Source organism: Genypterus blacodes, unplaced genomic scaffold, assembly GCF_046128005.1.
Source record: "Genypterus blacodes isolate CSIRO-AG114 ecotype Tasmania unplaced genomic scaffold, CSIRO-AGI_Gbla_v1 ptg000061l_1, whole genome shotgun sequence".
Lineage (NCBI taxonomy): Eukaryota > Metazoa > Chordata > Actinopteri > Ophidiiformes > Ophidiidae > Genypterus > Genypterus blacodes.
In genome coordinates, this window is record NW_027466873.1 from 2,060,054 (window position 1) to 2,603,362 (window position 543,309).

Consider the following 543,309-nt stretch of genomic DNA (forward strand, 5'->3'; position numbering starts at 1 on the left):
ATAATTTAGCATTTACTCTCCACTCCTCTGGACGCTTTTGGTCCACATGTTCAGCTTCAAACATTCATTTCAAAATGCGGAATCATGCAGCTATTTAACATTTTCATATTTATGATGCTATAAGATATTCAGCTTTTTTATAATGGCTATAAAGTCTAACCAAATAGAGCAAGCACACATACATAATGTAGCTTTTTTTAGCAGAGCCAAAGCTGGACACCATACTGCATATGAATTATTCCCTTAGTGAACAGGAAGGGCGTATCTGTACAAGCTAATGCTGGATATGAAATATGATTTGATCTCCCCACAAATCTGGGTGAGCTTATTTTGCATGACTTCCATGTGGCTGTAACGATGGAGGATCCATTGTGTAAAGCCATCACATCTGTCCGACTGTGTTGCTTGATTGCTTTGTCGAGTTTCAGTAAGAATTGTCTTCAAATCACAAATACGTAATCAGTGTCACTGTGTGCTGGGGGTTGACACCCTACAACCTGGACCTTCAGCCCCCTTCCCCCACACAGCCTCTTCATCAGCTGCTGTCAGAAAGAACAAAATGTTGGGCTGCGGTCGTCTCGTACATTATGCAACGTCTAAACATTCACACCAGAGGCGTGTTTACATTCTGCTGCAGACCCCCAGTGAGCTTTTGCTCTCAGAGGTGAATTCTCTTAGAGGTGAACACTTAAACAGGAAAAACACTCTGCATTACCCATCATGCTTCAGTGACACCATGGATGCGATGGTTTGGCCGAGGTGCAGGGTTCAGGGGCTCTGCCCTTCCTGTCTTTGTTGATCTTTGTTTAGGGCGGTACGCCTTCATCATCCAGGGGTGCCCTTGTGAATGACCCTTGCTCCACAGGTTCCTCCAGAAAGTTCAGACTTAAGATCGGAGATTCAGTTTGAGTCGGTTGAGGGTTTTCACTTGTAAATGTGGAGAAATCTATGTACCTGTTTTTGTGAGTATCGAGGAAACTGGATGTTCTGTTTCTGTGAGTTGAGGTGGGTATAACCCCGAGGGTCTGCAGGATTATGGCAAGACTGAACCTGCTCCCTTTGCATTCATGAGCCTCTAAAGACCACTGCCTCCTCCACACACGACACAAAACTATGTTTGAAAGGTGAAATGTGAACAAACCGTGACTGAACAAACCTTCAAATGTCAAAAAGTCCATTTATGATGAGTTAATGCGCTGGAAACCTTTTGATCGCCATCGTACTGAAACGTCCAAGATTAAGGGACAGGATCCTCACCCTCCCACCTGTGACAGGGTCTATGCAGAGGGCAGAGGGCTGCATTAGAAGAGGATCAAGGTCAGAGAGTTTGTGAAGAGGAGAGTGAAAGGAGGACACCCAGGATCCTTTCAGGGATAATCTGAGTCACCGCAATAAGGAGGGACAAGCTTCCACCAGCCCAAAGTCAAACAGATCTCAACATTCCAGGGCGGCGGACAGATTGTTCCATTCATACGCAGAGCGACTGGCGACTCATCACCGTGCTCATCCAGACACGGGGGGTGAGAGGAAGAAAAGCCCTTCAGCGAGGATACAAAACGCACAGCAGAATGTGACAGATGCTTCCTACAGACACACAAAGAGAACACACACCAGAACTTAACCCTTAGCCCTTTCTTCAAACAATAAACTTCTAACATGCATAAACGGGATCAGGTAACTTTCTGGCCCAGGGGAATTTGTTTTATATTTTGTTTAGAATTCCTTTACATTATTTATTTTATTAAACCTGAAAGTCATTGCTGTGATTGCGGCATTGCACTAGTTTACTTTCTCCTCATCTAATTTGACTGATTTTGTTGCAACTGTGAAAACTTTGAGCCACAATTTCACACGCGAGGCTTAGAACTTATTAATCAACCCCTGCAGTGTGAAATCAGCACGCAACCATTTTCGTACAATATCTTTTTTGGGATGATGTTTCCAAAGTCAATCAAGCTTGGGGTCTTTGCTGTATTGCTCATTTGGCATCGGGCCTGTGAATCACACTCGGCTCAAACTTGGGGAGAATCCAATTGTGTCGCCTCCCCCCTCTCCCCCCTCTGCCCCCCACCCCCCTCCCTCCGTGGCTATCAGCAGGTCTCTGGAGAAGTGGCGGTTTCCGTAGACGTGATGGGGAGATGTTTCCTGTGGCAGGTCTGTCTGCTGCTGATTAGAGTCCATCCATCAGCCAGACCCCCTCGGAGCAGAGAGGAGGGTACATGGACAAACCCCCCCCCTCCCCTCCCCGTCCAGTCTAGATTAGCTTTGTCATAGAAATGAGGTCGCCGCGGGTCTGTGCGCTCTGCCTGTCAACCTACCGGGACCACACGCCCCACCAAGAAATCAGTTTTTGCTGTAAAAGATGGACAAAAAGACAGAGGGGAGGGGTGTGTGTGTGTCTGTGTGTGTTTGGGTGCTTCAGTCTTCAGAACAGCAGATTTATGAGGAGGGGTCTGCAGGGTGAGCACGAGGGCTCTGTGCTATATGCTGCAGATAACAGCAAGGTCAGACATTCAGGGTCAAGAATGCAGATCGGCAAAAATGCAAACATGCAGTTTTGTCTCTCACGCCACCTTGGATGGAGTTGATTTACAGACTTGTTTGTGAGAAGCGGAAAAGAACCACACAGCTCTGTGATCAATGTGTGTGTGTAAGCAAATAATTCAAGATAAAGTTTGATTTTACAATAGCACTATAAATAAATATGTAAATACACTGCAGGAGCTTGATAGCAGTCGCGTCCCGTTGTCATAGAGACTGGTGGGTCACAGAGGTCACAGCGACCTCGGCAGACGCCAATTTTCATTCACTCCCTGCTGCAGTACAGTGAGCAGTCTCTCCCCTGTGGACCTCTATGCCACCCCTGTGTATCACACCCACAATGGCAGGATGAGTAACCTAAAAACAGCACTCCCGTGCGTGCCCCTGGTGGCGCCCAGCCATTTTTCTTCCTTCTCCTCATCACTTTCTTTGGCCTCCAGCAGCAGTGTAAACAGGAGGTGGTGAAGTATCCTCCCTGTCCAGGCAGAGGAAACCGCAGCGTCTGGAGGCTGAACTCTCCTGTGGTGAACTTGGTCATCTGGCGGGCCACCGTATCAATAGTGAGTCTGAGAAATGGCGTTACTGTGCTGCTCTCTATTGTCTGGGACGTTGTTTATGCCTGTGTGAGTGAATGTGTGGCCTTGTAGCTTTCTCCATTAATAAGAAAAGGGGAGAAACCTGCACGTGAGAACATCAAGCTCCAAAGAAAGTGAAGACAAGTGCAGTAAACAACTGAGGTAATGATTGAAAAGTGTTACACACTCACACACATACGGACACACACAAAAGACTTTAGTTTGACCTGTAGTTGGCTCAGTTTGGTTTGACACAATAAAATAATCCAAGCAAACCAAAAATGAAACCAACCATGCCAGGATAAATAAATAATATGAAGCAAATACAGACTGGGGATATTTATAATGGAGGCTATCATGTGAGACGGACACCAAGATGTGCTGCAGACGGCTGGACAGGAGAATGGAGACACACTGAGCCCAGCTGAAGACGCGTCCGTTTGAGTTGCTGCTTTCACTGCCACAGTTTGATGTGAACTGGTTGGATCTAAATAAGCAGTTGGAAGAAGAAGCTGAGCGTTGCTTTAAGGCGTGCAGATATACGAACGTTGAATTCCTCAGAGAGCAGTAAGTGATGGTGCGCCGCTGACCGTCCTCATCTAAACCTGTCAGGCTATTGAACCTCAGGCTGACGGAGACAATGGCCGGGTCACAACAGGTCCATGCTGCAATCACTACAGGCAACAAGCGGCATAACTCAGGTTAACCTCTGACCTCTGAGGGGGCCGTCAATAAAAGATATAGAACCAGCGACCAGACTTCCACCTTTTCTGACTCCCAGTTTGAGATGAATTGCACAGTGTCACTGAAACCTTGCTGCCCTTTATCACCTCAGCCTCCTGATTAGAGTTTAGCTTCTGGCAGGAGCTCAGGTAGAATATGAGTCAGATGAATGAAGGACCTTTGCCTTCTTGGACTTGGAAAGGGCATCAGAAGCATCAGAGAAACCTATTTGTTGGTCTGGCAGAGGAAAATGGGAAACTGGAACAGAGTTCTTCCCAGCTGCACTGAAGACCCAACAGAAGAGGGAAATGAGAAGCAGGCTTGGAAAGATTTATGGCCTTCATAATACTTCTCACAGGAAGGATTACAGCATTACATTGTAAGAGGGGATAAAGAGGAGGAGCGGGCAGCACTTGGCTCAGACGGAGAGAGAGAGGGAGAGGTCTGTTAATAGCTTGGCCGCCGCCACCGCTGTTATTGTTTGCGAGACACTGCGCCAGGGTCGGGCTCCTCTTCAGATCAGATACAGCGAGACTGCCGGGCAGACACAGAGATTTCCTCTCTGACGTCCAGCTGCTGTCTGACTGCCATCATTACCCATTAGACATCAGCCTCTGAAGTCACAGCCAGCTGCTCCTGCAGATCAGATCTCAGTTTTCTCACCCTACAGTACATCTGACACGAGATAACACACGGCAGCAACGAGCAACGCTGATAAGTGCTTATGAAATCTCTTTAGAGGAGGAAAGCACTAAGCGTTCCATGCATTGCTGGAATTGTGGGGGAGCCTGAGTGGGATAAACATCCTCCTCATCTTTTCTCCATCTTCTTGTATTCTGTCTCCTTTTCCCTCTCTGCTCCTCTCCTCAGCTGTTCACGCTGACCCTGCCCTCACCTCAAGATTTTCCTGCTGACCCTTGTGTGCTGCCCAACCATGCTGGTGCCCATTTATGCAGATTTCAAACTCATACAGTGTTTACATGATGTTTGATTATTCTACAATTAAGGCGATAACAAGATTGTTTTTTATACAACTGAGCTTTAACATGCATGTAAATGTACCAGCTGACTGCTGTGCACCTCCCCCTTGAAACAATTTCAACATCTCTCGTTCCCTTTTTGTGCCAATCTGATCAGCACTGCGCTGGACGCCGCTAACGAGCGCCATGGGACTGAAAGGAGGAAGGTCTCTTCAAAAACATCTTATCAGACCAAATACTGCCAGCATGTAATTGACCACCAATCTATGACATTAATCACATAAGGCTGTTGGTACAAAGTTAATTCGCTGTGATAAAGCGTCCCTGCACATTCCAGAGCCTTTTGGCCCCACAGCAACTCCCAGATGGTCGATGTAGCGAGTACATGCAGTATACTGTAAGGTTCAATAGAACACAATCACAAAAGAAAATCGACAATGACGACGACTAAAATTATCCCGATTCTAATTTTGAGGACAGACTTTTTCAGCGACTGTAAAAGCAAATTTGGGATTGTTCCGTTTAAAATTCTGGATTTTTTTAAATTTTTTATTTTTGACCATTGTTTTGTATTTTTAATTGTGACCAAAAACTTACATTTTTTGTAAGTTTTGTCTGCTCATGCACTGTGTGCATGAGCAGACAATCTCTTGCGAATGCCCTCAGCATTCCTTCCTGATGTCCTTTGTTACTTGGGCGTGGGTTGTCAGATCGTATGTGCGCTGGCAGCCGTACATTGTGTAAGAGAGGGACATGTGGAAATCGGTGAAGTGACCTGACGCTGGCCCCTGACCTACACCCAATAGGAGTGAAGCTCAACGGCAGGACGCCGGGCCCGACATGACAGCGCCTGCTGGGAGGGAAACGGCCAGCGAGGACTCGCGGCTAATCCCCCCCAGACCCGACTTCACATGGGCCCGGTGGTGCCCCTGAATGCAACGCTGCACGCACATTCCTGCACATTCAAGACGCTGCCAGGCCAGAGGAAGAGCCCCCTGCTGAGAGTGGGAAGGGGAGAGAAGGAGAGAGGGAGAGAGGGAGAGAGAGAGAGAGAGAGAGAGAGAGAGAGAGAGAGAGAAAGAGAGAGAGAGAGAGAGAGAGAGAGAGAGAGAATACAGTCTGGTAAATGATGCTTAAGGTGAAAATTATTGTCCGTAGGGGCAGGCGAGTCTGTTCACACTCCTCTGCATGTGAGTCAGTCATGGTCATGTGTGTGTGTGAGCCACACATGCAGCAGCGTGTTGCAGATGTCACATATGCACGGCTGGAGATGTTGCCTGTGGGCCACAATGCCCAGAGCACATACTGCAGATCTCAGAAGAAGTCAAGAAACAAGGAGAAGGCATTCAGGGGCTCACTGAAAGCAATTATGCCGGCATGCTGATACAGAAACACACACACACACACACACACTCACACACACACTACAGTCAGTCAGAGGTGGACAGCCCCGACTCCCCAGGCTCTGCTTCTCCAAACACACCCTCTTCCTGTTTTCATAAGGAGAAAACAGGAGCAGCAATGAGAGGAAGAGAGGAGTGAACGGAGCACCGAGGCCCAAAGCAGAGACCTGGTGGGCTGAAGGTGAGGCGGAGGTAACCGTAGTTACCAACACGACATCCAGATGTGTGTGTGTGAGTGTGTGTGTGTACTGCTAACCTCCACCTATTTTACCATTACAGATTTCATGCATGGGGCAAACATTGATTCTAAACTGATTACACATTTAACTGATTATTTTCAAATGTAAACACCATATTCAGTCTGAAATCACAAACATTGATGTACAAACAAACCTCAAGTTAACTGTAAAGGCTCAGTCGTCTCATAACTGGTGTGTGTGTGTGGAAGCATACTGGTATTCTGCACATGCCTTTCCTCATTTCAAATCTATCAATTGCTCCCATTAATTCCATTTAAACCCTAACTGTCTCCCTAAAACCGGGTCAGGCTTGAGAAATTTGGGGCAGAATATGAAATTTTTCAAAGTACTGAAGATTTTCAGTTATGGGGAGAAAAACATTAATCTAGTTTGTCTTTTAACAAATATGAGGGAATTAAACTAAACACACCACATATTAGGGTATTATAAGTCATTAGAATCACACAGCATAGTGGAGCTGGAACTCTGTGGCCAAATGTTTGACTGTGTGAGGATCTGATTTCCCACATTTGATAGAAAATAATAAACGTCCGGCGTTTATCCACAGACCTGAGGCGTGCTGACAGAAAGCATCGACTCAAACATGAAGTATTTCACAATGAACGTGTCCACATCTGCAGCAGAGGTCTGCGAGTTGGGAAGTACATGTGTGTGCGTTTAAGAAGACATAAACTACAGCTTTGGATGTCCCTTCGTCCATGGCGTGGGAAGTTTAGTGAGACGGGTCGGACGCACTTCAGAAGCTTTTTGATGTGAGAACCTGAGGAAAACACAGAGGTCGTTAGCTTCTCTGCTGAAAAACACACAGTTAGTCACAGTATGAATCAGTCTTCCTCGACCCTGAGAGAACTGTATTGTATGTGTGTGTGTGTAAGTATGAGTGTGTGTGTGTGTGTGTGTGCAGGCATGTGTTTTCACTGTAGGGCATCGCTGTGTAATGTAATGCAAAACTGTAAATTGGAGCTTAGAACAGAGGGGTAATCAGCAGATTGTAAGGGCTGCTCCTGTCGACACACACACACAAACACACACACACACACACTGGATTCCTGGGTTCCTATGACTTCCCGAGGGGCCCCTGGGTCCTCTGCATAATGTAAATGTCATACAGGCGATGTTGATGAATGAATGAATGGTATTTTTGCTGTCATTTTGGGAGAAAGGGAGCACGGCGGAGAGAGGGGGAGGGAAGCCATGTGTGTGTGTGTGTGTGTGTGTGTGTGTGTATGCATATTCCATTCATTCCCCCTCTCAAGTATCTCCAACCTGTGACTTTTTCACCTCCGCTCCGAGGTGAGGAGGGCTTCCTGGTTTGACCGTCGCAGCCTCTCCCGTCACATCAGAGTCGTATCTCTGAGGCGGGCCGGGGGAGGAGGAGGCGGGTTGAGCCCCCAGCTGGACCGCTTCCACCTCACCATCTGGGTCCGGGGGCCTCGCCACGCTGCGCCCTTTCGTTCGTTCGTTTGCACACGTGTGCTGCAGCCGCCTCCTGAATCCATCCACAAAACGATGGATTGTTCATACTTGAATAAGCGACTGTACTTTACACATTGTGGCCTGTGTGTGTGTGTGTGTGTGTGTGTGTGTGTCTGTGCCTGTGCGTGTCTGTGGAGTGGAACAAGTGTTAACACTCACTGATGAGTTCTACTGAAAAGGTCAGAGTTAATGTTGATGTAGCTCAAAGTGAGATTTATAGCAGTTAAAGGATACTTAACTGTGGGCAATTTGGTTAATCCCTTCAGGTATCAGATAACAGCAAAGCTAAATATAATTATAAAAGCATTTTCTCTCCCTGCAATGTCACGTTTGTTCAGGCGAGTATAAAAGAAAGCAGGAACTCAGTCAGGATACTTCCAGTGACCGCCGTGTTTAAGTCCATTTACATTAGGATTCAGTTCTTGGATTGAGGCCACAGCCGCAGTCGCCTGGATACTTCTGAAAATGTCATTGAGCTGTGAAAACACAAACCTATATTCCACCATCAAATTTGTAACTGTCATAAGTAAGGACCAAAATTGATCTCTAACACTCTTTCTTTTTGTCAAACTCCTCCCGTCTTCTAAAGTGAAAGTGTGCGCTGTTTTCCCTGTTTATATACAGTAAGTATCCACATTGTGATTATTAAAACAAAGACACACACACACACACATGACTGGACAGAGTTCCAATGCACTCTGAACAGTGGATCAATCTGTCAATCATCTTACAGTTGCATTAATCGAGATGTCCCTCCTACATCGATTTACGCCTATTCAATTTTAATTATGCGGTTTAACATCTATTCAATACCTTAACTAGAGCATGATTGAAGGTTTCAAACAGTAAACTATCCTGTTTCCAGTAGCAGCTTCATCTAACGGCCAGTTTGCTTCTTTCCTCCCGTGTGGCACATTCCCTCCATGATGCAATTATCTACAGCAGGCCTGTGTGGGATGCCTGTCACCTGTTGTCCACACAGTCAGACCTCTGTGCCAGTCTCATCGCTCCGCCTACTCTTCCCGTGCCTGCGTCTTTGATCAATAATTCTGCGGCTACCAGTCGGCCATTAATGTTCACCAGAGAGGCGCCCATTGTGGTCTAATTACAGGCCTGCAGCTCTCTGACTGAGCCTGATTAAAAGTCAGCCGGTCCTCTGCTCAGGCTTCTACCGGCTCTTTCAGCTGGAACCAACAGCTTGGAAGCACAGCCGAGCCAAACAAAGCTTTGCTCAGCACGCCTCTGAAGGTTCAAACACTATTGGTCCTGACGTTTCCCTCAGATGGAGGTTTCAAAGACGCTGAACGTGACGTGATTGAGCATGAGATCCTGAGATGAAATTGAGAGCACCTGTGACATCTGGAGAGGCCCGAGCTGAATCCCACATGTGTGTCCATCCTCAGACGAGCGGAACAGCGGGACAATAGGCAATAGAAGAAGAAGGACAGTGTCCATCTGAGTCAGTCAGTATGTCCGTTATGAGCCGGGGCCATTGTTTGTCGAGACTCAGCTGATGGATAGCAAACACAACAGGATCTTCAGAACTTCCAGTAAGTGTGTGTATGTGTGTGTGTGTGTGTGTGTGTGTGTATTGTGTAGCTATAGACTATAGGCTGTGACTACATTGCTCACTTCTTGTGTTGGCCAGCATTACTAATGTAATCAGTTCAAGATGGCGGCTGGGCCTTTACAAACTTATAGTAGTGTATGGAGAAGCACTTTTCCTGAGGGAGCACTCACAGGAAACACCTTCTCCTTTATTATCTTTCCTGCTGTTATCGCTGGCAGCGCCTGCTCGCTCTCTCCGCTCCGTTCTAATCTCCTAGGCAGGCGCGGCCCGCACGCCATCCCCACATTACTCCATTTTCTCATGGCTCTGCTCCTTTGTGCGCCCATCACCAAGGCCAATCTCCTCGTATAACCTCGCCGCTCACTCAGATGTACAAATAGGCTACGAGAGCGCTGATGAAGGTGCCAGCTCTGCCCTCTCCTCTTTGTGTCACTACTTTGTTGAATGGGAGTTAAATGAAAAGGCCCAAGCTCAATAAAGAACCTCTGATTGTTCACTTATCAAGTGTTTCTCAGTGATGAAGACTTATTGCATTCCTCCTCTGCAGCAATCATGATCTTATGCTGTATGAGGTCTGAGGTCTGATGGGGCCTGGAGCAGATGTGAGATTGTGGTTGAGTTTAGGTGACACACATGCAGTCATGCTTACAGATGGGTTGTAAGAAGATTTATGATATGGCATAATGAGTTCATATAAATGCACCAACAAAACCTAAAGCTCAAACTCCAGATGTGCTCCTCCTCCTCCTCCTCCTCCTCCAGCCTGCAGACTCTTGTTACAGTCGAGCTTTTTTGTCGTACAGGGTCGCTGTTTATTTTCTTTACAAAAAAGTTCAAACCCAAGTCAGTTTGGAAGGATTACATGTTCAAACTTTGATTATACTACATTAAAACAATAAATCAGACATTGTGTTTTAATCATCCAGTGTGATAACTCTCATATGTAGGTCACTTTGGATAAAAGCGTCAAATGACTAAATGTAATTGCAATGTAAACTCATAACTCAATTTCTACTTGGAAAACTACAATTCTTACCAGTAAGACTTCAATTTCTACTGGAAAGGATTGAATTTTTACCGTAGAATCTCAGTTATGATGAACAATTGGCATAAAATGGCAGTACAAACAAATAATCACAGTATAATGTGCATATATGGGAGGCAGTAGCCTAGTGGGTAGAGCTTCCGCTTGGGAACCGAAGGCTGGCCGGTTCGAGCCCCTGCCGAGGTGCCCCTGAGCAAGGCACCGAACCCTCAATTGCTCCCCCCTCTGCGAAGGGTGGTATGTAAATGTAATGTAAGTTGCTTTGGATAAAAGCGTCTGCCAAAATGACCGTAATCTAATCTAATCTAATATATTGTAAATGTTGTGATGTAGTTGCATTAAACTTTGACCTCTAGTCAGGAATTAGAAGGGAATCAAACATCACGTACATTACATTACATTACGATCATTTAGCAGACGCTTTTATCCAAAGCGACTTACATTACATTACCACCCTATGCAGAGGGGGGAGCAACTGGGGGTTCGGTGCCTTGCTCAGGGGCACCTCGGCAGGGACTCGAACCAGCAACCCTCTGGTTCTTAGGCGGAAGCTCTAGCCACTAAGCCACTGCCTCCCCTACACACAGGATCGTTTTTATTCATTAGTGAAATCATTCATTATGAAACAATAAAGGATCATTTGTTGTATCTTCATTCAAAACACATGATCATGCATCACAGTATGATTTACCTCATCAAGCTATTAACTTTGACACTCCTTAACATAAACATGCTATAAATATACATTATAAACATTCATGTCAGGCGAATGTCACTTTAAAATGTGCTGAGCTGATTGTAGGTGGATTTATTCTCGTCTCATCCGACCGCATACATTCTAGTGAGTTACTCTTAGTTATTTATCAGCTGTTCTGTGTCAGATTTTGCTTTTATTTTACACTGGGAGTTTTTCCGAGTCGGGCTCTGTCCTGCAGCTGAACCCTCTGCTGACGCCTTTAAGTGTGTCAGGAAGCACAACCGACTTCATCAACAGCCACGGGTCCTGTGAGTGGAAATCCAGAATAAACCATCTCTAACCTAATACCTTGTTGTGACATTGTGCCAGAACCAGCCTGGTTTTGATTGCTGATCCTCCTCGGTCAGACCCGGCCCTGACATGGAGGAGCTATGAAGGAGCAACAATGAGCTGTTTCATGCCACAGCTCACTGTAAATAGGAGAAATAGCCAAACGTAGGTTATTTCCCTCTGAAACAACCGGGCTTTGTATCTCCACCCTATCCAAGCACTTCTTCCTTACAGTGCAGGACTCCAGGCCTTTCTGAGGGGCCCTGCGGATGCTGCTGAATATCCACATTGCTGGTTGGGTTTATGGGTCCTGCTCTCGGCTCTGCGACGCTCAAGTTTCTCCTCATCTGGTCCATATAACACACAGGCAGGAGGAGCAGCGAGGGGTCGGCTGCATCCTCTGCATGAACCTGCATAACTAACGTCTCTAATGGACAATTCCAAAAGGATTAGCTAGAATTACTTCATGTTTCCTTTAAGCTTTTTTGGCACATTTAAAGCTCGAAGGTCCAGAATCTCGTTGTTGTAATGTTGCTGGCGGCTGCATCGTCTGTGCACGGGACAATGAAAGGTCTTGAATATAGGTAACCTGAATCATCACGCACAGAGGGCTGGATTCTCTGTTAGTGTGTTATCATCTGGCTGAGTACCAGTAACTGTTTGTGTTAACTATTAATCTGGAAGCTTGAGTTTGGGGCTTTAATGCTGCTGCAGTAGATGATGTACACACATACTTGGCTCAGTGCAATTCGAGTGAAAGTCAGCGGTCGGGGTACAAACAAATCAAATTGTATGAAAGAAAGAAAGAAAGAAAGAAAGAAAGAAAGTAAGAAAATAGATGTAATCTAAAAAGAACAAGGATAATAAGAAATGGAATTTAGAAGGATATAGGCAAAAAGTTATTTAGTGTTCTATGCTGTACAATTAGGATGTAGCAGTCAGGGTTCACTGAGGTGTGTGTGGTGTGTCAGGTTGCATTGTGTGTGAGGCTCTTGAATGAAAGCACTGTGCACTATGAAGACAATGATGTGGTTTGCATTATAAGTGTTTGTGTAAACCTTAAGTGTGGATGGAGAGCCGTCGGTCCAGGCCGGCGCTGACAGCAGGACTCATCAAAGAGACTTCACTGCTACCGCATCTCACAAAAAGCCCAAACAATGGCAGGAAGGGGTTGCTGCTCTTCAGGAGATGAGCCACACACAAACATCTTCAAGCTGGATTCATTAGACAGGCGCTGAGGCAGAGGCGGGGGCATCCACTTCCTGTTTTTACCTCCTGGCTGAGCCGTGACTCGGGTCTGAATGTGCCAACGCCACTAATGACTCCAAACATGTGAGGCATTTCTGAACACAATCATTCAATACTCTATTATGCTCAGAATGGATGTGATGGAGCCCATGCATCCCTGTGTGCTGGCAGCCACAGTGTCTCATCATTAGTGAGCAGAAGTGATGGCAGCGACGGTGTGACTCACAACACAATGAGCCTGTAGCTCAGAGGACATCCTCCCCATATGGTGGGGAGCCTGGCTCCAATACTAATCTGCTCCCACTGTTTATAAAATAAACAGGCCCCCGAATGCAAACCTACAGACTGCCCAGTTTCCCCCCTCCTGCGCCCCCTTCAACGCATCTGGCCGACCTTTGACCTGCACTGTTTGAACTGGGCTTCCTGTCCAGTGCCATGTGAATATGGCATTAAGGCAAAATCTGCACTGTAGGCATTTTTCCTGCAGAGGAAGAGGGATTACCAACATATCCCCTCTGACGTGGCACATGTGGCAACTGCACCCGCCATCACACACACACTCACACACACAAAAGACTAAAGACCGAAACTTTATGAGTCAAAACCACACACAGACTCTTCCACATTAACTGATAACACATAGACTCTGTGTTGTAAAAGTTAGATGTGGCTGTATTTGATAAATCTCTGTAAAAGGCAACAGCATTACCTTTTCAAAACAAAGCTGTTTTCACACAGACATCCCCACCAGACACCCCCCTCCACACACACACACACACACACACACACACACACACACACACACACACACACGCACACACACCCGCCCCTTCTCTCTGGGAGCCTGCTTGGCCCACTGGTGGTGGAATGAGCGGAGATAAGCTCGTGGTCGGCCTCCATCAACACATGAGGCTTGCCAAAGCGAGTAGAGTTACAGACAGGCGCTCCTCTGGGGCTCAGTGGGAGTGGGAGTGGGCTGGGACGGGGGGCTACTCAGACATGGGAGGCAGCTAATCTGCCCCCAGTCTGCCTGCTGATGCCCACCATCTGTGTCTGTAACTCATCAACCGCTGACCAGGAGCCTCCGCAGGCACACACACAAGTAAACAAACAGCCAGAGAGCCATTTAACAGCTAATTCCCTACCTGGCTCTCTTAATTACTGATTATCAGGGCCACCTAAACAGCAGAGGGCAGGAGCCTGTGGAATGAGGTAAGCTGTGAGGATAAGGAGGCGCCAGCTGTGACAATCACTTCAGAGCGTTCCGATGCCGGACAATTGGGAGAAATATCAGTCCGAATTCACCTGAATGAATGAATGGATGTGACAGCTTTAATACCCACCAGCAGGGGGTGGAGGCAGCGGCGGGTCAGGAGGCTTCAGCAGTGTGTCGGGGCAAAGCGGCTGTTGGCTGCACTTCAATGACTCGACAGGACTTCACAGCCATAATTGCGCATGCCTCAGGCCCTCCTGAGCCAGGGGATGTGGAGGGTTCAGAGGTCAGGAGGATGGGCGCGGGGGGCCAACTGTCGGGAGATTAAATGAAACGCCTAAAAACTCCTCGAGCAGTTTGACAGCAGAGCAGCCCATGCAGGTGTGTGTGACCCCCCCTCCTCTCTCCTCATAACCCCATTCACCCATCGGTCTGAGCTGAAATCTCCTGTAGGTGTCCCAGCAGGCAGGTGATTAGCAGACACCATTACTACGCCTCACTTACCTCCTCGCCGTCGGCCCGCATGTTTGAATCTCACTTGACAGAAGCGGCCTTGTTGCCTCATGCGATATGAACCCTGTGAGCGGCAGGCCGAGCCGTAAATGGCTGCACCCCTCTGCTTAATGCAGGGCGGCGAGTCTGCTGGGAGAAGCCCGACTAAGAACTGTGATGACATTCAGAGTACTTTGCTAAATGCACCCGGGAGAATGTTCGCTTGTTATTCTTGAAGTTAAATTTACCTGCTAAGTATTAACCATATACTCGGCTGTTCTTATGTTCTTAGACCATAAATGGAAGAAGAAATAAACAGTGGAAACTGCATAGGTGCCAGCATTACAGTTCCAAGGTACACAAATGTCGGTACATCACATGATGATGTACCGGCGATGATGGAGTTGAGCCTGGAAGACTGGAAACATTAAAAGCAGGATTTTCAACAGCAGGATTTTTTAAGGATGATTTAGAAATACACACAGTGGCCACTTTATTAGGTACACTTGGACAATCTGGTGTAGTACAATACAACTGCTATAAATCCCACACTGTGAAGTTTAGAATGCTCAGGTATCAGGACAGGATCAGAGAGTTTGAATACAATGCAGTCCAATCCAGCACCAACACAAAGGTCCAAAATCAAGGAACAGCTGAATCAATAAAAAATGAATCTTAAAAGCAGGTACCAAATAAAGTGGCATTTACATGAGCCAGAGTTTGGGATTATATATATATATATATATATATACTATCTATTTAAGGCCCATTGACTATGTTTACATGCATGTTGTACTTTAGGCAAGTAAACTGAGCATGAGGAGAGTCCACCCACTAAGGAAAAGCACATGGAGGTGTCATACCGTAACGACAAGCCTGCTGTGATTCATGCCCATCTCAATCATATCATGGTGTTTTCATGATGTTTCCACTATAAATTGTCTTTTTATGTGGAAACTTTCTGAGTTAGTGGGAACACAACAGATCTGCGGAGACAAAATGCACCACACATAAAGTCATAATTGGAGGAATGTATGTGAAAGGTCTGGAGGTCTATAGTCCATCACGATGCCATGAGAGTTAAGTAAAGGGCCAGAGGTTTTCCTCCGGCAGATGTGGACGAGAGGTCCAAACTGAAAGAACAACACAGAGATGATTCAATTATCCGCCCAGGTCGTGACACGGGGATCCCCCGCCTGATGCGTCCTGCGCGAGGTCTCATGTTATTCCCTCGGTGCCATAAATTACATTTTATTCCCACAGCCAAAGAGAGTTCACCTGCACGGACGGTCACAAGTGCCGGCCCTCATCTATGTTACTGTGGCCTTCTAATTTGACCTGAGCCAACCTGTCATGCTCCATCAAACGTGGGAATCGGATACCTCAGCAGGAACACAGGCGCCTTTGCTTTGCATTATGCCACCACCCCCCATGCCTTAACGCATTGAGCCTGGGAGCAGAGGGAAAGTCACCCGCATCACATGAATCAACCACTGTGACAGGGGGTCCGTTGGGTCTGGGATCACACGGAGGATCACAAGTCTCTCCTTTTACTGCTCCCTCTCCCGTCTCTATTAGCTGGGGATAAGAGAGGTGGGATGGCTCTCTGAAGGCGTATATTTCCGTTGATGAAGAGATAAATCAGATCATTTCTGGAGTAAGGAAGAGAGCACAGAGGGAGCCTTCTTGGGAGTCTTCCTTTGAGATGTAAATGGCACGGTGGCACTGAAAGGGGGCCAGGTGTCCTCTGCAAAGAGGGAAAGCGTGACGGTGCATGCATTCCTCAGGGACCTCAGCCATTAACTGTTGCTGTGCCTCGTGTGGGCAAACATCAATACATCTCATAATGGCCCTTAATGATGAGTCTCACCATGGACGGGTGAATATGACTCGTGTATTGTATTAATTTGACCCAAAGTCCTTTAATTCCCTCACTTTACACACAACTCGCTGCTTTTGTTTCCAAGCAGCCACAGATGAGCAGAGGCTGACAGCTGCACTTCACACCTTGCTGGATGACAACAAATTAATTGCGGGGATTACTTGAGGTCACCAAGGCGCCAATTTGCAATGAACTCTTCAAAGCCTCTCAACCTTCCCGTAACTCCAGGCGGAAAAAAGAGGTATTTGGCAGTTCAAACAGTAAATTAAGAAAAGCAGAGCACCCCGTCATTAGTGTGAGTGTGGAGAGGGAGCGGGGATGATGACCTCGCGTGGGATGCTGCTCAGGATGAAGACTGAGACTGTGTGGGGAAAGGTCACATATTTGTGTCAGGAGTGAGTTCACTCCTACAGGGGTTTGCCGAAAGGACCCAGGGCTGCTTGATAAGCTCCTCTATCACACACAGACACTGTTATTCAGAGAGAATATTAGAAATACCAGTTAGGAGGAAACTGATCAGTTTTGTCGAGCATCTGCAATATGTGATTGTATGGAGTTTCAAATGTGATTGTCAAATTCAGTCTTTCATATTGGACCACTAAAGCCCTTTGGAACGACCGTTGTGGGGCTCCAGACTTCACTTTGGCAACTACAGCAATACTTAAGAGATGACTGCTGCGCCACCTGCTGGTGAAAATGAGACATTACACACGTGAAAACAGAACATGGAGGAAAAGGATCATACACATAACTGTAATATTAAAATTGATTATTTGTATAATTAGAAAAAATAAAGTACAAACATGCAACGAAAATCAAGCAATGTAAAAGTTGTTTTTAATCAAATGTTTATTTGTTAAGGTTAAACTGGTAAATGATGCATGATGTCCTTGGATGTCAAATCTACTGTTACACTTGAATGTTAAAGTCAAACCAACCTCTCTCCAGAGGTTGACTAAGTTCAGAGGTCACGAACCAGTGTCCCCACACTCCCAAGGAAGCTTTAACTTTCCTAGTGTTGCACCGGTTTGTCTAAAATATAAACCGCCCTGCAAGACGTCTCCTCTGCAGAAAGTATATGGCATTAACAGAAAGAGAAAACATAATCATCATAAACCTTCATCATAAAAACCAAGGTGGTACATCCTCGCAGAAACAAAGTGTTAATTAACATGTCGTATCTACACAATGAGCATTAAATTAAAATAGATTATCGGCAAAATTTGTGTAATACAAGCAACTAAAAACTACTGCATACAGGCGAGTGGCTTGAATACGTGTGATCCTTTTGAACCTTATTGCATCTTCTACCAAACCTGCACACGCATCCTGCCACGCAAACACGCTTCATACATGCGTTTATGCTCGTCACACTCCCAAATTTAACTTACTGTAGTGACGAAAGTTATAATGTCCATTAAACACAAAATTGGAAAACTGTCACAAGAAAAGATTGTCAATAGTTTTTAGGAAGAAGCCTCAAAATCCCAGCGAGTCTCCACCGACTCCCAAACCAACGAGCCGACGTCTCCGAGCGGAAATGCTACAGATATCCCAAAAAGAACGCTTCACCAAATGACGGCTCCCGATTCGATGTAACAGAGCGGGATGAGCGCGGTCACAGGTAGAGGTCAAAGGTCATCTCACAACAACAACAACACAGGGAAAACGGAAAGAACTGACAGACCCAACAGGTTACAAGATCTGGGCTTCTGTGGAATATTTGAGAGAAGCCGAGAGTCAGGTCAGCACCATGAAGTGATTTGCTGGCATTCGCGCACTTTGTGTCAAAACGCAGGAAACACATATACAAAATACAAACATTGCATTTGGCTAAAGACAGCGTTTAGACTGATTAGCTTGTAAGAAGGCAGGAATGTGTCATACAGTGAGGAATGTCCACTTGTCAAACCCACACGATTTGTTCCCGCTGCTGTAAAGTGTCAGAGTGTCTGGCACAGTGAGAGTCGGACACAAAGACCGTCAAGGGTTAACAATCCCCTCCATCATGGCACGCAAGACACGCAGATACATCGCACGCGCGTCATGTTTGACACCGCTCTTGAAATAAATAATACTCGCTCCAAAGCGATTTGGCGTCAGGAGAGAAGGAAGCGTAGTTTAACTTCAAATGTTATAATATAAAGGCGACGGGATGAAAGTTTCTGCTTCTGCGTCGGGATTAAGTCGCACATTAAGAGAACGTGGTGAGGGAATCCAAACTCTGCTGTGATGGAACCTTTCAAAACAGAGACCCAAACACTAAGTGGAGCTGGAAAGCATCACACCGCCCTCTAGTGGAGGAAACCAGAAGCCTGAACGTCATGAAAACGCCTCGGTACAAAAAGAGGAAAGCAGTTACAAAATTTGGATCAGGAATCTAAAGTCACGGCACAACCTGATTCATCCTAAATGAACAGAAATGTATAAAAACCCAGTCGCACCTCCCTGATCCCACTCATAACTTTAAACTCATAACTTGTAACATGTAATGATTTCTAAGGGGGAATGTCATGCAAACTAGCTCACTGACGTCATTTCTTTTGTACATATATTGAATGAAAAAGGAAGGGTAGAAGCATCTTCTTGTAACTGTAACTGTAACTGTGTTGTGCTCTAACACCTGGTCTGATCTATTTCCTTTAGTTTCTATTTGTGCTTACAGCGCCCTGCATGTGCGGCACCCGGAAGTTACTACAGGAGCAGGATCGGTGACAAAACACAGCCTTTTCAGTGTATCTGTCATGTTTGTATCCATCTAAATGTAGAGCAACACCAGGAATTCTCCTACATGACCTAGTTCAGACGCAATTTCCCCCCCAAATCATCACAGTTTTATAAAATGGCCTGTGCTTCTCTTTAAACACACTGGACTCTACTACAAAATATGGAAGGTGTCCCTCTTGCAAACAGAATAGACTTGCAGTGGGAATAAAGCATCGACAGGAGGTAACATCAGCATCTTAAGCAGAAATGTTGTAGGAACACTTTGCTTGAGTGCCTTAGTGTGTGACAATAGTGAACTCTCATTGGGAGCTGGTAGTGGTGTGTGAGGCCACTGAGAAGTGCTGGTGTTTGGTTTCACACGCGCGTCGCTACTGTCTGCCTCCAGGGGGCGCTACAGGTACGTATCCTGCTCTGTGCTGCTAAGGCTGTGAGTGGATATCTGCAGGGGAGATTCTTTGGCAATAGGAGCGTCCGTGGGCGGAGCCTGCTGCTGGTGCGCGGGCTCCGTCTCAGTCTGTGTTAGGGTCTCTGGCGTCTCGGTGCTGACTGCAGGTGGCGCTGGTGGAGCTTCGGGCGGAGGAGGCGGAGGGTCGGAGGGGAGAGGGTAAGGATTAGGAATCTCCACGATGGCTTGGGCTTTCTTGATGCTCAGCTTCTTGCTCTTCTTCTGCTCCTTGCTCATCTTCAGCTGCGGAGTGGGCGGCGGCGGGGGCTCCGGCACCTCCAGCACGATGGTGGGGTTCTGCTGCAGGTCCTGACGCCGGGGCGGCTCGGCCAGCAGGACGATCCGGGCGCCGTGCATTCTCGGGGGAGATCTGAAACTCAGCTCGCCGTGCTTCTTCTTCCAGCGTTTCAGCTGGCTGCGATTCTCCCTTTCAACATCCCGCGCTGTCACGGGCACCTCCAGGATCTGCCACAGGGCGAGAGAGACAGAGAGAGAGAGAGAGGGGGGGGGGTCACCAACACACACAGCTGGAGTTGATCATGTATGGGTCATTTTCAAAAAATTGTGAAGCAAAGTCTCCAGTGGAAAGTCTGATTCTTCCTCCATCCATTGTGTCAGTAATATAATAATCTGATCTTTGTCAGTAAATGCCAGAGGGCCTCGGCCTTGTGTGGACGCACGCTCACCCACCACCGCCGCCACTGAGAGAAGCCATTGTTAGTGTGGACAGAGTCTCACACAGCGTCTGGCAGCGGAGCCAGACACTGGCCAGCCGGCTCACTGGCTCTCTGCATCACTCTGCACTCTCAGACCGTTTCCTCTGCTCCTCTGAACGCTCGTTGTTCTCTATGAGCTCCATGTCCGCCATGAAGAGACACAAAGCTCCATTATTATCCGTCTCACAGCTACTCAAGACCGTCTCTGTCTTTAATGAGCGTCTCGTCCACAGGTGCTTACAGTCAGAGTGTATACTGTACACACACCAGGACTGAACCTAAACTGATGCTGTTGCTACAAACACGAGCAGCATCATGTGAAACAGTTCAGTCATAATGAATTTAATTGAACTATAATTTTGCTCTGTTGCCCCCACACTGAGAGTTCGCCTGCCTTTAGAATTGGAAACACTGATCCAATGGAATCATGGTGGTTTAATACTATTTACTCCATTTGTTTCTCCTTTAGTTCGCTCCCTTCCCTGTGGAGGTCAGAGGTCAAGCTCAGCTACTAAGCGAGGGTAAATGATTAACAAGAAGCAGCTTTGATTGGTGGCGGCGTGTTGCGGCTCCTCTTACCTCCCGGACGAGGAATCCCTCCTGCATGTATCTGGGCTCTATGGCCCTCAGGAGCTCCATGGTCTCATACTGGCCCTGGCAAGCCTTCAGCTTCTCGCGGGTACCCAGCATGCACTTCAGCAGCACCAAGCCCACGCGGAAAATGATCTTCACTCCTGCATAGGAAGGAAACGGACGCGGGTCGTTCAGTTTTTTTGATGCGTCCTGTGCGGTTTGTAAGCGTGGGTTTGTAAGCGTGGGTTTGTAAGCTTGGGTTTGCCGGCGCCTGCCAGTTACCGTCGCAGAGGATCATGTCCCAGACGCGCAGCACGGAGGCCCAGGGCAGCGTCCTGGAGAAGGCACACATGAACCACTCAGTCATGTAGAGGATCGGATCAATCTTGTGCTTCTCCAGATGGCGGAAGGCCAGCGGGGAAATGCGGCGCAGCAGGGCGAACAGAATCTCTCCGTCCAACTGTATGGCTTCCTGAGAGAGAGAGAGAGAGAGAGAGAGAGAGAGAGAGAGAGGAGAGAGAGAGAGAGAGAGAGAGAGAGAGAGAAGAGAGAGAGAGAGAGAGAGAGAGAGGAGAGAGAGAGGAGAGAGAGAGAGAGAGAGAGAGAGAGAGAGAGAGAGAGAGAGAGAGAGAGAGGAGAGAGAGAGAGAGAGAGAGAGAGAGAGAGAGAGAGAGAGATGCAGGTAGGAAAGCATTAACAGTGAAAACAAAAAAGGCCATTGTCGTCTGCGCTGTGAGGGATGAAACTCTATCTACTGCACACGCCGGAGTCCAGTGGCCATTCAGCTGTTAAACATAAAGAGAATCCAGTATAAAGTCAACGCTGCCTTCTACTACATTCCATCCACAGAACCCCAGATAAGACATCATCAGAGCCGTGCAGCAGCTTGAGACACTCGTATATGTTGGCCGTTGAGCAATGAAAGTTATTTTGTAACTGCTGAGTAGGATGAAGTCATTTCTACTTTGTGTTTCTAACGGCTGTGTGATGTCATTTTGTGTGCTTTGCGTTGTTGGTGGCGTGTTTTCGCTCTCACCAGGCCCGGGCTGTAATATCCAGGAAGATACTTCTCGCAAATTTGGACAAGCCCCCAGAAGGCATCCTGTGGAAACAAACACAAGGGTGATGTCAGGAAACTTGAGCGGGAGCCGTACTGCAGACGAGGACGTTTGCTTGTGTTCACACGGAAGTCAGGTAACGCTCGCAAAACCAGGAAATGAGACCCGGAGGGGAAAACGGCAAAGAATCCGGACGAGAATTTGCTGCTATAAACACATTTTGTTTAGGTTTGAGCCAATGCCATAAAATAAGCTGGAAACGAACACTGATTGAGACTTGACTTGACGCAACACACACACACACACACACACACACACACACACACAGGAGATATCGGCGCCAAATAGATTTCCAGTATAGAAATGACGTCATTTTCCTTTTACTGCCCACAAACAAAGAGCCTCATCTTTCTTTTTTACTGCTGCTGTAGAATCTCAGCAGCGTAGTGGCTAACGTGGTGTTATAGCTGACACGGGGACAAAATGTTTACACTGTGCGGGGGTGAAGCGTGGGGGAATGTATATTTGGCTGTGGTGGAGCGGAGGCTGACCTCAGCGGGCATGTGCATGAGCAGCACGGCGGCGATGGGCGCCTGAGCCTGGCAGTATCCCTCCTCCGGCCTGTACAGCGTGTAGGCCTTCAGCACGCGGAACAGGTCCTGCTGCCTGCGGAGGGTTAACGCAGAGACAACATTTGAGTCTGTCAGTTCTCAGGGCGTAGCGCCAAATCAGGTCGAGAATGACCCGGAGCTTACCCGTGTCCTCCTCGCGACACAAACATCTCGTGGAAGGGGAACTGCCGGTGGAGGTCTTTCTCGATCACGTCGACCCATTTGGGATCGCCTGCTTGGTTGTCCAGCTCCTGGCAAACACACAGAGGAGGACAACACACACTCAGCTCAGCTCAGCTCAGGAAGTGGATGTTCTCTAAAATACAAACACTGTATCACTTCTTCTTGGACAACACTAGAGAAGGAGGGCAGTGTTTATTTCACTCATTACACTGAAGCAAAAGGTGGCGTCTCGCCTTGTGAACTGACAACACCACTGTTTAAAGATAATCTGCGACAAATGGCCGCAACTTCCCATTGGGGGACAAGCCTGAAGCATAATTTCAGTAACATTTTCACATTAAATTCGCAGTCTCAATTGTAACTTAAAAAGGAACTGCAAAGAGGAAGTGAGAGAGAGAGAGAGAGAGCTCTAGAGAAACAGAGAGACAGATGTCTGACCTGAAACTTCCCTTGGTTTTGCTCTTTCTTCACTTTGCCCCCTGACAGGTAGAGCCACGCGCGGCCTCGCAGGGCCGGAGGGATTCCCTTCTGGCACCGCAGCCTCACCTGAGCCACAGAGGAGCAGGAGGTCAGCATACAAAGCAAACACAAGGGGGAAACAGGTGTGACAGTGACTCCAGGGGGAGGTACGGGGGGAAGGAGTCGTATAGGCAGACGTGTCGAGTCGCCCATAAAACCACTGCACACTATTTACTACAAACATGTGAGGTTGGCAGCTCATAGTCACTTTACACCAACATAAACAACACCAATATGAAAGTGCAGTTGACTGAAGCCCTATTTCACACAATCTACTGTATATGTGGCCAGAATTTGGTCTAATAATAATAACAATAATCTTTTTCTGTGTAGCGTTCTTCAAACCCCTTTCAGAGTACAAACATGGAGGTAATATGGACAAGGAGAGCAAATGTCTGTCAGTCTTCAGTGTGTCTTCATAGTCAGGGAAAGGCTGAGGGGACAATTAGTGACAGAAAGAGACACGTGCAGTGTGCAAACTGTGGGCATGAATTTGGGAAGGGACAATTTAAAAAGTGAAACTTGTAGCTTCTTTACTGCCAGGTTTTCCTTTGTGGAATAGAAAGATAACACAGAGCAGATCGTAACCTCGCGTTGACATTTCTGGACACGTTCCTATGTTTGTTTTCTTGATACAAAACTGCTGCCCTTCCCCCAAGAAAGAACACTTCCTTCTTTACGGTTACTGTGCACTGAATGTTCAGTAAGAAAACATGCAACCTTCACTGCCCTGAACCTTTGAGCCTCATCACCCAGCACTCAGATAAAAGACAACTCACAGCACAACTTGCTCTTTGGGGTCATTAAGTGTTTTCACACCAGCGTGTTATCGTGAACATGTGACTGTGAGGACCGGCTCTTCTCTCCTCTGTGTTCCTTCACTACAGAGGAGGGTCACATGACATCAGTGTGGCTCCGCCCACAAGCTGACAGTGACAATACTGTCATATGGGACATGGTGTGACTTGTTACAGGGATGGGTCTCGTCCTGCCTCGCTGCTGACTCATGGAAATGAGGTGAAGTTGCAGCTCAGCACTGAATGGCTGACACGGAAGAACCAGCTCGACAAGTGGAGCTGCAAACAATATCCACAAAAGCCTCCTTCCTACATGTGCAATCAAATACTGGAGCCTGGAGCAAAACCTTGTTTGTCTGTGCAGAGCTGCTGCTTGGTAACCACAATGTTAAAAGACACCAGCTTTGCTTTTTGCTTTTTGGGTAAATGTTTCACTACACCAATTTGCAAGTAGACATTTCCATTCGCATCAAAGCACCTGGGAAGCTTTGAAACCAAGCTACTTGTGATTCTGTGTTACCAAGGTAACACTTGGCACTGACCTTATTAAATCTCTTGATCATCCACTTGTCCCAATGACTGAGCATATCCAGCCACTTCACCTCCCTTTGCCTCAGCACCTCTGGAGGTACATCCTGAGCCCTGGCACACACACACACACACAACAGAGCAGACAGCAGAAGAGAGAGAAGTTTAACATTGTTTCTTCAATATCAAAACTAGGTTAAACAATATCCAGATGTGTTCTTAAAACTGGACACAATGAAAATATGTGTGTGTTCTTCAATAAAATCAGTATACAAAGAATAACAAAACAAAAACAGGACATCCATGTGTGATCTGATCTGTGTGTGGTCATCACCGGTACGGTACAAGGCTGTAGTATCAAAGGACTTCTGTGTTATGATGTAATATGGGCTTGGAACATTTCCAGCAATCCAAGAAAAAACATGGACCAAACTCTATAAAGATATTCAAAAAGAACAGGAAGAAGGAGGGCAAGCCTAACCTACTGTATGTTACACATGAGGCCTGATGCTTCCCTAAGCTGTGTAATTACCTCATCAGCACAGGCCTGTCATTACAGCGTATGAAACATCTTCAAAGAGGGTTTTTATGGACCAGCCCTTTTCCTTTAAAGGGAGGTTGTTTCTATATGTTATAGATCCATACAGCAGGCTGAGACTCCAACTTCAGCAGCGACTGGTTACTTTCAATTACTGCCAAAAAGTGAAAGTTAAACTCTAGGTTTGTGACTGATCTATTAAAGCAGGAGCCAGAAGAGGCCCTCTAGTAACGGGGCACCGGAGAGGCGGCTCCAACGCTGCCAAAACTCCAGAAAACAGGAAGCTCCTGGCCAGCCAGTGCTTGGCACAACGTTTACTTATTCCTTCCACTATTTCAGCGCTCTAATATAAGCCTGACACCCTGAATAAAAAGAAGAAGCAAAGCACGCCTTCTTCTCTTCAAACACAGCCAGAGTCCAATGAATAAACATGAATTCAAACAAGACGATGGAACTTGTTTTGACTTTGACCCAGACAGGCAACTCATTTTTATTTACAACACAGGATTATTTGAGCATTCTGCAATAAGCAAAACAAACAAACGGGGATTAGAAACAAACCCAATCCAGATTAACCCCTCCTGTCTCAGGCTGTCAACCCCTCCCTGCCTGTCAGGGTGAATTAGGTAAAGGAGAACAACATGCAAACATCATACAAATAGCTCAGGTGCTCGGAGAAAAACAACTAGTGTCATCTAAGAAGGTTTATAATTACATTCAAGTAGTTTAAGTTGGAGATAAAGTATGTAGCAGACTGTTAATATGTGAAGGTAATCTTACATGTAAAGTTTATCTATCTGGAGCCAGTGTGCAGTGTGTGTTGTGATAACATACATGTAATGATCGTTACTACATATTATCAGTCTGTCTTTACACTTGCTTGGTTGTCCTGTTTATGTTTACCATTCTGAACACCCACACACGCACACGCACGCACGCACACACACACACACACACACACACACACACCAGTGCCACGCAGCTGGTTCACTTTAACTCTGCTGAGCGTGTGTGTGTGTGTGTGTGGAGGCATGCAGACAGCAGAACGAATGGGACAAAAACAACAATTAATCACAACCATAACAAAACTGTAATAAGAGCTTGTGGCCTTTTTGTTGCTGACAGGTCAACACACACACACACACACACTTACGATTCCTCCGTGTACTTCTGAGCTCCACCAATAAATCCGTATTTGTCCGTTTGCCTCTCGCTGGTGAAGCCGTTGATCTCGGAGTCGGAGCCCAGAGAACTCTCATCGTCCATGTGGCTGCTGCTGCTGAAGGTCCTGATACTCACGGTGTCCGCTGACTGACGGCCGTTCTCTATATTGGCCATGATAGCGAGCTAGCGGGCTAGCTGTGTGGCTAGCGTGGCTAACGTCAGCGAGCTTGTTGACAGCCAAAAGTCAAAACTGCTCCTCTGGCAACACTGTCGGCTGGAACAGGCTCGATGCCATGGTTTCTAGATGCGGGTTGGAGTCAGTTAACTTTCCAACAACTATTAAATTTGCAAATGTTAACTCTACGCATCAATTGTCAGCCAGACGTCAAAGAAACAGTGGATAGTCGTTAGCTTGCTAACATTAATGCTAAAGTCAACTCTTATGTTAACTACCGGAGTCAGGACGACCCGAAACTATGTATGTGTCGCTCGTACTTACAGACAGCTAACGCCACTTTGTAGTTTATTGTTCGCATATCCAACCCACCCCCCAATGCTGTTTATTAGACAGACATTAGGAGATCTTCTCTGCTAACGCTGTAGTGCCGCACCGAGTGGACAGATTTGTCTTTGGGGAAACCAGGCTGAGGTCCTGGGCAGGTCTGAGCACGGTCTGGGGTCGATGCTGCCCCCATGCGACCACTTTGGGAATTGTCAGAAACTGTAATGAAAATTCCAGTTTATATCTATCCACCCCTGCAGCTGGACATAATTCTTCAAGTTAATAAAATTCGAACTATGTCCGATAATATAGTGTACGTTTCCAAATAATTCTTTTCTCATGGCCAAAAGTATGTGGACACCCCCTTTACTCGCTGCTTACTAGTCTGGAGTTGTTTTTCATGGTTTTTAGCCTTGAAGTCTTAATGCTACAGCTTAGTGATGTCAATGCTTTGCTCCTAACTTTGTACTAACAGTTGGGTAAGACCCTCTCCTGCCTAATGATGAGTTGTTTAGAGCTGCAGTTTGGTGTGGAAGGTGACTGCCTAACAGAACAGCGCAACTCCAGCCGACACATTTTTAACAAATTGGCCCACTGCCTTTAAAGTCAGACATTAGTACCAGACATCTGCACCTGACCTCACTAATGCTCTTATGACAGTAGGGAACCAAGTCCCTGCCGCCTCATGAAGCAAAGGCATCAGCTCCAAATTAGTCCCAATTATTTGAAATTAGCTGTTGGGTTTTTAACATGTCCACATACTTTAGCCCATTATGTAAATCTGGGATATACTACTGTCTTCTTGTTGCATAGCAAGCGATAAAAGAGATTGGAATGTTTAATAAACCTTTATTCATACATGAACACTACAGAGCTCAGCATGTTCTTAAATTTCTATGATCATATATGAACTATTATGCATCCAGTTGAGATTGCGAACCATGCCAGCTAGACAATGTAGCATTCTGAGCCACAGAATTGGCATTAGGAAGAGTGACACTTAAACAGTTAAACACAAGGGTTTGTAAACACACATTAACATTTGTGGGTTCCATGATTCTGAACAATATTCTCCAACGCAAAAATGACATGGCTATGTGACAAGGCATCCACATCACAGGACTCTTATTCTGTGCTGAACATAAATGTTCCCTCTTGGTGCCGGCCTCACTTCTTCCTTCCACCTCTCTCTTTCAATGCCAAGTGAATGACTGAACCGTTGCTCATATTGTAATAAGCCAGGGAGTTAGAATCCTTGATGAAAATGCCCTAGAAATGAAGAAGACATAAGGTTATTAACAGCCATTTCTACCCATCATAGATGAGAAATCAGCTATGAGAAATAAAGGTCTAAGTTTACCTCGAACTGCAACTTCTGTTTTCCAGCTGCCATGCCAGTGGCTTCATGGATTTTGACTTTAATAACAGACACCTGTGGAGAAATAACGTTCAAACATCCATTATGAAAATCGGTAGGTGCACTGAGTGATTACATACGACACCCAGTGGGACTAAGATAAGTTATATTTTGCATACCTGGTCTGAGAGTGGGACGGTGAAATTCAGCACTTGTCCATTCAGCTTCCATTCTGTCTTGTCCTGCATGTTGGGGACCTGCACTTTAACTGCCACAGGACCCTGAAGAAGAAAATAGTTTCAAGTTTTACATATTAGATTAAGTTGTAGTCGAGGTGTCTCCACAAGAGTTACCGTAAGGGTAACAAGCAGGTTCCAATGCCGTGTTTTGAATTATTGGTTTGGAGCAACGCCTTCGTCTTTGATTTAAAGTAAACATAGAATGATTGAGAATTCGTAACAAACCTTATTTCTGCGAAGAAACTCCTCCTCTGGAATGAGGTTGTCCTCTGTCTTCATCTTCTTGTTGACTGGCTCGTCGTCATGGGGCTGAGGAGGGTGGGAAGGTGGAGCAGTAGCTGGCGGTTGTGGTACTGGAGGGGCAGGGACGAATGCTGAAAGAACAGATGAGTGTTTAACAACTGGAAATGCCATTCTGCTAATCATCTGTTAAGTAATCACATTTTAGTAACAACAAATTAAATATTATGCATTAGCTGTATGGAATACTTTTGTCTTACCAGTTGGAACAACCATGGGAGGTGGTCTGGGGGCCATAATGTGGGGTGATGGTGGCATGGGGACCACGTTGATGCGAGGAGCTGGGATCATGGGAGGCATTTGCGCAATAACCTGGCCTGGTGACAGACGCACCACAGGAGACATGGGGGGGCGTGGGAGGACAGGGACAGCAGACAGGAGAGTGGTGCGCACAGGAGGAGCCATCTGTTCACAGAGCACACACATGGATTATGATACAAACGCACACAGAAATGGCAATAATGACACAGTTCCATCAAAGACGGCAGCTTACAGAAGAGAGCGGTGGGCGAGGCATCGGAGGGCTGGGTTTAGGCATACTGGGCATGGGTGGTTGGTGATGGTCACTGGGCTTGCTCGGGCCAATCTTCTCCTTGTTATCGTCTTCTCCCACCAGCCCTTTGGCCTTGTGAATGGCCTCAATCTGTTCCTGCAGGGTGATGTTGGCTTGTGCTGCCTGCTGAGTGCGGGCCATGCTTCCTGAGTGGCCATCCCAGGTAACCTGGTGAGGGAAGAAAATAGACACAACTTCATTTAACAATAGTATTTATAGTTGTAATAATCGATTTCTGTGACACTTTGATATCCTATGACTGGTAACAACCAAAGAGCAGAAACAGGCCATTCAGCTGGCAGATGTAAGCTTCCATGTGCTCCACAACACAAGCAAACCTTTCATTACATTCCTTAAATTCAAGGATTGTACCAAAAATATGTATCAATATAAGTTTAACCCCAGAACCTGTGCTCATATCTACTCACCTTTTCTTCAGGTTTCTGGATCTCTTCTTCACCAATCTTTTTACCGATGGCCGTCTCTTCAACACCAAAGATATCAGTACGCCTCTCAGCCAGTTGCTTCAGGCTGCTCTCGATATCCAGACCAGGAGCGTAAACTTCGTCTTCCGTCTGCCGGTCTCTGATGCTGCGGTCCCTCTGCTCCAGCCAGCGGGGATCCAGCAGCCCAATACGCATGTGCTCCTGCATCTTGCTGGCTTGGATCTTCTCGCCAGTGATTGGCGATATGAGGTAGTCATCCGGAGTTGTGATAGACATCTGAGGCTTGGAAGCTTTGGAGAAGATGTGACATAAGATTATAACACACGCAACATATCAGCAGCTTGTTAGTTATGGGCTGTATTTGTTATTTGGCCCTTGAGGCCTTAATTCATTTACCTTTGGGGTCGTAGTCTTTGCGAATGATCACCTGGTCTGGTGTTGGAGGCAGTGGAGGTGGCATGGGGTTGTCTGGTGGTAGTGGTGCCTTCATTCCATCATCATCATCATCAGATCCCTGAGGAAAGCAAGAAAGGAAGAGCAAATGTTAAAAACTGGCGATAAAAACTACATGTAAAAAGTTATAAATTACTATTACAGTGCCGCATGAGCACAACGTGTTTCTTACCTCATCCATGTCCTGCACCTGCGTGTCCTGGTCAGGCTGTGAGGGATGGCCATCGCCTCGGCCCCCGCGCTCTTCGTCCTCATCCTCACTTTCCACCTCCATCTCCACCTCCTCACTCTCTCCAAACTTCTCATAGCGCTCCTGGATGAGGATGCGAGCACCGAGCTCCTCTGGTGTGGTGGGCGGTGGGAAGTGACCTTTGGAAACACAGAATCCACGAGATCAATCACAGTGATATTTATCAGTTGCTACACATTCGTAGAGTAGAATTATTACAGCTGTGTTATTGAAAATCACTTACCTTGTTCGTTTGGCTGGAAATCCACAGTCTCGACCACTACAAAGTCATGCCAGTCGATCTGGGCATAAGCCACTCGTTCTTTCTCTCGTTCCTCCTCTTCCTTCTTTCGCTCACGCTCCTGGAACTTCGCCCACTCAACACGATACCTCACCTGGTTGTGGAGCATGAAAGGTGATTAACAAGAGCAGTGAGTGCTAAGTGCTATTAAATATGTAATAATATGTAAAGAAGCGCAGTTAAAGGGGATTACCTGGTCCATCACCTCTCGTGGATTCTCAACCTCTCGCTTCAGTTTAGTCAGCAGGCCTTTAGGAGGGATAAGAATCTACAATTTGGCAGAAAGGATCAAAACAGATTATTACAGCGAAACAAACAACAAAGACAATGGTTTTGGAGCGACGCATTCTTCGGGTTACCTTAGTGTACTGCTCAACCAGTTTGGTGAAGTAGTTGAAAAGGCTGTGCTGTGGCCTTAGAAAGTCAAACTGGTAGTTCCTCTGTTCTTTCTGCATGAGCTGAGTGAGAAACTGGCGGCCATTGCGAGCGACGAACTGGGCGGTGAGCTTGACGACGTCCAGATCAAACGCAGAGATTGATGGTGGGTCAGCAATGAACTCGTACTCTGGAGGAGGTTCTTTGGGGATAATTGTCTCATGGATCACCTGTGACTGCACCTGTTGACAAGAAAGATGGGATTCTCAATTGGTATGATTTGTTCACGGCAGTTATCTAAGAAGAAAAGGTGAGAATGCACTGAAACACAACGGCGTTACCTTTTGGGGCAGCTGGGCCTGCAGCATGGCCTGCTGCATAACCTTGGGCACCGCAGCTGAGGGCTCCTGTGCCTTACCCTCCTTGAATTCAGTGACCTTGTGGCGGTAATAGGCATGGTAGGGGTCATTAGGGTTGAGGAAATTGAACTTTGGATTGTTGATCTCATTCTGGCGGATCTTGGCTTCAAACTCCGGCCCATTCCTGTGTAAAACAAACAAACAAACAGGGATTTATTAATCTCATGGATATCAAATCAACTCAGCCGCAGAAGAGATTAACAAACACATGAAGCATGCAGAGACACCAACCTGGCAACAAAACTGGCTGTCTTGTCAACAATGTTTCGGACCTCAGGTGGTGGATAGATGATACCAACTATTGGCTTAGTGGCTGGAGTTTCCTCTATAGGCTCATCAATCTGTTGACACGTTTAAAGTTGCATTAGTAAGCTCGGCACACTGCTGCAGAACGTTTACAGTTCAGCTACGCATGTATAGGTCTATCTAGCTTGTTATTGGATAGACTTGTGTGCGTATGTGTCGACTGTGACATCATTCAAGATTCTCACAGAAGTGCGTTAGTTATGTCATTTACAACCATCACGTCATTCATGATTCAATGTATGTCTCCCTCCCACTACTACAATTGGATAAAAACTGAAGTTATACGGTAAAAAAAAGTGCACACGTCAATTACTTTATCTTTGACTTCATCGCACAATCACAAATTCAGATGGGTGGAATTCCAGTTTTCTCAACACAATACCGCGTTAGCTACATTGCTAACGCTAGCTCATTTGAGACGATACCTTGTTGTTGAGCTCCGGCTGAAGAAGCTGCACAGGCCCGGGCGGCATTTTTGCGTCTTATCGTCAAGCTGGCGGCTACCTGCGAGATTAAACGTTAATAAGAGCGCAAGTACTGTAGATTTTTATAGCACGTGACGTTTGATGAACGCAGCACAACACAGTTAAGAAGCCGACAATCGTAAGTGTAAAGAACTTACTGCGTCGTGGTTTCGTTCACCCGCTTTCAATGGAGGCGTATTACTTCCGGGAAAAGCCGGATGTGGCTGCCAAAGCATTCTGGGAATTGTAGTCTTCTCTGCGGGTCGCTATGGAGCTGTGGTGACAACAAGCCACACTGTCGCCGCTTTGTTTTCAGCTGAGAAAAATCGCAGATAAAGTACCATGTTGGAAATGAATCCGCTTTGTGGTCGCCGAGACACCGTAGAAAGTCTCCAGGGAGACATTGCCAACCTCCAGAGCGCCATTCTGGACGTGTTCTCCAGAACCGGACCGGTTCGCTTTCCGTCCTGGAAGTTCCCGGAAAAACTTTCGTGTTTGGTGGACGTGGTGGCGCTGTTGGAGCAGTATAACTTTAAAGACGGCCAGGACGCTTTCAACCAGAACTCACACATGGTCCTGCTGGAACTGGTGATCGACAGGTACAACATCCATGTCATCGCTGTAATTATACTGATTCTTATGTGGTGAATTACGAACACTTTTATATAAACACCCACGGGAAAGAAGTTAGTTCTTAGACGCTACAGATACCTGGCAAAGACATGGAAAACTCTGAAAACCACTAATATCGTGTTAAGTTTAGATGTGTACACAGTAATTAACCCAATAATCAAAAATAATGATAAAGAAATTAAATGATAAAGGAAGAATGAGAATTGTTTTTCGGTTGCAGCTCCCACCATATTACAAATCCCCTCTGAGGTCATTTGAAGACATTAATTAGAGGAAACGTTTACATGACTTTCTCCCTTCTTCTCTTCCCCATTCAAGACTGCTGCTGCTTCTTCAAAGCTTCAGTGTTTACATTGAGCAACTAAGGATCAACCACAGGAGAGGAAACACTCCACAGACAGCACATGTGTCAGTTGGTCTTGTGGTGAGACACTGTTGGAGTAATTTAGTTGAGCTTGCTAGCCAAAAGGTGGGCATTTTACTTCTCTTACACACTGTAGCAAATTGAAAAGTAAAATTCAAGCTATATTGCATGTTATTGATTTACCTGTTGTCTTTTTTTCGGTCAGGCGATCTGCAACTATATTGAAAAAGACACAAAAACAAACACATGTGACTGCGAGACGGAATCGGGGAGTCAGTTTTACCCATCTGCATCGTCTTCATCCAGCTCAATTAAGAGGCGTGATAGTTTGCTATCTTCCATCCCCTTTTCCAGTAAAGTTGTCTCCTGCAATATCCATAACGTAAGCTGCCAGACAGTCGAACTACCTCCCCTCCCTTGTGCTGCTTGTGCTCGATTACAATCCATCCTGAAGCAAACAGGAGATGGTTTACTAGAGCTGTTCCAGAGTGAAGGCCTGCCCTGTTCTCTGGAGGCCCTCTTAGGAGCAGTGAAGGATACGGTGGAGCTGGGCCACATGACAGAAGACGATGTTGCCCAGTGGACCAGTGAGCAGTGCAAGGACATGAAACGCCTGGCCAAACACATAAAGGAGGTGCGCGGGACAGTAAAGCCTCTCAAACAGAGACTAGCAGAAGTAGAAACACAGTGTGAACAATTCAGGTCTCGGTTGGACAGAGCGCAGGCTGAGCTAAAGCAGGAAATGGCAAAGCACCAGGCCAGCACAGCCCTGCTGGAGCGTTCACGGCAGGAGACGCAGAGATCCATGAAAGAAGAGCAAAGACTCCGAGAGGCAAACCAACAACTGAAGACAGGTTCGGTAACTTTACACATAAACATAATGAGAACTCACTGAAGTAACATTTATTATAATATGTGCAACATTTGCAACAGAAACTTTGTCCTTGGAGGCGAGAAACACCAGATTGAAAGAGGAACTGGCTGAACGTCACAAAAGATTACACACACTAGGTAAGAAGATCTATGGTGTAGTTTACCATCCTGCCACAAGTTTCACACCGCATCACTCATATTTTGGAATAATATACTGAATTAAACCCTGCACTGATGAAACGGTGTTAACATTTATTTCATGGAAGAGAGTGAGAAGAAGTCGCTGCAGGAGGAAGTGAAGACTTTGCGGGTAAAGGAAGAGACTTGTTATGAACTAGAGGAAAAGATCCAGCAGTTGGACAATCAAATATCCCAAACTCAAGTCCTCCTCAACATAGAGCGTGCCAAATATCACAGCGCTTGTCGTCAGCAGGAGGTGAGCGTAACGACTGAACACAGATTATTGTTGTTTTCCCATACAGGTCAGACCCATGAATTTCACTGCTATGATCATGACTACGTTCATTGTTTTTCCCTCTGTGTGCGCAGTCAATGCAGGTAAAGCAGAGATGTTTGTTAGAGAGAGTGGATACCCTGGACCAGGAGTACGAGGAGCTGCAGAGGCAGTTGGGAGAGAGCGAGGAGCAAGAGACTCACCTACAAAATCAGCTAAAACGAACATCAGAGGAGAAGAAACAACTGCAAGCTCAGATCGTTGAGCAACAGGTAGTGTTTGTATATGTCAGCACGTTTGTACGTTTGTACGTTTTATCAGTACGTCATCATCTTAACAGCTCACTCTGTGGTACTTTTTGTGTCCAGGCTCTGTATTCTGACCTCCAAAAGGAGAAGCAAAACTGTGTTGAACTGGAAACACAGGTCGACCAGCTGAAGAAAAGTTTGGCTGAGCTGAAGGAGGACGGCAAAACCTTACGGCAGAGGGAGAGACTGCTGGTGGCTTTCCCAGAGCTCAGCGCTAGGATTCATGGCCAACCACAGAGTAGGAATTGTTCTATTATGCTGATGTTATCAACAGAATTGGGGCAGAAAGGGCAGAAAACGACAAAGTCCGCCCTTGTATGTCTTATATACAGCTAAAGAAAAGCAATGTTTTAGTGTTCTTGACATGTCAACACATCTTTCACAGGCACAGGAGATGTGCTTTTGGACATGGAGCAACAATTGCAGGCAAACTGCATTCGTATCACGATTCTGGAGCAGGAGAACACAAACTTACGCCACAGCCTCATGAAGCTGAGGGAAAGAGCACAAAGTTATGCCGACATGGTAGGACAGATATGCATTATATATGAATTTAACCAGCAAAAATGCATTAAGCTGCTCAACCCTGTAACCGAGATGAATGAAAATTGCTCATTTGTTTTAACAGGAAACCTTGCCTCAGACATGGGGCCACTCCCTTCCCAGCACTCCAACAGAAGATCAACAAGACCACGTGAAACACATCCAGAGGAGGACAATGTGAGTTCTGTACACATATTTGCTGTATTTGCCTAAGCAGATACCTAAATGGTGAAACTTTATGAAATTATGCCTGCCAGTGAATTTCCCCGTTGTGGGACGAATAAAGGATTATCTCATCTTATGCATCTCCACAGGTTGAGCAGCAGTTCACCACGGTCGGAAGGGAAGAAAGTGAGTAGAGGCAAAAGTGGCTTGGTATCATCTGGGTCAGAGGATCGTGTTTCTTCCTCCTCTTCCTCATCCTCTTCCTCCCTTCTTATTCACGTGCAGACCCTCCGCCTCAGCACAGAGCCCACTGCTCTTAAAGGCAAGATGAAATCACGCAGCGCCTCCCAGCTGCCTTGCTCCAGAGCCCCGAATCCCAGGAAGATGTGGAACCTGTAATGCACACTTGCTGTCAGACAAAACTGACTTAGTTTCTCCTCAAATGATTTGATTCCAGCACAGGATGCACCATGTTTATTGTGTTATTGAGCCTAACATCCATTTATACACACAGACACTCCACAAACTCTTCTGCACCGCACTTATGTTGCTGTAATATGCTGCATTTAAGTGTACGGATAATGTATGGATAATGTTGATGTTATGAGGTGTTTGGTAATCTGCCTGTGTATTGTTGGTTTGCTTTGATGGATATATGATACTCTCCTGACTGCACCTGCTCCTGACTGCACCTGATGGTTACCGTCATCCCAGCTGAGTCACGTGATTCTGAGTAAACAATTGGATGTTGCTTGCAGGTGTCGTTTAGCAAGGGTGGGGAACAGAGTTTCCATGGTTACACAGCTGCACTGTCATGCTCTGCTGTAACTTAGCTGCTCTTCAGTAGTGCACATAGATAAAAAAAAAAAACACATTAAAGTGTATTGTTGTATGTTATTGTCATTTACTATGAATGGAGCCACAGAACATTAGGTTGTGCTATTACACTTAATGGCAAATACTACTTGTACATGTTTATGTATCTTTGTATTTAAATAAAAATCAATAGATAATGAATTCTACAAATACACCTTGATATCTAACGTACACTCACATAATTAGGATACTGACGCCTGGAGTGAATGGAACCAGAGGCACCTGGAGAAGAACAAACACATCAACCACAAGCCCGGAGTCATCACTCAGTTCATAAGTAAACATAACAAGCAGAATATCTCAGGAGCAAACAATGATCTGAATCATCAAGGAACTCACCTGGAATGTTTTGCTGTTGCTTTGGGGTTCATGAAACCAAATGAGTGACATGCTGATGACATAACTCAAGCCAAATATGAGCAGTATAGTGACCATGCTCCAGACGGGCAACTTCAAGGTTTTGCTAATATGTTTTGTCAAATATGAGAATAGCATTGACGGGGCTGACCGTGCTCACACACACACCTCAGGGATTATTACGCTGACTTCAGACAGTTTATGACCTGAGGGTTAATCCCTCTGTCATCAAGCATGAAATTGAAATTAATCTTAACCTCTCAACACCAGTGAAACCATTTCCCAGTTAAATAGCAAAAGGTTTTTGTATTAAGCCCCATTTTATCTTCCTTCACACCACTGGCAGGTGCACCAACAGAGGCCGACATACCACAGTTTGAGACCCACCATCGAGTCAAATGAAGGCACAATTGAGTCTTTTATATAATGCTGCTTGAAAACATTTATTTTCCAATAATAACACGGTTGTTCACACTTTAAACAGACGTACACTATAACAAAAAAAAGATCTGAGATTGTAATGTGCAAGTATAGAGGATAAAATACTACTCTGAAGTAAGAAAAGAACTGGATAACTTCCACCTCAGATGTGCTCCGTGGCACAAAAGGACAGAGAAAGAGGTGAGATCATGTTTCAGCTCAGTGAAGCACCACACTGTCTGTCACTGGTCCCAACATCCAAAGCAACCAAAGACACCAAACTACGGACGACAGATTTCCAACTGTGCAAAGTAGTACAAAACCTTGAATGTCACTGCTTTTTGTAGCTATGCAAAACACCACCTACACTCTATTGCAGATGTGTATGTTGGTTCAGTAAATAGTGTGATATAGTCCTGTATAATAAGAGCTTTAATCTGACAGCGGAATGAATAAATCTGTGCTTCCCTTCCCACTAATGACTTTAGCTTTGGACATCAGTCAACACGTTTAAGGCCATCGGTTTGTTATGCAACACATGCAAACACCAACTGAAATGAATACATAAGAGAAATATAAAACACTTGGATTTTTGGTCATAAAATGCAAACGTAATGTTGTCTAGTGCGTTCTGGGTATTTCATAATAAGAGCCTGATCTCATCTGTGTGCTGTAAATATAGGTCAAACTACGGACCAGTGGCAGGAAGTGCAGCAAATCTGCCAGGATTACAGAGGCTTCATAGCAACGCAGCACAATCTATTGTTTAGCCTCATTGCGTGTACGTATCTCTACTCCACCCTGTATATATATTCCCTCTGACTTAGGTTTGTGCTCGCCTCGTATATGCAGCAGAGGAATCAAGAGATGTGGCAATGGAACGCGAGCTTGTGAATCTGTGTGCTTTTGTCCAGCTGGAAGAGAGAGAGAAGTAAAAGGGCCGACGACTAGAAGGGAGCGTGAGAAAAAAACCTGCAGGAATTTGAGATCAGTGACACACACACGGCTAATGGGTCATGACAGGAGAGTTCAGACGTCTTTAAGAAAAGCGTTTGAGGGTCAAGTTAAAAGGTGAAGACTAAAGGATTCACATGCAAGAAGGCAGTGCTTGTTCATATACACAAAGACACACAAAGAAGGCAGGATCATAAAAACACACAAAATAGAAATATACATGAGATAGAAATAAATATGTGGCTATATAATGTGATTTGTGTCTATGATTTCCAAAAAAAAAGGGAGGATGAGGATGCAGCCTACAGTTTCTCCTAAGACTTTGGTGAAAAGGTGAAATGTAAACTAGCGCACATTTCCTGCTTCACTATAACACGTGCAACTATATGGATGACGATCATACTAAGGATGATTTTGTCCAAACAAAACGAATAAAGGGATCTCCTATAGGAATTGGAATAAAATTGGGGGTGAGTTTCAATTCCCAGGTCCAGACAATTGTTCAATTTAAAGCAAAATATCCACTGAGTTTGCTTAAAAAAATACAGTTTGTCACAAAAACACAAAAAAGCACCATATCAAATACCACCACGTGAATTTTGAGAAAACGCGTAGACAAGGGATGGTTTGGTTGTGTTACTGACGAGGATGTGGTGCTTGGGAGTTAAAAGGACAATTGTGAAGCTCTCTACATTCCAGAATTACAAGATATACAAATTTGCGTGCCTCTCCTCCTGCAGTGCGCTTACATAAGCAGAGCGACGAGTAGAGAGCACAGTGATAATTATAATAATGATGCAGCGTATGAGTGGAACGGATTTTTCAAGACTAATGGCTGAAAACACATTATCTGAGTCCTGTGTACGTGGCTGCAGCGGTGTTAGTGGGGCTGATGTGGTGAGCTGCCGCGTCCGCCTGTCCTTCCGGCTGGATGGGCTGCACCGTCTCCACCAGGCTGCCGCTGGGCAGGACCACGTAGTGAGCTGCCATGTCTGTGGCCTGCAGCTCCCGCAGGCCCTCCTTGCTGTGCCAGATCCCATAGCCAAAGTACACAAGCAGACCTGGTGAAGACAGACAAATCAACATTTGTTCGAAAATTCTATATTTCTTGATTAAAAAGGACTTGAGACTTGATGATTCAAACAAAACACTGACTCCAAATCACTTTTTCACAGCTACGTCCGTTGTCAAATGTACGTGAACAAATGGTTTGTGGGAGTGAGCTTAGCCAAAGGCCCTGTCAAGTGTTATATTCCAGTGTTTGCAGCTTGTTAAGATGCTAGAGTCCGACAGATGAATTTAAATGGTTTACTGGTTGAGAGGAGCCTTAAGCTGATGCAACTAATCAGGTTCCCCTCAGTGATCCTCATTCCTGACAGGGCATTTAGGCTGTGTGGCCAAACACACATATCCTTCAAAGGTTAAAAGATTAAAAGGAGGGGATCCTTGGAAATGTATGCCAATGTGTCTAAGTATTGAAAGAACCATAAAGATAAATGATTAACAGATCTTCAATTCAGCAGAAACTAAATAAAGACATTAAAAGTAAAGCTTTAAACTACTGTATTTCAAGACAATCAACAATGTGTTTGTTTACGACAATATGGAAAGGTGAAGTGTGGATCTATGGTTTCTAATCGAGTGTGCTTCTTCCTTACCTACGATGATCCATACGGTGAATCGAATCCAGGTAAGAGGGCTGAGTTTCATCATGAGGAAAACATTTAAGAGGATACTGACACCTGGAGTGAAAGGAACCAGAGGCACCTGGAGAAGAACAAACACATCAACCACAAGCCTGGAGTCATCACTCAGTTCATAAGTAAACATAACAAGCAGAATATCTCAAACAACAAACAATGATCTGAATCACACACACAAACACCAACACCCACACACCATTAAAATCATCAAGGAGCTCACCTGGAATGTTTTGCTCTTGCTTTGCGGTTCATGAAACCATATGAGTGACATGCTGATGACATAACTCAAGCCAAATATGAGCAGTATAGTGACCATGCACCAGACGGGCAGCTTCAAGGTTTTGGTTCCGAATTCCAGCGTGGCACAGAAGAACGTTGAGCTCAAAATAAGGGTGAGTACACAGTAGGCCACTATGTCACCTGGCTCACAGTCCCCAAACAGCTTGCCCAGGTACGGCTCCCAGAAGGCCTTTAGCTGCCCCACCCCGCGCCGCTCTGTCGTCTTCTGCCTCTCCACCAACTGCAGCTTGTCGGAGAAGGACTCGTACCGCTTCATGTCGCTGTCCTCAGTTATGGTCTGAGACTCTGAGGAGGCAGCGGAAGCCTCTGCAAGAAGGTTGGGGGAGGTGGAAGAGGTCTCTTTGGAGCTGATTTTGTCAGGCTGGAAGCGCAGCACGATTACACTCGCTGCCACAAAGGTGTAGGCCAAGAGAGTACCGATGGACAAGAACTGAACTAAGGCCTCCAGGTCAAAGACGAGAGCCAGGATGGCCATGAAGACTCCAAATATGAGAATAGCATTGACCGGGACTTTGGTGACCGGATTGACCTTTGCAAAAACTGAGAAGAACAGCCCGTCCTCTGCCATGGCGTACACGATCCGAGGGAGGGAGAACAGATTAGACAGCAGCACCGTGTTCATGCCTAAAGGGGCAACAAAGTATCATTACTTAAGTCAAAATACTAATAATACATTTAAGTGTCATTGTTTTTGTAATGCAATTCAATTCATTGATTTCCACACAGATTTTATTTCCCTATGGACCCAGAAGTTATGGTTTCCTCCTCCAAAAAGAAACTTTTCCTCGTAGTTTAAGGTCACCTACAGTTTAATCTAACCCCTGACGGCTTCCTTCCACTAATGGAAAATGAAGAGAAAACTTAAGAGAAACTGATTGGATTTCCAACACATTTATCTTTCTACTAATCTATAATATTCAACACCGAAACACTGACAGATTCTTATAATGATAATAAAATAAAAACCAATACTGATTTTATTTTATTCTATTTATTTTTTTCTTATTTATTTTATTATGTAGACATATTTAGTTATTTAATTTATTGTTGTACAGGGAAAGTTTTAGCGCTGTAATGCCGGAAGCCAAGCAACGACATTTCGTTGTCAAGACTCACTGTTGTGTTTTTTGTGCAATGACAATAAAAGGAAGTCTAAGTCTAAGTCTGATGAGCTCTTTCCAAGCTGTAATAGCTGTTTTGATGACATTTCAAAATGACTGCGACTCACCACAGATGGATCCGATGGCCACAATAATACCAGCCCAACTATAACCACGGCGAAAGAAAGCATCCGCCAAAGCTGAGTTGGGGTCGAGCGTGTGCCAGGGCACTATGAGTGTGAGCACGGTGGACACCAGGATGTAAGCTGTTGCTGCCAGTGCGAGGGAGATGGCGGTGGCAATGGGGATAGCTTTCTGCGGATTCTTCGCCTCCTCGCTTGAAGACGCAATGACGTCGAAGCCAACAAATGCGTAGAAACACGTGGCCGAACCTGCCAATATTCCAGACATCCCAAAAGGGGCAAAGCCTCCTTCTTTCTGGCTCCAGTTGGCTGGTTCAGCTAGTATAAAGCCGAAGACCAGGATAAAAGCTATGACAGCCATGCTAATGGTAGAGAAAATGTGGTTGAGGTATGAGGACACCTGAACTCCAAATGAGATGAAGAGAGAGGCAACAATTAGAATCCCTGCTGCAAGTACGTCTGGGTAATGGGCAAGGAAGGGCACCTCCCACCTCATAACGTGTGTCTCAGTAAAGTTCTGGATGGCGTGGTTAAAAATGGAGTCCAGGTAACCGCTCCACGCACGTGCCACAGCAGCCCCACCGATTAAGTTCTCCAGAATCACATTCCAACCAATGAGAAAAGCCCAGATCTCTCCTACAGAAACGTAGGTGAACATGTAGGCAGATCCCGTTTTAGGAATACGTGCTCCGAACTCTGCATAACAAAAGGCAGCAAGTAAAGACGCGATGCCCGCAAAAATGAAGGATATGACGACAGCAGGGCCGACCATGTCTTTAGCTAACGTGCCAGTCAGGACGTAAAGCCCAGAGCCCACCATGGCGCCGACACCCAACATAGTCAAGTCCAGGGTGGAGAGACAGCGTTTCAGCGATGTGGTCATCATGTCGTCGTCCAGTGTCTTGAGACGGTTCAGCTTCTGGCAAAAGCGCATGGCTGGCACGCAGCCTCTCGGACAGCCTGCCATGGCTACAGGGGGACAGTGTGGACAAGGCTGGGGGCAAAGATGGTTTGGTCAGAGTCACACTGGATCCATTACCTTCTATGAAGTTGACCTGCAAGACAGAGCACAAGTCAACATAAACAGATGTACTTTCAAATAGGCGAAACCAACCTGTACATTATAAGGATTTCTATTTATGATTGAGACAAATCTGCAGGTTGGGGTCTAGTGTTTGCTGTCAAACATTTACACACTGGGCCATTGCTGAAAGACAGAGTTTGATTGACAGATTGTTTGTGGGGTTAAATTCTGTGTGATGCTTTGTTCATAGGATCGCCTTCCAAACCGGTCAGCAAATTCATTCCTACACACTGCTGCTCAAGAAAGATATTGAATTTCACACACACACACACATACCTGCCCAGGTTGAAAATGAGCGTATAATACTTAAGCTGTATTAACAAAAGGAGGTGTTGAGCCATTTTGACAATCAAAGGCTATATTTACAGAGGTTAAAGTAATAATTAAGGCAGCGGTCTGTGAAATTGTGCAGTGAATGTTTGAGCAATTCTGCCCTCCCACCCAAGAACAAGAGACTTGATTGACAGCTGAGGCAGGTTCAGCAATAGCAGACGCTACATAGACACAATATTTTCACACAACATGGATTTTATGGATTCCTATCAGGATGTAAAGTGAAATTCCAGAAACTCTACTTAAGTTACACACCGTAGCTTTAAAACAGGATCTGGTGAGACTTTGTCTGATGAAACTACCAGTTCATGGTAACATTATTTTCTTTTGCCAGAAGCAGAAACATCACATTTACTCCATAAGTTCTGAAAATAAATATATCAAAATCCGGGCTTTTTTTTTAAAGCTCCTAACGTGTGGATCTGCAGGAGGCCTGATATACCAGACATCACATCAGGCCGGGATACGTCATCTCAACACGCCTGCTTGATTTAAACATTGAACTCCATTTATCTTTGCAGCGTTGATCGTTGCGCTCTGGGTGGTGCATCATCATGATCATCTTCCCTCGGCGGGCAGATGGCGTCGACAGGATACCATCACCGCGATAATTACGCAACGCTTCATCACCAGTTACAAATGTAAAAAAATTAGAATACGTGTCACTTGTTCCGCGTTTTTCTCCCCCATGTAAATACGATGGCATCACCGTCCCGTGACGTGAAATATGCACCGTTTTAATGCTAGATAAATAATTTACAACAAAATGGAAACACGAGTTATTATTCGTGAGGTGGATTGTTCGTCAGTAATCACGATTCCCGTTTAAGGAACCTGTATAAAAAGCAACAGATAAACGTTGCAACTATTATGATAACACGCAAGATGGTGTCATTGTTTTACCGTTTGTGTTCAGGGTCTCATCCGCGGCAGAGGTCTGGTGCAGCAGATATAACCGGGATGCAGAAGGTGAGACGGGGAATAAAACGCAGCACGTATGAGGCAGAGCAGGAGCCTCTTAAAGGCGCAGGCACCTTTTTATGCGCCTGTGGTGGGCTTCCCCACAACCGCGACACACCCAGATGAGGGGTGGGTCCACGGAGCAATGAGACTTTAAATTCAAACGTAATGGCGTGGAAGGATTTTACTAGATTAAAACTTTAAAAGCGATGAGAAGAAAAGGGCGAATAAAATAAAGGTGATATACAAGAAACATGAAGAGCTACAGGAGTTACAAGCTGGGTGGAATCTCCACCTCAGGCTGAGACATACGGGAAAGAGAAAAAGACCAGGAGTGTGTCAACATGCTGTGGTGCCCAAAGCTCTTGTTGTTTTGCAGGAGCCTGAATATCTTGGGGCAATCCTGATCAAAAGGCAACGTCTATATTTCTAACAGCATATTGTACATATGCAACACTTTAGATGCAAGTAAAAGTTGTGTATCATGTTGAAATTATTTCCATCCAGCAACCTATGGTCAATGGCACAATCCAGTGAGCAGTGTATACAATTGTAACCATTAGGACTGATAGGGGCAAGTTACAGGCGGGAATGAATTGATTTACAGTCCACTTATTTATGTTGAGGGGTTTTACTTCAACATTATACACAAAACAAATACATTCTGTTAGGACGTAAAAATGGACATCGCAATAGTCTAAACCTGAAACATACTGATATTTAACCAGCTGGAACTGTGTATTTGTAACTCTTCAGAGTGAAGGAGAAAGCAAAATTGGAAAAAGTTGGTAAGACACCAAAAGAAAGGCAGTATTGACAATAAAATGACTAAATACAGTTCGAAAATGACATCACTTATGATTAAAACATCATACACATACAGAATAAATATGTATAAAGTACAAACAGAAACAAAATTGTGGAATTGACCTTATAGACCAACTATAATAAATCCATCTATACAAGAGAGGAGAGTTTGCTACAACTGAAAAACTCAAACAGCAGCATCTCCATGCTAAGAAACCACCTCCACGCTTTCCTCCTGAGCTGTTCACACAATTTATGACAGACTTTGCAAACAGGACTAGTAACACCCGTTTCCTGGCTCATTTCAACTCAGCCATCTTCAAATCATTAGTAAACATGAAATGCTACATTAACACAATGGCAGCACTGGGATGTTTGACTTGGAATACTAAAAGCACCATCAAACAAATACCAACCTGCCATCGCACGACATTCTTTCCAAACTTGTAATACTGGTACCATCTGAGAATATGAATCCAACCCCTAAACACAAAACATGTATGGCAAGTCGGTGCTATGATCCCTCTATCATACTGTCTCCATCTGCTGGTTACTGAGCAATATTCCAAATGTAGAAACCTATAGCTCAGCCTTTTCAGATCAAGTTTGTGAAGGCGGGTATTCCCAGACGAGTGGCTCTAAATGGACTGCAGAGCTCACAAAGTACTGGAATGTGAACATGTGATGTACATATTTTTTCCATTTTTAAAGAGTTACATCTCTTTCTTATAGGAAACCAGACTGGGATTCTTTCTGCTGAAGTTTGAGGATCAGCTCAAGTACGTTCATCTGCATTGTTAGCTCCTGGAATAAAGCACAGGGACGCAGAGCAATCAGTCAGGACATTCATCGCCATCTGCTGGACATTTACCTGTATAACATAACGTGCATTTTCCTTGCCATCACACTGATTACGTAAATGTAGATCTTGACCTGAGGATTGGTAGTGATGTAGAACCCAGGGACTCCAGCCTTTTCCAGAGTGTTCTGTTGGTCTATCACCTTTTGGTCCATTTCGGCCACAACTTTTCTATCCATCATTTTCTGTTCTTCTTTCACACGAATTTCCAAAGCCTACAAACAGAACCCACAGCAAGTATAGTGGTTATATCCAGGGACCTTTAAGGAAACAAATGCAGTGGGGGGCATTTAAAGGATCTGCCTGGGCATTACCTCCAACTCTGCTTGCTGATTTGACTTCAAAAGTGCAAGGTTGTGTGACTTGCATGACTGCAGCGCATCTTTGTGTTTCCGTACCAGATCCTGTTTGAGAGCTGAGGAGTGGTCAACAGTCAGACATTAAACACACCATTGTGTATATATGCATTGTGCAAACACAACCAGCCGTGCCTCAGGCCACTGTTTATGGGTCACGTGACACTCCAGGATGTAATATAAAGTCACTTTTTAAGTGTGTGCACATGTTGTTAATCAATAGGCATAACAGGGAAATGTAAGTTAAGCATAGCTGCCATGTGGTGAAAAACAAAATTTAGTGTTAATAAAATGCTGCAACTTTCACAGGAGATACATCAGAATCTACAATAATGACCCCTTGACCCACGTCCCTCTACCCCACCCACACTCAGACCTAGTGCATGTTTTGAGCAGTCCCACCTTGATGCTCACAGTGGAGCTTTTGTCGCTGGTTGTACAGGTTCTTCTCCGTCAGATGCTGAATATCCAGGAGCCCCTGCACGATGTCATAGACCGTTCCGTCTATGAGCGCCAGAGCCAGGTCACTCAGCGTGTTATAAGACAGGCGCTGCTGGAAGGAGCTGCACAACAAACCACCACGTTAGACTAACCTCTGATACACTGTGATGTTGTTGCATTCACTGTCTGACAATGAAACAAAAGCTTTACCTTGGCAAGTCTTTGACCAGGGTTTGCAGTTCAGATAACAGGTAATAATGTCTCTGTTGTTGTTGTTTTGTAGAATCGCCGTGACCGTCGATTAGCCCGGTGTAGGGATTCATCTTTCGCCCTGGAGAAGGAGAAAAGCCAAAGTGCACCAGATCCATTAAAGCCGGTCCACCACAGTCAAAGCTAACGTTGGCATGCTAGGCTAATTACCTTATTTATAACTTTTTCACACACCAGAGAACTGTCTTTCTCCACCCACTCGCATCTAAAGATGTCCTTAAATCAACACGACGCGGTTTAAGTTACAAATGCAAAAGGAGAAGACGAGAAAAGCGAACAAATGTATTGAATTTAGTTTTAAGTCATAACTGTTTCTTCTTCTAAACATTCTACATTACTCGAAGCGCTTGTGGTGTTATTACTGCCCTCTACAGGACGGGAGAAAAGATACAACATTGAATTAAATTATTATATATTATCAATTTTGTTTAGTCGTATTTTCCGTTATGTGTCATGTTGTTTTAATGAATTGCAACTATGTGCGGGTGGATTTAAATAAAACTAAACACTTATAATTGCAATAAATGCAATTATTTTAAACATATATTATTATTCAGGACATCATAGCTAACTGTCAATTCTATTCTGCATTTAACTTTTATCTAATACTGCACCTGCTCATGCTTATTTACCGTTTACCTAACCTTTTTCCTTTTCAATTATTTTTCAACTCTTTGATATTAATTAATATATAATTTAGCCCAATTTTAATGTTCACAAGGGAGCATTTTAATAAACAACGTGATATAAATAATAAAAGGTACAAACAAGACATGTAAGGTTATTGGTATGTTGCTCAGTTGACATCATACATAACTGAGCAAATTAAGTGAAAATATGTATTTATTAGTTTTTAGTATTATATTTTCGCACTTGGTTGTATTACTTTAATATTAAACCCAGCAACAAGCTTTACAATGTATAGTGAACATGAACAGAAGTACACAAATGATAAACAAAACATAAACATACAGATAGAAGCAGTAAACAGGGCAATAAAATGTTGGAATATTTAAATAGTTAAAAGAAATTGAGTTTAGGGGTTCACGGTTTTTACATCTTTAGTGTTCTTCAGACATTTCAAGGTGTTTAGGTTTATGTTCAATTTTGAGTTTTAAATCTAAGAATATTGAATTTTCCACAAATAAATTCAATATAAAACGGCTTTTCTCTTCCATTTTCCCATCATAGGGAAAATACAATATCCCTTTTATTTAGGTTCATTTTAATATAGTTTGTTACTGTAGCTATGGTATGTATTTAGCTTAATAGAAGGACCCCACCGGGCTGGCTGATTTGGTGCCTGTTTGTAATCCTGAAGAAATTGGCGCATGTAGATGCTCAAAATGTTCGGCAGGTGGCGCTTAGTGCCAATGAAGCGACGCATCGGAGAACCGTATCATATATAAGAAATTAGTAAAACAGCTGATTTAAAAAGGGCAAAAGGGCGATGCAGCTCGGAACGAGAAGGGTTAGCTTCGGACAGCCTCATCCCGCAAACAAATAACCGCCGCGAATCATGATGTAAGTGATTTATTCAATACTTAACAGAAACCCCCCCGGTGCTGCGCTGTGGGAAGCAGAGGAACACACACAGCGTTACAAGCGGAGCGGAGCGGAGCGGTGTGTGTGTGTGTGTGTGTGTGTGTGCCTGTGTGCCTTGCGTGTGTGCGTGTGTGCGTGCGTGCGTGTGTGTGCCAGGGCTGGAGAAGCGTCCGCGTTGCGTGATCGCGGTGGGCTGTGCGCCGTCACGCACTGGAGGTGCCGTGAAATGAGGAAAACTCAGTGGCGGAGTGGAAGAGCGTTATTTATAAGAGCGCGTATGGGAACATAGGAGGCACCGGATCAAAAGATTAATTGATTAAAATGGCCAAAAATACATCTCTTTATTTCCGAATTGTCGAGGGACGGAACCTCCCAGCCAAAGACGTGTAAGTCATTTATATTTTCTATATGTACTGAAGTCTTGGATTTAAAATGATATGAAACATCATATAGACTCAAACTGGTCATGTTAATTGGAATTTTCTGCTTAGACACTATTTCCCTCATAGTTTAAAGAGCATTGAGATTGAGAGACAGATTTACCTAAAAATTAGGGAAAACTGTAAATTAAGCTTTTCATCAGGTTAACTGGACGTGTGCTAATATTCCTCACTCTTCAGTTGTAGTAAAAAGCATAATGCTGTCATTTTGTCTTCTTCTTACAAGATCTGGAACCAGTGATCCATACTGCATTGTAAAAGTTGACAATGAAGTTGTGGCCAGGTGAGTTTTAATCCCCTCTGATCCTAATCGTTTAAATGAATAAACTTCTACTTATTCTGTAGGTTAAATTAAAGGTAAATTGTGTGTTTCTATTGACTTCTCAACTCTCATATATTGTGCAAATGTGTATGTTGGCAGAATTTGAATTCAGCTTTCATCACAGTTGAATATACAGTATATATAAACTGTTTGTGATGGGTAAGCACTCTTGCTGTGCTCCTACTACTTTCCACATGTAAGCCCAGATGGAGTGTGTGTGTGTGTGTGTGTGTGTGATCAGGGTGGTGGTGCTCACGGTTGTAGGTGGCCCCTCCAAAACAGAGAACCTGATACTGGTTTGGCCTTTAAAACACCCGCAGGTAACCATGGAGAGGGTGCATCAATTATTGCAGGGAGCTCCTGATGTAAGCGAGGAGAATGCTGGGAGCAGCAGAATATAGAATACGACCTCACATTTCTCTCTCAGTCTTTTACCATTCCGCTGTGTATTATTTCAAAATAATGATCTTCAGCTGCAGACTACTTTTCCTTGGAAATAAATATTTATTGGCTCCAACAACAATGCGGGAGGGGATTCAGTCATTATTGTTCCAACTGGTATCACAAGGGAAAATGATTCACTACATTCACTAATTATCGTGTTCTCGCTAACTGACTCCAGGAGTGTGATATTGGTGGATGATGTGGCTGGTAAATCCTAGAGGGAATTTATGGGCCATCGAAAAGCAAAATGTTTCCATCTTTGTAGAGAGATACTGCACGTTACATCAGCTGGGCACATTGATACATTGGCTGGGTGAGGAGCATAAACATTGATTTCTGTACCTGTATGTCTCACATGTCAAACCATCCATTTCAGGACTGCCACAGTATGGAAGAACCTTAATCCATTCTGGGGTGAGGAGTACACACTGCACCTCCCAATGGGATTCCATTCATTGTCCTTTTATGTCATGGACGAGGACACGATTGGGTAAACATATTCAGTCATTATTGAGCTTTTCAAATGATGGATGGTGTTCTGTGTTTGGTTAACCTGTTTCATAAAGAGGAGAAAATGTAATTTACAGTTGAAGCGTTTTTGGAAAACCTCTGAGCTTTTGAATAAACAAAGACTTTCAGACAGATGGTCGTCCAGATTGAGTGATGAAGTTCTTTTTTCTTCTCTTCTCGTGACCACCAGCTTCCATATCGGAGTGTTTTCCAGTTCATTGTGTCAAAGCGTGACAAAGACAAACACCTCTGATAGATTTTTCATTACTTCCTAGGCAATAATCTCTTCCTTTATCCTTTGCCACAGCCACGATGACGTAATTGGAAAGATAACGCTCAGCAAAGACACCATCGGATCTCAAGCTAAAGGTATGATTGGACGAAGCTGCATGGGTATGTGAGTAACGGGATGAGGACATGATCAGAGATCAGAGGTTAAACACACACAGAGTCCCATGACCAAATGAAAGGAGTGAGGAGCTTGACCCTCTGGGAATGTTTTGTGGTACACTCTCCCACATTTATTGCCATTCATTAATCACTCAATTAATGATCAAATTTGGTTGATTTCAAATTCAAAGGGTATGGAAGAAGCCCACACATTTGTTTTTGCGATGTCAATGGTGTTTGTGTGCAATAACTGTGATTGTTCATGCTGCATTATAGCTGCTCTTTGGTTTAGACGCCCACAGTGCTGGAGAATGAGGATAACAACCAAAGCAGATGGCCTTAATTCATTATAAAAAATGACCCTCTTACAGAGAGCTTTCGCGTTAAATAACTCACTCAGTATGTCTCCTCAGTGTTGCCTGAGCTCCAGCAGATTGTTTTCTGTCTTGGTTAGAGACATGCGGCATTGAAAATATGTTGTTTCTTTATGATGTTGAAGTTTTATTACATTATCAGGGTTATTTTTGCTGCATAGTGATGCAGCTCTTGGCAGCCACCTGCCGTGGCCTTCTCGCCTGTGATTCATTGCAACATGGAACGACTGAGTCAGTGACGCCCTCGCAGGCCAGCCTTGACGTTGTACTCGTGCTTGTGTCTGATATTTCTGAAATAATGAAAACAAAATACATCAGATTTGGCATTTCTGAAACATTTACTGTATGAGATAAATGATGCTGCAGTGGAAGGCCAAAGTTCTGTGCCGCTTAGACCACCAAGGACTACAGCAGGCCTGCATGCTATCTCTCAAGAGTCCTGCACTTTTCTAGCATTATTTGCACAAATGGATGAATCTGTACTGAACGCTTTCTGTCTGTGTTGTTGGTCCAGGGTTAGACAGCTGGATGAACCTGACGAGGATAGACCCTGATGAAGAGGTGCAGGGGGAAATCCACCTGAGTCTGGAGCTGCTCAAAGATACAGAGAAGATCAGCCTGAGATGTCAAGTCATTGAAGCCAGGTAACTTTGAGGAGCTTGAGCTCATTTTAGAGCTGCAGGATTATGATCTGAGGGTCTTGATCTGCTTAGAAACCTGTCTCGGAGTATTGCAGAGACCTCATCAGAGTTGTTTAGACCTCACTTAATCCATAGCTGCTGTAAAAGACTGTAGTTGTAGTTGGTCAATGTCGACAAGTGAAGAGTATTATAAATGTCCATACACACTCAGCAAACCTCTCTGTATGATTACAAATTAAATATGTATAATCCAGGGCTGAATAGTAAATGGCCATGATTCAGCATTAACATGGCAGCAGAACGGGCTTCAGACTTCAACCCTAATCTTATCTACACCTGAAGGTTATGATAAATTCCACAATATGACAAGGATTACAATGATTAGAGGCTTTGTGGCGTTCAGTTCAGTAAAATACTTCATACAAAGACATTTTGACGAGTGTCTCAAAAGAAGTCATGACAAAGAGAAAGATTCAGACCACAACTTTGAATATGTATTACAAATACAATCTAATAGGGTGATCTAGAGATGGGGGGAAAAAGTAATCAGTGATCAGTAATTGTATCTATATTACTCATACACCCATTGAATCCTTTCATTTAGATTTTCGCACACTAAACATCTAAATTGTGAATTTCAAGGTGATTTCACAATTGTGATACAAGTCCCTGTGTATGCCTGGAAACCCTGCTTTGCCAGTACGTGATGCTCGTTCTGACACGTGAATGTTGTTATCAGGCTACACAAACATGTTTGACTCGTCTCAAAGGAATTGGTACGAAGGTCGATGATTTACTAGCTTTTAAAGATTTTTTTTTTTTTTACGAGAGGAGATCGTCAGTGTGTCTGCTGAAATTGTATCGCCATCCCCCTCCAGGCCTGCACTCTCACTGCTCCTTCGCTTCCTGAGTCATACCACCACTATCACACCACTCACTGCCCCGTCTGTGTGTGTTTGTCCCTGGCTGTAATCCCCCCTCCCTCCTCCCCCCACCTCCTACCTTGTTATTCAAACACGCTCAGATTAATGCGAATTAAGCCGGATAGAGGGAGGTCGAGTAGTGGTTTCACTTTTCGCCTAAATTTACCGGGGCGGTAATGGAAGCAGGTCGAGTGTTGTAGTGTGTTTAATAGTCTTGTCTCTTTTTGGGGGTCGGATGACACCACAGAGACTTGGCTCCACGGGACATCTCCGGGACCTCCGACCCGTTTGCCAGAGTCTTGTTCAACAACCACAGCGCAGAGACTTCGGTGAGCTCCACGTGTGTGCATGTACACTTTGTATTGGCTTTAATGGAGACAAAGGTCCTTGTTTTTGATTTTTTTTGGGCAATTTTAATTCATTTCTATTGCACCAGCATGGGTTCGCAAGTATATGGAAGACATTTGAAAGCATTGAAACACAAAAAGATGCAACAAATTCAAAGAGATTTTAAAGAGGGTAAAAATTAAAACAGATTACTCACTCACTTACTTACTTAACTCATTAAAAAGAAAGGGTCTGTCAGAAGTGGAGTTTTAAAAATCAGGGCGATGACACAGATATTTGAACTTTCTTGGACTTTATGTATTGCATGGAAACTAAAGCTGCTTTCCCATGCTGATTCCGATCTCAGCAGACGGGCATTAGATGATCTAAAAGGTCTTTATGGTTCATAAGAAGAAAGCAAATTTGAAATATGTTTAGGCTCCAGACCACTTAGTGCTTGAAGTCAGTGGCTACGTCAAAGCACTTATTGTTGGAAGAAATGCGGTTATAATATCATTCAGTCATTTGAGAGGGTCTGAGATGGTCTGCTCTTACGATTTCTACAAATGTTGGGTTTCAGATTATCAAGAAAACCCGTTTCCCTCACTGGGGAGAAACTCTGGAGCTGGATTTGGATCCGGAGGAGTTGAGTGAGGAGGGAACTGTCACGTTGGAGGTCTGGGACTGGGATATGGTGGGAAAGAATGACTTTCTGGGGAAGGTAAGGACTAAATTACGATGACTACTCTGAGATTGCATATCTACTACAGCTGATTTCCTTTCAAGTGTTCACAAAAGCCACCTTATCTGTAATTACTTCCCACCAAAGAGTTGCTTCACACATACTTGTTATTGTCTGATATTTTCGACTTGTTTGTTTCGCTCCGCAGGTGGAAATCCCTTTTGCCTGTTTGCACAAGACTCCTCTGTTAGAGGGCTGGTTTCGCTTGCTACCCTTGGGAAACATCGAGGTTGACACTGGGTGAGGATTATGGGTGTGCTTGTTTGTAGGAGCTGGTAAGTGTGTGTGTGTGAATGAGAGTAAGATTGGCTGAGTGTTTTGTTGATTGCTTTGGGGATTGTAGAAGTTGGACGCAGCATTAATCTCAGTGGTCTTTCTGGAAGTATTTGCTGTGTTTTCTCCCACGGTGCATTTTAATGTTTGCAGGTGTGCAGCCGGGTCTCTGCCAGCATCTGTTAAGACCATTTTACAACAAGGAGCAAAGTGAAGCTAATCTCTGAGGTGTATCAGTGAATGACTCAGGAGGGTTGGAGAGAGGAGCGAGGTACTTAGATTGGGTCTGGGAGCACAAACTGGACGGCACATCTGCTGTGTGTGGAAAGTGAAAAAAGGGGGAATGAAAATGTCACAGTGACAGATTCAGATACCCCCAGTGGGAAATCCGCTCCAATCGGATCCATTACAACTGTCGGTTTGAATAAAAGAGAGTGATTCAACCCACGCTTGCTCTTGACTACTTAGTGTTCTGCAGTAGGGTGCTTAGCAAATCAGATACTTGCCTATTACACAAGGTATTGTATTTGATTATATTGCCGTTGTGGATTTGCATCTTTCCTCTTCATTCTTCATCACTAATCTTGTATGATTTATGTAATAAATGAATGATCTGCTCACCCAAAGTGTCAGGCACAGTAATGTTTCTCCTTATTTTCCTTTAAATGGCTGTAGGAAATATGCCTCTGTTTTGCTGTTGTTCTGTGCACAGCGGTAAGCTGGGAGCTCTGCGTCTGAAGGTGCGTTTGGTGGAGGATCGGATTTTACCGTCTGTGTATTATCTGCCCCTCATTGACCTTCTGGTGGAGTCGGTCATCTCCCCTGCAGAGGTCAGCATCATAAACCTTTCAACCTATTAACCTCTTCAACCCTTAACCAGCGCCGAAAGGAAGATGAATGGAGCATTTATCACCAGCAGCTTTAATACTTGCTCTTAGTGTACAAAACCTTAACTTGGGTAAATCTACTGGCTGGGGAAGATGTTGGTCCAAAACAGATCTGTAACTTAGAGGAAACGTACGAAAGGAAATGTGCCTGACAGGAACGTAGGCTACCTTCTATGCATAATATAAGACATCATGATCCCTGCATTATCTGCTCTCATCTTCCTGTATTCTTCTCATATGTCTCTTTATAATGAGATTTATTATATATACTCAAATGAAATGATATTCGACCCCAAAAGAAATGGAGTCTTCCCATCACCAGGTTGAGGACACCAGCGCTCTGACCATGCTGGAGGAGGTGACCACAGTGGAGAGCCGACAGGACGTTGCGATGACCTTGGTGAAGATCTACCTGGGCCAGGGCCTGGTGGTGCCATTCCTGGACTACCTGAACACGCGGGAGGTCAACCACACCAGTAAGACTACAAGAACTATAATGGCATAAAAAAACATCAGAACAATGTGTCAATGTGAGTGATGAACAAACGCCAGTGATAAATACAATACGTCCAAGAGCAGAGACTGCAAAAGGACCTGAGAACAGCAGGACCACAATCACGGGGAGTAGAGTGACTGAGTGTCTTTCTCCTCCATTTTTCTTGCACTTCACCTCATGAAGTGTTGCATTTTCTCCTGGCGTGATTACGGGGCAGCACTTGGTTAGAGTTTATTCAGAGGCAGTTGAGTGTGAGACATATAGACACACAGACCTGACCTGAGTAGACCATAACTTGGATAGGGAGGCAGTAGCTCAGTGGGTAGAGCTTTCGCTTGGGAACCGGAGGGTTGGAGTCCCTGCCGAGGTGCCCCTGAGCAAGGCACTGACCCCTCAATTGCTCCCCCTTCTGCGAAGGCTGGTAATGTAATGTAAGTCGCTTTGGATAAAAGCGTCTGCCAAATGATCGTAATGTAATGTAATGTATTGGATCCAATCCAACTCCGATTGGGGTCTTGGTGTAGCAGTGTGGACCTGTGAAAGCCTCTACATTAGACCCAAAGGCAGAAAGTTCAGAATTGCACACACTTTCAATTTCATGTGTCAACATCAATCCAAAGCTCAGCTCGGCTTTGTTGTGTATGCAGATAATTCGAGACAAAGGTTCATTGTATTGTTTTTATCACAAAAGTAGCTCTAGATGGATTACACAATCCTCAGTGTGTGTAAGACCTAAGTTTATCCCCCTGGCTCATTATTTATATTTGTTATTAGTCAGACTTTAGGATTTGACAATTTTCGTTCCGTTTGCAATCAATCATCTGTTCACAGACCCTCTTCTAGCTGTTGCTATTTTACTCTGATTGGACGTTAAGGCCTCTTAACCCCATGGCGATGGTAGTGTTTGTGTGTGGGCAGTCCAAGCCCACCGCTTCTATATTTACTGCCCCTATGCCAATTATTCACTCAACAGTCCCCTCTGTGTGCTCTTTGTTAGTGGTGTTTTTTTTTTGCCTCCGAGGCACAACAACCTTGCTCTAATTCACACAGGAGTTGTGCTTCGGTCTTTGGGTTTGTTAGGGTAGTTTGAGATGATAAAGCTCACATTTCCATTGCCACTCCACATGATCGAAAAGGATAACTGGCTGATTTGGAATAGATCCCAGAACAAGGCAGAGCACAGAATCAGGAGGAAAATGAAATGTGTACTAGTAACTAGTATGTGTTTGTGTGTGTGTTTGTGTTTGTGTGCTGGTTGCTCTTCATATCTAAAGTTCCCCCGGGGCTGCTTTCAAAAGTCAACCTTTCCCATCTCTACTCTGACCCTTAAAACCAAAAATATTTACCTAGCAAGCAGTTCCCATCAGGGTGGATATGTGAGCTACTTTGAAAGACCTCAGTGATGTATTTGAGTGAGTGATGGTCTGTCTGAACCTGAATGTTGATTTTACTTTTTTTAATCAGTGAAAATGGACTGAGCTTCACTTTCACACAGTTCATCATCATCATCATCATCATCAGCACAGACACACTGCTGCTGGTGATCAAAAAACAGCAAGTTCTTTCTGTACACTCAAACATCCTGCTTTCCCATTTTCAGTTTTATCTGCATTATAGAGTATATTATTTTACATTATATTGCATTGTTTAATGTTTCTAGACCTAAAATATTACCTTAAACTCTTGTCTCTCTGTTGCTCTCATAGCTGATCCAAACACGCTGTTTCGCTCTAACTCCCTGGCCTCGAAAGCCATGGAACAGTTCATGAAGGTACGTGAGTATTTGTTGTTTGATTTTATACTGCGGTTTATTTTACTTTTTTCACAAAAGCACGATACAAAGGTGCAGAGCCTGTGGAGGACATTTTACACAGCAAATAAGGCAAACTGCAATAGGATAAAAGCTTTCTGTAGTGGGCTCAGGATTTTCGACCATTGTAGCACTGCATTATTTTCAGCTTTTTCTTCCTGAACATTCTCCACGTCTTTTAATATATGCAGCATGATGATGATTGCCTTTCACATCATTATTTACTGTTTGTAGCCTGCAGGTTTTCCTGCGAGAATACAGATGAGTGTAGGCGTTAAACATATGGTATTGTATTCTGTATTTGTGTGTGTGTGTGTGTCAGGCTGTTGGCATGCTTTATCTGCATGAGGTGCTGAAGCCCATCATCAACCGCGTCTTCGATGAGAAGAAGTACATTGAACTGGATCCTTGTAAGATCGACTTGAACCGCACCAGGTAAAGCTTTGACCTCAGGATGTCTTTAACATGACTCATACCACATGTAGGAAAAGCTCACACTCTGTGAAATGGTGAAATGGAAGGCTGTCACAGGAGACGGCCCACTTTACACTTCACCCTCCAGACGAAGTCAATGTGAGGAAATGAGAAAAGGAATGTAAAAAGGGGAAAGGCTGTTGCTTGGCAACTGTCATGAGCCCCCTGGGATGTTTATCTCTGACATCGGAGGAAATCTGGATCTAACATCCACTCCATCTACAGTAGATCAGCCTGCCATCGCCTTATTTGTTGTCTGTACTCCTTGCCTTTATATCCTGCCTGTCATCTTTCATTCCTTCATCAATATCTGTTTTCATAGCTCCGCTCTCTGAAAAGCCCTCACATGTAATGACTTCCTCAGGAGCCCAGAGGTTATCAGGCATTGGCAAGCATTGGTAAACTTGTCCCATACTATCCTGAAAGTCGGACTAATCCATATGTAAAGTGGCTACTTTGTGTTGCATGAGTGTACACACACGCACGCACACACACACACACATACACACACACACACACAAACACACACACACACACACACACACACACACACACACACACACACACACACACACACACACACACACACACACACACACACACACACACACACACACACACACACACACACAGGGGATTCACTGATTATTCCCTACTGTGTCTCTTGAAGGCGCATCTCATTTAAGGGTGCAGTGTCCGAGGCGGAGGTGCGGGACAGCAGCGTGGAGATGCTGCAGACCTACTTGTCCAGCATCATCGAGTCCATTGTGGGCTCGGTGGACCAGTGTCCTTCTGTCATGAGGGTGGCCTTCAAACAGCTGCACAAGAGAGTGGAGGAGCAATTCGCTGAACCTGAGAATGAGGTCAGTCTTCAGTTGAATAAGGTGTAGAAACATCTCAAATTCAGGGCTTCATTGATTTGAGGGATTTTGGGACATTTGTAAGTAATCTTTCCTGTACATGTTAGAAATGTTGCTGCAGCTCTTATTTCTGGTGGAGACTGTGAAGTTAAAGCTGACTTCCTTCCACAACAATCACAATGACAGGACATCAGTTTGTAAAGTGTACAAAGGTCACCATTTCTGTGCCTACAATATTTATGAAAGGTCATAAAAGGTGGAATTATGTGCCAATCAGATCACCATTCACCATTAAAGGGAACAGATTATACAGTTTTCCCTGTTCTTTTTTTCATAAAGAGATCTATATACACTGATCCACTTCTATTCACCTTTGTCACATCACTTCTGTGCACATTGAGTGAAAACAGACAGGCCCGCCTCATTGTGATTGGCCACCTACAACCCGGCAGATGTGGACCAATCACTCACTCACCAGCTTTGTATACATATGTGTATATATTATATGGACAAATATTACAAGTTGTTGTAAACTCATGAAGGATGATTATCACTATGATATTACAAAGATAACGTCCGCTTCACCACAGCTCTTCCTTTTTCTTGACAGGATGTGAAGTATTTGGCCATCAGCGGCTTCTTTTTCTTGCGTTTCTTCGCCCCTGCCATCCTCACACCTAAACTGTTCCAGCTGAGGGACCAACATGCCGACACGCGTACAAGCAGGACGTTGTTACTGTTGGCCAAGGTAGGTTTCATAAAACACACACACACACACACACACACACACACACACACACACACACACACACACACACACACACACACGCGCGCACGCAGGCATACATATGATTAATGTCTGGACGTCAAACGCAGACAGCAAAGACATGGATCCACTGCAACTCAGGGCCACATGCTGTGTACCTCCAATTATGACTAGCAGCTGTAATATGTAATACATAGGGAGCATACTGTGTGTGTGTGTGTGTGTGTGTGTGTGTGTGTGTGTGTGTGTGTGTGTGTGTGTGTGTGTGTGTGTGTGTGTGTGTGTGTGTGTGTGCGCAGTTTCAGCTGGTGACAACCAAGAGAACATGCAGTTCTGAGCCGTTGTTTTTGCTGCTTATCCTCTCTGTGCTTTCATAATCCTCCTGAATATACAGAACAGTGAACAGGTGAAAGGCGAGAGTCACAAATTCAAAGCCTTTTCATCATGTTAGGTAATCACAACATGCAGTTATTCAACAAGTTCATACCAAAAGCAATACCTGCGTATTTTAATATCTGTATGAAAATGGTACTTTCTAGAAATGGTAGTTTTTATTGGTACTAGTAGATGTAGACATAGATGCAGGTTCCAGCTCCTATAGTCGCTTTTGGTGTCCAGCCCAGAAATCATTGTTGTTTGATTTGATGGCTTTTAAAGACTGGACTTTTATTTTGAAGAGGGTATATTTGACGAAGATTTTCCCACACAGCAGGTCGCAGTAGATTGTTTCACCAACCACCACAAGCATGCAAAGTGGTTCATATCCAATGTTTTCTGCAGCCGAACGTGCTGATTTTAGTGACACCTTCCCTGATTACGTCCAATCCAAACATCCTGTTTCAACCAGAAATGGGTCAAGTCTCAGAAACAAACATCATTAAAAAGCAGTAAACGTAATCTCCTCACGACAGACTGGGTGCTAATTAAGAGCTCATGATGCGTTTGAATCAAAGTGTCCACCAACCATCCTAAAAATAATCACCTCCATAATTATTTCATTAACATCATAGCAGCGTTAGAAGAGAAGTAAGAGCGCCCACCTCGCTCGTATGTACATGTGGCTTCTGTGGTTGCTGTCTGTGGTGCTGAAGTGCTGTTGCCATGGGTCCCCCACACAGAGAGGGAGTGAGTTATTTTTACCCCCGAGAGCACCGTGGCCAGGCTGCGGTTCAAAGCCGAGCATCAGAGAGGGCGAAGAGAGGGACTTCCTCCTCGCCCTAGGCCAGGTGTGGGCCAGACAAAAGGCCGCACAGCATGCTTGGCCTCAGGGACCCGTTTGATGTCAGACTTTGACATATGCAGTCACTCAGACTGTCAGTTACTGTCAGTTACAGTCAGGTTACAGAGTCTAATATGTTCTCCTGCAAGCTGAGGAGATTCTGATACTGTTTATTTTTTCCCTCAATAGTAAAAAAAAAATCAATTGATCTGCTTGCTTCTTGTATGAACCTTGCAGATCTCTCGGGTCATTTGGTTCTGGTAAGCAGACGCTGTTCCTCGAGTTGAATTTAAAACTCCAGACAACCTTCAGATCTTTTTAAGTTGCTTTTCATACTTTTCATTACATTTCCTGCACTGCAAATGCCATGTAACTTCTATTTAACTTTGACTTTTATGAATTTATACTCTCTTTGTTTTATATCCCATCATAACATCTTTGAATTGTCTTCTGTTTCTGTATTCTGTTTGAATTGTTTTTATTCTTTATGTAAAGCACTTTCACTGACCTTGTGCCTGAAAGGAGCCTTACAAATAAACTAGCCTTACCTTAATCCTGCACGCAGAGACAAACCGCTCAAGGCTGTTGAAAGTGCAGTCCTGTAGCTTTAAGCCATTGAAATGGAGCCACCATAGGGTAGCAATGAATTTCTCAGTGACCATAGTAACACGGTATGTGAGGCTAAGCCGAGTGTAACGTCTGTACTGGACTTACAATGCTCATGGAAGGTGGGGAGCATTTCACAGTGTTGAAAATGCCTGATTGATTCATTTTCATAGATTTTCATCTGCTTTTCCGGGTCCGTGTCTCTCTCTCTCTCTCTCTCTCTCTCTCTCTCTCTCTCTCTCTCTCTCTCTCTCTCTCTCTCTCTCTCCTACTCACTTAATCAGTATTTGGTGCCAGCGCCTTCGGCTTTGTTTGTTGGACCCCGGTCGTGTTGCCTAAATGAAAGCCTTTTGAAAGGATGGCGGCAAAATATGGATCTACCTTTATGATTTACATAAACATGTACAACGCAAGCTCAAAACACAGGAAGGAAATGAATTTGCAGAATAAAATGTAAAAAGATTTTTTTGTTTTTTGCAAGTTTAGAATGTGAGAAAAAAAGATCAAATGTGTTTGATGCAGAATAAAAGAATGAGTCCAAGCACCTTTTAGACCTCAGTCCTTTAACTTACTGCAAAGACAAATGATTGCATCTTTGCTGTTGCCAGGCTCTACAAAGCGTGGGGAACTTGGGCCTTCAGCTGGGTCACGGGAAGGAGCAATGGATGGCTCCTCTCCATCCCATTATCCTCCGCAGCGTGTCGTCTGTCAAAGACTTTCTGGACAAGCTGATCGACATCGACCATGACAGCGGTAAGGCCGATAACACTAAGCTGGTAATCAACAGGAAAGTTCAGAAGTGCTGCCAGAGAGCTGATCAGCTACCGGCCCGGTGCATGTTGATATTGAGATAAAATGAGACAAAAGCCCTGTGGTGAAATATTCATCATTACTTGGGAGCGTATGAAAAGATCTGACACGGTGAACGACTTGGCGAGGAGTTGGAGTGAGAAGCCACGGTCACTTGTACACGCCACACTGGTTACGCAATGCGGTTACGTCTTGCCTCCTTTCTTACCGTCATGTGTCAGCGAGGCTTTTGTGCTGTGACATTCCCTCTGTGACATCTCATGTTTCAGCCTCCCTCTGTCATCTCAACCGCTCTTTGCTCTTAAAGGCCAGTTTGACATTTAATGCTTTTCAGCTGGATTCGTTGTACAGAAGCGGTGTGTTGTTATGGCTCTTTGAAGTCGTCCTTCGTGTAACCATGGAAGGAGGCTCACACACCATTAATGAGGAATTGTTCAAAATAAAAGCATGTGCTGTAATTTTAACAGTAAACCGTCTTGTGTGTGCTCAGAGATGTACTGCTAGAGCTCCACCTTGTGTCTATATACATGAACAAGCCTTCAGATGCACATTACAAATAGAATATTCTCGGTTTGAAGCTCTTTCTGCTCCCCTCCACAGTGTCTGAGGTGCCGCAGAGGGCTGTGTTCATGCCCTCGGTCACAGTGAAGGAGGGGTTCCTCAACAAACACAAAGCAGAGGGACCCCAGCTGCTGTCCCGCTTTGCCTTTAAGAAACGCTACTTCTGGTTGACCAGTGAGACCTTGTCCTACGCCAAGACCCCTGATTGGCAGGTTTGTACTCGGATAAAGGCAGCGTGTCCCTCCCTCCTTCCCTTTGCGCTGCTTCAACATGGAAATGACCACCAGGAAATGCTAATTCTATTGACGCCGATAGCCTCCGTGGCCATGGCTCATTTCGTGGGTTGCGTCCTTGCATGCAAAGTCTAGAGGACGAGGTCTACGTGTTTATAGGACCGCCTGGTGAGACTCTAATAACATCATGCATAACCTAAAGTGCACATTGACACATTGATATCAAAACCCTTTTAGTTACTTATCAACTTTATTGTATCATAGACGCATTAGGCCGCATTTCTCTGCTGCACTCGAAGGATCTGACTAAAAGGACCACTGAGTCTAGTGGAGCGACTGTGATGTAGGCGGCCTTCAAAAGGATGCAAATGTTTGTTTTATGAAATACAGATTTCACTTTGTGTGATCTGGAATATGTCTACTACTGCTTATTTCTCAATTTCTGCTCGTTGGAACCCAAAACGGATGAAAAAAGTTTGAATTAATCTGTTAGTAGACGCATTGTATCCTTTTGATTAATGAAAAGAGGAAACATAGTAATCTTCCCTATATTGTCTATCTATCCCTATAATCATGTATTTGTACTCCCTCCTGTTTCTCTCTCTCTCTCTCTCTCTCTCTCTCTCTCCCCCTGAATAAAAGCGAGTGTTGATTGGAGGCTGTGGATATTCATGCTATTATTGCAAATGAGATTACACACAATGTCCTGGCTCTTTTCCCTCCGTGCAGCACTTCAGTCTCTGCTCCTCGGAAGTGGCTGATTTACACTTTAAAGTGGTCTTTTCTGCCATGCTGAACTCATCTTCACTTCCTTCTTCTCATTCGTCCTCATAACCGACCTGTTGTTGCCCAAACTTCTTCAGTAGTGCACATCGCTTTTAAATTGCAGCTGTAAAGTGTCGGTTTTGTTTCACTCGTGCTACGTTGTCAAAGGTAAGGCAGCATCTCATCATAGCCACTCGGCGGATACTTGTACTAATTGGTGGTGTGATTTTTCTGACTGAATTGTTGCAGGTGCGCTCCTCAATCCCCATTCAGCGTGTGTGTGCGGTGGAGAGGGTGGATGAAAATGCCTTTCAGCAGCAGAATGTAATGCAGGTCATCACCCAGGACAACGATGGCCAGCTGCACACCATGTACATCCAGTGCAAGGTGCATTGGTACTGGACACCAGGCAGCCACCAACACAGTTCAAATAGTTTTTGTGTTTGTTGGCACAGAAATCTTAGGAAATTAGGCTGTCGTGATTTAGTACTGGTTTTGGTAAAAGGTTTATGGTTCAATACTTTGATTAGAGGTGTTCTTGTAGGACAGAAATAAACATTTACATTTCAATGAATTCATCTGTTTTTTGACCCCATTTTCCTGTGCCATCTTCTGGAATCACTAAATGTCTGTTGTATTTGTGTGTGAACAGAACGTGAATGAGCTGAACCAGTGGCTGTCAGCCATCAGGAAAGTCAGCATCTACAACGAGCGCATGCTGCCCTTTTTCCATCCGGGGGCTCATCGCAGTGGCAAGTGGACCTGCTGCCTGCAGGCAGACCGTGCTGGTAATCCTGCTTTCATGCAACACACACGCACACACGACTAACCGGTGTTAGTGAGATGTTGCAAGTACAGACCATAAATGAACAATACAGCAAAATCACTATTCATTCTTACATGTACCTCACAATCCAACACTGAAGCTTCATTACTCGTCTTAATAACTGCATGCTGTTAGATGACTAATTTGTCGCTGGCTTAAAGGAGGAAATTACCCCAATGCATTTTTAATAGTGAAACCTCCAACTTGTAGCCGCCATGTTTGTGTTGCTTCACTGGAGGTTCGGCACTGAGAATGATAATTTGATTTTATCTGATAATTACATTTTGTCAGTGTCTGAGACACACACTCATACAGTGTACGCAGAGCTGCACATAAGCAGCATGACACAGACCCATAACGTACGCTCAAAAAGAAAATGAGAGATGGTTATCTCACTATCTCACTCTCTGTGCTAAAAATGCTTACTTACCACAATCTACTGCTTCTAGTTTTAGTACTGGACTCAAAATGTGCAGATACAGTATAAATGTGTGTGTAATGTCATGAGTCATAAGGCCAATAATGGCGTGTGTGTGTGTGTGTGTGTGTGTGTGTGTGTGTGTGTGTGTGTGTGCGCGCATGTGCATGTGCGCGCGTGTCTTCTCAGTTTCAGGCTGCAGTAGAACCCACTCTGCTGTGACTCTGGGTGACTGGAGCGACCCACTGGACCCTGATGTGGAGACTCAGACCATATACAAGCAGCTCGTGCAGGGCAGAGACAAACTCAGGTCAGGGTGCAGATGCAGTTCACGTTTTGGACACTAGAGGTCTATGTTGCCACATTGGCACAACATACTGCTGCAATGTTTCTTAAAATCAATTGTTAAACATGCGAGGCTGAGGTCATGTTGGAATTTCCTCTCCCAGGGTTTCTTCCCTTTCTTTATATATTAGGGTTTTGTTTTTTTATACATTTGGAGTTTTTCCTCATCTTCACAGAGTCTTCTCTGGGTCGGGAGCTGGCTGTTGTGGGCCTGTGAAGCCCTTTTAGACATTGTATGTGATACTGAGCTATACAAATACATTTGATTTGATACTTAAAAACACATTTTATCCCCAAACGCAAGGACCCCCTCTTTTTAATGCCTAACAACAGATGTATCGTAAAGTCTACCAGTTTTTTTTTTTTTTTTTTTTACAGTTTACCAATAATTGTTCATCTGTTAACAAAATTTACAGGATTTCCACTCCAGTGAAACCACAGCTACCAACAGGGTTACAGGCAGAAGTGGTGTGTAACCTCGGATTTGAGCATGACATTAAATTAAGTTACATTTGGGCACAAACCCTGAAATGGTCGAATTTAGGAAAAATGTGAAAAGATTACAGGTTTCTGGGGTTATGTTTTGTGGTGGTGGATGGGCCTTCAGTGCTCTCCTTCTCACGATGGCACGTTGGCGCCTTGCATGGCATTGCCTCTGCCATCAGTGGATGAATGAGAAATATTGTAAAGCGCTTTGGATAAAAGTGCTATCTAAGTACAGATTATTTACCATTTTTAAAATGACTAATGGCATTAACATTCCACTGATTTTGCAGGAAGAAATATCTGGAGACACCTGACGCTGATCAGACTCCCATTGATGAAGAAAAGAAGCCCAACTCTGACACTCACCCAGGTGAGGTTATAACCCTGACACAAAGCTCATTCAGGGGCATTGCCATCATGTATTTTCTACCATAATCTGTAATGTCATAGAAGTCCTTTACTAGGTCAAACAATCCCCCACAGCTGATAGAATTTCATCATTTAAGGCTTTGCGGATGAAGCTTTTTAGGTCCTGGAAGAGGACAATAACAGTCTGAGTGGGCTGGGTAATCCTTGCACGCTGGCCTAGTTTGTCCCTCTTGTGTGACTCACAGAGAGTTTGGATACTTCTGGAAGTTGTCACCGCTATAAACTCAAATGACACCCAAGAGTATTCACATGTCAGGACTTATTAATCAGTGCTTCACATGTTCTTGTCTTGTAGACGGTGCAGAAAGTATCGTGCCGCTCTTGAAGCCGGGTCAGAGCGTCGCCTCTCGGCTCTTGGGGGTGATCCAAGATCTGGAGCAGGCTCACGCCACATTCCAGCGCAGAGAAAAGGAGGGAGCTGTGAATGTCATTGTGAATCCCTAAACTGGCCAGCAACAAGGATCCTGAAAACCTGAAGGAGGTCAGTATCCTGTATCAGCATGACGCGTTTACTCCATCTCCTCTAGTGTTTTAATGCATTTCCTGCCGCAGAGATCTGAGGGAAATTCCGCCACCTTGAGTCTTTTTGTATTCGTCGAGTGCCACCGACTTTGACGGCAGAGAGATGAGGATACTCGGCGATAAGGACAGTGGAAGGATTTTTTTTAAAGCATGATCTGACTTGATATTTCTTAATGTAGATAACGAGCAATCTGTTGCATGGCCTGCATCCACCTGTTGTGAAATGTGAAGAGATGCTTTTATATTTTCAGATTCTGTACAGCAACTGGGTCATGAATTTTTATGCAAACAGCTTGTTGTAGTGTAAGCTACAGTATATGAATGTAAAAGGTGTTTCGCTGAGGTGACATTTCTTTTATCAACGTTTTGTATTGATTTTGCAGGTTCACCATGGCCACAATGTAGCAGTGATATTTAGAAAAAAAAAATATATATATATACATAGGTCATCCTTATTATTATGTATTTGAAGCAGTGGAAACTCCACACTATTACACTTGCTGTACAGTAAACAAAGTCAATACTGTTGTAACTGTTGCCATGGGCATTTCATAAAAACACGTGCTTTTGTTTGGTGCTATCGCCAGTGTTTCAACTCAAACCTTTGGATCATTGTAAAAAAAAAATGACAATGTTCTAGCTCTTCTGGGTATCATATGGGTAATATTTACCTTCAAACAATATAATATCCATATCCCTAAAGAATCCACCGATGACTAAAATATATAGATGCACCAGTTTACATTTTTATTTATCGAGATTTGGAGTTTACATTTGTTTATATTTGAGGTTTTGCTGCCACTAAAATTGGCTCACAGTTGTCAGGATAAGTTTGAGTTTGAGATGCCAAATTTGTATCTAAAATGTTTTAAATCGTGAAGTGCTCAATCACCATAGTACCAATTGTAATGTAATGTTTTCTTAAAGGGGACATATTATGTTTTGTTTTCTCTCATTATTATAGCGTAATAAAGCTGGAAGTATTTCAACATTGTCAAATTTGTGAAGTGCGTATAGAAGCTTTTGATGCATATAAACCTTTTCCATCTTGGTCCCGCACCACACTGGTCGGCTCCCATTGTATAATTCTAATTGTTGCTTTTTAAATCGACAGTCTCTCCAATGAGGGAAGGGAGTGTGTGAGACATAATTGAAACTTTCTGAACTTTTTGGAAGTCATGTCACGTGACCTTGAGCTGCAGGTGAAAATGATCTATAGAAATGCATGCATTAAGCCAAACCTACAGGAGCAGATCTGCCCTGAAAGCTCAGTTTTTGATTGTTCGTATACTTTTCGTAAACTTGAATTTACCCATTTGAACTGTTACACACAACCATTGTGCAGGAGAGATAGAGATAGAAAAATCTCAACAAAGTGGGCCCATTCTGAAAAAGAGAATTTTCACTCAGTTTGCACTGCAGTACTAAAACAGAGCCCTGAATCTGCATCATATGTCCCCTTTAAAGTATCTCAGAGACATGCAAACTGTGCATGGACACGCTGTAAAGCCATTTGTGCAAAGAAAGAATGACAGACTCATTGATTTATCAGAGATGAGATCTGTTGCCTGCTTAGACATTATTCAGGTTCAGTCACTGTCATTACATTTTTCTGAGGGATGTTTATTCATGTGGACTAAATATTCCTCCAGCTGTGAGCGAAGTATTATAGCAGACATGACAATCAATAGTTCATATTAATACAGATTTATTAAGTGTTTTGGTATTCGCTGCTTTTCCAAAATGTGTTTTATTGATTTGCCATGTTCTCTCTTCAGATGTACCAACAAGCTTTTTAAAATGAGATTGATTCTCGCTGTTGTGCTTGATATTCCCCGGAATGAGGGCTGTTACGACAAAACAGAATGTATTTTATTTTGCAAAGACAAGATGTTTTGTTCCAAATGGATTGCTACTGTGAACTACACACCATTGTATGATTCAGTAAAGATTTCAGCTCACATCCATTGTTGGTTTGTGCTTAAAAAAGCTTCAAAAATAAAGCAAAGAAAGAGCTTGAGTCGTCTGTTTAACGTGAATCAACAAGAAAAATACAAGATAACATGAAATTAGACTTGATGAATGAATGGATGAATTAATTTTTTTGAACAAAATGAAAATAGTAAAACAAACAAAACAAAAAATTATCTTTGAAAAGGACTAGGAAGTAGTATACAACCTGTTTCTTCATTAACTCAGATTTTAGTTCTTAAAATAGATTTAAAATAGATCTATTAATTAATTTACTTGCACTTGTATCAGTTTACAGAGCGCTTTAATCTATTGCACTCCGGCCCTGTGGAGGCTGCAGCTTCATCCTTATGTGCAGGTACAAGGTGTTGACTGTCACACATGAAGGTCGTAGGTTTTGAAAGAGATCGTTTGTACAAAGTTGAAGTTCTTGGTTGGAAAAAATGTCCCCTAATGGTGTAGTAAAGGCACAGCAAGCATTTTTCAAGCCTTCTCCAAGGACTCTCCCAATATCATAAACATGAATCCTGTCATGAGACTTTATGTGGCGCGTCAGTACAATTTCAGCTTGTTGTGGCGTTCTGTTTCATAACAGTCCCCTTACACAGCTCTGAAAATGTTGGGAGGGACGAAGTTGTAGTTGGTGATCCTTATAAATTAGTTTAAACCAGGTGGGCCCACAGATCACAGAGCACAGTGCAAACTAAGACCCATGGGCCACAATCGGTCCACTGCACTTTTTAATGCGGCCCGCCGAACATTTTTCGCCCCCTCCCCCCGTCTGACGCAGTGGAGGGGCGCTTCTATCGCGCACTTGCCGGTGAAAATCTCGGAAGACGGGGCTCTTCTATTATGACCGCCGCCGCTTACACAGTTTTTACGGTAAGGGTTTAGCGAGGAAAACGCAGAGACTAATTGCATGCGAGTTAAGCCATCCCACGTGATACTAGGCCGGACAAGTCAGATATGGGACACTTCAGCCTGTAATGTGAAATGGAGCTAAAATGACAGGACATCACACTGTCATGGTTACTGTACAACAACATCTTTCTACATGAATTTAATCAAACATACCCAACCAGATTTAACAATCCAACAGGAATTATGTTAAATTATGCCAACTGTGACGCTCACAAAAACAGTGTTTGCAGCCCTTCCTCCTCTCAGCCTTATTTAAATGCTAATGAGAGCAGAGCTGCAGTTGTGCAGCAGAGGCTCCCTGCTCGAGCTCTCATTAGCGATGAGAGGTGAGGTGAGAGTGGGTGCAGGCAGGTGACCTGGGTGACTGACCCCGAGGCTGCGGCGCAGGATGGTGACGAGTCCAAACCAAACACTAACCCCGCTGCAGTCGCTGGAAAATGCTGTTTTTGTATGCACTGCAGCTCATGCAAGGAATCCCATCCACGGTACCACTTTCTGTAGCCAGTGACAGAAAATGACCATAAAGCAAATTTACTGCCAGTGAGAACCGTTTCTGCAGCACTCCACAGCTCCAGCAAAGCTCATTTATATCCATATAACGAGGTGCAGAGTACAGAGCTGCCTGGGGAGAAGGAAATGGTGGAGCTAAATGAAGGAGGACGTGCCACGGAGGGAGAAAGAGGAAAAGCCGAAGGGACAAAAGGTCAAACAAACTGCCCCTGTGGAGGGTACATTTATTTTTCCACAAGAAACACACAAACATGCAACAAGGTCATCACAATTCAATAAAGACCAATAGATTAAGAAGCCCTTTATAGTTTAATCAATGTCTCTCTATATCTTGCTTTTTAGATAATCTCAATCTCAATTCTCTTAAATAGCAATATTTAGACATTACTTAAGAAAAACGAATTATGGTTCAAAAATATCAATTACAATGGGCACTTAAAATGCAAATGTGGTCAAAAGAATGAAGATGGCAGCAAAACGCTGTCTCATCCTCTGAGGAACAAGAGAGAAAATATCCAACTCAGTAGAATATAAACTGGACGATATTTCTAATACAGAAGCAATGATGTATTGATTAGGTAAAGCAACGCATCGTCAATAAACTTGCACACATTGTGGTTACCATGCACCTCTAAGAGAACATTACTGTATCTTTAAAGGACACGAACCTAAGACTTGTGTACTAGACACACACAGACACACACACGCACGCACGCAGGTAAACAAATACAAACATACAGAATATGTTAAAATGTTAAGGTATAATTTTGAGAGCAGTATGCAGTACAGACAGTAAATACTTCAGTATGTTGGGACGGAGAAACTTCATCCCATATCCAACCTCTAATCAAATTATGCTATGGAAAACAGTATGGAATGTTTCTTAATAAGAATAATACAAGTGTGTTATGCTGTTGCAGACAATCATTATTCCAAAAAACACATCAAAAATATATATGTTTTCTAATTCATAACCTGTGAACATCCTCAGATCATGACCCCATTATAAATGCAGAGGTAGGCAACCTCGTAAAGAAAAGCCATCCGCATCAACCCCAAGAAAAATCAGCATTCTTGCTACACATAAATTACATATTAGATCTGAAATATAGTAAATTGCATAAACACCATCTCTCTTTCTTCGTCTGACAAATACCAAAGGTTACTCATCTTCCTGGTTGGCCTTGTTACCATTCACACCTGAAATGTCTAAAGGGCGTCGCTCGTACTGTGAGACGTAAAAACCAAAGTCGAAGAAGCAAACGTTTGGATTTCTGCTTTTAATGAAACTTTGCTGAACATGGAAAATTCCCTGATTGATTGGAAGCCTTTGTTCCCATTGTTCCATGTAAAGGGTGTGGAGAAGAGACAACAGACCTGAAGCAAATCACAGTTACCAATGCTGTTCATGGTTTAGCATCTGTAGGTGCCAGAAAGTTGGGTTTTTTGAGGCCCGCTGAGCACCACAAACAAAGAAAGTAGTTTAACCCTTAAAGGACCTTAAAGAATCGCCACGTTATCGCACATTTGAAAATGTAGGATAAATAATTTTGAAACAGGGCAAATCACAAGATGAGGAAGCGTCCCTATCCCAGACGAAGAACTTTGTAAGCAGCATTAACAAAACTCTCCACCAGAGGGAGGCATGGTTAATCTAGGATTCAGTTTTGAAGCACGTGCTTAAAATCCCTCTAACCTTATGAAGAAAGGTTTGATTTGCAGAAAAAAATGGACATAGAGGCTCAAAACATCTCATGGAAAAATATTTGTGGAAATTTTTAAACCCCTGGGGTGAGTCTGAATTTTTTCAAAGCTTTGATCTGCTCACTTTTTGAAGTACAGAACAATTCTAACTTTAAACGAACAACATTGAGTCCCCAGGTTCTCCGGAAAGAAGGAATATTGTAGTTGAGCTCGGTATAATGAGATGCAAACAGGTCACAGCTGTTTTTACCTTAAGGCCTCAATATACTTTGAAAGAAGAAGAACCTTCAGGGCAAAAAGGTTCAACGCACTGTGATTTAGGCTCAGTGTTCTGCCCATCGGCTCCTCCACGATGATGCAAACAAGCCGAGTGATATTCGGGCCAATCACTGCCGGGGGGTGGGAGGGGCGCTATCGCCAATAGGGAAGTCAAAGCACAGTTCTAAGGGCTGAACCGTGTGTGGCATTTGAGGATGATCCGTTCTTTCCTCGTTTGCTTACAGCTATTGAAGCATGCAAGGGCATCGAGTCCTTTAAGGGTTACTAAATTATTTAATTGAGTGCGCTGATATATGATTGAACTAATTTTGTTGCTCCGGAATTATGCTGATATAATTTAACGCTGACAGTTTTCGTTAGGATCTGGAGATCTCAGGAATATAAACGGCCCATTTGGGGGAACGGCCATCTTCATGCTGCTAAAGCCCCCACCAATAACAAAGACATACTAACTGGATTTATTGGAGCCCCACTGGGGATCAACTACACAGATTCTACATTAATGTTAAGACAGCAGCATACGCTAACACTACTTGCAATATAAGACGTCCATAACATGTCATACATATTTCAACAGTCCCTGACATACTGGCAAAGTTCGGCTTTGCCAAATTTGATGTGATGATGATGTTAGTATGTGCCTGTGTGTAGATACGTGGGTCAGTTGATCTTTACATTTTTCAATATAGAAGAGTATAAAAATAAATCAAACATATACTGTCGACTCAAATTGAGCTTGAATTTAAAGAGTACCTTTAAATCCGGTTTTATCACACCTGCAAATGTAAAGTTTATTTTTAAAGCATTGCAAGGCAGATTAGAAACTAAAAAACGATTTAGTTGCAAATGCAATTAAGACATATTTCTAAAAATTAAACCGCTGATATAACCAAGTTGTTGCCTTAAGGTGCTATGGAAGACTATGATTAACTCTCATATATTTAGCTATACAAGCCCACGTTATAATCATTACCAACATCCCTGCTCATTCAGCTTGTATCTCAGGGGAAAGAAATATCTTCAGATTTCCACAAACGGATCTCAAAAACAAGGGAAAAATACTTCCCAGCAACAACCGGTGACATACTGAATCAACATTTGCATGGTTCCTTTGCTGCTGCCATCCATCAGGATCTAACACCTTTTAGTGGTGTGCGGCACAAACAAGCAGCAGAGAGCAGCGTGTACGGCCTGCTGGCACACAAGCCCACTAGAGACGTGTAGATCACAGGCGAGCGAGAGGCCAGCGCTGCCTAAGATGGATCTCCAAGGGAAAAGTGTTGGCGCATGAAAGAGGGACGCTGGACTTTGAGAAGCATGTTCAGCTTTTCACTTCAAGGACTTAAAGGCAATGCATTAACGCCTCAGGGCATGCGTGCACACGCTCCCCCCTCATACATGGTGAGTGTGATGGATCGTGAGTTCGCTCCAACGGGAGAATAATAATGCAGGCTTTATATTCACAGAGGTCAGCATCATCAGCGTGTCAACAAAACAAATGGGTTTAACCTTGGAGTGCAGCGATTCCTGTTTCCTAACCGCAGCCGTTTCGACGTACAGCACCGCTTAACGAGCATCAGAGTGACTGCTAAGATGCTCGTTTCATCTATTTCACATTTCTGTTCAAAGACAGCCAACAAGGATACCACATACATATATTACCAAACACTAATACCTCATAGCCTTTAGCTTTCTGGAACCTACGTCATGCACTACCGACCACACCTCCGCTTCAGAACAGCTGATTTATGATATGCCACAGTCACATGAGCGTCCACTCAGATCGACTCATTATTCGTCTCTAAAATTACAAATCAAAGTTCTGTGTAATAATATTTAGAAAATGGGGGAGGCCAAAACAATTCATTTGGATTTGTTTATCATTTCCTCGACACAATATCAAGCAATGCCAACACCTCAACCTCTTATTCCATATATATTTCAATAATTAAATATAATTGATTTCTACACCCAATCTCTCTGTGTAAAAGTGGTTATGCAGCGTCAGTCTGGGCCGTGCAGGTTGGAGTTGAGCATGTTTATATCCCAGCGTTAAACCTTTGGACTCAAATGCAAAGAAACAGGTTAAGAATTGATTCTAAAAGAGCTTTGCAAACCATTTTCCTGCAGCTAACAACATCAAGACAGCAATCTGCCCCGAATCTTCACAGTCCTGAACCCTTCGAGAAAATTTGGCATCACAGCACAGGATCGAAATGTTTCAGAGGTTTTAGAAATCAAAACACTTCTGCTGCTTCCTTTCCCGCAGGGCGTTGCGGTCTGCAGGGGAGTAAAGAGTTGTCGGCCACGTCGCTCTGCTTGCCTCGTCTCTAGAGACTTGTGTTTCTGTTAACCAACTCGCTGGTTTCTCAGTCCTTCAGGTTGTCCTCGGCAACCCCCTGGGCCGACAGCTCGGTCAGAACGTTGTCCAGGTAGTTGGGGTCGGGGTAGCCGTGGCCCGTGAGGTTGGAGCCGAATTCTGTTTTGTGGTGGATCTCGTTCCACACCACTGTGTCCGACTCGCCCGTGGTGCTGGAGGTGCCGATGGTGAAGATGAGGCGGCGATCCCAGGCCATGATCAGCAACTTCAGCACCTAACGACCAGAGAGAGAGGGGGGGAGAGAGAGAAAGAGAGAGAAAGGTGATTAGTTTAGTTATGATTACACAGAGGATGAATCATTGATGAATCTTTGTCCTTGAAGAAACTAAATGACAGAGAGATAAACGGAACGGACAGCATTGAATAATAATTATTTATTCATTATTAAAGCCACAATTAATTTACAAATTATACACATTTCCACGTTCTATTTCAACCTTACTGATAAGCTTTAATAACAAGTGAATAAAATGAGCCTGTTTTTAACGTACTGTGCCTTTAAGGCCCCCTTCCCCTCTTCTGATTGGCCAGGTGCATCTGGTCTGACCTGGCAACATCTTTGGCCTTTGAAACACATATTGGCCATTCTGTGTGTGTGTGTGTGTGTGTGTTTGTGTGTAACCAGGCTACAAACTAAGATCCAGGTTTTTTCCATATGCATTTAGACTATTATTATAAAATAAGAGTTATCAGGTTATTACATGGGTTAAAAGTATAATATAAGCGTAATGTACACACAGAGCTTTCAGATGTGATCTCTTGTGTTTGCGTCTCATCTTACCTTCCTGCCTCTCTCGTTGTCGGGGAGGTAGCAGTGGCGAGGGAACCCTCTGGCACTGAACTTCTTCCCTGGGCTCGGGTGTTCATTTGTCTGCGGTTGCAATATCAAAAGTGAGAAACGGTTAACAGCTCCCCCTCGCTCTTTCAGCAACGACTTCATTAAAACAGAAAGAATACAGACAGAAACCAATAAACAAGGTTTTGCTGCTCGCGTTGCTTTCAGGATTCCATGAGGGATGTGATTAAAATTCTGCTACAGTTTTCAATGCTGCAAATATGAAAACGTCCACTTAATAAATGTTTTGTTTATGAAACTGGTTATACCACACTGCATCATATTCTACTGCTCACACTGCTCCTTTGAACACCTGCACATAGGAAAAGGAGGGGATCTCTCTTTAAATTGCCTCAACAGAGGTTTTGTCCATTTTTCAAGATCAAGATTCTTTTAATGTCATACACAGCACAACCCCTAAATGCTACATTTGGGTTTTTCAACACTAAATCAACAATTTATTTAGTAAGTTTTAGGCTGGAGCTTAAAACCGGCATCACTGGTCGATCAGATACAAGTTACACTCAACATTTTCAGCTCTCAATCTCTTCATCTCCTCTCCAACACCAGGATTCCAACTGCTGGGTTGCGTCTCAACAGCTTGTTTGTATTTTTGCGAGTGTTTTCATTGTCCTGGGAATGGCACACCGTGTTGGCAAAGGAAGAAAGCCACGAGTCAGATCACACCGTGCCTGCTTTAGTCGTATTGATGGAGGACTTGCAGCCCTCCGGCACCTCACCTTGGTGTGCACATACTTGCCCGTCAAACTTAAAGAAGATAAGCAGCTGTGGCAGCGAAGAGGGGGGATTTACAGAAGAGAGACGGCGGTTTAGGCGACTAAAGCAGCACGGTGCTGACCTGGATGCCAGCGGGAATGTCATAGACGATGCGGATGGTCTTGGAGTCTGGGTAGCCAGGCAGGCAGTGAGGGATGACGTGGTACTCCATCTTCCCAGGGGGCTGAGTGCCTGTTTTCTCCCCATAGATGGTCTTGCATGTAGGACACTGAAGACTGCCATCCTGGTGTTAACACACAAAGACAAAGAACAGACAAATCCATTTATCTGACATCTGTAAAACATCTGTTATAAGATAGGTTCAGATTGCTTATACTGCACGTAGGGAGGCTTCCTGGTTCCTGCTTCTGCTTTATTATGAATTTTCCCAGCAACAACACCGGTTGATCTGAGCTAAATCAGAGTGGTGAAGATCCTTTAAATTCATGTATTAACGCCTTTGTTTTTGAAGTTTAACATGGCCTGAAGAGAGCATTTCTTAGATGTCTGGGTTGCATATGAACAAGGCGTCAACAACTTCTCACTCATCTCTTTATGTATAACGTATAATGTGCAGAGACCCTTAGTAGTTGGAACTGAGCTGAGCTAAACTGAAACAAAACGCAACGATCTGCACATTTCTTTGTTATATTATATATATTTGTCTGTTAAGTGTATAAACCCCCCCCATCTGGGTGTACCAATATTCAAGCCTGATCTGATCTGCCGGCACCGTCAATCTGCACAAGTCTGTCATTCTTTCAGTGACATCATAACAGCGTCTGGCTCACAAGCTTGTACCCACCTTATTGCCATTGTTGTACATGGCCACCAGGCACAACAGATGGTACATGTGCCCACACTTGCCAAGTTTGCCCACCAGCTCTGGCTTGATGCCTTTGTGCTGCAGGACGCCTTCATAGCCGGATGACATGACCAGCCTCTCCATGCAGATGGTGCAGTCCTGGAATAGTGCACCAAAACAATTTAGCTGCCATTCAGTGTGACTGTGCGTTTGTGATGCTTTCACACTTGGTTAGGGCATCACAGACTGACAGACTGTAGCGCTCAGCGTGAGTGTGGGAGTGTGTGTGTGTGGTTGCTCTTTTTCTTACCTCATCTGGGACCACTTTAATTTTCTCTGTGTATCTTCTCACTACATCCTCTGGGTTTTTCCCTTGTGATAAGAAAAAGGGACATGAGATGACCGTTACAAGACAAATACACCACAAAGGGAAGTATAGGGAAGGATATGTGGCCGTGTTTATTCCTTATCAGTGTTTAAGGACACATATGAGGCCACACAGAGGAGCGTCCTGAAATCTGCACCAGTGTCAGAGTCAGCCGGGACCCAGATTCTGCACTGTGGCTTACTGTCAACTTCAAAAAGAACACTTTCCTCATCACCTTCAAATAAAACAATAATTCCACTCCAATGACTGGGATCTAAGAAGAGAAAACGATAAAGATGATTCTAATTCCTTGAAGCATCTTGAAAAACCAGCCAATGGGGGTTACCATGAGACGCAAACATGCACCTTTCTCACACGATTGTAACTGAATTTGCTGACCTTTGGTAGAATAGAGTTAACCTGGCATCTACTCTCTAAAGTCATCATCACAAGGCCACACAAATGCCTGGTTATCAGTTGTAGTTAAGTATCAAAAGCTGCAGACACAGGAAGAGATTGGGGTGTGTGTTGACGACTGTGTTTTCAGGGTCAGGCTCCAAAGATGCCTTGTTGAAAAAAAGTCCTGAGACGCTGTCAGTGTTACAATGCTTAATGGAAAAGCTGCGTTGACACTAGGTTGTGTGACGCCGTCGCAGGCTTTGAAAATCTGCAAAACCACGTCTTGAAAGAGCGGCTGCTGAACTGGGTCAAAGCTGAAACCATGACTACCAGAGATGACAAACAATCAATAATAACTGGGCGTTCTTTTAGTTTGTCCATCCTACACAACTTGCAGGCCCTTGGGTGCTTCTGGAAGCTTCAAGTTAGATCAAAGCCTTGCTCATGCATCACCATATTGATGCATATTGAACTTTCAGACACCCAGCCGCTCTGTGCGTGTCAACACAGCACACATGTGATGCTGAAAGGGCAGGTCACCTTCAAACTCGCACGTAGCAATAAGCCATTCGCACATACGGCACGATGCTAATCCTCGTGTGCATCCGGACTGGTGAATTCTGACAGCACACCCACAGCTTACACTCCTAATACGCTTACGGGCGACCGCGCTTCCCCCGGAGCCTTTGTTTGTTCATTTGAGGGACGGCCAGAGAGCAGACAGGGGGAGGAAAGAGAGAGGGCTAAGAGTGAAAGGGTATGAAATGGAAGAAGAAAGAAGAGGGAGAGAGGTATGAAGGGAGGGAGAAAGAGAGACTCAATTATGTGTTTTCCGCCGTTGCTCTTTGATGGCTTCATTAGCCGGATCAAAAGCCTCTCTGGCCCTTTTCTCTGTGCAGAGAGCAGAGTCGGATAAGCTCCAATCTCCTTGTACAAGAAAGCCAAAACGCCTCACAGCTCGCTGCCTGAGCTCTCTCTCTCTCTCTCTCCCTCCCTCCCCCCTTCTCTCTCTCTCTCTCTCTGTGTCCGTACAGTTTACACATTCATTCCGAGCTTCCATTCCTCTGCTCCACAGTCGTTTCCTCACACCGCCCGGCCGTACGTAAGCCCGTGTAAACCCAACAGCCTCACTGATCTACAGGGACAAAGACTCTCCTGGGAGGTCTTCAGTTTCCATGGTTTCCATCGACCTGTGCTTATTCAAACCAACTCAACACCAGGTTGCCTGCCAAACCAGCTCACTCCAAGCAGCCCCTTGTTAATTGCGTTTTTTAAACGGCCTCCGTCAATCCCAATGTAGCGTAACATCCATTACATTGTTAAAGTAACACTTTTATTGCATTTGCTCATAAATCTACCCTGCAGGTCATTATTGTGTTTTATGGCTTTGTTATGATAGGTACAGGACGGCTTCCCTGAATCATTATCAGTGCACCGGTGAGAGGTTAAAGTTAATTTATCATTTTGATGAGATGTAGAGGTTAACAGGAGCACTTATGGCCCCCCCGATTACAACACAAAAACACTTTGAAGGTTTGGAATTTACTTTGAAGTCTATGTGGATTTACTCTGTGCTCACATACTATACTGTATACACATGCTGGATCAGATATAATGGTTAAACATTGGAACCAAAATCCACCTAAATGAGGTTTCAGCCGTCTGGGTTATCTGAACTGGAGCAGAGTGCCTTCGGGCCTCAGGGCCTGTAAGGCACTTCCCTCATCACCTTCAATGAAAACATTCATGCTGCTAGGCTCTCGCTCCCCAGGAGAAGGCTGTTTACAGCAGCAAACACAGGCTGGGAAAGATGATGCCAACTCACTCATCCTCTATGACCCCTGTCCTTTAATGGTTACTGTGAGAGCCAGGCTGAAAGGGAACTTAGTAATGCCTCGTACTGATACTAGAGTAAAGCACCTATGCAAATGCAAACCCCTGAACTCATCTTTATGGCAAGTTTGGAGACGAGTTTGTAGGAATGTTCCACTTTGTAACACCGCACAAACAAACCGCACTCCAATAGAGTTATATAAGTGTGTGTGTTTGATGAGAAAACCAAATGTTGCTCGCTTTGGTTTGTTGTTCACTGGTCTTAGTTTTGTATATAAAAAAAACAAACTAATTACAGAATAATTCATGCAGAAGCAGAATACGCTGGAGGAAATGAGGGCTGTGTTGGTATCGTCCAGTAAGAGGTAGAGGACGCGTGCGGGGAGAGGAGGGCGAACAGCTGGGCTACTTTGCTTAGCATGCTGCCTCATGACTCAGGTCTGAATAAGAGGCGGAAAATGGAATATGTGAGTGGATCACAGGTTTAGCTTCCTCAGACGATGAGATAAAAGTATTTTTGCACCGAGCGACGACTTTTAGCAGTGTGGTCGCGCCTGAGAGAACTGAGGAGGAGGATTACACAGAATTCCTCATCCAATCTACATACAGGCAAGTGAGTGTCGTATCCAGATACAGAACCATAACATATCAAAATGAAGCTATTACTTTTGGAACTCAAAGTATTTTTTCTCACATTTTAAACAACAGATTGATGGACACAACGGGGACTGAAACATTTAGAATCTGCAGTTAAGCAACATGTTATAAAATTATATACTCTCAATTCTCTCATTTCATATTAAATATTGATTTAACTATTCAGGTGTTCAGTATTGACATGTTCGGGTTTGAGTGGTAGGCATAGAAAATTTACCTCCCAGGAAATATCTGATGAATTTAAGACAAATGAGCCTGTCACTATTTTTTCTCAGGCCCTGGTTGCACTCATTTGTCTCCCCTTCTCCTCTCGTTCCCTCCATTCTACCTCTCCTCTCACTCCCTCCCTCCATCCTACCCCTCCTCTCCTCCCCTCCATCCTACCTCTCCTCAGGTGCTTCTTCTTGGTTTTGCGCCGCATGCCGTTGATCCCCGGCACAGGCTTCATGTCACTCTTGTTGATGGGCGGCGGGTGCAGAATGGGTTTGGGCGCCCGGGTCAGACAAACCGGCAGACCTGCTGCACACATCAGGATTCCTGTCATCCCTAACACGTGTCAAACACACACAATCACACACGAACAAGAAAGAATGAAAAATGGTTAACCGATATAATGATGTTTGAATACCAGTCTGGTATTCAAACATCCACTAAAAGCAGAGGAGTTCTAACCTGCTAGTGCCGGGTGAACTGGTCCAGATCCAGTCAGGTTCTTCACAGGGAGAGCGGGAACCCTGTGGGACGAAGGACAAGACCGTCAGGCTGAGCCGTAACCAAAGCGAGCCACTGAGAATTCACGCTGGCTCCATAACACTTTCACCTTCTGAAACCTTCTGCAATGTGTGTGAAAGTGTGTACAAGAATGTGTCTAAATTATATCAGAACACAATCCTGAGTCAGAATGTTCAGAGATGTAGACACACACACACACACACACACACACACACACACACAGTCATGTTTGTGGATCTCTGTGCTCGCCCACCGTGAAGTCTCTTTAGGGCCCAAAGCTCCCAAACATCTCATCAATCTATATCAACACACTAATTTAATATCACCTGCGTCCCGACAAGGTGAAGTCATTCAGCAAGAGCTGAGAGCAATAACAACAACAACAACAACAGCCGGGACACGAGTTGTCCCGGCTGTGCTGTGTGTCTGAACGGCTCTGTGAAGAACCAAAACACACGCGACGTGCTTACGGTAAACACATTCTGTCGCCACAAAAGAATGGACGTCTAATTCAGGGGGCATATCAGACTGGAGATGATGGAAGGTTGAGGGTTTGGTGTTTGATCAGAGGAGGATCAATTGGCGAAATCACCTGGTGCAGTCTTTATCAGTAACAGGATCCAGACCCCCAACACACACAGGTGACAATCAACCTGGTGACAGCAGGTTATTGCGTCCGTTTTCATTACTTAATAGCAAAAACCGATATGACAGAAACACAATATTAGCAGCTGATATTCAGAGAGATATGGGTATGCACCATGCTCACCTGCACCACAAGGTCACCTGACCATCCCATCCTTCAATGTGGTCATTTCTTTATTTTTAAGTGTTGATTTCCAATTATTCTATTAATATTGAAATTGTACTTTTTTATTACATATTGTTGTAATAAAAACCTCAGTAGTGCAGCTGTCCTGATACTTTGATGGTTAAAATTGCTGTTCCTTATGATTCTCAGATTTCTGTTTCAATCCAATATGAACAATTCCAGCTAAGATCAATTTGTTACTGAAAAAGGGATAAATATTAGGACGTTTGTTACTGAAAACAGATCAGATAAGGAGAATAAGATGTTCAGCAAAACCTTATTTGGCCATCTTAGTTCAACATTCACTTCAAACACACGAACACGAAAGCTCAATGCCTCTGCTTATAATTCTGGCTTTTTGTGGAGGGGCGTGCGATCAAACACAGTATATTCATTAGGAGGAAAATGGGACAACACAGCACGAGAGCCCCGTCACCTTCTCATTGTGCGCCGACTAACAACATAACATTACATTAATTAGGAATGCTTTCATCTTCTTATTCACGGCGTGTGTGTACTGCATCGTATCCCAGTTCTAGCAGAGATCTCTGTATCAGTCCCAGAGCGCATTTGGAAAATAAACATGCAATCTTGATGAAATACTGTAGCTGCGCGCGCACACACCACACACACACACACACACACACACACACACACACACACACACACACACACACACACACACACACACACACACACACACACACACACACACACACACACACACACACACACACACACACACACACACACACACACACACACACACACACAGCTAGTTAAGAATATACTGAATATGACATAATTACTCCAGAGCTGTTTTCCTCTCACCCGGCAGGCTGCACACAGCTGCTGCCTGCATCTTTTTCTGCACACTGCTACCTCCTCTCTCTTGCCTGGTTTGTGGAAATGGTCTGTCTGTCCTGACCGCCATATGGGGTCTGGAGTTTGAGCCACTTGACGCCACTCCTGACAAGCATGACTGCACACACAGGCTTACACAATCGCCGGAATACTTGTTCATTTCACTCCCTTTCCCTACTTTCTACTGGGAAACACCCTGAGGCATTTCTGTGATTATAAAACTAATTTTCTATCTCTCTAAACATTGCAGGTCATCATTTACTTCACACAGCAGGCACAGGCATTGAGGGGAAACCCTCCAATGTGCTGAAATCTCCATGTAAATAACCCGTTAGCGAGCTGATACAGGGACAAGGGACGGTTGATGCTAATAGATAATTCTAATGATCAATTGTAGAAAAACAGTACTGTATCTTTAAAATGAGACTCGGGGTTCAGCCTTCAGAAACATCATTGAAATCCAACATCATTACTGAATTGTCTCCACTGTGCTAAGTAATCAATGCAGCGAGTAACAGATGATGCAGAACAAAAGGCTGAGCTGGACTGAGCCCAGATCTTATGGGTGCTTATGTATCATCGTCACTGTAAACAGCTGTAGACCTTTACATGTTGACGACAGCCATGATCTTCCAGCATTCCAGGTTTGACGAGGAGGCTTCACTGCATTTTCCTCCTCATCCCCATCTTCTCTGCGCTGTCTTCCGTCCGTCTTTTTGCCGTTCAAACCCCTCTGGAGGTGTTTGCGTCTAAGCCTGTCCAAGAAGGACCGAGGCTCAGCTTGTGATGTTGACGAGAAGCCACCACCGCCCTCCATTTCTGAGGGGATCGATCCGGCCGAGAGCGATGCCATTCCCCCAAACGGAGGCGACATTAGGCCTAGTTAGGGAAGTGCTGACAGAGGGCTAATATCCCTTCATCTGTTTATTATGCATCATAAAGACGGCGAGAGGGGCTGAGAGAGGGGGAGAGACCTCCAGAAGTGCTTAATTGCATATTGATGTGGGTAGCAGGAGGCAGAGGCAGAGGCAGAGGCAACCACCCGGCTACATCGAGGGGAATTACAACATGGGTAATGCACCTAAAACGCCCTGTGAATAAGCAGTAATGATGCTGAGAATCCCTAAATTGCATCAGTCCAGCCTAGATGAGGCCTCATGACTTATTCATTAATTCCCATATTAATTTTATCTCATGAGGGGGGGTTGCCGGGGCAGCACGGTGAAGCAGCCCACAGAGGGATAATGATCTCTGCACTCAACAAGCTGCCCTGCGGTCTGCATCAGCCCAGGCTCTTTGAAAAAACAGGACGACTACGGCACAAAAACACGGCCGACAAGTGCAAACGCAGGCATTCATGAGTGAGGAGGACGGAGGACAAAGACAGAGCTCCGTTTGTAATCCAGCCCAATATCACATGGTGCTGTGCCGTGAAATATTTAGACGAATTACAACCAGGAGGGGCGCAGGAATCAGTAATGGAAAAGATTCAACAACAACATGCAGGATTTTGCTACTTTTTCTCCCCTTCTTTAGGCTCCAGTATACTTCTAAAGACACGAGATAAAGTGACAAAAGAACACACAAGCAAATCCTTAAGATATCAGAGCACTTTGACCTTTGGCACCCAGATTTTTGCCATGAAAGTTCCATAGATTGTAATCAATATAACAAACAAACAGGCAGCAGAACACTTCCTAAATCATTGTGTGGAGTAAAGTCCTTCAAAACTCCTCTGTTTTCTTTGTTTTAATTCATCACATGACTTGTTGTGTCACTGTTGGGGACCAATGGGACGCCCTTTCGCCTGATATTTAGATCGATTATAATCATAATCGAACATTGCTTTGTGAGGCGCCTTTTTGTTGTCTTAGTTCTGTTCCCTGCAACCGCCACTCTCATCTCTCACCTCGTGGTTTGCACAGAAAGCATGCTGCTGCACAGGCCCCTTAAATCTGTTACAGAGAGAGAAAGTGCACTTCAGGAAGTGGTTTTGATTGACAACCAATGACCTCGAAATTCCCCAGAGATGTTGCAAAACGCTCCAACCACTAAATCTGTCAGTTTGCTTTTACATAGTTGCAGCTCGACGCAACAGGATGAGACACGGGGAGAGTTTGACGCAAGCAGCTCAGTCTGTCGTAACGACGAATACGACTGAGGAGACACAGATAAAACGTAAAGGCGGACAAACTGGTGAACCAGCAGATGGAGCCACTTCTAATTTCTATTTCTGCCCCCGACACACACACACACACACACACACACACACACACACACACACACACACACACACACACACACACACACACACACACACACACACACACACACACACACACACACACACACCAGAGACAATAAAAAGATCAATATTTGAACTCCATCCTTCACCATAAATGATACATGGGTAATCAAGGCACCGTGTGATGCGTTAGCTTAGGCAAAGACTCATCAATCTTTGGTGGGATTTTGCGTGGCATTTGAGGCGGTGGAGGGCAGTAATCAGAGGCAGCATATGTGCGCGTATGTACAGCGTCAGTGTAAACACGCTGCGGCGCACCAAACACCTCGCTGTGCCTCCACGCCGGCAATATTAGTGTGTGTGGGGGCGTGCGAAAAACACAGATCTGATGTTTTACATTCTGTGTAGCTTGTTTGTGGGAATGTGTGAGGGGACTTCACATTTCAGCGTTTGTGTGTGTGCTTTGTCTATAGATGTGTGTGTAAACCACACTCATCCTGTATGTGAAGCCACTCGCCTGAGAACCTAAACCCCGGTCGGTCTCTCTCTCTCTCTCTCTCTCTCTCTCTCTCTCTCTCTCTCTCTCTCTCTCTCTCTCTCTCTCTCTCTCTCTCTCTCTCTCTCTCTCTCTCTCTCTCTCTCTCTCTCTCTCTCTCTCTCTCTCTCTCTCTCTCTCTCTCTCTCTCTCTCTCTCTCTCTCTCTCTCACTCTCTCACTCACTCACTCACTCACTCACTCACTCACTCAAACTTCTGGTGCTGTAGTCACATTTCCACCCCACACACACGTACATACACTCTTTCACTTAATTCCTCAAAACAGCCCTGAAAGGTCACCGCCTTGGTCCCGCCACAGATGCATATCATGACATCTTCTCACCTGCTCGCCCCACGAAACAAGGTCACGCACCCGCAGACAGAGCAAACAAAACATCACACGTTTCCGTTCAGTGAAACAGAATCAGGCCGCACAAAGTGAAAGTGTGTGCGTGCGTGCGTGCGTGCGTGCGTGCGTGCGTGCGTGCGTGCGTGCGTGCGTGCGTGCGTGCGTGCGTGCGTGCGTGCGTGCGTGCGTGCGTGCGTGCGTGCGTGCGTGCGTGCGTGCGTGCGTGTGTATGCCTGGGTGAAGGACAATATTACTCAAACATGCAGTAACTGTGTCTCTCCCCATGAGCAGCCAGAACCAAATGGAATCAAATTAGATCAGAAGAAGGTTTATTTTAGTGGAGAAGAGCAGGAGAGGGAGACGGAGGTATCGGTTACGACACCACACACACACACACTTTCTCTTCCAGGGTTCCTCACGTTGAATCGCTCTCAGGTCAGAGCGCTCGACTGAAGCTCCCGTTTTTCCTTGATCCATTATTCATCCTTCCCCAGTGAGGCTCTGCCTCCATGGCAAATAGGTTTCCACAGCGACACCAAAGCTCACTTCACGCATCTGACCACGCATACACAACAATGATGCAGAGACACCGCCACACTTGCACATAAACACACACACATATGTCCTCACACTTCTGTTCTCATCCTGTGACAAGTGTGATGTTGGGTTGATGGTTGGTAAAAAAGAATTAGCAGAAAGGAAAAGCAACGGAACGATCCAGAGAGCTGCAGTATTTCACGCCTATTGAGGCCAACATAAGCTTATTATCGGTGATGCCACGCCAGTCACACACACACACACACACACGCACGCAACCACACACAAGAGAACAAGAGCAAAGGACTGTTCCTTTCTAAAGTCAAGCAAAGGAGAAGACCAATTGATGAGCCCGTTAACGAGAGCAGGCATAAATCAACAAAGGAGAGAGAGAATGATGGTGACACACAGAGACAAAGACAGAGAGAGAGAGAGAGAGAGAGAGAGAGAGAGAGAGAGAGAGAGAGAGAAAGAGTGAGAGAGAGAAAGAAAGAAAGAAAGGGAGAAAGAGAGTTCAGAGTACAGAAGATAAACAGTCTGAAGTGAAGCGAGCAGACAAGCAGAAAAGCCGATTGTCTCTTTTCCTTTTTCATCCCTCCTTTGTTGTGAACCACTTCGTCAAATATCAGCATCACAGTGCCGCCATAACGGGCGACGGGCCGCTGCAGACCCCAGAGACGAGTGTGTGAATGGACAGAAATGTGCGATTGTGTTAGCGTGACATCATTACCCAGGTGGGATGGCTCCTCTGGCAGTGCCCATGGAGAGGCGCTGTGTCCCCGGCCGGTTCAGATTGTTCTGTCCGTTGATGGTGAGCGCGTGGTGACCATGGGCGGATGAAAGGGACGGCATCACGGGGGAGCAGGGGAAGTTGGCAGCTGACAGCGGCGACTGCACCTGTTCGGCTTTGGCTTGCCCGCCTCCCACGCTTATGTTATTGTTGTTGGCGCCGGAGGAGGCGGACGTCGGCGACCACAGGGAGGTTCCGGCAAAGGTGTTGCTTTGCCGCACCACCGTCAGCGTCCCCGCGGCCCCGGGGTTCCCCGCTGTCCCTCCATACAGCTTACGGCGCTGAGATGCTAGGATGGCATTGGAGGCGGCTCTCGTGCTGTTGACCAGGATGCATTGCTGACACGAGCAGGGATGGCCAGAGGTGGCGCCCACGGGCCAGGACTGCGACTTGGGGATGGAGCCCATGATCAGAGGATAGGCCAAGTCCATGCGTCTCCGCAGGCGGCGCTTGCGTTGGCTCTGCCTGTTGGTCTGACACATGCTGTTGAAGTCGATGAGGTAGCAGAAGCCCAGAGAGGTCAGGTCCAGCCAGGGGTGCTGCTTCTCGTAGGCGTTCTGGATGGTCACGCAGATCTCCATGTCATATGGCGTCCACGAGCCATTGTCATTTTCCCACTCCCACACCACGCCTTTCCCCGGAGCAGACGACGGCTCGTAGAAGTTCCTCTGCACAGGCCTCATGGTGCCTAGAAACAAAGGACAGTGATGGCAGATTAATACAGTGTTTGTAAATATAAGCTTACATCCACAAGTGTGCTTTCAGTCAAAAACTGCGTGGTTCAACTCATTCTAAACTCTATATCCTCTTTATCCTCTCTTGGAGGTGGTAGCACAGATCGTCCTGCTTCAAGCGGTGAGACCGGATCAATCAGTAGTCGAGGCCGTTGAAGTGAAACGCAGTGACAGGAAGAAGAGCTCTCACTGGATTCACACTCACAAATACCATTAATTGTCTTCAGTGGACCGGGCAAAGCAGCAGATACCATGACGGGTGATTACACCTGGAACTCTTTGATGTACACGTGCGTGTTCTGCCTGTATACAAGTGAGCTGGACATTAAATCCTCAACCAATCAGAACAATTGCACAGCACTCAGACCATTAACAAAAACCCTGACAGAAAAGCATCGGCACTGATTGCTGCTTTCGTCGGCCTCCAGCTAGTTGTAGTTTCAGCCTTGGTTCAATTTCAAGGAGACCCTGAACCCAGACAAGCCTTTGAAGAGGAACCTGATCGGCTGAGGGGGAGGAGGGTTAACGATACGCTGCATGCATCAAGACGAAGAGTTACATATTGTAGCTTTAATACAGTGGCAGAAAGAGTTTGTTGAAACGTATAACGCTCCGACTTGCCAGTAAAATCCTGACCTCGGGAGACTTAGACTCTATATCAAAGTGTACGGCGCAAATCTGAAGCAAATTCCACGGTTCAGTCTCAGTCTGCAGGCCACGAGACCAAAGGAGGGGGAGGGGCGGCTTTGGACTGTACTTCCGCCCCTCCCTGCTGATGGCCATTCAGCTCCCACCTCCATTATAACACAATTACTGTAGTCACACGGGAAATCAGGACACCTTAGCAGATCCATCTCCACCCGCCGCGCGTCAGCAAGGGTATTCAGGCACTCGGGTGGACCTCCCCTCCTTCCCCCACTTCATTTAACGGGTAAATGCACACTTCCCCTGCCAGCCAGGACCAGGGTGATAATGGAGGGAGGGAGTGTGTTTGTGTGTGTGTGTGTGTGCACAGGATGAGTGGGTATGGGAGTGAGTAGGGGGGTGGGTGGTGTTGGTGGGCGGTGGTAACCCCCCTCATCCTGTAGTCCGGCTCTGGGCTGCAGAGAATGAAATGTATCAGCAGAATCAGCAGGTCTGACCTTGAGTCTCCGCTGCAGTCTGCTGCTAAAGGACTCCTTCTGACGGCTAATTTCATTTGGAGCCGCCGCTGCCGAGAACCTCTGCTGAGAGAGAGAGACACGCACACACACGCACATACACGCACACACACACCACTGCCTGCGTGTCTCTCGCCTCTTTAGTCATTCAGTCAAGCACGACTTCCTACATGCTCGTACCTGCTCACAAGCGTTCTCCACAAAAACGAGTAATATATAACATAAGTGATATTTGCTGTTATTTGTTGAATTTTGCCACTAAGTAAAAAATATAAAGGTCCTCATGTACCGCTTTATTTTCTATGCCTGCCTATGGAAAGTTTACCGAGTTCCCTGGAGGGATTTGCCTGTTGTAGATGCTCACTCACAATTATGACAAAAACCCAACAGGAACAGGAAATAATGGACATGACAGTTTGCACCTTTGTGGTAATTTTACAGACTGATTCACTGATAAACTTAATGAGGCCAACTCGGAATTTTCGGAATAAAACTCATTTGATTTCCTGACAATTACTTATCCGCTAAATGTATTTGCACTTCCAAGTGACACGCCGGTGATTTTACAAAATGTCATGTCACCTTCATTTTTGTTCACTCAGGCGTTCACTCGGGCCTTTGAATCGACCGCTGTGGATCCTTGTTGCTATTTCTTCAAGAGCACAAAGACCGAAGACATTTGATGTAGAGCAGCTTTTAGAGGCTTTTCAACATGTTCTGTGGCTCTACACGGGTGCATTCTACAAACTCTGGGTCTAGTTTTACCCACTGCTCATATTAATTACACACAATGGCAGAAAATGGAGGCCAACTGCGACAATAAAGTTTGAGTGTTGATGTTCCAACATGTTCTACATCACGAATAAGAGCATCATTTGGCAGCGTGAGATGTTGAATTGTCTAATCTAACAGGTTGTTCTTCGGCAACATTGTGGCTTTGTGTTGCGTTTGTGTTTCTTAAAGCTGATGGGTTGGTCCTGTTTGACTCGCGCACAAAGGGCAGGAAGCACCTTTAACGTGCACAGGAACACATCTTCTCCACAAAACCATTGAAGATTTCCCCAATGATAAGGATTCATAAGATAACTGGAAGCACTTTTTTACTTATTCATGTAGCCGCAACACTCAACACTCACTGAATGTGTTGTGTGTTATGTTGTGACTGTGTTGGTAGCTGGGACCTCTGGAAGAAAGACTAAAGGTTGTGACGTATATACAAACAGCTACACACATTGTAGCTGTTTTTGCCAAAAGGTTGTGGTCTGAATTGTTGATGTTCTCCATGTGACCCTTCATTCTCTTCCTGACAGGAAACTAGGCGAGAGTGGCCACGTCCTGTCCGACCCTGTGTGCCTTTGGCAGCCATCTTTGCACACATCCTAAATCATCCCTCCCATGATGTCCTCCAGCTGTCCTTGTGCAACAGCAGTGCGGTTCCCCTCGGGTGAGCAGTGGCTGTGTGACGTATTGGCACGTCAGGCCTCGCTGTGGGACTCTAACCCCGCTGTCACACAGGTCCAAGTGGTTTCAGGGCCGGCCTGGCTGCCCTCTCACATCTTGGCTGGAGGGAAACTTCCCTGTGAGGTCACGCCAGGCTCCACACTTAACATCTCTGTGTCCTTCTGGGAACGGAGGAGGGTTTGCATGAATCACTCCATCCACTCTAAATGGAAGGACGAGCAGTCTACTGCCAAGTCCTCACAGCCCTCAGAGTTCTGCTGCAGAATACAGGCAGTTTGTGTTTGCCTTAGTTTGCCTATTTTGCTTTAGAATTTAAACACTTCTATCAATCTTCCAAGAGTAATTACAAATACATCTTGTTCCCACACAGAAGGAATCTGATGTAAGAAACTGAAATAATGAAATCAATTCTCTTTTTTTAAGCCAGTCAGGAGGAGAAACGTCAGGTAAAGCATTTCCCTGTGACAAACTGTGACTGTCCAAACAACATCACTAGGATTGTTTTAGTATTTTAGACATATTTGTCTTTCCCTTGCCAGGTCTGGTCATGCAATATCTTCAACTGTGTGCTATAGTAATTACATTACATTACATTACGATCATTTGGCAGACGCTTTTATCCAAAGCGACTTACATTACATTACCACCCTTCGCAGAGAGGGGAGCAATTAAGGGTTCAGTGCCTTGCTCAGGGGCACCTCGGCAGGGGCTCAAACCGGCGTCCCTCCGGTTCCCAAGCGGAAGCTCTACCCACTGAGCCACTGCCTCCCATGATCAGACAATTAGTTGTTTGATCATGGGAGGCATGGAGGCAGTGGCATGCACTGTGGGCCAATCGAGCCCTGCTGCTCTCAAAACCGCTTCAGCTTACAAAACTAACGGCAGCAAGGCCGATTTTACAAAGGAGGAAGGTGCTACAACATAACCCTCACAGCGTGCTGCTTCACCGCCTGCAAAGCAACCAGAACAAGCACCTGTAGCCGCATCGAAAACAATCTCCTGCCAGATATTCCTGCTTTTGGATGAAGAGCCAAACCAAAAACCAACATGGTAAGAAATTGTGGCTTCAAGGAAGGAAAAATATTAAAGAAGGACAACTGTGGATTCTGGCCTCAGATTGATAACAGCACTACAGAGGGGACAGGACCAGAATCTCTGCTATATGAAAATAAGCTTCAAATAAAAGAACTCAGAACTCATCTTTTAATGGAATCCGTTACAGACACACACCTGATGTGCAGGTGGTATCTACTGCATGCAGAACAGCTGCTGCAGAACAAACCAGATTCAAGCTTTGTTGTCACAGAAACACAAAGGAAAGGTTTTGTTGTCATGGAAGCCGTCCCTGGGGCTCGGCGGGGGGGTTGCCCATATGTGAATGTTCCTACTATTCCTTTCCCCGAGCAGAGCAGCCAACGGAGTCGCTCCCCCTCCTCCTCCTCCTCCTCCGCTCTCTCTCTCTCTCTCGCCTCATCTGCTGCTGACGCCAGCGTTCTCCTCGCTCGCTCTCTGCTGGCTCTCCTGGCACCTCACCAGCGCTGTCTCACCGAGCCGCTCTTCACATTTTCCACTCTGTCACTCACTGTTCTCGCACAAACGCTCAACTCCTGGACACAGAGCGCAAATATGTGTCACTGAATCAGGGCCGCCCCCCACCACACACACACACACACACACACACACACACACACACACACACACACACACCCAGCCCTCATCACCTTGTACTTACAGCACATCGTCGCGCTGCTGCTGCTGCTGCTGCTGCTGCTGCTGCTGGAAGAGGCGGACAGACAACAAGCGGCCGGATCAAGCTCTATAATGCATGCTTATAATTGACAAGCCTCTTCAGTTTCTCCAGGGCCACGTTGAGCCTATTAAAACACAGAGCTGCATTTTTCCTTTTAACTACAGAAGCAGAAAGGCCAGTAACTGGTCCAGCGTTACACAGCTCAATGCAGCCTCAGAGGTATTTAAAACCTCCTCTGGCGAAGAAACGTCACAGCTTTCATATTTGATTAATCTACTGATGCACACCGAGCCAGAGATGTTTGTCATAACCGGTGAGATGATAAAGCTTCGATCGAAAATGACCTCTAATGTGTGGTGTTGCTCCTCTAGCAAGAGAAACGGGTAAACATATGAACCTCTGTGTCGCCTGTGACATTGGAGGCGATGGATCGGAGGTCGTCTACAATCCTCCCTCACCTGGGATCATTTTGAAACACCAACACGTTCCTTCTTGAATTTAAACCAGATCAGCTGCCAGTTCTCTCTAAACAGGCTAATCAAAGGAAAACGCCACTGATGACACAGAGGGTCAACATGGAGGCCAGAGGCAGAACTCAAACTTCCGGCCACAGCTAAACGAGGCCCAGTCATATCACGTCCTCCATTATCTGATCTGTGTTGGCATTGTGGAGAGTTGAATGTATCAACAGTTCACTGAGGGTCACATACTGTAGAAACATTTCAATTAAACCAAACTGACAAAAACAAGCCTCTTGATCTCACAACACTCTACCCCACTTACTGGTGAGAAAAGTATTGGGCTTAAGCTGGGCCATGAACCAAGCAGAACCAAGGCAATAAGTTGTTCCGGAAGCTTGGCGTGTACGTGGACTCATGATGGTGGTTCCTAGGAAATCACCTTGTAGTTGGTTCTGGCTCGGTTCTAGCTTGGATGATGTAACTGGAGCAAGACCTCATTCTCAAAAGGGGTCTCGTCTTACTGGATGCATTTCTTCAGACACATTTTCAGCAAATTCTACCTCATATGTTACACTATAAATATTAGGAAATATAACAAAAAGGAACACCATCCCCTTCAGAATCCGGCTTACAACATATTCAAAGACACATTCTTGCCGGCGCACGAACACACAGGCTCACCCCCTTTTCCGTCGGTGGAACTTCAGCTTGATTTCATTTTACGCTTCATCAAGTTTTTATTTAATCAAAAAGGCCTGCTGAGCTGCAAAGAAGCTCCACGTCAGCAGAGGCCTAAGAGTCCTTTCATCGCGTGTGGTATCATTGTAAAGCCTCCATAATATCTGACGTGTGAATAGTGAACACATGGCGAATATGCTAATACACGCGACAGTATGGAGCAACAGAATAATTGATCTGAGTTTGATGTCTTCCACACGAACCCCCGCAGCACAGCTTCAACAAAAAAAAAAAAAAAAAAAACAATTCTTTCATCTGCCAAGACAAAATAAAAACAATAAACTCAAGCCGGCGCTTAGAGACGAAGAAGGCACGAAACACTGACTAATGTTTAATGAGAGACGCTGCATAGACTCGGAGAAAACGTGGCTGAGGAGATCCGACGTGGAATATGAATCTGATAAAAACCGAACTTTACATTTAGAGCCTTGTGGCGTTGAGGCTTATAGAGGTAATAACCACTGTGTGTTCAGACAGTGCCGTCATACCTGTGCAGCAAAGTGGGAGAGATCTGTAAGAGCATTATCTGCTCATTAACCACTGTGCGAGATCAGAGAGCGGAGATCAGAGAGCAGAGTAATGAGTATGACAGTCAGGCATTAAGATGGTTTAACAGCATTAAACGCCACAATATCTCTCCTTTCCCACCCAATCACACATCAAAGCTCATTTTCTGTGCCGAGACAACGCGTTGGTTTTCCCAGAATGCAGCTCTTTGTGATGATCTACAGTCGTGAGTAGCGACTTGGATTCCCTTAAGCGCCCTTGTCTCCGTGTCGGCAAAAAGTGATGGATGAACAAAAGCGGAGTGGCCGCTGCCGCCTGCCTGAGGAGGCAGTGGGAGACAGAGATGAAGGAGAGGAAGGAAGGAAGGAAGGTAGGTAGGGAGGGAAGGGGAGAGGAGAGGAGAGGAAAGGAGGAAGGGAAGGATGGAGGATTGGGTATGTACAGAATTTAGGAGGGTGGGTGGTTACAGTTTCTAGGAAATGAAGAAAGAAGGAAGGGAGGAGGCTCACGATGATGAGAGAAGCTTAACTGCCAAAGAACAATAAAAAAAAGAGGATGCCTCACTCCAGGCTGGGAAAGTCAACACTGCAGTAAAACAGGCCGCAGCTAATTCAGTTTTGCTGCCAGGGAGACAAAAGCTTTGAGGAGAGGAGCCTCAACTCCCACTGCAGCCACCCTCAGCCCCTTCAACGCTCCCCAACTCCCCTCTCAGCTCCACCTCGGGGAGCTGGACGCTGCTCACCCGCCACTTGTGCAGAGTTTGCACTTGCAGCGCGAGAAAAAAAAAAGACGGAGCACGGAGGTGAAAAAAAAAGAAAAAACATTGAGAGAAAATGAAGTTAGTCCTGTCCACCTGCCAGATCCTCCACTGCAATGAAGCAACAGACCCTGAAACAACCTTCAGACTGTGTGAGTGTCGCCACCGTGCTCAGATGTGTGTGTGTGTGCGTGCGTGTGTGTGAGCCTGTATTTCCACGACAAAGCAACAAATGTGCTCAAATGTACTATCGGACAAATTCCCTATCACACCAGTTTATCAACAGATATCCTCATGTAGCAAGTATCAGTGCGAACAAGGGTTGATTGATAAGTTCCGAGCCTGATGCATACGGAAAAAAAGCAGGGGGTGTGAAAACAAATGTTGAAGAAGTTTGATTTACAGCGTCCAGAGAGTCCCATGGCTCAGTGAGCTGCATGCAGTGCTTGTGTTCTCTCTGGCTGCTCTCCATGATTGCAGCTTTGAGCACCCACCCCACTCTCCTGGTCTGGACCCCTCGCTCATCCACATCATCCCTAACGTGTTGCATAGGACGTTTTTGGACTACCTGAGGACTTTTTGAAACAGAGATAAAATTCCAGCAGCACTGTTGAGTAGAAGGGATTGGAAAACCACCCGGAAATAAAGCTTTGAATGTTTGTAAGCTTTTTAGTCAACCATCATAGTTTAATAACTGGTTCCAATGCATTTTCATTTGATGTGACAAAGTACGGTCCACTGTCACTAGCTGATGTATGGATGTTTGGTTAGGGTGGGAAAACAACTACGCTTTCCATTGTAGACTCAGAACTTATCAATCGAAGGGCTGCTTCAGCAGATAAGACACGTGTGCAGAAATGCTATTTTCAGCAAAGAACAATCTAATAAAAGTATTGATACAAGTATGGAACAAAGAAAATCCAGTATCACCTGACTCTGGTCTGTGTGTGTGTGTGTGTGTGTGTGTGTCTGCTTCATCCTTGATCACTTCCACCTCACACCACTGCTGCCTCATCGGGTCCAGCAGGAGCCTTGTTAGCGCGTCAGTGGAGGGTGGAGGCACAGCTCCAGGCATGGCTACCACGTGCATGCACACACGCACACACACATGCACAGGTCAGTGCTGCCAAAGAACAGTGTCACGTTGTGGCAAAGTGGGTTTCTTGTTAGCAGAGTCTCACTTTCACACATGGAATACAAACGGCGGCCAATTTAGACGCAGGCGACTGTTTATCCTTCAGCGTTTTCCCCTGAAGTGTGACATTCAGTAATTTGATGGGATTCTTGCCCGCTTATCCCTTCGTGTGGAACAGAGGCTCATTATTTCAGCATAACACCCAAACTCCTCAGCTTTCCCTGACAGCTGGCACCGGGCCAGCACCGAGCGCAGCACCGAGCAAACACTGAGGGACGACATATGAAGACACACAATGATGGAACACCAGCTCCCATATGTGAAAGTACACAGATACAGATTAGCACAGGGTCTTTAGTCTTAGATATTAGATTAGTATGGGATATTTCTAAATGTAGGTTTTCACATGGGAAATGAAATCAAATCAATTATCTAGTTTTCACAAATCGTGTCCAGACTTGTTTGTTGTGAGGTGACCAAGGAGGAGGCTGGGACATGTGACGGCTCGGCTCCCACACGTGCAGCTTAGCAGAGAGCTTTAGGATGATGTCGTGCTTACGTTTTACAATTTCATTTATGCCGCTTTAGTTTTTATTTACGCTGCAAAAGATGTTCACCAGAGCCAAACGAGTCGATCCGAGTGTGAAATCCCTTCACTTCTTCCCTTCTGTGGGTAAACACTGTGCATCGTTGCAGTGTGTGTGTGTGTGCGCGGCGGTTGCGTCGTGTCTGTGCAGACTTTGGAGGAGAGCTTGTGTAATTCTTTGATTTTTGTCATTTGACCTCTGCCACCGTACATAACACACACAGGACTACAAGACAAGACACATCCACTGAGGTGTGTGTGTGTGTGAATACAAAGTCTCACCTTATGGGCCAAAGCACAGTGTGTTATTCTAGAGGTACACATCATTACTGCGCGCACACACACACACACACACACACACACACACACACACACACACACACACACACACACACACACACACACACACACACACACACACACACACACACCAGTCTCCAGGTCTGCGACATCACTCTCACACTTGGTTCCTGGCAGCATTCACAGCATCACGTAGGGAGACTCAAGGTCACACAACTGCATTAAAATCACCAGAAATTGTATTGCACTGAGTTTTCCTTTGGTGTTTCCGGCTCCTACACACCTTGTAATTAATAGCCATCCTGTAAAGTTCATGGTGTGTCACTCTTAGCGCTGTGTGTGTGTGTGTCTATCTGTGGGATTCCTATTGTCTCACGACAGATGTGCAGAGTCAATTTATGGGATTCGCTCGTGGATTGCTGACATTTCTGTGGAGTTTTGTGGCAGACACGGTGCTGGAGCAGTGTGTTTAATTGGCCGCCCGTGGACGTGTCAGACTGACCAAAGATTCTGTCATGATTCGCTCGCAATTGTCAACTTCTGTCTGTAGTGAAGTGACTTTGTGGCGTCTCAGTCTGGCTACTGCGGCGCCTGGTGTGGAGCGGATGAGGCACAATCTTCTTAAGGGTAATTTTTTTTTGGCAGCGATAAACAGAAATAATTACACTCCAGAGGATCCACACCAAGGACAGCACTATTCTAACGAATGGCGTCGGAGCGTTAAATTACATCACAATGTTCCAGCAGACAATTACAGGTGAGCTGTGACTCACGGAGACGAAGAGCGACATGCTGCCTTCAGACACCATCGGGTCTCATCACAGGAAACGTCTGGATACATGAAAGTAGAGTGCCGCCGTGCCGCTTGGCCCGTGTCGACGTGGAAATGGGCAGAGTGTTATAGAGGTCTCTCACACACACACACACACACAACTTTGCTTTAAAAGTGAGTGAAGTCTCCTTTGTGGGGAGTTGTTATTCATGGGCTCAGATCTTTTCCCTGTTAAATCAAAAGTGTGACCAAGTTAACAAACGTCCATCTATTCCACTCATTTCAAACGGCTCCGTTGTTTCAACCGGCATATATTTTTACGAGGCAAATTCGCCGAGCTGAAGTTGGCCTCTGCAGTCTATTAAAAGCGCCGACATGCTTCTCAAGGCTAAATTTCTCGAAAATGAGAGGAAATCAGGGTCACGCCCTCATTGCAGAGTGGCTGTTGGAGCTCTGAGAGCCTTTATGGAGCCTAAAGCGAGAAACGCAGGTCCTCAGGGCTTCCCCGGCACACAGGTACAGCTGCGGCCCGCGCGGAACCTGGTTTCACAAGTCCACTTCTCAATCCTCAAGTCTTCGCTTCCTCAGTTTCAATCCATTAAAGAAAAAAAGAGGAACAGAAAGCTGCAGAAATGTGAATAAAGTCGTGGGAAGCTGCGTTCTGTGGTTGAACTCTAACGCGTTCACACTGTATATCACACACACACACACACACACACACACACACACACACACACACACACACACACACACACACACACACACACACACACACACACACACACACACACACACACACACACACACACACACACACACACACACACACACACACACACACACAGAAATGTTTACGCTGTGATATCAGAGGGACGACCGAGGTTCCAGAGGCTCAAATAGCCGGAAGAAATGTACATAATTTATACACTACCATCATGAATAAAGCATTAATCATTTTCTGGAAGGCTTAATTACTCTGGAACAAATGAGGGTCAACTTTGAAATTCAATGTCTTTGACACTCGTCGTCTTGTTGAGCAAGTTTTGCAAATGAAAAAAAAGCATTCATCACTCATCGGTTCAGGCAAACTAATGAAGTACCTGCCCTGCAGAAGAAGCTGCTGCACCAGGAGGGGAACGTTGGGAGTGATTTTCATCCCCTTTCATACTGACTAATGTGTCTCTGACTGAAACGCGTCCATGCGAGGGACAGAACAGCATAGAGGCAAGTGCCATTTAAGTCTGATGAAAATTCACCTTGAGGCAGCGGCAACATAAATCCTAGGAGAGCACGGCGGCTGTCATTAATAATGAAATGTCTGGAAAGTGAATGTGTGAGATGCTGGACGTGCAGCAGCAGCAGCAGCACAGGCTGCAGGGGCCCAACTAAGATTATTCACCTCAGCAGCTACTGCAGGACGCTAAACCAGGGGCACAGCAAGAGGCAGGATATACAGGGGGGCAGAGAGAGAGAGAGAGAGAGAGAGAGAGACAGAGAGAGGTGCCGAACCAGATCTTCAAGTTGATCAGCCGATTCAAGACACAACGATGAGCAACATTAAGAGTAAAGTCACTTTTCATTGCAAAGCCACAAGCTTTAACCCAGAGCTGCCAGGAAAATGGGAATTATGGTGAAGCTGGGAGAGTGTGTGGTAATGAGGCTCAAAGTGTGTGTGTGTGTGTGTGTTGTGTGTTCACTTAAGATGAGCACATGTGTTAAGTTGCACTGTGTGTTCCCTGTTTGTGGGCTTATGTTTCTGTCATAACAGGAGTCACTAGTGAGACATCTTTAAGAAAGACATCCCAGTTTCAGCCGCATTCTGAGTGAACTGAGTGAAAACGCTGAGGCCACAACAAAAAGTCCTCCATTAAACCGCTGGCAGCCCCGAGTTGCGTCAGTGCGGCTCCGGTCTCTTCAAGATGGCGCTTTCATGTAAATGTTAGACCGCAAATGCAGATCAAAGACAGGAACTCTGTCCCTTTCCAGCGTGACGTCGGGTCAACATCTGGTTTGTGTAGCGCCGTGCCGCTGAGCGCCGACTGGAGGAGAGGCGACGGTTTGAGCGCAACATCTGCATCCACGTCGTTAATCAAACAAAGCAACTGCTCTGCTGTGACAGAGACACTTTCACCTGTAAATCAAGTGAGTGTGAGACCACAGGGGGGGAATTGAGATTCCACTCACGATGTCACACACACCTGCCACCACAAACGCACGCACACACACTCTAGAGCTCTTGATTGAAACAAGCATGCGAGTCATAATGAGCTGCGTAATATTTGCCACCACATTGACCGAGAGAGACATTTATACGCCGATGATGACGAGGTGTGAACATGAGGAGGGGCTACGTTTCTCTCTCAAGTTTCTGTTTCCCGAAGCTGTTTGCCGTCCGTTAGTCGTGCGTGTAAACTCATCGAGGGGATTAGTTTCAGTAAGAGTCTGTCAATCAACACGAGCGGCTGGAGGTCAGGGTTCGCGTCGTTACGTCTCCAGCGTTGGTCTGATGAGCGGAGACAGAAGACATCCTCTGATCTGACCTCCCAGCCCGGCCCTGATAAGCAAGCGGTGCAGCGAGCGAGCGAGCGAGCGACAGAGAAAGAGAGAGCGAAGGTTTAAAGCCGCTTTCCCCCCGATGGTAAAGTGAGATATCCACTCTGGAAGTTAAAAGTGGTGACTCACTGGATTAGAAGTCACAGGGAGACGTGCTGAGAGCCGGAGCGACTCACGCTGCCAGAGGCTGCACGCCCCGATGCTCCTCGCTGGAACGCAGCCACTTTGTGCACCGGGCCGACGCAGCCATCACGCCACGACCTCGTCTCACGCGTTTATACTTTATATTATTCACGGGGAATCACACAAAAGCTTCCCCGGTTCCCACAGACAAATCTGTAAAAAGTCGACAGAAATCTAATGCAAATTGGCAGCGGCTCCACAAACTGATGTCATGAGTGTTACGAGCTCGCAGGCCTCACTGCTGTCCAGTAGGCGGCGCCATTTAACACAACGAAGAAGAGTCTTGCTTGATGTCTCATCTCGACTTGAGTGCCATCTGCCATCTTGTGTGCCACCTTCTTTTTCTAAGATTAAACTCCAGAAACAAAACATAGAAACGTAACCAACTACATCGCAAAATCTGTTTCCGTCGCCATCTCACGGATGACATCATTTAGCGTCTAAATCGATCTGATGGATCAGCAAGATGCCGAGAGAAAAAAAGCTGCGTTCAATGACAACGGGTGACTTGAGCGCGCCGAATCCACACACCGACTGTTTCGCCAATATTCTGCGATCTGTGTGTGTGAGAGAGGTGTGATTGTGTGAGCTAACCAGTCAGCTGACACCAGGTGTGACGGCGCTCAGGAGGAGAAACCTTCACTGATCAACCGATCCGACTGAACTGGAGGAGCCACTTAGATGATTGGACACAAAGACTGAACAGCCAGTCCAATTTCTTTCAACTGCTACTGCTGAATATCCAACTGACACACACACACACACACACACACACACAGACAGAGAGAGAGAGAGTTACAGCTAGGCTTTTGTTGTTTGGAGCCTTTTCATTCTTCTTCTTCTTCTTCTTCTTCTGAAGCTTGTAGGGCTTCACAGTCGGAGCAGAAACGTGCTGCACTCGACCTTTCGCACGTAGATGTCAGGAATCCTTTTTTGCAGCTTCCTCCCACAGACCACCACAGCCGTTCCCACGCACGCTTACTACACACACACACACCAAAGTTACGCATCACACAGCCCTCCCCCAACACACACACACACACACACACACACACACACACACACACACACACACACACACACACACACACACACACACACACACACACACACACACACACACACACACACACACACACACACACACACACACACACACAGGTTTTAAGGCAGAATCCAGACCACAACCACAGCTTCTTGTTTGTCAGCTCGTACACTGAGCAGACGTGAGGTCGTGTCGTGGTCGTCTCCTCTTCGTCTTCTGGCCTCTCTCGTCCCGTAATTAGTCACAGTGGCTTTCGCGAGCCAGAGCAGAGGAGGTTCTCACGAACTGTGTGACCAGAACAAACACACCGTCGCTCTGATAGGGGTTATCTCAGCTCTCGCACGCAGACGCAACGGAGCAGTCACAGCGCCCTGGCAACCGTGACAACAGACGCAACAGCGGAAACAAACGCAGATGCAAACACAGCACAACACACCGCTTTTTAGAGGTGAAACCTGTGAGCTTAAAGGAACGTTGGTGAATCCGAGAGAGCCTCGGGTACACACACACACACACACACACACACACACACACACACACACACACACACACACACACACACACACACACACACACACACACACACACACACACACACACACACACACACACACACACACACACACACACACACACACGGGTGGTGAACATGGCTGAGGACAGAGACTCTCTGCTTCTGTAGCGGTATTAGCCCTGTGACACTACGTTACATTTACAGGTGAAGGTTTACGGTCGTATTTCAGACTGAACATGTCCACACACTCGTCTTTGGATGAGCTGTGGAAACAAACCTTTGGCTCCCAGGCCGATCCTCCGTTTCATTCACGCACACCGCCAACCCTTAAAGTCATAAAGCGAGAGGCGGCGGCTGCGGCGTGAAATCCATCAGGCAGACCACAAATGTTGGCGTGTGATGGAGCTGGTCGATGAGCCAGAGCGTTGGTGTGGTGGGGGGGCCGGCGTAGTGAAAAGGGATCAGTCCACAGCAGTGTTTAGAGGATCAAACACTCCTCTGGGGAGGAGGACGGATCGATCCTCCTTGGCCAAGAGCCAAACCTCCCCCTGCCTTCCACTAGATATTCATCCACGCCGTATATCTGCCTCCAAGCCTTTACTCTCCCTCACACACACACACACACACACACACACACACACACACACACACTCTAACAGTTCTGCGCCAGCAGTTGTGTTCAGATGAACTCTACAGCCCGGGTTTAGAACAAACACACATGTGTCTGGGCAGCTTTCCACAGAGAACGGTCACAGTGCACAGTGTGTATCGTGTGTGTGTGAGTGTGTGCTGTCGTCACGATATGCTGATTAGAGGGCGCCGCTGACTTAAAGTAGGGCTGCCGTCTCATTAGTGAGAGTAACTCTGCGTGGTTCCCACCCAGAGGAGCTCCACCCAAACCCACAGGAGGACAGGGTGCTCCCCACAGAGGCTGCAGGAGCACGCAGGAGCACACACACACACACACACACACACACACACACACACACACACACACACACACACACACACACACACACACACACACACACACACACACACACACACACACACACACACACACACACACACACACACACACACACACACACACACACACACACACACACACACACACACACACACCAAGTGCGGCAGAAAGTGTGTTTCAAACAGCCTCAGAGGACACGAACAGCGACTCCAAGACAAAATGGGCTTTCCCCAGAGGGCCGCGGGGCTGGAACACAGCGAGAGTCTGCAGCAAACCAAACGCTCTGCAAACACTTTGGTAGCGCTGCATCGCAATCCGCTTTAAAAACAAGCAGGCGCAGCGACATCACGGCCGCCCGCGGGCCTCACAGGAGCCAACTGGAACTGAGCAAACAAAGGCTGAGCTGTGACACCAACGCCAACCAAAACCTGAACTAAGTGATTACTGTACATATGTCAGGAAGTAAACAGTAAAGGGAATCTTAAGTTGGAGCTTCTTGTGCGTGTTTAATGTTTTGTTATCTGGCCAAAGAGGGAAAACAAGTTGCTGCTGTTGCCTGAGGATGTAAGAACACGTCAACGTTAACTTTCACTCTTCTGTTTCTGTGTGGACTTCATGGGACGAAGCGTTTTTGCACTTCTGATCAAAGCGCGGTGGGTAAACACGTCTCAGATCAAACCGCGGCAGCCCTGATTGTGGCTCAGGGTCCCCTGACTGACCTGCATTGGCTCCCCAAGGTGTCCTCTCAAAACAACACGTACAAGAAGCGTGAATCCCTCGTGTCACACTTCCTGTCGGATAGAGAGTACAGCGAAAATGAGGGCTCAGAACTTATCAATCAAGCATTTGTCGAGGAAAACTTCAACAAAGTGTGTTAGTGATTACTGCGCCGCATGAATGTCAAGTGATCCCTGGTGATGATGCGTTCACTGTCCACATAAGTGGGCCGTTGTTGCATCCCAGTGTTGCTCTGAGGCCCTTCAGCAGTGGAACCAAACTCCTCCTCTGCTCACTCTGCACTTGTTACGCGTGAAACCGATTCCCGTTAACGGGCCGTTAAACAAAACCGCGTCATCTCCCCTTGCGTTTGGTTGCGACCTCGGGAAGTTGAATTATTGATCCTTCGCCTCCTCTGTGAGCAGATGAGAGGGTCAATCAGTGGCTCCGTTTGTGAGCTGGGACGGCGGGATGGAAGAGCGGTGCGGGCGAAGGAAGGAGATTCGCCCCCCCCCCAGCAGATGTCTGCACCCTCCCCCGCATCTCGGAAGGTGCGACCGCGCAGAGAAGAAGAAACGCAGACGACAAGACGAGACGGCGCCGAGCTTTGGTGGCGTTAAAGCAAAAAGCCATCTGGTCGTGTTTACAAAAGATGGAAGTGAGAGAGAGAGAGAGGGAGAGAGAGACAGAGAGAGAGAGAGAGAGAGCAGATTGGCTGAGTTGAATCTGTAACGTGTCTGGCTGTGGAGGAGATCTTAACATCTGATCAGTGGGAAACGATCAAAGCCGGTTTCACTCCTTAACTGGAGAACCCAAAGAGCGCCGTGTTTACATGTGCGGACGATTGAAACTTGATCCACTCAGACAAACGCCTAAAAATCATCATTTCCTGGAGTTGCAGTCTGACTCTATGTTTTTTCTCACCATGTAAATGTGTGTGTGTGTGTAACGTTCCTCTGAGCTTCTTGTGTTGTTGTGTTTCAGAGCAACATAACTGAGCCTTATACAGCCTCGGAAAACGTTTGGTTTGCTACCGTGAATCGAAGCACCAGTGAGTCAAAGCAGCTTCCAGTTGTGTGTTTTGATTGGTGGAGCTCCTGTTTACGTTTAGATCACAGATTGAATTTTTGAACTGGTGGAGATTCCAGAGAATCTGTTCAATATTCAATGTCTGATAGAATTTCTGTCTCCATCCTATAGAGGGAGAAACTTCCTAAACATAACAACGCAGAGGCAGAAGTGATCCCATCATGAGCCGCGGCGCTCACATGCTGGATGAATGCGCGGCCCCCTGAACACGGCGACCTTTGGCAAGGTCACGGCATTCCAGCAGCTACATGAAGTCGCTGCTGAATAATTAAATTCTTGCTGCACTCTGGCTCCTGTTGTAGCGAGTCGACGCCTCGCTGCCGCTCAACTTGTGGCTCATCTACACCAGGACACGGATATTGTCTCACTTATTCCCTATGGAAGTTATATAACGGTTGTGTAGCAAAGGAAAAGACCGCAAGTCACATGTGACATCATCATGTGACATCATCATCATCATCTCATCATCTGAGGGGAGAGAGAGAGATGACCAGATTCCTTCCTCACACATCTCAGACATGTTAACTGCTGTGTAAACATCCACATCATGTATGCATGAGTGTATTCACGAGTGTACTAATTAGCCTCTGCGTGTGTTTTGGTGTGCGCAGATGTATTATGGGAAATTGTTTTCTCCCACCTGTGTCCTGTCGAAACTGGTGCATGGACTGCAGGTCGATGACGTAAGGAGCCAGCTGAGCGTCCACCTGCCCCAGGACCACGGTTCCCCGGGCGTCTCCCTTCAGTACGTTCTCAATATGGTGGCATACGGCGGCGCTGTAGGGCCTCCAGCGCCCGTGCTCGTTCAGCCACTCCCACACCACCACCCGGGCCAGGTTCTGAGGGGGGTATCCCAGCCCGTTGACCGGCACCAGAACCCCTGATCCCGGACGGGCCATCTCCCTCTGTGGCTGCCTGCGGCTCAGCTGCTGGCTGCGTCCGACACCACACCGCGGCTGCAAAGTCAGTCAGCTGACACACTGGAACTTCTCCATCAACGCAGAAACACCAAAGCTTGAATCAGCGACGAGCTCGGGCCTTCCTCCTTTACCAATGCAGCCTCAGGCCAGCAGCTGTGCCGGAGTCATCTTCATCTTCCTGACTGCTGCTGCTGGCTCTCGGCTCTGCCAAAAAGCAGCCACGGCCCACCGGTGCCTCGACGTGACTCAGGTGGCGGGTGGTGGTGATGATGATGATGATGATGGTGGTGGTGGTGATGATGAGATTTGCAGCCGTGGCAGATTCAGACCTCCAAAGCGAACTGCAGCAGGTTAGCAGCAGGTACAGGATACACTCTCTGAACAAAAACAAGGAGAAAACACACACACACACACACACACACACACACACACACACACACACACACACACACACACACACACACAGAGGCATTAATGCTGCGTTCTGTCCCATGAAAGTCAAGTAGGTTGACTCAAACGAAAAAACAACACAAAAGCAGCACACACTGATCTCTGCTGTCCTGCACCTCTGGGTTCTACGCTGTTTGGATACCAAATGTGATGTGATTACAAATACAAGAAGAGAAGCCTTAAAGCTCTATTAGCTGCAAAATAAGATGATTCCCATCAGAGAGCAGTGAGCTAGAACAGACACAACAAGGAATCCTAACATTCGCATGCAAACATTCCAGCTGCGGTGAAAGTAAAAGACAGATTTCTCGTTTTTCCCCTCATCTACAAACACTCGTCGCTTATGTCGAACGTCATTTGTATTGGTCGCAGCCGTTACAGACCTGTAGGCTGCGGTTGTGGTGCCACACATCTGTCAGGTACACGGCTCCATGTCTCAGGCTCCGGCCGAAAAATCACATTTAAAAAATCAGAAAATAATAAACGAGGGAATCCCGAAATGCGGCTGAACAATCACATCATTGACTTGTCGGTTCTCAGGAATAAAAGCTTCTTTCACAGGCGCCGCCGATCATCTGACAAACACAGTGTTACTGCAGGGAAAAGAGCCGCCGTGGATTTAGTCCCACGAATCTCGGTTGTTGGTCCGTTGCGTTAAAGTGAGTCGGACTCTTCTAGTTTGTGTTTCTGCTGTAAACCCGCATTTTGTCTCCGGAAACGCCAAACGTCACGCATCCACATAGTAAACACGCATTTCCTAGCTGGGCCAAATTACGCACAAATGTCCAGACGCACCTGTATGGTTACCCGTGAAAATTACCCTATGCGTCAAGAGCGCAAAGTAAAACAAAGCTACATCCTTTTATTTCCTTCACAATAAAACGTATTTGGCAAACTGCCGTTCACGCATAAATAGAACATGATAGAAGAACCAGAAGTACTTGTTCTGTGGTAATTTACAGGTCAAGTAATTCTGAACTGTTTGAAGGTTTCTACGTGTGCTTCAAAAAGCTTGATTGATAAGTTCTGGGCTTGGTTACAGGGGTTTACGAGAAAAGTTTGACAAATAGTGACACACACGTGAGGTCACGGTAGCTGCTAGCCATGATCACTGAACTCAATGCACTGGAAAAAGACTTGAAAATAAAAATGTCAATAAGGGGAGGCTGGAAAGAATTAAGTTACTGCAACGTGTACTCACCAATCAACCAACTATGGCGACTGCATTTGATTGGAGACCACTTTCCCACAATTTTCGAACCAGATATCTCTTGATTTTCCCTTATTAAGCACAAACCTGCGTTTGCCAATAACCTTGCAGCTTAAACCGAACTGGAATGCCGTATTCACAGCTCCCACTGACAGGGGACCTCGTAAATACATCAGCTTTGCAATTTCGCATCCGAAATTTCAAATACCCTTAGGGACTATGTGCACGGTTTACTTTTATGTTGAAGGTGAAATCTCCGAACTTCCGGCTGTACTGTTTTGCGAAACTCCGACTAACTTGATGCAGAAAAAATCCTAAGGATGTTGCGTCGCTGGAGTGAAAAGGAGACGAGGTTCCATCCATCACCTCCAGAAGACAAACATCAAGGGTTCAACGCAGTGTTGAATGATTTAGTTGTGGCACCGCTTGTGCTACAGTCGTTGTTGTTATTGTTATTATGTCTGGAAATTGATTTCAAACCATATCCGTTGTTTGTTTGCTTGAAGAGATTGCTGTGTTTCCTTTTATTTGACAAGAAGCAAAAGCAACGATGCCTTCTTGCTCATAGATCAAAAATGTAACAGATATTAGTAAAACTGAATACACATATTATCTTGCCATGAAACAGATTATTGTTGGAGGAGAGCAGAATGAATGGTATTGGACTAAATCTATATCACACACACTTTCCGGTATGAGAACCAGTCAAGTCAAAATATGCAAAAGGGTCAATGTGTCAAATATGTTTTGTGCCTTTAAACTGCTTTCACGCTCATATAGTTATTTAAAAAAATGTTATTTTATTTTCAAATTATTCAGATTTTATAGGTGAAAATCCCATAAGACCTAAATTATATAAGTTTTATTTTTATGCTCGCAAGTTAATTATTTATTTATCTAATTTTATTTATTATTTATAATGATCAAAAATCTATGATTTTCTGTCAGTACAATTTGAGAAATAATGTATTTAAGGCTTCGCAAAATAAATGTAAAAAACTTGACTGCATTTGAAGTCATTTTGTTGAGTTATTGTGGCTTTTTTTTGTGGTTATTTTCTCTGTTTTGGCTTGACGCTCACATGGGCCCAACAAATGCAATCCGAGGTCGCCCCCTTGTGGTCATCTGATTGAACTTCGCGCATTTTTGTTGATACAGGCTGTTAATTCAGTAGGAGATTAAAAAATATTTGTGAATGTTTGTTTTAAACTATTGTGTCATTTTATCATTGTGCGAACAATTGCCTGATGTTGAACATTATATTATGTTATTAAAAAGGGATTCTGGGAGAAGATCACTGATCAACAGTGTATGTCTGAATGGTGACTGATCTCTCTCCACATCACAACTGTTGAGTGCAGTTGAACAGCTCATCTAGTTAAATGTGTCACTGGTTCACAATATTTGGTTCGTCTAGTATAAAATACTTTGCACACATGCAACTACTGACAAACCAGGGCCTGTATGATGTTTATCTGCAGAGGTCACATGACTTGGACATAAACTTCCACCCTGAAATTTTACAGTTTTACAGTTTACAGTTGCCAATTCTTTTTTTTTATTACAAACCTTAATGGATGTTTGTAGATGTAATGATGTCACCAAGTGATAGAGTATACAGTATAAATAGTATATGCTATATATGACTAACACTGTTCCAAAGCATATTAACAGGAGGAATGTTTCTGAACCTTAACACGACTGTTACTCACCTGGTTTTGTTGTTGCCTCCTAAAAACAGAATAAAAGGACAAGAAAATGACAAAACACACACGCCTTAAAGTGTCATGTTTCATGTTCATCACAACACAAGACACATTTTCCCAAAAAAGCATAGCTTTATTGTGTTGTTTTCTATACTTCAGGACAAAGTAGGACAAAGTAATGTTACTGTGAAAAGCAGCATAATAAGTGATTACAGTTCATGTTTGTGGTGTTTATTCATTTTCTTAATATCTGAGGTGTTCCTGTGTTCTATATTAAACAATAAATTAATAAAAGAATTAATTACAAATGTACAGGCAATTTTATAAAGAACAGTTAATAATATCACAAAGTCTATGACTTTTCAAAAAATGCCCTCATCATCAGCAGATACTGATTAAATCAAAGCTTTGTTCTCTCAGTGGCCTCCGCTGAGCCTCGTAAACGCTCCCCTCACACACACACACACACACACTCACTCTCTCTCTCACACACACACACACACACACTCCCACTCACTCACGCAGGCTTGTTTGCCCTGTTCGCCACCATTTCCTACTGCATTTCAAACACACACGCCAGTGCCGTTTGAGCCGGTCAGCAAAAGTGAGGCGAGAAATTACAGCTGGTTGACCTTGAGAACAAACCGCGGCTGCCGGCTGGGCAGCTCGTAGCTACAGGAACAAAGTTATATTGATATCACAAGGAGATGAAAGACATTTGGAGAGTATAAGTTTAATAGTTTAAATTCTAACCTACGTAGCGCGGATACTTTGATATTTAGCTTGTTGTTCTGCTCATTCTGTTGCTGAGCAGATGGAGCAGCAGACAGATATGTAGAGTTCATGATTAGCCATAACTACACTACGCAGCGTGTGTGTGTGTGTGTGTGTGTGTGTGTGTACGATAGAACCAGTAGAGCAGGCACTGATGCAGATATTTGGCTGATAGTTTGCATTTTGCACCACGTAAGACAGAAAGGAGAAGAAGTGACAGTCTAAGCAAAAGAGACTCAAAGTGTAGAAGAAGAAGAAGCTCTCCGTTGGGTTGAGAACAGAAACATTTGGCATGCTTCAGTAGTCCATTCCTACTGCACATTAACAAAACGGATCATTAACAAACTGACTTCATATTGAAATCTTTTTAAATAGCTGTGTTGCATAAAAAGCAGGCTACACAGTGGACCAGGCTCCTCCTGCTCTTGCAGCGTATGCGTGTGTTTGATCTGTGTGTGTGCGTCTGCGTGTGCCATTCAGCGCTGAAGGGGTTAAACTGTCCTGTCAGCTCCCGTGCGCTTCCGCACCACCTTCTCCGCGGCCACCTGGTCCACCGCCAGCGTCTCCAGCTCGGCGTGAGGCGGCGCCAGCGGAGGGACGCCAAGCGGGATGCGGTGAGCCACGCCCACATGGGCCCTGTGCTGGCGGTCCCGGGCCGGACTGTGGCGAGGGCTGGCCAAGGCACCGAGGAGGGGAGGGGCGGGGGAGCGGTCGGAGGCGATGGGAGGGATGACAGAGGGTCGCTCTCGCATCACCTGCGGGTCGGGAGACTCTCTGCCCGCCTGTAGGAACGGCGTTGGGTCTGGCATGGCGTCCACGGTCTCCCGCAGAACAAGGCGCCTGCCGTCCGGGCTGAGCCGGTACACCTCTGTCATCTCCGGGTGCAGCGGCTGGGAGAGGCTCTTCTTCATGCGGCGGCGGGGGGTCTCAGGCTGCCTGTCCTTGCTGGGCGGAGGCGAGGGCTTGAAGGAGGCGACGGGGCTGACGTTGGGACTTCCCTCGGACGAGCTGCCGGCCAGCAGCTTCTTCTTGGTGGTGTGGAGCTGCGCTGTGAGGTAGGCGATGGTGCTTCCTCTCTGCTCCAGCTCCCCCGTCAACACGGCCAGCTTGTGGCTCTTCATCTTCAGCTCCTCCAGGTACTTCTTCTCCCTCTCCTTGATGGTGTTTTCCAGAACAGAGATCATGGCGTTCTTCTGTTCCAGGTCCCTCAGCATCTCTTTGTTCTCGTCCCCCTTCTTCTTCAGCTGAACCTCCAGCTCCTCACACCGGCTCTGCAGCTCCTTACAGCGAACCTCACTGCTGTCTGCAGACACCACAAGGAGCAGATAAGACACATGTGTACACACACACACACACACACACACACACACACACACACACACACACACACACACACACACACACACACACACACACACACACACACACACACACACACACACACACACACACACACACACACACACACACACACACACACACACACACACACACACACACACACACACACACCTTATAAAACCACAGCGAGCATTAGTGAGTGAGGTGCAGACAGTTTGATCCTCTGCAGCGAGCAGAGAGCTGCTGGCTCATGTTACAGCTCTGAAGACAGTGAGGACGCTGCTCTGACCTTCGTCTCTGCCTGTTTAATGCTGCCCCACCCACTTACAGCCTATACAACCACCTCCCACACACACCCCTGACTAACATGGAGAACAGGAGAGCTGCATTAATAAGTGCAGCCGGTCTCCTCCCTCTCACAGAGGGACGTCGTCTGTCCCGTGTGTTGAAGGCAGTGGGAGACGTTGGAGCAGCTGCGCCCTGCTGCATTAAGCAGGCTGTGCATTAGTGCGCTGACACATAATCTCATTTCCTGCAGTGCGATCTCCTCGTCGTGCCACACTAACCTGACAGTGCGTCTCACTGGAGGCCCTGACGCCGCGGCTCAGACCCGTGAGAGACACGTTAGCCGGCTAAAGCCCGGTGTGACCCTGCTGACACACTTCCTGTTGAGTGACATAGAGGACGGTCACTTCAACATGTGCCTCTCCTCTTTCTAGCCTCTGGTGTTGGTATGTGGCCTTCCTGACTGTACTTTAGCCCCCTGCACAGACAATAGAGACCAGTGTTGTGTCTCCATGTCACAGCCATGGAAACACGGGGGAGGGGCGAGTCGGCAAAGGGCAGAGGACGCTGAGACGATGACTTTCCTCGTGAGCGGCGAGGGGGCTGGGGGGGGGAGAAGCCTGTAATGCTTCCTGGGCAGCGCTGTGTTACCCGGATACAGTCAGAGCGCCGCACCGACGCCTCTCTTTCCGCAGAAAACACTGATTCACCGCCCTGACGACTTTAAGAGTTGGAGACTATAAACATTTAAGCACTGGTGTAAGAGGAGACAAAGCCTATTCTGAGCTGTGGAGTGTGTAAATATCCTTATCAAAGCAGGAGGGAACATAAAAAACATGTGTCGAAGCAGCCGAGGCGTGTCTGAGCTCATTAGCGCCACTATAACGGCTTATAGGGCGTTAATGAAATTACACTGCATGAATGATTGCTCCTCTCGCCTTATAACAGCAGCCAGCGCAACGGTGATGTCATGATGGAGTCGCAGATGAGAGTGAGGGAGAGAGGGAGGGATCGCGCTCGAGACGGAATTAGATTGGAGCACTTGCGAACGGGTAATTAAATTTCTGCCGCTGGATTAATGGCGTTAGGAGCTAATGAGTGTGGACGGAGCGGCGGGCGGAGGTGGGCGGCGTGCGGCGTGATGCAGGCTTACCCGAGGGATCAGAGCTCCTCATGACCAGCTCGTATGTCAGGTCTGTGAAAAGAAAAGGAGGAGAGAGGGTCAAGTGTCAAATACGAGGCGCTATAGGTCAGATATCAAGCAGCACGACACACACACACAAACACACACACACACACACACACACACAGTGGTTTGCTGGCAGGCACAAAGGCTTGATTCCATTAAAGCAGATTATCAGAGGTCTTTAGCAGCAGGTGAAGCAGGGACAGCAGAGATGGCACCTTCCTCTCTCTGAGCATCCTTCTCTCTATGGCAGAGACGTTACTGTACATATTACTGATACTGGGAAGTATTGATTCTGGTTCTGCTTTCTTGCGTCGGCCCGGCAGCGAGGCCGTGAGTCACTCGTGCTTCGCTGCTTTTCTCGTAAGTCATCATGTTCCACGCTCAGTGAGGCGCCCGTCACCGTTACGGGTTGCAGGCTTCCAATAAAGTCAGAAGCTTCATGATTTTCAGGCTGTTTATGTCTGAACTCAGTCACAAACAGATTCTTGCACACTTTCCAGATGTGTAGTCAGTAGAATGGATCTTTAAGTCTGCCTCTCTACATGAAGATACTGTTTGGTGTTCTGTTGGCGTTACAGCAGGTCCATCAGGTTCCATTCAAAGGCCCACAGACCTGGCGAGTAAACGTCAAACATCTCCAAGAATGCTGCAGACAAAACTCAACTCTTATGTCAGTGACCAGGTTCAGACGTAAATCCATAGAAGCAGAATCTATTTCTCAGTAGATTTAGTTTTAGTCGTTGTTTGAGTTGCGCTCACCTGTGCATTGTTGCTGCAGCCTGCGGATCTCAGCATGCAGCCCCTTCAGCGTGCTGGCGTGGTCCTGCTGGAGGAAGAGCAGGTTCTTCTGCGCGCTGTGCAGCTGATTTTCCAGCGTAACGTTTGCCGACGCCATGGCTCACAGACGGACGCGGGCACACACACACACACGCAGGCACGGGCGACGGCTTGGCGGCCTCCAGATGACAGAGAGGGGAAAGACAGAGAGAGAGAGGACAAGAGAGGAGAGAGGGAGGGAGAGAGAGAGAAAGAGAGAGAGAGAGAGAGACTGTAAACTCTTTGGCAGAGCGAGGTTGAGTCGCACCCTTCTGCTCGTAAACATCTGGGTTTTTGGATGTGATCCTAGTTTCCTGTGGCTGCAATGTGAAAGTGGCCAAGAGGAATCAAGTTAGATGACAGATTGAAGCGATCATAACGCCATCAGCTCGGCCCGCTACACAGCCTCTGGCACCTCAGACGACCCGTCAAGACTCCACAGTCTCATCTAGCTGCTTGTGGCGATAGAAGACGTACAGAGAGGAGAGGAAGTGAAGCTGCAGACTGATCAGTATGCGTACAGGTGTGTTAGGTTATCATCATTACACAGGCCGGGGCCCAGGCTACGTGTTGAGACAACAGCACTGACAGGCTGAAGGGAAGTAAACAAGCTCACTCCTGATAAATCACTTATTTACAATCTGAGGCTGGACCGTCACGGACACAATACACACACACACACACTTCACAGGCCAACCTAACCTATGGATGTCTACAGTGTGCAATGTGCTTTTATGGCAATATTCAGAGGGCTATTAAAACTCCTGCATTGCTGCGTTTTGGTAGCTTAGAGCAGAAGAAGAGGGAGAGCCAGTCGGCCTGCTGGAAGCGGCCTTGTTAGCTCCTCTGTTTCATCACCGCTTTTGTGTTTTGGCTGATAAAGTTTGATGCGTAAGTCACAGCTACATTCTGTTCTGCTGGCTTGTTTTGGGTCGAGGCGCATCTATCCACGTAAGCCACGCCCATTTTTGCTTCAACACATTTTCTACCATTTCTATTTTTTCCTCAAACTGTTTCGCATCTCCTTCAACAATTTTGAGTCGGGTGGCAAAAACTGATACCTTTGCCTCATCGATAACCTGTTCAGGTTCATCAAGGCGATATGGAGCCGTTATTGGAGGAGCACTCGGCCCTGGCAGAGGTATGCATGTGCACTTTGAGAGCCTCCTAGATTTTAAAGGGATGGAAAATGAATCAAAAGTCAGAGCCATTGATTTCCAGCACAGAGCCACTGGGTGTGGCATGGAGGCAGCCGGTCTCCAGCTGGTCGGCTCCTCATCCGTCTCGCCCGTCCCACTCACCCCACCCTTTCCCTCGTGATCCAGAGCTGAGCAGAGAGAGAGAGAGAGAGAGAGAGAGCGAGAGCGACCAGCACTCAGCTGCAGACTACCCACACACACCCCCCAGACAACTTTAGCGGGCAGAGACACACACACTGATCCCTTTACCACTCCTCCTGAGTGCAGATGACGCCTTGCTGCTTCAATAACAAACCCCGTAGCCTCTCACTCTTACATAATCCGCTCACCAGCATGAATTATGGATCCAGTGACACCTTACAAGACACGTTTCCAGAAGGAGCAGATGCTTCAGTTAATTATTTGTATTGTTTACAGAGGAAAAGGACTGGTGGTGCATCACAACTATAGCCCAGTGGTTGTGTCATACAGGCTGATGAGATAATCTATTATTGATGACTAATCTGGAGTCCTTCCAGTAAACCCTGCGCTGCAAGCATATCTCTCATCCCAGCCCCTTTCCAAGAATAGCTTCTATAGCTTTCCATTTTCAAAGACACAACTGCAGCCAACTTCACCGTCGATGCAGCCAAAGCCATAGTACAGGTGACACTTATACACAAGTAATGACTGAGGACAGAACGATTCTACTGCACTTAAAAGAGACCAACACAGGGTTTTTCAATGCAGGAGGTTTACGAGCCAGGGTGGCAGCAACTATGTGCCATTCTTCAAACTTGCCATCAGAGCAGGATGGTGCATCAATCTGCAATCTTCCAATGCTCTCCTCTGCTTTCTTTACCCAGTACACAAACCATCATTTCCTCACTCAGAACATCAATAATAAATGAACTGCAGCAGCATGACAGGCTGGCGAGCATCTTCAACCACAACAAGACGGATTTACGATGTAATGAAGCTGCTTCATATGCACACAATTCATCTTTGGATCTAAGAATGTGAACAACAGCTTTTCGCTACATTTGTTGCTGCTAGTTAGGAGGCATAAATCCTTCCAAGTGCAACAATTCATCTTCCCTCTTTTCATCTTGAGGAAGTTAAATATCTAAACATATGAAATAAAAGCCGTTTGTGTGTTTGTGAATGAGCCATGCAAACATTCCACACAGATCCGTGCAGTTACAGCAGAATATGAGAGCTGTTTGTCGGCAGGGACGCTTGACTCTCCAAGGCACTTTCAATTTCAGCACCTGCATTGCGGACAGCACCCAAACGCCACATTTCATATTCAATCATTTCTGGGAATTCATGGAAATCTGCGAGCGGAGGTTCGTTTATAAACACAAAATAATTACTGGCAACCTACTGATAGAGAAATCACTTAGGACACGACCTCCTTAATCATTTTACACCAGACGTCCGTGGATATAAACAACTTCCTGGAGAGCGCTGCTCTATCTCGTTAACGACTTAGAAACACCGATAGAATCCTTGTTGTTGTTGTTGTTTCATGTCGGAAATGCCGTCGGTGATTTGGCCATCAAAGGCTGCTGCCCTTGTATGTAATCGATGCGTTTCTGCTGAGGGAGGAGCTGTCCGATTCAAGCTAGCTGGTGCCATTCTGTTATATTAGGAAAAACGTCACACCAAACTCCGCTTTAAATCTACGTTTACTACAACATGTTTATTTAAAAAGAAAAATAACAATCGTTATAGACATCGGTATTGGATAAGCGTTCGGTTGAATTCGGCATACGTGTTACCCATCCGGAAGCGCTCAATTTAGAACAGATCGCATCTTTTGACGCGAAGGGATGGAACGATTTCCAGCCGAAGAGGCAACAGCACAAGTGTCGATCTTAAAATAAGCATTTAAATTAGATTGAAATGCTTTTAGCGTGATGCCGAATTAGAAGGTTGCTTCTCAACTATCCAAATAATTGTGTCTCATTTACCAGCATTTAGTCGTTGTGGAGATATTCCGGGTAGAGCTAAAGGTGCACATTTTACGGACTGAATTCTGAATGGGAATCTACCATACATGGGGGTGCGTTCAGGGGCCTGTAGCCGAGCAGCTAGCGCGCTACAGCGGCACCTTACCACGCAGGGGGCTCACCTTCTCCAAACACACAGCCGTCCAACAGGTTAGAAACGGTGGTAAAAAGGTCGATGGACAGAGCAGCCACACCGACTAGGAGCGCTCCGGCCTGCCGGGCATGTCGGTGATGCTGTCAGGGCTTCTCTGGGCTCGATGGGAGCGGAGTGCGGCTGTGTCAGTTTCCACTCATCTCCCTGAGCTACTAGACAAAATAAAGCGATGCATCATGGGAGATCCGGGGAAACAATTAGGACATTCAATTATGGTTTTATTTTAAACACTACATCGATTATGAACCGTGGTAGCTAAATGGCCCACAAAGCCGCCACATGTATTAATCCAACCTTAGCATAATAAAAAAAATATTAAGTTTTTAATCAAGGAAGCGCTGGAATCCAGATCCCGGGTCATAAGCAGCGTCTTCACCATAGCAACAGACTCTGTCACTCATTTATTAGCGATGCACTTTTGCCATCTAGCGACAGAACCTGAACATGCATACTAGATAGATATACTAGCCTTTGATATAGATTAGTTTATTATTGTTGCTTATAAACAAATGTCGGGGTTTAATGTTCATTATATGTCTTTAAAAGAAATAAAGTTGAATGAAAGTAGTAAAACAGTAGACGAAGATTTGATAGTGGACAGCAGGGGGCAATGTTGCGCTTCTGGGGCCGTACAACAGCTGACATGATCTTATTCACACATACATACGTACACACACCTACACCTACACACACACACACACACACACACACACACACACACACACACACACACACACACACACACAGATTGTATTACTTAAGGGTATTGTCATACTTAAGGGTTTCCATAAACGTGTTCCCTTACTGATGAACTTTTATAAAAAAAAATACTTCTATGTGTGAAAGGTGAAATTGTTATGTGTCACATTACATTTCACACATTCTGCAGTGTTTGCCAAATTTGATCCTCCACATCCTTCTCCATTTGTTCTCCTCAACTTTTCTGTATTCATTAACAGTAAAACCTTCCCCACAGTTTCTCCAATCTTCTCCCAAATGAAAAAGGTACTCTTGCCTCTGAGTTGCCTAATCTGAGGCATGAAAACTCTAAAAACACTATCCTTTTCATACTGACCTACCTTAAATTATATCTGGCAAGAGAAATTCCTCAGTGGCACAGCTACTGCGTAAAACGACACCAACCAAAAACAGAAGAATTAATTTTCACTCCCGACCCAAGTCTCAATCTTGTATGAAAAAAGAAAATATCTCCTGGAATAAATGGGATTATTGTCCACCCCTGAGAAATGTTATTTTTTGGAAGCGGCCTTTAATCTCTCCCTGGCTTTGGCATGTTTGTGATAGGGATTAAATTCTTCTCATTTCTTTATTTTTAGTGTTTCTGGCACACGTCCCAGCGACCGACCGACGAGCTGAGGGGAAGGTAAGTTATCCTTGACCCTGCATAAGTGAGGTGAAAAATGATTCCCCTACACTGAAGGCTGCCTTCCTCGTGATTTGTTTTACTTATAGACTTGCTTGAGTTCCCCATATATCATAACAGGTAGTAAAATTGCTCAACGTGCGGCGAGAAACTAACTAAATAACACATGCAGGCTGGACTTTGGTCTCCTCTCCTGTGGTGTTTACCAGTTTACAGCTGGTGTTCTTTTGGCTTTTTGCCTGCGGCCTATCCGGTGCTGGGTGAGATCCAGCTGAGCAATGGCCTCCCCACAAGCTGACCAAAGCGTCTCTCCACCTGAGGCATCCACAGTGGGATTTCCTTTAACAAGCTGACAGGCCCTCATAAACGGGTCTGATTTACACGGTACTGCGTCATTGTGCATTGATATCAGGTTAATTGATGAAGAAAGCGAGGTAATACATTCTTTGAAACACTGCTAAATTCAGCCGTGCGCCAGAAATGTTCCAAGTAATGCGTCTGGATGGTGATGGGGATGGATATGAGCCCAAAATACCATAAGTTACCCTACTGGGAAAGTCAAAAGAGTGAACTATTCAGCTTTTTGGGCCTCAGCCAACGAGGGTCAAACACAAACGTATATGGTCCTTGAATGTGAGTAGCTGTTTACTAGTTGCTGAATAGCCAGATCATTGTCAAATACATCGAAGTACAAATATCGTATGACATCGTGGCTTATACGTTTTACTGCCACCGCTGTGAGAGCTGCCAACACCAACACTTCTCAGGTTGTAATAGTTTTACAGTTATTATATTGAGGTTGGCGAGGCAAAGCGGCTTTAAAACTCCGAAAACCTGAGTCGATTTTCCAGAGCCTTGTCTTGTTTGTCTGTCCAGAGAAAGTCATAATCACCGGACTGCCGAGCTGAATGTGTCATTTATGTGCAAACTTCAAAGTGAGTCGGTGGCTGTGTGGTGGCCTTAACTCAACTCAACTGTAAACGTCTCCAATGTTTAATACTGAGCAAATGCTTAAACACAATTGGACTATTTGGAATTATTCTGCATCGGAAAAGGTTTTGATACTAATCCTGAAGTCAAACACATGCACACATACACACACACACACACACACACACACAGACCCACGCACTCCTCATGTTTGAGCCAGATGTTTGGGTCTTTGCTCTGTCAGCTGCTGAACGGACACAGAGACTTTTGTGTTTGCGTTTGCTCTGCATGTGCACGTGTGGGATGGAAAGTCTAAGTGTTTCAACGGAGCCTTATGGTGCAGACGCCAGTAGCATCTGGAAAACACAGGGAGTGCGAGAGTCCTTTAAAATAAGGAGGTCTGAATGTGTGAAATGAGCGCTGTAAAGGTCATTTCAACAGAATTCACTCTCTGACACAGTTCTGTATCTTCCAATTAATTCAGAGCAAATTTACGAGCTGACAAAACATAGGCGAACAGGGAGAGGAAATTATGGCCGGCGTGTTACATAGGGCCCACATGGAAAGCCCTGCTATGGAATCATTTCGCTGCCGCCACCACCGCCGCCAAACCACTCTGGCTTTATTCCGTTAATGAGGGTAGACTGCAGGAAAGCACAATTTCTATACAAGGATTTTCTTCTTCGCCATTTTTACAGCCCGGGGGTTGGGTGGGGGGGGGAAGAGTGGTGAAGTGGGGGGGGAGGAGGGGGGGAGGGGAGCAGTGCACCGTGTGCCATTTAAAGTGACACTTTAATTACTGGCGGTTAATGGAGCACTAACGGCAGACTTTGAAGTGGCTGTAACTCAAGGTGCCCGCACAGTCAGGCCGCAGCGGGGAAAAGCTGTGCCACGGTAAAATGAGTCTGTACACACACACACACACACACACACACACACACACACACACACACACTGGTACAAGACGCGCTATGATAAGACGCATAACTCAGCTGAAATGAACACGAGTGCTCAACAGACGGATCAAAGAAAAGCAATTACTGGAAGGTTTGGGAGTGTAGGTTATTCAGTGTGAGAGTCGACTTGTAGCTCTTTTTTTGCCAAACAAAATATTAGTTTGGAGGTGAAACAAGAGCAATATTTTAAGGGAAGCAAGTGCATGCGTCAGACAAAGACCATTCTCTTTACATTTCACAAACCGCACACAAAACGTGAGCCGAGTTTGAATGAAGTCACGGTGCGATGATTACCAAATCAGAGCCCAAACACAACTACTGTATCTGTTATTGGCTCGACTTGTTATTGTTGGATATTGGCTAATTGCAGACTGATTTAGGCAAATATCATATGTTGGATGTATTGAGAACTTGCTGAGCGTTAACGTTTTGCAGACAGGATCTTTAAATGTCTGTATTCATTCAGGTTTTGTACATTTTGGTTGTCTTTGTATCGTCATATTTAGTATTTTAAGAATTTAAGTCTTACAAATGTATTGTTATCGTTTATCTTAATCGATAGGTGATCAAAATCAAGATCAGATCAAGACCAAGACCAGCTGCTAGTTTGTTATTGAAGCTATATGAGCTCAATGTGAAGAGGTGAGATGTCAAGTCCAAAACTGGTAGAGAGTTTGGTCCTAGGATGTCTTCTCCGTCCTATCGTATAAAACTGTGCATTCATTCTACACAGGAAATGGCTCTTGTGTACATAGTTTGAGTTTGAGTCACTTCATTAAACCTTGCAGGACCTGTGACCTCTGAAATCTGGTGTGTGGCCAACAAATGCTTGTATTGTAAATGCTCAGTGTGTTGTCGCAAATACATACATTGAACAAATCCTTTCCAATCCTTTCTCTCTTGGTGAAGATATCAGTATCATTTCTGTACAATTAAATTATTCATATTGGTTTCAATGTACAATATTTATTGTAGGATTGTTATGCGTCTAAGGTTTTTAAGCGCAATATTTAATCATGAATATGCATATTAGTGCTGTATTTGTCCTCCACGGGCATTTTCTATACATGTCAATACTCAGAAACATCATGTTGGCAGTTCTACACCTCCTCTCTCCTCTCTGGCTGGGTGTCGTGGTATCTGTCATAGCTCCTTCTCGTGTTTCTGGGTGGTTGTGCTCTAAGTATTCAGGCATAGAGATATAGAGTGTGTCATTCACTTCTGTGTAGCCTCAAACAGTGGCCTGAACAAAGGCTAACTTGTGTGGAAAGGTAATGTGCAAACTCTTTGTTTGTGGTGGACGCGCTCCTTTCACATTATCATAAAGTTGGTCCAGCACCAAGAGAGAAGCAGAAGCAGACATGCCTTTCCTGGATTGAGAGCAGCCATAAAATCCTCCAGGCTCCTATTTCGACCACCTCAGACATCAACGCTGCGCCACCATAATCGCTGCTCAGAGATACAGCTCAAAGAATCTCTGTTTTTCCATAGAAACGAAACGAAACGAGAGCCGGGCTGTAGGTTTTTCGCTGTTTTCAATAGAAATATTGTATCCTTGTGTCTAGTCACAATAATAAGGACAATAATTCTGCTGACGTTTGTGTTTCATGTGCCCACGTTTATCCACTCCCAAACCACTGCTATGGTATCCAGAGATGAGAGCTTAGAAGCACCGGGTGTTCAAACGCAGAGAGAATCACTGTGACATTGAATGCACGGGAGGTTGGCATGCTTAATCTAAACGCTGCCAAAACACGTGTATGCAAGACTAACTAAACCTCACGTAACCTCACCTCAAGAGAAGGTTATGGAAACACCAGCTTAAAGCTTCAAGCAGTTTAAAGTCACTTTGATATTTAATTTTTCATTAAAGGAATCTTCTGTTTTCCAGCTGAAAAGCTGCAGTGGAGCAGGCAGGAGGGTCAAAGTTTCATTAAAGGTTTCAATTCTGCAAAACAACTGATTCAACAAAATATACATCACAAATTTAATGACTAAAATCAACCAAAAAAGGACAATATGTACATGAGTGCAATACAATGATTCTGCAGTAAAAGTAAAACATGTGATAACGACTTTAGACTTTAGTGAAACACTGTCGAGCTGCATAACTCTGCGTCTTTAGAATCGCACTGAGAATACAAGAATTAAGCTTTTTTCCTCTGCAGGCGATTTTACCCTGCAAACTACAGGAGCCTTCGAATAAAGCACACATCATTAAACGCTCATGCTTGTGCCGCACAAGGTGAGAAAACACCAGCGGACCAGCAGGCACCCACTAACACACACATACACATTCACATACCTCACACTGTACATCTCAATCAATGGGAGCTACAGGGCTGAAAGGCAGAACTGCTATCTGATTCTGGATCTGTTCATTTCTTAATATCCACAAAGAATCAAGTTACAATAGTAACCCGTGACTATTTCTCCACTGAATCAAAATTAATATTGTTAGATTTCTTTTTAAAATAGGATAAAAGGGAGACTTCAATGATTTTACACAGCAAGTTCAGTGTATTGGGTTAGGGGCGGCGCCAAAAACACCCTCTGAAGGCTTTTAGACTTTAAAGGCATTGTGTTCAGTCAGTGACCTGTATGACATCAAGACGGTTACCTCCTGTTGGATCTGGCGGTTTGTGAAAGCCACTCCTGGACAGTTGGAGGGTTGACCTGAGGAAGAAGCTCTAGTGGCTCGTTGGTGCTTTGGAGTTGTACGTTTTAGTAGCGACACAAAGGAGCTCTTGTGATGTCATAGGGGGTCGCCTCCCTCGCATAGAGCGGACTCAAAAGCCTTCTGTCAACATCATGGGAGCCTCACTTTAATGAAATATTTACATTAAAATGAATAGTGCTGCTCCAAACGGGACAGCATAGCCATCTTCACAGAGAGCATCATGTGTTCATAATATGTCTGCACTGTGCATTGAGTGGGGCCTGGGGCCTGTTTAGGCTCTTTAGTTGGTCCCTAATTGCCAAAGACGGATAGTTCTGCTTATCAAACATGCTTGACTTTATGGTTTGGTGCTTTACTTTACCGCACACATGTAAAGTTTGGCCTCAGCTCCTCTCCACAGTATGGAGTGAGCGAGCAAGAAGGATCACATGCTGTAAATAAACACAGGCTGCTGTTTATACATCTCACATATGGATTTTAGTGCCTGTGTGATCTCCAAAGGTCTTTGGGCTCGCTCCAGTCAAGCTGGGCTACTCATCCTTTAGCGCAGGCCTCCAAATAAAACAGAGCGGTACGGCCAAGCAAAACCCGATCCAGCTATTTTCCACCATCTGTGTGGCCAGGCTAAATACGAGGAAACCATTTCTGCCCTGAAGCCTTCCCACATAGAGAGACGGTACATCAGCGAGATTGACGAAAAGGCCCAATCAACACACTGTCAAGGCCCTTCCTAAAGCCGTCCACTTCCTCTGTGGCGTAAGTGCAAAGCAGCATCTATCCTTGTGGCTGTCCCAGCAGGGGAGCTGACATGTCCCCCCTCCCGCCGCCTGCAAACAAGTCTTTCTGTTTCTTCCCTCTGTTGGACTCACACATGTTTCGCCCACATTGGCAGCATCCCCGAGTTCCCACATGGGTTCATGACCTCCCGAGTTACTTTCCAGATCTGCGCGCTCACAGTGACGCTTTGTTCACCTGTTGCCAGCGTCCAGTCGAGTGTCCCAGCTGCTCCCTGTTGTCTTTTGGGTCTGCAGCACAGAGACCGCAACTCACGGACACGGCTGCGGTGCCGGGGTCCTCGGGGCCTCACGGAGAAACTCGGCTCTCGCTATCCTCTTTCAAAGACGAATGAAGAGGACCACAAAACACCCTCGCCCAGCTGTTTGGATGGAAACCCAACACCGACGGGGCTCTGCGAGACCGGTCGGGACAGGAAAGCCCAGGATTACGGCCTCCGCTACCACGCCGTCTTCAGTAAAAGCGCTATCGTCCTTGGCTGCCGGTCCTCGTCCACGACAAACAGGGGCCCGGAGCAGTTTGAACAAACATCAGATGGAAAGAACTGAATAATTGTACAGGGGAAAATCTTTAACCAAGAATTTGCGTGTTTCTGAACGACATATAATGTTGTTATTGTTCCAGCCACAGACCTTTCCCTTTTGTGAAGCCGCGGCAGTCTGATTTTGATTGTCTGGCCACTATTGTACAATATTTAAAACAAGCTTTAACGAGCCCTTTCTGAGCCGAGACTTCTGCTGATGATTCCTCCAGTGCAGATTCTGCTGTTTAGTGGCAAATAAGATTGAGTTTCATTTCAGGAAATTCTTTCCATGCTGCATTTTCACTCAGGCAGGGCACGACTCTGCCTCGCAACACCACAGCAGCCCAACTCCGCCGCTATGAAAAGAGCCTTTATCTGCCACTCACCCGGACTCATTACTGTGAGTGACACCATGCCAGAAACACTTACAGTTTATATTAATCAAATAAAAAAGAACCTTAACAATCAACAGTTTGAATTAGATGTGTAGGTAGCAGCTGCTTTGGCAAAATATATGGTTTTCCTCGAATAACATAGACAGACTGTTCTGTGCTTGAGGAATAATTACACTACTGTGATTTACAATCTGATGAGACGTGCCTTAATTCCATATAGATTGTAATTTCATACATTTCTTCTCCCCCTCCTGGAGTAATTACCATTGATATACAGGCTGTGACATAAATCACTCCCCTGCCTGTTTGGGTTTGGCTCCTGGATGTTCAGAGCTCCTAATGAATCAAACACTCTGTTGTTAATGATTGCTTACAAGTGCTAGGATTCATTTAAAGACATATTATCCAGATTTTCGTGTTTTCACTTTTTGTATTTGCTGAAACTGCCATGTCATCAACTGTCAATCATGTGTGGTGGTTTACAGCGTGTCAATCCAACAGCCATCAAACATCGCAATAACGTCAATATGTTATGGAAGGAAAGGATGTAAGGATGAAGCAAAAATGAAGCGTTCAGTGTAGTTCGTGACCTACAGATTTGTTTTACTTTACACATCAATACTCCCTCCTATACTAAACTATGAAAAACAGGGGGGAAATAGCAATAAAACCCCACAATTGACAGTGTGTGAGTAATGAGCATCCCTGTGCCTGCAAAAACTCCAAGACAGAAGGTCACTTTGATCATCACTTGTAATTAATGCAGCACTACAATTTGCCATGGTGACACTGATAGTGAAGAGGGAGAGGTCGTGCTGACACACACACACGCACATACGCACACACACACGCACGCACACACATACACACAAACTGTGGACACTAGTCTACACACACCGGCGTGCAGCTGTGGGCTGCAGGGGCCGAAGCTGTGGCGCGCACGGTGACGGAAATCCTCCTGACGAGCGTGACGCGCGTGAAATAAACGACGCAAATGTGACATCGTGACAGCGTCAAGAATGGAGGTCGTGTAAGCCGAGCGGGCCGCTTGCGCCTTCGGCCCGGGACAGCTGGCGAGACGTCATGGCCAAGTGAAGCGGGCAGGAGCAACAACAAGCTGCCGTCGAGGCCTCTGCTCCCAAAATGCTAATTAGTCACCAGAGAGGCAGCGAGGTCAGGCTGGAAATGAGACTTCAGACGCACTCAGCGCCCATCTTTGATACTTTAGACGCCTCCAGCAGCTGCTGATTTCATCCACCTGCCAGCAGAGTTTACTTTGTATGACTTCATTGAGACTTTTTCAAGTTAGACTCTTCATACTAAAAAAATGACATTTGATTTTGTTCACAGTTTTGTAAAAGTTTTAGCAGCTTGAAAACGAATGAATTAGATCAAAAAATAAGAAAACATTCTGACCTTCAACAATGTCAAAAATTATTCTACAGAGCTTCAGGTGAGACAGGGGGAGGGACAGACGGACAGAGAGAGACAGAAGGATGACTGGGAGGGCGAGAGAGGGCAGCAGAAATGTGTGTGTGTGTGTGAATGCACATTCCTGGCAGCCACAGCTCCTGTTGGCAGGTTGTCCTGTGTGCCTGTTAGCTCTCCAGCTCCTCGTGTTTGTGTCTTGGGTTTCTCTGCTCCTCCTCCTCCTCCTCTTCCTCCTCCTCCTCCTCCTCTCCAAATATTTTCTAATGCCACTGAAGAATGTTCTGATGTTGTCGTACCCGCCGAGCTGCAACGCCGTGTTTCCTTTCAGCTCGGCTCGCGCTTTACGAAGGAGCAAACCCTCCGCTGACAATGAACAAACCGCCATGTGTGTTTCTGCCTACATATATCCCACAATGCACAGGGGGAATGCAATGCTGTTGTATACAAACCAAAAATGAAAAAAGAAAAGAAGACTGTCAGTTCCCAGAAACATCATGTCAACATTCCCAGAGTGACACGTTCCATTAGGGTGGTGAAATGTTCCCCCAAGGCTCCTGTTTGGTTGTATATGTACAATTAAAGCACACATCAAAAGTCCAAGATGAGTCAGAGAGAGAGAGAGAGAGAGGGGGAGAGCTAGAGCACTAGAGAGAGAGAGAGACCAGGAGAATCAATGCATGTGAATAGAGTCTATAATAGAGTGTAATAATTCAATTATCAGTGAACTCACCATTCATTCATTCTTCTTCTGTACATTTGAATGAGTGTTTTTTTTGTGTTTGCAGGAGTAAAACAGTCAAGATTTCTGCATTCCACGCTGGTTTATGTCCATAGTGTCTAACAGACTGTGAGTTCCTGGTCAGCGTTATCAAGGAGCTACTTGTTAATTAATCATCAACAAGATTTTACGTCCTTACTCCTTTCTTTTGTTCCTGCGAACTGCCAACATCTGATTCGTTTCTACGACTTGGCAGAGGAAAGTTTGGTTCTGGATGAACTTGAATTACTTCTTTGTTGGAGTGAAGCACGCTGGCTAAAAATAAAGCGGACGTATAATGGAGGGATTCTGTGGCCCAGTTGGTTCTCCTGCCGGTGGGCTCAGAGTGGGTCCGACTCTCTGATTCAGTCCTGTGTGTACGTGTGTGTGTGTCTGTGCGTGTGTTTCATACGTAAATAAACAGAAACCACACGGCCTCGCCACAGCAGGAGGGGGGGGCGGAGGGGAGGTGTAAAGTACAAGGCCGCTTTGCAGGAAGCGAAACCGCACAGAGCTCCGGTATGCAGGATATCACGGTTAAACTTTGAGAGAAATTATTGATTCGGACCGTTCTGATAGCTGATAAGTTGCGTGTTCCAATATTTTCATACCCACACACCACAAAGGAATGCAGGCTAACAGGAAGCAGACTACAGAGGGTTGCCAGTCCCGGTCCTCAAGTACCACAGCACTGCATATTTGATCAGATTTGTTGCATCTTGTGAATGAATATGGCACCGGAGCGCAGTTCAGACAACAAAAAGCTGTTCTGTTCAAACCCGGGGGAAAGTTAAGATCTACGGTAAACATTCTCTCTGGTGTTCTATCCACTTTTCGGAGCAACACACTCCCGGTGGCGTGCGTTCTTGCAACAGGGAAGAAGCTAATTGTTCAAACTTTGAGGATCTATTGAACTTGCAAGATGCAGCAAATTACAAGCATGCATGTGTAAAACTCCTAACTATAACTTTAAAGAATTCTAATTTAGTGCTATTTATCTTTTCTTCCTTTTCTCCAGCTGCTGCATTGTCGACTACAGCCTGGGGGAAGCTTTTGAGTACCGGCCTCTCTCGAAAACCATCTATAGACGCAGATTGCGCGTCTTTCTAATACAGCAGCCTGGGACATGTGAGCAGCCAGCCGAGACGTAAGTGGTTTAAAATTCCTGGGATTATCCGAAAAGAGGGTTAAACGAGCGACTAAAGACTTTTCAATTACAGCAATTATTGGCAATCTTCAACATATGGAGAAAATGCGACTATGTACAGTCACAATGAGCTGAACATTTGTGCTGTGTGATGCGTAAAGCAGTGTGTGATGACAGTTGTCAAAGGAGTTTATTAAGCTTTTATTCCTGTGTTTATGTCCTGCTTTACTGTTGTTGCATGTGGACATAGATAAATGATGAAAACGCGCGTGTCTCACAATAAGAGAGAATAAAAGTGTTGGTTTAACACAATGGGGCCATAAAACTTGAAAAAGGGGCCGCAGCAGTTGACAGATTTGGGTTCTGCACAAAGGCAACCCGGCTATGCAATTACAGCGGAGGAAAAATAAAAATCCAAGCAAATAAAAGGGATCAAACGAAGGCTTTTAGACATATAGATGTGGAAAAGCGTTAATATCCTTTGAATTAGCTCACATAAAATAACTGAATTCAGATTTTAGTTTTCTACCAGTTTAGCACTTTGTCACAGATTTGAAATGGTGAATTTCCCCTCACACAGGTTTCCCACAGTGCCTCTGTCTCCCCTGACATCTGCTGCAGACAAGCTGATCATTACTGCAGGTAAAGTGGACAGGGACGACAGCGTCTCCACTCAGCCTACACACAATGTTCTCACACAACAGGACATTTCCAGATTTGGGACCTTACAGAGGGTCCTTTATGCCAAACTGTTCAGATTTGAGGGTGATGTGATTTGTGTGCACAGCTGGCACACACGGTATATTTAGATGTATGTGTACTGTATGGCAGGTTTCTAACTGTAATGAGCGGATCTAGGATTGAAAGGGTGCCGCTTCTGGTTTTCTTTCAGGTACAGCCAACATCCCAGAGTGGCGATATTTACCTTCTACCCCACAATCCAGCACCACGGCTGCTTGTTCAGCAGCTGTTTGGACAGGTGAGCCAGACTTAATTGAGGCTTTTTTTCTGCTTACTCAGAGGATTACAGGGAACATTATGGAACTGTCAGCCTTTAAAAGCAGGGATTGAGCTCCAACCACCCGAAACAGAGGCGCTCACCATGTGTTTCAGTTCGAGGAAGCGTTCAATTGCTACGGTTCTTGGTGTGCAATTTGGATGGTGGATCTCCTGTTATGTGGGGATCAGTTGTATTCATAGGTGCTCCATCTCTCCTGATCTCTGTTTCTGAAATGAAAGCAGACAAAACCAACCCGCAGTTCTAAACATATTTAATAAACCGACTTATGGAGGGTTCTCTTTACAAGTCGCCCATGAATTCACACGTCTGAGGAATGTTTCATAGGACCGCGTGGATTCATCACAAGCGAGCTGTCCGGGACATTCCGTATATGTAAATGAGTGTAAATGAGCGACCAGGCAGCTGTTAAAGTTTACAGCAGCAATTCATAAGCTAAAAGAGTGAAGGAGTTGTTTACTTGAGGTCACACACACGAGGGCCCCCTGCTGTGACGTGGGGCCAGCTTTTGATATTTGAGGTCAAAAAGACGGAAAACATGTCAGAAAAACTTTTAAAAACGTTTATACGCTGAAGTAATGTTGTTAAATCCCAATAAACAGAGCCGCTTGAGACGCTGGCGTATACATACATAGACTTGATTTAAGCTTTCTACCATGTTCTCCTCTCTAAATGCAAGATATAGAGGAGGGAAAACATTCTATGATTTATAATGCATATACACAAAATATTTAATTCAATCACATTTTCCGATCATTCCCTCATTTTGATTAACTGATTACGTCGTTAAAAGCTCCTCACAAATCAAACCCGTACCAACATCAGACCCAATCTTTTCCATCTTAATCATCATAATCTCAGGCACAGGCCAAGAGAAAACGGAAGAAGAAGATGAAGATGAAGAAGAAAGCTTGCCAGTAATTGAACAAATCGTTGGAATTGTGGCAAAAAATAAATTATCTTGTGTGAAGGATTAATACATTTTGATTTCTTCTCTATGTCTCCTGCTTGGCTCTGGAGAGAACAATAATATTGTCCAGATTGAGTGAAGTTCACCTTCATCCTGCCTGCCATGCAGATTGTTTACATCCACCGGTCCTTTACCGAGGCCAATGCTGAGAGATGCTGCCTGACCCCAGATAAGAATGTGACCTTTACCTGCGCTGTGATCCTCTCCAGACCCTGCAGACTCCACACTGACACCCGCTGGTCCTCATCATTTGTTATGTTTTCTTCTGCGTGTCTGGCATTTGTCCATTCGTCATCACACAAACGAGCAAAGAGAGAAACACTGAGCACACTGGTGACACTTTACGCTGCATAAAGTCAGATTTGTAGAGTGAATTTAGATTGAGGACATTTTGAATTGTGCACAGGAGTTACTTGGTGCTTTTATTTCACTGTTATAATCACTTCTCCCTCCTCCTCCTCCTCTTCTTCTTCTTCTTCTTCTTCTTCTCTGTCCAGGAATGGCAGTGGATTAGCAGTGCACATGATGGCATGTGTTCCTTCTCAGTTTGGGTGTAATAGTTGCCTCCTGCACTGAAAAAAATTCTGCATCTGTGGACGCAGTGACCTTTGACTTAAATAACACCCTGCTCTTTCCAGACATGCCTAAACACACACACACACACACACACACACACACACACACACACACACACACACACACACACACACACACACACTCTCTGAACCACACAGGCTTTGGCACAGGCTTGTCTGCAATCATCTGTACTAGTCATTAGATTGCTGAGTCACAGAAGGCTATAGGCTCTGAACTGTAAAGCGCCATAGCTGAGAACATAAACTTTTGAATGCAAATAAGCTTGTAAAATATATGGCCTCTGCGGTCTTTGTCGCTGCAGAGACACGTGTCTCTAATTCAGACAAAGACGACAGAGAATACCGCAGACTGCACAAAGTTCAACACCAATGAATTCTAAAATGTATAACTTACACATATAGCAAAACAGTCATAGATTTCATAAGTAAATCATAATAGCCTATAAGATGTCAGCATGTGAAATGTGCACCCAGAACCCGACACTGAAGGAGAAACAGAAATGTTTTGTGGCCGTCTGTGCAAGTATAAATCCACGTTGGGAAGGTGACGCCATTCAATCTTTACGCCGCGTTCCCTCCCTCCGTATGTTTGTTCAGGTGCGCACGTGTGATGTATGCGTTACAGCCGCTGTGCGACTGAGCGCTGACCCACTTACCCGTTTGGCACGTCGGCACTGCAGCTTCTGTCTGTCCTGAGCGGCGAGGGGGCGAGGCCCAGTGACAAGCAGGCCTCTGTCACTGGGACACCGTTTAATTGCCTCCGATCATCTGGGGCTCTGAGTGCAGAGGGTGTGTCTCTGCACTCCATGGACACATATTTACAATGAAACGCATATGAAACAAAATAATCATTTGTATTTATGTATATATGTATATATGGGTATGAATGTAATCATTTAACACAATCTTTATATGCAAATCATACACATGTACATAAAATAATGTAAATATATAAGATTTGAATGTAGGTATGAGCATGCTCACAAACGACACTAAACCGCCTTCATACATGCGGCCACAGTGTAATCATGTCATGTCACAGTCATCATGGTATGGCCTGCACTGTTATAATTTATAGCTGCGCTCTGCTGCTGGCCTGCTTTCACTTTTAAGAGAGCATTTACCAGCAGCACCTTTATCAAAACACATACAGAGTAAAGGGCGGCAGACACAATCGGCATGGAAACCATTAGAGTGAGGGGGATGATGGGAGAGAGGAGTGCTGCACAGTGAAGCAGAAACATCATTATTTATGATCTGAAGGATTAAGTAACAGCAATACATGGGCCAATTCAAGCATAAGGTGTCCCCGTGTGTCTCCACGCTCCCATTCCTTAAAGCTGCCCCCCTCGTGCCCCTTTTCCTATTCCACGCTCAACTGCTGCACTTGGAATTAACCGCGTCCAAATGCCCGCACATCCACAGGCCTTCTACGCTGACGCATATCAAAAATTGTGAAACGATAATATTGTGGTTTGCGTTGCATCATGTCAGCGCGGTGAGTGGGTCTCATCTGTGGTCGACCTCAGTGTTATGCCAGGCTGCTGGAGAGAGTGGACCCCCTGCTTTGGTAGATACACTGAACACCCCTCCACTGCCCCCCTGCCTCCTGGACCCTCGCCTCTCTTTGTCATCTGGGCCAGGAGGAGTGATGAATCTTCAAAGGGGCAGAGGAACAGACGAGAGGAGCACATTTCCTTGCAGCTTTAATGTGTTTGGTTGGACACAATGAAGCATTATTGGACTTCTCTGTATGAAAACAGTCCACTAGGTGTCTCCTGTCACTTCTCACAAACAGCTCCAGCCTCCAGCTCTGCATTTAACACAGCGGCGAGCTCCACCACAGCGCCACACCATTGTGACTGCAGACAGCACCACGTAAAGCAAATGCACCACAAGGAACAGCAGACAGCACACAGCACCTCCTGATACTGACACTGATTTGCTCCATAGTGAACTCTGTGCTGCTGTGATGGATTTTCCATGAAATGCAGCTGTTTATGCTCGCAACCTGGAAGAACCTAACTAAAACGGAACACTACTAGAAGGCCTTGTTTTATTTATCATTTTATTAAGGTTATTCTAAAGTCTGTCAATTTTTTTCTCAAATATAAAAAAGCTCTTTAAGCCAAACTCTCTATATTAAGTTTAATTCATAATGTTATTATTAGATGAACCAGTGCATTGTGTTGATGCTTGAAACCTGATCCTATGCAGCGAGGCCTTTACATTATAATGGCTCTGTGTCCATCTGTCTGTTCTCCTCTTCTGTCTTTGTTGAACTGCAGTGTATTTTTGTCTATATCTCAGTGGGAGCAGGAGCTGCTTGCTGTTTTAGGGCCCATGCATAGACTTTATGAGCCATGGGCCACAGAGTCAGTCACACGGAGCCACCGCTGGCAGGACAATGTCCGACTGGAGCACACAGACAGACACGGCTGATATTGGCTAATATGGTCAAATGAAAAGAGAAGAAAAAAAACAAAATATAAGGGCAAACAAAGTCCCAATCCTCAATGTATGTGGTCTGACCCAGACGCCGCGAAAGCACCGACTGAAAACAGTTGAGTTGGCTGGTCCGGGCCCCATCAGTCCACCTCCCTGCCTCCTCTTGCGCTCTCTTTCTCTCTCTCTCTACCCCAGCTTGGCTGTTTAATGGAGGGAGTGGTGTGTGAATCTGTCCCTCTGCCAGCTCCCTGCACAGCAGCTCCCAGCCCTCTGCACTGCATCTTAATGGCTGAAATTACCGCCCTGGGTTTGATCGCTGCCTGGCATCGACCGGTTCCCACACCTGAAAGTCGACAGGGCCGCTTGGCTGATGGCTGCTGGCAGAGGTTGGATTACCACCGCTGGACCGGGAACAATCATCCCGGCCATGCTATGGAGCTATTCTGTTAAACACCATAACCGCTGCTGTCTCCCTTTCCCTCTCTCCCTCTCCCTCTCTCTCTCTCTCTCGCCCCCTCTTTGCTTTGAGGGAGGAGGCCGCGCTTTTTTGGGTGTGTGCCGGTTTTCATGGCACCGTAAAGCAATATTCAGACACACTGACACGCCTGCCCGAAAACAAGTGACAGTTGAGCATCAGGAAACGCTGGTGGGGCTGAAAGTCTTGGGTCGACTCCTTTCTTTCGACCTCAAACTGCAGATGGATGGGAAAAGAGGCACAGTTCAACATCGGGAACTAAACAGACAACTGAAGCGAGTGGCTGTGACACTGGGTGGTGGCTGTAGTATATCAAGTTAAGCAGTAAAATCTAAATAAGTATCAACTTTGAAAATAAATTCTCCTATAAATAAAGCCGGAGCATGAAGCAGCCAAGCCCTGTTTTGACTAAGAGCAGACTTTGGAATGTGACATGAGAAGCAGATTTACAAAATTTAATGATTTGGGGGAAAATTACATTTAAAGTAGGTCACTGTTGTTGTTTTTTGTAATTTGGAGCATTTCTGAGATATTTGGCATTCCCTCACCAGGTCCATGGTCCGTAGAATGGACTCTTATGGATCAGCAGAACTGGACCAAAACTTCTCTGTATGAAGTTACAGTGTTTATTTATTACATTTGACCCTTACATTTTCCCTGGATTGCTATTCTATGTAGCTTACAGTTGCTATAGGAAATGTAATGTTGCGTAGACATACACTTGCAAGGGGTTGTAATGAAAAATAATATCCAAAGAAAACTGATTTTACAATGCGCTACCGTCATTATAGCACAACAGGGATAGCAGATAGCAACAGATAGCATAACTTCAGATAGCATAACTTCTATCTTTGTGGTCTAGTAAGTGCTATCACTTCAAAAGCTACTTCACGTAAACACAGTCTGAGGACTCAATGTGGCAGGAGAATTGGAAGCTTTCTGGGCAGCACTGATGTATGAATGAGAGGAAATATGTGAATTAAAAACAGGACATTCCTGTTTCAAAAAACAAGTGACCTGATAAACTTCATGCAGAAATGTAGAGGCTAAAATAGAGGCAATTTCTTGTAACTCTGCGAGATCCCACCCACAGCTCTGACACCGACGCAGCTCTGTCGCCCACCAGCCGCGCTCAGATGACCTTTTAAAAGACCCCAATGTGTGCATTTTATACGAGTTGGAGAAAGCTGAAAGACTGCTAACCAAATTCCTGATCTGCATGTGGTTATCAGTGCAGCGACCAAAACCACTTCTGGCTCTGCATCAGATGGAGGTCTGGCCTGCGTTCACTGAAGCATGGGTGAGCTCGTCCAAAAGAGGCTCAGGCAAATTGGTGTCAGCTGTTGAGATCCTCATACGCTGGAGGTGCACCTCCAACTCCAGAGCCTCGGCACAATCTGATTTGTGTAAATGCTTCTTCTTGGGACAGCGCCGCTTTGCTTGAGGATGATAAGAATGGACGCTTCTCGCTGTGTCTCTATATTGCACTGGAGTTTCATTCTTGCAGTTGGACGTGTGTGAGCGAAGGAGAGCTGGAGGGACGCTGGAGGCTGCTGGAGTGCAGATTTGCGTCTGGGGGCTCCTTCCTGTCTCTCACAGGATGTGGGGTATCCTGTCTGGCAGCGGCGGAGAGGGGAGGCCGGCTTCAAAGGCGAGAGGAAGTGGTCAGGGGATGGAGAGCAGCAGCCAGGACAGGGGGAGGAGGTGTGCAGGGGCAGTGACTCCAGCCTGCAGCAGTCAAAGGCCTCTTCAGTCTCCTGTATTCATCCCAGTTGAACATGAAGTCAGTGAGCACAAAGCATTACTTTAGTGAGGGCAGGTACAAATTTATTTTTTGACAAAGATGTTATTCTTTTGTTTCACTCCACAGGAGGGAGAAATAAATCAGGCGGATTCATGGATCAGCAAAAAGTCTAATTCAGAGATTTAGTGGAGTGGATTCTCTCAAAGTACCACAGTGTACTGAAAGTAAAACCTCTGCAGTCGAAAGACATTTTTAAGTCACACTGAATTTGGTTGCCATTTGTCACAAAAGAAAGCTACACTGCAAAAAAAAAAAAATGCTTTACTTCAGAGGAGCTTTGGAAAGCTATATTTCAAGACTTTGTTGCTGAGGTCATGGCAGGAAAAGCAGCAGCAGCACCATCGTAGATGTATGTGGATAAATTCACAGAGTTTAGGATTGCAGGTATGGTTGGAGAGACGGGTAGAGAAAAAAGTGCTTTGAGATCAATCCCACTGAATCTATCTTAAAGCATTTAACCATTGTTTTCTGTTGTTGTTGTTGTTTCTTCTTCTTTCTTCTGTCTCCACAGCTCTACTGCCCCTAAAGGTCCTTACGGTATTGCATCTTCATCATTCTTGTTCGGAGGAACTCAAAGCAGGCTTGGATAGACCATAGAATATGTACAATGTCATGTATGTTATATTTCTTAACCAAAAACGGATCTTCCATGTGAAAGAAGATGATCACATGACAGTTTGCTGTAAAACCTCTTGTAGGAATAAGTTTTTCAGGGATCTGTATTCAGGCATTGTTTCATCATTCGTTTACTGAACGAAATGAAGACTTAAAACCAAAATTGGTCATATGATGATTAAATATATGGCATTTGTCTAGAATTTTCTCCACAAATTTAAAGAAGCTGTTGTCAATACTGGTGAATTGAGAGCATTGCTGAGTTCTCTTCCTTCCCACAGATGCTGCTTGTGTTTATCAGTGAGGGGGCTCTCTGAAAGACATTTGCAAATCTTGACTTCAAAAATATGTGCAGTTGGCACTGTGAGACGCACCCTGTTCCACTGGCATCTGAGTCATGCTGCTGTCAATGGCGAATGTGTCAAGAGGCATGCATGCTGCACGCTCTCATACAGAGGAAAAGACTAGAAGGTACAACAGAGTGAGAGGGAGAGAAATGAAGCAGGGCGGAAGAAAGCGAGAGATTCCCTAATTACACATGTAAGAGTAAAGTGTGGGGCTTTTAAACTTATTACACTCCTGTAATCTTATGCTTGTTGTGCATGCAGGCTTGCAGGACATCAAAGGCAAACGTGGAGAGAAGCAGAGTAGGAATCGAGTAATTATCACGCAGATGAAACATTTTCGCTTGCCTTTGCCATAAACTCTTTTCCTCCCCACATGTGTTTGACATTAGCTGTCCTGTGCCCCACATTGGTAAAGTCGCTCTAAGACCTCTAAGAGAGCCGCGGGCACAAGGAGCTCTATTTATAGAACCATGTCACAACAAGCTGCCATTAATTATTCAGGTTCATCGTGGAGCAGAAAACGCAGTAAACAAAGAGAAGCACTGCTTGACTGCAGATGACTGCAAAAATGAAATAACACAAACAAGAGAGTTTCTTATTTACTGTGAATCTGTCTCTGTTCATAATCTGCACATCTGTCAGTGAACTGTCTCTGTGTGCTTCAGCTGTAAATGCTCAATAATCTCTATTCTGGATTCGACATTTGTTGCTGCAGAATCTTCCTGACTCATCATCACAAAGATTCATTTCGTCTTGAATAAATAAAATACCGGATTTGACTTTGACGTGTTCCTGCACTCAGCAGCTGCTCAGCTTTAGATTGCTGGGTCATAAATTGATCCAGCAGATACCAGACACCACACAGCACGTACAGCAATCAACAGCCGGGCCAGCTGCCACGTACAGGAGGCCACCCATTCCACCTACGAGCCTCTGCATTATCTGATTACACTTAAGACTTAAGGGGGCAGAGTCATGGCACGCAGTTACATCTTAAGGGAAAATTACACTTTTTTGATATTTCTCTCATATTTGTTGCATTTTATATTGTAATATAGGAGTGAGCAGGTGCTGTTTGATTGCCCCTTACGTCCGTGACATGTTTACGTCCAAGTGTAGCACAATTGGAATCATTCATGTATGCATAAATAGTCTCATAAAGGACACGGCCGGTGAGCCAGTGTTTGGCCAGCATGCCACAAGTCACAAGTGGGTTTTGCCAGCTCATGCCTGAAAGAGTAGGCATGCTTGAAAGAATTGGTCAACTAGATGACCTCTTGCCATTCAGTGTGCATAATGGTGCTACGCAAAGAGAGAAAGGTGGACAGAAAACAATGCAAAATGGAGCCCAGAATGAAAATGTGACAATGGAAATCTGTCATATTGCCTCTTAAATGATACAAAACATACAAAATCACCCATTGATCCACAGAAACCTGCACTCATTCCGTTTGTGATTAGCAGAGCTTCATTGCTTTATCAAGCTGTTGTTTTTCCACTTTAAACACTTTCTGCTTCATACAGGCTGTCAGACAGAAACAAAAGTGTGAAACCTCAAATTTGAGGGCAAAAGATGTCGACCTCCGTGTGAGGGAAGTCACTCATTTGACCGTATACTGGCTAATGGAGGCAGCTAATCAGTCTGCTGGAGTGAAGTAGCATTTAAAGAGCACTTTAGCAGTCGCCTACTTGGTCACATATTAACAAAATGAACTACAGTGAGCTAGGAATTGGACCGAGGAAGGAAAAGTAACACTATAGGTCCATTCACTTACATTTCCAAAATCCACTGATGTTGCTTGTGATGCGGCTTAACTCCTTGGCTGCATTGGTGTTTGGTCTGTGGCTCTGATGGGGGAGTCGGTGTTCACAAGAGCAGAGACGCTGGAATAACACACCGCTCTCCATGCCAGAACCTCCTCGTGGATCCTGCCAAGGTGTCAAGGTGCCCCACAAAAATGTACTGAGCTCCACGCAGGCCAAGGGTCACTCTCTGCATGTGTGTGTGTGTGTGTGTGTGTTTGTGTGCATCCCTACGTGCATATGCCTGTGTGCACACTGTCCTTGCATTCTGTGATTGTGTTTGTGTAGGTGTGTGTGTGTGTGAGAGTGTGGTTCAGGATGAGTCAGCTGTGTTGGAGACGAGGAGCTCAGGCTAAACAGGGAGGTTTATGCTGAACCATGACAACCACTTCTACAGTAAACAATTCTGCACGAGGTTTCCCTTTAGTTGCACGTAAATAAACAAATCACCAGCTGTGTGTGCCGTCCCTGCAGCAGGGGTCCATGCCAACATGTCAGCACGTGGCCGTCCTGCCCAAGTGCCCTTGAGAAAAACACGGAAACCCTTCCAGCTCCGGGTTTGCAGCTGTGTAGCCGAGTCTGACCTCTGACCTCCCTGACAAGACATGTAAGCAGAGAAACAAGCAAGAGGTAAGTTATTATTAATGATTAGGTTAATTATAGGAACAATTTAGGATTTGTAAGTGGAGGACTATTAAATCCAGGTGGGATTCTTTTCAATCAATAATAGGGGGGAAGGTATCAGTGTTTAGTGTAATAGTTAGCAATGTGCAAAAGTGTGCAAGAGTCTGATTTCAAATTTCAACAGATTTAATGTCAAAAATGTTCATGTTAATGTAAAATGTGACCTGACACTGCACAGCAAAATCGTAGAAATGATTCTGGATTTCAAAGGGTTAATAAAAGAGTGTAAGAGTAAAAAGCACTGGCCAGTTCAGTCTTGCTTTATGTTGTGGTTAAATTAGGAGAACAATGGAATGTGTTTGTGTTTATTTCACAATATGCAAATCCCATCTTCATATTGTATCAATAACATTTTATTTCTGTTTGTGGGAACATGGAGAGGAATTTCCAGCTCTGTTTGACTCAGCAGCTGTTTCCGCTGCCTGTCTGCCTGCCCGCTTGCCCGCCTGCCCGCCTGCCAGCCTGCGTGGCCCCAGTGGGCTCACACACTGCGGGGAGGGGAAGTTGTGCGGCGTGCTCAGAGGACGATCTGATAATCCACCATTGGTCTCAGGGATCAGTCAGAGTGGTTGTTGAATAGGTACAGTAGGGATAACCTCTGTGTGTGTAGCATGTGCAAATGTCTCCACAGCGTGTTTGTGTGTGTAAAGGCTCTCAAGGGTACAGGCGGCCACTTTGTCCAACATATAGGGGTGAAGGTGATTCCAGTCAGGTGGAAAGGGGGGCGAGGTCAGTGTGTGTGTAACAAGGGGAAGTGCTGCTCTGTACAAAGACTGATTCACAAGGCTGAGGGAACATGTGTGCAGCACATGCTGGAGCCTGAACAGAGTGAGAGCCACGGGCTGGGAGAGAGAGGCCCACAGAGAGCCGGCTACAAACAACCACCACACAGCTCTCTCACACACACGCATGCACACATGTACAAAGGAAACACGCAGACACACACACACACACACACACACACACACACACACACACACACACACACACACACACACACACACACACACACACACACACACACACACACACACACACACGTACACACACGTACACACACACACACACACACACACACACACTGTTTTTACAGTCAGCATTTTAACAAAGGGCAGATGCAACATGCCAAACCTTCATTGTTCAGGTATAATTTAGTATATTAAAGTGTGTGTGTGTGTGTTAGAAAGAGGGAGATGTGGTGATGAGGGATATCCGGTGGAGTGCCAGCGTGTGAAAGTATCTCAGAACACCCATAGAGCTCAGAGAGCTGATTATGGCTAATTGCCTAGATGAAGCACAACAGCTGGAAGAGCCTAGCTGCCATTCATTGAAACACACACATACACAATCACACACACACCAATGACCCCCTGGTTTTTAACTAGGATGATCTCCTTCCTTGCACCCCACCCCCTCATTCCTCTGGAAAAGTAGAGACTCCTCACTCTTGGCAGGCTGAGATCTGCAGCTCAGAGACCCACTCCACCACTGAGACGCTGCTGGAGTCGATGCGCTCTGGCTCGGGCTCAGACTGCTGAGGAGGCTTTTTTCAGCTGTGGGGTTTTCCCCCCTCGCAGTGGTATTGATGGAATCCTAAAGATGCTTGCAGCCAGATGTCTCAAAGACAGAGAAGAAGAGATAGAGAGAGGAGGAGAGAGAGAGAGAGCTGCAGACCATGCAACCCCAAACAGAGCCTCTCGTCAGGCCTGCAACCACTAAGACTGAGAGCACGTGTCCCCGTCGTTACTGACCTGCATTCACCCACAGATAAGCAGAAGACCGCACAGCCCACACACACGTTATGATATAGAGTATCAAGACAGTTGCGGGCCAACACAGGACTCAAGTCCGTCCAAGTCTGAGAGATGAGTGAGCCAAATCCAGAGCAGTTGTTTGGACGAGAATAAACTCTGAAAATGACTTTAATTCCATTCAAGGCAACGGGATCAAAACAGCTGCTCTCTCAAGGAAGAGCAGTGGAGTTACAGAGATGAGAAGAGTTTGTTTGTTTATCATGAACTTTATAATGCAAGGAAAGGTGACCACTGCAGACACACACACACACACATACACACACACACAGGCATTTTCCCTTTCTTACCCGTCTGTAAATCATTCCTCACATTCTTTTGCAACTGTCCTACCGCTATTCTTGTTTTTCCACTCCCTATTTCACTCACGCACACATTCCTATTCTCTCCCGTCCTTTGATTTTCCAGCTACTCTTCATCTGTGTCTTTCTCTCTCGCTCTCTCTCTCTCTCTCCCCTTACCCTCTTTTTTTCTCTCTCCTGTCAATCCTCTGGCCTTTCTCCCACAGACCAGCCCGTGCAGTCAGGAAGTACGGCACTCCCTCCGGGCCCGGGCCCATCGCCGTGGTGTTTATTGTCCTAACCTCAGAGAATTAGCGTCGCAGACATCAGGCGCAAAGCAGAGTCAAGGGCATCGGAGATGGTGGAGGTGCGGAGGGGTGGGGGAGAGTGGGGAGAAGGGAGAGGAAGCGAAACAGGACCAGACTGGGATGTATGTTTGTGTAATGTGGGGTGTGGGGCTGGTAACAGGCCGCACGATGGTCAGGAGGGTGCGGGGAGGGCGAGCGGGTGCTCCGCTGCGGCCCTACACCCGTTCCTCCGATTGTGCCCTGAGCACCTAATCTGTTCCTGTATCACTCATTCCCACAATCAACAGCGGTTCACGCAGGCGTGACTCAGTCCAATACCGAGTCACAGCTTGATTTCTCACTTACGCAGTTTGACCGCAAAACGCTTTCAAACCGCTTTACCATATGTGGCGAGCAGTCGCACGGACATGGACGATGAAAGAGCCTCCATATGGCACCTTTCTCCCCTCTCTCCTGGCTACGCCGGGCCAATAAAAGGAGAAGTTAACGACTGAAGCTGTGTGTTCCTCTTTTGTGAAACGCAGAGCGGAGCAGTTTAGAGCTCCTCTCCTCCGCGGGAGCAGGGGGGGTGAGGGGGAGGGGGGGAGGGGTGAGCAGGAGGTTGCTGGAATGCGCTCTGTCCACACCGCCTGGATAGCGAGCAGACTCTGGACCTGGGAGGGAGCAGTGGCGCCACTAAGAAATACTTAGAGCTGGGGAGAAAGCGGAGAGGAGGTGCCAGCTCCCACCGAGGATGGAAGGGAGTGTAAACATAGCGTACCTAAGCTTATTTCAGGCGCCGTCCCTTTGCAAAACAGAGTTAATCCGCCCTCATAAACGAATATACAGTAGATCTTTTATAGCCTGAGCTAATACCACGCCATCGCAACCCTGTGTTTAATCTCAAAACAAGGCTGCTCTCTATAAAACATCTATAAAAATTAGTCACGACTTTCTGATCCATGATTATTTGCTCTCGTAAGAATATACTTATATAGTATCAATTTTGTTTTTTTTAAAGGGGATTTTTGTGACATTTGTGTTCTTATTTTCTTTTAAGAGGTTTCATTTGGAAACATTTACATTGCTTTAAGTGCAAAAATCACGGTGGTCCACTTCACCGCTGTGCACACAGAGTAGAAACACGTTTTTTAAAAAAAATGCAATTTCTTTCATTTCCAAGGCGGATGCTGGGCAAACGTTTGCCAGTAGTCCTTTACTTTTGTAACACGTTGATGTCATCATGTAACACACCTGTTACACACAAAGCTCGCAGGGCCTTATATTTCGTATTCTCCAATTTCTTAACGTTCAACACGCACGCGCACACACACACACACACACACACACACACACACACACACACACACACACACACACACACACACACACACACACACACACACCATGGGTGACCCAATACCTCACACAATAAGGCACTGATTGGACATATGGACGCTGACTCAGCATTCCATCCTTTCGGTCCAAACTCCTGCTGTCCCTCAGGATGACCCCCCGACACCCAGAAGAGGAAGCTCATTCTGCCCCGCTCGTATCCAAAGTTAAACATTTAATTATTGATAAACGCACATCTTACCCCTCAATCACTCTAATCGGGAACACATGGAGGTTTTTAGTAGAAAGAAGCAAAGAAACAGAGGAACTTCTATGATGCTTTGTAAATCAAGTCAAATGTCAGAGGCTTATGCAGTTAAAGCTAATTCCCATGGTTTGTGGTATTATAAAATGCCAACAGCGTGAAGCCAAGGTGGCCGGTGAGAATGAGTGCCCACATTCAGCCGGAGCCAAGAAATTATCTGTCTCATTAGGAGAAGAAAAGCTTTCAGTTGCCGTTGTAGCGAGACACACAGCGGAGCAGACCGGGCTCCTTCACCGCTCTGCTGCTCTCCTCAGAACTGAAGCCCCATTTTTCATTCTATAAAGAAAAAAATACAAACACACAGAACGAGACGGAGTGCAGGTGCGGGACGCCGGCCGTGCTCGTATTTGTTACGCTGTAAGCGGCCAAAAAAAAGAGTCTTGGATATCAAATAAGACGAAGTTACCTGTTCAAACCTGTGGCGGGTTACAAATAAAACAAATGGGGAAATGACTCAGTTGTTACAGCAATGGATTTGTCACCACCGTGAATAACAAGGTGGAAAAGGAGAAGCCATTACGTTGAGTAACAGAAGACAGACAGGTTTGTTTTGTGTTGAAAGAGAGAAAAACTCTATTTGTTACGTTGGTGCTCAAATATTAAATTACAATTTATAGCAGCTTGACCTGGATTGCACCAATAAATGTATAGAAGTAATACATCTACCCTACTTTGTGTACAGTTAGTACTTGCATTGAACACTCCTGAAGCACAAATGTATGTCGGTTTGGCAGCACTGAATATTCAAGGCTTAAAGCAGAAGAAGCTGGTGGTGGAGCAGCTTTGTGAGGGAGCAAAAACAACAAATCTGAGCTTTTTCTCAAATACAACAGGACAAAGACTCTAGTCAAGGCTGGCTGAGGTGAACATTAAGAGTTGGAGCATTCAGCGAGTTATCGTCTCTATGCATCTGCCATTTGTCAGCTGAATATTTGAATAGTCGTTCAGATAAACCAGCAAAGATTCAAAATCCTTTACGTGCGGCCCCACAGCTCCGACTTGCAGTAAAAACCTTCAGCCCCTGATTGGGCCGCTGTCCAACGCAGACGCCACACAGAGTTTCACGCTCGCGCTTCTTGGATTTGCCAGCAGAGGAAATGGAGAAAAAAAAAGGGGGGCACACACACAACTCCAGGTTAATAAAACTTAAAGACAGCCGGTGGACACACAACGTGACGCTGGCAGAGGCCGTTTAAGGAGGATCAGGGTCGAGTCGTTTTGCTCCCGGTTGGCCACATCACGCGTGACAAATCCTATAGCTGTAAATGATGGAGGACTGTAAGGATTTAGGCTTTACAGGCGTTAGAGGCCTGGCACCATGGCCGGGGGGGGGGGGGGGGGGGGGGGGGGGTATTTGACATTTCAAGCACTGGGCCCTGTGACACTAATCAGGAAAATCTCCCCGAAGTGGAGAACCTGAGATGAAACCGCATAATGTCTGGAAGGAGTCTGACTTGAGGGGAGCAAAGGTAAGATATGGCAAAACTGGGCCTGGGCTCAATCTGGAGCGGCGGAGCGTTTAAGAGGAAGTGCCCCAGATAGGACCGCTGATTATTGAGAATGTGAGCTCTGTGTGTCTGACCAATCAGGCCGCCTGGCTCTCAAAACAAGGTCCTGTGCCTGGGAAAAAGATGGCGAACGCGGCCCAAACGATAACTCAAAGCCTATGTGTGTGTGTGTGTGTGTGTGTGTGTGTGTGTGTGTGTGTGTGTATAAATCGAGACCCACAGCTCGTTCTCCAGCTGTCCTCTCACTCACAAATCTCTGCAAATTTTTTTTGGCTGGTGAGTCGAACTGGCAGTGGAATGCTTTCATGTCGCGGCTCAGGAACTGGAATGGAAGTATTAAAGCGCTCCAAAACATGCCCCTAATTTATTAATAGTCATCTGTTTCCTATAAGCGAGCGCTAATTAATGTGCCGTGGCAGAGGGGGGAGGGGTAGAGAGAGTGAGGGAGCGAGAGGGCGAGAAAGAGAGAGGCACACAAAAGAGGGGAGGGGCCTGGTTTTGGTGGGTTGGGGGAATTAAGATGATATACATTACTCGCCGTCACGTGTTCCGAACTCGATTCCTTCTCGACTTGAGTCGGGAAAGCGGCGTTCAAAAACCATTCGCACTTTCACCATGTTTTGATTAAGACCAATTTGCTGTATTTGTTTGGCGATTGGAAAAGCCGGATAAACAAAAAAGAGGGTGAGTTCCCTCTGTGTTTACTTTAACGTGGTGGGGGGGTGGGGTGTGTGTATGTGGGTGGGTGGGTGGGGGATGGGGGGGCATACGTCTGTGTACCACTTATGACAGCAATTTTCTCAATCCCTGCGTGATGCATGGAAATGATTAAAGGAAAAATGTGCACTGTGGTGGTCACAGTTATTCTGGCAATCAGCAGGAGGAGAAAAGAAAAAAAAGATGCCGGGGGGGGAAACCTTGACTTCTTTTTTTTCTTCTTTTCTGCGCCCTGACGTTATTCCCCGCACCTGGATCCAAACTCCATCACTACAGAAACATATCCCCAATATTTTGGTGTGGTCATTAGCAAGAATCCCTAACGCTCACTTTCTCATTCAGTAATCTGGAGTCACCTCGGGTCGGCCAATTGTGAACCCCGGCTGTGTGGAAAATTGTGAAAACCAAGCATTCGGAGATTTCCTGTGTCCTCCTCCAATCACGGTAGGAGGGAGTCTCGTTTTCCCGAATCGGAACGTTTGGATTAAATCAGCATCTGCAGCCTGGAAGAGCGCATGAGCCGAGCACAGAGAGAGAGACAGACAGGTAGCCGGTCCACGTCTCTCCCACCGACCAAACCAGACCGCACCAGACTCTCACCACCATCTGCTGCAGACCTGCTGGAATCCATGTTTGCACAGCTGCTGCTTTCTCCATCTTTCTCCGTATTCCGGATCATTCCTTACACTCCAACAACAAGAGAATAACATTACTGAAACCCCCAGGTAGTACAGCTTCTGCTCTGACCAGCGCCTGACCGGCCCGCCGGACGTCCGCTCTCACGGCCGGACCGGACGAGTTTGGTGTTGACAGAGAAATGTGAGGACGTTTTCTTCTGGAAGCACGGCTGCTTTTCTTTCCCCGTCACAATCTTAACAAGAGGCTCAGATTCCCAGAAAAGCACTACGCCTTGGTTGACTACACGGCTGTCACCAGCCCCTGATTTCTTGCCGCCCACCGGCTCAGGCAATATATCTTTACATCAGCCGGACTGAAAGTGTGCGGCCGCTGACAGAAGGTCACCCGTGTTCTGACAGTAATGTAGCCGTGTTCACGCGTGGCCGTGTGCACGCTGGCAGACGTGACGTGGCTTTGATTCCCTACCTGTCCCGCTCCATCAGGACCAGGACGCGGTTGCGGCGTCCCATTAGCGAAGGCTTCGACTTGTAGGCTTTAACGCACCGCCGGGCCTCGCATCAATCACAAATAGCTGCGGTTTCAACACCAGCTCATAGCGTGTGAGTGAGTGTGTGTGTGTGTGTGTGTGTGTGTGTGTGTGTGTGTGTGTGTGCGCGTGTGCGTGTGTGTGTGCGTGTGTGTGTGCGTGTGTGTGTGTGCGCTCCCCAGGCCTCGTTCCTAAAACAATCACAGCTCTCGTCATTCTGAGGCCGAGCCGCCGGCGTTGAAAAGTTTGGTCGAGGAAACAAGGATCTGTATGAAATGCGGTCAGGTAGTAACAACAGAGACAGAGACAGAGACAGAGACAGAGACATTAGCTTTGTTATCAGGATACAATGGTTGGACAGCAGGCTAGGCTAAGCTAAGTATCCGCTAAGCACCATAGCCTGGGGAAATACATTTCCTATTTCATGGTTTCATTGTGTATTGAGACGCTTGTGTGGATCTGAAATGTGTTTTGCACTTCAGGGACACCGTACTCTATGTTTGACAACCAAATTCTGCACATTGCAAACATGTTTCTTTAGCTTTTGCCAGAAACCAAACAGGCTCCAGTTCCTGTGTGAAAAAGGATCTGTGCATCTAAACTCAAACTAAACTCTAATCAACAGGACGTCTTGATCCCGACTACACAAACACACAGACAGACAAGAATCTACACGCTGTGCAATCACATGAGAAGTCAACATTTTGAGGACGCAGCATTGACACAGACCCACCCTGACACCCTGAGGACAACATCCACCGTCCTGATGTGATATTCATTACCGTGCGGCGGTGAGGGAATCAAGATTGACGGCGGTTACGAGCCGGGGAAACATTATAGTGTTAGAGAGCGCAGTGGAGATGCATGCGAGTGGTTTGGGACCAGGAGAAATCATCTGTTGAGTTTAGGGGACAACAATAAACAGATTTGGGGTTTTGGACTCTGCTCATCTTGAAGACATCAAAACAGTGTTTACACCAGAGTCTTCTTCTCCGTCTTCTTTGGTTAGTTCATCTGCTGACGGCTGGGCTTTTCGTGCCAAAGATAAGAAATGTTTGCTTAAATTGTGCTCGATGGAGGGTGGTGTGTGTGTGTGGGTGTGGGTGTGTGTGTGTGTGTGTGTGTGTGTGTGTGTGTTGCCTTTTAACAGGGTTGTCCCACGCAGGTTCAGGGTCAAGGTGAGATTAGGTTTCCCACTCAGCCCAGAGTGTTGATAAGAACGCTGGGATATGTAAACACACTCTCACTCCCACTCTCTCGCCTTTGTCTTTCTCTCTCTCTCTCTCTCTCTCTCACACACACACACACACACACAGACACACATGCAGAGACACACACAGGTCAGGGTTCAGGAAGCTGCTGAAATGTTATCAGCTGTCATTTTTCATCCATAGAAGAGGGAGAGGAACATTTTCTAGTGTTTTTCAGTGCAAACGCTTAGGAAGGCAGAGAGGGAACTGAACTTCCACACACACACACCTTTTTGTCTCCTTTCCTCACAGTAGGTTGTATTTGTGTTTGACTGTGCCATCCGTCCTATAGTTGTTGCAGTGTGAGTATATTTTGTATTTTCATTTTATTATTATTATCATTTCATTATTTATTTATCCTTCGTGTTCTGTACTTATTTCCTGTCTTTCAGCCTATGGTGCGTTTAGGTCGTCTCCCGTCTCGCCGCTGACGCCTTCTTTAACCTCTGCTGGCACGGAAACATACATGTTTGTGTTTGAGAGGCACAGGCGGCGCTGAGGAGGAAGGGCGGGGCAATAAATGTCCACAATTCATGGCAGGTTAAGTTTAGCCGATGTGAGCTGGCAGCTAGCAGGGAGAACATGAGAAGCAAACAAGAACCTATAGAGGGGGGAGGAGGACGAGCCAGCGGGCCAGGAAATGTCCCTATGTGACAGACAGAGACATGGCGCTGTCATGCAATCCGTCATCATCGCCACAACGGTGCTGCGTCACACGGTATCACGTCTCCCCATCTCTGTCTCTTAACCGCTTGGAAGCGTGCGTGTGACTTATGTCCACCGATGTCCACTGTCTAGACGCATTAGAGCAGAATGTCCTTCGTCTGGATATGGACGCTGATGCTGCGTTTAATATCTGTTGCGTGCCAAGGTAATCTGAATGCTAAAGCCTGAGCTTTGGAGTGTGCAGCATGTGTGAGATGTTTTCGCTCTCACGTACACAGATATCGACGCATACGTACGATTCCATCTCGCTGCTGTCAAACTGAAGCTCACACACACAAACTTAACGAGTGTGTAGCATTGAAGTGTTGTGTTCCGTGAGTTGTGTATCAACTCCTCGTCGTGTTTGTCTGTTTGCAGGAGAGATTCCAGTGACACTTGATACAGGTTGGATGTGATCCAGAGTGCTGGTCCACCTGATGGTGGCGCTGTCATTACCACCTTTACTTTTTACTGGATCAATCACCGTGGATTTTCTTTGTGGAATGTCTGAACCAAATCAGACAAAAGATTGAAGGATTTTCGTTTTGCTATAATACACTGCTACAGTTAAGTCTTCAAAAAGTCGACTGTAACCACACTTGTGACATGTGCACTCATACTAATGCAAAACCTGTAAGATCCATCAGCCTGAGGGTGGCGCTATAACAAGGAGGAGAGGGAGAATAATCATGGTCTCATCAACAACCTGTCAATATCATTAAAGAGAGACGGAGGACCACTCGGCTTTGGCAGTGTTATGCGCTCTCCGAGTGCCTTGAAGTTGATTTACACTCAGTGAGCACGGTGATGCTGCAGCAAGAGAGGGGAAATGGATCATTGCGTGCGTGTGTATTGCAAAGCTTTTGAATCAGACTGCTTAATGAACATAGCAACCTGTGCAGTATGCCCCTGCCAGAATGAGCGTTGGCAGCGTCTTTGGAGGCTTTCCAGTGCAGCAGATAAACACTGCAGGTTTCCTTTCTTTCAAGCTGATCGCTCCCGGCTCCTGGGCCAGGATGACAATAAAGCGTGTGGGTGAGACGCTCATTCCTCTCATTCCTGCTTGCCGGTTGGGAGTGTTTGAATGAACCTGTTGAGACGCAGACATTTTAGCTCTGCTGATACAAAGCAGATCTGGCAACTTTGCAGAGGAACGTGCAACAAATCTGAAATGACGAGGAAAGATCCGGTCCAAGCTCGTCGTCCTGTTGTTGTTTAACAGTTACACAGGTTTATTCGATAAAGTTGGCAAATTTACGAGCGAGTCAAAATCATAAAGCGACCTAAACCTCCTGCGGTGAAGATATGTGCCTGGTGCCAATATTTAATAATAAGCTTTGCACCAAATTGAAATAAATAAAACGTCAAGATTTGATTCCAGAAACCATCACGGCTCCAAAAACTAAGCGTGCCCTCCATGTTTGGGTTTGTGGGCTGTCAGTAGTGGTGAGGCCTCAGGCTCTCACATCCACAGAACGCCAGACATGCTAAGCAAAGGCGGCGGTGTTGATGAATCGGCTATTTCTCTCTCTGTTCCTCTCTTCCACGTCTTCCGTCCCTCTCCTTCCCCCTGCTTTGGTAAGTGGAGTTTGAAACCTGACGCTGGCACCAGGAGTCACCTTCCAGGCACCGCCGCTCAAACGCCTCCCCTTCCTCCCCCCGTGGCCCTGTAGTCACAAGACTGAGGTGAGGACACGAGGTTGAGACAGAAGAGGACTCGTTGTGCCAGACCGTGAGCTGGACCCTCTTCTTTTGAAGTTTACGTAACTTCAAAAAATGTTTTGGGAGGACGCTGCTGTGCAGGGCCGAACCTGGAGGCCCACCATCAAAGCTCACCTCCATCTGTTTGATCAGCGCTGCCTCAGACCGTTAGATAAGGCAACACCATGACCTTCCATAAACCAGAGTGACCTCCCCCAACGCTCCCAGCCCCATTCTGAGGATTCGGTTTCAGCTGAGCCATGTGAAGGATTCTCTTCATACACACTGGGGGCAAATAAGAGAACGACTGAGTGAGAGAGAAGGAATGGCTGCAATGAAGGGGAGGGAGAGGCTGGAAAAAGAGAGGTGAAGAAGGTGCAAATGGAGGGATGAGGTGGCAGTGAGCGAGCGAGCGCACCAGCGGTTTGGTTGATGCTCTTCCTGGTGGTCGGGTGCCTCAAAAAAGGGGGGCAGCTTGTGTGTGTGTGTGTGTGCGTGTGTGTGTGTCTGTGTGTGTGTGTAGGTGTGAGCAAGAGCTCCAGCTCTTTGCTGACTTTGCAGGTGAACATTAGTGGTACAGAAACTGAGCCCTGGTCAGACCACCCGCACTGCCTTCAGCCTGCATCGCCAAAGATGGACACTCGACAAGTTCAAAGCGTCCAAACTTGTCTCACACCCGATCTCTTATCAAATATTCCTTTTTTTCACAGTTTACACTTGTTATTTAGGTCTTAGCTAAAACTGTGTGATACTTTTAAGCTGCACAAACTTAATATAGCACGTTGACAAGCGGTGTCATAACAATCCTGTCTGCTGATATCATAATGAAACCCTGCGCTCATCTCACATTCAAGCTGACGATAATAAAGTTGAAGAACATTTACGGCGCCTAAAATAATCAAAAATACTCCCTCTGTGACCCAGTTGTCGGTAAAAGTGACACAAACTCACATCAGATTGCAGTTCGTCATAAACTGGCTGCCAGTGGCCCCTGATGTAAGCCCGCACGCATTAAATTCTTGGTGGTAACCAAACGCCACCGGCAGCCATGCAGGAGCCAGCCACCGTGAACCCGCCGAGAGCTATAAAAAGAGCTGAGTGCAAGCGAAAGGGCGCTCCCTCTGCCTCTCTGGCCTCCATCACCTCTCATTCATATGAACTAATTTCCCTACTGACTTACACCTAAAGGAAGTCATAATATGGATCAAAATGAATCCGGTTGTCTTGTGCTGCGTCATGGAAACCTCTCAGACGCAGCAAACATATAGAATAAAACTAACGGCGCCGAGGAATCTTGATCGATGTTGCTGCTGCCTGAGTGTAATCAACACATAGCTGTGAGATTAAAGATGGAATCACAGCTATCGCTTCTATGTCATGTATGAGAGGATCAAATTTTAGATTTACAGTACATGCCTTGACTTAGTGTCTTTATGGCTACATTTACACCCCCAGGTATTATTTATACGAGACATAAAAAGGCATATGGAACCTGATCAGTTTGGGCCGCATTCACATATGGAGATTAATGTGGCATGAATCAGATATGTGTTAGTACAGCTGTGATGCAAACGGATCAGCGTTTGCTTTCAATTCCAATTGGCATGATGTAAAATACAATATTTTGTACTTATCTGCTTTGTTTTGCTTCTGAAGCGTCATTATTTGGGAGCTGTTGGTTTCTTTCATAAGTGGTCTCTTGAACAGGTTTGATATTGGATCCAGACATGGTGTTAAGAAAAATGTCAGTTTGTTTCTTGCATGTTAAAGTGATAATGCTTAATTTTGTGTATCAGACCCACATCTAACAGTATAGTGGGTAATAACAGCAGGACGGTGTGCAACAACTCCTATAACTTCATGCAAAATGCAGCTGCTGCAGCCCGGTGAAGACACTGGTTGAAAAACCGAACAAATTAATGTCAATGTTCGTACATCCTAATGTCTCTTGTCTTTTTGCGTTTGTTTACTCCTGTTCTATTCTAAAGCATTGTTTGTACTGTAAACATTGCTTAACCTTCGAGTTCCTTTTAAGCTGCTTTGATCGTCTTATCATATCATTGTTTCATGATCTGTATTCTTGCTCATTTCGACCTAAAGGTTATGAAAACCTGTGAGAAGCGGCTTCATGCTGCATCTCAGTGCTCAACACAGAAGTTCTTGAAATGCTTGATGTCAATTTTTATCAACATAGTCAACTCGGCTCGCTACTGTAGAGCCAAGAAAAATTCCCTGGCCCTCTGGGGTTTGACCCAAGACATACCAGCTGTACTTCAAAATATATAAGAATGTGAGGAAAAGGAAAAGAAAAGAATATTTGTCTAGACAGAGAGTGAGCGAGAGAGAGGAGAGAGAGAGAGAGAGAGGAAGAGAGAGAGAGAGCTCTGCTGCAGCCCCATGTGGATAGAGTGTCGAGGTGTTGAAATGGCCCATTGAGCCAGAATGTCAGCTATACAGAGTAGATAGGATGGAGCAGCGATCTGTCCACAGCTCACAGCCGCACACTGCACTCCAACAACACAGTGGTCCAGTGGAAACCTTCGCACTACACACTCCAAACACACACATACAAGCGCTTTCAACTTCTGAAACGGAAAAGAGGGAGTCTTACTAACCATCATACACACTTCAAACTACAGTATGGAAATAATCCCAGTCACATTTAACACTGAGGAGTTGTTTCATTTCGACAAACGCGAACTTTAAAAATGAACCCGAGCACATTTGCCCAACCACACAAAATCCGTCGGCATTGTGAAGCAGTCAAAGGAATCTGTTTCTCTGAAATGCCACGTCCCTAACAGAAAACGCATGGAAAGCCATCACAAGGCCAACATTGTTCCTCTGGCCTGTTAAAATGCACATGGAGATGTTGTTGAAGGAAATCCCCCCCACCCCCCTGCAGGACTGTGGGTGAACATTCAGACAAACCAGCTCATAGGCTCCTCAGCAGTGGGCCAACACAACGGCAAAGATGAGTTTGGAAACATGAGTATTTAAATCCAAAGCACTAGCAGGTTATTATTAGTATTATCATTTAGCACTTTGAAGTAATTCAGAAAATGCCACTTGACAATTTTCCCCATTTCACTCAGTTTCGACTGGTATCTCACTCTGGATACCAGGATAGAGAGGCTGGACTGGTTTTGAGATTCTTGTTCTCGAAAGTCTTTGTGTCATTCTAGATATAAAAGAGACCATTCTAAATATTCTCATTTTCAGAAAAAAACATTTTCAAATTTGGAAAAAACTCAATTTTGATTTCTTGAATTTGAATTGTGTGAATTCTTCTACACTAAATGGTAATATGATCCTTTTATAATGGAGTTCTTCACCTTCATTCTACAAATGAAAGATGTCATCTCAAAAATGGTGAAATATAATTTGAGATGTTTTGTTGATTTTCACGAGCCAAAATGTCTCATCCCATCTACCAGTAGCTACAGTGCAGCTTCAGGCAAATGAAAGACGAATTTCATTAAAAGTAAATCTGTAAAAATGACTTTGGACTGTAGAGGGTTAATGCAACACAGATCATTGCGAAATAGCAAATAGCTCAGGATGGGGGGGCGGGGGGGCTCAAAGTGAGATATCAATAGTCTGTTGAGCATTAACTCCTCATTTCTTCTGAGGGGACACAGATCTCTGCTGGCTCCTGCGTCACATGGATGCGTGAACGATAAAGATCTTATTTACGCCACCCAGTCTGCCAAGTAGAATAGCTGCAGGTCAAACCAGGAGAGAAACAACATGTTCAACATGCACAACTGATGGCGCGCTCGCGAATTAAAAAACCATCACAGCGCACAGCCCTGAGCTCCAAGTGCTGGATGGAGGCAAACATGGAGCTTAATTAGTTAGATTGTTCATACTGAAGCCAAGTTTAAGCTCAGCAGTGAATTCCATGGGAAAGTAGTGAGAGGAGGTAAGCATGACAAGAGCTGAGAAGGTGTCACGGCCTACCACACGCTGACAAATGGAATGCGACAGGGTTTCCCACCACTGAAGACAAAAACAAAGAATTGGAAGCTGCTGCCATTCCCAAATGGTGTTTCAGTTTGTTTTTCTTAAATGAGCCATATTGTGATTTTTGTAAATCGTGTAATAAATTAGGGAATAACTGCTGAACATTGTCCAACTTGAAGAATTGAAACCCATCCAGTAGTTGCTGCAGAGTGGCCCTGAAAGCTTTGTTTTGATTGGTCCTTTTCTTCTGTAAGTTGCTGATGTCCCTGTGTATTACACCTGGTTAGACGCACAGCACTGTAGGCCACAGAGCGAGTGTTTGGCCGGCGGTCATGGCAGGCGTGAAGCAGCTGGGCTAATCAGAGCAGAGTGGGAGGGGCCTGAGAGGGACAAGAGACAGTTTTCACTCAGTGAGCACAGTGCTGCCACAGCAACAGGGAGCATGAGCAGATCAGTCACAAAGTATACATGCACTCAAGACTGTGCTGTGATTACAGATCTGTGCACAAAACTTGGAAAGTATTCTGACGTTCTCCAAGTAATTTCCTGCAGACTTGTCTCACTCTATGACGTTTACATGCCTGAATAAATTGATTTACAGTTGTATATTCTAGGGTGATTTGTGTCTATTTTCATCAAAGTTTCACTGTGCATGTGAACGTACTGACTGTGTTTTTGGTTCATTAAAGCGCTGTAAAGGTTTCAAAAAGTTGTGTTTACATTAGAAATGGTGTGTGAGGTGCCATCTGGACCTTCAAGTTCAGGCATATCACCTGATCAGTGGTCGGGTCGTTTAGGGTGAACAGGAATATTATTCATGGCATCAGCGGGACTCAAACACACACCCACACTCAAACTCAAACACACACGCAGCATGATAACTTAATGGGTATAATGAGTGTGGCCGGTAGCCGAGTCGCTCTGTAAGTAAATGCAGCCAGCATTTCAGACAGCAGGCGATAATGGGGCACTTTCCAGGGTGGAGGGGCTGTGGGCCTAGGCAGACCCCCAGGGTGTGACGTTGCCCCTTGGCAGCCCCGGACATGTGGGCAGAGTTCACCTCGCATCCGACACACAGCAGCACAAACACGGGGATCACATCAAAGTGGCTCAGCCAGGCCGCGGTGCCTCCGTGTACCGGTTTGTTATTCTCCTCCAAAGGTTAATTACAACAGAGCTTCAAAGGGCCCCGCTGGCCATCTGCAAGGAATTTGAACGTTTAAAGTTTAAAGTTCCTGTCAGAACAAATGAAAAAACAAACAGACCAATCAGTCAGCAAGCTGCTACATTACACCGCCCTCCGCTGTGGTTTGTGGGGGGGCGGGGGGGTGTAATGGCAAGTTAATGTCTCAGTCAGAGAATCGTTTTTGGCCATGAGGCAGTGACCTGACACTTTCTTTATCCAATCTGTTGCATGGTTCACATGAGAAGGTGACACAAGGTCATGTTACACATAAACAGCAGAATTAATTACATGTACCTCTGAAGGTGCTGTGGGCAAAACAAGCGCAGGCATATTTGTAATGATGTTGCTGCATTTTCCCTATTGGCCACTTGGACTGCGAGTGAAATGGCTTTAAACAGACAAAAACAGAAAAAGGAACGCACCCTACTTCATAGAGACAAGAGCAAAAGAAAAAAACCACAAAGGAAAGTCATATGGGAATGCCTGTGCCGCTCCGGCCCCTCACCCAGCCAGCGTTTACACACCGAGCCCTGCCATAACTCTACGAGTGGCGACAGTGTATTTCAAGGCCTGCTGCCGCCCCTGCCAGCTCTCATTAGTGCTATCAATAGCCGGCTATTTGTGTTTGTGCAACAGAATCCCGGGCTTTTTATGACTGTTTACCATGGAGGGAGTCACACTGGGGCCCCCCGCCTCCCCCACCTCGCCTGCACTATTGAGTGTCACAAATAAATGATTTTCCCTGCTAGAGTCGGGTCTCAGAATAATAGCAGCGATTAAGCATTTGTCAAATCTTGCTTAGAATACACACGTCGGCGCCCCAGGATGTTTTTGAATAAAGCCCAGTTACCCAGTAAGCCCATTTACTTTTATTATTTCTCCATCGCTCTGCAGATAGATGTGTGTACCCTTTGTAATGAGAAGCTGTTTTCACATTTTCTGCTAAAGGAAGAGGGCTCCAGTGGAACCCATGGCTCCACTTCATCAATATGTGTGCCTGAAACGTGCTCAGAGACGTACTGACATAGTTTTCTAAATAAAATATTTGTGACTGTTGGCAAACGGGACCGTAATGTCAGCAGCCAAGCAGTAGATGGAGCTCCTCTGGATTAGTTTAATGACTTTTGGTTTATTGATGTTTGTAAGGAAACAAATCTCCCAAGTAGAACAGTGGGAGCTGTTATGGTCAGTATATTACCGTGCGACTGGAGCTGTGCTTCTCTCCACCTGATGAATGAAAATCCAACAGCCCGTTAGTGGCATTCTCACATCGGCCAACTCCTGTCTAAAAGGTCTGCTTCTCAAGCTTGTTGACTGTTTCACTTTCATTCTGTGTCACTATCATTTCGTGTTGGTCTGGTAAAGTAAAGTCCATTAATTCCAGGAACAATGCTGCGTATTAGCAGGCCGGGAAACCAAAACATGGAGCTTAAAGATGCACAAACCTGCACAGAGCTGGTGGATCCTTCTCAGTGGGCTCACTACAGGCTGAACCATTAGCTTCAATCAGAAAGCTGTGTTATTATGTAAACCTTCTCACAGTGATTGCGTTACATTGTATAGCCAACTTGCATAAACTATAAAGTAAACTTAAACAAATCACAAGATATATAAATGAACGGTGCTTAAACTGGCATGTCTGTTTGCCACTCATCAACCTCGGCAAACTGACACACCACTTGTGTTTATTCTAATAAGGCACAGAGAGCTGAAAGAGAAGCATTAACCCTCCATCTGTATTTATTGTTTCAGTATGGGGAACGTGTGTGTCTAATTGCTTGAACAGGTGTGTGTGTGTGTGTGTGTGTGTGTGTGTGTGTGTGTGTGTGTGTGTGTGTGTGTGTGTGTGTGTGTGTGTGTGTGTGTGTGTGTGTGTGTGTGTGTGTGTGTGTGTGTGTGTGTGTTCATATCCCTTCCTTGGGCTGAATTGAGAGCCAGGTCCCTTGCAGCGCATCAAGTTGGTAGAGCTTCCGCTTGCGATCCGGAGGGTTGCCGGTTCGAGTCCCTGCCGAGGTGCCCCTGAGCAAGGCACCGAACCCTCAATTGCTCCCCCCTCTGCGAAGGGTGGTAATGTAATGTAAGTCGCTTTGGATAAAAGCGTCTGCTAAATGATCGTAATGTAATGTAATGTAATCAAACACACCAGGCTGGCATAGTTTTAATGCTTCCTGCTGGTTGTTTTTTGCGTCTGACTCCTACACATCTGGGAGGAAATATTTGGACTCGAAAATGCTGCTTCCATTTAGCTCCACACACACGATCGGGGGGAAATCAATAAATGATACAATGGAAATGTAGATATCTCTGTGCCAAAGGTTTCTGTGTCCTGACATGCAGAAACGATTTTGTGGCGGAGCAGGGGGTGTGGTTTACGGCGACATGTGACGGGACGGTGCAGGTGTCACATTTGTTGCGTGAGTCACAGACTGCATTCGATCCACTCAGTCACTCTACCCAGCAGCTCAGGCACCCACCCAACACATTAACATTAGTCTCACTCAATGAACACAATCCCTATATGTGCATGTAGTAGCATGTTAAAGCACACACACACACACACACACACACACACACACACACACACACACACACACACACACACACACACACACACACACACACACACACACACACACACACACACACACACACACACACACACACACCATGTGCATAGCACGGAGCAACAATCCAGCCCTACAGAGATGCCTTTCCCAGGATTACATAAGAGACATGGCTCTTGTCTTGGCAGTTGAGATGATTTTCCATTAGAAATCAACAGAAAACATATTTGCAAGATGTTTTTGTTTTGTTTTCCTCGACGAGCTTTACTTTCATGCTTTCATTTGGTGCAGAGAACATAAATGAGAATCACGCTCTGTCCCTCTTTTCTCACAACATGTTTTTTGGAATGACTTTGCAGAATGTGGACAGCCGTCAGCCGCCTCCACCAGCTTCTCCATCGTCTCTCCACCTTGAGACCCTGGGCTCTGTGGGTGTGGACATACAGTACTTGATTGTCCTACTTGACAGTGCAACATTCTGGGAAATACATTTGTTTGCATATCAGTTTCCTGCCTTTGCATCTGAAGGAAATAAGGAAGCCTTATTTGATTAGTAAATTAGTTCCGATTCAGGTAGTTTACTTAACATCTATTCCCAATAAGAGCCCCTTTGCTTGTTGTAATAGAGTAAAGAAGTCTTTTCATTGTTCTAGATGAGGTTTAATGAAGCTTTCCTTACACATAGCGACTCGTGTGGCCCCATGGAAGCACAAAGCATTATTTGGCCTTAATCCTCCTCAGCCTAAAGATGAAACGTTTCAAAAAGCCACCAGCACCGTTGAAAAGCATGAATAAAGCATAAAATCTGGGTGTTCCCTACCTGTGATGAAACAGGAAGGAAGGATCACTAAAGGTAAAGTGTGATCTCTCTGCTCTCTGCTTGAGCCCTAATCAATTACTACAGTGTCAACTCATATAAATCACCACCTGCGATATACAGCAATCACTCAACCCTTACCCTAAGGAGGAGACCTCAGTGACTTGGCTGTGGAAGAGTGATGTCTTTAAATATATCCATCAACAGCATCAGCAGTAAATCTTCATCATGTTTATGGCCTCCTGGTGCTGAGGGATCAGAGGGGCAAGAATGTGTCCTTCAGAAATCCCTCGACTCGCAAGCTCCCTGCTGAGTTTCCCCTCGGTGCTGGAGCGGCGCTTCAAATGCAAACATTTCCCCAAAGCTCCAACTGAAAATTCAAGATGCCAACAAACTTAAATGCAAACATCTGTGAGCTACCTCGGAGTGGTTTATTGTAAAAGAACGGAGAGAAATATACAAAGGTAGCACATCTGGCTCAGAGATGGCTGGAGAACATTTCATTTTCTGTTCATTTCCTTCTAATTCACAATTTTGACCAATTAAACTCAGCGTGAGCCTCAGTGGCTGTGCTGTGCAGAAGTGATTTAATCCCTGAGGAAATAACCTCACCGGCCTCGGCAAAGAAAGCGAACACCGTAGTTAACACGTTTAACTGGACATTAAATTGGAAATAAGTTATTGCAAATCAGTGTGGAAATAAGACACAAAAGCCTATTCAGCCATACAAGAACTATGTGGGAAATATAAGGCTCTATCCGCCTGCAGAGGAGGATGAATTTAAAGCCCTGGAATGTCAAAACAGAGCAATTCAATAACTTGCACAATTCCTAATTCAGTTATTCAACCCCGTATAATTTCAGACATTTCGGCGACTTGTGAGATCCCAACACGAGCACGATAAGCAACACTCCGCAGTTTGGGAGCGTCTGGGAGCTTGAGGTGGGAGCGCCATCGCAGATATTTGCCACCACATCCTTTACCAAAATCCGCAAAAATGTTGGTAAGAGTTTACACAGAGGATCCGTGTGTGTGTTTGTGCTGAGCGCCATCACTCCGGTATACAAACACCAGGCAGCGCAGTGTGTGTAAGTGTGTGTTACGCTCGTTCCGAACTCTGCTGACTTGGCGTGATTATGGGTGTCAGCGCTGAGTGACAGAAATGAAGTCGACAACATTGCAACACCTACAGCTTTGTCAAATGTTTCTCTCGCCGAGTCTAAAATATACAGCAGGTGATCGCTATAAACAGAAGATAGAAAATAGGACGATAAAGGGGACTTCCAATTAGAAGTTCATTGGATAGAGAAAGTCCCTCGTCATGTGCATGAAAGCCCCCGGCCCATGGAGGAGGTCCAGTAGAGCTGAAGGTCTGCTTTACTCTGGACCAAGGTGCTAGAAACCACCAGCCAAAAATTCACACAGTTTAACACAAGCATTTTCATTTTTGGTTTTATCTTTGTGTCTTCTCCATCAGATGCACTCTGTCCACCATATTCATGCTTGTTTGGGGGCAAATTTGGCAGAGAACTGATGGTGTTTGACCACATGTGTGGGCAGTATCGAGGGTGCGTCGCGTCTCGTGAGTGCTCTCCTAAGAGACCCCTAAGATGACAAATGTGACATCCTGAGTTCTTGTTGGCAAGGCAAGCACAGGCAAATGAAGAATGAGGACCGCAACTCCACGTAGACTCCACCATTAGAAACAAGTCATTTTCTCAACACTCCACTTCATCGTCGATTCCTATTGGGCACAAATCCACTGAAATACAAAGAGAACCATTGCCAAGAAACATAGTTCTCGGCACAAAAAACGCTGAGTCATGCTAGGAAGGGAATGTGTTGACTACATAAACCTCTCATCTCAAACCCAAACTGTCAATCTGTCACTCAGCAGCCTCCTCCAGCCTCTGGCATCTTCAAGTTACAACTCAGATGTAATAATTCACCGACAGTGCGGTGAAGGCAACAAGGTGGCAAAGCGCTCTGATACGGCGAACAAGCCGGCACTAAAAACTCATTACGAGATGCACATATGACCAAAATAACCCAAACTCCTGCCGCGGCTATAAACCATGTCTACTTTTGTATCAGTACGAGAAAAAAAAACGATCACAAGCCAAAACCTGCATATTAAAGCCATTAACCAACTTCTTACAGTGCGGCAAAGCGGCATTTAAAAAGTCATTTCTATTTCCATTCAACATAAACGTTGAGCTGTCGTTTGACCTCTGCTCCATCGCATTTTCTTTGTGGTATTTTGGCTTTGCGAGGGATAATAATGGTCCATGGATATGGATCAGGAAAATGGACCGGTTGGCAGAGCAGCGAGTAGAGCATGGTTCCAAATCCCTTCTCTCCAAATCAAATAGGGCCCCCGGTTTATAAGCAGGGTTGCACTTGCCACAACTTTCTAGGCTCTTTATGAGTTACATTTATTCCAATCTTATCAGGTCTGACATATATGAGGATGTGGAAGTATTGTGCAATGGAAATGACCGGCGTCCCCTCTAGCTCGGCTGTTGTCGGGCAAAGTGGATCAAGCTGGATGGAGCGAGCAGCTGCCCGTGAAGAGACGCCCGCGGGTCGGCTGGGGTCAGCGTGGACTGGCTGGGACAGCGGGTTAAAATGGGGCACCTCAGTCCAGACCGGCACAGCTGAGCCGTTTCCCTACCAACACCAGGCTCAAGCTCAAGTTGGAATCCTCACATCCTGTGTCAAAACAGAAATAAGCAGGCGTCTCCTAGACTCTTAATCACCGTGGAATGCGTTGAAGGAAAATAAAATGCCTGAACCGGACCAGAGACTAGTTCCAAACGGATTAAAATCACATTTTCAGAATATTTGTAGATTTGTTTTGGTTTGAGTTGGTGTAGCAGATGGTTTGCTACTGTATGTGCAGACTGTAGCAATATGTCATTATTATAAACTCTTATAAGTAAACGTGAAGCCGGTAGCAGAGTAAGGTTGGCGTCACAGAGGCGCCCATAACGGAAGATTAACGTACACACACACACACACACACACACACACACACACACACACACGCACACACACACACACACACACACAATCTGCCCCCCAGTCAGTCAGTCAGACTCCACAGTTTCCACTTAACCCAAATCAGGAGCAGCTACCGCCCACGCACGCTGAGCTGCTTTACAGGAAATAACATCCTGGAATGCGGCCGTCACACTAACTGCTCTGCTGTATCACAGATCACAGTCGACCCCCCGACAGAGTTCAGCCACGTTTGACCTCAGAAATATCCTTCGCATGCCCCGCGACACCTCCTGTGTATTCAGCAAAAAGTGAATCAGCACAGAGGGGGAATAATATGACAAAACCATCCAATCATCACTGTCTGCTGATGTGGATGAGTCAGCACGACAGATAAGGTTTATCTAACATGAGAGTAGGTTAAATAGGCTTTTGCTCAATGTTTCTGACTTTTTATTTCTTTTAGTATTTCCCTTTTTATATGGGGAACCACATTAATAACATTCAGGGAAGAAACCATTTAATTTTAGTAGCAGTAATTACTGCCTTTTGAATCTAAACTCTTTGGTTTCTCTATCAGCATCCATCCATATAAGACACACCCATTTTTGCTCTACTAGATTTTCAGAGATTCTTTTATTTTTTCCTAAACTATTTTTCTCTTTGCTTTGATCGATTAGCTTTGCACTTTTGAGTCAAATTAAGCAAAGAATCTCTCAGCAGGAGCTCAGCGACTATGGAAAGATGGAAAAATCCTAAAATCTTGGCAAAGCAAAACCAGTTTCCTTCCAGTCTTACATGTTACTGAATGCAGTCTGCGTGGGCTCAGAAGGTGTGTGTGTGTGTCTGTTATTGTGTTGTATATGTGTAACAGTGCATTTTCTTTTACTCAAACAAGTTGTGGCAGGAGTGTGTGGTGTGGCACTGTGAACACGCCCAATGCACATGTTTTGCTTTCTTGACTTTGCATGTACGTATATATACACGCTTGTGTGTGTGTGTGTGTGTGTGTGTGTGTGTGTGTGTGTGTGTGTGTGTGTGTGTGTGTGCAGGTTGAGACATGGGCATCTAAACACAGCCTGTACCCACAGCTGTGTAGAGCAACAGTTGAGAGGTGTGTGTACGTGTGTGTTTGCTTGAATAAGTAAATGAATAATTCTCCCTGCGGCTGGAGGCCAGACGGCTGCAGAGAACAACATCCACTGTCAGCATGTGTCACTGCACACGAGTGTGAGTCACTCGTCTGCTATCAACACCGGCCCCAGGGTGCCTTTAGGTTGATGCTTATTATCAATTTCCTAATTTTACAGTCTGTTTGTGACTTGTGGAGCGCTTCCATGGAAGGTATTTAGTGCTTTTGGATGGCGGGGTGACTGGTTTGGCTCTCCGGCACGATGAATTCTTCCAGGTTTGCGCCGCTGGATCCTTGAGTTGAAAATGCAATGGGAAATATGTGAGGAATTTGCTTTCCTTTCATGTTGTTACTTGGCAGGACTTTTCCAGACACCTCCTGTCCAACATGCAACTATTAAAGCAGGACTTGAAAGTGTCTCTCTCTTCATGGTACAGGTGACACACACACGGTTTGACATTTAACTCAAGGTTTGATATCCTGGAGACCACAGATGGACATGAAGAGACAAACGGGAAGGTCGACTCTTGAAGACTTTCTCTCCTAATATGGTCGCCCTCTTGACATGACACCAACTCAGCCAGGAGGGAAGAAAGAGAGAGAGAAAGGAAGCGTCGGTGGGCGGAAAGATGTCCATCTCCCAGAGTTCAAAGGTCAGCACTTCATTGAAGAGGTAACTCAAGGCTGAGGATGGAAAAATGAAGACGTGGAGCGGATGAAGAGGGAAAGAAAGTGTGACTAACCCGACGACTGACAGAGAGACACTGAGTGAGTCTGAATGACGGGGAAAGAATGTGAGACGGAAGAAGGAGGAGGTGAGGGAGTGCGTGTGTAAGTGTGTGTGTAGTGTAGACAGAAAGCAGACAGGTGCCACACAGTTTGGTTTCACGCAGAACATTTCCAATCGGTGAAAAAAATGGCATGTGAGAGATAAGAAGCTGCTGGAGGCCAGACACAACACGTCTGGAGCCGGAGCCACTTAGGTGTTGATGACCATGCATTTCTGGACTTTTATGACACTGGAACGAATCCCTCCAGCTTTGGTTGGGGAAATCTATGTCAAACTGGAGGAGGATTGTGAAAAAAACATAGATAAAAAAAAGCTCAGAACTTACCAATCAACCGTTGTAACCTTGAGCTTGTGGGGAAGTGACTTACTATTCTCTTTGTTCCACTTTAAATCGTCGGTGGCTTCATTAGGAGAACACAAAAGGCTGCGAGACATTGGATATAGCAACGCAACAATATTTACTGCAGCTGGTTGAGTAAATGTTTGTTTGGCATCCCGGAAAAAGAAAAGGATCAATAATCCCCGATCACGAGGTCATCACTTAAAGTCTTTATGTCAGACTTACAGAATGAAAGTTTATCACCTGGGCTTAAGCATCAACATGAAAACATAAACTTGGGATTATAGTTTCCCTCTCTCGCGCACGCTCTCGCTCACACACACACACACACACACACACACACACACACACACACACACACACACACACACACACACACACACACACACACACACACACACACACACACACACACACACACGGCTGGGGGAATTCCTTCAATAACATCCAGGCCAAAGCGCACGTGGGTGGTCTACACTTGTCATTACATCCCTGCAGGCAAGAAAGGCAAACACAAAGCACCATGGGAAAAGCAACCGAGTACCAGGGGCCGCTGTCAGTCTGGCGGAGAGACGAGTCGTGAACCCTCACCGCCGCACAAATCACAGCGCAGATGGAGAGCTTTGCCGTTTGAAGTGGGACAGAGACGAGACGAGCTCGTCCCCCAGGCAGGGGCGGACGCACAACAAAGAGCGGCTCTGTGCAGGAGACACAGACGAGATTCAAAGTGCCTCAGTGTTTCTGCTGACAACATCACTTTCTACTCAACTCAAGACTGCAGGAGAACTTGCAATCTTTAATAAAACTTAGGTGACTAGTATCTCAAATTCCCAAATCGGCCATTGAATGGGATGCAGCAAAAGAAAAGTGCTTTGTAAATAAATCATACTGTTATTATGATTATGTCACTGGTGTGTCTAACCGAGGTGTAAGTTCAGGTCGTACATGCTGACAGCCTGTGGGAGAGTAGAAGAGTTCAGGACGTTCGGGCTCCATTTTCTGGCATCCAGAGGCGGCAACTTCACATTTTGCTACTTTGACAGAGTTCAACACACACTCGCCAGCCCAACGCGCTATAAATACACCAGACTAACTCCTACGACAAAACGGTCAAATGGCCTTTTTAAGCTCCCCTGCACACTCATCATAACCGCAAGCCCGAGCAAACACGGCGAGCAAACAGGAAAGAATCGCACACTACACAATCGTCAAGTCAGAGGAGCGCCGCTTGTTTACGCTTCAAACGCAGCGGAGCAAAGGTCACAGGCTTTTCTCTCTGAGCGCGGAGACAAATGGGACGAGAAACATAAACATCTCTTATCTGGCTGCTCTCTACCCCGGCTGTGACCCCTCCCGTCCTCGCCCCGTGACCCCTCTGCGCCTCGATTGGTCAATAAATAACGCAGGGAATTGACGCAGCGACACAAAGCACAGATTGTATTTGCGTGCGTGTTTGGTCTTTCTCAGGGTGGATGGTGTTGACTCTGCTGCTCCCTGACGCACACACAGTCTAAATCAGTGCCTGTCCGCAAACAAGACATGTTTTTTTGACGGCCTTGTCCGTGTGTGAATTATCCCCGTGTGTTTGCCTGAGCAGAATATGGATTCATGCCTCCTTTTACAGCAAATCACAGCCTGTCAGCGGCGTGGAAACGCGACTGTTACACATTAAACAAAACTCCATTCTGGTGTTTACTTATCGGCTGTACACACAAAGCGGCAAGGAAGTGAAAATGTCAGAGGAAGTCGTGCGCAGGTGAATCACTGATTACAGCTGAGAGTGGATGAGCCGCTAACATGCAAGGCCAACAGCTGCGGCGCCTCGGGGAAGCAACCGAGTCTCGGTAAGGAGGTCACGGGCGGCGACGGCGAGCAGCCACGGCGAGTCATCGCCTCAGTCAAAACACCAGCAGAGCAGGACGGCTTGTTTAGAACAGCTCAGATTAGAGGGGAAACAGGTGAGCGGCGAAGGTTTTATTACTCCAAGATGCTCGTTAACCTGCAGCCGGACGGATTACGTGGAATGAAGCAACCGGGAGTTTCTAACAAGTTTCCAACGAGCAGCCGCTGTGAAGTTTATCGTCGTGCTCTGGGTTCGATCTGCTGTCAGACTCCAATGTCAGACACAAACGCGGCGTTGTAGTTTCAGAGGGAAATAGAAATGATTTAACAGCGATAACGTCAAAATCTGGATTAGGATCAAGCCTAATCCACTCAAGGAGCATCGATCTGCTGTAGAAACATGTGATCATCACATATTGAAACGTGCATGTTGAGGGTGCGACCTGCTGCATTAAACTGAACCTTACTAAAGAGACAGGAGGAAGATGAGGAGAAAATGCTAGTTTCGGGGTGAGGGGTTGTCTTCCTCTTTCTCTTCTTCTTTAGCCTAGCGGGAAGTCCACACATTAGAACCAGATGCAGCCAGGCTCCACAGCCGAGAGGTGCACTGTGGATTAAACTTGAAGGTCTGGTTGGCATATTTAGGCTCGGGCTCATCCATCATCGGGTCAAAACATGTTCAGAACTCTGTTTCAAACACTCGTACGCCGGCCAGAGCGACCCCGGGGAGGCCGCATGTCACGGGAACGCACTGAAGATGGTGGCGAACAAGTGGCCAGTGTTTGTGTGTGTGCATTGTGTGAAGAACAGACTGGAGAATGGTCACCTATCTGTGAGTGAGGAAGATTCATGGCTGGAGGGGTGTGTGTGTGTGTGTGTGTGTGTGTGTGTGTGTGTGTGTGTGTGTGTGTGTGTGTGTGTGTGTGTGTGTGTGTGTGTGTGTGTGTGTGTGGAAACCACAGTGACGTCCCCACTGGCTGAAAACAACCTCACTGCCAGCACCGGCCTCTCTGTGGTTTGTTTACATTGAGATCTATTCCAGACAGCACGTGCACACTCAAACGTGCGCTGCTGCTGCACCACACAAACACACACTGCAAGCAAATACTTCAACCTCACACTGAAAACAGAGACGTGCAAAATTGGTCATGGGGGCAAAGCGACCATGCTCATGTCGGTTTGTCTGGTTTCTCTCGCTCCTTTAGCAGCTCTTTCATGCACAAACAAATAAACACACACACACACACACACACACACCTGTGTTACCGCCCCCTTCCTCCCCCTCAGATCCAATTCACACAGCTGGCTTGGCAACGCGATGTGAAGCGGAGAGCGGAGGCCAGCTCGCTAAGAGCTCTGCAAACGGGAATATGGGAATATTGCTGCTCTCTGTCCTCGTGTAACTTTGTACGTGTGGGCGTGAGTTTCTGCACCTATGCATACAAGCCTGTTTGTGTTTGTGTCTGCATGTTTTCCTGTGTGTGTCTCCGTGTGTGTGTCTAAGGCGTATGCAGCAGGACGCGAGTGCACAGTGGACACAGGAGGGAGGACGACGGAGCACTGAGGGATGAATCACCGGCAGACACTTTGGCCGTTCCTTCGTCTCTGTCTTAGACATCACAAAGCTCTCAGGAAGTGAAACACACACTCGCCACTCTGAAGCTCTTCAATCATCTCCTACATTATGGAGGCAGAAGCTCCGTCTCATGATGGCCCAGGGCTTTCATCTATCTGGGACTGCAAATCCCTGCAGAAAAACAAATCTAAAGGGCAGCAGTTGTTTCATTGTTGTCTTGTGAAGAGGAACCAACATCACACAAGGAAAACAGTTGCATTGGATGGGGGAGAGTTTGGAGCGATTCAGGACAAAAATTGATTCATTACTCAAGGAGATACATTTGGAAGCTAGAAGCTACTCAGTGTTTAAAGTAGTTAAGCTACAGCCAAGCTAATCTCTTAATAAAGTAATGCAGCTACACTTCAAGCTCCTGAATTACTGCTACCAGCTAAATTGACGCTTCTTCAAGAAACAATATTAAAGATCTGTGCTGGTTTACTGCTACAAACAACAAACAAATGTGAAGAGGGATGCATGCTGGGATATGTTCAAGGGAGTAGCAGTGTGTGTGTTTTTGAGTACAGATCAGAAGAAGTTATAACAGTCGTGTGAAGGTTTTGGTTTCTTATATGTAGCTTTTAACTTAAAATCACTGCATTGACTTCAGTTGCGCTTTAGAGAGTAGAAAGCGACTGGTTTCACTTTTACGCGCTCACGTCATTTATGATAAACTGCTAAACCGACCCGCTGCCGTTTCAAACGAGCCGCTTGTCAATCGGGCGAAACCCAAAGTGCTGCGGCTGGCGGACACACAGAGTCTCTGCGTCCTGTGACGGCACATCAACATTCCTTTGGTCAGACTGACCAGCAGATTAACTGCAGCTCTGAGCGCTGCACACGTGTGGTTTGCATTTGGGGACATTTTTCACGTCTTGCGAACACGGCAGCCACACTGGATCATCTCATGGGTTCAAACTGATGTATGGTATTTTATAACCCGACTTGTGTAAGTTACCACCTTTTCACTTGCAGGTAAACAATAGCTGTGTTGCCTACAGCCAGGAGAGTGACCTTCAACAGGAAGTTTATGCCCCCCAACAATGTCGCAATGCAAATGTAGGAAGTACAAGTCTGTGAACAGCGATGCTGGCTATAACATGTGTAGTGTGTGAGCCTTTGGAGAAACAAATCCAAATTATGCTGCGTGTGTCACCTGCCAAAACAAAATCCAACACGGATCCGTGTCGGTCATATTTGGAGCGCTCTGGGTTCTCCCTCAATGAGGTTGCAATTGAGCAACTCTCCCACACACACACCCACCTTTCAAATGTGCTCATCATCTGTGTGTGTCGGTGTCTCACAGCTTAATCTGCACCAGATCTCCGCAGTGATCTCACAACGGGCTCTGGACACCATGAGATAAAAACACACCTGACGCAGGGAAGCACCAGTAAAACAAAAACTCTCAACAAACAAGATTACAGCTGCACCGCCTCAATACGCCGCCATTAAGCAGATCCTCCAGACAACAAAGGCAAATACAGGACGTATCTTGAGTTTTTATTACTGAGTACTGGGGAAAAAAAGGAAGAAAAGCTTTGCAGAGTTTCCTGGCAGTCTGTGGTAATCACCCGAGCAAGCTGCTGGACCATCAAAGATACAATCAACCACTTAAACACACACAGTGGGCTCTGTGATTCCCCTGTTGGCAGAGGGGCCTGTTGGTGAGGAGCAGAGTAACCGAACGCCGGCGAGAACGCTGAGGGGAACCGTCAACAACAACGAGACGATTCTTTCCCCTCCGCTCGCCGTGACGACTCTGCTGTCTGATAGTTTGTTCACTCCGTTCTGCTTTGTCTGCATGTGTGGGAGTACAAGACGTGTATATATATGTGTGTGTGTGTGTGTGTGTGTGTGTGTGTGTGTGTGTGTGTGTGTGTGTGTGTGTGTGTGTGTGTGTGTGTGTGTGCGCACACTACATATGCTTATAGTAAGTGCTCTATGTACTGTACAGCGTTCCCACCCATCTCCACCCATTCCTGAAATACATCAAGCAGGGCGGTTGCAAACACACACATACATTTACACACACACACGCCAGTATGAGAAATAACCATGGTAATCTTCCCATAATCCCTTTGGTGACTTCACGCCATCTGAAGCTAAACACACTCAATAGCAGAAGAGACTGACTGCCGAGAACTTCTGCGATTATCATTCCAACCGACAACATAAACATGTTGAACGCAATGAAGAACACGTTTTGTTGCTCAAGCCCGACCAATTGTGAGGGTAACCAAGGTGAAGTCTGTCCCGGGGGCGGCACAGCACGAAACATCGTGGAGTCGCTCAAACGCAGGATTGATCCCCTTTCGTGCAGGATTGTGCTCAGAAGATTTCAAGGCAGCTGATCAGTTTCTGTTTGATTGGATTTGGGCCCTCGGGTGTGCGACTTTGGCATGTGCAGTACAAAAAAAAGGGTTCATCCTTTGAGGAACATGAACGTGAAGGTGACACTTTCTGGTCAGCTGGTTGAACAGGGATTGACTGATGTGTTAGAGACATAGTTAGTTAGTCTGGTTGGTAGCATTGATGAACTGCGACTACAGGCCCTGAATGTGTGTATATATTATCCTATAGCACATTGTGTGTGTATGTACAGACATTTGCATGATAAATGGGGTCATCATACATTAAATAATATAATTTACTATTAGTTCGGTTTTTGCAATTAATTTCACTGTGGAAAGATGCGCCCATGGAAACCAAATTGGATGAATTATGAGCAGTGGGGCAAGCAGCACATTAACTATAACAACAAACTGTCTGCTAAGTTCTGATGAAATTAATGAATCATCAACAAACAACTCACCACATGTATTTCACAAACATTAGACAAAACACACAGGAAAAGCAAGAGAGATACAAAAAAGAAAGCAAAAGCTCAACCTTCAACATTCAGGAAAAGCTGTGATTCAACAGAGAGCATTTTGTCAAACAATCAGCATCTCTGATATAAAATAAACAACTTACTGAACGTTTCTGGGGAAAATTGGAAAACCACATCTGCACTGTTGACACTGAGATTCATTCCGTAGAAATTCGTTCTCTGTTTGCGATCAAAGCAGAGGCTGATCATTTGTCAGTCGCAGTCGAATGAGCCAGACGGGCTAATAATGGTGAAAACACACACACACAGTAAAAAGCTACTGGGACAAGTGAAGTGAAAGTAGATGGAGGCTAATCATGAAATGGGGAGCAGGTGTGTCAGTCATGTGACAACCAGGGGAGGGAAACTCAGGGGAGACCTCTGATGGCCAGGTGGGGAATGGCAGTTCCACACACTTGGCTACTGTATCTATATTTGGTGGAAACATCTTTCAGACATTAAACTAGTCTCCTTTTCTTCATCACATCTCACTGTTCATCTAGGCCTTCTGACAATAGCTACTAATTAGAGGCAGTCAGAGGGGGGAGGGGCAGAAAATATACAAAACTATTATTGGCAATACTTGACACAAACATAACATAAAAATTGGATTTATTAAATGACTCATATGATGATTGATAATGTTTACGAGTATTATTGCAGCAGTGGTATTTGATTTGCTGTGTTTATTACTGTGGATCTCCAGAAATAAAGAATGTATTATATGCGATGCTGACTGCTAGAGTGAGCTCCGTGGAACAAGACATATGCTGACAGTTTAAAGTTCTCGTTCCCTCGATATAAGTGATTAAGTTACAATAGAGCAAAAAGGGTTTTCATTTAAACGACAATTTGAATTTGAGACACGAAACTATTTAGACGGCTGAATATTCTTCATATCAGCACTCATTTTGAGAGGTCAGAGGTCAAACTGCTTGACAGCGTCGCTGGAGCTGGTAAGGCAAGGGCAACTTGCTCACAGGCACTTCGACTGCATACACTTATACTGTGTCAGGAGTTGAGGACGCGTTCGCCCCTGGCGGTCGTACATGGAAGTGATCCAGATCATGAGGGCTGGACTGGATCCAGGTGCAAAAAAAAGCCTGGCAGGATCATTAAGAGGGAGCTCTCTACTGGAGCGCGCACACACACACACCAACGCGCACACACACTCTCTCTCACACACGCACGCAGTCAGAGCAGAGAGAGAGAGAGCAGAGCAGAGCTGCACTCGGTCAGATCGGTGCTAGACGCCCGGTCGACTTTCTCTCTCCGCTACGTTTAGTTTGGTGTTGTTGCGCCCGGACGCTTTATTCAGCGCTTCGCTTGGTTTCCAGTCTTTAGTCTGTAGTTGGGGTCGGACTTGTCGAGTCCTTGTGGAGTTTCTTTGCGGATTAAATTTGGATACGACGCGACGCGCAGGTACAGTAAAGTTTTGACGACACATAGAGGCTGAACTGTGTCCTCTCCCTGGAGTTTTTGAGTCTTTATTTAAGGGGTTTTAAACGACTTTCCCTGACTTTTCCCCTCTCCTCTGCTTGCAGAAGTCACCTTGAAGAACTTTACATTGGATTAGCCTCACGCACAGACTCAGAGTCGTCATTGCGACTTGACTCGGGCTGTGTTGTTGTCCCTTTTTTTTTTTTGCCTTGAGTCGTCCCAGAAATGGTGGGGCACCTACATTTACAAGCGATGGATGATAGTCTCAAAGGAAAGAACCGGGAGGGGCTGCTTGACAGTCCGGACTCGGGCTTGCCCCCCAGTCCCAGTCCACCCTTCTGCTCGCTGTCCCCGGGGCTGATCGAGCCGCGCTCCGGCAGCTCCTCGACGCCGGTGGAGAACCAGCAGCTCGGCTGGTACAAGAAGGAGACCAGAGAAGGCAAACTGGTAAGAAAGAGTCCATGTCGCTCCACACTAGATGATGTTTTATAAAGGTGAAATAACGAACTCGGCTCTGTTTCGCGTCCCGGAGACACGCATGAGTTTATTTGACACATCGAATTAAAGGATAAAAGACTTAATGGCCAAATAATGATGGCACAGTAAAATGTCTGAGAGCATTTTAGTGTTTGGCCAGGAACAGATTTCCCTTTAATCCCACTTATAACATCTGGAAGCTCTCTCTCTCTCTCTCTCTCTCTCTCTCTCTCTCTCTCTCTCTCTCTCTCTCTCTCTCTCTCTCTCTCTCTCTCTGTTAAATTCCTACACATTTTCTATTGTCTGTTGTTGTCCTCCTGCTGGAGTTTGGCACAAACCCAGAGCCCAAATCACTCCAATGTCTGTGTTTGCATCAGTAGAGCCGATCCCACTAATCAAATGGGGTCACTGGGGTCAGTCGAGTTGATTAAGTTCAGTTGGGTTTACAAACTGGGGTCCAGGGGCTCCCTGGGGTCCCAGACAGGATTCCACAGGTTCCACAGCAAGATGACCTACACGTTGTATTTATTGAGAGATTGATCAATTTGATATTTAAACATGTTGGTTTGTAAAAATAACTAAAAAAAGGTCCAGTACACGGAGATCCTAATTGGTCCCTGGATGAGCCTCTGAGAGAAGCAGAGTAAACACAATAATAACAGGAATAGAAAGTAGAACAACACGGAGACTATTTTAGTGTAGAAAAGTAAAAAAAGACTTCTAAGAATCTGATGCCAGCATGATTTACTCAGCTGGATGTATAAATGAATGAGGAGCTGCTGAGTTCAGGTTTCAATCACCAAACCAGGATAACACAAAGCTCAGCAGGAGGATTTCTAATGTTACATTTGGTTCTTTGGCTCTGTATTTGTTGAGTTGTGAGTTGCATGCTGAAGAATCCTTATTAAGTGGGTATAAATGTCAGGATAGATGTGTGTGTGAAGAGTTTGTCATGATAGAAACACAACTGGAAGGCACTCAGGGAGATCATACCTCCACCAAGGCCAAGTGGTCCTCCATTGTTGACTCTGTCTCTCAATATTGATGAGACCCCGATCGTGATGATTTGTTTTGGGAGATGTTTCTTGATCATCTCTGCAGTATCTGATTAAACCTTAGAGGCTGAGTCATTCTGAGCTCATTCTGTCACTCAGCATCAGACAAACTCTACAAAACCTGCTGCACCTTCAGTCTTAAGCATTTTGAGTCATAATTCTGCAGTAATCTACTGGGAATGTGCCAAAGTAACCAAAAAATGAAAAAAATGGTCAGAAAATTGTTGCATTTTGTGTTTTAAGTTCAGATTTTTCCAAGGTTACACAGATTTTTAATTAATAGTTATTTTTTTGTTTAAATCAAGTCTTTCCTTACAAAATTAGAGCCTACAAATGTGAATGAGTAAGAATACAATAAAAGAAACGTATGGAGTAAATCGATTGATCAGCTGTGTGGGATCCAGCGACCTGATGCATTTATTATGATTCTGTCCACTGGTTGAGTGTGTGTGTGTGTGTGTGTGTGTGTGTGTGTGTGTGTGTGTGTGTGTGTGTGTGTGTGGCCGCAGTAGAAACAGAATCCTATGGGGTTTGGTTTGTTTGGATCGTTAATATAGTTCCAGTGTCCCAGTTGGAAAGAATCCATTCTCTGCTTCAATCCAACTTTGGAAACCAGCACAAACATATCAACACAAAGCTGCATTGTTACGATCAAACCTATATCTAAATCTATCTTCTGCTGATATTTAGACACATTTTAGCTTCATCTTTCCTACAAAAATAACAGGAATCCTCACATGGAAAACGTTTCACCGTCGTGGAGGAAAAACTCTGCTGTGATTTGTGTCGCACATGACAGTCAAGTGCTGGAGGGAAAAAAATGCTGATACACTCAAAAATCATTTCCAGGTCACTCCCAGTTTCTGGGCGACGTGTCCCAGCAGGTCGAGGTGGCTTTAAAGGAGGCCTCAGAAATGCTGAATCCTGTGGGAGTTGCGTGATGTTGCTTTTTTTGCTGAGGCCTGAAACACAGCAGAGATCTTCTCTCTAATCCTCTGGAGGTTCAGATTAGTGGGTCTCCTCCGCTTTGCTCTGCGGTTTCCTCCCTTTAAAGATCGACCCTGATAGGAGCCGCTGCTGCTTGTGTTTCTAATCGTTTTCATGGGTTTGTGTGCATGGAAAGAATCAAACCTTTCCATCAGCGAGACGTTTTTCGGTCTGCTTGCAGGATGGGAGGAGGGGAAAGGAGAGGAGATGAGGGGAGAGGAGATTAGGAGGTCCACATGTGCTGGTGTGTTTTTCTCTTCCCAGATCTATTCCTGTGCTGTTTTTGTGTGCCACCTAAGAACAATCCACAGGTTCTATTTCTAGGCGCAGCGGCTTGTTAGAGCGGTTTGCACGCGGTTGCATAAGTGACGACCTTTCACTGCTAATTTAAGTGTGGATCGACGTGTAAACACAGCGTGTCCGTGTGAAAATGTGTCAGAAGATTCATGCATGTGTTCCCGGCGGATCCCTTTATGTTCCTCCAAGGCGCCACACAAAAACAAATGATGAGACGGCCTGAGTGGGAAACATTCACACAGCAGCAGAGGTCCTGCCTGTCCTGCAGCCTGAGGGTCAGGATGTGGACGTGGAGGCTGTGAGGGCGGCGTGCATGATGGCGTCTCCTGCTCCTGCTGCTGTTCAGGACGGCGGGATGCGTGAAGCCGAATGCGGGGAAAGTTTCTTGCACCGGCCATCCTCAGAGCTGAGAACCTTCCTAGACAGACTCACGGAGAAGACAGGCAGGGACACGTCGGGGCGAGTGAGTCCGCTTGGGACTTCCTTCCAGTTGTTCTGAAGAAACTACACAGTTTGAGGAAATGTCTTGACGTTGGACTGATTCAGAGTTCAGAATATGAAGTCAAAGCAACTCTCACAGGTCCACTTCATCTTGATGTGTTTGCAGTAGGCAGAGCAGCTTTGTTTGTGCCTTGTCGCCACCTACTGGTTGGGAGGGAGGACCTCACCCTCTGCCTGACGGACGATTTCGGGTTTAGGTGAAAACACGGTCGGTTTGCAGTCACTTACCGGGTCCATGTGCCTTTGACTGGACCACAGAGCCTCTATAAGCTCCTCTACATGAACTTATACATCACATTAGATATAGATATGATCGTTGTTGCCTCTATCTAATATTTTACCCCGACACGTCTGCAGTACTGTCCTAAAGTATCTTCCACACTTACATTATAACACAACACAATCCAGAAGATATGTGAAGCTTTTATTTTGACCTGCATATCTTCTGTAAGGTTCATCTATCATTCTGAAAAGGCGTATAAACGTGACATCATTGTTGTTACTGTGTTAGTTTGATGTCATCGTATTGTTGACATCATATTGTTTATTGAAGTAGCTCTAGAGTTTGGTAACCCAGGAGATGTTGGAGGCAACACAGTGGGACACACGTCGGATTTCCTTTTTTTGAATTAAACGATCTAAGGAAGTCAGGGTGACATTAGCTGTTTGGCAGTTTTACCTGAGAGGAGACGCATCAGCAGCGACGAGCGACTGCACCGCCTTCGTCTTTGCACCGTGGAAGAACAGGCAACACAGATGCATTACTGTAGATCTGAGTGGTTCAGGCCAAACAAGCGGCGAATCCATGTGAGTGACCTAGTTCAGCTGTAAATGACCTGGAAATCATGAAGTGTTGTATGGCTTTAATGAGGACGTGAGGTCAGAGGTCGTACGAGCACACAGAGCATCCTGTCGCTCTGCATTGTGCATTGTGTGCCTTGCTCAGCTGCAGACTGTTTTTCCTGGGCAGAATCAAGTGTTTGCTTTCATGAAGTTGCCAGAACACACCAGGGATAAATACCTGGGATGCTGTCCACGCCGGAGCGGTGGAGCTCAGCCAATCACGTCCCTGTATAGAATTTCCAGGCCACAAAGCGCCAGCAGCACACGGCGAAAAAAAATGAACCCGCCGCAGATGAAGTCCAGTCACACCGGTTTAGAGTCCAAAAAGGAGCCGGGGCAGAGCGGAGCGTGTCCGTCCCGTAGCGACGGTAGGTAAGACGAGCCGCTCTGCCGCGGCGCTCGGTGGTCCTCTGTGCCCTTGGCTCGTCCTCGCTCGTCGGCATGTGTGCCTGGCTGCAGCCAAGCCGCAGCATGTGATGGTCTCACACACTCTGCTGTAACGTGAGAGGAGCTGGAGGTGAGGCCGGGCGACGCTCCACACTAGGAGTTGAGCTGGAGAGGCTCACTGTGTGTGTGTGTGTGTGTGTGTGTGTGTGTTACAGTGAAGCATACTACTACTTTATGATTGTTCCCCTCTTTGACCCCTCAAGGCTTCAAAGGTCAAAGGTCAAGGCTGCTCCTTTAAAGCAGCCATGAGAGCAAAGTAACAGGAAGTACAGATGAGATTATGCAAATGAGCTCATCTATGGACACACTGATATGAGTCTGAAGTCTGTAAGCTGTTTGTTTAGAGACAAAACATCCAAACAACGGAAATCAATTTTAAGTTTTCACAAACAAGGAGAGCAAAGACTAGAGACACACACACACTCACACACACACGATATTTGAATCCATGTAAATTCAAATGTACAGAACATTCAAATATCATAGAGCTGCGATGTCCTTCAGTCAACCTTGGTCCAAGGGTTGAAGTGTCACCCAGCAAATCCTCAGCAGATCTAAAGGGCGCTGTCCCCATCTTTACCTTTGATCTGAGGCAAAAAGAGGAACATTCATTAATTTTCCACAGAAAGCATACAGCTAGTAGACTCATATAAGTGTTACAACACAAAATCCAGGTCTAACACACACACACACACACACACACACACACACACACACACACACACACACACACACACAGGCTGTCTCACACGTCTCTGCCAGACTGAACTGCAGTTATGAAAAAAAGGAGATTTACCGCTAACACTTCATTTGGCCCGACGCTCACGGTGTAATTACTGCGTTAAAGTGGAAGTGTCGCTCTGGCTGCTGTGTTTCTGCTCTAATTGTTGTTTGTTCTAACAGTTTTTCCATTGACGGACAGATTGATGTGGGGGAGGATCAGGGCCGGCGTTTCCCTGCACTGGGTGGAGACTGAACGTGTTTCTCATTTGGTTTACTGCCGACGCTCAAAGCCTCAAACACGCAGCAGGAATGTTTGTTGAAACTTCCTGGAGTCGAACATGTTGTACATTTAGGAATCTGATTGTGATCTGTGTGTGTGTGTGTGTGTGTTGTGTTTCCTCGCAACAGCTGCCCTACCTGTTGCTGAGCTCGGGAGCCGACCCCAGGACCCGCATGTACCCTGTGTTCTTTGGCGAAAGCATCGAGGTCAACCCCAGGCCGGAGCAGGAAATCAAGTAAGGGAATGGAGTTTAGAACATGACGGGAACCAGAACCCGAGCAGAATGTGTCTGAACCCAACTGAGCCACGACAGTTTGATTCTGACGTCCATCTCCACTACAACACACCATCAACACTGCCACCTAGTGATAAGATTGTGAAGGAACGTGTCTAAAACTGTCGCTCTCTCTTTCCAAGGTGCAACTCTGAGGTGAAGTACGACTCGGAGAAGCATTACAGGGACCGGGTGTTCTGCGCTCCGGTCCCCACGGCCACGTCCTACAGCGAGACGGTGGTGGCGGTGCAGAACTGCACCTGGAGGAGCTACAAGTCCCAGGTGTACCTGGAGCCCAGACAGAAGCCCCTAAGGTACCAGAGTACCACCATCATCTACCCCAAACACGCCAAGAACACTTACCGCACCACGCTCAACTACAACGCCACGGGCTCCCGCCGCTGGTTCGTCTCCACGGTCCAGCTGGAGTCGAGCGAAGACACAAGTCCCTGCATCATCTACACGGAGGACCTGTAGGTCCTGACACGCGGGGGAGAGGGCGACCTGATGGTGATGGATGGCCGATCGTCTCGGTTTAACTCGCCCGCAACTAGAAGGGAACTATTTCAAGTAAAGACTGGAGAGCCTAATTGCGCTCTGCTCGCCTGCCATCGGTGTGGAAGGAAACACGTGGGATCCTCCCCGAGCGCGTTTAGACTTTCTACTGATGCAGTCTTTTTTTAAAAAGGGAGTCGCCGCTTTTGCAGTTTAAAGCTGCACTTCAATGGTTTATGTCTTATTTAATAGCGGAGCTGACAAATTGGTGACCTTTGCTCTCCTCACGAGACGGCCATCGCGCTCGATTATTGACGTCTGCGCACGCCGAAAGCAGATAAAGTTGAGATGAGATCGTGCAAAACCCCCATTCACACCAATGCAGAGCTTTCTAACGTGGCTTTATTGCACTTGTTTTCTATGTATGACAGTAGATGTTGTGAATGGGCGCGGGGGGCAGGGGGGCAGGGATTTTAAAAGAGCATTTTAAACTTTGGACCAAAGAGAGTTTGAGACGGGGAAACTTCGCCGCTACAACTCTGCACGCTAAGATGGAACTGTTTTTGGTTTTACATTGTTGTTATATTAAAGGGGACATACGGAGGTTTATGTGTTGTAGTTTTCATTTTAAGGTAAACGTTTGTAATGATTACATTGTGCACATTGAGTGAAAACAGGTTCAACCCTGCAACCTCCACCAAACGGTTGCGATGTGGTTCGGTCTATGTTGAAGGTAGAAACAGAAGTGTTTGAATGCAAACTACACTAGAAATGTATTTTCTGGTTATACTGCAAAAAGTATAAATCAAAATACATAAATAATCATTTTTTTCTCTGGAAAAGTATTTATGATTTTAGGTTTTTCATGATCTTGTTTGACTTTCTTCCAATAAGGTTGAATAGTTATTGATAAGTGTAATATTAAGATTCTAACAGTTTGAGTTTCCTCACTGTGTGTAACGTCACAGTGAGTTGTGTAACATCTGTGCAGTCGCGCAAACAATAGGAGTTTACTGATAGGAGCGCTGGGTTGCGGTGGTCGGTGTGTCCGTAAGCACCGCATGGATTTTTTTGTGGGGTTTTGTGTTTGTGCTTTATGTTTTGTGATCAGCCAGCTGTGTTATGTGACACAAATCAAAATGTTCCACACATCCAAAAGGCTCAATATGTCCCCTTTAACATACAAACAGCAGTAATATAACACGTCTGTGGAAATAAGACTGAGGTCAAAAGAAGAAGAGAGAGAAAGTGAGATGTTTAAGACGCAATCATCATCGCTTACTAACCTGCTTTAGCGACGGACAGGACAAACTTTGACCATCAGAGGGAAGAACGGATCCATACTGACACAGCGGAATCTCCCCCTTTAAAAGGATGATTGAGATTTCCACTTCCTGTCTGACTGTAGTCTGGTTTGTTTTCTCTTATAAGACTTCTTAATCCACTTCTGTAAAGATGACAACGCACCAGATTTGACCTTTTTTAGATGTAAGATAGGTTTTGTTTTTTGTATCATTGAGAGTTGCCTGACTTCTTTGTGTCCGTCTTATATATATAAATATGAATATATATATTTAGATTACTGAACATGGCAAATATTGAAACTCGTTTTATGGATTCAGATCTTACCTCAGATGTTCTTTAGGTATCGGTTTTTATTTCGTTTCAACATGTGTATTCCCTTATTTCAGTGGCGGCCCTGAGGGTGTTTGTTGTTGTTGTTGTTGTTGTTATGGAGGCGTTTCCTGGTGGAGTTCTGGGTTTTGAACGAGGGAACGGAACGACGCCATTGGTTCGTGCTTTAAAAGAGGAAATAATTAATGTATTTTTTTTTGTTTTAAACGATGGGAAAGTTACCGGGACGATGGTGGAGGGATGAGTCAAGTGTGTATTGGTCTGTGAGAAGTCAAAGAGGCGAGGAAACGATGAAAGTTTGCGGATGTGAAAGATTCGTGTTGGTGGTTTTAGCGCGTTTTGTGTTTTCCTAACACTTGATTTTGTTACTGTAAAATATTTTCCTGTTGTATATGTGGCATCGAGGCACTTCATAATTCTCTTTATATTTTTGTACGTCAATCATCGTTCTCGCTCTGATCAAAGGAAATAATTTAAAAAGATGTATATCCTAATTGAATAAAAACAAAACTATTCCCAAACCCAGCATCTGTTTGTTTTGTGTAGAATTTGTCAGCGGGACTGCAGTGTTGTTTTTTTCCTGCGCACGTGAATGCAACACAGCAAATGCTGAGAAGCTGAAAGACAGAAGAGCGAACAGATTACAGTGTTCGGTTTCATTTTATGTTGCAGGCGTTGTGACCTTTTTGTTCTCAGCTTCTATCTGCCATTTTGAGATCCAGAGCTTGAAACGTTTCTGATACTATTTGCTGACCTCTGATGCAGACTGACTATGAAATATTTAACCCATCACATCCCCACTAGACCATAAAACATCCTTCGCTAAGTTGATGTGTTGAACTCATTTTCTACCCCAATGCCAGAATCTGACAGCACTAAGCCAGAAAAACCAGAATGCACAACGTACACATGGAACAAGGAGCCATTTTTAACAAATCTCTTCATTAAAATACTGTTATAAACTTCAAACCTTTGTCACAATAACATAATTTCCATAGATTTTTGCTGTTTTGATCCTGATTCCGAAAGTTCCAGTTACCTTATTGACCAACAGGGGGCGCTCCAAGTAACACTGGTACTACAGGCACAATTGAGAGCTTCTGCCACGCCTACTTTATACAGCACTATGGAACCAAACTATGCCTTTATATGAACATAATGTGTATGTCAGATTGGCGTCACTGCTTTGGAGTTGAAGGGTCGGATCACTAAGAATGTAAACGAACCAGTGCCATGACAGTTGTTGATGTGACTATTAGAGGACCAAGATCCATGAAAAAAAGTGGGACTAAAAATGGGGGCCGATATGTAAGTTTTCTCCTTTTATAAACTGTGGGATCCTGTTGTCTCTCGCTATTCCGTCCTGCTTCAATCCCCCCCAAAGAAATCACCCAGTCTGACTTGGTGAACTGAGCGGCGTGTCCCCTCTGAGAGGCGTCCAGGCTTTAAATACCAGACTGCTGCTAAAATAACTTGCCTATGTCTATGCTGGTGGAGGATTTGGATGGAGGCCCCGGGGTCTCCTCAGCGCTCCCATCATTCAGCGCCTCTTCCCTCTCTGTCAGGCTGAGGCGCTGGAAGGGATTAAGGTCCCACCCAGTAGCAGCAAACGGGCCCCGGTCACAATTTCACAATTACAGAGGCCTCATTTGTCAAAGTCGGTTTGGTCCCAGTGGTACAATCAGAGCAGGGGAGGATTCATGAAGGACAGACTGAGGTGTGAGTGACGCTGCAGCTCATCATCGGATAGCTGCTTTGCTCTGCGTGTCAGAAATGACAAGTTACTGTTAGACTATAAAAGCTTGTTGTATAGTATCAATATTCAATCAATATTACACTGTTAACATGTAGACACAACACATACTGTGACATGTCTTCCATGTTTTTAGTTTAAAGGGTTTCTTAAAAATGTATTTATTTTTTTTTTATTTTTAGAAAATAAAATAGAATGTTTTCCAATTCTGAGAAATAATACATTTATAACAAGTAAAAACAATTATTTTTGTTGATTTATGTAGAAAATAAAATATATTACGAATTTAAGTTTTGTATTTATTGTACGATGCAATGTTCCTTTGCCCAGAGAGCACAAATTAATATTGGATCCATCTCTGGTGCCTTAAATCTGCAGTACATTGTCCCAGTTAAATAAATAAACACACAAATGAATAAGTAAATCAACACTTAAGTCTTTCAAATGTATTTTCCTGTTCACACAGTCTATAAAAATAGATGCGAGCCAAAGAAGAATCAAGTTTACTGTGTGAATGTGTGCAGCTGCAATCATCAGGCCTCTCAGATGCTAAGCTGTGTATCGAATGGAAGTCTAAGTTTAGTGAAACACATTCTCTACATGTGCTTAAGTGCTGGATCTCAGAACATTGTCGCCTTGTGGAGTGGCTGGTGTTCACGCCTGAGGCCTGAGGCGTTGCGTACAGAGGTTGAGAGCAGGAGTGAGCGCCGTGACCTTCAGAGGAGATGAAGGTTATGATGTCATTGAGGAAACATCAATAATCACCCACTTGATCATGACGCAAAGCAATGACTGCATCGCAACAAGTAAGGGAGTGTGTTACCTGTGTATTTATCGCATCCTTCAGCCGCGTCACTTCAATTACAAGCCAACACTGCCCCCTTGTGGCATTCGGCCTCCATTACTACAGGCGGTGAAGAATATGAACAATTTCCACTTCTTTACCAAAGTCGTAGCAACTTAAAATGAAGACACACAAATAACATACAAATTATGAAACGTATCAAGATTAGGAAGATTCTCTAAAATTTTCTTGACATCATTTTCCAAAACCTTTCCTGGTCTGGAGAGCATTTCCAAAATTTTTCCATAATGTTCCTAAAATGCAGAAACAAACACACACACACATACACACACACACCAAGACAGATTTTCAATGGCAATAAGCTTTTTATTTAAACATTAAGGCAGTGTCTTTTGTTTTTCATCTTTACACTGCTATCCACAAAGCTTGCTGGTGGGCATGTAGAATTTAACCGTGTGAATAGTTTTTTTGTTTTTTTTTCCGTAAATACCAACCATGAAGCAAGCCACATAAATATTTACATCTCTTCAGTTTTTTATATACAATCCTTGCTATTATACAGTGGGTTATAATAAAAAAAAAATCATTATGCACAATATGGTTGAACAAAAGTACTGTTTTATGTCAGTCCACCCCTCCCCCCCCCCGCCCTCTGACAGTCCAGGGAACGCATCGATGATCCGATCGGTGAAATAACCAACGACTGCGACGACAAAGAGAAATGACGCACGTTAAAAATTAGTTTCATATACTTAAAAAACAACGTATTGTTAGTCCGTTAACTGTTGGGAGAGAAGTGTGGATATGGCTTTGACTGTTCACCGGCACATTCCACGTGTCTCCAGTGAGATCGATGAGAGAGAAGCGGCGAGGATCCTGGCGCCTTCCAAACTATGAAACCTTCTAATCAGTCGGCTCAAAAAAGGGCCCCGCTCTCTCTCCCCCCCCCCCAGAACATGGCGGCGTGGACAGGCAGGGATGGAGGAGGAAGAGGAGGTAGTCCTATAACAGTCAAACGTGTTTACGACGACACATCCCAGTTCCTGAACGCAGGCCACCGACGTTCTGCATCAGGTCACTGCATCATTTACAGAGTAGGTGAACTTTAAAAAATACTGCGAGTAAAAATCTAACCACATGCAACGCAATTACACACAACTACTGTACCACAACGCTTTGACGCCTTCCCTTCGTCTTCCTCGCACCTGTACGGACGCGGCGGCGGCGGCGCTGTGTAGTACACGTGATTGAATTTTCAAACCGATGCAGGCCCTCTGGTTATTCATTACACAAAGCCGTGGATCCCGTCCTGTCTGAGGGTAAATGAATGTGTGAAACAGTTAAAAAGCTGAACTCATGATTGATCTGGAAGAAGGAAAATAAAAAAAAGGATATTTTCTTTGCACTTTTTTTTTTTTTTTTTTTTTAAACCAAATTTGGGAAAGCAGAAACCCTGGCAAAGAGGGCTCAAAGAAACATTGTGCGTCACTTGATAACTTCAGTACTGTTTATGTAAAAGAAATGGCACTTAACACTAGGAATATCTCATAACTGTACAAAACCTGCATGGACGAGGAGCTCAAGTCTAGATGCAGCTCCTCCTCTAGGCAGTAAAAAAAAAGAAGAAGGTCAGAGGTCAGACCGTCACAACAGCTCCGAGACGGGATTTGAGCAGGACCGGCAGTTGTGGTCGCTGCGGTGGCCCGGGGTCGTAGAAAGATGGCTTATAGTCGTCACCTCTGCGATGCAAGCGGCCGATGTTTCAGGGGGTTTGCCCCTTAAGCAGCTTTTAGAAGTTTGGTCTCTGCCTCTCTCAAAGCGGCGGCGGCGCTGTTTTCACCAAAATGTGATTGTCGCCTGAGTGTGGGAGAATGAAAGACCAAACAAAGACCAAACGAGGAGGAGGAGGAGGAGGTGTTAAAGACGCAGGCGGACGCCTCCACTGTGGGATTTCTATGCAGTTCTTGAGTCCATTTGTCGTCGCCCCGCCCAAACACAAGATTCTTAAAAATGCCATTGGGAGCAGATCAACAACTAAGTGCTTAACATCCAAAAACACAGACATGGTTAATATAAAAACAGTGAGAAAGTGTCACTTGTCTCTGTGCCTCGTGGCAAACAACCCCCCCCCCCTCTGCACAGACGCCCGGGGGCAGCGAGCCATCACTGCCCTCCAGCGTCGCAGCCAACACATATATATGATGACATCAGCAATGCACAGCATGTTTACCCTGTAAACCAATGATATGTCCCCCCCCCCCCTCCCCCCCAAAGCTCATAACAATCTCTTGCACCCCCCCCTCCAAAAAGTTACATCATTGCAGAGAAGAGACCATAAATGACACCGCTGTAATTTCATCACCATCAAAAAAAATGTCTTGGAGGTCTGAGCTCACTTTCCAAACACAGGACTGAAATTTAAAGGAGAAAAGGGGAAAAAAACGAAAGGAGAACAGGAGTTGTTGGTTTAGCTCCCTTGGTTGTTTTCTTGTAGTGGTCGCAGTGCAGACGCCCTCACACGCCGCTCACGTGCCGCTCACGTGCCGCTCACGTGCCGCTCACGTGCCGCTCACGTGCCGCTCACGTGCCCAGAAGCAGGAGGGCACAAGCTCCCAAAGAGGGTCCTGGCTGTGTGGGGATCTGCCCCCGGAGCCTCCATCATCAGGTTAAAGGACTCCTGAGCTCCTGAGCGGAGCCCTGACACAGCCACAGCCTCAGCCTCAGCCTCAGCGTGGCTCCTCCCCCTACGCCGCTGACAGCACGACAGACAGCCGAGGGCAATGTGTTTAGTATTGATAAGGCCAGAGAGGAGAAATAATTTTTAAAAAGTGATTTGTCCTTTGTAGTAGTCCTGGAGCGAGTGTGTTTGCACAAACACACGAACACACACACACACACACAGACACACACACACTCACAGACACTGAGCAGCAGTGTTCCATCCTTGGTGCTTGGCGTCTCAGTTGTGTGAAACGGGAGAGGAGAAAGCCGGAGAGCATGAATCTTGATTGACGACAGACTGAGGAAATGCAGAGTGGAATGGTGTGTGTAAGCAAACATATTCCCTGTGTGTACGTGTGTGTTTGTGCCCCGTGTGTGTGTGTGTGTGTGCCTGCTGAAGGGGTTCGGCTCTGAGTGTGTGCTCGCCCTGGCTCGCTCTGTGTTCACTCGCTGTCAGACAGGGTCTCGTACTGAGAGCACAGCAGGGGTTTGGGCTCCTCCTCCCAGGGCCGCCCCTGTCCGGGCCGTTCCGAACCCTGGCCCGGCCCCCCCTGCTGGCCGGAGGACGGGGAGGGCGCAGACACCATCCCGCTGGGGAACCGCATTGTCAGCGGGTTACACAGGAAAGGGGTGGGACCTGCGTGAAGCAAAGAGCGGGTTAAAACATTTACCTGGATATAAATCCTATGAGGTCAGGTCATCAGATCACAGCTGTGTGATACCTGTAGATGAGGGCCGGTCCTCCCAAACACGGTTGGTAAGCGGTGTTCGTCTGTTACAGTCTCCCTCGGAGTGGACCGAGGACACGGAGGAGGGTCTCTCCCCTCCCGACAGGCCCGGCCCCGGGGATTTGGCCTTCCGCCCGTTCGAGCCCCTGCTGCCCTTAGACTTCGCCCCACCTGCAGACAGACGCAGAACAACTGTGAAGGCCATGCTCCATACAGGCGGAATTGTGACCTGACCAAAACAAAACAGTGTGTGTCTACCTTGGGAGAAAGCGTCCTCGGCACGTCCGTCGGCTACAGGCACAGACGCCGCCACGCTGGATCCCATGGAGTTTGCGGCGTTGGAAGGTGAGCGCTCTTCGTTCTCATCGTATTTGCCCATCAAGGCCTTTCTTATGATGGCCTCCAGGCCGATGGAGTTGCCGGGCGTCTCCTGCGCCGGGTGGCTGCGGACACTCACGGTCCCTGTGAAAGGAGGGAGGTCGTTAACTCTCCACGCGTCATCGTTTTGGCCTATTGCTGTTTAAAAGGCTCTAAGATCGAAACCCGTAACAGCTAAGGGAGTCATAATTTTACACCTGAAAGCTGAAATGATCAGAGTAAATGTGTGTGTAGAGATGAATCCTACTGAGCTACGAATTAAAAGAAAAGGGAAAAACTAAAAACGTCTTCCAGAAGGTTCCAAAATAGTTGCTTTAAATAAGTCTTAGTCTTTGTTGTTAATGTGACAATACATCAATTCTGCAGTGTGTGAAAGGGTAAAGCAGTTTGGGAGGGGCGGGGGAGGGGGGGGAGGAGTGTGAAGGGGAAGGAAGGAAGGAAAGAGAGGATGATGAAAGTTACAGAGAGGCAGCGTTTATATTATCAGAGGGACAATAATCAGGGAAGACACAAATACAATGTGAGCCAAAAGAGAGCGAGAGGAAAGAAAACAGAAGGTGGGGGGTGTGTGGGTGTGTGTGTATGTGTGTGTGTGATGACAAAACCACATCGCTGAGCACCGTGGGAGGGGACATAAAAAGAAACAAAGGGACATTACAACGAGGACGCTGAAACCGCCAGGGACGTCTCTAGTCGCTGCAGTTAGACTGACGCAGCGTTCTGTGGAGGCACGGCTCTGGAAAGTCTCGCCCCCCCCCCTCCCTCCTCCCTCCCCCCCTCCCTCCCTCCCCCTTTCTCCCGCACACAAATCTGCTCCCTCGTAAATAAAAAATAGAAAAAAGCTCTGGAAGCCCGAGTTGATTTTCCATATTAAATCCACCATCTTGAGCCCTTTGTCTAACTCCTGCTGGATCCTTCCAACGTGGAACAAACGCGGCGAGGCAAAGCGGACGGAGGATGTGAGAGTTTACGACGCTTGGCAAAGGGCTGAGATGTTATGTTCTTATCGTGGGGGGGGGGGAGGTACACACGGCTGTCGACCTTTGACACAGCGTGCATGGCTTAAGCGTGTGGGGAGAGGCCATCACTTCTCCCTCATCGCCTCTCTTTTAATCATTGACGGGCGCCTTACCTGCGTTGGCGGAAGCCGGCATGTTGAAGATCTCCGTTCCAGGCTGACCGGCATCTGAAAGCGTGAGCACAGAGGGTTTTTTATAAAGGACGCTCTGTCTTTACAGAATGGCTTCACACGTATACGAAGGGGCGCAGACTTACTGAAATCATTGTCACTTCCCACCACCGTCATCTTCTTGATCATCTCCTCCTTCTTGTACTTCACGATGGCCGAGGTGTTCTCGTTCAGCTTGCTGAAGAAGGCCGGCGGCTGGGTTGCGTTGGGAGGGGAACGTGAGCCCATCCTGGAGGAAGGAGAAGACAACGCAGAGGGTAAGAAGACCAGATTAAAGACTCAAACCCGCCTATGTTCTCTATTATTGTCCCTAGAAACACATTGGTTATCTCCTCACGCCGGCATTTGACCCCAGGTAGATACAGGAGGAACCTGAGAAACCGACAGATGTTGGATCATTCAGGAGTGTCCAAGCACGCCAGTCAACACCAGGGAGGCACAGAGACCTGAGCAGCTGAACAAATCTGACTGAGCCCATCACACACAGAGCAGCAACTGAGTGTTGTGGTACCCAAGGACACAGCCTGAGAACTACAACCTAAGGCAAACAAAGCCCATAAGAGTATCCGTAGGCCGGTGGGGTCACGCTGTTGTTTTGAACATTGTTGACTGCTGATACAGACACAAGTCCAACACAGCTAAAACTTAGGAAAGTTCGCATTGGAATATCTTAAGACAAGTCAAACTTTGTCCAACGTGAGCATCGAGCAGAACAGTGTGCAGCAGATCATGCATGGCTGCTGGTTGCTCACCCTTGCTCTCCCTGCTCTCCTGGATATGAGGCTCCTCCTTGGATTTCGGGTTCCGAGACGGCTCCGGCTGGAGACACTGGCTCAATGCCGTCATTAGAAACACTGACGGGTGAGGTCTTAGCCTGAGGGGGAGACCTGCAGAGAACACACACACACACACACACACACACACACACACACACACACACACACACACACACACACACACACACACACACACACACACACACACACACACACACACACACACACACACACACACAGAGTTTGTAGGCCGCATATACAGGACAATATCAATCAGTTGCTGTTTACCTTCCCGTCCCCCCCACCCCAAGACACATCTACAGTTTAACTTCATTGAAAGAAATTTCAGCTAATGAATTTTGGTCGGCTTATTATATCAAACAGATAATAGATAAACGCTTCTGAGTGAAGCATGGAGGATTTGATGGATCATCATCATTAACGATGATAAACACAGCAAAATGCTGCTCTAACATGCTGTTAACTAAAACAACTCCATGCAGAAGAGATCCTTCATCTCAGTTTAAGATTACGTGGCACAGATCACTATTTCATTCTGTCTGTCATTTATCGAGCACAACCCTCATCATCGCTCTATCATTTTCTTCACAGTCAATTATGCTTCGACACTCCGTCAGCCGCGATAATGGCCGTAATAATGGAAATGGCTCTGGGTTCCTACCGGTCTCTGTTGCGTTCCCCTCCGGGGCCCTCTGGGGTGTAGCGGGGCCCCTGGGCAGCCTCCTGCATGCTGGCCTGGGGCTGGGAGGCACTGGGCGGACGGGTCAAGTCCAGGACAGGAGAGCCGTGGTAGCTCTGCTGTTGCTGCTGGCTCTGCCTGTAGTCTTTTGTTATCACCTCCTGTTACACAAAGACACATAAATATACACACACTTATTTGTCTTTCTCTGTTGTATATTTTGGGATGCTGTCTTTTATTTTCTAAAGCCTCTTATAACTGCGGGACTTACGCTGATGTGCTGGGCCAGGGTGACCACCCTCTGGCTGCCTTTCACACAGGGGGACTGGGGCTGTTGGCCAGGGGACAGCCTCTCCTCAGACGGAGGACGATACAGACTGTGCGGCTCCATGGGACCCATTTTCTGTTGACCTAGAGATTCCAGATGCAAAATCGCACAGTTTAGTTTTGTTTGACATTGACAACATGAAGACATATCTGTCCACGTGCACTTTAAACATTTCAAAGCTCAAAGTACAAGTTTTCCTACAAAATCATGATGTCTCAGATTTCTGATTACTTATTTATGGCTCTATAGCACTTACACATTAACAAATGTATCCATTAGAGACCGGACATTTTAGCATCAATAGCTTTATCTGACCACTTCCTAACTGATGTGTCTTCTCATAGTGGCTACACCACAAATCCAATGTTTTACGGACAAGTAAGCCATAAATGCATATTACGCTGTGAAGCAGCGGCAAAGAAAGCTACCAAAACAAATTAATGCAGCGTAAAGGACTGAAAATGGCCCCCTATCATTAATCATGCCCATGTGGCAGAGCGCTTTAACTATTGTGGAGCTGAAGAGCTCCCGCAGAGACGCCATGAGCCGTGCTCAGTGGCCTGTTGTCACTTGTGTACTACTTCTGCCTACAGTCATTCTCAGAAGAGGATGATGAAAGGTAAGCGTGGGGGAGGGGGGGGTGTTTACACTCTGTTCCAGTCCCCCAGTGCTGTGGCTCTGTTGTTAGTGGTTTCTGTTGTTACCAGCAGCTTTGCCCAGATTGCACATCTCTCTACGGGCTTTGAGAAAAGGAGACACTGTATCTGCAGTCATGTTCATTCAAACACGTCACAATGAAATAAGCATTAACGTTAAACATCATTCTACAAGAAGGAAAACAACACAAAAATTACATTCCCAATGATGGTCTAAGTCCCAGAGGGTTGATTAAGAGAGATGTGTTCAGGATTTGGCACATGTATTAAAAAACAATCAGCATAAATTACAGTTAGGTGCAGCTAAGAACATGCAGAATGATTATTTTGGGTGGGGGTCAGATGCTGCTGCCCCCTCCCCCCCCTAGATGGTGGCTGACGCTCTCCCATCCTAGAGTTTCTTCCCCAGTCTTCCTCCTGTGCGTCACCCGGTGCAGTCTGGGATGCGGGTGAGGCAGTTTGGTGGCCGGTCAAGCTTGTGGGCATAACTAGATAGTGCCTCTTAGTGGTGCGGTTTAACATGTGGTGGACATAAGTGCGAGTATCTCTGTGAGCTTTTTCACCGCAAGTACATGTAAAAAAAAAAAAGAAAAGGGGGAGGGTTATGGAGAATAAGTATTTGCGTTGTTCAATATTGTAGAAATATTTGGTTGAAATATGCAAAACATTCCAAAACTATGTAGCCGAATGGGGAGGAGGAGTGCCGCACCTTAATTTGCATCCTTAATGGAGGGAAAAATGAAAATAAGCAGCAAAGGATGTTCTGCCGTCATGTTCCATTAAGCTTTACTGCTGTCAGGATGACACCTTAAAGGGCACCTAGGATCTCGCTCTTCCCCAAGGAAAATCCCAATACCAAACATATTGTGCCTGTTTGCCAGAATAACGTCATTAATGCTCCTAGCCACTTCCTTTTGGCGCCTAATATGAGCTGGTCAGATCCAATTTAGGTTTGGTTTTCCAGAGGGCACCCTTGGTGGTCTTTAAGTTTGTGCATTAAAAAAGAATTGTTCCAAAAAAACCCCAGCACAAAGCAAAACAAAAAAAAAAGAAGAAAAAAGTACAGCACTGAAAGACAAAAAAAATGAATTGGGTTGATTTAACAATGCCAACCACCACAGCGTGCAAATAGGCCACAGACTGACGAGGAAGGGTCTGGGTGATGAGGGGACCCTGCGATCCAGAGCGTCTTACCATCAGTGGCGCTGCTGGCTAGAAGAGAGCCCGTCTCTGGGATCCCCGTTTCACAAGAAATTTGACGCATGATAACCGCGTTTATGAAGTTGGCCGCAGTCATGGTGGTCTTACCGAGTGCTCGGAGTTCTTGCTCCTGAATGGACATCTGTTTGTTTTGAGTCTTTTCCCTACTAGGGGTACCACATTCGCCGCGGCCGGGAGGGATATCCAGCTGGGGGGGCAGCAGGTGCGGGGCCCGACCTGACGGGTAGGAGCCCGGGTACATCCCCCCTGGCCCGGGGCTGGACAGCTTGGGGTCAGATTTACCGGAGACCCCGAGCTGGTCCTGTATGTGTTTCGGTAGCCCTCCTCTGTTTTTGCCTCCGTCTCGCCCGAGGTCTTTGGGTCCGCCGCAGTCCATGCTGGGCAGGTAGCCGTCGGGCCTTTGCAGGTGACCGGGGTATGCTTGGTAGCGGGTCGACCCCGAGGGCATGGACCTGGAAGGGCAAACAACACACTCAACAAACATGGATTGGATTTGAAGATTGGATATGAAGTGTGGTGGTGTTTAAGCTGTGTAAACAATCTGAAGCTGGACTTTACCGTAACACAGATGGGCCAGGGTGTTCGCTGACGGACATACTCTTTCCCCCGGTGTTATGCAGGACGCTGGGCCTTTGCTGGACGCTCTCCTGGGTGCGAGGGGACACTGGGGAGTGCTGATGGCCATACGAGTGGGAGGAAGACTTCACACCGCTACTGCTGCTTGCTGAGCTGTGCTCTGTGCCTGGAGAGCACAAAGAAGAATCTCTTTTCACAAAAGCATTACAACCTCCTGAAGTTATATTCTCAATTTCATCACACAAAGCTATTTAGATTTGTTTTTTCTTCAAGCGCAGAGAAAATTGGTATGATCCCCACCTGGTCGCCAGATGGGGGCGTGCTCCACGTTGCCATGACACCCGCCTTTCTCTCTGTCTCTGTCTCGGTCTCTGTCCCGGTCCCTTTCCCTTTCTCTGTCTCTCTCTCGCTCTCGTTCGCGGTCTCTCTCCCTGTCTCGTTCACGCTCCCTCTCTCTCTCCCGGTCTCTCTCTCTCTCCCGGTCCCTCTCCCTCTCTCTGTCGCGCTCACGGTCTCGCTCGCGCTCGGAGGATGACGATGTGCCTTGCATCTTGTTCATGTGCGAGGAGCCAACTGCATAGAAAAAAGGAGAAAAAGACATTATAAATCAATCATATGCAGTTGGAATATCATAGTGCTAGTTGGGTTTCCTGACGTCGTACCGGGTGAGATGGGGGAGGTGGTGTAAGGCCGGCCATGGAAGGCGGCGGTCCCCCCTGGGATGTAGGTGATGCGATCCATTGGGGTGCCTGGTGTCCCTGCAGAGGGAGGCACCAGGACAGGTAAGTGTGGCACCTGAGACAGATCTATGATGCCTGGGGGAAGAGAAGGAAGCATATTAGCCTAGTCTGCTACTTCGATGACAAAACAAACAGGGGACATGCATCCATTGTGCAAGGGATATCAACACCCAAAAGTTCATTATGCTGGCACACTTGACCACCATTCCTCTAATTAGAACAGAGAGAGTATTAGATCAGCCTTATTCAAAAGCAGCATGTATACCGTAAAGGCTGGGCCTGGAATTAGGCTCACCGCGTGGTGCTGCGGAGTAAGGAATCTGGAGGGGCTGCTCCCGTGGAGCCAGGCCCCTCAGCAGGTCTGAGCGCTGGGCAGCCATGGCAGCAGCTGGAGGCCACTGGTGCATCTGCTGGGAGGTGATGTAGTCGTTGAGCAGCGTCTGCCGGTTCTCCAGTGCTGCCGTATCAGGAAAACCCCGAATCAGGTACGGGTAGGGATGAGGGTACGCTGGGTTGAGGTGGCGAGGTAAGTAGTAGGCCGCTGTGTAGGAAATGGAAGCAGTGTTGGTCAATTGAATAAGATTGAATAACTGTGACCATACAATAATGAGGAGCATAACACAGAAGTTGTCACAGAGTTGAACATTAGGTTTTGGATTTAGACTTCATCTTCTACCTGGGTCAATGGGAATGCCTCGAGGCAGGGCTGAGGGGTCAAAGGCCAGAGGGATCTGTCCACGGTACACATCCGCCGCTCCGAGACCCTGCAGCAGCCGTTCATACGATGCCAGGGAAGCCTGTTGCTCAGCAACACTAGGTAGTGGTGATTTGGTGGCACTCATCTCCCTGGGGGTTGGTGTGGCTTTACGCTCCTGAGATGGATTCTTACTGGAACCTGCGATGAAGAAAACCAGACACAAAGCCTGAGTCTCTTAGTAACCGCAACACCACCACACAACATCACAATTTAGTGGGGGTTTAGGGTTTCTGTCTCACTGTGGTAAAAGACTCACAGCACCATTCAGCTTATCACAATCAAATAAACAAATTAAGTATTTGTGTCTGTCTGATGCACGCACCTTCATGCTGCCGCTGACCCGTCTCCCTGGAAAGGGGGGAGCCGCGGTGTGAGGGCCCGGGATAAGGGGCCCTCAAGGCGTTTTTGTCCTCGTAGCTCACCGGGCTGTGGTGGGATTTGCTTCCCTGGTCTGAGCCCAGTGTGAGGGGCGAAGAGCGAGCGATGGGGCTCGCCGTGCTGACGACAGCGCTCGGTCGGCCTTTGGGTGCCTCTTCGTAGCGGCTCCTCTCCGGCCGCATCTCCAGGTGGGCGGACGTGCTGTGGTAGGAACGCGGCGAGCTGGCTATGATGGAGCGAACGTCGTGGCGTTTCCCTGAACCAGCTGCCTCCTGCTTTAGGGGAGCGCCCTAAATATGGGAGGAATTAATCAGGTCTGGTGTGCCCAATTTCGTACCACTAAAGACAGATGAATCCTATGAGCTGTGTGCAAACTGAGCTGCCAGATTATTAGGTTTAACCCCCAAATTGACACAAATTCTGGCACACTATGAAAAGCCTTCGATGACTCCGACTATGAGGCCATGAAATTTGTAGAAGAAAGCCGTGTTGTCAGTGAGTTTACCTGTGTTATGATTCCCTCCTTGGCAGACTGCCGGAGCTCGTCCCTGGGAATGAGGTGGATGGAGCGTCCGGCCTCTTTCACTGTGGGCACGATGCCGTCTCTGCCCTTCATCGGGTCAGATATTGAACCGGGTCCACGGGGTGGGGAGCTTTCCCTCTTCATCTGCTTGGGCTCTCTCCTCAGGTAGCCGTCCTGAGGGTCAAGGTGGCGAGGTATACCTGCAACCAAGTTCGGCCGTGTGAGCACTATTGAACAAGTGAGCATTCTGAAGAGTAGCTTATGGAAAATGGGAATGCAAACAGAACTAACAGAACTTCTTCTATGCTCATTTAACTTTTATCTCCAAAACTCTCTTCTTCTCACTGACAGAAATTACTTTCATTTGCATTTGGCAAAAAGGGATTAGATTGATGCCGACTGAATAATGTTCATTGTAAGCTCGCCGGCTTCAGTTTCAGGAGAACAAGAGAGAGAAAAACAACATGATACACTTGAGAAAACACTGTAGATGTCATTTAAATTGCTACCACACCTTGTGAGATGGAACCACGGATATGGTGAGCTTCCTTGTAAGGTGTGTGGTGCGGGCTGTCTCTTTCGTGAGGCATGGCTCGACCTATCAGACCTGAAGGAGGCACAGGAAGATCAGATGTGTATTAGATGTCCAGGAAGAGTAAAAAGAAAAATACATGCAGAAGTGTGAGGGTGAACTGAGGTTAGCCGGGGGTCATTTCTTACCTTCACAGTTAGCCGCAGACAGCGAGTCCCTCATAGGAAGCCCTCTGGAGATGCCTCCTTCCATGACATCGTACGGTCGTTTCAGGCCCAGGATTTCCCCAGACTGGCCACGGCCGTCATCTTTAGGGGCCTGAGACGGTGGGCCTGTAAAGGACAAGAATCAAGTAGGATGATCGGGTTTAGTCAATTAAAGACTTGACCGGTAAATGCTGTCATCCATCTTATACACTCACGGTCATAAGTGAGAATGTGAGCGTTGATGCCCTCGTAGAGCACGTGGCCTTTTGACAGCGCCTCCTCTCGATCTCGCTCTGCTCGGCTGGAGCTGTCCTCTGTGGTCAGGCGGATTATGGTCCCCTTGTACAGCACATCAGCCGGTGTCCCCTGCGGTGAGGAGAAATAAGACCTGCACTCAACCACCTCAAAATATAGTGGACTCTGTTAAAGAAAGTATTGATTCTGATGGAAAAACACGTAGCAAGGATCTGAAAAGAGCTGCTGGGTTTGACGTAATGCCATCGGTCAGTGACAGTGGGCAGCACTGTCCTGACCTTGAGCCAGAATAAATCAAGTTTCCACATAATGGGAGATGGAGGAGAGATAGCGGCTCTCTTGACTGAACCTCATCCAAGAGAGTCAAGGAAGCAATGCTGAGAGTCAGGGGCCAAACTCGCGGGCCACGAATTAGTGGGGGGGGGGGGCTTCTGATGAACAGGATCAGATGGCACTGATCAAGGCCTCACATGTTTTACACAATGTGAGGCAGCGCTATATCTTGCCACTTGTGCACACGCCAACCTATCTAGTAGTAAGATATAAAAACAAATGACCTGTGGGCCTGTACGCAGCACAGATTGTGTATAATCTCTTTCACCTTTTCCTTACTTATCTGTCAGTGAGAATAATGAACCCCGTCCTCTCTTCCACGCCAGTTGGCTGTCGAATTACAGGGACATATCAATGACTGGGCTTGCCGAGTCCAGAGTAAATAGATAAATAAAGGAGGGAACAGACGTTGTACAGTGTGTACCTGTTGCTAGGGTGACAAGAGCTACTCAGAACTCGGGTTACGTCAGAGCAGCAGGGAGATCCTGCTGCTGCCGCAGTTGGCCTGTCTCACAACCTCTAAAAAGAAAGCTCTGCTAACAGTTTATCATTAGAGTACGCATTTTTTAAAAAGCCTAGTAAAGTAAGGAGTCAAGGACAGCCAAACTAAAAACGCTGAAGTGTGCCTTTTTAGATTTTAGTTCAAACATTGAAATCCTCATAGAAAAGCAGAGAAAAATTCCATGACAATACAAGAACCTAAAACATTTCCTAAATAGCTGGCCGACGCTCACCTGAGTGATGGAGCCGCCTCGGTAAGTGAGTGAAGGATCTGGGTGCACTCTGGTCCCTGGGATGCCCTTGGTGATACTTCCCCCCTGGACAGCTGGAATGGAAGCTGTTAATTCAATAAAGGAGGGATTTCTGTCAGTACGATATCAAATGCATATCATTAATTAGAGTGGATCACAAAGCAAACACGTGAAAGCCGTGTTTGAATAAACATGACAGTGAAGCCGGTTTATGAATCGACGAAGCTGCCCACCTCGTCCGGCGGCGGCGTCGTGAGGCATCCCCTGGGTGGACAGGTTGTCTGCTTGGGAGGAGGAACTGCGGGGCGACAGCTGTTCCTGCTTCACCACCGGGAATGGACCTGCGCCGCAGCAATAAGGAGAAACCAAGGATGAACAAGGAGCGAAAAGGAGAATTAAAAGCCAAAGCTTATCAGGAAATGATTCTAAAATGAGTTTTTGCCAGCTGTCTTATCCAGGGAGGTTTCCAGGAACCTCAATATCAGGAGCAGAATGTAACCGAGAGCAAACCAGAGCTGGGAGCGCCCGAGTCATTCAGAGCCACTCACCCATTTTCCTCTGATCCATCCACGACAAACCCATCTGTGTGGGGGCCATCTTCCCGTGATCCATGCCGTGAGCTGGGCTGTGCAATTGCACCGGGGTGCCCTGAAGAATCGAGCATTCGATTGTGACAATGATATACGACGTTTCAATTTCCATGACTTTTGTGGTCAAGTCAAGTCCGTTAGTACAGCCCAATATCACACAAGAGGTCTCTACGGGCTTTACAACAGGTTATCTGTGAGCAGCTAACATCATACCTGTGTGATGGAGCCCCCTGGCTTTGTAGAGGAGATGAGTGGCGGTGGCTCTGGCATGTGGAGGGGTCTCACTGCTGCCAGCCTGCCACTGTCCTGTGCCTGGTGGCCTGCTTGTTGGTGCGCTGACAGAAACATGAAAGAGAATCGATTTCTTCTTGTTGCCTCAGGGCTCGAGTTCAATCAGCTGTCCCAAGCGGCAACGCATGCACATTCAGAGCCACGTGTATAATGAGGGAGGGAGGGAGGGAGGGAAGGAGGGAGGGAGACTCACAGTTAAAGTGCAGCAGGTGCTGGTCGTGAGTGATTTTAGCCATGTCGCGTGGGGACATGGGGTACGGGGAGAGTACGGGGCGGCCCATGTTAGAGGCCCGCAGGTCATCAGGGCAGAGCGCTTGCTTCTTGGCTTCGCCATGTGGAGAGTAAGCCCGGGATTTGTCTGCGAAAAAAAAACAAACAAGTTAATAAATAAGAGTCGTGGCAGAAGCTCAGCGTTCTGCTCGACTTCTGCAGTAGCAGAAAGCAAAGCCGTCCTTTCACCCGTGTCATGAGCCAGGCAGCATCTGCATAATCAGTCACAGTGCTTTAACTTCAAATGCGCACGCACACACACACACACACACACACACACACACACACACACACACACACACACACACACACACACACACACACACACACACACACACACACACACACACACACACACACACACACACACACACACACACACACACACACACACACACACACATCCCCCCCCCACCGCTGATATTTAGTATTAAGTGCAGGCAATAAAGCGAGTAGAGGAGGTGACTGTGCTGTGGTCGGGTAAAGGTGTTACTGGCGAGAAACGGAAGAGGGAGTGAAGTCAAGGCGTGAACTTACATAATCGCTTCACGAGTTTCTGAAACGTACTCGCAGACACAAACGCTCAAACTCAGCGCTTTCAACCCTCGCTGTGGTTCGTCTCCCACACAAACAAAACCACTCACTAAACAAAAGAGCTGCAAAAACACTTTTCAACTTCATTTTGATAAAAAACAAAAACAACTTGATAATCACGCTCATCCACCCATACTCACTCACACTCACACACACACACATCGAGCTGGCAGGCGAGGCACCGATCTGCTTATCAGGAGTTCGGTGTCTTGCTCAAAAAGACTTCAATATGCAGTTAACAGGACCGAACACCTCACAGGAAAGTAGATGAGTAGTTAATGATCTGCTCCACCACCTGCCCTCAAAGTGTTTAAACACTTCACTACCCTGTGACTTTACTACGACCACACAGAGTGAAATACGTATTGGACACTCATGGTGGAGTAAGTCTTGCCTATGGTGAAATTGAAAATGCCTGCGCTTTAGACTTCACACAGGAGTACACTGCCACAAGTCTTACACTGCGCTCTCTTGAAGTTCACACTCCTAAAGCTCAGAATAAGTGCACTCACTCAACTAGACCATATTCCCTTCTGGGTCAGTAGCGATACCAGATCATTTATCAGTTGCCTCTCTCCGTGCGTGTGTCCCAGAAACACCTGAATACCCTGAGCACGAGAGAACACTGGCTCAAGGTGAGAGCGCCAGGCAAGGACCAACTAGTTAAAACTAGATCAGATGCTCCTGAAACTGTATAATATGCAGCACTTTCATTAACCTTCATTTTGTTTTCTAAAAACAGTCATTTGTCATTTTCGGCAGTTATCTTGTTTCCTGTCAGTGTAAGAAGGTACAGACATTCATACTACAAACATCTCAACAAGTCTCGTAGGCACGCATGCACACTTTCAACAATTTCTCTCATAATCGATAGTTGGAGCTCCTTTAATATCAATAATAGATTAATGGTTAATGCCTCCTGGGGACCAGCACTTGCAAATACAGATCGTATACAATGTAAAAGCGATCCAGCCCGAACATGCAGTGTATGTAATAACTCAACACTTTATCATTGTTGAAAGATATTGTCTTTATCGATTCGTCTTTATCGCAATTAATCAATAACCTATTAATTATTGAAATCCCTAGTGCAGCGACTGTGAAGCAAAAGTTCTGAACGTTTTGCGGGAAAACAAGAAGAGAAGATGGAGACTCATGCTGGATGAATGAAACTGTGAGAAGTGACGGTGAATTTGTAACTCGGACAGCCGCAGAAATGGGACGTGATGATGCGTCATCGGCTGATCAAGCACGTAGGCGATAAAGGATGGAGTCATGCATACCGTCCTTATCGCTGGTGGAGGGGCTGCGCGGGCGTATACGGGGGCTGCTGCTGCTGAGGAGAGCCTCCCTCTCTCGCTCTGCCTGCGTGCCGTACGGCTGCTGTTTGCCCGGCTGGCCCGTGAGGTGCTGCTGCTGCTGCTGCTGCTGCTGCTGCTGCTTGACCTCCTGAGACGATTCGCCGTGAGCCATTGTGATCTGCTGCTGGTACAGGGCCAAGGCGTGGGGGAGCAGCATCGCTTTACCGCTGCCGCTCCGCTGGCCGCACTGCATCGACGCCTCTGGCATCTGCACACGGGAGAGATTAAGGTTCTGTTCACGACGCAGAAACACACACACACAACACACACACTCCAACCTGGCATATGTCACACGGCGAGACGCCTATCTGATGACTGATGGACAATAATCATCTCTTCTTTCTTTGTGCAGGAGAAACATGATGCCAGGCATTCAGGAAACGTCACCGTACAAAGTAATCTACCAATCTACCCCAATCTTCTTCCATCTCGCAGCCTTATCTTCTGCAAATATGGCTTAACAATTTTAGCTGCCATGCTGTTATCTCTGTAAGCAAGAGTCAGGGAGCTCACGTTGATACAATGTCAGCATGTGTGTGCGTGTGTGTGTGTGTGTGTGTGTGTGTGTGTGTGTGTATGTGTGTGTGTGTGTGTGTGTGTGTGTGTGTGTGTGTGTGTCAGATTAGGGCAAAAAAATCATTTCTCTGTTACAAATGCAGTCTGGGTCACAGATGCTTTCTAAGCAGGCTAAAGCTGAGATGATGAATGAAAATGGGAAAAGCAGAGAGAGGGCTCGCAGGCAGACAGACGTCAAAGCAGCGACTCACAATGGGAGGAATAGACGCTGCCCTCTGTTTAAGCTGCTTCAGGTCCAAAGGCTTCTGCAGCGGGGACGAGATGACCCCGTCGTGAGTGTAGTTCAGCAGACTCGGCCTCGGAGAATTCATCCTAAAACACGCAGACGGAAAGCAGGTATTAGGTTCAAGCGATTGAAACTGAACTTGGTGGTGCCGCACATGTCAACAGAGCAGACCGCCTTGTATTCACTTGTATAAACAAAACAAACAAAGGGCCTCCGATTATGTCACGTTAGGAAAAGCACAAAGAAAGCAGAGGTTCTCGTTTTGTTTCCATCCCACACGCCCGCCTAAACACGTACCAGCAGATACAGACACAAAGAGACACCGATTAGGGCCAAGTTTTGACAGACGGTATCATTTTGGATCAAGTTCAAAGCTCATAAAATATCTGGATTCATTAAACTCCTGAACAAACAATTCCAGTAATCATTTCAAGTCTTTCATCTCCGCTCTTTTAGTATAAGCAAAGGGCAATGTTCAAACGCAGGTACCAGGCTTCTCAACTTAGCAATTCCATGGGTCCGAATGTTACGGTCGACATTGCTTTGAATTATCTTTACATTCATTGTAATCCTTTAAGATGGCAACAGGGCCGAATTAAACTCTTGCCTCTTGTCTCCTGTGAGACAAGAGGCAAGAGTTTAATTCGCCTGTGCCAAAGAAGCAACGCAGTCTCCCAGTTAAACTTTTAATCAGGTCATATCAATATTTTAAGCGGATCAAATTAACGATGGATCTGTCAAAGCCGAAGTGTTCAAAGCGGGAACACATGACACGCGTGGGATGAACGTAGGACGAGTGGAGAAAACCCAAGACTGTGGGAATACATTAACACTGAAAATCCATATCTGTCTCCTACACAACATGCACGCAATCACAGTAACACACACACACACACAGATTCAGGCATAAAACTGCCACAGAAGTGTGTAGCATATACACGCACACACGTTCTCTCCCTTTGTTTGCTTTGGCAGAGAGGGCAGCGTTTCCCTCAGCTCTGCCAGTACTTGCAGTCTGCTGTCATGGAAAAAATTGAACAAATACCGTGCAAACACAAGACTAATCACTCCTCCCCCACACTTTAACACCCGTTTCTTGTGTCCTCATTCATTGACACACACACACACACACACACACACACACACACACACACACACACACACACACACACACACACACACACACACACACACACACACACACACACACACACACAGTATATATGATCACATTCATTCAAAGCACAAACAAAATCGCTTTTGATAGAAATGAGCAACTGCTGAAGTAGCTTTTCAAAATATGGCTTCACTGTAGCTAGGCAACTAATAACGCTTCAAAACACCCGCAGCTTTATTTGCTGATGTCTGATATACAAGGAGGCCACAGTGTGAACCGCCATCGCTCCACAACCGGGAGACCTTTGACACTTGTAATCTTTTCCAGGCAGTGAGATCATGAAGGCGAGTGAAATGTTTGCTTTATCTCCCTCTTCTCCTTTTTACCTGTTCTTATCTGTATTGTCCGTCTCCTCTACCTCGTCGGCGCTGCAGGTGGCACTAGAATCACTGTCGCCGTGGGAGCCCGTTTTGGCCCCATGTTCCTTTTTGGGGCCCTTGGCGGAGCCCTTGACGTCCTCGGTGTCTGCTGTAGGGGGCTTTTTGTCCGTGGCATCGCCAGGCGGCGGCTGCAGATGCTCCCTGCTGGGTTCCCCGGCTTCGCTCTTCACCTCCTGCTTAATGGCCATGTCCGCATCTTCCTGACCCTGGGGTTTCTCGTCCCCGGTCTGGCCCCCGTCCGACCCGGCGGCCTCCTTCTCGCCGTGGTTGGAACTGGGCTTCGACCTGCCGGAGCCCTCTTCCTTGGCCTTGCTGTCCTCTGAGGAACGCGGCGAAGGTAAACTCTCCGTGTCGGAGCTGTTGTTGGCGCCACCTGCAGGGAGAGAAGACAAAGGGAAACACGCCGACGACCGGTCAGGTGAGAGGGCTCGGACGGTAAAATCACATTATGTCTCCTTCCCTATTTATGCTCCATCTTCTCTTCATCTCTTCCTGCTAAACCAGGACCTGCGAAGCACCACTCCTCTGGCTAATCAGGTTTCACCGTACAATGAGCAGGAACACAAAACCAATTGGGATGATGGACAAAATTCCCTGAGGCTCGGCCACTCGACTGTAAATGTAGAGTCTATATACTAATATCAACACGCAGGATTCTCAGGGTTCTGTTACATTCGTCATTGTGGAACATGACTCAAAGCTATTCAAAGAGCCACACTGTGACACAGAGGCTGAGGAACCATCTATGTCCCTCTAATGTTCTTTTGAAACAATAACATGTGGCTTTGAGTCATTGATACTTAAAAGGAGATGAAGGAATACAGCAGCGAATAGAAATCTTAAATGAAATGATGTTTCATTATGGTAATAGGCGCGGGAATGGTTTACCTTCTCCATCTTCGGCGGGTTCTTCTTCATTGCCGCTTCCCCCTGAGCCCTCCATCTCCTCCTCTTCGGCTGCATACGTGGCACTGGCCTCTTCGTTTTGAGGGGCTTTGCCCTTGCGACGGGCCTTGCGTTCCTTTTCCTTGGTCAAAACCAACAATGAATACAAACCGGCACAGACCAGGCACACTCAACCTCACAATTTACTTTATAGACTAATTTTCAAAAAACAAGCGCAGAGCTCCACGTACCGATTTCATTTTATGCTGCTGCAGAATCTCGTCCAGTTTCTGCCTCTTCTTGTAGTTGAAGTAAAAGTTCTTGCACTGCGACACCGTTTTGGAGCCCACCATTTTGGCGATGGCAGACCAATTCCTACCATACTGGAGAAGGCCTGTAATGGAGAGACAGATGGGCAAGGGGGGAGGGTTTAAGGACACGGAGCAGGAACAAAGGCGGGATAAGTGCCCGAATGAGGACAAGAACCAAGACTCCATTCCACACCTGATCTCTATGCATGTAAACAGGGATCTAAGCTGTGCAAAGTGCACTCTTGTAAATGCCTTGTTTGATTTTTGTGCATTAAAAAATATCCCCCAACCACACTCTTCCAGTACAATGCATCAATATCCACAAACATTAGTCTCTGACCACTTTAGTTTGCATCTAACACACATCCTCCGTGTCCCAGGAGCAGCATGGCTTTATGACCCTTTGGTGGGTGGAGAGATAAGTGATACTCCGGACCAAAGTTAACTGAAAATCATGAAACTTTGCCAAACTAGGTCACTGACATTGTTTGTTTTTGTACGCTTGAGCATTTTATAGACGTTTGGTGTTGACTTAGCGAAACCGATTGAACCCCGATAGGAGCGTGAATCATGATCCGTGGAATAAAAAGCCTCTGAAAGTTCCTTTGCATGAAGCTACAAGTTCAACCGGCAAGTTCCTGCGACGGTTTACCCCGAAACGTCCATTTTTATCCTGTTGTAAAATAGCACCCGTAGAAGATGGATTTCAAAAAGGATTACATCATTAGAACGCAATGCGGTTCAGTTCAGTCCACAAGATATATTTGTTGTGGCGTTGCGTAACTTAGTTGGAAGGTAAACAACATGGTTCCATTGGGGTCTATTCAAAATCCTACAGGACCACCAGACCGACAAGTTAACATTGAATATCTCCAAAATGCTCCAACTTACATAAAAAACAAAACAAGTACATTTTGTAAAAAGGCGTCGCGAGTATCACTTCGGTCAAATCGAGCTGATCAATCCAGCTTATCGCTAACTCTGCCCACCGGGGTCACTGTGTGTCATATTCCAATGTGACCCACTTCCAAGAAAACCTTCACCCGGTCCACCACGTGATTGTGTCTTACTCAAGAGTGAAGAGGCGCCCCTGCTATGCCAGAGACGCAATAGGTCAACCTGCCAGGAAAACACACACACACCCACACACCCACACACACACACACACACACACACACTCACTCACTACGCGTGCACTAAAAGAGGAGATGGGGAAAACGCTATCACGTATAAGTGCAAGCGAGAGAGAACGGAGGATAACAGAATTCACTCCGGTGTTCCCCCCCCACCCCCCCAGAGTCTGCAGTTAGCTACGGGCCGCTCATTACCGCTGTGCGCTGCAAGAGGTTTAGCTTACGCCACACACTCGTTTCCTGTGCCAGCCTGACAGCTCCTGGCAGCGCAAAAGCCTCAGAGGGGTATGATGGAGTGTATGTGTGTGTGCGTGCGTGTGTGCGTGTGTGTGTGTGTGTGTGTGTGCGCAGGAGGAGTTAGCAGGCACAGGGCCAACACCTCCTGGGATAACCTTGGACATGAGTTCAGAGGTCTGTGCATCTCATTGCTTAATGGAAGCGGTAGGACAACAAGCAGGAATTGGAGCCAAAGGAGAATAAAGGGCAGCTGTTTGCGGCCCTGGCATTTTCCGTAGTAGTCACAAACACCGATTCCCCAACCGTGTTCGCGTAGTGGGCACACATCAACGGCGTATCCCATTTTCAGCGCGCAGTATCCAGCGTTTATGAAACCAGAATAGAAAAGTGCCAATAATAGCTGGCGTGTCAACCTTTAATCCAGTTTGCTGTTAATTTGAGATCAATTTCTGCAGTAACATTCATGACTATTTCAGTCTGTGCATGGGCTATTAGAACAGGGCCATAAAACCATCTCCATATTTATTGTGATAATATTTTCCGTGACAATTCTAAGCATGGGGTATCAAATTCGCAAAATCTTATTTATAATGAAATAGACGAGGCTTGTGGCCTAACAAAAATCGCAGCCAATCTCCATGATAGTCAGAGATAAGAAAAGACATCCTGATCAATACAGAAAACAAAAGGTGTTGTCACTTCAAACCAGATTCATCTAACATTGACTAAAGCTGCTAATTCATCAACCGCTCCTGTCAACAAGGTTAGAAACCCAGAGTCACTGGGAGGAGACACTGATGCCAGGGTATAAATATCTATGATTGCAGGCAAAGGTGACAGAGCTGCTGGAGTGTAAAAGCTGCTGTGCACCTTTACCCTGTCATGTGTTAAAGTGGAGGAGCTGAAATATTCATCGCTGCCACTGAAGGCATGACTAGGAAAGCCTCTCTGGGAGTGAAAAGAGAAAGAACCGCGTGAACTGACTCACTCCAGCACAGCCGAGACACGTGATCCGCGTCTATTAACCTTTTACAGACACCGCCTAGGAGCTCAGCGAGCCCTGCAACACACCCTTTCACCTATCGGATTACACACCAGCAGACGGCACACACATTCTCAAACACAGAAATAGTGGCTGCAAGTCACCCAAAATAATGTGCACGGACGCAAAAGCCGCCGCTGCGCCCGGTAACGAAAAAGCAATGATGCCGCAATTCCTTCCCTGTGAGTCAAAGGTCACTTTGTTATGACCTCTAGCCTCGTCCAGTCTATCTCACACGAGAACAAGAAGAATCCCAAGCAGTTCCAGTTCACTCGGGGCCAAGTTGCCAGAGCAACACCCACGGATCGGAACATCCAATCAGCAGCTGCGATACTGAACCAGGTGGTGGCCTTAAACCCAATGGGGACGGCTCAATCCCACTAGCCCCTCCCACAGATAGTCCAATCAACACCTGGTGCGGCCAGAAAGTGGCTGTTCCCGTGTCACGTGCCTGTCACTCTAGCTGTCGTCTCGTGGCCCCGCTCTGGATCACACTATCAGACGATCTCTGGAGGGACGGCCGGGAAGGTCTTCGGGGTTGGGCCTTCCGATCCGGAGCGGAGGAGATGAAAACAGCTCGGTCTCTGCGCTCTTCCTGCCAGCTGGCTTGATACTTGAGCCAGTGTCACGTTGACAAGCTCCAAAGCGGCTCATGCTCCTGGCCTCTCCCCTCCGCTGCTCTCCGTCCTCTCGCTGTGTTCCTGTGAGTGCTGGTCTGCTCTCTTCAGCTGTGTCTCTCCCCAATGGCGGTCGTCTGGGAAGACTTTCTACAGGAAAGTGGGACTGTGGGGCGGTGCTACGTGCTCAGCCTCTCTCTCCCTTCATCTGATCTCTCCTCTATCTCTCTCTCTTTTCCCCCTCCCTCCCTCCGTCCGTCTGTCCCTCCCCCTACCTTACCCTGCCAGCAGGCAGCTCAGCGCGCACACACGCAGACACACACCAACACAAATGCAAACGCATGAGTGAGTGCACTTACTCGAACCGTCCCTCTCTCTCCCTCTCTCATCTCTCTTGTTAATACTGTAGCACACACAGACGCAAACACACACCGAGGCAGTCCAAGAGTAAACAGAGAGCAAAACTGAGAGAAAGAGAGCAAGAGTGAGAGAGAGAAAAAGAGAGCAGGGCTGCTGAGCCAAAAACACAATAGAGAAGGGAAAAGGATAGAGAAGTAGAGAGAGAGAGAGGGAGAGAGAGAGAGGGAGGGGGAGGGGGAGGGAGAGAGAGAGACAGAGAGAGAGCAAAGAGAGAGAAGGGAGGGAGAGACAGAGGGGGAGTTGATGTTGATACCATGAGAAAGCATAAAGGCTTTCACATTTTTCCTGACTGACCTGCTTTTCATCTTGAATGTGACCTCTCTCTCCAGTCTATAACAACACAGAGTGAGAGAGCAAGAGAGCGAGCGAGCGGGGGAAAGAGGCGCTTGCCAAATCTTCCACAGCTCCTGCCAATCTGGACCAATGCCATCTCCCATCCAAGATACACAGGAGACAGAGATAGAGCAACAGTGGAAAAGAGAGAGAGATAATACAACATTCTCTACCTGCTGCTCCTTTAAATGGGTTCCTCCAGCAAGCAGGAGGGGGGGGGGGGCATTATCCAGCTGCCTGACTGCACCCAAGCGAAGCCCGCCAGATTATTGCACTTACATAAACTCCAGCCAAGAAAGGCGCGCGTGCAAACACACACACACGCAGACCCTCACACAATAAGCACGCGCACACTGACACAGCCTTTGCCACGCACGCGCACACAGCCAGGGTTGTTGGGTGTAACACGGCGGATTTGGAAAGCTTAGCCGCCCCTCGTTTGAGGTAACGCGCTTTATGAGCAGCGAAGACGAGAGTAATCAATCTCAGAGTGTGGCCATGCCAGCCTTGAAGTCAGCGTTGGCTGGTGCAGCCGAGCTGGAATGCTGATGTCCTGCCAGGTGTTATAACTGCCATTATTCAGATCTGTTTAGCTCAAGGGGGTAAACACATTAGCATTAGGACACCGAAGCCCCATTAAAACGTCTGCAGGTCGAGCGCCTGGAGGGGAGAACACCTTGTATTTAATACAGTGGGAAAACGAGGGTGGGGTGTCTGAGGCGTTAGTTCTTAGAAGGGGAATCCCTTTGGCAGGTGTGGGTGTAGCTGTTAGAACTGATGAAAGATGGTGAGAGCAGCTCCTCCACTTCCTCTGCGGCCCTTGTTACTGTGGTTGTGGTTGCATAAACCCCTGACAGAAGCCCGGCTCCCACTGAGCTGCCAGGCTAATCCTGCGGGATGAAGCGGCCCACTAATCCCGCCGCAGGAGAATGGAATTGAAGACATTAACCAGGATTACTACACAGGGTTGTGTTCAAGCCAGGCTAGCGCCAGTTATTGCCAAAGAGCCCTCTACGTCCCAGCCTTCACCGCCTTGACAAACAAAACAACCAAATATCACCGGATGGCTGTAATAACCACATGCAGCTTTGAGTGTCGTCCTCACGCTGCTGAAAGCTGCGCGGTGGAGTCACTTTTGGCACAGTTGACAACTGTGGACAGGCTTGATTAGTCAGAAGCAGAACTGAGAGTCGCACAGAACACGATGACACAACATCTTCAAATGGCCTCAAAGCAGCCATCTTACAGTTAAAACTGTCATGTCATTTGCCAAAAAAAAACTAAAAAACAATGTCCAACAATACAGAAGCCGACAACCTTAGAACGCTTAGTGGACGGCATACATATACTATTAATAACTACAGCAGCATTGCTTGCAGTGCTGGTTCCCTTTTCTATCATTGCGTAAAAACTCAAACTGATGAAAACCAGATCTCACTGCCAATCTGATGCAACACATCAGTCAAGAGTCCCAAAACAAAGGCTTGCAAGCATTATAAACCACTGAGGGTGAGGAGCTCATTCACTCAGTGTGTGCTGGAGACTCACTGCACACAAACACTGTCAAATCTACACACACACACCCCCACACACCCACACAGCCAAACCCAAACGCATTTGTGCAAGGAACATGGGCAGCCTACGTCCTCATGTGAATTTGCCATAGGCTGCTGGGTAATCTTCAGTCAGAGACTATAAACGGGCTAAGTTAATGACTGCTGCACTTGCAGGGGCTGATAAGAGGCAGACTTTACAGCCTGCTTGATAAAAGTGGAAACTGAGCAGTTACAGGTTGCCTTGACCTAGAGCGACGAGATATCATCTCCAGAGGACAACAGATCTAGACCAGGCAGAGCGACACACATAAGACGCAACCTTGTTGCACGTGGCGGTTGCTGCCTAACAGGAAGTTGCAGCTACATCACTTGTCTGCTTTGCTAAAGCTACAGCTACTGTGCTTCCCCTTCTTTATTCTTGGTATTCGTTGCTTTGAACAGCGACTGTTTTGAAATTACACTTCGCGGGGAGGAAAAGGTGTACTTTTGATTACCTTTTTTGGCAGTTTCCATCTCTTCTTCTGTCCAGCGAGAGCTCTCATTCATCTCCAAATTGGCTAGAAGAGCAAAAAAAAAAAGAGAACCACTATGTTAGAATGGGCGGGAGGAGGGGGAGTGGGCAGCTGTCACAGAGTCAGTGAGGGAGTGACTGACAAGAGGAAAGGAAGGAAAGGAGAAAAGAGAGCGAGAAAGAAGAAAAAAGGATAAGAGGGGTTGGGGGCAGGGTGGCTTGTGCTGCAGCGTGGGTTGTTAGGGACTGTTTGTTTTAGATGGAGGAAGCAGGAAATCCAAGGAGAGAAGTCAGTTAATGATTATAGACATAACAACTGGCTTGTTTCCCCGTACAGGCCGTAAGCCAGGCCGACCCTGGCAGTCAGCAGAGCGGGGACCTGAGCTAATGTGTCCTTTACGTGCACCTGTGAAGGACACATGGGGTTAGGCAGTAGTGTTGCCAGTGCGGGGAATAAACAATGGTGGAGGAGGGGGGGGGGGGAGTTGATGGGAGCCCCTGGGGACAGAGCGAGCCACCTGGGGATTCCCTGTGTCTAAACCTGAGCCGGAGCAGCGACCGCATCACGCACACACAACTGCTGTAACATCACAAATCACCGTACGCCTGCAGCAAGAGTGTGACTGTGTGCGGGGCTGACTCGCCATCTGCAAGGAAACGGAGGGCGACGCGAGCGGCGCGGTGGGAGTGGGGGTGAAGGAGCGGGGGCACTGCTGACACAGCGAGTACAGTGCGAGTCCTGATATAGTACTTTTCACCTTTGCTCAGTGGAATTACACTGCAAGTTTCATACCGTCGCAACAACGCATTTTAATATTTCCAGATGATAGCAGCTCAAATGAGGATTAAACTATTTCCAAGTGAGACTTTACATTTCCCACCGTTTCACTTTCTTTATGCATTCTAGGGTGTAGCACACACAAAAGGAACAACAGCGCACCCTTGTGGTGTGGGACAAGAGACCACCGATACAATAACTGGAACAATCTGCCATGTCTGGTTGGGGACATTTTGGTGTTTGACAAGCACATATTTTGATGTTGCTTTAATCCTTTATATTGACATTGCAACACAATTGTAAATCAGCTCATAATGGTGCTTTTTAAAATAGGAAAAAGAACGCCATGAACTCCATCTATGAATGAACTTTGAGTTAGAGGGAAGAAGGGAGCATTTTCCCTACCTGAGGGCGCCTTTTGCTTTGTGTTTCAGATGACATTTATTATTAAGCGTATGAACAATTTGTCCGCAGGCTCCTGAAACTCCCTAGCGAACAAAATGCGAGATTCCAATCGGGTTTTGTTTACATTTGGATCACAGATAGTCCATTTTTTGATAATGGCAACACGCTTATCATCTCCACTGTGTCCTCACGTACAGTAAATGCTGCCTTACCGAGTTGCTTAAGTGGCCGTGATATGAAATGAATAAAGGTGGATTTGAGTTGTTGGTTGTGTGCGGTGCAGTGCAGCTGGAACTGACCGAGCTCGTTGCTGAGTGGTACTGCAGCAGGCTCCTCCACCTCGCTGGTCATGGAGCGGGTGATGCGACCCTTGCGGCGCCCCTGGCTGTTGGCGGTGCGTCGACCCTTGAAGGCCACTGTGGGCTCTTTGTCCTCGGCGTCTTCTCCCGAGGTGTCGTCCCTGCAAAAAAGAGACGGCAACATGGTCAGCGACAGAATCAGTAGATGCGTTATTTAAAACATTGCAAAACATATTAGACCATATTTCCATCCGCTACGTACAAGTGACTAACACTCTGGAATCATCATTACACAGAAATTGAACAAGATTTGCTGGCGTACAAAACATCGCACACAAAGACGACTGATGTAACAAACAGCCTCTGACCAATAATTGTTTCCATGCTGTCAAATTAACAAAGTAAGACATTTTATTTTACTACCAGCTCCACTCAGTCACTTCTCTGTCATGTAACGCTTATTCAAACTCCATTTATTCTCTGAAGTCTTAAAAAATCATCCATAATTTGCTCAATGTAGCAGCCTTTAGTTCCTGGTAAATTTACCAAGGCTGGTAATTGTGATGAGTTTTTCTCACAAATCAAAGGAAAGTTCCGGTTCTGTCCGCGGTCCACTGATGTCTTTCACTTTGGTTTTCCCATTGCAGCAACGTCCAAAACAGAAATAGCTGGTACGTCACATGACATCTATTTGTGTGCAGTTCATCAGGATTGTACAAACATTTTTGCACATTTTGAAAATGGTTTTAGATATTTGGCATTTGTGTGAAGTATTTTCATTTCGATTTGTCAACATTCACATAGAAATTGTTGGCTAGAGACACAACTTATGTTTTTTGAATTATTCTATCGGTTGAATTTAGTTTACAGAAAAACCTGTGAACACACAAACTCTCCATGGGGACAAGAGGACACAAGAGGATGTTGTAGATGGACATAGACCATCCAGACCAAATGTGCGCTTCAGTGCAGGTGCGTCTTTTTATGGCCTTTTCTGTTTTTTCGGTCGAAGATAATTTATCGAGCGTCAGAACAGCGACATGCCGGGAGACAGCCAGCGATTTTGAACCCGTTGCTCCTCCATTCATCTTCTCCGCAGCTCAATTAATCTTGCTGAAGGGAGCTGGTGGCACGCTAAATATAGGCGAGCCAGCTGTGCCAGGGGTGACAGGCAGGCAGCAGGGCGCGCTGGGAGTCCCGGCGTCCCCCGAACGCACCTGGGAGCAGGTAGGCGGCAGGCAATGCTTCATCACCATCTTCTTGTCTGACGCCGCCGCTAATAAATGTGACCTGTCGCTACTTTAAACCACTGCAGTGTACCACTTCAGGTGATAACATAATCTAGTCCGTGAATACACACACACACACACACACACACACACACACACAGGATGTTGTATCTATCTATTACTTTTCTGGCAGAAGATTGCAGCAATATTCCATCTGTTGTTTGGCATCCTTTGCTGGCGCCTAGCCTTCCATCTCCACATCCACCCACACAAACACACAAACACACATCCACCTTCCTTACAAGCTGAGATTTCAGCGGACAGCTAGGTCAGCACTGCTTATTCTCCCAACAACAACCAAAAAAACGCAGACTAACAAAATAAACACAGAATTAGAAAATTATGCATGGCGGCCGACTGAAGAGGGGCGAAGTGTCAACAGGAAACCAGCTGTTTTAACAGGGAGGAAGGCTGTACGCGCCGATCAGCTGGAGGTGGAAAGTCTGGCTGAAGGTGAGGGAATAAGAGCTCCGGGGTTACACAGTGATCGCTTTTCCAGATCTGCCTGCTCCGAGGCCAAATCTCCCTCCTACTCCGTTTGCTGTGGCCTGACCGGGAACGGCTTGAAAATTGTGTCCCAGGGAAAGAAAAAAAACCCCACAGTGTAAGGGGAGAGTGGAAGAGCTGCTGCAGCTGTACAGGTTCAGGCTGGGCCATGTTTGGAGCTTGATCCAGGCTCTTGACCTTGTGAATCACAAATCCTCCGTTCTTCCTCCTCTCGCTCTGTCAGCACACTCGTCTTGTGTATCAGGAAGGCCTTGAAGCGATATTCCAGCGATTTTACAACATTTCATGGTTTTTTCGCTGACTAAGGTCACTGACATTCTTTTTTTTCAAGTTGGAGCTTGTTGGGAGATGTTCGGTACTCTCGGGCTGGTGCGGCTTTGAATGGACTCCTTTGTATCTCGCCACTCTTTCTTCAACAGCACAAAGGTAAAGGATAAAAGTGAGATCTGCTGGATTCCAAAATAGAATGGTGCTATTCTGCCATGACGGTATCACCCTGTCAAAATTAAGTCACACAAGTTGCAAGCTGATGTGAGAAAGCACCTGGATGTTACGAGAAGATGTCAATCCCTGACAACTCAAGCGACTTTCTGAGGCGCCATTTGTATCTAAGTAAAATGTATCACTGCATTTAGAGGAGCTTTCCGTGGGTTTTCCACTTTTTCCAGGGATCGTATTACACTGCTCCATAAGTTTCCATTCTGAAGACTGCGGAGCCGGGAAGAGAACGGCAAATATCTCCAAAAAAATGCTCCGACTTCAACTCCAACAAAACAAAACACTTTTACAAATGGTAGTGTATCGCTAACTATATATTAACATCTAAATTCACACCACACACACCGGGATTTGTTCAGCATTCAGTGTTTAAACGACACTCACTTCATTCCATCTTCTTTGTCTTCAGCTTCGGTCTTCTCCTCATTGGTCTCGCCCTCCTTCTCTTTCTCCTCCTTCTCCTTCTCCTCCTGACTCGCCCGGCTCACTTGTTGCTGCTGCTGTTGCTGCTGCTGCTGCTGACCATGCTGAGATGAGGAGAAAGACAGAAACAAGAGACCACTCCATTTACAACCATAATCCCCCAGTAACCGGATACACACAGACACACACACACACATCCACCATGCTCTCCTTTTACACAAACATGAAAAACTACTGCAAATATTAGGAACGTGGGAAAATTTGATAATGTTTCTGCCTATATTGTTCCGCATTAGTCTGCATGATTAGAATGAAAATGAGTAGTGGTGTGAGAGGGACGTCTTCATGGTGCCTTAGTGGGTTTCTCCATCATCTCTACCAATCTACCAATCTACAAACTGTTAACTAGGTCAGATATTTTCCCAGCATGGTGTTTTGTAGTGGGTGCAGGCAAACATGGAGGCACTAACACACATTGGCACTAACTGTTGCTGACCCGACAACATGAGCTCAAAAGACGTGAAGATTCCGTTTGTTTGTTGTTTGGCAAATTCTGCAATTTGATTTTTAATTTGGTAATCTTCCCCATAGACGAAAAAAAATGCAAAACAGGATGCGAAAGTCCTGAAATTACAACAAAGCCTTTTCTGGTTGAAAACCTCCCTTCCCCACACCCACAACCGCTTCCTCATCCATTTCCTGGCTGTCTGGGCTTTCAGGGTTAGAGTTCAGATTGGTAGAGACTCACACTCGGTCCTGACCGAAAGGCTGAGGGAGACTTACTCAATATTCCGGCAGATAAGAACGACTCCGCTAAGATAGAGAGACTTGTGCAGTTTCTGCCTCAAACGGATAGGCCTTAATTGATCTTTCTATCGTCTTTTTTTTGTCTTTACTGCATATCTGCTCTAAAAAAGACTTATTGCATCTGGCTGCGGGCGAGGGAACATAAAAGGACGCAAGCGCAGATAAAGAGAAAGTGAAAGAAAGGAAGAGAGAAGGAAAGAGGAGAGCCAGGGGCAAAAATCAAAGTGGACTTTTCACTTTGTGGCAACTTCCTTTTCTACGTTTGAGCTCATCACTAATCTCACTTGCTTTCCTTTGAGATTAATTCAAACCCAAAACAAATAAAAGGCCATAACTCGTTAAGAATTAATAGCCTGCACCCACCCCCCTTCCCCCCACCTCCTTTAGAACCTGTCTCCTTTCCCTGGATGCAGCATCATCTTAATAATCTCTATCCGCACTAATTAAAGACATTTGTTAACGCTCTGCCGCTTCCAGTCGTGCCCCCCCGCCCCCCGCCCATGCTGATCACAAAGCGGCTCTGCAGAGTTATCGTCTGCATTTCTCCCGAGGTCATCGGAATAACGCGCTGTATATTCTGGATGACCTGTAGGACAGAGGAGAGGACTGTAGGCCGTCCTCTGTCCTCTGAGACTCTGAGCGCGCCGCTATCATGACCCAGCTGCTTTTCAAGAGACGTGGAGGAAATAATCTGAGGTAATGACTCGAGGTTTTCTCCCCGGGCCAGATAAGGAGACGGCGGCCTCGCAAGCCGCAGGGAAATGCTCGGCAGTAAATTAATGCACTGTTTCATTACTGCCCGCTGCTCCGGAGTTAAACACCCGACACCTGATCTGAGGCTAGGCTGCGACTGCCAGCTGGTTACCAATGGATTCGACCTCTGCCGATATGGAAATTGTGCTGATGTGACAGGGGCTGAGCCAAACTGTATCCGATAATCAGCGCAATTGTATGACAGCTGACCGTTTTCCCTGAACCTCTTCATCACAGCACCTTGCTCGCTAACAGCATGGCAATCAGATGAATGGCTGTGATCACGCAGCAGGAGCCTCGCCAGTCAGCTCTCCAATCAAAGCCTCTGTACGTGTCCTGCACCTTATATTGGCTTTAATGTAAGTGTGGCACACTCACATTATACTTGTGACGTAAATGTGGCGGAAAGGTGGGCGCAGTAGAGCAGTGGACAGAGCTGCATCCACTCACCGCTTGTGTTCAGACTCTATCATTATGATGTCAGCTGGGCGGAAACGCTTCAACACGTCCCCCCCCCAGATATCCAAGCGGGGAGTTAACGGGGTGATCGCACATGAACTCATTCACACATTCGAGCTAGTGTAACGGTTTCCAGTGCACCTAACGTGTACGTGCACGTGTTTGGACGGTGAGAGGAAAGCAGAGCGGAGGGAGGAGACAAAATGTGAGCCAGAGAAGCCCAGTGTGGAAACTGCTTCACTTCCACTTCTGCCTGCAAACATTTTCAGTCTCACAGTCTCGCACATGTTCCAGACGCTGCTTTCTACTGAATTTCGGTCATGCGGACCCTCATGACTACAACCAATGTGTCATACGTATTCAGAGTATAGCAGGATCTTATTAACTCCGTCCATGTGTATGGCTCAAGGCCAATTCAAGATCAGCTAACAAGAGCAAACGCGTCTGGTGGTGAGATCAAATGCACAGAATTCTTATGCCAATTTTACACGATGAGTGTTCACACGCTTGAGGGGAATCTTGCAATCCGGGCCTGTTACACCAGCATCCACGGGTGTCAATTTGAATCAGATTATGATGTTTACAAGATGTTTCAAACTAATCAAATTACTGCGTTAAGAAGTTTTAATGTGCATGCAATCACACTGACTGGAAACATTGTCGGCTTAATAAGATCAAAAAGAGTGACTGTTGAAGCAGGAGATGAATCATATTAGAGTAAGAGTATTGGCTGATGTGATTTCTTTGAACTATCTTGTAATTCTTGTGTGATGGGGCTGAGTTCAGATCCTAAATGTGTGTGTGGAGAGTGAGCATACCTGGCTTCTCCCTCTGCGCCTGTAGTTTCTCCGCACTATATTCTTGTAGTTTTCATTCTTTTTGGTCAGGTAGTAAAAGAGCACACACTCTGCCACCGTCTACAAAAAAGTGATAGAAAAATCGGTCACTCCCAGAGAATTCATCCATCACACTGCAAAACCAGCAAAGAGCAGCACAAGCCGATACCTTTCTCTCGAGAAAAGACGCTATCAAGCCAAAGTTCTTTGGGTGCTGGATGAACCTGTGTGGGCAGAGCAGAAGGACCAGTTACATAACGGAAATGGAGTCATTAAAAGTCTGATGGAGAGATTTGACTTTCTAAAGAATGTGATTCAGCGCGTACATGTAAGATGTAAATGTAAGATACTATAAAGCACTGCTGAATTTAAACTACATTTTAAAAGAATCCTCACAGCAAATAGCCAGCAGGGATGAAACATTTCATAGTATTTTACGGTTTCCCTAAAGATTATTAGGACTAATATGAACGCTGCAGCTCCTGCTTTTGCATGTGGATCGACTTTACTGGCAGTGATTTCACTGCTGTGGGTTGGAATCAGTTTGGCTGAGCCACCTCTGTGTTTCTTACTGAACGGAAAAAGATTCACTTCCTTAACTCACAATGACTGTAGACGAGTCAGACATACACATATCGCACTGTGAGTAAAATCAGTACTTCATGCTTTTGCTTAAAAAAAGAAGCTACGATCATGACAGTACAGCTGGAACATAATAAAAGATTTGATTACAAAATCCTAATCAGTATTTTGTCTTTCTCTTACTTCTCTCTGAAAGTGTCCTTCTCCTGCTCACTCCACATGTTCATGACCTGCCGGTCCTTGTACACCTTCATGGGGTCGTCCATCAGTCCATTCATGTTAATGAACTTGATGCGCTGCTGCTCGGCATCAAACAGCATGGGAGGAATGACTGCTAACTGTCGCATTTGCTTCTCTGAGTTCTGATATGCACACACACACACACACACGAGACAAACATTCACACTTGGCTTGAGTGGGTTGGTCTTCAGATGGAAAGTGACATCACAGCACTTACATAAACACATCACACACATTATGAAACCTATAGTGTTCCATGCATTCCATTTTGAACTGGAGATGAGGTTTAAGGCTCACAATTTTTCTAATCCACATCCAAGTTTATAATCTATTGAAGCAAGAAGTTGTAGAAATCAGCAAAATGAGTGGAAATCAAAGAGAAGAGAGAGAGAAAGAGCAAAGAAGGCAACTAGACACAAGGTTCAGCTGTGTGACATCCCCCGAACCGGATGTTTGTTCACTGGACAACATGTCGCTGTAATGGGGTTAAGCCACGCCCACTGTGTCCATATTATTTAAGCAATGATGCAAAAGTATATCTCAGTGACTTCTGTCTGTGTAACCCATTCTACTGTTGCTGAAGTCATCATAAACAGAAGAGCTCACCTCGTGCTCCGATATGCCATCGATGATCTCAGAGACTTCGTGTTCGCTGCGAGCTGCGGATGAGGCCAGTCCACCTCCGCGCTGCCCCACGCGGCTACGAGAGCAACACAAACAGAGGAAACTTAAATTACTTCAGAGCCGAGGCGGGAACAGAAAGGGTCAGATTCGTTCTTGTACAACAGCCACCGAAGAAACTGGAATCATTGGGGGATAATACAAAAAAGAGAATCCTCTCACTTCTGCATGCGCTCCTGCAGCTCTCTCTGCTTGCGGATTTCGGGGAACTGCTTCTCGTAGTACTCGCGCACTTTGCTCTCCTTGGCTCGGCGCCGGGGGTTGTTTTCGATGCGCTCCACCTTCTTCTCCCAGGCTTCCATCAGCTGGTCATAGCGCTGGCAAAACTTCTGTTCCTAGAGGGACGAGGGAACATAGAGAACTCAAAAACAAATCAGAATACCAAGACAATGTGTTTGTCCTCATTTTGATCTCTGGAGGTTTGAAACTAGCTTTCCTCTCTTGCCTGTGTTTTCTGCAGAGTCATAATATCCTGACAGTCGGAAACTATCCATACAGAATAATACCACACAAAATAAAAAAATATGACTGGACTTTATCAACGGAACACTACAAGGGCTCTCTCAGACATGTGTTGGCTCCGCACAGTCATGCACAGCTACAATATGACTGTTCTAATAAAAAAGTCTAAATTGATTGTTCGGTTTTATGTAGCCCGTTCCCATATTCCAGGGCCCATGACCCGCTGTGGGATTCCAGACCCAAGATGTTTGGGAATGATCAGACAGATGTGAGGAATAGATGAATCGATGAAGTAATTGATACTGTCGCCATTGATGCTGAAAGACCGGCTGGTTTGTATGAAGAACTTGTTGAAAACCAACTAACTCATAACACGGCACTTTATGTAAAAAAGGAAGGTGGGCAGACGCTTTACAAGTTCAGCCCTGATGTGGTCGTTTCTGATTGAGTTTAGAGTTTCAAGAGCCGATTTTCAGCCTAATAAGATGTGACCCGACGTGAACTGTCAGGCTGGGGTGGTCAGCTGACTGCCAGTGTGAGCCTTCCCAAAGTCTGATTTCCTCACAATTCACCCTGAAACGCCTAATGTGAGTCAATGCGTGACATTGATTCCCTCTAAACCCCCATTTGAGTCTGACGCTGACACTGTCACATCTTTCTATTTTTATTATAATTTGTATTATTCCGTAATCTCTCTGGCGCATCCTGCTGTGTTCCTCCATATGTTTGGCGTTCTGCGCGATGCGTTAATGCCCTGCGAGAGAGTCTGGCCTCGAGTCATGTCTGTGGCAGAAGACGGGCCGCCATTTTACCCAGATCCTCTACAGGCGGGCCCATAAAGCAGCCCATTAACTCTTGTGGAGACACGACACTCGGTAGGCTCACAAAACCCGAGGTCGCATCTGTCCACACTCTGACCACCAGCAGCTCGACGGAGACAAGACTTGGACGCTGACGCAGGACGCAGGGCTTTGATACAGGGGTTGCTTTGAAATGCTGCACTTTTTTGGCCTTGAGGAAGAAAATTCAATTGTAGCAATCGCAATATGGCCAGAAGCGCTTTTTAATCTCATACGTCCTACTGGTACACGGAAGCAAATTTCATAAACATAATATGAACTTTAGTTGATACTGATTTCCTGTCAGTTCAGTTGAATTTTGAAGACGGCCGTCTGCTTCTGGCATCAGATCTCGCCCCATTGATCTCTCTTTATTTATAGCCATGTTCTTTGGCTTGGTCTAGCGCACACAACTGGCAGGCAGCAGCACAAAGTAACTCCTTACAATGCTCATTACATTGGCTGGCAGTGCTGTTTGGTGGACATGCATAGCAAAAAAAAAAAAAAGGAAAGAAAGAAAGAAGAAAAGTGTTTTTTGTAATGACAACATGAACAAAATATGCTTTGCTTTTCTTCCAAAAGAAATCTCAGCTCTCAAAGGGCCGAGTAAGAGCTCTGACAACAGATCATACCCGCTGTGTTCATAAGAGCTCTATTTCTCTCCGTTCGGCCTAAAATGGCAACTCACTGCTAGGAGCGAGCTGGCCCAGTTTCACACTAGTCGTCCGTCATGGGCCGAGTCCCCGAGGAGATTCAAAGAATGTCGTCTTCTCTACTTACCCACTGCTTACGAGCGTGATTTCTCCTCTTGAAGTACAGGATGAGCTTCTTCCTCATCGCCTGGTTTCTGGGAGGGACAAAAAAGATGGATGGAGGTGAGAACTTTACAGATTGTGCTTTAAGCTTCATCAAATTCCTCACATCATAAATTGTAGTGGGTTTCTTTTTCACACTGCGCACTCTCTCTGCCTCCCTTTCTTGCTCGGGTAAACAAACCCGGGACTCGTACGAGCGACATCCGTCCTTGTACGTCACTGCTCGATAAACTCAAATTTGCTTGTGGGCGGACATGACAAGGAGGGAAGCCAAACTTATAAAACCTGTCTGCTCTTGGAAGGCCCTGCCTCACAGCTTCAAATAAAGGTCAGGGCCAGTAATCTCCTTAGGCGGCCACTCGGTTTGTCTCTTTCTCTGCTGCAAGACTGAGTTTTATTCCCGACACTTAATCTGTCAGTTGTAAGGTCACGTTCCCTCGCTGATTAATGTAATCTTATTCTACATTAGTCACTTCAGCTGAGCCGCAGGGTCCTCCGGGTCACAGGCAAGGACGTGGGGGGAAAGGAAGTGGGCTGTTAGTGCTGCAGAGGAGTTTGTGTGATACACCGAAGATAACAAGATAATGTTTGGAGTTTTAGAGACAGGTTGACCTTTTCCTAATTCCCCAACTGTGTTATCTCGATGAACGCACCCACATCAAATCTAAACAACTTTAGCGGCCGACCCACACAACAACACAACACCCAATGCAGAGACATCAGTGCAGCAGAGAGAGAAATACACTCGTGGTGTGGAGGGTGAAGACCAACAAAGTATGGCAAATGAAGACCTGATAGATTGAGATCTTTAAGGACAGAGACGGTATTGTGCTGTGAACACCAGATGGCGGAGGGAAAGATTAGCAGCCCTCGACCCGCACCAAAGGTTTCCTTTGTTTTCCTCTAAGCCTGTGCCATTTCTGAGAAACTTTAGAACACTGTAATTTGTCGTCAACTCCAAAACAGGACGAGAGAAAATGTCATTGTACTCCACACCTGTGACAAACTTTCTCCAGTGGCAAGACCTTACTGACGGTTTCAGAATCCACAGCTCATGTTTTCCTGCCAGTCAGAAGTATCCATTGTACATGTGAGTGTGCGGTGGAAGCAGAGCTGACAAGAGCTCCACACACAAATTGTGCTCCTCTTTCCCAGCGGGCACGAGTGTCAAGGTTATCAAGCCGGTTAGGAAAACAAAGGAGACAATTGTGCTGCTCAAAGCTACACAGAGTGGTATTTTAATAACAAGAGAGAGAGAGAGAGACAGAAAGAAAGGGAGAGAGATTTGAGCTAATTGCTTTGAGGCAATATGCTGATCAAAGGGTGCAGGGATCAAAAGAAGTGAAGACAGAATTCTGTGAGCTCTGTGTGGCCAAGAGGTCAAACGCGTCTCAATTTCTCACGTATGCTACTGTGCCCAAACCTGGACGCAACCCGTTATTACAGCCCTGCTACAGGCCTTTTAGGCTGCTCTGTGAAATGAGTCACACTGATAAATGTTGCATACAATTCTGTTCCCATCTACAGATGTGGATGAGAATCAGAAATGGACCTATAATTGCTGAAGTAAACTTTTGTTATGCGTCACTAACAGCACTGTTGATGTAGGCGTTGCGTTGACATTTATCAAAGTCACTGCTGAATATCAATATGAAGAAGTAATCATTCAAGGCGGCTCGAAAAACAAGTCCTTCATCTCTCTTTGAGATACGGGTGACAGGAGTTTTTCAGTCAGAAATCAATGGTGAAAGCAGTGTATTTGTTTTTGACTGATGTGCCTGTTAATACCCGAGTTAGAGGGCCACTTGCGGCGTGGATCATCTGATCTGATTACAGTTTGATGGAGAACGTGCCGTTTGGCGGACGAAACCATTTCTGACGTGAACCGCAGTCTGAATTTCGTTACTTTTAATAGGCCCATTGTTGAGCGAGACAACTCCACAGAAAGACAGCTGACAGGGTTTCTTGCACCAGCTCGTCTGCCCGGTAGTGCTGTTGGTGAATGACACTACAGGTAAATTCTATGGTTGATCTATGCAGTATCAGGGAAAATCTACCTCTTAAATAGCAAAAGCAGTGCCTTTTTGGAACTTCTTAGGTAAAATGCAGCCGCTGATGTACGCGTGGGAGTCATAGAGTTTTAATTGCACTGATAGTAGTTTGATGTTTAAAGAGGATCTAAAAATATGCGGCTCTGCCAAGACTCGTGAACAGAATACAGCAGGGATCCTCCTGCTGACAGCGTTTGGCCCATTTACCTACATAATGCCTCTAGGAAAGGACCTCAAAATGCCTTCTGAATTGTAGTTATGTAGAGAGACTTTACAGAGCAAAGTTACCAAAGTTGCACATGGACATGTCTCCCCCTTGTGCACGAGAGAGAGAGAACATGTCACTATGATTTGTGTACGTCAATCTGTAACCATGACGCGACACGTCAGTGAAGTGTAGTCAGAGTGGCAACAATGGTCTCATAACTCATTACCAAACAAAAACACAACCCTATCAATGGATCTTTATCAATTTTCACATCACTATATCACGATATCTACCCTATCAAGTAGAGAATTTAATGAAATGAGGGAATGTGTGGCAAATCGAGATGATTCCTTTACTATTTTGCACAATAAATGGTACTCTTCTGTCCTCCTGACGTCCCTTGCAGGGCTCTGTAGTGAAGAACAGCTCAGTGGCTTTATACAGCATGAAGTATTTTACAGTGTGGAGGCGTACAGAGCTTCTTGGTATAAAGACAGACTCACATTTTGATGTTCTCATGGTACTGCTTGGTGTCTGAAGGCTGATTGTACAGAGGCTGGAATAGAAGAGATGGATCAAAGAATTAGTCTTTTGTAATTAGAGAGATTCATAACAGCGATACACATTACATCTCCTTAATGAGATCCTATCTTGCCCCCTTGCTTGTTTACACTGACCTATACAACTATATATCTATACGGTATGTACTGTACATACTGTGTAGTAGTGGCTTAATTTGAAGAATTCATTAGAAATATTGTATCATCTTATTGCTGTATTCTTAACCTGCACTTGCACCACTGCTCATGAGCCTCGCACTTGCTGACTCCTCCTCTCTCCCTCCCAGCCTCCCCTTTCCATCCTGGCCTTTGGAATAACTGGGGCCACGTTGTCAGTGATGCAAAAAACACATAGGTACAAGGAAAGAAGTATGTGAGGTAAAAAGTCAAAGTCTCTACTCACCAGTTCCACCCTGGGCCCCAGTCCCTCCAGTATCCTGTGAGCTTCTTCTGCCTTTTTCTGGGGGGAAGAAACACAGACAGAGAAGCAGCACATTAGCCGGCCGCCTGTATCTCTAGCATCACCACGGCAACGCTGTGAGCACAGTCGCTCGATCAGCAGAAGAGTAGACCCCCACTTTGCGGAGGGACGGGGCGGCTGGATGTATGGCTGGATGGACAGATAGATGCGGCGTCTATTATTAGAGCTTTTAACTGGAGCCCGGCCGCGGCTCCTCGCCGGGCTCCCACTCTCTGTCCTCTCCCAGAAAAAGATTAATCACTTCCCCCCTAGCACGGAGAGGTAGAGAGGAGGCAGGCAGGCAGGAAAAGCAAGTGAGAATGAAAGAGAACGTGAGTGGGTGAGAAAGAGTAAGAAAAAAAAACACACACACACACACACGAACAGAGAGAGAGAGAAAGGGGTGGAGAGTGGGAGAGAGAGAGAAGGATTTTTGTGTTTTGTGCTTATCTCATACGAGCCATCTGACGAGAACGATCTCACCTCCAAGCTTACTACCCGACAACTATCGGCCCCGTGGAAGAAAAACCCTGGCAGTGACCATAAAGGGAGAGGGGGGGGGGGGGTTGGGGCGGTAGAAAACCCCACCAGTGTTTCTCTGCTGCTTTGGATGACCCCTCCACTCCTCCGTAGATTTATATTTAGCTCCCATACACAATGTGTGAACACTGTCCCAGACTGCCCCTTCTCTCCATTTTACTGTTTTCTATCCTTCCACTTTCATCCGTCAAATAGATAGCTGCCCAGCTGACACCCCGAATGCTCCCGCACGCTCAATCTTATTTCACTCCCTTCGACAGCGGCGTGACTGGCGGGCAGTGACACGCTTGTGGACAGGACGGATAGATGAAGAAAGAGGACGTGAAATTTTAGTGACAAGAGGAGACGGAGCCTGTGCGTTTTGTTTCATTCCGGCGATCTCTACGCCGTCTCCCAAGAGGGGTCTGAGATCTGCCTCTGAGTTGTCATGCAAACGGACTTGGATGTACTGTAAGACCACAGGAGTTCACGCAGCTTAACTTGACTCAGCACGGGATTCTAAATGGGTCACCAGTGAATAAAGCGCAGTGACTCGGTGCCAGGAAAGTAAATCACTGCTAAGTTAGGTTTGCATGATCCCGTTCCTCTGCGACCTCTCATTTTTGCAGTCGATTCGATGTTTTTGCTCGTTCGCTCTCTGGCCTGATGAGTAGGTGTAAAAGCCTGCTGAGTATTGCCTCAGAGAGCCCGCTCACTAAAGGAGCAGTTAATGAGCGGCCATTATTAAAAGCAGCTTTTCAAAGCAACTCATCACATATTTATCGGCGACAAAAAGGAGAGGGATGCAATAGAAGCAATAGAATGTCTAATGAGTGCAACGGTGGAGTTAATCACATAAGGAGTGTGTGTGATTAACCTGGGTGTCTCATCTCAACACCCAGGCTGGCTCAGTTACCTCAATCATGCCCTCCCATGGTGACATGGAAGGACTGCTACTGAAGGAGGAAAAGAGGAATCAGGCAGTGGCCTTGAAAATCAAATCATGTGACTGAAATCTTTTTGTCAAACCGATACTAATACCATTAATAATTACGCCAGTGCCACAAAAGGTCTAACTCGAGGCGTGGACAGGCGCGGGAAAGGAAAAGCTAATGCACTGATGTGTTGTAATAATACGGCGCTGACACCAGATCACAATGCCACAGTATTATGATAATGCAGCCTCGGCGAAGCTCTCTCCTCCCCTGAGTTTACGTCCGTGACCACAATGTCCCAAACGTGAGAGGAGCGGATTGGAGCCGAACGATCACCGGGCCCCGACAATGGTTGGCAGGCGGAGGAATGTGGATGCAACCCTGTCTGGGAAGAGCGAGTGACACCAGCACAAAGACGCATGCTGAGGCTGGAGTAATTATACCCCGGTGCTTATACGCACACAAAACACACACAGCACCCTTTGTACATTAATACCTACGCGCTATGTATTCACTTTGTCAATGCACAGCAGAGTGCATTGTTTGAATTTGCTGCGGGGCCACCAGGGGAAGGACAGTAGGCCAGAGTACATCCTGGCAGTCAAAGGGAAGTGGAAACTGTTAGGCCAGGTCAGGCTACTTTGTGGAGTAAGCCGTGAGTCACCCTTACACTTCCAACGTTTCGGAGGAGCCTTGAGCAATCCAGCATGTCATCCTGTTGAGTGTACTCAGCGGTGCCGTGATTCAACTGCGCTTGATCAATGTGGAAAGGCAAAGGACTTTCCCTAAGCTACCATGCCGTCTTTAAAAAAAGGGGCTGTGTGGCTATGTGCTCTGGAGGTTACTTATCCTCTGGTGGTCCAAAGATGATGTATAAATATTACTCGTCTAATAACAAGAAGACTTTCATTACACCCCCTGGTCACGGTGTTATTCTTCTCCTCCTGGTTTCTCATGAGGGGCTTTGTTCAGAGAGGTTGCCTCTGGCCACAGAGAATAAAGGAGAGGTGTGCATTTCACCACTAGGTGGACTAAGAGCATTGACAATAATTCCATTATGAAGGTAACCCTGCTGCTCACAGAGCTGCTGTACACACTGTGTGCTGCAGCTTGTCATTGACTAAGCACTTCCAAACGGCTTTGTATGACCACCCAGCTGCTCCGCTTGCTCTTTTGTCGAGTAAGCGAGTAAGGTGCTAGACTTGCATTGGCGATTAAAGACAAAGAGACACTGTGCGCATGTGAATGCCTGTGTGTAATTCTTCATGTTTGCAACGTTGACCTTTACGAGCTTATTAGGCAAGAGTACAGGCTCTGCTTACTTTGTGTTGACAAGGGTTTCTCAGGATTACATCATAACAGGTAAATAGACCTTAAGGAGTTCTAGTCTGACATACAAACACAAAGCCCAGTAAAGTCCACGCTTTGTTTGCTCAGTATTGCAGACGCCGAGACATAATCCTTACTTTCTTTCCGTTAAAATGTAATAAAGGCATGTGTACGCCCCTGGATCTGCAGCCCAATCTGTTGCATCAGAATCCAATAACCCGGCCAGGCCATGAAGAATACTCATCGACAGTAAGCGTGACACAGAGCAAGATGAAAAAATAATGACCCATGGGCGAGGACAGCAAGCTCACACCCTCTAGAGACAATGTCAAAGGGCATTTCTGACCTGCATTTCCAAAAAGTGGACACAGGGAAACGCCACTCTGGCTCACTTGTAATGAACCCACTGCACGAAAACAAACTCGAGGAAATTTGGGTTTAACAGCTGAGGTGTTGGGAGTATGAGAAGGCTGAGGTGGGTGTGTCTCTTCCACTGACCCTGTTTTCGTCGTAGATGATCTGCACCAGGCTGCGGTGTTTGGCCTCGCTGGGCGGCGGCGAGATGGGTCGCTCGGGCTCCTGAGGCTTCGCTGCCTCCTCCTCCAGCTGTTGCTGTAATAACACACACACACACAAACAAAGATGTCACTAAACAAAACCCTTGATCATTCCTGCAGGACCTGTAGCGTTTTTTTCCAGTATTTGGAAGAGGAAGCCTTTCCCCTCCCACTCCTCCTCCTCCCCCCCCAGCTCTTCTCCAGCAGGGATGAGACTAACTGACCTATTAGCTGTAATAGCTATTAACTCCCCGGGGACCAGTTAATCAAAGAGTTACCACAACAGCTCATAAACAAAGCCAATGCCTGCTGTGTAGCCAGAACATTGTGTGTGTGTGAGAGAGCGAGTGTGTGTAAGAGAGTGAGAGAGAAACACAAGAGAAAAATATGCCCCTTTTCCACCGAGCCGGTTTGACACGGCACGCCAAGATCACAAGCGTTTCCACCGAGTCCTCACAGCAGGAGATAACTGCGCTGACCTGCAATATTATCTTTCCACTTTGGAGCCAGGCTATATCGTGATGGTTTCTATCCTCCGCTGAGTTTTGTTCTCGCAGCACACTGGCTTTCGCGATGCGTGCGCGTCGTCAAGAGGGCAACCGGCGAAATTGGCGTAACACCTGTGCTGTTACTTCACCGCCTTTCTGTCCTTTCTTCAATCTAACTCAGCAGTCGCCATTTTCTGTTGCCGTTGTGTTACTTGTGCCGCTCTGCATTATTAACAGGGGCAAATGGCTTGATGGCTTTTAGAGTTTAAATCTCTCAGCATCACAATATAGACACTTTTCGATTTTTTTGTTGTCGTTGGCCGATTAGTGTTAACTATTGCGAGGGGAAGAGCGGTAACAGGAGATGGAGGTGGATAAATACGAATCGCAAATTGGCAACCTGCGAATTGGAAGAAGGCAAGAAGCTGTGATTCATCCGACTATATGATGCGAGGAGCGTTAGCGTGCCCTGCGGCGTACAGAGGCAATCACTGTAATCCTACAGCTCGGGAGGAAGTTGCTCTATTTTTGCCCTGAGCAGAGCGTAGATGTGTCGCACGGTGTACCCACAGAAAATATAGACAGGCCTTCAGTTTGCTTACGTTAGACGCTTTGTTGTTAGTGTTTGTTAGTGCTTTGTTGGCACTGAAGCAAGAGCCACACCACCAGCAATCTAGCAGAGAATACTTTGAGAAATAATAATCTCAATATGTGTTCCAAAAATCATAATTTGATGTTTGGGGGTGGGGGGCAATCAACAAGGGCTTACTGATGTTTCCCCTCCATGCTTATGAGTTTGATGATGTATATATTAAACAAAATGATGTTAACAATGCATAGTGGAGGAATAAAAAAACAACTAATGTTCACCTTGTAAGTACTATGACCAGATGTCTCTGTGCTGCTGTGGTGGTCTGCATTTTATTAGCATTTTATTGTTTATTCAACCCATAACTTTGACTGTTATTACTGAAGTATCAGTAAAAATCATTGGCTACCCAAGTGCAGCATTGAGGAAAATAAATACTAAACTATTTTCATTTTAAAGTGAACATAACAAGTTGCCTGAAAGATATATAGCTGGATGGAAAACCTCAAGAGCAGTATCAAGGTTTTGCAAGGCAGTAAGATGAAGTGAGCGAGAGGAGGGAGCGCGTTCGGCTTCAAGATCCCCACTCTGAAGGCCGAGTGTCGCCGAGTGGCGTGCCGTGCCCTGATCTACAGTTAGGCCAGCCCTATAGCAAGCACCCCCCCCCCCCCCCGCCCAACACACACACACACACACACACACACACACAATCTCCTGTCCTGGGCCTCAGCCCAGGGGCGGGGGGCGGGGCGGGGGGGAAGGCGGTCTCAAGAGGGTTCCACATGAGAGTGAAGCGAGATGGATCGCCGTGTGCCACGATCGGCCCCCGGATAAGCATCTGGAGAGAAGGGAAAGCGCAGACATTCCCAGGGACCTCCACCCCTACCACCCCCCCACTTCACTTTCCGAGCCCACCACCAAGTAAAATAAAATAAACCAGCCGTCCTGAGCTCGGCTGACATGACACAGGCTGGAGGTAACTCTAGCCCCGGGCCCCTCCCCCCCCCCCCGTCGACCAACTCTGCCAGAACTCTTTAAATAAAGCTCTACCATATACCGCACTTAATTACTCCAGATGTTTTAATGCTTGACGAGAGCTGGAAGAAGAAAAAAAACATCCACCAAAACGTGTGCGTGTGTGTGTGTGTGTATTGAGGGAGTGTTAATGGAGAGATCTTGATTTATTTTTGTAGGTAACAGCTCGGCCTCTCAATCATTCACAAGCCCCCCCACCCCCAACCTCAACCCCACCCAAAACAACAGAACCTTACTGCCCAGCCCACCGAGCCGCCCACGGTGAGTCCACTGCACGCCACAGGCTGCAGGTGGCACAGATTTATGGAGCGGCTGTGTTTTGAGGGAGGGGGGGCAACCCAAATGGCTGCGTTTGTATGTGTGTGTGTGGGGGGTGACCGCTCTAATCAGCATACAGTAACATGGTGGAGGAGCGCCTGGGGTGAGAAAGAAAAAGCTCCACCATACACACACACACACACAACTCCTCCTCCTCCTCCAAACATGATGTGGCAGACGGCCAAAAGGGAGATGGGCGAGGGAGGGATGAGAGCGGTTTAACAGGCACAAAACCGCCACCATAATCCTCCGCTACCCCAGGGGAGCTGTTATTTATAGCCTTATATATTTTAACCTACTTTTTCTCCTAAATAAAAAGAAGAGAAAGGAGAGGGAGAAAAGAGGGGGTGCAGCTGCCTGTAGGGGTGTGTGTGTACAGAATTGTGGCACATTGAGCAAGCGTCGGCCACAAAGTGGGAACGCTACGATTACAACACAGCAAAGTCTCCATTTCATAGGCTGCGCCAACTGCATCCTGGCCGGGAGGGCGATCGGAAAAATTCACATGAACAAAACCGCACGATGCCACAGAGAAGAATCAGTCAATGATGACGCCACAAACCAACAAGGCCTTGATGAAGAATGAATTAAACACCCGGTTGGTATCTGGTGCCGTTAGGTCTGAACGTTTTAGAGTCATGTACTGTATATGTCTCCCATATCCTCCCAAAGTCACATTCTACATATGCTGTTTACAAGACTGTTCCCCTTGAATTATTCAGTCAACAATGCACATGTTCACACAAAGCAGAGCAGCCAGACAGACGGCGTGGGCATGCACACCTGTTTTTTGCGCAGCTTGCAGATCTGTTGTTCCACCATGGTGATCTCTCGATCTACGCGGTCCATGTTCTGGATCAGCTCTTCCTTGGAGAAGCGCGCCGGCAGCAGATCCAGGTCGGGGTCCATGTGGGCCGGGCTCACGGGGGAGATGGGCTCCAGCTTCCCCATGGCACTGCCGCGCTCCTGGAGGGAGAACATTAGATTGTTATGATACAAGAAAATGACAAGACAGAGATGAAAGAAATCTGCTTGGTCATGTGTATGTATGACCTCATTGTTGTGACCTTGTTAGTTGGATAACATCACTACTGTTTATTTAAGTAGCATCAGAGTCTGAGACTGTTGTAAGCAACATTGGAAGCAACACAGTATTTTGACCAGTTTCACTTTGTAATTTAACGTTTTTCTCAACAAACATTTAGAGAAAGGTTAAATCAATTAATTCATCAATTAAAAATTTGACAGAATGTGACAGGACACGAGTGACACATCTATGCTGAAGAGGAAGCAAGACGAAGTGCCACTACACCTAGATTATGCTATTGAAACATGATGTATTGAAGCAAGTAAACATTTCCCGCCACCTCCACGTGTGCCCTCTATACCAGAACAGCAGAGTATTCATACTATACTATAGATGAGATAGATACTGTAGATGTGTGTGCATGTATGGGTATAGAGTGCAAGTAATCATACTGAATGCTGGCCTTATAAGGACGAGTCGAGTCTAACACTTGACAGACAGACACACAGACCTACTAGAGCTTGAATTAGGCCCGAGCCTGTAACCCAACACTGTCGAACCCCACTTTAGTCTGAGGTTTCGAATGCAAACGAACAACCAGTGGGCGACTAGAGAAACCTAAACTTTACTACAGCAGCATAACCGCAAAACAAAATCAATACATTTGACTGTCATAACCCGAATGTGAAATATTAAATCCGATGGGAGAATCTGCCCACGTCAACAGTTGTCTGGTTCCTGCAGTTACATCAGGATGACCTAATAACGACGCACGTTATTCCCTGTTTATCGAGGGAATGACGAGCCTTTAGCTGTGGTTTCAATGTCTCCGAGGATTGAAACAGCATCTGCATCTAATACCTGTATCCGTCTCCTAAGACTCTGCAGGTTAGAGTGCGAGATATCATCCAAACATGTGGCGTGCATCCTCTGGCGGGGTAACACACTCCAGTAATAACCTCCTTTGGGTAATGAAAGCTAGTGTCAGTGTTCGCTGACACCAGACTACACTAATGAATATGAGGTCACAGCCTCTCTCTCGTCAGGATTATGAACAAGAGCACTGACAGCTGGCTCTACTCAAGACTCTTCATTTGAGAACAGAAATATTCCGTTTTGGGCACAGCGGGGAAAACAACAAGTGTGTCGGGGAAGAAGAAAAAAACCTGAACCAAGAGGCGGTTATTAGACATGGCTCTCAGCTCAGAAATGGAAATTGTGTGTGTGTGTGTGTGTGTGTGTGTGTGTGTGTCAGAGGAATTGTAGTGAGTGTTTACACCAGCGATATAATCCACACTGTGCCTCATTAGCTGGGTCGCCTCACTGATGAGATAGTGCGGAGGAAGGATTCATCCAAAACACTGAAACCCACATCAAAACACCTTCTCTGTCTGTGTACACACTCCCGGACAGATTTACTATTTTTTGATTCACTTTCCGTTCGTGTATGCATGCGCGTTTCTGCACCTGATTTACCGCAGCAGATCAAAAACCTCGGCGTGCCTCTCAGCTGCGCTTTGAGAGTGAATGCGGACGCGTTTCTGCGGTGGAATCCTCTGTGAAATCACCCTGACACATTGGAATGCACGTTCAAGTAACGAGTAACAAGGTTAGAATTAATATCCACCGCAGAGAGAATATATACAAGTAAAAAATATAGCCTGAACTGCAGCTTTATCTCTACATGTTTGTCTGCTTTATAAACGATTCTAATGTCTTGAATGTGAATAGGAAAGCAATGAGAGTGTCGTGTATCAGTTAAGGTGGACTGATAAAGAGAATTTGGAGTGAAGTTCTCTTTCTTCCACTGCTGTTAAGGTTTGACTGTGGTTTTGTTCTTCAACATGTACAGAGTATAGCACATTTATAGCCGCTACACCTGTCACCTAGTGCGAAAAGGTCAAACGCCCTCGACCCAGTGCAGCTCGCAGCTCGTACACCACCAAAAACCACAGTCACATTCAGAACACACACATTCAGCTGCATGATGTTTAGCTGTGCACGCATTGGGGTTGTTGTTTTTTTAATAAACCGCCGCGGTTGGTTGTAGTGTGTTCAGCGAGCACCGGTCTGAGTGACTGACTCATGTATTCTTAAGCGTTCGCATTCCAGAAAGCAGCTGAACATAACAGCGTACACATCCTGTTTTCATGCCCGAATGTTCTCAAAAGGTTCCCGATATTCCCTGTGGATCAGACGTCACACACTTGCTGATGCGGTGTACACAACAGCAGGTGCACAAAGCTTTGTAAAAAAGACATAACATTTACTTTTGTTTCGACGTTGAATCCCAAAATGAAAAGGGAATAAACACAACTGTGTTATGGAATAAAAACCTCCTCAGTAAAGCTCGTCCGTGACACTAAAAACTGCAGTAAACAGAAACTAGTCGGTAGCTATAAATAATACTTTGGTGGCGTTGCTTCACACCTTTACTTCTTCTGCTTTGCTCATACTTCCCAGAAGCACACAGGGTGAAAACAACGTCTTTTCCGTATCTGACAGGTTATTTGCTGATAGATTGAACTACAATAAGCCGATGTGGGGACGACAATGTTGATGTGTGGAAATATACTATCAGGCTCCGCACACAAGCTGACAAAAGGTGCAACCTGCGAGAATCAATCAACACCTTTGGCATTTTCGCATGCAGGGCCTTTAATGTGACGTCATCAAACCTGTGAAATAGAGCGTTTCTACAGCTTGTGATCACACACACACACACACACACTTTCCTCGAAGGATGCTGATGATTTCCCCCCTGGGCGTTGACTGACAGGAGGTAATGTGTAGACGTGTAAGTGATATGGCAGTGCGAGGCAGCCAGTCCATACCAGTCACAAATATAGTCGAGTCGGCTTTGCGCTTTGAGATTCTGCGGCTGCATAAACATCACGCGGGCATCAAAGGCGCCGGCCAGATATCGAAACGAGGCGTGACATGCGTGGAAATGCGGTGACGTCACCGAGCGAGAGGCGCGGCTCCGGGCTCTGCGTCTAAGCGGCGGCTCACGCAATTTACACTGAAGTCTGAATCTGATTAGCGAACGACTTTCTGCACGTAACTCAATTCTTCTTAAACCATCGCTGAGGCAAAGGAGCGGGTTTACTTCAATCGAATCACGCCGCGCGGGGGAATCCAGACGCGTCACAGACAGACGGAGGACAGAGGACAGAGAGATCGAGTCTAAGAATCTGGACTGAGATAAATGAGTCCATCTTAGTCGGTTTCCTCTGCTGAACAGAAGGTGATTTGTAGGGAATTTGGACACGTGTGCACAGTGGGGAAATTGTGTTCCACTCCCACTATGCAGGCTGCACTCGCTGCCCCCGTCAGTCCAAACACTCCCACCCACCGAAAACAAAGCCTCCCCCTCCAGCATCACACACACTCGCACACATTCACTATGTCGCGATATACCAGAATATAAAGCGACGCTTCGTTAGATTCTAGATTACAGAGAGAAATATTTATTTCCCTCCTGATTAGTATTCAAAGTGTTGGAGAAAGTCTTTCAATATAATTCTGTGTATTACAGCACCGCAACTCATTACAGCGTAAATCAACATAGCGTTCAATATCAACACCTCGCTGCCAGAAGCGTCAACAACGGATAAAGCAAGAAAGGCAGAAATGTGTTTGTTAAAAGGCCGTTCGCGCTGGTTTGGCATTAGACTAATTTCTTTTTGTGTAAACATGTTGTCCATTTTCCTGCCTTCTCCTGATAACCTGGTTTGATCTGCACCTTTAAAAACAATCGCAGACGGGGGAAAAAGGCAAAGGTCTCTGTGGCCGGTCAGCTGGCAGGCGGTGCTGGGGGGGGTCTTGAGATGAAGTGAAGGCAGCCCCCCGGTCTAACCGGGGCCTATTTCAGGGGAGGGGGGGGGAAGAGGAAAGGAAACAAGTCCCCTCATTGTATTTGCCGTTCTCACAGCCACTGTAAGTGACGGGCTTATTTGCTCCAGCGCGTATCAAGGAATCGTTGTTTTGGATGTGGGGGTGGAGGGGGGATGAATACGCAGCCGGTGTGAAAAGCGCCGATTTCCCTGCCATATGAGTCGCGCAACCAAACCTTTGGGTTCGAATCCGCTCCTGACCGCCGCCCCCTCCCCTCTTTTCCTGTTTGGTCTCGGCTCTGTCGCTCCGCCCTCTTCCTCCGTCGCTCTTTATCTGTGCCTCCCTGCACTTACCCTTTGCCTCATTTTTGCTTGCTCGTTCCATACAGTGATCATGTGTGACGTGACTTATATAATGGCTCTACAGCGCTCAGGCCTCTCTGTGGGGAATTACTGGCATTCCTGAATATTTCCCTGCTAGCTTGAGAGTCTGTGCTTCTACCCCCCCCCCCCCCTCTGTTCCCTCTGTTATTGGTGTATCTATTTACCATTCCTTGGCTGTCTGCCTCCCCCCTGGCAGTTGGGGAGCTCTCTGTGTAATGTCAGGAACACCTCCCCATCAAGTGGCTCTATGCGGCCAGGGAGACGGTCGGATCTGCAGTTCACAGTTTCAATCTCGCAGTCTTTTGAAATCTAGGTCAGCAGTATTATTTATTAATTGCTTTTTCACAGCTCCCTCAGTCTTCCCACAGGGCTGCGGTGTAGCTACAATGTCGTAACTCCCCTTCCAACTTCTGTTCTACAAACTTCGCCTCCTAAGGTCGTGGAGGCATGGTTACCACATCCGACAATCACACATTTCCCAGCGGTCAGCACTGACCTTTGACAAGTCTTCGGCCGCTGCCAGAGACATTGGCGGCCGGTGAGCCGCATGCCTCATCAGAGAATCGGGCCCCATCTCCAGACGGGGCCGCTTAATCTCAGCGTAATCCACCTCCGATTGGCCGCTGGGCTCCGACAGGTAGATGTGCTCGTAGCGGATATGCTGCTCTTGTCCTCTGTGAAACAACAAAAAGAAAGCACAGGAGATTAGGAAAGGTATGTAACGCCGCCATGAGAGGCCTCCGCGCTCATAAAAGTATCGACAGCATCGGTAACACACGCCTTGGGGGAAGTATTGCGTCAAACTGTGATAGAAGATGTGTGTTTCCTGTGATGTGTTCTTATCTTCCATCGCCGTTTTGACAGGAGAACGCGACAGTCAAGGGTGCAGACGTGGAAAGGAAAACAAAGCAGATCAAGTCCTGTACAGTTCTGAGATACTTGTATGGAACAAAAGAGAGAAGCGTATTTGCATTCTGAGTGAACAGAGTCAGTAATAATCAGTGGAGCGCTTTGTTGATTTCATAAGATGCTCTCATAACATACTGTTGTTTCTGTCTTGTTATGCCCTCATTATGTACTTACTGTCTCTTGCAAGTGGAGGGTTGGGGGATCCGGGGAAAGGTCGGGCAACTGTTTCATTTTCTAGATAATTGCTTGAATCTTTCGGTAATCTAACACAGCGTTTTGTAACATATTGAAATCCGTAGTTGCTGAGCCAACACTGGAAGACGAGTGACGGTGAAACGCGCAACACGAGCCGGCAGATAGCAGCTTTGGGTCTCAGACGTCACAAATGCTACACACAAGACGTGCAGGAACCTGCTGCAGCATTGTTCAGGCTAGAGACAACCCACACACCAGTAACAAGTAACAGGTTTATTATATAATCAGCAGCGCTCCTACAGACTCTATTCACGCTGAACGTCTGCTGTAAACCTCTGACCCCTTCCATATTATAGGAATCCTGCTGTTCCATATGGTGTTTGACAAAACATCAGCTCGTATTGGGGCTGACGCAGTACTTCCTGCGTATTAGGAACAGCAGACAACACGCCACACTGAATGAGACTGAATTGAATCGATACAAATCAATGGAGAAGCTGATGTTCTGAGTGAGACGAGCCTGAATACCTGAGCAAAACTTACAAAGGCAACAAATAACCACAAACAAAACACACAGAGGCCAGAGATGAAACAAAGAGCCTGAGATCAGACTGACCGGCAGCTTTATTCTGCGCTCAAGGTGCGGGTCCACCCACACACACACACACACACACACACACACACACACACACACACACACACACACACACACACACACACACACACACACACACACACACACACACACACACACACACACACACACACACACACACACACACACACACACACACACACACACACACACACACACACACACACACACACACACACACACACACACACACACACACGCCATCTGGTGTGATGCGGTTCAAATATAATCATCATAAAGCAATCACTGAAAACCATTTTTCTGCAAAATGGGAACATGAAATGGGTCACTCAGTGCTGGAAAATGGAAAGAACGAGAGCAAGAAAATTGGAAATGGTGAGTCACACCAACACGACCATTGAGTGATTTTAAATATAGCAGAGGGGCGGTAAGGTCGTGGCGCTCTCGTGTCGGGTTCTTGTCACGTTAAAGGCCGCCTACAGAAAAGCCCAACGTCTTTTGTTTTGACCTGTGGAAATCCTTCTACCAACCCTATACTGTACCCCCAAAACTAGAAGTGATCTGGGTGGGCTGGAATGTAAACAATTACAGGAACATCCATGGGAGGAGGGGAGGCAAGTGGGCTGTAACGTGATCTGGTCATGATCTGTTGTATGTGCGGTGCCGGTCTGAACCGCTATTAGAAGTGTTCGTGACAGCCGTTTCACGCATTAGATCATTGTAGGGGGAGGGGGGGAGGGGGGGTGGAATCGCACGCCACAAGCTACAGGGCAGCAGGAAGGCAAGACCCTCGGTGTTTAGTCCAGTGACAGCTTCTGAATGTCAACTGCACTGGCTGCTCAGATCTGGGAAAGTTTATTAGCCCACTTGTAAATGGCCCTCTGTTCTTCTTCTGAGAGAATGGTTTTCTCAAGTCTGCCCTGGAGGCCGATGCCAAAATGTCAGTGACTCTGCTGCCAATGTCAAAATGGAAGTGGCTTCTGAAGAGTAGAGGGAAAACACAACCATAATTGCTGGTCCAGACCCACAATGCCCTAGTGTGTGGTTGCTCAACATGCCAAAGAGCGTGGAGTCTCTTTCCCTGTCGAGTATGGTGCTGGTGGGATGCTTTTACCATCAAGACCCTGCCTGACACACACACACACACACACACACACACACACACACACACACACACACACACACACACACACACACACACACACACACACACACACACACACACACACACACACACACACACACACACACACACACACACACACACACACACACACACACACACACACACACACACACACACACACACGGTGTATATCAAATAGACATGTTATGTATGTAACACGCAGAGCTAAATCTGCATGTTAAAAAGCTGTCACGGACAAAAATGGATTGCAAATGCCCATCTGTGTAATTGCCTCAATAATTCTTCCAAAAAAAAATAAAAAGAGAAAAAAAAGGGTGACAAGAATTAATACCCAGCTGGTGTGTGAGAGAAAGCAAGCATCCCGCCCCTCACAAACACACACATTTTTCTCACTCATTCAGCCACGCACTTCCCCTTCTCCAGCACTTACATAATCACATAATCAAGCACCCCCCCGCTCCTCCCCAACCCTTCCTTTCTCCCTCTCTCTCCCTACGAGCGTGCAGGATAATCTGATCCCTGGGGAGGATTTGAGTGAAGGGAGAGAGAGCGAGAGATGTGCGAGTGTGTGTGTGTGTCTAGATGTGGGGGGGATGGGCTGTATGGGGGCCGAAAAGGAAGAAGGGGAGCGGGCAACAAGCCTTCAATGCAACACCCTACAACATTCTACAACATGCACCATTGGCTTCACACTGGCCCCATTACAACTGGAGCAGAGATCATGTGTGTTGATAGCAGAGCGTGATTGTGAAAGCGCTGCAACGTTTGTGTTTCTGCCAATTTCTTGCCCCCCCCCCCCCCCCCCGGGGGAACCGATCAGCAGCTGTGTGTCGAGCTGAGGGGGTGTGGTGATGGTGGTGGTGGTGGGGTGGGGTGGGGGGGTGCTAACAGGCTAACTGCACCACAGCTGGGATGAATGAAACTGAGAAGGCACAGGAGAGAGACGGACACTGGGCAGGGCCAGAAAACATCAGAATACATTTGCTTGAGCCCTCGACTTATCTCTTCCTGTGGCTGAATTGGATCCAAATGGCTCAATGGCCCAAACAATGACAGCGAGAAAGAGAGCAAGAGACCGGCTTGGATAATGGAAAATCTGAAAATGTATTTGGCTTATAGGTTAAGGAGAGTGGGAGTTGAACTCCGTCATCCGTCTGTGTCTTATAAAGCAGCCAAAATAGCCACTAGATCTTAAAGTTAACAGCCATTTAGAAGGTCCAATCTTATACAACAAACACATCAATCCACTTCTACTGTACTCTAGAGAAGGCCCATTTTAGATGCTGTTTTTCCACACTAGTGATTTCACAAAATATAATGATTTTCTGGGAAACTGCGTCCCAACTAGGTCACCCACATTGTTCTTCACAGGGTCAGTATGTCTTCAAAAGGAACCTGGGACCGTGAGATTTCTGAAACATTCCAAAGCCAGAAGTTACGTTGGGTTTTAACAACACAACTACACTAAAACATCTTATACTGCAAATGTGACATGATATGGTTTTACAAATCCACAAGAGAAGCTACCTTAGTGATGCTGGATTCTGTCTCAGATGTCTCCCTGGGGAGTCTGTATGCCAGGATGATACATGAACAGGCTTCATTGCATCTACTCAGAGACTTGGCTTAAGCGTTTACGAGCAAATTCTACTGCTTGATGTTTGTACTTGTCCAACAGGTCGCCAATGCGGCCGGGATAAGTAACGTTTCTGTTAGCGTAGCCCCGGCCGCAGCTGTTAATGTCTGTCTGGCGAGCCACCGTTTGCGCTGGGAGATTTCCAATTTGAGGGAATCGCAACTTCAGCTATTATCTCCCGCCTGACAGCACTACCGGTGAACAATGCAGGGACCTTCTTACACCAGAGCCGTCGCTTTCCAGGGCTGCTAACAAGACTGAAAACTGCCTGGGCCAGGAAAACAAGAGCGAAAATGCTGACCAAACAGTGTGAACGAAACGAGAACCCTCAATGGATCACGTCCTATTAAAGCAGTAATATTTCAACATTACAAAAGTACAAATTGCAATGGAACAAATGCGGTGAAACAAAAAACTGATTATAAAATGAGTTGATTCCCAATTGGCTTATTTTTAAAAGGTATAGTGCTGGATTTGTACCCCAACATTGCTATACATACAGAGTATTGGAGTATTTGGATACCCTGTTACTGCAGGAGAAAAATAGTGTTACAGTATCCCACCGGATTTGTTATTACTGTACTGTGATGGCCAGAAAGGAACCCCCTATTGAGCCTTCTCTACTTCCTCCCTTGCCTGTTTTGAAAATGCATTTTGTGGCTTCCTCGAGTAGCCCGGGTGAACTCGGGCAGATGGGAAGAGGCGGAGTGACTGAGAAAATGCCTGGAGTGAAGAGGAGGATGAAATAAACAGCTTACACAGTGGCGTACGAGTGTTTATACTGCTGTGGCTTTCTGACCTGTAAATGTGAAAGACTAACCAAACGTCAGATGTATCCCCTTAACTATAGACGGGAAAATATAGGCAGCGGATGAACGACAAATGGATCTAATCACGCCAGGCAGCGGAAAGTGCCATCTTAAAAGGAATGTTTGATTTGCACAGTGAAGGTTGTGCTTACAGAATGTGAACACCCCTGAGCTTTTGAGGGAGGGAGACGCAGTGTGCAGAATCACAGAGACTGTATGAAAAGACAGCCAGACATCTGAGAGGAGAATAGAATGAAGGATTGCCAAGGCCGGCGTTACACTATTCAGACTGTGAATGGGAATACAGAATGAGGCCTTCAGACGAGATTCTAAGCCCTCGAAAGGAATGCAGAGGGCCTGATATTTGACTGAAAGATTCCCCAGCCCACAGACGGCTGCCAAAAAGGACGGCACTTTGTGTATTTCACAGTGTCTGCAAAAGAACGGGGCTAACTGCTACTCTGCCCGTTCGATGGGGCTCGCATTTTTCGATCCGACTGAATAACAACTTCACTGCTTCACTGTGGAAGTCATACAAGAGGAGCATTTCCCAGAAACACGCAGCAGAGAGTTGGGGAGAAGAAGCAACTCTCTGCCAATGCCCCAATGTTTGAATGAAGGGCGTCAACAGTTGAGCAATGTGGTGTTTATTTCTGCAACCAAACTCGTGACCCAGTGTTCCCGGGTTGTGGGCTCGGCTTATGCTAAGCATCGCACAGGAGCGACGCGGAGCCCTGTGCTTTACGTTTCAACAGCGAGACCATAATCCCAATTGATTGATACTTTAAGATGCCGACACAACACGCCAACCGCCACACGCTGCCGCAGACGCGTTCCACCATCTGCTGTCTGTTACAACTCCATACATTCCTGCAGCTAGTGTTACACCAATTATTCCACATATCTTGAAAGCCTAAAAGCCCCCGCACCCGCATTCGTACAGACAAAAGATTCACTGGTAGATTTGGAGTTATTTCATGAGAATTTGGGATGGACGTGAAAGATGAGAGAAGAGATGTTGCAAGCACATGGCGAGTAGCATTTATGAGGAGGCCACAAACCAGTGTGTTTCTTATAAAACTTAGCAATACAATGTAAAAGATGGACGCAAAGAAATGCGTAGATGAGCTCTTGGAAATCCAACATTATCCATAGTCGCCTGCAGGTTTTAATATGTGCAAGATAATAAAGACATGATAATCGACGGAGGAGGAAAAAAACATTCTCACGTATTATGCTCTGTGAATCATGCAAGATTCATGTGACTCACATGAATAATTCACCAGCACCCATCAAGGCTCATAAAAAAAGAGAAGCATGACTACATAAATAATAAACAACTTTGGTAGGTACAAGACGTAAATCTCTAGGGAAAGAACTACATCGAATTATGTGGCCGACTTACTGTTGGTCTATTGAAGATGGCAAAACTTTGCATGCTCCATTGCCCTACAGAGCACAACACTACAGAGGACGAGTCCGAGGATGTCAATTATATAAGGATTACACTGGGGAGGTCTATAGGGCAGAGGCTTTAGAAGAAGAATACTGCAAATAAACACAAAGCTTTCACTAAGAATATTTAATCAATTGTCTACAACCGACAAGGACAAACACTTAAAAGGGTCAATTATACCATTAATTTATTATAAGTGCTGACACTTAATAGATGAGGTTGGTACCTGGTGTCTACTTTCATCATTTCATTGGCTTTTGGAAACTAAACAAAAACTACAATCCCTGCTGATCGGCAGAAACGCTATAATCGCCTCTAAACAAGTAAACATTAGCAGAAAATCACTAGCAAAGAACAAACATTGGAGAGAGAAACATAGAGACAGAAACAATAAAGACACAGGGAACACAGAAAGTGTCCCAGGCAGACATGTCAGCACAAAGGAAACAGAGATGCAGTAAATGCTGGAGGCACAAAACTAACATGAACCCCAAAACATCCAGCAAGGGTCCCAGTGCCTCAACAGCTTGTACTAAATATATATATATATAATCCTTAAACTCTCACTTAAGCACTTAATGCAAACAGTTGAAATATGTTAATGATGTAACATAGCGTGATTCTTGTGCACGAGTAAATATATACACAAGTTAAATATATACTGTATTTCAACATCAGAAGCTAAACAACGGGAATGGGAATACAATCATCGCCCTGCAATGAGAGTTCAAATGTCTCGTCAGAAAAAGGCGACGCGGCGCAAACAAGCCATCCTGAAGCTGACACTGAATGGGAGCAGCAGTTCAGCACCCACCTCTCATTCCCAGGCTGGAACTCTGAAAGCAAGGAGGGCCTGCGGCGGTGAGGCTGAGACAGGTGGGAGCCATAGTCCCTGGCATGAGGGTGGTAGTCCACCAGTCCCAGTTCCTGGAACACAAACCACAACAAGTTGTCAGCATGGAAAAACAGACAGGAAATGCACCTCAAACCATTCTCCATGCTAATTCAAGAACAATAGATTCATTCTAACTGATTTTTCCCATTTCCTGCCTTGTTTTGACTATAATACCCCATCTTCTCTTCAGTTGTCATTTCTCTCTCTCTCGGGTCCTTTAATCTAAACCTGCAGAGCCTTCCTGTGAGGGATTGTGGGATGCAGTCTACTTCGCCCGCATCTCCGCCTGAATGTGATGAGAGGGGGAATGGTGGGATTAACTGGAGGCGCAGCTGTGGCGATACTGGAGGGGGGGGGATGCCTTGGATCCTCCCGCCAAAAGAAAGAAAAAAAGGAGCCTTGCAACTCTGGAGGCCAATACATGTATTTGTACAGGAGCTGGAGGCCTCTTTAGGAGCACAGACAGCCTCTACTTCTAACGCGCTGAGGAAAATAAGCTTGATAATCAGGAGATGGCTCGTTAAAACAATGGGAAAGGCGTTGATTCAATGACACAACATGAACTTTCAACTTCAACGTCTAATGAGGGAGCAGATCTGTGTGCACAACGCTGTAACCTGGGAAAGTCACTGTTGGGAAAACACCTGCTGGCGGCCCCTGGGGGTCAGGACCTCTCCAGTGGTGCAGGGTAAATGGTGTGTTTACTAAATATCGTCCCAGAAGGCATGACCACAACGTGTCCGGCCTCTTACCGTATGCGCCCGTTGCAGTTGCAGTGGCAGGGTGGCAGGGTTTGGCAGGTGGCGTGTATCCACAGCCCTCCGGCCCGGCGGCACGGACTGGGGATGAGAGGACATGCTAGCACAGCCGCTTCCACTACAGACAGGAAGTGGGTGTGGGTGTGGCTGCGGCGCAGGTGCCGTGCATTATCGGCCGTTTCCCTTAGCCAGCAACCTGTGGAGAAAGAAAAAACAAGGCGTCAGGCATTTGTTGTCGTCCAACAACCTCAGAGGAACTTCGGTGTCGCCACACCAGCAGAGCGCGATGCATAAAACATGATGCATAACTGAAGCTTGGAAACAATGTGTCGCTTTGCAGCTCCAGATAAATCTGTGCGTCCCTATCTCCCCCGGATATCAGAATGCCACCTCCACACCGCAGCTGCTCCCTCCACTGCTGCCCCTGGTAAAGGAGTGAAGAGCCCCATGCACCTGCTGCACTAAAACCCTCCTTTGCTCAATGGCCCACTGTGCTCGTGCGGAGGAACTCGGACAGAAATCTGCCACGTTAAGCAGCTAGCTGGTAAAACAAAAATACCCAGAGTTTAACAGGGCTGAAGAGGTGACATAAATAACTCTGTGACAGAGAGACGTGTGGGCCTTCAGAGTCAAACACTGAGCTTTACTTCAAGGGGATGTTTTGCAAACCAGAGTGGCCTCATCCACTGGGAATGTGTCATACAGTTTATTGGTTTACAATGGCGGTATAAGTAACAACAGGACTGCAGTGCAATTACTGTTCCTGTGCAGATTACAAACACAGACACGCAGATGATTATTGTTAACAGAGGTGGAAACGGTATAGAGTGGCCCGGGGAAAAAGGGTGAAAACGGTTCTCAGTTTCAACTCTGGCCGGCGTGTTTGTGCTCTTTACTTAGACCCAAGGGTGCTCCTAGAAGCCTGGGATAGTAGTCGTGGGTGGACTGGTGCTTGTGACATGAGTTCCTTTGACTTCTGCCAAAAGGGGAATTAGGACGCCTGCCATTTCTATGGGCCTCTGAGTAATGTCGCCTCTCTCCCTCTCTCTCTCTCGTAGCTCATGTTACAGCGCTGTGTGAGGTAAACACTATGGCCTACTAACGTGTAAATGATTGAAACCTTTACAGGATACGCTACAGATTAGATTTAAGAGGCACAACGTGACAGTAAAAATGCATTCAAATGTATTAATCAGATTTTAACATAAAAAATATGTTTTATTATTTTCATTTTTCTTTCTTGTTTCACACACAGATTTGAGTTTGGTGATGTCAGCGTTATAGATGCCCGTTGTAGCTGCAAAACAATAGATTTCAATGGCGCCATCGTCCTTTGACAGTCCATACAGGCTCCCAATCTTCTTTGAGAAAATAGATGACGAGCAGGGCAGACGTACGGATAACTATGACTTACTATGTCATCACTTCTTACACATATTCCTTAAGGCTGAAGTAACTTCTTATATATGCCCTAGAACTAAAAGTATTTTTTTAAGTCTACATGGAGGTTGGTTTTCCCCCCAGTGGTCCATTGCTTTAACCAGAACTCAAGATGTGTTTGTTTACGATATCCATATTTCATAATTATGACTTCTGAATGAGTTAGTTATGGGCGGCAGTCTCGTAAAATCATGAAAAACATTTTAGAAACCATTAGACTCACAATTAGTGGAATACTCGGGAAAATCATTAAAAGGAGAAAAGAAACATAACTTTAGAGAAAGAGACAGAAGCATGATGAAGCTACCTGATTTAATGTAAGTTAGCAGTATCATCAGTACGTCAACACTGTGCAGTAGGGCTGCACCGATTGATCTATACATTAGATTTATTACGCAATATAGCAATTATTTCCCCCAAAATAAATGTCTAACTTATGTCATTAATATTTCAATATTTTCTTTAATCTATTCTCTTGAAAACAAACAAATGTAACAAAGATTTTGCGATGCATTATTCCAAAAATAGCCACCTTTTGACTGATAATCTCCATTTTACAATCCAACATAATGCTTATTCAATTCAAGTAAAGCGCCGGTCAGTTTGCGCTGCGATCAGTGGGATTGCCCCTCTTGTGCAGGCATCTTAGGTTGTGGTGTTTGTTTATGTAGAAACCCCACTTATTTACCTCATAATAAAAATATGTGAAATCGCCTCAAATACATGTGGTTTTGTAGGAACAGAACTTCTTACCTAGAAAGGGATTTGTGTAATGACCAGTGCAACCAGCAGTAAACAAGCACTTTCTTAGCCCTCGTAAAGTGAAATGGGTGTAGAATCGCTGGCACAGTAAATGCATGTGGACCACAGCCTGGGCTGCAGGGCAGTGTGGCTTATGTCAGAGAGCTAGTGTGCCAGTCTCCTTTGTCTGACTGCAGTTTTGACTCTTCTTAGTAGAACAAAGAGAGGCACTATCTGCCCTTCCTTCCTGTCTGACCGTGACAAACACAAAGTGTCATTTCATTTCAGTTATGCAAAGGACTGGATTACAAAAGACTGAATGCGGCTCTGGCATTGAGACACAAAGGAACTCAAACTCATGCAAACATAAGCTCAAACAAGCCAGTTGTGACTTGTGATTCCAAAAGCTGTCAAGAACACAGACAAACGTACACAAGCACCACAAACACGCACTCATCTTTAGGTTAGACAGACCTGGATAAAGGAGAGTCGGCTGGTTGAAAATTACGATATGTAATTTTTTTATTGGGCAATCACAGGCTATGTTGCAGATCAGTGGGCAGGACATAAACATGTTGAAAATGATGTATTTAATTCACTTTATTAACCACAAATGGACATCCCTGCATAGGTACTTGAGCTAGGAATGTTTCTTCAATTTAATTTCAAGTGGATTTCCTCTAAAATGCTATATATTCCAATATTAGAATGACACAATGACTGCTCACATAGCCCAACACAAGTCTTTAGGAGGACTTGATTGCTGGTGTAAGGCTAGACGAGGAAAACCCCTCGACATGATCTTGCAAAGGGCTCAATAAAAGCAGAGAAAGAGGCCAAAAGGACAAAGGGAGTTTGAGATAAGCCATCCTTCTTGGAGGCCTCTCTTTGATGACAGTCTAGTCCTGAGATACTCCCCAGAAGACGGAGCAAAGCGAGGCTACAGGCAGTCGCAAGGATCTGTAGGATGAAGGAAAAAAAATACCTGAATCAAGATGAGAGGGCCAATACAATGAGCGAGCTTTGACATAAACTCAGAGGAGAGTGGGGCCTTCCAGACGAGAGGCTAAACACATGCACTGGCACTGCTACAGACACCCACAGGCGAGTCGCTGGCTCGCTGCCAACACTGCGAATGAACTCGCTCACCTCACTCTCACTCTAGCGTGCCTTTCCTCCTCTCTCTTGCTTTAACTCCTCCACAGAGTAGAGTGGGCCTCAGGCCTCGGCAATAGGAGCCAATATTTCATCCTCTTACGCCCCCTCCCCCAACACTCCCTCTCCATTTTAGGAATGGCTGTGGAAATACTAGCACAGAGCACACTGACAGCTACTCGCCTGCCAAGAAAGAGAGCAGGAGCCCAACTTCAAACAACAGTTTAATTCTCCTGACATAAACAGGCAATCAAATCTCTGTCTCGTCTGACTTTGTAGCTCCACTGTCAAGATTACAAACAAGGCACCCAAATACTTAAGTAGCTGTTCTCTCTGATAAAGGCACCGATGGCACAGCTTGGACCTTGTTAGAGCCAGGGACACTATCCATTAATCAAAACAAAAGCAACACTGCAATGTTGATCGTGTGCACCGTTTACTATAATAATATACTGTCATTTTTCAGCCCAAAAACAACAGTGTGATTTCTGAGGTTTTACACTTAGGAGGTGGAGGCTTCATTCAGAGGCTATTATGAAAAGGTAAATGAGCGAAATGCTATGGATGCCAGGCTTGATTTGGGAACAACATTAGAAGTCTACAAAGCAGCGACCCTGGAGAGCTCAGAGGAAGGGGGCTGCTAGGAATCTGGGCCTAGGAATGTGGCACCCTGTCAGGTCTCGTAAGGATTTATCTCCCTGGATCCTCATTACCGAAGGGCCCTGGACAAGGAGGCTCTGGCTCGCTCACCCTTTTCACTAAATTACCCTCACCCCCCAATACTGAGCCACTCAAACACAAGACATGCATGCAAACAATATTACTTTTACTTCAATTAGAGTCTTCTTGTTGACTTTCAGGCATATAATAACTGCAGCTTGCATTAACTTCCCAGGTCTGTATGTCAGACCCTTATGGAACCCTGTGCACATAAGACAGGAGTTATGTGCCAAACATGTACTGTAGTATAATGACGGTCATGTCTTGTAAAATCAATCAATTCTTGGAGGTTTAGGTATTATATTTCTTAACAACGCCCTGCATGTATATCTCTGCATCACAGTGGAGCGGAAATACTGTGAACATGCGAGTATCTAACTTCCCCACGATCAGTTAATGTAGAGTTAATGTAGAGTCCATGTAGGTTTAATCTTCAGGTTTTGCAGATAAACAAATTAATGGAGTCGCCATATCATTGATTTGTGAACAGGCAGTTAACCCTGGATAACTAAGGGATCACTAGCAAATAAATAATGGCTGACCAAAGCTAGGCAGACAATGTACCGGTTGGGTCTGATTTTATACCAGATTTGTCAGGGGTCGACTTTTTCTTGTGCTTGGGTCGAATTTCTGCCGATACTTTACAACAGAGCTATGAGGCAATTATGTGGGAACTTTTTAATACACGTCTGGTGGTTTCGTTCAGCTTGCGTGCCGATGTTGTGGTATGTCAATTGCGCTGTACATTGTGTGCTTAAAATTTCCTGTAAAATCAATTGAGAAAACAGCAGCAACACTAAAACCAATGTAAATCATTACCGACACTGAGCAGAGATTGTGGCTTCCAATTCCTTCCCCGTCAGCCAGACCCAACTTGGAAACAAAGCCGTTGCAATTAATCCACCGAAGCCTCAGCGTTAGGGCCCCGAGAGGTTTTTTAAGGTCAGGGTGCAGGATTTACGTTGATCACTATGGTAAGCACCAAGCTGCAGGACGTGCACCATGGAAACCCTTATAAAAAATATCAATGAAAGACTTTATAGCACTGCCGTCTTCCCAGCCAACATGTTAAAGTCTGTTATTGATTTGCATTTCTCTTTTTCTCCGACTCCTCTCTGTGGGATAAAAACCTCAACCTTGAGTCTCTTGAACGTTAACTGTTGTGTTCCTCTGGGCTAATATGTCAACAACAGCGTGCCAGGAGCAATACAATCAAAACATGGAGTCAGGAGGAGGAAATCACAAAAGTACAACCATCACAAAAATAAAATCAAAATCTCTGCCTGGAGACTGGAAACTCCTTTACATCAACAGCTGGGTAACAGCAGAATAAACAAAGATCTGCCAAACCACCAAGCAGCTCAACTCAAGGCAATGCTACACCAGCAGAACGCCATTTTTGTGTATACACTGCCACATGAGCATTAAAAAAGAGATGACAACATGCAAGTTAGGCCCTCTTTTAACCAGAACTTGGCAGTCACCAGCTAATTCTCAGAGTGTATCGGGCCACAAAGCCTAATTAGTTGCTCAAGCGATGTACGACTGAGCGACTGGATTGATTTCGGTCGCATATTTTGGTTGGCTCACTTCAGTTTGAGGCTTTTTTGAGGTCAAAAATAATTCATAACAAAGTCTGTGCCTGACAATATTGTGGCATCTTTGCCGATCAATAGAGAAAACTTTCTTTTAGTGTGAGAATCACTTCACCCACGACTACTGAACCGTGCAGTGTGAGAATAGAAACTGCAGGGCCAGGATGAGTAATTCAAACAAACGGTGTCTCCTTGAACAGTACAGTGCTTGTACGGCATAGCACAGATTCCATTTTGTAAGTTGGCTGTGCTTTCCGTTTTATGAAAGACAGATATAAAGGCTTTTTCATCTAAACAGACAACGGCAATCTGCAAACACAGCGGCATATAATGTGAACTAAACACGACAAACTGCTACTTTGAGTATAGCATCCACAGTGGCCTTCCATCTTATTTAATGTAACATCCGTATGCTTCTATTCATACAGTTTGTTTACACAGTATATAGAAGATGTTCAGCTGCAGTAAGTTGATTTTGCTTTATCGATTATAAAAGTCTCACTGAACTCAATATCTCTTTTGAAAGAGAGGCCTTAGACATACATCTACACAAGGTCACAAACAAGAAAATAACCCAGCCACCGCCACAATCATTAGCTACCGTTACGCCCACAGGCATACCAATTACAATATTCACAAGTATGTCTTAAAAACAAACCAGAAATGAGTCTGCCGTGGTTCTGTGTTGCCATGTAGAGCTTCTTAAGCCAGTGTACTCTGAATTCTGATCCCATGGTTACTGGCCAAGAATGCATTTTGAATGGCAAGGCCTCGTTAATGAACACACAGATGCACAGGTGCTATCTAGACATTCATGATGCCGACCTAAACACATATTACCTAACAATCTGAGGACTCACTAAGATGCCTACATCAGTTCCACAACAACAAAGGTTGAGAAGACTAGGACGGTAGAGTTGTTTGTGCTCTTCTTTATATTATATTTATGTTCAGCTAAAGGACAATATCGTTTATCTTTGCCAGGGAAAATGAATTAATGTAAGAGAAGAATCTCAAATGTCGTTAATTCCCACACTCAGTTGCGGATATAGTTTCACAAATACGCCCAAAAACATCCTGCGATAATGGGCAAAACTTACTAGCAAGGAAGTGAAATCAAACGTTAAGGGGTGGTGGGAGATTAGAGTAGCAGATAATAAATGTATACCTGTGCGATGAATACTACAGAAAAGCGCCCCACAATGATTTTGTCTCGCATCCACTCAACTCTCGGCGTTATGCAGCCACAGATTGGTATTTCATCAGTCAACAACTGAAGACAATGCGAGAAAGGTGTGAACACCTACCATCTACTCTGGCCAGGGTGTAATTTGTCTCACTGAGAAATGTACAATCATCAATCTAAACCACAGCCTGTCACACCCTTCATCTTCAGTCTGAACTGAACGACGCACATCCTCTCACGTATGTAGCAGCATGATTAGAACCAACAAGGAAAGAAACACCTGAGGCGACGAGCCGCTTCGTGTCGGAGTGAAAAACATTCGACACAAAAGGTGAAACTGAAACGGAAATTGTATCGAGATGTGCATAATCTTCCACTGACGCACCATTTTCACACATACAGAAGAGAAAAGCAAAGCTGCGATCAGAGATGAAGTGGAAATCAGTGTTGCTTGAAATATGTAGAATACAAAAATACTACATGTGCTTTAGACGTGGCAACCTTGAATTTTGAAATTCGAGGAATCCGATAATGTATCACAGTGGCTGAGTGATGAAACCCAGCCTGGTATACAGGAGGTAGCAGTGTCCACCAATCTGAAAAGCTAAATGCCATGTCCCAACCACTTTATTTTAGAGATGACAAGGTTATGCTACGGCTGACAGAGATTGTCATTATGATGTGCATTAGCGATCGTGTTTTGAAATGTGAGGGAAGTACTTCATTACAAGGTCAGGCATGATACGAGGGCATTTGAGAACCTTCTCTTGAATCAACCCCAATACCGTTGCCAATTCAGGCCCCAGCAGGGTGACTGTCTATGGGCTTTACACAGAGCGGGTTGCGGCTATTGTAAAAAATTACAAGCGATGTGTATAACTCGCACACATAGGCGAGTGTGAGGAAATGATGGCCTTATGCACTGATGTGAGTGTCCGATTAAAAAGCATTTTGGGCAGCCACAGCCGTGCGGCATGTCTTTATTTAGTAACAGATTTTTCCCATCATTACCACTGCAAACAGCAAAAATCAAGACTAATTACATCTCACAACACGAACCATAAAACAGCATGTGTGACAGGGCTGCGAGAGGAGGGATAAACAGGGCCGGTGATTGGTTGGCCGGCCCCCCCCCCCCCCCAGATGTGGTTATCCAGCTGTATCCATGCTGGACACCAGAGCGGCTATTGGATTTCCTGCCCCCCCCCCGGCCGCCACAGCCACACTGTGTGAAATTACATAAGGCTTTCCCCTCCCCCACCCCCGCTGGCAGGCCCGGAGCCGGGGGCCTTCACACTTTGCCTCCACAGCCAACTACGACTCCCTGTAACCATGGAGGCGCAGGCACTCCAGCAAAACACACTGCAGGATCTGAGAGCCTTTCCCTCTGCTCCCAGAGACAGACAGACACAGACACACAGACACACAGACACACACACAGACACACAGACACACAGACACACAGACACACAGACACACAGACACACCCACATCCACACACCCCCCAGGGACTCATATTTGACACGATTCCTTTGGCTGATTCATGCTTATTACAACGCGCGGATGATCAATAATTGTTTTATAATCTTTTTAGCAACTAATGAAAATCTAGCACATCATCACACATGTCACAGCACATCTGTCAGCACATCCTGGTGACAACGTCTTAAATGGAAATACAATATTGTTGGAATTGGGATTTATAATTTCTCCTTTTCTCTCTTCCGGTAAGAAACAGACTTTATACTGTAAATATATTCTGTGACGACTCAATAACTAATCGAGATGATCAATAGATTAATCCATCAAATTTTCAAATGAATTGATAGCTACAGACCTACACATGGTATACTGCCATGTGTGTGTATCATAATAAATGTAAGAAATCTTAGCTGCAGCTCCAACATTGTATTATAACCTCAACAACACAGGTGGAGAATAAATGGAACATCTACACAGGCACAGAGAGAGCAACAGCGGTTTCAGGTTCCATTCTCAAGGAAATGAACACGTCGTCTTCTTCTTCTTCTTCTTCACTGCCAAAGCTAAACCACAATTTCACTTCTCTCATTGTGGTCTGGCATGACTGCGGATGAGTGCGAACGGGTGTCATTTCGAGCAGAATGTACAAGATGACTGACAATTTTCGTCTTCACTCAAACATCCACATGAACCCAAGTATGTAAATGGAACAACATGGAGCTGCTTTGATCTTTGACCTCAATCTTCCAACTAGAAGGACATGAAAGGACTCCAGCAAATATCCACTAAACACACGGGTATGAAACCGTTTCCAATAATAAACTTAAATGTGACCCATTAACTTTCTTCAATACCTGGCATAATCATTATATGGATTGCCCTGCTAACTTCTCTTTAAGCATAACAGCAGTGACTACGGGAGATTTCACACACTTGACCGGAATGTCTTTTCACAGAGCTCATGGGAAGCGAGTCTGTTCAATTTTGCCAATCTCTTTAATAACGTCAAAGAGAAGCGAAGGTGACAATTGGCGGTGGGCCTGTCCGCTCGCACAAAGCCAATTTCTTAGGGACGTCAAACACGCCCACCTTTCTGTGAAAATATGCGGTTGTGCTCATGTCACAGAATTTAATCAGCACTTATTAGACTGCCATTGAGAAAGAGATGAACCAGTTCTCAAGTCGCATCGACACATGAAGACGTGTGGGTGGAACTTGTCAAAACGCAACGCGGTACAAAGAGCTGGAATATCCCAGCACTGCAATCGCTCTGTGAATATGAGAATGAGATGAGAAACACCAAATCCAACCTCCGAACTCTAAAATGTACAATTTGGTCTGGTAGCGCGTTTCTGACACACAAGTGCTCTGCCAGAGAATCCCTTCTTATCCTCTTTGGGCTCTGTTCTTAAAGCCCACCTGACAACCAGCTCTCCATCCTGAATAGCAGGAAACAGGACTGAGGAGTGCTCTTGTCAGCTGGCCTGACCTACTTCCTCCTCGCTGCTGCTGCTTAATTATTCAAGAGCTTTGAAATGTTCTTCTGTATGGCAGCATGCAACCCGAGTGCCTCTGTTTGCTCCTCATGACAGCAGCCTTACAGAGTCTCCATTAATGCATGAGAGGGTGTGAGCGTGCTGCTGTGTGTGTGAGCATGCGTGGATGCATGGAGGACGTGCATGATTAAGAACACAGAAAACACTGTATTGAATTATGGAACAGGATTTTGTGGAAATGAATACATCTTAGCTGAGAAATAAAGGGCAATTTCTGTTAAAATGGGAGGCAGGCGAGGACAAAACTGCGTCCTCTGGTTTTGATCTCTGTTCTGTTTATACTGAATTGTGGTGTCTGCTGGGCGGACGCGTGTACACACAGAGCCAAGTGAGCATAGAAACAATAGGGGGAACACACACACAGTCCTGCCGCTTTTTCCATTCAGCTTCTTCTTGGCCTTCACAAATGTATTTTGCAGTTACTTCCACTTCTGCCTGCAGATATTGACATACTTTCCCACGGTCTGGGCGATTGGTCTGGGAGAATGTAAATGCATTTGTTAGCCTTAACTCATTTAAAGACAAGATGCAGCCAGCGGCAAATTGACCCACACAACCTCAGCGAGTCCAGGCACTTTTTCTGGCACATGCGTAGCTGACGGCGTAGCTGATGGCGTAGAAGAAACGGTCACAAGAAATGGCATGTGCGCCTTCTGACGTAAGCAGCTGATGAAATTTAAGTCACAAACTGGTCTTAAGACATCAGTGAACCAGCTCTGTGTGTTGGCGCACACAGAGTGCTTTTACAAACTACGCTCGCATGAATCCACTGCACATGTCAAGACAGGAGGCCCATCCTCACAAGCAAAAGCACAATAATCTATAATAACACTCCTCTTAGGCCTACATACCTTTCACTCTTACATGTCACTCACATTCCCGTTCTGAGCTCACGAACCCTCTGGCGCATGACCTTGGCCGCCCTTAAAAACAAGCTTTCCAAAAATGTGAAAAACAAATCTCACTGTACACACACACATACACACGCACATAAATACACCAATTGAGATGCACTTCTGCAGAAAACCTCAGCTCATCAGTGAGATACACAGAGAACTACCCACAGCTGTAGCCTACACACAAACAAGAGTAATGTCCTACAAAACGCTGTCATCTGTGTTGCATAACCAAGTCAAGTGAATCACTTACCACAGAGCTATTTCTAATCTTTGCTAATCCCTGCCTCTCTTTGTGTTTGCTTAAATACGGGTGACTAGTGTTACTTCCACCTCAACTCTGTACTGACAGAACTCAACACCGACAAGCCTTTGGAATGACAAATGAATTTAATTACAAATTCAATCTATTTCTGATTGAACATCAACAACTGACTGAGTGACTGTCTTGGCAGGTTAATCTAGTAACTACGTACAGACTAATCAAACCATTCAGGCTGAAAGGTAAATCTCTGTTGGTTAGCGTGTCTTTAACATAAGCAAAGATGACGCAATGCTCAGCAAAGAAACATTAAAAAACACATTATTGTGTAATGGAGTTCATGCCAATCACATTCACGCTTGGAACGGGCACACATCTGCAACAATAAAGACTTTGAGAGGAAAATGTGTGTGCGCGTCTCTTTTGTTGCCTCATAACAAAACTAGACACACTCAGATGATGCTTTACTAATTCGACAGTCTGATGCAGCCTGTTTTGGGAGATCTGACATGCCGGACATTGGTTGAAAGTTAACACACACGCTTATAATTTGTCAATTTACTGGGAAATTCTAAATGCTTCTCAATAGATATCGAAGGGCCATCAAGCTGTGGATTTCCATTTGCATTCCCCACACGTGTGACATAACTGCATGGGCTGGGCTAACTTCAAGCATCTTTGTTTAGTTAAAAGTCAACAACCAACAGAGCCAAACAAAGTGAATATCAAACCACAAGTATTGCGCTGAAAGACAACCACCATTACACTCATAGTGTTTACAGATGATGTTACCAGTAAGACAATGGACATGGAAAGAACCCAACGTCCTCATCCAAAACCATTTGCAAGCTTGAAATAAAAACAATGCAGATGGCAGCTGTGTCGCCATTTTATCGCTGCTTGGACCACACAGGTGATTCTGTTCCCCGTACTCTCTCCGCCCCGAACTACAGCTGTTTCTGAGTGTGCTCATCGGCCGTCTGGATGCCATGATACATTAGGCCCAAAAGAGATGTTGTAATTTAACTTAGTGCGTGCCAAACGCTTGCTATTTTTACTGTAGGCTGCCTTGCCATGACTAATTTCATGTGCAACCGGATGGGGAATATGTTTCCTTTACAAGACGCCACCTGCTGTAATTTGGTACGGGTTAAGACGGCGGGGGTAGTTAATCGGGAGCACGACCCCCATTAACTTACTACACTCGCGTTGATCGCCTTTATTAATTAATCTCACTTTTGCAACTGTCACAACAGAATACAAATGTCCTGTTCGTTTAATTCATGAAGTTGCTAAGATTTCCCACCAGTGCAGAATCTCCTCAGCTCCCATCTGGACTATGCCACATGCTATTTCAATTATTAATTTAATTACGAATTTAAGATCAAAATGTAAGAAGAACCACACAGGGAGACAAACTGATGCTGGTCGTTTTCTGCCGATTTTCAACCTCTTCAACAAAAGACAACATCATGGCGTATACACTCGCCGATCGTGAGATGATAAAAAGGAGGCCATATAAATATAGAATTAATACAAGACATTCCCTGAGCCGATGGGAAAGCGAGGGAGCGATACAGGCACTCTGTTACAGAGCTTTATCGCCCTTTCTCTGTTTATCGTAACCCACTGCACTCCTGCTATGCCAGCTGTCCAAAGCACCACGCAGCACTCTGTTAAAACACTTCAGCCCCTTTTGCAGAAATAAAGTGTTGTGAGCAACTAAACCACGGAAAAGGCACAAACAGCAGCAGCCAGCAGGTTTAAAGATATCCACGCTAGATGCAAATGTCAATGAGCAGAACCAATTTGCGTTTTTTTGGTTGCTTATTTGCATCCATTTCTGTGACATTTTGCAGGTGTGCGGCGCTCTGTACTGCTGCTGCTGGCTGAAAAAAGCATCTGTACTCACATACTGTATAGTGCTCAGTCAGCAGTACAGCCTCAGTGTAGAGGTGGACTGTATAAGTAATACACACTTGCAGAGATATGTGCCATGATAAGGATCTGTTTACACCAAAATAGACTGGATTTGACCCGATCAGTTCACATATCTCAGCACCACTCACTGTATGTTCATGAGTGTGGCTGTTAACTTATGCGGCATCATTGTTCCCACATATATAGCAGAATAAAGCAGGACTTCCTGGTGCTGGAAGTTTCCCTGACAGCCCCTTTCACACTTGCAGCTAAGCGCAGGACAATACCCCTGGGTGTTCTCCTTAGACCCAAAGCCATTCGCTCCAAGAAATAACAGAATATCTAATCGTTCTTCAGGTTTGACAAATGAGTTTGTCCTCTGCCAGGACAGTCACCAATACGCTGAGGCTAAGATAACAAGCCAGTGGCAGGATAACTACGTCGTTGGCATGCACGCCCGCACTCTCATATTGAAATGTCCTCGCCTCTGTTTTCACATCTGCAAATGTCACTCTGACATGTCATCATCTGATCCCATCTCTGTAGTGCTTGCTCAGTGCAATCGGGCTGCAGTGCAATATGAAGATCCTAATATCTTCATCATTTCATACTGGCTCTGCACTTTACATTGGAGTCATACTGCCCGGTCTAGCTCAAGGAAGTGATACGCAATATAAAAATCAGGATGTGTAAAACGATTTACTAGGCTCATCTCTTTTTAACTAATATTTCCACTTGTGCTGTGTGTATGAGATCCTTTCCACCAGACAAAGACGGACCTTTGCCCAATCTTCTGTAATGAAACTCCTCTCCATAAATCTCGCCGTGGCCCTTTTGAGCACCACAGTGTGACAGGCCCAAATCAGTCTAGCCGCCAGACCCCATTAACCCCTAGCCAGCAGCCCCGACTTACTACCCTCCTCCCCTTCCCCCTGCTTGTAATGTGTTTTACAACTGCATCCTACATCTGAGGAAATGTGGGGGCATCTCAAAACTAAAGATATACACAATCACCAGGCTGTAGAGTCGTGGCTACTCGCTGGAGCTGCATGGGGGTTAGATGAACTCTGCTGTGTTGTCATGGCAATATGGAAAAAAAGCACTTGCCTCCAATAACATGTCACAATCTGGGTTTTACCGCGTAGCAATCGCAGTAGACAGTCAAAGCGCTTAACATCAGCCCCCGTGCAGCCACTGAAACTGAGGTGGCCCTGTGTCCGGCTCAATGGCACTTTGACGGCGGGGCCCATTGGAGGAACTGCAAAAGGCCATCTGTGCTCCATCAAACTATCCTGCCACACCGATTCAAGCACGGCATTCTCCGCACACAAAATTCTACCAGGTGCAGTCGTCGACTAGTGAGCAAGAAACACTAGACAGCTGCTGTTACTCATTCAGTGAGCGAGAAAACTGGGTGGGAGCAGGATTGTGCCTGGGAGGCAGTTTCACGCCGACTGCCTCATATTTCCATATTTGGTTTCTTCATGTTAACTCTGGATTCATAAAGTGCACCACAGCTCGGCATGAGACAAAATATCACAGTATCAAATTCTGCAACACAAGACGAAACATGTGTCTGTTTCATGTAGTGCAATATTAGATTATTACTTTACTGTGTTTGATGAGATAACGTGGGCTGTAAGACGACTCCAATTTTGCAGAGGCAAAGAAGGCGCGGGATTATTGACAAACTCAGCAAATAAAAGGAGATTTCAAAACAAGTGCAGAAATTTTAATAAGGAGTAATGGGCGGAACTGCTTTTTCCTGTTCCCAAACCAGTGCCCACATGCAGAAGAAATGTCAAATAATTTCCCAAATAAATATAACCCAAGTAGGATAAATGTCATAATGTGTGTAATAATAGCCCACATAAATAATACCAACTTTGGGTTTATGTAATAACATCTGAACGCGTCCTCTGCATTATTACATTTACATTACGATCATTTGGCAGACGCTTTAATCCAAAGCGTCTTACATTACATTACCACCCTTCGCAGAGGGGGGAGCAATTGAGGGTTCGGTGTCTTGCTCAGGGGCGCCTCGGCAGGGACTCGAACCGGCAACCCTCCGGTTCCCAAGCAGAAGCTCTAACCACTGAGCCACTGCCTGCCATTATCACATCTCCAAAGCATCTATCACCTGAAACCTGTGATTTGGATGTGTTTGTGTGTGGCGTTTTAAGGCTTTTCTCACATCCGCCAATTTACAAATGTATGATGTGTCCAAGTGCCAAAAAAAACCTTGGACGTCTGAGTGTTTGGTACGATCAGGTGGAATGAAACAAGGTCGCTGGAACAGTAAAGTTGTCAACATTTTATTATCCTAAAAATATAAAAACATTCAGGTTAATGACCGTGATAAATTCAACACGATTGCACTGAAGGTGCCCGGAGTGGAGCAGGGGACACTGAATAAACACCAAATCGCTTTATCATCACCCCGTGACTTTTAAAGGATTATAATGATATGCAAAGGGTCTTAGTAACAGAGTATCCTCGCCTCCTCTGACAGGGGATAAAGTGAGCGTTTGTATGCAAATGCTCTGCGCCCCAAACTGTTACATAACTTTACCTGTCAGCATAATAACACGCTGACAAATGTCCGTAGCGTAAACAAATGGCAGTCAAAAGATGCCTGTCGGTCAGAGGACAGAAAGCACTTTGGCTGTCGGCGGTGGCAAAAACAGCCTCGTTTGCCGGGTGAGCTCATCGTTCAACACAACAGCGGAACCACCCGGGGGCCCTGTTCCACAAGCAGTTTACCAAGTTATGTAAATAGTATCGATTCCCCTGCTGTGACATCATCGGCTGCTCGGTACACAGAGCACGTTTTAAGGCCTCATTATCTTCTCGCACTTTCATAACTTTACTATCATTCTTGACTGGCATGTTTTCATTGTAGCATATTTGGCGTTTGAAGTGACATCCTGAACATGTAGGCCGTAATCAAGAGCGATAAGCCTCTGAAGGACATTTATACGTGTATAATTGTATGATATGTGATGACGCAACACACCCTCTCGGTTCCCAAGAATTGGCAGCTACGATTAATCTCTGACATGATTAAATGGGGAAGGAGCACTCCCCATTCTCTCTAGTTTCATAACCGCATTGTTTCATAATATGCACAGAAATTGAACCAGCAGTCAAACAGTCTCCCGGAGGCACCACACTGAGCTCAGGATTATCTTTGACCCCATTACCCTGTTGGATAAGGGGGCGATATCGCCTCACCCTCGCTTAACTCTTTCCAATTCAACAACTCAACTGAGTCCAACTGTGACTACACAGGACTGAAGCCAGCTGAGCCACACTGTCAACCTCAATACTCTTCCAGTTCTGACCAAATACACAAAACCTGCTGGCAATAAAAGCTTGGTCAGACTCCAAGTCTTGCTTACTGATTCTTCTTTCGTCATATCTTCATATTTAAGGCATCCTTTTTATACATTAATGAAAGCAAATATCCTCAATTTCATCAACAACCTCATAAGAAATGATGAAGCTGAGAAGCTACATAAGCATGAAATATGATTTAAATATCCTTTGACACTTGTAGCTCATTATTCTTTGTGTTTCATTATAATTAAGCCACCAATCTGAGCGTCAGTGTTAAAAATAATAAGAAAACAATAGCATGTTCTAAAAGGTATTCACTTGAGGCCTTGTACTCTCCAGTGATTTGCCTATTCAAGTAAAAAAGGCTGACACATTGATGGCCAATACCTGTGTGCCAACACAAAATCAACACTGAGTGTGTTTTGGGTTCAATGATCTCATAATACAAGTGTGTGAGAGTGTAAAGATAGTTATAGTTTAAGTTTGTAGCACTGATGAGTATTCAAGTCAATCACTTACACTTTCAGGGGCATTGATCAAACTGAAAGCATGGAAATGACTTCAACCTAAGTGACATCCACAAACAAAGAAAACATCAGGTGCTGTATTGAGTGTTTGCAGTGACAGTAGGGCTTAGAGTGAAGATCAACCGCTGAAGGGAAATGGTTTACTTTCAGAGCAACAGTTACGTCATGCCTGACAAGCTTATTTGGAGTGATGCCCTGTCTATATTGCATAAGATTAACGTGTCAACAACAACACGTCTATGAGGATGAAATTAGAAGTTTACGAGTGTTGCTCATTGACCAAGCAAGTCGATCGAACCGATTGCCAACTATATAATAGGCAGTTAACCTGGCAGGATCCGCTTTATCAATGAGTACAAGAAATAGGAACAATCAAAGGCCCCTTTAAGATCACTTAACCTGTGACTATTCCACACGGCGATCTAACCTAGATGGCAGCTAGTTAACTGCCGGACCTCCCGACTTATATGTGTGACTTGACACCGAGATCGTAAACAAACGAGCGAATCCAAGCTTATCTTGATAAACTCCGATAACAAAGAGAGACATGATTCTTGCTGTGTGCCAGTTAGCGTGGCGTTACCGTGTGACATCGTTCCGTCTAACAGCGAGCAGCAGACACTCATTCAAATTTAAAATCTCTGTTTACAAACGTACACCAGGCGCTTTTGTGTATTGACAACTTAGCAAGCTAACCAAGTTAAACGTCAATTCCGTTGACATTTGCGGCTACACCGAGCTGACCTTCATTCCGGCGGCTACAAGCGAGAAACGTCAAATGTCTAATAATTGAGAAAGTTGAGTGGAATTAAGACGAGCTGTCGTTACGATCCTCTGTCAGCTAAGTTAGCCCCGTTAGCTGCTGGCTAGCTTAGCTTAGCCATGTAGCACGTGTTCTTGATTTATAAAATAATTAACTAGCTGACGATGGCCAACCAACTACAAGTGTAGCAACGGGGGGAGCGGGGAACATTGTATTTCCCCTAAAGATTCGATCAACGACGGTAGCGGTTCACCCAAGAAAGGACAACACTGCAATGTATGCTCCTCCTCCAAAGAATAGCCGGACCCCATCACCCAACAACAGAACAGACATTCCCCCAAAGCAACGGACGGTCAGCTAACTACCTTAGCGGCGGGGCAGGAGAGACCATTCGGCGGTGTTCTCTTATACTGACTCCCAATCCTCGTCAGTCGTTCCGGTTAATGAGCTTCTCGCTTCGTTTGCGTGTCTTCCTCCCCCCTGAAATAATCCACATGAAAGAGTAGTTCTCGTTTTCATTTGTTCCGCTGGCGGTTTGCAGCGCTGCCGTGCCTGTTCCCGCACGACACAGTGGTGTGGTTCTGTTCCCTGAGCCGCTGCCTGTTTGCTGCTCTGCTCACACCATAGCGGGGCTGTTCCGCCTCTCTCTCTCCATAGGCCCGCATGCTCGCTCGCCCCTCCTCTTTACTCCCATACAGCAACAATGTGGTGTCAAGTCTATGGAGGAACTGTGACCTCTGTTCCATAAGCAACTCTTAACATAATAATAACACTTTCATACCACGGCAATTCATGATCCGAGGGGAACTGTGCATGTGTGTATATATTTATATATATATGATACTCTGACGGTGAAAAATGTACACATATTCATAATAATAATGACAATAATAACAACAGAAGTCTGTTCTCTTTCTACTCATACATACAAAGGTGTATTGTGTATATTGTACATTGTGTACATTGTATATTGTATTTACTGTTTCTTGAGTGTATATTGTTTACTGTGTATATTGTTTATTGTGTGTATATTGTTTATTGTGTGTATTTATCTTGTATTTCTTCTCTGTACTGTACTACTGTGGCGACTGAATTTCTCATCGGTAAGATAATAAACTGAATTGTCCCTGTTTGTAGGATTTAAAGTCTATATGAAGCCATCTGAAGAACACCAAAAACCAGACAAATAACCTATTAGCTTTTTATGTGAAGAAACATTTTTTAGAATTTATATAAATGTTATTGTTATTATGTATGTGTGGTGTGTGTGTGTGTGTGTGTGTGTGTGTGTGTGTGTGTGTTTATTGAGCATTTAACCTCCACTTTTCATTTTCTGGCTCACTGAAATAACAAAATAAGACAGATACCAACACACATAAGTTGTGATCATCAGTGCAACAGCAACAGGGAAATCTTGGTTTTGGCCTGAGAGCTCTCTCTCTCTCTTCGGCCAGTTTGAGCTTCCAGTGAACATGCTTCAGCTTCCAGTCCTGTGCGTGGTTCTTTGGACTTGCTGGCTCTGAGCCACGGTTTGGGCTTTTGCATAGCAGAGAATGATGGTTCACATGCAGGTTTGCACACGTCACATCCAACTGACAATAATTTAACTTAACAGTGTTTTGGCTGTGTTGGTGCTCTAGGAAATGTTCTCATGAATACTTCTTAGCAATAAGAAAACCTTTTACTTCAACACATGCGGCACACCATCTGCTTGCTCACTTGGGTTAGCTGCTCGAGATCAGTCACAATAACGTCAGAAGATGATTGTGGGTACATAGGTCCACCATTTACACAGGGTGCCTTAGCATCTATCTATCTAAGTTCTGATCTTAGTTTGTAATGAGGTTAGGAAGGGAAGTGGTATCACTTGTTCTGTGTGTTTGAAGTTGCAGTGAGCTGAGCGACTTTATCACACTGTTTCCAGAGGTAACCAAGGGACTGTGAGTTACCTTTGTGGGCGGTGTAATGATGAAAAATAATACCTCAGCGTTACATCTTTTTATGCCAGGCTCAGAACATATCAATCAACCCTTGCAAGAGAACGAAGCCTTCTCTCTCTCTCTCTCTCTCTCTCTCTCTCTGTGAGGTTTCATAAAGAGGTCAGTTTGAGCACTGACTCACCAGGACGTCTACATCTGTGCTGTTTGATGCCCAGGGAGAAGTACAAGCTGTGAATACAGTGACTTAACATTGAAGAATAGTATTTGGTAGATCACAACATCCCACGCTGTGTGCATAGTTGATGACTGTGCTGAGGCCAGTGCCCTCTTAATGATCTGAAACCTCTCCGTCTGGTTCAGACAGCCACATTGGCTTCTACAAAGCACCACCCATACTGCAGCTTTAGTGATGGGAAATAATTTGTTTCAAAACCCATTTAAGTCAATGAATGGACACATTGAAAAGAGTTTGACAGGCTCCAGTAATCCATTTCCATGTTGTTTTATATGGTTGATTGTGTATTATGGCATTTCACTTCAATACAGTATTGGCAACCTGTCTTGTCTGTACAGCTATTTGACTGTTTGCAGGCAGGCTATAGCTTGACCTAAATTTCAGCTGTGGCTATGATGTCAGATGGGCTTGTTTTTCTTCGCTGTGTTTTCCTTGCTGCTCTGGGCTTTGGGAGACCCCCTCTAGCCGTTGGTATAAGAACCATCTCTTCATCCAGCCGTCTCAGAGCAGGAAGGAGCGCTGTGTTTATATCAGCAGGGGCTTGCCGGACCCTGGCGTATGCTGGAATAATTTAGCCCTATCTTTGCAATGGCCAATTAGTCAGCTCGCCGATAAAGCACAAATGTTTCTCGCTTGCCAGTTTGGATGTCAACAGCTGTGCTTCATCTGCAGCCAGATCCCCTGTGGAGCTGAACGGAGCTTTAGACAAAGCCCAAACTGACAAATGAGACTACCTGAGATCCTAAAATCTCACAATCAGGATTCTTTTTTTCATACCTAAGCAGGGTGTTCTTTTCATGATTGCAAAATTAAATTTACAGCCCACTGCAGGGGAAACACCTGCTTTAGCTCCTCAGTAATGTATATGGAAAAGAAGCATAGGATCGCTCCAATAGATCCCACATGAAAGGCACCACAAGAGTGTGACGGCATCAGCTGAGCAGACTTCAGAGATTTCAAAGGCTGTCGTTTTGATAGATGTCGTGCAGACAGTCATTAAGGTGCACAAATAAAAGATGAACGACAGAAATCCTTCAGAGAAGAAAAGGCACTGGAGGGAAAATACGCATCAAAACAACACAAGCTGCCACCCAGAGCATTAATGGAGCTTTGATTACAAGCTCACACAGTCCTCGCCTTCCACAAGTGAGGTAGGTTGGCAGAGGAACTGTTACTCTTTACGCCATTTTCAGTGTTCAAGGGGGAGCATTTAATAAGTGTTTGGTAAGAGTATATACATTACATAGTAAACAAAGTAGTATTGGTCTACCCATCCAGTTGATCTTGTGAAGTCGAAAGGCTCCTCTGTTCCCTTAAAGCTCTAATTCTCAGAAATAGAAACGGACAATCTCCGAAGTTTCCATGAATTATGAAATTTCTCCTGCGTTTCATCCATAATGTGATGTTTCGATGAAGGTGATGGATTGAACGTGGCACGTGCGTCTATTTTTACGCTGGTATAATTACGTGTCAGGTTCTTCCTTTGGCTGAAATGTACATTTTTAGCTGAGACATAATTCATTCTGCCATCGCTGGCATTTATTATTGTCACGGTCGAGCTCAAGTCAGTCTGGGTGAATTACCTCTCTCTCTAACTATCATAGGCAAATGAAGAGACGGAAAGAGAGAAAGAGAAGAAAATTAGTTTTTTTTCCCCCTTCTCCACTTCTAAATCATAACAGTCATTTTTCTTGTCATTTAGACATCAATTCACGTTTGCATGCGAAGCCGGTGTTATTTATAACTGCAAACTTTCACCTAAATGCCCTCACGCCACAACAAAGACGGCACTGAGAGCAGAAAGGGCAGCATCACACTGAAGCGTCTAATGACTGCCTACATTGTTGGAATTCCGGCTTCACTTCCTGAGTCTGTCCGCACCTGGCCCGCCGCCAGCACACACTTTTCTCCCATTTCCCCCCCTTTTCCTTCCCTTTATCAAGATCATATGTAGACTAAATATCACGGTTGAGACCCAAAGCTCTCAGCTCTTCAGCCACGCAGTTGGAGAAACGTTCTGCGTCCTCTTCACGTCAACCTTTTGAATGCGTTGTAACACCATTTAGTTGTACGTTAGTGGTTTAGTTCGAATATGTGCTGAAGAGAAATCTACTTGAAATGATTTATGGGGCTGTCCGTAGTGCACACACCACTAACAAGAGCATATAAGTGAGATGCTAATGAATAATTTGTAATGATTTGGTTTTAATTGCACCAAATAACGAATCACTTCACTCATGTATGATCTATTTTCAAGTCGTAAATTGCTCTTAAATGATCCTTGTGTTGCCGTGGCTGCTGTGGGTGGGACAGAAGCCTTCAACTCACCCCACACACAAGCACACACACACACACACACACACAAACACAATCCCCCATAACGAAACTGGCGATGGTGAGGCATTGCTGGCGCTTAGCTCAGTCAAACCATCTGTTAGGTTGCATGGTTTCACGCAGAGTAAACTAGAGTGGACCGTGTATGGACACGTTCCAGCACGACAGTCATGACATTAATGTTCACCACCAAACCAACGAAAACCAGCCCACTGCTCTGTCTCGCTGATGGACAAAGCATGCGGGGAAACTATGATTCACCGGCCTTCATGTCTGATACAAGTTACAGCGCTTTAAATAAATGAACCGCAGAGACACGAGACAGATACAAAAGGCATGAAATATTTGGCGTCGGTAGGATTTTGCAGAAAGATTAATTATTAAAGCCACCCAACCCAGATATTTCCTCCATGACCATATGCTACGAATTGGACAGACAGATCAGCGAGCGACGACGCTAATGCCTTCCACAGATGAAACAAGGTCACGGCTTTCTCCGGCGTTGGGAAGCAGAACTCGGCAGTTGTTGGAATGTTTAGCGATTAAAAAGGGGAAATCCACAGATCTGACGTATCAGATTCAGTTTAGTGGCGATGGGAAGCACCGTTGAGATTTGGTGAAATTACAGGGTAGAGTTGGGGAAAATAACTCTGATGACATCACACGTGGTGTTTCCTGTTGTTGCTGGAGATGACGAGTTTGAAATAAGAAAAGCAGAATCTCAGAGGTTGAGGGGGTTCAAAAATGTTATTCAATTAATTCGAAAGATTTTAATTGCTGTTTAGCTTCTATTTAGTCATTTTAAATGTCCTGTCTTTAATTTTTATGTGAAGTAATTTCGAGCCCCATTTTGTATGAAAGATGCTGTATAATCAAGATATTATTCTTATTATTATGCAAGTGTAGAATTCGTGTTCAGTCAACGGTTTACAGATCGACGCACACACATAGAATTGTTGTTTAAAATGTGCTTTTCTATACATTTCTTCACATCGCTCAGTAACTAAACATGACTGTGGGACTCAAAGCGTTCCGGCTGCAGCCACACAGTATGAATACACTCTGCATCCTTGTTACGTCACACTTTTTAATGCATTTTAACACCATTTTGATATAAAAATACTTACATTGGTGTGGATATGGACGTGGTGTGACAGATGGTTCACTTTCTTCCATCAAAACGGAGCGAGTCTGCCTGCCATCAAACTGTAAGGCTAATAATGGACAACACGTCTCTGTAAATCACCGAGAGAGAAATTGACATTTGATCCGCGGTTGAAGATAAGAGTTCAATTAGTCGTTTAGCACATGGAGCAAGGACACAGGATGGATCCCTGAGTCTCCTCTGAAGGACAAAGCTGTTTTTGGCTGCAGTTTTCTCGCTAAGTGGCAGAGCCGTACGCCTAGAGGTGAGTCGCTGCTGCTCGGGCCAACTCACACACGACTCTGCGGGAAGTGCTGAGCTGTTTATCGCTGCGCATCAAGCAGACACTTTGCTCACAAGGGTCCAAGGCATCACAGTGTTTCCTGGGAAGATATGTGTGGGAGAGAGAATAAAGATTTCCAGGGAAAAAGGGAGGGAGGAACGAAGGATTGCAGCCTATATTGGTTGCCATAGCACTATATGGCGGAGGTGGAAGAAGAATAGTGGTATTTTCAGTGGGAGGACAAGAGGGGAGGGTTCCAGAAGAGTGCAGAACCCCAATAAATAAAGCTAATGAAATGGCAGTTGAGTCTGCAGAGAGGTGGAATGCCTGGTTGGGTCTTACCCACTGTCTGATTTATCCTCAATGTCCCTGTGAGCACAGCAGGGAGATCCATTACCTCACCTCATCAATAACATCCCAGGGACAGGGGAAAAGGCCTGCTTTCCACACCAACACCCACCCCAGGGACCGGCTCAGTGCGGCTCGCTCGCTCGCTCACTCGCTCGGTGGGGGAGGGAGAGAATGGTTTAATGTAGTCACACATAAGAGAGCAAAAAAAACTGTCTGGGCTGGGGGATGGGTTACTTTAGGGGTTCTGTGCGGGGGGTAGCTCAATGTACAGCGCAGCACACACTCAGCACAATCACGTGCATACCATGTCGCAGAATACTCAAATTGACGCATTAGCCGCACAAAAGCATCTCTTACACACATACAGTGGCTCTCATTCTGGCTCTCTGACGGGCCGGTGAGGAGATAAGCACGTATCCTGAGTCAGGTGACCCTAGAAACGCTGCCAATTAACCAGAACAACGAGTGTTTACATACGCCTGAGAATACAATGTCCTTTAACAGACCAACCCTGCAGGGTATAGCTGTTAGCCGGGACAGAAAGGGATGGAATTAAAATAAGAAGTGTCACCAAGATAATAAGGACTAGGAAGTAATATAGAAGAATTAAGGTGAAATGTCAACACAGCTGATGGTTTAGAGGGAGCTGATAAGAGCAAAGCGATAAGAGTAGAGTACAGCATCAGATACTGTGACTGAAGTAATCTCTGTCACACTCTCTGTGTGTGTGTTTGAGTGCGTGTATGTTTGTGTGGGCGAGCGGATTCATGGGTATGTGTGTGTATATGTGTGTGTGTGTTTGAAGTAGATCTTTCATGTGCTTTGTGCAAGTGAGATCAGAAGGTACAGCGGCTGTGTGTGTATGTGGTGTATGTGTGTGTATGTGTGTGTGTGTATGACGGCTGAGCAAGACACCCTGAGGGAGAGGAGTTTGAGCAGCAGGAGCTCAGAGGAGGAAGCTCCACTCCCAAACATCCCACGGAGCTTGGCTGAATGAATGACTCCCCCGTCAGTCCATCCATCACCGTGACCCAGTCTCTGTCTGTCTTTTCTGACTGTGCTGGCGTAAAACAAAAGCAAATTGTTAGACTTTGGTACCATGATTGAGTAGTTTGGCTCAATCTGAGAATCCATTTCTCTGTTTTCCATTATAATGAGGGGAAAGAAATTGTCTGAATCGCTCACCCCGGGAATTCAACAACATGATTTTCGATAAATTCACAGCCCAGACGAAGTAACAGTTTTGTTTGTTGTTGTCACCCGCACTACAATAAAAGCTTAACGCTTCAGGTTTTGAGGCCGAGGCATTACCTCAGGATAGAGATCCATGAAGAAGATACTCAGGTATCAAAGTCAAAGGTCAAAGAAAAACACTTCCGAAGACGATGGTGAGCGTATTTGTATCTAACTTAAAAGCTCACCAAAATGAAGAAGAAGAAAGAAGAAACTTTATCACCAGGCAAACACGTCCATCTGAAATGTGTCTTGCGTACCCCTCTTACACACACACACACACATGCTTTACAGTGGGGTCAGCACAGGGCAGCCATGGCCTCGTAAAGCTCTTGAAAATCACGACGTTTAGGAAAAACATCGGGCCTGTGGCTTTAAAGGAGAAATGCAGCGTAAACTGTATATGTGGATGGTATGAACAGGATTCTGCAGTTGGGCGTCTATATGTCACTCATTGCTTAATCGGCTTAGGAGAGGAATCGCGACAGGTGACGACGTACTTACACTATTTGTCAGCTGTTTAGTCTCCAAGAGGTTTTGCAACTCGTCCAAGCTTCATTTCTCCATGTCGGTGTAATTCCCACCTCTCAGTTTACATTTGGTGGGTATGCACGTTAACACTTATGTTATGTAAATTGACACATGTTCACTCCAAGTGCATTCCTCTCCTCCTCCTCATCCTCAATCATTCCGTTCACGTGTACGACTTTATCGCACCACTGACAAATAATCAGAGTGCAGCGTTCACGTCAAAGTAGTGAGTGACAAGAAGTACAGTCGCCTTGAGTTACCATGAGGCATCATAGTCACCGACACGCTCGACGAAATCGAGCAGCCATCTCATTTATCGCTCTGTTGCCGTGGGTACACCAGAGTTTACTCCTCTCATCAGCGCTGAACCCAGACAGATAAGCACCTCCTCAGGTTTCACTGTGAGGGAGCCAGATGTGTCTTCATTTGTCCGCTCCAGTCTTCCAGATGGAGCTTTCCCAGTGAATCTCGGCGGTCCGACACTCAAGACAGCGATGGGACAATGGAAGACTGAGCTATTTTTAAGCTGTCCTGTTGCTGGCTGGGTCTAACAGTTCCGCTCTGGTGCTATAGGCGCCTCTGCAGTTTCCTCAAGTTGTTGCTCCCCTGCAGATTCACGCTGGCTTTGTTGAACGCACACACACAGGTCACGAGATTCAGAAAGTGGTGAAACACACTTCCAGTATGATACACACTTCCAGTGACTCAAACTCCATCCTGAGGGAAAATAAACCATCACCTTTCCGGTTGTTTGCAGAATGTTTTATGGTTTGTCTCCAAAGCAATAAATCGCAACCTCAAGGATGGAAATAAATGTGTAATAAAGATGCAGGAATGCAAGATTATTGATGCGCACACATGTGGACAGTATATCACGTTACATACTGACACACACTACATGGCCAAGACCTTATGTGCAGCACAGGTGGGTAGTGAAGGCAGTGTGAGGGTCAGTGTGGGGAAAAAAAACACACACACATGTTAGGGGGAAAGTTATATTTTAAAAAATCAAAAAAAGTCTGTTGTTGTAAATTTCAAAGGAGTGGAAATTTTTATGAAATATTACGTCTCTGTTTTCACATTTTCACTTATTTTCTCAGAATATTACAACATATTCTCATCACATTTGGACTGGAGCCCCTTTATTCCTTGCATCTCTGCTTATGACCCTGCCACTCTGTCATACTTGGCCGCTACAGACAACACGGCTACACAAACTGTAAATTTAATCATAAACGACAAATAAAAACTCTATCACTCTCCCTTTCTGTCATCATCATTAAATACTGAACGTGTTGCCATAGCGCGTCCTTGAAGGAGAGAGAAAACATCCTATTCAGCAGCTTCTGTGCGTCTACTGCTGACACCAAGGTCACAACACGCCCGGCTCTGCCTCTAAAGGAGAAAATAGTCCATCAAACAAGCATTTAACTAAGTGCCTGCATCCTGGAAAGTGTTGATGCAGGAATACGACGCCCTCTGAGAATAGAGGACCGCCCTGTAAGCATATATAGGGTCCCCGAGCATTCACGCTGTTCCTGTTTCCACCTGTCTTGGCTTTCCCTCCTCTGGCTTGGACTTGGTTACCGCCACCGTGCTTGGAAATACGTCTCTTGATAGGCGTAAACCTTTCACGTTTCTGATATAAATCAATCAGACAAAACCACACAATGGAATGAAACACGCCCATTAGCGGCTGACAGATGCCAGTCGTGCGTGAACGCAATCAAAACCTCAATCCGACGGCATGCACGTTCTTGTTAAACAGCTTTTTCTTCAACGTGACAACCCGCAAAAAACCTTCCCAGATTGTCAGATCGGAGGACGGGGCGCGTTGTGATTGACTATGGGAGAGAAAATAAAGGAGTGGAAAAAGCTGAGTGGTCAACGTAAGAGTGTAACAGAGTAGGAATTCAGCCCTCTGCTGCCAAAGCCGGTGAGTCACATCCGATCGAGAGATTCTTGTCAGATGTGGGAGAGTGGGAGATGTGTGTGGGCCGCAGAAATATGATACATAAGCGCCGATCCAGCCTCTGAGCGTTCTCTCCCCTCTGAACGCCAAGAAATTAATCCATCCTCCTTGGAAAGTCCTCAAGGCTTTTCACACTAAGGAAGTAACGTGTGTCTTTTGTGTGTTTATTATGCGTGTGTGAGAGTGAGTGTGTGTGTGTGGGAAGACAGGCAGTGAAGTGAGCGTTACACTGAATCTGCTGGAAAGCTTGTGTAAGGTGCGGATCGAATTTTTAGGCTTTAATATCCCAATGATACTGATACCCTTAACTTGTACTTGTACCTCAGTGTTGCTTGTAACCTGACAGCGCCTCCTATAGTTACTGCCTTAAAGCGGAGGAGTGCAGGCAGCTTTGCACCCGGCGACCTTTGCAACCATTTTAAAACCACTCACACTCGCAAGTTTACAGATTTTAGACTCGACCAGGAGCGACCAAGAAAAGACCACCAAAAGTGACGCCTCCACTTTGATTCAAATTAACAAAGTCAAAGTTTAAAGATGAAGGCTATGTTCAGACTGCAGGTGTATGAAGTGGCCCAGACCCCACCCAGATCCAGATCCAGATCCTCCTATGTGACCTGGATCTGATTTTCTTTAGAACAGTGTGAACAGCGAAACACACGTGAAATCTGATCTCTTCATATCAGATTTGGGTCACTTCCATATGTGGTACTAGTAATTGGATCTGCTTGTGACGATGCAGCTGCAGTAGAATTTGTGTAACTTTCACGTCATTCCAAGCCCACATTTGTCATTATTTCTCGATAGCAGGTCTTCCGAAAACAGGAAAGATGGAGTACAGCTGTAATGCAGCATTTGAGCGGAGGGATGATGAGTTTACAGATCTAATAAGTGTTTTGGGTGATAATAGTAGTAAGTAGTAAAATCTCTTCGTAATATGTAATAGAATGCAACATCTAACAATGTAAAGAGCTAAAGAAGTTCCAGAGAAACAAATATATTAAAGAGTAATATAGATTCCTCAATAAAACCGCAATGTGATAAATTATTCTCTCTGCTTATTCAGGTCAATAAATGCTTGAAACTGGATATTTTGCTCATAGATTTCCTAAAGCAAAAACCTCAGGGAAGAGGATCATTTCTTAATATATGAAGCTGTATATCATCTAATGATAGTTTATCTGTAAACAAATAAATATTCAACATTTTAAAAAGCAGACATGCACATAATGACTGAAGGAATTAGCTTCATGCATGAGGGACAGTGAAGAGCCTGACTCCTCCTCCCTGTAGCCTATAGATCATATACATGAAACATGTGTTTTGGGGCTCTACAGGCTCAGGGTACCGTACTCGCCCTATGAACACTGCCGCTGCAGCTGCCATATCTTAATTAAGTCGCTCTCCTTGCTCCTCTCTGCAATTATTCTGATAACAACGTACATCCTCTCCTTCTGCTCTCCTTCTGCTCTTCTGCCTCTCATACGCTCTCATGAGGACACTTCTCATTTTGATCCTGTTAATGATTGGTGCCCAGCCAGGTGGCAATAATGTGCCCATTCTACTGTGTTTCCTTCTAGGGGTCAGGGGTGTGAGATGATTAACACACAGGATGTGACCTTTAGTCTACTAGCAGCTCCACGCAGCATTAATCTCCCCCTGCCAGCATTCAGCTCTGATAATGGCACGTTAATTAATGACGTTCTTTTGAGGCGGCGTCGGCCGGCACTGGAAGCTCCACGGCTGGTTAACCCCTCGCACATGTTCTTAAGCATTCAACTATACACACACAAGCTGGAAATCCAACCGTACCACTGAGTCACTGGCTGTCATTGTTTCAGCGCCACTGAACAGCAAGGGGTCTACATTCTCATTTAACACCAAACTTGTGAAAACAAGTTTTAGCCATCAAAATGCAAAGATGTTCTATCTGCCGTCCGCCCCCCCGCATCGCTCACTCCCACACATGCACAACCACACACACAAGCCCGGCCACCCAAAGGACTCTCAAGGTCCCGGCTTATACATATTTAATCAAATATTTACATTCACTCATTCGTTATTCCCTGCTGATGCTTGAATGAGTTGGAATGAGAGACAGCTGGTGTGGTCCTGGCCGAGTCTGGAGCTTTGTGTACACTGGATGAGTCAGGGTGACGTGGAGGAGAAGCACAGGCCCGGACCGTCACTCTATGGGAACGCGGTTGCGATTTATGGATCCGTGTGCCTTAAGGGGAGACTAGGGGATAGTGTGTGTGGGATTTGAGTGAGCGTGAGTGTGTGTTGGCGGACGGATGGGAAGGAGGGGACTCAGAGGTGCTGCCCTTCCCCCCGCCGTCCAACTCTCAGTCAGCACATTTATATGCACTCAATACTCAGAGTATTTGTCCTCAGAGCGATCAAAGGCAAGAAGGCAGTTTAGCACTGAATCAATAGGATACACAATGATAGTATACATGACCACACTGTGAGGAAATGTACACTCAATCTACAATCACATAATCTAGATCTGTTACTGGGAGGGAGTAAACTTTTGATTTTTTTCACCTTTCACATTACGGGGGGATACTCAGGGTTTTGGAGGGAATTCTATCCAATTTAGGTCACTGTCTCTTTAAATAAGTTGGAGCATCTTTGACAATATTAGCTTCCAGTCGCATGAATTGAACACATGAACACTGTGCTATTTCACACAACAGTAAAAGCTAAATCTATACAGCTATATGTTGTTGAGAAAGAAGGAAAGCTGCACTATCAATGGTATTGTTGTTGCCAGACTTTAAACGTAGACCCTGAGGTAGAATACAAGTAGATTGAAATTGCAATGATCTCATAGGGATACAGTGTTTACAGGATGATGTCAAACAGCAATGTAGGGTAGTACAAACACATCATAGGCTTTGGTACAGAGAAGGAGAAAAGAGAGAAACAAAAAAAAATAGAGAGAGGACATCCCAGCCCGAAACCCATCCCAACCCTGCAATGTTGTTCATTCACAAATAAAACTGTGCTATGCTACAGTGATGCCTATGCCTTGTAAAATGTATTTTATTTTCATTTTCATTTTTCCTTACAGCGCCCTGCATGTATACTGTATCTCTACCACATCAGGTCAAAAATACACAAGTTTCAGGGTGAAAATGTCCCAGTGTTTAGCACAGGGCTCCATATAAGTCCATCTACAGGCCTACAGACGTGTTAGTCACAGGACAGATATGTGCACAGTGCTACAACTTGACAGAATTCCGTGATAGTGACATAGTTCTTATGTAAATATCCCTGGGAAAAAAAAGAACTTTGTAAAATCGCAGAAGTTGAATCACACTTTAACTGCCAGTGTCTCATTTGAAAGCCTCAGGTTAAACATTCAAACCATATTGTTGTGAGTTTTATCTATAAATATATCTGACAGCAAAGTGTTGATTGGCTCGAGAAGAGAAACAATAGAGTAGTAACACGATGGCTCACATACACAGTAAGAAGTTATGACATGCTACAGAATATAAATCTATAAGTCGGCACAATAATAAAGAAAATTATTCCAAAATGATTATAACATCATTCACAAACCAGTAAGTGCATCAGATGTTGAAGTCATCATTGTGTATGTGTGTGTGTGTGTGTGTGTGTGTGTGTGTGTGTGTGTGTGTGTGTGTGTGTGTCATTTTTGCCTGTGCCGTCTGGCTGTGGCCTGTGTAACCATGATCATTGCCCAGCCAGTCTGGATGTGCCATTATTGAATAAATAAATCACACCCCTCCCCCTGCCTTTCTACTCTCTCTCTCTCTCTCTCTCTCTCTCTCTCCCCCCCCCCCTTCAGCATTCTAAGTCGAGAGAAGAGGCCCCCCTGCCCAGATACTGGACCCCATCGCCTCATGACATAGCAGTACTTGGTGCGTGTGTGATTTATGCGACTTGTCCAGACTCAGTGGGAGTGTGTGGACCCTCCCTCCCTCCCTCCCTCCCTCTCCCTCTCCCTCTCCCTCTCCCTCTCCCTCTCCCTCTCCCAGCAAAGCTCTCTAAAAATGTGCGTGAGAGGTTTAGGGGAGGTTCCCCTGAGAGGCAAATAGAATTAAGGAGTCTCAGAAACTATGCTGTAGCTCCTCAGCTGACAGCAGGAGTACACACACACACTCACACACACACACAAGCCAGTCAGTTTCCCCCCCCCTGTAGAAATCCATTGCGTGTGACTCCTGTGCCTTTTCATTTGTTGTAACACAGCTGCATGGAAAGCGAGGAATAATTGATTTGCATTGTTGTTTTGATGCACTAAACGCTCTGGAAGAGGCTAATTCGCTTTAACATGGACTCAGTGTGTGTTTTCCCAATTATCTCCCTCACTGACACACACAGAGGATAAGGCAAACACACGCACATAAACACACACAGTAACACCACCAGGGCTTCCTCCCGCATTAATCTCGCACATTTATTCTGGCCAGTCGTATACCAAGCAGGAATCCACCAGGACATCTCGTGTTGCATATCAACGCGTCCATTTGTGCAGCGTGAGGCTTAAGTAGGTTAGAGGCAGGCATGCACACACTCCCCTCTCATCTCCAAGCCCTCCAGGCAGTAAACGATTCTGTCAGAGAGGCTGCTGCTCGTTATCGACATGCTCGCAGGCTGGAAGCTGTGGGCACCGCAGCAGCTCCTGCATGTAGAAATGGAACCCAAGAGAAGCTCGGTCAAGCCACGCAGCAGCAGCAGCGTGTGGAGCTCATTATAGTCTACAGTTTACATGACTGGCATGAATTTTTAAAAACAAGCAGAGTTTCCATTAAATGTTGTGTGAAGACTTCTGGCCTGTCATATCAAGATCAAGTTCTATAATCACAGCCATGTTCCTCCCCCTGCCCACGTTCTCCAGCTCTTCCGGGGGGATTTCCAAGACGTCCCCAGGCCAGGTGGGATCTATAATCCCTCTAGTGTGTTCAGTGTCATGCTCTCCTCCCAGCTGGACGTGCCTGGAAAACCTCCAGGAGGCATCATGATTAGATGCCTGAACCTCCTCAGCTGGTTCCTTTCAAATGTGAAGGAGCAGCGTGTCTTCTCCAAGTTCCCCTCCTGGAATCCAAGCACCTCATATCAGCCATGTGTATCCGGATACAAGCGGTCACCACCCGGAGCTCGTGACCATGGGTAAGAGGAGCACAGATCGATGGGTAAATCAAGAGCACTGCCTTCAGGCTCAGCTCTCTTCTCACCAGCTACCTCCTATCCTCACTCGTGAAAAAGCCCCAGAGATACTTGAACTTCCTTCACTTTGGGGAATCATCTCCTTCCCCTCCTGAAGATGACAATCCAATTTTCCAGCAGAGAACCAAAGCCTCAGATTTAGATGTGTTGATTGATAATCAATATATCCTCAAATCTGTCCATGTTGCTAGAAAACTGAACTGGTTTATGATATCTGAGTGCTTTTATTACATACTTTTCAATTTCCTACTTCAATTTGCTCCAACACTGAACACTTACGATACGATACAAACCCCAACCAGCATCCCTGTGTTGAGGCGAATATGTATTGATCTCAATATAGCACAGAGCAATTTGCTGTAGTTATTCCTGCAGTGACAGAAATACAAGCTGCAGAAATGAGGATATAATGTTCCGCATTATGGACGTCCTCCCACCATTGTTGGTAATTAATGCTTGCCTCAGAGTCTGAAAATACTGCTGGAAAATTGCTGATTCTTAACGAATACTGTAGCGCACCTGAGGCGTTTTGCATGCGGCCTTATTTTCAAAGGAATTTTCAAACAGGAAGTGTGAGATTCTGCATGTGTGAGATGAGTTTCTAACTGCAAAAGGCTCTCGTTCCGCCGTGCAGCCGAGGCAGCTGGAGGTGGAAGGATTTGTGGATGCGGTTAGACCAGAATAACAACACGCTGATTAATGACCCCTGTGCCTCTGCAGTCAATCTTGTATTTCAGGAGTATTTGTTGCTGGAATGTGTGTATACGGCACGCGTGCGTATTGTATCCATGCTGGGGTTGGTGTGTACTGTATGTGCGGCATAGGCGATGTGCTTCTCTTCCTTGAACCGGGTGACATTTACACAGATAAACAAAGGACGTCACACCAGGGAAGTGTGTTGAGGTGGTCTATGAAGCAGCTGACTGCTTGTATGTTCTGCTGCTGTGCTGCACTGAGGCTCCCTGACTCGTCTGACTGGAGCCTCTGGGCACATGTGTGGCGGTGAATTCCATTATCTCCCACCTACCTCCTGATTTAACACACATGTTTTCTATCACGCTTGTGACATTCCTGGCATTGCCCAGCATTCCACTAGAAAGATCCATCATCTTCCCAGCACTTCGGATACAACCAGAGGGTATTCAAAGAGCAAACCCCCGCCAGAGACGAGAGGTCATTCACTTAGGGCTCTGTCTCTCAGGATGAAGTTTAACAGGTTACTTTGACTTTACATATTGCACACACACACACACACACACTAGTGCACCAAATCAATACCAACATTATCAAACTATGAATTTCCACCATACTTTTTGTAAGTGCTCTTTGGCGTCAAGCTCATGGAGTCAGAATCTAGTCAGATGTACAGAAATGTATATTTTTGGTATTATGGGACATAGAGACGTAGATGTTTGGAGGAGGCGTGCGTTCTTAATGCTTTGTTGTATACATTACAGTTCAAATATATTCAGTCTTTGACCCCAAGTCTGGAATCTGACCCCTCATCAATGTCATACGTGGGCCACACACTGAGCTGTAGTGTTCTGTGTAGCTACATGTCTCTGTTGCTGCCCCATCGTTAAACATGCATGTAAGAGATGTAAGCCTGTTATGTTAAACACGTGACAAGATTCCAGGACATTCCAAACTAAATGGACTGTTGGTGTATCCATACAGGCTGCCGAACAATGCTGCGAGCACATGGCAGGATGAGTCAAGGTCTGAGTGTATGATAGTGCTCACACTATCACACACAGAGAAATGCTGCCGGTTAATCAGTGGATCAGTCAATCCCTCAGTCAAACCATTTTCATACAATGATCACACTCAAATTGATTCCATGGTAACCACTTAAGCCAGAATGGACTCGGTAGGAATATAAATGATTACAATAAAAAAGATGATTAAGGGGACCACCGGGTTCCTTGAAATTAAGACCGTCCTCTGAGTGACGATGTAACACCGGGCCATTGGAAGGGACAGGAAGGGGGATAGCTACTGTCTTTAACCAGAATAAGTTCAGCTTTGCATGGCTGAACACTAACAACAAGAATGTCTTAGGTTTGAATCTCTCGGTGTGGGTTTTGCCTCCTCGTATTTCCTCAACACACTCACAACGTGTGAAGTGAAAAATATAAATGAATCCTGCGTGTAGGTGTGTTTTGGCTCTGTGATAGGCTTGGGGTGTTGTTGTTGTTGTTAGGTGTGACAGACAGAGTTGTACATGATCAAAATAGCATTAAGTTGGGTTTATTTACCCTAAACGACGGACTTTGCCTGACATGAAATAACCTTGTGCTATTCACTGCCAGTCAGTTACATCATAGCTTCTAGCAAAATAGGAGACTCCTGTCAGTGCTGACCCGACGTATTAAACAACACACACAGCTGCAAATGGCCACCATGCTCGTTATGCTATGCTATACAATGCTATTTTAATTTATTTCTCAGTCTTATTCCAGAAAATTCTATCATCAGCTTCCTAAATCCAGAAACTCAACTGTTATTTTTGCTCACAACGTTGCATACGCTTTGGAAAAGGTATGCGGCCCACTGCATGCGAGCGAATGCAGCCGATCCCATGACAAGCTAAAGGCCATGTATGTAAACAATGACTCATCTCTGACAAACCCTAACATGAACCACGCCTGCAGTCAAAACACCCGAGCAGAGCTGAAACACGTTCCTATTCCCCCTGGACTACTGGACCACAAATGGAAGCCTTTTGTCACAGTGTACAGACATATGAGAGAGGAAGAGGAGGAGGAGGAGGAGGAGGAGGAGCGGCTACCGAGCCATCCGTGGGGGTGGATCAGGAGAAGATCAATGGGAGTGACAGGGAGTGCAGGAGGCAGCAGGAGATTTGAAGAAGGCCAATAAATAACATCCTAGTGAGACAGCAACTGCCCCCCTTCCAGCGCCCCCACACCCACACCCACCACCCCGTTCCACCCCACCGACCTCTCTGGCCCCCACCGAGCGGGCCCCTTGATTGCTGGCCTCGGAGGTGGGTGGTGGGGAGGGGAGGGGGCCCTGGCTTCACAATACACCTCTCACACTGGGCTCATACTGGGCCCTCACTCACCTCTTGCCTGCATTTGGTGGACATTCATCTTTCAGCGTGTGTGTGAGTTTGTTTTGGGGGCGGGGGGGGGATGGGGGGAAATGGAGCGATGGAAGAGGGGGGGGTGGGAGTGTTTGTGTGTGTCACAGTCTACGATGTTTTTCAGATTTTCTCCCTCACGACACGCACCCATCCCCCATAAACAACATTCTGTATTCCATGTTGCCGCCCCCCTCTCGCTGCCGGACCCCAAGGCTGTGTGGATCTGTGGCGACTTAAAAATGAGCCGTTTTGATGTTTCCCTCTCCAACAGCCCAGAAAAGAAACGAGACAATCTGCTCTTCAGTCTGGCTGCAGCCGTTTGTGCTTTCTGCCTTGAATGTCCATTTTTGATTCCCCGCACATAATCGTGAAACAAAGCCGTACACACAGACTGGAATCAGAGTGATTTGACAAGTGAAGCACGAGCACGATCACTGCTGCACGTCTGATTACCTGCTGTTGAATTTGTAAAGATTAACTCACATTCCTAAGCAAAGAACACTAAATGAATTTCCTCACGATTTTTCTCAATATTTGCTGTCATAATCGCTGACTCATGGTTATAGTTGTGTTATCATCAGCCTTTGCTTCTCTCTTGTTTTTCAGAGTGATATCTCAAAATGTAAAGTGTACAGTGGGATTCTGGTCAAAAGAGTGTTTGTTTTTTTCACTTTGCGATTACTAAATAAGGCGTTTCCCCAACATTTTGTCCTCTATCTCACTATCAACACTAACATACCAAGCTTCAGGCAACAAATCTGACGATGTATCTGACAGCCTGTCAACAGGTGCAGATCCACATGCTGATCGGATTCCAGCAGACCTGAACATGCTTGGAAAGCGGTCACGTTTATGTCCTCCAATTAACAAACAAGAGAGGCAGTCATTAGAACTCATACCTCAACCAGGGCAGAACAACACCAAAGAGGTATTGCGTAACCACACACCTACCTAATGTGAAATATGGCTCAAGTTCAGCTTCATGTATGTATTTAACTGCATCACTGATCATAACTGTCATCGACCTGAAATTGTCCCCGAGCATGAAAGAGGAGATTATCAAGATGGTGGATGCATTTAATTACAGTGTATGAGTGGATTTGGTGCTAAACAGAGGAGGCATTGTGAGTGAGAGGTGTAATCCAGGTTGGCTTTCCTCCATGGCCTCAGAAACAATGTGGGCGCCTAAATTTAGTACAAAGAAGTCACAGGACATGTAAGCTGACAGGCAGCCTGAGTGAGGGGGTGGACCTAGACCTAGACTTGAACCTGGAACCTGGGTAGGGTCCTGGACCTGGACCAGGACCACAAGACAGCCCAGGTTGTAGACAAAGCGTGCAGAGAGAAGGCAGATCCCCTTGTTTACCTGACTATCTGATGTCTGTGTTGAAGACGAGAGCGAAGAAAGAGAAGCAGGAGGAGAGAGTTAGACAGAGAGAGAGAGAGAAAGAAAGAGAGAAAGAGAGAGCGATTCAGAGAGATTAAGTGGGAGGTGGGAGCAGAGTGGCAGACTCTTGGTACATCTCTGTGGAACATTTTCAAAGTGCCAGATGACACTTCCTATCACTGCGTGGAGGGAAGTGGAGCATGTCAGCTCTGGTTGCTTGCTCACCCCATCCTCAATACAGAGCAATTACACACTCTCTCTCTCTCACACACACACACACCACCCCCAATTCACTGGAATCACTGTGACTCATCATTCAGAGTAATAGGCCTGTCCTGCTCATAAGAGGCTGAAGCTGGAGCTCAGTGATTAAACAGAATGGAATCATTTTGTTACATTGTTGAAATGTTGAAACGATCGCAGCTCATCTCCGCATTGTATATTGCACGCAACTGTTTATTTTACATTCAAAACACTGGGACGTTTAATTTTAAAATTGTAGACATAGGTTTTGTTTTTAAGATCCTAATTTTCTGAGACATCCAAACTAGCTGTTGGTCGCTGACATTGATTTTGGGGGTTCAGCTCTTCAGGACTTTGACCCTTATGCAGCCTTGTGCTAATCATGTTGAAAAGCCTCTAAAAGCTTCTGTGCTTCCCTGTGTGTTCACCGTTGCCTAATTTTACCCTGACACGCCTGTATCATTAACACAAGGTGCCTGCAGGGTGTGGACCTGTATGTCTTTTATGTGGTGTGGACATAACATAAAGACAGATTGTTACCCAACACCTGTGTGTGTTTTCTGATAATAGCTGTCATTTAAACCCATCGTTTTCAAAGGTTCCATATAAATGACTGAGGTTGGTTCAAATGCCTTGCTCACTGGCACATTGGCAGCATTTGTTCCGAGCCAGAGCAGACCTCAGACTTCTCGTCACACTTAATTTAAAGTGAGACATTAGTCTGAGAAGCGGAGCAGCCAGTGTGTGCTACAGAAACCATTGTTCCACCAGCCCTGTGATTCGCACTAAAGGGGTCTCTGTTGGTTACCATAGCAACCCTTCAGTATAGATGGAGGTCTGTTTCTTTTCCAATAGCGGTGATCATCACCATCATTGGAGGTGCATCATTACCGAGCAGCCCCTGGGGCTGTGAGATCAGCGCCTGGCCAGCACATTAGTGGGCAGGAGAGTGATAGACGCAGGATTTGGCCTTTATGGTGTGCAGGGTGCAGCAGCCCAGCCTCCAGGGGCTCCTTCATACCTGGATGATTTTTCTCCCAGCATGCAAACCCTCCCTCCGCCTACAATGCATCCAGCCCTGCTCGTCTCTTAGGCAACGCCGCCTTGATCCCCTCACAGTCGTGTCAGCACACGTAACGATTGTATCATCCCTGTTTGCCGAGGCTGTCATTCATGTGGTTTCTCTGCTCTTTGACGTGCTTTTACAGCCTATTGTTGAAATGTAGGAAAGAAAAGCAGCCCGTATCAGCCCTCACTCACACTTTTGACACTGTTGAGGGGCTTTAAAGACCCTCCTGAGGTAAACACTTGCATGGTGGGAAGGCTGGCGTCTGAGCGGAAGGATGAAACAGGCTCTGTCAATAGAGATAAAGATATACAAGCCTGCGCTCCAAAGCTCTGCCACGGGGGCCTCCAGCTCTAAAGCTCTCAGTTGCTGGATCACACAGCCTCTGTTGTTTGGGTTGAACGTGAGCAGTGGCAGATGTGTGATCAAATGTTTTTTTGATGGGTCTAAAATATAAATGATTGCCATGAATCGAAAGAAAATAAAGCCGTTTGATTAAAGGGACTTCCAGGTTTCACGAAATGATGGCCGCAAGCCACACTGTCCAGTGATTGCCACTGCATCACCAGGCAAATGGAAGGGGTAGCAAGTCTCAGTTTTTGCCTGCTAGACAAAGCCATTCTGAGCAATCCTCACTTTGAATGTTGCAGATTTATAACTGCAGGGTGTATTGCATGCAATGTTAACTGCCGGATTGCGCTCAGCTGATCAAGAACTATACGGACAGTGGAGTGTCGCCTTCAGGCTTGAATGGTTAAAAAAGCTTTAAGGGAAAGCTGAGCTCCAAATTGTTCTAATTCAACCTCAGGTGAATGGCAGAATGGGTGCAAACAGTTACACAAGTGCTGACGTCTCACTTTCCCTCACAGCTTTCACATTCACAGAGTGGAAGGTGTGGAGCGCCTAATGTGCGATGATTCATCTACTGTCTTCGCCATGACAAATGCTACATTCAGATGTCTTCCAACTCTTCCACCCTACGGCAATAAAAGCACAGGCCCATTACAGCTCGTCTTCTCTTTGACCTTCATGTCACGCCATATAAAAAATCCCCCATTTAACCATCGAGCGACTCTCCTCTTTCTCTGACTCCTGACTTTCCAGTGGGCTGATTCTGCCCAGTATGAGGGAAGGGTTGTGTGCTGGGATGGAGTGATGTCCGGGCCAAGGCTACCAGCTCGGCCCATCTGTTCTTCTCTATGTTCTCCCTTCCACTTCACCTCCCTTGTCTCTCTCGTTTAGTGGTAAGCACAGACTGACCGGAGTGCCAGCAGAGAAGAGACTCGGGGTGGCTCACCAAGGAGTGGATGGGAATTTTCAACGGGCTGGAAAATCCAAAGTGCTGGTGGGATTTCTTCAAGGAGCAGACAGGGTCACGTTGATGCCACAGTGCCCCCTGGTGGACATGGCAGAATTCTGAATCGTCAGCAATTCAAACAAAAGACCCTGGAATCATTGGTCAATTTTTTAACACGTTTTGTGCTTCTTTGTCCCTGGGATTTTAGTATTCATACATATCTGCAGGTGTCGGAAGCTTGCCATATTTCTAGTCTCCACGGTCACACTTCATCATTCACCAAAGCCAACTCTCACTGAAATCCTCCAACAGCCAGTGTGAACAATATTTCTTCTGCAATCCTGTCTGCCTGCTTTACTTTGGTGCTCTCTGTTTGAGAGAAAAAGAATGGTCTATAAAAGAAACCCAAGTTAATCATCCTTTCCTCCCAGTTCACCATTAACACTTCGACTACCGAAGCATCGACAGGAAGGTGGAGAAAAAAAATGGGGATTTCTGGGTTTGATTGTTTATAGCAAATTCAAAAATGTATCTCGAGGGAGTCAACACTACTAAATACTTGTGGGATTTTTTTTAGAAGACTCAAGTAAAAAAAGCTGAATTTTGTGTATAAAAACAAAACACTTTATTACAATTAGGCTGAAAAAATTCAATGAAAACACGACTACTTTACAAGTACAAATGTTTTTCATTGTTATTTACATTTTTTTCTTTGACATCAATAAAAAAAAGACATTTATGAGAAAACACAAAATACTAAAGTACATGTTTACAGTGTATTTGTTACAATAAAAACATAAATGATGACTAAAGGAACGTGCATTACTTTCCATTCAGTATCTACAGACAACACAAGAATTAGACGTCATAAAAAGGACAATGTATGAATCAACTGATCGTAACGGACAGCTTATTCCTCGACAAAACCCCGCCCATGGTAACGGGTCATCTATGGAGAGATGTAAATATCAATATGAAGATATGACTGTTAATGTCTGTGATGTTGTGATGCACTGGGCAGTAGATCTGGAAAATTGTGGAGTAAATATTAAGTTGTGATAATTTTCAAAGGAACATTCTCCATTTCTTTGAAGATTTAAAGATCAGAAGCAATCATGTTTATTCAAAGCACTGAAGGAGTGAACAAACGATCCATAGCGCCTTTGAATGAAACGGATTTTGGGTTCATAGGTGTCCAGTTCCTAGTTGCCCCCTCCACTTGGCTTGGCGGGAGCTTTGGCCCTCATGCCACCTTGGCGAGCTTGACCCTTGGCGGGCTGCTGGACCTGAGCGGGCTGCTGCACCGGGGACTCTGTAGCAAGGGGCGCTGCAGCCTGCTGGGCGGGGCTGTGAGGAGGAGGGGTCTGAATCTGGGGCGAGGCGGCCGTGGTCACCACCTGCTGCTGGAGGATCTTCTGCTGGACCACCTGAGCTGTTGCCGTTCCGGCAGAAATCATCTGCACCTGAGCAGGAGCCGACGAGGCGGCCTGGGTCAGGGCCACCGTCTGGGGCTGGGCCTGGATCTGAACCAAAAGATAACAATAATCCTTTACATTCTGTGGCCAAGGATTATCATCACAGGATCATCTTAAACAGAGAGAAGATAAGCTCCGTCCTTGATTATAAGAGGATGAAACGATTGTGATATAATCTTACAGAGAGGCGTAATCACACTTTGAAGAGATAAGCAAAGAAGAAAGCCCTCAGGTGTACTGCACAGTCTGGGACTCTACCTGCTGAGGTGAAGACACTATTTGTTGAATGTTGGCCACTGGTTGCTGCTGCACAATCTGTGGGAGTTTACCCACCTGATAACAGAGGTAAACATGTCAGTGTCAGATGAAGAAACTAAATGGTTTGTATTGTAAATATTTATTTGGAGCTTTCAGGTGCCGCTGGGGTGATGTACCTGGATTTGTTGGGCTCCGGTGGATTTCTGAGCATGAGCGATGGAGGTAGTGAAATACTGCGTCTTGATCCCTGGCTGGAGCTGGGCGGTGGCAGCGTAAGTCACCTTCTGCTGCTGGGCCGTCTGGGCTGCCTGCACCGTGACCTGCTGGGTACCAAGCTAAGGGACACAAAATCACCATAAGGAGTTTTATCTACTTCCACTGGACTAGTATAAAGTGCTAGATACACATTTTGTTGTATTGATGAACAGCTTTGTTTCATTTGATAACTTGTTAATTTGGAGGAAGTCTATAACAGTCAGTTGTCAGTTCTGATTTTACCTTCTGCTGCACTGTGGTCTGTCCTTGCTGAGGCTGTCCTGCTTTCTGCTGAGCTGCAGCTGCAGCCTGGACTGCTGCATTCTGCTGCTTCTTCATCTGATTCAACAGCTGAACCTGCATCTGGGGGAAGGGCTGCGTCAGCACGGGTCCACCTGAGAGAGAGGAGGAATATCAGCACAATCAGGAGCAGGGAACCATGATGTAATAATAGTCCCATTCATTAGAAATCCAAAATGACTGCTATGCCATACAACAAATGTAATCACCCACAAAGGCTTTTTACCCACCAGTTTTCTGTGCCTGACCAATAGCCACACTGATGCCTGCCACAGTGACAGGCAGAGTGGTGACACCAGCAGATGAGACCACAGCTGGCACAGGAGGTTTGGTGAGGGTCACTTGGGCCGTTTGTGCAGCCTGGGCCTGAGTGGGCACTCGAGTCTGTAAAAGGAAGCATCAGCAGTGTTGGAAAGGCAGGAAGGTACTGAGGAGTTTTTTTTTTGCTAGACTGCTGAGCAAGGTGGCCAACATTACTAAATGTTAATCATAATGTATTTGATCTTCCATTGTCTTACCAGTCTGGCCACTTGCAGGTTGGCCACGGTGTTGGTAGACAGCACGGCCCCGGTTCCGGATGTTCGCGCCACAGCTGCCAGCTGGGTGTTAGCTTGTGCAGCCTGGACGGGCATCTGGGCGGCCTGCTGGGCCACCGTTGCCTGTTGGCCCTGGGCTGCTACTGCCGCAGCTACTTGCTGCTGCTGTTGGGCCAGCTGCAACTTCTGCTTCTGTAACTTAATCAACTCCTGTAAACATGCAGGTTGCTTGTTTTCAAATATGCACACATCTCAAGTAGTGGTCAGAATTGATTCACAAGTGGTATGGCATTTTTCACAGGCACTGTGTGAGAGCTGCAGCTGGGTTACCTGGGATTTGGTGACACCTTTGATCTGCGGTGATGCAGCCTGCTGCTGTTGTTGCTGTTGGAGTTGTTGCTGTCGAAGCATTTGAAGGTGGGCCTGGGTGAGAGGCTTTGCTTGGGGTAACTGCATACCTGTGGCTTGGCAGGGTACAGAAGGTTTTTGTTTTTAATATCTGTAAAACAGTGATGAGTACTACGTCATAATTGAGAAAAGTGTGTTTGTGCTGTACCTTGTGTGACCTGTGTGACCAGTGAGCGAGTTTGTGACTGCACTGGGCTAAGGGTGGTAGAAACAACTGCAGACGCCGTCACTGGGGTAACAGCTCTGACACCCTGCCCAGTAGCTATGGCAACAACTTCAGTAGGGGCAGCAGCAGCTGGAACAGTCCTCTGTTGTGCATGGACCACCTGGGCTGCAGCTGCACCAGCAGGCTGGGCAAACCACAATAACGGCAAAATGAGCAGAGGCTCCAATACTGAGAATGATAATTCTGTCTAAATTCCATTAACTTTGTCCAATCCAGAGGCTATTTGCATCATTTAATTCAAATTTTTATCAGTAGGAGGCAGATCTCAGTCAGAGCAGCAATATGACTCACCGACAGGGTGCCTGCTATGACTGGAGATGCCAAGCGTTTGTTGGCTTGGAAGGAACCTGGAGGAACTCCAGCTACTGTGTTCACAATCACATTCCCCCCTACAGTGGCTGGAAAGAACAGAAGAGAAAGGAATTAACTACTGGAACGCTAACAGAGCTCTACAATGTGAGCATATGCATATCAACTTACCAGCCTGGATGGTTGTACCCACAGTGGCATTTTTTATAGCTCCAGCCTAAGAAAATATAACACTTCATTTGCAAGAGACTTTTTACTGTGTAAATCAAGTGAGTGGGTTTTTGGATCTCACTACAGAATCATATCGCCGTGTTTTAATTCTCACCAGAACAGCTGCATTAGGCACAGCAGTAGCTGCAGCTACTGCAGCAGCCTGAGGGACCCCTGCAGTTTGAGCCTGGCCAGCAGGGGTCTGGGCCTGCCCAGGTGCAGCCTGGGCCTGAGGAGTTCCAGCCTGCTGCTGCTGGGCCAACTGCTGAGCCTTCTGCTGCTCTGCAAGGGCCTGAAGACACACACACACACACACAGACAGACAAACACACACACACACACACACACACACACGAAATACCCAAATGTAAAGACATGTTGCAGCAGTTGGTGGGTGAAGACAGATAAGTAACTTTGTGACACAGAAACAGTATGCAGCTATTCATGCCAGCCACGGACTGCATTGGTTGTCAACATGTCTGGAATCATCACCTTTTTCTCCTTGGTAATCCTTTCAGCACGCTGAGATGCCACTTGAATGGGAGGTAGGGGTTTGTCATAGCTGATCCCACTGAAGAACAACACATTTTACACTTCATTTATTTTAAGGTTTCAGCTTGCAGATGAAAATAGCACAGATGTAACCAACATACCTTTCAGCCAGGACAGAGGCATGTTTAGGATTCTTCTGGAATGGATTCATGCCCAACCTAAGAGTAAAGAATCCGTAAGCAACAGTCCTAAAAGGTCCATATTTAAACTAAACTACTAATACTACTAATTCGTAGTATTAGTAGTACAGATACATTTACTCAGAAGTAGCGTTCAGAAGAGTTATCAACTGAAATTAGTTTCAGTTTAGTTTGCAGCTTTCAAAACTATCATCTCATAACTATCAACTCATAATCAACAAGTCATTAGTTACAGTGGTTTGATGGGTGGACTCCTCTTGCTGGCAATGATCTTCATGAGTTCAAAGCGGCTGTTGTAGAGCTGAATGTGGGTGGCATTATCATCCTGCGTGTAGATCTGACAGGTGCGTAGAGGACGGCTGTTCTTAGACTATTAGAGGACACAAATATGTTAGTCCAAGAATTCAGTAACCATTTAAACATTGTCTAAAACAAAGAGCAGAATAGAATACCTTATATATGCTCTTGGTTTTCTTCTTGGGGTTGGCTTCATACACCAGCTGAAAAAAAGAATGTGGTTTGGGTTCACGTTGAGCCAGTCTTATTACAAGCACAGTGTGGTAGCATTGTAATCGTTACCTTGCCCTCCTCTCTAGGAATGATGACATTCTCGTAGCGGCTGCGACACTGTTTGGGTGAGCGGTAGATGCGACTACAGGAGTTCACCACATCGCTCACCAGATCCCAATTAGGCGTGTGGGCAGGAGAAACGATCGTCAGGTTCAGAGGTAACTCCAGCAGCTGCTTCACAGCCTGTTGGAGACAAAGCAATTACATGCTGACTACACTAAATTTGTGATTTCAATGGAATGGAATTCTATATAGTTGTTAATTTCCATGACAGTAAGTGAGTGAACATTGTCCATGGAGAAGTACCTGAAGCAGAGCCCAGTCTTCACTGATGAGCCACTCTGGGTTGTCCTGGCCTGCCTCCATTGCAGGCTTAACCAGTGATGGTAGGGGTTTGGCAAAGGGTGCTTGCTGCTTGAGGGAGAAGTTCTTTTTCTGATCCTTGCCCTCGCGACGAACTTTAAGCATGCTGGCCTTTTCGAAGAGCGAGCGTGGAGGAATGACAGTCTCTCCGTGGCCTTTCTTCTTCTTTCTGGCTGCTGCTGGTTACAAAGTGATGAATATAAATAGCTTGTTAAGTAAAGGTATAGCAATGTTGACCACATGCTGCTAAAGCTATTATGGCGGACATGACGAAGGGCTTAATGCTAAAGCTAGCCACACCTGAGGGGTCCATTTTGAGTCTCTTTTGCTCCTTGCGGATGTAGATGGGAGGCAGTTTGGACTCTGGCATGGGCGTGGTGTCATACATCAGACACATCACAGAATCAATGTAGATGTCATTGTCATCCTGTGGTGGTGTGGGTGGAGTCCAAAGCTATGTTGAAAAATGACAAGACAGGACAGTATGAAACAAATGGCTTAAATACAAATACATACAGTACATAAGGGAGGAGGACAGGGAAAGAGATTCAAAAGGAAACAAATTGATGTTAAAATGGAAGACAATGTTGCTGTCCATGTTGAGGAGGGTATAGCAGGTATAGCAGTGATCTGACCCCTGTGACGTACCGGCATGATTTCTGTATGGCCATCCTCTGCATCAAATACATACTCCTGTTGAGAGAAATAATGTCAATATTGTGCAAGGTAATACATCCACCATGCCATGTATGATGAGCAGAGATCACAATGTTGCCTACCATGTTGTAGGCATCTTCTCTGGTGTAGGTGAAGAGATCTTCATCTCCCTCCATTAGCTGCTGCTCCACTTCCTCTGCCTTCAGCTTTTGCAGCTGCTGTATCTCCCAGCTTTTCTTAAAACACTCCAATCGCTCCTGTGAAAAGCAACCCAAATTATTTAGCAATCAGTCTGTATGTGGATTTATATGGTCAAATTAAAATCACTGATTAAAAAGGTTAAAGGTTAAAGTTACCTTGAGAGCACTTTCATCCTCACTGATGTGAAGGTACTCCAGGTAATGCAGCGCATACCTTTCAATTGGCGTGAGCTGTGTGAGCAATGAAAATGAAAATTCAGTAAAACTAAAACAAGCACTTAATTTGGCTAAATCTATAACAATCAAATTGTTTATTCCCACTTTGCGGTCAACAAAGGATATATGAAAAAGGCCTTGGTACCTGTTCCATGACAGCGTTGAGCTCCTCTATCTGAGCAGGCTCTTCTTTAACTTGCTTCTCTGTCTCTTTGTCCTTCTCCATTGTCTCTGTGTCTGTGAACTCCTCTTCCTCTTTCTTCTGTTCCGCCTTCTCTGACAAACCATCCAGATTTATGCTGTGGAGAGCCTGGATGTATGGTTTGGCCACTCTGGGAGAGATGGCCTCAGACGCTGATGGCTCCTGGTGAAGCACCACAAACTCCTCCACCTTCTCCCCTGAGCCTGCCTCCACCTCAAACAGATCCTGGATTGTCCGCTACAAACACAATGTCAGGGGCAGTTAATTCAACCATCTGTATTAACGCGTAGTAATCTGTCTCAGTTGACAGGAAAGAAAAAATACACTAATGACCGCGTCGGAGGAGTACATAGTATCAAGAGATCATAAAGCACAAGTGAATCAATCCCACCTGTGTGAGAAAAGCCAGGGTGTAGTCGGTGCCCTGTGCAGCCACCTCTCTGATCAAGTCCTTAGTTCCATTTTTCAGCAGCTTCTCTTCTATGGAGTTCCCACTCTCCAACCTGGGCGACACACAAGATAAGGATTACCTCACCAAGCATAGCTCAGCCTACAACAGGATGATTTGAAGAGAACAAGATCAAATGTCTGCAGCCATAGTCATATCACCTGTATATGTGTATATCCTTGGAGCGTCCAATTTTGTCGCACCACTCCTGGGTGCGTACGTCCATGCTGGGATTGAGGTCAGTGTCATAAAAGATTATCGTGTCGGCGTCAAAGACTGTTCCTACAGCAGAGCAGCAGCGGTTCGTCAGGATGCTGCAGAAAACCTGCCTGTTCCTATTGAAAGTCTTCATGTTCTCCTGCAGGGAAGAACAGAAAGCTTAAGGTTGCTTTAGATGAAAATGTGCATGAATATAGTGAATAGAGGTTGTGATTTCCACGTACTGTTTTTTTGCATGTTTCCGTTTCACTTTATCTACACTTTACAATTACTTACCGTTACTGAGTTCCAGACATTTCTCAATTGAAACAGTTTAGTGATTTAATGGTACATCCTCCCCATTCTTATTTATACAGCATAAACTCGACACTGGTTCATTACATTTTAATCTTATCCTCATCTATTTTTGATGTGACCAATTAGTTGTCTGCATCATTTTTTTTACAACACCATCAGACTGCTGTTGTTATTGTTGTAGCTTAGTTAATTACAAGTGGTGGCACCAGGCCTAATTAACTGAGCTGAATGACCCGGACACAATGGACAATGGAGTATATGAGGACAACAAATTGGACAAAAAAGTTTTCTGGTCTTATCTGACAATTTGGGTAAAGAACACACCATACACTATACACTAGAGATGATATGCGGCACAACGGATAGGTTTAAGTCTTTAGGCTCTGGAAGGAACAGAATCCAGAATCCAGGAGGGAGGGAGGGAGAGCGAGGTAGGGAGGGAGAGAGAGAGAGAGCGGTTGGTCCACTTACTGGGCCAAAACGCTAAATTATAACTGAGGAGGTCCTGGTATTGCTGATATCAGTGCTGAGAGAGTGAACAACTACCACCTAACGCTACACTTACTTACTTAAGGCCTGCACAATACCAGCAGTAGCAACAGTGAGGCCAGTGTTTGCAAGGAACTTGTGAAAAGCCCCTTTTGGCAGATGAAATAGGTCATGGTTACAACCTCTAGAGGACAACAAGCCACAGGTCAGCATCGATCATGTTTTTTGGTTGCTGATATTTAATCTTGAACGATGACAGAAGGAATTAACTTCAGGGTGACAGAATGAGTTATACTGTAGGGCTAGAGGTGACCTCTACATGTGTGACCTACAATTTTTGGTCTCATAAGACTTTCTTGTCACACGACATTGCTGATATAAACATTTGATCTGCACATGTGCCAGATGGATGACGTGAAGTGTTAACCCCTATGACTGGTGGTTAGAAAGAAGGACAAAAACCTGCTTACTCTATATCCTCCATAGTACATGGTTGCTAATTACTGATTCTATGTCTACCTCTGTGTGTCAGGCATTTTACCTAACAGATATTTTGTCTTAGTGGGAAAAGCACAGGTTGGCCAATGGCATTATAGATGGCTTTACTTTATGTTATTCAGGAAGTCATACCAGTGAACCAGTGTATCCAACACCAGGCGCCACACATAACTTACCAGAATGCTGGAAATATTAATAATTACTGCTGACACCTTTCAAGTTCTGCTGGCGTAATAAGGGCAGATATCTGAATATTTTCATTGCAATTCATGTAATTTTAATTCAACTGAAGCAATGTACGTTATAGGCATTTAGATGGTAGATATTTTACCTGTCGTTCCTCTGGGGTGAAGTTTTCATCTACCCTCACATAAGTGAGTTGCCTGTGATCTAGGAAGGCCTCCAGGATGTCGAGCATCTTCACCATCTGGGTAAAGATGAGGACACGGCGGCTCTCTGATCTTAGCTTCTGCAACAGGATGGCAAGGGCCTCCAATTTACCTAGTGAGAAGAAAAAAGTGATAATTCAGGTAATTATTCCTACAAACATTGTGTTATTTTACCTATGTAAAGCGCACTGCAGCACATTGCATTTGGATCCATATGAAAACTGCTCTGCTAACCTGAGTCCATCTGCATCAGTTGTAGGTCAGGAAAGTGGAAGAGCTGTCTCGATGCCAATTGGTGGATGTCAGTATTGTGAGCGGCAGAGGCCTCTTGCAGCCTACGGCTAAAGGATTTCTGCTCAAGGCGGTAGGGGATTGGGGGATTGGCTGCATACAAATGAGGCGGTGGAGCTACAGCTGGAGGAACCACACATAACAGCCTAAAAGATAACACATTATAGTTTCAGTTGGTTGTTAAAGTTCAACATAGATCAGCAAAAATATGTGCATCAATTAGTGATTATGTGGTTGGTAAATATCAAAATGTCTCATTGCATGAATTTATCAACCATTTTAAGAAATATTTCCAATGCCAACTAAACTAAGGATTAGGAATATCCATTTTAAAGATGTACCTCTTGGTGAGGCTGTTGGTAGCCTCCAGGCGCTCCTCAACAGTGAGTAGGCTGGACTGCAGTGTGGATGTGGTGGCAACACAGGTCCTCTGCGCTCTGAGGCAGCTCTCCCTACCCACCCATCTCCATCCCCCAGCAGTCGCAGCAGAGTTCCCAGGTTCTGAGCTCACAGTGCACGCCTGCAGCAGGTCCGAGCCATACAACACTCTGCGGGTACAGCGCCTCTCATTGGTTTCAAACAGGCGGCTCAGGCGCTCCTTCACCTGCTGAGTCTTCTCTTCTGAGGACTCCTACACAAGAAGCAAGTTTACATGAAGTGATGTGTTTTGACCATCACAGTCACCATTTGAAATTGGAACAGATGGGTATACAGATGACACTGTTGAAAGTTATATGCTGACCTTTGGCCCAGTATGAGTTGGAACAGCAAGCTTGGGGGTGGAAGTTGCTGTGGCATTTGTGGTCACAGCCAAGGCTTTAAAAGAGAAATGTACAATGAAACAATTAATTCAGTTAATGTTAATAATAAAATTATAATTGTTCTTACTACCAGCAAGCCTGAAGTTTTTGGAATTTCGCTGATCAAAAAAATAAAATTCATTTTCGATTACAAACATTAGAACTACATTTAGCATTTACTTTTGCTGGTATGTAAGGTTGAGAATAAAAGCAGCCTGACAACAGGCAGTCACCAATAATTTTTGAGAAAGCAGATTAAAATCAAAGAGGTCAAAAACATCAATAATCTAAATGACAAATTGCTCCTGGTTGCTTCAAGCACAAATTTATAGATGGATATTGATGAAATAAGATAAAAGATGAATCACCTGGGTGGGCTGCTGATGAGGCAGGATGGGGGGTGCCAGGTGTGGCTGAGTTGGAGGCAGGGACAGCTTGTGGCATTACCATGGAGCCCTGTGGCCTGAGGATCTGCTGCCCAGGAGCCGACACAATCTGAAGGATGTTTCCTGACAAAACAGACAGCAAGTATTATAATGCCGTTTATCTTAGTCAATAAACACACACTTGCAAACTTTATCAAGTAAACGTGTCTTTATCAAGTTAACATGTTTGTCTGACTGTCTGCACAATATTCCTATTGAACACTTTCACAACAACTTGTAAGATAATTAAAATAATAACTTCAGCATATCTACACAGTTTTCACCTCAGGCAATTAGCGTTTTCATTTTTACAACAATTTATCCCCAACACACAAAAATTTTAAACTTCACCATAACATCTCTCCGAAATCCACTTCTGTGGCCCTGATCACAAACAACTGCAACATATTTTTCAATCTACCCAAAAGATTAAATGTTTTTATGAAAATGCAATCAGGGTCTTAACAGCGTGTGGACTTTCAACATGAACATTCATCCACAAATTACATGATACACAGGTACAATGATGATTCTTACATACTTACATCAAATGTAAGATGAGATGAATTACATGGAAATGTCAAAAATGAAAAACAACTGAAGGAGGAATGGGGAAAATTAGCTTAAATAAGAGTGTGTCAATGGGATATACATTACCGAGTGTACCTTGCAGCTGCAAAGGCTGTCCCGTGGTGAGCTGCCGAAGCTGGCTGGGGGACAGGGTGAACTTGTTGCCCTGAAACTGAAGCGTAACAGGGGTGTCTGGTTGGGAGATGCGATTCTGAGCCCCCGCTATGTTGGCCGGCTGGGCAATCTTCACCACATCTACACCTTCAATGGGATGGAGGAAGACACACTTCATCAAACATCATTCATTCATTATCAACAGATACATATAGGTACATTGTATCAGTTAGTTTCAGGGTGAAACAGAAAAAAAGACATGCAGAACCAGGGTGGGTTAATCAGTGGGACGAGCGCAGCTGCCCGCCACAGCAGAACCACAGCAGCTTGCATTTACACAAACCATGAGGGGGAAAAAATGCCTAAATGGGCAGTCCTCAAGTCAAACAGGGAGTGTGAAACATACCCATTCATTTCAAAGCACTGCACTTGAGCTGCATTTCAAACCCAATTTTTAAAGCATCACACTGGGCACAGGGAAATACTTAAATAGCCAGGTGTAAATAACCTATAATTAGAAAAGATGTCTCTGAACTAACTATCATAAATAAACTGTCCTCGCAAATCATTACACTTGCAAGAGACAAAAATTACAATTTTTATTGTTTCATCTCCTGTGTGTTGTCACTGAAAAGGTTCCTGTTCACATTTGGGGCACAGACATTTGGGACCACTTTTACATGCTTAAAGTAATGCTCACCCTCAAAATGAAATAACATAGAAAATAAAAAAATAAGTACATAGAACAATTTAAAAAAGCTTTGGGATTTCTTCCTGCAGCTGGGCTGATGCAAGAGACAAAAGAATATTAGTAAACTGGGAGAAAAAAATCATGATTCAAGAAAACAAGGGAAGAACATATAATTAAATTACACTATAGTGGTGTGCAGTACAACAAAAGTGGAATTTTCATAGTGTACATGCAGGTTTGGAGAAAGAAACCGGGGAATGCTGAGGCTGTGGAGATGCTGCTGATATGGCTACAGATCTGTGTTCAAGGGGATTGATCCATCAATGAATTGGTTTACTGGTGAAATTTTTGTTACGCTTCCTTTAACTAAAAGATCAGAGGTGCTATACCACCAGTACTGCTAGTCACTTTAGAGTGCATTTGCCAAGCCATTTCTCTGCAGGAGACAAAACTGAACACACATCAGCAGTGCCCCGAGAAAAGACCTCATTTTAGAACACCCCGAACTGTTGTGCCAGAAGTGAAGGGAAAATGCTGAAAGTGGGGAGGGGAGGCCACTTACTAGGCAAGCGTGCCTGGGCCTGGGATGTAAGAACCAGCCTCTGGGACAGTAAGCTGGGCTGGATGGCATGGCTGGGGGTTAGAGCTGGCCTGGGGACCTGTGTTATTCCAGGCTGGCTGATGGGAGCTATAGAGGCCACAACTGTGCCAGCCAAGGTCTGGCCCAACGCCACAGGAGCAGCCCCCAATACATGCTGCCCATGGCCACTTGTCCCAGAGGAGCCTACAGTGTTGCTGCTGCTGCTGAGCGGAGAGGTAGTCTGGGTTCTCTGAGTAGCTGTTCCAATGGCTGTGAAGTACAAAGCAATTGGGGACGAGACTAAGCGTTATGGGGGACTCATTAATCACTCCAATCATCAGTATTTGTTATTCATTTAGCATTGCTGAGCACACAGGTTGCACATGTCACTGTTTCTTAGGAAGAGAGAAAAATAAGAGTTTAATATCAGCGAACAGTTTAATCACAAACAAGTTTAATATTTAGCACGATTAAGTTTCATTCAATCACTGCTGTTTTCTTCATACAAAACTTGCTACCGCCAATATATCAGTGTAATCTGTGATTTCTCATGGGTGTTAACCAAATATACTGTTATGATTAGGGCCTACGAATACTGTGCTATTACTGTGGGTGTGGTGTTCGTGATATAGTGTGCTATGGAAAGTTTGCTGTTAATGTGCAGGTCTGCATTCACACATGATTGGTGCAACGAAGTTTGCATTTGTCAATTTTGTTATATAGGCCATTTCAGGTATGACACCCAATCTTAAATTTCAAGGAGATAGTTTACGTTATTATTAAGATAATAGCTGACCCAGAGTTTATTTTCCACTTTCAGTGTGATGAGGTTAAAGTGATTTGATCTGGCTGTAGGCTTCTGTATATCGTCAAGATTAAATAGAACCATTGTGCTGCTGTGATGTCTGTACCTAACCCTTAGGTATTTGCACAACTCTACAGGTGAAACTGACAAAATTGACAAACTAATGCTGACATATGAAAGAAAGGTCACACTGTGAATTTTAAGCATGGTAAAACGTGTTCATTAGAATGCAGTCAATCCAGTGTGATATTAAACTGTAAAATATATATAACTGATATAAACACAAAAAGAAACCCCAGTGAGAAAGCAGCATGTCTGATTTATGATTAATTATGCTATAACTTTGACAATAAATCATTTGATTTGATTTTTTCTATCATTAATGCCTATAGTAAACATTAAGGAAAACATTTTAAGTGGATGAAACATATTTGATTGCATTAGCTACTCTGTGTTGTAAGTAAAACGAGTTGCAATCTGCTATCCTGTCTCCAGTGGCGCCCACAATCTTACCGTGAGACGTGGTTGTAGTAGTGACAGGGGATTTGCCCCTGGACTGGGCCTGCTGTGTGGTGGTGGGAGCAGTGGTGGCACTAGCGGGGGTGGTGGTCGCAGGACGCTGGCCTGGTACACTGGTGATGGCAGTCAGGCGACCCTCTGGTTTTGTCCCATACTGCACGGGCTGGAACAACCTAATCAGCCATTTAAGAAAAAATTAGGTTGTGTCATTTGACAATATTCAACAATATTAAGCTAACTGTCCAAAGACCACACTATTGACACTGTGGAGGTTTATGACCTGACCTCATGGGTTTTATGTGGCAGGGTTTGGGACGAGGTGGAGGATCTGGAGCGCTGTAGATCTCCTCTATGAGCTGCTTTGTCACTTTTAGTTTGGGAACAGCCTCCTCAGTCTGATACCGAGTCAGTGTGTTCTCGTTATTGATCAGGTCAAATATAGAGAGGTTTGCCACCTAGGATGAGGATGAAAGGAAAGATACAAGCATAAGTATATCAAACTGACTGACAATGCGTAAGTTTTACAGAAGCTCCTGGGTAAAACGGAAATGTTCGTACAATTTAAATTACCAAAAAAAACCTGGAAGCTTGAGAATATATTAAAATGCACTGCAATAAGTGGAATTCGGTCGTACTTTATCTTGGATATGAGAAGTGTACAATTACAGAGGATGGCTTTGAGTAATTCACTTGCCTTTGATGTTGCCATACTGATTTTATAGTGATACTTTCCAGGTCTTGGCTGCTAGTAAGCATGTGTGCAATTTACATCAACACCACATTACATTTTGACATTAACAAAAATGAAAACCATTTTAACCCAGAAGTCTCTTGGTTTAAACAGTTTAAATAATAATAATATTTTAATATTCATTAATGCACATTTTGCTACATCTTAATTTAAGAGCCCATTTAACTGAACCTGCAAAGCAACAGTGTGTTGTACAAGTATATACCTTCCAAGGGTCGTTCTGCACAGCTTTCAGAACAAGTGATGGGACATTGTATTGCAATGAGGATGCGAAGTACGAACTGCTGGTCTCTCTGGGTGCCACCAGTTCAGGATGGTTACACACTCGCTGCAATTGCATCAAAACTTGAAGTACGCTCACAAAGTGACCTGTCTTCAGCGCCTCCTGGGCTCTATAGAAGAACAGTCAACCAAAAAGAAGATATTAGAATGACAGACCACCAAAGTGTTTGGAGACAAATATTCCTACGATTAACAAGTAAGATAGAACTGGGAAAACACAATCAATTCTATTCACAATTCACAGTCTATTTCTGTGGAACAGCTATCTCACCCCGGTTGAGTGAGGATATCCTCGTACAGCCTTTTTTGTCTGCTGGAGAGACGGCATTTCAGGATGTGCTCATATTTCTTGGGCATCTGTTTCTCCACGTCCCTTTTAGATCGCCTTAGGATGAAGGGCTGGATCATCTACAGATAAGGGGATTTCATACTCATTTATTAAATTGCAGGTGAATAAGATAATTTCCTGAATACGGCACAGGCAAATGTGTAGAGGGATGTGCTGGTGTTTTACACACCCTGTGTAGGCGAATGACCAGCTTGTGGCAGTAGTCCTGGTTCTGGTCTGTGCCTGCCTTAACAGGAAAGTCAGAGAAGGGCCTCGTAATTCCTGGCAAAAGGAAGTGGATCATTGTCCACAGCTCCTTTAGAGTATTCTGTAGCGGAGTGTTGATGAGCAGGATTCTTTGTTCACTGGAAGACAAACACAAACAACTCAGTTTCCCCAATATCATGAAGCAAATATTAATTATATACCATTTTACTGCAACGATCATCAGGCATAACAAAAATCAGGTGAATGATGAAAAAATGTCCCAGCTCACCTTTTCAGAGCAAAGATGGTTTCCCAGTGTTTCTCCGTCATGTTTTTGATGAGCTGCACCTCATCCAGGACCAGATGCCTCCACCTTCGCCTCAGAAAGTGGCTCTGGTCCTTCATCAGCAGCTTATAGGATGTCACACATACATGGAAGCTGTTTTCTTCCCCCCACCACTGTGGATCAACCATCAGATGAAATAATTAATATCAGCCATGAAACTTCTAGAGATGGAAAAAGTCTGGAGAGAGTCTAGCAAAAATGCTGAAAATTAATTAGCAAAAATTACCACTCTCTTAGATCTGCGCTCCCGTTTGTTGCCCAAGTACAGGAGGATCTTGAGGCCAGGACACCAACGCTTGAACTCCATCTCCCAATTCAGCAATTTGCATGTTCTTACAACAATGAGGTGGGGTCCCCAAACACCTGTGGCCAAAAAATGATTGTATCTTTTCCATAGTCTTTCCATATTAAACACTTTTGGGAACATTCTTGAATCTCTGCATACCCTCTTGGCCGGCTAGGTGAGCCATATAAGCCACAGTCTGCACGGTCTTGCCGAGGCCCGTCTCATCAGCTAAGATCCCATTGAGGTGTTTCTTATAAAGGTTTGTCAACCAGTCCACACCAATTTGCTGATACTCTCGCAGGAGGCCATGCAGTAGAAAAGGAGCTGAGCTGCAGGTCTAAAAAACATAAGCACTCCAGTTTAAAATACATGTACTTTGTATATGCTGTACATCAAATACATGTATTTGTTATACATTATTATCATATATTATCTACTCTTCTCTAATAGCAAGAATAAAAGAAAGGTGAACTTACAGAAGAGGTGGTCCTGGCACTGCCCTTGGGCAATATAAGTTCTGTGGCAGCAGCCACCTCAGCTATGTCCCTGGCAGGCTTTCCATCATTGTCAGTGGAGCCGGCTTTGTCTGCTCCACGGTACTGGTCCACACTAAGCAAGGAGTCAATCAGCACTGCCTCAGGTGGGCCGCCCTGAGGACCTCCCATCTCTGGAAAGGTTACACACATTTACATTAATACAAATTCATGAGTGAATCTGAGAAACAATATAGTTTACATTGCAATGGCACCTTCAGTCTGTTCCATGTCATCCTCATCACTAGGAGGACTGGGCTGTGGCCACTCAAAGCTGCCAATATAGGCTCCAGCATACTGCTTTTTCAAAGCATCCAGAGGCATTTCAGCTAAAGCCAAATAATACAGAAACACACCAATAAACAAGACACATACCAACACACTGCTCAATCTTGTATGTATAGTAGTGTACATCTAAATAGCCAGCAATACCCAGCACATTTAATGAATGAAGACATGAACAGGGCAGCTGTTCCTTTAAATTTATGCGCAAAATATTTACTAGAAGCATATACAGTGTATACTTTTGTTTACACAGGAGTAAGGCAAGTACCATTTTTGGCCAGATCAACCAACTCTGTCTTGTTGTCTGCCTCTCTCTCCATGGTCTCTTGTTCTTCTATCGTACTCTCTTCATCTGGTACTAAAAAAACAATCAAACATACCCAATTGCAGCGTTATTGCTGAGCAAACCCATTTTGTTGATGCAACTGTTAAAAAGCCTGTTACAAAGGATCGCTAAACAGATACTTTATGAGCCAAGTAACAATTTGACACATACTGTCTTCGTCAATGAACGATGAACTTAATTTTCTTTTCCTCGCCGAAGTAGTTGCCTCCTGTAAAAATAAGATGTCAGAAATATATACAAGAAGCACTATATAATTTTGCATTGTTATAATTAATGTCAGTGCAGCACATACATCTTTGTCTTTCTCCACTTTTGTCTGAATAGGTCCTGTAAAAAAAAAATTCAATTTAGAAACAATTCATATTCACAGAAAACAGGGAAGACAGAACATGTGATTAAATGCATTTTATATTCATTAGCGCTAATCTATGTATTGTTATAATTCTTCATTGGAGCAGACCATTGGCTGATGCTTTTTGTAGGCTGAGCGCTTTGAGTCTCTTCTCGTATATTTCAAACTGGAGTTTAACTTCCACAACCTGAAAGGAAGAGAGACTCAGTGAGACCCACAAACACTCACTTCATTATACATAGGACGATACAATAATTCAAATGAACTATACCTGTTCAATGTTAGACCAGAAGAATTCTACTTCTCGGGCAATGGTGCTGGCAATGTGACGAAGATGGATTTCCCTTTCTTTCTTTGACCTTTCTTCATTTTTCTTCTGTTCTTGGTGGTACCGGGCACATGTACGGACAAGCTGTAGCGGAGAAACGCAAACCATTCTTTCATTGGAATGATTTTTTTATCCTAATTAGCTCACATTTTAGATAGATCCCTGTTACTAATTGCTATGTATCCAATTGCCTATACTGCTATAACCTAGCTAGCTCTATTTCCGATATGCCGAAACAACCATAAAGTATAAAAACAAAGTTCCACAACCCATAACATAAACAGGCTTTATAAATTTAACTAGACTTGTACCTTCTTGGCAGCAGCCTCTTTCCATCTCCTTTCTTGGGCAAAATCGGCTGCCATCCACTGCATTTCCTCCAGTAGGTAGTCCCAATGGGACTTTGGACGTGAAGATTCCACAAGTTTTGGGAGCCTACTGGCCGACCACTGGCCTTCCTTCCTCAACTCAGAGACCCTTTGATGCACTTGAGTTTCCTGGGGATTACACACAGAACATAGCATTAATACTACACATTCTTATGTCATTTTGTTTTCAGAGAAACAAAAAAGTGTATTTTAAACACTTATTAAATAAGACTTTAGACTTATAACCGACTGGCAATTTGAGTCTTTGAATCTATTCAACTGAAGTTTATAGATTTATAGCTTGTAAATTTTACAGAATAGATTTAAGGACATGGAAACTTGGGAAATACAAACTCACCAGTTTGGCTTGCTCAACTTGCTTATCCTGAGATCCCTCCTGTGAGGTCTGCATGGTTACACTTTGGCCAAAGCCACCAACTTTAACTGCAGATATGCCATTGGTTCCAGTAAGTTTGGAGTGGGTGCCCGGGTTGACGTTTGAGCCAAGTGGGCGAAGAGGATTTGCAGAATGTGGTGGTGGAACAGAATTGGGAGCTGGAAGAGGAGCAGGTGACATGGAGGGCATGGACAGAGAATTGGTCATAATCCTCTGGACAGGCTGGTTTGACTCTGTGCCAGGGCGTGCAAGGGCCACCGTCTGTGGAAGAGTTAAACAGAACATTTCTTGACTGGACAATTTGGAGTATAGCACTTCAAGCACACAAATAAACCAACGCCAACTGGATTCATATAATTTCAGGTGGACTGACCGCTTGTCCTGCCTGGAGAATAGCCTGGGATTGTTGCTGCTGAGGCTGCAATTGGAGATGAAGGCCTGGTTGCATCTGTTGCTGGAGCTGAGCCTGTAGCTGTGCGTGTGGGTTGACTGAGGCCAGAACAGGCCCCACTGCATGTACTTTCACCTGTGCCTGGAGCTGTGCACCAGGCTGGGATGTTCCCTCCACCAACTGAGCCTGCTGAGACAGTACCATGGGCAGGCCTGCCATGGGGAGGGAACCCTGGGGCAGCCTGCCAGGTAGCTGGGGAGGAGGAGTGTGCAGGCTGGCTGCATTCTGTACTGGAGGTCCTTTGGAGGGGTCATACTGCTGCTGGTTTTGCTTCTGTCCTGCAATCTGGACTGATTGGGGAGTAGGCGGCATTCCGCCTGGGGCACAGTACCCAAATTATAGGAAAAGGAGTGGTGTAGAGAGCACAAAGACAGACGGTAAAAAACCTGGTTAACATTGAAATCCGAAGTGAAATGCTTACCATGTGTTTTGTGCTCTTGCTATAGTCAAAGAAATCGCTATGCAGTGTTGCCCTTAAAATACAACTTATAAATATATTTGTGAGAGATCTGTTAAAACAAGTTAAATTGAAGCCAAGGAGTAAATAATTGTATTCCATTTTTTAGAATTGTTTGGTTTCATCTATTACAGCTGCTCAGAACCTTGCCTTTATGAATTAGATGTTCTGTATGAATCAACAGTAGTGTACTACATCCTGCTGATCAGAGTGGAAACTAATGAAAATCATAGGGCAAAATGATTACAGAGGAAAATAAATCAAAGTGATCATCTATATGTCTCTCAAATAAAACATATTTTGATTAATGCAAAACCAAAACATTGCATTTCAAATGCTGAGAATGTGGTTAAAAACATCAAGAAAGTTTACATGCAAAAACCAAAGATTGTTTAAAGGGAAAGGAGAAATATTTCATAGGAGAAAGACAAAATGAACAAAAAGACAGAAGACAGAGAAAAGGGGAAAGAAAAACACAGAGCGAACACTCACAAAACACATGTTTTGTCATGCATGAAGCAATGTCATTCTAGCGGTAACTAAGGCATCTGAATGCCTCACATAGCAACAAAGCACACAGGTGAGCAAAAGGACACACATGGGGTCTTGCAGACAGCAGGCCTGAGCGGAGCTGTGCACACTAAAGCAGCGCCTGCCTTACCTCCCTGCCCGTCACACCACCTTGCCTAGACGCCATCAACACCTGGCCCTGACACACCCACACCACCACACTCGCAAAAACCTGTGCCGTGAAACAACTCCTCCATATGACTCCCTTCCTACTTAGACTGAGGGAAAGAAGCCAAATCAGAACAAAATGCCATGAAGTAACATGGAGGACTTCCAAAACAATGTAAACATGAAATAAAAGACACTCTTGAAGATGTAACATATGAACTCACAACTGATGATTTGAGATCTGTGTTGATAATTCAACAATGAACACCAAGAAAGGTGATTTGACGTGACGAAATGACGATGGCAAACCAAAGTGATGCATGACAAGTGGATTGAGGAAAATGGGTAAAAACCACCAACTTGTGAATTAATTCACACAGGGTTCCCACTTTCTGTGAAATTAGCTGAAATCCATCAGCACAGGAAGGTCTGTCCAAACAAAGAAGACGGACAGGAACAAACTTCATAAAAGAAGATATGGATAAAGACAGATGACCAATGATGAAAAGAAAGGAAAATAATAAGACATGGCATCTTCCCATTGAGTGGCTACTCTTCTTCAGACTTGGGTTGTCTTCTTCCCATTTATCCTGACAGAGATGGTGCTGGGAGTGCTAAGTCTGGACTTCTTGTGGACTGCTGAGAAATCCAGCTCATGGATGAAGATCAGTTTGTTGATGCTGCTTGGAGTTTGTTTGTAGGAGATGAATGTTGTGATTCACTTTTAGAAACTCCTTCATGTGAGGAACGGGATACGTCCAGCAGCATCGAACAGAACACAGAGCAGCCTGGTAGTAGCACTCCTACCTTGCGCAGTTGGCATAAGCTGCTGGAGTGGAACGCCAGTAGATCCTAAAGGACCTATGCCAGGATGCTGGAAAATCAGCCCATGGCGACCAACGTCAATCCGGCACCTCTTAGCCTGATCTGGGATTCAAAACACACAATACCCTCATAACGCAAAAAAAGCACTCTACACAGAGCAATGACCTTCTGAAGACCTTTCAGGTCACCTCTCCTTCCTTCGGTTAAGACTTCTACACAGAGCGCTAGCAGAGGATGCCAAATGTCTAAAAGCAGAAGCAATTAGAGGGAGAAAAGAAAAGAAACAGAAAACAAAGCAAACGGGAGGAAAGAAGCAACATAAGAGACACTGCAAGTATAGAGTCCTTGCCCTACCTGCTTGCACCATAGCCTGTTGCCTCTTAAAGGCATCCATGTCTCCAGGGCTTGTGATGGTGCCAGCAGTTTGGTGTCCCTGCGAAAACAACCTCAGGTGAATAAGAACAGAACTTTATCATTCCAAATAATCTATGGGGATTTCTAAAATAAACTACTGATACTACTTATGGATCGCTAAGCATGTCAGACAAGTGTTGGCAATTTCACCTGAAACTGCTGCTGGGTAGAGAAAGCGGCTGAAACATTGGGTGGAAGCTGCGTTGATATGGCAACTGGTGTGACTGCCTGGCCATCCTTTCCAGTGCCCACCTTTACCTAATAAAAAGAAAGACAGATTTATCATGAAAAATTACTGTGCGATTTTCTCAATTTATTTCTTTTACTTGAACAAAAGTTAAGAGGCAGGCAAACCAATACCTCATCATTAATGACCTCAGACTGTTCTTCCTCTTCGTCTTCATCTTCAAGATCCAAATCATTTTGTCTCAAGTAGGTATACAAAGGAACACAAGGTTTCTTTTTAAAAGCTAGATAGTCCATCATGTTCCCCTGAAGGTGCTGGAGGAAGAAAAGTTCTATCAGATATTCTTTGAAGACTTCCTTTAGGTTCTCCATCTTCGTGGTATGGTGCTCCAAGCACTGCTTCCTCAATTGGGCTATCTCTGGAGTGGAAGGAGCAATTTCCTCTAACTTCTTGGGAATCTGCTTCTTTATGGTGCCCACGGCCATGCTAGTGGGTGCAAGAGGGTTGGTGGGGTTCCCTTGGGCTGGATTATTGAGGGATGGGCTAGAAGAAGGAATGGAGGAGGGTATACTGAAGGAAGCTGTGGCAGCTGTTCCAACTCCAGCAACAACTCCCTGTGACGTCTTCTCAAATATCATAGGCCGCGCTAACTGTCCTTGTATGATACTGCTGATCTGTGGAGGTAGGTTGGAAGTGGTAATGTGACCAGGGCTGCCCAGAGTGGGAAGCACAGTGCAAGTGGTCGCAGGACTTTGAGGTCCCAGGTGGTGGATGGTGCCTCCAGTCTGTGAGTGTGGCTGTGAGAGCCGCCGTTCCCTCACAGAGCCCGGTGGGGAGGCCAACTGTATCTGGCCAGGAGCAGCCGGAGCTAGCTGGGCCAGTCCTGTTCCCTCCTGATAAACAAAGTGACCACCTCCTGATGGACTGCCTAAGCTGATTTGTCGCACTAACATACCAGCATCAACAAATCGTGTTGGACTCTGTCCACACACACCCAATGTTGTTCCAGGGGCCCCTGGTCTGGTCACTCCTTGAAGAGGGACAGGGCTGTGCTGGGTGGGACTCTGGGGCTGAATGGGCTGGGGTACAGGGGAGGTGACCTGAATGTAGGAGGAAGGGGCATGCTCAAACCTCCACTGAGAGGTGGTATGCTGGAAGCCAGGTGATGCTGGGTTCTGGATAGGGAGTGGTGTGAGAGTGATCTGCTGGTTACCAGTTACCACCTGCCCCACATTTTGTAGGGTGATATTCATGTTTTGACCAGTCACCGGGCTACGACTCATGATGATTTGGTAATTTGGGGATTGGGGGGCAGAAGGACTGGCAGCAGAGGTAAATGTGGTCACGGGGGATTGAGACTGGTTAACTGTAGCTTGTTGTTGAGTAACTGCCATGGTGGGCTGCTGCTGCTCCTCTGCTTCAGATCCAGTGACGGACTTGGATCTCTGGAGCTGTCGTTGCATATTCTGTGATCCGCTTCCATGGTGCATTGCGTGATGTTGTGACTATTCTTAAACACAATAACCTGTGAAAGGGACATAACAGACCACAATTACAAAATATGCCCAGTAACCAGAAGATGGTCAAAGCTTGTTGCATATGTAAGAATGATGGGTAGCACTTCACAACATATGACATTATACATTACAATATTGAGTATGCATTTTAACTAAACCCATTAAACCAAGTTGTTCATTCAAACCCTAAGTTGCAAGTGATCCTACAAGGTATTTCTGTATCTGGTATATATTGTATCAAAATCCTATTTTTTAAAGACCAAACACGACGATGGATTTGTTTGAGGGTTCCATACCATTTTCCTGCATTTTCAGTGGCTACAATAACTCCAGTCATACAGGCAGAGAAGCATTTATAATGAACAGTTTAAACGCATGCACACTTCATACAAGACATCAGACACAGACAGTAATTGTACTATCTGGTAATAAAAAATGACGAAAGCAACTACAAACTACTACTGAAAATGAAGAACATAAACCTAGCGACCTGAATATATTTAGATGCATCCTCCTACATAACAGTGACATTTACGAAAAGGACCTGATGTTAGGACGAGGATAATGACCAAACCAAATAATAACACATTTAATAATAACTGTGCAAAATCGATAGTAAGACTGGCCGATAGCTTTAACGGGTCGCAACGTCAATCAGCATTAAAAAAGAACGGTTAACAACAATGATTTACGCTATTGTGATTACAGCCCACTTCAATCTAAACGAAATTAAAGGGATAGTCATGCAAACCCAATAAATACACAGCGACATCATCCCTACCTTTGAATCAAACTTATGCAACCGGTGGCCTTAGCCACTGAATGCAGATTGAATGAATACTATTGAAAGAGATTAAACGGTCATTGTTTGTAACGGCGTTAATGATAGCATTTCGGGGCGTAACGTGAGCAAGAAGAAGCGGTGCTGTTTACATTTAGCAGAAGCAGAAGCAAATGACATTACGATTTGATAAACAATGACAGTTAATTGATCAATAAGCTGGGATACGTTCACAAATATTAAACCACCGCATTTATAATAATTCTATATGTGCCGTTTCGGGAGAGAGACGCGTGCTAGCTCGCGCTAACAATGTTAGCTAGCGCTTACTAGCAGGCCAGCTTCGAAACAATAAATACATTTTATCACCTCATAGATGCTACTTACGGGGAATGGGGCGTCTGTAGTAGTCTCTTAAACCCTAAGACATATTTACAAACAAGCGAACGCGTTAACAAATGACACTAAGCGACAAAATAAAATATCGATATTGCTAGCGGCTAATCAATGTTTTGGAGCTAATTTCATTCAGCAACATGGCGGCCGAAACAACCTTTTGTGTAACCCGGATGTTCTTCCTTTTCCAGGAAACTGTAAGACCGTGAAAGAGGACGTCATCGTCAGTCGTTGCTTGTTGTTGAACACGTTGATTAAATATTGACATGACTACAAACAAACAAATGTGAGAACAGGTTTATCAGAAATGTTTACACAGGCTGGTGTTCTTTATATAGTAAATATTTGGCCATCTTTGATTTGAAATATTACTGTAAACGGAAAAGAGCCAGGGCAATTACATTTAAATACCTAACCACAAATCAGGTTTAATGTTACTACACAGGATTTGGACCTAGAAAATACTAATGTGAATTTTGTTGCATTGCACCACTCAGTAAGCTATGTCTCATTTTGGACAGACGATTCCAATTTTCAGTCGAGAATTTGGGGTTCTTACTATTATTTGTGTTATTTACATAAACTTTCACTCAAATTCTATACTGTATATATACACACTGTATATTACTCTTTTTTTTATATTTACCCAAATAATTTCTTTCCATTTTGATTTCATGGTCATGTTACCAATAGTAAAGTTAAAAATATAGATAATTTGAGCATGTAGCAATCTTGAACAAAACATTGATTTCACGAGTTGATTAGAGTAACAAAGCTGCCACTTATGGCTTCAATGCAAAGATAGAAAGACAAATAGACAGACAGCCAAATAATTATGCTTTCAAGATTTTATTGTTAAAGGTAGGACTGAACAATTTCAATTAGCACATTTTGTTTTACTGTAGAGAATCCAAATTGCTAACAATTAATATTTACTTGTCAAATACTTCTGGCAAATTTGACGAGCACTCACACAATAAAAATAGAAAATGCAATTTGATAAATTTTAACAAGCTTCAGCTTTTCTCTGTAAAAATGTGTACATGATTGTAAAGCTGGTGTTCTATACAAGGTGAAAACAGCATCAGAGATGTACAGAAATAAGGCAGGCAAAGTTTAACAGGCATTTCTATGCGTTGGCAACATTTGGTCTTTTATCCACTGTAAAATCTCCAAACTACTTGCCAAAGGTCTCACCAGATAAACCTTGCTTCAAGTACAAAACATTTAAAATCAATCACAAACGTCTGTGTTCAATGTTACAATCTCCACTCTAAATAATACAGACTTAAATATATAAAACAAAATAAATCCTGAGATTAAATTACATGACCAAGTCATTTAATCAATCACAACACAATCTGCATTCAAGGACAAATGAAAGACAGGACTCCCTGCTTTGTTTGTGCATTTGTGTAAAGGTTACAGACTGGGTGGTGGGATAAGAGCAGATGCTCTAGTGGTCATTTTCCTCAAATCAAAGTGCATTTTGTGTGTAATCAGTTTAAGATGATCTACACCAAAGGGAGATATGATGAGATAAGATGATGCATGAAAATGCAGTTGATGCAGATACAGGTTTAGCACTGATGAATGCTGTTAGCACTGCAGAGCAGAGAGGCGTCGCTCAATATACTGTTTACCTGAGAATAACGAAGAGATTGACAGAGCAATTTAGTTCATTCATTATACAATTATATTAATAATACATCAAGAAATTATATCACTTGTAAAGTAAAGACATAGTTACAGTATTGGAAATCAATGTATATATTTGTGTGTCACCTACATTTATCTATATTGTCGATGTCCTTTTGTGCTGTGATGATGCGGGACAGACCCTCCATCAACAGAAGAGCTTTATGGTAGCACTGGACTGATGTTGTGCCATAGTTGAACATCTCGTCTAAAGCTGCAGATTGTACCTGGATCCAATGAAAGCACATGTACACTTAAATCGAACGACAGATTACATAAAGACAGAATGAAAATGGAGTGAATGTCTCTGTGCGAGCTCACCATGTGCACGGCATGACTGTAGATGAGCTTCTCTGCTGTGAGTGCACTGAATCGGTCCATGAGCCTCTGTTTGTCCATCAGGAAACTCTGCAGCCGCTCACTGAGGCAGCGACAGTATGTCACACAGCTCTTGTAACAGTCATTCAGTTTCCTTATCACTGTGCAAAAGAGATATAGCACACAAAGGCATTATATTAAACTTCCAACATTGCATCACACACTCACAACATTATGATGCACAAAACTACACTAGGACGTTAACAAATAATCTTTTCTGCTCAAGGTATAACAAGTGAGTGTGGTGAAACAAGTTTAGAAATCCTTAATAGTTGACAACATGACAATCTCAGAGTATATGACACCAATATGTTATTTTGGTAATAGATTTGCAGTTTGAAATAAACAACCGATAAGCAAATATGGGAACATTAAAGGTCATTGGTCTCACCTTGCTTCACTGTGGCAGAGGGAAGGAGACAGCCTTGTTTAATATTGTCTTTAGCAGTGTGCAATGTCGATGACAAAAACTCTTCAGCCTTCATATACAACACTAACTGCTCTGCATAGCTGGAACACAGACAGGAATGTTGTTCACTGGAGGTCTTTGTGAGGAGAAATGAATGACAAGAAAGTGCAAGTACAAAATGCTTTATGTGTCTCACCTCCACTCTCTGCTTAGAACGCTGATCTGATCGGTCACCAAACTCTGCTCCAGAAAGGACACATCAGGACTGCTGCTGACATCCAGCCCCTGGTCTTTGGAGGAAGCCACTTCCATGACACAGTGGACAAAAGCCAAGGTGAAGTGTAAATCGTTCAGAGCATCTGTGTGTGTCTGCTTTAAAAATGAGACAAACATAGTACTGTGAACATCCATCCATCCTTTAAACAGTTTAATGTATCAGGTTGCAGGGGGCTGGAGCCTTATGTTTACTTTATTTTTCCTCTGTGTATCTATTCTCTGGCTGTAATCAAGTCAACCAGAAAATTACAATCACTACACTGTAGAGTGTCATCAAATCTTTTGTTTGTACCTCCATCAGTGTATCTTCGGGGAGTGCTGGAGGGTGAAAAATCAGACTGTGATAGGGAGTTGCATCCATGGAATCACTTTCGCTGGCTCTACGACCTCCTTTGTGAGGAAGGCGACTGCTGAGCAGCCAGGGTGGGCTGCTGTAGCCAGGGGAGCCTGAAGGGAACCCAAAGGCAAATACAGTTGAGCACTAAACAGTTTAAATGTATGGAATTATTAGAGCAGGAGAAAAGCAGATGATAACAATAGCAGTGAGCAGATGGCTTCTTTTGTCACAGCATGAGGGAGAACTATCCATAATTGAGAAAAAGGAGATAATGAACACTGGCTACTGGTTTATTTCTTCACACAATCACAAAACCACATACTTGGGCTGAGCGCGATGTTAACATTATCAATCAAAATAGTCAGGTTTCTTAGCTAGTTGGAACACTTACCAATAAACATCTTTGATAGCGGAGCAGGAGCCGTGTTTCTTCTGGATGGAGGACCGATAGTGAACACTGCAGCAGGTGGGCTGCCAGTATGACAACCACAAGGTGGAGCTGCAGGGACAAAGAACAGGAGTTCAAGTCAAGTAGCAAGGCAGTCAACTAAAGACCTCAGAAATAAGCATTTTAACCATGATGGAATCAGTCCACACATGCACCCTATTTGGCTTAACAGAGGAACCTACTCTTCATCTGTGACAGGGCTACATAAAATGCTTTGGCCTTAACAAAGTAACATATATTCAGGCATACCTGCTGTCTCCATGATCTCCTCAAGTCCATCTTCCAGAGGATGAGCTCCAAAGGCCGCCTTCAGAAGCATTTCAGACAGCCGGCCTGTGCTCAGTGATCTGGACATTCAATACAACCATCATAAGCTCCATCATTTCATAAAAATCAATCACATGGCATAAGTTACATGTTTCCACCCACATTCTGCACCAGTATTAAATAAATAATATTTATAATATCCATTTCTGACCTTTTATGAAGGCCATTTGTATTGGCTGATTCCCTGGTGTGTGAAGCAGGGCAACGGTCAACAGACTGCAGGTGTGGGACTCTCCTGATGCCATTGGGAATTGTAGATTGAGTCCCCTGCTGAAAAGAAATGTAAGGTTCTGAAACTTATCTGAATTGCTATCATATGTGTTCTGTTGTATAATGAAAGGAATTCACCCCAAAACAAAACCCTATTATTAGTTTTTTTTTCTGGGCTTTAATGTGGATTGTGTATATTTTAGAAACTGACCTTGGGGCTGTAGGATTCAGGATTCAGTATCTGGCTCTTGCGCCTGCAACTGGAAGTGGGCTGCATGTCAGGAGAGCCAATGAGCAGTCCAGTCCTTGTGCTGAGGGGGAGCGACTGCTCAGAGGTCTTTGGTGTGGTTCCCACTGAGGAAAGCAGAGGATTACAGATACGACAGGAAAAACAGTGAGTCAGGCTTGTTTTGTACGCGACTCATTAGACCTACAAAAGTGTTTTGCTTGTAATGATATCACCAAACTAACTACATTTCCACATATTCAGGCTGAATGCAAACAGTTCAGATGTGTCAAAAATCACTTTTGTGATAATGAAACAGGTACAGGTAATGTAGTACATCCCAAAGTGACCTCCAGAAAATACAGAACACAACAGATCGATGAAATGAATTTCACAGTATTTAAACTATTAATTGGACTCCTATCTGCTACTGTATGTGTTGTAGTAGTATTTGAAAACATAGTTTTTCTGACATCTCCCAAACAAAGATTTCATAAAAAGGTAAAACAAAGGTCACCACATCAGCTGACCTGGTGGGGAGGACTGTTGTGGTTGGGCCCCTCCACTACTTGATCGCCTTGAGCTGCAGCCTGAACCTGAACCTGGAGGTCTACACCCTCCACACTCTGGTGAGCTTCCATTGCTCCCTCCAGCACAACACACAGGGACTCTGAATAACATGAAGGCCCAGTTAGACAGGGAGAAAAAAATGGATGACACTATGATCCTGAGGCGGAGACAGGACTTTAGAGTAGATATAATGTACATGCCTGGAGGAACCAAAAGGCTGTAGGTTCTGCTCCATACGCTGATAATTGTGGATCTGAGTTGGGACAGGAACCGGCACAGAGTGTCTGTTTTTATTGACAACAAACTCAGCAGGTTTACTGTAGGGATGAGAGAAGAAGAGGAGAGATCAGACCTGGAGAAATGGGCTGTAAGAGATTTTGAAGATTTGAAACAATATTAGAACAATCCTCTGCCGACTTAATCCTAAACTCACGTCTCTAACCTGACAGGCTTGGAGGGACAGCGTATCAGTGGAGTGGGGGTAGGACTCCTGTCAGCCGCTCCCAGGACTTCCTCAGCCAATATTGAGCTTCTGTGAAATTATTAAGAATACAGCTCAGGTTTGTAATATTTTAACCACAACAGCATATCATTTATAAATAAGTAAAGTAGTGGTCAATGAGCTGAGTATAATAAAGTTATGTACAAGAGTGGAAGTTGTTTGGGAGATTATTCGTACAAAACTGGGGGGAGCACACTGCCAAATCACAAAGTCTGTTTCTTTCTTTCTTTCTTTCTGCTCAACTTACCCACTGTGTATCAGGATGTTCTCTGTGGGGGACCCTGCTCCCTCCTCACATGGGAAGTCATCTACAAATCAGCAAACACAAATCAATCAGCTTTCAAACATTGAGCACGTACACTGATTAAAGTACATGATGAAAATAGTGATATTGAGAGAAAGGTCAACAAGGTCTTACTGGGAAACTGGCCTGTCACCATGACATAATCCTCAGTGTAAGAGGAGGAGTTCCTGCCGTCTTGATTGGTTATTTCTCTCAGCAGGAAGCCGGGGGAATCCGGGATTGGGGAATCGGGGGTTGGGGAATCCTGTGTCTTCGGTTGGAGTCGTTGCATCTCTCCATCAGAAAACTAAAATGAAATTAGAGAAGAAGAAGAAGGAGAACACCCCTTAATTAATCTCAACCCTTGAGAAATTCCACTTCAAATACATGCATCCACACTACATGTAAATCTTACACACAATGCAATTACACACATTTGAAGTATGCGCCACACAAACACACACATGCACTGGAGGGGGCACCTCCGCAGGCAACCCGTGGAGCAGGTTGGGGTTCAGTGCCTTGCTCAAGGGCACCTCCGCAGTTTTTTGGTCCACAGGGGACTCGAACCGGCTACCCTCCTGTTCCCAAGCTGAGTCCCTATGGACCGATTTGATATAATGAATTTATGTCTCTCTGACATTTCAGTTTTTTTTGTTCTACACACCTGAGGGGAGGCCAGATGGGATGTGGAGGAGCTGCTGCAGGAGCTACCTGAGCCCGAGTTGGGAAACGACACCATGGCAGCCGGAGAGCCTGCCACAGAAACACAAATACAGTCCTGTTAGGATCACAGCTACTGCACTTTTACCTTTAAAGCAGAGCAGTTACCTACATTTCTTAACCACTGAGCCAGACTCCAAGAAGGGATGGTGGAAAAACTCATCTGCATATGAAAAGATTTAGATGTGAGAGAGAATTTCTGAGTTTTATTTCTGATAAGCGCAATACATTTGGAAAGCGAATTATTACCAAAGCTCATGCGTTCTTTGTGGTTTTTCTGCAGCAGACCCAGCAGGAGGTGTCGTAAATGTCTGGAAGTCTCCCTGGGGATGCTGGGGGGAAAGCATAGGATTCTTAGGTCAGCTTCATTCCTAGCACTGCCTCAATCCTCCTGTTTCGAGTCCGACTGCTGAAGGCCATCCTAACAATCTTTTCCCGTGCTTATTGAATCTGATTCCAGTTATATAATAACTGAATGTAAAAATGTAATATTTGCTATCAACAAGCAGCATGTGATGGGAAAATAAATTACGTCTATGCCACATATTACTCCAGAATGAGCAGGACAATGTGTGAATATCTAATCTAATTTATGGCGTCAGCACGAAACCTCACGGCACTATGACACACACAGAGATCTGAGCAGAGTGTGTGTGCACGTGTGTGTTTATGCCTGTGCTGAGCTATGTGGGTCACATGGAAAATGACTTGCTGGCAGCTCGCAGCAGTTATATATAGAACGTCAAGAAAACAACAAACCGCAACCGGGCTTATCACAGACTTTATTACCCCGACAGATAAGCACAGCTATGCACAAACAGGCTAAGTGTGCACAATGAAAACAAGGATCCGACATCCATCAGTTTGTTTGTTTAGTACCGTTTCCAACTGCAAGTTCCAAACATTGGAGCTGTAGAAGTCACAATCACTTTTAAAATCATTTTCGAATTATTTCAGCTACTTGGACAACAACTATTCTGAACCCTATGGAAGAAAACAGAATAATACAATACAACAATACAACACAAGAACAATACAGTGAAGCAATCAAAGCAATTAAACAAGCACAGGCAGGGGGGTAATGGAGAACTCAACCTTTCATTAGATTAAAATGGCAACTGATGTTTGTTGCAATGATGGACCGCCAGATTCCTTGGCTATGATTCAGAAAGTTCTAAGGATTCAATCCAGGCAACAAACACTTCTGTCTGTCTGGGTGGGCTACATCTAAAGGTTAGGCCACAGGGCAGATCCAGCTCGGAGTGGTGTGTGTGTGTTGTGTGTGTGTGGGTAAAGGGGCACATACAAACCTGGGTAAGAGAGTCCTATTGCTTTCGTAGAAGAGACGGAGCTCTTGTGGCGTGCTGGCCTATACACACACACACACACACACACACACACACACGCACACACACACACACACATTGCAAACATGAGTTACACAAGCAAATGACTGATCACAAAAATGCACACACATATGCTTGTACAAATACATACACTTACACTTTTCCATCAATTACTGGAATATTATGGTATTTGTCTGGCTTCATCATAATACAAAAAAATGTTGGCAGTGCTTGCATGTGGGTGTTTTATGTTTCCACGGAGGACATAGTGAGAAGTTTGGAGATGCCAGCTAAACCATCATCATCCTCATCATCATATCACAGCAACATTTGGAGCCACATAAATAGTGGAAAGCAATACTGAGTGTTGTGAAACAATATTTATTCTGGGTTCCGGCAATCAAAGCCTTCTAGCATTTTCCAAATGACGAGTGAAATCAGTGGACAACAAGGAGGGCATCAGCAGGCACGTGGTTTTCATTGGCTGTTCCATGTATCATGTTACTTCTCAGTATTCTCTGTTAGCCCTTTACGAAAGAGGTATTTTCAGATAACTTCATTGTCATTGTACCAAAACAACACTTCCCCTGTGTGTCTAACAGATCCGAATCATTACAGACACACTATGTCACACAAGGAACATTATATACTGTTGCCCGTAAGGTTGACCTTACGGATGTTCACAGTACTAAAAATTATTCCAACCTTATGGGCAACAGCATATATATATACTGTACATATATATACTGTTGCCCATACAGTTGGAATAAACGATCATTCCAACTAAATGGGCGACAGTGTACTATAGTAGCTCAAGGTTTGCGGGAAAGGAGTAGAGACTTTAATGGCACAAACAGGGATCAAACCCATGACCTTGGCATTATTAGCACTGTGGACCAACCAAACTAAACTAACCAGCCACAACATACACGAAAATGAATTTTGTTTGAGAATATGTGTGTGAGTGCCACTCACATGAAATGGGGCTTTTCCAGTGAGGCACTGGAATACAATAGTTCCAATGCTCCATAGATCAGCCTTGGCGTCATAGCTCTGGGACATAATGACCTCAGGAGCCTGTGAGCAGACAAAGACATTGGTCAGAGGGTTGGTGAGATGACCCCATGGTGGCACAGAGATCAGGTTCTAATACTCACCATATACATTGGAGAACCACACAGCGTGGCTGCCATGGTGTTTGTCTGAAGGTGACGGGCAAATCCAAAATCAGCTGGAGGTGGGAAGAGAGAAGGTGAGGAATAACATAAATCAAACTAAGCAACTGAATGCAAACGGAATATCTATCACACACATACACACACATACCTATCTTGATGCAGGTGTTGTTGGGACTGGACCTGCGTCCCTCCGGGTGGCAGAGCAGGATGTTCTGGGGTTTGAGGTCTCTGTGGAGGATGCCTTTGCTCTGCAGGATCTTCATGGCCTGGGCGATCTGCTGCAGGAAAACACGGATGGTGTCCTCACTGAGCGTGCCCTTAGCTGTGGGTCAGAGGTATGAAACACATCAGACGACACAAAAGTAAGTTTCAGAGTGCAGTATGATAAAGCATACAGTACAGTATCTAGATGTAGTGAGGTAGAACTAACTAGGAGAATACTGATCTGTCTGTGAATGTTGGGGTTTTATGCTAGGCTGATCTGTACAAACACTGTATCTGCAAAATGTATAGGATTTATTTTGTGTGGACAAGTCATCTATATTTGGTTTCATATGGGGTTGGCGTTGCTCAGGATGGTAGAGTGCACATCTTGGAATTGCAGGGTCCCTGCTTCAATTCCGGGCTCCTGCTGGAGAGCCTGTCAAAGTGCTGTAGAGCAAGACGCCAACCCCACTGATGTGCAGGTTGGCTGGTTACCTTGCATGGTATGCCTCTGCCAATGTAAGGTCAATCCTCGTATATATAAATACAGAGTTATATAAGTTATATATAAGTTATGGCACGAGTTATGACAGGCTTATCGAGAGTGCTATGTGCCATATTAGATTACATTTCTAGAAGTGGTTGAAGTGCTGGCCACACTTAATACTGATCATTTTTCCTATTTAAGATAGCTATATTGCCTTGAAATTAATTCAAGATCGTTGGTAGGTATAGATATAGGTAATCAATAGGTTTGTTTGGCTTTTTAACATTTGGCTGTCCAGATTAAAATAAATCAACTGCAGTCAACTTTGTGGGTGAAATCTGTTGTGAAATCAAAGACGATACAACAAAATTAGACCTGCTTTGTGTGTGATACAACTCATACAACGCAATACAAAGTCTGATCCCATCAAAAAATGTCACTGCTGTCATGGAACAGGATATTGTTTACTGCCGAGCTACATTTGGAAATTAATATCAGAGCCTCATGCGGTGTTGCCGGTCCTGCTCCCAGCATGTCTGCAGTGTTTTTCCCCAGCAGAGGACAGGAGATGAGCGAGTGTCAGGTGGGTGAGGTCATGTTCGTGGTCTGTGAACTCTGCCAAGTGTGACTGAGTCTTGTGCTGCAAATAGCTGGATGTGCCTCCTGGCAAAGACACAAACGCCTGGCACGGCTACAAAATAAGAGACCCTGGAACGGCAGCAGAATAAGACCAGAGCTCTGCATCGTCAGCGTTTAAATAGACACATCAACACCAACAAGACTCATGTAGCCTGAGAGTGAAATCAACTCAGTGCCCTCGGCTGCGTAGTCATATTTTGGAACAGGTTCTGTAACTTGAGGCGGGTGAAGGTTTCAAAGTAAGAGTCTAGTGAGAATTATTTTTGTTTTTTTTAAATCCTTCTGAGAACTTAAATGTGGTAAGAGCGACGCACATTAGAAGGAAATGTAATGACAAACAAACCAAACAAGGTCTGGGAGTTATTTTCAGCAACTCTGACGCAATTTGTTCTTTTTTCTAGGACGTAAAAAAATCATGGAAAGACTTCATCACAATCCACTTATAGGTGTTTCATTTGATCTGTGTTACATGGATCTGTTTTGATTAACCAACCGATCTCTGAGAACTTTCCACCCGAATTCCATGGTTATGCTATTTAATCTACTTCAAATCCTGTTATTGTTATTCAACCAGTGAAACAGCTGAACCAAACCTCTTAACAGCCCCACGGACCTGCTCTTACAGTCCACCATTATGTTTACAACCCCAGCCTGAGCTCCTCGTGCAGTGTAGATGAGTGAATGTCTCCTTTATGCTTCGGCCACAGGTGGAACGGAAAACTTTACAGGCGTGAGACCAGAGTTATATTAAGCCATGTGTGATACAGCACACTTACAGTGAAGATACTCTGCCAGGTCGCCTCCATTGCAGTACTGAGAGGACAGAAAAAAAAGTTTTAGCAAAAGTAGTTTGTTTCCAAAGACAACCTGACTAACACTGGATTTTTCAGACCAGTTTTTGGTAAAGATCCCTCAAATTGAGTGTACTGATGCTTAGGTGTTAAACAGTAATATTGGCCTGCTGAAATGTCGCCCAAGCTCTATTGCAAAATGAGCAAATCTAATACTTTGCATTCTCCCACCAACACCACATCTTACCTCCATGACGAGATACACACACCCGCCAATTTCCTGTTGAGGAAAACAGATCAAATGCAAATTATCAGAAGATCTAGGAAATACTATTTGAAAACACACTGAACCAGATTGAATGTATGTGTTGAACAGTAACATAAACATCTCCTTTGAGTGAAAACACATGAACAATTCATTAAAGTCTTAGCGACCGTTTCCCACATTACAGCGCAAGTAACAGCAGCCAATTGCTTGGACTGACATGACTCCCATTTGGCCTATCTCCATTAAAGAAAAGTCATAGAGAGGTGAGGTGAGGTGAAGTCAAGTGGTGTGGAGTGATATGGGGTGAAATGGGGTAAGAGGGTTTTAAATTAGTTATCAATCCTGCCTCATTACTCAAAGCGAAATAAGGAACTTGGGGCAAGCGGCCACTTGTTTTATGTCTCTTTGTTTATACATAAAAGCTCTTTGGTTCTGTGTTTTGGATGTTGGAGGTGTTCCTAGAAACCTCAACTCCTTATACCTCTTGAAAACCTTGTCATTACAGTGACAGGTGACACGATTGTGTTGCTGACACCCAGTAAATTAAGACAACGCTCAACATTACACTCTTCTCAGACGGCCTCTGCACCTGAGCCCTGGCAGGTGTTGGATCTCTGCGTTTTTATCTGAAGTCATCAGGTTTTGCATGCTGAGAGACGTCTGCTGAGAGGCGATACCCAACGTGTGTTTTATAAGCCATTGTTCAGCCTGCCTGGTCGTTAAGCTGCACCCTGCCATCTGCTAGGAATGGTGAGACTAGACAGATCGGCTCACACGGGACTCGCCGTCTGCTGGTTTTAAGTGTCATTGGGTGCAAACACACATACAAGCTCACATACAAGCTCACATGTGAGAGAGGGAGGTAGCTTGTGTTGTGTGCATGACCTCATAAGGGTAAAGCCATGTTTTGGAAATATCATAACACCACGTGGGAATGGAAAGTCTAAAAACCTGTTTGGACAGGATATCAAATGCTTAAGATCAGCTCACTTTGCAATTTGTTTTTGTGATTCATTGAATAACTACAAACTAGAACCTGACTTATACTGTATCAATATTTGAGAGCAAGAAAGTTTGATAACCGTATATCAACAAGTATGTATTTACACATATAAGCATATAAACAAGGATGCCAGTTGTGATAACATCCCATCTAACATCTAAAATCAAACATATAAATTAAATACATTTAGAAAAATAAAATGAAAACAAATCACTGTATAACAGTAAAACATAATCTGATTTAAGATCAAAATGCATCCTGAAGAACATTAATGTATTGCATTTTCCTTTGACCACATATGCTAACACATGTGTAATGATAAATGATGAGCAAATATCAGCTGATAGTATTGCTTCTGGTTTAGTTAGGGTTTGTCACATAACATAAACATCAATGAATAACGACAACATCCGGGGTCTGAGTCTGTATCACATGAGTAAATGATGATCAGTGATTTGTACAAAGTGTCAACATTTGAACATGTGGCTGCAAGGCCTCAAGGCTAGTTACTCCAGACAAACCTGTGTCTTTGTGTGTGTGTGTGTGAGAGAGAGAGAGAGTGAGAGAGAGCGAGGGAGAGAGAGATTCTCACCTGATAATCAAGTAGTCTGACAATATTGTCATGTTTAAGTTCCTGAAAAAAAGTGGGAAAATATTGTTACAGCATGGTACCTAGCGGAGTGTGGGTGACAGCACTGGAAAAACCATGCGTTACCTTCAGTATCTTGATTTCTTTGCCGAGCAGAACCTGTGATTTGGCCAAGTTTTTCTTATTAATACACTTCACTGCAACTTCCCAGTCACGTTTCTGGGAAATAAAATAAATAAGCTCAATGTAAACACAAAAATACTAGTCCTCCACAGTAAAAATGTCTCTATGTGAGATTTACCTCTTTATGTCTCCCTTTGAACACGACAGCGAAGGCACCATGACCAATCAAATCTTTCCTGCTGAACTCAAATTTACCAACAGTCTCCATGGTTTAGTGAAGTTTAGTTTCCCAAATGAAATACATTAACGCGAAGACACCTCCCCCGTGCTGGTAAATCCTATTCCATTTATATAAGTGTCCTCTTCACACATGACAAGCTTTATAACGGAAGAAAGTATCGATGACAACCTCTGACAGTTGCTGTGAACACAGGTTAAAAGTTACAACAAAGTGCGCAAGGGTAAACAAATCTATGTCAACAAAGTAGAACAGGTCATCGGTGCTTACTTAACGAATAGCTCGGTAGCTCATCTGTCATTGGTAAAAATTAAAACAACTTCATCCCATCAATCGCAATTTATTTACAGGCGCTGAGCTGATATATTATTGTTTCCTCGCCGACCATCCTCTACTTATTCATGTCTCAAAGTGAGCATGCGCAAACAGTTTCGCGATGGCGCCTTTAGGGACATCACGTAAATCCTCACTCCGTGCTGCACCTCAGACAAACATTAAGACAGTGAAAACTGTGCCACTAATAACATCGTGTAAAGACATGCAATATATCATTAGATAACCGAACAACGGTCAGATGCAATGCAGGACTTCCTTTTTCAAATTTGGCACACTACTGCTTGCTGAAAGAAATATTATAATTTAAGACTACATCATTTTGGAATAATTTTTAGTTTTTAGGCATCCCATAGTATACACATATTTAAATACAAGTTTCATCAAAAACATATGCATATGATGGGTGTAAGGGAGATACAACCAAACATTTGAAGGTGATGGTAAACTAAAATAATAATGTAGTGAAGACAACACAAGGCTTCATGTCAAAAGTTTTTTTAATAAACATAGTGAAGAAGCACAGAACAGTACCTAAGAAACATTCAATAAAGGCCTATAATATAAGTTTAGAAATACTGAAATTATTATTTGTTTAAATCTGACACAGAAAGGAAATATTGGCACAGTGTAAGATCGGTGACATCTCCCTCCATTCTCACAGTAAGATCAAATCATGTCTTGATTTAGAAGGACACTTGTTTCTACTATAGTGGGATGTGATGAAGTCCCCTTTGCAGAAAAAAACGTTATGTACAAGAAAAGGTATGAAAAACAAAAATAAATGAAACATAGAAATAGACCAAAAAAATCACCACAAAAATTCACAGAATTGTGTCTAAACACAGCCAGTATTCACTAGAATTCAAAAAGCATAAAATACTGCAGTTTACTAAGATGTGAGGTACTGCAAAATACCATAGTCAGTTCATTTCAAGAGGGAACAAACACATACAGACAGAATTGAACAAGAGGACTTGGCTGTGTGAGTGGCTGTGACACTTTGAAAGAATCACAAAATAAATAAATATTCCAGGAATAAGTAGGGTCTAATTAATTGCTACATCATCACCATCTTCATTGTGATTGTAGTGATGCAGTCAATGTGTTATGATGCGCATGATAATTGGATTTGGAGAATTTCTTCCATCCATATCAGATAAGATAACAGAAGCAGTTGTTGTCCTCAGTGATTGGCTGCTGAATCCATTTTCAGGTGCGTCATTGTAAGGCAGGAATCTAACTCTATACATAAGGATATTATGATGTCCTTGCTTTGGTGACTCCGAGCTCATGCATTTGTACCCAACCTACTATGATAACAATTATCATCATACCAAATCTTCATTAACATCAGATTAACCACTGTTAGGTCAATTAAAGCAGGTGGAAAATTATGTCAAAGCACATCGCTGTGATTTAAATAAACGCTGGCCAAACAATAAGTCAACTGTAATAAACAGACAACAGACAAATATAGACACTTCTACATGTTGTCCTCTGCAGTTTACACGCAGACAAAACAAAACAGCAGGGTTGCTCACTGGATGGAGTTCAAAGGTCAGATCCTGAATGATACCCAGGAAGCATACAGCTCCGTGTCACTTTGCCTCAGTTTTTTTCGTTAACACAGTACTGCTCAAATGAGACAATTAAAGGCACAGTCCGTGGAGTCTGTTTGTCTGTTAGGGTGATGATATTAGTCAGCTATTCACTCAACTCCTCCTTTCGTCACATAAAACATTCTTGTCAGCGTTGCTCCTAGTTTGCTGATCTACGGTCCTAAACAGCCGAAAGGTCAATGCGATTGGCTGAGTTGGTGCTTTTGTCCCAGGTGTTCATCTTTGTGGGTGTCACACCCTCTTTGTTTCCATTCATCTGGAGGAGAGGAAGTGGGAGGGAGTGTTAGACTTTAGAGAGAAACCTCATTTTAGTTCTAGTGGATCCCTATTATCAGCACTTACGATGTCAGAGTTGAAGGGCTTCACATTGATGTTTCGGATGGAGGTGCTGGTCAGAGACCACACTTTGGTTTTGTGTTTGAAAGCAGCTCTGACCTGCAGATAAAAATGTGATGATAAATGACACAAGCAAATGTACAAAAATAGTATATGATATGAATAATATAAAGTGTCCCAATCCCATTAACAAGATATCTTCAGCACGGCTTCATGCAGTTTGTGCTTTTAGGTGGGAAATTAATGCCTAATGCAAAGACATGATTTTAGACTTTACTGTTATTGGTAGGTGGTTAGCCGGCATCACAGAAAAATAAATTCACTAATTTGATTGGATTATATTGGGATTGAACCATACCTCAGAGTTGAGAAGACAGTGAAACAAGAAGACAAAGAACCCCTGAGGAAAATAACGAAAATGATATTCTAGAATGAAATTCACAAATGACTCACATTTTGGGGAAGAACATTTTCGGTGAAGTAAAACTCTTGAACTGCTGCTGTGAAATGCTTACTTGTAAAGAGTTGAACACAGCAAAAATATACAGGAATGGCAGGGAGTGTGTGTTGACAGCCAGGACACCAAAGATCCAAGAAATGCCAAGTATAGGCAAGAGCACAGCCACCGCTTTAGCTGTCAGTCTACAGTCAGAACCACAGAGAAACCAGATTTATGCTCATAAACTGTAACAAGATTTAGAACAACGTCTGTAATCACAATCACAATGCTTTGGTTTTGTTTTCTTACTTGACTGCATTGGCATCTCCATGGACCTTGTAGTTTTCTCCACTGATGCGAGATATGATTCTGGTCACAGATATCAGAATGCCAATGTTCACCTGGAATATGATACATCCATGTATAACACTGTGAACCGTCTCTGGGAATTACATCTGCTAAACAAATAACATTAAGTAGCTGTCTGACAATCACTTACCAATCATTTATTAACTTCAGTACCATGGCAATCTGGCAAATCTGATCCGCATTTTGCTTGGCTTTTAATTTCCTTACAATTACCACCAAATTACACAGTCCTTTCTAAGTAACATCCCAACAAATAAGAAAACATTTCCCTTGGAGTAAATGATTACACAAAGCTAAGGAGGCGGTGAAGTAACCTCAAACCCAAATTATTCCTCATTGTTGTAAATTCCTTACCACAATGACAAACAGCGCCGGTGCCACAAATGCCCAGATGGCTCCGTTCTTCAGTGAGAGCCAACAGCTGGGAGAGCAGGGAGAAGAAACACAGCACTGCATTCATTCTGTAATTCTCTAATGTAAACTCTGAATGATTCACATAGTTATTTTAGGTCTTATGGCTGCTAAACCCAATATTATTCTACTTTCCTTCTACAGATGATGTCATTCCTATGTAAGGCTGTGAAGCTTTGATGGAATGAGGTTAAATCCGTACAGGTCACTTACTTATCAACCTCACCATAACTGTCCAAGGCTGACGTCATAGACACCACACAGATCACTAATGGGGAACCTTAAAGAGAGACCAAAACAAATTGTCAAATACAAGGGTTGATAGATCAATTCTGAGCCCGCGTGCCAGAGTTAGTCAAGGCTCTGAGAGTAAGGTAAGATTAGACAACGTCACTTGTTGTCTTGGCTACTTATAAGGGGTCCAAGCACAAAGTATGAAGTGTTATCTTCATGGACAGTGCAGCCTTGCAGCCCTGTTTAAACACAGTAGTCCTAATTTTCTTGGCCGACATGGCACAACTCCACCCATCTGGCACAAAAGTGGTTTAAAGCAAACACTGACATGTCTTTGCAAACGTTGTTTGACCCAGCTGTGAGGATATTTATCTGCTTCTTGCAGCTCGTTTCTTTGAACTCTTTTTATTATGACGCTTTCATCTCTGCATTGTCAAGGCCAAATATTCCTCACGCTAGATTTCTAGGGAACTCTTACTTTGAAGGGAAACAAGATGAAGGGTCAGAAACCTTTCTCACCGCTAACAGCAGCAGAGATTATTGACAGAATTAATATTTGTCTTTTGCTGTCTGTAAGCCATCTTTCTAAGTTGCTGGACTCGTCTGTGGGACATGATATACAGTTGGCCACACAAAATGAGAAATTACTCTGGCCAAAAGAGAGGAAGTCATAAAGGAGGAATTTTACTTCCACTAATGGTTCCAGCATGTGGAGGAAAGATTTCGCATTCCCCAGCAGCCAATCAGGGTGCGCACATGAAGCGTATGATCCCATCTTCTTTCTATCTGTCTGTCAACTCCCGTCCACTTGCATCAGGGGAGACACTTCATACGCTGGAAAGTACTTTGAAGCTGCTTCGACAGAATTATTTACACAACCAATATTTAACCAGCGATATCAATTAACAAACAGTGAGTTCAGACCGAGCAGGTGGGTTATTGGGTTGACTCTTCTCATTGGGTTAAAGGTCCATTCTGTGATCCAAATATGAACTAAAAAACAAAACTACAAATATAAACAGTAGTGGAACCTGCTATCACTTTTTAAGTGATTAGCATGTGATTCAATACACTGACTTACATTAGACAACAATAAATTAAACTAAAACACAAAGTATAAATAGATTAGACAGAGGGACTGACATGGGCGTAAATCTGTGACTATGGCCTCAAGAGCAGACCTACCCCAGCCGATGCCGTAGTAGTAAAGGTGTTTACTGCCCTCAGATCCGAACACCTTGACCACCATGCTGTACAGGTGGAGACCTTCCACCAGCATCCACGCGAAGGCGCTCAGAAAGAAGAAGTGAAGCAAGACGGCCATCACCTTACAGGGCAGCTGGGACAGAAAAACACAAAAGGTACAATCCTCATCCTAATCAATATCACAGATCATCCGATACACCACGATATTACTATCCTGCTCATCATCACCATAGCCCTCAATCATTATCATCATCATCATGCCACTGAGTACCCACCGTGCCCGGGTCAAAGCGAGAGCTGATGAGCAATAAGATCTCAGCCACCAGGATGGCGAAGGACAGGTTGGCGTGAATGTGGTAACGCTGGTTACGTATGGTGCTGACGGACCTGAGAGGGAAACCAGTAACAAAAGTAATTATATGATCATTACTAATGTTACTACTACTGACACTACTGCGACTACCACTACTCCTCCTTCATCTCCTACTACTACCACTATCGCTACTACTACTTCAACTACTCCTATTATTTTGCAGTAGCTTCATTCATTTATAAATTACATATATCGTATAAGTCGTTACATTGATAATGTGACGAATGAAGTGTGTTTAATCAGACATTGAGTGAAAGTGATACTCACGACAGGACTGCAAAAGTGACCAGAGTGATGGTAAGGCAGAAGATGGAGATTGAGCAGCCAACATAACCGATGGTTGATAGTGCCACCCGGTGGCCAGTGGTGAGCTGTGTACATTATAAAGAGTAAACAAGATGTAAAAATTATTCATATTTGGCTTTTACAGTGTTGCCATCACACACGCGTAGCTACGACCCCTGGCTGCTTTCATTGAGTCTCTGTGGTAAACTGGCAGTCAAGGCATTGAAAGGGGGCTCTGTAGAGTTTATGATGATGACCACAGCACTGACCCTCATTAGTATGCTCCAAGGTGGGCTGCTCTCCAGGCCCGGGCAAGACTACACAATAAGACTGTAGTAAATCTTAAGTAACATGACAAAAATTCAATGTAAAATCTAAAACAATAAATTAAGTTAGAGTCATAAGCTATTTTGTGGATTAGATTCAAGTTATGAAGATATTTTTCACCATCCAAATTTTTCTGTTGTTTTTCTCTTGTATGAACTCACTGGCTGCGAATGTACAGTCGACCACCCCTGTCTGTTTTCTCACAGCTTTGAGATATGCAACATATACATAGCTCAACAATCCACAGAGTAACAGTGGTAATTGTGTTTCCCCCACATGCGTCCTGTATGTCCATGGCATACGGCGCGGGGCATTGATGTTGTTTTTTAAGTTTGAGCTATTTTGAGGGTTCGGGTTTGATTCTCCATTAACTCTCTTTGCATGCGCCTTGTCATTAGGAGGGCAGAGGAGTTTCAGCCTTCCAGAAAAGGGATACGTGGGATGTTCCCCTGCAGCTGAGGGATGAAGCAGCCCACTAATTAGAGACTGGCTAAGGGCAAGTATAGCATCAAATAGACGTCTTATACTTAAATAGAGTACTGGCCCACTTAGCTGCAGGAAGGACTCCCCTTTTTCTATTTAAAGGAGCCATCAGGGACGCTGCCCGTACACTAGTGTCACAGATTCTTGGATAACAAAGACACAAAAAGGAAGAAAATGAACACAAATGTGAAGTGGTGCATTTACCCAGATTTTTCAATGGGACAGTTCTTGGTCGAGGCTGTGGTCCTTGAGGAATAGACCACTGACCTTTGCAGAGACCCAAAACAACCACTCTTAACCATGGCTGTCCGCAGTAATTCTATATAAAACCACCAGTGAAACCAATATTGTTACAGTGTCTGCTTTCAATTGACCTACAGGGAGAAATGGCAAAACGTCCAAAAGCAGCAGCAGCAGCAGCAGCAGGGGCCTCTGGGTGGTGGGTTACCCTGCGGTAAACCACCGCCTCCTGCCCAATTATGCTCCTACAACTCTGGTTATGTGTTATGGCGTGAACAAGGACACAGAGGGACATTAGTGTTGTGTCGTTGAGGGAATAGCGTCAATCTGAAAAGCACTGAAAAGCACTGAAAAGCGTCGTTTTGCAGGACACTTCATACCTTTAAGGGAACCACTTGCATAAGGATGGCAAAGTTGGTGAGGTGGTTGCACAGACACACCGAATACGTCACGTTTCCACCTGAGCGTATGCAGCCTTCATTGGACCAGACTCCCTCGTTTGAACTGAGGAAGAACACATTCATTTACATATACACGGCTACTATGCTTATTTCTATAGAGATGCAAGCATGAAGTTACAGAAGAAAACACACTGGGTGTTCATAGCTGGCAGTTATGATCCATTATGAAAGTGCACTGAGGACTTGTTGCTGAATAGAACAGGGTGATCTGACAGGCAAGTGCAGTAATTCACATTTTTCTTCAAGTAAAGGGCAACACAGAGTCAGGAGAGGAAGCCTTTGATTCCAACTAAAACACACTCCCTTTTTTAAAGTGATTTACGCTTCCCAAATAGCGCTTTGGCTCCACTTGTCAGATAATCATATTTTTTACTGAGAGCTCTTACACAAGATGGACCAAGCTGAAGCAGCAACACGTGTAATGCAGGACGTTTTTGAGAGGAAGTGCATCTTTCCAATCCTTTGATTTAGGATGATTTAAATCATTTAAGACGAGAGCAAAGATTGTGCAAACGTGAGGCAATCAAGATAAAAATCTGTTTGGCATTGCATGTAGATGTTCACTGGATAATTGAGACATGCTGCATCAAATCATGAATAGAGACCCACCTATAGTCCAAGAAGGCACAGTAGAGGAACACTTTATTGCTCTGGTTTAATGCTTGGTCTTGCTGTTCTTTGCTCTGTGAGAGAAAAATAAGAGAAAACATTCTTAACTCACTTCATCCATAAGTATATCATGTGACACAGACAAATTTACAAGCTTTTGTTTGTAATCTTTTAGGAAAGTGAGCTTTGAACCAGGAGAGGGCACAGAATAGTCTTGAGCCTAATTAGCAGCATTCTTTCCTTAATTCGCTTTGGCTCTCCTTCCATCCATATGCTCACCAGGAGACCTTGAGCTGTTACTGCTGAAAGAGCTGGATCTGAGGATGAGCAAACGACCTCATTACTTTTGTGTTTGATACAGAGGAGAAAATGCTTTCCCTGCTCTTAAGTGCCAGTACAAGAGGACTCAGGACTCAATGATCAGCGCTGAGATCACACCAAAGCAAAGACGAAACGCAGATCTACACTCAGAGAGAGGTGATTATGACAGAGTGAAAATCCCTACCGTTTTATTTGATTAAAACTCACTTTTTCCATGTCATTCCTTGATATGAGATTTGGCGTCCGCAGAGACAGTGAGCTAATGGCTTAAGTGCAAGAATGCAGTAATCAGGGCTCAGGCCCGGCATCAGGTCACACCACCTACCCTGCTCAATCTGTCATCTGAGGAAAACGCTTTCATTGGCTGGTTGGTCGTTCACCAAAAGGCTCTCACACCTCTTCACGAGAGTCTTAGACTGAATAAGTATATGTTTAGATGGTCTGTGTCTGCACTGTTTCCTTCTGGAAAAAGTGAGAGTGAGAGAGAAGCTGACGGTCAGGCTGTCTGTTTCCTGGCCCATACGCTCGGTGATTCATATTACAAAGCGTAGCACAATACGTTGACTTCATCGCGTAACGGCATAGTTGCTCTCATTCTGTCTGTTCTGCACATGTAGTTCTTCAGTCATCATGTATTGGGAACCTTAAGATTAATGCATGGATGTATGATTACGCCGCAGGAGGACGACAGACACGATTGCTGGGAGGGGAGCGTAAATGCACTCTGTCGTCACGTGCAGGCAGTTGGTGCAGGCGCGGCAAGCCAGCGACCCTGTGGGTGACTTTACGGCTCCCCTGTGGGCTTTAAAGAAATCATTTCTTTGTTGGGTGTAAATGGGAGCAGATGGAGGAGAGACAACTGTAACTGGCACCAACTCTCAGATGAGGGCGAGGAGGCTCATTTTCACACTGTAACCATTGCTTTACAGCGTCTGATTGGCTCGGGATAACCGCTAAACCTTTGATGCTGCCGTGTAATGAAGTAAGACTAATTACCTCGCTGTACAGGAAACAATCCATCATTATCAAAACGCTGATACGTCCCAGATACGAGGTAAAAAATCGCCCTTCTCACATGTGAGAAGGGCTTCTTGGCTGCTGTTCCCCTCTAGCAACTGACTGTTTTGTGGTACAGCCAGCGTTTGTTTTCGAGCTGATATCTGAAACAAGGTGCAGGAACCTGAAAGTCACTAGTGGGTGTTAAAACGCACTCAGAAATCTGGCGGAGCTTTGAGCGCACGCCGTTGTTCCCCGGTGCCCTGAGGCCTCTGCGTCTGCCAGCCAAGACCGTAGCTGGGGCGCTCCAAGTCTTTATTAACAACAGAAGGCCCTAACTAACACCTCTTTGGAAATCCCTTTGCACCTCGCAAGAAGAACAGACAGAGAGGGAGAGAGAGGGAAGGGAAAGAATTATGGAAAGGAAAGGGATGCAAAGTGATGGACTGATAAAGGAGGTGCAGATAGTTTTGTTTGTCCTGGTGCTTTATCAGTAGCTACTGGACTTTAAAGGAGCACCTTGCACCTCTGCACATAAAGAATTGTCCTTGTACAGTATGTCACAATCAGGAAAATGCAAAATGATAAAACCTTCGGGATATTACAGAACAACTGGGTCAACAAACCTCACAAACCCTTTTTACAGGCAATGATCATGTGCAAATACAAAGCAAAATATGAGCTTTTTAAAAGACACCACAAGAATTTGCCCCAAACTTTACCAAACCTAACAGCAACTGTAATGTGTGGATTAAGAACCCTAAGTGTTACACAGGTACCTAAACCTGAGAGAAGGAGAGACAGAGAGAGCGAAATGGACTTCACATAGTCAGTGTCACTCTTTTGTCGACCTGGTTTTTCGCCTTAATCATTTTGAAATTCTGTGCTCACCCGTTTTGTGTTGAGCGGAGAATAAGTGTATACCTGTCTGTAGCAGGTAGAGAGACACACCCTGATTCTAATTGCAGCAGCCCACAAAACCACCTCATTATTCAAGTATTTTGTTTGTGCGTTTAGAACAAGACCAAAACAAAAATGGTTTGTGTAATCCTTATCTTGGAATTTTGGCAATTCTACAGTGTAACAATCCTACTAATGATCTCTACCACCACACCAATCAGTTGCCCTGGCGAACCCACGGCCTTCAGCCTCTGCCAGGTTAGAACACACCGTCTGTCGTCTAATGTGACTTCTGTGTTCCTCTAACCAAAAGTGAGGCTCTGCTTAATGATACCGCTGAGCCTGTTGGGTAAAACGATGAAGGATGAAAATAAACATTCTCATGCATCACATCTGCGTATAGGTCTTAGATGACATTCAGAACCCAGTAATTTGTGTAAACTCATAGCTCCTCTCTCCTCTTCCAGGCCTCCCATGACTGGCAGAGCTGGAAGCCAAAGCCTGGCTGTGGTTGAGCAAATTTCACCAAGCATAGGCCTCTTCAAACCCCGAGACATCAGCCTACTCCAGGCCAATTTAAGGCTTAGAGTTTGACAGCTCGCTAGAAAGGAAGGCGTAAATAAAGACAAGATGGAGAAAGACACACACCAGCCGTCATCCATTTCAATTCACTTCAATTTAGAACAGACAGACTGGTGGTGTTATAAACACAAGCCAGGAGTAGAGGTAGGTTGAAACAGACACACAGACACAGACACAGACACACACACACACACACACACACACAATGAGTAACACTTTCTTTCTGCAGGTCTAATTTCAGACTTTATGGGGTAATTTCACTGTTTCTAAAAATTCCTGGCAATGTCTAAAAGTGCTGTAATTCTTTCTAGGAATTCCAGTACTTTTCTAGAGTGAAACAGTGGAGGAATGTTAAAGGTTGCATATTGTGCTTTTTGTTATTTCCCCCTGTTGCCATGGTGCAATTTAGTCAAGAGTATGGATTCAACATTGTCCAAATGGCAAAAACTTGAGGTTGACGACAACAGAAAAGCATCCAGTCAGGCAAACCCATATGTCCTGAACTGGAAGCTTTGATTTCTGATTGGTCCTTTACTTCAGTTACATATTGGAATTCACCCCACATACACACCTGGTTGGATAAATCTGCCAAGTACGCAGCTGGTGAGCTTTGTTTTTCCCCCCACCTGTGGTACAAGAACGACGTGATTGGTCACTCACTATGACGTGACACAGAAATGTCATATCTGTATTGTGATTTTGTACGAATATGGTTCATCGTTCATCATTTTTAGTTGCCCTCACCCTTACCACAACCATAACCCTTAGCCTAAAAATGTCCAAACTATGAGTAAACTATTTGTAGTATTTGTGAGTTTTCGTAACAGATTCTTGACTTGGTGAAAACAATTGGACAGAATCAGTGGGCGTGGCTAACTCAGTCAGGATGCAGTTAGCCTATCAGAACAGGGTTGGCTTTTTTGGTAGACGGAGGCCCTTAAAGAGAAAGTAACACTGACTCTGCACAGCAATGCTGCAGCATTGGATGGTGCATTAAAAAAAGACTCTTTCCCTTCACAAAACCACTCATTCCACTCGGCGCTGGCACAAGGACACGCAGCTTCAAGTGCACTCAGGCACATTTCAGGAGAGTAGAAGTCTAAATAAAGTCTGCGGGTGAACTAAATTTAAAAACCATTGAAAAATGACACAACAGTATGAGTGTGAATAAGTCAGCCGATCTTCTCCTTTCCCTCAAATATTCAAGAGCACGGAGAGTCAGTGTATAATTTGGACTGTACTCCATTGGGTATGGATATCATTTCCTAACTGTGCAGCTGCCAGATGGGGCCACAACAGCACTGAAACTCATCAGTCACACTTTACCTCACATAAAATGTTATTTAAAGCTGTAATCATCTCCTCTTTTTCTATTACAGTAACTTGTAGGGAACGGCTTGGTTTAGTATCTGAGTGGGCAGCATACAGGAGATTCTGAATACATTTTGACTATGCTTGAATTGTTCTGGATAGCATCTGAGAGGCCAAACATGCATGTCCCAAAAGCAACATGGACCACTGTTAAATTTAGTAAGGAGAGGAAACGCTTTATTGCAGTATGTCTGGGAAAAGGACACGGAGGAACGGTCAAACGTTACGCAGTCCAGCAGACTCACAGGGACCAAATGTTGCACAGAAATCAAGCTGGAGGTCTTAAATCAGAGTGCAGGCCACAAAAGGATTGCATAATGTGTATTATTATATAATGTGTAAGATCACTGTGTGTATCAACAGTCAGGAGACAGAGGGAGAAAGAAGGGGAGAAAGATTCGCTCACTTAACCGTTGGATCTTCTGGAATCTAAAGGCGCGTTTGCATTTCATCAAAATTGGTTTTTATTTGTCACTTACAAAGCTAAATATACATTACACAACATGAGAGGGTTTTACTTGGGGAAAGTGTGATTTTTGTGATTTCATTGCAGCAATGTCTCATTTCACATTAGTGATAATCATTGCTGGAAAATTCCTGATAGACTGATCATTTATATTGGAAACAGGTTATCTGCCTGTGATGCACTGGATTTTCCCTTGTGGTAAGAAAATAAGTCTTTTAGGACTCAAGAAGACACAAAAATGTCTTAATAAGCTCCAGAGATTCTTGCCGTGTGTTTGCATCACTAATCACCAGCATCATGCTCGCTGCAGAAATTAAAGTCAGATGGGAAAGCAGAGGCGGACATAACATGAACCCAGCTGAAGGAGGCCCCAGGAATACAGTGTAATATTTACATAGCATAAATATCAAATTATGTTTTTCAAATGTTTACCATCCGTTATCCTTCACAGAATATTTAGAAAAAATGTTCATATGTAAAGCTTTTAACAACTTCAGAAAATCCTAATGACATCTAGTTGGCTGTTGTGAGTTCCTGAATCTGAAAGATGTCTCAATCAAATGTATTGACTTTGTTTAATCTTGATTCCCTGTTAAGAAAAGGACCAAGAAAGGGCCCCAAACTCAGTAAATGCACCCCTGTGTGAACAGGCAACATCCTCAAGAGTAACAACACTTCCCTGTATGTAAATTTAGGAAATACATCAAATAACAATCAAAATAAATACAAAATCTTCCGCTTTTTCCCCTTTCACTGCACACAAATGTATTTAATTAGAGTCACAGCTGTCATAATAACTATGTTTCTACTGAGTGTGTTGACTTGCTTACAGGTCAACATCCGCACTTGTGGCAGCATTCGTCCACTTATTTCCACATGATTGATGAAAAATGCATCAAGCTGTCATCGATACGTAGCTGTTCAAATTAACAAGAAACCTAATGGCTCAACGCTAGGCTCAGATCTCTGCTTCGTTCAAATCAACTCACAACATGTGGAGCAACAATCCGAAGCCACGCAGCCCAACACAACTGGCCTTGAGTGAGATCATTCTGTCAGGGGAAATGTATTAAGACGTGCAGCTGTGGTCTCAGCTCAGTGTCGGAGGTAGACACATAGAACAACTGGACGTTTTGATAGGCATGCGGGGCATGAGGACGACTGGAGACGATTAAAACAACTGCAGAAGTTGCAGTCATCTCTGAAATGAACTTTTTTCCCTTTAGATCTAAAACTCACACGACATCTAGAGTGACTCGTGTGAGAATTTGTACGTCGACGATCGTATCCGTGTGTAGCCGTGTAAGTGTTTCTCAGCGCTCCAGCCCACAGGAACAACATGTCGGTGTTCTTAAAGCTGAGGCCTGTTCGCTTTTTACTCACACACTGAGCCTTCACAGAGAAATAGAAACACAGTAAAGTGAAACAGTGACATTGAGAATATCAGCACCAGGCCCTTTTTCTACTGTCCTCAGGGTTCAAAATGGAGCTCTGCTTTGCTTCACATGCAGCGAGAGGTGGTGGTAGTGGTCGCGGGGACAGGGTGACGAAGGAGAGGGGGGGGGGGGGAAGGGGGGTAGATGGGAGGAGCGGTAAAGGGAGGTCTGAATGCACTGCTTTTTGGCAAGCGGGGGATAGCAATAGCCAGGCCTACATCTGTGATTGATCAGTGTGTTGGCTCACACAGCTTGTGTTTGTATCTGCGTTGGTGTATGGGTGGGTGTGGGTGGTTGGGAGAGGGAGAAAGGGAGAGAGAGAGAGAGACTTGACCACAAGGTTTAAGCTGGGTGTGTGCTGCAAGTTATAAAAAGCCTGCCAATAAAGAATAGTTATTATTGTGGCTCAAAACACTGATAGCAGCATTGAGTTACATGATGGAACGATTAATACAGCAGTCATCTTAAAGTATTAAATAACCTTTGCGTGCTTATTTGAAATAGCCGTCGAACAATTCGCCCATTATTTTCCACGCATATTAGGAAGCACCAACAAGTCTAGACGTCTTCGTAATCTCAAACCACCCAGTTTCCCGCTCTTCCTCTGACCTCTTTCCTCTCTCTCTCTGCTCTTTCATGTTCTTTAAATTATGGGATAGAAACGGCATGGAAAGCATACAGTTTATTTTTGAATGACATGATGAATATTGGAGCTGATAGTGAGCACCGGGGGCGGACTTTTGAGTCCATTTGACAAATCTAGGGAGTGTGCTCTGTGAAGACAAAATAAGTCCACTGCCAAATATCTGTTCAGTCCACAATGTTAATGATTTAGTTGTACATTAGTGAGTAGATTTGTTCATATCTTCTATATAAAACGACTTGAGGCCACCAGCGCACCTTCACCCCTCTTATGGAGCCGCCAAACTAACTAAACCCCCCCCCCCCCCCGTTTTTTAAATCCTTTCAATTTCGACCCCTTAATTTTGATTTTTCTCACATCAATCTTTCTACTCATTCGCTCCATACCATCAGTGCTTTGAGGATGAGGAGGACGAGGAGGTGAAGACAGTGGGGAATGAGGAGTTGTCAGTGTTTTTTTGTTTTTAAATGTATGTATTAATGTTTAACTACAAACCCTAAAGCCCCCCACTCACCGACCCCTCCCCTTCCCTCTCTCCTCAAGCCTTCTCAACAGACAGTGGTAATAAATCACTGCTGGAGCCAGGGTCCAATCAGCACTAGAGCTGAATGGCGTGAGAAAGCTAGCGGGCCTCCAGCGGGTCCTGATAACACCATGTCTGGGTATCAGAGCGGTTCCATGCCACATAACCCACGATGGCGGCACCGCTGGTCTGACAAGGTAGCTGGGAATGGCATGACTTCACCGGGGTGTTGTGGTGAGCTCAAAGGTCATCAATCAACACGGCGAGGTCAGACAGACACCGACCACATGGCTTTGACCTTCAGTGAGCGGCTGCTACCTCCCAGGATTCAAGGTTCTCACAGGTCGGTGGCCCCATCAGTCAGTGCAGCAAGGTTTTATCATAGCAGGTGTCAGATAAAGGAAAGTGATGGTAAAAGGCATTGATTGTTTGGGTCAGAGCCATGACAGTAGGCGATTGTACAACACAACCGAGAGGGTACAAGGGACCTGTTGCAACCATGACAACAAGAAAAGAACCGAGACATATGGGCAAGGTGATAGATTTCTGCCCCCCGCAGGGTTTTAATGAAGTCACCAGGTGCTTGTCTGCTCTGTGGAGATAAACAAAGAGGTCAATCACAAATCACTCGTTCCAGGCTGCTGAACGAGTGCCATGAAAGCCCATTTCTGAGCCTTGACTTGTGCAGACAGTAAAGAGCGACATGAACAATGATGGGAAAGGTCTGCCGCATACTGTGTGAGCAACTTTCCCTGCCTCCAGGGAAAGTTGCTAGTGGAGTATCCACCAGCTGCCAGGGGCACTCAAATTCCAAAAATAGTCACATTTTGACCAAATCCATCCACAGATCTGCAGCAAACCACGGCATCAGAGGAACCTTATCCTTCTGGATATGATCACAGCCAAAACTGTGGCTTGCCAAATTGCAATGCAGCTCCTAAATATAAACCTTCATCTATGCTACATAACCTAAGTTGAAGAGAATAGTGCTGGCATGGTGCATTCCAATCATTGTGCGTAAGTAATAAGTACAACAGCCTGCACGTATTTGTAATGGGCTAGAGAGGAAAGAATGAGAGAAACCTGATTTATCCTTACATCAGAAGTCAAAGCTGTCCAACTAAAATAGAAACACCTTGACTCCACACACAGCAGAGCCGGTGAGCATCTTGAGTTCCTCCATAACAAAGGAGATCCTGAGCCGCTGTCCCATGGTGTCCGCTAAAACAAACACAGTAATCACCGTCACAGGAACCTGGCCAGATAATTGTAGGGTAAACATTTATTTCACAAGGGAAAATGAAGGCAAACAAACCCAGGTTGCCATGGTTTCAAGATGCCGCATGGTTTTCATTTGTGCAATGAGGAGCAAGTAAGACAACATTTTCCCCCCAAAATCTTGGAAATTCATCATCAACTAAAAATAACACTTCTGCATTGAGAACCAGAAAGCCGCTGAATTGTATAACACTACATTACAGAGTTTTCTGAGTGAGTGGGTTCACTCAAATTGCTGAGTTTAGTCTTAAGTTGCTGTGATATTTATCATTTATTGCCTTATTCTATTTATTGTAACTCTGGTTCTGCTGTGAGAAATGATTTGTGTACAATCCAAACTACTTGTGCGGCAGTAGGATGCCATAAGTATAAGAAAAGGCCTGGTTGTGTCAGGTTAACTGCATTCTCTGGATACTTTGTAGGGTTCAAGGAGCAATTTGTCCCAGGTAGTATATCTATGAGAAGTTTAAGTGAAGTATAAGACATTTCATTGTATACATGCAATACTCAATACTAATACTTGTTGTTGTGATTAGGCCGTACATGCACAGGATCGACAGTGGTCCTCCTTTCTCCAAGTAAACATGAAAGTGTTGGGCAATCGCAGTGTGAGGCGAGTCTGCTAATTTGTACAGCATTAAGGTGTTTATGTATATGTGAGAGTGTGGGGCTATTCCCACCTTACAGACCCGCCCATCCCAGTCCACATCTGATTCCTGACATGTAACATCCAGTTTGATCCTACCCTGGCAGACGCTCTGATGAATCCCACCTGATCTTAAATTGAATACACATTCACGTCAGTAAGTGAAAAAAAAGTGAAAAATAATGTTTCCTACAACCTGGCATAAAAATAACAATAGATCCTCTCCAAAATGTTATTTTGCCACAGTAATGAACCTGGCAGGCTTCAAACAATAGATCAAGAAGGTCACAAGATTGCATTTTTGTCTTTTGAGCAATGTTGAGATTTAGGCAGCAACAATTAGAGTTATACAATGGGAGTTAGCATTAGCCTACAATCGAGGTGCCAGAGCAAGACATCACATGACCTGGGATGTCACATGGGAACAGATTGATTTAGTTTTATTGTCAAAATCATTGAGCACAAAACAAAACTTGCTGTACTGAATGAATGGTTGGATGGCTGGATGGCTGGATGGTTGGAGAAAGAAAACATTTGCAATCCTATCAAGTAAATAGTACACATGTTTTAGATAAAGATCAAATTAGTTACTGTTTTAAATCTATTCCTGAGGGAAATTGGCACTGCCACAAAGCAGAGAGGAAAAATATGTTTTCCATAAAGGCAAAGCTCATGTTCCTTTCACGGGGCCCTCAAAAGTCCGTAATCAGTGTGCTTTCTGGAGGCACATGCTCAGTGATCTAAGCTAAACTCTAATGGGTTTTCTTTGTGCTGGTGAGTGCTCAGCTGTGCGAGCCTCAGTCACTGATAGACGCTCATCTCTTCACAAAAAAGCAACACCAGAAATAGAGCTGACAGATTTCATATGGAGAATCCAGCTACTGCAGCTGAGGGAAAACCCTCTTCCCTCTGATAAGGAGCATGTCCCACACCCAACAACCGTCTGGAAGCATCTGGAAAACCTAAACAGTTCATTCAGTATGACTGACTTACTACATGTAAATGGGTTCTCCAGGCTGATAAAGACATTATTGAAATGGAACGCTTTTGTACTGTTGTACTGTGGGAAATTCTTACCAGAACGTGGCTGAGGACAATCTTGATGAGCGGGGCCCCAGAGAGGTTGACTGACAGGGCTGGCGAAGGCTCCACCTTCAAAGAGATTAAGCAGCTTGCTACCTGGATTTTATGATCCTTAAAATCAGACGCTTCATTAATCCTGAGAGATAAAGGTGGTAGAGGAGACAGGCATGGAGGGGGAGAAGGAGGACAAACACAGGTATTCAGATTAATTAAGAGAAATCCTCTGTGATGTGGCACCTATCATCACATAGGTGTTACACACGGGCCTAGAACAGTAGCATTTGAGTGGGACTTTGATCATCTGTCCATAATATGAATCACAGTGACAGCCTGCTGCATTGCATCAAATGTTTTTTCAGGCTGATCAGATATGTGACATTGGGATCATACAAGCATCACCTCTCTATCAGGAATCAAAGGGACATTCTTATCAACAGAATTTGGGCAGTGGACGAGCAATGTTAGAGACAATTACTCAACATTACAAACATGACTAAACATGCTGTTATGCACTTCCAGTGTAAAAGGGAAAAACTACTTGCTTAACGGCTGTTATCGCATGTTTGGTTAAAATAAACATTGCAGCTTTAGTGGAACAAGTTGGCCCGGCGATGGAACAATAACTGAGGGAGGTAAATGGATCTACAGCGCTAATAGCAGGGTGTATCAGTCAGTGAGGGCTGAGTGGTGAGATTTCAGATAGGCAGGAGGACAGATAAGACTGTCTGTCCCCAGACATCAGCTGTTCTGTGTTTCAGGAAACAGGGGTGTCTTAGTGCCACTGGGCCTGATTCCCGCACACAGGAAGTGCTTCTGTCTGACGCTGGGGGGGCTTTGTGCTGCAACATCTCAGCTCATATGAGAGATGAAGGATTCTTTAAATTATTTTCCCATTCCAGTTTATTACCTCTGGCTCTGCCAGAGCTGGTTCCTATCCCTTGGTGTTTGTATGTGCTTGTGTGTGTTAGCAGCTGTCGATCGTGGCATTAAATGTATTGAATCTTAATAACTTTTTTCACCTATAGACCACCATTCAATTTGTCCTTGGTTATAAAATAAGAATGATTCAAACCAAGCTGAGTGCCTCATAAGGCTACCAACATACAACCACCATCATCATCATCTAGTTAAGATTGTGCAAAATTATTGAAATCGGCTAAACTAATAAAGATAGAGATATCATTGAAGTGACCAGAGTCAGAGTCTGTGCAATATACACAAACAATGAATGTTTTGGGGATTAAGGGGATTAATTAAGGTAAATTAAAGACAAACATTTGGCCTTTGGCCTCTGGCTCGTCCCACAGTCTCACCTGGTTTTGACGGGGCTGATCTCTTTGTAATAGCTGTGCATGTTGTGGTAAAAGAGGCCAACAATGGTGGTTTGAGCTGAAGAGAGAAGAGAGATGGATTGAGGACAGTCCAATATGAAAGGCATGAGCAGAAGGCTGAGAATGTAATGCGGCGCCGCTAAAATGCTCACAAAGAAGGGAAGTTAATTAACGCTGCCTTGCTGCCTCAGGCTGGCATTGACAGACTAATAGGAGCGCTCGATGCTCACATAAGGGTGAAAGGAGAGGGCCACACACCACGTGGATGTTGGTAAATCTTATGAAAACTTCATGACTTCAGCAGTAGAGCAGGAGGGGGTCCTTCACCCCTCCTGCCCCCCCCCCCCTAATCTGACAGAATCTGACCTATTATCATATGTTTGGTCCCACCGCAATACTGGAAGATAAACAATAAAATTGGAGGAAATCCGTAATGGTCCTGTTCCACGTTTGAAAGGCCCCGGCCCACTGTGTGCAACAACAAACGCTGGCTGAGGACAAACAAGCGTGCAACGTACAGTAAATGCTGTAAAAGTTTCAGCTTTCGAAATACAATTTCAACACCATACCCCCCCGTCAAGTCCCACTGGAGATTGTTATGTGAGCTGTGAGCTTATACAAGTTCACCAAAGGAGAGAGAGAAAAAGAAAAAGAACAATAAAGCAACTCTTTCTTTACGTAATTGGGATATTAATCCTCCCTTTGGAAGCTTTTACACAGGCAGCGTGGTATTCAGCCCTATGAGTTCATTTCGTTGTGATGCGTCAGCAACAACATACTGTAAATTCGATTTCTGATAATAGTCTTTTAATGAATTATTAAAGCACTTTATTCCAGATTAAGTACGGCAACGTCATGCAAGCAGCATCCAGGTGGATCCGAGGGAATCTGACCTGAAAGCAAAGTCAAACAAACAGTTTGAATGCCCGCCATAATTAGTGCTTTCCCTCACTCCCATCGTGACAAAGGTAAATAAATGAGTTCACTGTGCAAGTTAAAGTCCATTCTTTTTAATGACAGAGGTAAGTGGAGAAAAAGTGCTCTCCCTCTCATTCTTTCTGTTTTAATAAAAGAATAACTGCCAGCATTAAAGTCATAGCTGGGTTTCTACAGTGCACCATAAAGTCTCACAAAAGCTCTCCCGGTGCTCCTGTCCGACACTTTGTGCTATGTTAGAAGCCTTAAATCTTGGCAACATAAATCACCTGCTAATAACGAGAACCTCTCAGTTGGACAATTCTCTCTTGGCGGGATCAGCAAAGGACTAATGTGCAGTATACACACTCCGGCTATAGACCTTATACTACTACCTTGTGTGTCATTTAATACAGTGAATCATAGAAGGAGCACGTCAAACATACTGTATTTCACTTAACGGAGCTCATATTTGCACTCACACTTCATGGTGAAGGCATCCCCAGGCACAGAGATGTAGCTCTTGCCCTGTGTAGGGAAGCGGTAATGCGGCAGCTTGTAGTTCTGGGGGAACTTCCTCAGAGAATAATCTGTGGGGTCAGGGGTTATGAAAAAGAAAAAGCAGATGAGTTTACCAGAATCTGGGAGCCAAGCAACACAATAAATCTGCTCGTCCAAAGGGTGGATCACAAAACAAAGACCCACACCAGCGAGAGGCAGGGTGGAGGGGGAGGAGGGGGTGACACATGTTTATCCGAACCCCAACTAAAACTCATGAGGTCAGCTTGACACCGCGTCTTCCCCAGACACAAACTACAACCGGTGAGTCAGCTCATGGAGGGGCTGACACCATACTGACCTGCAACAAAAGATGTTCCGCCCAGGGAGACCAGACTGCTCGGGCTGGGCTCCAGGTTAGTCACCATGTGTTCCATCACTCTGTCCACTGTCTCAATTAGTCCGCTGACCACAGGGGCAGATTGCTGCTCGACGGCGACGACAACAAAAACGACGTTAGCGAATTTGCGTTAAATAATCGTTATCTGTCTTCTGTGTTGCTTAGAGTTATCGTTAGAGTTAGAGTCTCTGACTCTCAACGTGAAACTGAGCCGTCTGTCTCTACTGTCCAAGCTCAGCTTTCTCATGTGTGAACATCTGTTTCAGTTTGCTCGTGCGAAAACAAACACACTTGTTTGAAGCACTCGATGGACTGTGACCACAAATATGAACTAATTGTCTTTCGTCAATAAATGGCAATGATCTGTTTGTAAATGAGATCAAAATCAGGCCTGGGCAGGTACACAGAGCATCAAAGTACAAATTTATATAAAAAAAATAGTGTTGAACAGCAGATTCTAGTTATCACTTCTGTCGTATACAATTTGCACCACTACACTTGCCTCTCTGTTGCTTTACATTCCGCTGTGCTGTGGTCCTGGGTGCATAACACTGCCAGCTATTGTTATTCCTGCCGGCGTCACACGTGCCAAAAATGTGTGGCGTTAGAATCCGAAACTAATGGATCTTGGATTAACACATTCACCAAATTGCATATGTTTCATTATGTCATGTTTGAGTCTTGCACAACAGTGTGAACTCATTTACCTCCGGCAACCCTGGAGAGGACAACACTTCTTCCACACTTTTGAGAAAAGCCTGGGTGGAAGAAAAACGAACATCATGGAACTGTTGAATCATGCACACATGGGTGGGCATGCTGTCTGTGTGTGAACAGGTTTTGCAAGTCTAACGTGTGTGTGTGTGTGTGGAAAGGGGCTGCTTCAGTACCTGTGTGAGGTTGTTGGCAGTGTTATGAGGAATGGTCCTGTTGGGCAGGCTTTGCGGCAGGCCCTCCAGGAAGCCGAGCATTGGCATGGACAGAGGGTTCTGGGAGCTTTGGAGCACCTCTGGGTCACTCCTGATAACTGGAGGACTCGCTTCCGTGGTTCTCTGGGGACACAGCACACCAGGGATTTAATCCATTTTACTGGCAGGATGTATTTTCAGAAGGAAGGTGGGGTTCCATTCTTGTGACTGTTAGTGTTAGCTGGAAGGAAACGCTGTCCGAGTGGCTTTGAAGTGATCCAAACTGCGTCTTATTTCATGGGATGCCCCCTTTCAAGCTGACATTTGAATACTGCCTCACATTATGGTCACTCAATTAGACCCACCCGGCGATGCTTTGTACCCAGCCTCCAAATGCAGCCTTCTTTAAAGAGAACTTTGAGGACATGACCAGTGACATCCTTGAGATTCCCAGAATCCATTGCGATCAAAGCAAATAACAATAATTTATTTCCTCTGTGACAGAGTAAAGAAGATAAATTACTAAAAAGGATTTAAAAGTCTTTGTCCATTGTACATGAGGACTTCAGTGCATCTTTCATTTGGAGTAAACAAACAATAGTCACGCGTGATGAAATGAGAACTTCGATCATGCAAGGGTCTGACATAGGGGATTCTTTGGAGGCCGACCCACTGAACCTTCTTGTGCCATGGTGGCCTACGTAGGAGCACAAAGGCCACATCCTCAAAGGAAGTCTCCCATAAAATGAGACACAGATTCCGATTTGCTCTCCGTCAGCCTGGTGCCCTACGGGAGGCCATTTTGTATGAAGCGTTACGCAGCTGTATCTACTTTCGTCTATTTTCTTTGTCCTCTCCCTACCTCCAAAGGCCTTTCGTAAACAATATGAATCTATTCGCATGTGCTGTCAATATCACGTCATTCAATATTCTTACAATGTTTCAAAGTGTTTATCTGTGAGGAAGTTTATATCTGGCAATGATTTTCACACAGCAGAACCAAAGAAATTCCTGCAGAAAAGACAATCAGAATGTGTTAAACTTACGGTTGTCGATGGAGTTGAAGTAACTTGCTTGGAGACAGTGGGTGTTGTGGAGGACACCATGGCTTGACCTAGAGTGGATGACACAAAGGAGCTCTGTTCAATTGTTGTATTCCACTCTGGTCGATTTCCCGATGGAAGAAGTTGGGGGGATTTGTTGCTCATAGAAACTTTGTCCACAATCAATGAAGATCAACCACATAACTCGACTACTACCTCCTGCACCAGGCTAAGCTAAGAGTTGCAGGTTGCATTTTATGTCGCTGCTATTTGATAAAAACAGAACTATGGTAACTTGAAAATGTCCATATATGGATGTAGGTTAGAGGTATCACTCTGAACCGTTCCTGCTCTTCTTTGGGTCAATGCAGCGTTTTATACGTGCACTCCAGAGAGGTCAAAATATTATTCTGTAACCATAACAGTCTTGTGCATCGTGTCTGGTAATGGTCAGTGGAATATATTGCTTTTTCCTAACGACTCTTTATGCTTCACACAGCTTGGCTAGTTGAGGCACTAATACGCTCGTAACATCACACACACACATCCACACACACTAGGGAAGAGACTCCTTGCGATCCAGACACAACAGAAAGTGATAAAAGAAAAGGCAAATCTGATAGGAGGCATTTTCAGGAAGCGCAACGATAATTCTTCATTCTAATAAATGTCAGTGTGTTTTCGTCTGACTTTCACTGTTTACACAGTGTGCTGCTTTTGCCCTATAACTATCATATTAAATCAGAGTGATCTGCTCCCTGCAACCCCACAGGCCTCTGCTCTTCATACTTATAAGGCAGAAGTATGTGCGACGACTGGCACTTAGGATGCGAGAAGGTCATGAACATGTCCTTATGAGACAGTTCAACACGGGCTGGGGGGTGGAGCGTATTTATATAGTGCAATGTCTTGTTGTCATGCATGAATGTCCTGAGTGGAATGTAAAAAGGAAATTGCTTTTTAACCTCAGTGGAGCACTCCCTGTTGACCATGCTCTGTGTGAAGCATAATAACAGACACATCCTGAAATGAGAGGGAGAACGTGTCCCAGTGCTTCTACCTATGGCTGCGCTGTAGTACAGCATGATGTCCTGAGGTGAGAGAGCCCTCTCCCAGATGATGAACTCATCAAACGCCCCCGTAACATAGTGGCCGTAGGAGTTTCGATTTCCAGTTCCGATGACCAGGTCCTGGTAGTGGTCGCCGTAGTACTCTGAGACGCTGCCGGCGCGGTCGCCAACATTGAAGGTCCCATTGATATAGACCATCAGACCTTTAGTCATGGTCCACGTGAAGAGAACGTGAGTCCAGAAAGGCCCTGAAAAGGGAAACAGAGAGAGAAAAATGTTAATTTGTGAGGGATCTGGACTTTTATGACATCTCAGGTTTAAATCTCGCTGGGGCCCACTTGTTTCCTCTCAGTTTGGGATTTGCATGTTCTTCCTGTGGGTCTCCCCCGATTACTCGGGTTTCTCTCTTTATTTTTGCTATTTGTTTTTATTGAAGCAAACAATTGACATGACATTGCACATACAATTGTAGGATATTTTCCGAGATTATTTTTTAAACAGAAAAAGGGAGAGGAGGAGAGAGAGAGATAGAGAGAAAGAAGGAATGTTGTATTATTATTACTATTGTTGTTGTTAAACTTTATACGTAGACCCTGAGGTAGAATACAAGTAGATTGAAATTGCAATGATCTCATATAATAAGGTTTCTCTTAAACAAAATGGAAACCCTAAATTGGCTGTAGGGGTGAAAAAGCCTCCAGTCCCTCATGAGCCTGATGATGAGTGTGAGAATCTAGAATGGACAGATGAGTTATAAGTGATAAGGTTGAGCATAAAACCAAAACAACTGTCCAGACACAAGCAGGTTGAGTGAGGTGAAGCACCAGCCACCCCCAACAGGTGGCTGAGCAGCATGCGTGGGTGTGGACACTTGGTGGGTGGATGGATCGATGATACGCTTGTATATATTGCTGATCGGTAAATGGTGATACAGTAGAACAAGACACATTTCTTAACAATCTATTACTTGCTAGGTTTATCTGAGGTTTCTCTGACAATGAGTCCCTAAAGACAACACAGTTACAGTCTGAAAATGTTTCTGCCAGCGGAGCAAAACAACCAAACACGTCTTTGCCTTTGTGGTTTGCTCAAATTCAAACCATATGTGCTGCAGACCACCCCTCACTTACATGCTTTTAACTCATTTTGCGTTTGAAATAAGAAGATGTTGCTGTGTAGAATGTCAGAACCTTCGCTGGTGATTGTCACAAATCACCCAAAGGTTTTATCCTCTATTGCCCTCGTTTTTTTCTTTGTTGGGTAAACCACAAGCGAAAGAACAGAACATGTTTTAAGATTAAAATTCTGAATATTCAACATGTTCCTTCATATGAGAACCAGATTATGTTTGATCCTTCCGCAAAATTGAGTTATGACGCCTCTCCAACACAACCTTGAGTAATTACCCCAAAAACAAAGATGACAGCTGTAATTCGAGAACATTGTTTCTACCAAAATACTGGGTCCAAACTCAGGTTCCAAGTTCAACGCTCACATGATTTCTTTCAACTTGTCAAAACAGTTTAGCAAATCATCTCACCTCGCCGTGAAACGGCACTTAATTTATATTATTAAAAATGGTGCCAATCGCTGGCTCACATTTGGTGTACTGTAGCTTGACCTAACAGCCAAAGCTTAGACAACATTATCATTTTTGATAAAAGAGAAATGACCACATTTCATAACACATCCTTGATTGATTGTATGTTTTGTGACATTTCATTTATTCGTGACATCAATCACTGACTCACAATCAACTGCCTGTGGTCACATCTGATTTGATGATGCAATTTATGGTTGAAAACAAAACATCTTAAGAAACCAGAATACTTTCCTGGTGCCTATGGGAAACTCATAAAAACAAGGCGTCATAGCAACACAATAGCAAAACAAATTCTCTGTTGTCATGCTCCAGTACCTGGAATTTTGATATTTGCCTTCCATCTGTGGTTGTTCCCTCGAGTGTAGAACTCCACATATCCTCCATAGGAATTGACGTAGACAGAGAAACCGTTGGAGATAACCTTCCCGCCTGATGCTACAGCGAATCGCGACTGTTCCTCGTGGTTTTTCCAAAAGAAGGAGAAGGTAATCCCTGCAGAGAGAACAATCACACATTATCTGCATTGATAAAGAGGATATAGAAGATGTTTTTGCCAAATATTTGCATGTGTATACGTGAGGAGCAACTCACCCTCTGGACCACACAAAGTTGGATCACTGATACAAGAGTTCTGGTAGTTTCCAAAGTGGAGAAACGTACCACCATTATCTCCATTCAGAAAGATTCCCTTGTTGACCATTCCTTCCACAATGTCTGCAGAAAGACAAAAATCAAAGAAATCAGAGTCCTTCAGCCAGGAGCTTTATTCCAAAATATTTGCAATGCTCATTTCTCTGTCGGTCCAATTAATCAAGTTATCTCTAAACTCCTTCTATGTCCAAATTAAGATAAAGCTGAAACTAATGCACTTGAGGTTTCGCAATCTAAAACAATATAAAAGACAGCCAACTATTGACTTTGATATTCCAGGCCTGTTTTCACTGGCACCAAGAAATTTAGTTAATAAATTAAGCTATAGGTTTGGGCGCAGGGACCACACCTTAACAGCCACTTAAGCCATCCTGTTTCCTCCTCCACTCAGATCAATTACTCAACCAACCCTCCAATCTTTGCATCTCTTCGACCCTTTACCCTTCCCATCACCCCAAATCCATCCCGTCATCCTCTCATCCCTCCATTTCCAACCATGTTAAGCCCCAATCTCTCCTATTTGATTCAGGTACTGTCTGGGCTGTGCCCAGGTTAAGACGCTACAATGAGAACCCCAAACCCTCCACTCCCACCCACACCCTGAGTCTCCCAGACAGCGACCACTTCATTCTATACCAATATGATATAATATAACCAATTGTTGTGGCGTGGTCTCTGCTAGTGAACAAATAACAAATGGACAGAAATTCCGCATTTCCTGCTGCACAGATGAAGCACGAAGGCAAGAGATAAGCAGTGTGGAATGTTTCAGCTCTATGTGCAGATGATACAGAGGAGACAACAGAAGACAGTGGGTGATGCATGATTGAATTTCAGAGAGTGGGAGTGATCCTCACCTACTGTCGCAGAAATGTTAGTGTAGGCAGAGTCATTGGTATACACATAGGAAGAGTTATGGGAGGAAGGGAGCACAGTGTGGTTGTGGATTCTGAGAGCTGGACAACGACAGAGGAGAAAAACAGTGATTGACACCTATACAGAGCACAAAACAGGAGACACAAGAGAACAGTGAAAGAAAGACAATCAGAGACAATGGGAGGGACGTGGAGTGCAGGTATGAGACGGAGTGATGCTGAGCTCAGTGCACAGTGGCAGCGCTCCCAGAGGTTCAGCCAGTTTACCCCTGAATTTGCTAAACTTAGCTTAAGTCAGTGAGGAGAAACTCCACGCATCGCACTCAAGTCTATACCTGATCCCTCTTAAACGATTCACTTATTCATATACTGACAAAGCTGTGGACGCTATGGCTACAAACTCAAAACATGGATGACAAGGAAACTGTCTAGATCAGGTGTGTTCATTCGACTCAGAGTCGGTGGCTCTCAGATCTTGATTGGGAGAGATGGAAAATTCTCAGTGCTGGACAACATGACAACCACGACCAGGAGCCACTGGTCTATCTGAAACACATTTTCCTCACAGTGAACAGCATGCAGATCAATTTTACAGCATTTTACCATCTTCAATTTGTAGGATATAAGATTTACTACAGCGGTTTAACTCACAAATCTCACTGCTAAATCTGATTTATAGGAGCTTTAAACACCAGTGGTGCCTTTAAAAGGCACATTGACACATACTGCACCGTACTTGGTGGCTACAGAACAAGAGAGTGCTGCGGCATGGAGGGTGGAAGGTGAACAATAGCTGAAGACCATGCAGACAGCACAAAGAAAAAGACCTTTAGTCGGTGCATTCTCCTCAGTGTATAGATTCATATATGTACATACTTATGTTACTTCCGTTAACATGACCTGGTCTGTTTCCGATCCGGTCCCACAGTTCATGGATTCCATCCACATCATCGAGAGGCCAGTAATGTGAGGCCGTGGCCAACACCTGGAGGCCTGGACGGAGAGTTCATGGGTAAACAAGGATCCAAGAGGGACTTTTCCCCCAATCAGGCCCAGTCCCATTACTCACTAGTTATTTTCCTGGCACATCATTGTAGATGTTTGGGGATTAAGATATTGATAATCACGGACAAACAGCTGTTTTAGTTGGTTTTGCACACGCATTCACTTAGAGTTTTCAACAGATATACAACATGCTCGTCTCTGAGAATTACTATTGCATGTGGTCACAGATGTGTTTTTCTTCACAATTACTGTTGAAGAACTATAATAACTTTTACTTCAGACTTAGAACTCTCCCATTACCTGGATGCTTGTAAGGTTGCACCACTTGAGCATAGACCTGTAAAGAAATGAAATGTACTCAGGCTGATAGCAGATAGTTGCAATACTCTTACATTCTTACAAATCTCCAAAGCCTATTCATTTATTCATTTACTTACCTTCATACAGGAGACAAAGGCAGTAAAAATGTGAATTCGCAATGGAAGTTCCATAGCTTTTAGAAAAGTTATCATCGAACATAAATACTCTTTTACAACAAGTTTAAATCCACAAATAAAGACGAATCCAAGAAAAGTCACTCATTATTCCAAAATGCTGAAGAATCCTGGTCAGTCCATGTGTCCAACTTTCAGCAAAAATACATATTAAAATGAAAATAATAGAAAAATAATCATGAAAACAACAAATGATTAAATTAAGCGGTTAAGTCTACAGGAGCTTCGCTCTCGCCCCCATGCAGAAGTTTGTAATCCGTGATCTTTGTTCCTACATCGCACTACAGCGCTTGTTAGTTTGATTCTGTGCCTGCATCTGGAAATTGCAGGGAGTAGAGAATCTCCGTGGAGGCGGACTGGGTTGCTGCTCTGGACGTGGGAATTGAAACCGTGATGTCATTATTTGGATCTTCTGAGGAGGGGCGTTTAAGAGTTGTGCGTAAATGGCATTATTTGTGCGTAATTGGAGATTGCGCGGCAAATGAATGAGATCAGGATACTGGACCTAAACTCTACTGAGCTAACAAATGCGAGTAAACATTCAGTCCCGTGATTAGTTTGGATACTCGGAGTAAGTTAGAGGAGCAAATGGGACGGATCGCTGTTTCTCCAATGGATCCTGGAGACCGAACCTCATTTTACGCATGACATAGTGGCTCTACTTAATTAGATTACAACCCTCATCTTGAGTCAATACAACGACCGAATGAACAAATTAAGGGGTAGAAACGTCTACAGCATAACTTAAAGGGATATTGTACTGGTTTATGTTGGAGATTGTAGAGAGAATAAAGTTTATATAAGTGCAGTAAATCGTTGCGGATGTTTACGGAGGAATTTTGATTCGTGGTCCAGTGTTTCTGGATCGTCCTGGATTGTGTTAAATTAAAGGCGTTAAGTGAGTTGTTGTGACTCCTGTGTACGTGTTGCTCTTTGGCGAGCAGCAGCACTAGTCCTGCAGCTCAACGAGATGGAGACGATAAACTCCCATATTACGGTGAACAGCGCTACCGTGTGTCTCAGTGGCCAATTGTTGTTGCAACTGTGCCCAATCACAAGCCCATCATTTATTCATTTAAGGTTCTCACATGACGGGTTTGTGGCGTGTTTGCTCTCACGTTGGAATTCTTCATCGTGGCTTTAATATTAACAAAACCCCCACCGCGTCATATTCCAGTGGAGTAGATCTGAACAGAACAAAAAAACTAAAAACTAAAAACAACAACAACAATTACATTCATTACGTTTTATGATGCGGTTTGCAGTGATCGTTTTCATTTCCTGCCAAAACTAATAACATACAATTATTGTAGCAGAAATAGTATTGTAGTTGTTTATCGTAATTATATCAAATTTAATTGAGGCGTGACACCTGAGAGAGAGAGAGGGGAGCGACAGAGATAGATAGAGAGAGAGAGAGAGAGAGAGAGAGAGAGAGAGAGAGAGGCGTGTCCCTGGACAAAGACATAGTGGATGTGTGTCGGATCCTTGTGTTCGGTAAGAAATAATTTAAACACAATTTCCAGGGAAAAAGGGAATCTTCCGCCTGCTTTTATTTTGTAGGGGCTCACATTTTGGTACGAAATCCAAACTTTTTAGTGAGAGAAGAAGAACATCTACTACACACGCGCTCCCTTCCTGTCTCCCGAGGACGCGTCACCAAAACGCTGTTATTCTGTTTCACGGCCCGATGGATCGATGGCTTCGATGCTGAACTACTACGCGGGGAGTTTGACGATGAGCCAGCGGGGGATTTAGCGGAACTCAGTCTGGCCGGGAAACGACGCGCCGATCGGGGGGATGAAGGATCGACTGGCCGAGCTGAGCCCCGTAAGTAGACTCTGTCCTTCGTTCTGGTTTGTTCTTACCTGGTCAGACTTGGAAGTGCGTAAAAAAACTGCCCATGACGCTCTGCTGTCCCCTTGCAGAGCAGGACGCATGCGGAGGAAGAGGTGGTGCTGACAGTGGACAGAGATGGCTTCATGGAGGGTTTCTTCAGACGGGTGCGTGGGTGTTACTGGTGCCCCCTGGGGTGTCATTCATGCAGTTGATCAGGTATTGGTTGTTCTAATCATCGATTTTGTAGGTGGATGAGGTTCGGGGACTCATTTACAAGATATTTTACCAAGTGGAGGAGGTGAAGAAGATCCACAGCACCATCCTGTCTGCACCCCACCCAGATGACAGTACGTTTGCACCTTTAAGGGACATTTAGTGCACAATAACAAAGATTGTTCTATTCTAGTCGAGGAGGACAGAGGCACACCGTTTGGTTCATTGTTTTATGTTGTCGTGATGTCATGCAGTGAATTGTGAGAAAGCAACAAAAGGTTTGACTTCATTTGTTGAGTTTTCCTCCTGGGTTGTAAGATGAATGACTGGCAGCTTCCCGGCCAGAAATCTGTGAAGGAAACAGAACTTTTGCTCTAAATCCACACAAAAGGGCAAGAGATTCTGACACGTTCCAGTTAGGAGTTCATTAACTGTTTGGGGTGTGAACATGCTGTCATTTGCAGGTGTTTACAGGCAACAGGTCGGAATGCAAATTCACCCTTAAAAGAAACGAGCTAAAGCAAGATTTCAAGTCGTAATCCACCGAGTCCTGATCTGGACTCTAAAGCGTTGTTGCTAAATGGTGCCATGGAACATAAAGTCAAAGATCACAGCAGGTGGAGAGGCAGATGATTGAGGTTACACAATCGATGACGTGGAAATGGTCACCAGGGAAATGAAACAATGGCCAATATTTGCCACAAGGTTGTTGCCAAGTTACAATATGGAGCCTAAATCCAATATTTACAGCAGCAGGAAGCGCTGAGATTGAGTGTTTCTTTCTTTCTCACCTGCAAACCAACCTGATATGTTTCCTATGCGTGTGTGTGTCAGGAACAAAGCTTCACCTCAATACAATCACCAATGATATCAAAGGGAATGCCAACGTTGTGCGAGCTAAATTAAAATGTGAGTTGAAGTGTGTGTTATTATTCATATATGTTGGCTTTTAAACAATGTCACACTTAAAGCTGTATACAGTACTGAGAGTTGTGTGTTCTATCTATTGTGTCACTCTCCTTCTGAAGCCATGGAGCTGAGTATCCCCAAAGACGACATGGCCAACAGAGCCTCGGTTGACTTCCGGATCCAGAAAACGCAGGTGAGGAAGCGAGATCTCATCTTGTTATGGCTTTATGTGCTGTGACAATGACAATGACAACCGGCAGCAGTGAAATGCTCCCTGAACGTCTCATCCTCCCATCCTGACATTGTGTTTTCACTGATTCTCCCCCCCCCCCAGCACTCGGTGCTAGCCAGGAAGTTTGTGGAGGTCATGACCCAGTACAACGAGACTCAAGTGAGCTTTCGGGAGAAAAGCAAAGGACGGATCCAAAGACAGCTGGAGATAAGTGAGTGAATAACGGAGGTCAAGAATCACATTGCCTTCAGAGAAATGCTCCTTCAATGGGTTTTATTTTGTTAGACAGCCTGATAGCCGCTAAAAAGAATCATGTGGGCTTTTAAAACATATTGGTAGGTTTGGAACACCGTTGAATTACTTCTTTAGATAAATAAATCACATTTCTTAGACGCACAGGCGGGCCAACGTTTCTTAACATATAAGATTGAAAATATCCCAAAGTTGTCTGAGGAGAGGAACCAGGAAACAGATGGAACCGACTACTAGGCTGCTCGTCTGGACTCCAACCTTTTTGATAAATAGTCACCAGCAAAGTGAAAGTCACTGTTTATTCCCAAAGCAGACCTACTTTCTTATTAGAATCTTAAATTAAACTTTAATCATCCTCACTAAAAAAGTGTACGGCTATTGCAAGCAGATGGAATTTAACAAAGAATCCTCTTTCCATCAGTTTTAGGAGAATGCTTGAATTCCAAATAGATGCAGCACATCACACACACACACACACACACACACACACACACACACACATATATATATATATATATATATATATATATATATATATATATATATATATATATATATATATATACAGGAGTAAGGCAGTGTGTGTACAGCTGATAGTATATAAAAACATAGGTTGGTGTCCCCGAGTCCCTGCGGCCTAGATTAATGAGAAGCTGCACTTCTCCACGCTGCAAACGGAAGAGCCTGACACTGGAGACGCCTCACTGTGTTTGTGTTGCTGGGGGAACAGAGAGGCAGAGGGCTCAGAGGCGGTGTAACAGTAGTTCACCTGTCTTTACGTGAACCCGCCCGTGTGACTTGTGGTATTAATATCTCATTAATTTATACCATTTAGCTGTGGTGCACGTTCTAGTGGATTGTTTTGGACCTCATGTCATTCTGATGTTGTTGCCGTGTTTGGTTCTGTCCCTCTGAGGGAGCAGCCATTGTAGAGTGTGTGTGTGTGTGTGTGGCACAAGCACCTGCACAGAGCTCTGTCTCCCAGGGGGGAGTGTTGTACAACAAGAGGGATGGCCTTAGGAAAAGGCGGCGTTCTGTTTATAGCGTTTCATCAGCTGTTTTCTGTGAGGGGTGCAGCTCCGTTTTGTTTGTGGTCTATTCTTAGTCACAAATACACAGAAATATCCATGAATAAACACAAGATCACAGTTTGAGCTGCCGGTGATTAAACATTGTGATTATCTCCTCCACTTTCAAGTGCATTGTTATCGTAGATTCATAGTTTCAATTACAATTCCCAGTCTGTATTTTAAAAGGACAAATGATTGTTCTATAAACAACAACTACAGTGTCTCAGTAAGTCATCATCAGTTTTCCTTAAATTACTTGATTTGAATTGAACTCTTCATTTGTGGTTTCATTTAATAATTAATCACATATCATTTCTTAGGGGAAAGTCGCTATTGTGTCCATGGCAGCGTCCCCCCAGGTGGCTGACAGAGATCTTATTTTTCCAGCAGTTCAATCAATTGAGCTGTAATGAGGCATTTTCTCTTCATTCAGACACATTAACAGCTCATCAACAACGCCAGACAAATCAATGTATTCATCTGGGAATGACCAGCGCACAGTTTATTATATCAGACCATCGTGTGTGTGTGTGTGTGTGTGTGTGTGTGTGTGTGTGTGTGTGTGTGTGTGTGTGTGTGTGTGTGTGTGTGTGTGTGTGTGTGTGTGTGTGTGTGTGTGTGTGTGTGTGTGTGTGTGTGTGTGTGTGTGTGTGTGTGTGTGTGTGTGTGTGTGTGTGTGTGTGCGCGCGCGCCATACAGTATGCTGCACACTGTTGGCTAAAGGCAAATGCTTCAACCTTTACCACCAAATGTAGGATCTTACACCTTGCAGATAAAGCAAACTAAGTCTCATTGAATCTACTTCTTGGTGCTCACAGTTTGATTTTCATCATTTTAGCTGGAAGAGTGACCACCAATGAAGAGCTGGAGGAAATGTTGGAGACCGGAAATCCATCAATCTTCACATCTGATGTAAGTTTTCTCCCATACCCGTCTTCGTACGGTAGAAGATAAAGGAGCGTATTGCTGCCATCTAGAGGGGAAACAAGAATTGACATTTGTGTCGCGTTCTGCCACATGTGTAACTTTGTCACTGCCTCCCTTCCTTCTCTCCGTGCTCAGATAATTTCCGATTCCCAGATCACGCGCCAGGCCCTGAATGAGATCGAATCACGACACCAGGACATCATTCGCCTTGAGAGCAGCATCAAAGAGCTCCATGCTATGTTCATGGACATGGCCATGCTGGTAGAAACTCAGGTGACACAAAAGCTTCTGTTTTCACTTTTCATCACCTTGTCACTGGTCTCATGAGTTAATCTCTCTTGATGAACAAACTTACAACCTTACATTTACAGGGAGATATGGTCAACAACATTGAGAACAATGTGGCCAATGCTGTAGAATACATCGCCTGCGCTAAGGAAGAAACCAAAAAAGCAGTGAGATACCAGCAGAAGGCTCGGCGGGTATGTGATCATTCCTAACCAGTTAGACTAAGTTTAGACTAAGCAGTTCTGCAGCTCAGAGAAGCTCATTAACTGTGTGTGTGACATATTTTTTGATGTTACTGTGTGAAGCTTAGTTAGTCTTCTTTCTTCTTTACCTGGCAGAAATACACTATCATTGCCTTTGCTGTGTTGATCCTGCTTGCTGTCATTGCACTTATCGTTGGCCTGTCTCTGGGACTAACCAAACCTCCTGAATGAGACCTACTGTGATTACTGTGTGAGGTAACAACACACAATCCACAACTCACACTCCACAAACTCAACATCTACGCTTCCCCCCGAGGGACAAAACACACAGGGAATGACACTAGAAACATTAAGACACCTGCAAATGTCAGAACACACACAGACGCGACACTAAACACCGAAGGAGACTTGCAGTTGTTTCTTGTTTTGAAGCGCATTTCTATTGATGCTTGTGTTTCACTTTTGTAGTATGTTTTTGTATCTGCACATTGTTTTCATTTAGAATTATCCAACCACAATAGGGACATATTATACGTTCTGTGTGGGTATTCGAAAAAAAACGTCATGGCCACGACGTATAAAGGCTCATTGATTTCCATGCTGTCATAGACGGGAAGAGCATCTGAAAGCCTGCACGGGGATCAGGATCAGGTGCAGCCAGTATCCCATTTCCTGTGTCAGACTTTCACATGGCCACGATTTACTGTCAGACTTATTTATCTCGCTAAGATAATAAGCCCATTTCATGTCACTTTTAATGTTTGCGTTTTCACTTTTCTGTGTGGTTTGTCCCGAGGGGCCGTCACAAACATAATGCTATTCATTCATTCATCCATTATTTCATTTATTTCCTAATCTGTTGAATGGTTTATCTCATCTCATCATCCTCATCATCTCATTAAGGGGAGGAAGGAGGGTCAGGGGAGGCTGGTGTTAGGGGTGATGGGTGCTGGGGCGAAATATCAGTGGGAAGGGTCGGCAACAGATGAAGAGTGTCTGTCTGTCAACACACCATGATGTTATTAGCAAGCAAAGCTGCGTCTGTGACCCCTTATCTGCTCCCTCCGACAGAAACTCTATCCTGCCATCTGCTGGGTGGCAACTTCTCTCCTTTTACTCATCATATTAGTCAGAGTGTTGGGGTGATGAACCTCACAGCAGTCACCTGTACCTGACGCAGGCTCACAGTGTCTCGCCTATTCACTATCCAACAGCTTCACAAACCGGAGCGCTGAAGTATAATGTTTGATGTGTATATGTGTCTCTGCACCCGCGACACCAGGCCTCATGATGCGCTGCTCCAGAGAGATTCCATTAGGTTCAAAAGAAGAAAGCTGTCACACTGTCAGGGGTGATGTAATGGATGCTCACAGCACCAAACATACACACAGGTGTGTACACTGTACATTGCTGCCATGTTTTGATGTTGTATATCACTTTCATAGTCTCATAAGGTTAATATAAACTGTTATAATTGTAATTCTTGTTATAAATGATCAGTTGGTTAATTTGTCTATACCTGTGCAAGTGAAAGCTCCTCACATAATGTTGTTCTTTTTGTATATGAAGACAGTGTAAATTGAATGTACTACTACTACTGCAGCTCAGGGTTCCCATAGAAATAGAAAATCAAATGCATTATATATTTACTGTAAGCATTTCGTGTTAGATTGTGTCTAATTGTGTCTATAACAAAGCAAATCAATCAAAAAGGATTCATCATTCAATCATTACCCAAACATCAGCAGGCAGTTACTGTGCAATGCAAATGCTTCCTTATTGTTCACTTCAACCTTTAAACTTAAAAAGTGCCTTCTTGATCTTTATATATTAAACTTATTTAATTGTATCGATCACGATCACAACAGTGTGTGATGACTGAAATATTAATTGTGAAAAAAGTCGTGCTTTGATGTAGGACTCTTGGATGAAGCTGTTTCAGGAGCACACGTTCTGACTTGGATATGATGCACTTGATTCTTTTTTTAATTGTTTTTATGTTATATCTTGTTTTGTATCAGAGCAGATTAAGTGATGTAAATGAAAAATAAATAAATAAAGGTAATTAAGTTATATTGCTTATTTATTTCCCTTGAAACTGTTCCAACTTCAATCACAATTAAGCGATCAGTCCAACTGCTTGACGCTATTCATTTTTTATTCCCCAAACTTTGGATAAGGATCCGTTTATTCTGAGTAAAATAAAGGGTGCTGTTTACTTGCGGACTAATGAGCACTTTGCACAAAGAGCTTCCGGGTAATCACCCAAACAAGATTAGTGAAGAAAGTGGAAGTAGATCCCCGGAGGCCATGTTCTTTTCTCTCTTTCAATTAGATCAAAGCTGCACTTACACTGCGTCCTCACATGAGAATGTCTTCAGGTCACAGGACAACTTGATGTCAACTCAAGCGGCATTATTTAAACTCTGGCGTAACAATTTGAAAGATATTACTTACTTGGATTGTGTTTTTGTTAACCCAAGGAGTCACCTTTTTGTACTTTGCCTGTTAACTGAGCTGAAACATCACACTGAAGGGGAAAATGAAGCGACCAAATGTTTCCACTAGACGTGATTGGAGATATGCAGTGTTATTTATTTTAATTGGGTTAGTTTTTGTTTCATATATTGGCTTTTCAATGGAGCAAATGCTAGATGTCACAAGAGAATTATCCAAATCGAAACTGTGCAAAAACCTAAAATAATAAAATGGGGTCAGAGTTCAATGTGGTTCTTCACAATTATGTTAATTAAAAACTAAAATGTCCAACATTTTTACTAAAATATTGACTTACAGCTCCAAATCCTGTATCGATTTAATTGATTTTTGGAGCAGAAAATGATTGTCTTTTCTGGAAACGAAATGGTCTTTTCGTTTTGATTAGATGACAAAAATCACCTGGTTGAAAAATGTGGTAGTCATGGTGAGCACTGCCTGTTGTTGCGGCCATATTTGAACGGGGACGCCGGTATCCGTGGTAAGAACGACACAAAAGCTACAACACAACCTACCTACAGCACACTGCACAAAACGGAAACGCCATTACCTTCATTTTTAACAAACGCGAACACAAAACGAAGAAGATATGTTCTGTACGAGACGTAACGCGCTTCGAAACCGTCACAACTTTCTGCTTAGATAAAACATCAACCAGTTGAGGTTTCAAGAGACGTAACTGAGAATGTTTGTTAGTTAAACAGGATTTGTAGATAAACAGCGCCGTTTGTTAACCTTTAGGAGGGGTTAACTGTTTGCAATTTTTCTAGATGTTCTTTCAGTTTTCTATGTTAATTATCTAATTTCATTTTGACGTTTTTTTATTTATTCTCCTTGAAAACAAGCAAGAGGAAGAGTTCTTGCAGCAGCTTGTCTTGGAGTGTAAAATGTATTGAATATGTTATTCATATTATATGAAAAGCAATCGATGCTATACAAGTACAGTCCATTTACCATTTCAAACATTTACGTGAAAACACAACATATAATTTCAGTATCAGCTCGAGCTCATGTCACAAACATTGTGGTCCTGGCTGGTTAAATGTCTTATGCAGTGTTGCTTTTTAGGTCACCGAAAACACTACATTTATTCAAACAGAAAAACATTATTTAAGTCTCCAGATGTTGCCTGGATTGAGCTCTAGCTCAGATCCTCCAAAGAACCAGAGGTGTGAGTGGGACTTATACAGCTGTTACATGTCCTGTTTCCTCCAGATGTTGCTTTGTTAGGCTGAGATGGAATAAATGTATCAGCTCTCGTGGGTGAGCGGGAATGTTAGCTCGCATAAAAAAAGGGAATTTCTAGGATATCCATACATCAGATTTTCTTTATTTAGATATGCCCAGGGGACAGCACACACCACTCTTTACCAGAATGCTGATACGACCCTGTAAGTAGTGAATGATAAGAGCTTGCTGTTGCAGGATTTATTGTTGTATTTTATTGTTCTTCTGCATGAATTTAGTGTCTGTTTTCATGAACTTAAAACTTGCCCCTGGACAGTGTTCTTACATAATAGAATACAGAGGGTGTTTGGAACAAACCAAATGTTAATCTGACCAGCGAGAGGACACAGAGTAGAAGATGGAGCATTTAGACCACAGAACATTTAATTGCAGTGAGGAGGAATCCAACTGCTTCGTCTGATACTCATCGCTTTCATTTTGTCTTCATGTTTTCCTGTTCTCCGCCTATCAGCTGTGCTATCTTTGCTGTCTGTGTGCACTGACAATAATCCCACGTCCACTATTATGTAACTCTGCTGAATACAGATATTTATAAACTCAACGTTATGACATCATCTGCCTCAGCTGACCACTCGGGGAAGTATGCAAACAGTACTGTCATGGTAGCTTTCTGTGTAGTGTAGATGCAATGTGATAGATTTGTAGCTTTGGTTGACATTTGTTTTTTTTTATGAAAGAGAACAATGTGTTGCCAGAAGACTTGCAAGGTGGAGAAACTCCTTAAACAGTCTCAGAGGGAACAATTGTGGAGTCAGAGACAAAGGTTTGCTACAGCAAAGAGGATCAGCCGATTGAGAGACGGTGATAAGGTGAGCAGGGTCTCTGTTTGCTTCTGTGTTCTCACATTTAAGCTTAGATTTGATTCGTTTCTGTCCAGATTCCAGCAGGATCTGCACCTATTGATGCCTGTTGCCATAATCTGACCTCGTGCTCTCCTGAGCCAGAGCTCTTTGTAATCGTCAACACTCATCATTATTGCCTCCACCTAGGGGGTTTGCTTCTTGTTTGTTTTTGTGTGGTTTTGTATGTTAGCAGGATAATGCACAAGGATTTTATGGATTTTTGTGAAGAGGTGGGTCACGAGACATTATAATGGAGTTTTACTCATATCCTGATCACGGTTTTGAAGTTATTAATTTTTAGATATTATTTTTAAGCAATAGACAACCACTCGCACTGCTTGTCCTGTATTAACACTACAGTGCCACTAGATGGTAGGAGAGAGTAAATCCAGCACTTTCTTCTGGGGCTCATTCAGAATTTGGACTTGTTCCTTCAGTTTAAATGTCCTTTATTTGCTGTAAACTAAATCTACCTGTTTACTGTATGTATTCGGTTTGTGTAAGTGTTATTGGAACATTACTGACATTTGCATCAGGTTCTCATTTGGTGCAGATTTCCCCTGTAACTCAAAGCAATCAAAGCTGCTCGAGTGTAGAATCAATATTCAAGCAATCGTTGAGGAGTTAATTAAACAAAACTAAAGTGGCATGAAAAGGCTGCCGAGGCTTTGGCAGTGCTGCGACGTAATTAAGTTATTCGTAGTGAATTTGCAGATTTGTTGAGAGCTTGTTTGATAAATAGACTTAATAGCTTTTATCAGTGTCCGTGTGCGGGCGCCGTTGCTGTTGCTGTTCGCTCTTTCTCGCCTGGATGACCTTGATATCGCCGTCGCTTTAGCTCTTTGTTTTGTTGTTGTTTTTTCCAACTCAGACTGTTTGCGTTAATATGCAGAATCCTTGACAAAAGTGAAAGCCAAAACAGTCGTTCACACCTCCAACAGTGTCTCAGTCAGTCAGTTTGTGTTGAGACGGGCCTGGAAGCTCCTCTCTTGCCTCCTGACGTCTTTTGACAGCTGTCTGAAGAGGTTTGGTTCTTTTTAACATTCCAAGGTAGACAGGCTTCCTGGAATCAGTATAAAAAAAAATGAAACGACAGAAACTCTAGCAGCAACACTAGGCTGAGTCAAAGCCCTGACCTATATCGCTCTCTCCTGCCGTGTAAAGAGTCGGGGAAAGCTCACACACACCAGTCGAGTATTGATGTTAATGATTTGAATGAAATTGCATCACGCCTCTTCTAGTTGGCCTGAACTTTAAAAGCACACGCCCGTTTGACCTGCGTGGCTCTGATGTGTCACGCAAAGGCAAATACAATAAGCATCAGAATAAAGTTAATCGTTCTCTTTCACGGAGACTCATTAAATTGCAGATGAAGGTCATTCATTGCATCTAGAGAACAGAGATGAGCTGCATGAAGATGGTTTCATTGCCGCTTGTTCGGAGTTGGAAAGTGATCAAATAAGTGTGATATTTGCACTTCTATGTTTCCTGACACTGGTATTACTCTCATGGCTCTGGGGGAGAGGGAGCAGTTGTATCCCATAGCAGCCGGTGGTATAGTGGACACATCAGGTGTGTGTGGTGGGCTCATTGTCAGAGCTCAGGACCTCCTCCTTCAGTGTTTACATCCCAGGGTAGAGGACCGGGGCAGGATGATGGCTGGGTAGGTGATGTTGCAGTGCCTCGAGTGCTAAACAGCCGCTGTGCAACGTAAGCCCTCAGATGGGATTGGAGGGGTTGAGGGGGAATCTAAATGGAGGAAAGGAGCTGATGTGGTTGCTAGGCATCCAAGCTGAGGAAAGCGTATCTGTTTTGGGCCCTGTTCCTCCTCTCCCTTTTTTTCCCCCTCACAACAGAGTGCAAGCGCCACTGTTGACCACAGGGGGCAGTGCATCCGTTTGGCTGGTCTCCTTCACATCTTCCTATAGTGGGGAAAAAAAAAATCTAGGATGGCCCAAATAATCCCCTTTAATACCCTTCTGCACTTGATTTCCTGATCTGCGATTGGATGGGAATGTTATTGCTGCCATGTGCGATAGCCGATTGGTTTGGCCCCAGCGCGGCGAGCGAGGGCTCGTGAAGCCGAGCCTCAGCGGGGCCTCTTTGACATAATGACCCGTGACGAGGCAAAGCACAGTCCATGTATCGGCTTGTGCTAAAGAAGGAAGAGAAGCTCTGGAACAGGACAGGAAGGAAAGACTTAGGGCAGTGTCAAGGGCCAAGAGATCCTCGTGACCTTGCCAGCCCCAACGGTGGTTGATCGCCCGGCGGTGCTGAGGTGTGCAGGAGGGGAACAGGGGGGCTCGATGACAGGATGCTGTGTGACGGCTAAGAATAAAACACAAGAGTGAGCAGTTCAGATGAAGGAGGACAAAAAGACGCGGCGAAGAGGAGAGAGGACTGCTCACTGCTCACTGCTCACTGCTGCTGCTGCTGCTGCACACTGCACTGCCTCTGCACCCGTGCGTGCCTGTGTCTGCGTGACTAAGCGTGCGTGCGTGCGTGCGAGCGTGTGTGTAACAAACTGAGAAATCAAGAGCAGGGAGAGAGACGGAAAAGGAGGAGGAGAAGGAGAGGGAGGAGGAGGGGTGTGTAGATGTGTGCTGCGCAGCCACCATAGTGTGAGCTGAGTGATGCTCGCTGGCTGGCCCTCTCTCTCTCTCTCTCTCTCTCTCTCTCTCTCTCTCTCTCTCTCTCTCTCTCTCTCTCTCTCTCTCTCTCCTCTCACCCCCCCACCCCTCTCTCTCCCTGCGCTGCCTGGCTGCGCCGCTTTCTGCCGGAGCACCGTTTTATGCTACCGGGGCTTCAATAGTCATCATTCGCCGATCTCGTCCTTTGCAACCCAGTAAGGGAAACATCATCAGCCTCCGCGCCGGTCACCTTAACTGCATGCCGAGGTACTGTACCGTCTAGCGTCTAGCCGTGTGTGTGTGTGTGTGTGTGTGGGTGGGTGGGTGGGTGTGTGTATGTGTGTGTATATGTGTGTTTGTTGTGCTGCCTCTGCTGCAGGATCCCTGTGCTGCTGCTGCTGCTGCTGCTGCTGCTGCTGCTCGGGGGGATCAGGAGCGTAACGTGTCTCAGTTTCTGACACTCTCAGGGCCACTAAAGACAGAATGGAGGACTGATGTAAACGTGCCCTTCTGCACATCACACTCTTCCTCACATGCACCTTCATGCATCCCGGCCGCTCCACACGGGTGTGCACACAGGAGTAAGCGGGTCTGACAGCTCTCAGAGAGCCAGAGGACACACTGGCGCGGCATTTGCATGTAATCTGGATTCGCAGTTGTGCTTCTAGAGTTTTCCTGCGTTCATGTGCTGCAGCGTGTGACGGGACGCTTCAGAAACACACACACACACACACAGCGAGAGCCGAGTGTTTATGATCTGTGGCTGAGGTGTTGTGGTGTTTAGGGTGGTTGTTGGCTGTGGTTGTCACTGCTGTACGTCTGTGAAGCTGTGTGTGTGTGTGTGCGTGCGTACGTGTGTGTAGACTACGTGTAGAGGAGTTAATTAGCTTTGTGCCAGTTTTAAGTAAAAAAAAAAAAAAAAATGCTGAGCGTGAGACGGCAAGCATCCGATGTTGATTAATGACCGGTGCTTTTTTTAAATTATTTTTTTACACATGAGAAAGTGTGTGTGTGTGTGTTTAGGTGTGTGTGTGTACGGAGAACTGTTCCTCTATGTTCTGTCCTCGGATTCAGAGCTTAAAATCAGTTTTGCAGTGAGACGAGGCGGTGTAGATGCTGGCAGTCACGAGAGGAGAGAGTGATAGCGGGGTGGAATGAGATGAGACGATACGATCTGTGTGTGTGTTTGTGTGTGTGTGTGTGTGTATGCGTGTGTGTCTTCCAAGGTTGCTCATTTTGAGAGCCCGGTTCTGTAATTCGGTCTGTCAGTCTCGCTCTCACACCTCCGATGTGACGGAGGAGGAGGAGGAGGACGGCGGCGGTGAGCGCCCCTCCACAGGGCCACGGCGGCTCCTCCTGCCCACCTTGGCTGGGTGGCGCGGCCATCCATCACTCCCCTCCGCCGGTTATCATCCCTGAGCCGCCGGTGACTTATCTTCACTACGCACACACGATGAATAGCCATATTTTTTTTCCACTTCAAGTAGTTTTCTCCGCCGTGAACTGATGGCGGGGGTGGGGTGGAGTTTAAGGCGGGAGGAAGAGTAATGATGAGGGTTCTAAATTCAAACCTGGGTCAAGTATCATTAAAGGATTTTTTGAAGCATTCCATTCCCTCCTTCAGATGGCAGATTTTCGGAATTATCTGCTCCAAAAAAATATTTTCAGTCAGAGAAAATGACTGAATTCACTTGGAATCGTTCTGTTACTCGCCCATAATGTGTTTCTTATAACAGGTTCACACACACGCACGCACATACATAAGTAGCTGCTGAGTGTAAAACGGTTACCTACACCCTCCATGCTGTTGTCAGGGAAAGCTACAGTGTGCAACTTAGAATTGGATGGAGTCTCACGGTAACTTGTTTCAACATATATGCAAACAAGACAAGTTATCATCTTATGGGGGCACGAGCGTCATCAGCCTGTTCACACTCTACTGTATATATGGATCCTGCTCCCATTTAAAAACAGAAACTTGTTCACACATAGATGTGTTGTTCACAAGTACATACAGTATATCTCCTCCGTTTTTACAAGTTAACACCTTGTCCTTACAACCAATTCTATTATCTCTGTGCACTTGGGGTGCTGTGTGACACAACCATCGACCTTTTGAGGAGTGTGTTTGCTCAATACAGACCGCAGAAACAATTCTATTCAATCATTTCACGGCAGACGCAATTAAAGCTGCATGCAGCAAAAGATTGAATACATTTGCCCCCCAAATTGCCCTCGAAATTGCCCTCATGCTTCCTTTCATGGTACATTAGTGTAGACCCCCCCCCCCCTGCAAAATAGTCACTCAAGGGCCGAGGATGAGGTTCTGGTCGGTGTGGGATGGCGCTGTGGCATCATTGTGGTCCTCAGTGACAAAAGCTGGGTGTAGTAACAGCTGGATCCGCACTGCTGCCAGCGCCTGGATGTGGCCTGGATAAGGCACGTGACCTTGCCACAGTGTGAGGCATTAGTGATATGAACAGCAGGGTCTGTGGCTGCCATTACATAACACCATCTTCACTGTAAATACGGCTCCGGGTGAGTCAGTGACAGCAGAGTGAAAGTGCATTATCACTGTCACTAACAAACGTCACCGCTGTCGTCGTCGTCAGTCTCACGTTGGACCGTCCCTTGCATGTCAAATCAGGCTTCTCTCTTGTGTCCTGAGGGTATTTTCATGCGAGGGCAGATTTATGTAGATGCTCATAAGCTCTGGTTTGTAATGCCTCTGTACACTTGATCCTCTCTACACACAGGGCCTGTGTGCTGAGTGCTTTTCTGAAGGTGTGTATCTATTTGCGTTTGTCTTTAAACCATTGTGCATGTAATAGTTTGTACCCTTACGTGTTTGTGTGCATACGCGCACGTGTGTGTTTACATACGCCGCACATGTTTTCATTCAATCGTGGCACCCGGGAGCACAAACGTAATGTAAGTAGATATGTTGTGCCAGCTGTCGTCGTGTCGGCGGTTCTGCTGCTGACTGACTGCGTTAGACGGCGGGGAGGGGCCGGGGTGCTGACTCTGCTGAGGTCAGAGGAGAGTAGCCCGTAATCACCTCGGGGATCAGACTACATTCATAATTGATTGTTCCTGGAGTTGATCAGGGCTGTCCACTCAGTCAGATGGACCACACTGATCCCTGCTTACAAAGCCAAAGATAAGATGAGCCCCCAAAGTTTGTTTGTTTGTTTGTGTGGTGGTATTTTATTCAGTCGTTGTTGTGGTATTTGTTTGGGATATGCTAATATTTGCCACGTATTCTAAATTGGTTTAGCATTTTCAAACATTAAGAATAAAAACCCTTGGAACATATATACAGTATAGTAGATGTTCACAAGTAATTGATAGACAGTTTGGATATGTTGTGAGATGTAGACAGTCAATCCTGATTATTTGTCAGGATTTGCTTTGTAGTGGAAACAGGTGCAGTCTGTGTCTCTCTGATATTATATTGTATTCCCACAGTGAATGCAGCATAATGACCCATGTGACTGTCCATTCAAAAACATAAATGCACAGTTTAGTTTTACATCCTACCAAAACTCCCAAAATTGTGTTTTCATGTTCAGCAGTCACGGCGAGAGTTTATTTCCTGAGATTTGCGTTTTGTGTTTGCTTGCAGTACTTTTGGTTTTTGAACCTGTAGGAGAACTTCATTGTGGCTGTGCAGGTGTGATGTTGATAAGAAGTGAATGTCCTAATCCTCATCCTAAAGACTTTGGGATTGGTACTGGAAATATGATGAATTTTCTGGAAAAGGTGTCAATGCAGCATTAACACAAATACCAAGACGGTGTATCAAATTCTTTCCTTTTGAGACATAAGACATCTCCTCTTCCTCCACAAATCCCCTCACAGTAACTCGCCATGAATGAAACCAAATTCATCCAGATCCTCTTCTTGTTAGAATGTGTCTGCTTTCCCTATGAATAACTGTATCATCTGATTGGTTCAACCACTGTAGGTAACAATCCTCCTTTTGTAAGAAGTGTTTGTTCGCAGCTCGTCTAATGCAGATGTTTTCCCTGCATGCAGAGAGGAGAGGAACCAGCTCCTCTCTGTTAAATGTCTTCTATGTTGGAGGTTAATTGCACAGACAGACTTTGATAACATATTAGTGTCAAGCGGTGTTACACACACACACACGCACACACACGCACACACACACACACACACACACACACACACACACACACACACACACACACACACACACACACACACACACACACACACACACACACACACACACACAAACACTGCCAGTCAGCTCAAAACTCACTTCCTGTTTCTACACCACTTTTAATGTTGTTGATGATTAATGCCACGCCGGTGTGCTTTGGGTGTTAATGCTTTGTGTTTCTACGGTGGATGTAATTGATTGTAATGTACTGATCAAGCAGAATTTCACAGCGGATTACCGGGAAAGGCTCTGCTGTGTACATGGTGTTGCACAACAGTGATTCCCTTTTTTGCTGTGCTTCATCTTTGTTAACTATATGATAGGACACGCTTTGCTGTTAGATGCCGTAAGTCTCTATGGAGCCGGAGAGCATACTGTCCAATCTCTTGTCTTCATACAAGCTCATAGCTGTACAGGGGCACAGGGTAATTGCATGAAGAGGCTGTAACAAGCGGGATTGAATTAGCCTCGCCCTGACTAAAATGAATCAAAGAGGCCGGCTCATTATACCTGCTCAGCCAAACATACCGTAATGTATTACCTTACAGATGTTGACAAACTGGGACTGCAGCCCAACATGAGTTTGAGCAAATGCCCGGATGTTAGACTAACAAACAATGTTCAGTTTTGCCTTAATTAGACATTTGTTAAAATAATATGGATGTAAACTCTGTAACTCTTAGTGCTGTAAAGTCCCTCACTCTGGTCTGATGTCCTTGTTGAAGCTGTATCTGATGCTAGTGCCTCCCACACACGTGTGCTTGTTCCCTGATTTCCCCTTTCACACTTGCAGGCGAGTACAGGATAGCAGCTGTGACAACCTCGTTCTCACTTAAACCTGAATTTCCTGGTTGGGCAAGAGGGCCAGGGGGTGTAATTCTCCCTCCAAAACAACTCTCAACATGTAAAAGAAGAATAAGGCAGCATGTGATACAAAAAGTATGCCAGGCCATACATGCAGTAAATGAGGCAAATTTTTCTCATCCTCTCAGAATTGCTCCAATTTCCAGACATATATGTTGAATAACACAGCTTTTCCTCTGAAAGTCCATGCAGTTCTGGAAAGTATTGCTGTGAGCCCCTCTGCTCCCACGAGCCTGTCTGGTAATGCTGCTGGGATCTGAGATATTTGCCGTAACAACTTACAACTGCAAACTGCTTCATCTGTGTATTCTCGCTGCCTTAGATCATGTGTGAGAGGCCCTTTACATATCCAAAGAATGTTACTCCTAAATAATGCATGAGAACGAATGGACCTTTCTGCTCCTAAAAAAAACAAACCTAGATTCATCAAGAAGCAGTTCTGCTCATACACACACCGTGTTTGATGTTCAGCCTCGATACATGAGTCAGCTAGTTCTTGAGTAAAGGCCAACAGTTGCTGGGGAGAAGCACTCCTGACCGGTGACCACCAGTGAAGGTTGAGTTGGCTGAAACCGGCTCACATGGCTTTAGGAGTAGTGCCTTGCAGTGGGGGCACGGGGCAGGACAGCGACAGCCCGTGTCCAGATGTCTGTTTGCGTTATGGGAGGTTACGGCACTGCCTCCTGCCAGGAGAAACAAACACTAATTGCCGATTGGCCCCGGGTTGGAGATGTGCAGCTGGGGACATACGTCTAAAAATAGCCATACTTGTTCCCATGAGTGGCGGGCACGCAGCACCATGGCATTAGTATTCAGCACTAAAGCCTGGCATGAACAAAAAAAAAAAGGTCATCATCTGGCCATGGCCGGAAAGATCAGGATGTGGGTGCAAAGCGGCACAGTACCATCGCAGGGAAATGTCACTCGCAAACAGCCAGGCCGGTGTCGCGACACGTAGCGTTTTGTTTGTAGCCCGGCGACCTCCGTGCCAGCTCCATGAAGTGATGGCCTGCTGTGCCTGAGTCAAGTTACAGCTCCTCTGCTATGACACAAAAGCAGCATCTGGTTCCACCTGACTGGATCCATGAATAATTTAAAACAGGACATTATTATTTCCAGCCATCTCCATTGGCTCGGCAATAACAGGCTGTTTAGGTAGCGCTATCAGCATTGATCGCTAAGTGGGTGAACATGTAGAGAGAGGATGTTATTTTACCTCGTTGGCATCTCATACTCGTGTGTGTTTGCACGTATCTGCTTGAATGAGCGTTGAAGTGTTTTCATTGGTAGGTCGAAATGTTATTAAGTTCTTTTGAATTATACAACCGACTGGACATTATATTTATTTGATATGAATGTGGACATGCAGTGAAGAACACAAGCTTACAAGCACAAACAAGGAGGAGTTTTACCTCTATTTTCCAATTTGGCTATAAAGACAAACCCCCATGTTGTTAATTTTGGTTGTTCTTCACTGAATTGCGCATTAAACTGTGTTATGTGTTTATTTTTCAAAACAAATTTTCCTAAGGGGACACTCAAATAGATTGTATCGTATTGTACCTTGTTGAAACGTAGGGGGTAATTCGTACAAATCAGGCGAAATGGCACCGCAATGATTTGAGCTTATTTATAAAGCTACCCTTACCTTAATTAGCACACCAGTGTATCATTACAGCTCTCACGTGGTGCACCGGGCAAAATCCATGTGTTGCTGCATGAGAGCAGTGCTTCCTGTGTAGCGTATAAGAAAAATGAGGGTTAGCCTTTGCTTAAGAACTCTGCATCACTTTGTGTCTGTCTCCCTCGATTGTGTCTGCATACACTTTGAATCATCACCCGTCACTGAAATTTACTGCCGGTCTGAATCGGGTCTTGATCTCTGCTTGACGGCTGTGATTTATGAATAGCTCCCCTGACCCCGAAAGGCGGTAACAAGGCATTTATGAATGAGGGAATGTGGTTGCATGAAACTGTACATACTGGCCCACATACAGTACATACTTTCATCATGAAGCTGAACCTGTGAAGATGAGCGGAGGGGGACCACAGTCTCTCCTAACCGGTGTAGCTGTTAGCTTTTTTCCCACACTGACCACCTGCTGGCTCTCGGCTGCCACTCCCCTACAGATGGAGAGCTCGTCATCACCAGCTGGCCTTTGGCAGAAGTGGCGAATGATGATTTGGAATCATTGAACCAGCCATGGCAGGATCAAAATGTAAAATTCCTTTTATAAACAAAGAATATTGTGCTGATCTGTATTTGTTTGTTCTTTCTCATCCCCCCCTACAGGTGAGACATGAGTTCTTACCCCAGCTCTTCCCAGGCGTACAGCGTTTGGACAGCTTTTGTCTCATAGAGCACAACAGCAGAGCTCGAAGGCTCAACCCGAGCGCCCTCGGCCACCACAGGCTACATCAGAAGCTATTGGTGAGATAAATGGAGATACTGTTGACGTAAAGGCTTGTTGATGGCATGTTGAGTACAGATGAATACAAGCAGCAGAACTTTGCTCTGAGTCAAATGCAATTGGGGTCAAAATTTTGGATTTCCCAGTATTTAAAGGTCAGTGAGGAGTTGGGAGGTGATGCTTCTCATATTTTGCTTTCCATTGTTCATGTCTGTCGGGAGAAAAGAAACTACAATAATGTGTCGTGAGATTGGACTGGAGAACCTTGCAGTACTACAGATGGTAGACGACAGTTGCTAGTGTGATACAAGAACTAGTTGCTTTTCCGTAGGGAGTAATGGACTGCATGGGACAGTGCTTCCCAAATAGGGGTGCTTATGAGGTATTATTTGTATTTCTCAGAAGTGTGAATAAGGCCCAAGTATCACTTAAGTTTGGGTGAAATATCTTCTAACTTCAGTGTCCTGCTGTTGGTCACCGGAGCCTTAACTGATGATGAGTTATCCAGCTGCTTTTTGAGAGACGAGCTGGCTTCTTCTTTTTCTTCCTCCCCGGGTTTACTGCAGGCCGGCGTGTCACAGCAGAGACTGCTTGTAATTCCCCCGGCTTTCCCCTGACGTCTGCGGTTCAATGTGAATGAGCTGCATTGATTAGACCTCCGTGTGCCGCTTGTGCAAAGGGGATGAGTCGCGCGCGTGCGTGCGTGCGTGCGTGCGTGCGTGTGTGTGTGAGTGAGGGGGGCTCCTCTTGCCCTGCCTGCCACTTTGGGTCTCTTCAGCCCATAACTCAAAGGGGGGGTGACACAATGGGGGACACCTTCTTACCCAAAGACGCAGAATTATAAACTGAAACTTAGCAGCTTCTTCCCACCTGTTAATGCACAATTGATTGAATTTTCTATATATATGCATGTGTTGTAAATGGAAATGTTAGAATAGTAATGTAGGAAACGAGCCGAAGAGATGGATTCTGGATTCTACTTCCAAGATTTGGCTACATGGCATGAACACACATTCTCCATTCTCACCTGCCTTCTGACAACCCTCAAACCCCTTCACGCCTGTGAGCGTGTGGTAACTGTGTTGACGGCCTCCACATTTCCATTGCTTCCTTTTCTGTCTTGAACCATGCATTGTCAAATGAGAACAGACATCTCAAGGAAAACTTAATTGTTTGTTTCCTTGCTTGCTTGGTTGACGTAAAAGATTGAAGGTTTCAGCTGGCAGCTGTTGCTTTCACCCGGTACCGACTTGATATGTCTTGACATAATTGTAGTATCCTTGAAAGAAATCTGGTCACTCAAAAGCTCTGCCGGTGGTGGTTGCTGGGGAAACGAGTGCTTTAAAAGTCGACTTGAGTCTCGTTGTGTCATAAAGCTGGTGTTTTGCTTCGCTCAGACAACAGAGAAATGGACTGGGAGGAACAGGGGCACCAGAGAGTGGGTGGGTGGGGTGTAGGTGGCGTTATTAGTCCCCTGAAGTGGAAAAACAGCCGATTATGGATCCTGAAGGACTGGCGTAGCATCAGTAATTACCAATACTGCCTGCTCCCACGTTAGAGCGAGCAAAGTGGTAATGAAAAACTGACAGAGCATGAGGCACCTCTGCAGAAAGCTCAATTAGCCTCCAGCTCTGTTATCTTATGATGGAGACGCAATCAGCAAAAACTATAGATGCACGCCGGCGAAGGAGTCTTCCTCATGTACACAGCCTGTCTGGCAGACAGGTGATGAAAGTTGTCACTTCATATTCCATGTGACGTACTGCAGGAATATCAGCAGTAATCGACTAACTACTTGAAATAGTTTACGCAGGAAGGTCGGGAATGTCGAGGTCGCTCCAAGCCGACAAAGACAGTCCTGATTCATCGTCGCAGACATCGCACTCCTCCTCAGGTAAATCTGTTGGATTTCAGGGTGTCATGTAGAAAAGCTGAATCCTTGAAGTATCAAGCACTCTCAGGTTTTATGTTTAGATCTGCAGTTGGGTTACATCCTTCCACTCTCTAGAACAGGCGACCCGTCTCCATGTCCCTTGGTCTCTCTGTGTTCTGATTGTCCCCGTATTTATTAGCATATTGATAGCGCGGGATTCTACCCATTACCCAGCTGTCTGTGGGAGCACACGTCTCAGTGTGGCAGCTGAGGCGGCAAAGGGCGAGACTGGAGGACCCCGGATAGGGATGTGAACTGCTGCTTCCAGGTCTGTGCAGCGCTATAATGAGTCTCCTCCTCACCGCGCGACTCGTCTCATAACTATTCATGGCGGGGCGCAGGCCTACAGTCGGGCCTACGGGGTCCTTTAGGCTGCGCTAGCCGCGATGGTCAAGTGAGTCATCAGGCCGACGTGCATTTTGACTGCTGCTCATAAATATGCATGACGCAGATAGGAAAAATAACAGTATAGATACGGCAGACGGCGCCTCGGGCTCTTCAAACAAACAGAAGTGGGAATATTCTCCAGTGTGGACTTTCCGTTTCATGCACTCTTTCCTATAGCACCTTCGCTTAACTGTCTTGCTGTCTCGTCAGGCTGTTACCGTTACGGCTTTGTTCTAAATTACAGCTAAGGAGCGCCGGGGGAAGATGGTCAAGAATCACACAGGAATGGACAGGTTTAACTCATTTAAAGACCGTACCTATGGCCTGCTTGTTTACGATCAGTGTGATAAACAGCTTCAGACCTCGATGTTGGTTTGTGGTTTGAAAAATTGTTTCTCATCTGCAAAATTCAATCGTGTGTGTGTGTGTGTGTGTATGTGTGTGTGTGTGTGTGTGTGTGTGTGTGTGTGTGTGTGTGTGTGTGTATTTTTGCATATATTGATGTGAGAGGCCACTGAGCTGGGGGCCAACCCCATATTTACATCGCTTATAATGAAATTAGAGCTGCGTTGTGCCCACACTACAGGCCCGTGCTGATCCTCTAATTCAATTAGCCCCCTTATTAACGCTCAGATGCTGTTGGCTAACCCAGGACCGCACACCGCTTTGGCTACACACCATTCACTCAGCAGCAGCAATCTCATCTCTGCTTGTCCAATGGACTGATTAAACACTCGTTGTCTCAGAGATGCACAGGGCCGTCCACGTTTCTCAAGCGTCACCAATTTTCTTCTGCACTGATGGCAGAGACAAACAGTCAACATGTCAGACATCAACCAAGGTGGCAAGACTGAGATTGTAAGAGTGGTGATAGTGCTGCTCTGCATCTACTCAAGGATTATTCTTGTTACAGAACAATAGTTTGGTCCAATATGGTCAAATAACGCAACACCAGACCCTATCATTATGTCTTAAAGTAGCACAAACAATTCTGAGAAGCAGCCAAAACCCCAAATAAATTCAATTTAGAAAGGCATTAAATGGAAAACAAGCATATTTGACATTTATGAAGCTGTAAACAGCAAATATTTGGTAGTTTTACGCACTAACTAAATTATATGATGATTGAATAAAAGTCTTTTCTGTCCATTCAGTAATTAATTGACTAATAGCTACAGTGCTAATCAGTGCAAACTCATCCAACTGAGAAAAGTATAAACTGTTGCTACGGTTGGAACAAGGCCCACAGAGACACACAAACACACACACACACACACACACACACACACACACACACACACACACACACACACAATTTTATGTGTGGAGTTGGCACATCACTATGTTACAGACTAAATGCTGGGGGAAATTAAGTTAAGCTGGTTAATGGTTTTATCACAGGTTTACTCACCCCCCCGTCTTTTGACCCAGCTTGAGTGCATCAACCATACAGGCACTGCCAAATAATCTCATCCTATCATCAGGATTTCAAAGCTAAATCTCTGCCAAGTTTCTCAATCTGTGTTTCCTCTGTACCGAGCTTATTAAAATTTCAATCCGTGACAGCCACCCCCCCTCTCTCTCTCACCCAGCTCACAATCATGTGCCTTTTTAATAATGTAACTGGCTTTAACAAGAGTGTAAAATGTTCATTTAACTTTCATAAGCCCTGTTAGCAAAGTGACAAATTCATGCCATGGCGGGAATCACTTTGGCTGTCGCAGACACGAGAACACAGCCGGTGAGACAGTTTGCTGTGGGCTGCAGGCACGGGGGGGCGGACTAAGCTTGTCGGGTTAGTTGTGATGGGAGCGATTCAGATTGGCCTACAGGTAACCGATAGCGCCCGGCCTATCACTCTCCTTCTCCTCTGCCTCATCCATAATGTAACGTGTTGCGCTGTGCTAAAACACTAAAGAGTCGGTGGTTCTGTTGGAGCACAGCGAAGGGCTGCTCCATGGCTTTTTAATCCCGTTCATAACCGATGAGCCGAGTCTGCATTTTTCGCTCTTTAATACAGTTTGCTGTTCGGTAGCATGAGTTGAACTTGCACGGGGTCGTGGGTGGATCGGGGGGGGGGGGCAGCATGTGTTTGTAGGCCTGCTGGCTGATGGGAGTTGAGTGCGTGCGCCTCCCGCTCGCTCTCAGGCATTGTTAGAGTAATGTGACCTTCATAGGGAGATTAAAATATGTCGCAGGCGTGCATTGATTTTTAGGACAGGCCACAGAGATTTATGGACTTGGCCAGTGCATAAATATTGATACTTGCTATCCTAAAGAGAGATCTGACTGTGTGTGTGTGTGTGTGTGTGTGTGTGTGTGGGCACACATCCACGGCTATGTATATATACACAAGCATTTTAAAGGAGATCAAATGCTTGTACCTGATTAAATAAGTAATCAACAGCAGAAGAGTTCTGTTACTGTAAACCCTGCCTTTAACCCAGCAGCAGAAGTAATGAGGTCATTCTCATTACGTGTTGGCTAATAACGATACCTGCCGCTGAAAACCCAAGACTGCATCGTCATGTGAAAAAGCAATAAAGTGGACTTCACCCCTAAATGCAATTAAACATATTTGTACTTTTGACCAGAATGCTGTCTGTCTGTTTAGTTACGGCGCCAACACAGCGCTCTAGCACACTGAATAATATGAATTTTGTTATTACTTTTGAGGCTCTTAATTCATCAGTGGGTGCTTTTTGCTGAGCACATTAGCAGATTTATCTCCAAATGTTTGAATGTGTAATTGTGTGTTGTCAGGGAGCTGGAGAACATTCTCACTCTAGTGCCCCTTAATTAGACTGGCTGGAATTAAAGGGCAAGAACGGCTGCCAGCATCTCTCAAACAGACAGACGAGCTGATTGTTTAGCCCAGAGTGTCCAGATGAGCTGCGTCTATGTGTATTGTTGTCGTATCTCTTCCCGCCCCATTTTGTCTTCCTATTTTTTCAGTCCGGTCCTCGGCACAGTTTGGCCGTCACTATCTGAGGGGGTTGCAGACAGCTGTGTGCTTCCTCTGAGACAAGCGCTGCTGCCGCCACTCGCCTGCTTTTACCTGTGGGAATCAGGCCTCCCTGAGAGGACATAATGCTGAACCTCCTGGTGCACCAGAATAGATTGTGTCCATAGGATGCATGACAGAGCGTGACGCACCACTACCGGGAAGAGATCCTGAGTCTCTGTGCCGGCTCTAGTCCTCAGCTTCATGCAGGAATGTTTGTTCGTCAGAGGTTTGTCTTGAATCGTTTAAGAGCTAGACGGCTCTGTCTGAGCTCGGGACACTCGCCTGACTCCAGACTCTCGGCGCTTAAGCTTGTCGAGATACTGTCCTTTGAGACATTTTGTACTCAGTAGGTAGTTTAGGGGGGTGGAGTGTGCTAGCGGCCCTGACAAGCTTACTCGGGATGACTCACATTGCTGACATGAGTTTCTGTCCAACAAATTCACCAGAAAAAGCCTCTTTTCTGGGTCATTTGCTTAGATTGAATCGCTGCCCCCTGCTCTCTCTCTGTCTCTCTCTCTCTCGCTCTCTCTCTCACTCACTGACTGTCTGTTTCCCTCTGTTCTTTTTTGCCTCTCAGTTGATGTCTAGGGTGTCACAGTGTCACAGGGCTTCCCAGTGAAATGGGAGACAGCGCAGGGTCCCTTCAGCAAGTACGGGAAAGTCCTATGAATGTGCCAATTACAGTGAAAAACACTGCCTGGATTGCTGTATGCTGTGTTTCCTATTTTCTCGTGCACATCCAACAAGACACTAAGGGCCTAATTTCCCACTGTAAAGCACAGGCTGAATTGTACAACATTACAGGACAGTTAGGCTACTAAATAAGAGGACTATCCTGCTCCCCACGGAGTTGTTATGCTGCCAGTCTTTATTAATTTTCCGTGTCAAACACCTTCCTTGCTTATCAGTTAGAATATGTCCATTGCAGGGTGATGGTACTCTATTATAAGGTGAGCGGGAGAGTTGGCAGTGTGTATAGTAATTTAATCAGCGGGCTTGGATAACGCCACGGACTGAGGCTGAACTCCAGGATCGGGTTGCAGGCTTCTGTGGTGGTATGGGACTTCGCTGAATAGAGCTTCTTCTCTGCTTTGGTCCGGACGGAGGCTTCTGTCAGACCGAATCTCTCTGTTTTGATACCCGCTCCTCGCCTTGGACATGAGGGAACTAGTTTTTCAGTCTTGCACTGTGCGTGTGTGGGAAAAGGTAAGCGGGAATTAACCTTTTTTTTTAGAGTTTGGCTGAGTTCAGGGGTTCAGCCTGGAGAAAGAGAGAGAGAGAGAGAGGGAAAAGGACGATTGTGTCTGTTTAGGTGTTCTCACAGTAGAAATATTGGCCTGTTTCCATCTCAGTCTTCCTCGCCGTCCTTGAGGGTTTACTGTCATTGCAGCCACACCGAAACAAAGAAGCGCCGGCCTTCCCGTGCTTATCGGCGGAAGAGACGCCCTTTGTGTTATTAAATGTATTGTTTTGCAAAGAAAACACCTACTTTTGCACGTCTGGTAGTCTTGCAGCTTTTTCCTTCTCGTCTTCTCGTCTTTGCCGCCTGCATTTTCCGTTCCCGCCCCTGCAGCTCGTCGGAATGTTCCAGAAACGAGCGTCATTATCTTGACACGGCACAATAGGGGGGATCTCTCTGTGAGGTGTTTGTTTGAGCTCGCATTATCTCAGGCTGCTGGGTTTGTTTATTCCTTTATTTTCCTCTAGTTAGATAATAGCATTTAGTGCAAATTACCACACGCTAAATGGCCTGAGATGGGGATTTTATTGGATTTTTTGTCACAGAGGCACATTCTGCCTTTTACCCCACATACTGTACATTGTGTCGTACAGTGTGTCTGCCTCGTGAGTAATGATGAAGCGTGTCTTGTTTTCGTTGTCACAGTAACTCTACCCCGCAGGTCAGTGGAAAGTTTCTCATTGTTCAAACGGGCAGCAGTGTCCGGTGTTGCAATCACTCAACAGGCGAGGTGGATGTGTTAGTTTATGGCCCATCAGACTCCTTTTATTGAATGAAGGCACCTTGCCGCGCTTTACTGTCTTCAACGTAAAGGACGCCTCTTCTGTCTCTCCCGCTCTCTCGCCGTCTCTGCACAGGCGATGACTCACACTGCACACACCCATGCAGAAACCCTCGCTCAGGAGAGAGGGAGAGAAAGGGGGGCGGCGTGTGTGTGTGTGTGTGGTTTTGTTTAATTTTCTATACCAACAGTGCCTGTTGGTGTGTCCTGTTCTGTCTGTCTGCAGATGTGTGTAAAATCATCAGTTCTCCATGTGTTTCCCTCCGGTCTTCCCTCATTGATATTTTTTCGTGTACGTGTGCAACATATTATCTCATTTGCAACCAAGGGACTCCAGAGGTGCGTTTTGAATTCATCAGATGCAATGAACGTTTCTCAAAAGGAGGTGTTCAACCTTGAATTTCGCCACACTCCAAGTGCAAATTTGCATATCTTTCTCATCTGGGGGTGGGGGGGGAGAGAGAGAGTGTCAGATCTGATAATTAACAAACGCTGCATCCATAAACGGTTTGTGCGAAGGTGCCATTTATAGGTTGTCCTCACCATGATGCCCGTCGCACCCTGTCCTCCAGCCAGCGAGCCATTGTGACATTTGCAGTGGTGCAGAAGTCCGGCCGGCACGTGCTGCATTGCTGTAGGTCGGCTCCCCCCGAAGGCATCTGCTTCTCTGCAAATGGGGGGGGGGGGATGAAACTGAGCGTGATTAATGGTCCGTGTTTGTACAACAGAATAACACAACAGGCCCGTCTCTCTCGCCATTTCCTAAGACGCAGGCCCACGGGCTGGCCGTTGCGTAACAGATCTGCAAAGTAACTCCTGCTGCTTTTTTTAATTGCTTTACTTTGTTTGTCGTGTGGTGATCACGCCGGCCTGCGCGGCCTCATGCAAACCACGTACGTTTGTGCAGTGAGACTGAGATCGTGCCGCCCGAGCTGCCAGAGCTGCCCGAGCTGCCCTCTGCTTCACCTCATGGCTTCGTCTTTGGTTCAAAGGGTTTTTTTTGTCTGAATGTTTCTGGCGTTTTGTTTTAGGTTTATTTCTATTAAGAACTATCTATTTTTAGCACGTCGTGTCAAAACAAGGCTGTGTCATCCTGTGTGTGTGTGTGTGTGTGTGTGTGTGTGTGTGTGTGTGCTCATGCTGTCTCTTCAGCTCCTGTGTGCTGAGGCCCTGGTTGTTGTACTTCACACTGCTCGCCAACCCGTTACGCAATCCTGTGCATCCACTGCCGGGCCAGGAGGGTGTCCAGCTACCAATCACACACGCACACACACACACACACACATTCTCTCTCTCCCTCTCTCTCTCTTTACATGCATCAATCTGTCTGTCTGCCTCCCCTCTCTTCTTCACTTTCCCATCTTTTCAACGTGAAGCAGAATTCATGCCGCACTCTTCTTTTGTCTTTTTGTCCTGATTGTGCACTAAATTATAGCAGACTGTGTCAGGGGGGGGAAAAGCTGTGGATAGTTGTTGTTGTTGTTGCCGAGCTGCTTGGTTTTCTGCCGGTGTACTGGAGTGTGAAGGCAGGTCAGGGGGGTTAGCAGCCGCATCAGCAGCAGCAGAAGAAGAAGAAGAGGGTGATCTGTCCTCTGTTGTCTGTGGTTTGGCTTTATGTTTCCTCTGCCTCATTAGTATGCACACTGGATGGGGATAAGTAAGCAGACACACACGTGAGCACCATAACCCCCGTCATTCTTTGCCGTTCTCCATATTGCGCAACGCTATTAGCTCTGAGCGCGTTCCACCGCCGTCTTCCACTGAACACCGGCCCGTCCCGCCCCTGTGAGCGCGCTGCTCCCATCGTGGGCGTGTTCACGTGTGTTAACATTCAGCTGACAGTATGGCGGCTTTGAGCACCGGCAGCAGCCAACTGGCAAAGGGATCTCTTTTGGACGGGATGCGCCGACCGATTTGGCAAATTAAACCGCAAACAAACGCCAAGAAGTAAGGCTTTGTAAATAACACAGGCCCAGTATTATGCCGATACCACAGAAAACACACTCCACAGGTGATCAGAACATAACACAAACACAAAAAACTACAACACATACACCCCTTATGGTTTTTTACCTTTTATCCTGTACCCCTTAATTTATCTGTTTTTTATCCCGTAGTGATTAATTACACGCTGCTTTTTCCTTCTTCTGCTTCTACCTGGTTTGCCTTTGCAATTAACATCCTTTAAGACAGCACACACACACACACACTCCTGATAATAAGGGAGGATGAAACTCTTAGCTTGGTTATCATAAATGAATGAGGTTCGTTTCCATTCACAGCATTTGTGTCTCCGCTTCAAACAGCCCAAGATGTGTTTTACTATCTTAGCTGATAGAAACAGAACTTTCTTGTTTTGCCTGTTTGAGTTCATTATACCTTTAGAGAGCTTTATTGTAGCATCATCACATCGCTGCAGCTCCTCTCCGCCTTCTCTTTCTATTTCTTTTGGGTCAGGCCAAACGCTGAACCTGAAGTTCACAGTGACTGACAGGTGGGAGTCTTGTTTATCCTCTCTCTCTCTCGCTCGCTCGCACTCTCTTTCTCTCTGTCTGGTGTGAAGGAATCAAAGTCTTGACAGCCCCTCCGATCCCTGGATGAGGACCAGCAAGCGTATCGACAATTGAGTCTTGCATGGCAGCAGCCAGCGACTCCCGAGCTGTTGTTTCCATGCTAATAATGCCGGATGCCGACGCTTCCGCACATCCGACTTTGCTGTTCTGCCGTCGCTGGTGCACAGCAGGTGCTCAGTTTTCATATTAATCTTATCTCTCCTCCTCCACCTGACAAACACGCCCCTGCGGTGATAATCGTGTATTTGATATATAACGTCTGGAAGATCATAAAGGCCGCCGTCATACCTGCTAGATTTAGTTTAACACTGAAGGTTTGTTTGCTGCAAAGGATATTTCCCCTTCTGCTTCTGGGAAACCACAGGGCGAATAAGAAATTAGATTTATATTTGCGCTCTATATTCACCCTGGAGTTTAAGGGCTCCCTTTTGTAAAAATAAAGCAATTTGCTTTCAATTTAGCCTCAGCATAGACGCTTCCTCATTCGTTTCAAGCTACTGTGCTTGTACGACCAGCGAGTGTGTGTGAGGGTGAGAGGATTCATGTCTTTTGTGTGTGTATATGTATATATATATATATTGTCATACACATATTGTCCACAGTTCAGCTTTTCTGTTTGCCTTTGTTCAAAACACGACAGAGCTGAATTGAATACGTCTGTATCCGTTGAAGACATTATTCCGATTTGCATTGCAGTCACGAGGACCTCCATATTTGCTCTTCAGGAAATGGACACTAATTGAGCATTCTGTAAATTGGCAGCGAGGGTTCGAGGAAGCCCCAGATGGGAGGCTTGTTTCTGTGGCGACCGTGCCAGACTCCTGTGGGGAGGTGGGGTTGGGGGTGTGAGCCTCAGCTCTTTATCTCCTCCTGGGCACCACCTGTCTCCCATTACCAGACACAGAATGTGGTTTGCCAAAAACCAAATGTGAAAGCTTTATAATAATCAAACATAAATAAACAGCATTTCTCCTGCTGAGATGTTAAGAAACGATATATCACACATTTCAGAATGATTCTGTTTTATCCAAAATGATGCAGTCGTCTTATTCGGGCAGTGAGTGTATGTATAGCAGACATTAATACGTACGTCAGCACGTTCCCTTTTGAGGCACTTACTGTCTGAATAGAGACATGTTCATCTTAGCAACCAACTCAATTCTCCAGTTTCTACATTTGAGAAACTCTTCACAGGAAAATTATTTGTTTGAGATTTAACTCTCTTAGAATGTATCCTGAGCAGATCTTGTTGTTCTTTCACTGGTGATGAAAGTTATGTCGGGGCTCACAAAATTGTTTTTTTTAAAGTCTGGAGAGCAGCCTAATTAGTCACCAGCTGCTGAAATGTAGTTAATGAGCGGCGTGATAGAGGAGCGCCGTTTCCTGCATCCAGCACGGCTTCTCCCTGCAGGTCCGGAGCAGCATATGTCTCAGGCTCCAGCACCGGGATCAAAGCAAGAGACCAGACAAGCCCCCCCCCCCGCCCCCCCGCCCCCCTTTGCTCTGTCCCAGTCCAGGCTCCATCTGTCCCGGGCAGTGTAGTAATATGGATAAATTAGCATCAAACCTGCGCAGAGTTTGGCGTTAAAACCCCATAAGGAGTCATTTTTAGGGAGTCGGAAGGAAAAGCTGCAAGACAGAATAACATGACAGAATCAGGAGAGCCTGATACACGCAGGGTGGGCGGAGGAAGTTCCCCAGGCCCTCTTGACTAGCGAATCAAATTGGAAGAAATATCTGCGTCAGCGAGATTATGGGAGTTAATGATGGCAGCTGCAAACAGGAAACAGGACCTGGCTGTGCTGAAAGGTGCACTAGTTTGGGATCACCGTGTGCGTGCACCTCGTAATTATCCGTCTCGGCCCGCTTTGTCATTTCATAGGTCAGTGATTTTGCATTAGGAGGGACGCTGTGACAACCCTGGATCAGAGCAAATAGGGACAGCGTGTAATGTTTTCATATCATAATCAGCTTATGTGTTCGCAGCCCAGACAGACACGCAGGCTGGCGTCCACGTGAAGGAATGTGACTCGCGTTGGATTCTTCGTCCTCCGTTGACCTTTGACGGAGACTCCAGGCTTCTGCATTTGTAGATATGAATAATTGCGATGAGGACTCTGGTTTTGTGGCAATGCTGCTCAATTTAAACAATCGTGCAGCTATTGCGATAATTGTAATGTGACAATTCTATCAGAAATGATAATCTGATACGTGATACCGTCGTCTTCATGCTCACTGGAGAGGTTAATGAAATGAAAGAGTGGCGCTAACAGGCTGCTGAAGGGAATAAACGGAGGGCGCTACTCTCACTAATGAGTTAACCGCATTCCATAAATACACAAGGAAACCCAGAGTATACAGTTGCATCATATACCTAATAGTTTTGATTCTAAGTCGATTTATTTTCCTGTGTTTGTTGCCCCCCCTCACACAAAAGCCTCCTGGGGTTTGAGCAGATAAACGCTTGGCTCTTTCCACCCAGTCGATCGTCTCGGCAGTTCATCTACCTGGTGACTAGCCACCATGACTGGATTGAAACTGGAGTTTTCGGCCCTCGGTGTTGTGCGTATGTACTCCCCCTCACACACACACACACACACACACTCACACACACACACACACACACACACACACACATACACACACAAGCCATCTGGGTACTTCAGCTGTACTCCTACAACCAAATGACGCTGTGTGGTGACGGTTTTCGGAATCCCAACACTTTTACGTTTACCCAAGTGACCCGATAGGATTTTCACAGTAAAATTCTGCAGCGGAGTTTTAACCCCGACAACTGATTGTTCATGTGATTGTATGACCGCATTACGGCATACGACTTATACGTAGTTGATACGTATATGCATTTTTTTGGTGGACCTTTTAGTGGACAAGAACCTGTGTTGACTGAGGATGAATTCCCGATGTCTATCCTTGAATCTTTGTCGTAGTGGTTTGTGGTTCTGCAAGTGAAATTACACGCCCTCTCTTTGTATCTGTGTGTGCCGCAAGCCTCCCTAATTTCCTAGTATTTTACATCTCCACCCCTCCTGCCTCACACGTGTCGCCCTGCTTCTTTATTCTTCTCCTCGCCCTCATTCGCCACTCCTGACAGGAACATCAGCAGCCAGGCGGCGTGGCGTGGCGTTCGGTGGTGTTCGGTGCCTCTGAGGGGGTCAGAGCCCGGTGATAATGGCAGCTTCATCTGTCATTCTACGCACACGGGATTCTGCCGGGGAGGAGAGAGAGAAGGAAGGCAGGAAGGAAGGTTTAATATGGCCGATAGGAGAGACGCTGTGACACAAAATGCTGCAGAGCTGAGGAGCTTATATACATTAAATCCTGCCTCCCTCTGCCTCCTTTACATTCAACCCTTTCCTAGCTGCTTCTAATTTGTTTTCTTCACACCTCCTCGTCGTCTGCACATCTCTCTCACGCCCATATTTTCATTCACATCTCCCCCGCTCTCTCTCAGTCCCTCTCTTGCGCTCTACCTACCGTCTCTTTCTCCTTGGTGGCTGACAATAGGTTTTCCCTCAAGCTCCTCACATCGAAGATATACACACACACACACACACACACACACAAATATTCTACTCATCCGGTGCCTGTGAGTGAGTGTAAGCATCTGTGCTGTCGGGGGGTTATGTAACTCACCAACTCACCATAAGTGATACTGTACTTTCTGGGCCGTGCGGTCAGCGGCTGGATTCTGCTGAGGTGACCCGGTGCTTTGTTGCTGGGTAACAGGGGAATCCTCCCCTGAAGCTCTGTGTGTCCAGGTTGTTTAGCTTTCAACCTCCTGTAGCTTGAGTGGGAAAAAATGAAATGAATGCCCACGGGACAATATAGGAATATATACAGTGTATATCTTATTGTGCAGTATTGTCATTTAGCTTCAGTCAGAGTTGATATTGTGTTTCTGTCTCTGAGCACTTTTGGTCTCACAATGTCATTATTTTGTTCATTTGGTTGAAAATAGATCAGTCAAAATCTGTAAATGTATATACTCGGAGTGTAAACAATATGTTTATCAGTGTGTTGATCATTTTAAATGAATCATCACAATTTAGGCAACATGGCTATGATGTCGCCTTTCAAAGCGTAGACCAGTAAATGCCGCTGTTGTTATCTGTGCAGAATGAGTGTGAATGGTTGCTTACTTGCAAAACACCATTTTTACGTGTACTTTTATTTGATTTTTTTTTTTATTTTGATTTTTTTCCGTCTAATCGATAGTTGGTTGTAACAGATTTATTGTGACAGCCCTTGTTTTGGTCCTAACCAGCTTATGTTAATTGTGCCACACCGGGTGCCCGCTTGCTCTCTAGCGTTTACCGTCCTAATCTGTCATAATTACAGTTAAGCTGTAAGAGAACGTGCACATCTGTACTTTTATATCTGCTGTTTGCTTTGCATGGAGTCGCCCCTCTGGTTATGAAAATTTGCAACATTTTGCTCATGCATAGGCAGGATTATGATTCATCATTATGCATTATGCATATTCACCGCAAGTAGAGAAAGAGAGGTCGGGCGAGGGAGGGAGGGAGGGAGGGAGAGAGAGAGAGAAATGAGGTTATTCCTGCGCACTGGAGATTATGCACAGAGCTTTCCCAACTACAAAGGATCAGAAGACTGAAGGCTTATAATAGGATGAGGAAAGCCTCCCTGTGTTAATTAGTCATAGCTGAGTTAATGGCATCTAAAGCTTTTTTTTTTTTTGCCAGGAAGTTGCTGCAGGTCAAACTCGTAGTGACGAACCAGCAGCATCTTAAGTAGCTGGAGATGAAGTGGACAGACGTTACACCTCGTCTTGTCGGTGTCCTCATCTTTGCCTGTGTGAGCTCTCCGTGGTGCTGAACACCAACATGGACATGAAACAGTTCCAACCTCTGTACTTTACCCACATATTCCCTAAATACATAAATCGATTAGTTTGTCATTGCATAATAAAACATAATGTTGGGCAGGAATCCCCTCCAATTAGTAGCATAATAATAGATTCGATAGTATGTATATATAAAAAATGACATCAGTATAAAAAAGGTCATAATCAGTTAAATAAATAAAAAAGAGGGAAAGGAAGGGATAGCAGCAGTTTGCTATAAAATTATTGTTCTTAGTATTCAGATTTGCTTCATTGCTGTTTGTTAAATGTAAGGAATTGTGTAAATGTGCACCGTGTTTGGAGGTGTGTATTGACAGGGTAGTGGAGAGACAGAAAAGGCTGTAACTATAACTAAGTAACTATTAGTATCAGTTAGATGGTGTGAGTTGACGTCGATGAAAGAGTGAAGGGGACAGATGAGTAAAGTGAGTGAGTGAAAATCCAGAGTGGAGTCAATCACAGCTTCCACAACCTCCAATAAGTCAATTTCACATAATCCTTTTGCGGATTATTAGACTGGCACTCCAATAACCATCACCTTAAACATAAAAAACTACACATGAAATCAGTGTTACGTGTGCATGGTTAGGAGATGAGGTAGATGGCAGTGGACATGCCTCTGTTCTGCCCGCGTCCACATTAGTGTGAATGTGAGCTCTGGCTTAAGTTGGGCCGGGTTTTTGCTCATCAGTCTTCATCTGCTGCGCGGTAAACGCCTCTTCACTTTACGCAGGAGCTCATTACTCATGATGGCAGCTGCTTGAATCTTTTATCAGAGGGATTTTTTTAATTGAACATTCAGCAAATGTGATTCGGTTCCCTAACTAACAAACGGGCCTGACCAAACCTGAAAGCTCTCTGTGTGTGTGGGTGTGGGTGTGGGTGTGTGTGTGATCATTTGCTGTGGTGTGCAACAGGAATGGTAGCTGCTGAGGAATCCCATAGAAGCTCCTATAACATCTGGACGATGCCTCCCAGCTGAGTAATTAAATGACTTGATTGTCAGGCATGAACAAGTCTTGCATCATTGCATATTATCTGCCCAGGATTGGCTAAATCAGCCAATGAGAGTCCTGATGGCCACACACACACACACACACACACACACACACACACACACACACACACAGACACACACACACACACACACACACCTTCACCTTAACCCTAACACATCACCAATCGACACATCTGCCCTTAAAATGACTTTCATCTTGGATAGAGATTCTTCTTTCATCCCCAGTTAATGTCTCTTAAATGAGGACCAGCAGGGACAGCACTTTCCATATCTTTCTCCTTTGTGTGTGTCAAACAGTACGGACATGCCCTCACACCACACACATGCATGCGTACACGCATCATGTACTGTACAGCCTCATCACCGCCAACTGTCACTATCCCAGGGTCAAACACCCCAAGGTTAAGAGCAGGAAAAGGTCAAAGCTCCTTCCTCTTGCCTGTATTTCTATTTTCTGACCTTCTTGCTCACACTTGGCTCTCATCAGGTCAATACATGAGCCTACAGATGTGTTCTAGCTGACTCTTTCCCCGGCATTTGAATGGATTCCAATATCTGCTCAGCCGCCCCGAGCTGAAAGCCATTCTGTGATCATTTGCACATTCATGCGTTCACACATACAGCTTTTTGTGCTCGTGGCGGCTCCGCTGGTGCTTTTTTTAGTCTTGTTCAGGGACACATGGCTCCGTGACACTACGCCGTGTGCATCGGCGGAACACACTGACACAGATAAAACCCTGGTATTAATTCTATACACTAATCTTGGAACATCCAGATGCACTCGGAACATGCTGTTTGTATGCCGATATGAAGCTCACACTGTATGCAGGTAACTGATGTCACATGAATTAAATGTTTACTGATGCCTTTGAGGGATTCAGAAGGACTAGTTAGTTAAGGCAGTAGTTTGTTTGTTGTTTTGGTCGGTTTGGCCAATATAAAGAAAGTTCTCCTTAACATCTAAAGACTGAGCTGCCTTTGAGACCTCATCACGTTTAACATGTAGGCCAAACAGTCTTTTCAGGCTCCTCTTATGTTTTACAACAATGCAATAGATACTGTTCTCTCAGGAAGCTTTTGTTCCCAACAAACAATGGCTTCCTCTGCCTTATTTTCCCCTCTCTCTCTCTACTCAGGAGACCCAGATCAACACCACAAGGAAGGAGTGTGAAGCACTCGAGACAGAGGTGAAGAAAAAGAATCAGACATGCCAGACTTTGGTAAGTGCTCGAGAAATACACACCTGAGCGCCCGAGTTAAGGGACGTAAGGCTCAAATTGATTTGTACCTGAGCGCTTAGCCCGCCCCTGTATGTGTGTGTGTGTGTGTGTGTGTGTGTGTGTGTGTGTGTGTGGCTCATGCTGTCTCTTCACCTCCCTCGTGCTGAGGCCCTGGTAGTTGTACTTCACACTGCTCGCCGACCATCACAGATGTCACTGTGTGTGTGTGTGTGTGTGTGTGTGTGTGTGTGTGTGTGTGTGTGTTGGGTTCAGCGGTTCACTATTTAGCATTAATTCATTCATTCTTCCACTGTGTGTATGTGTTTGTATGCAGTATGTAAATGGTTCATGGTGCTTCGCTTCACGTGTCACATTGTAGAAATTAAAGCCAACAACAACAACCAGAGAAAAGGAGGGGCGGAGGGCTTCAAACTTGTCCCCTTGTGCCTCCAGCCGTTGTCCTTAGATGAGTTGTCTTTGTGTGTGCTCTCTCTGCCCCACATAAACGCTCCATCAGGAACGCTGTCTTTGCTGCTACCCTCTTGTGTCCCTCGCCCACAGCTGCACTTTTCCTCCTCGCACCATTGTCAGCCCGCCGAGCCCGGAAGAGGCCTGCCCAGAGGACAAGCTGTCCCCAAAAATGCGTGGCAAGAAAAATTGGCAGGCCAGTGTCTCCGCATCGTACTGCAACACGGCTCTTATCTCGATCCCGCACTCGGCGCTCGGAATAGGGACGCAAACACAGATGAGGCTTTTGTGAGAGGACGACGGGTTGACAGGGACGTCACTCTCTGTTTGGTCCCAGTAGGCTTCTCTCTCTCTCGCTCTCTCTGTCTCCCTCTCCCGCCCTCCGTGTCTCTGTTGTTCACCTCTCCTTCCTCGCCTCCTTATTTCAAAAGTAGAGCGTACACAGACACACACACAAAGCATAAACTGAGCTCTGTAGTCTGTTAGTGTGTCTGCTCTGCTGTCGTCGCCAATCGCAGGAATATACTACTGCATTAATCTCATCAAAGTATGTGAAATTCCTGGCGTTAATGCTGCGTCTCCTCCCGCTGAGCTTCACGCCGTCGTGTATTTCAACACAAGTGACTGTACGAGCGTGTGTGAATCACAGTAAACATGCAGCCATCTGGCACGTCCTCCCTCCCAAATAACAGCTGCCCCCCCGGCGTCACTGTAACGTGAGTATAGATCTTTGATTAGCACTGATGCAAACAAGCCAAAGGACCAATACCTCCGATTTGCTCCTTCACAAATTTTAAGGAGGATTATCGCAATGTGCATAAGCCGACAACTCGCTCTAAAAATGGAAATGTAATGCAAACATACTGCAGCGTGTAACACAGTTTGAGCCACACAAGGCGCGCCGTATTTATCCCAAAGTCATTACACCACGTTTTCAACCCTACTAAAAATAGCGGAATTAATGACCCTATTTTTATTCATGGGGGATATTCCCATTTTAAACCAGTCAGCAACCAGTAATCAGGATGCAGATGTTCCACGCGAAGAAATGAGAGCTGTGCAGAAACGGTTAAGCTCATCATCGGTACAGTAATGACAGGCTGACCGGAGAAAACCACGGCACCAGAGAGAGACAGCAGGTGATTTTGTTTGTTACGCAATCCCTTCACCTGCCAGGCCTCAGCTGCTTTCAAACACAAACGCAGCAGTATCTCAGGGATTCCGTGCCGCGGCCAGAACATTCGATAGCGTCTCATCAAGAAGGAGCCCGTCGCCTTCAAGACTCGCTTGTTGGTCAAAAACGGAACGTGATGGTTTTCTCCTCACAAGTGAACAAGGCCCTTAACGGTTTCTAACTTTTTTGTGTCGATCCCTTCTCCTCGGCGTTATGTCACGCACTTTGTGTGTAATGTCGCTATCAGTCCTCTAATGGCGCATTTCAAAAAGCTCAGGGTTTTTTTTCCTGCTGAGTCATTCTGGAGGCAGAGCGTAAATGTAGGCCAAAGGGAATTCTAGATTGGATTTTTGTCATCGTTCATCATCGGAATGCGCGGACTCTCCGTGAAAATGTGTCTTGCCAGGGGGATTAGGACGAGCCTGATTTCTATTTAAAGCATGAACACGGCGACTAAAGCACATAGAGAAACGGGAGATCTTTCCACGTTCAGAGACGTGTGCGTGATGGGTCAATTTGGAACGACATCACGCACTCATTTGTGTACAGAAAATACGAGAGGTCCTTTTCTCCAGCAGCTGGTTTTACCTCAGAGTGATGAACGCCCGGAGGCTGGCTCGGCTCTGAACCGAAGGATCAATAGATATGAATAGGAATGCCAATGGAGTCTCTCATTGTAGGAAATAGATTGAAATTGTCCGGACCCCAAATGATGCAAGTCGAAATGTCAATCGTTTTTTGGAGGGAAGTGAATAAATTGAAATTAACGTCTAGTCTGGTTGACGTGGCAACATGAATCCCTGCTTCGTGACTGTCGATTGAACGTAATTAACTTTTCCTTCTCTGCAATGAAGGGAAATTTAACCCGTGAACTAACATCTGTCACACTCAGTGGGAACAAGAGTGTTGGAACGAGGCTCTATTATTTGTTCACATGTGCGTGTGGTTGTGTGCGTGTGTGTGTGTGTGTTTAGTTGAGGGGCACAGGGTGTAATAATGCATATTTGAAATGCATTCAATCAGAGACCAAGACAGAAGCAATTTCCCTGGTTTATTCATCCCAACTACTCCAGCGTTGTTCAGCACATCGCAGGGAAAGCCGCTCATATTGCATTACTCCACTTCTGCCGGTAATGGTGGCTATCACACTGCTTGAAACATCCGCTTCTTTTAGTCACGCTTTCTAAAACGCAGGGGGGGGACGGACCTGGATCAGTCTCCTCAGATGAATAATGTATAGGCCGTCGCTGTCGACACACGGAGTGGAGTGCCTCGCTCGGCTCTAATCACGCCGTCTTCTGGGGGGGTCTAAACGTCTTTTCTCTTCTGCCCGTTTCACCCAGGAGAATGAGCTGCAGGATTTCCTCAAGGAGAAAAAGCAATTGAGCTTCCAGTTGTTCAACAGTCGGCACAAGGAATCCGAGCATGAGAAGGTAAGAGAGAGAGACGGAAAGATTTTGGCTTTTACACCATCTGCGCTGTCCACGTGTGTGTACGGAAAAGTGCTGAGTACTTACAAGCCTCTCGTGCACATACTAGAAGTGGAAACCTTGTATGATCACTCTGAGTTCCTAGATTTCTATGGTTAGGGGTTGTGTAGGGTGCAGCTTTATCTTCATGTTCTGAGAAAGATGTACAACGTTTTGACCAATCTTCTACTTTTTGTTGGAAAGAAATCTATTCCGTGAACAAGCCTCAGTGACCATATCTCTTATCTTTGCATTAACACCCTCACACACAGATGAAGGTGTAAGGATGGATTTGGGCCTGTGTCTCTAGAGTCCAGTAGCCCCTTATGATTTGACCACTAACACCCTTTTTTCGTAGCCTGAACACCTTCAAGTCCTTACTAACCCATAACGCAAAGGCAAAGGAGATCATCAGGATCTGTACTCTAGCTATCTCTCTCTCTCTCTCTCTCTCTCTCTCTCTCTCTCTCTCTCTCTCTCTCTCTCTCTCTCCATGGACAGGGAAGACAATTTTCCTTGAGCTGTTTGATTGGCAGGTAGTTGCCGCCGGCTCGTAGAGTAGACGCTGGTTATTGATGTCTTATCAGGGGTAGCGGCGGGCTCTGGGAGCGCCTTTATCATGCGAGCGGATATGAGAGCGGCGCTCTGTGGGGGCCCCACGGATATTAGCCCTCACGTACGCCGCCGTGTTCTGATTCCTATCGTCTCTGAATGAACTGGCAAGCAGCAATGGCTCCGTCTTTAACTGCCTTGCTCTCACCTCCGTCTCACCTACCGTCCAGTTTAAAGCTCATCTATAAGGCTCGACGGCTGCCCATACTCGGGCTCTCTTTCTGCTCTGTGTTGTTTGTAGATGCGGCGTTCTTGGCGAGTCATAAGTCATTGGCGGCTGCTCCGAGGAGGCGGCATTACCACATTACTAACACGGTGTCGCTGATTAAAGCCGCTACAAACGGCGGACTAGTACTTACCGCCTGTCGTGCTTCAGTTGCAGCTCCGCGGTTGGACGGAATATTTAAAAAATATGCAGTAATCAAGAAAATCTCTTATTTGAGTTATCATACATAGCGGCTGTGTAAAGTCCATTTGTTTGTTGAAGTGCTGAATTCGCTGCACAGCATTAATGTATATTGTGCAATTGCTTCGTTCAATTGAGCCGCCGAGCTCCTGGTTAAGAAAGGATCATGAATAATTGATCAATGTTTTGGTCTACAGCCACGGGAGGGAGTGAGTTATGTTTCTCCTGCATTATTACAACATTTCTGCCCGTTAAGATGGAACTGCATCTATATTATGACACAGCTGACAGCCCATTAAGCATCATAAACATCCATTATGATAGACTGCACAGCAACATGCATGTGTGTGAGTGTGTGTTTGATTCTGCGTTTATGCAGATTGGACTTTTCTTTGGTGAGACATTTCTCTAGTTTGCATTTAGCTTTAAGTGTTTAAGTTCCACTTAATTAGGCCACTCAACATCCAACCTGGACAAATTATTTGTTGGTGCGATAAAAAATTAACAAACTCAAAGCAAATTGTTTGTGTGTGTGTGTGTGTGTGTGTGTGTGCGTGTGCGTGTGCGTGTGCGTGTGCGTGTGTGTGTGTGTGTAGGTGAAGGCTGACTATGCCCAGCTCAAGGAGACCCTCTGTGCTGTGACGCAGGAGAGAGATTTAGCCCTGTGGGAGAGGAACCAGCTCCAAGGCAAACTGGAGAACCTAGAGCAGGTGCTCAAGGTGAGGAAACAGACCAATAGAAATACTTCTATCCCCGGGGATCCTCAGCTCAGGTGTTTTTCTTCTTCTCCAGAGCTTAACCCTCTCCCCTCCCCCCGCCCCCCCACCTGTGCTACACTGCCCCCTCCTGGTTATCTTACCGCTGTGTTGTCTAATGTCCCTGACATGTCTGTTGCCTTTCCAGTGTGCCGTTGGGAGGTCTCACCCAGGAGAAGCCCGGCGCAGTCTGCCCACCCTGCCTCCTTACTCTGCTCCCTTTAATGTGTCCCAACCCTCTCTGACCTGCCCACCCTGTTTCTCCCCTCTCTGCCCCTCCTCCCCCTCCCCCACTCTAGAATTCTAAGGTATCGCTGCTGCGTCCGTCTGTCGGGGAGCAGTCCTATTATTGTACCAGTCTGATTCTGAATGCTTCCTCCCCAATGGCTGTGCTTACCTTCTCCCGTTATCCGTGGGCTGCTCACCAAACATACAACCGGTCACCCCCGCTGTAAGCCCACCCCCACTGTGGAATGTTGATTTTTGCATGAAGGCAGGACAAACAGTTTGGCTTTTGCAGGATGGGCGTGGGACAGGAGCAGGAGGAGGATGAGGAGGAGATGTAAGCCCCTTCCACACATGTATACCAGAACAAAGCAGGACTGCCTGGTGCGGAGATGTGCCGTGAGAAAAGGAGCAACGACCGCGTTCTCTAGCATAGCACAAATGACAAATTGTGGCATTAGGTGGCTAACTAAGCAGAATGCAGGTGATGTGTATCAAACTCGCCCTTATTAGCCCACAACTCAGGCGACTAAGTGGTGGATAGCACCGATGCTTGATGAGGTGGGAAGGTTCAGCTAGTGGGTCACTCTGGGGCTTTCCACAACTTTTTCCCACGGTCAAGGCAGTCGGCGTCTCAAATTCCTGAAACTCCTGCAAAGTGAAACACCTGTAGTATCTACACTGTGGAGAATGAGTATTGATATTGATCCATACTTCCATACTGACCCTGGAAATCCCATTTGCTGCTACATGCTAAGGCTAGCGTCACGCGCGCGTCGCAGGGCAAATATGTTCACGCCACGTCGGGAATGTTACCGAAGTGGACCACTGCCGCAACAACTTCCCCTGTATTCCAGCTGGTGCACGCCGTGTGTTCTCACATACCGCTGTGTGAAAGGGGCTGTTGACTCCAGGTGGAGCCGGTCACTCTGCACAATAATAATGTCACGTCCAAGGTTGGTGACATTACCCATCCTAGACTGTAATTATACTGGCATGAAAATGTCATTTGCTTCCCTCACCTGACAGTGTTGGCGTTTTGGTTGTTCACGTGTAGTCACAGCAGTAAATGTGTCTGGATGACTCTGGCACAGACCAGCATTCAGTCTCTTGTATTGTATGGCTTCTTTTGTTGTCATGGATGAGCACAGACCAGTGAGCACGCTCTGGAGTTTGCTCACCCTTTTCATGTAACTTAAAGCCCTGTATTGATCATGCAAAGACAACAGCGCTGAGGACAGCTTCTCAAACGCTCCCAGTGATGGGACTTCCAACAGGTATTGTGTTACCTAAAGGGGGCAGCAAACCTGATGATTGTTTACTTTTTGTTCACACAGCAAAGCATCTCTAGTCCTCATCCATACGCACCTTCTGTGTGCAAAACTTGATCAGATCTCTGTGAGGATCACATGACATAAACTGTTCTGGCTTAGTTTATGTCTTCCTTATTTTCTGTAAAGATTTAAAGGTCAGTGCACTGTTGCCAAGCACCTGCGTGTGTATGTGTATGTATGTGCGTGTGTGCACATGTAAAACCTGTGTCATGTCTGAGTGTGGAACAAATGCTGAAGATGTGATATTTTTGGCAACCATTGGGATTTCAGGTCCACTAATGTCCGCCCTCTATGCCACCCACACTCCTCCCCCTCCCCTCCTCTCCACCCTTCCCCTCCTCCACACCCCCCCTGGACAGCATATGCGCGAGGCTGCAGAGCGGCGGCAGCAGCTAGAGTTGGAGCATGAGCAGGCCCTGGCTGTACTCAATGCAAAGCAGCAGGAGATTGACCTTCTTCAGAAGGTAAGGGAAATCAGATTGCGTAACAGCAGTGCCAGAGGGCAGCGGGCTCTCTGGTTAGCCCAGCCCGAGCCTGTGTCATGGGTCAAAGAGCTTTCTGTTAAGCACCAGTGCTTTACATACGGCCTGGCAAAGGTGAACGTCAGCGTAAACACTCTATTCATGCGAATACAATGAATAGAGTGTGATACAGAGGATGGAGCTGTCCTCTGGCTGATATGTTCACCTGCTCGTCTCTCTACCTTTTTTCATTTTTATCCTGTGCATCCTCTTCACCGCGTCTTTAAGCTGTCGTTACGCAGCGTTCAACATACAGTATCAGGGCCACTTTGTTGTTAAGCAAACAAATCAATCAAACAAACACTTCAAAAACCCACAGCAGACACGACACTTTAGAAAGAAAGAAAAAGAATGCTGGCACAGAACAGTTGATGGTCGGGCTGCTGCCTCTGTGCACTGGAGCCAACTGTAATGTGAACACGAGCCCAGCGAAAGGCGGAGATGGCCGATAACACGGACGTGATCGCAATTGTCACCAGTTTGGTTCCTCCGTCGGGAAGCCGCTGCAGTCTGGGTCCCGTTTGTTGCCGTAACATTTGTCAAACTTCTAACACTGTGGCCGTTACCGGGCAGAGTTTCATCAAGTTTTCTCTGGTTGGCAGAAGCTCTTTATCTGCCTGCAGACACTGGCTGCTCTCTGTGTTCTCCTGCGTTAATTGCCCGCAAAGATTTATGAAATTGTAAAGCCCACAGATGTGTTGGCGTTCATTTGGAACACTTGTTTTTCTCCCAGACCAGATGTTCCAATCCTCCCAAAAAGTAAACTAGTGTCAAGTCCTCCAGTACAATTTTTCTATACGACCCAAGCCTCAGTGCACCGGCCTTTATATTACAGTTTCAGATATACACTGGTTTCAGTCTATATTGCTGATATCTGGTGTTATACCAGGACAAATTCAGACAAGCAGTCAGTCAGGGGTTAATATTTACTGTCTGACATTGCTCGCTTTGTTCCTTTTTTGCATACAAAATATACAGTATAATACACGTGAAAATGGTAAACAATATCCACAGTACCTGATGGAGTTTGTATGTACAGCATGTATGGATTTCCCAACCTGGAGCCCTGTTGTGTGGTAGGAATGCGTTTTGTGTCTTTGGGTCTGAAGAAGAAGAGAGGAACATGCACTCATCACGTGTTTATGCTTTTTAGAAGTAAATACGAAGTTCTGTTCTACCCAGGTGTCCATCTGTGTCATATACTACAAATGTAAAAAAAAAAAATCTAAATCTGTATCCAGAGGTTTGCACCTTTTAGGCTCAATGGTGATTTGTCCTGAAACTGAACTGAAACACTCCCCCCCTGTGTCTCCCAGGCTCAGGTTGAGGCTAAAAAGGAACATGAGGGCGCTGTCCATCTGTTAGAGGTGAGCCTGTGGACGTTGGGTGGGTGGGTGAGGGGGTATGAGGGTAGGTGTGTGTGTGCACGTGCGTGTAGCTGCTGGTGTGGTACAAGCGAGTGTTCAGCGTCAGGCCCCCCGAACCCCCCTGTGCCCACCCCTGGAGCCCTGTGCTGCTTTTCCTTCAGTGCCTGAATCGTTTCTTTTTTCTCTCCCCTCCTCATTAAAATGACTTTAGTAAGTAGCTTTTGTCAGCGAAAGTGTATGAATCATGAACAACAATGAATCACATGTCCATTATTTATCTACTAATTAAAAACGTGTGCTGGTAGTGAGATGAAGTGAGTCGCATGAGTGCCACAGCACATTTACATTTTTACGAGTGTTTCTCTTTCAGGATGTGTATGAGTGATCACACGTGTAATTGTGCTTCATTTCTTTTCTGCGTCTCTTTTCGCCGTATGGTGGTGTGTGTGTGTGTATACAGAACCACTTGGACAGCATGCAGGTATTTCAGAATTGCTCTTATTTGTTAACTTGACTCTTCTGACTCTGCCTGTCCCTGTACAGTCCATTAGATTACACTGGACCTGTTTGTTTGGGGAGTTTTTTTTGCTTCTAGCTTCTAGAATGCTGCATTATAATCAGAAGGCTCTCAAAAAGCTCATACCTCTGCCAAGGATGCACTGTCCTCCACATTTGTTATAGATAGACAATCACTTTCCTGTAACGCCGCCTATAGCCTGTACACCATTAATCACTTGAATGATTTTGGAGGGTTTCTGGTAACGGCCAACAGTAACTTAGCCTCTGAGAGAAAACAATTATTTCCAATAATAATTCGATATTGGATATAAATCTTTGACACCCACCACTCAAACAAAGCATCTATTACTGATGTGTCTGGCTCAGGGCGTTACTCACAGCACTCTCACTATGAATATGCTTAGATTTCAGTTAATGACAGCTGCCTGAGGCCTCACTGATGGACCTCATTTCCACACACTGATGCACGCATACACACACACAAACAAACACAAGTCATCAACACAGCAGGGTGAGCACATTTGTTTCTGTTGAACACAAAGTGCAAACACGGACGCAATTACATCCGAGTGGATGTGGCGAGTGCAGAAGATGCAGGTTTATCAGTGACACGGTGTGAAGTGGTGAAGTTATTTGGATGTCTTCTTGCATTACAGTCCTGAGCTTTTTCATCTAGAATTAAGTGTCTTTTTGGGAGAATGAAGACAAAAGGAAGGGTCACTGAGTGTGATCGTGCTCTCTTGTACTTTTAACATTGCATGTAACAGTGTTGTCCAGCATGTGTGTCACAAAGCATCTGTTTGCCATACAGTTGAGAGCTTTAGGATGCGATTGATTCACTGCTGCATTAGTGAACTAACGTAGGAAAAGCTTTTGTCGCATGTTTGTGTCCAAGCCCACAACCTGTCTGCATGAAGCGCATTCAGGATGTAAGCAGGACTGCATCAGGAGTCATGCAACAGGTGTGTGCTTGTGTATTGGACTGCGCTTAAAAAAATTCCATGTTTGCTTCAAATGGCCGCTGTGGCATATTTGGCTGCTGAAGATCCAAATGTGATTCTTCATTGACCATCATTGATCTGAAAATATGAAGCTGGAGCACATGGAATTTCTGTGACACTTTATGTGTGGATTATGTTGTGGATTATGTTGAAGATAATCAATGCTCCCTGCTCTGTAAACACCGTGCTTGGTTTGTTTTGTGTTTGACTGAAGCACGTTCCTTTGATGCAATGGTGCCATTAGAATTACCTGAAGTTGTGCATGTGTACTATTGAAAGTACTTTAAGAGTTTATTTCTGCAGGTATTTCTCTGCAAACACTGAGCCACACAAGTCCCAAGTCTCATTCCATTGTGTTTGTGTAGATGGCAGACAGTGTGCAGGATATTCCCTTCATTTACTCGTTCTATTATTTCTCCTTCTCCTTCTTTCCGTCACTCTCCTCCTCCCTCGCTGTCATCAGGCCAAAGTGCGCGAACTGGAAGAAAAATGTCGGAGTCAGAGCGAGCAGTTCAACCTCCTGTCCAAGGAGCTGGAGAAGTTCCGGCTTCAGGCTGGGAAGTTGGACATTCTCTGCTCGGAACCCTTAACCTTGTGCGAATCCCCGGGATCCCCGAACAAATCCCTCTCGCAGCTCCTCAATGGACTGGCTGCACCCACAGGGAAAGGTGAGCAGGAAAGGACTCGTATTAAATCAGATATTAGTACTATCTCGAGAATAGTTCTACGATTGTACTTGAACAACAACGTACATGTATACAAATTGCTGTGTTTAATACTTTTACATCATGTTTGAATGTTGGTTTGTAGATGATCTATTACCTTGGAAAGTTTATATCACATTTGAATTGACGATCTTATGAACCCTGATTCTGTTCCACAGGCAATGAGGCGGCGACGACTAGAACTCTGATTTCGGAGTTCATCCGGCCGCTCCAGATCAGCGGAGACAAACCGGAGCTCCTATCGGTCAAGCCAACGTTCCTCACCCGGGGCCGAGGCAGCAGCGCAGGACGGGCGTTCCTGTCTGAGGTACATCGCCTCATTATGGGGAGTCGATTGAAGGGAGACCATTAAATGTCTCTTTACGCCCAATTACAGAGCACAGACACTGGAGTGAAAGAGCCTGTCCCTAGCTTTATTGAAGACCTAGTATTTGTGTCTTCTCTGTCTTCATCAGATGGAAAAAGAACTTGGCTCTACCACCAGGTCCAGACCCAAGTTCACAGGAAAAGTTCGTTTGTGCATCGCCCGGTACAGGTCTGTAAACAGGTTATTTCCCCTAACAGGCCTCTATAATCAATTATTATCAATCATTTTCGGCTATAACATGTGCCCACCAGCCATTTAACGCCCTTATATGGATCTGTTTGCGTGCGTGGTGAAATCGTTCAGGAACACAAAAATCTGAGTCTGTTAAAAGTCTGAAAGGAGGACGTGGGTGAGGGTGATGATCTGCTAAAAGTCCCCAACTGCCTCTTTAAAAGGTGCAGCTCAGCGTGTTGTGGAGATAATTTGCTCTCTGCTCACAGACGTTTAAGCTCTGCTCTTAAAAATGATGCAGTGTTTCTTTCAACCAGGAAAATTACCTGTCAGCACATAAACTAATTGGAATCCTCAGAGCATAAATATGTGAAGCGGGGCCGCAGCTTGTCCACCCACGCAGTGCACGCCACAAACAAACAAACAAGCCAACAAACAGCTGAATATAATTAACCCAACTTAGAAAGCATCAATCAGCAGATCTGCCTCTCGCTGTGTCTGTATAATTAGTGCTAAGTATGATATGAGTGCACCAACTTCTTACCTGATTTGCTGTATATTTTCCCCTTTAGTTACAACCCTTATGATGGGCCTAATGAGCATCCCGAGGCAGAGCTCCCCCTGGTGGCAGGAAAGTACCTCTACATTTATGGTACAATGGATGAAGACGGCTTTTATGAAGGTCTGACCTGAGATTATTATCATTGTGTTATATAATGAATAGATACAGTAATACATTATTTAAGTTCTTCAACCACAACACTGATGTTCTCTGCCCCTCTTTGTTTGTCAGGAGAGCTGCTGGATGGACAGCAGGGTCTCGTCCCCTCCAATTTTGTGGAGTTTGTCAAAGACGATGAGACGCCTTCTACTCAGCACAGAGAAGCGGCTAAAGAACCTAGCTACCTCAACCACAGTAGCTTGGGGTCTCAGAGACTGGGGCTTGGCACGGTAACGAGCGCAGGCTTAAGTAGCCTGCTGTCTGACAGTAAACTGGACTGTCTAAACACCAGCAGCTTGGGCATGGACCTCCTGGGCTCCTCCAGCAACGGGACAGGAACCTTGGATGTTAGCATAGATGAGATCGGTGAAGACGTTGTGCCTTATCCCCGCCGCATCAGCCTGATTAAACAACTGGCCAAGAGTGTGATTATAGGCTGGGATTCTCCTGTGGTACCACCGGGCTGGGGCTCCATCAGTGGATACAATGTCTTGGTGGATAAGGAGGTACGGATGAGTGTCCCGTTTGGGGGCAGGACAAAGTCTCTCATTGAGAAGCTCAACCTGGCCACCAACACTTACCGCATCTCGGTGCAGTGCATCACGGACAGAGGGCCGTCAGACGAGCTGCGCTGCACTCTGCTGGTAGGAAAGGATGTGGTGGTGGCGCCGTACTACCTGCGGGTGGACAACATCACACAGGCTTCTGCTGAGCTCTCCTGGATGCCCAGCAACAGCAACTACAGTCACACCATCTTCCTCAACGGCGCAGAGTACGACATGGTGAAGGCCGGAGGCTATAAGTACAAATTCTTCAACCTGAAGCCCATGATGGTGAACAAGGTGAAGGCTGTGGCCCAGCCACATCAGGTGCCTTGGCAGCTTTCTCTGGCCCAGAGAGAGAAGAGGGAGATCTCTGCGGAGTTCTGCACTCAGCATGCAGGTCAGCCTCACTCATCTACACACTTACCTCTGTCACGTAGGGTGTGTTCTCTGTTTGTCTGTTGAGAGGATCACTGGAAAGTTACTGATGGATTTCAGTGACACTTTTTGGGCAGGGAGGAGGTATGAGTAACTTCTAGTTGTACATGTCGGAATACTCAAATGTATACCAAATACCAAAAAGTCATTAAAATTGTGTTCAGTCTCAGGTCATCTGGTATTAAGCTGTGTAGATCATTGAAGAACTGACAGTAAATGCAGCTCTCTATTTATTTAGAGCTTGAAGCCCTTTACATTTACAAACAACGGGCTCGCACACTTTTAATTTGCCCCCTAAGCATTGTGTGTAGCGCTGTGATAAGCGGCAGAGCCTGTAAAAAGAGACACACACACCTTTAGTGACATTAGAAGTGATTGTAAATATTGGAGTGTAATCTGTGGAATGTGTCTCCATGTTGCTTTGCTGCTGGCAGGATGGGAACACTGAGGCCTCGCAGGCTTACAGGCTGGCTACATTTGAATCATTTTGAAGTGAGAATAATGGTGAATATTTCCACAGCCAACTCCATTTCTGGCCCGGTTTTCCATGCCTGTAGAGACGAGTATCAGTGTTGTTATTCAATCGTGGGCAGTAGTGAATTAGAACATGGACGTGGACATGTTTGCTGCTTTTAAAACATGACCGAATGATGACTAGTGATGACCTCACACCCGATCACATCATACGATGAGGACAGACGCCCCAGTTCATGTGATTGATCTCCGTTCTTTCACAGAACACACCAATATAGTACACCATCAACTTGGTGGGCAATGGAAGTTGAACCGCTGTTGCTGCCGCTTTTAATGGTGTGTGTTTGATAACGTAGAAGGAGGCTGTGGAAGATGAGATTAAGAGAGAAGGAGTCCATTAAAGGATCTACCTGTGGAACGTGTTAATCAGGCATCTGCAACAGTCTCAGTGTCTGTGATGGAGGAGGGTTGTCAATAAAGACGGCAGTGTCTGTTAACACTGTCAGGTTTTCACACTCTGCGTTCTTTAACCGTGTGATTTATCAGTGATGCATTTATATTAATATCACTCAAACCACATCACTTCAGTATCCACGTCTGCGTCTTGTAGTAATGAAAGTAGCACCGCTGAAATATCCCTTTTAAACTCATCTGGGCTCTTGGAGGAGCTTGTTGTTTACAGCAGCCGTCTTCAGAAATGACTAGAGGAAATGAAATCTTCTGACACACAGAGAGAGGGAGAGAGAGAGAGAGAGAGAGAGAGAGAGAGAGAGAGAGATGGTACCGCCGGCGCACGGCACAGAAAAGTGATTAAGATCATATTGACGCAGGTTTTCAGCTGTGCTTTGCAGCTCCGACACACTGCTGACTGCATCTGCTGGCCATGTGAGCAAAGGGGAGCAGCCAGCGAGCCGGCCAGCACGGCACAGACGGACACGGCGGTTAGTTTGCACGCAGCACCGGCAGATTGTGGAAATCGCAGTTTGTGATGAAATGATAACAGTTTTTCCCCCGCAGAATCTGTAGCATATCATCAGTGGGAATCTGTGTTTGCGTGCGTGGCAGAATGTTGGCAAACTGTGCTCTCTCTCAACCACGTAACATGGGCGTCAGTATACGCCTATACAAACCTCAACATGCTCATGATGAATATGCACAGAGAGAATAAGGATATTAAATGTACTGACTGTTTCCCAGCCCATCTCTGAGTGTTTGTAGTCTGCTCGAACAATCTGTGTAACATTTTATGGATTGACGCCACTTTCTACCTCAGAATGTTTGAGTCCTGATCTGACTGATTAGCTTCAGTCACCCTAAACTGATCCAGGGAGAAATCGCTCCGTGGAAGGGTTCTCCAGTGTGAGAGTGCTGACATCAGCAAGTTCCCATTGTGATGAAGTGGGCAGAAACAGTGTTGAGCTGTGTGTTTGTTGCGCTCCCCAGGGCCCCCGCTCCCTCCCCAGGACGTGCAGGTCCAGTGTGGTCAGACATCGGGGGTCCTGCAAGTCAGATGGACGCCGCCACCTTTGACGCCGGCCGGGACGTCTAACGGAGCGAGTGTGATCGGCTACGCTGTGTGCACAAAGGGACAAAAGGTATCATGTCAGAAAAAGCTTTTATGAAACAGTGAAATGTACTTTGATTTGCCAGCGTCTGTGAGTAGAGCTCTCATGCCATCTCCTGGAGAAGTGATACAAAGCTGAGGAGTGCAGGACATGATGATGATGATGATGATTACAGGAATCATGTAAGGCATGCACTTGCAGAAACCGCTAACATCACGACACTGTGTGCATGTGTGTCTGTCCTCTATGGTTACACACTATCTATTTGTAAATCCAGCATGAGGAGAGCCAAGGGACAAACAATCATGACTCTTCTCCAACTGGCCTACAGTGGGCGCTAGAGTAAAGCCTTGAATACTGTCTATTCAGAAAAGCTAAGATATATTTTAGTGTCCTGTTAGGGAATTTGTGTTGCAGCGTAAGCATTAACGCACACAAACACACAAATCACAGTAATGTGCCAAATACATGCTGGTCTTCTGATTTGCCCTTTGACCTTTGCCCTGTGTGAATGCAGATAGCAGAGGTCTTGTATCCTACGGCAGACTATGCGACGGTGGAGTTAAACAGGATTCAGTGTCTGGAGGCGCGGGAGGTGATTGTCAGGACGTTATCCACACAGGGAGAGTCCCAGGACTCGGCCGTGGCCATCATCCCACACAATCTATTGGGCTCTCCGCGACTCTCTCACCGCTCCACTGCACCCGCCCATTCCATGCCCCACCCAGCACACACGCAGACACACCCTCCTTACCCCTCCACCTATCCCCCAACTCACCCCCAGCCCCAGGTCCAGCCTCTTCCTCGAGCTCAACCCCACACGCTGCCACACTCACAGCCTCACACGCAGCCCGTTCACCACCACCCCCCTCCTCCTCCTCCTCCTCATCCTCAGACACACTTCCAGCGCCAACCCATGCCCAAGTCTAAACCCCTAGTAAGTGCCAGAGAGCCAGAAACCAAAGACCGTGAGGCGGGCCTGCGGCCAGCCCAGCCCTGGGAGCGTTGCCCCTCTCCGCTGCCTCCCATGCGTGGATCCAACCTGGAGCCCCCGCCCTTCCAGCCCCGGCGTTCACCCTCTCCTCAGAGGATCCTGCCACAGCCTCAGGGAGTGCCCATCCCCAACACCATCGCCAAGGCCATGGCCAGGGAAGCTGCTCAGAGAGTGTTCGCCGAGGGCAACCGGGTGTGTGAAGGCTCGTTTGAAAATGATATATTTCACTAAATGATGTATTGTTTTATAATTCAGTACAATATTTTATTCTCCGACTCACGCTGTGTCTTTTCAAGGCCGAGAAGAGGAACATCTTCAGTGACCGAGGTAACGCCCTGCATCCACTTAATTCTGACGAGGAGGAGGATGGCTACGATTCCCCTCATGCGAGGAGGAGAGGAGCCTCGGTGGACGAATTCCTCCGAGGCTCCGAGCTGGGCAGACAGGTACTTCACAGAAAAGCCAGCGGCAAAGCAAAACAACGTGCTTCTTTAGATTTCAGTCACATTGTTTTCGAGGCCGATTTCTTCTTCATTGACATTTTGGTGTTAATGGATGCTTTTGTTTGTCTCTTCAGTCATAGTGACCTTTTCAAATCTAACCCAGCCTCAACTATGTCACCAGAATGAAAAGAGGACGGAGCACGACCGCAAGGCCTCTTTAGAACAAACCACACCTTTGCTCGTTCTCCACTCTCCGTCCCTCTTGTCTCCCTCAGCACCATTACCCACACTACAGCCACAGCGAGGAGTACCACACGGAGAGCAGCCGCGGCTCAGACCTGTCTGACATCATGGAGGAGGACGAGGAGGACCTGTACTCTGAGATGCAGCTGGAGGAAGGCCGCAGGCGTAGCATCAACTCCCACAACACCCTGAAGGTACCTACTGCACACCTCCCGGCGCGTGGGGGCGGACCGGGGGAGGGGCAGGAGAAAGTGGGCGTGGTTAGTGGGTCGGTTGCTCTCTCTAGCACCAGGCCCCGTTGTGCCTTTGCTTGGCTGAGCTCCTTTGTGCCTTGTGCTCCCACTTTTCCACCCCCCGCCCCCGCCCCCGCCTCCCCAGCACTGCTTCTCTGGTTCAGCTGAGCTGGTGGGAATGGCTGCGTGCGTGCGTGCGTATCTGTGTGTGCAGCATGCCAGACCAGAGGCTGTAAACTGAAAGATGCAGTGTTTATATGTGGTCTGCATTGCATTTGGGTGTACTTTATACTGCAACGAAAAAGTGTTAAAGTCGTGTGAGCAATTATTTAAGAATGTGATATTGTGTAGAATATGAACGGGTCATGGCATATCAAGTGCATACGGGAATCTCATTTAAGTGAGTACTTAAATGAAAATATTCACTTTGGGTTACGTCTGTCTCATGCCCCGATGTTTGCGTTCTCTTATTGTCAATGTAGATGTAAACTTGTCTCCATTTGGTTTGTGTGAGTGTTTGGGCCAATCTGCCACTGATCACACTGGTTGGTTGCTATGGGGATGCTGCACATTGGCTGGTTTGTCCTCTGATTTGACGATAAACCAACGTAGGATTCTTCGGGTTGTGTCTGTAAAGAAATTGGGCATTTAAAAAGCGCAGTCATTGGTGCATTGATCTGTACACCAATGCTACGCCTCCTTGTTTATTATTCACCTGATTGTAGTTCAGCAAATAAGCTTTAAGCTGGGCACGCTCTGTACGATTCCATTTTTTTGCGTAAAGAATGAAGGATTCTACAGCGACAGAGTCAAAAAAAGAAAAGGAGCTCACTTGTCTTTCTAGCGTTGCGCAAACTGACAAAGGAAGCTGAGCGACATGGGTGAATGGAGAAATTGACTCTGGACGCTTTTCGCCCGCATTGGGTCAAAATTTCTGACGTGTAAGTAATTTGCCCGGCAGCTCAGTTAACTGGAAGTCGCTGCCTCCTTCACACTGTACAAGCTGATCCCAGCTGAAATTTGGCCCTGAGGTCGCTGAATGTGAATTCGGAGTGTTACTGGTGTTACATCGCCCAGTGTGTGTCCAGCCTTAACGAAAAAATATTAGTTTGTGTGCATTAAAAGAGCAATTCAACTTGATGTTGTTAATGGCGGATTGGATAAGGGTGAACTGTAATATGTAGCCATCTTATTGTTTTCTATGAGGACATCAATGGAAACTCTGTACATATTTGACATTGTTATTAGACTCTGATGTTGCTTCATGTCCTCACTCCACTTCACATTGTTCTTTTCTTTTATCGATCCCTGTGTTCATGTTCCCTTCCTCCTCCTTGCTGTTTGTTTGTACTTGTCCCTCATCTGCACCTCTCTGCCCCTCATTTATATCCCAGGTTTTTGTTTGGATTGAAATGCTTCAACTTTTCTTCTCCTCAATTAACCTCCACACCCAGACTTGCTTTCTGGCTTCATGTCTCAGCCTTCATAGATTCCTGATCAGAGCATGCCATTTCCTCCTCATGGAATGAGACTGCATGTCTTACTACATTGCCACAAATAACTAATTCTGTCTTTATTTTGTCTTTTCCCCCCATTTATTTAATTTACACACTGTGTTGTTTCCTGCCTGTTCTAAAACCTCCAAAAACTATACACCCCCTCAAAACAAAACCTTGACAAAACAATCTTGCACCTTTTGAATTGAACTGAATCTGACTGAACTGTGAAAATGCGGGACGTTGCCTCCTGCTGGTGACTGAAGGCGTACTACAGACGTCAGGACCTTGCTGAGGAGAGGGATTGCTGGGACCTCCAGAGGGAGGTGGTGAAGCAGAAGTCCCTCCGCAGCAAGCGCCTCCACAGCATCCCCGAGGTGGCTGAGGAGGAGACGGACGGCTTGGACAGCTCGGGCCAGCGTCTGTGCTTCGAGGGAGGCGGGCGGCCAGGAACGCCGCACACTCAGCGGAGGAATATGTATGAGCAGGACGCCCGCACACACGACCACCAGGCCTCCAGCAACAGCTCCCGCCACCTGCAGCGCCAGCGCTCCTCCCCTCGCTTCACTGACAGCCGCTACTGCTACACGGAGGAACGCAGCCTCGGGCGACCCAACCGCCAGAACACCAAGAGCCCTGACAGCGGTTTGGACTGCGGGAGTGAGGAAGAAGGCTCTCTAGGCCTGGGTCATCGAGGGTACTATGCCCACGGGAGCCCCATGAGAGGACCCGTACGCATCATCCACTGCGAGGGACCCGTGGAGCGACGGGCGCTGGCCATGGGCCGCAAAAGAACTCTGACCCGGCAGAGCAGCATGGATGAGGACATATGCATGCAGGACATGTATGTGTCTGCGGTAAAGCTGGTGCACACGGGCGACTTTAGGAGCAGGGAGCACTTTGGGCCCGGGCGAGAGGCGGGGCTTGGAAGCTACTCCAGGGAGGGGGCGCTGAGCGAGGGCAGGCTGAACGAGCTGGACAGGGGCTTTTACAGCCCCCACAGAGAGGCTAGAGCCCAGTCTTTGTCCAGGCTCAACCGGGACCAGCCGCTGGTGTGTGATTCAGACTTTACGCCGTACATTCCATCAGCAAGCAGCAGCCATCTTCTTAATGTTGTCTGTTCTTTTTGTTTTTGTTTTGTTGGGTTTAGTATTTTGTTCACATGTCCATGGTCTGATTTGATGCTTTCTTTTGTGTGACTTACTTTGTTTAAAGCTCAGGTGGAGTCAGACTTTTGATTACCTAAAGGCCATTTAACTCAGTTTTGGTTTCTCATGTCTTTGAGGGGAAAGTTTCCATGACAAGGAAAGCAGCAGCTCGACCTCAGCTGGGTGTGTATGTGTGTGTGTGTGTGTGTGCACAAAGACGTAGTGCCGCGCCCCCCCACCCCCCTCCCCCTCGGCCATGCCTTCTCGCTGGCCAGCTGTGGTTCCTGATGTGTGCTCCTCCCCGTCTCCCCCCTGTAGAGCCGCAGCCTCAGTGTTTGGAGCTCTCCAGCGTGTTCGGCTTCGCATTTCAAAAACCGGCAGATCGTCTCATTCACTGTCTCGCACCCACTAGTCTTGTCTTATATTCGCTTCTCTCTCTGTTCTCTCAGCTTGACCTGATCTCCTCTTCGTCATTTCTCATACAGTATGTTAATTCTTTGAAAAGGTTGTAATAGCGAGCCTGGTTGTCGAGGCTCTGAGCAGCTAACAGCATCTCACTACATCCTCTCTTCTGTATACTCTCTCTCTCTCTCTCTCTCTCTCTTTCCTGTCCCCTCTTTATTCGTTTACATGCACATTGAATTTTTTGATTATACTGCAACTAAAGTAATAAATGGTTGTTTTGAAATCAGCATAAATCTAACTCTGCATTTCCTCAAAGTGTTGATTTGATCACATTTTCCCTTTGTTGCAGTACAGATCAATAATTTGAGTGCATGTTATTGTCTCTCTCTCTCTCTCTCTCCTTCGCTGTCATCGTTCCTGCCACCATTCGCTGACTTTTCTCATCTTGGCGCCGACATGCACAGAACAAAACAAACAAAACAAATGGTCTTTAGCTAAACGTCTGATGCGTTTCTAACCGCTCCATGTCGTTGTGATGGGAGTTCATTTGATTTTTGTTTTTCCTTCTGTTGATGGTTTTGTTGGTTTATTGGGTTTGGCTCTTGTTTTTCTGGGTTTCTTTCCTGTTACGTTGTTCCTCCATAAGGACAAATGGAAGCCACGAGTCATTTGCCTTTATGGACGTTTTGGATTTTGGGATTCTTTTGTGAAATGGTTTTTGTCATTTCTGTGCAGCTTCTCCTCTAAGCCGCTGTTTGTTTGTTTTACTCTAAAGATAATTGGGAACTCGACGTCACACGGACGCTCGGCGGATCACCTGGACCACTCAGGGAGGAGGCCGGTTCACATCGGCACCCCCCCGCAGCGGCGACCCATCCCATCCATTGGTTAGTGAGGTCACCACACGAGGAGACGCCTCATCCGAACCTACAGGGCTTCACACTGATGTTTGTGCTGTGTATACCATGTGTTCCCCTTTACCCATGTGAGCCCAGCTCTCCATCTCTCCCATAGAGCCTTTTTGTGGGGTTTATGTTGTTGTCCCATCCTCATAAGCTGGATCCGGGTTCACATGCAGTTTTTGCAGGAAAGTATCCCAGATAAACTTCCTGTGGCTATCTCCTCTGGGCTAACTTGTTTAATTTGACCTTCCCACAACAATGCCAGCCAGCATTGCTGTTTTACACCAAGTGACCCCCCCCCCCCTCCCCCCTCCCCTCTCCTCCTCCCCCCCTACCGCCATCTAAGGGCAAACTCATCACCCTGTCTCAGCATGATTGATTGATGGGCCATGGGGTTAGAGCAGAGTGTGTGTGTGCAGGGGATCTCTGACCGTAACGCTGTGATTGGTGTCTTCTGTAGAGATCACCATGGACAGTAACAGTGAGGGGAGTGAGGGGATCCTCTCCCCTGTCAAGGAGGATGTTTACTATGGCAGTGTAGCTCCGCGCAGGATTTGGCGATCTAAGTCCTCAGAGCATCGACATGGTATGTGGTGCAGCCTCTCTTCCCAAGATGACAATTCACCCTGACAATGACTGACGGCAAAAGGAGCAGGACTCATTTGTGAATACATGCAGTGATGTCATCAGTGAACGGTGGTCTTCCACGCCGGATAGTTAGCCTGTGTTGTTTGAGCCTCAGTTTAAGCTTAGCTGACGTGGAAGACGAGACTGGCCACTTTTCCCCCCCGTTGCTGGAGAATGAACCCCCTTCCCTCCCCCCTCCCCTGTATGTACGCCTTCAATCCCAGAAACCTCAACCCCACCCACCTACTCAACCACTCCCTCCCTCCCACTGACGCTCCCCCCCCCACCCTCCTCTTCCTCAGCTTCTCCTTCTCACCTTTGTGGTCTAGTCACCATTGTGTCCCTGTTAATTTTGCATGGCTCGTTCCCCCGTACAGTGAGAAGGAGGGAGACATTACTCGATGAGTTTGTGCGCCTTGTTGTTGTTGTTGTTGTTGTTGTTGGTGTCATGCTGTTGCGCAACCGCTTACCAAACGCAATTCGCACATGTAACATCTGCTTGAACACGCATATTCCAACCGCTTCAGCTTTGGTCGCATAAGACCGAGACTTCACCCAGACTGACAGCTCTGCCACTGGAACATTCACCTCAACATGGTGATCCATAACAAGCCCCGCCCCCTCCTGCCCCCCCACTGTCCCTGATAACTGCACTGGCAGGAACTGCTGGGGCGTTCCGTGTGTTATCTCCCTGGGGGGGTCGGATGCCTCATCTGCCTTTCGGATTCACATGGTTTCCACATGTGGACTATGCATGACATTAACCCCCTCCTGCCTGTCCCTTGTGCTGGCCGCCTGGAGAGCTGCATGTTTATTTACGGCACGGCGGTGAAACAGCACTGAGTAACAGTGTCGCGCGACATGTTACCTCCATCCTCCTCACGCTCGCTCGCTTTGTCCCCCCCCCCCCCCTCGCACCTGACAACCGCTTGACACGTGTGTGCTGTGTGGTTGCTGCTGTTACGTGTTCCATCAAGCCGGCAATAACAGATGTGTGAACGAAGAAGAAGAACCTCTCTGTTTTGAGCCAGAAGAGAAAGAAAGAAAACAAAAAAAAATTTGCCTTTGCCTTTAGTCTGAACGCACAATAGGAAAACAAACTCAATTGAAAGCAAAATGATTGCATTCCATCGGCGGCTCTTTTTTCACACATGCATCTCATCACCCTCTCCCCCCGTCAGCTCTAACAAACAGACATCTTCTGCTCTCATTGCCTCTGCAGCCAGCGTGGCTGTATAAGGCTGGTAGTAGCAGCAGAGGCCTCCTCTATGTTTCAGACGGCTACGGCGGACGCAGGCGGGGACGGCGATCCCTGGAGTACTACGAGGAGTCGGAGCTGGAGGAGCTGACCCGCGTGTTCGTGGCTCTCTTCGACTACGACCCCAGGTCCATGTCTCCCAACCCGGACGCGGCTGATGAGGAGCTGCCTTTCAAGGAAGGACAGATCATCAAGGTGCTGGACTGAAACTACAAACACAGAAGCAGAAGTGTTTGTGCTGTCTGATCCGGCTACTGTTGCTTTTTGCTTTTTTTTTGCTTAAATGCAGAAATATGTTTTAATGGCACTCAGCCTGTCTTTCATTCTTGCAATATTTGCGTCTAGCAGCTTGTAATGTTGACAGGAAAGAAGTCTTAGTCTGTGCTTACTCCGGCTCTCTGGCAGCCATGTTTCAGGATGTAGTGGTGATCTCTCCAGTCCTGTTTCTCATGATCTCACATCTTCCTTTAGGTGTTTGGGAATAAAGACACAGATGGATTCTACAGGGCAGAGATCCGTGACCGCATGGGTCTGATTCCCTGTAACATGGTGTCCGAGATCCAAACAGAGGACGACGACATGATGGACCAGCTGCTCGACCAGGGCTTCCTCCCACTCAATACTCCTGTGGAGAAGTTAGGTGAGAACACGTTCCTCTCGTCTCGTTCTCTCTCTCTCTCTCTCTCTCTCTCGGCTTGATGGTGACCTGCGTCTCTCTGCCTGCCGAGCTTCACTCCCCTGACCTTTCTCTCCTTTCTTTACTCTTCCCCACCTCTATTTTTTTCTCTGCTTTCCTGTGAAGTGAACTGCGACCGTTTCAAAGATGGACGCTCAATAAATCGCAGGTCCAGAAAATCCAAGAGAGGTCGGTGTCCTGCGAGATGCTGCCGTGCTCTCCGCTTTGTTCTTGCTATTTTTTTTTTCAATCTTATCCTTTGATCTGTGAAGTGCTTTTGCCAGTAGAGTGTTGACGATCAATAATCATCACGTCCTTTTTTTTCTCACATTAGTCCAGATTTATTTAATATCTTTTTCCTGCTTGTGTCTCCCTCTTCTTTTTCTTCTCCTCACAGAAAGGAACCGGCGGAGTGGGCGTCAACACCCGACGTCGACCCGCAGAATGGTGGCCCTGTACGACTACGACCCGCGAGAGAGCTCCCCCAACGTGGATGTGGAGGTACGTGTCTGCTCCTGCTCCTGCTGCAGCTCCAAAGCTTCTATTTTGGACCGTTCACCTCCAACGTCAAGGCCAATTCAAATTTGTCAACGCGCAGACAAACAAACAATCGCAAAATCACAACTAAGGAGCTTATACTTTGGGCTGTTCAGTGACTTCAAAGCCCCTTTCACACATGCACAGGAAGCTGGATTCGGAGATCAGGGCGCTTCTGTCCATGAGGTGGAGTAAGAGCAAAAAGCAGTGAGGCACGCGGCTGTCACGGTTACTCACAGTAACATTCCTGCTCCGTTTTCCGGTTCGCATGTGTGGAACGGGCTTACGGTACTTGTGTTGCACATCTTGGGCCGTCCGTCCACCCTCCGCTGGTTTGACTTACTCTCACCTTTCTATTGGCACTGCCACCACACAGTATGAGGGAGGCAGACTGAATGAGGAGGTGAGTGAGGGTGAGGAGGGTAAGGTACTGTGCAGCTCTGTGTGTCTTTCTTCTCCCATTTCAGTGTTTAAGAAGGAGGTGGCGTTCAGGTGACGGGCTGTGACCCCCCCCTCTGCCCCCCCTCCCCCCCACCCCTCCCCCATACATTGCCTGAGCCCCTCCTCAGTTTGGTCTTTGTGTCTCTTCTTCACCCACATATACATTGAGTTTGTTTCCAGACGATCCTGTGGGAGAGATACGTTGTGTGTTTCCAATCCCCTCCTCAAACTTCCAACATTTGATGCATTTTTGTTGTTGTTGTTTTTTTAAGCCCTTTTTGTAGCAGCAACAGTCTGAATTTAACACTCAGATTTAAGATGCATCAAATTGACTTGGAGGAAGAGCAGAATCATCAAACCCTTGTAGTGTTTGATGATTTAGACCGGAACTCAAGCTGCTGTGAAGCACGTCCGTGCGGCCAGAGCGAAACCATCTGAGCCACGTGTTTCTTCTTCTCCTACAACAGGCTGAGCTGACGTTCTGTGCCGGCGATGTCATCACAGTATTTGGTGAAATAGACGAAGACGGATTTTACTATGTGAGTACAGAATTGTTTCCCTTTTCCTGTGACAACATTTGGTAACTCGACTCTGAGCAGGCATGTGGAAGAAGAGAGTTAAGAGAGAAAGTGAAGAGAATAGACTCTATTCTCTTCACTTTCTCTCCCTCTATTCAATAGAGGGATAGAGAGACTTAGTGAGGAGACAGAGGGAGTGAGAAAGAAAGAGAACTTCAAAGGTAGATGAACAGCGATAAAGATGAGAGAGAGAGAGAGAAAGAGAGAGAGCGAGTTAGGCGGAGAAATAGAGATAAAGACGTTAGAAAGCGAGACACTCACTGTGTATGTGTGTGTGTTTTTGTCCGTGTGTGTCCTCCCCAGGGCGAACTCAACGGACACAAGGGCCTGGTCCCCTCCAACTTTCTCGAAGAAGTGCCTGACGACGTGGAGGTTTTCCTCACCGACTCCCCGTCTCGATACCCCCAGGACACTCCGGCTCGGATAAAGACTAAAAGGGTACACGCTCCTCCGCAGTACTAAGCCCTCTGTCATCCATCTTTCTTTCCGTTCCCCCTTTACCTCCGTCCTTCAGTTGGTGTCTGTGCTCGTGTGTGTCCCATTGATCAGAATACAACGTGGGGGAAAAATCGATATATTGTAAATAAACAGATGTCTAAGATTTCTGAGAAAATAAACTTTAGGACTAAATACTTGACAGAAGTACTTTTATTTTTCATGTTTACTGCTGTGAAGGGGGCGGGGGGAGTTATGCATTGTATAATAATACCTGATATACTGTATTCATTCTCAATGAGAGATCCTTTCTACTCGTTCTGTCATGTCTCGGAAAATAGCAATTAACACTTTTTGCACATGCGTATTTAGCATTTTAACAGATGCTTTATGAATATAAATCCTGTGTTTGATTTCAAATACTTTCTAATAGAGTCTAAATAGTTTTGATGTACTGAAACATGAACTATGTAGTCTGTAGCTCAGCATGTTCTATAGTCCAGATGCATGAACATTTTCTATATCTAAGTCTAGTGTAGTACCACTTTTGTATCTGCTCCTGAACGCCTTGTTTTGTACTCTGCTCTGTTGTAAAGTACCACGCAAAGGTCACGTGACCTCTGTCGCCACACCTGAGAGTAATTTCAGAAGTAACTATTTATTAAATGTAAATATGTGATGTTATTTTTGTGTTCACCAAATAATGAAATGGTTGAAATATGACTAATAGGTGTCATCTGATGCTTCTTTCCCTCATTGTCACGGTGCAAACTGTTGAAATGCCATCACCATATTTTTGCTTTCGTTTCTTTTCCTCACCCGCTTGGCAAAACAGAAGAAGAGTGTTCATTTCACACCTTAAAGGCTCTGTTTCCGTTCACGTAAGTGAGCAACTGACGATACCCAGATCACGCCGCCCTCGTCTAATGCAGGTGACATGGGTGCCCTTAGTTTCTGGTATGCAACATGTGCACTTTGTATGATGATCCCTTAGTGTTCTGAGGAGGTTTTGTTTTCTACCAAACTAACTGTTGGACATCCGTAACCCAAGCCAATGCATTAGACAAGAAGTGTGGTGTCTTCAGTTGTTTCTCTGAGTGTTGTGACAATGACAATGTCCGTCTCCTGCAATAAGTCCCCTCTGTAACTCACAGGAAGCTAAAAGGCCAACGGTGCACAAGCTGGAGGTCTAAAACTTTAGATAAATTAAAGCTTCAGTCTGTAACTTTGTAGAAATGAATACTTTGGTAGTTTTTGCTGTAATCCTCCATCCTGATAGGAATCTGTGAACTTCTCTGCAGCGGCTCAGACATTCACCTGCAGAGTGACCTCAGATGGGAGTAAATGGGAGTTCAGCGACTGTGTGTGTTGTGTTAACTCACGCTACACGTTTAAAGCCTACAGTTAATACACACACACACTGTGCGGTCCAATCACAAGCCTCAAAGCCACTGAATTGTGGGGAAATCGGAGAGCTGAGCTGCTCACACTGACAGAGCGGAGCGCCTCCACAGACTTATTTGACCTGCGTTCTGATTTCTTTTTTTCTTCCTGTGTTTTGTCAGAATACGGCCGTATATTTGTAAATTCAGGCTGTATATCCCAACCCTTAATATAAAAATGTAAAGTTTATATGGACGCAGGTGGGAGAAGTCCTTGGAGGATCTCACTCTGACAGACTGTGACCATCATTTCTGACACGCCAGAAATCCGTCCGATCGCCCCACAGCCAGGACGTGGAACGCTCAGGCCATTAATTAGACACACACACACACACACACACACACACACACACACACACACACACACACACACACGGCTAAATCCTGCCCGGCTTTACAGACTGCTGCTTTAACGACGCTACTGACATCTTTTAACGCTCATTTCTTTTCCAATCGGTTTAAACAAAAATCAACTTAAACTCAACCTAAACAATTTTACAAGGCAAATTTCCTTTTAACTCTAAACCAAGACCGTGTTCTGGATTATAGTTTAGCTACACACAGTGAATTGTATTTGCATGAGGCGACTTACTTCTACAGAAAATCACCTCATACAAATGAAAATGGAATCCTCTGTGTGTCCCGAGTGCAACTTGAGGCCTTTTAGCTCGTGATTACAGAAAGGGTATAGTGAACAGTAGTTTTCCTGTTATCCAGTTGTATCAGTAAATATATATATATTTAAAAATAAGGAAGTTGAATGTTCTATATGTCCCACTTTTCCCAAAATGCAGATGTAAGCGTTTCTGTGAGAGGACCTGCCCCCTGTCTGTGATAGTCAATGTTGAGAAATGTTGTCACCTCAAATTGTTAAGTCAACGTTTGGACTGAATTGTGCTTAAATTCTGTGTCGGTGTAGCTTTTATTGGTAAGAAACTGTGTGTACCTGACAGAGGGTGGGAGGGTGTGTGTGTGTGTGCGCCTGTGTGTGTGTTTACCTGAGTGCACAGAACAACAGGTGGGGGGGGGGAATAGATGTCAGAGCTTTAATGGCGACCCTGCAGAGACAGAAAAGGACAACAAAAGAAAGTGAAGGAGGGGAGTTGTGACACCACTGGCTTTTTAACACCCTCAACTGTCCCTTACGGGTCTCCCATTAGGTTCCGTCGGAAAAATCGGGTTTGCCCAGAAGATCGGCCTGTCCCACAGTCCCCGGCTCCGGCCCCTCCACCGTGGGGCCCGGCAGTCCCATCAGGGCCCCACTGGACATGCACTCCAAACAGAGAGAAAAAGGGACTCCTCTCCAAAGGGAAGAAACTCTTTGCAAAGACTTAGCGCTGTAAAATAATTTGATGTGTCATCCGTTCACCAAAAAGAAAGAGTGGGCAGTATTTGTGAGCTCAGCAAATGCTTTCCTCTTGTAGATCTCTCCTGCATTCTAGAGTTTGTATTTTGTTCACAGAATCAACCACATATTTTCATATGACATAGTATCTTACCTCGGGTCCTGGTGCATATCCTCCATTTTCAAACCTGATGGCACTTTCCCACCATAGAAGGCATCAGAGTTGGACTGAAGTGTCATCGTACAGAAATCAGACTAGGTGATTCAACTATTAACGGAAAAAGACTCGACTTTGATCGCCTGCTTTACTCCGGCCCGTTCCCTCCTGACCCCTTGTGTACGAAGACAGGGGGGGGGGGGGTCAGTGTGGAACTTGAAGCCTGCAGTAAAGATGCAGAGGCTCCCCCTAAAACAAAAACATTCACCTTTTGAAACAAGCACATTAAGATACTACAGGGTCTCCGCAGTGAATTCAGCATCATAATGGTGGTGAAATGCCTAGTAGATCCATCCTCCATGTATTTGCCTTATAAATGCACAATGGTTTGTACTGTCAACTAGTGTGTCCACCATTTATTTATGTTGTCCTGTCAACAAACCTGTTTGCCGACGTTAATCCTGACTCGTGATGTCGCAGGGTCTTTGTGTGACTTTTGTGTTTTGGAGGTCCAGAGCTCGTAGAATTGACGTCTCAAATTAAGGATTCATACGTTCAACCGTACCAGAGACAAAGTTGAATTATTGAGGAACAAATTAAAGCACTTTATTTTATATGCACATCACCGTTTGCTGTGGCGCAAAGCCTCCTACAGACTGTGATTACAGGCTGGCACAGCTAGAAGTGAGCAATTTAGTGAAAATCTTTGTTGTTCGTCCAAAACGGTGACGCGAGATCACAATCAGACCCACACAGCGACGGCCAACATGGGACCAAACTTACTTCACTGAGTATTTCTTTTCAGGCGCTAATAAGTAGAACTCTGGTAATTTTATTTAGGGGCTAAGCTGAGGATTTGTGTTCTGCAAAATGACAAAATTAGCTCAAAAACTGCATATTTGGGATAAAGTAACGTAAGATTTTACAAGATTTCACAGAATTTACACTTAAATGTTTTTAGTTAGAGCATGTTTGGAGATATTTCATGTTAACTTACCAGAACCCTACAGTTGACCCTTAGAGACATTTCAATAATATTCTTATTTAATGTCCCAACTCTTTTCTGTATTTGAGGAGCAGATCCTTGAATACAACTTCACCCTGACACACGAGATGACAAACTACTCTCTTCCTCTTGCTCGCACACCCACAATTCACTGCATCATTTTAATAATTTGTCTTTCACTGCTTATGTATCAGATATCTGTGGCATGCGTCTAAAATCATACGGTCGCTGTCATCGCAGTCTTTAGGAGCTTTTACAATGACTTCCATCACGCTCAGACATTGTTGTAAATCTCTTCCTGTTCTTTATGTGATTCCATACACGCAACATTTTTGGGCTTGGCTGATGTAAAGTTTCCAGGTTAAACTCCATAAACCAACAGTAACACACAAAGCTACCTCTACACTGCCCCGCCCCCACACACACCCCCCTCAAATCTGACACAACCTCATTATCCAAGCCAACCACGTGTTTGTTGCAGGCGCTCGTTCCTTGTGTCCGATACTATGTTGGTGCAGGATAAAAGTACTGTATGTCAATATAAAGATACATATTAACCCCCTCCTGTTTAGAGTAGCGAATGTATGAATTTAAAAGCCAATGTATTTCTGGAAGCTGCCCAAAAGGACTGTGCAGATGTCTGTGTTTGTACGTGAGATGAAACATTGTCCTCTCATTTTTCATTACATCATCCCATTGATTGAAACAAATCTTACCTATTTTTTCTACACAAGTTGAAACTGCCAAAAGAGAATGTATGCAAACATTCTGAACTGCTTTCTGTACAAACCTTGGCCCAAACAGCCACGTTAACCTACGGAGAACTGATATACATCCTTACCTACGTATGGACCGTGTCCTCAGTCATTGCTTCTGTTCAGTTTGAGTAACTGTTGCTCTTTTTGTACTTTTGTCCATTTGTAAATTGTTTTTAAATGTTTATACTTGATTTTCAAACTGCCTTTTTTGTACATTTAACTTTATAATCCAACAGTGCAAGCTTTTCCCCATGGTGTCTTGAAGACCACATCGTTTCAAAGTCTGCAGTTGTGTGCTAGCTTTATGAAAAGAATTATCAGCCTATATTGATGGTTACAAAGTATTGTGTGGGTGTGCATGTGCAATTTTTTTCTAAAAAAAAAGAAATCTAAATAAATTTGATATTTTCTAATGTTTGCACTCCTGCAGTTTTTTTATTACCCAAACCAGCCGGCATGAGCTCACATCTCAAAACATGAGGCAGCCAAAATCCACCAGACTCCAACCTCTGAAAACCTGAAACATCACTAAATTTCAATGTTGTCATGGAGACTGTGTGAACACAAATCAACAAACCCAACATGAACTTCCAAAGTACTCCAACATTTATTGAGTAATTACAGATTAACACTGTATTTTCCTGTACACAAGACAACTCAAAATCAATTTTCACTCAATTGTTGAAATGTGTAAGTCTAAGTAACTTTTAAAAAAAGTTTAATATATTGAGCTAACATTTTTTAATTGAATATATGGACAGTCTCTCACAACAAAGAAAACTGATATAAACAGAAAAATCTGTTAACTAATTTCAACAAAGTCGCTTCTTTGTGAGAGGACTTAAAGGTAAAAGAGCAGGTCGTCCAGCTGCATGCTGGGCTCCCTGTGGATGCTCTGACCAACCAGGAAGGCCAACTTGTGGGCGTACTGGCAGGGGGCCGGCACTCTAATGATCCCCTAAACAAAGACAAAATGACTCAGCTGGGTGCTGATGTGACCTGGTTTTACATTCCGACTTTGGCCGTACTCAGAGCTCCTAAATGCAAATTTCTTCTTCAGAAATGCAATGACGGTGGCTTTCTGACTCTAGAACCCAATCAAATTCCTGTGGAGATTGATTTGGCAGAATAATTGCACTTGAATTTACCGGAGAGTGGAGAGTCAAACCTACCTGCCAGTTGTAATACATGTGGCACAGCTTGTAGGTGAGCCGCTGCATGTGGTCTGGCTTCAGTCCGCTGGTGTCAAACACCACGTTGTAGTGGGTTGGGGCGACGCAGCCCAGATTGACGGCCTGGCTAATGATGTAGAAGTCGTACCTTTGAATTGAAGAGTGCAATGTTTACGAGGCCACAGGACTGCAACATACCCCTCTACTCACGCTCTCCTACTCCGACCAATGACCTCCAACAATAGTTGGCAGGTAAGGAGAACAGGTAAACTTGGTAAGTTTAAACTAGAAAACGCACCACTCTGGACGGGTGACAGCCGAGTCCACGATGGTTCCCGGGGGAGGGTTGCACACTTTACCGTTCACGTTGGTAAACAACCTGCAGCTGATGCGTTTCTTCACCACCACGAGAGTCAGCTTGGGCCTAAGATGGAGATACAAGAACATCATAGGGACATACTGAGGACGCTGTTTGGCCCGTTCACAGGATGTTCTGAGAGAACCAAACCTTGAGGGTGGAACACAAACACCATCACATAAAGCCATTTACAGTTTAGTTTGCACACTTACCAACTCCAAATACTTAACTTAAGAATTTTACAAAATGTACATTTTTACAAAACACTTCCAGGCCTGGAATGAATGCCAGCATCTTCATGACCAAAGGAAGCCTGATTATGTCTTGGAACCTTGTTACCCAAGTTGAATAAAAACTAAGTCTGATGTAAACAATGAAAACCTTTGCAAAGACTAAACATACATGTAATCTCTCCCCATGGCCTTGATGGATTCCATGATCTGAGGAACCTCATAGTTGACCACACTCTGCAGCTGACCGTCTCCTACGCCGTCCCTGTACACAATGATGCGTGATGGCAGGCTGGAGTTGAACTTCAGATAGTCCTTCAGAGCACCTGGAGAACAAATGTGAAGTTGGGACATTATGCTGAGCAGACACATGGAGGAGTTAAGTACTGAATAATGGAGAGAAACTTGCCAGTCAGGGCGATCTTCAGTCCATCCATCATTTCCTGACCTTTGTGTTGCAGGACACATTTAGAGTACCACCTGGTCAAAAAGATTTTACAAGGTTTTTATTGGTCACACGCAGTCAGACATGTATAACAGTGAAATGCTTCAAAGACTGTTTCTCAAAATATAACAAAAGAGCCAAACACATCTCATCTGTGGAGACTAACCTGGTCATGCCCTGGTTCAAACTGGCCACCAGAGCCCCGATGGACCTTTTCCCAGCACTAATGTCATGGTAACAATCAATGCCCACGATCATCAGCTGCTTGAGCTGCACAATCAAGTGGAACAAGTTTGCAAAATCTGCAGACTCAGAGCAAACATTTTCCATCCAAAGGCGTCGTTTTCCCAAATTTTGACTGTCTTCATGACTGACAAAACTTCAATCTATGACCATATCGCTTAGTCAAGTCAACTATTCCTATAGCCCAATATCACATACAATGTCTCAAAGGGCTTTACAGGCCCACAGCATCAGGAACATTCCAGATGTATTAACTGCATTATTTTCTCCTCCATTTCACCTTCCCGAAAAAGAAGAAAGTTAATTGAGTCAGATCACACGCACACACACGATTTTGGGGGTTCGGTGCCTTGCTCAAGGGCACTTCAGCAGGGCAACTCTCCAGCTGCCAGTCTATTTTCTTGGTCCATACTGGTCTGGTACCAGCAAACCTCACCTTCCCAAGCTGAGTCCCTATGGACTGAGCTACCGCCGCCCCAAAGCACACAATTGTGACAACGGAGAGCGAGTGACTTACAGGGATTTCCACGCTCCACAACTCTCCGCCCATTTTGCAAGCCATTTGCAGCGCAATCTTGGTGGCCACCGTCATGAGTGCCTGTGGTCGGCTGAGGGTACGGGCCAATACACACTGGCTGGGAGTGGGGCAGTCCACACAAAGATATTTCTTAACACTGTCGTACTTATCCTTCCTGTTGCTGGGGAGGATCACCACCACCTAAGGAACCGATGCACACAAACCATGAAACATCTGATAATGAGTCTGCACATCTGAGAGTCAAAACTAATTAGATACACAAACGTGAAGTGCCTCACTCCCTTAATATTCAGTCACTTACCATCTGCGTTTGTGGAGCAACGTTGCACTGCAGCGCACGGAGGATCGACTCCTGTCTATCTTCATACTCCACCCTGTTTAACGCATTTAGTAATGGGAGCAGAAGTTTTGTTATGTTGCACATGGCTTTGTTTATAATGTCGACTACTAGGTGTCAGCTGTGCAGCTTCAACTCCTTTCCTGCAACAATTACCTCTGTCCACAAGAGGGCACTGAATGCATGATTATTTGATGATAAACATGCTTAAGCTACAACTTACATGGTGGGCCTTTGCATGCGGATGCCCAGCGGCCCCGAGACCCTGTTGAGGGTCTGCAGGAGGGACTGGGCAGGGTTGATGTTGTGCCGGGTGTAGAACAGCAGCCAGCTGTCCAGCGGTGGAGCATTGATCAGAGGCATCCCGCGCATGTCTTTAGCCCAGTCTGCTCCACCGGTTTGGCACTGATACTAGTTGACAAATAAACACAATGTAAACCTTTTAATTAAGACCATATCAACCTAAAACCATCAAATATATTCATTAGACCAAAACATATTGTACCGATCTTTGTCCCTGGAACATTCTCTCTGGTGGGAGGACTCTGCCAGTCAGACTTAGGAGTTGCTTATCAAAGGCGAGCCCCCAGCTATTCAACTCTGCCTGGACATCAGAATTCCTGTAGAGCAATTCCAAAGACTAACATCAGAGCCTGGGAGCACCGAGAAAAATTCTGACATTCATCTTTAAACAAGGTTAATCATCACCTACTTCTCTATGTTGCTGATGAATCTGTACAGACGTCCCTCCCTCTGTTCTGGGGACAATTTTGTGTGGGCGCTCAGGTCCCTCATGATGCTGAAGTCAGCTCTCATCTTATCCGTGAGACCTATAGAACACAGAGTTTATCTTTAAATTTGACAACTTGCCTTTAACAGACCGAAATAGGGAGAGAAATCAGTTTCGTTCTGACAAAAGCGCTAAGTGAACCAGGTTGCTGTATCATATTTTTAGGTCTTTCTGCGTCGATGTCGTCTGCTTTTTCAGTCATACTCGATCTCTGATCATATTAATAAATATCATTCGAATCGACATCCGAGTTTAAGAAAGAGAGAAGCTGATCTGACCCTGATTCCTTAAAAAAATAAAAAAAATAAAAAAAACGACTGAACGCCGTATTAATGAGTGCAAGTCAAGCACTTCTGCATTTGGCACAATGGAAAGGTAAAACTAGGGACCTGCAGGCACTTAGGAGGGACCAAAAATGCTAAATTGATTACATTCATTGCATTAAGCCTTGGCCTGCATATCCATATCATGAGCTGTAGAACACTTTAATAGGAGTCAAGAAATTCATAATCGCAGTTCATCGCTCGTTGCTTAAATCATAGTAAAACATTAGAATTAGAATAGGACACAGCAACTCCAACAAATATACCAGGTGGTTTTGTCAGAGGACTGAGTCCCTCTTCACTATAGGAACAGCAGTGCTGCACATGAGGGAGAGGACGGCAAACCACCGTCTGAAAAGGAAACTTGGTATGAGTGTAACCTGTAAAGTAACAAAACTCTGGGATGAGCATGGCTGGGCCAAGAGGAGCAGCTCCAGCAGCAGCAGCAGCAGCGGCAGCTCTCCTTTGCACATTAGTGACCAGCAGTGCCTGGGTCCCATCAGTGATGTCCAAGGCATATTGCTGAGGGCAGAAACGGGTTCATAATTGAGGTTATTTGACACCCAACTCTATCAATAAACATCTTGGATTGTCAGTAAAAATGTCAAGTCAAAAAAAAGCGTGATTCCTACTGTCTTGTAGTAATTCTTGAAAGTGACTTCTGAGCCGCCCTTTACAAATGTGTTGTTGGGGGTGTGATCCCATGCAATGTCCTCAATCCTGTAGGTTTTGTTGTTGTACCTGTTACAAAAAAGGACCAAAGAAAAGACAGGTTGTGGGGATGCATGAAAAGGAATCAGAAAAAAATGTTTCTCTACAGCTGTTTTTCCAGAAGTACACAAAGCAAGGGGCATTACCACTGACAAGCTTGACAATATTGGTTCTTGAAATGATCACAACATATTCATCTAAGAGCAAGACTTTTGCATGAACTGAAGAGCTTGTGATATGTGGACCTTACTTGGTGAGGACTATAAGTCCAACAAGCTCTTTGGCGCAGATCTCGTGGAAGCGTTGACTTCCACACTGCTGCCTTAGGTTGTACATAAAATCAAGGACCGTTTCATCTCGCAGCACCTTGTGGGTCACATCGGTACACAGCATGATGGCCGACTCGTACTCCAAGATGGTAGTGGAGAAGCCTGGCCAAATTGTCAACCTTAGGATAAATTAAGTGTCGGTTCAGCATTTTTCATCTCAGACGGCTTCACACTCTTCACGTCTCAAGCAGAGGGAGAATCATTGAGGTCTGCCAATATGACTTACAAAACAATAATCATAAACCTATTTATCATAGATACATCTTCTGAAATAGGGGGTTGTGCAAAACTCGAGTCAGTTTAAAACTCATTGGATACACAACAGCACTTTGTTGAACCCAGAGAGAAACGGCTCCCTGACAACCACAGCAGTGTCCTACATGTTCAGCTTCTTATTTTTCAAAGCAAAATGTACTGTGATTTTATCTTAGGCCTGAATAATTCCACCTACTAAAGTTGGAATTTAACACATCTACTCAGATTTGCTGCATCTTACCAATGTCATGAATCCTCCAAGTAAAGCAGCAAATGCGAGTGTGTGTACAATTCCCAAACTATCACTCACTGTTGTGATGTTGGCAAAAACCTCAGCAGGTCAGAAATATATGATATGGATAAACTTGAGTTTATTTCTCAAGGCTTCTTTCAATCATTCTGGCCAGTGATTTACTCCAGACACACAGAAAAGGTAAATCCTAGGAAACTGGTCTTGCTAGTAAAAATGTTGCCCGAAATTTACCATAACCTGGCTGACTGAGCACCTTCACGTACATCTACTCCAGACACAGTGAGAATTAAAAGTACAATAATAAATGTAGACAATGTACATGTTTTTTCTTTCTATATCATTTAATTGGAAAGTAATTACCTGACAGTGCTTCATATTTATGTATTATTTCTTGATTAACATTGTAGACTGCAATGTAAAAGACACAATGACAGCATTACACACATGACATTAAACATACCTGTGCTGTGGGACGTTGAGTGGATCACTGGGGCTGTAGTAGTGCCGTCCAAGCTGCTGCATATTGAGCATCTTCAGGATCCTGAGATAATAAACGGCTATCAACTTGATATTTAATCCGATACAAGTCTTCAACATGAAGTGGAACCACAAGGTTCAACTTCAATTTATGTACACCTTTACCAACTCCAATGAATCCACCTTATTTGGATTCGACGTTGCATTACTCTTACTGTGCAATGGATATTTTCCTAATACCTAAATGATGTTCAAAATCTTTCCAGCACTAAGCAGACCTGAGTCACAACTCAGTGGAACTCACACTTACCTTCTCATGGTGGTGTTGTAGAACTGAATGCACACCGGTGATGTGGGAGGCAGTTCATTTGTCAAAGTGACCGTTATCTGGACCTTCTCTCCTTGCCTCGTCTCACTGTGTAGCACAGTCTCCTAGGAACAAGGGAAGACACTTTATTATTCACAAGGGGTTGACCATTATTCACAGGTTACGGCTTACTTTGCAATGAAATGGCAATAGGCCAAATACAGTTAATACAAGGCGGGAGGTGGAACAAAACGTGAACAAAAGTCAAACATTTTGAAAATCAATGGAAATCTTTGTTCAACAAACATCCAGCACTGGCCCAATAACACACACAGGTAGATATGAAAGAGTATTCTGCCAAAGTGTAACGCTTTACCTTGCCATGCAATCTGTGAGGCAGAATAAGCTGAGCTCCATCAAAGCTGCGTGTTGAGCCAAGTACTTCACTGTGGTGATACAGGAGTGCAGCGCGCAAGCGGCGGGCCTCCATTTGAGGTTTGAAGTCCACATGGTACTGGTACAAGGCACACTGCGGGCGGGACAGGATGCGGAAGTAGTTGGCGGTCAAGTGAATGGCACCACCAGATATTCCTGTTCAAGTATATAAACACAAAGTGGTCAGAAATGTACCCAAGATCAATAAAAATTGCGCAAAACAATAGATTGAATCTAAATTTGGACGCACCAACTTTAGAGTCCTTAACATGCTCCATTGCCTGCCTGGTGTTAACACCGACGTCATGATAATCACGCCGGCGACCACCTCTTTCTCCCAGTTTCACCTGTTGAAATCCAGCAGAGATCTGCTGCATGCCTGGTAAAAACAAAAATGTCAGGAGTTTTCCTACACCATGAACAAAAGTCAAAGTTTGAAGCACAGTCTGATACAGCACTTGCACAAAGCAACACAGTCATTGCGAAACTTGATGCCAATGACAGTTTAATAAATCCGTTAAGACTTCCCGTCCATGAATTGAGGTCATCTAACATTGAAAAGCTAAGTGTTAGATAATACCTTCTTTAACATAAGGTCCTGGAGCTGCTTTTGTTCTCCCTCTACCTACTGGTTCACCTTTACCCAGTGGGGCAGCCACTGGTGCAGGTTCAGCAGCCTGGCTCTTCACAAAATAAAAGAAAGAAAATAACAGTTGTAGAATCACATGGTTCAAATGGTTTACAAACTAGTTGATTTGTTAATGCATTCCAACAACTGCAATACCCTTATACAAAGCCCTGCAGCATATTTTACAGCAGATTGTACAATACTCAAGCATCTTAACCTCATGCAGATGGAATGCATCTCTAATGAGGGGAGCAAGGTTGTCTTTGTACATTTTAAAGTTGATAAATGTAGCACGGGAAACAAAGAGATGTTTTCATGTTCCTTGACACAGTGGATGGAGGAGAGGACCCTTCTCTTACTGCTCCAGGTGCAGGGACCTCCTGCCCACGTGCTCGGCCTCTTGATCTTGCTCTTGCTCGCCCAGTCATTTTCAGACTTCAGTCTCAAATGGCTGATGAATTCTCCTGCAGCAGTGTGAAACAGGGTACCAAAGAAATTTACAGGGCAACTTTTAACATCTTTCACCAACATTTATGGGCATTACACACACACTTGGGGGCACTTCAAATACAATAATTGATATTACACTGAGTCTTATCATCAACCACATTTATCTAAAAAGGTAGTTGTCTCAAATCACCATTATTACTACATTCTCCTAAAAAAAAACATTCTCCTAAGTAGAATTCATTAAAGTTTCATGAGCTCCAGACCAAACTTATGTCAGCACACTTCCATTGTGCTTTGTTAAGCTTGAGGACTGTTTACAATTATTTTAATTACATGTACCTCAATATATAGGATAATATATATAAGATAATTGTGTGCGGAATACATGGTTTTAACGAAAACCATCAATTCTGCAATAGGGTGTATGCCTTAATAAAAGTCCATTTCCAACCATCGCGCCTCATGGAGACAAAATGGCGACTGAAAAGTTAAGCGCACATCAACTTGACTAACGTTAGCATGCTATCTAGAGTTTGCGCCAATTAAGGCCATTTCTTTGAAAAGCATCCACCGGACAGTTTAACCGTCCATGCGTAAGATTTATCAACTGAACAGAAACATTACAAGGTTCAATTCTAGTTGTGTGGTAGTTTTTTATATTTATATATATAATTAACTTTAGGCCAAATTGGCGTCGAGCTGACCAGCCAGGTGCCCAGTGACAATGTAAAACGTAAAAAAAAAGTCAAATAGACTTGGTTTTACATTGTCACTGGCGGAGAAAGGCATTCGCATCACAACTGAATAATACACATATTGAATAAAATTTTATGTATACTCACAAATACAGTTTTTCCACCTTTGCTTCTAAATGAATCAACTCTAATGCAGGTGCAGCGGTGTAGACAGGTTGAGAGTGCGCCGTAAAGTGAATAATGGCCTTATCACTTTAATAATAGTATTACGCTTCTTTTTTTACATTCCGTCGAATCTTCCTTCAAATTATAAAAGCCATAAATGTATATACGTTGATCAGTTTGAATGATTAACCAAACGAAGCTGTGACTGAACAGCTGGTTAAAAAAAACTGAAATTACCAGAAAAAGCAAGAACTACTTTTATCAGCGCAGTGATTCTCACATCTAAATTAGTTTTTTTTTTTTTTGTTTTTTTTTAAACAGTGCTATTTCAAATGAGGCCACTAGATGGGAGTACAGGCTGATTTCTAAATATGGTTACACGGATAACTAGTACTTCTCGGCTAAGAATTGTTTTGGAAGTAATTCATTAAGTGATTAGAATTGACAAGAATTTTGGCTGAGCTATGATTCCACCCGCAAACTAGAAAATACACAGTTGTGCTTTCAGGCCACGACTCACAGAAACTTTTTTGTATATTGAATACATAAAATTTGCAGCTGAAAGATTTGTGTCAGATTCAAACTGAGGTGAAAATCAAACTTTACCTTACTTATGGTGCTCAGACTAAAAGAATACATAGACAAACATTGAATGAGAGAGATAAATATTGCTGTTTTATGTATTTAGTAATGCAGGTTAAAGGCCCCCCAGAACTAACCAAGCAGATATAGATATATATATATATATATATAGATAAATATACTTTATTGATCCCAAACTGGGAAATTGTTCAAATATTTAGGTTTTTTTTCCCAAGGTGTCCTGTGACTTTGTTGAAAAATTTTCAGATTTATAAGAACTAAGGATGCTTTGACCAAGCCAAAATATCTCTTATACACTCTTTTCAGGAGGCATCTGATCATATGCCCCGATTAATTCCAAAACTTCCACTCTGCCATGCTCATCCAACTAATTGAAACATAACTTGGCACCTTAGAGGACATTTTTGGAAGGATGTAACACAAGTCTTTCATGTCTGAGATCTTAGAGGGATTAAAGATTCAGACCTGAGGCCTCAGTCGCTGTTTCACTGTTCACTGAGGAAGAGAATAGAAAAAGTGAATACAAAAACAACAAGCAAGGACATCAGTGTCATCAAGGCGGATCATGGGTAATAAGGCAATGACTCCAATAATAACATATGATACAAAAATCAGCTTGGTTTTATCTGTAATTATGATCATGTATAAATATGGACATGGAACACATAGGCGTCTGGAATCTGCAGGGAGGTATGGATCCGTGATGTTGTGTCTGGACACTTCAGCTCATTTACTACCAAATGGTAATCAGCATAAGACATTTCGATTAAAAAGGGCTTTAATGTAAAACTACACTGCAAGAAAAAACAAAGGCCAGAACCTTGAAAAGAGTGGAAATGACAGAAAAAAAGAGTCAAAGGTGGTCAGAGAGAGAGCTGCAGGCTGAGCAGCGTGAGGATGAGAAAGGTGCATCCTGCCAGAGACGCTGATGAAGGAGCTTCAGGCTTCAATCCTGCCCTGCAGCCCTCAGTGCTGTGGTTTATACTCTTTCACTCATCAAACACTGTGTGATACTCAGGCTCAAAGCTGAAAAGCATTTACCAAATTGACAGCTGATATTAAGATCATCACTCTTGATATCAGCAGCAGCAGCAGCTGCAGCTGTAGCAGCATCAAGGATAGTTGTTGTTGTGATGAACTGGGAGTCATGTTTCTTCATCAGAATATGGTGCGTAGGAGCTCTTCCTCCACAGTGTAGTATAAAAACCAAACAGGGTCAAATTGTTTATTCATATAATATCATGAAGTTTGAACTCCTGATTGCAAAACTAGAACATGTAAGAAATTGTGACGATCAACCTCGCCATGATATCAGTAAGCAGGTTAGGAAAATTAGATTACTCTTGCCTGCCATGGAATTTAATCTGCTTGCATCAGTCTGTTACCTTCCACACACACACACACACACACACACACACACACACACACACACACACACACACACACACACACACACACACACACACACACACACACACACATGCGCACACATACTCAGCCTGTGCAGAACGAGCGGTCAAAGCTAGCATTGGTGTAAACCAAGTCAATCTGATGACCACAAAAAAAATGTTAGGCTGTGATTGTGGACAGTTTGGCTTGTTCAAACTCAGGTGTCTACTCAGTTCTCCATCCGATAAACAGCCAAGATTGTTTCTAAGATGGTTCTGAAAAAAACAAACACTTTATCTCAGCATCCACAAGACATTCTTGACAAGTAAAGATCATTTTAGTGATGGTTTCTTTCCTAAAATAGAGGGGGATGTCATCTTCCATATAGAGATAGGAGAGTATCAATCTACTTTCAATTCAATGTCAAATCAAACATCATCTTTGAAGGGCTGCAATCTAATGCAAACACAAGAGGCAAACATGTTTCTGCTGCTTTGCAACTGTGACATTTACTTACATCTCAGCTTCACCACAGAGAGAAATATTTGATCCTGCTCTGTAGCCATTACAGCAAATACTTAATGCAGCCTGAGATAAAACCCTATTTGGCTCTGCTGATAACATTGAACGCATCGTCCAGTAAAGACACAACTCTGGTCTAAGAACTGAAGGTCTTTTATGGACGCGCAGGACCACACGTTCGTTACTTTTTTCTCCACAATGTACATTCTTTAGTTAACTTCTAAGCTATTAACAATAAAACAGACCTGTGTCACCATCTTGTCATCAATGTTGCTGAAATCTAATGTGTGAGACTAAAACCCACACTGGACCCTAATACTACCCACGTTTCCTGGAAAAGCATGTGTGCATGTGGGATATTTTCCCCTCAAGTTCTGATTCGTATCTATTAGGAATCATTGATGTTTCCACAAAGAGGATGATGATAGAATGTAAATATTGCCACTAATTACTTTAATGGTGTTTTTCTGTATAAACATGACTGCTATACTCAAACTTTAAACAGCACAGCTGTTCTTTTTGGGGAGAGGCAGCAGGAGATGGAGGAGGCCTGTGCTGACCATAGCAGGATCCTAGGGAGGTGCAGGCCCCTCAGAGAGAGCTTCAGAGGGGATGCCATGTGATCTCTGCAGAGTCAACAAAGGGCTGGTCCACAGATGGATTGGAGGGGAACAGAGAGTGGACACGTAGCAACACCCTCCTGCTGGGAGCAGCCAAGGAGCCGCAGGAGTCGCAGCATGCTCGCCTGTGAACGTACAGTAGATTTCTCTCCCTCAAACGCAAACAGACAGCGAGGAAGAATCTATTCAATTCCATTTTCTTTGTCTTAGAGGGAATGTCGATTTTTTTGCGCCTCATATTGGTTTGTATGCTTCACAATATTGGGTGCTTATGCTTTGAGGCGCTCATTCTACCTTCACCATAAACACGAGCCTTCTTGAAGCAACCTCACAATCCATCCTGTCCCTGCTGGATTCAGCCTGGACCGCCACCGCACGATGGGGGAGCGGCAGATTTCATTTCCACAAAAGATTAAGTTGCCTTCTGCATCGCTGAAGCTCTCTAGGGGTTTTGAAGTTGAGATTTCAGTGGTTATGCCTCTCTTTGTCCAGGGCGTCGGTTTGAACAGAGGCGCAGTGAAGCATCAGCAGCAAAGAATCTAATAAGCTCAATGTGGGAATAAAACAGAGGGAAGTGAGCATCAAAGGCAGCCAGGCACAGCATGACGAGCATTGGTCTGAACTCCCAACCTAGGACACTCAGCATGCTCTTTAGCAATCGCTCCCTTTAGACCAGACCTGGGCAGTAATTAAAACCATCATTCCCACTGCCTCAGTATCTCATTAGCCACAGGACCCTCAGCTTTCATTCCTGCTCGTCCACAAATATCACAACCTCAACTGCAGAAAGCAACAACAAAACCAAAGCCTACAACCAAAATGCAGGTTTGTGACAGCTTCAAGCAGAATGCAGCATTATCCATTGTTGGATTACAAAGAACAGCGGGAGCTCCGGTCTTGTTGTGTCCACTTCAGATGATAATTGCTGCACCGATCAGAGATTTGGAAGGAAAACGCTTGCACTGTTCAGAAGAAAATAAGGACATGAAACGATGGCAAAAACATAACGGCGGCGTGTGTGTGTGTTCCACGGGACACGCTAAGAGATTTACTAGAATTATTTTTTAAAAACACAACATTATTTGGATTTGGAAAACATCAAGCAGTGTTTGGGACTTCAATCCAGTTAAAAATCAGAGCAAACTGATGCATTTGAAGCTCCCGTGCTTTTGCTATCAAAGGGAGGATTTGAAATGGGTGGGTATCACTCGCAGTGGTCAGATTTAGTACTTTGGCTGTAGATAAAAAGGAACTCTTCCCTCCATGTTTAATTCAGTAAGAGCCATGACTAACTTGTGTAATATATTGGGCTTCTGAAGTCAACAAGAAGCTTCTTTTCTTTCTTTGTGCACTGTGGAGAGAATATGAGTGTAATATTGTGCTTTGATGGGATGCAGGTCACCACCATGTGACAGCGGAAATGTGTCGGCATAGATTTAAGATGTTATTTTGTTCTCCACTAAATCAGTTTTCCAATATGGAAGCCGTACACAGCCACACTAAAACCTTAATCCAATGCATGTTATTAACCTACTTGGCATCACTGCCAGGCAGTTTTAGCGTTTTCAGATGACAGCATGAGAGCTAATGGGAGAGACAGGCTGTCAGCTGAAGCATCACTGCCTTTCATTCAGCACTGACACAAGTAAACACTGGCAGGTCTGACTTTCAACGGCCAGTTCTACACACGTAAGATGAATGTTGCGTGTGTTTACATTAATTGTGAAAATGAAGCCAAGATTTTTGATGAGAAAGTTGCAAAATGATGGAGAGGTGAGGAAACCACACACGCACACACACACAGTGAGACCTTACGCTGCTGCAAAATCTTTCACAAACATGTCAACCATTGCTTCTCCTGCTGCGTGCAAGCGTGTGTGTGTGTGTGTTTGTGTGTGTATAGTACATTTGAAATGGAATCCACCCATTCTCTGGTCACGAGAAGCCTCTGATCTTTCAATGACACAAAGATCAGGATGAGCTCTCAACCTTTGTCAACATCCTGCCTGAATCTGAGGCTCTTTAATGGCAGCGAGTGTATTGTTTATGCCTGTGTTTAAAGGCCGCCATGCCACAAAAAACCCATTATAGACTTGGGTCCCTGTTTCCTCCTCAGTGCCATTATGAGTCAGTCGAAATTAAAACCCTACCGCAAGCTGGTTCTCAGCCAAATTCAGCTAACTGACTCTCTCCGCCGCTCCATTTCTTTGAGAAGCCTTTGATGTTAGCAGGGGGCTTTTGCACTCGCAGTGATGGTAGCGAATGATACTTTAAGCGATTCTTTTTTATCCGGCGAGCTTAATGAAAGATTAATGTGTTTGATATTTTCTCTTGTTTATATTTTATTTAAAAAGTAAGCCGCGGTCCTTGGAACCTGTTAAAAGCTCCTCGGTAATGATCAGTGGAGGCCGGGTTATGATGGTCTTTGGCTCCAAACACAAGGAGAAGTCTTGATTGTCTTCTGAGCTAAATTATCTCTACATGAAGAGCGTTGACCTTCAATACCGCGCCTTCCTCTTTGTCTGAATATGAATGGAGCATATTGCTGCCGTGAAATATGTTCATTTCAATATGTGCTAATTCAGCTGGCTGCAGACTCCCCGGCTCATCCCATTTGGCAGCTCAAAGGGGGAAATGATTCAGTCTCACTGGCTTTTGTAGCAATTGTCTATTGATTTTCCCTTCAAGATACTGTTTGTCGAATAGAAAATGATTTTATTACAGAGATGAAACATGTACTGTACATGTGCCTGCCAGTGAGGACACACGTGTTCGATTCCAGCTTGTCAGAGTTCCACATCATGTACTTCAGAATCAGATGATTAAATTACAGTTGAACTGTTACAATTATTAAGAAAAATCTCATGTAACAATCGATCATATATCATTCATGAAATTATATCTAATTAGCGTATATATTCGCTGACAATACGCATCATATATGCCATGAACCAGAACAACAACTACTCACTTAAATGTTTCCTGGCATGTGTTAATACAGTCCTTCATATCCCTTTTACACATTCTCATCCAGCCTTTCCTGCTTTAATAAGTCGAAGTTTGAGATCAAAGACTTCCTCTAAACATCATCTTTAATGCGCCGTACTTGACTGATTAAGCGTTTTTCCACTTTTATGGGTTCTAATTCTAAAGTCTGTTTCCCACTGTGCATGCACTGGAGATGGTACGCTGGTTATATTTATCACACATTTGTAAATTAGTGCTGATATGCTGAATAATATCTGAAACATTATTTTATTTGAGAATGTTTTCTTTTCTTCTTTTCATTTCAAACTCGGGAGACTTTAATGTTTTGGGTTTCTTTGTGGGTTAGAGGTGATGATTGATCACAGAGGGGCACTGATTAGCATAATGTTAGATCCTTATCCAGATGTGAAGATAATCTGTAACTATTGCTGCTCTACCATTGGGTAAATATAGACTTCTGTATATATATATATTCATACATATTCTCACAGTGTTTAAAGATTGACCCCTGGAATCTAGAGTCTAGAGTTCTTCTCTGGGCAATATCTCACCCTTCCACCAGGTTCTATTGGTTTCATTGGTTCATAACTGCTTACAAAGACCTACTACCCAAATATCGGTGCTCCAAATCTTTTATGAAATGAAATGAAAAGGGAAATAAACCTGTCTGTCATTTAACATCAAGCAGGGAGAGAGAGAGAGAGAGAGAGAGAGTGTGTGTGTGTTTGGAGGGAGGAGCAGATAAACTCACGGCAGCAGTCAACCATTATTATTCTTGCTACTTTGATGTGTAAATAAAGGAAGACAGAAAGAAAGAAAGAAAGAAAGAAAGGAAGAAAGAAAGAAAGAAAGAAAGAAAGAAAGAAAGGGGGGGGCGATCATTTCATTTAGGAGAGAACAGTATGTTTCTGAGTACTGTCAGGGCCTCCACTGGCCCTCAGGCAATTCTACTCTCTCCTCTCCATCTCTCTCTCTCTCTCTCTCTCTCTCTCTCTCTCTCTCTCCCTCTCTCTCTCCTGATTGATGCCTACCTTCTGTAATTACAGTGCCAACCGCAGCAGCAGCAGCCGTCAGGTTCAGATGGGGTGAGGCACAGACATGCCCCATCACCTGAGAGCGGCGACTCGCCAGCTCCCCTCCGCTGCTAAATGCAGCTGCAATTTTCCCTTCAGCCTAATCTCCTTGACATTGGGCTCTTGGAACATATTTGTGTGACAACAAGACACCGCAGAGGCCTACAGCCAAACATCAGTCAATTGTTTTCCATTAGAAGACACAGTAAAGTTATGAAGACTGTATGTTTTTGTGAGTGGATCAAATGAATTACTGATGATTGATGTTTGCTCTTATCGGTGATCTTTACCGTGTTCTATTACTTTTAAAAAGGACGAGCATAAGGATTTAGTATGGCGAACTTGGCACGAGGCAGAACCGGTGCAAAAGCCCTTCACTCCAGCTGTGGGTCTGAGGTTTGATTGGCAGGCTATTGGACTCTGTGACCTGCAGTGTAGATTCACCACCTGACCCGACATGTCCTTGAATATAAAACAAACTCCGCCCATTTAAATCCCGGGAAATCAGCAGGAAATATATCCGTTGCCATGTGTACAGCAGCTTGGAATGGGAAAGCCCTGGAATTTACAATGGCCGCTCCTCTCTGCACTGTATATGTATGGGGATGTCCATGACCCACCGGGCATTTTCAGTGAACAGAAAAGCTCTCTTTGGCAACTCCCTTGGTGAAGCAGCAGGACAGGGAGTCGGAGAAAGAAAAGAAAGAGAGGAAGACAGAGAGAATGTGCCCACATGAGTGTGACAAAGCGCTGCCGGGCTGATTTGCTCACCATGACAACCGTACGGAGAGGACGGGGGCCGGGGGGACCCCCTGGCTTTTCGGCACGGCATAATGAGGAGGGGCAGGGCTGTCTTAACCTCGGTGACATCCCTGTTGTCAGCGGGTCAAATCCTTGAATATCAATGAACTGACTCAGTGCCCCTTGCGATGGTCCTCAAAAGTGTCCGGCTCACATAAGAAGCTCTGGCTGTCCTCCCTGACCTCTGCTGACCTGCTCCTCGCATTCACCACCACAAAGGCTGATTCCAGAGGGTTAAACCACACTTAATCAGCGCACATGCATTCCTGTTTCCTGTTCAAAAATCCATTCAGTTAACTTCTGATCCAGAGGAGGAAATACTTTTGTCAGCAGGAGGGCATAAAAGTATGTTAATGTACTGAAAATACGAGCAACGTTTCACATAAATATCAAGTCAGACCTCAGTAGCTTAGGGAGAAGCATGTTCATCATTTCAATACACAACCACACCTAAAGTTGTGTTTGCTGCCTAATAGAACACGTCATTGTCTAACCTCTAAAGAACAGAAGCTCGTCGCTATGTTGTTTCCGTATCATGCATTGTTGGTTGTGTTTAACCCGAGGCGATGGTTAAACCTTGAGCTAATTTTAGATAGTAATACCCTTATACACCTTAATTGGCACGGTGCACATTAATGAGTTGGGTACGTGTTGTGCAACATGGCAATAGTTTGCGTGCTTGTGTGGAACTCCCTTTACCGCAGAGTATGCTGGCACGCCACTGGCTTAGGCCCCGCCCACTTCTGACTGCTGTTATGTGGACTACAATCATTTTCGGCATCTAAATCTTAATGTCGTGTGTGGACTTATGTCTGTTCTCATATGGAGATCTTATAGAACAACTAGGCAACTATGCAACTACACAACTAGGCCCCAAATGGCTGAACTATGATAGGATATAACTGATCCTTTAATCATCCTTTAAGTTAATGCAAAGACTGGGTGAAAACGGCCCAAACTTGGCCTCAAACTGTTTCGTATGTGAGTCAGTTTGGTAGTGATAGCAGATTCCAACTAAAAGGCTGATTAAGGTCTCATAACCTTTGTGAGCCTATAGGCCCCACAAGGCAGTTGACATGTTTGTGAATATGACCCACTTGAGTGTTATGTCAAAAGCTAAGGAAATAGATTTCACAGTGAAAAACACAGGCAGCAGTGGGCCAGCTGGGATGTCACGCTACAATCACAGACTGGCCCTTTAAGTGAGTCTTTATTTTCCACTCAGGCCAGATAAGTGGGTCCTGACCCCTTTCTCTGTGTAGATTAGGCACTGCTGCCATCACGCCCATTACTATTATCAAGCTCAGACAATCTGGCCCACCACCAATGTCCAGGAAACCCAGATTCTTTCTCCATGCTATAGCTTGATTACTCAAAGGAGCACATGCGCTGGTATCAGATACAGTCACAAACCCAACAATAAAGTCATTAATCATCTCCTCAACCGTTCCTCTGTACTTATCCTAAATTGCTTCCAGTCCTGTCACTGCATTAAGTAAGGCAGGGAGTAAAATGGTGCATTGTCTTGGACCACTGTAGACCAACACATGTTATGCGTTCTGCATGCCCACTCTTATTAACTTGAAGCCCCGTGAAAAAATACACGGCACCAGCGGAAAATACACCACATGCACAGAAACACAAATGGGAAGAGGACGCACGCAAGATCACTAGCAGGCAAACAAGTGTACAGTGGGTTTTATCATACTGTATCTGTACTGTATACCACCGCCAAATTACAAAAAAACAGATGAGATGTTTTTTCCCCCCCTGCTGCGATGGCTCAGTATGTTCACATGCGTGTTCAAACAATTAAGCTGATTCAATCGATTTTTTTTCAGACATCGTGCATGTGTGTCATGCATACTGTGATTGAGTGTGATAGTATCAGAGCCAGATTGTGAGCCATTTATTCTTTACATCATAATCAGATTTATTCCAAGGTCGAACTCGCCTCATATTCTGAGTAAGTACTCAGTCAACACTGAAATCCTATAATTCCACCTGTTTTACATCTATGTCTTACTTCCATTTCTGCCTATAATACAGACAAATGATCTGAGTACACGGTGCATGTAAAGGATGTCAATCTTCACGAATAGGAATACAACTCCTCTTGTGTGCAGAATGTTTTGACAGCGGCTGCAAAGTCATTATAAATCATCCTCTCCTAAGTGATATCTAGTCTCGACGCATGGATAATGAAAAACCTACGTACTGTAAATTTCCATTATTGTGATTTTATTTAATGTAATATTTCTTATCATTGCAGCTTTTCAGTGTCCATTGGAATATATGTTAAACATCAGTATGCAGTATATATCTGCCAGCGGGCCTGTGATGCTTTTTCTTTTTTAATGTAGCGGTTGATTGCATCGTTTTCTTTCATGTGCCCTCCCTCTGTGCCATCTCTCTCTGTTAAGTTCGCCGAGAGTTCCTTTGAACCTCGGGCATTTTTGTCTCCGCAGCGTTCATAAACTCTGCCAGATCCGTCGCCATGCATCCCTCCCTCTCTACCGTCTATAACTCAGTAGTTACACACACACATACACACACAGTTGAAACATCTTTGAAATGTCACGTGGACTTGACACGCAAATGAACGCTGTACACCAACGCTTACAGGGGGGATGGTTCCGAATGTAAAGCCATAGGAGGTATCATTTCTGAAGTCATAATACATTCATATGCAAATGAATCTCCATCTGAGTCGTACTTTCAATCCACTAAAACAAAAGTGATTATACATTTTGCATACATTGACACAAAAGAGATTCTGGCTGGAAGGAATTTTCCCAGCTCTTTCCGGTGTGGATTAGCAAGCAGTAGCCGTTTCGAGCATCAAAACTTGCTGTTGCTGAATCGCCATGGTGGAATCCTTCCTTCCAGCTGACACCAGACTATTCACATTCCTATCTCTCGCTGCACAATCCCTCGCCCTTTATTCACGTTACACCCCGTGGATGCCACCGCAACTGGTAATACCTCTCCGCTGCATCTGACGGCGTTTGCGTTTGAATGAGGCCCATCCATCTGTCACTCTGATGGTAGAGAACGTGCACATTGTGTCCTTCATGCTCAGATAGGGACTGTCAACTTGTAACTTAGATTAAAGACTGGGCTCAGGTTTCTGTTGAGTATTTCCTGTTACGGCTGTGGCAGGCAGTTTGTTAAAGTAAAGTGAGTGTAACATAGCGTGAATGCAGATTTCACGGTGTGATACATATTCTGTCGTCCCCTTGCACCTGTTCTCTCTGCTCTATATGTTTCACAGCATGCATTGTGGCACTGCTTGCCGTCTCTGTGTACTAGAACTAACAAAACAAATTCCTATGAATGATTCTACTTGTGTGTCCGACTGTAGAATCAAGACAACACCTCTTGAATACACATTGCCGGGTGTTCGGGATTTTCCATTAAGCGTGCTGTTCACAAACGAAACAAGTGAAAATTCTCTGAACAAAAGAGGAAAGAATGATTCCAAGGAGGAAACTGGCACACAAAAAAACGCTGTCTGAAAAGTAGCCGGATCTGCCAGACTCGGGGGTTTGACTGATGCTGCATTCAGCCTAACCAGTCCTGTGAGGAAGTCCTGGTTGTATGCAGGGGGAGTGTCTGTTTGCACAGGTCGCCGTCAGTTAACACTAATCTGCCTGATCTCCACCTCAAAGTCGCTCACTTCTCCACATGCAAATAAACATATTCAGTCCTCTTTCAAACCAAAGCCACTATCAAACACTTGTTTGATCAGCAGAGGGCCTGCGAGGCAGTTCATTATGCGTTTGCCCTGCCCCCACCTCGCGAGGAGAGAACTCATTGTGCCAGGTTTTTATGTAATTACTCTCACCTTCAGCAGTGACTGGGAACAAATGCCTCCACAGCAGACTGGGGTGTGTGAATGTGTGTGTGTGTGTGTGTGTGTGTGTGTGTGTGTGTGTGTGTGTGTGTGTGTGTGTGTGTTGCGTCTGTGAAGTATTATTGTGGGCTTGTGATTGTAGATTGGCCATATATCTTTACACGTATATTGCCCTAGATTCTTTGCCGTATGGATCAATCCAGAACATGAAGCCCACCCACACTTCCCTCAACCACAATCCTCTGAACGGCGGCTTTATGTACCACCAGAACTTGAGGGATGAGAGGCAGCTTTCATTGCGATCTGTGATAACACTTTGGTCTCTCCGTGAAGTTTTCACTACAACTTTTACTCCCAGGTACAAAATACCATTTCTTTAGTGGGAAAAACAAAGCTGATCCGTGTGTCATCCATTTCCTTTTTCCGAGCGCAAGCGCAACTCTCCAAAAGGCATCTGATTTACATTTGAACCAGTTTGGAGAACGAAGTGTCTAAGATCAGAATGAGATGAAAGTCGTATATGGGTCTACTGCGTTTGAGCATAGGCGCTTGGCAGAACCCCCCCTTCCCCTCCTCGCCCCCAAGCATCAGTCAAATTCCTTTGTGTGTATGTATGTTTTTTTTTGTGTGTTTGCGCGCTTGTGTGTGTGTGTCATGTATGAGTCTATGACAGCGAGAGGCTAAGCGCCGCACTCCAAACAAGACAGGCCTGAACTGGTAAACAGGTGCTGTTGGAGCAGCTGAGGATGAGGACATGGGGCGTCTCCAGAAAGCCTGATCAAAGAGGAGCTGCCTCAGCCGCCAGTCATCCAGGCAACTTGATATATGTCACCGTGTCAGAAAACTTTATGACTGCACTTGCAACAGAGGCAGCCAAAGAAAAGATACACAGGCTTCTCCGCTGCCTCGAATATGACGGCGCGGACAAAGTGAAAGGGATGTAGACGTTTACCATTTTAGAGGCTTAGTTTTAACGTGTTTTTTTGGGGTGAGCGACATTTCCTTGCTGCTTTCCTCCTGAATTTGAGCTTTCTGACAAACGTAGGAGTCTTAAATTGTTCTGTCAGTTCACCTTCACATTTGCGAAGCCGCTCAGTTTCACTTAGACACCTAACATCAGCGCCATTACAGTGTGTGTGTGTGTGTGTGACAGTGTGAAAAGCTGAAAATCCAGGCGCAGTCAGATTTAATAAAATCAAACGATTATCAAAAGGTTTGATTCTGTTTCAACAAAGCTAATCACAAGCATAAGTTCCTTTCTGTTAACAGATCATAAGCCAACTCTGACTGCTTTCAAAGGCTGAAGGGGGGGTGGGAGTGGAGGGTGGGAGTGGAGGGTGAAAAAGAGTGTGTTTACATGGTTTCTCAAGCTTCCAGCTCATTGGATGTCTTGTACTTTATCGGTTCTAGACCCTGGTTGAAAGAGAGAGAGAGATAAGAAGCTGCTGAGTGCATTACAGGGCCAAATATGTGCAGTCTAAATGCCTCTATCCTGCGTCTCATGGGTGCTGTGGGATTCCCGCTCTTGGACAATCAAAACAAGTCAGTACCAGGAAGGGAACCAAAACAATTGCCGATCACTGCCTGGGCCAGATAATCTGCGACCCCATGAAACGAAAGGCGATCTATGCCTTTTTAAAAGGCCGAACCGGATTTTGTAAATCCTCACTTTGCCCTTGCTCTGAGCAGAATCGTTTCCCCTTTGAAGAGAGGAGAAGCGGAGAAGTGAAGCCTGCCTGGCTGAAGGAGCCCTGAGGGGGGGTGGTAACTGTCATTTATATTTACAGCCTTCCCAGACACCTCGGGGGCTGTTATCCAGGTGGCCTCTGTTGAAGCTCTCAGAAGCACTCACCTTTTTCCCCCAACTCAGAGTATCAATAGACACTGGCTGACTTTGATTCAGCCACATAGAGGTTGTGAGTCATGTGCTTTTGACTGTTAAAACGGGTTGGGCTGGCGCTGGAACTTGAATGCCCTCAGGGACAGAACATTACTGCACTCCTGAAACTTTATTAGACCGGAGAGAGGACTCTTCAACACGGGCTCTAACCATCATATTTGGGAGTGAAGGGGAAAAAGGTGGGAATATTTCGTCGTAAAAATAGATCGTTTAGCAAGTGTAGCCAGTTGAACTCGCCGGTTGACATCATACGTCTCATAGCGTACAAAAGAAATGACGCATGTGCCGTCAACAACTTTTAAGGATCTGTGTCTTCCTGTTGCTCTGACAGCGCTGTCAGGACAAAAGACAGGGTGATGCACAAATTGGTGTTGTTCAGATTCAAGACCAGACTTGCAGTTCTGACGGCGTGAACCGTAAAATTGTTTACAGTGCGAGGATCATTTAACAGTAAACATGTCATTGTACCAGACAATGTATACTGAGTTTACACATGCTTTATAAAGAACTGCTTCAGTCAATATGTAACTAGTTCAAATCCAGGGCCAGATGTGTCTTTAGAAACGTCACAACGTCTTGTTGATAGGAAGAGAAGGGATGACAGATTTTCTGCGTTTTTGGTTCACAGCGATCCGGTTTTCAAAGCCGAAGCCTTCAAGCGGTCTAATCCCATCCTGAATGAGAGCTGGATTATTGTATAACCCCTTCATTGATACACAGCAACACATGGGAGGGAGAGGGAGAGTGTGTGTACTGGAATTAAGTTCACTCCTGTTGTCCTGACAAACTATACAAAGGGACATAGAATAGAGTTATATTGGGGTTAAAACTATATTGAAAAATCTATTATAAAATCATTGATAGTTAACAAAAATCCATTTAACACAACTTCACGCAGATATTTTCAATATTTGATAACATGAACTTAATTTTTTCATCTTGATCGTGTTATAAACTATATTCACGGTTCATATTTAAGCATGTTTACTGAATTGGGGTGGCCAAATTGTAAAACTAGAGCCAAAAATCACGATTGTTTTCAGAGATTATCTAAATGATGCTAACGAGACGAATGGTATCTTACATTCTAAATACACATGAATATATAAAAAGGAAATAGAATTCAGTAGAAAAAATACTCAAACCTTTATGTCATCAAACGTTCGTGCCATTAGTTAGAGACAGACAATAACATGCTGATAGTTATGCATTGATAAATATCCATAAAACACCATGAGGATCAATAAATGTACATGTCGTCTATTTCTGTGAACCTTTGAGATATTGTTCTTAGTCCAGTTATTGTTAAAGCTATTCTGGATACCAAACACATCAATCAAATTCAGCTCTCACATACCATCACATCAAATGTTCATGAATTAAAGTTACTGTTGTTGATTTTTGTTGACTTATTAAAATGATACCTACATGCTGTCAGAGTGTAATAGTGACATGAAAAAAAAGCGAAAGTGCTGCAGTCGGCACACAAAAAAAAAACAGCTTTATGCAGTGAAACAAACACGGCGGCGACACACAATTCCAGTTTTGCACACGTTTAAAACTAGAACGTTTTATTCATTTTCTATAAAATCTCAACTTTTTAGAAATATATACAAATGCTCTGTTGTGCTTATTATAAAACAGCAGAGGAAAAAGACGGCAAACTCGACCATGTGTACAAATAACTTTTTCAATAACGAGTGCTTGATTAATTTATGGCCTGGATTTGCCTCACAATGGGCGGTTCATGAGGTCTTGAGCGCTTTTTCAAACAGCTGCTTTCACTCCAGTTGGAACGTATATGACACTGCCTCCATTTCCATTTAAGAGCCTCTGAATGCAACACTCATCTCTCTGACCATTTGCTTCCATCGTCTGTGGGGTCCTCTCATTGTCTGTAATCTGTCACTAACAGTACGAGTGTCTTTTTGTCAGGAAGGAACACATCTATTGCACATTATTCAAGTAACCCCACCGTACATCCAAATGGTTTATTCCACTCTTTTTGTCTTGGGGACAATGTGATTTTTTTTCTTCTCTACCAAGTTCCTCAGAGGGATAAGTGAATCCAGGAGTAGCAGATTTTTCTCAAACAAAGGCAGCTCTTGTTGCACGAGATGGTTCGAGATACAAGAAAAAACCCCATGTCGCATTATCTTCAGTGCAGTTTGCATAAATAAAACATGAACCTTGTTTCTTTTGATGGCACTCTGATTACAAAGTCTTATTTAAGTGAGGGCTTTACAAGTTTTTTGGGGGTGTTTACACAAAAAGGGCCATCTCATACGCATGTAGGAGGGGGCCGCGTGGGCTCATACTTAGTACTGTGCCCTTTGAGGGACGGGTGAGGTTTGATGTAAGGCCCGCTGCTGGTGAAGACACTGGCGGCCTTCCTCCTCGTCCTCTTCTTTAGCTTCCTGCTGAACACGTTCTGCCATGACTGCAGCGTCTTTGAGGTCCAGATCCACATCCCGCTGGTGATGCCCACCACCAGCAGCATGAAGATCTTCACCATGAAGATCTCCACGGCGGGAATGGAGGCCTTCATCAGGCACTCGTCTGACTCGTGCCCGCCATTGTCTACGCACTTCTGCTCACCCGCCAGGATGCGCCAGTAGTCCATGTTGAGCCGCTCGTAGAAGTAGCAGGCGATGACGCAGGTGGCGGGGACGGTGTAGAGCACGGAGAAGACCCCGATGCGAACCATCAGCTTCTCCAGTTTGTCTGTGTTCTCCCCCTCTGTCTTCATGATCTTGCGAATGTGGAAGAGGGCCACAAAACCAGATAGAAGAAAGGAAGTACCGATAATAAGGTAGCAGGAAAGAGGGATGAGCACAAAGCCTGTGAGAGCTTTGACGTCCATGCTGCCCACATAGCAGACGCCCGTCAGCTCGTCCCCAGCCACCTTCCTCATCACAAGGATCATGATGGTCTTTACGGCCGGGATGGCCCAAGCTGCCAGGTGGAAGTAGCTGCTGTTGGCCTCGATGGCCTCGTGGCCCCACTTTTTCCCTGCAGCCAGGAACCAGGTGAGAGTCAGAATAACCCACCAGAGGGAGCTGGCCATGCCAAAGTAGTACAGGATAAGGAAAACAATAGTGCAGCCGGTGCTCTCCAGACCCTCCTGGATGATATATTGGACCCCGTTGTCTCTGTCACAGGCAATTCTGTCAGCCCCCACAAACAGTCTGATGAGGTAGCCCACAGAGTAAACACAGTAGGACATTGAGAGGAAAATGATAGGCCTCTCAGGGTATTTGAAACGCTGTGGATCTATGAGGAAAGTGAGCACAGTGAAGGAGCTGGAGACAAAGCAGAGGATGGACCAGATGGCCATCCACACCAGGGAGAACTGCTTGTCTCCCTGACTCCAGTATACATCCACTTTGGGGTAGCATTTGGGGGCGCAGGACTCACTCTTCTCCACAAAGTGGAACTTGCCTGGGTTGCTGCACGACTGCTTGCTGTTGGTGTCCTTAGGGTGCAGGTCGTGCCCACTCAGAGGCCGCTGGGGCCTGAAATCCGGGGGCTGCGTGTGGGAGACTTTGGGGGGTTCATCCGAGCCGTTATTAGGCGCCTCCATACAGAGGTTGTTGGGGTCGTTTTTGGTGGGCAGCCGGGAGCAGTCCAGAGATTCGGGCCAAGGGAAGCTGAACTTCTCCAAGATGGGTGAGCATTTTAATTTGACTTGCTCACACATGACCCTGCATGCTGGGATGGGGTTGGACACCTGCTCGGTGCACATGGGAGCATAGAGTGAACACAGGAAGAACTTCAGATGGCTGTGGCATCCAAACTCTATCAGAGGGGCGAACTCGTGCAGCTTGATCGCTGCCTCATTCTGGTCCTCATGTCCCATCAGATTTGGCATGCGAGTCATGTTGTAGCCGATATCCTTACACAGGGGGATGTTGATGTGTTGACACCCGCCCTCTCCTGACCGATCGGGGTCTATGGAGCTAATGGCCGAGCCTCCATCGCTCGACAGCACCACCAGCAGCACACAGACGAGACTCAATTTAGCAGATGAACACATTCTTGCCGCTCGAGTAAAAAAAAACAGCGCAAGTGTTCTCAACTACGACGCGCAAGTTTCTTTCATTCAAAAAAGTGACGAAAACCTCGTGTATTGCGTGTCAGATCAGCGTGGGAACACAGATCACCATGGTTTCGTCGTTTCCCGGCGTTTAACAGCAATATAAGTCCAGCGGCGGCTCGGAAGTGTGATGATCCCTCTGGAAGCGGCGTGTGTTCGGATCCATGCTGTGGTGTGTCACCGGAGCTACTAGTTCAGTCTGTGGAAACCGCGCGTCTCAGTCCTGTCGGGGTTGATTCCAGGCTCCGATCGGTCCCGAATTTGTCTCCAAGCGCTCTACTTGTCCGTCTCCAGGCGCTCACAGTCCCGTTGTAATAACTGAGAAAAGCAACAAAAAAACACAACCCGGTCCTCCGCTCCTTTTACGCACAGATGGTTTCGCTCAGAAGGCAGAAAAAAAACAGTAACCGGTGAGTAAAACACTTCAAATCAACATTCGATGTGATGCAAATGCAGGATTACGCTCCTCTCGACACACAGCCTGCATGTGAATGTATGTGTGTGTGTGTTCTGCAGTGGCAGCGCTCGTCTGAGACTCTGAGCTGGTCGGAGTCTCTGTCTCAGTCTAACCTGCCAAAGGATCCGCCTTCAAAGACACACACATTAGCATAATAAAGACGACACTGACACGCCGATTATTTTCAAATCGTGCGGAACAGCTTGTTGGCCAATCATTACAACATTTAAAGCGGCACTGCAAACTTCAACCAAAAAGTTCACCCGAAGCACAACACAAGACGTTTTGCCTGTGTTTGGTGAGATTGCCCCAAATGTTGCGCAACATGGCTCAAAGGCGCATTGTTTACAAGTTACATTTATGTAGCATGTTTCTCCCGTAAAATTCTTGGAATAACATCAAATATCTATCTATCTATCTATCTATCTATCTATCTATCTATCTATCTATCTATCTATCTATCTATCTATCTATCTATCTATCTATCTATCTATCTATCTATCTATCTATCTATCTATCTATCTATCTATCTATCTATCTATCTATTAAGAGAGAAACTATTGATTGCACATAAGTGAGACAGTTCTTCTCTCTGCAAACTAGCTCACTTTCAATTCAGCTTAGGATATTTCATTTATTTCTCAGTGGTCATTGGTCGCAATATCGTTCACATTCCTCAACAATAAAGAGGAAATGTAAAAACAGCCACAGGATCATATGGAAGAGCATTTCATCAAGTACGGAAGTAAGTCTTATTCAACACTTTTCATAGGGTTTGACGATGTCATACGAGGGGTTTCAGTGTCGGGATGACAGCTTCCTCTGTTTCTGATCAAAAGAAGCAACCAAGAACTGAACCAAAACTTTAGAATGCATCCATGTAAGTGAAGTGTATATGGCCTTCAACAGGATCTGTGATTTGTTGTGAACGCTGCACAAACAGATGCTGCCACATCTGTTTCTCATATTTACACACTTCATAACTCACCAGTCAGTTTAATATTTTCCCCATGAATAATCGTTGGAACACCATAAATGTGTTTTTGGTGAGATGACTGTTTCTTTAGTAATGTATTCATTTAAATCCAGAAATGAACTGTCACAGCAGTCAGTGTAAGCCAGTGTGACTGATCTGAGTGTGTGTGGATGATATCAGACTGCTGCTGTCAGCGCTGAACCTCTCTCACTCGCTCCAGATGGAAAACACACCCTTAAACAGCGTTAATTTGATTTTATTCTGCTATCAAAAAGTTCAGTAAACATTTACCATCATGAACAACTCGGTATTTACTCCCTTTGGCTCCGTGGAAAGTCTTGAACTCTCGGCCTTTGAAGCGTTACAGCGTGTTTCATCCTTTTTACATCTAAACAAGTTAGATTCAATTTTAAGGTTGGAAACGATCTCAAATGTTTATGGGGATGATGAAGATTTGCCACATTGCCCGAGCTACGTGGTTAAATATTCTCACAGATCAGCGTTGAACGTCTGGAACAGCTGTGGCACAAATCCAGCGTTGTAGCAGAACTTCCTGCGTGAAGCACCGTGTCGAAATCACAACACATCCACGCTGAAGACTCAATTTGGAAGTGTGTTGATTTTACCCGTTTGTCTACAACAATCACCTCCAAAGAATTGCTTTTCAGCTGCTCCATCAACAAGTGGACGTATGTGGTGTTTATTACTGTAAGTAACGCTAAAAGGACAAATATCTGTTTGGAATGCTGTCATAATTGATTCCAGAACAGGAGTTGCCAACTGATGTCAAAATCACTATCTTATGTAAATGAGAATGACAGTATTGTGTGATTGGACTTTTCTGGAACACGATGTAAGCATTGGTGGACATTAAAAGAGGAGGAGGAGGAGGAGGAGGAGGTTTCTTTTTGGGTGTTTAAGTGTGGCTGGAGAATGAAAAGAGAGTGTTTGTGTCTTCATCAGGCAGCTTTGGCTTGCGGCCGTTCTTGATGATTCCCTGCCTGAAGAAGAGTTCGTCTTCTGAATAGTTTATCAGCTTTTAAATCGTGCAGCGATGTCTACAGGCACGGACTCGCCACATGATTCCACAAAATGAAAATGAATAAAACACATTGAGGAATAAAATGGATCCTGACGATGCAGTATGGGCTCCATAATGTTTCACTTCATCTCCGCCTGCATGGACCTGGAGGGACAGGGTGCTATGGGATGACGCAGAGGAGATGAGACACTTGACAGACTGAGGCCCTGTGTTCTGTTTGTGTGTGTGTGCGTGTGTGTGTGTGTGTGTTCATGTGCTCTGGAGCTAGTCAAACTACCTTGTAAAAAGTCTGAGGCTGTAAGATTTATTGTCCGGTCTGCCTATCGTCTTCATCACGGGGTGAAATCCTGATCACAAGTAAACATTGTGCGCTTTAAGTACATTTTTACAAGACTCACCAAAGTGCTTTGAGAGGAATCTCTGAAATGTGTCCCGGCAAGATGAGAAACCAGGCACCGGCGTGCCTAAACGGTTTAGCGCGGCATATCTTAGCGGTGGCATTTCAGCTGTTGGCGCTCAGTGTGTGGAGTATGAGCATAAATATAGAGTATGAATACATTTAAACGCACACAATACCCTCCTCTGATGCTGCCTATGATGCTCAGATTTCACTTATCCAGCTGTTACGCCTGGAGAGGTTTGGGACAAAGGTAGACTTTAGAAAAAACATCACTTTATTTTCAACAATTCATGCACCTTTGTTCAATTTCAGCAAAGGCCTTTGAAACAACTACGACATGTGTCACATATTTAGCAGGTAATGTGTTGATGCTGTGTAAACTACACACTTTACAAACACTTTACTCTTGTTATTTATCTGTACAGCTATTAAGTCAAAATAAGACTTATGAGGACAGTGAGGAAATACATGTAGAGCTATCTTACAGTAATCTGATTACTTACTACTGTATGTACATAGTCAGTTACTCAGATTACATTGATTTGCACTGGTTTCAACGTTTAAAAATGAACATAATTGAAGTTTTGATGTGCATGAAAACATTTTACTATGAGGAATTATGTGTTCATGAAAAAATATATAAAAGTTGATCTGATGCGCTGCATGCATGGAGTAGGAGGCGAGTAATTTGTTGCTTGATTTGGAATATAATCAGAAATGTCAACATACTGGGTGTGATTCATTACATGATAGTAATTGTTAGAAGCCAAATGTTTCCCTAATAGTTTACACGGTATTATTATGCAGTTTCTACTGAGGGTTTTTTAAATGTATAGATTTTTAGAAAGGACAGCCTCTCAGTTTACTCACAGAATGTTATTTTGTGGTATGTGTGGATCTTTATCTTTCTATTCATCTGTGTAATCAATGTATATAAAAGGTCATAAGAAATAAACCTTTAAAGGGAATCTTTGTTGAATTTGTAAGCTCATTGGCCTCAGCCTTGTTTGCCGTGGATCCACCAGTCGCATTTCCTCATTTGGGTGGGAAATCCTTAATGACACATGCGAGCCGTTTCCCTTTGTAGTCGCGGCGGCATAAATATTCTGTCCCATCACAAAGACGGGGACAACAGCTGACTCGCCTGCTCTGTCCCTCCCTCGCCACTAGACCTTCATTATGTAGACGACGTGCAGCGGTAGAACAAAAAGGAAGCGATGGCTTTAATGTGTGGAGGAATAATGCCACATCTAGGCGGTGGCAGGGGCCTCTGCACTTGTGCTCTCCATGTTCTGCTCATCTGCCTTTCAGGAAGGCTCGTCTAACACGTTTTAAAGCACAAACCCTGCCCTTATTATCGCCGCCTTTGGTGTAATGAAACCGACAAGATAATATTTTCACACAGTCTAATAAGACGACACAGCGGACTGGTCGGTTTGTAATTCGGAGGCTTTGTTCTGGCTCGATCCCGTCGTTCCTTCTGTCGTCTTCTCTTTCATGATTGTTTTGCTGGTCATGATGATATCTCTTTGAAAATGAGAAGAAAAGAGGAGGAATCGGGCCTGTTCAGTCTGTATCATCTGTAGCTTCTACTGTCTCTTTTATGTCTGTCACCCCCTTTTTTATATATCAACCAACCCCCCCCCCCCCCCTCCTACAGCTCATTCCTACTCAGCACACACACACACACACACACACACACACACACGCACGCATGCACGCACAGCAACTTTATCTCATCTTTGCAAACCGCAACAGTGCGGCGAAAGAAAGCACCGCAGCTCCATCTCTGAGAAATCAGCAACTGTGAGATAATTCTGTAACTAATAAAGTGAAAGGGGGGCCCTTTGATGGCTGAAGCTGAAAAGATATTTTATTTTTTTGTGTGTGGGATTTGAGATGTGTGATTCTATGGAGCGAGCTGGCTCCCCTGCTGCTCGGCTCTGGCTGGAAGCTGGCCCCCCTCCGGCTAATGTTATGGAGAATCGGAGGAATTTTATGGCTGTCTTCTCCCTCAGCCCCCTTTTTTCTTTTGTTCCCCTTTGAAGAATGACTTTAGACATTTTATTTACATATTTAACCATGGATGAAAGAAATGAAGGATGGGGAGGCGAAGCTGCGTCAGTTCTTTGGGTTGGGATTGTGATCAGTAAAAATGAGATGGAGCTAATACATTTTTTGTTTGTGTCATCTCAAATCAGATGAGTATCAAAAAGATGCCGGCGCGGCAACATTTCTGAAACTGACACCGTATCAGCCGTCTGCAGGGGGAATGATCCACTTCTACCAACTCCTCTGCATCAGTAAGACTAATATTCCTCTTTAATTGATGTGGTCGGGATTGCTGGCGCGTTGTTCCAACATGTGAGGTATGCTATGGGAGAGATGGGGGGACGTTTTGGACATGTTTGGCATTGTTCCCGGCATTGAAAGGGCATGTTGATTAAACGTACGGGTGGGGTAGGGCTATAATCTTCTTAACCAAGGCCCTCCTCTTCTCTTTCAGAGCCACAATGAGAAGAAACAACACACTCGGTTGGAGGTGAGACTATTTGTCCACATGCCCCGCGCATTGTCCCCAGATCCTGTTCTCCCTCCCGATCGCATGCATTCAGCGTTTAGCTCAGGATGATCCTATTGATCGACATAATCTGTTATTCCTCTCTTATCGCCACTCGAGGTCGATTGCAAAAAAAGAAAACAACAAAAAAAACTAAAAACAAGTGATGAATTTGCAGTGTTGACTCGTGCTTTTGGTCACTAAACAAAGCAGACTTAAATGGCTTGAAGTGCCAGTTTGGGAAATGTTGAAAAGCGGCAAACGCTTTGATAATAAAGTATAAATCCGACCCCGTCCCTTTTCAGTTTCCTTTTACAGTATTTTTCTGTCCCTTTCCCTCTCCTGCTGCAGCTTTAATAAGCGCTGCAGTCTCAGTAAAGGGTCAGACGTTTTGAGGAAATGCATATGAAGTGAGTGATTAATTATTGAAGAGCTCCCGTCAACATCAAAGCCGGCATTCTTTGCTGGTGTGGTTTAAATAGTTCAATAAAGTAAGTTATTAATGAGAGCTAAATTGTCCTGCTTCTTCTTTTCACTCAATTAGCATCTTCTTTGTGTCAGCCCTGTGATACTATCGGCATATCGTGGAATATTAAACCCTCGAAACTTCTTCTCTCTGCTTTGTGGGTGATAAGAGGAAGTCATTATGTTTCCTTTAAGTGTTTATAGAGTCGATTAGCACGATTATAAGCTTGGTGGGCCTTTATGTGACTGTGAAGCTGCGAGTGCTGATGGAATGAGCGCTGCCGTAATGAATTTTGTTTGTTATAAAATCCCCTCCAATAACATCTGGGGCTGCGGCTCGCTCGCTTTGAAACAACGATATTAGTTTAGGGGTGTGTTCTTACATCATCCCCTTTCATGTGGTGTGCTGTGCAGAGGCAACGAGGAGGAGAGGAAAAGGGAGGAAGGAAGAACTGGGCCGGGTTTATTAGAGTTCACCAGCTCGAGCCCAACCAAGCGATGAAACCCAAATGGGGGAGTTACGGTCCCAGAAACTGCCACTGGGGCCGGACGAGGACGAGGACGAAAACTCAACCCGACGCAAGGGTGATGATGAGCGTTAGGGTCGAGCCGGGGGTGGAGGGGGGGGCAAAGGAGGAGAGGAGAGGAGAAAAAGGGGGTAAACATTTTACTTCAGGCATTGGTGAAGGACACTGATGGCAATATTATTAGCCGGGGTCCTTGTGGGGGCACTTGAGTGTGAATTGCTAATCAGAAAGGCCTTCTCTGGTCTAATCCCTCTTTGAGTGGCCGGCCTGGAATCAGCGCGTCGAGGGGAGACTCCCCACTGCTTCTGGCTCTGGAGGCTCCATTCAACAGCGCAGCCCTCCTGTCCCATTCCCACAGTCCCCTCACACTGTGCGGAACAGCTCACGCACATGTACACACAAACACACACACACACACATCTCTGAGGACGAGCATGCACAGCTCACGCATCCCCCCACACACACACACATGCATCCGCCTCCAACCAAATTAGATTATACCCGTCCCTTTCTCCCCGGCAAGGCGCTGGTCTTTTCTCTGCCTGGGACCTTTATCCTCATCTTTTGTCTCTGCTTTGAAAAAGAGAAACAAATTCCCAAACAACTCGCCGCCTAAGAATGCGCCGGTTTGGAAAAAGGATGAGGGGAGGGCGACACATCTCTTAAGGCGTTAGGTGATTCTATAATATCTCTGGGGGACTTTGGTGTGTGTCTGCTCTAATGATTCGTGGACGTGGGGGTCGGGGCGTAGCAGTGAGAATGACGCCAGCTGTGCGTCACATCAACCTGTTACGAGGACAACGATGCCGGGGCCTTAAGGAGCTCTCGTGCAACATTTGTGTAGCTCCACGCAAAGTATCCAAAGTTCTGTGCTCTGAGTTGTTGTTGTTGTTGTTGACTCCTTGATGCAACGTTTGACTTCATTTCTCGTAAACCGGTGACCGGACGCTGACGCAAATACGGATACGGAAAATAGAGGCGGCGGTTGAAAGACTCCTTTGTAGGGAGAAGCTGTTGGTGGAACACTCCTCCTGGTTTCAATGTGCAGCCAAGTCAGACCCAAAAGCGGCAAATTGAGATCAAAGCAAAAATTAAAGCTGACTCGTTCAAAGCGAGATTAAAAATGTGTGAGCCCGCAGCGATATTTTCTCTATTGATTTCCTCCCTCGCTTGCACTCTGTGGGACTACGCAGACTGTGCTGTGCTCAGTGGAGACTGCGAGGCCGCTGCAGGCAGAGAGGAAATGAGTATCGATACGGACGAAAAAGACAAGCAGAAACACCCCAAACAACGCTATCACAAACATGGAGGATGAATGAGTTTGCTTCACGCAGCGGCAGAGATGGAAGTGATTGAGCAACTTTTCATTGTTGTTCAAATCTGTTTTCGCTTTGCATGAATAATGAGGAATGGCGAGCAAGAGGACGGCGTCTGTATTTAAGTGCCTTCATCTGCTGCGAGCTGCATATCCCCTTTCAAAATAACTTTATTAGTGAGAATGTTCGGAGCAGGAAGACGAGTTGCTACAGGCCACAGTCACTGTACTTTGCTATTCCCAATGTCCCAATATGGAGAAGAAAGCCAGTCAGAAATAGCATTGCTGTGTTGCTTCTGCTCATGTCACATACAACTTTACTCTCGTTCATTCCATAAAATCCTAAATGTACGATCATTACAGTACGTCACAGTTTCAGCTTGTATTTTTTGTAATAGTGAAATGAACGGAGCTGATCAGCGTGATGAGTCATGCTGAGTCTGTAAACCTGTTTGCATTGTGTATGTGCGTGTGTGTGTCTGTGTGTGTGTGTGCGTGTGTACCCAGAGAGAGTGATAAACAAAACCTTGGGCGTGAGGATGAGTACACACAGTTTGTCCTGAAATACGATTATTCTTTGTTTGATTCTTCACATCTAGCAACGATTCCTTCTGACAGAGATCCAATCCAGACATCAAACCCACATATTGTACATATATTGGACAGCTTTCTGATTGCAACCATATTACACCTTTTACACCAATTTCCAGACATTGTTGTCTACGGTTAAGCTACCAAGTTGCAAACAGGCAGCGTCTTCCCAGCGTCTTCCCATCCGGTGCTTGATACTCTTCTTTTTTTAAGAAGCCACATGCGGAGTCTGCCTCTCTGAAGTTTATTTTCATTTACATAACCATTGAAGAGAGCCTTTCACAGAGATCTCCTGTCTGTTTTTATTTAGCTTTTATGTGCTGTGGTCCTGCAATCAGGCGCAGGCCCAGTTTCTTCAGCGTCACACAGCAGATTAGATTCGTTGTCATCTTTAACTAAAGACAGCGAGCCGGTTTGAATGTGTCGTTCCAACCATAACACACCAGCAAACAAAATACCTTTGTAATGCGGAACGCAATCAGGGTAATTATGGGTAATTTACCCTCGCTTTGCTTGCGTTGCAGGTTGTTGGCAAGGTGTGAAGGGATGAGTGAAGGATTCACAGTGCTCCGTTTGAAGTTTGACAAGCCTCGCAGTGCAAACGGAGCAGGTATGAAGACAAGCTGAAACAATCGGCGTCGGCTGATACCGCAGACCAATATCACCTCTGCTCCTGATGAAACTCTCCTCGTGGTAAAGCTTCACAAACCTGCACGGCAGTCTGTAGAGAAGGTGTTCAGACGTTAGGAAACTGCTAGGAAGGAGGCCTCAGCAGCCGCCACAACAACACACACTCTTTGTTTGAGTCTAGAACACACGCAACATCTATCTCTCCAGCTCGCCGCCGTGAGGTGCAACACCTGGGTGAGCCGACAGGAACCCGGATCAAGCGGAGGAAAAGGTCTCTTAATCTGTTTCAGATATTGTTTCATAGCTGTGAGCGGTCTTACCTCATCTGTGAGGCTTCCTCCTCAGACAGAGGGATCACTGTATCTGTCGGCATTCCTGGGGCTCAAATATCAAAACAGCACTAAATAACCTGTCATTCCCCCCCCAACCACACACACACATACACACACACGCATGTCACTGCCTGATCCAGCTTGTGGTCTATTTTTGCAGGGTGAAGAAAACCCTGAAATGGTGTAAAAGGTAAAAATTTTGAGGTCGGAAAGCTGACACAAAATGAGTTTCTGTGTTTTGGACTGTATAGCGATGCTTTAGTTGATTGTAGAAGTAAAACACATCTAGTTTTAACACATTTGAACCATTTCAGGCACAGCTATTGGTAACCCGGTTTAGGGATCGTGCCCGTGGGTTCATTTCCCCATCGCTGTTTGACTTTCATGTGTCTGGTGCTCCACAGATGCCCCGACGCGATACGAAACTTAATACCAAGTGATTTCTGCTTCACATCAGTTACTCAGGACCACCTAGTGTTACAGAACGGGAAACCTGTGACACAGACGGTGGTGAGAAAAAGAAGAAGAAGAAGAAGAAGAAGAAGAAGAAGAAGAAGAAGAAGAAGAAGAAGAAGAAGAAGAAGCGGCACAGTGGAGAGACACTCGAGTCAAAAGTCGTCCTGTTCCGAGCTGTTTGACATGCGCGCTTCATACATCCTGTTTGATACGCTGCAGAGTGTGCCAATGGGATCTTTGGGGAACGGCTGTTTTCCCTCTGATTAAAGAACATATGAAACAATCTCTGTCTTATACACCTCCTACACACACACACACGCACGCACACATAACATGCAGTCAAACTCACGCTCAGTTCCTTTCACTGCTGCGTGTTTCCTGCAGATGAGGCCACTGCAGCCTCCTCTCATGAGAAAGGATGTTGGCGTGCAGAAGCTTTTGTTGAGGGATTTTAAAGTCATACTTGCTTATATGAAGCCTGTTTAAAAGAACAGGAAGCGTCAAAAACACGCCTGTCACTTCACCAAGCACAATGGGTCGATTCAGATCAAGCATGACAGGCGTAAGCTCAGGTTGTGCTCCACAGCGCCGCTCTGAGAGAAATCATAATTCACAGTCATGAGAAGTTATTTACCTGTATTTTAAAACAGGACATGAACAGATTTCCATGTTATGTCTCTTATTCAGGGCTGTAGTTTCAAACCTTTTTCTGATTCTTTAATGTGCAAGAACCCATTGAGCTGCTTCTGCTCCACTTTGCTGTAGCATCAGCGTGCAAACTGAGTGGCCCATTTCCCATTTTAGCACGATTGGCCAAAGGCGTAAGGTAATACCCACAGAAACTTGGAAAACAAGCCAAACACTTCCTTGTGTGTTTAGTCACTTGTTTCACATGTTTACTTAAACACATCAGGAAAGTACAGAACCAATCAGAATGAAGCTTGGTGTTTGTTTTCCTCTACGCAGCTTGACAAGGTTCAACGTCCCAAACAACCCTATCAATTCTTACCTAATCTGAACTTGGTTGGAACTTGAGAGCCTGACTAATAATTGTTCATGTATTACACTACATACATTGTTGCAGTATTAGTGTTATTGTGCATTTTCAAACATTATGCTTCTAATTCTGTCATCATTTTCATCCATTCATAGTTTTCATCCATTCCTGTAATCTAACCCAAGCTAGTAAATTTGTGAATTTCACAGTTTGAATGTTTACTGTCTTACTGTCATGTGCTGCAGTTGGATTTGAATACATTTGCATATGTGAAATAATAATGAAACACATCCAATAAGATGTCTGGTGCAGTGAACTTCTTTACACCTCACAGCTTCGCTTTGAAATCTGCACATAATCCAAACTATATAAGAACTGTGTCTAATGTCTTAATTCTTCATTATCATTTCCAGGATGATGGCACAATAACAAGGAATGCGTGTGTGTGTGTGTGTGTGTATGCGTGTGTGTCTGTGAACGTCGCAGGACAGACAGTTTTTTCATGACGGCGTCCAATTACTATTCCGTTTCATCCCCGCCGCAGATGCCGGGAAGATGTGTGCTGTCGTCTCCGTGAGAGGGAGACCAAACGGAGGGTAAACAAGCCCGTTTTAAGCGGCGTCTCCGGTGTCAAAACCGCTGCGAGACGGTCCGTGTTCGGCGTGACTGATCAGACCGCTCGCTGTCTGACTCTGAACGGGTTGACGGGGAGAGAGAGCATCGCTGCACTTCAAACAGGTCTGCAGGAGAGAGAGAGACACAGAGAGAGACAGAGAGAGACAACATCCCTCTGCTCCCCGTGTCCCTAAAAACACGAGGACACCCTGTCACCAACGTGTCTCTCCTCTGTGTGGACAAACAAACCGTGTCCCCCTTTTCATTGACACCCCCCTCCTTTGTCTCTCTCACCCCGCGTGGTTTTGACAGACGCGGGGGTGTCGTTGTTTCAGGTTCAGGACGTTTCCATTCACACCTTTTGGCGATGCGCTTTCATGTGCGCCATTGCTGCCCTTGATGTGGCCCTCGGTCGGGACTGTGAACGCACCACGGCCGACGACGTCAAAGCAGACAGCCGCATGAGGGAGGAAGTCCTCAGGGGAGCCGCGGCGCTCTGTGTTTGCTGGCCTCTCTAATTGTTTGCTCTGCTGTCTGGAGGTGTTTGTTTACCTCTGTTGACACTTTGCTCGGCGTTGACATCTGATGTGTCATGTCTGCGGGTGTGTGTTTCTGTGTGTGTTAGACATGACATTGCTGAGTCAAACACAGTCCAGTTTAACAGCGTTTTATCGCAGATATATGAAGGTAACCTTTGTTTTAATGGTAAGGTTTAACAATTAAGGCAATGGAAAGATTATTTTTAATCATATAGACATAATAATGCAAATTATTCAATATATGCTTACCGACTAGTGCAGACCTCAACTACAAACTATAAATCATTGTATTTATGGATGAAAATGGACGCCTAAGACCGACTAATTCTGTCCATTAAAGTGGCTTAATCGTATTTTTACCTTTTACCTTCATCATTCAGACAAAAATCCCCTCACTCTCAACACACAACCTACAGTCTGTACCGACACACTTGACGATGACAGAAGTGGCACATAAACGGGTTAGTTATGTCTAAACCTCATCTCTGCAGATTAGCGTGCGTCGTGTTCCAGTGCCAGAGAATTCGTCCCTGCTCGCTGGCTCCCGATAAGTCAAACCATTAAAACGATTAATCAAGTTTTTGCGGAACACCAAGGGACGTACTTCAACTGATGGGACAAACAATTAATGGCGTCCTGTTTATTTGAAGTGATTACGCTGGGTTTGTTCCCATCCGCCTCGCGGGAGGAAGTGCCGTCCCTGGTGCAGATGCTGTTTTGTCAGAAGTCAGAACGGTGAAACAGAGAGCCGGCATGCAACAGTGCAGATTTAAGCAAACTGAAATAGAACAATGGCTCCTCCAAGCCTGTATCCTATTTCAGCGGGGAACAATGCTTAATTTGTGGCACTTTTCCATACACATGAAAGGCGTGGGACGCTTCTATAGAGCCCTGCGCATTTTTGTGATATTTTGGTGCCATTTCCTTTGAAGCGCGTTAGGGGAAACACAGAGGCTCCCGCAGAGCGTCGAGTGATCCTGGTTCTTTTCTAAAGGAACTGTGATGTGGACACAAGATGATATAGTAATTTAGTTCCAGATTATGTTTCAACAGGGAATGCTTCCATCCCATAGGCCCAGGACAGGATGAGCCGCGGCTATACTGTGAATTCCAGGGTTTGTATTTTTAGTTGTTTTGTAGCTTCCGCCTAACGTGTACTGTTGTTGTTTCAGACATATGACCTCTGCATAAATCCAAGACACACAGAGAAAATGGCAGTGTAGCAGCTGGATAGTCAAGCGACTGCTCCCATCGCTGGGAATGTGAGGCCCCCCTGGAAAAACCATGGCTGGGGGGAGGAGGGGGGGGGGGGGGGGGGGGGGTGTTTGTGTTCCTCCCACTTATTGTCGAATGGCATGATTGTTTGTTGTCATTGTGGAATTGTTTTCCCTGTCACGTTTTGATCTTGGTTTATGACTCCAGATGTTGGCAGAGGGGTGCTATCCCACAGAAAAAGACATCTCAGGCCCGTCCTGAGATGTTCTCTGTGGTGGATTGCTCCTAAAACAGCAAACAGACTCTTCCTCCCCAACACACAAAGCAGCAGTGGGAGTGGACAGAAGTAATGGCCTTGTTTGCTTAATTGTATAATTGGAATGAGTTGGACACAATCACCTCAGGGGTTTTTATTGTTTTACTGTTACAAATGTCAACTGTGATTCTAGACGCTTCCACATAGAGGGTTTGGACCTGAATTATGAGCAGTTAAACTATCTGGAATGACCACATGGTTCCTACAGTGAATTCCTTGCTTGCATTCCCACTGTTCAACACCATGACAAGGATGGAAATGAGGGTCGCTGCTGTCTTCAGCACGACAATACAGTTGTGGTGGGTGTCCTTGAAAAGCAAACTTACCGACATGTCAGTCCCAGCTGCTTTCATTGTTTTTGTAGTTTTATTTTAATTCTATTTTAATAAATACTTGACATTGCTTTGTATTTGGACAAATAGTGTTGGTCCTGTAGTGTTGCTACTAGAGTGCTGCATGCAGGCAAATGCAGTCACTAACCTGGAGTCGGAGGTAAGTGTGGTTCAAGAAGCACAATTCCCGGACCCAAATGGCCAGGCACAGTTGAGGCATTTCAGACTTGTGTATAATAGAGACTCTATTATTACGACTGCCACTAGAGGCTACAGAAGCAACTGTCAGTACTACCTGTGTTGGTTGAGTGTGTTTTGCAGGGACTGTTGTTTCCTTCATAGTATCACATGAATGCTGGGAATCCTGTACGCGTGTAGGTGACACCTCCAGGTCCTGGCTGCAGTCTGATGGTGTGACGAGGCCACCCTGCTCTTTTTCTACTTCTGTAAAGGTTAGGAGATGTGAATGAATCAGTTCAGTGTGTGCCCGAGGAAGAGGCAGCACAAAAGCCTGTTATGGAGAGAGGGGGGGTCTTACCACCAATCAGCGGTGATAAAAAAAAAAGAGGAGAGAGAACCAGAGGCAGCAAGGGGAGTCGGGCTCCTCTGTAATTACAACATGGTCTTAAAAAGCAAATACCAAGCCCTAGCAACCTCAGCCCGGAGACGGAGAAAAAAGGGGGGATAGCGGAGAGGAGGGGGGGGAAAGAAATAGGCAAGGGGAGTTAAGAAGCGCCACAGAGAGCGACCCTGCAATGACCTCGGCTCTCCAACAATCGTCCCCTGCCAGCTGGAGCCAGGGTGAGGGGCGAGAGCGAGGGGCCGGGCAGGATCCCCTCCGATTTATGACTGACTATAAGGCCCCTGAAAGAAACCCAATCACCCAGGATTCCTGCGCAGCATGACTCTGGCTGGAGAGAATAGATAGCCCAGGAGAGTGTGGGACTGAGGCTTCAGGCGGCAGAGCCAGCAGCTCAAACACAGGCGCTAACACAGAGGGCCACTTTACCAAGGGGAGGGCCAGTGGGCACCGGCTCTATTATGTGCAGCCCTGAACATTGTGCATGATATCATTACACCGCGCAGACTCGAACCTCAGCCGCATTCAGTGACTGGCCAAACTCATCCTCTGAACTCTTTTTGTCTGACATATTTCACAAGCAGGATTTACATGCACCCGGCTAATTGCTCTGTCTGTCTAATTAGGAGAAATTAAATGGTTATTAAATTTCAACCTGCTATCAATGTAGAGTGGGAAAGAGAGGCAGAGTGAGAGTAGGGCATGAAAAGAAAGGGAGAAGGCAGCTGTCTTTTAAAGCGGGGTAAGCCGCGCTTGGAGCTACCCTGCTGATCCATTAGCATATCTGAATGATCCTGTTCCTGCACAGCCACCACCACGCTGCAAGGTGGCACATCTGAAGAAGGCGCCCTTTGAATGTGCTCGCAAGCTGGGGAAACTCTTATTTTTCAACCCGTTTGAAAACCCGGAGACAACTTGATGTTTGAGAAGCCAACGAAAATAAAAGAGGGAGAGAAAAGAGGAGAGCGAGAGAAAAAAAGTTTCAGATTTTTGAGGAGGACAGAGTTTTACAAGCCGTTTGAAGCTGGATACTTAATTATTCACTTGATGCTACAAGCAGCAGTCAGGCAGTATGGAAACACGCCCGTGCATGACAACACTTTGCATTGTCAGGAGAAAGTGTGTCACAACCTCTGGTTTGGGCTCAGATGATACAAGCGGAGGGGTTTGCTGATGAGTGGAGTTTCAGGGATTTGCAAGAAAAGAAGCCGTGTTACATTCAAAATCTTTTTCTGCGATTGTAATTTTGAATACATTGAGAATTCTGATTTCTGATTTGAATTCTCATTTGTAGCTATTATCACCTCCACTTTACTAACTAGAGACTGAAATGAAACCAAAATCACAAACTGACTCAAAAATAATTAAAGCCAAAGTGTTGAAAATAAACTTTTCCCAAACAGAAACCCAATAACACAATTTTTCGACCCTGTAAATTCTGATCCCGGTCTTATTTAGTAAATGTGTCAGAGCTTAGCGTGTGTTTTTTTTTTTTTTAGCTCGGCCTTGAAGTTGGTCTCCCTTCAGCCACAAAGCGGGCTTCTATTGACTGGTTCCAGGGAGCGTATTGATGGTTCCATAATTTGGGCACAGGAACACAAAAAGCCTGACCCCCGCTGGGCTCAGCACGACAGCCCAGTCAGCGGGGAGGCTTGCATTTATTAGCCTGGGAGAGGAGCTCCTGCAGAATTAAAGCACATTCACCCACCCATTGATCTCTGTCATGAAAACAATACTGGCCTCCCTCTCTGGCAGCGAGCTCGGCACCGCGCGCTCTGAGGTAATTCGGCAGCCATTGAAAACAGGACGGCTCACACCCTCGGGCTGCGAGTAAACTATTTGAAAAGTGAGCGGAATAGGATAAAAAAAAACTAAGCCATATTAGATTATCAATCCACCTGTCCAATTGTATTATGGCATGAATTGAGATGAATGGGAGAGGAATATTAATGCAGCTGTTGTGTGTGCTGTGTGTGTGTGTGTGTGTGTGTGTGTGTGTGTGTGTGTGTGTGTGTGTGTGTGTGCGCAGAGAGCAGAGACCCGTCTTTGTTTTTTAGGCTGTGTTGTGACATGTTGAATGCTACTTTCTGTGCCTGAGAAACATTTTAAAGCACAGGTTTGTTTTGTTTTTGTTTTTTTCTTAAAGATGTCTGCAGATTGGATCGTGGCGAGGCCGTCTTCAACTTTCCTCTGATATGTTTTAGCTCCTGTGCTGCGGTCACATGAGAGGGTGCAGCACGTGGCAAAGCATGGAACATCTCTCCGAGGGATCTTATCTGCTGGACTGTGGACAAGCGCGATACACGGGATGCAGGCGAGGGAGAATTAGGGCAGTATGTTCCGACGGCGTGAGCCCCCCCCCATCTTAGTTTCTGTTAATCCACTGATAATGGCCTTCATCACCTCCAAAAATACCAGAGAGTCATTCACAAGACAGGAACATGCCTGCAAGTGGCTCCTATCTGAGAGGGCGCACATGCGTGAGATATACGGAGCTGTTTTGTAGCCACACACTCTCCCAAGATGCACAGAAGAAATGAAAGAGTGTTATCAGGTGATGTTTTCATCTGCAGGCCTTCCTTTGGACGTACAAGAAAGGACCTCATATCTTGAGCGGAAGGTTTGCACCACAACTACTCCCCTTCCTTTGCGGCAGTGGTGTGTGTGTTTGTGTGTGTGTATACAGGCCTGACTGTTGACCTGAGGAAGCTGCAGGGCTTTGATGCTGCCCTGAGTGGCCAGTGTCCAAGGAGCAGGGGGGGCTGTCTGGACCGTCTGGTCAGCTGCAGACGCAGGCCACAGTGTCAACAGGAGACACCAGAAGACAGAGAATGTCACACTTCACACACAGTTGAAAGGAGCGGCGCTTCTCATTATGCCACCTAGAGCTGCTTTTGTCAGCTGGGGTTTGATGTGTGTAGGGGAAGGGCTCAGGAAGACGCCGTGGCCTGGTATGGGGTCTGCCAATGCCGCGTTTGAAGTCACTGTCGGGACGAGGTCTTTCATATTTACAGAAAAGAGGGGAGAACTCCAGGGACAGCCCTGATTGGCATATTGTTTTCTTAGTGCAGTAAATGGCTCCAGCTAACCAGCACGTTCATCATCAGCTCCTGGAGCTCCTGCAGCCCCGGGTGGTTTAAAAACATCGCTCTGCTGGCACTTTTAGACTGCTCAAACATGAAACTTCCTTTAATCTATTCTTACTCAAAAAAAGCCATTCAAATATCTTACATAAATTATGCTCTTAGTATTAAAATCAAAGGGCCGCACCATCGCTCCGTCTCTCCTACTGCTGTCAGTAAACTTGGTGATGGAGAGACGTCGGCAGGTTCGCCAAAGGAAACTGTGAATGTTAGTGGATTTCTGAAACCAGGTTTGAATCTCAATCGTGAACCTTATTTGTAATGAGAACAAATCCTCAACATCATTGTAGCTTGATACAGTGCATGAAACAATAAGGGATCACGGTCCTGTTACTGTTACAGATAGTGGAAATGCATGGATTATTTGATTTGTTACTATAAATCTAGATTATTTCAAATTATGAGTTTCCTTATATATATGGTCGGCACTCACACACACACAAATGACATAGGAGTCTAATAACATAGGAGATACTATGTATGTGGCATTCCTGCAGCTCATCATACAGTTTGTATACCTAAACTGCTCCGGTTGTATATTGCGGTACACAATTTATTACTACACTCGGCACTCTGATGCAGTTATACATCTGTGAAAATTTACCAAACTTTTCTCCCAGTGTCCTTATCAGTCAAGTTAAAAGGAGACTCAAGTCTGCAAAATGTCTGTACTGAAAACAACATTTTTATCTTTATCTTTGTGCAGGATACAATCTGCAAGATGAATGTCCCGACTATTTCTCCTCTCACAGATGTTCCAATAGTGCGATTAATCCATTTTGAATGAAGCCGGTGTGTTCATTGTTGCACAGGGAAACACTCACACACCACATCAAACACACTTTGTAGTTGGCAAATAAAGTTGATTCCGACCTTGTGTACTTTTTACATTGCAAATGAGAGAAAAGAGGTTGATTAGTGCACCTAAACCGCTGTGAAAGGTCACGGTCAGGCCCTGTCTTTGTAATATACACAAGGCTTCTTTCATAAACAAAAGGGGAGAGAAAGGGAGCGTGTGTGTGTGCGGGTGACACAGAGAAAGAGAGACAGAGAGTGTGTGTGCGTGTGTGTGTGTGTGTGGGGGGAGTTCTTATCTTTGTTCAAATAGTGTGGAAAGGGAAAGTCAGGAAGCACACAAAAGGGAGAATGAAGCACGGAAACAAAGCCAGGTACAAGATAATGACAAGGTCAAGTGTGCGCTCAATGCCTCAATTCAGCCACACAGAGATAAGGGCCGTACCTGCTGACAAGGTGTGTGCAGCAGAGGGGAACAGGAGGTCAGTTTCAGCTGTGGGCATAGATTCTCCTACACACACACACACACACATACACATCTCCTTGACCCTTATCTATGGCAACACAGGCTCTCCAGCATCACCTGCTGGAGAAAAATGGAAGCAGGCTGCTAACGCGCACACACTCGGCGTGGCTGCAGATTGAGTTTACATGATTGCGTGACCAAGTGTCGGTTTCATTCAATTAGATTCAAGCTCAGAATTCAATACTTGTTCTTTGGGTGTTGTAGATGAGTTCAATGCTGCTTTGTCTGATGTCATTCTTCCCCTGTGATCCTTTCAGATGTTTTTTTTTGCCAAATATTTTTATTGAAGACAGCATCTGATGACATAATGCATGTTATAGAACATTTTTGAGACTCCTGATTATACATGGAGCGGGAAATACAATAATGAAAACAAGTAGTATGTAGACATTCAGATGAAAACGGGTGAAAAAGCTAAATAAGGAACAGAAAATAAATGGTTTAAATGACCTCACTGCTGCAACTGTTAGATTATGTCATTGCTGTTAGTTTGCTAGATGACATAATTTTCCATTACCGATAGAGTCAGACGATACAAAATTGAAACAGGCCAGAAACAATGCGGGCATGTTGACAGCATATTTGTCAGCTATTTCCTGGAGCGACTCCAACAGTAACTTTGTTTATTTGGGAAGAAAAACATTCTTGTGAGGCTTTGATGTTGAAGTCTTTCCACTATATCTCTCTGAAATCTTAAAAGGGCCACAGAGCTCCCATCTGACCCGTGAGCGTGACATTAAGCATGATTTCAAACGACAACAAATAAAGTGTGAGAGGGCTAAAGGCTCACAACTTTACTTTCACCGAGCATGAAGGACAGGATTAGTTGAAGGCCATCTCTGATGTGCCACTCATCTCCAGGAGAGGAGGAGGAGAATAGCAGATAAAAAAATATTCGCGGGGACCAGAGAGGCAAAAGAGGAGAAAGAGAGATGGAGAGATACGCTTCAGTAGATGTGTGATCCTAATACTGACCCTAATCCTGATCTGGAATTCTGATCTCATGCCTGGATAAAGGGGATAAACACCCTTTGGGGAGTTTCGGGCCAAAAAAAAAAGGGGTGGAGGCTCTGGACAGATGCTCTCTGAGGTTGGGTGTGGGTCGGTGGGACGTCGGGCAGCACTTTGACCACGCCGAGCCTTGAAGATGTGAGGGGCCGAGGGGTCTATTTAGTCTCATCCAGCACAGCTAGACTCAGAGCGAGTTCTGAGAAAAGGCACCAGAGAGAAGGTTTGAAGTGAACTACGGGGAGCAGCTTTGCTATGCTGTTGTGACTTATAAAGGCGTCAACAGAGCTCCAACTCGCCTTCATTTGACTACTTTCAAGCCTGTGGAAAAGCCTCGTGGAAGCACAGGAGAATAATCCCTCCTTAATGATTCCACGTATTGAACCCTCTATGATGTTGTCTTTTAGAAAGGCAGGAAAGGTTCAAATGTATCAGAAGGGAATACTGACATCTAGTGGTGACATCAAAGCACTCCGTCCTGGGAGCAACATTTGCGTTGAACGGTTCTAAAATGTAGAAACTGACTTTCAAAAATGGCAAACACAGCTCTGTTCCACGAGGAGGGAGTAATACAGCAGAGACGGACGGACACGCACACACATGCACACACACGTGCACACACGTGCACACATGCACACGCACACGCACACACACTTTCCCTACCAATGCCTCTGCTTTGTGAGCCTAGGATTAATAGTCCATATCAGGGGCCCTGATGGAGGGGGAGCCGAGTGTAGAGAACACGCTTTGGCCCCCAGACTCGATCAATCAAGACGCCCCCAGACCAGATTGACCCGCCTGTGCACTGTCCACATCTGAGCTCTGTGTGGAAATAAATCACATTGAATCAGAAGCAGGTAGCTGTCAGTTCCAGTGGATACTCCATCCCTCCGTCTGCTCTCCCCAGATGGAGAGATGTGTATGTGGGTGTATGATTGTAAGACTCGCTGCCTCACACACGCACACGCACACGCACACGCACGCGCACGCGCACGCGCACACGCACACGCACACGCACACGCACACGCACACGCACACACACACACACACACACACAGAACAGACTGAACACTTCACTGCACACAGTCATGGAAAATACAGTGTTCTCTGAGAGAGAGAGCTTCACTTTAGTGGACACTGATAGATTCGTATCTGTGTCAGACACTGATTGGATCAACTATGAACCAAGATTATGGCTCAATTTAGACAAACAAGTCAGTGGTGTAAGTAAAGAAGTAATAATATTTAGGGTTAGATTCTGGAGGTATTAATATAAGGCCACAAAATTCATTCCACACACAATTAGTTATTTTCTTATTTTTATTGATGAAAATTGCTCTCAACTCAAATGCAGTTTAAAACCTATGGCCGAAATATAACTTTGATGATGATGATGATGATATAATGTAAAAAACAGGAGCACTTAATCATGACAGACATGCAGTGTAGACTTTATTCCATACAAATGTCCAATCGGATAAGTTTGAACGAGTTTAAATTGTTAAGACACACGATTCTGATGCATCACTTTGAGTTATTGCTGTGTTTTAGAGGCCTTGGTGTTAGAATTACGCTTAAATGCCTCCATTTTTGAAACGTTAAGTGAAAACCCTAACCTGAACAAATCCTGATCGTGATCACTTACTTCTTGCTTTTCCCTTTAATGTCCCTCATCACTTCCTTTAATAGTTGCAGTTATAAGAGAATTGTGAGCTCAGAAGTTTGATTGAAGCTACTGATCTTCCTCATTAAGACATTTTCCTCCTCTGCATTTTGTCTTAGAGACATGTGGAGTGCTGGCTGAGAAGGGATAAATGCCACAATGAAGAATGAGAATACTTTTACTTTGAATACTTAAGCACACTTATACCCAAGTACTTTTTCTAATGTGCAAATTTCTCTTGCAATGTAATTCTTTCTGAATGAGCTGCAGCACTTCTGCTTTGACTCGAGCACAGCTTCCAGGTACTTTATCTAAATTTAATAGCAAAGTGGATTTTTGTTGTAAAACTGTAACCTCTCCTCCATGAATAAGAATAAGCACACAGACATTTGTCCTGGCGGCTCCGGTGCGGACTTGTCGATTCGTCCTCGCATCGGTGCTGACAAGACAAATTCCCTCACATTCATTCCACTTGAATACGGCGATTTTGGAGTCTCGTTCTCATTAAAATTACAGCCGAAGCGTTCTGCTCACAATAGTGCAGCTCGCCTAGCCCTCATCCTTCAGCTGTCCTCTTTACTTCCCTGGCTGCATAAAACCTGTTCCAGTGGATCTTTGGCACCAAGGAAGTTCCACAGCATGAGCAATGGTTGTGAGGGGAGATAATGTGAGCCTTAAATCTCAGCCCTCCTCATCTCCTCTTCATCCCTCTTGGTTCACCTACGCGGCCCGGCCGACGGATGACACAGCGTGAAGTCCCGGTCTGCATCTCTTGTTTTCGGGTCCTTCGTGGCTCCTGGGATGATAAGTGGCTCTTGTTTGTCCTGGTGTGTCTGCATCGCTGCTTGCATGCCTCGAGTCAGCCACGGTTCAGAGCAACAACACGGCGCAGGCCTGTGGAGGACGGCGCCGCCATGAGAAAACTCGCTGTGACGTTTGAATCAAAACGGATTCCCCACTGTTGTGCCCATAAAACACTACAGTACTTCAGGCACGACCTCTGTAAATGTCAAACCGATGCAGCTTTTGGAACCGGTATTCAAGTTATGGGAAAGTGACTGGAAATCCACTCTGAAATTCATGTTAATTTCAACCTAAGTGGGAGTAGTTGGCCTCTTCTCACACAATGATTGGCAGGAAACTGGTGTTCTATCCTCTGAGAGGCGTTCTCACGTCAGGGGACTCTTTGGGTCAGAGGGGAGTCAAGTGAGAGCCCACACACACCTTGGGCAACATGAGGTCAAGATCCTGAATTGACGAGTCACCTGGCCTAAGGTGTGAACGACTCTCAGAGGATAATCACCAGTTTCCTGCCAACCGTTGACCTAGAACTGAGGTCCAAGTACCATGCAATCTATAAATCTATAAATCTATAAATCTATAAATCTATAAATCTATAAATCTAAGTTTCTTCACGATTAAACAACAAGTCCAGTCTCTCTGATCTACAGCAGCTTAATATCAGTTTTGAACTGCTCCATTATTCTCAGTTTTGACAGAACACTAGAGAGCCACTATCTATCAAAACAGTGAATTTTGAAATAATGAATGAATCAATAAATATATCTTAATAAGAGAGAGAGAGAGAGAGAGAGAGAGAGAGAGAGAGAGAGAGAGAGAGAGAGATTTATCACTGCAAGCCAAGCGATCAGTTCACATCTGTGGCACTAGATGGCAGCACAACTACATTGCTGTGCCTGATCAGATCCTTAAACATCCACCCGTTTCACTCATCTCAGTTGGATGACATAATTTGATTACATATGATGCCATATCTGTCATTAACCTGCTTGTAGATTGACATGTTTCCTGTCTTAAACCTCCTGGTGTGTGCAGGCCAACGCCCCCCTGTGTGAGGAAAAAAAATCTAATAACATGGCTGACTAACTGCTCAGCCTGCATGTCATGCTGTTGTAAGCCTGCATGAGAGAAATATACATAAATTAAAGTGGAGCTCTGACATCCACTCACAGGCCTTTTGCCCAAACCGCCAAGAAAAAACCTCAGAGTTTTTGGAAGAGAATATTCCTGTTAATCCCCTGGACCTGAACGTGGCTCGCCAGGTAATTCCATAAACTTGGCGTTCTATCAGTGAAAAGGAAATTGGGCTCGACATGTGATGTCCTGCGGCCGTGCAGAGCGTCTTTAAGGATACCGCAGGGGGAGACTTGGGAAGTTTGATGTGCCACTTAACCGCTATGACACTTTAGCTTCTTGGTTTTCTGCTGGTGTGCAGCAGGCCGATCTGAGCCGTTACACATCTACAGCGCTGCCCATTTCCGCTTTAATCTCAGGATATTGCCCCGTAAATGACATCAGACAACAAATCGCGTCTCCGTGGCACAGACTCAATCTCCTCCCGTGGAAGCTCTTCTGCGGGCACTCAGGGAATCCAGAGAGCGTGTCCTGAAGGGATCGTGCATTTTCACCCCACATTCTGGTTGTGATGTTTGGTTGCGAGTGTTTGGTGTGTACATACTAATCTATCTCAGGAATGTCTACCCGTCATGACTCATTCCATCATGGCTGACTGTGTTCCCCAGAGCGTGAGGGGGGAAGCTTATCATCTGTCTCCTCATTTCATGCCCTGTAGCAGCCAGTCTAAGGCAAAGCAACATCCTCGGGATGTAGCCATCATTGGCGCTCTGTCGCCGCTGCACAGGAGACACACAGGAAAGCAGCGGGAACACATTTAATCATGATATTCAAAAGACGTTTCAGCCGTGATTTTCTCACAGAAATCTAACCTTTCCAATGCAGCTTTGCCGGGGATAACATGAGCAACCTGCAACCTTAAAATGTGCTGTAAGCTGAGATAACCTATCCAATATCAGAAACTAATGAGGCAGAAAGAGGAGCTGGAGCGGACACTCACTATCATTTCAGCTCCATACGCTTTCTTATACAAGATAAGCTTCGTCAGAGGTCAGATACTGCGTGATAGTTTGACCAATTTCCAGCACTATTTCTGGCAACCGCTGTCGATTTGATGGCGGCTCGGATTGCCGGCCGTGGTGAATGAGCAGCAGCAGTGCAGCTCGCTCGCTCGCAGGGGAAATCTGTTTGCCCTGCCTGGAGATTCCAACTGCCAAGCACTTTTACTCCCGGTGAGAAGATTGCTCTCATGTTTTATTGAACGTTGCCCCCAGCACCTCTCATCCTTGACAATCTGATTCTGACCAGGGTCCACCCCGTGACCTTAATGTTCAGCCAATGGGGTGTTGCAATTCACTCAGGCTGACCCCTTCATCAACCTCATTGCCCTCATTGGCCCTGTGGGTAGCGCTTACCTCTCGCCCTCACAGTGGATTAATCTTTGCCTCTCACCTGCGTTGTATTTAACTGTCCTTGCACTGGAATAACCTATCATCTCTGCCCTTTACTTCACTCCACTGATTGCAAACCAGGCTAGACATCACTTTATCGTCTATTCACTGTTCCCTTTCAGCGTTAAGGTGCGCGGGGGAACCACCTCCCCGTGTCTCGTAGGTAGGCGTCACGTTGGCGAACATTAAATTTGGGTCGTGGCCTCTCAGCGTGGCAGGAGCCCAGATAAGAGTCAGTTTATTCTCCTTGTCTGACCGCTGGAGCCGTCACCCAAACTGTTATCGTAGCAGAGATGTAATCCTCTGTGGCCGCCGCCGAGCCGAGCCGAGCGCTGATGCTGGAATAACAAGTCCAGTCCTCTATTATGTATTTTACCACGTAATCACTACATAGTTAAGAGAGAGAGGGAAAGGAAATGAAAATATTCTATTCAAGGATTATTCTGATATGTGGTCATCTATGAAACAGCTGACCTAATGTTATTTTCTCTCTGCAACATCCCTAAGATGACTTACATATAAACAAATAGGAATATGAATAAATCATTAAATTCTTTGTACCGAATCATCTTCGTGCAAGACAAAAATTGCTGTTTGATTATCGCCCTGGAAAATGTATTCTCGTCCTCTTTTCTGATTCACAAAGACACCAATCATAAGATGCAGAGAGCTTATTATAGCGTATGATGTCACCATTGTTGCGACGTGACTTAGATGGTCGCCTCCAGCAAGAATCGTTTTGCTCGCAGAAACATCAAAGCTTCCCCTACGAGGCAGAAAAAAGAAAGAATATACCAGAGCGAAGAAATGTTTGTATCACAGAGTTACAAGCTGTTAGAACAGAGAAACAGCTGCTTTTCAGCCCAACACATCCCATCTGCTTTCGTCCTTTTCAGACAGCTGTGAGAGGCGACATCTTGATTGTTCTTCTGTGTGTGTGTGTGTGTGTCTCGCCTCAGATGAGTAAACACCGAGATGTTTCACTTTGACATAAAAGCGAGAGAATTGAATGAGAAATTATTGAGAAAGTTTAATAGCTGGCGTAGGGGTGAGAAGAAAATGGCTTTGTTTGCTTTGAAACAGACATGATTTATAAACCGAATCAAATCTCACTCTAAGATCACTTGATGACCACTGGAGAATGTGTTATCGCAGACATATGCCAAAAACTCTCTGTCCCCCAGATGGGATGCTTGTATCAAATGTCGGCCCTAGAAGTGACTGGTGAATTCCACTCTAAATGCAAACTGATCTCTCTTGGTCACTTCATGCATTTTTGCTGTTTGTGGAAGCTTGTAAAGATCAAAACAACCATCACTCAAGCATGAGAGCTAATTTTTGGCTGTTGTCACTCTCTCCACAGTGTGTGTGTGTGTGTGTGTGTGTGTGTGTGTGTGTGTGTCTGGTAGGTGCTGGCCGTGCAGAGGGCAGCAGGACCTTCTCTCCTGACAGCCGTGGTGGGATTACTCTGGGGATTAGCGGGGTACTGGCAGCACCCATCGATGGGACAGAGATGACAGTTCCTGTCATGTACTCGCAAGCTTCAACCCTTCAGTATTCCCGGACTTAAAGCGACACAAACAGCAGATTACACGGGTGTGACCGGCAGGAGAAGGAGACAGCACACAGCGGAGATTAGGCCGGACACACTCTTCCTCGGCGGCTTGGGGCATATTCAGCCCTGTATCTCTCCCTCCAGTTAGGGCTGGATTAGGAAACTGCAGACATCATATCTCCGCATAAGAGTGTGGGGGGAAATAACAACTTGTATGCTTTTTAGCAAAGGGAAGGAGCTAATAAATTATTTTGTACTCGAGAAATATCACAGTCTCAACTCCAGCAGCTGGGAGTTAAAACTCTGCTCTGTCTGTTATCGTCGGTGATTCCATGAATTCTGCAAATGCATCGAGAAACACAGCAAGTAACCAGACTCGCGTTCGGTTAGAGTTTGGAACTTATGTCTGGGTGACAGAATCGCCTTGTATGCCTCCAGGGATCCCCGGGGAACAAGGAGAGGTGAAACTCCAGGCTGGATTTGAGCCTTACAAGCTTATATTTACATTAAACACTTAAAGCCAAAAGCTCTCTGGTCATCTCGCTACTATTTAGTACACGGCGGCTACAGATTTAGCCTCTGTGTCCGTGTGTCTGTCCATAAAGCAAACTTAGCGTCATTCTACAAGTACCAAACAATTGTAAAGGTGTAACATGTTATTGTAGCAGTTGGATGGATAGCGGTTATAGATTATGCTTATAGATATTTAACGCATTAGAGCTCACTTAAAGTCTTTCCAGAGGGTCCAAACCTCCTGGAGACGCCACCACACCCATTCCTCAACCCTGCGCCCATCTATCCAGCGCAAGATCGAGGGTACACACACACACACACACACACACCGGACAAGTTTACCACAGAATCTTTACGCGTAATACATATTCCACCTGGGGGCCAATTTAAACGTTACGGTTTACTTCGCTTGCAATTATTTTGGACTGTGGAATGAGATTGGACCATCTGGTGGACGCCTCCTCACACCGACACCAGAACATCAACACACACCAAGCCCGTACACACATTCCTGCCCAACGACAGGCCTTTCCCTGCTCATCACTCTGCGCTCTTGAGCCCGGTTTGCGGGCTTCCGATGTCCGAAAAGTTGTAATTCAGCCACATATAAGCTTTATGCGGTTAACATATCTCAGGAGCCTTATTTGATGTTGACATAAAAGCTTATATATACTATATAACTTTGATATATCAGCCTCCACTCCTGTTTATATTACTGTATTCTGTCTACTTGCCTGTGGGGAATTAAAGCAGTTAAAGCAGTTTAGGGCCTCTAGTCTGCATTCAACAACATCAGTCATAAAATCAACACTTTGTAAACGCCGTCAACAAATATGCGCACAAGGCTGCACCTCTTAACCCTTGACTCACAAGAAGTGGAAGTCAAAAATGTGTATTTTTTGACAATTTGTGTTAGCAGAAGTGATGTGAATTGAAGGTTCAGCTTCAAGATCAGATTGACAAACTGCTGGTATTTCTCAAATGATTCAATTTCACTATTTCCATTCTAATACATAATTCATATTTTCTTCTTTTGACATTATTCAGTTGTTGATATATTTGTGTGCTGTGGGTTATTGTTTTTTTTTTTGCCATTTTCAAACTTATATTAAGCTTCGGCTGATCGCCCAACGTGCTGAAAAGCCTCTGGACAGAAACTAATTATGGATTCAGTTTTCACTCAGTGACTGTGAGCTCTGCAGCCCCTGAAGCAGCAAAGCAACATTTTGCATTTCAGCCAAAAAAAAAGTGAAAAGTTTTGTCTCATTGCTTAGAGAAACCTTGTGGAACATCCATGTCAAGTTTGTTAAGTTAAGACATGCAGGGATTGAGGAGTATTGCCAAAGGGATCACTGACTTCTCCTCCCCACTGTGCATCAGCATGCTGCTGGATATGCAACACATTCATCATGCAGAAACTATGTGATTGTTAAGATATGTAAATTTGAGTGCTCTCTCTTTTCTCAGGTTGGAATGAAAATGAGAATTGGAACATTACCGCATCGCATGTATGTAAACGTACCTTTGCAGAAGCTACATCTATCTGTCAAACAGAGGGATGATGTACATTGAAAACGCATTCCCTTCCTTGTGGCACTCGCATCTATCACAGCTTTATGGCCACTCTTCCCACTCCGGCACATCTCTGCTGCCACATCCATCTATGTCAGCATCCTAACTTGCATATCCGGAGGCCAGTGTTGTTTCTCTGTCCTTTTAAGTGTTCATAACATACTCCTGACAGGTTTTTTACCAGATGCTTCCTCCACCTCTGCGTAGCGTTTTCGTCTGTTTCTCATGAAAGATTGTTGCAAAATCCAGATTTTCCGACGTTGTGTTAAATGAAGCTCGAACGTGTACCGTCTCTTACAAGTGATTTGTTTGAGTACTACATCAGGTAACTTAAAAGGCGATTTCCTGACAAGTGAGCAACACTCCTCTGCATTTTTAATGAAGCAGCCAAATGACAAAAACATGTTTTTGCTTATTTTGAGCTATAAATACTGTGAAATCTCTTGAAATATCTCAGATTGTGTGCACCCATATTGATGTCCTCTCACATCTCTGTCCATGTCTGTCTATGCATTCATCTGTGAGAGTGAGGGTTTATGGGTGAACATTCACCCATACAACCACTTCAACACCCTTTTTATGAGTGCACATGTACTGAGACTTTCTTGATTCACAGTGTAGTCGGTGTTTCTCTGTGTGTGAGTAAATAGGAGAGGATCTGAATGATCTGACCACGGCAGCAGTACAGCACACTGGAGCAACCCCTGAACACACACAGACACACACACACACACACACACACACACACACACACACACACACAGACGCACACGCACACGCACGCACACACACACACACACACACACACACACACACACACACACACACACACACACACACATACACATACACACACGTTGCTGCTGCTGCTGCTGCTGCTGCTGCTGCTTATCACAGTGCTGCAGTGTTGGGGAGGCGGCTCACAGAAGCTCCAGGCAGCAGCTCGTGGCAACGTTCACACATGGTGAGTTCTTGTCACACACTCACTCTCAGCTGGCTGACATGAAAGTTTCATCCTCTTTATTAGTCAATGAAGCTCAGTTACATTTACAAGTCGACACTCTTACTATGAATACCAAAGAGTCCCAAGCTGATAACTGAGGTGATGAGCCGAGGCGTCTCCACATCTCCACAACTTGAGAGCGGAGTTTCAAAGGTGTCAACATGATTTCCTCACCGACCTGTGTGTGAAACATATCGAGCAATGATTTGCGGAATGAATTATAATTAGGTTCTCTGTCAACAAAATGAGCCAAAATGGAAACCTGATCATTTATGATGCAACTGATTGCAAGGAAGTCACTCCCTATTGTTTTGCTCATGAGCACTTCATAACCATCAGAGGGCACCAGAAACCCACCTGATGGTCTGTCTGACCCAATACATATTTCACAATCAACTTCTCTGGTTGGCTTATATTTCCAATACGAGATTTAAATACTAATGGATCATATTTGTAATGGCTGGATGTAACTGAGAAGCATAATTAAGTTAATCAAAATCATGATTAACATTGTAATGTTAACATTGTTACCACTTACATTGTATCCGTTAGCCCAACAATCCCCTTTACTGTCGTTTAATCCATCAGGACTGCAGCTTCCCTGTGAAAATGGAGTTCTGTGGTATAATTTACAGATAACACAAGGGAGAGCTCAATGTTCACTCTGCTTTAGGAAGGGATTCAAAGCCTCAGTCAGCAGAAAAGCAATCAGCAAATCAAACAAAAGCAGGTTACACTTCCAGAAAAGGATTAATTCCTGTATTTGAAGACAATTATTTGACATATATGATCTATATGCTCTCACGTTCACAACACAGATATTTGCCTTGTAAGAGGAATGATTAAAAGGAGAAATGAGTAAAGTACACAACACACAGCACTACACTACACTACACTACACTACACTACACTACATATCTACGCTTAATGTATGCAGGTCTAATGTGTATCCATAAAGATCGAAGTCCACCGCTGTGACAAACTGACTGATCCAGAATAACTGACTGACCCTTTTTTTTCTTCTCACTCTCTACGTCCAAACTAACGTGGGTTTAACTGACCAGCTGCGCACTTGACGTGGCTCTCTGAGCGGATGAGCAGTGACAGATGATGAGTTTAGTGCCCCGAGGATTGCGCACAAGAACAGTCGGTGATCTGCTAACAGCCGTTTAACACCGCAGAGGCGACAGACTGCGAGATTCAACTCAACCCGGCGGATCAAACTCGTTTAGAAAAGGAAATATTTTGATTTCTTCATTCGTGTTGATGTTAGATTAGCCACCGGCTGCTACCCGGACGCACGTATTTCTCCCCGCGCTCGTTACGCACAACTTTTACGCACAGATTTCTAAAGGACTCGCCGATGAACATTTCTCGATGCAACGTTCGTGTAAACCGGAGCAAGGGACTACAACCGCAACTTCCACTCCCACAGGTGTGATTATGGAAAGTGTGTGAACTGCAGAAATGGATGAAGCGATCCGCTCCGTACGCTGCTGAAAGCGAGAAGCCAAACCGAGGAGACCGGGGGAGCAGCGAGCCTCGCCGGGTGCCAACATGAGCCTTTACGCTCCCAGCTGGGGGATCTTACATGTAGTCCTTGCCACACTTACAGCAGTTCTCGCACAAGGTAGGTGGCTTGTGGGCGTTTTGATGCATTTAATGTCAGTCAGGGGTTGAGTGAATGTCTCGCTGATTTGTAGTCTTTGATCAATGTACTTGGATTTGTTGATGAATTTTGTGAGAATTTAAGAACAAACGCTGAATTTTTTATTTTTTAATTTTTTTTAAATCTTAGATAAGCAGTAATGCAGCTTTCTATTGGAATCTGAATAATTAATGAATATGTTCATTCGTGCTCCAGTTAGATCATATACCACAGTGATGCAGCTTTCCAATGGATCAAACGATGAATCCTCAAAGGATGGGTTAAAAGGAGTTATATGATCACTTTGCTGAGCTGTTATGTATTACTTTCCCTTTGTAAGTATAGTCTGAGGAAACTAGGCTACTGTGGTTTCATCACACTGGTCAGAAATGGCCCCACCAAAAGAAGCAAGCAACCACCAAGCGATCAACTTTGACTATGAAAAGGCTCAAAAGCAGAACACCATAAAGACATTTTCTCTAAAGACTATAACTGCCTTATCGATGGCTATTTTCAGGGAATGCAGCCTGAAGGCTATTGTGTGGATAATCACATGATACAAAAATGAGAAATAGTGATAAAAGAGATTTAAAGAAAAAAAAAAGCAGCTTTAAGAGTCTCACTGGAAAAAGCAATCACTGCACAAGATTAAGCCTCTCTCAATCTCTTCCTGTCCTCTCCCACTCCCTCCTATCTCCTCCATCATCTTTCCATTCCTTCTCTCTCTCTCCCTCTCTCTTTCTCTCTCTCGCCCCCCACCTTCTTCCCCAGCCAGACTGACCACTGCATGCCGTATGATCAGTGCTGTACCAGCCTTGTTTCTGTGTAAAGCCTTTCTGTTCTGTTGCCATGTTGCAGCCTGACTTTTATGATACATAGAATTTACAAGCCGACCTGTGTCAGCGCGTAATTCACTGTAATGACGTGTTGACCATCAGATTATATACATTGAGCCTGTTGCACCTTTAGGGTAACATTTCAAACAATCTAACTAGGGTTAATGGTGAAATGAAAGATGTTTAGATCTGGAACAGGGGGCAGGTGAAATCCCGCTCACTCTAATTAGGTCTGTGTGGCACCCTGTTGCATATTCGTCTTACATTTGACACTAACACACTCGTGTGTTTTTCATCATAACACTCTCACTGAAATTATTTTTAGCCTCAGTTCTTTAGTTTGGATGCAGCGTGTTTGTTGTTTTGTGCTGACATTTACCTCCCACACTGACTGCTGAAGTGAATTAGGACTCCAGGAACAACCAGTCAGAGAGCACTCAAATCCTAACAGAGCTCCTAATTATTGCTTTATTGAGGACAAATACACTGGAAAGGTCAACCAGTCCCATATTAAAAACAAGCAGTGTAAACATCCAGATTGAGTCAAACATACATGTTTTCTGCTACAGCTGCCAGAGCACAGATACACTATCTCCAATATAATCACATATTTCTCAGCTCACTATTTATTGAGATGTTGTAATAAATAAAGTTGATGTTCCCGTGTGGGCAGCATGAAATGTTGTTAATCTCAGTTAATCTCTCCTGTTTAAATTGCACACATCCATTGTTGTCCTCTGTGCTGCTGTTGGGAGTCGGCTCACTTCAGCAAGCTGTTTAGCACATATGGTAAAAGTCATTATGGAACGTTAGAATTCACAGTGGTGACTCCAGCTCGGTGCATTTTTATAGAACGACACGGAAATTAATTACAACTGTGAAAATGATAGAAGAAATGGGCCAATGTGACGTTAAAAAGGCATCTAGAACCTCGGCACGAACCACAATGCAAAATGGAGCTCAGCACATCCAACAGGGGTTTCCATATTAATTATTATATCAGTAATTAAATGTATCTTACTCCCTAGGTGAGCATTGTTGTTGTTATTCATATATATTACTGGGGGGGAAAAGCTTCTAAACAAGGTTAAGTACCATTTTCATTTCAAGTTCATGACAGGAAATCTCTCATTACATTGCACTTCCTTCATAGTACAGCTAAGGAAAGTTACTCTGCACTTGGAAAGCAGAATTTCAAAAAATCTCCAGTCTCATTATATTAGATCCGAGGCATATTGCTGTAACTTGGCATGAACACAACCAATTAACCTACAAACTCTACCCAAAAACTAAATTAAAACGCCAACAAAGCCATTTATAGCATCTGCATGGCAGCACCAATGGCTCCTGACTCAGCCAAGGAGGAACAGAAACTGGTGGTCTTCAGGATGAGTGATTTAAGAGGCTGAAACAGCTGGTGAAGAGGATTTGCTCGCTTGTTTGTCAAATGAGGGCAGGACGTTCATCACAGGCAGAGGACAGGAACGAAGTTCTGCTTAGATTTGCTGCTTTTACCAGATCGAAAGGAAGGAAGTCTGCGTTTATGACACTGGCCTGGCTCATGTTGGGGACAAGGTGTCTGAGAACGAAGCCATTCACACACACACATTTGCATATAATGCTGAATTAAATCTTGTGATGTAACACGTAGGGCACAGATGACCCATCACTTCTAGATGAGAAGATCTGTGCTGCTGCTATATTGGTGAATTCTCCCTCCTGTAGCCAGTTTATACCCGCCCAGTGCTGCTGCCAGCTCTGCTATTAAACAGCACATCTGTCACTGTTGCCTCTGGTGGGCTCAGCCAGTACAGCCTCATTCCCCCCCTCTCAGCAAACATGACTGGGACGCGTGTCTCTGTTTGTGAGAGAGAATGCTGCGCTCTCCTCAGAGGCCTGGCGGGTTGATATGATTGTGACACATATTGTCCTTGCTGTGCAAGCTGTCAGACCGCATGACAGAATCTTTACCGGGGAGGATGCGCGAAGATGAAAAGCAGAAAAGGCAGCGACAGAGGGACATGTCAAATCCCAGCACCTATAAGGGACACGAGGACTGATTTTGACATAGAAAGAATCCAAGTCATCCTCAGTGGCAGCTTATTAAGTCAGTGACAGACATTAGACACTATCTGACACCTTTTCTCATAAGAGAGGTTATGGAATGGTTCAATGAGTAAGAAAATGATGTGTATCATGTGCTGTGGCCTTCACGGTCAGCAGATCTAAATCCAATTGAACAGATGTGATGGACAACGCTCTCCACCAAAACAACAAATGAGGGATGAGCTGTCAGAAGAATGATGTTCCATCCCTCCGGTAGAGCTACACTAACTTGCACGAGTTCATCTAAGCCAACGTGCAATAAAGCTGTTCTGGTGGCTTGTGATGGCAAATAACCTCACAGAGTCACTTTATGTTGCCTTTGGCTTTAATTTGTTTGGGTTTGAGTTTCTGTTACAGCTCTCTTTTTACTAGCAGTGTTTGTGCAGCTTCAGCTATTGGGGGATAATCTGCAGTAAACACCCGTGTTTTCTCCTCCATAATTCACCAAGTAGGGCAATTAGCCACCAGATAAACATAGCACACGCAGGTCAGCCTTTGTAATCTTTGTAATCTATCAAAATGGATGTTTAATGAGGACGCACGATGGCCGAGTGACCTATGCCTCCACTCATTCCCCACCGCAGAGCTTTTAAGGCCACATCAGACAATATCTATGCTTTTTTAACTCATTTTGATCTGGTAAAGTGTCACACTGCGCTCGGTGCGATCACCATTCAACAGTCACCGGTCAAGAGTTAATGCATAGTTTATCGGATGCCATTCTGTTGCACTCAGCCCGAAATCCACGTTGTAATCTCTGCCTGCCGGCCCTTTAGCTTTCATTATGATGCACACACACAGGCAGGGGTTCGGCGCTGCGTTTACTACCTGCTGACAACGTGGAAAAGTCATTTTAATTCCAATTTCTGGAGGTTGATTTTAACTTTGCATCTCCATTCCCATAAAGTAAAGTGGTTCTGGGGTAATGGAGGGGAGAGTGCAGGCTTTCGTCGAATCCTTTTGCCCAACATTTAAGCGACTGTAAACAACTTTTAAGAGGTAAAAAGTCCAGCTACAAATCTGGCGTTAATTTAGTTTTCTATCTTTGTGACTGTAGTTTTTTTTTGCTGCTTCAGTAACTTATAACCCTCTTAAGCTTCTCCAGTTGTAATTTGCATTCATTCACCTACTGTATGTTCCGTAATGGGAATTTTCACATTAACCCTTAATGTCAATTGCAGTCTGGCGTAATACTGCGTCGGCCCATTCAGCTGTTTAATGGGCTGAGCTGAATTCTAGGTGGCTTTTTTTTCCTGGGAGTCTGATAGTATTTTTCATTGTATTCTATTCTCAGAATTATGAGCGTTTCAGTTTAGAATGGATTCAAAACCTGTAGGACTGACTATACAGGATCATGGCTATAATTATCACCCATAGTTCTACATATTTATGAAGTCGGCAGTGTGAATAATCGTCAGTTAGACAAAGTTCACACACATTCATCTGCAGTCCCTTGCTGGATTTTATAATGGCCCACACATTAGACAAATTATATCTACATTACATGTTGCGAAATGTAAGATGCAAATAAAAAGAGAGAGAGAACAAAGAGAAGAACTCCAGATTACCAAAGGCTGCCTCCCTAATCTGTACTTCCAAACGCAAATTTAGGCATAATTAAAAACAAAGTATTCACTGCCCAGCTCACAATGATATGTAAAAATAATAAACTCAATTATCTCCCAAGCCCCCTTTGAATACATAATTCAGTGTTCACATTTCCTTCACAAATGAACAGGAAGCATTTGTAACACACACCGGGCTGCTGGTGCAACAATTGACCTGATTCTCTATAACTCTTGTACTTTTTCCTTATCGAAAGCGAACATTGCGACAGATATCCAACACATCTATCCACGAGTACTCTGATGACGAGTTATTACATTTACAGATTAGTTCTTACCTTCAAACAGGAAAGCAGTCTGATAATGGAGCCAAACTTAGACCATTTATAATCCTTTTGTCCTTAAGGGTCCACAGCTCCACATTGGAAATATGATCAAGTGAAATCCATTAACTTGTGCTAGCTTCATAAATCAAAGATGTCTACATTCTCTAGAGGAGAAATAAAAGTGCACTTCCTGTATCATGACATTGGGTTTGTTTGTTTTAGTTCGAGTGCTGGCGAGACAATGAGATCATTCCCGTTGCTTTCAGGCCAATGTAAGCTCCTCTGAGGCCCTACATCAAAACAAGCGCTCCCATTGGAGCTGGAATGGATTCTGTCCATACATCTTTTTCGCCCATTCAGACAAGCTGCTATTGGCTATCAACAAATCAGTCACAGGAGGAATGCGGCCAGTCGCCTGCTCTTTTGGCAACAGTGTTAGCTGCACTGGAGTCGCTCTTTAATCTGAGATTTCCCCCACAACTTGCATCAATGTTCTGACGATGTACCGTGATTATTTGACTGATAGGAACAACATATCAGAAGTGCCCAAATTGCAACTTTTTGAGTTATGTTTCCATGGTCACAGATGTTTCAGTGGTTTTGTAAAGGTTTGGGGATGTTGGTGACTCGCTAAGTGCTATAGTGTGGGTTAGAGGTTTGAAGTTTCACTGAGCTGTAATCAACATACTTTATAAGGCAGGTGGTGATTAGTCCTCCTGATAATTTTGAGTGTTGTCTAATTATTATTATTTTGCTCCATGTTTGCTGATGAAGCTTAGGCAGCACTAAATTATATCACCAATAAGACCACATACATGCATTTTGGACTTGCAGATCTTCTGTTCTAAGCTTTTTCATTACTGTGATATAAAACAGAGAAAACATTTATAATAGATTTCTCTGTTTCCTTTACAGACTTGAGTCAGGAGCTGGTGGACACTAAGAGCACTGTGCCTTTCCCTGTCTTCTTGCCAGTCAACTATGAGGTGTGGGATGCTGACTACCTCTTCCTGAAGGAGGCTGGCCAGGACTTCATGAGGAACTCCAGCATGCAGACTCACACACAGCCCTTTGTCATTTTAAGAGCCACCCGCCAACCTGCTGTCAATGCCAGCTATGGCTCTATGTCCACAGAGCAACTTGTGCCTCTGGATCTTGTCCAGTCTGTGAGGCTCTTCGATGCTCCACGGGTGTTTACCTACAACTGGAAAATCCAATCCTTCGTGCTGACCCAGAGGGTTTTCTCCTCTAAGCCGAAAGTGCGGGTGCTCTTCTATGTGGCAGGCAGGGACTGGGACAGGGAGGAAGAGACTGTCGATGAGCTACCGTGTGTGACTGTGTACGCTTTCTGGCAAACCCAGGAGGTGAGGGGTTCCTGCGCCATGGGAGGTGAGAGAGGAACCTGCATGGCTGAGCTCAACCCTCCTCCTGGCTGGTTTGCTGCTGGGGCAGAGAGCACCAGCAGGGAGAGGCAAGACCCCTCTGCTGGAAACCCTGTGGAGCTCTACTACCAGGCTCAACCTAAAGTCGACGGGAAGTGTAATTCTGTGGACGGAGCGCGCTGGGGAAGCTCAGAGCAGCAGGCTGAGGACGTTCCTATCACCCCAATGCAGAGGATTGGCAGCGTACGCCTCCTGCAGGTGCCCAAAGGAATGGCGACACTTTCGCGACTCAAGCTTGGCAATGCAATTGTTATACGGACGTCGTCCAAGCCACTGAAGAAGACTGACATTGCCAGTTTCTACGTCCTCATGGCCAGTTCTGCTCAGCTCACAAACTTCACGCTGCGGTAAGACTCTCGCCTCACAAATCTAGGCTCTGCACTGATATAGGACACGGGATGTACCCAGCATTGATGGTAGAAGTAAAAGCTTAGTAGATTCGACAGCGTTTGCACTGAAATGAAATTATTAACATTACTTCTGAGGCTCTGTAATTTCAGGGAGTTTTAAATACTTGATCAATCAGAATCCAATATGAGAAACTGTTGAACAGCTTAAGTTCTCCTCTGCTGTGCGCTTCTCCTCCCACAAACCTTATGCCATCTAAAAATAAGGGAAAATTGGAGGATATACGATCTACCATAGATTATTGGGCATTTATCTGCACATATCATGAAGGAGAATAGTATTTCTGAGATTGGCGGTTGATTATTCTTGTTAAATTGGTAAAAATTCACACTGGAGCACCAACTGATGATATTAAGAGTCGACTCAACTTTTAGTCATCAAGCCGAATGCGGATCAAACTAAATCACATGAAGCTCCAGACTCATCATCGCTCCGCTTGAAAGGCTCCATGTGAGATCACACAATGGAATGTATGAAGATCTCAGGGATTAGCAGCAAATCTCAATTTAATATAAGGCTCTGTTGTCATTGTGGAATGTTGAGCAACTGTGTTCGACTGGAGAGATGAGGAAGAGGAGCAGGTCTCACTGACATCCCCGCAGTCACAATCCTTTAATGGAATTGTGTTTTTCATTGCATACATTTACCACAAATTTCAATTGAACCGTGTCTGAAGAGTGCAAACCTTTGGGCTCGATCGTTCTAATATTATCAAGAGAAAGGATGGAGGCCACAGCTTCCTTTACATTAAGATGCAATGATGCAACCCCTGGTGATCACCATTACCCACATTGGATTCTTACTTAATCGCTCCTCATTATTTCCATTGACGTTTATAATGATTCAGACCTTTTATTCTCCCCATGCAAACTGATCAACGGGCAGCAGATTGAAGCGGAGCTAAATTTATCCTTGTAAGCCGTCAGCGCTGACAAGTTGAGACTAATACTAAAATGATCAGAGATTGTGTTTTATATTGTTATTGCAGACGTCTTTACTCTTAGCCAGCATGTGAATAACGACCTGTCTCAGATCAAATGCATTACCTTGATGTGTTTCAATTATTTATTTTATTTTAGTTGCACTGATTCAGTCATTTAATGGCTTAAGTGTGTCACAAATCCTTCACTTAAATGTGTTTTGATTTCACATCATGTAAAAGTCCTGAAGGTAGAGAAGAGGTTAAAGTTTCTCTTTGTAAAGTTGAACTACAGGGGTTTAAGTTCACATTTAAGTCATTAGAAGGGACATGTTTGACTTTTTCAGATGTTTCATACCTTAAAGAACCCCCACAGCACGTTTTCACTCAGTGTCAACAATAGGGCTGCACAAAGGGACATCTTTTTGCACATCTAAAGCAGCGCAAATGTTTCAAAATAGAGCAGTAAATACAAATAAGAGGATTGAAAGAGCTAGAACTAGAGCTTTTGTCTCCTTTAAAGCTGTAATTCAAAAACGTGTTGCTCCTGCGTAAGACTCTACAGTTTTGAAGTAGATTGAGGAACGCTGTGCAACACAATCAATACAATTGGAGATCTCAGTTTCACTTTGATGCGCTCCTGCACGCTTCAGCAGATTGATGCAGGTGCAAAGACGAGGAGGAGTCATATATTATTAATTCCTCTTCATTCACATATAGGCACTGGCAGTCAGTTGTGAATGCTGGAACAGGCAAATATTGATTGAATGAGACTCTGCACATGGAAGCACGTGTCTCTTATGGGTCTCAACAGTAAATTCACGTTTTTAAAAAAGGCCCCCGGGGAGGAGAAAGGAAGAACGTGTGCTTTGTTGTACAATTAATTGTTTATCTCAGCAATGAATTGTCTCACTGGAGCTTTTATAAGGTTGGATTATGTATTTGCACGAGCTCGTCGTCTCCCTCTCTTCCTTTCTTGCTGAATAATTCTATTTTTGCTTGTAGCAATGAAACTAAAAAGAGACATTTTCAGCACTTTCCCCTTCATCCATAATGCCTTTTAATCATCGCTGCTCTAATTCTGTGCTGTCACATTACACTTATTCACACAAGGTCCTATTGAGACACACAGTGAGAACGTCTCCTCTCCTCTCCTCTCCTCTCCTCTCCTCTCCTCTCCTCTCCTGTTGAGTTGTGTATACACATTCCCTTGTTATGCGTTCCATAAACACGTGATAAAGCTCAGTGTCCCCCCTCCTCCGCTCATATAGATGAACATAAAGCCATATCCTCCCTGAGCTTATCAGCCCATTAACAAGCGTGGTGCATCCGGACCTTAACAGCTGTCTGCGTGCTTTATCACTGTCTCAATGTCCCATTAAGTTTTGCTTAATACTCTCTCATCAGCACGATAAGCCTGTTATTGATGTCTGCAGCTGGAGTCACGGGACATACAAATGCGAGGTCGGCTTGAGAGAAAGAAGAGCCGCACCTGTCCGCTCCGCCGTCATTCTCTGCCACCAGATTGATAAAGGTCACAGTGAAAGTATCGCACCTCCATCGTCACGTTATCCCACATGAAGGGCAATTACATTACCCTTTAATGTCAGCGTGGAAAAGAGAAGCCAGTGCGATCTGACTGTGCTACTGTGTTCTCTACTTAGCCGCTAGTCAAAGTCATGGTGTGACGAGGTGCTTTACAGTTTGTCTTGTTTGATGGGTTTTTATTGAAATACAGCGGTACGCCAATAAATAATCTACAGAGTGTGCAGCAACAGGACACGGTGTCACTGAGTTTCGCAATGAGGGAGTCCAATCATTCATCTGTGTGACAAATAGGAGTTTTACATCCATTTTCAGAGCTGCGGTGTTGCCATCTGGCAGGAATGTTGGCGTGCAAACGTCTCCCCAACTCCCTAAACTGCTCCATAAGTACGATAAGCACGTTGCTGATGGCTGGCGATCACACTGGCAAAACAGTGGACGTTTGCCTGCATAATTAATGATTGCATCTGTTTCTGATTGCATTGGGGTTGAACAGTGGCAGTATGGCCCTGCCGTGATGAATTCGCAAAGCCAAAGATGAGACCACAAATCACATCAGCAGAGTCATTACAAACCCTATGTAGCATCTCTATAGAGGACTGGGTGATGAAACACATCTGGGCCCTGCCGTCTGGCTCACACGGAGCCCGCCATCTATCTTGTAGTTCTTTGATCAGTCTTTGCTTTTGTGCCTCCTGCGTCGCGCTGCGTATCGGGCTCCATGAATACTCTTTGTTTGTCTTTCATTTATAGGAGAGAAGTGCAGCGGCTCTGTGATCTTTAAAGGACCCTGCACTCCACACATAAACAAGGACAGAGAGCTAACAGAGGAACGGGCTAAGGGCCAAGGGCTGCTTTGAGTGTGTTTGACAGAGGCGAGGGAGGCTTGGTGTGTGTGTGCGTGCGACTGGAGTATGTAAAAAGGTGAAACCACAGTGTCACTCATGTTGTGCCTGGTCAGAAGTGAGATGGATGGCAGTTGCAGCACCTGAGAGCTGCTTTTCTCACACACTGTCAGCTTCAGTCTCCGCAGCCATCCATCTTCCCTGCCCCGGTGCCTCCTTCTGCCCACTGCCGACTAACCACAGCCACGGACGCTGCTTCCTGCTCCCAGACGCTCGCAAGGGAAACTCATCTTCCAATCCCTTGGGAAAGGGGGGGAGCCGATGGAGCGACGGCGTCAGATGAAGCCCATCCCTGTTACCGCCACTTTTTATTAGTTCATCCTGACTCCTCTCAGCCCAAACGCAGAGGTGTTTCATCACAAGCGGCCGTGTTCAGAGGCCATTACTAGATTAACGGCCCTCTGCGGCGTTCTCATTATAATACACCGAGCATGCCATCCTGCCTACTTCATTGATTATGCTGGGTCTAACTTTTCCCCCCATCGATGGGAAATGATCTTATTGCCCTCGGAATTCTGTGATGTCAGCACGAGAGCTGCAATTAAACACATAAAACATAAAATGCAATGTTGGTTGAAGAGAAAGTGAAGTAACTGAGGTAGGCAGCGTGATATTGGAGGGCGGAGAAAAAAATCACAATGCTTTTTTTTTTTTTTGCTGAATATTCCCTTTGCGATATTAAATGAGAATTATCTGTTTCTTCAGCACTTAAAGGTTTAAACAATATTTGTGAAAGGGAGGAGGTTGAGGATGCGATGGCGTTGGCAGGTTGGATAATTATTTTCTTACGCTGGTCTTGCTTCGTTGGCTGGATGAGTCTGCACCAGCGCGGGGGGACTTGCATCGACATTTAGGGATCGCAGCTGCGTGTTGCAATATTCACAACCACGCGTTCAATATTTGATGTGATCATTGCGCAACGCTAGCCTGAGACTGCACATGTGTAAGGCCTTAAGTTACACATAAAGAGGGCTAATTAGGCTATTCTGCTTTTTTGTTTATAAGCTTCATCGCCCTGAGCTGACGTGAGAGCTTTGCTTTTAATTAGTCTTCTGTAACACGTTTATGTCTTCATGTAACATTCATGACTTTGGGGCGAGCGAACAAAGTGTCAGCCTGCAATTACGTTTCATGTCCTGTAGTAGTTGTTTTTAGGACGGCGTCTCAAAGGGACAGCAACTAGAGTAACTTGTTCACACGGTGTGCGCGGTGATGCCGCAACCGGGGAGACTCAAAGCGAATGGAGTGATGTGCTTTGTTTTGTGTTAAAGCATCGTAAGTCTTTTAAAACAAACCACTGAAATCTGCGTGTAAGTTTATGTTAATGGAGGAAACGTGGAGGTGGGGGCTCAGCGGGGCTACGACCTCATCCTTCCCTTTTAATCACCTCAGAGCAAAGGCCGCTGTCCTGTCCTTGTCTCTCCGCTCCGATAGCACTTCTTCGATCCACCGCCATCGATGCAAAGTCCACAGAGAAGCTTTGTCACCTTCGTTTACCGTGACAGCGCCGAGGCCACAACACGCCGACCTGGCTCTCCTCTTTGTGCTTAATTTGATGGAAACCAAAGCAGATTGAACAGTCAGGGGTTACTGCACGGCCACATTTCTTGTTTGGAGACTCCGGGTCTATTTACTGAGACACATCTACTGTAGTGATCTGTGCGTCTGAAGGTGGGAGGAAGGAAGAGCAGGTGGGCGTGACAACCAGACTAATGCAATCAGGTCACGCTTGGTTATATTTTACTTACTTTGATTTTTTTTTTAGCTTACTTTTGCTTCTATTAATTTTTATAGCTTGTAATGTTTTCTCATTTCTAATCTCACAATTCACTTTTTTCAATTTTTGTATTGATCTTTCTTTATACTTTCCCCGCATTGGTCTCCATGGTTACGCCTTTCATTTTTAAACCTACATCGTCCCTTACTTACTGTTTTATCAGTCAGCTACTGAGAGAATTTTAAGATGCATCTTTGTGTGGAAAGTTGCCAGAGTAATAAAGTTGAATTAATGGATAGAGGAGGAAACATCTGCTTACTGCATGTTTAAGCATTGACACAGTTTAAGAATAGACTACAACATTAAAAGAAGGCATTGATATTCTGTATTATGGTTCAAACTGTTTGCATGTGTTCGTATGAGAGAGAGAGAGAGGGAGAGGGAGAGGGAGAGAGAGAGAGAGAGAGAGAGAGAGAGAGAGAGAGAGAGAGAGAGAGAGAGTTATAGGGTCAAACAATGTCGTGACGCTGCAGCGACTTCCATGCCAAGTTTGATGGTCACCTGAGACCAGATAAGCAGATTACACTTTGTGAAAAGCTGAACGTTCAGGTGCTCTCACATTAAATCCTCCACATTGTCACACACACTCCGATACACCGGCCCATGGGCACGCACGCACACGCACAAACACAGAAAAGCGGCTCACCTTTGCGTATTTAATCAACTGATTTGTATTGTTTGTTGAAACGGGAGCTGTGTCCGTTCTCGTTCTGCTTTATCATCTTGCCTGACTTTGCAGGTCCCCAAAGCAAAGCGGTAGAAGAGCTCGGCGTCAGCTTGCGGCTGTTGCTCCTCTCACAGATTACGCCTCCTCAGAGACTCATAATACACTCAACCAATTTACAGCCCCCAATGTTTATCTCAGAGATTCAGAGATAAACTACACGCTTTGCATGCAGATGAAAACCTGTTTTTGAAAGACTTGACTGGGATTTCTCAAATCCTGGGGCATCCTGGGTCTGGTCAGAGCCCGAGTGAACACAGGGAACACTTGGACTGGCTGAGCATGTACGTATATACAGTATGGTGTACACAATGACCCTGACCTTATTTGACCGGCTGAAGGAGGAGATCTCATTAACATTTGACCTACTAACAGCTTCATATGCCAGGAGAGCCCAGTGGGAAAGTCAACACATTCGGCTGCACACTGCTTAGCATTTACAAATGAGAGGCCAGCAGGAGTAACGAGCCATTAGTGCCGTCTGAAGCAAGAATACACACGGCGGGGGGAAAGAGGCGGACTCGAGGAAAGATGACGTAACCCTCGCTGCTTTAAATGTCTCCGCACTGCCGTTTGACCTTTCATGATTGCCATGAGGGTTGTACAATATGGAGCTATACTCATGCCTGGAATATGTCACAAAGCTATAACAAATAAGCAAAAAAGAAACATTAGAGTCGTGATGTAGATATGATTGGTTCGGTTTATGTTCCACTTAAACTTTGGGGGATATGACTGTTTCACATTTACCACATTCTTGACCTTTTTTTGTGTTTGACTCTTCACAGGGCGACGGTAAAGAGCGGCGTGACCTTTCGCACAGTGACGCCCAGTAACTCTTTACTGTGGGACTTCACGCTGGATGTGAGTACAGATGGAGCCGTGGCTGTGACCTGTCGGAGGAAGGCTCCCATACCTGCTAAAAGGCAAGTTTCTTTATGTACTGTAAGCAGTGTGAGTGAGTGTGTGTGTGTGTAGGTGTGATATGTAAGTGTTTTATCTGGAGCAGGGACATTTGTCATGTCCTTACAGGCTTAAAGTGCTATTGTTTGGAGGGACAAATAGCTCCTGAGGGTATTTTTCATGTATTGTTGGATGCAGGGGTACATTTATGGCCTGTAGTTGTTAAAAGAGGCACAGTGTGTGTAATGAATGTCCTGCAATGATAATATCGCTCTATGTATCTGCACCTGAGGAGTAAAAGACAAACCGCCTGCTTTGTGCTGGTCTGACAGGGCTTATTGCAGAGGACATACTGTATTGAGTTTGTCCAGGGAGGACACGTCTCTTATTGTCTCTGAGCACAGGTTGGCTTATTGCAGAAAGCTGCTGGGATTCTGCTGCTGCTGTTCTCATCCAGCAATTGTGCTTTGTGCATTTGACAGTTTTAAGCTTCTCGCCAGGTAAGGCATGAAAAAACGTTTCATTCTGTGACTCAAATGTAACATAATTATTTTTTTCAACACTGCAAATTATTACTTCTGAAAACTGGGTTGGTAAACACCTCCAGTCAAGGCCCTGGAGCTATTTTTGTAGTAATGTATTTTTTTATTAAATGTGTCCTCTATTTGCCAAAAGCCAGACAATGAGTATAGGCTTACAGTCCTGATGAAATAACAGGATAGTATATGTAATAGGATAACTGAAGGTAAAATCCTGGTTGCAATGAATGTTTTTAAATAGTAAATCATGTTTGTTTTTTAAATCAGGGAAACAAACAAAGCAAAGCTGAACATGTTAAGTTTCAGAATGATCACATTTATTGCAACCGCATTATCTTCCATTATACAATTGTGTCTGCAAGTGTATGTATGCATGTTGGCTAAATCCCATAGCTGCAAAACAGGAGAATATATAGGTTACCTGCTGTTCACGGCCAGCAGACCATCCAAAGAGATCGTTTAGAATACTTATGAGTTGAACTTATATTTAACCCCTGGAGTCTAAAGTCTTTCATTGAATTTGTCTTTAATTTGTCTCATAGAATCAGCATTGCTTAAAAAATGCTGTACAAAATCGTTTCTACTTTCTAAATAACACATCTATCAAATCACTTCTGAAACGATTCTTAAATCTATTTAAAGCTTGTTTTTCTTTTTGGCTTCGGAGAAATCAAGGGGAAAAAAGTGTGTTGAAGTTCTTTTTGCCACACAAGTTTACAGCTGCTAAAACAAATGAGTAAAACTTAGATTTCTGTTTAGTTTTTGAGCTCAGTGCATTTAAGTGTAACTCAGTAAAATTGTTTTTGCCTCTGGAGGAAAAACTGTGCCTGCAACAGCTGAAACTCTAATCTGTATGTGGATCAAGGCATCGCTGGAAAGACCGAGGATGTGCAGCCAACTGTCCCCAAAATGTATTAAGATAAGAAATAGCAATAAAAGTAAAGAAAGAATATAATTACAGATTAAACTTGAGTCAGCCATTTGTTTGAAGTATGGTGTACGATATGGGGGTGAAAAGATTCATTACAGAGGAGGAGGGACTTGGAAATGTCTTCAAAGAGGACAGATTATACCTTTTTATTACTTTCCCTCATTTTTATAGTGTTGCATCTGTGTCAGATTGTCAAGTCTATAGAAATGTGTCCAATAAAACAAATCCATAGGTCATAGATCTGCTTTGCAAGCTTTGTTTGTGATTGGTGATTATGGCCAATCAGAACAAATCATGTTTTCAGGTGGAGACATTAAAGGGACTCAGTGTATTTACAAGAACTTAAAAACTTACTTTCTAGAGCATTTCAGGCAATAAAGGAATTTCTTTGTTAACACTTTAATGCGGTTCAAACCAGCACAAATTAACGTAACATTAACAGACCTTGATTATGTGATTGGAAATCGATGGAACCGTCTTAATTGCATGCAAACTCCACTTTCATTTCCTCAATGGAAGGACTTGTTTCATACTGCGATTGCCTGAATCTCATCAATCCTGTGCGTGTGAAGGGCTTAAATCGCATTTTTGCCTGTAATCAGAAGATCAATGTGGGTTTTCAGCTTATTAGATAATTCCAATAATTGTAACATCGAGCCCAAAATGACAACAACAATCTAAATCTTTCAGCTAAATGTATGTATTTAACTCTAAACTCGGGCAGCATACTGGCCTAATGTCTGGCTGCTTTGCCCTCATTAGGTCATTTCCCCATTTGTTGTGCATTATTCCGTTTGTTTATAACGACTTCTATTTGCGTAACATATTTTTTTTCATTAGCTAATCCGCTCTAAAATGCCAAACCCCCGCAAGCGTCCACTATCACACCACCGTATATGCTGCATCTGTACATTAAAGCATTGTTTTTTCTGTATGCCGTCACCATATTCTGATATGAGTGCAGCCACTTACACACACACGCACACACGAACACACGCACGCACACACGAACACACACACACACACACACACACACACACACACACACACACACACACACACACTGCTGGGCACAAACAAGTTATTAAAGCCTCATTCCCCCCGTAATCTTCACAAGAATGACCGAGGGCTTAAACAGCGCAGCAGCAGCTCCTATCTTGTATCTGTGTTAATGCATACTTAAGGGGATATAGGCATGCTTATGTATCAACCTCAACTTGTTTTGATACTTGACCAGAATATCATGATTATCTTTTAAGCTTATGTCTCGCAGCAATATGCTCTGATTATTCAGTTACGCTAAAGTCAAAGGCGGAGACGCAGATCAGGAATTTTGCACGCTTTGTTTTTGTGTTGGCAGGATTAAACAAAGTACGACGCGCGTTCGGTTTGTGCGATTGTAGAGTCTATGACATAAACAAGAAGCCTGTGAGCTGTGAGTGTGCCAGACTTTACATGCAGACTGAAAATCCAGCAGGTCTGATAATGTTTGTGTGGTGTGTGCTTATTGAGTTCTTGTCCTCCAATATATCTTTGCTCTATAGTACCAAGAAATAAGACCCGGAATGCTCAGTTGGGCCATGGGGAGAAAATTGAATCCATAGCTAGGACACTTTGTTCTGGCTGGCATCACTGAGAGGCCATTAAAAGTTACAAAGGCTTAGACTTTGTTGTGTATGCAGGATGCAGCCGCCCTTCGACTACCTTTTATTCCCCTCTCATTTTAGGCCAGGATGTGCGGCCAACACAGTAGATACTGCTCGATTCTTCTTCTGTGGGGTTTTTGTTCCGCTTTGTAAAAAAGAAACGCACCGTGCTTAGAAAAGCTACTAAAGGCCTTCTGGGTCTTTAGTAGCAAACTGCTGGGATCACTATCTTTTACACAACATCATGACACTTTGTAACCATACGACCGGTGTCATTCCTCCTCCAACGAGTGGACGTTTGAAGCAGAAATATGGTGTAGGAATGACTTTGTCCTGTGACTTTGACTTTGTCCCGAAAGCTTATTTCATAACATTTCCGACTACTTATGTCATTGTAAACTAAAATTGCTAGTGTGGATTGCAGTTCGAAGAGACACAAATTTGTAAGATGCAAAATACACCCAGCACCTCCAGTGTCTTCATCATTTTTAGCCATAATTCTTTGTGTTATGAGCAAAGAGCTTCTCCGGCTTTGTGTCAGGCAGGACGATTGATCTTGTAGCCACCGTCACTCTGCCTTGTTTCCAAATATTATACATGATCAAGAGCAGATTTCAAACACGCAACATTAGTTTTGCTTCCTACATTGCAGCTTCACTCGTCACCTTAATGATCCTTATTAAAGATGTTGGGATATTTCATCATTTTCATCAATTTTATGACTTTAAGCAGGATTTTCATGGCCGTACAGACCCAGTTTATGACTCTGAAACCGCTCTCCACTTTCCTCCACACCTCAAACGCGAAATTAATGCAGATCTAGCGTCTGATATTGGCTGAAAGGGGTTATTGAACGCATACATTAGCGATGATATGTATGGTCAGGCTAATAATGCATTCTGCATCATGAATGAGGGATTATTGATGTTGCTGTGAGTGTGTTTGGCAATGCTGTCAATATGTCACCGCAGCAATGTCACCACTCCGAGTTCCTTTACATCAGATTGGTGATCCAGACACGACTCTCAATGAATCACAAATACAGTTTACCGAGCGCGACGGCCGTTTAAATGCAAAGTTTGTCTTCACTGTGGGGGGACACGCTAAAGCTCAGGATACTCACTTATGTAATCGCCGCACCCTCATTCCGAAAATGATTATCTCTGCAGGAATTTTATGTGTTGCGGAGAAGTGGCAGACACCTACAGGGAACTAATTATATTATTTCGGATAATTTCATTCTGCTTTTAATTTAAATTACGAAGGTGTTGGATTCCCCTAAATTCACCAACAGGCAGCAAATGCCGCAGCACTGCTTGCATTGAAGGTTAATAAAATAACATCCATCATGATTCTGTCATAATTTAGCTGATTTTTTACACAGTTTTCAACAAGATTTTTAACTTTATATTAGAGGGATCTGTCTAACACCTTTTGTGATTCTCATTTAGGCCGGATAGCAGCCTGCTGGAGGTGCTTCAGATGGACTTTGAGGTGCAGGAGCTGAGCAGCCCTCTAGACAGCCAGATGATCGCATGGAAACTGGAGCTGCCATCTGGCCCTAGAAACATAGCCAAGACTGAAGGAGCCATGAGGATCTATACAACTCAGAGAGACTTTGTGGGCCTGGCTCCTCTCATCATGGTGAGCACACAGGCCGCGTGAGGCTCCTGGTGATGTCACGTGTTTATTATTCAGCTCCGCATCGACGCCACGGACGATAATGTTCGCGCCAATGCAGACACGGACCGGATCCCTTGAGCGATCATGTGTGAAAATGTCATGAAATGCACTTTGCTTTGATCCATTCCTGTCCGATTTGCATGCACAGATGACTAAATATGCCTTTGGAATTTGTAAATGGGTTCTATTTTTGGCAGACTTGACCTTGTGTTGTTTGACTGTCAGGCTCTGTTGTTCTGCTTCGTTCTGGCATGTGAAATATGTGGTCATCCTCTCCAGTCAGCTGCTCCATGTGCTTTTATTTCAGCGCCATGCCTTCACATCTTGCCTCCTTTATAATTTATCCCGAGATAATCGCCACCGGTACATACAAATTAACTCTTCACAGCACCTCAAATTACATTATTGAATCTGCACTCTGTGGAATCGGAGCCCATGACCTCTTAGCACACCATTGTTTGCATGCATAATACATTAAAGGATTTATGTTTTTCTCTACATAAACAAGTAAGAATACTTCCCTTTGATCCGTAAATAGAGTTTGGGAAGTTTGTCGAAAACAAAACACATTTTTGCAGCCCACAGTTTGTCATTCTCAAGAATAAGCTGTTTTTGGAGGGAGTTCACAGTATGCAAATGTAACCGGCTCTGATTGGCCGTCTCTAGTGTCTCATAAAGCTTCTCATCCGACCTTGTCCAATTGCGAGGCTCTGAGCCCCTGGCATCTCGTTATGCTTGCCCAGACCCCATGTACCTGCAAGGGACTGTCTGAAAATGACTCCGCCCAAACAGCCGTCACAGTAACAGGCTATACTGGCAGGCTGTGCTGCTAGGTTAGGGTTTCCCAGATTGGCACATTATGTAATGGGATTCGTGGACAACATGGCAGAGAGTGTAACTTTCAGACAGACTCTGGCAGACAGGGACCGCCTCAAAGTTAAGGCTTGGAATTTACACGTTACTAACTGCACATAAAGGTTTCCATAAGGTCATCAATATTCAGTGTGGTCTGCTGCATTCCCATCACAATGGAGCTGTGCAGCTTGCAGTTATGAGGCTCTGCTGGCCTGATTTGTGACTTTGACATGGTTCATCTGTGCTGTGGATTAGATTCTGACCGCAGGCTGAGGGGCCACACATGAGGAGCTTTGATGGTTGGTTAGTGGGGACATTAGCGCTGACTGATTGTTCTCAGGTTCACTCTATGAGCTCTCACTAGTGCTGCTGCTCAATAGCTCTCTATAATGGTGGAAGCCTTATTGACAGAGGCATCAGATGTCAAGCTGTGCAAGTCAGAGACATTTAGGACTCTCAGGCTATAGAGAGGAAGGACAAGTATCTGCGTCATTTACATTCTTTCCGTAATGGAGTGTCTCTTTGAATTTGATTTTACAGACCATCGACGTAATCTGACTGCACTCCATCTCACACATACACGAAGGAAGAACACGTACACACACACACACACACACACACACACACACACTGAGTAAAACAGGCAGAGGTAATATGAAGTATATAAAATGCACATCTGTATATCTACAGCTTATATACGTGTACATATTATTTTTCTGTTAGCATTTGACCATGTTAGACCTTTGCAGAAAATCCAGGATTATCTCTATTTTCTGTTGGCTGACCCAGACATGACCCAGCCCACAGTCTGTCCCATCTTGGCTTCCCAAAGGGGGCACGATGCGTCTTACTCGCACTTCATCAGTTACTGCCAAGTCACTGAATCTCATTGTCCTCCTTTCCCCTCTTGTCCTTCTGTAGCAGCCTATGTTTCTCCTTTCTCAAGCTGTTTCAAGCAACATTCTATGTATTATGCAAACTGTTGCATCTGTTATCTGGCAGCAGCTGCTTCCATTGCATTTTTAATAATTGAGTGGTAGGAATTTGAGCTTATTCTAGTTAGTTAGTTAGGACTGAATGTAAAATTTAAGCAAACCCAGATTATTGCATCAGATTATTTTTATTCTGTGGAAATAAACTGACTGTGGGTGATTTTGTCCCTGCAGGACACAGAGATCTTGAACACGGCCGTACTGACGGGTAAGAAGGTTGTGATGCCTGTGAGGACGGTGGCCGTGGAGGAAGATGGAACTGTCACCGACGTGTCTGACTACACAGACTGTAGCTCCACTGATGAGGATGTACTCAAGGTGGGAGGTTTTTTCCGCCACACTCATCTTCCCCTTGCAGTGTCTCTGATTTCATACATTTGTGCTGCTGCCGTTTCACTCCAGGGTTAAATAACAGAATCTTCAACAAAATAATCAATATAAAAATACATTCTGGTGTTTTCACCTGCTGCAAACTTCCTCAAAAGGTTCCTGAACTTGCATTCCATGAAATGGTTTCTGAAAGCAAAATAGGGTCAGCAACATAAAATGAGAGGCTGCAGATGTTTGTGTCCTGTCCATCTGTGCTAAGGCAAAAGGACAGGGGGGCAATTTAAGAGTGTCTGCTACAACAAAGCTCCAGAGGGGCAGGGTTGGTTTCATGTGTGATGGGAAGGACAGCTACAGACAAATAACTTGTTCCAAAGTCACCTCTGCTCTCCGTCTCTTTTCCACGTGGTAAAACAAACTATGAGTTGGGCTCCAGCGGCATCACCCATCAATCTCCCCGACGACAAACAGCCACTGTAGCTAAATCGCTTCCCCCACAAATGACCTCACAGTCTGCCACATCGCTCCCATCCTGTGGCTTCGCCCTTTTGTCCTGTAAACCTGAGTCCAGCTGACTGCCAGAAGTGGTCTTTGTTTACGGACGGGACTCAGACTCAGACTCAGACTCCGGGGCCGTGAGTGTCAGAGGGCACAAACAAATTTACTTAAAGGTAAAGTGGCCTTGACAATGAAGAATGAAGACGTGGACACGATGGACCACTGCCATACCAATATAATAGAGTATTTGCAAAAAAGAGTAAACACACACACACACACACACACACACACACACACACACACACAGACACACATGTCTGAACTCAATCTATGAGTGTATTAATTTCACCTAGGTGTCAGTTAAAGCAGGATTATATGAAGAGATAGTCGTATCTGTTGTTCTGAGCTCTTAGTTTGTTTGCTGATCGGATAGCAGCTTCCCCCAAATATTCAGCTTAATCCCTTTAGTGTTGCAGCTTGATTGACGTATCTTTTCTATTCTGTTGTGCCTGGACTGTGTCAAAGCGGTGAGTGATAGATGGGAGTGGATTTATCTAGAATTGCCAACTTGTGGCAAGGCTTAGCACAACAAAGTCTAATTTGCATTGATGGAAAAGGTTTTTCAAATTCTGCGTAAATGATGGAGAGACCTTTTAAGAGGGGGGGATGGGCGTTCCCTTTGTCGCTCAGTTGACGAATGGACACCTGAACACTTGGAAAGGGCACATATTGAACAGTCTACTTGATTGATTGATCAGGAGTTTTATGGGCCAAAAGAGACGACTCAGCAATTTAATTAACCTTTAATTTGTATCAACCTTGAACCCATTTTAAAATTAAATTCCTTTACCACAGATATGCATATAACACATAATGTACATATAGATCTATTCTGCCAAATTTTGATATTTTTGGGGGAACATGACTCATATCGGTTCTGTGTAATCTTGGATCAGATCACAGATGAGCGGTTGACAGCTGCAGCCTGGATGAAAATAGGAAAACCTTAAATGACTTTGCTGAAAACAGAAGAACAGTCGTTGCTTTCTGTTCAGTGCATTGAAGACATTTCCTGTAAACTCCATTATTGTATCTGTTAGGACCGAATTACTTCTGTATAATGTCCCATACAGGAGGCTTTACATGTCTACAGAACTTAAGGTTCCTGAAGGAGTCCACACTCATTCAACTGAGAGAGTAAGGAAAAGAATAGAAGAGTAAAAAGTTGTACAAATAGAAGAAGATGCATAAAACCAAAATATGAAGCTTTGGTCCTGTTCAAAATACTGCAATAAAACCAAAAGCATTGAGTCCAGTAAAAGAGAGAGAGAAAGAAAGGATGAGATCAGGGACAGGTCTGTGGACAGGGCAGTGTGAAGGCTGTGCTGGGTGGTCATCTAGGCGACCAAAGACAGGAGAGGTCGTTAAGTAGAGTATGGGAAGCGATGACAAGTGCTTACCCAATAGCTATAATCTCTGGATAAGAGTGTGCGATTACTCATTCAGTCTTAAATTCAACGATGACACGAGAACTCAGAAATAACACACAGCTGTGACTGAACCGCCTTCGGCTAAATCCTGAGTTCCTGAGAATAAGAGCGACTCTCATCACAATAAATTAAACCATTGTCCTCCACTTGCCTGGGCATTGCAGGGGCTGGAGACTGAATTTCAATGCTGTGTTAATTATCTAAAACGGCCATTGTCTGTCAGAACTTTTGTCCGTAGTCTAAAATCGCCAAGGTCACATTTTAAATCATAGTGTAATGAATGCTCTTGGCTGCGAAGGGTTGATGTTCAACATTGTACCACATTATATCTTAATTAGCAATACTGTCACTTCCTGTAGCTTGGCACGAGTGATCATCACAGTGCTATATTAGACCCAGATTGCTATGGTAACACATATGGTAACACCCAGAACCTCTGCAAAAGACTACGTTGCTGTAGGAATGATGTTCTGAGGCAATGTGATTATATTTTATCCCTGGTTAGAAGACAACAATATCATTGATGAACGAAGTACCATAGATTGCTAATTGTATGATGTTATCAGGGAAATGTTACTGGCAAGATATTGATGCTCTTCAATATCTATTGTTTTCTCTCCAGGTGTCGGACAGGTGTGACTATGTTTTTGTGAATGGTAAGGAGACAAGGGGCATGCTGAAGATAATGGTGAACTTCACCTACAGCTACCTGAGTGCACAGCTAGAGCTCAACGTGTGGATCCCCCAGTTCCCCCTTCAGATTGAGACGTCAGACACAGAGCTGAGCCAGATTAAGAGTTGGAGGGTTCCCATACTAACCTCCAAGAGGTAGGACACACAAACAGTGCATTTGTTTAATACTGATACTCTCCTAACCGTCTCGTGCATGGGGTTTTTCCAGGTGACACTTAGCTCATGCATGGAATAAACAATTTTTCTATCCAAATCACATCCCTTCAAGGGTTTAGGGGCTTAATTCCATTACATAATGTATTGCAATAACTGAATGTGATCCAATCAAGCAAAGAGATGGGGTTGAGAGATTGGAGTATAGCAGGTCAAAGTACTTACTGCCTGACAGGTGTGACCTGTATGTATTTTGTGTTCCAGACCTAGCTGGAGCAGTGAAGAAGAGGACAGGAAGGGGAAAGGCTGCATGCTGCAGTTTCAGCATGCCCTCGTGCGGGTGCTAACTCAGTTTGTGGCCGAGCAAGAAGACCCTCGAGAACCTATGGCCTATTTCCTGGGCTCTGATTGGCAGGTGGATGTCACAAGACTAGTCAGATATTTCATGAAGGTAGAGGATACGCGTGTGGCTAGGCTGCAGGCTGGAAGGGTGCTGTCAGGACGAGACCTTGGGATCACCTCCATCCAGGTACCCACACTGAAGTACCGTCTCAAACAGGGGTCTCCAAGCCTGTCCTATGTGAGCCTCGATTAGTCATTTCTACCCTGCCATGTCATTAATTGGCAATAATTTGGTAATTAATGAGATGTTAGGATAGAAAACCTTGGAGCTTACGTAGGACTGCATTGGACCCCTGATCATGGATCAAGCCTCAACATTTGTCTGCAATTAAGCTGCATTTACCTGCATATTTACAGTGTGTTGCTCTCCTGTGACAGGTGTTTTCACCACTGTCGGACACAATATTGGCTAAGAAGACAATTAAGGTAGTGGATGAGAAAGTGACCATCACATATTTGGGGGTCCAGCTGGTTACAAGCCTCTCAATGACCCTGCAGCTCAGTACAGGGAGCAACAGAGCTATAATGGCAACCACCACCACACAAGAGGTCCTGCAGAGCCCCAAACAAGTAATATTCTTAATGTCTCACATCAAGCAAGAACGATGACTGATGGATTCAAAACTAAGTTACAAATATAACTTTTATAAATTTCTGTCCCCTCAGGAAGCTTTGGTCAGTGCTTGGGTGCAGTTCAGCGATGGTTCCCAGACACCTCTCGATATTTACGATCCCACCCTCTACCGCCTGACAGTGACATCTCTGGATCAGGGGGTGGTGTCAGTCCGGGGCACGCCTCCAGCTGTGGTGGCAGAGGGGGAAGGGGATGGAGTTTTAGTCAGAGTTGAGATGTCCATCTGTGAAACCTGCCAGAAGTCCAAACGCAAAAGCACTGTAGCTGTTGGTAATGGCAGCATCAAGGTAAAGTTTCCGGTAAATAACCGGCGCGCAAACAGCAATACCAGCAACAGTGACATCAGTGGGGTGAGCAGTAACGGCAGCAGGAAGGGAGGAGGTCAAGGTGTTAAGGACACCAGAGATAGGAATGAGAGGAAGCTATCAAAAGATTCTGTTCCGACCAACTCGGACACAGAGAGAGATGACATCAAGGTGCAGAAAGCCACAACCACGATCAAATCTACAGACCGCATCTTTATAACCAGGGGCACACTCGGAGGTGTGGGTAAGACAGGGAATCCTGGGAAGCCTAGCAGGCCTACCAGCATAGTGAACATCAACATGATGAACAGCCCCAGTGACAGCAGCAAGACGTACGGCTCAGACATCTTAGTGAAGGATATGGGCAGTGTGAGCTTCACCAGCACCGTGAAGGCCCCTGGTAACCTGGTTAACTACAACAACTTTCCCACCAAGGTGGAGTTGCCTGGACAGGAGACGGTGGAGGTTGACATCGGAGGTGAAGAAATGTCGGCCAACCGCCCACTGACAGACTTAGAGATTGGCATGTACGCTCTGTTGGGGGTCTTTTGCTTGGCCATCCTGGTTTTTTTGGTCAACTGTATCTCCTATGTCATTAGATTCAGACACAAGAAGCCTCCCTGTCATGGTCAGGAGGTGGCAGGGCATCGGCACGACTGGGTGTGGCTGGGTACAGATGCCGAGCTGGTGATGAGCGTACCAGGCAGTCCTGTCCAACAACATTCTCAGACCACTGTGATAGACATTGGGTCAGATAAGACTGCCTCTCTCTCTAGACGGCCCAGTTGCCTGGCATCTGTTACAGACTCTCCAATTGGCTGTGTGGGCTCCCTCAGGAGCAAACCTTTGCACACAGAGTCCCTCCATTCTCCCACCAGCAAGAGAAAGAGGGTCCAGTTCACTACTTTTTCCACACTGGAACGCCAGCATTCACCGCATCTACACCCCAGGGAGAACGGGCACGGCATCCATTGGGTTGGGAAGGAAGACAGTTGTGACGAGGAAACCCAAGTGCCCATCGCAGACCCAGAGGACCGTTTATAATGCAGAACTCCATGAGAGCTCTCCTGTACAGTAGATGTGGCTTTGATCACCTCAATGCCTTTGTTATCTCTAATAACTGTAAAGAATCTGTGATTTTACAATGACTCTCCTATACATTTCATTACCCATCAAGGCCTTTACATGTACATGTACAGCATAATATTGTTAATAGTAGAAGGTGGGTGTGTCTGAGGACAATTCAGTTATTTGGCCAGGTGGTCTCTCATCTTCACACAATGCTTAAAGCCAACAAATGATCATGCTGCATGTGGAAAGCCTACTTCTCTACATTTCTGCACTAACATGTTGGAATTAAATTACAAATATACAGATTACCAAAAGGATATGAGTTTGACAATACAGTGTTATTTTTTCCAAACATAATAACCCAAATGGGAGTTTTCTATTATGCAGGATCAAAGTCTTTTTTTCTTTGTACATTTAAGTTATATGTTTTTCACCCAAGTTTTTCCATTAAAACAGTATGATCTTGAATTCTGAGTTTGAATATTCCTTCTGTATGATGTGTATCAGCTTTTAGAGTAGAAATATGGTGTTTAATAATGGTTTGTAAATGAAACTTAGTTCTCTTGTAATTGTCTGATATTTCACAGAGCAAATTACAGGGAATGTTACAAAGCCACACGTTTGATGTTCAGTCACTGCGGATCAGTGCGAAACCTGTGACCTTAATGTACGGGGCCACCACAACACACCTTCCAACCGCCAAAACAACCTTTGTGACAGCAAATTAAATGAACTTTTTGTGACCTTCTACCCTTTAACAAATAGTGTTTTTCCTGGGACGTTGTTTGAGCGTAAATCAACCACTGCACTTTATTAAAAATGAATGTAGCAGCAACAGAGACCAGTGGAAGGAAATACATATTGGACGGAGCTGGTTTTAGCCAGACTTGACCGTGCACTGCAATTTGGAGGAAAGTCGACAAAAACCAGCACATTCCTGAAATAATCAATCTTTTTCAATAATGCTGATAATATCATTGAAAAACACATTTTAAACACTTTCAGACCACACTTAAAACAAATCCCTTTTTATTTATTTGTGCTTAATTTGTAATTTATACCAAAATACACAAAATATATAAATATATGGCCACAAAAGAAGTTTTCTTCATCATTCTATTGCACGCCAATCCTCTCAAGCTCTTTGGTAGAAAATGATGTACAGCATATTTTAAAAACTGATTATTCTACTCCGATATCCCCCACTCAGCCACAGTCATGATTATATTGCTAGACAAAATACCCTGTTCTCTGTCCCTTAAGTTAGTGAGACAAATGATATGTGCTCAGTGTAGAATCTTCACCAGCCTCTGGTAGGTCTCTTTCTCCTGGTTCAGGCTGTGATGTTCTTCTACGTAGAGTTTTCCATTTCTTATCAGATTGTCCTTCAGCTTACGATCTGACAACAGCCTCTCCGATTGGTGCACAAACTCCTGGGGGGAGGGGGAAAGGGAGTTAAATTTACTGCCAAATGCATCTAAAGTTGCCTCGGGATGACTTTTTAAAGACATAAAAGATTCCAAACACTAGTCAGGTGACTTCCAAACATACCTGTCCAAACAACCCAATATATCCTAAGAGCTGCCATCTTTCATTTGCTTCGTGAGAGCAGAAACAAATGAGTGACAGCAAACATAAAACTATACTGCCACACCGCGGGGATTAGAAAAATCAAACAATTAAAGAATGGCTAATAGAGCCGTCGCTGTGCTTTGATTGACTGGTGTTGTGCCTGCACAGCCGTCTCAGTGCTGCCGGCTCGTCTGCTGCACAGGGGGAGCCTCTGACACAGAATGATGCACGGATTCCTTAAATTGTATTCTGCAGCCAGCGACAGCCCGAGCAGGCCACTTCACTCGGGTGAGGTTATTATGTTTAGAGACGTTCTTGGTGGGAAACGGCTCTTCAGCACGGCTACGGTATACACCAGCAATAAATCCACTGCGGTGGGATTAAAGCTCAACTTGCGATCAAGCGTGCTTATAATCACTTCACTCTTTAAGCAAATTATAGAGGCAGACAAGAAATTCACCTTTTCTCACATAACACTTAAAGTGGCTGTTTTTCCTTCATTTCCTACCTCTTGATACATATCCTCCTCATGAAAAATCGAGGGCTCAAGGAAACAGAAACAGCGGCAGTCACAATGGAGAGAGGATTTCAGAAAGAGAAGTGAAGCTGCAAGACCACACCAACAACTCCATCTCGCCGAGGTCGTGGTTCATCTGGCCGAGTCGCTGAAACCATCTGTGTGAGGCTCCTCGTGGCACCGATTCCCACCTATTGGCCAGCTTAACACATGCAACATCGCCCCAGGAGAGGACTTATCTCCTGCCGTCGCAAAAATCATCACACCAGAGCACTGCGCCTTCCATCTACGCCAACGGCCCTGCCTTGACCCACTGTCCAACCGGTTACTCTCCACTTACTTCAATTATTAATTTAAGAACATTAACCCGTTCTCGTGGGAGCTCCTCATTTTGTACTTGGCCTAACTGCTGTTTGTTGCATGCACTGTGATCATTCTACTTCTTTCGGCCGGACCAAATTTAAGCTGCAAAGTTTGGGAAAACGTATTAGCATAACTACTTTCTAGGTCAGTGGAGGTGACATGAGTGGCTGTGGGGGCTTTGTGCACCACTTATGCGTAGTCTATTAACACAGTCGGTGCTAAAGCTTAATAAGGCTTAACACCCACAGCCACTTGTTTGTCATTTTGTACCTGAGGACACGAGTACAGCAGGCCGGTGACATCATGCTGCACCACGGCTGCGTTTCCCGGGATGTTCCTGGCCAGCACAGGCACCCCGAGATCCATGGCCTGTTAGAGCAAAGGGTGTGAAAATGAGAATCACAGAGTTAAAAAGAAAAAGTTTCTGAGTCACGGACCCGAGCGCTCTGATCCTCCTAAACACAACGCACCTGGCCTCAGCACACTTATGGATTTAATACTGTGCATCAGCTAATACGTCTCCAGCAGATTGCTGAGCGAAACATGTACACGTACTAATCAGACTTCTGAGCCTGTCTGTGGATCGTTCTAATCGGCGATGTTTAAAAAGAGATTAAGTGGATTATAGTTTTGCTCGCTCAGGAATGGGAGGATCTGACTCGAGCAATTAATTTGGGTAATTATCCCTGCAGTGATCAGATAACACGGCAGCTGAGTAAGAGACGGTGAGATAAAAGATTTATAGTCGAAATTTTGAAAGAGCTTTTATATTTAAGGTAACATGCTTGGATAAGTCAAGACCCTCACATCCAAATAGTCTCCTGCACTGCACTGATGTGTGTATGATAGAATTGCGTTCAGCTGCAGCAATGTCGAACACAAGTCATGCTATTGTGTCCAACAACCCATGAGCCCTGATGATGCTTACCTCCAAGATTGCTGCTGACATGCCCTCTGAGACGGAGCTGTTGACCAGGGCGAAACAGCTTCTCATGGCAGCGTGAAGCTGCTGTTGGCTCCTCTCCTGGGCCAAGAAGACACCTTCTGTTCTGCAGAGGCAGTGGCAAAGCTCGATTCGGCATGATTCAGAGATCACATAGGCGTGAATGACGCTGAGCAGCAGCGACGGGCTCAGAACGGGGAACACGTGTGTGTGGTGCGTGTGACATGCACAGGCAGCACAGGTACATTCATAACCAGAGGCGGGGCCGGTTCGCGCCGAAAACACAACTTGTTGTGGTTAAGGCCCTCGGAAAGAAACAAACAAACAAACAAATCTGAGAGATTGACAAAGCCTGGAAAGACGGGATCCCGGGACTGTTGCTGAGATAAATCTAAGATGTGTCTGCCAGCTTATTTCCTTTGTGGCTCATGAATAAACAGGAGGATCAGCAGATGAGTCTCACAATTTCTCAACGTGATCTGTTTGTCTGATCACAAGTTTGCTTTGATGGGTTAGGTGACGGATAAGGAAGACAACAAAAACAGAGACGGCTTACCTTTTACAAACAGCCTCAACTTGCATTGTTAGCACTGGATCAATCTGAAACAGACACAGGAAAGCCTTTGACTGCTTCCGGCAACGATACCAGCAATAACAGCCAAGAGAGCATAAACAACACAATTAATCATTTCTATCATTCTCTGGAAAATCCTCTATTTCCAGAGATTGGGGTCACGGAGGGGAGGGTGGCCAATCTGATTAATTGCAATGTGGGATTTGCGTGCATTAGCCTGCACATACAAAAGTCAAAGCGTAGCAATTTAGGTCAAAGGCGAAGCCAAGCAAGCGGGTACAATTTCCTCCTATATGTTATAGCTTGTGGCATTTGTTAATTGAATCTGCTTAAAAGCACGAGTGCATTAAAATCAAAGAATCTAAATTGAGAACGTTTTGTATCCTGGTGTAATCTGGGATTTAGCAGACACTAAACCCAGCGGGGGATAAGTCACAGCCCACGCTAAAGGCTATGCTGACAAACATACAGGGTCTAAGTACAAATTCTGTTAAATCCCACTGTGACTCGACAAAAACGCAGGATGTGACCATTAAGCAGGAAAAGGATCTCGAGAAGCTCTCACATATTTTTCTGTGACGTTGTGTAGAAACGTTTTGAGCAATATATGTCAATTCAAATCCATTGGAATTGCTTCTTCCTTACTTCTTGTTTCCACATTGTAATCATAGAACTGTTTGTCTGTGGACTGTCACATCTAGCCTGATTTATACGTGTACATCATCTTGAGTTTGAGTTCACAGTGACAAAAATCTGATGAATTGTATGCTTATATATCAAGTCACGTTTCATTTCTTGGGAAACATTCAAATGCTCCTCCGTGTTGATTCAGGAGCGTCTCCATGAATCACACATGTCTGCCTAAACAGAAACGTTTCATCAAGTGCGGAGACAAAGCGCAGCAGACCAGAAGCAGCAGTAACAAAGCACACGCCCCTGGCCATCTCCAAAAGCATTTGAGCAAAAACTAAAGCAGAACATACCTTTGGCCTGACAGCACTGTTTGGAAGAAAGAAAAGAAACTAAACTAAAATATTGCACATCAGTGTCACAGCAAGTCAGAGGGAGTAGAATATGAAGAAAAAGAAATCAATGAGGTCAATTGAAAATGAAATGAGACACGCAGACGGCAGTAATAGCAGGATATGAGTTCTCTCTGCAGCTCGATTAAGTAGATGGAAATTCACCCTCACATTACTGTTTCATCAAATAATATCGGTGATAAAAATGAAAAATCTTGCAATTTTATGCTCAGGCAGATCGCCTGATTTGTAGAAAACATTTGATAGTGTGTCTGGCTAAATTCCATTTTTCCAATTTATTGACTAGGTGGACATGAGGACATATGCGTGAGAAAGTGCATGAAGTCTAAGTCTTTGGGCTGGGTCGGAAGAATAATGGTGTGTGTGTGACTTCCCCCTGTCACAGGCTGTAATCTATACCTTGCACGTGTTTCCATGCAGGCCCACCCGGCTGCACCAAAATGTGGCAGCACTCTACAGGTCACTAGTCAGGCAAGGGCTGATTTTCCAAGAGGCAATTCACCACTCTGTCATGCAGCCAGCCGTTTAGACACAAACAAGGAAACAAGGGCACTACTACTGCTGACCCTCCCCCTGCTCGTAGAAGATTGCCATTCAATCCCAACGGTGGCCGCAATTCCAGCTAAACGGCTAATGCCAGTATCTCTGCTACATCCAATTAGGGGCCGCCTGCTTTCCCGGGGTGGGTTAACAGCACGCAAGAAATCATGGAACATGCATCCGTGACTGCATGCTTACCTTTGGTCCAATGATGACCAACACGTTCAAGGGATTGTCACGGTGCCACTCTGAAAGACGTACAAACACACGAACAACAAAAGAGATACACAAAATAAATAATTGGAAATAACAGGAACAGCAGCAGATTCAAAAATAAAATAAAATAAAATAAAATAAAATAAAATGAAATAAAATAAAATAAAATAAAATAAAATAAAATAAAATAAAATAAAATAAAAGTGCCAGAAAAGCACACACAACTGAAACAGGATCTCTGAGCAGGATACAGTAAATCAAGCGCTATTAATTCTAAAATTGCTTAAATCGCCGTTTGAATGTTGTCTGTCGCCCTCTAGTGTTACTACATCAGCATAATGGTATGCATGAGTTACCAGAAGAATCCGCCTGAAATTTTGCATATGGAAATGTTACATCGTATTTGCAAGTGACCTAAGCCAGCTACTATCATGCCAAAATGATGAGGCCGTTGCCATAGCAGACTAAGCTGAACCCTGCGGGCCAGAAACATATATAGAAGGAGTGTAAAATCCGAGGCTTTTCCAGACTTTAGATGGTGAACATGCTTGAAAATCAATGACAATAAACGTGCAGTGCAATCTAGAGCAAAGCTAACTCAGGTTAGCTAAGGTTTTCAGCAATACGGTCAATAACTAGGCTGTGCAAAAAAAAGGTCCATAGATACCGTATAATGAAATTGAAAGCGTACCTGAAAACCTCTCCACCAGATAGAGGGGGTCCTTCACTCTTCTGAGCCCACAGACCAACAGGAAGACGTGCAGCTTCTCCACGTGCTGTCTGCTTACACCTGGAGAGGAGCCAGACAGACAGATAGTGCCACAATATCAAAACACTGCATAATGAACATCCCAAGAACAACGGCAAGATAATGAAAGCAATACATCACCCAAGGTCAAGAGGAATAGAAGGCAGCGATGACTAATGTGCTCACACAATTCTCTGATCAGAATTGTAACGCTCAGCAGGCAAATAGTCTACTGAAAACATTGCAAGGTTGGCGGCAGCATAATCACTATGTAATATGGTCTGACAACTACAAATCATGAGTACCGCAAGGGTAATTGGCAGACTGAGAAAGGCCGGATTAAAGTTGCCTAACCCGCGATGCTGCTGCCAGCGAATATTTTGATTTTGGTTTTACTTGAGGGGCAGAAATATGTCAGATATTTTCCCAGATCATTCAAATTTCATGTTAATTCCTGACATTAGCGGGGAACTGGAAAGCATTCAAGTGACGAGGGCAATGTATCTGACCTCCCACGACTGCCAAGACAGACTGGCATGCTTCTCCCACACACAACCTGGACTTCAAACAGATCATTACTGTTGTACTAGAAGACCAATTAAGCTGGGTTGCTAACTTGGGGGTTGAAAGTACTCGATGCTCTCAGCTGCCCCTTTGACTTTCCCTCTGCAACTAAGCAGAGATTGTAGACAGAAGCACTTTGCCCAAGACTTAACCCAAGTACACCATGTTAGTTTTCGTACTTCAAACAGGGTCGACACAAAGGCAACACTGGAATGTCTGTAGGCTCAGTGTAAGAAACATATTTTGAATCAACACTAGCAGTTCTGAACGAGTTTGAAAGATTTGACCGTTACCTCTCATGTCAGAAAATCTATTTTTCATGTTTAAGTTCATACTTTATTGATCCCGGTGGGGAAATTCATCCCCTGCGTTTGACCCATCCTAACTGTTCGGAGCAGCGGGCTGCCACCCAGCGCCTGGGGACCGACTCCAGCTCTACAGCCGAGCAGTGTTTGGATCAAGGGCAACGACAGGAGCACTGAGAAAACACAGACTCCTGAAGGTCTTCAACTGGCAAAGAATTAAAGGGGAAATGAAGGAAACCGGAGAACCTGGAGAAAACTCAAGGAGACTCAGGGATAATATGCAAACACACAGAAAGAAGCACGTCCAGGAAGCCAGGAACATATTGCTTCAATTTCTAGGTGGACCCAAAAGGATGAATCATAAAATGTTGAAGTGGTAGTGTTGGCAATGATGGCAGTTGAACCTAAATTTAAGTTCAGTATCAGAAAAGCTCAAACTTAAGACTACATTCATAACACACATACACACAAACAAGGCACAGTGACAGTGGAATCCTGTACAGCCAGATAAGTGCACAACAGGAGGTTAAAGCAGCTTCTGAAAGCTGTTGAAGAGGATTTTAAAATGACAGTGAGGAGTCTGTGTATTGACGCTGATCCTGGGAGCAGATTTTTTTCACCAAAGCACTTCATCAGGAGAATGTATTGAATTTCCTTGCATTGATTTGCAGGCTGAGAAACCATGTCGGTGAAGATAAACACCCAGGAACAGGATGTAGGAGAAGAATGGAGGGTGGCTGAGGATCATTCCAGAACACAGATCTGTCACTCTAAGCAAGAAATCCAAACATAAAGAAATAAAAGGATTGGAGCTGCATCCCTATTAATGTATCCTCAGGAGAAAAACAAATTGCGCATCTCTTCTGTTGTGCCAGCAGCAGCAGCATCTCCTCAATCTCTCTGTGTACGCAAAAACACCGCCTCAGATTTTAGAGGGGCATTCTGAACATTCTGAAATCCCTTCATGCCTTTATCAGTGTGTGCTTGTGTGTGTGTGTGTGTGTGCCTGTGTGTGTTCAAGGGTGTGGGAGCCCATAACTCTCTGACTGGCTCACATTAATCTGAGCGGCACAGGGTGACACGGACAGCAGGATCCGGGAGGGAGCGGGCAAAATAATGAAAACACCACAGAGAATAGAGTTTGAGGAAAATCCTGATTACAAACACGGCAAAGGAGCACGACAAATTAAGCCAATTATAGACGTCCACCAAGGCAGCACAAGCCTCTCAATGTATTGTAATCCGAAGCAAGAAGGAAACAGATAAATTGTGTCTGTGACTTCAGGGTGTGTGGAGTATTCCCTCAAAAATAAAGCGTTTTCCTGGATCTGGATCTTTCCCCTTTTCTCTCTTCTCACTGAATGCAGTAAAGGACACCGCTATATCCAAAATTACCAGCCTGTTTTAAACAATGTCAGCATCTAATGATAACACAATGATGTCCATCTCGTGGGAGTTGTTGGAAGTGATAATTGCTTGCACGGTAATATAACGGCCAGGGAATGAGGTCATCTCCAAGCGCCGCATAGCCCCTACAGAACTAACACCAAATGCTGATGATGTCCCCGTGATGCAAGATGATAACGACTGATGGCTACTTTGTCACCCTGATCACCTGTAAATTAACTTATTACAGAGGAAAGGTACAGTCGATTCTGGGAATTGGAAGATTGAATAGTCTTATCGACACTCGACCTTCAGCTTCACCTGGCTTTGACCACAAGCACCCCTTTTTTAATCAAATCCCTGTGATCTTTACTAACGGTCACTTCCTTGGCCTGTCACCTGGCAGCAGCTCACCATGAGTGATTCAGTAACCCTGCTCATCTGTATGTTTGCCATGAGAGCAGCCAGTAGATACGTATGGATGCCTTTTTGGTCCTGAGGAGAGCCCCGGTGTAGGCCTGGAGCTCAATCGGGAAAAGGAGGCTGGAGCTGTTCCGCATGCCATATTTGGGGGCTTCAATCTCAAAGCAGGACAACTTTAGAATGCTGGATTTCGCAAAAAAAAAGAAGCTGTTTGCTATCATTTAAAGGATGATTTAAGCAATTCTGAAGGCAAAACGTGACCAACTTGTTAGATATTGGATAAGTTGCGGTTTCACATTATTTTGCCCAGCTGCTGTCTGACAAAACCTGCTCAACATCCCTACATAATTTGGGACAAACATCAGGCAGTCAGTTTCATAATCAACATCCCAACTCGGATGGTTCCTCACGTTGTAGCTTTTCCTTCACACATCATTTGCTCTCTGATTAGGAATTCACAGCACAACTTCACTGAGAAACTTTAGGGAATTTTCTGCGTAATTTATTCAGTAATCACAGTACTCCTGGAGGACTGAGTACCTGTCATGTTGGTGCGGCGCAACGTCTCAGCGTTAGCAGACCCCCTGCTCGTTTCCCCCCTCATCCCTCAATGATTCAAAGTGATGCTCCTCAGCCCACAGTGCCGTTCTCCTCATTCCCGCTCTTGTGCATTGCCCTACAACGACTAAAAAGGCTCACAGCAGGAGGTGCACACACACAACACATACATTGGTTGACAACCTTCCGGATTCCAGAGGGTGCCTGACAACCAAAGTATAACATAAACATTCAAAGTAAAGTACCTTCAGTCAGGTGGGAGGGCCGCTTTTGTATTCTCCGATGTGCTTCTTGGAGCTGCTGCGCCATTTTGAAATACACTCAAAGGCACCACACTCACATTCAGTAAGACAGGCTATACCGAACTCTGCATTATATACTGCAGATTTCCCTATTTAATAATGTAATAAATCACTTTACACCAGATGGAAAAATGGAGAGGTAAATCAAGAGGTAGCACGCTTTAGGCACAGAGAATTAATCAAGGATGGTGCCCCCTGCTGTGCTGTGATTGGGAAACAGGAGTCACTTCTGCCACGCTATTTTGTGTAAGAGATCAACTAAAGACTAAAGTTATGGAGACAGAATAATAATGACTAAAGCGTTTCATCGAGGTTCAAAGAGAGAGAGGGTGTAAGGGCAAATCTAACACAACTAAGGCAATCAAACGTCGCCGCTTCAAAACGCTCCACTTCAGTTTTTATCACATTTTTACACTTAATACTACAATCCCACGGCGGTAACATCTGTAACGATGATGTATGGGCCTAATTAGCTTTCCGCTCATTTGAAATGTGGCCTCAGCTGTCTCGCCCGAGGCCTCATTTGCTCGTCTTTACATAAAACCGACACGAACATTAATGACGTGCTCACAAAAGTCCACAAAGTGTTTGCTTCAAAATGTTTTTCCTTTTTATTAAACACATCCGACTCTTACCGGAAGATCTGATAACTCAATTATTGCAGATTATCTTCTACACACATACTCACAAACTTAATGGCACCTTAAGATTGCAGTGTTTTCACAAGAAGCGCAATGGTGGCGATGCACATTTCCAAGATAACAAATGGAGAAATGACTGCAGGCAATTAGTATTGCTCACACTGGGTGAGAAGCGCAGTGACGAATGGCCCTGTGCCGAGGAGCCATTAATCACCTGATCCTACGGACACAATCTTGCGATGTCCTTTTTTATTGGGGAGACGCCTTGAGTGCCGGCATATATTTCCTAAGCTCGAAGGTGGAAAACTGGAGTTACCGTAGCTTCCGTCCCAGAGTCCCAAGACGGATTTATCTAACTTAGTAAAGTGTGATGTCGCGCTCCCTGACTGACACCTTCCAAGTTAGAGCTGAAACTATTCCCTGCTGTGTTCCCAAAGGTGCTTCCACTCCACCGTCTATGAGCACAGGAGGGGAGGGAGGTGATCTAAAAATGGCAGAGTGCTTACTTATTTTGTTTGTTTCAAAGAACAATGACTCGGTGATCCATTTTGTTTTGCGTAAATAGCCAATGCCACCAATTATTTCTGGGGTTTGCTTTGGATCATGAGCACCATTGTATTCCGCTTTCTGCTTGGAATTAAACGATTTAAATTCACAAAGGTGATTCTGGTGAACGCATTTTAACCCCCCGCAAATAATGCAGCGCTTCATCCTTTGATGTATCATCCCATCTATGCTTATGACCTATATGAAGAGATAATCTGCGACAAAGCTTTGATTATCAGATAAAAGGATGTTTTCCTCCACACACAAATATTAATTGAAAAACGCTAAAAGGAAAACACTCTGACTTCTCCCTGTAACACTTTATGCTTTATCATTCATTTATTAATGACTGAAATCTAGCAGAGACTAATTGTGATGGCCTAAACATAACCACGTCCATACTGTGAAGGTGCAGAATATGAACGGTTTGAAAGCGGAGTGTGTCCTGTCTGCATGCTTATATAAAGGTTAAAGCAGCAACAATACCTGAACTCCTTAAGAATTCACTCCAGCTGAATTTATGAGTCACTTCAGTCTTGATACCTTTAAAAACAGGAAGCACAGATCACATGCAGCTGAAAACATCATCAATTACATTACAATTACATCATTTACATCATTAAAGCTCAAATATATTGAAGTTTCCAAGCAAACAATTACGATTGCTGTATTAACCTTATTGACAGTATAACATTTAATGTTCTCAGATACTGTGGCTTACTCCTGTTGCAGTCAAGTATAACGGGAAGCGAGGTGAAAAATGGTGAAACATAAGCATGTATTGATCCTGGCTCAGGTGTCACAGGCCTTTGCTTTAATCTGTGAAGAGACACTGGCGCGACACAACACAGGGTTGTTCTGCATGGTCAGTGGCAAGCACAAACAACTCTGCACCATAGAGAGCATGATAATAGGGGGAAAAATGTCAAAGCTGATTAATGCAACGCCACAGCAGAGAGTCAGGAATGCACGGCACCAGCAGAGAATGTCTCATCCTGCAGGGCTTACCTTGTGGCTGGACATAGATTTTACTGCTCTGGGAAACCTTCAGAGAGAAAACATTGGGGAATCTGGTCAGAATACAAACAGGAGTATAATAAATGAATTGACGTGTTTCAGATCTATCGATAACTGCAGGCAGCATTTGTCCGTTACGAGCTGTTTGTCTCTTATTATGCCTCACAGTGGATACAATCAGTTAATGCTTTTGGTATTCCCAACATATCTGGACAAATTCAAGACTTCAATGGAGTTAGACAGGTCGTCCCTAAATGGCAGTGAGAGTTGCTGCTGAGGTGGGGGTGCAAAATAAATTAGGGTGGAGGGGCAGGTGGAGAGGAAATTGACTGGATGTTATCACACCAGATCCATCCCCTATGTGTGTTTTCCGTCACAATAAAAACAGTGGCAAAGCCTCTCAGTGCCCGTCCTCTCTGCCTGCTGTCAGCCTTAAACGGCAGAGATAAAGCGCACCAGTGGCCTCCATCTGCAACCTACGGGCAGAATCTAATCTGAAAATAAAACATTGTAATTTTGTTTTATTGCCAAACTATTATGGCACGGGGCAGGCTATTGTGTGTGTGTAGTTAAAACCGTTTTGTTTTATTCATTAAAGCTGTCAGACAATGTGCTGTTAAACTGAAAACCTTTTTAATGAGCACAAATCCGTATAAGTCTACGTTGAATTCTGACTTTATGGGACTTCTGATGAAACGCTTACAAATATAATGGTGAACAAGAAATTACTCTCAGAAATTCTGACAAAAAATTAGCTAATGTTAAGTGACTTTAACCAGTTGTCATTGCTCCACACCATGTTTACTAGGAGATATACATTTAAAAAAACACAAATCATACCAGAAATATCTCAGCCTCCTCTTTGAGTTTGTCAGTAAATGCAACAGCAAACCTGATAAAGAAACACATAACATCATTAAAGCCCTGTAAGACACATTTGGTAGTGAGTATTAGCCCTCTTGAAACAAAGACAACAAAGAAAAGGACATAAATCGAAGTCACAACAATAAACCTGTGAATCCTCCGCACTGAGACCGAGTAGGTGAGACTGGAAAATCTGCCGAAAGTTTGATGGATTTGAGGGTGAATAGACAAAGAATACAAAGAGGAAAACAAAGGGAATGTAGAGCAAAAAGCAGTGGGGGGATAATTTCTGTGCGTGTGTGTGTGAGTGTGTGTTGTGAAATGGGCCAACAGGCTCTGAGTGGTAACTGAATTTTGTGATCAAAGTCTGCATGAATGCAGGCTCACAGCAGGCGATGTGCGGATTCAGACATGTAAAGTCCTGGACCTGGACTGCCCCAGTTCTCCCTAAACACCATTAACCCTTTAGATATACTAACTAGAGAGACATCCTGCTGTCTTTACAAGCAAGATAAAAACAGAGACAGGAATCATAAAACGCATTGAAGGTTTAGATTCCCACACAAAAGAGTGTGTAAATGTTTCAACATTAAAAGGAGATAACACCCAATCCGCTGAGCTTGGCCTGTATGGGGCAGGTGTGTAACCGCATTTTTAATGTGAATAAGCCAGGATCTGAAAGACTACTCTTCCCTATTTTAACCACAGGAACTGTTTACTGTACATAAAGGTACATATTCAGACAAAACCCCATCTACTGTTAGATTACTGGTGAGATAGTTTATTTATTAGTTTATTATACATTGAAAGTAGAGCCTGACTCATATTACATTTGCATCTATGCAAAGCTTTCTGGCAGATATTTACTTTCTTTTGTATGGGCACCATCAGCTGGTTATACTGGTCTCTCTGGTCTATAATGATCAGGATTTTAACATTTCAAGCTTTAGGGTACTTTCAATTTCTCATAAATGTTAAAGTAAGGATGTGATATTTATCAAACACCATCCCTGCATAAAATGGAATTGAGTTATTCATGCTATATCACCATTTCTTGTCAATGCAAGGATTAAATGGTCAACCTTTAATTACTGCAGCTTTAAAAAAACAAAAAAGAGCAGTTTGCAGCGGCGTCACCTGGCTTTCTGTAGCACCTGCTCCATAACCACACGCTTCTGCTCAACTTTCACATCTTCATTTATGTCAGTTCCACCAAAGATAACGCCGAAGGGTACTTGGACATCTGTGATCAAGGTTAGACATCAAACAAAAAGGCATTTAGGTGGAGTTATACGTCTACTATTGAGTTCAAAAACACAGAGAGTACAGAGATCATTTCACATTCCACAACAAAGGGAGTTCACCTATAAGAAGCCTGCCTGCTTTGAACAGATGAATGGCCAGGGCACCCTCAAACGGTGGATTTTGAAACATTAGGTCTGCCACCTCGGAAGAAGACTGGAACTCTGCTGCATCTCTGAGCTCACATGTGTGACCACCTGATTCAATGTGAGATCTAAAATGAAAAAGGCATTATTTATTATAGCAAAAAACAAACATGTACTCCGCTATAAAAATATATATTCATATCTAATGGTTCCATACATGGCCAAAAGTATGTGGGCGGTAGCTGAGACATCATATCCATGTCATTACTGAACTTCTGATTCCAAACCCATAGGCATAAATAAACTTTCAAACATGGCTGCAAGGACTTGCTTCCTGCATTAGTTAGGTCAGGTACTGATGTTGGACCTGACTCACAGGCAGGGATCCAAGTCCTCCCAAAGGTGCTTGTTAGGATTTAGTTCAAGGCTCTGTGCAGGCCAACCCAGTTCTCCCACACCAAATGGAGCAAAACATTTCTATGCTTGCGGTTTAAAGATGCTTCAATCCTTTTTAACGCCACACGGCAGATTTATTTTCCTTGAAATTAAAGTTTAATGTGTATCCACATTTAATTTCCAAATTATGAGGGCAATTATGTCTGACATCCACTGTTTTAATAGTATTTGCATTTGTCACTTGTGGTCATGTTTGTAAATACAGGGAAGTAAAATAGTGTTGCATTTAGTGTATGAAAATGATCAAATCATGGTGGTAAATGAAAGATTTCTATTGCAACAAATGGTTCCCTAAATATTTGCAAATGAATCAAATCACCTATATTTACTGAAGTCATTAGGTCATCAAGCTAAGAGAATAGGACTATTAGCCAACAAGCAAAAACCCAAACTATCATTAATCCTGGATCACATGGTGATGTTACTAAATAAATATACCACGTATCCACCTAGGACTGGCCAATAGGTGTGTGCCTGTGACTGATAAGGAAACTACAAAACAACAGAATGAATACACTGAATACTCCTTGTAACACTTTATTTATATTTTAGGTGATCAAATATCAACAGCTAAGTTAATTCATGTTCATTTACTAAAATCATGATGTTATACGGTAAACGGTTAAACATTCTACACTCTGTTTCCAAGTAAACTTGATTACATCACCACTTATCCAAGCAGTTACGATCTATCTAATCGATACGTGGATAAAGCGACACACATAGGTGATTATCTGCTGAGGAATAATAGTAAATTGCTGAGTTATACCCCCCACCACACCCCCTTTTCTAAACAGCTGTCAGGTAAGACGCCTCCAGATCCAGAGAGAATAGACTGACAGATACTAGAGCCGTTATATTGACAGCTCAAGTTAAGGATGAAAACGCTAGCTAATAATTAGCTAGAGCTAGCTACGCCTAGTTACAAAGTAAGTTACCTTATTCTCTCGGCTGTGGTACAGTTCCCAGTTTTTGGACTGAGACAGGCAAGAAAGAGTAACCTCATAACTAAGCTACAGGCTGGTTTGTCGAGCTTGGATAGTTAACGTGTAAGCATTTGTGAATACCAGATGGAATAACGTCGCTAGAGTCTCTAAACTCAACAGCGCTTACGTTTCCTGGACTCATGGCTGCAGGGCACGTAAGGCTACAAAAGCTAACAGGTAGCCACAGTAGCAGGTCGATGCTAGTCATGATTGAAATGTTTGTTTACAAGTCCGTCTCCTATATGATCCCCTAGAAACACGCGATGGTATGTAAGCGGAATCTGTACATGCATTCTCTTGGACAATAGTATCGAATTTCGGCAATCAATTCGAAGGACAAACGTTGGTCCAGTTATCTAGTCTAGTTTTATCTAATGTATTCTGCCGGTGCTGCTGAGTTTGACAACGCCAGAACCGACACCGCATCAATGCAAAACACCACCGCCGCCTTCTTCTTCTTCCTGCGCATATAGAAGAGATTTACAAGTCATGTGGCTAGGGTAGACTGTGCGCTGTATAAAGCGCTGATCCGGAACTTGTCATTTGTAGATTGTTTCTAGAGGGGAAACGCAAATGTGAGCGTTTGTCGGGTGTACCGAGTGTCACGCGGCAGCACTGTGACACTGTTTTTGTTGACTTCCACTTCTCTCTCAGACGGCGTACTGATTTAGATGAAACTAAGTTAATATTTAAGCGGTAAACAGCATCTGGTTTACAGGAGATCACTGAATATTGCTGGGAAATGTTTTAATAATTAAAAGGTATCGTATAACTAAACTCTTTACCAAAGCTCTAATGCTAAAGCTAGCTCATATACGTTCTAATGCCTTTATTACATATGACAAGGGCGGGATGTGACACTCTTCGTTAAATATCTGTATGATTAGCTTTATTTATTCTGTGTATAATTAACGATTATGTATTTACGGTAATATTTAACTAACTACTTGAACCACATTCTTTCTGGGCTTTCAGGTTTGAGCCTCAACAATAACCAGGAGGGAGTCATACCACTCTTTAAGTTGGTCTAAAATGGCTAACAACAGGAATTCCGATGAGAACACCCCTCTGCTGGTCTCTGAGCCCAGACCTGCACCACCACCATCAGTTTTCCAGGGAAGAAGACTCGCCTGTGCCGCCATCCTTTTGGCTGAGTCATTGGAAAGGGTGGCATTCTATGGCATCACGTCTAATCTGGTCCTTTTCCTAAATAGTAGTCCCTTTTATTGGGAGGGCACTCATGCCAGCCAGGCCCCCCTGATTTTCATGGGAGTTACCTATCTGATTTCCCCATTTGGAGGCTGGCTGGCCGACGCGTACCTTGGGAAATTCTTGACAATTGCTGGGAGTTTGATACTGTACTTAGTCGGCATGCTGTTTTTCCCCTTTATTTCAAATGAGAACACCAGGAGTGGCCTATGCGGTGAAGAGATGGCCTTTCCTGTTCAGCCTCCGGAATGTCTGAACAGTACCACTGCACAAAATGCTTCATGCCCTCATCGGAAACCGTATTGTGCCCCGGTCATCTACACTGGGCTTCTCCTGATTGCGCTTGGTGTGGGAACAGTGAAGTCAAACATCACTCCATTTGGAGCAGATCAGGTAAAGTATGAAAATACTCTCTCTGAAATGTAGACTGAAGCCTTATTGAGTTAGTTTTTCTGAGATAGCCCTGTGTGAAATTAGGCATGCAGTGTGACATCAACAACAGCAGACATGGGTTGTGATAGCTGTTACACCATGACAGCTCAGTTAGACATGCAAGACCCAGATGATAACAGCCATTAAGATTGAATTTCTCTCCTGAGGTCAACACTTTAGGGGGGATGGTGCTGAATCAATAGCAGCTTCTTTGTCTGGCGTTCAGACAAACGCACACCCATACACGCACACAGACTCCACACTTCGAAGAATATTTTGTCACTAATGAGAAGTCAAACGCAGCACCTGTCAACTCTGTGACAGAGTGATGTTGTGATGTCAGCACCCCGACAGGAAACTGTTGAAAGGAGTTCATCAATGGAGTCATTGTTTTTCAAAGTAATCTAAGCTGGAGCGTGTAAAAGCTTTCCCAGCGAGGTGACCCGGTGCTATGATTAGAAATGAACTCAATGCTGTCAGAACAAAGTTTTCATGTTTCTGTCAGTGTCACTTCTATTTGATCGTGTTGAAACATGAGACGTAAAGAACCACTCGGGATCCATACACTGAAGTAGAGCTATATCATAGAGAAATACACAAACTACATTCTACAGCAGCATGTAGCAATAGTAATACAATACACAGGGTAAACCATTTTTGTTTTTGCTGGTGCCAGTGATCGCTAAGGGCAGAGACATAAAAGACTTAACAGATCATCAGATTACCTCTTTGTGTCCACTGAACAGTGAATGCTGCTTTGTAAATATGGATTGTAGCACTTAAACACATACAGTACACTCCCCCACTAATGCTCAACCAGCTTTTATTGAATGTCAAGTGGCAGTGGGAACTTTTGGTACTTAACATTTGCTCACTCTGAAAGAAATGAGAGATTTCCTGTCTCGTGCGTCCTGAGTTGTATTCAGTTCAGGAATTCAATTTTGCACGGCGCGTTATTTTGTTTAAGCAGCCGTCTGAAGCACCTTTCTGTATAATTGCACCCTCTTGCTATTTGTAAAGCACTGCTGTGTTGTCGGTGATGTGTCTTTTTTTGATTAATTGTGCAACTTGAACCTAATGGCCATCAAGTTACACATTTACTCAGGCTGCTCACCACAACAGGATATATATTTAGGTGTAGGCAGATGTTTGTTTCCCTGATCAGCTCAGCCTGGATTGTGAAATCACTGCAAGATTCAGAATAGAGAAATGTTTAGTGATTGTGATTCTGGGGAAATAACCCATATCCAACTTTTGTCCACTGTGAGTCAGTGCAGGTGTAATTTCTACAGTATGTACCAATGAGTGAAACTTTTATTTGACTTGGGGTTTACAGTGAAACTACAATGTGAATGAATCATTTCAGTGTGATCGTGACACGAATGAAGGCTGCTCTTGTTGCCCTTGCTGGCTTAAACGTCTTATCACGGTGTCACGTACTTTTAGATATTCTCTGTAATTCCAGGGCCGTATCCAAATTCCACTCCAAAGTTAACTTGAAGTTGCATTTAACACAGTGATTTGTGGTGTTGTTGTGTTGGAATTGCCTCTCCAGAGGTTTCTTCCTTTTTTCCTTATTCATGGAGGTTTTCTCTGGAGTTTTTCCTCGTCTTCCTTGAGAGCTTTGGGCTGAGTCGGGAATTGTCCTAATGTTGTGGGTCTGTGAAGCCCTTTGAGACATTGTATGTGATATTGGGCTATGCAAATAAACTTGACCTGACTTCACTTACATAGACTGTCATGATGCAGACATTCAGCTTTAAAGTAACCTAATCATAATTGCAAACATAACTATGAAGGTGAGTTGTACATGTATTAATAATAATAGTAACCCGCTTTAAACTGTATGCTGGTGATGCCTGTCACAGGACTGTTAGTTTCAGATCTTGACCGCTGTTCCTCTTTGTAGACACAGTTTTGCTTGTATTTCACCATGATTGGCAAAACGTTTCCACTTCACGTATAAGATAATGTTGTAGGTGTTCTTACCAAGGAAACATCATTTTAAGCTGTTGTAATTTGGCCTCACATATCAAACTTCTTTGCCTTCTCCATGAGATGTGGTTGCATCATTTTTCTACGTGCTGTCTGCATGACAAACTAACAACGACATTGTCTGTTGTCTTTCCTGTGACCTCAGGTGAAAGACAGAGGACCAGAGGCCACACGCAGGTTCTTCAACTGGTTCTACTGGTGCATCAACTTGGGAGCCATCCTGTCTCTGGGAGGCGTTGCCTTCATCCAACAAAACATCAACTTTGTGTACGGCTACATCGTTCCGGCGGTGTGCCTTTGCGTCTCCTTCCTGGTCTTTCTCCTGGGCCGCACCGTCTTCATCACCAAGCCTGCAGATGGCAGCGCCTTCACGGAGATGTTCAAAATCCTGGGCTTCGCCTGCTGTTCGTCCCAGAAACCCAAAGAACCTAACCCGCACCGGTAAGCGGGGATGCAGTTCAGTGTGCCTGATGGGATAACACTTAAGTGAATGAAGGAAAAGTGATGAAGCTGAGCTGAATTCAAAAAGGGCATCCAAGTTAACCTTGAGGCTTCATCAGTGTCAGTCAGTGGGCTCACACCTTCCAAATGTGCAGTCGACCTTTTCTGAAGGCAGTTTTGTGGGCTGGTGACTCTGATCCAGTAGAATAACACCACCATGTGTTGTTGGTAGATCTTTATGTTAAGCCTCCTTTCATCCACCTGTATAACTCCCTTTTTCCCCCGATACAGAAATTTATCTTTATTCCCTTTGGTGGAAAGCTACTTGACTTTGAAGCAAAGTAGCACATTCAGTTCAAAAACCTGACATTGAATTTTAAGTCGGCCAATTCCACAGCCTTTTAAGAAATCCTTATTAAGGCATTTCTCCAGAGATGGGGATTATAGGATTCAGAATAAAGTTACTTTCCTATCTGTAGATGAAGCTGTTACTTAACACGTACACATACGTAAAACAGAAGCCATGTTTGTTGATATTAGTTGGGTTATTTGTCATTATTTTACATTGTGATATATCTGCCACAGCTTTAAACTACACTTTTACTTTTACTTCCTTCGAAGGCCTAAACTGACACTGCTAGATGGTGCCAAAGCAATCTATGGAGGAAAGTACCCCGAGGAGAAAGTAGAGGAGGTCAAAGCTCTGGTGAAAATCCTCCCTGTTTTCTTTGCTCTCATCCCATACTGGACTGTGTACTTCCAGGTAAGATCAGGAAAACAATAATGACAGCAAGTTAAAAGACACATTTCCATAAGTGCAATTACAGATCACCGTGTGTAGATGCATGCAAATACAAATGTTTCAATAATGAAGAAAAATGGTTTTGCATCAGGCGCAGCGGTGATCTTAAAGTAGAGAATTACCCCTCGCTGCGACTCTAATCTCCTCATTATGGTGCAGATGCAGACCACGTACGTCCTGCAGAGCCTTCATCTGAGGATTCCTGGTGTTCCCAGCTCTATTGGCAACAACACCCATGATTCCAACCAGGTAACCCAAAGTCTTTTATTTAAAAAAGGCAAACATTCTATGGCTTTATGTGATTTTTTTTTTTTCATTATCCAGGAAAGTTGTTACACATTATACTTGGGCTTTGACATATAGTTTGATATTGGATTTTCTCCTCCTGGAAAGAAAAAGTCAGTAGGTCAGAGGCGCAGAATGAGAGGTGACAGCTGGGGCAGAAGAGGCTCAGTAATGCCTGTGGGATTAAGTAAGAACTTTACTCCACAGAATAATACCTGGCAGATTAGCGACCTGGCTGTGATTGAATCTCTCCACAGCAGCGCCTCAATCTCTACTTGATTCTCCCCGGCGAGTGTGACTGGTGTACCTCAGTGTCACTGTGACACATTTTACATTAACTTCATGGGGGCTTTGAAGACTTTGAAGACTACAGGTCGCTGAATTACGCCCCATGATGCACAACTTGGCAAGATCAAGGGTTTAAAGTGATGAAATTGGAATAAGATCAGTACTTACCCAACTGGAGTGCTGCTTTTTGAGCAGGCACACTTTAGGTGATGGCACAGAAGAAGTGATACAGAGGCCTTAAACGTGAAGTGAAACTCTCCCCCTGAAACCACACTGACTTGACTGTTATGCATGCATACATACTGTCATACAAAATTTACCAGATTATGAAATACTGCATGTCCATACAACAAGAATAAATCATTCATAAACCTCATAATGTGCACAGAATATTAAAAACGCTTGTCCCACAGAATTTAAACAATACTGAGCAGAGATTTGTTTCTTACTATATATCCGCTCTAAAAAGCAGAAGTGAGATTTATCTGTTACCAGCAACTGTAATTCTCAAGATCTATAAGGAAGTGAGATTAGAAGCCTGTGTGACTCACTCCCTCACCCCGCCTGACGCATATGACTGGTTAACACGGTTAAATGCCCGTTTCAATGTAAATGAATCCGTACTTATGATAATAACTGAGAATAGGAAGCAACAGGGGACATATAGCAAATATAAACATAGCATAGCATAGGGGAGTGTAGCAATGATTTATGATGAGATTTGCTTCTGAGAGCACTACACCAATCTCGAGTGTTTCAGTTTCAAGTCTCAATGATTGTACAGTAGATGCTTGACTGTTTGCTTCAGTTTTGAAAAAGATAACATGTTTAAGCAATGATTTTATAAATTCATCAGTTTGGTTCCCTGTGGTACGTATGGATGCATTCTTATGAGTGTTTTTCCACTTCCCATAGTATAGTCTCTTGTGGAATGTGTGAAAAGTAGAACCTGAATCCATTTCAGGCTTTGCATAAAATCATGGTTGCCACGGGGAATTTCGCCTGTCATTCATGCCAGGATTTCATTTCTAAATGAAACTCTAACAAGGCACCTTTGTGTTGTTTTGAATATAAAAATTTGCAAATGAGGAGAGAAATCAATGTAAAAATTGCCAGTAGTAACTTGTAAACAAAGAAATTCAAATTGATAGTTAATTAAGGTTTTAAAGTGTAAAACTACAGAAGTGTTGGCAGCTCATTTGCCACTTGAGATTTGAAATGCAGAAATCTCTCGCATCTGCTGTCTGTCAGTGCTCTCAAGCTTATGGATTTGAACGTAGTTTGTATGCTCACAATGGATTTTCCATTAGATTGCTTTGTCATCCAGTGTGTTTGCAAATGCGTTTCAGAAGTGACACTATATGGGAATGAACTCAGAGCTGAGCTGAAATTTGATTTTAATTTTGAATCCAGTCCTGTGTTTGTTTTTCAAAGCACTTGTACATTCAATGCATGACAATATATTTACAAATTCAACATCATACTTTGAAGGAATAACTGATTGAGTGGACTCTGTTTTTGCTGGACTTAATGCATTGCATTACTGTTATTCATTTTATTAAGTTAAGTTTGAATTTGACCACCTGGGGGTGCCAAAGCAATAGCAAGCCCAAAAACCCACACACACCAACAAACACTATAACTAACTATGGTGGAGTGCACTCTCAGTATTGTTTCACGCTCTGTGCTTTTTGCACAGTTTACCTCATCTTTCTTCTCTGGATTCCCCAGGTGACATTCGGCTTCCCGGCAGCCTGGCTCACAATGTTTGATGCTGTCCTCATCCTCATGCTGATTCCCCTGAAGGACAAAGTGGTGGACCCCATCCTGAAGCGCCGCGGCCTGCTGCCCTCCTCCCTAAAGAGGATTGCAGTGGGGATGTTCTTTGTCATGTGTTCTGCAGTGGCAGCGGGTGAGTGCGGTAACAGCAGTGCCCTCTCTGCGCTGTCACATGAATAAGTAGGCCAGCCAGCTACCTTGGTATCAGCAACAACAACAACAACAAAGTTAGTCTTTGTTCACTTTAGTAAATGTTGCATACATTTAGTGCTTTCAAGGCAGACAGAGCCATGGATGCAGTGCCATATCTGCATAATTTCTTGATTTGAATTCTCAGCACCGCTTTTGCCTTTAGAAACATGCAAGTGTGACGCTGAGGCAGAGATGGCTGCTAGCCGAGATTTATGACCTCTATTCCACCCATAATCACATGCCAATGAGCAGTTATCATACACACAAGGCACGGCAAAGAATCCTGAGAGGCATTACTTTTCTGAGCGATGTGGAGCGCAGGGGGAGCTGTGGCATCTCGTTTTGTGATCCACTTTGACTGCAGCCACATTCAACAGCACTGCTTACTCCAATTCAATCCCAGCCTGTGGATAATCACAGAAATAAAGTCTGGCCCTGTCAGTGACTGCTGCAGCACGACACGTTCAGGCTAAAGTGTCTTGAGCAAGAGGATTCTGGAGGCAGGAAGAAAGCAAATCATTAATGCTTGTGAAAATCAATATCTCGAGCTCTGCTCCCCCCTTCTCACATGTACAGTACATTCACTGCACCGTATATGAACACATTATGTTGTTGGTGACCTTTCAAATATTGACTTGCATGCCTTCAGCAGAATGCAGATTGACTCTTTACCATACATTAAACCAAAAGTTTACAACAAACAGGAGGAATAATTCAATTCCTCATATTTCAATTTCTGCTTCTCAAAAACAAAACACAACTTGAATAACGCTGTAAGTAGCCTCAAGCCATTCTGCAGTTTAAACAATGCAAATATTGTAATCGCATTTGATATTTCTTGATAAAATTGTTAGGATATTAGGGTGTGTGTGTGTGTGTGTGTGTGTGTGTGTGTGTGTGTGTGTGTGTGTGTGTGTGTGTGTGTGTGTGTGTGTGTGTGTGTGTGTGTGTGTGTGTGTGTGTGTGTGTGTGTGTGTGTGTGTGTGTGTGTGTGTGTGTGTGTGTGTGTTCAGTCTATACCTGCCCACTCCTGCTGCCACTTGGCTTTGTCATTGCCAGGACCTGCGGGATTTTCTGCCTCACTTGTCCACCGCTGTAATCCATTGTCGCGAGCCTGCCAGCCAGCCAGAAACCTGTCCTCCCTTCTCTCACCATCGCTGGTTTTTACCAAATGATTCCAGTGATTTCAGCAAATGAATTTCAACTCCAATCTGATAAACTCTAATTAAGATTTCCATAACTGCTTTAAGTGTTCAAAGACATCTGCTCTGTTAAAAACAAATGTTGCCAAATAGTTAATTAGTATGTGAATGATGTGCTGCAGTGCAGAAACAGCAGTCTATTCAGCCTGCTGCTTGCAGAAGGAAGCTGCCCTTAATAACTCTGATAGCAGACAGGCTCACCCCATGCAGGCTTTCAGAACCCATATGTCCATTTATCTATCTACGAGTAATTCCTTTTTTAAATCAAACTCTTTTGTTTGCAAACATGCCAGACACCAGTTATTCATCACACAAATGGTGATGCCCTTAATCTGCATAATAATCCCTACCACTTCACATCATCTAATGGCAGGACCAGCCATTGACAGTAATATATAACAAAAGGCTAGAAAGAGGAATGGACCCCACGTTTGTATGTGTATGTATGTGTGTGTATGTCTAAAATGGAGACAGGCATGCTGGAGGGCAATGAAGTTGTAACAAAAGTGTGTTTATGGAGAATTCCTGTATAATCTAGTCTGAGATGCGTTGGGTTCAGCTTCTAAAATCAATCCTTTTCAATCAGCGGGATGCGGTAAAAGGTCCATTAACTAAATCTAATGGGCCAACTTCTAAATTTAAGGGAATTTACTTCCTTTTAGAGGACATGAGCGTCCCTGAAAGGGAAGGTGGGAAAACATATTTATAACTGAAAGCTTTTCAGGCATTTACGTTTCCATTTGGCGTCTTGAAAGAAAATGCAATCCTTGCATTTGAATTCAAGCAAAATAAATTCTGAATATTGCAGAAAGCAATTTAAGTCCAGGGAGTGGAGAGAAAGGGTTTATGACGGTGCAGTGGTGTGGGCATTGGTCACAGAACAGAACTGAGTAAATACAAAACTTGTGTGCCACTCACTTCTTCCTTTACTCTGACCTGGATTTTGGAGTCGGGAGTGGATGACGTAAATCTAAAGCAATGCAGTACGGCTATATGCTATATGAAATATGTTTTTATTATATTAATTATATTGGATATTTGTCTAATTTTTGTTTGTGTGTCTTAACCTATTTAACATTCATTCATCCAGGAGCGGGTGCAGCAAGTGTGCTTTGGCCTTGCTTCCCATGCATTGCCTGCGGGGAGCTGTCTTATACTATTATTAAGTTCTGAGCGGTTCCCTCCACCGGCTTTCCTCGTGTCCTTGGTGCTTATTTGCATCTTTCCACTCGCCGAAACCACCGCCTTGTTCAGAGACCACAGACTGACAGATGGATAGTTCTCCATGACCAAGTGTGGCATCTTTTGCCGGGGGAATAGCGAGAACTAACGCATCGCATTGTCATCCTGTCACTCTGTGCCCGCAGTGCTGGCCTCTCCGCTGCTGCTCAGAATTAGAATCACTTTGATCAGCGGGTGCAAAATAAAAGTGTGCAGGATTTTGTCACGACGGCATTGGTGCAGAGACATTTCTCAGGATTTCACCGTACATGATGACACCCACGGTGCACGGACAGCTGGACCTCCCACGCAGTGCCAGGGGACAATTGACAACATATGCAGATAGTGCAGACTATTTCTGATCCTTTCTTTATCTGTGTATAGCAACCGCAGACTTCAGCCACATACTAAAGCTGAGCAGACATTTGCTTTTGATGTTATTTCTTAACACATTAATACGCTAATCTGCTCTGGTTAAAACTCAACGGTGTCCAAAAAAGTATCCGTCTCTTTAAAAAAAAAAAAGAAATCTTGAGCTGCATTGCGATGGATCACACTGGCCTGTCGGATGTGTGATGTTTAGTGAGGGGAGGGGAGGGGGAGCGGGGTTTTGTGGTGCTCCACTCGCTCTGGGCAGCACAGTGTGGCCGCCCGCCCTCAGATGGACGGCTGGTATTATGGGATAGCGGATTACAAGGCTACAACTCCTCTCAAATAGAGCACTAAGCGCGGTTATGATAGGAGGCTGTCTCTGGGAGTTATCTGGAAATAGCCGCCGGTTACATGATAATGGTTATCGAATAAAGCTGTTAGCGGGCTGCAGCGTTTGATGGCGACTGCTAGGCTCTTATTGTTGAACCGTCTGCTCTCTTCCATTACTAACTGCCATAATACGGTTGCGTGCAGATGTGATCTTAATGAAGTGGTAGTCTCGCCTTAAAACGGACTAAATCCTTAATAAACTGTCACTGCATCCTCCCCATTCTCGCAATGTTTGGCTGTTTGTTGGACTTAAATGTGCTAATACTTTGGCGAGTGTTCTGACATCCTGACTGAATTATGCAGCACTTTAGAGCAAATGCTGTCACCATCTCATCCTCTGCCCTGTTTATATTTCTTGTTTTAGATCTATGCTATATATGATCTAAGCATGTATATTGCATGCTATATACCCGGTTAAGTTTAATTATCTACCGTGTTTTCTGCCTCCTCAGGTATTTTGGAGACCAAGCGGCTGGAGATTGTCAGATCGGTAAACGGCACTGTTGACCAGGTGCTTGGTGATGTAATCTACTATGCTGCAGATTTACCCATATGGTGGCAGATCCCCCAGTACGTGCTGATAGGAATCAGCGAAATCTTTGCCAGCATTGCAGGTACAGTGGAATTTGTCTGTTTTGTACTGTGGTCAGGACGGCATGACGGCACAAACACAGACTACCAGCAGCAAAACACAAGAGTTCCCAGATATGAGCTGAAATGATTGTTTGCTCTGTTCGCTCCCGGTCCGATTCACTTTCATAGTTTTTTTTGGCTGCTCTCACAAACGAAAAGAAGACTAATGTGTGAAACCTTTTCCAACGTACAATTTATTCAGTTCATTGCCCGGCTGCAGCGGCCTGATGTGTGTGTGGGTTGTAGCCAAAGGCGCAAATTGATTATCCTGATTTTCTCACACAACCCTGAGACAACGTTCAGTAATGGGACATTTTATAAATAAGGTCCAGATAACGTAACCTTTACAATTGAAAAGTTGATTAAAGTTGTGCCATTGTATAAGTCAATGACCAGGCACAAACTCTTCATCACCTTATCTTCGATGCTAAGATGAATTAATGAATAGATTTGTAGTTGATGTTGTATAAAGAGAGGCTCAAATGTCCAACAAGAGATACAATATCCAACAAAACATTTTACCTCTATATTCAATCATCTGATTGATTGACATTTAGCAATATTTGCTTACATAGTTACCAAAATATGACTTATTATGTCTATCCCAGCATCTGCACAGTGTATTCCCCCACATCCTGCATAAACACATGTAGCAGTATTTGAATGAAGATAAATTATGCACAAAAGCGTGCATGCAACTTATGGACAGTAACCATCTTGTAAGTCGCTTAACTGTCCAATTTGCATGTTTCCTCAGCTGGCAGGCGGCTCATACTGTCATATTACACCTGAATACACAGAGAAAGAGAACACGTTCAATTAGCACTCTAGCACTTTGAACGTGTTGACAACTTCCATTCTCACGTCACCCAAACAAGCATAGAAGGAATCTTTCATTTACTCTCTGTTTCAATACACCAAAGCATTAACTTCTTCTTCTCTCAGACGCTTTAACACTGCACAGCATAACGACACAGAATGAACGGTCACGGCTCACCCTCGTAGCCTGAGGGCAAATGTTTGTCATTGTTGTGGTCACGTCAGGGAGAAGGCCGGAAGGGAAACTGACAGGATTGTTGAAAGATTTGTAATTGTTGAATCGTCTAAGAATCTGAGGGCATGGTGTGACTAATCCTGTGTTGTAAGGGAGCAGCTACTCCATGGACGCACACAAACTGGGCCTCAGCTTTAAACAAACGGAACATGGCGAGGCACTTTTGCTGTATTGAGTGTTTTTGATACTGAGTGTTAAATGCATATTCATTCAGTCATTCATTCTCCATAGCCGCTTCCCCTCTTAGGTCGCAGGTGTGTGTGTGCTCTACCTCTCGCCCAATGACCAATATATGCACATATTAATGCTATTTTAAATTGCACCGTCATATATATGGAGTATACTAAGCGAGCGCTTTCGTACAGAATTACAATGATTTCCAACGTGTGGTCAGGATTTACAGGCGATTGTCCTCTTCGATGTCCGTCAGGTAGGAAAACAGCAGAGGGCCGAGTGAGTTTCACTGCAGAGGGCTTGGAGGGTTTAACAGCAGACGCTTTGGAGTTCTTTGTGTTATGGTCTGGAGTATAAAGTCTATAGTTGTACAGCCTGTTTGTTGTGGGGTTGTGCTCAGTGCGCCCTGGTGTAGCACCTTCACACCTTAGCGCTTTGAGCGATGGTGCGTATCTGCATGTAAGATAAAGAGAACAGCAACTTCATAATGAGCCATTTCTACACGTTGTATTATTGTAGCGTTTGAAGATAGAAATTGTGTTTCTCTGAGGTTGTATCAAAACACAGATCAGGAGGTCACGCATGTTCTCTCCTCAATCACGGCGACTCGCGGCTTGAATACAGACTAATTTACAATAAACGCCGTTTTTGTGCAGCTGTAATGTTCTGTTCTCGTCCTCTGCCATCACTGTGGAGGCTGCAGGCTCTGGTGTTATTTTGTAGAGGTGTAATATTCTTCTCACCCTAACACCCAGAGAAACGCTGCCCCCTGTGGGTTGTAAAAGTTGTGAAAAAGAACATTGTCAAGGTTAAGGTGCAGCACTATTCATTGTATTTAAAAGAAAAAGCTATTTCTTTCTTCTCTCACTCTGCTTGTGCTCCCTGTTACTGCCTACGTTTGACATGACTGTGAAATAGATCTGCCGTATAATACAAAGGTGGACTTGTAAAGTTGTTGTCCTTCACACAGGCTATGACGCAGCCACAAACAAAGGCCAATGATGCTTCTCTTAACACTCTTACTGTTGGATCAAGAAATTCCTGGGATACATTGAGAAATTCAGATACAGAACGGCACAAAGTATTCCCACAAATTACTGCTCAGCTTAACCTTTTTGAAATGAGTGCAAAGGATGACACACAAGACATTTACTTTTGTGACTCAGACCTCCTGATCCCATTGCTCTGTGATTTGAATGCAGGTTTTTTTTCTTTTAGACGTGATGAATGTATTCAGCGAGTCTTCACATAGATGGAGTTGTGTAAGGAGGCTGTTGATGACTCAGACGAGCCCCAGCGACACAAAGAAAATGTCATTTACAGTAGCTAACGCGTTGCAAGGTTTCGCTGGCTGGTATTTGCTCAGATGCATCTCGGCACATTCCACACTTTCTCCCGAGCTGCTCGCACTTTTAAGCCACTTTTGCCCTCACAGTTAAGATTCTAAGATGCCAAACAGCTCTTATCTTTTTCTAGATCTGATTGTAAGGGTGAGTCAGAACGACAATCTTCACTTCACTAATGAGGCTCAGAGAGGCAAACAGTGTCACTCTTCACGCTGCCCCTGCTGTCTGATTTTGTGGAACTGTTCCCTGCTCAGATGATTCATTCAGTCAAATATCCTTCCAAGACATACGGGTCATCACTCTAAAAAGCTCCCCAAGGAACCTTTTATTGGAAATTTAATAAAGTCTGCTTTCCCCAGGGGTAAAAAAAGAACTTCCTCTTTCCTTTTCTGCAGTATGTTTAAATAGAAAAACACTGAATCTTGTCGCTCACTGTGAACCGACGGCTGACAGATGCTTTCTGCGTGTCAAAGTAAACAAACACCAAGATATCCCCGGCTTAGCAAAGCCAGGAGTGGTTTTATGAGCTCGGGCCTAAAGAGGGAAATGTCTTTTCATTTAAGACAGTGGGAAGTAAGTCCATTCTGCTCCGGCACGACAATTACGCCACGAAAGCCTTGTCGAGAGAAATCTTCATAACCTTTCCTATCAAGCTGTGTGAGAGACGCAACGTGGAAGCAATGAGAACATCCTCATTTATTAAAGGAAAGTGAGTTTGTGTCTGCGGGAAATGTGCTGAACCTGATGTGTAATATTGCAACATGGCGGCCTTGTACATTTTCATTCAACACTACAAGCGCTTCATAAGAGAACGATAAGAGATCAATCCGCTTTATTTATGCATTAATTTTCCCGTCTTATCTGCCATCATTACTGGCTTCAGACCTCCGCTATTATTCGGTTAAGGGCGACTCATCAGGGCGCCGTGCTTTACTTTAACACCCTCTTTAGTTTGAGGAGTGAAAATTAAGTTATCAGAGTTTTTGGATTCATCTCAGTGGAAGCGTTCTCTTCCCAGCCACCCATAGTCACTCTGGGGTTTCTCTAGGTGGGACATTTGTCATCTTTAAATGAGAAATACACCGATATTGAAAAATGTTTAATGAGCGTGGGTATTATTAAGCCAGAGTAAGACCTGCCACGTTATCATTATAAGAAACTAGTTCTCTGTGAAAGTCAAATACAGACATAACAAAGCTATTGGGATCCTTAAAATAAACCTGCTCCTCTCTCTCCCTTCGTACCGTCCCACCGAGGTTTACTTGAGGAAAATTGGCTGACAGAGCTGTGACACGTGTCGGGTAAAGAGGAATATTTCCCCTCAGTCGGCTCTCGTTTGAATAAATCTGTTTAAAACCTCAGGTGCCATCAAACTTTGCTAGTTTGAGATCCCCGGTCTTGCAGGAGAACCGGTAATCCTTCTGTTATGCACCACCCAAGCTTTGTCTGGTTTTTGGTCCAGCAAGAATATGCAAAGAGTTGGCAAGATGTATCACTGCGGTGGCTTTAAATATGTATTGTTCTTTTGAAAAGTGTTAAAGGCTAATGTTATTTTCCAGGGAAGAAGAATTACCCCTCAAACAAAGCCCTTGGTAGAAATGGAAACAGAATTTTTATGTTACACACTTTTCTCCTAAATAATTCTGCCTCTAGGTGGAGAAAGGTCACACCGTTTGTTTTTTTCTGCGTCATTTGGCTGCCGACGTCATTTTGATTCTATCGGGAAATGATGATTCAGCTCTATAGACCTACTGTATATCTTAGCAACCACTCAAAATCTCCCCCAAAACCAGTATTTGTTATAGATATATATTACAATCTAAATAAATGTATTGCTGTGATGTTCCGCAAAAGGTCAGGTGTGTGTTCCCTTGAGTAATAGCCTGGGGTTCCTCGCTTCTTTACTTTTTTTAGATACTGCAGGTATCGGTAAGGAAACGGCTCCGCACATTAATTTGTGGAATATCCCCCTCTGAGGAGCGTTTTAGAAGGAAAAGGGGAAATATATTTAACAGCAGCTTCCTAATCTCTCTTGACAGATGTTGCTATAGGGCGTCATTTGAAGAATCATATGTTTGCGATGCCATAAAATTTTCATTGTCCGCTTGCAGGCACTCGGAATCTCCAGGCAAAAAAGGCGGCGTGTTGAATGTCGTGTTTTTCCTCCCCCCTCCCCTCCCCCCTCCCCTCCCCTCCTCCATCTCCTCGCCCGGCCATAAGCTCGCTCCTTTTCTTTCTTTATGACACATTACATATTCAGGCTGGTACCTCGCACACTTCAAATGCCCAGCAGTGGCACCCAAAAAATGTGCATGTTCAGCCAGTTGCACCGGAAATTAGCCGCTGACCGAATCATTTGTTCTCTTATACTCCATATTCAAAGTAAAACAGTTTTTGTTCCCTCAAACCTCACTATGTTATCGCTGCATACACACACAAATAATATTCACCAATTGAAAGGATCTTGATGTTGAAGACTGAGATTTCTTTTCATCTTTAATTTCCCTTACGAATCTTTCATCTCTTCTCCAATCCATCAAGCTTACCGTATCTGATTCCTCTGTTTTTGTCGCAGGTCTGGAGTTTGCATACTCCGCATCCCCCAAGGCCATGCAGAGCGCCATCATGGGGCTATTCTTCTTCTTCTCCGGGATCGGCTCCTTCGTGGGCTCGGGCTTGTTGGCTCTCGTCTCCATCCCGCAGATTGGCTGGCTGTCATCCCACAGAGACTTTGGTAAGAGATGATTCAGGTTTTAAAGGTTAAACGACATAAACGTACGACCTCATCTTGATTAGAGACCTGTGGCTGTTGAATGTGAATAGACGTATAGAACAAGGGGCTTTGTTCAGAGAGAAGTAATCTGAGGCTCCTCTGTGTGGTATTGACTCATAGCCTTTGGACTTATACACTGTGTGTGTGTGTGCGCACTCACGGGAGACCTGCAGTAAATTACAGATGGATTTTGTTCATAGTTAAATCCCCGAGTATGATCCGGACCTCTTTATCTAAAATGCAGACGATTGATCTTATACAGTTTTTCATAGGAGAAAAATGTTTCCAGTATCTGTGCAGCTAGACGCCTGCAGGGTTGCAGTTGTCAGACTTGGCTGCTAGATTCCACCTTCCATGTCAAGCGCAGTATTGACCTGGCACATCGACTGCATGTGTGAACTCAACAATATAATAGCAGGTATAGATTCCCCAACACAGAAATGTATTTTTCCAATGACATACCTCAAGAATTTTCATGACTTGGGCTGATTTAAAATCCACTTAAAAGAGTTTTGTAAATGAGATGCAGGGAAAATGAGGGGGCTATACCCTGTGCAATTCTCTTGTTTTAAGAGTGTTTACCATAATAAATAGACATGTCAGACTAACGACAAAGGGTTGGTGTAAATCTGTCCGAGTGGTAGAATGGATAGCATGGCGGTGGCAGCAGATGGATTGGCTTCTTGGGGAGAGGAGGCTCCCGACCCATATGCACTTTTTCCTGAGCAGGCGGTAAATAAGCCAACACTGTAAATTGTTTATCCACTAACACCTAATAGCTCATTAATACAGTGCGCCGACAGGTAGGGAAGTACTTCTGATGATGTTAGCAGTGGAAGATGCTTGGCACAGCTTCATAAATCCGTCCTTTCCTCACGCCCCGGCTTCACTTGAGGGGGCAGTTTATTTTGTAAGTATTACTGGCACCTGAATCGAGCTCCCGCGCACCTTTAAGACTTCCTCCGCCTCCGCTTTCCAAAACAAGTCATTTCAAAGGTGAGCCGGAGTTGCGGAACAAAAACACCCTCCTGGCCACCGATAAAAGACACGTGGCACAGAGCTCAGGCAGCCAATACAGGCGGGAATTACCCAGTTTGTTTTTGTGGCGGCTGTTCCATAATTTGTTGGGTTTTTTACCTTCTACCGGATCTCATAGCTCCCGAGGTGGATCGGATTTTACTTGTTTCCAGAGCCAAAGGCAAACTGTTGTAGTGTAAACAGCAGCCGGGGTGAGCTGTGCTGAGTGCTACCGACTTTCACAGGCCCGAAGACAGATGAGCAACATTAATCACAGGCTGGGGGTCTGATTACATAGCCCTGCTCCTCTTAAGCAAAGCTCTCCCCCGGGGGCTTCGCGTGGAGATTGCACCGCTCGGCTGGCAAACGCAGCTTGTGGATGCTCGACTCGGCTGTCGCGCTGTTCTCCGACGACCCGCTGTTCACAAAGTAACACCACTACACACAAGTGGAAGTGTTTAAATGATATGAAGACACCGATTAGCGGGGACTGATTATCATTCGGTTAACAAGAACCAAAGCGGTCAGGCCCACAGAGGAGAGATGGTGGCGGCGATGAGCTCGACCATCTGTGTCACTGAAAGCAACACTACTGTCCAAAACTAGAAATATGCAGTTACTGTTTACCACAAACTGACCTGAGTTTGTTCATGCATTCTTCAGTGGAGGTCTCAAAAGTGCATTGATCAACAGCAAAATAACCTCAACATGTCTGCTAAAACCTCTCAAGTACTCATGCATTGTAATTAAAGCGGCAGCCATCTGTGTGTGTGTGTGTGTGTGTGTGTGTGTGTGTTTGTGTGCTCACTGTGGTATTTGTCGCCGCATCAGTGACTCCTACTGGTCAGTAGAAGCGCCTGCATGGAGGAAGGCAAAGCGTGAGCGTCCCAAGCTTTATGCCGGCCTGAAATGACATGATGGATGACATAACACGACATCCTCCCGCATAGCCAAAGGGTAACCAATGAATTAACAGCGTTGATGAAAGAAAGAGGAGTTTTTTATGTTTCTGCTTGTTTGTTTTGTTGTCCCCTTTGGAAGTGTCTCTTTTATTTGAGCCGTGTTCTCTGCTAGTGTAAACACATGGACGTCAAGGACGCGTTTAGACATTTGTGTGACTTGACATTCCGACATCCTGCTCATGAAGTGCGGGGTCACACTCAGAGAAATGTCATCGCTTTAATAGAAGCCTTTAATGTCAAATCCATCAATTTCGAACATTATCCAATTCTGTCTCAAAAGAGCGCTGTGTGAAAATGAACCCTTCGGTGTGTGTATGTGTGTGTGTGTGTGTGAACCCCAGCTGTAGAAAATAGCACCTTAATAGTGAAAGCAAACTGAATCCCTCCCCTGTCATGGAGGCTTTGAGCGCTCTGAAGCGTTTGGGGGTCGGGTCACTGCACTGAAGCTCCGGATGGATCGATCCATTTTCAAACCTTAAATTGATATTGACCCGTTCCATCTCTGGACCCATGTGGTATGATTGAACCGACCTTCTATCAGGTCAATTGTCCGAGTAGTTACATCGTCAGGTTATTAGAGGTGTGAACCTTTAGGAGGAGGGGCGTCGCCTCAGCCAAACGCTCTCCCATTGTTAGAAACAAGCCTCGGACCGCCATGCTCCATTTTGATTGGTTTGCACTTTTCTTCCGCCCCTGCACGGAATTTGTCTTTCAAAGAGCTGTCAATTATTTATGAGCTTCATTAATGTTTTGGGTTTTTTCTTTAACAGCAAGTCCTTGTTTTGTCTTTTGCCGCTGTAATTAGGCTTCCATATTTCTGGAAGTGCTCTGCAGCCGAGCGGGGCCCTGGGGGGGCGTGAGCTGAGCGGAGCAGCAAAACCGTTACAAATTTGAAACCTTGCAAAAAAAAAAAAAAAGTGTTTAAAGTTCCAGTAAGAGGATGTTGTTGTTTTGTCCCTCGCTCTTTCTGTCCTCAGGTGATGGTTAAGAGAGTTTTCTCTACCGGAGTCCAAGGCTGAGATCAGACTCCTCCTAAAGGCCACAATGACCTCAGTTCACCTGTCAAAGTGCTAGAACATCAAGGCTTCAACGTTGAACTTGTCCTTTGTGTAATTAGGAGACCTTCTTATTGGTTCTAAGCCTCTGGTTTGCTTTTCGTCAGCCGGACTGTCGTGTTAATTAATACTGCGGCAGTCGGCTCTTGGTTTACTCTCCGTTTAAGTGAATTATTGATTGGAAATACAAACCCACTTGCTAAATGCAGTTTCCTCTCCTCCCACACTCCGCTGTCAATCACATTGTCCCCCCCCCCCCCGCATGAATAATTCAAACGCCACTTTAGCGTCTTAATCTATTCATCGCATCTTAAACCTTTGACCCGATTCAGATGACCGACAAATGAAGTGAAAGCTGTGATCGGTTCACTTCATCACCTCGCTGTGTGTGTGTGTGTGTGTGTGTGTGTGTGTGTGTTTCCAACGAGTTCCATTGTGGTGCTTGACGGATCAAAGGTTCCATCGTGTGGGAGATATCTGGGGTGCGCGGCGGCGGCAGCGGGGAATCGCTCCTGCGTGATTCGCTCTGTCATCACAGCGTTTCTTTAATCTCTGGCATTTCTAATTATCGACACAGCAGAGAGAAAGGGAAGGATCATCCGTGTGTGTGTGTGTGTGTGTGTGTGTGTGTGTGTGTGTGTGTGTGTGTGTGTGTGTGTGTGTGTGTGTGTGTGTGTGTGTGTGTGTGTGTGTGTGTGTGTGTGTGTGTGTGTGTGTGTGTGTGTGTGTGTGTGTGTGTGTGTGTGTGTGTGTGTGTGTGTGGTGACGCCGGACTCCTCTGCTCTGCTGTTTGTTATCACTTTGCCTCATCTTGGTTAATCTTGTTCTCTGTTCGGGAGCAGGGGACGACCTGTTATGTTGGATCTCCGTGTTAGCCTGCGGTGTGGATGATCGTCTTTGATGACATGATGACTGCAATCATTCCAGCTGTAGACACCGGGCCGCCTACTGTGGCTCTTTGGCGCTGTGTGAGGAAGAAGATTTCAGCTCTCATCTTTTGATTTCTGCAGTCTTTTATGCTCGGAGTGTCAAAGAGATCACAATATCATTTTGTTATTCTCTCCTCATTTCTCTGCTGTGATGGAGTAGCAGGTGTGTGTTGAACCTTGTCAGAGGCCTTGAAGAGACGGTACCTAAGATGCCCCGTTTTCACTCAGTGTGCAGAGTGGCAGGGTCACGCATGTTAATCAGCAGAATGATGCAGTCCTTGTCGCTCTGTCAGCGCAGCCTACTGGTCAGTTAGGGAGCTTACACGTAGGCCACTCTAAGAGCAATACCATTTAAAATAGACCCTTACATGAATTAAGAACATGGTAATCTGTCTTAACATGTCCCCTTTGTGTAGGTATGTGTAATGGCGTGTTTACTGTGAATACTGTGTTTCCTTTTAGAGTGTTATTCACACCTTTGTGTGTCTCCTCTAGTGTGTAAACACACACACACACACACACACACACACACACACACACACACACACACACACACACACACACACACACACACACCAGAGCGTACGATTTAAACACATGGTTACAGCCCAGCAGCCTTCTTTTTCCGCCGCACACACTCTCACTCTGGCTGTTAACCCTTTGTGACGGCTCATTCACTTGTCAAGCGCTGTTGTGTGCGAATAATAATTGATGACCAACAGTATTGAGTGTATCTAAGCGCTCCTGCCTTCATTTCTCTGTGCAGAAGGAAGGGACATGAATTGGATTATTTTCCTCCTAAAACAATCCAATATGTGTGTGTGTGTGTGTGTGTGTGTGTGTGTACCTGCATCACACTGAGCACAAACCAAACAGCCAGAAAGTGGGGAAATAAATAGAAAATGCAGGAATCCTCTTTTATCTTGACCCAGAGGGCTGCTGACTCTAAACAGACCAGTGTAATTAGACTACACACACACACACACACACAGCACTGAGTGAGTGGGCCGAAGTGAAAGAGAATTGCCTCCATATCTAATTAAAATCAAACCTTATTCTCCCACTTTATTCCCTGTGACAGAGGAAGCATTGAGAGGCCGATAGAAGCTTCCTGTAACCGACAGCAACCGCTTCAGATTTACTCATTTGCCAATAACAAAGTGGGGGTGGGGGGAGGGGGGGTGGTATCCTATAGGTGTCCCTGTTTGCTGGTCAGACTCGTGCCTCAGAGGGCGTTTCACTTAAACCGAGGTCATCCTTGGCAGCAGAGTGCCGTCCGGTCTCATCTCACGCTGCCGTTCACAAAGCTGTCCCGGGCTTGTTGACGTGTTTTCCGAGGAGAGGAAAGCCGCTCGGACGCCGCTGCCAAACGGCTCGCATTGTTCCTACTTGGGTCTGTCGGCTTTGCCCTTCGTGTTAAATCCGCCCAGGCAAAAGCAGGATTTGCTCTCTCTCTGCGTCGATAACCAAACGAGGACGAGCACTTCAGTCAAATTACATTTCAGAGACTTTGCCAGAGAGGAAAAAAGGAAGTGGAAAATGTGAATGAGTAAGAGCGGCTGAAGAGCCACCTGTCTTTGTATCGGCTGTAATATTTCCTCTGCTGATGGCACCGTTGTGTAAGGAAAGTGCTGGGCGGCAGTGTGTGAAAGGTGTCCCGTTGTTCGGGTACACAGATGAGGAGGCAGCTTCACGTGACCTCATCTTCTCACTTCTGTCTGTGTTGTGTCTGCACATCTTCCTCCTCTCCTCCTCCTCTGTCATATCTCAGCATCGCTTTATTCGCCGCTCCTTTTTTTTCTTCTTTTATTGCCACCTGTTCCCGCGAGGATACAAGCCGTCCCTTTAATACCGATCAAAGACTCCCCCGACTCAGATCCCAGCCCAGGGCCCCATATTGCTCTGTTACTCCTCTTCACACATCATCAATACTTTCCTCCTGATCGGCGCTGAAGTTTTGGGGGTCAACCCTCATGTTACATCATCCCCCCGCTCACTTCACTCACACTTTCAGAGAGCAGGAGTGATCCTCTTTGATGAAGCCCAATGTGTCACGACCGATTCTGTTAGGATTCCCAGTTTTTCCACAGTCATCTGCTGTGCAGCGCCCCGGAACGTCGCTCTCACTCTCGCCTGGTACACGTTGGGCTCAAACTCCGCCTCTTGTCTCTCTGCAGGTAACATCAACGACTGCTCTCTGCATTACTACTTCTTCCTGCTGGCGGGGATCCAAGGCATCACCCTGCTGGTTTTCATCATCGTCTCCGTCAAGTACGACCGGCAGAGGGAGCGTCAGAGGATCAGAGCCGGCAGCCACAGGCACAGTCTCCACAGCGCCTCATGACCTCCCCGCTGAACCCTTCGTACCTCCACACCGCCTTGGCCTTTTTCCTCTCCTATTGCCCGGTGCCAAAAGACCCCAAACGGTACTTAATAATGCAGTTGTGTAAAGGTTTAGGGGTCGTTTCCCTGACAGGAAGCCACACGTGACGACTTCCTTTCTTATTTAAGTTTATTTTAAATGTGATTCTTTCAGATCTTAAGAACGATTAATGTCTTTTATCAGAGAGAACTGAATTTTACCTTTTTTGTTTTGATAATTTTATGGAACTGTAGTATCCTTCCTTACTCGTGTGTGTTTACTCTCATTGCCTTTCTTTGATCATTTGCACTTTACTTGAAGAGCGATACGGTAAAAAAAACATCATACTCAAATATTTTCAAATCAGGAGAAATGCTTTGTGGTTTTTATAATTGGATTAACTTTCTGTTTTCTAGCACAGATGTATTTTTGCAGGATTGACTGCGAACTCTTTTGATGAACTTGATATGATGTCTTCCTCAGCATTTCAATGATTTGTGGGCAAGCTGATGAAGCTGATCTGTGTGTTATGGTGGGAGAATATTTGCATTATTTCTTGTCACAGGGATTCATACAGAATACGTCCGCATAACCACATCCTGTGTGTGTGAATGTGTGATTTTCCTGGAGATTAGATCTGTTTAGACAGTCTAAATCTTTTTGCGGTACATCCCAAATCCCAAATGAACATATTTACATTTGTATTTGCCGCCCACTGCTTGTTAATTACATACTGTCATTCTGCACAAATCCTCCCTTTAAACATTATGAATCTGCAGAAAGCTTCATATCTGAATACTGATCTGGTTCTCCCGCTGAAACTTCTGCAGCAGTTTTTCATCTCTGGTTAAACTGCGAAAGCTCAAGTCTGCATAATTGTCACACTTTGCACAAGCAACTAATTAAAAAGCAAATCCCCATGCTTAAGCAGCTTCAGCCTCACTTAGTCCAGTTTTCTTTGTATTTTATTTTTAATAAATAACACCGTTTTTTTCCAAATGTTGTTTTCCATCAAAGGTGCATTACTGGCATGTTGGTACGTTGGACCTTTTCTCTCAGTATTAAAGCGGCTTTTCATGTTGGTCAGCAAATGAAAAATCTGCAAAACGAGCATCTGCTTTTTAGTATTTATAAAACGTGTGTGTGTGTGTGTGTGTGTGTGTGTGTGTGTGTGTGTGTGTGTGTGTGTGTGTGTGTGTGTGTGTGTGTGTGTGTGTGTGTGTGTGTGTGTGTGTGTGTGTGTGTGTGTGTGTGTGTGTTATATACTCGGTTTCACATAAGGTACAGATTCTATCTATGAATACAGGGAAACTCAGGGCTGGAGGACGAATGTGAAATGAAACGAGACTCCAGTAAACGTTCAAAGTGCCTCTGAGAGCTGAGAGCAGTGATCCTCCCTGTGCTGTCAACAAAGCAGCTCCTCACTGTTATGTGCCCACATTTGACTCTGGATAAATGGCTGTTCCCTCTTTTCATTGCACAATTTACTTGCTTTGTCATCCCAGTCATCTCAGAACGATTTACGAAGTTTATCTGGGAGATATATTCTGTTTTTATTAACGCTGCAGAATACTGTTTTATGGTTGTATTTGTGTCCATTAAAGCAGAATAAAGTCAGAAATGAGTTTGTCGTACTTTTCATCACATTCTGACGGAAGTAATGAGGAATGATTCATAAATGCAAAAGTGATGATGAGTCAGTCGGCTTATGAGTCAGTTGGCAACACAAACACGTCATCCTCACTCTGCAGACCTTCTGTTTCCTGTGTTAGGTCACATCCGGGGTGGTTTGGTGTGGGATTTTTTTCAGATTATTTTTTTTGGTCCTTTTTGTCTTTTTTTTCTTCTAGAAGTTAACTTTAACTTTCGTATTTCTACAGGATGGAATTTGGTATGCTGTCAAATACTGTTTGCAGTGCAACTGTTAAGCAAAACTTTAAAGCTTTCCTTTGGCAAATGAAGCCAAATCCATTGAAGCGTTAACGTGTAAAATGACTTTAGACGCCAGATGGTTAAATAAAACTGGAAATGATCATAATCACAGACACACACAGGCCTTATTTTGTATTCCCACTGACGATGTGACATATTTCTTCGTAGTTTCATCAGACAGAGTGAAAATCAAGGCATCATTACAGATCTTTTTATAACGCTAAAGCCCTCCAGCAATGCCACTCGCAGACGAGCGTTTCCTGTGGTCAGAGAGCGGCAGACAGAGCGGCTGATTAGACGGCTCGCAAACCAGCAGAGCCTCCAGGTTGGTGGCTTGATTCTCACACTGTTGAATTATTATCCAAGATTTAAGAAAACAGAGCAGCCTGCATACATTTATACCTGCTGCTATTCCTTTATCAATGTGTCGATATAAAGCAGAACCGGGACATAGAGCACAACTTATCTGTACGCTAAGCATCAGTTTAGTATGATTATTATTATTAAATTGGCCGTCTCAAAATTGCAAAGGAAACAATTATACCTGACAGGTATAATCTCAGTAGAATTACAGTTATTATACCGCTGCTCTCCACCCCTGATGCCTTGCTACTGAGGCACGTAACTACAACGTTGACCTCTGCCACAGAGAGACAGCGACAAAGCCTTCACGATTCCTTTGACTCGTCCACTTTGGTGACCTTCTTTTTGGCAGCTGATGTACCGTTGCTTCTTCGCATTGAGAGAACCCAGGTGGTGGTGGAGGTGTTTTGAGCATCTAATTCGATCCCTTAAAGAGGTGATACAGGCTTGTCCAGCTGGGAGGAGACCACGGGGCGGACAGAGAACACGCCGGGGGGATTATAGAGAACACAGCCAGGGAGAGGCCGCAACCCAAACTTGGATAAGTGTTGGAAAACGTACAGATAGATTTACTGCTGAGACCTGTACACTTTCATCCATGTGACATATTCTACATTAATGCATCCCAAGAATTACATCACCCCGATCTGTTCCCTTCTGAAGCATGTTCTGCCTCCAGTTACTTAGAATACGAACGTTGTTTTGTTTGGTAATTTAAGTTGTGCTCGTTCTCCTTGCTGTAAGTTAAAATCTTTTATTGCTTTTCATTGAATAACTGAAGCTTACCGGTGTAACGAGAGAGCGCAGATGCTCCAGAAGATGCTCCTCCACTAATTGGAAGATTAGGAGGTATCAACACGTTAATTAAGATAAGCTAACGCAGACACAATGTTTGGAGAGAAAAAGAAGCCCTGCAGACAAATCACCCGTCATCAGCGTTTACTCAGGACTAATTATCTTATCCAATCTGTCTTTGATTCCCAATTGGACCTTATTGGACAACAGACAGACTGAGCAGAGTAATGTTATGTTTAACTGCTTCAGACATGCGGCTCCAGTGAAGTTATCATGCTGAGGATAGAAGCTCATGAAAACAAATTTGCTCCTGGTACTCTGATCTGAATCATAGTTATGGAGAATTGTGCCCCTCTCTTGCTTGGATGGTTGTTTTCTCTGGAAGCGGCAAGTTAAGGATGTTCACTCAATCAGATGATCTGTGAAATAAGCAGCCGTTAAATGCTGTAAAATGCGCGCATCTGTTCGGATTTACGGCATCAGGCTTGGTTATTACACGCGGGGCTCCCCTGCTTTAGAGATGTCCAATTCGCACAGAATGGAGGTTTGACTTCCTTATAAGTGCAGGTATCAGGATAAATCGTTCTCAGCACTCATGACAGGTGCATCCTTGTTACCCTCTGACCTTCTGTTGTTGCCCCGCCTGCTGATGCATCTAAACAAGATGGACGGTAACTCGAAGCTCTGGAGTCCGAAGTCATTTCTTAATTCAAGTTTCAATTTCCATGACTTATTCTTTCATTTACCACCTCGAAAGCTGCACTGGACAAGATTGTTTACAAGACAGAATGAGAATCTTCACATTTCAGCTGAGCCTGCCTCAAACAACAAAAATGTCTTTGGAATGGTCAAGGACTTTGGTAGCTGTATGGTTTCAAACTTTTGCACCACTAATTGCTATTGTGGTGAAAATATCCTGTACATTTGTTTGTGCACACAGAGATCATTATGATGCTGTGATCAGGAGGGAGATTGCACATACGAGATGTAGAGGTTTTGTTTATGAACAATGTTGCGTTTGGTTCCCTGCAGGCTCTGTTCAACTGGACTGTCACACTGACCTTGGAAGCCCTGTGTGTGTGCGTGTGTGTGTACTTAGGCGCTGTGAGCCATTGTTAAAATGATTTCAAAGCCGGCAACATAAATCAAACGGCGAATAATCATGTGGAAATTGCAAATACAGACCCTGCACATTAGAACCACAGGGAGCTCAGCCAACCATTAGTGAAAGTTTGTTGGTCTCACATCATCAATTTAATTAAAAATCCATTTAAGATGGAGGCCTGGGGAAGCTTTTTCTCTGCTTTCAGGGAAGTCAGGGCTTCAAGGCCAGCAAAGAAAAAGTATTGAGTTTTATTTTCCTTCCTCCAAGAACGGAGCTGATTTTTATCTCCACATCCCAGCAGGTGCAGGAACACACACACACGCGTCTACCAGCTGAGGTGGTGCAGAGGGTCCTGGTGGTCTTTAATGGGCCTGCGCTGCTCTTGTCAGGGGGAAGAAAGTCGCAGCGGTGTTTTAATTACACGGGACCCTCCATCAATCACGCCCCTTGTGGCTGACAGTTAAATCCCTGCCGGACCCCAGACCTCCCCCGCCCTTCACACTCCACAGGCTCGAGTCCCGGCACGCTGTGCACGGAGCTCCGCCGGTCCCCTGCCAATATCTGACAATAAAAGCCGCTGAAAACAAGACAAAGGAGCAAGGAGGAAGAGAGTGTATGTGTGCACCTGATTTTAACAGTTAAAGTGATTATCTTTATCCCCGTTATCGCCCCATTATACACAAATTTATTGGCCTTTGTAACGCTAATTCAGTGTTTCGGCTTAGTGTGGAGAGGATCAATGGCGACACGGCAGCAGCATGAGGGAAATCAGTCAACAAGCTGATTGAACTAACTCAATGAAATTAGGGAAGCCAATATACGGACATAATAGTGTGTGTGTGTGTGGGGGGGCTATAACACACACTTGAACTAAACTGATGGAGCAGCATCTGTAATTACAGCCGAGGCAGCTTATCTTCACAGCAACATAGCGACGGTGAATAACGAGCCGATCCACATCGCCACAGCAACAGTTAATCCAACATTTCTCTGGAAAATAATAAAAATAAAATTAAACCAAAAAACGCAATCAGCCAACACCGCTGTGATGATAATAACGTTCAGTGAGCAAAATGCAATTTTTCAGCCGACTGCCTTAGTTTAGGAAGCTTTCAGCGATAATTATTATTTGTGCAATTACCCCAAGCATGAAAGATCTGTTTCCAAAAGAAAACATTTTCCAACCCTCCCCGTTATCATTATTATAATACTTTGGAATTTTGTGGATTTCTGCATCAACGACTCGTCAAATGTGTTCTGATCTTTAACACAATCTCAACTGTTCTGCTGCATTCTGCTCTTGACAACACTGAACCAGGAATCAAACGTTCACAAAAAACCTTTGAGGAAACGGCTAATTTGAGTCAGGTGTACCAATCAGTGAAATGGGACCAGAGGTCTGCGGCGTAAACGTGTCTCCTTACTGACAGATTCAGCTCTTCACCATTAAAAAACGACTTCAGAGGGCATAAGAAGATAAACTGAGGAGTTGCACAAAGTTGGAAAAGTCTACAAAAGCATCATCGATCCACAAAAAGACACATTTGGGGCTTTTGCTAGTAAGTGGTTGTCCTCGTGATGTGTTACAGACAACATCCCACCTCCTCCACTTTCATCCACCATCCACTTTTAGCTCCACTGTGTACAAGTCTCAAGTTCACCTATACTTATTGTATTGCTTTTATAATGGTATTATTGTAGGCAGTGGCTCAGTGGGTAGTGCTTCCGCTTGGGAACCGGAGGGTCGCCGGTTCGAGCCCCTGCCGAGGTGCCCCTGAGCAAGGCACCGAATCCTCAATTGCTCCCCCCTCTGCGAAGGGTGGTAATGTAATGTAAGTCGCTTTGGATAAAAGCGTCTGCCAAATGATCGTAATGTAATGTAATGTATTGCTTTTAGCATTGTGCATCACAGGATTGCTTGGAGGTACACTATATGGACAAAAGTATTGGAACACACCTTTTTTATCATTCAACAATCAATTGAGGTGTTTGATTGAGTCCCATTGCCACAGGTGT

At 45.0% G+C, this 543,309-nt stretch overlaps 20 protein-coding genes and 1 long non-coding RNA gene across 44 annotated transcripts; 8 read left to right on the top strand and 13 right to left on the bottom strand.

Annotated features, from left to right (window-relative positions):
• Nucleotides 1-17,255: 17,255 nt before the first annotated feature.
• LOC143003446 (TBC1 domain family member 10A-like) lies at nt 17,256-26,958 on the bottom strand. 2 transcript variants are annotated; one of them, XM_076154123.1, is made up of 10 exons: nt 26,794-26,958; nt 26,284-26,594; nt 24,607-24,706; nt 23,187-23,294; nt 22,710-22,816; nt 22,506-22,620; nt 21,933-21,998; nt 21,179-21,368; nt 20,903-21,057; nt 17,256-20,072 (listed from the first exon to the last, which is right to left on the bottom strand). In XM_076154123.1, the coding sequence occupies exons 2-10, from the start codon at nt 26,466-26,468 to the stop codon at nt 19,554-19,556; spliced, it is 1,545 nt and encodes a 514-aa protein (XP_076010238.1). In that variant the 5' UTR covers nt 26,469-26,594; nt 26,794-26,958; the 3' UTR covers nt 17,256-19,553. The 2 variants fall into 2 exon arrangements, with proteins under 2 accessions (XP_076010238.1, XP_076010237.1); XM_076154122.1 differs by having other exon boundaries at nt 26,284-26,958.
• A 671-nt stretch (nt 26,959-27,629) lies between these two features.
• On the bottom strand, nt 27,630-32,458 carry sf3a1 (splicing factor 3a, subunit 1). The gene is made up of 16 exons (XM_076154294.1): nt 32,397-32,458; nt 32,200-32,278; nt 31,700-31,809; nt 31,391-31,592; nt 31,034-31,291; nt 30,868-30,942; nt 30,618-30,768; nt 30,317-30,513; nt 30,088-30,205; nt 29,674-29,981; nt 29,186-29,413; nt 28,893-29,097; nt 28,618-28,766; nt 28,333-28,434; nt 28,157-28,228; nt 27,630-28,065 (listed from the first exon to the last, which is right to left on the bottom strand). Exons 2-16 carry the CDS (start codon nt 32,245-32,247, stop codon nt 27,964-27,966), a joined length of 2,325 nt encoding a protein of 774 aa, XP_076010409.1. The 5' UTR covers nt 32,248-32,278; nt 32,397-32,458; the 3' UTR covers nt 27,630-27,963.
• Nucleotides 32,459-32,589: 131 nt separating this feature from the next.
• Nucleotides 32,590-36,466, top strand: ccdc157 (coiled-coil domain containing 157). Its single transcript, XM_076153975.1, has 11 exons — nt 32,590-32,837; nt 33,190-33,340; nt 33,441-34,089; nt 34,169-34,246; nt 34,375-34,544; nt 34,658-34,834; nt 34,931-35,108; nt 35,256-35,395; nt 35,499-35,590; nt 35,728-35,764; nt 35,864-36,466. Exons 1-11 carry the CDS (start codon nt 32,590-32,592, stop codon nt 35,975-35,977), a joined length of 2,034 nt encoding a protein of 677 aa, XP_076010090.1. The 3' UTR covers nt 35,978-36,466.
• A 780-nt stretch (nt 36,467-37,246) lies between these two features.
• On the bottom strand, nt 37,247-43,840 carry slc7a4 (solute carrier family 7 member 4). The gene is made up of 5 exons (XM_076153977.1): nt 43,752-43,840; nt 41,417-42,486; nt 40,109-40,812; nt 39,844-39,952; nt 37,247-39,246 (listed from the first exon to the last, which is right to left on the bottom strand). The coding sequence occupies exons 2-5, from the start codon at nt 42,396-42,398 to the stop codon at nt 39,032-39,034; spliced, it is 2,010 nt and encodes a 669-aa protein (XP_076010092.1). The 5' UTR covers nt 42,399-42,486; nt 43,752-43,840; the 3' UTR covers nt 37,247-39,031.
• Nucleotides 43,841-44,127: 287 nt separating this feature from the next.
• dgcr6 (DiGeorge syndrome critical region gene 6) lies at nt 44,128-46,876 on the bottom strand. 2 transcript variants are annotated; one of them, XM_076154201.1, is made up of 6 exons: nt 46,716-46,876; nt 46,482-46,602; nt 46,233-46,393; nt 45,789-45,889; nt 45,549-45,689; nt 44,128-45,419 (listed from the first exon to the last, which is right to left on the bottom strand). In XM_076154201.1, exons 1-6 carry the CDS (start codon nt 46,744-46,746, stop codon nt 45,342-45,344), a joined length of 633 nt encoding a protein of 210 aa, XP_076010316.1. In that variant the 5' UTR covers nt 46,747-46,876; the 3' UTR covers nt 44,128-45,341. The 2 variants fall into 2 exon arrangements, with proteins under 2 accessions (XP_076010316.1, XP_076010317.1); XM_076154202.1 differs by having other exon boundaries at nt 46,692-46,876.
• Nucleotides 46,877-48,367: 1,491 nt separating this feature from the next.
• On the top strand, nt 48,368-67,966 carry rasal1 (RAS protein activator like 1). The gene is made up of 21 exons (XM_076154200.1): nt 48,368-48,472; nt 48,753-48,809; nt 49,669-49,782; nt 50,110-50,171; nt 51,081-51,210; nt 52,378-52,459; nt 53,038-53,178; nt 53,348-53,439; nt 54,185-54,302; nt 54,682-54,835; nt 56,562-56,626; nt 56,988-57,100; nt 57,810-58,002; nt 58,610-58,747; nt 61,199-61,343; nt 62,001-62,173; nt 63,209-63,346; nt 63,612-63,747; nt 64,393-64,513; nt 65,325-65,404; nt 65,759-67,966. The coding sequence occupies exons 1-21, from the start codon at nt 48,408-48,410 to the stop codon at nt 65,905-65,907; spliced, it is 2,466 nt and encodes an 821-aa protein (XP_076010315.1). The 5' UTR covers nt 48,368-48,407; the 3' UTR covers nt 65,908-67,966.
• A 1,615-nt stretch (nt 67,967-69,581) lies between these two features.
• Nucleotides 69,582-107,059, bottom strand: dtx1 (deltex 1, E3 ubiquitin ligase). Of its 2 annotated transcripts, none has more exons than XM_076154019.1 (10): nt 105,473-107,059; nt 104,360-105,016; nt 86,228-86,975; nt 80,096-80,157; nt 79,808-79,942; nt 76,478-76,539; nt 76,168-76,326; nt 75,445-75,606; nt 74,532-74,621; nt 69,582-73,964 (listed from the first exon to the last, which is right to left on the bottom strand). In XM_076154019.1, the coding sequence occupies exons 2-10, from the start codon at nt 104,616-104,618 to the stop codon at nt 73,740-73,742; spliced, it is 1,902 nt and encodes a 633-aa protein (XP_076010134.1). In that variant the 5' UTR covers nt 104,619-105,016; nt 105,473-107,059; the 3' UTR covers nt 69,582-73,739. The 2 variants fall into 2 exon arrangements, with proteins under 2 accessions (XP_076010134.1, XP_076010133.1); XM_076154018.1 differs by having other exon boundaries at nt 79,808-79,969; nt 105,473-106,125.
• Nucleotides 107,060-108,164: 1,105 nt separating this feature from the next.
• Nucleotides 108,165-115,887, bottom strand: ccdc92 (coiled-coil domain containing 92). Its single transcript, XM_076154256.1, has 4 exons — nt 115,726-115,887; nt 112,354-112,550; nt 111,559-111,600; nt 108,165-110,082 (listed from the first exon to the last, which is right to left on the bottom strand). Exons 2-4 carry the CDS (start codon nt 112,487-112,489, stop codon nt 109,271-109,273), a joined length of 990 nt encoding a protein of 329 aa, XP_076010371.1. The 5' UTR covers nt 112,490-112,550; nt 115,726-115,887; the 3' UTR covers nt 108,165-109,270.
• Nucleotides 115,888-125,978: 10,091 nt separating this feature from the next.
• ncor2 (nuclear receptor corepressor 2) lies at nt 125,979-258,582 on the bottom strand. 6 transcript variants are annotated; one of them, XR_012963876.1, is made up of 47 exons: nt 258,336-258,582; nt 240,380-240,581; nt 239,547-239,659; nt 232,461-232,638; nt 227,501-227,683; nt 224,229-224,342; nt 220,891-220,947; nt 220,431-220,483; nt 217,634-217,700; nt 215,715-215,887; nt 215,478-215,571; nt 214,815-214,993; nt 214,219-214,273; nt 214,032-214,130; nt 211,156-211,298; nt 208,478-208,638; nt 206,979-207,041; nt 201,087-201,229; nt 200,839-200,977; nt 199,897-200,323; nt 198,359-198,479; nt 197,514-197,799; nt 195,560-195,724; nt 195,289-195,410; nt 195,034-195,133; nt 194,719-194,826; nt 194,468-194,571; nt 193,361-193,511; nt 193,128-193,271; nt 192,922-193,014; nt 192,390-192,607; nt 191,829-192,174; nt 191,426-191,644; nt 191,015-191,290; nt 190,672-190,824; nt 190,310-190,582; nt 189,992-190,175; nt 189,407-189,885; nt 187,500-187,639; nt 187,211-187,389; nt 186,505-186,639; nt 185,839-185,981; nt 185,696-185,749; nt 184,444-184,647; nt 184,180-184,356; nt 183,812-184,094; nt 125,979-126,001 (listed from the first exon to the last, which is right to left on the bottom strand). XR_012963876.1 is itself a non-coding variant. In XM_076154236.1 (46 exons), exons 2-46 carry the CDS (start codon nt 240,482-240,484, stop codon nt 183,901-183,903), a joined length of 7,308 nt encoding a protein of 2,435 aa, XP_076010351.1. In that variant the 5' UTR covers nt 240,485-240,581; nt 258,336-258,582; the 3' UTR covers nt 181,078-183,900. The 6 variants fall into 6 exon arrangements, 5 of the variants coding, with proteins under 5 accessions (XP_076010351.1, XP_076010353.1, XP_076010350.1 ...); XM_076154236.1 differs by lacking the exon at nt 125,979-126,001 and having other exon boundaries at nt 181,078-184,094; nt 200,839-200,971; XM_076154238.1 differs by lacking the exon at nt 125,979-126,001 and having other exon boundaries at nt 181,078-184,094; nt 191,045-191,290.
• Nucleotides 126,632-128,016, top strand: LOC143003379 (uncharacterized). Its single transcript, XR_012963858.1, has 3 exons — nt 126,632-126,755; nt 127,336-127,397; nt 127,648-128,016. It is a non-coding gene; the product is annotated as an uncharacterized LOC143003379 (long non-coding RNA).
• On the top strand, nt 169,869-178,335 carry rflna (refilin A). The gene is made up of 4 exons (XM_076154178.1): nt 169,869-170,146; nt 170,269-170,611; nt 175,903-176,009; nt 176,192-178,335. Exons 2-4 carry the CDS (start codon nt 170,390-170,392, stop codon nt 176,523-176,525), a joined length of 663 nt encoding a protein of 220 aa, XP_076010293.1. The 5' UTR covers nt 169,869-170,146; nt 170,269-170,389; the 3' UTR covers nt 176,526-178,335.
• A 22,319-nt stretch (nt 258,583-280,901) lies between the features above and the next one.
• On the bottom strand, nt 280,902-304,990 carry ep400 (E1A binding protein p400). Of its 7 annotated transcripts, none has more exons than XM_076154050.1 (53): nt 304,813-304,990; nt 302,316-303,652; nt 302,091-302,198; nt 301,881-301,959; nt 299,489-299,883; nt 299,077-299,376; nt 298,662-298,847; nt 298,294-298,434; nt 298,131-298,209; nt 297,963-297,997; nt 297,821-297,878; nt 297,593-297,682; nt 297,255-297,368; nt 296,983-297,173; nt 296,666-296,843; nt 296,447-296,583; nt 296,164-296,333; nt 295,858-296,032; nt 295,611-295,747; nt 295,263-295,449; nt 294,592-294,761; nt 294,301-294,479; nt 292,965-293,252; nt 291,685-291,858; nt 290,971-291,111; nt 290,545-290,618; nt 290,144-290,433; nt 289,746-289,948; nt 289,454-289,623; nt 287,781-287,977; nt 287,563-287,674; nt 287,115-287,408; nt 286,910-286,984; nt 286,676-286,810; nt 286,545-286,589; nt 286,197-286,350; nt 285,840-286,075; nt 285,543-285,716; nt 285,416-285,463; nt 285,197-285,333; nt 284,925-284,981; nt 284,764-284,842; nt 284,387-284,563; nt 284,233-284,278; nt 284,044-284,150; nt 283,675-283,876; nt 283,449-283,582; nt 283,101-283,328; nt 282,813-282,966; nt 282,526-282,677; nt 282,204-282,362; nt 282,028-282,102; nt 280,902-281,817 (listed from the first exon to the last, which is right to left on the bottom strand). In XM_076154050.1, the coding sequence occupies exons 2-53, from the start codon at nt 303,615-303,617 to the stop codon at nt 281,497-281,499; spliced, it is 9,249 nt and encodes a 3,082-aa protein (XP_076010165.1). In that variant the 5' UTR covers nt 303,618-303,652; nt 304,813-304,990; the 3' UTR covers nt 280,902-281,496. The 7 variants fall into 7 exon arrangements, with proteins under 7 accessions (XP_076010165.1, XP_076010163.1, XP_076010161.1 ...); XM_076154048.1 differs by having other exon boundaries at nt 291,694-291,858; nt 302,301-303,652; XM_076154046.1 differs by having other exon boundaries at nt 285,840-286,072; nt 302,301-303,652.
• A 664-nt stretch (nt 304,991-305,654) lies between these two features.
• Nucleotides 305,655-318,458, bottom strand: ulk1a (unc-51 like autophagy activating kinase 1a). The gene is made up of 27 exons (XM_076154352.1): nt 318,015-318,458; nt 317,840-317,932; nt 317,717-317,758; nt 316,101-316,133; nt 315,839-315,875; nt 313,881-314,054; nt 313,712-313,785; nt 313,530-313,631; nt 312,519-312,577; nt 311,458-311,540; nt 311,321-311,371; nt 311,153-311,241; nt 310,621-310,792; nt 310,450-310,510; nt 310,143-310,232; nt 309,901-310,017; nt 309,661-309,800; nt 309,116-309,258; nt 308,846-308,964; nt 308,617-308,714; nt 308,311-308,418; nt 307,875-308,029; nt 307,503-307,678; nt 307,289-307,407; nt 306,841-306,998; nt 306,611-306,746; nt 305,655-306,464 (listed from the first exon to the last, which is right to left on the bottom strand). The coding sequence occupies exons 1-27, from the start codon at nt 318,102-318,104 to the stop codon at nt 306,421-306,423; spliced, it is 2,763 nt and encodes a 920-aa protein (XP_076010467.1). The 5' UTR covers nt 318,105-318,458; the 3' UTR covers nt 305,655-306,420.
• A 440-nt stretch (nt 318,459-318,898) lies between these two features.
• Nucleotides 318,899-347,274, bottom strand: adgrd1 (adhesion G protein-coupled receptor D1). 2 transcript variants are annotated; one of them, XM_076153991.1, is made up of 25 exons: nt 346,784-347,274; nt 346,647-346,683; nt 346,218-346,334; nt 344,407-344,529; nt 344,131-344,307; nt 342,203-342,460; nt 341,146-341,213; nt 340,082-340,243; nt 339,899-339,949; nt 339,153-339,276; nt 338,776-338,883; nt 337,361-337,436; nt 336,042-336,183; nt 325,803-325,876; nt 325,113-325,236; nt 323,665-323,768; nt 323,300-323,411; nt 323,004-323,157; nt 321,798-321,864; nt 321,528-321,594; nt 321,114-321,205; nt 320,881-321,007; nt 320,724-320,765; nt 320,372-320,464; nt 318,899-320,285 (listed from the first exon to the last, which is right to left on the bottom strand). In XM_076153991.1, the coding sequence occupies exons 1-25, from the start codon at nt 346,856-346,858 to the stop codon at nt 320,190-320,192; spliced, it is 2,670 nt and encodes an 889-aa protein (XP_076010106.1). In that variant the 5' UTR covers nt 346,859-347,274; the 3' UTR covers nt 318,899-320,189. The 2 variants fall into 2 exon arrangements, with proteins under 2 accessions (XP_076010106.1, XP_076010107.1); XM_076153992.1 differs by lacking the exons at nt 346,218-346,334; nt 346,647-346,683; nt 346,784-347,274 and adding an exon at nt 345,324-345,405.
• Nucleotides 347,275-348,325: 1,051 nt separating this feature from the next.
• stx2b (syntaxin 2b) lies at nt 348,326-354,791 on the top strand. Its single transcript, XM_076154188.1, has 10 exons — nt 348,326-348,670; nt 348,769-348,843; nt 348,927-349,026; nt 349,727-349,801; nt 349,921-349,994; nt 350,136-350,244; nt 352,194-352,267; nt 352,418-352,555; nt 352,654-352,764; nt 352,909-354,791. Exons 1-10 carry the CDS (start codon nt 348,641-348,643, stop codon nt 353,002-353,004), a joined length of 882 nt encoding a protein of 293 aa, XP_076010303.1. The 5' UTR covers nt 348,326-348,640; the 3' UTR covers nt 353,005-354,791.
• Nucleotides 354,792-391,299: 36,508 nt separating this feature from the next.
• On the top strand, nt 391,300-410,626 carry rimbp2b (RIMS binding protein 2b). Of its 3 annotated transcripts, none has more exons than XM_076154203.1 (20): nt 391,300-391,401; nt 392,775-392,825; nt 394,809-395,013; nt 395,229-395,377; nt 395,526-395,605; nt 396,181-396,290; nt 396,402-396,534; nt 396,583-397,271; nt 399,227-399,378; nt 399,866-400,019; nt 400,221-400,534; nt 400,639-400,788; nt 401,061-401,222; nt 405,086-405,197; nt 407,117-407,292; nt 407,569-407,737; nt 408,171-408,274; nt 409,219-409,290; nt 409,633-409,767; nt 410,600-410,626. In XM_076154203.1, the coding sequence occupies exons 1-20, from the start codon at nt 391,300-391,302 to the stop codon at nt 410,624-410,626; spliced, it is 3,246 nt and encodes a 1,081-aa protein (XP_076010318.1). The 3 variants fall into 3 exon arrangements, with proteins under 3 accessions (XP_076010318.1, XP_076010320.1, XP_076010321.1); XM_076154205.1 differs by having other exon boundaries at nt 410,603-410,626; XM_076154206.1 differs by lacking the exon at nt 392,775-392,825.
• A 4,687-nt stretch (nt 410,627-415,313) lies between these two features.
• Nucleotides 415,314-422,731, bottom strand: piwil1 (piwi-like RNA-mediated gene silencing 1). 4 transcript variants are annotated; one of them, XM_076154210.1, is made up of 20 exons: nt 422,663-422,731; nt 422,256-422,352; nt 421,926-422,054; nt 421,617-421,831; nt 421,244-421,365; nt 420,917-420,997; nt 419,870-420,067; nt 419,541-419,649; nt 419,289-419,430; nt 418,508-418,625; nt 418,301-418,415; nt 418,019-418,206; nt 417,760-417,832; nt 417,438-417,638; nt 416,844-416,947; nt 416,642-416,712; nt 416,405-416,558; nt 415,943-416,068; nt 415,645-415,792; nt 415,314-415,430 (listed from the first exon to the last, which is right to left on the bottom strand). In XM_076154210.1, exons 1-20 carry the CDS (start codon nt 422,729-422,731, stop codon nt 415,314-415,316), a joined length of 2,577 nt encoding a protein of 858 aa, XP_076010325.1. The 4 variants fall into 4 exon arrangements, with proteins under 4 accessions (XP_076010325.1, XP_076010324.1, XP_076010323.1 ...); XM_076154209.1 differs by having other exon boundaries at nt 422,256-422,358; XM_076154208.1 differs by having other exon boundaries at nt 422,256-422,356; nt 422,652-422,731.
• Nucleotides 422,732-439,140: 16,409 nt separating this feature from the next.
• Nucleotides 439,141-441,977, bottom strand: fzd10 (frizzled class receptor 10). The gene has a single exon (XM_076154353.1). The coding sequence runs from the start codon at nt 441,399-441,401 to the stop codon at nt 439,647-439,649; it is 1,755 nt and encodes a 584-aa protein (XP_076010468.1). The 5' UTR covers nt 441,402-441,977; the 3' UTR covers nt 439,141-439,646.
• A 30,490-nt stretch (nt 441,978-472,467) lies between these two features.
• On the top strand, nt 472,468-498,575 carry LOC143003419 (transmembrane protein 132D). The gene is made up of 9 exons (XM_076154052.1): nt 472,468-472,540; nt 478,307-479,180; nt 485,900-486,037; nt 490,582-490,774; nt 492,835-492,978; nt 495,598-495,803; nt 496,086-496,350; nt 496,602-496,793; nt 496,890-498,575. Exons 1-9 carry the CDS (start codon nt 472,468-472,470, stop codon nt 498,204-498,206), a joined length of 3,402 nt encoding a protein of 1,133 aa, XP_076010167.1. The 3' UTR covers nt 498,207-498,575.
• A 916-nt stretch (nt 498,576-499,491) lies between these two features.
• On the bottom strand, nt 499,492-514,276 carry glt1d1 (glycosyltransferase 1 domain containing 1). 2 transcript variants are annotated; one of them, XM_076154057.1, is made up of 13 exons: nt 514,138-514,276; nt 512,720-512,871; nt 512,493-512,598; nt 511,332-511,383; nt 510,483-510,519; nt 509,961-510,017; nt 504,693-504,791; nt 503,984-504,033; nt 503,186-503,224; nt 502,185-502,228; nt 501,614-501,734; nt 500,956-501,054; nt 499,492-499,666 (listed from the first exon to the last, which is right to left on the bottom strand). In XM_076154057.1, the coding sequence occupies exons 1-13, from the start codon at nt 514,203-514,205 to the stop codon at nt 499,520-499,522; spliced, it is 1,071 nt and encodes a 356-aa protein (XP_076010172.1). In that variant the 5' UTR covers nt 514,206-514,276; the 3' UTR covers nt 499,492-499,519. The 2 variants fall into 2 exon arrangements, with proteins under 2 accessions (XP_076010172.1, XP_076010173.1); XM_076154058.1 differs by lacking the exon at nt 503,186-503,224.
• Nucleotides 513,891-538,723, top strand: slc15a4 (solute carrier family 15 member 4). Of its 3 annotated transcripts, none has more exons than XM_076154056.1 (9): nt 513,891-514,003; nt 515,161-515,787; nt 517,967-518,262; nt 518,884-519,025; nt 519,224-519,313; nt 521,369-521,549; nt 525,246-525,407; nt 530,576-530,734; nt 536,914-538,723. In XM_076154056.1, the coding sequence occupies exons 2-9, from the start codon at nt 515,218-515,220 to the stop codon at nt 537,078-537,080; spliced, it is 1,767 nt and encodes a 588-aa protein (XP_076010171.1). In that variant the 5' UTR covers nt 513,891-514,003; nt 515,161-515,217; the 3' UTR covers nt 537,081-538,723. The 3 variants fall into 3 exon arrangements, with proteins under 3 accessions (XP_076010171.1, XP_076010169.1, XP_076010168.1); XM_076154054.1 differs by lacking the exon at nt 513,891-514,003 and adding an exon at nt 514,272-514,362; XM_076154053.1 differs by lacking the exon at nt 513,891-514,003 and adding an exon at nt 514,751-514,946.
• The last annotated feature ends 4,586 nt before the right edge of the window (nt 538,724-543,309 follow it).

What these genes read in the sequence shown, in the direction of transcription:
- fzd10 (XM_076154353.1), bottom strand. Translation starts at nt 441,401, where the DNA reads ATGTGTTCATCTGCTAAATTGAGTCTCGTCTGTGTGCTGCTGGTGGTG.
- glt1d1 (XM_076154057.1), bottom strand. Translation starts at nt 514,205, where the DNA reads ATGAGGTTACTCTTTCTTGCCTGTCTCAGTCCAAAAACTGGGAACTGT. An exon ending in TCTGGTGGAGAGGTTTTCAG is followed by an intron (nt 504,034 to 504,692) that starts GTACGCTTTCAA and finishes TACGTCTTTCAG; the next exon opens with AGTGGCACCGTGACAATCCC. An exon ending in ACAGTGCTGTCAGGCCAAAG is followed by an intron (nt 502,229 to 503,185) that starts GTATGTTCTGCT and finishes TGTCTGTTTCAG; the next exon opens with ATTGATCCAGTGCTAACAAT.
- rasal1 (XM_076154200.1), top strand. Translation starts at nt 48,408, where the DNA reads ATGGCCAAAAATACATCTCTTTATTTCCGAATTGTCGAGGGACGGAAC. An exon ending in ATGGACGAGGACACGATTGG is followed by an intron (nt 49,783 to 50,109) that starts GTAAACATATTC and finishes CCTTTGCCACAG; the next exon opens with CCACGATGACGTAATTGGAA. An exon ending in TCGCTGAACCTGAGAATGAG is followed by an intron (nt 58,003 to 58,609) that starts GTCAGTCTTCAG and finishes TTTTCTTGACAG; the next exon opens with GATGTGAAGTATTTGGCCAT.
- slc7a4 (XM_076153977.1), bottom strand. Translation starts at nt 42,398, where the DNA reads ATGGCAGGCTGTCCGAGAGGCTGCGTGCCAGCCATGCGCTTTTGCCAG. An exon ending in GGCCATCGGATCCATCTGTG is followed by an intron (nt 40,813 to 41,416) that starts GTGAGTCGCAGT and finishes TTGCCCCTTTAG; the next exon opens with GCATGAACACGGTGCTGCTG. An exon ending in GCAAGAGCAAAACATTCCAG is followed by an intron (nt 39,953 to 40,108) that starts GTGAGCTCCTTG and finishes GTTCTTCTCCAG; the next exon opens with GTGCCTCTGGTTCCTTTCAC.
- ep400 (XM_076154045.1), bottom strand. Translation starts at nt 303,617, where the DNA reads ATGCACCATGGAAGCGGATCACAGAATATGCAACGACAGCTCCAGAGA. An exon ending in TGACATGGAACAGACTGAAG is followed by an intron (nt 297,174 to 297,254) that starts GTGCCATTGCAA and finishes TAACCTTTCCAG; the next exon opens with AGATGGGAGGTCCTCAGGGC. An exon ending in GGATTACCAAGGAGAAAAAG is followed by an intron (nt 284,564 to 284,763) that starts GTGATGATTCCA and finishes GTGTGTCTTCAG; the next exon opens with GCCCTTGCAGAGCAGCAGAA.
- sf3a1 (XM_076154294.1), bottom strand. Translation starts at nt 32,247, where the DNA reads ATGCCGCCCGGGCCTGTGCAGCTTCTTCAGCCGGAGCTCAACAACAAG. An exon ending in ACAGCCAGTTTTGTTGCCAG is followed by an intron (nt 31,593 to 31,699) that starts GTTGGTGTCTCT and finishes TGTTTTACACAG; the next exon opens with GAATGGGCCGGAGTTTGAAG. An exon ending in AGGCCCAGCTGCCCCAAAAG is followed by an intron (nt 31,292 to 31,390) that starts GTAACGCCGTTG and finishes TCTTGTCAACAG; the next exon opens with GTGCAGTCACAGGTGATCCA.
- ccdc157 (XM_076153975.1), top strand. Translation starts at nt 32,590, where the DNA reads ATGAATCCGCTTTGTGGTCGCCGAGACACCGTAGAAAGTCTCCAGGGA. An exon ending in CAAAAGATTACACACACTAG is followed by an intron (nt 34,247 to 34,374) that starts GTAAGAAGATCT and finishes ATTTCATGGAAG; the next exon opens with AGAGTGAGAAGAAGTCGCTG. An exon ending in CACAAAGTTATGCCGACATG is followed by an intron (nt 35,396 to 35,498) that starts GTAGGACAGATA and finishes TTGTTTTAACAG; the next exon opens with GAAACCTTGCCTCAGACATG.
- adgrd1 (XM_076153991.1), bottom strand. Translation starts at nt 346,858, where the DNA reads ATGATAACTTTTCTAAAAGCTATGGAACTTCCATTGCGAATTCACATT. An exon ending in CGGAACATCTTTTGTTGCAG is followed by an intron (nt 338,884 to 339,152) that starts GTCAGTATGGTG and finishes CTGACCCCACAG; the next exon opens with ATTATTCTCTGAGGAAGTTC. An exon ending in TGTGCCTTCTTGGACTATAG is followed by an intron (nt 325,237 to 325,802) that starts GTGGGTCTCTAT and finishes GTTCTTCCTCAG; the next exon opens with TTCAAACGAGGGAGTCTGGT.
- rimbp2b (XM_076154203.1), top strand. Translation starts at nt 391,300, where the DNA reads ATGCGCGAGGCTGCAGAGCGGCGGCAGCAGCTAGAGTTGGAGCATGAG. An exon ending in AGGAAGGACAGATCATCAAG is followed by an intron (nt 407,293 to 407,568) that starts GTGCTGGACTGA and finishes ATCTTCCTTTAG; the next exon opens with GTGTTTGGGAATAAAGACAC. An exon ending in ACGAAGACGGATTTTACTAT is followed by an intron (nt 409,291 to 409,632) that starts GTGAGTACAGAA and finishes TGTCCTCCCCAG; the next exon opens with GGCGAACTCAACGGACACAA.
- piwil1 (XM_076154207.1), bottom strand. Translation starts at nt 422,731, where the DNA reads ATGACTGGGCGAGCAAGAGCAAGATCAAGAGGCCGAGCACGTGGGCAG. An exon ending in TGTTAAGGACTCTAAAGTTG is followed by an intron (nt 421,832 to 421,925) that starts GTGCGTCCAAAT and finishes ATACTTGAACAG; the next exon opens with GAATATCTGGTGGTGCCATT. An exon ending in TGTGGAGCGTGGAAATCCCT is followed by an intron (nt 416,948 to 417,437) that starts GTAAGTCACTCG and finishes TTGATTGTGCAG; the next exon opens with CTCAAGCAGCTGATGATCGT.
- ulk1a (XM_076154352.1), bottom strand. Translation starts at nt 318,104, where the DNA reads ATGGAGACTGTTGGTAAATTTGAGTTCAGCAGGAAAGATTTGATTGGT. An exon ending in CAACACCTGCATCAAGATAG is followed by an intron (nt 313,786 to 313,880) that starts GTATGTGTGTGT and finishes TCCCACCTCCAG; the next exon opens with CTGATTTTGGATTTGCCCGT. An exon ending in GTTCTAAGCAGAGAGTGGAG is followed by an intron (nt 307,408 to 307,502) that starts GTGAGACACATA and finishes TCTGTGTTCCAG; the next exon opens with CTATGCAGAGCAGTTAGTGT.
- LOC143003419 (XM_076154052.1), top strand. Translation starts at nt 472,468, where the DNA reads ATGAGCCTTTACGCTCCCAGCTGGGGGATCTTACATGTAGTCCTTGCC. An exon ending in CTCACAAACTTCACGCTGCG is followed by an intron (nt 479,181 to 485,899) that starts GTAAGACTCTCG and finishes GACTCTTCACAG; the next exon opens with GGCGACGGTAAAGAGCGGCG. An exon ending in CCCATACTAACCTCCAAGAG is followed by an intron (nt 495,804 to 496,085) that starts GTAGGACACACA and finishes TTTGTGTTCCAG; the next exon opens with ACCTAGCTGGAGCAGTGAAG.
- slc15a4 (XM_076154056.1), top strand. Translation starts at nt 515,218, where the DNA reads ATGGCTAACAACAGGAATTCCGATGAGAACACCCCTCTGCTGGTCTCT. An exon ending in CTCCATTTGGAGCAGATCAG is followed by an intron (nt 515,788 to 517,966) that starts GTAAAGTATGAA and finishes CTGTGACCTCAG; the next exon opens with GTGAAAGACAGAGGACCAGA. An exon ending in ACTGGACTGTGTACTTCCAG is followed by an intron (nt 519,026 to 519,223) that starts GTAAGATCAGGA and finishes ATTATGGTGCAG; the next exon opens with ATGCAGACCACGTACGTCCT.
- ncor2 (XM_076154235.1), bottom strand. Translation starts at nt 240,484, where the DNA reads ATGTCCTCTCATCCCCAGTCCGTGCCGCCGGGCCGGAGGGCTGTGGAT. An exon ending in GAGGCGGCTCCATCACTCAG is followed by an intron (nt 193,512 to 194,467) that starts GTGAGCGTCGGC and finishes TCCTCACCGCAG; the next exon opens with GGGACACCGGCTGATGTGCT. An exon ending in CACCTCCCCCATCTCACCCG is followed by an intron (nt 190,583 to 190,671) that starts GTACGACGTCAG and finishes TTTTCTATGCAG; the next exon opens with TTGGCTCCTCGCACATGAAC.
- ccdc92 (XM_076154256.1), bottom strand. Translation starts at nt 112,489, where the DNA reads ATGGCGTCGGCAAACGTTACGCTGGAAAATCAGCTGCACAGCGCGCAG. An exon ending in GCTGCAGCAACAATGCACAG is followed by an intron (nt 111,601 to 112,353) that starts GTGAGCGCAACT and finishes TTCTTTTCACAG; the next exon opens with ACCTGACATACGAGCTGGTC. An exon ending in GAGGAGCTCTGATCCCTCGG is followed by an intron (nt 110,083 to 111,558) that starts GTAAGCCTGCAT and finishes TGGTGTCTGCAG; the next exon opens with ACAGCAGTGAGGTTCGCTGT.
- dgcr6 (XM_076154201.1), bottom strand. Translation starts at nt 46,746, where the DNA reads ATGCGAGTGGGTGGAGAAAGACAGTTCTCTG. An exon ending in TGGAGAAAGACAGTTCTCTG is followed by an intron (nt 46,603 to 46,715) that starts GTGTGTGAAAAA and finishes CTCCTTCTCCAG; the next exon opens with GGCGAAAGATGAATCCCTAC. An exon ending in ATCAGCAAGCAGAGTTGGAG is followed by an intron (nt 45,690 to 45,788) that starts GTAATGCCCAGG and finishes TTCTGTTTGTAG; the next exon opens with GCTTTGGAAATTCGTGTGAA.
- stx2b (XM_076154188.1), top strand. Translation starts at nt 348,641, where the DNA reads ATGAAGGATCGACTGGCCGAGCTGAGCCCC. An exon ending in GACTGGCCGAGCTGAGCCCC is followed by an intron (nt 348,671 to 348,768) that starts GTAAGTAGACTC and finishes GTCCCCTTGCAG; the next exon opens with AGCAGGACGCATGCGGAGGA. An exon ending in TGTGCGAGCTAAATTAAAAT is followed by an intron (nt 349,802 to 349,920) that starts GTGAGTTGAAGT and finishes CTCCTTCTGAAG; the next exon opens with CCATGGAGCTGAGTATCCCC.
- LOC143003446 (XM_076154123.1), bottom strand. Translation starts at nt 26,468, where the DNA reads ATGGCCAATATAGAGAACGGCCGTCAGTCAGCGGACACCGTGAGTATC. An exon ending in CAGAAGTACACGGAGGAATC is followed by an intron (nt 24,707 to 26,283) that starts GTAAGTGTGTGT and finishes TGTGTGTGCCAG; the next exon opens with GGCTCAGGATGTACCTCCAG. An exon ending in GATATTACAGCCCGGGCCTG is followed by an intron (nt 21,369 to 21,932) that starts GTGAGAGCGAAA and finishes TCTCTCTCTCAG; the next exon opens with GAAGCCATACAGTTGGACGG.
- dtx1 (XM_076154018.1), bottom strand. Translation starts at nt 104,618, where the DNA reads ATGGCCCGTCCGGGATCAGGGGTTCTGGTGCCGGTCAACGGGCTGGGA. An exon ending in TTAAAGTGGTCCCAGATGAG is followed by an intron (nt 76,327 to 76,477) that starts GTAAGAAAAAGA and finishes GCACTATTCCAG; the next exon opens with GACTGCACCATCTGCATGGA. An exon ending in ACATTCCCGCTGGCATCCAG is followed by an intron (nt 74,622 to 75,444) that starts GTCAGCACCGTG and finishes TTGCAACCGCAG; the next exon opens with ACAAATGAACACCCGAGCCC.
- rflna (XM_076154178.1), top strand. Translation starts at nt 170,390, where the DNA reads ATGGTGGGGCACCTACATTTACAAGCGATGGATGATAGTCTCAAAGGA. An exon ending in AGACCAGAGAAGGCAAACTG is followed by an intron (nt 170,612 to 175,902) that starts GTAAGAAAGAGT and finishes TCCTCGCAACAG; the next exon opens with CTGCCCTACCTGTTGCTGAG. An exon ending in AGGCCGGAGCAGGAAATCAA is followed by an intron (nt 176,010 to 176,191) that starts GTAAGGGAATGG and finishes TCTCTTTCCAAG; the next exon opens with GTGCAACTCTGAGGTGAAGT.